This window comes from Anopheles merus, chromosome 3L (assembly GCF_017562075.2).
Source record: "Anopheles merus strain MAF chromosome 3L, AmerM5.1, whole genome shotgun sequence".
NCBI lineage: Eukaryota > Metazoa > Arthropoda > Insecta > Diptera > Culicidae > Anopheles > Anopheles merus.
The window spans coordinates 25,576,057-26,152,772 of record NC_054085.1 but is presented as its reverse complement, the minus strand read 5'-3'; the positions used below and the strand labels follow the sequence as shown (position 1 = coordinate 26,152,772).

The window sequence follows — 576,716 nt, the reverse complement described above, 5'->3', positions numbered from 1 at the left end:
TAACGAATGGCGACGATGGAACGAATATAAAATTTGAATAGTTTTAGAGTTATTGATCTTTTAATTTGATACATTTTCTCTTAAATCTTATTATATAATTTATTGCATCAATATCCACATACACCCCTGAGACAGGTGCACAGTAAAACTCGGACAAAATCCTCTTAGCCATCTTTTTCAGGAAAATGTTCAGAAGGACTAAAAATGATGCTTTCTTAACAATGAAAACAATGATGCTCATTTCTTTTAACATCGTTTAAAGGATTTTACTTATTTCGTAGTATAATTGTTAGGTCCTTTAAATAATTGAAACACCACAAATCCCAGTTATCATCAACTTATTGTACATAGCAAAGCCTTGAAATTTTGTACAATATTTTTGTCAGAATAAAACAAAATGATATTGATAAACAAAAACTCATCTCACCTGCTAAGAGCAACACTCCAACCAGTCCAAAGCGACCATAATCCGCTGCAGGTATCTACAGCTCGTCGCTATCCAACGTCAGTCGCGCGTGGAAGCTGCAGGAAATAAACGATCTCCTACTTCATAAAACACCAACCCTGCTGCAATTTTCATGCCCTCCCATGCATAGCAACGAGCATGTTTGCCGCTGCAAAATACATAACAGAGAGCGTTGCAGCGGATCAGAACAGGCGAGATAAAAATGTGACCAATTGCAGTCACACGCTGCATCTTCAAACTGTTTGTTCGTACTTGGTGCGAGCGCCGGACCATTCCAAACGTTCTGCGATCTCCGTACCGGGTGCAAAACGGCCAGCAAACATATTGGACCGTGCTGATCCGGGTTTGAAGGATTTGCACGAAGGAGTAGTACACATTTGAGCAAGGGATGAGAACTGAAGAAAATAAAAAATAAACACACATACATCCGGAAGTAGATAATTTTCAATCCCGTGCGAGGAGCGGGCTTGGTGGTGGTGGTGGTCCATCTTGAAGATGGCTAGTTTGGGAAGGCGCTCAGCCAAGGCTATAAATTTTTGCTAGTTTATGTTTATATCCCTCAACATAAATCCATAGATACGATAGCTAAAGCACATTTGCTACGCTACGCCACGCTCTCGAAAACCCCGGGATAACCCTTTGCCCGGGTGCGGTCCACTTGGACATCCGTTTTCGTGGCTGCTTTGCTGCTGTCCATGGAAACGAGTGTGTGTATGTGTGTGGGTGGGTGAAAATTGGTCTCTTCTTCATCTTCAACCCGCTCCAGCAGGACGGAATCGACGTCCGGAACGACAGCCACCGGAAAACCCCTTTGCGTGATGACATGCCGTTGCTGCTGGTGGTGTTGCGTCGCGGTGCAAAAGTCAAACCCCCGTTTCGGGAGCACAGGGGAGCAACAGCAGCCGAGATCAGGGACAATGGTTGCTGGAGCCCGGTGGTGGAGCCAGACAGGGAAATAAAACACAATTTAATATAATTTTACAATCCAGTTAAACTTCCATTAAATATGTTTTATGTGTGGCAAATTTCGTTTCGCCGCCCTTTTTTGCTATGCGATGCGCGAGAGAGGACTTCTTGGAGGAGTTCGGTTTTTTTTTTTTTTTGCGTGTGCCGCTTTTGGATCTTCCGTCGGGATCTTGTGGTGTGTGAGAGAAATATAAAACACGATGCTGCTGCTGTAAGCCGGATGCAGCCGGAGGAAGCCGGTTGGTACAGTGTGGCGGTCAAGACCTGGTTGCTGGACACTTTGGAGCATCTTCCACGTGGACGTGTTTTGTAAGGGAAGTAGCGTGACGACTGGCTGTTGAGATGGGTTCTCCAACTCGACCGCAACCGCACCGGCAGTTCGTTCGTGCCCGGGGAAGTTGGTCATGAAAAATACAATGCAACAGTAGGTTTGAGGTAAACACCAGCATCCACTAGTGGCCGGATCGGCAAGCGTTGTAAACCCGGGACAGGGGGAAAACCAAATTAAGATGTTCGAGGTAGGGCAAGCCGTCTATACCTTCGGAATCGAAAATAATTAAATATTTAGCGAATGGTGGACTGCAAAATTGGCGTTCGGAGGTGTTTTTCAAAGGTTTTCAGTAGTGTGGCGGTGAATTTTTTTGCTACCTACTCCCTTCTCTACAGTGTGGTTTGCTAAACAACCTCAAAGGTTCAAGATCCTTCCCGGTGTAGTAAGGATGATTGGTAAATAAAACAGTGCAGGAGAGCACAGCAAAGTTGATGTTGAATTAAGCTCCACCGTGTAAGTGTACGGGCGGTTGGGTTCTTGCTGCTGGCTTGCGGAACTTTAAACATCGAACATACCACCAGCGCACCATGGACGAGCTGGACGCTGGAACATTTCATCTCAATTTGTTATGGCACCAGCACACGGGCAACAAAAAAAGGTTGCAGCATTTTGGTTACTTTTATTCCGGGCTCCGGCTTCGGTCGATTTTATTGTGCCGCTGGTGGTGCCGCTAAAGATGGACGCTGGACACATTTCCTTGGAGACTCGTACCCCGTGCTGGTGTGCTGGCATGGAGATCTGGCCCGCTTTTTACGAGGATTTCCACCGCGTGCACGTAGCGAGGCGAGAGCGACAGACAGGTTTAATGTGGTTTAATGAAGGTTCACGAACCACGTGATGATCTTTCGTCCGTGCCGTGGCCCATTTCGCTCCCCCATTGGTAGTCATCGGAATCACTCCACATGTGATCTGGTGCATGTCCTTACGCGAAAAATTGACAGCTCAGGAGGTGGGCAGTAGCGTATGAGCATAAATTTTCCGGTACCCCTATCACACACATACACCACACACGCTTCAGTTATCGTGCAAGAGCAGAGAAAACCCATTAAAAGGAAGCGAAAGAAGAGGAGGCAAAAAAAAGACCCACTACCATCAGAACGATGCACTTTATGAGATGCAATAATTTATTTATATGCGCCCGGTGGTAGCTCTTCCTTCTTTCAGCGGAGCAATTTGCTGTCGGAAGCGGGCTGGAGCGGCCTTCTTCCAACGGTCGTTTCCTTGAGTGGAAGAATATGTTGGATACTTTACTTTGCATCACCACTGCCACTGGTGGTTGATTGGCTGGTAGGAGGAGAAGGAACAGGATTTGCACCTCATGTAAGAGTTACAAGGCGTTACAAATTGGTTCGTGTAATCACTTTTTTCGAGGGTCGTTTCGTCGCGCGAGCCCTACGTACGGCCGAGCGGCGTAACAATTGTCGAGGGATTAAAGGAACCGTTTTGCTTCATTATTGGAAGGAATTGTTATGCGCTTGGTTTGATGCGTTCTTTTTGAATTGTTACATTTTATTCCGTCAATACAAGACGTCAATGCGAAATGTCTAAAACGTGTTATGATTCAAATTTGGTTGCACAAACTTAAGGGGAAACAAACTTATAGAATATAGTATCATGTCGAATACGATGCTACATAAAAAAGAAATTTTATCAATATTCCACGTTCATCTTCACGGAATTGATCAACAGATCTTAATACCAACAGCCCTTCCGTTTTGCAGCCGTTTTCATGTTAAGGTCGCTTTAGACCTTGCGTGAAAGTGAACGTGAATTTTTGTTTTTTATGCTATATTACTTTTAATATTTATCAGAATATGGATTATTGTACTCTAAAAGAAGGCATACTCAATTCCCCAAATAGTTAGACTGTAAAACTTTTTGATATAAAGGGTTCTCCACGATTTATTGGTTGGTTGTCATCAATTTTTGGTGGGTTCCCATATTTTTTTTTGGTGCATTCACACGATTTTTTGGCCGTTTTTCAGGATTTTTTGGTCCAATTGTATTGATATCCAATAGGAAAATACCAATAAATTATGGGAACGAACCAAAAATCTATGGGAGACGATCAAAAAATTGTGGGAAACCCTGTAATGACTTAAATACAATTCCTTGTGATTCCCCGCTCAATAAATGAGTAAAAAACGAGGATTCTTCTTCACAAATGTCGCGGTTATGCCGGTCTAAAATATATCTTTTTTTATTACCACGGACGGACAGGTAAAACACAGGATCGTCGCAGTTGCATTCCGTTACTGCGACGACCATAGTGTGCGAGTCACTCGATTGTACAGGCAGGCATTTGACGATAGTAGCATGCGATTCGCAAGTGTTTGGAAGCAAATGGCACGAGAATCAACTGTAACGCTGTAAACAGGTGTGTTATACCAGTCCAACTCCATACAAACCCAATTCGTTTCAAACAAATTGAAGATGGAGTGGATGCAAACAGCCATTTTTTCGTCAGAGTTGATGATTGGTAGAAATGTTATAAATACATCGAAAATGCACATAAATACTCTTCCAAACACTACCAATTTTGTTCGTAATTTGTAGGACATGCGTAACATTTAAAACATCACATGTTATGTGATATAGAATAATCAAGTTCATGATGATACAACATCTAAAGCAAAAGAAACATTTATCGAAAGATAGACATATTTATGAAGGACCAGACAGATGGCTTGATGAAAAACGCTACTGATGATGGTGATGCGAGTACATTGCAAACCGTGCTGAGGATCCGATCATCCGAATCTTTTTGAATTTGATTGCTGCATGAGACAACTTTTCTTAATATGAAATGAAATGTATTTTTTTATCAATTAGAAAAATGTGCATAAACCAGCGTTAAGTAAAAAAAATCACAAATTGTTTGGTTTTGTTCAATAAACTAAGGTGTTGGGTGGGGGGGGGGGGGGGAGTTAGTTCATCTGTTACATAATTTGGGTGATGGGGGGCTTCTTCCAACGTTACAGGTTGTTACACGAGGGGGGTAGGGGGTCAAAAACTGCAATTTTTGCGTTACGTAATTGATGGATGACACCTAAAGTTTATTGAAATATAGTAGAAAAATCCGATTGTCTGTTGTTGCTTTAAGTCAACGAGTGTGAGATACATCGCCACAATTGACGTACAAAACATTCCCACTTTAATGTAAAAATGTACTTCTAAGTAACAATTCAACAAAACTTCTTTCTTCTGCAAACGCGCACGCGCCTCGACGACCGCACAACCTACTGCTGCGTATGAATCATTGCTTCAGATTCGCGGCAAAAGTTCGCTTGCGCTTCAAACGATCATTACGGTGCTCCGGTACACAGAAACCAATGTCATCCAATAACTGTTATTAAAAGGGTTTGGTCCTCAATTAGGTGCATGCAATGCAGATATTTTCAACCCCAATGGCAGCCCCGCATCCTCGCTAGTGGTGCCGCTCGCATGAAACACCTTCTTCCCTGCTTTATTTATACTGCAGTTGATTGGTAGCGATAGGGGGTGCAATTTATGTTATGCCCCACACTAGTTTTTTTTTTTGGCACTTAGCTTCAGTTCTGCTGTAGTCCAATTACGAAAATTTGAAAATCGCCCTCTCTCTCTCACACTCGTTCCTTAGCGTTGCATTTTCATTAGTGCAAATTCAAACGAGCAGCCGTTATGCTTAGCAGCCGTTATGCTAATTGTTATCGGTAGAACCCGGGGGAGGCAAAACTTTTGCAACCATAACGTGTAATGAAAAATGTATTTATGGAGCCCGTTTTCTTTCTTTGCAATTCACCAAATTATAACTAAATTCTGTTCGAGCGCTAGCAAAACAAATTATAACTTTGCCATTGCGCGTAGTGGTGCAACACAAACAGCAGCGACCCGATATATCCTTGAACGAATTCTGAAGGTGACGCTCGTTTTGGTTCGCTGTTCGGTTTAGGATTTTCACGATTGCTGAAGCTCGAGATATAACAGCTGATCTGAGGCCGGCTTGTGCTACAATGTTACGGGTAACTTGTTGGTTCCAAACGCGAGAATGGGTCGTCCAAAAAGTGCATTCATAGTCGTAACACTCTTACACCCATAGCTGGCAGAAGAAACTTTCAACTCATATTTGACAAACAAACAAAAAACACAGAAAATCTATCCCTTCGCACTACCCATAATCAATTGAAATGATAATTTCGCTTTCAAACTTTTCCCTTTTCCTCTTTCCCACAACTTTCTTCGGGCAATCGCAGCCGCGTAAGAAAGGACACACTATTTAAGAGGAAAAAAGTTGCAACACAGTCTGTGCGCCAAACAAAATAAAATGATAAAAAGGATGCGAAAGGATGGTTTAGCCGTTGGCGGAGCAAGATTTATGGTGGTTTCGGGAGCCAAACTTTTCAAGCTCATGCGACATTCAAGAACATTGAACGCGCCGCCGATGGGCGATGGGATGCAGACAGCGTGTTACGGTTGGGTTGGGGATCGGAGGGGTTGCACGGAGGGGTTTATTAGCTAGGCGAAGGGCCCTACGCTGTCTGCGAATGTCCAAAAAAGATAAACTATTAGGTTGATAGAAAAGTGAAGAATCTCTTTTTTCGTACACATTTTTTATTGTATTTTGTTTTCTTTAAATCATATGTATTTAGCTTGCTGTAGTAATTTTTAGCTATTAAAGATTCTATCATTTTGTATATTTCAGAGTTTTGACAGGATTTTAGAAAGTTGGTTTTCTTATAGTTTATTGTTTTTTCTCATATTTCATAAGCAAAAAAATATATTTGTACGTTCTTTAACATTTTCTTCAAAAACAGACAAAAAATAGGAAGTGTTGTTCGATTTAACATAAATGTCTTTACAAAGTTTATCTAGAAAACAAACAAAAAAGTTTGAAATGAGCCGTCTATGTTGAGCTTCGTTCAATGTATTTAGCGCCTAAATGTATGCAAATTAATTTTATCTGTCTATAATCGTTCATTAAGTGGTTTGTATAATCAAATTAGCCGGTCTCATGGTACAGTCGTCAACTCGTACGTCTTAACAACATGCCCGTCATGAGTTCAAGCCCCAAATAGACCGTGCCGCCATATGTAGGACTGACTATCCTGCTATGGGGGGAAATCAATAAGTCACTGAAAGCCAACCCCACAAGTGTGTTGGCAGGCCTTGACCGGCATCGGTTGTTGAGCCAAAGAAGAAGAAGAAGATAATCAAATTAATACGTAAATACTTTATTTTTATATAATTCTAAAAATTTTTGTAACGTATCACAACAATTATTTGTAGTTTTCTTTTAATAAACTTATTTCATCTGAGTAAGTGTATAAAATGTTTTAAAGGCAAGGGAATATTCTATAATGTTGAAAACAATTTTATAAACAAGTGGTTAAATCATAGAAATATAGTAGAATAATATGAAAAAAAAAATTTTTGTGACGCTAATAAATTACAATGTATACAACAATTTTAGCTATAAAATCCAGTAGAGCTATTCCTCCTATTTGTGTTGTGTTTAAATGTTCTCTTTTGGGCTCTTGCAATAATAAAGAATAAGCACAGGAGTAAAAAAAATATAAAAAAATTATGGATACTATCACTTATATTATCGTTTTTTTAGCTGTAAAATCAAAATTTTGGTACGAAAAGCTGAATAATGCAAGAAATATAATTGTTTTTGTTTAATAATTATTATTTTCCATGAAAAAAGCGACTGAACAGCAATCAAAACATTGTCATAGCCACACTTTCTTGCATCAATAAAAAAATGAACAATTTTAATATAACATAGAACAACTTTCCTGTCCACCTACTATCACATTATTTTCCATGCGTTACACAAAACGAAGACGAGCACAACGAGCGCCCATATATTGGTTCGCATCCAGCACGCACCAAAAATTGCTTGAAGTCGAAATGTAGCGCGGGTATACAAAAAAAAAACGGGCCAAAACCGTGCAAGGACGTTTCAGTTTTGCTTGCCAGCGGCAGCGAAGGCAGCGTTCGCTGTCTGCAAAGAAACCGAAAAAAAGAACATGCAACATCGGTGTCGAAAGGCCGTCTATTACAGGCCAGTGGTGTAAGTGGAAATCTCATCGCCTGCAGCCTCGCGCCGCACAATGTTAATCAACAGGGGGTTCAGGAGGGGTTTTGGGGGAAAGAAGAGAAAGAGAGACTAAACCCCCCGCAGGACGCCCCAAACGCGCAGCATGTTGAGCAAGGAAGCGCTTTCCGGGGGAGGAGGGTAGCATAACTGGTTCCGGATTTTCCGGCGCCACCGGGTCGACCGGTCCGGGGCGACGCGTCCGTCTGGCGCCAGCGGCCCGAGTCATTGGCTTCGAGTGAGTGTCAAGGCAAGGACGGGCGTTCTGTCGCTAATTTCCCCTCGCGAGCACTCAGCACAGCGCAATCAACAGAGCTGGCCGGTGAGATCCTGCGCGATGGTGTTGTGCTTGTGTGCGAGTGTGGCCATCGGTTGCGGATCTGTTGCAAATGGATGGGGGGAAGGAAGAGTAGAAACCGATTTGGCGCTGAGACAGTGGCAGAAATTCACAAAAGTAATCGAAAGAAAATCACCTCCCCCCGGAAATGGTCTCGATTTCTCGACCTCGAGAAAGGAAAATTGCGTTGCCTTGTCAGCTTGCTTGTTGCGATTTCTTTCTTTCTATCGCACCAACTGTGTCTGTGTCTTTGGGGAGTCACGGGACACACTAGGTTAGAAGTAAAATAAAAAAATAGCGAATTTCCAGACGATCATTCGTTAATATATTGGCCCCGATTGGGACAAGCTGGCCATGCATTTGTGGCGCGGGAGCGAATGAATCTCTCCAGACGAAGAACAACTGTTGCAAAAGCAACTGTGGGGTTGTGCCCATTTAGCGGTGGGTGGGAATTTCCCCCCAGTAGTCTGGGCTGTGGGTGATAGTGCTTCCACGGTTGAAAGAGGTTGGTGACACTTGTAACGTTGATGGCGATTGCAAAAAAATAAAAAAAGAAAAGCAGGACAAACTTGTAACGCATCAGGAGCCGACGATGGTTGAAGGATCCGACGCGAGCATCCAGGCGAAATCCATAATGGTTGGGGATATTGTGTGTGGGTTTTTTTTTAATAGTGAAGATAAAACAGGAACAGGATGTATCATCTCAGGGATAGTTTTATGGCATGCAGAGATACAGGCGATGGACAACCGACTGATGGGCACACATGTCGCTACCATTAGCGATTGGAAAGTTTAATTTATAGTGGCGAGATCATCGCCAGAAGCTTTTAATTTTATCATGGAAGAAACACATAGAAATGACTTGGGTGGATTATTTCTATATGTATTTTTTAAATACTTCTTCCGAAGCAATGAGATATTCACGAATTGTGTGAAATATTAACAGATAATCCTTAGCTTCATGCCAGTTTGTGTATTTATTTACAGTCTTTCCCCAAGTTTCGCGAATAATGCTTTGCAGGACCATTCATGTAATTCGAAATTTCGCGTTTTCAGCCAAAATATAGTTGATAAATAGCCAATTTTGATTAAAGTAAGTACTTTTATCCATATTATTACTTATTTTATTATGTTAAAAAAATCGATTATTTCTGTGTAGTTAGCGATTTCAAACTGAACTTATTTATTTTGCACTAGACAATTGTTGGAGCAAATGGTACTGAAACGACGTAAGAACTGTGAAAATTAAAAATTGGCGTAGCCTCAATTCACGTATCTCGAGTGTCGCGGAACTCATGGGGAAAGACTGTATTTATATTTGTCTTTTTTGTGCGATCATTTCAAATTTTCATAAGCCGTTATGGTTAGTATGGACTTCACAAGTATTTTTTGAATATTTACCATAAACACATTGCATCATTTTGGTGCACTTTCAAAATGTAGGTCATTATATTTCCAGAGTCAAATAAAATAATAATAATGTTTCAAAAAATCCTCTCTTTTAGCATTACATTCTAAAGGCATAAACATCAGGATAGTAATAGGATACCTTGATGTTTCTTGGGCTAATGTGTGTTAAAGTCTATTGGTCTAAGTACTGTATGATTTAACTTGATGTTTCGTTCATTGTATGATGTCTTTCAAACTGGATGAAGAGCATATAAAAAGATCAAACGCATAATGTTTAAGAACGCATACAGGGTTTCCCACGATTTTTTGGTCAGATCCCATGATTTTTACGCTCAATTGTAAAAGTCAAAAATATAATTGCAAGTCGAGCGGAGTGAGTTTGAGATAACCTCTTTATTATACCGATCAAAACCGAATGTCGATCCCCAAATCCGATGTCGTTGGTGATGGTGATGTAGAATGCGGTTACAGGGTTACGCGGAATGCAGGGTTACGCATACGTAATTACTCTGGGGGGTAGAGAAGAGACGTCCTCGGCTCGTTGCATGCATTCACAATTAGAAGTTTTTCTCTTTCTCTTTTTTTTTTCAAATACGTTATAATAGTTCGATCTTATTTCTACTTATTTCCTATCTTAGCAAAGACCTTAACAGTTGGTACTAATTTTACTTAGTAATGAAAGATTTTTACTGATTTATCTTTTTCATAAATTTTTGTTGACAAAAATATTAGAGGATCACCTAATACTATTCGTTATTTCATTCGTAGTTTGTTTTAATTCGTTTAATTTTTCCCTTATGTCTTTTGATGCCTCTTACATTTTCAAAAGTTCGTTCTTTTATTTGACATGCTTTTGTTTTGATTGCTCTTGCCTGGGTTTTTGTTCGTATGTTGGGTATTACAAAAACGTCTTGATTTTCAACGATATTTGGAGGGTTTATCTTAGTTTCGTTTCTAGATGTTTGTCTTTTCGTAGCTTTATCTAAATTATGTTTTGCTTCTTTAAACAATTTTTTTGCATTTTCTAGTATTTGAACTTCACTTCGCTCATTAGATTGGTTAAATGTCAGCTCGTTTGGAGTGAATTTTGTAGATGAGTGTATCGAGTCATTGTATAATGCTACTGATATCCTGACCATGGATTTTGTATCACATCCAGTGTATTTATGTTTGTTGGAATTGTAAATTTCTGTTATGGTGCTGTGAGTTTTTTCTACTTGTCCGTTCGACTCAGAGCACGACGCATAATTCAGTACGACGCCTAAGGAAGATAGATAATTTCTCAGTTGTACAGATCTAAAAGTAGTTTCATGATCCGTTATTATTTCTTTGGGAATTCCATAAAGCGCAAAATACTTGGTGAGTTTTTGTTGAACTTGAGCCATATTTTTGTTTCTTAAGTAGAACATCTGGAGGTGTTTTGAAAATGAATCTACAATAGACAAGAAACTGCAATTATTAGTTATATAGATGTCCATATGTACTCGATCTAATGGTTTGCATGTGACTGGCCGTGGTGATATTTGTATATGGTAAGGCTTTCGTTCGTATTTTTCTGTCATACAGATCTCACAACTGTTTACAAATTTTTTTATGAATTTCTGCATTCCCGGAAAAAAATAATTACGTCGTAGCTTATTCTCTACTTCTGCAATTCCTCGATGGGCTCTATTGTGTTCAGTTGATATTAGAAAATTTTGCCTATCTGTATCTGGAACGTCTTCTACTGTTTTTGTTGTAATTATGAAGTGTCCTTTAATCGAAAATTTTTCTTTTACAGTATTTTGGATCAGTTGCAATAGTTCGGTTGGTGCGTATATTGCTGTTTGTTTTCCGTTGTGAATTTTGTTGATAAGGCTAACAATATCATCAGATTTGAATTCTTTTTTTATTATTGTTGTTCTATGAAAATACGGAAAAGGGATTTCATTTATGGTTTCTTCCCTATCTGATATTTTGAATATGATTTGATTTTTGTAATAGTTTATTGGGCGATGTGTCACATGAACGAAGTAATCGCCAGAATCATCAGCGGAGTGTACAGTAGAGCAGCTATCTATTAAATTTCTAGATATGTTATTTTCGTTGTTTGAACAAGTATCTGTTTCATTCATATTTACTTCGGGAAAACGGCTTAAAGCATCAGCTACTACGTTTCCTTTGCCTTCCTTATATTTTACGTCATAATCGAAATCTTCTAGCTCGAGTCTCCAGTTTAATATTTTTGAATTTTTAAATGAGGTCTTTATGAACGTTAAGGGTTTGTGATCGGTAATGAGAGTAAATTTTTTACCATACAAATATGCTTTGTATTTTCTTACCGCCCAAATTATCGCTAAAGCCTCTTTTTCGGTGGTTGAATAATTGCTTTCAGTTTTGTTCAGTGTTCTACTTCCAAATGCGATTGGCCTTTCATGATTTTCTTGCACTTGCGATAGAACGGCACCTAACGCATGATTACTTGCGTCGGTTGTAAGAATAAAAGGCAATTCAAAATTTGGATAAGCTAAAACTTGATCTGATGAGATAATTGCTTTCAAATCATTGAATGATTTTAAGTATGAATCATTTGTATGATCGACTATTGCTTCTTTCTTTAGACATTTCGTTAATGGTTTGGATATTGCCGCGTAGTCTCGAATAAACTTTCGGTAATACCCAGTTAATCCAAGGAATTGTTTCAACTCTTTTTGTGTTGACGGAACTTTCCAATCAACGATTTTCTTTATCAAATCTGGGTTCGGTTTAACGCCTTCGGAGGTAATTATATGTCCCAAAAATTCAGTTTCTCTCTTTAGAAAATTACATTTTTTTAGTTGGATTTTCAGATTGAAATCTGATAAACGTTTAAGCACTGTATTAAGGTTATCAATATGAGATGTTAAGTTATTTCCAATAACAATTATATCATCCATGTATACAAAGCAAATTGTTCCAATTAAACCGATCAAGATATGATTCATAGCCCTTTGAAATGTTGCTGGAGCGTTTTTCAGGCCAAAAGGCATTCTGGTGAACTCGAAATGCCCTTGACTTGTAGAAAACGCAGTTTTTTCCTGATAATCTGGATCCATCTGAATTTGGTGGAATCCTGATTTAAGGTCGAGAGTTGAGAAATACGTTGAGTTTCCTAAGTTATCAAGGATCTCTTCTATTTGAGGGATAGGGTATCTATCGTTTATAGTCTTCTCATTTAGTTTGCGGTAGTCAATGACTACTCTAACCCTTCTTTTTCCAGATGAATCTATTTTTTTGGGGACAACCCAGATTGGTGAGGAAAAGGGACTGTTAGAATGTGTTATGATACCATCTTCAAGCATTTCTTTAATTTGATTTTCAACGTCTGTTTTGAAACTGTTTGGAAACCTATATGATTTTGTGTATGTAGGCTCATTATCTTTTGTGATTATTTTATGCTTTATAATAGAGGTTGAAGATAGTCTTTCATTTTCTTTCAACAGAACTTGTTGATTGTCTAGAATTGTTTTCAATAGATATTTTTTTTCTAGCAATGAAAGATGTTCTGTTGCAATAAGTTTTTCAATTACTAGTTCGTCTAGTTTTTCGTTATCTTGGAGCGGTATAGGGGAAATCGTTTCAAAATTGTTAACATTTATTCCAAATACCTTTTCATTAAGTGGCAATGAACTGCATGGGCTAATGATAAACACAGTTGTTTGCTTGTTTTTAGCGTGGTATAATCCGGGTTGAATTACAGCATTTTTGCAAAGGACTTGGTAGCTTGGTACAAACCAATCACCGTCTGATAACGTGTTTATTGTTACTATATGATTATATAGCTTTTGAGCGGGAATATATTTAAAAAAAGGTAAGGAAGTTTCTTCTATTGTAAGTGTTTCGTTTTTATAGTTCAAAACACCACCGGTCATTGCTAAATATTCTGACCCTAGAATACCATCGAAAAAGTTATGAAAGTTCATTTCGTAATAAGTTTGATCAGGTAATCGATGACCAAGTAGATTAATTGTACCTTTTGTTTTGATACAATAGTCACCCGTTATATTTTTAATCATTGTTTCTTCACAAAATTCAACGGAGGGGATGATTCCTTTCTTGATGAGATTTTTGTTCGATCCTGAGTCTATTAACAATTTTACTTCCTTTTTTGAAACACTATTCTCACACAGGATATAAGGAAGATAGTCTACTTTGGAGGATGTTTTGTACTTGCCTCCCAAAAATTTACCAAAATTTTATCGCTTTCGCCCTCGTCGTTTTGTTTGCAGTCAAATGTTTCATTGTTATTGAATTCATTTCTGTTTATCGTTAACCTGGTTTTAGTAGTCGATGTATCCATGCCGTTTGGTGAACGAACTTGAAAAAATGATTTAGATGTTTGAGGTTGTGAGGGGTCGGTGCTATTATAATCATATGATCTTGTACCATTTTTATTATAACTTTCCTGCACTCTGTTTGTATTCCCATTATTGCCTGAACTCTGTTGGCGATAAGTGCGCTTATGTTCCATGGGAAAAGATTCAAATTTGCAAAGAAAAGCATACGTGCTTTCCAGATCGAGTAGTTGAGCTGCTTGAACATAACCATAAAATGAATCGTTTAGTCCCGCGACAAATGCAGCCAGGCTTGTTTCGTCGATAAATTCGTTAATAGCGTCCCAACTGTATTTGTACTTCTCATTTTGTTTAGCAATAACTTTGACTTTTTGTATAAGTTCCTTAGTATGGGTGTAGTATTCCGAAATGCGTCTACTTCCCATTTTATTAAGCCATAGTTTACTCATATAGAAAGACAAATCTTTCCGATCACCTAGAGATTTTATCAGAATGTTCTTTACTTCTTCGAAGTTTTGTGGATTTCCCTCAGCGCTAATAATGTCTCTTGCCTTTCCTATTATTTTATTTTTTACTGCATCGACATAAACTTCGTATAGAAGAGGATCAATACGATCTTTAAACAAATTCAGTGCATTTTCAACCGTTTGTATCCAAGAAAACAATTGTTTTTTATTTCCATCAAAACTAGGAATAATTTTGATCGGATCCGGTATGCGATAAAACGCTTCAAGGGTTTGTGCTTGCTCTAACCGGTTTTGCATCACTCTAGCTGCATCACTTTGCTGCTGTGAAGCAACGACATTATTTAGTGCCGTCGACAGCTGCAAAATTTGCTTTTGCAAAGATTCTATAGCCGTATCACCCATACTATTTCCCTGCGGGTTATTCGGGTCACTAACACTAGGCTCCATTGTACTTATGCACAAATTCTCTAAAGGGATCGCGATTGGTATAGAAATGTGTGCGAGATCGCCAGATTCTACGGATTCAGATTCTTGTTCCGAATCGGAAGCGATATTATTCGGATTTCTCCACATAAAACTAATTAGAGCTACGTCTATTTAATAGTGCGTCTCTATTTTCAATAATAAGCGCCTCTAGAGCAACTCGTTTATGAAATCGGATAGACCTATTTGATAGTATCTACCACGAGGCACGCAGCAAAAGTTTTTTTTCTCTATTACGATACACGCATATGTGTGCGTAGCACGAAGAGATTAAAACCGAAATTTTGCTTACCTGCGATGCGTGCGGACACGCTTGAATCCTAACCTCAATTCTCAGCTATTCTAATAGAGAAAAGAAGCTGGTTCTATTTTGTAGAAATGTTGGAAACGGCGTTGTCACAAGTCATCCGTGTTGTAAACGTTACACGGAGATGAAAATGTACCTCTATCTAATAGGGGGCACAAATCCGGACACACTGTGTAAGCTTTATTAATCACCTACTAGCACTGTTTGTTTTCTAACAATTCATCCTACCGGCTGCGCCAATTGCAAGTCGAGCGGAGTGAGTTTGAGATAACCTCTTTATTATACCGATCAAAACCGAATGTCGATCCCCAAATCCGATGTCGTTGGTGATGGTGATGTAGAATGCGGTTACAGGGTTACGCGGAATGCAGGGTTACGCATACGTAATTATATGTTCCGACAAGATCGTAGTTTGTTAAATTATTTATTTATTTATTACAGGGTTTCTCACGATTTATTGGTTGGTTCCCATCAATTTTTGGTGGGTTCTCATATTTTTTTTTGATGCGTTCCCACGATTTTTTTATCGTATCCCATACATTTTTCGTTCGTTCCCATAATTTTTTGGTATTTTTCGATTGGATATCAATACAATTTGACCAAAAAATTCTGGGAAACGGCAAAAAATCGCCAAAACGGCCAAAAAACGCACCAAAAAAATATGAGAACAAGCCAAAAAATACGGGAACCCACCAATTAATCGTGAAAACCCTGTAATAAATAAAAAAATAAACTAACAAACTACGATCTTGGCGGAACATATTTTTGACTCTTACAATTGAGCGTAAGGCATCTAGTATTGCTAAAACGTTCGTCAGGAATGTAAAACAAGTCGTAGTAAAAACTTCTTCGTAAGGCTAAAAACGAACGTGCATGCTTATGGGCAATAAGAAATGCTGCAATATAATAACTTATGACAAAAATAACGTAAATTAGGTTGCTAAATTATGTATAGAAATGGAAAGATATACCGTAAATGAGGGTTACAAGATATTTTCAAGAGCAACTGTGATCGCCCAAGCTGTCTAATCGTATGGAAAATTGATCTCGATAGTGATTGAATTGATTGATTGATTGAATCTTGTCTTTCTATGCTCAGAAACGATAATTAAAGCTAATTGGATAAAGGTACAGCTTTAAAAACCAATTAAATATAAAAACAAACATATTTCTCAACTATTTCTGCAACGGAACTATAGTTGCGCTCGGCTCGCTCTTCATTGCATTGCTAATCGAGTTTCCTTGACTAACGTGTTTAGCAAAAATCTTTTCCTTCTTTTTGTCAAGTAACGGCTCGTAAACATCTGCGCCCGTCGGCCACTCATCCTGCAGCGCAATATTCGTACGATTTATCCCCTATTAGCCTTCATGAATATTTGCCACAGCAATTACGGCTAATTCATTCGCTTCCCCACACAAGTGCCGCATTCTGCCGGCGAGATGCTGTTTACTTTAGCTCACATCACTTTCGCCAGTACAGTTTCAAAGGGGCGATGGGCGGCCTAATACACCTCCGTCGGTTCAGTTACTTACGACGCCAACAAACGACGACGACGATATGTGTACCATTCTGTCCATGGGCTCGGAGAAAACTTTATCAATAACAAATTTAATTATCATAAAGCCGTCTTAATTATACCCTTTTCGCCTAGTGGGCTGGACGCGGCCGCGCTGGAGAGGGTAACATTCGTAAATTTGTCCTTCGCACCGAACGCCCGGTTCGGTGGGTCAATCGAGTGGCGCGACCCATTAGCTTGTGAATGTCGATGAGTTTGACGGAAGGGGGTAATTTTCCGCGTGCTGCAGGAGGAGATTGGGACAAAAACTTCTCCACCGCCTAGAGTGGAAGAGAGAGAGAGAAACATAGTTGGGAAAAACTTTCCCCATTCGATGAATGCTTCCGTCCAGTGGCCAGTAAGGACCAGTATTTTAGCACTATCAAACGGAAGGAACCCGACGGACTGCCGTTTTGCCAATGTCCGGAATGCATCGAACCGTGACGTAAACGATATGAGTCAGCTGTGGAGTATGGTGGAGAAGGCCAAACGAAAACCGGGAGAAAAAAAAAACAATAAGTAACTCTCACCGACAAAGAACCGTTCGGTTCCCTTTTGGCGATGCAGCAGTAGCAGCAGCGCTAGAAACGGTACGGAAGTTTCCCATTTAATTTCGTAGGATGAAAGTTTTTCCCGCTCTAGCCGTCCGAAGGCGAGGCGAAATGAAAAACTACAGTTGCAAAGTTGGAAACTACGGGCCCGCGCGCGCGCTGACGTTATTGTGGGACGTGATTAGAATGATCGATGATAAGTGTTATTGGCGAATCTTTTTCGAGCGCCTGCCCAACCTGCCCCCTTGCCGATCCTTGCCATATTTCGCATGCTGACGCATCCTGTTTTTACCGCTGGCGCTTTGTTTTTGGGCGATGTCGTGAAGGAAAATGTGAAAATTGGAAAGAAAAATTCGATTGCAGGTTTTCCAGCTGCACGAGCTGTGTTAGCCGATCTGTCTGTGGTTCTAGTGGGGGCGCCGGGAACAGACGGAGACACGCGTTCTGGACGTACTGTGTTTGATGAGTTTGCCACCGGCCTGATGCTGCTCGTAGTGTTTGTGCTAGAGGAGAGAAGAACTTTTCACAGCTTTCGGTATTTATTAATCCATTTACTGGGTGTTGCATCCGCAGGGATCGATCTGGTGACAATTTGGAAAAGTTGAAAATTGCTACTGCAGTTTAATGTTTTTAAGTGGAGCGGGTGAGCGAAACAAACATTGAACATTGTTTGAGAGATTCATCATACCAAGCTGACATTTCTGTTGAGCTCTGGAGGTTCAGAAGTAATGGTTTACTGTCTCTTCGGAGCAGAGTGCAATAATATGCGTCATTGTCATGTTACATTGTACTTTCTGATGTCCACTTATTTGCGCCATTCCTTATAGACTAGATGCTACAATACAAAGTGGTGGACATTGACCATAAGATAATTTTTAAGAGGAATCATTTACCGGTGAAGAGCTACATAGTTCATGCTGCAGCAACTGATAGACAGTTTGCCACTTCTTAGATCATAATAAGCTTCTTTGTTGTGTATCTCTGTCTATTCGACAACACTTGACTTTGGCAGACAGAATTCTTTCATCCTCCTGAGTTTCGACCTAAACCGCAGGATGCCGGGGAACGTAGGCTCACCAGGGTTGACACATTTTGTGCAAAATCAGCATAAAATATGTTCTACGATGGTTCGCTGGGTTGAACCATTGGGGAGAGTGCTAAGGCATTCTAGAGGGTGCTGCTTTGAACAACGGAAGCGATCGTCCGGTTAGCTTCCGTTGAACACGATCCGCATGCTCTGGGTGAAGCATAACTAAACTGTGACCAAATCTTAGCGAAATAGCTCATTTGTCCCCGATGTAGGGCTTGCAAATCAGTGCCAAGATACTCCTTTAATCAACGAGTAAATAAAAAAAGCGGGTCTGAAGCTCATATAAACGTAGAAATGGATGCAGAACCGGGTTTGGACCTTATTTTGTACCTTAATTGGAACTGGAAAAGATCTGGAACTCTTCCCGGTCCTTGAAGTTGTCCCTAAGCCATACCGTACCAGGATCTGGTCACAAACTCATACCACTCCAGTAGCTGAACCTGCACCCATACCGATTCTAGAAGTGATTTTCAATCCATGGTGGTTGTAGAACTGATCCCTAACGCATGCCGAACATCGAACTGATTCGGGACTCATAGAGAACCCAGAACCCATATTGATCATAATCCTGCACCTAAGCCCATGCTGGTACTGGAATGATCTGAAATCCATACGTCTCCTGGAGCTGATATAAAACCAACTTAGGCATTTGAATTAATCCCAAAGCAGAATTCCAGTCATCGGACTGATTATAATCCCATAAAAGTCGTATCACTGAAGCGAAACTTCCCATTTTTTTAAATAGTTCCTGTATAGTTGTAATAGTTAAATAACCCCAACTGGTCCGGGAACTGGAACTGATTATGCACTCATAGTGTCCTTGAACTTATACTCTCATACCAATCGTGCAAACTGACCCTGAGATACCGGTCCTTGAACTGTTCCTGAACTCATACGGGTTCTGGAACATATATCTGCTTTATTTTGATTAAAGAACTGTACCTGGACCAGGTACCTGGTATCAGTTGAGGAACGAAACCTGTCGCGGTCCACTAACCGATACTTCAATTTTCTATCTGAACGTCCCAAGCGCCACAGATTAAGCTTAAACGACTGGAAGATTGAATATCCATAGAAAAAAAATGAAAGCTCCACAGCTTCATTGGTTTGATGTATAGATGGCGTATTAAAACTGATTATTATATTGCTATCCTTTTCTTGCAATGTGTTTCGGCAAGTTTCATCTTATCATGACCTATATAGCCTTCTAACTTTCCGAGCAAAAATCTATATGAATGGTCGTGTGGTCAAATACGTGGGTATCAACACCAACGACCATTACTCAAATCTCACTTGTTTCAATGCAGGTGGTTACCATTGGAGTTTAGTATTTAAACAATTGTATCGCCGTTCTAGTTCTAGCGATGCATAACTACAATGTGAAACCATACAACAGTACAGAGGAAATGAGAAAGCTCTCCTCCAAGCGATGAAGCTCAACTGGTTGGGGTATCCCACCAACAGAGAGCGCCACCAGCTTTTTCGCTATTTTTAGAATGCATGAGTCGTTTGCCGTCTGCTAAACGAAGTCTTTTTATATTCCGTTTAGGTAGAGAACTTGAGTCGTTTAGAAGCCGTTTAGTGGTCGTTTAGTGGATTTGTGGCACTTGGGGTGCTACTGGTGATCTAATCATTGCTTGCAGCAGTTGTTTTAATGCACAAATTTGGCAATCAAAGTAATAAACAAATAACAAGGACCACTTACTAAAGTTTGTACGGATTTGTGCACTTGTGTGATATGATTTTATTTGAAGAATGCATTTCAGTTGTAGATTGAAAACATTCGTAAAATTCGCAGCATTCGTTTTTAAATAAAAAAAAAACACTCCACAAAGTATCTCATTCGAATAAGCGACCCCTGCAATTCCGCTGCTGTCATTGTGCAGTGTTGCCAACGGGTCACTCAGATAAGTGCGTCATCAAAGTTCACTTTGTCCGTGCGCGTCGGTGAAAAAGTTGCGTAATCATTACATTCGTCGCCAAGTTCTGGAAGTGTACGGTCGTGCTCATACTGTCGCGTGCTTGTAGTTGGTTAATATAATGGCCGAACACCAGATAGAATCGCAGTTACGGGAAGATTCCATCGATAAAGCGGTTGAAGAAACGTTCCTAGGTTGGAGTACCGAGGAGTTAATTCGACGCACGAACGGGTTAAACAACGAGATCAAAGCGTTGAAGGATCTGCTAGTGTCTCCCGTCATGGATCTGAAAACACTGACCGGGAAGGTAAAAACCAACGCCGAGCATATCAAGCTGCACAAACGTTTGCCCCACCTGGTGGCGACCGTCATGGAGGTGCTCGACATGGATCCGCTCGAGGAGGAGAAGGAGCAGGAGGACGCGATGCTGCTGCAGGATTCGCAGCGGAAGTGTAAAAGCGCGGTCATCAAAACCTCCACCCGGCAAACGTTTTTCCTGCCCATGATTGGGCTCGTCGAGCCGGAAGCGCTGCGGCCGGGAGATTTGGTCGGGCTGAACAAGGACGCGCACCTAATTATGGACAAGCTGCCGCCGGAGCTCGATTCGCGGGTGAAGGCGATGGAGGTGATCGAGCGACCCACGGAGCAGTACATCGATATCGGCGGTTTGGACACGCAGATAGCGGAGCTGATGGAAGCGATCGTGCTGCCGCTGACGCACAAAGCAAAGTTCGAGCGCATCGGCATTCAGCCACCGAAGGGCGTGCTGATGTACGGGCCGCCGGGCACGGGCAAAACGTTGCTGGCCCGGGCCTGTGCCGCCCAGACGAAGGCGACCTTCATCAAGCTGGCCGGCCCGCAGCTGGTGCAGATGTTCATCGGCGACGGGGCCAAGCTGGTGCGGGATGCGTTCGCGCTGGCGAAGGAAAAAGCGCCCACCATCCTGTTCATCGACGAGCTGGACGCGATCGGGACGAAGCGGTTCGATTCGACCAGGGCCGGCGACCGGGAGGTGCAGCGCACCATGCTGGAGCTGCTGAATCAGCTGGACGGGTTCAGCTCGTCGGCCGACGTCAAGGTGATTGGGGCGACCAACCGGGTGGACATACTCGATCCAGCGATGCTACGGTCCGGGCGGCTCGATCGGAAGATTGATTTTCCCCATCCGAACGATGTGGCACGGGCGCGCATCATGCAGATCCATTCGCGCCGGATGAACGTGAGCGGGGAGGTGAACTACGAGGAGTTGGCCCGCTCGACGGACGATTTCAACGGTGCCCAGTGTAAGGCGGTCTGCGTGGAGGCTGGCATGATTGCGTTGCGCCGTTCGGCGGTGGAGGTTGCGCACGAAGATTTCATGGAGGCCATCCTAGAGGTGCAGGCGAAGAAGAAGGTCGCCCTGAACTACTTTACGTAAAATGTGTGTGTGTGTGTGTGTGTCTGTTCCTACGTTGCTGCAATTTTCCTAACTTCTGCTGTTTTCCGTTTCTTTTGTTTCATTTGCAGTCAGAATAATAATTGGATTCCTGTGAACTTATTTCATTAGTTATGAACTAGAAGAAACATCTGAAAAACCATTCGAATGTTTCGTTGCGAAAACGAATTGCGAAAATATGGCACCGAGGGTAGGGTAAGTTTGTTTGTTTGTCGTCGTCCAGTTGCTCGTTTGTTGTGTCTTACATGTGCGGATTCAATTTTCCCAGTATTTTATAATATATTCGTGTGGCCATAAGATGGAACTATTTTTTGACAGGAAACCATTTTGTTTTAATTGGTGGGACTAAAGATCTTTAGTAAGGAAGCTTTCATAGGCTGCCAATTTACCTAACTCGATCCAAGAGGAGCGGCAGCTGTAGTTACGTTGAATGCCTCTCAAGAGATTCCGGTTCAGTAATGCGTACAACATGTAATGGTTGGCTACCGCTTCGATTGTTCCCGCTTTGACCGAATTTGTGGAACTGGCTTAGGGATATCCAAAGATGTGCAACTAGCTAGGGAAGAGCCGCAAATGTTAAGCGTTATTTAAACCCTTTGAAACGATTTAATACGTACGTCACTTTGCAAGCGTGCTCTTCATATGCTAAGATGGCTTTGCTATGGCAACTAGACCCTAGACCAAGTGTCTAATGTGTCTGTTGTTGCTTGCAGCTTACGATCTTAGCATGACCCTCTTGCTCACGTAAAATTCGTTGCTTGTCATACCATTATAAATACCCAATTGATAGTCCTTCGATTTCTGGGATATGGACCGTCTAATGTCTCGTCTTAAGATAAGAACATTTCTATATTTTGGACTTCAAAGAAGGACATATTGCCGGATTGTTGTGAGTATTGCGGCAATACATTGTGACATTGTTTTTTTGTCATTTTAGCCCTACTGAAGATTTTTTTACTGAAGAAGCTGTTCAATCAACTGGGTTTAAGTCGATTGGCACTACAGGTTGTTTTGTCATGTTAATACAAAAACATAGCATTTGGTGGCAACTGCAGGTGTTATTATTTAAAAGATGATTTCTATGCATACTTTGAGCCTACTGACTTCATTTGCCTCTTTTGTTTTCGAAGACTTAAGAACCTTAAGTATCCTGAAGGGTGTTTTACAGCCGTTTTACTGCGGATAAGTGGTATTCTAGATAACTGAATGTTTATCTGACTGATTTTGTGGTTTGTTCACAATTTAGCCCGATCATGCACTTATCTCAATTGATTGGATTGAAATGTCCTCGTATGATATTTGGTAACGATACTCTCTCATTATACGTTATGAAGGATGGATGAAAAATAACCTAAAAATAAAAATCTTGTTTTCTTTATTCTGTCCACAAAAGTCAATCTTAATAACTTGATTGGTTCCACCACGAATAAATGTAAGTGGAAATAGAACTATCTACCCTTTCTCTCGTGCCATCTTGATGTCTTTATTGCGTAATCCAACACCACTGGGCATTGCCACGTGCTGTTGTAGCATTTGCAAATCAAGCAAATAAAAAAGGGGGGAATACATTGAAAACAAAGTGGAAAAACTAAAATACCACCACTGCACAACCAGAAATTCGATCAGCTTTCTTATACATATTCAATCGCTTTCTTTCCCTCTCCCTCTCCCCCTCTTTGGATACTGGGAGGAAAGCATTGGAATAGCGGTAGCAGTCGTTTCGCCGCCGGGAACACGTGTTTCTTGGTCGTAACCCTTAACCGCAGCAGCAGCGGGACCGCACGGCATCGTATTTGGTGTGTTCACATAGGTTTTTATTGAATTTTTAATTCATGGATTTGAATTTATTGCCTTTCGCCTTACCGTTCGTGCGGCCACACTTTCTTCCAGGGGCCAACAGAGGGTGAGATGGTGTCCAGTAGGGTTGTTTCTGCTATATCCACCCCTGGACCGGAAGAAACTGTCTCGTATGTTAGGAACACTGGTTACTCCCGGGCAAAGATGCGAAAGCCGAATTTTCTCACTTGCGTTGCGTTTTATTTTCTTCCTTCTATGCCATTTCATCTTTGGCGTGTCATTTTACTACCTTTGCACGTTTCCGATGTCTCAATTGCTGCCACTAATTCCATCATTTTCCGCAACATATGTGCGCTTTTCCTCTTTGCTTTATTTTTCGTATGGGCAGGTTAAACACGACGCCCTCTTCATTGACTTTCCATCCGACAGCAACACTGTGCGGGAATGGGCAACAATGTTTTGGGGGAGGAATGAATGAAGCGTCGGGAAATTGGAATAGGATGCTTGATGCGGCAACATGCTCGTTCCTGCACCATTATACGACCCTCTACGACACACTTCGGATATTGGATGTGTGTGTTTTTTTTCTGTCGGGTTCGTCCCTCTTTTACATCCCCCCAGCAGCCACCACCGGGGAAGATGCTTCGGCTGTTATGATTTTTGTAAGTTTTTATTGCACCTTCATAAATTACTTTCCGTCTTTAATGCCCGGGCGTTACCTTTATTTCGACCCGTCCATTTCGATGCTTCGTACCGTCACGGCTCGTGGACTTTCGTGTGCCCGCGCGTACGCCATCATAAACCGCTGGGGTTGGTGTTCCTGGTGAGGTGAGAAAAAAAAGTACAGGAAAATTCGGCTAAGACTTCTCCGCTCATGATGATGTTCATCGAGGTCCAGAAAGGTAACCGGGTGGCAAAAGACGGTGGCGCTAGTAAATCTCTCGTTACTTATGTTTTACGTGTTTAGACGTCGTTTTTAGCGACCAGGAAGAAATAATCCCGAAACGTGTGTAATTTTGTCCTGCCACTTTTATGCATTCACCTTTCGAACTCTGATGTCCTTACCACTTCCCCCACGGTTGGTTGGTTGGTCCATTTTTATGACGACGAAACCTAACCAACGATATATAATCAGCAGGTATGCTGTGTTGGCTGCAGCGGCGAGAACACAGGTAATCGAAACGACGATGCCCTGTGTGTGATGCATGTTGAGTTGTTGGCACGTTTTACGACACGCTCGCCGTGTATGCAGCCGCTGCAGGTCGTCCGGCCGAGGAGTTATGGTGTTGCCAATTGCTGAGAAGCTGCTTTGCTAGCGAGTGAGCTCTCTACTAGTAGTAACACCATGTACTGCTGTTGGTAGCTTGGTTTTATTGGTGAGACAAGAGTGTCCCTCTCCAGAGTGTTGGCCCGGACTCTGCCGGACGAGCAACTTGTTCATATGGGTTAAGTTATTAAAAAGGAACAAAATACAACTGCATTCACAGCTTCAGAATCCTGTGCATAGCCCCGAGGCAGGCGCACGTACTGCCGCGGGGCGGAGGGTTGCATGTGTGGCGTAATGGAGGGGAAATCATTCCAGGTGCCGGGGAATGGATTAGGTTCGGGTCGTAATTCCTGCCGGTGTCCACTGGGAATGACCTGCCGGGGAGGCCCGGCTTGATGGCTAGGAAACGTATCGCTCAACGTCTGCAAATACATACCGTTAAAGAAGTGTGCAGAGTTTTACGACCGCCTTCCAACGACACACTGGATTAAGATCGGTTTGCAATAAAAAAAACGAAACACGATGAAGACCAGTGGAATTAACCGCTGGTTCATCTTCACTGCAGGTTCATCAAAACGGCAGCGGCGCCCATCAGACATTAGAGGGTCTGCGGTAGCGGGCCTTCGTAATGGATCCGGAAGGTTTTTTTTTTATTTGGAAAAAGGTGTAGTTTCACGCTAATCACGTTAGGACCATAAACAATCCATTTAGTGTCACAATTTGCGCGTATGTGTCGCGCCGAATGGCCGGGTTTTGTATATTCAGTGCGTGTTTGCCGACATTGCAGAGTGGCAAATCAAAAAAAAAAAGGAAGGAACCAAACGAACCATGCGTTCTCCTAATGGCGCATGTTTAAGGACATTGTGAGCCTGAAGCGATGTGGCGGTGGTGGTCAATTTATGTGCCTGCAGTATTTTGATTTTAGCGATCTATTAGGACAATGATATGATGCTTGATGATTTGTGTGCTTGGACGTTGTAATCCCGCTTTGGGGCGGAGTTGTACTGTGCAAGATGGCCGGAATTTGGGTCCTATTTTATTATACGGCAATCGGGAATTGGAGAGTTTCAGTAGTTGAAGATACATTAAACTAATGTTGTAATGAAATTCCTGTTTATGGGATTGGTAAAGTATATGGAAGTTCCTACGAAAAGATCTGAAATCTTTTTCAAGAATATTTCAATTTGTTTGTTTTAAGCTATTCCAATGTGTGCGTTTAGGATTTAACTAGCTGAAACATAAACATGTTCAATATTGTAGTTATAGTTTGAAGATCTTTAATTTATACTTTTATTAACTCAAATTTTCGCACACTTTCGCAAAACTCAAAAAACTCAGAATTTTCGCACATGTTGCTGTTCCAAAAATTAGGTACTGTATGATGTATTCTTGCTGATTTCTTCTAAATATGTGAGGACTTTCTTAAGTACAAATCTAACTTTAACGTGCCTTAAAACGAACTTAGAAATTAAATTTGATGTTCTAATTCCTCCGAGACACTATTTATATGCAGGATTTTGGATTGTTTACTTCGTCTAAGTAGCATCATTTGCTACTCTGCCCCAAAAGGATTTGCGCGATCCCTTAACACACACCCGACCAATTCTGATCAAAGCAATATTTGTCCACCATAAGGGAGCTTGCATGTGTATTTTTTTTGTATTGGTCTTTTGTACACGGCTTGTTTGAGCACTTCTTATCGTACCCGAAAGATATCCTCTAGCTGTGGCAGATGGAGAAATATCGACTGCATAATAAATCAGAGCAAGTGATGTGCATGCATGTGTACACGTTTATGATGCTCCCATTTCGGTGCACTCAATCCCAAAAGCAGGACATAGAGAAGTACGGCAAGAAGGAGGAGGAGGATGATGATGTTGATGATGATGGCAATGTACGTAACATTTGCTTTTCTGCCGACCGAATTCTCTGGTGACCGGTCCCTTTTTGCTGGGTTTTGGTCCGTAAGGGTAATGATATTGCCTTTGCGCTTGGACACGATTTGGATGTTACGTCTTTTGCGCTGTGTGACGTGACGCAAAAGCTGGGAGGTGTCCTAAGACAGAAGTCTTGATGCTTTGCGTCCTGATGTACATGTGTGTCTTAGTTTCTGGAGAAGAATTTTCATGAAAATCTTCTTAAAATTTGAAAAAAAAAGTATGTTTGCAGATTTTTTCCGTTGCGACGATGGTGCATCAACCAGTGACTCCATGTTTGAGTGCAATAATACTAATAATGTTTTCATTTTTTTACTATTGTCGTTCAGGGTTTGGTGTATGATTTACGGTCCATATGCTTGGCAGCAGCAGCACTACTTGTGTGTGTGAGCGTGCTAGTAAAGAGATCCCTTACGGGATCGTTCGACCACGCCGACGATGATGACGGCGATGAGGCATAATGATGGTGGTGAGGACGAATACGATTGCCGAAGATGGGTGGGTGTGTGTGTGTGTATTTGCTGTGGTAGTCGGGCCCGTCTCCCCCGTTGGCAGTAAGATATCCAACACCGAAGCAGTAAAGCTCTGCAGTGCGACAACGTCCTAACGGCGCATCCTAAACCCTCCCCGGGCCGCTGGGGGGGGAGAATAGGGAGAGGAAAATAAAAATTCAATCAATCATAACTGGGCACATAAATCAAGGGTAGTTTCAAGGTGGTACGTGCGAATATTGCTCGATTTGTGTGACCGGTACCGAGATGCTGAGATTGGTGGCACAATAACGGGGAAAAAAGAGCAGGGGAAAAAAAGCACAAACTCTTTTGCAGTCGAGAACAATTTAGACTCCAAACGAGATGTGTATTCTTCGCGATAAAGGCAGTTCAATTCACCCTGAAAATGGTGTGCCGTTAACATTAACACATCATTTGGCAAAATTCTCTGCTGAATTATTCATCATGTTTGCAAGTTTTTTTTCCTCTCCTCTTTTCTATAAAGCGAGATATGTGTGCACTCAACATCTCAAACTCTGTTACCAGTTTTACCCATTCCGTTTAAAATGGATTGTCCACTCCCCCCTTTTCCCCAATAGCGCTGGCGGGGATGGCCATTGGAAAATAATCACCACAGTGTCATCCAATTCCCGTGAGTGCTTTCGACAAAACAATTAAACAGTTGTGAACTACCTCCCGATTTCATCGGTGCGCTGGCCATGCCGTGTACGCCACCGGCAACGCAGCAACCGGTTGGAAGTTGGGATCTTTTAATGTTCCAGTTTCTAGTGGTTCTTGGGATGTGCTCCAATATGTTTTTTTTCTTCTTATTCTGCGATTCTTTCTGTCGCCTGGATAAAGTTAGAAGCGGGAGGTAAAACGGGAATCGAATGATCGTGTGCCCGAAGGTTCTAAAAACTGAGCTGCTGCAATGCTCTCCGGTAACGGCTCTACTGTTTCTGGCTAGTTAAGCACGGTGAATATGCACACACATACACATACAGATACAAAAAAAAACCCTCACTCACTCATCGCTGGCAACGGGCCAACGTACAGTGAAAGGCTACAAAGTGGTTCATTTACGAGGCCCTGCGGTGGTTTCAAGTGACTTCCGATTTTCTTTGCGCTTGCAGCATGCAGGACATGGTTTGTTCGTTCCTAGCCTTCCACTGCGTTGCTCTTTACAAGTGTGACGAAGGAACGGGAATAGAAAAAAAACAGTGAGTAAAAAGAGAAATCGCCACCGTCGTTTTGCATCGTCGGGATGGTTTATTGATGGCCTAGCAGTGGCTTTTTTTGGGGCTACTTCGGTAGTATATGGGACATTCGAGAGTACTTTTGCACCCAGTGACAAATGCTTGACTTTTGCGGTTGAAGTCAAAGTGCATCCAACAAAGCGTGAAACGCGTTGGCAAGGGGATGGGGATGGTAGTTGGTTGGTTTGCTGAAGAAAATTAGTTGGAATTTATTGATTCACGTTAGCACGGAGGAAGCTGGATAACGAGAATTTGGGGAGATCGTTCCGTTGGCTTGGTAAGATGTTTTCTGGTTAGAAAAATTAAGAGTCCAAGAATCCTACTGCTAATGCGAAAATTCAAATAGAAACTGGTAGTACTGTGCCTTGAGTGCCAAAAAATATCGAAAAGTGTCTCGTTTCCCTTTCGCCGCGTCATTCGATTAGCAGCAGCGGCAAACTGGACCGGGGGGTGGGGACTCCCGGACGCCTTAAAGCTGGCAAATTTATGGAACCCTGTTGCGAGAGTGTCTTTTTGTAAGCTAATTTTTCTCGCTCCAACCACTGGGTTCCGCTGCCGCGGCTGTGATGTATTGTAGTGTTGAATGCGGCTTTTTTTTGTATAAAGCGTGCTTCAAAAATCGTTCACAGTTTTTATGTACAATCAGAAGGACGTCGTTGCGTGCGGCTTAAACGGCTGGTAAGAAGCCGGGAAGCTTATGGCAATGATTTATTGAAATGCAGTGATATAATTTAAGCCAAAAACAGGCAAACGCGAGGACTAAGGTCACCAAGCAGTGAGATAAAAACGCAAACGTTATGATAAACCTTTGCCCAAATTTCAACAGACCCCAGCACTGGCATTGGTGTGCTGGCAGCGTTAAATTAAATCATTAGTTTGTGTAACCCATTCCCAAACGCTAAAAAATGCGATGAGTTTTGTACTTTTTTTTCGTTTGTTGAAATTGTGAAATGCCTTTAGTTTGGCCTTCAGTTGCGCCTTATCCCCAAGCGCACCTGTTTCCGAACGCAACAGGAACGCACTGTTCCGTCGTTTTTCGTTTGCTTGCTCTGCCGGAACAGAATTATTTATGGCCGGATTTTTGAACATCCAGCCGGTGAGAAAATATTTACAAACACACAGACACACACACACGCACATCCTGCAGCTCCTCTTGGCTGCGCTAAAAGCGATGCTACCTGGCACAGCCAACATTCCATTCGCTAATGTACCGTGGAAATGGTTTGATTTATAGTGGCAAATGAGTCGAATCATGGCCAAGAAGCGATTGAGTTAGCGCTTCGAGACGCAAACGAGAGGGAGTCGGAGGAGATTATCTTCCGCGTCTCACCTATCATTAGCAGCTGTATTTATAAAAGGGGTTTCTATTTATGATTTCAATTCTAGCTGGAGAAGGTGAAACAAGTGATTTTTCCTTCAGTTTTCCTGTAGGATTTTTTTTTCTATGAAAACAATGTGTTTTAAATGTATAGGCAATGGAATGATGTCATTGAAAGGAATATGTTTTGCGACACGATATTTTATTTTATTTTATTTTAAAACACAGACACATTTTTTAAATCCGATTTTCAAAGTTCATTTGCAGTACCTGGAGTGCAATGAAGATAATTAGAATAGACTAATAACAATATTTAGAATAAGATAAAAAGTTGCTTAAAATATTCTACGTTCCAAAATTTGGAACTAGGTTTTATTTAAAAGCCACTGGTCGAACGGAATGATTTACTTTTGAATAATTATTCTACGCGTTAGCACTTTTTCCTTCAACAGTTCATGAACAAGTCAACCTCTGTTCAATAGAAGGTTGATTAATGGGGTTTTTCCCGTTTACGAACATTTTATGCCAAGGAATAATTAAAATGAAAAAAAAAAAAAAAACGAATGCCTTAAAGTAATTACAAACGGAATGATCAATACCGCAATAGGTGAACTTTTTTCTGGTTTTATACCTAAATTAAATTTCCTAAATTAAATTACCTAAATGATATTTACAGCGAGATTGGAATGATTTGAATTTGACATCTGTCTTGTGTTAAAAAGCAAATATTGCCTTCGTGTTGCCAAACCGTAGGCGCTTAAAATGTTGGCTATATTTCAAACTCTTAGTTGACCTTATCAAGTAAGGAACTGTGTACTGGCCTCGAAATTATTAGCTAACCGACGATCGCAGCCACGAATCATAAGTTTTGTATAATTCGAAACAAGTAAATATGTTACCCGAAATCAGACGGTTTCAAAATTGGTTTAAGAATATTTTGAATTTGTTGTTTTTATTTTCATAAAAACGAATTTGACTTATCAGGTTTGTTTGTCTTCTCATTTCTAATCTTAACACCAGATGCTTATAAAGCTGAGAATAGTTAAAGCTGAGAAATTCTAAATGATTCGGACGAAGTCTTACAGGGGTTTAAGAGAGTCAAGATGTTTTTCAACAGCTGTCAAATGTTGTTTTTACATCACAATAATGTTTCAGTTCTTCCACATGATTTTTTACAAGGTGTGGTTGGTGGTGTATGTGTGTGGTGTGCTGAAAATCATGTTTAAGAATTGAAATTTTATTTTGAGGCAAATACACCATTTGACAGCCATTGATATACATCTTGACTCCCTTGAAACCCCTGCAAGACTCGTGAATAATGATGTTGCACATTCGCAAGTGAGTTGGAAAACCCTGTAAGCCGTTACCTTCTTTGATTTCCCAAACATAAAATGCGAATTCAATGTGTGTACGTGCGCTATCCCGAAAGCTCATCAGTCCTTGTAAGCGAAGAAACACGATGAGCACCACCACCCCCAGAGTATCCTTAATCGAGCAATGCTGCACATCAGTTCGATGTAATTGTTATTAATGTCACATTATGCCTGCAATGGCTACGGTTTCGGTACGCTATATGAATTTATTTGGCCCTTTTTGCGGGTCAGCGGCTGGTGAATGATATGTGTGAAAGATTATCCGGTAACGAAATGCAAATTGGGCATCACTTTTGTCAACGCCACCAGTGTGCTGCCTTTTTTTTGTTGTTGCTTCGCACCAATAACGCACTGCCACTTCCTTGGCCCAGCAAGGACACGGCTGTTGTTGGCAAGGAGAAGGAAAAAAACGGTCTATTTTTTCGACCTTCTCCAGCGCAGCGAATAGACTAAGCATAATTTGGTGTTCATCCCATCCATAGAATGGGCGGGTTTTTCTCTGCCGTTTTTTTTTCTCGATCGTATTACATCGTGCCCTTTCCTCGTTCTTGTTGGTGTTGTTGTAACACTAAGGGTAGTCCTAGCCTGTGTGTAGTAAGTGGCAGTCAAAAAGCATCTCCCCGGCAAGTAGTAATATGAAAAAAGTACCAAATTTTTACCACTTGCGCGCCATGAATAAAATATGAAGCGGATCGTGTGCTGTGTTTTTTCTCTTCTTCTTTCCACCGGTCTGCTTCTCGACTGCTCGATGTTGCGTGCAAAAAAGGCGCGTTCCGCTGCGCTTACAGCTAGGGCTTGGTTTCATTTTAAATGATTTTCAATTCCGTAGACATCCAATTTGTCAGCGGGACCGCAGCAGCAGTACAGGAATGCGAATGCCCGGGCTGGCTGATTGGGCGGGACGAGCAAAAAAAAAACAGTAAAAAAACAGAAGATTAATCGTGTTTCCGCAGCAAAGTTACGCGAGGATTTGCAAGCTTGGGCAATACACCACTCCCCACCACCACCTCCCCCGTGCTCTTGAGTGGAGGCAAAATGGATCATTTTGCAGTTTATCATAACATTAGCAAAACGCAACCGAAACATGGATTTAAATGGGAAGGATACTTTGGGATATTGGTGGGTGTTTTTTTCTGGCCCTAGGAAAAGCCTTTTGGGGTGATTTGAGATGATTAGGAGAGATTTGGACCAAACGCGATTTTCTATCTAAAAAATAGGGAAAAAAGAAAGCTTCCACAGCTGGCTTACCATTACAACTGCGCAACACATTTTTCTTCGTTATCTTGAGATGAAACATTTAGCGAAATCCTATCCAAATCATGTCCGATTCTACGGAAAACTGACTTTCTTGGTACGCGGTTTACACGATGTAACTCGCTTATCCACAGTGGACAGGGTTTGCCTTTTGCTGGCCTTTTCCTCTGTGGTCTGCTTGATATGGAAATGTCATTCACGGTAATGAAAATTCCCATAGCGCACACACACACACACAATCCCAACGCGTCAACGATTGCATACGTAAAAAGGTACGCTTTTCCCACCTGAGATTGTCTTGTCCATTCGCTTACAGCATGACACACTGCTAGGCGGGAGAATTTGCTAGTGTTGGTGGGAAGGAGTTTGGAGCTAAAGTTTTGTAATTAAAAGTTAAGACCAAATCCTATCCATAGAGGGTGTTGGGGGCAAGCCTGCTGCTGCTCCGGTTCACTGTCGCTCGCGGAGCGTTTGCATCCGCACGGAAGGAAATAATTATTCTTCCCCAGGTGACCCGGGAGCCGAGTGCGTTAAATGGGCGACAGGTTGGTTGGACAGTTGTGCCTTTTTCCGGGTTTGATGTTGGCGTGCGCAACAGCGTGGGAATGAGGTATTAATTAACTTATCGGAATTATAACAGGAAGTCGTGCGTACTTTTGGTATCGTCATCGTGAGATTGTGTGGCGGGTTAGGACGGGCGGATCGTAATAATCTTATTGTGTTTATGTGGGGGGCATTTAATTTATTAGGATGCTCTGTCATGCCGGTTGGCTAGGGCGTTAGGAATGTATTGAGTTTCCTATTTTTATTGAATTGTATAATTGTCGTGATTTGTAGTCATCATTAATAAGCAGTTTTATGCTAGTTCAGGCGATATTTATAGTGAATCTATCATTATTTCGTTTAACTTGTTGATCGTTCTATTCAAACTTAATTTTTCTCGTTTTTTTCAATTTGTTAATTATCATTTAGTGCGTTTTTTAAAAAAATCATTCGAGTTTTCGAATGTTATTTGCAAGTTCGCTTACTTGCATTTTTTAAGAGATTTTTTTAAACACAAATGAAAATATGTTGGCCGATTTTGATCAAAACGAAGTGAATTATTAGCAAAACTGCTAAGAACTGGGCCTCACAAAATAAGGTTTATTTCGCCCTGTGAACCATTTAAACTTCACATTTTGATTGAAATTAAGTTAATATAGTTAATTCTCATGATTCAATTGAACATTTTTTAATTTTTTGTAAAAAAACCCTTTTTTTAATCCACTGTTTAATAATTGGAACAAAGAGTTTTTTTTGCTGGCTATTAACGTGCACCAGCAGGTGCAAGTTCCTTACTTATTTGTCGGAATTTATCATTTTTGGGTATCATTTTGGGGGACAAAATCTGAGGGATGTTGTGGTTTGGGTATAATTCTGGATGTGAAGGGCATGCAGTGTTGTTCTTTGAAGTTTCTGATCGTTATCAATGATGGTAGTTCTGATTTAGGTGTCAGTAAATTCAATCCCCCTCAGGATTTGAGAAGCGCGAGCTGATTCTTGTATACTCTTAGGCCTCCTTTTGGACATGCAGTTCATCTATTAAAGAACCTGTTCATAAAGGACTGACAGAAAAGAAGGAGTAAGAAATGAATTAAGAAAACTAAACAAATTTGTATTGTGATCATTTTTGTGCAAATGTTAGATATTAAAATATAGATCAATTTTTTGTATGCGGCAGTAAATTCTATTCCAGATTCAATTTCGGAATTCAATTTCTTAACTTGATGATTTGTACGAAATAATCCGTTCAATTTCTTCTTTCTCTAAGTTTGAAACAACGACCTTCGGTAATCAGGACCTACCTAAGCCACTAATAAGCTTGGCTTTCATTTCTGTGATTTGTTGGTGTGCTGAGAGCAGGATCAATCCTGCGTATGGGGGCTCGGTTCATACAGGGCTGGTACCCATGACGGGCATGCTGTCAAGTCATGCGAGTTGGCCACTGTACCAATCTTAAAATATTCACTATTCACTATTCAATATTTGTATAATACTATATACAGCTTAACAATATGGTTGAACTGAAGTCTAAAAAAAGTAGGTTCAAGATTTACCAGAGTTTGTGGTTTGTTAGAGACATAAGAATGAATAACTTTAGGATTTTCATGGAGTATATATAGTACGTCTTATCAATATATGACCTCCGTAGGTTCCAATATCAATCCCTATGTCACGGTATCTTAAACTGTGATGTATATTTCTTCTGAAATGCTAGATTTGCCAAAATTCTTTGTTGCCTAATTTCAGCCATTGATTCTTTCTTTGCAATAAAAAAAGGCTTCTTCATTTTTGGGTCCCATATTATTCCCTTGTAAAATGAACGGATTTAACTATTAAAACCCTCACACCTTTGATGAAATCTTGATTTAAATCACACCAACGCCTAGTACTTAACCTTTCAATTGTTGTGCTTGAATGCATCTGAATCTTTCTCGCGCGCGCGCTTGAATGCCACTCATCCGTGAGGGTGTGAGATTGTAGGGACCGGCAAACCTTGCGAACGGACCATCGTCACCACTCCCTTGCAGCACAGAACAAGCCACAGACCGAGCATACGTTACCGATGGGGTAGTAGCGCTGGAGGGAAAAATGAGATAATCAGGACCCACCCATCCTTCCCGCTCCGTGCGCTTTCATCATCACAACGCCCCGCCGATGTCCTTTTCGGGCCGTGTATGTGTATGTTTTCCCCCTTGTCGGTTGTGTTTTGCCGCAACGCTCAATTATGTTCCGCTTTGACGAGGCGCCCTGGCGGTGAAGGAGGAGAAACACGAAAAAATACTTGTCACTGCACTCATCTCACAAACCTAACCCCCTGAACGTGTGTGCGCGGGGGTCCGAGGGGAAACTAAACGAGGAAACACGGGACCTGGTTGTTGTTTGTTGTGTACTCGTGTCCCTTTTGGAAGGTGCGGGCGGGCATGTTTGCCAGCATTGTAGGGTGGCCCCTTGGTTTAATGCTCCTGGTTGGTTTTTTGGTTGCTGCCATGGATGAGTTTCGGGAAGTTGTTGCACACGCAAAACACTTGGAATGCTAACCTGAAATCCGCTTCCAGCAGGAGAGTGTGTGTGTGTGTGTGTGTTTGCACAAGCTGATGAAAAATTTATGTTTGAGAAAATAAAACCGAATAAATACGAATGGTGGAACGACGGGCAAGGTGGGATTGTAGAGGTATGGGGGAAGGTGAAACAATAAAAAGGCACGACCGGCAAACGACATGTGTGTTGTGTGTGTGCGTTTAGTGCCTCAGTTCTATCCGTGTTTATCCTTTGCATTTGTTCTTGAGCGAACCGATGCTTCGATGCTTGGCAAGGGGAAGTCAAGGGCCAAATCAAGAATCCAATGAATGCTCTGGTGATGGGGGGAAATGGTTCCGGTAGAATGGGCCAAGAATGACTTTTCTACGGTGGGATACGGTTAGGCATACGCCTAGTAGAAACTGTGGTTCATGGTAAGAAGGTTTGGCTTTTCTTTTGGTTCCTCTTCCTGGAGTAGCCTTCGCACAAGATCGTAAACCTAGACGATCTTCTTGGTCGTGTGCCGACAACAGAACACTCATCCTGCACTAAAACTATACTAAGGAAACAAATTCGGTTGTCGACTCTGTGTGTATGTGTGTGTGTGTCACAGAAGCTGTGCTTGTGTGACGCCAACCTCTGATTTTACCCGACGTTCGCTTGATGAGTAAACAAACACACTCGAGAGAGAGAGAGAACGGGAACGCCCGGAAGGCGTAAAATGAAGTACCGACTTCAATCCGCCCGTTGGACGTCTTCGGCACGCACGGGGATTGTGTCCCCGGGATGAATGTGCTGAATCGAACACAGGATTCGCACCGGTAGATGCGGGTTCAATAGAACCATTCGCTGCTCCGGGTATGACGCACGCATACACTTGAGTACTTGCTCTGGACATTGGCAGTGCGCTTAAAATTTTGGGGTATTTTTTCCACATTCACACCGAACCATTTGGTGTGGAGTAGAAAAGAAAGTGTGACGTTTTTACTTCGTCTTCTGCTTCTCCTCACGCCATCAAATTACCATAGAAATGGGTCCGATGGTCTGGCACACTGTCCCGTCCCGTCGGTTTACCTCCCCAGTGGAGCGGTCGGAACTGGTTGCCGGATTGAGTTTGCCGCACGAACCAGGAGGAAATAAACATAACCCCGAACTGCTCGGGTTTTATGGTCAATGTGATTGCGCTAGTTGGATTTTATTTTATTTCTTTACCGCATCTCTTAACACGTTCACTCCGGAGGGGGGGAAGATAGTTCATTTTTCTCCGACAAATTCTGCAAGGCAGATGGTTGCGTTGGTGTGTCTGTGGCGGCCCCAGGAAGTTGGCTTGTGGAAACATGAAAATAAAACAAAAATCTCCTCCAATCATTACGGATAAGATCATGTCACAATAATTGTTTGACATTAGCCTACGAATGCGTCGAAACCTAGAATTGAGGATACATTGAAGATTGGCAATGTCGTCGTATCTAGATTCTCAGTATTCAATGTTTTTACATATGTTAGAAACTCATTACTTAACAAAAAACATGTCATAGGTATCACAGCAAGAACAAGAAGAAGTACAACTATACAAGAATTATTCATTTTCAACGAATAATTCTGCAACACAAATAAGCAACCAAGGCAGTATCTTCCGGTGCACCACGTGAGCATCCTTTTAGTACAGCTCAATGGTGCGTTTTCCCGGCTTCAGCTTCCTGGTTTAGTACATGTGTGACGTCATTGATTTCTCAGCTCTCAGTTTCCGGGCAGACCGAACTCCCAATGTCAGTCGATGGGAATAAAGCAATGTTCCCAACATTTCCGTCGGTGGTGGTACACTCATCGAATGATTCACGGCTGCGGGGCATGCGCAGTAGTAACAACTCGCTTGTTTCAACTCTGACGTTTCGTGCAAACTTTGCACCGAGAATTGTTCTATTCTATCCAGAATTATTACCAATAATGTTAAAATGAGGTTTTACCAATGTAGTCAAAGTAAAACAAGTGTTTGACTTCGTAACGACACTCTGGAAGCAAAATGAGTAGAGCTCAACGATTTATTATAGCACGCTATTAGTGACGTCATCGTATGGTGGTGACGTTTCAGTTTTGAACTAAAGTAACCGTTATAATTGATTTATCCTGAGATGAAACGAATGTATACCTTACCCCAAACATTCAATTGCGTCTAATCATTTGGTGTCTTCTTTCGATCGCCAGATATCGAAAATTTGATGCAAACCACATGCCCGTCTGTCCAAAATTCTGTCACAGCAACCTGCCACCTTCAGGAAAAGGTGTGTGTCTTCGCTAAACGCATTTGTCTCGGCTAAATGCTTCCGTGTCGTCCCCGGAATCAAGCAAGGCGAGGACACTCACGCAGCTCACCTGCTAGCTGCTCACTCACACACGGATGTGCCGCCCGTTTTTTGACAGCTCCTTGCGTGTGCGAGTGTGCGCGGGTGTGTGTGTGTGTGCGTGTATCTCGGAAAGGATCGACCAATCCATCGGCGGGTACCTTTTCGCTCTGCTCGTGCTACTGTTTGCCTGCTGTTAGTTGTGCTCTCCGCTTTCAGTGTTCTTGTGTTTTGCGTTTGCCCGCGTTAACCCTACTTCCCCACCATCCAAATCGCACGCCGAACGTGTCCACCACGGTTGTACACCGTCACAGCCGTCCAGCACGCGCGTCCCAGCCGATAAAACCTGTGGTGCAAAAGGTTCCTCCAGGTTCTCGTACCCAGTCCGTGCGTGAACGCAGTGGCTCGTGAAGAAAACAAAAAAAAAAAACAGTCCCACGAAAAGGGTGACGGGGGAGGGTGAAAGGTCGCCGTCGTGTGTCGCTCACGTGTCGTGGTGCGCCTGCTTGCCCCGTATATCGTATAACGCTGGGTGTGAGTGTTCAGTGTGTTTGTTTGTGTCCTTTACACCAGCCCAGTCCCGGCCCTACCACGCTTTGTTGCGTCTGTCCCGTTGGTGTGTGAAGCGGAAAACCTTTGTACGCAGCCAGAGTCTGCCACCCAAACTAGTACGCTACGCACACTGTCAAACGCGGTGAAAGTCCCGTCCCGCCGCTGCCTCTTATCACCCTGCCACGATTTAGTGTGACTGCACGTGAGAACCTTTCTCACGCACCACGAGCAACGGCAGCAACAACAACAAAGTTTGGCGTGAGTGCTGCTCCGGAACCATGCGCTCGCTGTCCGTGGTAGTGTGGTGAATGTTTTAGTGAATGTGTTGGATGTGTTGGATGCCAGGGAGTAAATTGTAGCCCTTTCGGCGTGTGTGTCTGTCTGTGTGCTTGTACTTGCTCTGCCTCCATTTGTACGGCACCGTACGGGCACGGTGGAAAACACTCTCACTTCTCGGCGCCATTGTCTGTGTGGGTAATGATCCATCGGCATCTCTCCCTTTGCTAGTGAAATCATCTGTGCTGCTTGTGTGCTGTGACCGCAACCACACTACCACCACCGAACCAGCGACCGTGTGTTGTAATACGCCGTGTTTACGATAAAACGTCGTGAAAACTCATAAACAGCTTTTCCAACAAGCGACAGGCGAGCCGCAGGGAAACAACAGAGCAAAGCGCGGGGGGTTGCAGAAGTTACGTGGAAACGCCGAGTGGATTTTCGTGGAATGTAAAGCCGTCCAAATGCAGTAAACTCTTCGAAAATCAGTGAAAGAATAGTTGCGGTGTAGTTCGGCGTAGTGTAATAGTGTGTTGACTTAAAAAAAAACCATTCAAACAACAATTGATCAAATATCCCCGCAAGCAGGACGACACTTAAGAATTGTGCTGGAATTGTGTGATTTTTGTCTTGTTGCGAGAAAAAAAAACATCAACCGTGCATTAATTCGTTTAGAGTGTGCGTGTGTATCTGTTACCAAAAACTCTCGTTGTCTGAGTGTAATAGTGTGTTGCAAGTGGTTTTTAGCGGGAAAATTAAATGGTTATAACTGCCCGTTACCAACCAGCAAGTTGAATGTGGTTTAGCCTATATTGAAATCCACCGGAATATCAGGACGAAGCGAAAAAAGGTAAGCTTATTTAGCAGTGCATATAATTTACTATCGATAACTAATTAACAGAATTCTTTGGTTAATCTGTAATTACCGTAATCGTCTGTTGCTCAGCAAACCCTATTGAAAGAGTTGTGAATTTGATATGAATTTTAGCGCATTGAAAGTATTTGAATATTACCTGCTGAAAAATTATGTTGCTTTTTGATAAAATATTAGTCAGACGCATTCTCTTCGTGCAATTGAGGTAGCTCTCTACGTCGAGTTGATGTTTTATTTGAGGATACATTGCTGATAGAGTTCAATTCATGGATTCGAATACTACCAAAGCCAGCATAGAATCCTATTGAATAGCTAGTTATGTACCTTAAATTATCAGACCCCTTCATTATCAGTACCCTTCTAAAATACCTGCAATCTAATTCCTATAATACCTAACCTCTACTAAAAAATAGAAAATTCAACTTACATGCAATTGAGACATGCTAATGTCTGAACTACACATTTACTGAGTAATTCGCGAACAGATTGTTCTTAAACATGGAATATTCCAATTATAAATGTATAACTTCTAGCAATATGTTTTTCTTTAGAAAGTTTTGTGCGGGAAGATGATGGTATCGTTGACTAAAATGACATCATTCAAGACCTAATAAATGCATTTCAGTCGTATCAGCTTATAGTAATGCGTAATGAACAACTTTGTGATTATCATAGCATGTTTTTACCAGCCTTATTGATCTAGACCTGTCTTAATCACTAAAAGGATATTGACTTCATGATTTTAACTGATGTAGTCATAGACAGATACAATGACAGGCAACCATTATGTACAATGTGCATGTTTTACGATGTTTTAAGTCTTGTATTGAACAGCTGGAGCATGTAAAGAAAAAGAACCTATCTACTCAAAACGAGTTAGTCTAAAGTTTGAGTATAACTCGAAGTTAGCGGACACTCTAGAATTCGCTGGCACCCGATAGATTCTACCAACCGGGACTAGACTAGTCAAAATTCTTGTTGAATCAAATTACTAGGGGTAACGGCCATCACATCCCATTGGTACTGCAAGAATACAGAGTAGTTCATGTTGCAGCATATGCGTAAGTTTGTGATGGAATAGGTTGAATATGACCGGTGATACGTATTATTGACTACTTCCAGCGTTTTCCAAGTCAGTTTCGAATGTGCACAGCATTATTCGCCACCTACAATATGTTTTCCGACAGCTGTCTAATGGTGCATCATAATAAAATTTCAGTTCTTACACATGATTTTCAACACAGCACAAAAAACCGTAAAAGTTAATATAGGTTGAGACGTGTTGAAAATCATGTGGAAGAACTGGAAAATGTTTGTGATGCAAATACAACATTTGGCCAGCTGTTGAAAAACATCTCGCACACAATCAAAAATGTTGTAAACATTAGAAATTGACTCGGAACCCTGTATAGTTATTGTATTCTTATCTCGACTCATGAACATGAACTTCAAAGTGATGACGTTGAAATGACTCGATTGCAAGAGAAGAATAGGCCTGATGGTCTAAGGATCTAGTTGATACGCTTACTCTTGCAAAGAGTTTTTACTGGTTTTGGTATTAAGAACTCAAGTTGGTTGCTATTCGGTTTTTGAAATCGTTGGTCGTGACACGTTTATTCGTGTTATTATCTGTTCCTTAAAATCACCTTATATCCAACAAACATAAAAAAAAAACAAAATAGTATTTTTAAATTTCTTTACCACGGACAAATTTTGATCACTTGCACAAATTTAGTAGCTCAAATACAAAGTAACAGCTCGATCTATTCCAAAACACATCAAAGGCTTTGTAACAGATTAGCGGTACCGAGCGGAACAAATTCTGCGAAAGATTTGTCTCTTGGAAAAGCCGCCTACACTGATTCAAATTAAGCTGCAATTCCGCTTAAATCACTCAATCACGACTACGCATTTGCCGAAGTCGACCAGCAAAAAGTCATCTTGTTTGAAGTGTTATCGCTGCATTATCCTATCGCTTCTAGCCTCAGCGTGCTCCGTTCCGCCGGCCGTTCCGTGGTTCGAGATTGAACGAACCATGGCCCGTCCCCAATTAGTGTTGTTTCGCTACAGGATGCGATCGTTCTCGCACAGCGCTGTGCCAATCTATTGAATAGCCTAATAAAATGAGCACAGTGGCACATTTTATGCACTATTCTCCTCCAGGTGTGGTGGTGACACACCGTGCATTCTCCTGACTGGCGGCCAAAACAAGCGAAATTAGTTTTAATAAAAGAGGGGATGCATGCAAGTGCGCCGTCTGTTTTCCCGCTCAATACAAAAGGGGTGGTTGGGCTCAATAATTACCGCTCAAAATTGGCAACATTCGATTGCAATTATAACATAATTAACCCCTAAATAATAGCCTTATTACAAGCACAACTGTGTAAGCGTATGTCGTGATGGTCCATTGGGCAAGCGTATTGACGGGGGCGCTTAGCTCCAGTCGCAACTGTTTTTTCACCTCTTCTTTGCTGTAGTGCCTATTTTACGCGGCATGGTTGTAACGTTCGAGGCCTATCCCTTCCCTTCCTTTGCTGAATATGCTGAGTTGTAATTTTATGTGCATGCGAAATGTTTCCATATTTTTTGTTACAAGCTACAAATAATCCAGCTCTCTTATACCTTTGAACTGAGGTCGGGCACCAACTATGCACCCGTTTTCTTTGGGCCGATTCCCTTTCCCCCATTTGGTTAGTGCATTAAGACGCAATGCACCTCGCTGTGGTAACCGTCGCTGATTACCATCGGCCACCACGGCAGTGCATTTGTGTGCCGGAAGTCGGAAACGCGAACACAGGGTCGCCGAGACTGCAGCGAATCTGCAAAACAGCACTGGCCCTGCGTTATGCACACACCCTGCCCGGTGCAGCGGCGACTGCTGCACCGAAAAGATACGATCGCAAGTGCATTAACAAAATGAGTGGGTTTGCACTGACGGCGGTAGAGAGGTGGGAGTGTTTTTTTAACCCTCGCACCTTATGGAAAGAACGCTATATGGGTCCTGTTTATGTTGGTTGTGTGCGAAGGTGTGTGTGTGTGTGTGTTTGGGGTGAAACCGGAAATGACCCACACGCCGCGTGCACGGGGGAAGACGGGTTAGTGTGACATTTGGTGGGGCAGTGGTGAAACCGAGACGGGGGGAAAAGACTGGCGATATTAATCTAGTTAGGTCTGGTTTAAATTATGTTGCTTTTTATTATATTGCACAGAGCGAGCGAAGAGGCCACAAAAAACATAGCTCATAAATTATACTGCTGTAAAATTTTGTGAAAAAGGATGCATTCTGTTTTGGGGGGGGCGCTCTCAAATGAAACAAATAATGAAGGGGATTTTGTTGCGCCCAGGACATTATAACGTAGTTAGGTCGTTATTCATCATGCGTTCTTTGTTTGGATTGTTGTAAGACGCTAACTTAATTTTACAAACAAATGCCGTGAATGGTAGTTGATTATTTTGAATTTGTGTACCTGATTAATTTGATTTTTTGTTTTAAATTGAATTATTATTGCCAAGAAACGTAGTCGTGTTTTGGAATTAACTTACATTTTCTTGTATTAATACAGTTGAGCTTTCAATAATTTAGTTTATTTGCGATGACACAAGCCTGATATTTTCAGTCTCTATGTGTTAAAGAAAATAGATAATAAATCGCTAGGCTAGCTTCGTCATATTTTTATTACATTAAACAGCCCTGTCGAAACAAGCAAGCAATTTATAGGTAGTTTTATGGTATAGGTTCTGTCTGAAATCTACTGCAAAATAAACTGTTTCTATGCCTCGAAGAAATCAAACAGTTCAAGCTATCCTTGGTTCACTTAAACTTAGACTATGCACTAATTGGTCGATGGCACGAAGCTTTGCTTGTTATTTTTTGACAGGTGGTAGGAAAAGCTGTATACAGTGAAATCTCCCTAAGATGTAGTCTCTTCATATTCTATACATTTTATGTCTCTTCAAGATGAATATCTCCTTAAAGCGGATATTCTGGAAGCTGCATATACGATTTGACAGCCGAAATTCTCTTAGGTGAATTTTTGAATGATAGTTTATAAAAAATATTGGTCAAAGGATGACGTGTTTTTCTTGCATAGCAACATTTTCATCAGCTTTCCTCAACATGAATATCTCTCCAATCTGACGGTCCCTTGAAGATTCACCTCAGAGAGATTTCACATCTTACTGCGTACTTTTTCTGCAATTAAGGGAGAGTGTACTTGAGGCTGAATACTGCCAAAAATTGTCATTTTTGTCATTCAAGATACGCCTTGAAAGTTCTATGTAGTGATCTTTTGTCTAAATATTATTTGACTTAAAAGACCCGGTAGAATATCAATGGTTTTAAAATACTACTAGTTAAAATACTAGTGTTTATTTTATTTTATTTTTATGGCTGTTGTTGGCCCATCTCCCCGCACCAAGGACTGTTTATCTCCGACCCCGTTGTACTAATAAGTCGTGTCGGAGTCTATTTAGTCTTTGCTTTAGTAACCTTAGTCCTTGAGAAAACGCCTAAAGATATGCAAAATTGCGTTTGTAAAAGCGTTTGACCGGTGAAGGTATGTGAAATATGTTAATAAAAAAAATTAAACAGGCACATAAACTTATAACGAAAGGCAATGATAAATGCTTATTTGTATTAGTATGTATTTTTACCAGCATTTGTAACCGGCATCCACGAATGTTAACGAATTTTAAAGAAAAATGTCAAAGACAAAGGTAATTGAAAATTTACGGAATATATTATCAGCGGCACGTAGCGGAGCCCAAGACAATATGTTCATTTATTTTGCTTTTTTGCGCACACAAACTCCTCGCCCCCCCCCCCCCCCCCCCTAATGCTCCTGGTTGTCCCCAACCACTTTCGGGCTATTTTTGTATTCGCAGAAAGTGATTAAGTGTAATTTTAAAGTAAATATCAACCCTTTTCACAGAATATCCCTTTTGTCGAGGCGCGGTTGGGGACGACGGGGGCTGGACGCGCGCAGCACCGTATGTTGTCTGTGTGTCCAAACGCCACGGCCACGAGTGAGGTTGATTGATTGAATTCGACATAATAACAAGAAATGGTGGCGTAGGGGCTTTTTTTTTCTCTTTAAAATGGTGCGAGGGGAGACCCTTTTAGCTGGAAAATGTGTAATGATCCAATTGCTAGTTTGTTTCCACCCGCTCCGTCGGCGTTGTTGTTGCATTTTTTTTGGATTTTTTTTTACTTGCAAGAAACCCCACTCAGCCTTGCTATTTTTTTGTTCTCAAACGGAACATAATGTAACCGCTGAAAAACGGTTGTGGAAGAGAGCGAAAGAGACCGACCGGTTGGCATGAGGCACATTATAAAAAAGCAACGGTTGAAACGCCTGAAATTATGCAATCAATAATTGCGCTGTCAATTAACCTGCGACCGTGTACGCGCGGTTAATGTTTGTCAGGACTCTCTGGGAGTGAAAAGCGTGAATCATCGCCATGTCAGGTGCAGCTGATGGGGCCCGGGAAAAGGGGTAGAGTGTCAGTACGCGCAACTGGAAATATAATATTGTAGCGAACTTCTCTCTATTATTAGCCTCTCCATCCCTCTCGGGGTGGGCTTTGGTAGCATTGTGGCGCCGATCTCGTCCATCGTTGTTGCTGTGTCGTTTGATTTCCCCAATTTAATCGAGCGCACGATCCCCGGGTGTTTTTGATTTCAGCGTGATCGAATTTCCTGCCTGGTTCGCGGACCTTACCGCAATGTGAGTGTGGTTATGTGTATAGGTCATCTGTCATCGGGAGATGTGTTTTGTAATGCACACGGAGCGCGTTGAGTAAACAAGCATCGGAAAAATGGGGGATTGAAAAAAATTGCAAACTGCGAAAATTTGTAATCCGATCCGGTTGCATGGATGCAATAATATTGCAGTCGTGGTAGAGCTTGAAGTGTGTGTGTGTGTAGTGACTGGGAGACTAGAACATTGTGGAGGTGTATCTATTTCCAAAAGCGAATCCAGCCAATGGTGCACGCGGCAGCGGTCAGCTCTGTCGGGTCGGTCTGACGGACGACCGGACGAACGGGTTTGACAGGAGCGTGCGATGCAACCTGATGAATTGTCAGCCGTCAGCCGGGATTTCCAGAAATCGTTCGGATCTAACTACTCGAAACGCGTCGGAGAATGGAAGCAGCTCGAAAGGGAGCAGCAGGGTGCGGAAATAAAACATGACACAATGGTTTGATGGATTTGCAAACGGTTCGACCGTAGCTATAGAATCCCCGGAAACATGTAGCATCACCGGTGAAGGAAATTAGAAATGCCTATCAATTAACCGAGCGAGAGAGTCCGAGGGGGGGGGGAACCTGGATGGTAGTGCCAGGTAAGAGAGACAAAGAGCTCACATGGGAGCTTATGTTGCTAAGCCACGTGATTAGATTACGCTTTGTTTCGCGTGGTGGCACCATTTAATAGCCTTGCTGCTGCTGCTGCTGCTGCCTGGTTGACCTTTCCCTGAAGATTCCGTAGATCCTTAAAATTAAGCTCGGCAATAGATTGCTGCTTGCTTTATTGCTGGCGAGTGCGAAGCATCGAATCTTCCAACCACCCCAACCCTTCAACGATGTACTGACAAATTGTATCGCATTACCGTGTGTTGTACCGCCAAGGGCAAGGACTTTTCGATGGTTTGTTTGGATTTCGTAGATCGGATTGTTGGTCGGGAGTACCTGCTTCTGGGAACATGTTTTCGATCCATGCAAGACAAGACAACATGCAGGCACACGTTTTCCACTCCGGGTCCACTTGGGTTGTGAATGGTTTTCTCGGAATCCAATCCCTCTTCCTCCACGAGGCCCTTTCCCTTGGAAGGTGATGCCGTCAAATCGGTTCGATTTGGTGAAGCTATCAAAATGTTTTGCAACGATTTACATAAATACCGCAAATCGATACTACTCCTCCGGCTCGGAACTGCTCGCAGCCGCCGCCGTCGCCCAGGGTCGGATGGAATGAGCACCGATATTCTTCGGAGTATAACGAGCAGGGAAGATAAGTGGCAGAGCCCGAAGAAGGAGGAAGGCGCGGTAAAAATAATACACCGAAACGTGCGGCGTGCAGCTCTGTGGTGCCTGCCTTAGAAAATTATGTCCTTTTTGGGTGAGTTTTTTTTGTTTTTATTTTAAGATTTGTTTTGAGAGTATTCAATGATTCAATCTGCAGTGGTCGTGCACAGACACTCACAGCACAGCCACACACTGATTTGTAAGCCGACTGACATGAGGGGTGATGCCAGTCTGTGCGCTCCCTTTTTTTTGTGCTAGAGAAGTTATTACTGCGGGACAACACTGTGGGGGTCGCGCTCCGGGTCTATTGGATTAGGATTCATTATTTATTGGCGTTCTTTCTCTCGTTTGGCTGGGGGAGGCGCGGGGATTGTTCACTTTTTATCTCGAACTTTATTGGTTCGACTGCTGTGAAGATTATTTTCGGCTAGTGATCTCGTGTTGGTGTTTCAGTTTTTTGTGTGATCTATTTCGTTGATTTATTGTAGGTCAATGGTGTATGTGTGTGTGCGCTCTTTTGTATCTTTGTTTTTATTCAATGTGTGATGGTTTTCTTATAAAAGCTCGACAGATTACAATTAATTTTAGAACGTGGTGTTGTGGATTTATTTTCCCATTTTGGCATTAACCATTTGAGGAGCTGCAAAATAATAAAGACCAAGTCTTACTGAAATGCTCATCGCTTGACAGTTTGAGTGGACAACATGCTGTATTTAAAAGCCAGTTATGTCTCCTAGGTGGTGAATGACAATCATGTGTAATCGCAAAGGACTTATTTACTTACTCATCCGACGCTACAACCGCTTTGCGGTCTTGGCCTGCCTTAGGAGTGTCAGAAACAGCTCACAGTCTCGCGCCTTCGTCTCCGTCCAATCCGTTATCTCGGCCTTTATGGCGGACGCCTCCACGACATCTTGGCACCTCAATTTAGGCATACCATACCTCCTCTGTTCTTGTGGCCGGCCTAAAAAGACTTGATGGGCTGGGTCGTCCGTTTCCATGAGTACAACATGGCCATCCTACCGGAGCCTAGCGAACTTCAGACGCTGCATGATCGTGAGGATATCGTACTATACATCTCGTATAGCTCGTCGTTATAATGGCTCCTCCATTGTCCTTCCACTCATCCACACGGGGCCAAGAATTCTTCAGAGTATCTTCCTCTCGAACGAGGCTAAGAGGGTTTGTTCAGATTTGAACAGTGTCCATGTCTCAGAGGCGTTTGTGAGTACTGGCACTATATAGGTGCTCTATAGTGCCAGGTTCGTCCGTCGCGACAGGTGAACTCTTTGAGGTGAACTGATATTTCAGTTACTCTTGCTCTTGTCGTTGCAATCTTGCTCTTTAGTAGCCAATCCGAGATAGGTGAATTCTGGGACGACTTCAAAAGTGTGTCATGCCTACGTAGGGTCGTAGGGTCGCTGAAGTTGCCACCATCAGTTTGGTCTTTGCCTCGTTGATCTCACGGATGGTCCTCTCTAGCTCCAAGTGACAAGCCTGCTCCCCTTGTGCAGACCCTTTAGTGGCCCTGAAAGTTTTACATCCACGTTCACCTGGCAAGTGACATTGGTCATAGTAATTTTAAATAGTCTTATTATTAGCCTGCTGAACAAGCAAGCAATGACGAAGTTCAGACATCACGATAAAGCAACATCGCGAGTTCGGAGTCACCAATGGAACTGTCATCCGATCATAAGCTGTTAATTGCTACCTGGCAGAGTTCTCTGTACGAACATCTTCCATCTAATATCAGCATTCACGATGGCGAAATCGAGAACTAAATACATCCACTTGTTACTGGCTATCATGGAAATTTTGTTATTTGTAAATATTTAAACTTCAGCGTTTTTTTAAATTACAAAGAACCGCATCAGATGTTTAGCTATCTTTATCAGAATGGATATATTACTTGTCTCGTTTTTTGTATCAATATTTGCTGTTTAATTTTTATAAGAAAGCTAAACCCAACAAGTCAAACGATAGTTTGATGTGCGTGTTTGAATAGTACCGATACGCCAAGTGTGGTGTCGTGTCTTTTTTTTTTCTAAAAGTCGAATGAGGTTTACGTGGTAGGTTTTTCGGGAGCATTCGCTAGTCGATCAGATAGTTTGTGGACATGTTTGTTTTTGCGTGTTTCGTTCCTCTTTTTTTTTGTTGTTGTTACTTTTATACTAAAACACTCATGTTTTCAGCCTCGCAGTCTCTCGTGTCGCCTTCCCCAACGCTAGCGCCCACCGGTAGCTTCCCGGGCTCGACTTGCAAAGTCGGTAGGACAACAACTTTTATGTTTTGGCGTTGAGTTTCAGCTTTTTTACGATGGTTGCTCGCGTTCATAAAACGGAATGGCACAAAGGTTCACCGTGGACAACGGGCTGCTTTTGGGTGGCTTGCATGAAGCGATGGAATCGATGGGGGGGAAGACACGGTGAATTTCCGGTATCTCACTCCGCCATCTCGCGCTCTCCCAGCCAGCGCTCACGTAATGGGTCTTGATCTATCTTGATTCGAAATGAAGGGACGAAACAAAAAAGGACCCGAGACCCAGTGATACTCTGCATATATTCTAGCTGCGGATGGCGACGACGAAGAGCTCTGGCAGGCTATGGAGGTTGGAGGTAGTGCGCGCGTCGTGGAGAGCGCAGTCGCTTATTGCCGTTTGTCACGTGAGCATTAGATAATGGACCGTAGTTTGGTTAGGTTGCTGCTCCTCGTCCCTCGTCGCAGGTACTGCTTGGTTTTGTTTTTTTTTCTTTCTTTCGGGTATGTCCTTCCCTTTGCCGAGCAGCTTTGTTTTGAGCATTAACGGTTGGGCGAATGTAAGGGGCCTGAGTGTAGGACACAGACCCCCTTCCCCTTAACCTCTCGATGCGGGGTATCCCCTTTTCGGCCTCATTGCAACACGTTCGTCACGTTGACTTTGGTGACATTTTTATGCTGAGCATTACGGAATACTTGTTTGCTAAATGTAGCCAGCCATGTAGTAGGGTTGCGTCGTGGCGAATGTGGGTTTGACTGTGCGCAACATGAAACTACCACTGCTCCGGATGAGTGGTTGTTCACAGACAATGGATTTAAAGTTTGTTGTAGCAATTATTCCATTAGTTGCTGTATTGATTTAAGAAGCGTTAGAGCGGTATTTTAGTTTAAACATTTTAGATTTGAATTTCATTTGTAATACACATACTTATTTTGATTTCGATTCTACTCAAGTCTTTAAATTGAAGTTCCTAAGTTAATTTTACAATACAAGTCTCCACACATATTTCTTCATTTCGGCGACGTGATGATTGTTATACAATGATAGAATACGCCTGATAAATGATAATAATAAATAAATGGCCACTACAGAACATGCAGTAACCAGGAATGAATTTAATATCTGAAATGAATGTTTAAAACAATAAATTTGAAGTTGATTGTAATATAACTATCCATTCGTTAGCCATTTATGCCCTTAAGAAAAACTAGAAATTAAGCAATACGGCAAAGCCGTCCATCCTGAATAATAATAATGAAAAAACTAAAAATAATAATTGTGATATCACATAACTATCTATCAAGTTTCAACCTTAAAGGATGATTAAAGGCTTTAGATGTTAAGCAAAAAAACCCTCTGTACATTTTTGTTTTTGTTTGTAACGATTAATTTACTTCTGTTCACGCTGATGATTGCTTTTTAGTTGTTTGTTTTATGTTTTATGTATCTGTAATTAACTTCTGCTTAGTTTTATAAAGAAAACAAATGTTTTTATTGTACTTTGTTCTTGTTAAACTATTCACACATTTTGTATCTTAATTTGTCATAGTTAGCTACTTTTTTATGTTTCTTTGTTTGTTTTTAAACATTTTAATGCGATACTATGCAGTCCATTAGAAAAAGGAAGATTGGAGAAACAGGATGATGTAAAATATTATTACTAATATTGTGCTATTTGGCGTCAGAAATTCGCAGTACGGTAAATGCTCTGTTGTATTCCATTATTATGACATCTATTAAGCTGTGTGCGGCCAAAAAAAAGCACACAACCTCCCCAATTCTGCATGACCAGGTACAATATTGGCTTGTCGTTTGAAGCCTACTATATATTTTTTATTACCCGTGCCAGCCGCTCCGGCCGCCGCTTCCGGGTTTAATGTCGCGCCGTTAAAAGCGACCAAACTTTTCGATTACATGGCAACCGTGGTTTCGGGATGTACTTTTCGCGTGCTCTGCCTCTCTCTCTCTCTGTGTGTGTAGCAGCATTACAAGATATATCCTTGTGCGCCACAGGCAAATGGGTGGTTGTCGTTTAATTTTGAATCGCAAGCATCATGCATATCCGTCGTTGTCTCTTCTTTGCGCAGCACGGGGAGTGACGGTGGTTCCTTATGCTCTACTCGATGGGTTGCCTTTTGCCTGGCGCACAACTATCTTATGAGAAAGGGGGGGAGGTGCTGGCACACAGGTCGCGATAAAGGAGCATCTTTTTTTTTTTCTTGCGAAGGCTGAATGAACACTCACAAGTGCTCATAAGCATTCATAATCTGGGTTAGTGGTTTTTGGTCGTGGTTCAATACCATTAACGATTTCGTGTTCGCCTGTTTTTTTTTGGAGGTGAACTTTTTTTTTCTCTCTCTACTCTTCTCTTCTCTTCTCCGCTGGTGTTGCTGGATTGGCACGGGAAAAAGTTTGTGTAGATTCTTTGACCTCGTTGCCACCCGGTGAGTGCGAAGGGGCTATAGGGCCGTGTTCTGGCTTTTCTGCCTTGGGAAGTTACCGCAACAGAACGGCAGCAGGAAAATCGGCATGCTTCGGCAATATGAAGTCGACGATCAACACACACACACACACACACACTGCGCAAGACGATGCGCCTTCGAATGGGCTTCTGTTGGCGCCTGGCCAAGCGTCCGGACGTGTAGAAACGCTTATTTCACAAATCGGTGGAGCAGGGGGGGGGGTGAAAAGTGCAATCTAGCAACGCGCCAGTTCACAAGGCGACGGGTCGGCACGTACCTTCTGTGGAGGCATTTTTTAAGTAGGTCTTTTTGGTTGATGTTCGCTTCTTTTTTTTGTTGTTGTTCAAAGCATTCGGCGAGCATTTTCCGAACAAGGATTTGTGGCGTTTGTCTCTTTTTGGGAGCAAAGAAAAGAAAAGAAAAAGGCTTGCCCGTGTTCCGTACGCAGCAAAAAACAAAAAGGGCAAGAAACATCGAGCCTCTTCTCTTCTGCATAACGACGCGCGCTGTGTTTTCCCCCGGCGGAGTATTAACAACAGCGGGAAGGGAATAAAATAAATGCTTAAACAAATTTGCCTGCATCACCAAACCCGTTCTCGGCGGCGAACACTTGTGCGCGACTCATACGAAGGGAAAAATAAAACATTATCGAATGATGCGATAGAAATGAGAAGAATAAAGAAAGTACGGTAAACGCGGTTGCTCCATGCTGCGCGGATGGCGACGAATTGAAAACAACGTCAATCGTACGTGCCCGGTTGATAATGATTCGAGTAATTCTGCGAACCGGGTTGGAAAACTCGGGCCACACGTACTACTGCAGGAAAGTCAGCAGCCGCAACCAGCATAGAGACACGGGGCGGTAGAGAGAACGCGTGATCGGGATTGGGGAAGGACGATGGCACACAGATAGCTGGCGCACAAGCTTTTGAAAGCCTTGCGATATACTGTCGATATATCTTAATATTTTGCTACGATGATGTGTGTTGTTCTACATGGTGTCATTCCTCGAATTGTCTTGCTTCATCATACACGAATTGATGTTTTTGGATTTTTGTTTGTCCGTTTTGGGCTTAATTTGGACCGTGCCATTGAATCGTGGTCGTGTTTTGAAAAGCATGTTATGGCCGATATGGATGTTTAATTTCCGATTTCATCTTTTTTTGTAGACTTTTTTTGATGTATACTTTGGATGCTAATGTGTCAAGCAAATTCATTACAAAGTTCATAACGACCTTGGGAGAGTCAGCTATAACATAAAAAGAACAATACTGTTATTTAGGATGTTCTATGTAATTTTAATGTTTTTGAATTGACAAAATTTAATTATTATTTTCAGTTCCACTAGCTGAATTTTTAGTTTTTCCATCATGCCTGCAGATCAGGCTTATTCATTCAATACTTGTTTGTTTTAGTTTTATGACCCATTTTTTGTGTCTCATGGACATTTTTGAAACCATCTTGGGTTGGATAAAGGGTTGACAGACAAATTCGGAACCGACTTGGGAGGGTAGGTCTTGCTTTATCCTGAACCGTGCTTTATCTCGAGCCGGGTGGAGACGTCCTGAGTCGTCTGGAGTCGGCCGGAGTCTGCCGGAGTCTGCCAGAGTCGACCGGAATTGTTCCAAGTCGTCTGGGTCGTTTTAAGTCGTTTGGAGTTTTCCGGATTTTGATGGAGTCGATCGGAGTCGTCCAGAGTCGGTTGGAGTCTGCTGGAGTCGTCCGGAGTCAATCAGAGTCACTCCACGCCAGCCCGAGTTGAAGTCATCCGGAGTCGTCCAGAGTCGTCCGGAGTCATCCGGATTCGTCCAGAGTCGTCCAAATTCATCCGTAGCCGACCGAAGTCACCCCGAGTCGGAGTCGTCGGTGCAATGTTTTTGAGGTCAGGCATCTCCGACTTCAACTCTTGTTGACTCCGATCGACTCAGACCGCTATTCCTAGCAATAATAGAATGTTTAAGATCGACACCGAAAAACTCCGCCCGAGTCCACATGACTCCGGACGACTCCGGGTGGAACTTGGGAAGTCGATTATGCTGGATTTAAAATCGAACTAGCAATGGCGGGAGTCGGATGGGAGATGTGGGTTTGCTCCAGAGAGGTTACCACTAGTTTTGATAATAATGTGTGTTGACATTTTTGATGTGAGGATTGTATACTTTCAGGCGTTTTTAACCAGCAATCGAGCTGACGAAAGTTATGTTATTGGCTGTTTAAATACATTTCTATGTTGTCGCTGGATCCTTTTCTGCAAGGACATAATACATTATGAATGGCATCTAAAATACTGTTTTACAATTGTATCAATTGTATCCAATTGTGTTATAGAACGGTAATAGGAAAGATAGGCTTTACTTTAGGCCTATAACTATTTGAGTGAATACTGTAATTTGTATCTGCACTCTTTTCTATTTTAGTAGCGATTATGAAATGTTTTGAAAGTGTGTTTTTTACGATATTTGCTATGAAATGGAGCAATATTTTTACATCCAACTCTTAAACGCAACGAGTGTGGTTTTGCTTGTAAAACTCCCCCGACTCCACCACCGGTACAGTGAATCTGATATCATTTGAAACTCATTTTTTTTGCGGCAGTACGTGACTTTGGCTTACATTTCTTTAAAATTGTGCCACCTGATACAGCGCAGCATTTATTTACATAACAACGTACGCGCAACCTCAACGGGAAGAGAGAGAGAGAGAGGTTGCTAAATGAGCATTTCCACGCGGCGTTCAGGTGTGTCATCAAAAGACGATCGAATGATTTTTCCATTTCACCGGGCAATGTATTATTTGGGTCCCGTTTTATGGGCTTAACGTTCCCATTGGTTGCAGCCGTTGTGATAGTTGTTTTTTCTCCTTTTCTTTAGCTCCTTCAAGTTTTGTAGTCACTTTTGTACATTTTTAAATTTTATTTACACAATTTGAATTCATTCGCATTTAAATCGTTTGAGAATCTCTTTGTTATCTCCCAAATATAAATTTTAATAATAATATTCAAGTTTGTGTGTTATTTTATCAAGAACACTTAAGCTTGTCTCAAACGTCTTTCACGTGTAACGGCCAAAACAAAGAGTATTACTTATAAATAAAAGAAAGCTAACCAAGCCCAAAGGTACAGCAGTGGCAAAAGAAACCTCCGACGTGCCAACGGAAAGCAACCTCTCATCCCCGAAGCGCCCCAGCGCGAACGATGCCACCGGGTGTGTTATTGGATATTTTTAGAATTTTCCAAATCACCTTCCTACAAACCAAACCGCGCGTCGGTTGCGGTCGAATTGAGTCGAATTTTAGCGCGGCAATGGTGGTACACACATCCCGGGCGCACCTTTTCCGTTCTACTCCTTTTCAACCTCTCCCCCCTCGAAAGGTTTAGCCGCGGCGGGACACATTTGCAATCCGCGCAGTTTAGAGTGTGGCGCACCCCCCATCCTTAAGGACAGAATTAGGAAGAAAGGTTGGAGGGGTACATTTTACCCCTTTCCAGATCGTAAGACACACACCGACCCACGCGGCAAGTGAGGAGAATGGAATGGAACCGGAACCAGGTGGAGCAGGGGGCATCCCTCTTCGCTAACCAGAGAGAACGGCTGGCGCTGCTGTTGTAGCGAGTGAATATAAAATTAATGCAGTCATATCAACCCTTGCGCGCGCTGTCCTGTTTGTGAACCCCGGGACACACAATATGTGTGCGCCCGAATTCATGGCCTTTCGTTCGTAGCAGTGTGTCCATGCTATGGAAGCAAAAAAAAAAAAAAAGGAACAAAAGGATACACCATCATTGGGGGGCATGGTGGGAGTTGATTTCGATGAAACACAAGGTTTAACCCGATCACAAAACCCGGGTGCCTTGCTGTGTGTGCGTTGCTGTGTGTGCTGGTGGTGAGTGAGGCAAGTGAAAGGTTTGGACGCTTTGCTAGAAAATGGCGCTCGTGGAATGCAAAAATACAAATTATATGCAAATGTACATATTGGAAAATCAACTACCCTCGTGTGTGTGGTATCAGCTGTCAGCGCCAGGGCTGTGGCAGGACGGCTCTCCTTTGCACTGCTGCTGCGTGATTTTATGACCCACTGAGCGCGGATGGACAGGGTGGAGAGAGGCGCAGAGAGGAATAACGGTCTGTGTCGTATGCATGTATGATGTGACCACGTGGTTCTGCGGGTCGTCTGGTTTTCTAATGCTCCGCCGCTGTTATGCTTCCTAAAAAAAAAAATCTTTCGTCCAATGTTTTTGTGTGATACTTTTTTGTTGTTAAGGGCCAAGCTGAAAGGAGCATAAATTAAAATTAACCTCCTGCATTGAGCCTTTCATCAGAATGTGATCGTTTTTTTTTAAGTGTTACAAATCTCAAAAGATAAGCAAATGACATTCAGACGATCACGAACGCAACGACGAGTTGGCAGGAATTGTTTTCCCACGAGATATGTGCTGTGTGTTGCGTCTGCCAACTTCCGAAAGATTCCTACCAAACAGCATCCGTTTGAAGGAACAGGAAAATCAGCTTTCCAGTTCGATTGAATCTCACAATTTAAATTTCATTCCACACAAACCTGGAACCTACTGTTCTAGTGCTTAAAAGGATCCGCAGCCAAGAAAACCATCCCAGCTGCTTCGCTGCTTGACCAACGATAGGAGGGTCTTTTAACCGGTCAAACTAGTTTTGCATGTGACGGTAACGATTTTTTGCTTATGCTGGAGACGTCTTAGAGACTTTTTTTTTAAAGAACGTTTCCAACTCTTTTTTTTGTGGTACGGGAAATCCTTTTAAAGGCAATGAATTTAATGAAAAAAGAAATATTGCATTCCTTAATGGGACACTGCGGATGGAAGACCCCTTTCCAGGACCATTTGTACGAATCCTGCACGCAGGTGCCCTAGCTCGGGCAAATTAAATGTGTTAATCGCGGAACCCGTTTCCCATTTACATTCCGGCCACCGGCGCACTTGTGGAGTAACCCCTGATGGGGCAATTTAAAAGGCAGATTACTGTATAATTGAAGCTAAACAGAATACAACTTGAATAGAGGAAGCAACACACACACACACAAACCTTCACCACATCAACAACAACGCCAGGATAACCAACTCACCTGTGAAACCGAACCCTCCGGAATAGTGTGACGCTTCGAGGTGGCCGGTCGCTTCTATTCCGCTGCCGGGACAAGTTCATTCATCCTTTGTTTTTCCTGTTTTTTTTCTTACACTCACCTCTTTCCACTTTCTGCGCTGACTGGGCTGGCCTGGAAGAGAATAAAAATGAGACACAAAGTGTGTGCACTGCACAAAGTATTAGCATTTGCTAGGTAAATATCTTCCGGGTAAGGAGGAGGACCCTCACACCTCTGATGTCTCTTATTCGCACAGTGGCTGTGTGTGTGTCTATCCGGCACGTAAAGAATTTTTTAAATCACTTTTGCGGTGGGTTATATTTTCGCTCATTTTATGGTTAATTTTTGTGGACAAGCAAATGGGTCCCCCCTGGCTGGCCGAGTGTTCGGTGTCGTGTCTGTGTTGTTTTAATGGATTTAACTAGTTATGCTGGTTATTTAAGGGATGTAGAAGGATTCTAAATAAACGGGCAAATGTATTCATTATTAATTGGGGAACCAAATGCTCGCCAGTGCGTTTTAATTACAATAACAAAAAAAAATGCTATTTAATTATCTAATTAAGGCAATTAAACCATGCAGTGGTAGAACATTTAGGCGCTTGCTTGATAAATCCGCCTAGAAGTATGCAATTCAGAAAAAGTTTGGCATAGACTTTCTTTTGTAAGTTAACCATATTTTTAGATATTTAAAAAATGCATCATATAAACTTTATTACTTCTACGTCCTCATCTCAAAATAACATTGTTCATAAGTATTTCCTCCAACTGATACGATACATACTTCCTGTAGCAAAACTTCGCCTTTAAGGTTGCAAATATCTCAGCATTCCTCTGAGCCGCACCACAAACTGGCCAGTAATTAATGAGAGAATTTGAGCCTGGAATAACTGGATCCCTTACTGCAATCCCCTGCTAGATCGAAGAGAGGTGTACATTGCAATACATGTACCGAACACACACCCTGCAACAATTTCTCGCCTGAATGAATCCCTCCGTGTGAAGCCGTGGTGCGTGCTGCTCATGCAACACTGTTTGCTGCAACTTCAGTTCCCAACCCAGGCTGCTCTGACGGTACGACACAACACCCTCCTGCCCTGAGATTAACTTAATCTCATTAATGCTCTCGGACGTAGTGGCAGCTTTCTTCGATCGAACGGTTCGTGCTTAATTAGTTGTCCATCACGCTTGGACTGGAGTTAGAGCGGCCAACCACCAGCCGCCAGCGGGGGTATGTAAGTGAATCTTGACGTGTCCAAAATCTACCGATTTCAAGACACCGTATTTTGCCGAGATATGTTAAGTGTTAAGAGAAAGGGGTAGAGTATGTTACTACACATCTTCGAAGAAGAAAAAAAGTAAATGTTTGGCATTCGGGGGGACGCTGGCTTCACAGATTGGCATGGTTTATCCTTTTAACCGTCCCGTGCCGTCCAGCTTCCCGCTCTTATTAGCACCATTTTCGGGCTGCTTAATCGTGGTGCACCTGATGAGTAATTTATGCGCTTGCTTTAACATGTTTTCCTCCCTAATTTTGCTCCAGAAGTCCACGAGATAGAAAAAGGGGAGGAAAGGAAGAAAAAATCCTACCACAAAACGAAGTCAATTACGTACCGTTTACCTTCTTGTCTGTCGGGTTACTGCCGAGTGCGCCAAAAAGGATATGCCCCCCCCATCCCGGGCACGTGTGTGTGCTCGTCAGAAAATGAATAAATGCAGGATAAGTGGCGGGCATGGTGTGTAATGGTTTCAGCACAGGTAGCCGGAGTTTTGGGTTACGTTACATTACACCTTGGCTGTACGGAACGGTATTTCCCCGGCCGTAAAAATGGAGCCGTTTTTCTCTGTCCTTTACGTTGGCAGAGAGAGAGAGACTCTCGTCGTTTGGGTTAGCGAGGGTCTGATGAGTTTTTTTTTGTTTCGTTGTCTCTTGTACTATCCTCTGTACTCTAGTGGCAGTAGCATTCTAATATCAGTGCATCGTTAATGTGTTAATAGGATAATGGTAGAAAATTAGGAAAGTTTCAGTTGATTACATTAGATCAAGATCCGAAATAACAGCAAACGAAACGAGTAGGAAAAAAAAGCAAATGTATGCAATACCGTTTTTTGCAGTGCTGTGCTTTGTGTGTGTGTGTGTGTGTGTGTGTGTGTGTGTGTGTGTGTGTGTGTGTGTGTGTGTGTGTGGTGTGTGTGTGTGTGTGTGTGTGTGTGTGTGTGTGTGTGTGTGTGTGTGTGTGTGTGTGTGTGTGTGTGTGTGTGTGTGTGTGTGTGTGTGTGTGTGTGTGGTGTGTGTGTGTGTGTGTGTGTGTGTGTGTGTGTGTGTGTGTGTGTGTGTGTGTGTGTGTGTGTGTGTGTGTGTGTGTGTGTGTGTGTGTGTGTGTGTGTGTGTGTGTGTGTGTGTGGTGTGTGTGTGTGTGTGTGTGTGTGTGTGTGTGTGTGTGTTGTGTGTGTGTGTGTGTGTGTGTGTGTGTGTGTGTGTGTGTGTGTGTGTGTGTGTGTGTGTGTGTGTGTGTGTGTGTGTGTGTGTGTGTGTGTGTGTGTGTGTGTGTGTGTGTGTGTGTGTGTGTGTGTGTGTGTGTGTGTGTGTGTGTGTGTGTGTGTGTGTGTGTGTGTGTGTGTGTGTGTGTGTGTGTGTGTGTGTGCCGTTTTATTTGTACACTTGAGCCATGTTTTATTTCACCAATAAATCCTCAAACAGCGGTGTCTTGGGTGCCGCCGGGCTGTTTGCAAAAGCCGCCCACCAGAAAGTAAAGGTTACAGCTCCATGTAAACAAACTTCGTTCGTTTTGCCCATCGCCGCAGCGCGTGTCACATGCTAGCGGTGTAATAATTCTTTCACTGTTTGATCGATTCCCCAACGAGGCCGTAGAATGTGGGGTCGGGAAAATGGCACACAGACGTTTCCTTGCGCGCGGTGGGCCAGAGGTTAAAGAGGGCGAAGGGGGAGATGTGCAGGTTAGTTGTGGCGGAAGCTTTTGGTTCGTCGTCGCCCCTCAAGGAGCCGTCGCTATACTGAGCGATTTGATTTGACCTGTTTCTGGGGCTCTAAATGAAAAGAATAAATATTTTAATTGTTTATTGGTGGGGTTATCATACAGCAATACTAAGCAAGAATGTGGGTCCTTAAAGTACATAATTTACATAACAGATGTACAGCAAAATGATAAACGAAATGTTCAACCTACATCCGCATACCAATTATGCGCAACTTTAGTTATTGCTAACATCGTCTCTACACGATCGAGCGATTATTGCACTTGAAACTACATCGAATAAATCAGAAATTCTAGTGACTCTGAATATTCTGAGCTCCTTTACATTCTGAGAAAATTGCGATCATTGGCCCAAAATAGTTTAGCTTAGCTCTACTTTCGGACTAAAATAATTCAAATTACAGTAAAAAAGGCACGTTAATCATAACAAATAACATTTTTAGAAGTGTTGAAAATCATGCTTAAAAAATTAAAATTGACTATACTGAAAATGAAATATCAGATCGATGTGGATCAGTTCGACATTTTGCGCGCGGTGAATAACAGTGTCAACATTTGAAACTGACTTGGGAATTCCTGTAATCCCATGTCATAATTATCAGTATTAAGCAAAGCAGAGCAGTGATTAGAGATTCGATGAAAGCTTATGATGAATTAAATATGACGATTAGGTTTGCTCTCGCATACTCGCATAGCACAAAACCAAACGGTCATCGCGAGAATCACATATTCTGCAAAACTGGGCTATTTTTAAAGCCCTTCGCGCGCGATTTTTCTTCGTACGTGCAGTGACGTTGTAACAGAATAATACGCCATTAGAATTTATTACGACGGTCTTGCTACGCGGACGATGATAATTATATTCCTAGAAATCCTAGAAGTTTATTAAAAACTAATTCCGAACCATAAGTATTACATTAATGAGATAGAATATCTTTAAACTGTCCAACACACACCAGTTTAATTGCAAAAAGCCTTGTATAGTATCGGTTACATAGTTATATTTATTTACCTCCAATAATCTCATCTTTTATTTGTTTGTTCATTGTAAGCATCTTTAAAGATCTGAATCTTCAAAAATACTAAATATTCAGAGCTAAATATCTGTCAAAATAACATCCCACGACATTTTTAATCATATTTAGTTGCATTCAGCTTATTTAGCTATGCGTTTTGCATATATGTAGGCGTCTGGATATGAAAATTGTCTAAGAATGATTAGATGAAGCATTAAACGCCCAAAAGTATGCAATATATCATACGAAAAATGTTAAAAATAATCTAAATGGAACTTTTTAGCCTCTGAATGTCTTTTCTTTTTCTATTTTGGCTTAAAACTCCCGTAAAAATGTTCACCTTACAAGCGATTGAAATATTGCTCCCCATCCGTTTGAATTATATCGTCATCGTAAAAAGGGCATTAACCGGCGGTGCAGTTGTCTGACACGACTGCAATTGAATCGATTCGGACAAGTGCGGTACACAGACAAGACCGACCCCATGTGCTGCAGTTCGCGGTGCACATTTGGCAAAATTTCACTAGTGACATTGACCATTGACGACCGAGCAGGATCTTTTGGGCCGCAATAACGCGCCAAACTACTTCTGGCAGGAGCATGGCAGTCCTGTGCATCCGGGTCGTGCAATTTTAAAATGCTTCGATTCGATTTCGGCTCTGGTTAATCCCACAAGTTTTCCTTCGCCGTGATTGTCATCTAAAGAGAGCGAAGAAGAGATCGCGGCGTCTAGCTGCATGCATTCCAGGATATGCAAGCAAGTTACTATGCAGAGAGTTTGAAGAAAGAAAGAAAGCAGGTTAAAAAATTGGTCACTCGGGGAAGTCTGGTTGATGTGAAACAAAAGAATTCAAACTACCCCGACCAGCCAAGAAACTCATGTGGAGAGAACGTCTCACATCGAAGGAAAATCGCGTCTTTTGCACTAGATTTGGCGCTGGAGAACAAATGTGTGGGGGACGGTCGTTTTTCCCGTTGTTTGGAGTGATTTCTTGGCGAAGATAAACCCCTCCAAAGGCTTTCTACCGCTTGCGAGGGAAACGTTCCTTTCACCTTCCAACAGTAGTCCTGGTGCGCCTCTTCTGTTGTGACTTTAATGTTGCTTCTTTTGGGTCGAGATTATTTTTTGTTTTTACTCTACACGGCACAGCCGCTGCTTGTTCATTCTGGTTGTGCTATTTTTTTTATTGTTTATGGCTCCGCTGGTGGTTGGTCCTCCCTCCTATAGTTGTGCTATATGGGTGTATATGCATTGTTCCAACTCGACCGAGAAGGGGTTGAAACAATGGGACCTGAACTGTTCGCCGAAACAAATAACATAAATACTGGCAGCGGCAGGAGCAAGGGACCTGGGCTCTGTGCTGTAAACTATATATGAATGAACCGGGTACGTGTAGCAACGGAAAGGGAATGGGAGGGGGCAGACAGTGCCCCCTGGAACGAACTCGCATTGTGAGAGATATGGTTGCAGGATGAAAGAAACATACAACTCCCCCATGGATTCATCTGCATATCTAAGTCAGATATCGAAAACCCCACCCTCGGACCCAGTTGCTGTCGGTGGCTGTCCCTTACCCTACCATCACCACCACCACCACCAGGACCGTTAGGTTAACCCCGTTAGGTTAACTTCCTTGTTCCTTTTCTCAACCCTATACACAGCGCACACTGATAACCGTTGAACGGTTGATTGAGGGAAAACCCACCCCGCAAAGAAATCATCTCAAAAGCTTCCTTTTTCGAAAGCTTTACTGGTGGTAGAGGGGCAATAGAGGCTTTTAAGGGAGAGGAATGGAACCCTCGCCGAAAGAGAGGGTAGATGCAATCTTCTTGTCTCAGTGTGTGTGTGGTTTTTTTTACGTCTTCCTCACCATCCAAGATACTACCGATCTAAATCGCAAAAGCTCGCTCTAGTGAAACATGCAAAGAAGTTGTTCAAATAAGAATGGAACAACAGCAACAAACACGCAAAAACTCCAAAGACACGGTAGAAGGTGGAAGCCACACACACACACACAAACACAGAAAACACAGAGCCGCCGGCCACCAGTCATCGGGTTTTAGGAGCGTCTTCTTGTTCGCCATTTCACCGAAATGGAATGAAGAATCCAATGAATTGTACATGAAGTGATATTACAATTTCTTACCCAAGCTTCTTTGCACGCTTGCTCTGCTGCCTTGGTCCTTCGAGCCGGAGGATTCGTAAAAATGGCGAACGAGACGAGCACGGGTCTGACGGAGCAGCGAGCACACACGGCTTGCCGCTGAGCAGCGCGCGCTGGCGGTGTTTGGCTTTGCCCTTTATCCATTTTTCGGTTTCGGTGTGTGAGGATAGTTTCGAGATATTCGGCTTCGGCTTCCTGTGAGTGCTTTTTTATTATTATTCCTTCCCCGCTCGGCTATCTTGTGCCTTCCCCATCCGGCACTTGATTTTTCTTATTTTATTTCATTTTATTTCCCTCCCGCTATCCCGTGCAACAGCAGAGAGCCTCTTTGCTTCTTAGCGCTAGAGAAAAGGAAGCAATTGCTGTGTATAGGTGCACAGTGAAGATACACGCCGAGCCGCGGCAACCGGGTGGACGCAAAGGGCTTTGAATTGGTGCCCCAGCCAGCCCCATCGTTCCTTCTTTCGCCTGGTAGCGTTTTCGATCTCTCGATCTCTCGATGCCCTAATCGCGCTGGGAGGAGTTGCCCTAAGCTCTCTGGTGGGTAGCAGCAGTTGGCCGTAAGGCTTGAAATTTCAAGGGAAAAGTATATTTGTTATTGCCGGCCCGGCGGAGGACGTCTTTAACCTCTCTTGCCGCGGGGCTAGAGTGTGGGCTAGAGGGACCAAATTTGGCCGTTAAGAAGCAGGCGGCTCCCGGTTGCGATTGAGCGAGGGGATGCGCGCATGCCGCGCCGGGCAACATATTGCAGTCAGTGCTTCCAGCCTTAAAATGGTTGCTCTGAACTCTGGCGCGTTCTGTCTGCAAACGGGTGCGGGATGATGTCCTAGAACTTGAGGAAGCTACACCCGTTATTTTTGGTGTAAAGATCCTCTTGCTGCTGATGACGGGGTGTGCGAGGAGTGAAATGAAGAACCTCAATCGTTCGCGCTATCCTAATGCTCGCTTACATTGCCTAGCCCCCCCGCGCGCTCGCTCAAATCAGGAAAGGGATCGTCCACATCCACCCCAATAACAGTGGAGGGGATACCGTAAAAAGGTCCTGCCTGGCCATCCAATCCATCAGGCCCCCGGTGCGCTCTGCAGCCCAGGCAGGGAAGGTTAAAGCTTTTATCTTTGCGCGGTTCTGTGCTTTTGGCCAGTAATGGAATTAAAGCAATAACACTGGGATATTTTTATTTGCCGAGCGGTCGTGCGGTGCCGTTTTAATTTGGTCCCTTCCTTCCCTATGGGGGAGCAGCACATAAGGTCAAGTGTAATTAACCCCGTATGCTTCATGTCGGTACGAGGAAATGTATCATAACAACCACCAGCGCGCCAAGTGCGAGAATTGTGGGATGATTTGAGATTCTGTTTCTTTTCCGTGGGATAAATTTTGTACATTTTCTAGACGAGCTGTTTACATTGATTTATGCATACATTTTTAGTTCTGATAGCTTGTTTTTGCGATGCACAAAATCATTCATAAATGGATCATTAATTAGTATCATTGACTGGGGCAGCACATGCCTTGAGTTTGGATAAACGTATATTTTTGGCAGTATATAGGCGTAAAAGCACTCGCTTTAGAGGAATAAAGTAGTAGGGACAAAGAGATTTTAAAACAAAATCAAATAATTAGCAACATTTGTTTTTACAGTATATATTTCATATAACTTGAAATTCATTTTTCATTATTTATTATATTGCATAAAATGCAATGATTGCGTTGTAAAATGAGATCAGCTACTCCTCGAGCACCGTGTGCTACACAAGTCTACTTAAGACCTTACTACTAAGACCCTATGAAGTACAGTGGAGCGCTCTTTATCCGGGTACTTTTTATTCGGCTTTCGGTTAATCCGTGCTGTTGAGAAATGACAGTTCAATACAAAGATGACATTGCATTATGAGGAGGATGAGGAGGATATTTGAAAAAGCGGTTATAAGAGCACATTGTCATAACAAAAAATGCTATAATTCATGGCAAATTACAAATATTCGCATTGGAAAAACATGAAGTTAATAAAAACTTGGTTGTTTTTTATCAGAAAATAAGAAAATTTTCCAAAATCTATTCAGAAATTGGTGATAAAATATATCATTTGACTCATTATCCGTGTTATTCGCTTATCCGGGCGATGTCAGGTCCCGAGAAGCCCGGATAAACGGCGCTCCACGGTAATAGTAAATTTAATGAAATCTGGATCGGATTGGAATTGTTTAGATGTGTCTAAATTTTATTTTCTTCTCGTAAGTAATATATTAGTTCACTAATTAATTAAATAGATGGAAATTGCTCTGTATTTGTTACTTTACTAGTTTATAAACCACGTCATTAGTATGGTCCTAATCCCACATCATCCCGTATGATTTATACATATTATAAAGGACGTCTATTGCAAATGTTGTGATAAGCAAAAAATATTACTCAACATTGTAATTGTAATATGTCTATAATGAAATATAGCCTATTATTATTGAATAATCTGAAAATATTTGAAAAGAAATATACTACTAAATGAGGTATGAAATCCCCTACAAGTAGGCAACCTGCCTGACACACCGTCGTTAATTGTGGGTTTTTGTCTCTTTCTGCCTGTCAATCGAGTGCATTGTCGAAAGCAAGCATTTATAACATTTCCTGCTCGTCATCATTTGAAACAATCTCAATTGTCTTGCAGCAGCATTATGATGTGGCGTGATCATGCGGGTGTGCAAAAATTACTTATAAATCGTTAGTTTTGATTTAATCATTATCAAGCAGTGAGTAAACCAGGCAAAATGCGGGTGCTAGCTACGCCTCGCGGGACAACAGCAAATCTCGATCACCTCTTCTCCTCGGTGTCGCTTGCAGTGTAGCCTGCTGGCAAGCGAACGGGGTTTGCACGCCAATTCATTCCACATTTCGGTCATGTTTTCCAATTATGAAATTTTATGAAACCGATTCCTGCCGACGGGGGAAGAAGCTACAACGACACGGTGTCTAGGAAGATCCTACCGGCAAAGAAGGAATGTGTGTATCCGTTGCACCGTGAGCTAATGCCGCACCATCAAGATGATGTGGCGAGAGGTGTTCTTCTCGAGCGTGTGTTTGTTGGTGAGGGGTTTCTTTCTCCAGCCCGTGTGTGTGTGTGTGTGTGTCTCGATGGAATAGTGGAGAGGGAGGGATTCTTTTCTTCCCGAGGAGGAAAGTCGCCGTCCATTTTTCGCAGCAGCAGCGACTTCCTGAAACGATTCCGAAGCCGTATGGGGGCGGGCGTCTGCAGTGTCGAACAAAGCGAAATGAACTTTTGCACTCCCAACACTCTTACACACACACAGCCACAGCCACACATTCTATCGGCTCTAATTCCAATTTATTCGCTCCGGCTGGGTTTAAGAGCCAGAAGGAATGTCTTGGGTGGTGTGTGGTACCGTCAGACAGGAGACGAACCTTTTGCGTTGGACGCGCGCGCGCGCCTGGACGCGTGTGCCCGGGCGTGTTGAAACATTCGTCGAAATGCATCATTCAAGGCAACACGTTTCAGCAGCCGATCCTTAAGAGCACTCGGGTGTCCGGTCTCGTTCGGTATGCAACTCATGCAAGTTACCCCCGGGTGTGCCCTACCCCCGGAGGGAGAGGGTGCAGGAAAGTGTGGAGATTCATTCGGACGCCTTTTTGCTGACGTGCCGTGTTCCGGGGAGAGGTCGTTGGTCGAGGGATCTTTCCGTGGAGAAGAAGAGCCTGGTGTACGGTGTGTCCGCCCTCGGTGTGCTTGTCCCGACTCCGAACCGGGTGATGATTATGAGGAAATATAAATCAAAGAAGATGAAAACCGTGTGCCATATCTAACCGCACAAAATTTCACGCCAGATCTCGCTGCTTGCACTACTCCCCCTTTCGGTGAGCTGCGAACGTATGCAACATGCTTCGTGAATACTAAGGTGTGTGAGATGGTAGAGGAGTATGCCGCTCAGTTTTTCGAGTGGCCACAAAGTTGCACCATACAGTGTGCACGTTTCGGTTTTGAAGCTGGTCGTCAAACTGTCAATTTTGGGTGCTCAGCGTGGAGCAGAAGCAGCAGCAGCAGGTTGAAGATGAATACATGATCTTTCCGTGCAGTCTATTTGAAGTCTTTCTGTCTTTCCGACACACTGTCCGCGTGGCGTGTTGCTAAGGTCAAGTGGTCTAGGGCTTTGTGTGCAAGACGCCGGTTTCGGTAGTGTTTGTTCGTCCGAAGTGTGTTCTTCCACGCCGGACCGGACAGGCTGACTAGCTTCAGTGTTATTAAGGATTAGATGAGCTTGTGTGTATTTTTTTGTTGTTGAAGTTCTTAGGTTCCTAATTTTCTTCCCAACTCTCAGACAGCTTAATGAGACAGTATATATCCGCGTGTGTGTGTGTGTGCACTGTGCGTGGGGCAACTACTTTTCCCTCACGCCGTTTGATTGATCAAAACACAAAACCCTGCCAATGGGGGAGGCAACGGCAACTGAATTGAGATGGTACATCCGGTTGCGTTTTGGGTACATGCTTTCGGTCTGCTGGCCAGTGTGTCTTGTTAGTGGCCCCGGAGACTGTGGGACGTGACTAGATTTCATCAATAAACTGACTTTCGATTAATCAACTCCCGTGCGGGCGAGGTGTGGTTGCCGCTTGCCAATCGGTTTCGGCTTAATTGAGCGCCATCTTGCGCCGGCCCAAGAGTACTCGGCATGCGTCCAGGTGTATGTGTGTATGTGTGTGTGTGTGTGTGTGACTGTGTGAGTAATTTCCTCTCTTGAGGGGCTGTGAATGATGTGAAAGATAAATTAAGCTTCTGGGCTACAATGAAATGCTAATTTCCCAATCTTGAACTTCCCGGCGGGGGAGCTGTAGCGACTGTGTTGAAGCTGTGGAGGTTAGATTTCATGCTGATTTGAATTTTTGGGAGAAAAATGCATTGCGCATCATCATTGGCAGTGCAATCAGCAGGGCGAGTGTTTTAACTTTATTTTATACGCCTAAAGTTATGCAACTTGTATGGTATAACTAGCCTCTTTAGGCATTATTGAATCATTTTATGTTATTTTGTTGCCTTTATATGTTCAGAGCTTTACTACCAGTTTGTAAATAATATGTTTGTCCTACTAATCTGTTATATCAATGAGACCAAGCTTATTTTATTCTGTGTTCATTTCTAAATACTCACATGTTTAGGCTTGCTACACGCGTCAAACGATTCAATAAGGCATTGAAACCTGCATGAATACATAAAATGACATCAAGTGAATATTAGCCTATTGCAAAATGCTGCTTTTTATATTAATTTTAGTTTTGTTCTGGTTTTTTTCCTCTCGCTGGACATGAAGTTGATCAGATTGCAAGTTTACTTTTCCTCGCTTTCCATCTGCTGTATCTGACTTCACGTAAAAAGAAGCATTGAACATAGAGAAGTTGACCGAAATGAGAAATGTGTCATTCGAGGATGCAGTTAAAATGACGTAGTTTCATGAGGTCAGATAGCATAAAAACCTCTCTCTCTCGCCAATCCACTATTCTTCCCTTTTTTGCACTATCAACGTTCATTGCATTGCAAGAGAAAGAATGGCTTGTTTTTCTTTTGCTTTCTCGCACACACACATTCCTTACCCTTTTCTTTTTATCCTCCGTACGATCCACTATCCCCGAATATAGTAGAGTGCATTTTCCCGTTAAAACACCATCAAATTGAATCGACAATTTCCAACTCACCCGGTTAACGCGATTCCGGGAGCGGAGGGTGCGCGTGGGGGAGCAGAAGAAAGAACGAATGAACCGAGAGCCTGCGGTATTATCATCATCATCATCCTCAGTAGTATCATCGTCATCAGCTTTCGGACATGTCGAAAGGTGAATTGGGACTGGCTGTGTGGAGGGTGCAAAATGGAAGGGAAAGCTGCGGTGTGCGGATGATGTGAATGGCGAGAGGAAGCTTTGCCGGATTGAAATGAAATGTTGACTCGTCAAATGAAGATAAATGGATAATAATTTCACATTGAGCAGCTTACCGATTATCTTCTGCAGATCCGGATCATGATGGTGATTGGGTAGCTGACGGGGCAGAGAGTTAGATGGGGGGAAGGGAAATGCAATGGGAATGCATCGTGATGAAAAACGGGCAAGAAAAAAAAAAAAAACAAAGCTAATGGAAGCTTGAACCAGACCCCTCAGAATTGAGTGTTGAAATTGAACCTGTGTCACATTCTCTCTCTCGACCACGGTTTCCGCGTAGTTCCAGCCGGGTGTGAAAGCTTTACATGTCCGGACCTGTGTCAGCTCGTTTCAATTAGTACGCCTACATACGCTGCTGCTAAAGCGTTCGGTGCGGATGCATCGTTCTGGGCACTGGAATTGGAGCAGGTTTTTTGTGTGGCTTTTGATTTCAGAACCGAGTTCGCAGTGGTAGTGCGCAAAATTTGCGTGGTCAATGTAGGTCCAATGTCACGAAGGCTAACATTGGCGATAGAGCAACGAACTGAATGCGATAGTGTGAAGGTCGATGTATTATTTGCTGCATTTTCTAGAATCCTTGGAGACATACTACCCACTCGATACGCATTTTAAAGGGTACCAGCCTACACAAGCGAGAGTTGTGTGTAGACGACATATTGGGCTATAAATTACCAACCTTTGTGATATTGGTTTCTTTTGAGATGTGGTGGTACTGCATCTTGGTGGTCAACTTCATTTACTACAGTCATTGCTGGAAGTATGATTTATACCAACATTGGTTGTCTGACGTCAAAACTTCCTAGAAGTATATATCGATTTAAAAAGAGTTAATCGTGTTATTAGTCCCTGTAGTTTGCATCTGCATATGAGATTAAAATACGAAAAAACTAGTAAGCTCTAAACAGCATGGATTTATATCTGCTAGATCAAACTCAACTATTCTTATGTGTGTTGTAATAGTATACAACACTTAACTAAACATTCTGCGTTCGATAGTTTATCTCATTCATGATTTGCTAAATTATCTAATCTAGGTTTTGGAGATTGGCAGATTCTTTATGTGGATAATATCAAATCCTTTTTATCTGTATCTGCTCCAGTGGATTATTTCTGACTTCAGCATTACACCTTGATGCTTTTGTTGAGTGGTACTCATAAAATGTACTTCGAAAGTATCCTAAAGAAGGTTGTATTGTTTCTTTTTAGTTTTTTCTTGCTCCTTTCTCGGTTAATTGTACTCTTTCTGAATCTTTCTTCTTTCGTGTTACGTCTATCTTCGGCCTTGGTGTGATACTTGATAGTCAAGTAAATTTTAAACATCATCTAGAAGTCAAGTATTACGACCAATTCTTTAATGAGCCTTGATGACTGATATTACATTACAGCAAAATTAAATGAATCCAAGGTGTAATTCAACAACTCAAATTTCAAATCCGAATGCTTACCAATCAATTCAAAGATTGATACCTTAAATGGCAACTTGCGAATTGTGAAATCCTCGATTAGAATAATGCTTGGGAGCTTGAATATTCAATTTCTTGGAAGAATTGAGATTATTTCAAGCTGCAAGACATATGTGGTACTCCATTTCTTAGTCGTCTTTCGCAAGACAACCACAACACGGTCATCCAAGATTAATTCCAATCACACTTTCACTCTCCATCTACCACGGAGAAGAAACGAGCTTAGCAGCGCGGCGAGGAAGTGCAAATAAGCGGCATGCTCGCAACGCAAACCACCGGCCAGTTATCCGGTGAATCCGGTCGTGCAGTAGTGCCCGTAAATCAGTGATCGATATCATGTAATCAAATTCAAACAGCTCCACCCCGGGAGCGAATGAGACCACCCCACACACACACACACACCGCCGACATATCAAAGCTAACCGGGCACCGGGTGCAATGGTGCATAATGTGGCATGGTGCAGCTCTGACGTGTCGCAGTGAGAAATGTTGCAATGTGGTAGGGAGAAGAAGAAAAAAAAAGATAGATGATGTTTGCCTGCTGCTCCCACTGACGCGCTGGGAGGGAAAGCGTAGCTCCTGGGAGAGAGGGAAAGGCGCACAACCGGATGCATAATGATGGCTGCATGCAGTATAGTAGTCATCTTTACATCGCCTTGCGAGATCTGACTTGCACACGAAACCTGTCCAGTTAGCTGGAGAGGAAGGGGATGGGTAGCCCTACTTGGAATGGAGCCAAAAACCGGTGGTGGACATTGAAGTTGTGCGATAACTCAATTCACCTCGATGACGCTGCTGGGCGTTTCGAGACCGGGTCGAACGGTGTGACGGATCAGCTCTGGTTTTGTGCGAAATGCTAAAAGCAAACAACAGCGCCAGCCTGCTAGTGTACGGAGGCACTGCCGTGTGCTGGAGGTACTCGCGCGCGCGATGACGATTGGCGTTTGACGTGCGATTTATCGTCCGGGTTGGGTTGCTTGCCTCGCTGGTTCGGCTGGCAACACTGTGTGTTCGGCTTTGTGTGGACGTGTTCTTCGAAGCTGAAATCAAATTACTACGGCCAGGCTTCCGGTAGGCCAGGCGGTTGCTGTGACGGCACGGCGAAGATGGCCAATGCACTGCATTCCGTTGAGCAGATGGTGGCTTGTGACAGGATATGTGTGTGTTGGTTCTGGAAACGATTCAGGACTGTATCTCTTTGTTTCGGAGAATGACTTTTTCGGATGGGCAAAGCACATTGATTCGCTCTATCAATCTCGTGTTTGTATCGCTAGCAATGGATGGACACATATATGTGTGTGAGTCCGCAAATTGGCGAGTGTTTTTTTTTACCAGGAGCGTGGATTGAGGGTGTGCATCTGTTTGATATGGAATTGGGGAATCAAAGTCATTCTTGCATAACGTGCAAATTTAGCGGTATAAAATCTCTAGTTACAAAAGATCATTGAAATAAGGCATATGATGTTTACGAATAATCTAACTTGGAAACAACATCGATGATAATTAATGCAGAACCTTACACTTAACAGGCTTAAAAGCACCGTTGAATGTTACTGTCATGTAAATGATTAAAAAACGAAATATTGGAGATATGACAAACGAAACGAATTCTGAATTTCAATACAAAAAATAATGTCCAATCCAATTCTGAATCAAAATCAAAAATGATCTGAATCTAGCATCAAAAACCTGCACTGAGATCTTTTAATTTATTGAAGAATGCTCTTACGGCCTAACCAGACGATACTAGCTTTAGGAACTCCAACTTTTGGGAAAACTCGCGAATTGTGAATGCAGTGGCACAACTTTTTGCTAGATTGAAGTTATAGTATTTAGGATGGCTTTTTAAGAGGTATTCAAATGTTTTCGAATACTTTTCCTTGGAATAATAAATTACTAGTATGTTGAAACGAGCAAGCAGCGATGATTTCAGGAAAACTACAACATCGCACCAAGCTTATCTTATTTTTAATCATTAATATAGAGAAATAGATTGATTAACACATAATGCTACAATTGCATGATCTAATTATTGCCTTAATTTTAATTATATACGTTTTGCTGAGTCAAAGCCAAATTGCTAGTGTGTCTGTTCGACTTGCATAAATTATTCTTTTTTTTTTTTGTAAAATATATGTTTATATCGCTCTCTTAAAAGCTTCGACTTATTTTGCTTCATTCGACAAATCGTCAAATACTGTACAAAACCCATTTACGAATGCAAACAATTACATTCACACCGATAACGGGGTCGCGTTTGCATGCGAGCAAATCTTTCAGCCAAAAGTGTGAAATGGTATCGATAGAGCGCGCACGCTGCTGTAAATGCTAACTATATGCTCCGTACCGTTTGCGCACGGCAGCAGGCAGGCACCGTCTTCGATGTTTATCCGAAGCTGCTGTCGACACGAGATTAGGCATCGTATATACCTCTCCGTGCTCTCTGCGTTCAACAATGAAAACGTGGAAAACGCTTGTTAATAGCCTTCGATCAGGTGAGTGGGGGCTGGAGAACACGAAGAACAAGAAGAAAAAAATGGCAACCCGAAAATGGATTGCTTTCCTTATCGTGTATCGATACGAAACCGATTCGAACCGGATTGAGTTATGCAGCTTGGTTCGCTTCACCGTGCGCCCAAGCTTATAATGTTTACTTTTCCCGTTTTGCTTTGCTACTTAAACCAGCATGGCCCTGGTGCACGATCCGTCTCGAGGGAGGTATAGATTTTGTGCAAACAGAAGTGGTACTACCAGCAGCAGCAGCAGCGAAGCAAATCGCAACATGCATAAATCCATCGTTTCTCGCGGGCACGTTCCCAGGCACTGGCACGAAATTTTGAAGGTGTTTGGCTGATGATTGAAAGGGAAGATAACCTAGGTGTGTGTTGGGTGTGTGTGCACGAGTCAGATCGAATGGATTTCTGGGAGATCTGCGTGGAGAAGAGAGTGTGTAGACGAGGATATGATTACCTAAAAAGGTGTCGCCATATCGGCCGCCGCCGCTCGGAAGGATCTGCCGCATGCGATCTCTTCGGACGTGAAGGATAAATAGGAACGTCACTTCTTAATTAACACCTGCAGTCGATTTCGCAACCAGGTACAGGGGGGAGGAGGACGGTAGAATCCCGCGTGGGGAATTCATCTGGAATTGAAATCACGATCATTGGCATTTTGCTCTTTGGAGCCTGGATGTTAGGACGCTCCAACCTTCGTCAAGCGGCAGCCCCTGCTACTAGTGCCAGGGAAATGGGATATTGGTTGTGTTTTCTGTCTCTTAAGGATTCATTTATGAAAAAAAGAAGAGGATTTATGTCGCAAAGATTGGAGGCTTAGATTGTGACGGGCAATGGGGTAGAACGACTCTAGCGCACCGGAGAACGAATTTAATTCTGCAAATGCCCTAAAGAGAGTCAGAATAGTTCGAGATTGTGTATCATCGGTTGCAGTATCGTTGCCGGGACCAACGCGTGTTTCTGCCGAGCCAAGCGATGGAAGGATAATTTTTACTCCAAATTGACTCCAATCGCAATCGATGCAGAGCGCAGTCGACAGCAAATAAACCGAAACCTTACCTCTGTGTGTGTGTGTGTGTGTGTTTCGATCTGAGGAAGGTTTGCTTTTTTCTGCAACTGCTTCGGAGAGCAACAGCAGAACGAAAACACGATAGCTTCTGGAGCGGGTTTGGAGCAAGCTCACTGTGTGTGTATGTGCGGTCGAACCAATCATCGTCGATAAATGTATTCCGATGGGATTAAATTTATTTTGCAATTTTAAATTATCGCAATCAAATTGAGCATCAAGCCACTATCGGCAAAGTGAGTGGGCGCGGGTGTTCGGCTTTTGGCTGACATTTTTATCCCCATTCGCATTTCGGTTGGCTTTTGTTTCGGGTTTTTTTCGTTTTGGTTGTAATTTTTTTGGGTTTCTTCTGCAGGGTGCGTAAAAAATGTACTTTTAATGTTTTTGTTTTTGGGATCTGCCCTAGTAACATGAAATATCCGTCGGAGCCGGAGTTGGAAACGGAGTAAGGGTCGTCAGAAGTCGGAGTCGTCTGAAGTCGTCTGGAATTGGAGTTGGCAGGAATCGGAGTTGAACGGAGTTGAACGGATTTGTCCAGAGTCAGAATCGACCGGTCAACTCCAACTCTGGATGACTTCGACTCCGGATGACTTCGACTTCGGTGGATGTCTCCAGGTGATCCCGGATGACTCCAGATGACTCCGGAAGACTCCGGATGACTTCAACTCCGAATCTGGTCGACACTTCGATGTCGGAATCAGAGTCGACTCGGAATTTTTATATCTTTATCCATCACTAATGTTCTGATGCTCTCCTTGTCAATGGTGTCCAAACGTACAGTGAGAGATGAGCGTTTAGTTTATGAACTGGAAGCAATCTGTAACATCTTATATTGTTTTTTTTTATCAGTTTTTTATAGCTCATTTTTTTATAAAACTGTAATGTTAGATCCAAATTTTTTTTGCATAATGCATTCCACCGGACCACAATACATAACATAGTATGCAAATTTGGTCTTTGCTTCTTGTGCTTCTAATGTGCTTCTTGAAATCTTATCATTCCTACAAGGCATCGGAGTGGTTTTAAGAAATTTTCATTAATCCCGTTCGACACCTTTGCAAGAATCCTTTTTAAGGTCGATTAAACGTTTCCAGCTGCAACGCTGAAGGGACACAATCCGAAAATAGCAAGACTACCACATTATTAGGCAGGAAGAGTTCCATCAGCAAAACGCGTTTGCAAAGAGATCAGGACCCGATTGGCGGCATACCAGCGGACTCTGCGTTCTGTGGCCGGATATGGGTTGTTGTTTTTCTCCGTTGCTTTCGTTGCTTTATGCTTTATCCTAGGAAGAAAAAAGGAAGCAACCTGCCACCGTTTACGTCTTGTTTGGTACGATCGAGTCGATTTAGCTTTAGCGCGCTGCAGCAGCTTTAGCAAGCAGCCGCCCACGGTATGGTTACGCTGAATCTTGCGGAGCGAGATTGAGAGGAAGAGGCGTCGTGGGTAAAGGGACGAAAGAAAAAGGTAAAATAAATGGAGTAAGTACCATCGTTGCCAGTAAAAGGCAAACGATTTTCGCTGAGTACAGAAATAATAGATTTCAATTTATTTATTTCCATCGCCCGCAACTGGCAATCGTGTGGCGCAGTGAACGGGCGGCTCCCGGGATGTTTTCTATCCAACCCGCTCCAACTGAACGGGAGAGGGAGGGTTCCTCCCTCCTGTGATGGTATGCTTTGGGAAGCGTTTTCACTTGTTTTGGATTTTTTTTTGTACAATGCGGAAGGTTTTTCTTATGGCTTTCTTCTTTCCTTCTGTATCTTCGATTTTAGGGTTGTGCTTTGTGGCCCGGTGCGCTTCCCTGAATGGCGCTTGTGTTATCCCGAAGCTGACTGCATTCGGCCTTCCGGAGCTTATTCGTAATCGATTTTTATCTGACTTTTCGCTGCTAAGTCTGTTTTTGAAGAGAGGCACCGGTCGCGGCAGGGGAAAAGTTGTTGTGTTAAGCAGTACGGATTGCGAGCTGCCTGTGTGGGTGCTACGTGCAATACAAAACGGAAATGGGGAGAAAAGGAGATGGAAAAGTGAATCTGGCCAGTGGAAAATTCTTGAGGAAAACCATCCTGTCCGTCAAATGAAAAGCTGCACAAGAAAGTGAACGGGGGGAGAGGAAGGGGACGGGAAACCCAGCAAATTGTGCGAAAATGGCATTCCATTCGTGGATAGCATGCTGTCACTTGCAGCAAACTCTGGTTGTCGTCGATTTTGTGTGCGTGTGAATGCAATCGAAAAACGATCTCGCTGTCGATAGCGAGCCGTGAGCGAAGGGATGGGTTGAAGTTTTTATACGGATGAAATCCAACCAGCGGGCGTCTGTGCATGGACATTGTAGTTAGAGTTATTTAAATCTTTAATTTTGTTTGATTTTTTGCAATCCATTTTGTTCTGGTGTAATTGAACAAATAGAAGAGGGTCAGCAGGTTAATAGATGAGCTCTTTTCAAGATTGTTTAATGAGGAAGAGCACCACTAACCTAATGAGGGGTCATTGATACGAGCACAAGATATTGATTGATACAAGATGTTGTTGTTTACATCATTATGGAAGGTTTGCACCACTTAAGGACCTCTAAGCACTACAATAATTATGTTCGGTAGGAGAAAATCCCAAATCAACAGATCAAATAGATCATATCATATAATATAACTTTGGGGGCCTTCCCGATTCTAGTCAGCTTTCTTTCTATATGGAGTTTGACAGTTAGAAGCTGAAATCATGTGAACACTCCATACAAAACAAGCTCAAAACTAGCCGGCGATTTTCAGTCTAGATTATTTCAGCATCAAAGCTTGAATTAGATTCGAGTACCTGCTCGAAAAATTGTCAAAACAAGGTCGTGTTTTCATTTATCCCAAGGTGCATTAAAGACATCAATTGGTGGAATCTAGAATCAAAGTGTATGTAGACCAGGTGATCTCATAGCTTGTTTTCATAACCAAACTTTTTGACAGGACGGGTGAAAACTTTTGCTCAAACACGCTTTCAGGTTACTTGACGAATACACAAAACACTCATAAAATCTTCATTCAGTAGCAGAAGCGATAAAAATAAGCATTCTTCAGAATTTATTCATACACCGTTGTTGGTCAAGGCCTGCCTGTACCACTAGTGATCATGACTTTCTGTGACTTAATGATTACACATAGGAGGATAGTCAGTCCTGCGTATCGGGGCACTATCCATTCGGGGCTTGAACCCATAAGGAGCATGTTGTTAAGTCGTACGACTTGACGACTGTACCACCAGACCGGCGAAAAGTAATGTTGCATACTTGCAACTTTAATCGTGTTTGAGCAACTGGATCGTGTTTAATTCTGTGAACAGGATCTTTCATAGATATATTACAGTTAATTACTCGCATCACTTCTTTTCTTTTAAGATTTTAGTACATGGAAGACATTGATTCAAATTATCCGAATTGGGGATAGTTTTCGAAATAAAGAATCGCAAACATCAAAGATGATTGAATTACCCTAACCTGTTAGGCATGCTTGGCTACGCCATTCCTGATGGAACATTTAGAAACACTCTTCTAACTTCTTTTTAATCGCTGATGTATCCTCTCTATCGCATCAGATTCTTCTTGGGTTCTAATATTTGTGTTACTCCTAGAACCTTGTATGAAAAAAAAACCAACACAAAATTCAACACCTTTACATCAACGTTTACTATTCAATTAAAATAACAGGCATCCTTCACCCAATAATAACACAAGTGGTGCACGTAACACATAAAGTCAGTGATTTTGAGGTTACCATTGCAATTTGAGCGCAACATTCTTCTCCCGCTAGCCTCGCAGACGTAGTTTTATGGCTCTATTTTGGCGTTCTTGATTCCACTCGATTGCAAATCATTTCCATCCATGCGAGATATGGGAGAGGGGAGAGCCACAAAATCGTCTTTTAAACTGTCTCTCCGAGCTACCTTTTGCTACTCCTTCATGTACCCTTTATTACGTTTCACATTCCCATTCATTCCCAAAAGCAGGACTGGGCCAGCGCTGAAACAAAACCAAAGCCAAGCGGGTTGAAATTAATCAGTGCCGGCAATAAAACTGTCAATATTAACAAATGCGGAAGGTGCGGAAATTAATCCTATAATTTGTACCTTCGCACCCGCCGTTGAACCCGAACCCGAAAACGGGGGTCGGGTGGGCACAGGTTGAATCGGGTCGAGCATTCTTCTGGCATCTTCTGGGCGGAGCGGGTGGGATGGTTACAGCAGGGTTTTCTACTGATTTTTCCAACTGGTGGTGGTAACCCTTTTCTGGTAACTGTGCCCATGGTAAGGTTGGGTGAAACAATCCTTTGGGGGCCCGTGCCGGATTCGTTTTACATAGGTGCCTTGTGTTCGGGGCTTTCCTTCTTGGGTGGGAAATCAGGGGCGTAAGGGTTGTTTTTGCGTTTCACTTCGCTTACCTGCTGGTGCTGCTATTTGTGCGCACCCACAAGCAGCTAGTTTGGGTTCAATTGGATTTTCACTTTCATCGCAAATCGTTCGGCCTCGGCGCAAAAGCGGCGCAAAACCCATTGTCTTACGTGCCTCTGGGACGGAAATCGTGACGCTTCGCTTTTTAATGTGTAGGATGTAGCCGGTTTCGGAGACCGCTGCTGCATGCTTGCTAGAAAAGATCCTCTCCGCTAGGTTTCGTCTAGCTTTTAGCCGGGGTCCAAGAAATGGTTCAAATCTGCACGGGAGCAGCACCGTCCACCAGTTCTTCTGGTCGGAGACGAGAAAATGGGAGGGTTTTCCCGGGGTGAAATTATTTATACTAAATCAATTTGTCATTTTAAAACCCTCTTTTTGTGTGTCTTGCCTTTCCTGTGCGCTTTATTGGGTGGGAGGGAGAGAGCGAGCGTCCCGGGAAAGGTCCGTTACGGAAAGTGATAGTATCGGAGACACATGGACAAACAAGCGAAGAAAAAAAAGCTACATACATTGACAGTGGCAGGCCGGCGATGGGTTAAATGTAAAAAAGAGAATCGCGCATTTGCCCTTGGAAAGATGAGACGTGTATCCCGTTTTAATATCCCTTCGCTGGGGAGTGAATGCGAGCGAGAGAACGGAACAGAATTGACGAAAAAAAATAAAAAAGAATGTCATAATACACGATCGGAATATTAATCGTATCATCAACCTCATCACTTGGGTCTTTCGGTATAATGTTTTACCGTGAACGGGCTTTTTTGTTGTTGTAGCTTCCATTGTGCATTTTTCCATATTGTTTTTTTTATTTTCTCTCTATTCAGGAGGTTCATTGTGTGTGTGTGTGTGTTCTTTTTTTTGGTCCGGGCTCTTCATTCTCGACCATGAACGGTGTGCGCTAAGAGGAGAAAATGAGGAGCTTAACGGGCTTCCGCAAGTACATTATGAGGCTGAGGCTTAAGTTTTCCACCGGCGGCTGCTGCTGTTTACTTGGCTTTTTGCACGCATCTGGGAGTTTGTGCGGGGGGGGGGGGGCTGGAAAATTGAGCACGTTTCATAGAGGCAACACCAACACACACACACAAACATACATAAAAAAGGACCAATCGTTCGCTGTCTATTGTTTTCCCTTGTCGCGTGTGTGATGATGATGGTCGCATATGGTGTGCCGTGGCCGAGAGGACTCGAAAGGCCCGCTGCTACACACACATTGTGCTCTGTTTGTAACGGGTTCGCAATGGGAAATTATCGTTTGAATATTTATGTCTCATTCCGGGGACATTATCGGAAGCGATGTTATAACGTGCAACGTGTAATATGATTACTTGTTTGACCGGTTCTTTCCTTTGTCTTTATCATGTTTGGCACTACAGCTTGGCAGTGATTTTGCTGTGCGAAATTTCGTCTAATGTTTTTTTTTTAAATCTTTTATATTTTCATGTTTTGATTGTTTGAAAATTTTGTTTAGCTCTTTCTTTTAATTTAAACTGCTTTTTACTGATACTTATTATTGGGAAGTTATTATAAAAAAATGCAATTGTTTTTATTTTAAATTGTTTTACAACATGCGATATTGTTACTCAAATTATTTGTTGAGTTATGATGAATTGTATTTACAGTAGTGTACCTAAGTTTTATGTTTTCCTTTCCTTTTTTTTATTGGAAATTAACCATGAACGTATTCAAATGTTTTGCGTTCATTTCGTGCGCATTTGGTAGAATTTAAACACTTGTATGTAAAATGCATACCTTAATTTGGTTTCGAGATGCGATGGTTTTTAGATATTTGTTTACGAACTAACTAAACTACTATCAAATCAATTTCAAATAGATAAAAGGAATAAATCCTTTAATTTTATTCGTTTCGCGCAGGGTAAATATATCTGGTCTTTTACGGAGGGTTTAAAAGTTAAATGATGCCATTCTGTTACGTAGTACCCGAAAAATACATTATTTTGTTAAATGCGCCAACATTATTTCAAAGTCCTTAGCATTTCGTAATAAAATTCGTGTGTTTGTTAACGTTATGATTATTTAACGTTATGATGAAATTACGAAATTGATGTTTTTACCATTACTGCTACGTATTCCTATTGATTTAATCGAATACGATTTAACAGAATACGATAACATTAGGAACCATAATGAGTGCAACAGTGCGGTCAGAAAAAATATGAATATTTTTTAAAAATGTTAAATAGTGTTGTGGTTTTGAAGAAGAAACGTATTTCAAATCCTATACGGCTAAATATTAATATATTTATCTTATCGTCTCTTAAAACGCGTTGAAACTCTTCGGTATGACATTTACCCTATTAGTATCACGTGCATTCGTTTAGTATAATTTTTGACAATTCTATATTTTTTATTTAATTCAATCACTCCTAACTGTTACCACTACCTGAAGGTGAAAGTGCAACCGGTGCACTTTTTTTTCCTGCCATACACACAATATTCTTCTTAAACGCTTTGAATGCCATCATCGTTTTACCTCGCTTTACCTTGCTGTGCTGGGGGAGAGGGATGGGGCGGGGGGGAAGACATATCGATAAATAGTGAGACATCGATTTCCTCGGGAAAAGTCATCGAACACGTCACGTCACGGCAGGCAAAAAGAAAGCCGAGCCAGAGAACGATTCTTCCAAAAAAGCGAAAATGCCTTTCACTCCCCCCCCCCATGTATCCATATCCCGTCCACCTTTCCTTCCACTCGAGACGGCGAACGTTCTGTTGGCATTTTCCGGAGCCTCAAATAGAAGTCATGGGAGCAAAAAAAACCCGAATGGCAACAGACACAGACACACTTGCTTGCCGCGTAATGATTACGCAGAGGAATCGTCTTCCTTTTCATTCCTTCACACTACCGCCGTCGTCGGCCATTCCTTCTTTGCCGCGCAACCCTCCCCTTCAGCTGGCCGGGGAAAAGATGCCGAAATTTTTCCACATTCTGTTTGCAATGGAAAAATCGCTTTTTTCCCGAACTTCCCGGGTTTGCCGTTTTTTCCCCCCCGGCTGGTTTCTTGTACGTGCGTACGAGTGAGAAGGCCTAGAATGGTGCAGACAGAAACGGCAAGCGTAAGGAAAATACTTCCGCACGCAAACTATCAAACGCATCGGTAAAGTGTGTGTGTGTATCTGTGTCCTTGTATTACGAAGAAGCAAGCAAAACTGCTGCGTCCTGCCGAAGGCAAGACGCGCGTTACTTCCCGAAGATGACGACGACGGTTCACGATTGCATACAGCAGAAGGTGAGATATGAGCGTGAGTGAGAGTGAGAAGAAAAACGGGTGAGAAACATTTTTCTCATCCATCGATTTGTCCCCTTCGTGTGTATGTGTGTATGTGAGAGATGGTGAATATTTGAGCTCGTTCTCGGGCAAAACGACCCTCGTTCGCGTATCCTTTCGTTCTGTGAAGGACAGCGGGCTGCGTTTACCAGCCCGGGTTGAAGGATTGGAAGTGGATTGACTCCATCGTTGATGGTTTTAATATTTTGTGGAAATAATGTTGGCCTTATTTATGTTAGGATATTTTTTTTAACGCAAGTTTAACGTCATGTTCTTTTAAGTTTGTTATTTCTCGTTTTATTTTTATGTTTCAATTGTTCTTTGTTCGTATTACTATAAAACTACTTTACAATTGGCTTATTCTTTGTTACTTTATTTTCCCGTTTCTCTACTTTACTTTTAACAAAATCATTAAAAAACACCATCATCTCTCTCTCACCCACCGCTCAAATGTCCTTCCGTTTTCCCGCAACAAATTGACATCGATAATATAAACATGACGACAATGATGAAAATAGATGATAACGGTTGTGCCGCATGAAGATACGCGGCCTGGACGGACACACAGCCAGTTGATACACCAGTTTCGGGAACGTTGCTTTTCAAACGCGCGTTCTCCTAAAAAAAAAGAATACGAAATTTTCTCCAGCTCTTCAATGCACGCCATCCATGACGGTGGAATAACGCCATCATCAGCTGGGTAGATGGGTTTTGATGGTCCTGGGTGTGTGCCGAACATTGTCACGGGTATGATTTGAATCTTTGATTACAAGCACACACACACACACACACAATGTCAATGGGCATTTTGGTCCCTTCGCTTCTTCGTACTAGACGCCGGCAGAGGACTACAAACATGTTTGGGAGCGGAAAGAATGGTGCGAAAAAGTGCGCATCGAACAGAATGTACGCGGGGCGTAGAAGTGGCGTCTAGAAGCAGCACGGATTTGTCAGTATGTTTATGGGTTGGGATTAAAAAATTGATAAAGGAATTAAGCGATAATGGCGGAGGTACGCAAGAGACGGCCGGCGTACGACCCCCTGGGATACAGGTGCTCGGATCTGATCTGGCTGCTCCGGAAGATTTGCGTTTGGATCACCTTTCGCGTTTTGCCCACGACTGCCCATTTTTGGTGATGTCCATTTACGGGGAAAATAAGACACCGTAGGGGATTTGCATCTTCTTAGCGAGTGGTTTTTTTTGGTTTGTTTGCTGCGTCCAAGGAACAGGGACACCAGTGTATTCGACTACGAAGACGCAGTCAATTCCCGGGACGGAGAATAGTTATGGCTAGGATTTTGGTTATGTGTTACCTACCTTGGCTTCAAAGACAAGACTGTTGGAGCAAATTATACTGGACTACTATGTGTGTGTGTGTCTATGAACACAGAGAAATGTCCTTCGTCTTGCGTCCACCATTTTCGATCTTGCGTTTTGTATCAAAATCCGTGGATGGTGCGTGAACCGAGCCTCCCTTCCGCACCCACTGTGTCCCCCAAACCATTGGTGGCGTGAAATTGATGCCATAAAGTGGAAAATTGCGCCAAACCGACGACAAACGCGAATCATCAGTCCGTCGGCGACTGTGGTATGGGGGCGACCGGCAGGGCGTTGATATACCTGTAAATGGGACCGGAAGGACACGCCACCTCGCACCATCCACAGTCATTTCCTAACCTTCAATGTTGCATTATCATTCTAGCTGGAGAACGAACCGATCGTAATCGGCGCTAATTGTTGCGTTTGTTGGACCGACCGGTCCGGCCAGGCCTGGGGAGACTGGTGGTTGGTCCGGGTTGATATGCCATTCTGAGTACCATCTGCCCATGATGCTAAATTTTCGTCCCCCCAAAAGTGCGAAAGTGTCGCCTTCTGCTTTCTGTTTCGGTGCCGCGCGCAATTTGGAGGGAACGGCGACCACCAACACCAACCTACCGGAGTGTTTGTTGCTATTGGGGGTGAACGAGCCGGAGCCTCGTTATGATAATTGTTGGCATTCGTTCGCTAGTTTTGGTCGGTTTGCCATGTGCCGGTGCACCGTTGTCACAATAAGTTAAACGTTTGAGCAATTTGAGCTTTGGGCTGTACTACTTTGTTTTGTATTATTTCGATTATATTGGGTAATATTTATTTTGTATTACGTGTGTTTCTTTTCATTTTCTTGTAGTTGTAAAAAACCAAAAACAGTTTTAACTCTTTAAGTGTTGATGTGTTTTAAAGATATGGTATGAATATTGGTCTCGTATAAACTTTTTTTGTTGTTTTTTACTTTTTTACTTATTTTCGTATTTTAAATCATTGTTTAGTTGTCCTTTTTCACCCGGTCACTAGTTATGTGTTATATTCTTTTATTTTTTTGTTAAGTTTATAAACTTGCAAATAAAATTAGCAACTCATTTTCACAGCTTTTAGCTACTCTTAACTTAGCTACTACGCTAGCTAAGGTGTATGTATGAAATGTAATGTTATGCCTGAAACTGTTTATTTTCAAAATTATTGAATTTTAGTTCAATAATGATTAATGATGATAACAATAATATTAAAAAGTTTATAGTTTGGTTGATAGTATTTAAAAAATACTAATTGTTCTGTCAATTTCGGAAATTTTGATGGTGTGAAAAAAGTTGGCATGTATTTTGTGGTGTAAACATTGGCTTTAGAATTTATTAAATTTCATGAACTTTTTTCACTAGAAACAATCACATTATATGGTTTTTGTATTATTATATGATATAAAATTATAATTGTCAAAAATCTGTAATTTTTTTTTTTGTAAAATTATCATGATTCTTACAAGAGTTAGACTCAAAACTTGATGCTTGCTGTTAAACATTGATACTTTAGGGCCAAAATTTGGCGACTATGACAGCACCTTCAACTGTCCTCTGAAATTTAAAAATTTGAATGAGACTGATGTTAGTGTTTTTTGTTTTGTTTTTTTTTTACAGCTTTTACCTCCGGACGTTGGAACAGCGAGAATTATATCTTCGGTAAGTCATAGCAAACCCCTATGTCTGTTCTGCCAGCTCGTCTTTGTAATTTTTCGCTTGATCAAATCATAGAATAGACATGTTTAAATTCTTCAATTTCTTCCTCAAACTTGACCCTTTACTGCGGCATACGTTCTAAACATCAAGCTCAGCATCCGGCGCCCCCTTTCCCAGACACCCGGCCCCGGTGCGTGATCCTTCCCGTTTGCAGTCTCGTCTCGAACCCAAACTACCCTGACCGGTTGGTCTGTTTTCCCTCCAAAATATCTGCTGGTCAGGCGAAAAACTTGTTCGAAGTTTGATAAAATGATGTGGCCTTAGAAAAAAATGATGTTGAGAGCCATCAAGTTTTTTTAGCGTCATAATACCGTTGATTTAAAAAAAAAAACATTACTATCAACCTTTTCACAGTGAGCATTCTGTTAGGGGCTGGCTACGTTCTTCCGTCTGTTTCTGGGTATGTGTTGCTATTTTTGCTCAACTATTTTCATCGGATCTCACTCAAAACTTGTCTCATTACCACCCAGCTGGTACTGGTAGCTGTTTGGAAAGCGAAACTAGTTCCAGCAGACCGGGAACTAGGAAAAAAGGGTTTATAATTTGCTTTAAATAATAACAAAAAAATAAAGTAAAACAAACACCAGAAGAAAGGTCGAACTTCGTGTGCTCCTCCAATGTCATCCTGCCCATCCTGCACAGTATTCGCCTTCGAGTGCGAAAAACGTCCATTTCCTTGCTCGCGTGGCAGCAAGCCCGGCTCCGAGAGCGGTGGTGCTGCTGTCCGGGCGATCCTGCTGTCAAAAAGAAGAACAAGCAAGAAACACGCCAATCTCCTTCCCTCCCGGTGCAGCAGCGGCAGGATAATGAAGTCAGGAATGGAATTGGAAATGCTTTTTCCACGTCGTCGGCGGGTCGCGGGCCGTCGGCGGGCTTCGCGGGAGAATGTTTCGCGATGTTTGCCGAAGCAGCAGACTTCACCGCCGATGGCGCAGCAATCGCGAGGACGACGACGCCGACAAGCAGCCGGAGCGAAACCTTCCCCGTTCGGGGGTGCGAACAAACGCGCACTTCGAACACCCGAAACGGTGGAAGCCGCCGCACGGAAGCAGCCGAGTCTCGTGCCCGGGGTATTGTTGCTGCTGTTGTTGCTATCCCGACCCGCTTTCCCGACTGCTGCGTGCACGTGGTTTCATTGTATGCCCGTTTCTCGGGAAAGGGAGAATTTTTCACCCCAGGCTCTCTCTCTCTCTTGATGATGTAACTCACGAGATTGAGTTTCCTGAGCTCTGGGGGTAGTGTGAGGATGCCGGAAAATAGAGCTCGGGGAAAACGCTCATTACGCTCAGCGAGACAAATGGAAAAATGATGATTAACTTTAAAACTTTTGTTTGTTACATTTTCTCCTTCCAGTAGATTTCTAATGCAGCAGTTTTTTCTTTCTTCGAAGCGTATTTGACAACTTAGACCGCTTTTGATTGAACTTTATAAGCCACTCACTTATACCTCTTTTACTCTCCGAAACTCCGAGAGAATCGGTTCGAGCGCAGTGAGTGCCCCTCTGGTTCCTAAGGCGCTGTCGAGCTTAGAAAAAGGGGAAGGTACGCAACCCGAACACACGCACACAACAGCATACATGCGCTCGGCTCCCTTGCGTGTGTGTGCCGACCGATGGCCGCGTACAAAAAAGGGCCAGTGCGCTCTGCCACCCAGCCACCCTTTCCGGCGGCCACAATGCTCTCGGCGCTCTCGGCCACGCGCAAGCCTTCGGCACTTCGGTTTCGGCTGAATTTTTATCGATCGACGCGGCCAGCAAGCACACGAATGAACTCGGCTCGGCGGTTCATCCGCGCCGAGAACCGATCCGGGGTTTGTGTGTCGTATGCATCGGGTCTGTCGGCCGCTGGCAACATTCACGCCATTCAGTTCTACGAGCGACAACGTTAACGGAAGGTCGCGCTGTTTCGCATCCCCGCAGAAATTTTTGCCGCTTATTGCTTATTAATGTAATAATAGTAACACATCAAACAAAAAAAAAAAAAGTTCTTTCCGGGTGAAATCAAACTTGTGCAGTGTAAATCGTGTACTTCTTCCGGTGTCCTTTGCTGCCATCTATATACGCACGAAAACATTACTGGCCCGAAAACGTGACATCCCAACATTGATGCCAAAATTCGGCGGGGAGGACCCATCTACTTCCCACTGGTTTTGGGGTTGCGTCGCGCGTGAGCTCACGGTTTATGGGAAGAAATCTTGCCCAAGAAGAGGTTTCTTTTACTTCCCACGTTTTCGGGGTTTTTTTTTAATCTGGTGCGACAAAGTTTAGCGGGTGACACACACGTTCGATCTCACAGTTTTGGATTTGGGAAAGCAAGAAGAGCGCCAAAAAGCGCGCTCGTCCGTCGGTGGAAATATCTCCAATTCAAATTTCCCGTTGAGTTTGGGAGTTTGTTGGTGATTTTACGGAACACCTCGGAAGAAAAGTGAAAATTGGTTACAAACGTGTCCCTGTGTGTGTGGTGTAGTGTGTGGTGCGGATATCGTAAAGCCCAAGAGAGGACCACTAAAACGGTGCGTAGACTTCTGGTGTGGTGTGTCAGCGTAAAGCAGCGTTTCGTGCGGAAGATAGCACCAGAAACCACCCGCTCAAAAGGGGCAATGTGGTTTCTCCAACCCTCCAATGACGGGCAGCGGGCATGTCTATGAGTGTGTGCGTGTGTGTGCGTTTTATTTTATCGCTAGAAAAGTCGCCAAGACACACAGTACCGGTACAAAAAAACTCTCACTCACACACTAAGGGACTGCTCCCCCTTTTACATCTCGATCTTATCAGTGGGGACCACTGTTGGACCGAGTGGGCTGTGGGGGGGGGGGGGGAAACAAACGTGTGTTTGCACTCTTCGTCACAAGGGGCCAAGGTGGCGGAATAGATAAAGAACGGTGTGTGTGACACAGCAAACTCCAAGTCTGAGCATGTTTCGCTGTTGTTGTTTTTTGACTTGCCAGAAAACGTCCCAGTTTTTTTTTCGATTGCGTTATGAAACGAAACGAGTCGCGTGGTATAGTGCGAAGAGAAGGGTTCGTTAGTGTGTGTGTGTGTGTGTGCGCGCGTGTTTTATGTGTCTAGTAACAAACGGCAAATTTTGTTGCGAGCGTTTCATAAAACAGAGCTTGAGCAAGAAAATAAATTTCTCATCACCTTTCCAAAATACGCCGCGCGAACGATTCATCTCCTTGATGCTTGTTTTTTTGTTTTGCTGTCTGAACAATCGTCAGCCGGTCATCATCTTCCTCATCGTTCGAGACACCGCCACCGTCTGCAGTGTATTGTATTGGTGAGGGCCGATGGGGCCGGACTGAATCAACGCGCGCCCCGAGACTTTGTCGTGCACGGAAATTAATTGAAGCAAAGTTTGCTGCTTCGCGAGTAGTGTTCGTCTCGTTACTTGGCATTTTGGTGAAGTAGATAGGAGGGTTTTCATCTTCCCTTTTTGGCAAAGTGCTATGGCGAAGCGTAAACCGGTCAATGGTGCTTCAAAATATGCCAGGGATAACACTAAAAAAAGCGTGTTTTTTGTTTTCTTATACATCGAACTACATTGGTGTATACTATTGGAAAGGTTTGGCAATATAGCTGCCACCTATTGGATGGTTTAAAATCCAATAAGATCCAGTAACAGTTTGAATGATTGGAATTATCATTTTTCGGCTACACCATCATGGACCAGAGCCTACGAGGAAATTCTTCTTGAATTCCCAATCTTTGCAAACATTCAATTTCATACACTGTCGCTGCTACTCGCTCCTCAGTATTCTCAATTTTCACTCCTCTTCCCTGACCTATTCTTTCTGCAGCTATCGTAATATCGTGTGAAAATTCCATCGTCTTTACGGAAGAAAATAGCAGCAAAAGTGAAGCAAAAAATATATATAAATATATCGCGCGAGTGCAAGCAAAAGTGAAGCAAATCATCTTGTGTGAGTACGAGAGAAGCAAAAAAAATCAAAGAGTTTAAAACAGAGAGAGAGAAAAAAAACCAACGAATACCTACAGTTGAGATAAAAAAAACAAATCACGTTTTCGGTGCAGCATCGATAAAAAAAAAGATTCATCAATTTTTTGAGTGCGAATTTTGCCGCCCAGCAATTGCGAAAGAAACCCCTGAAAACATCCCGCGGCCCATCAACGCTGTTTGTGTGTGTGTGTGTCTGTTCATCGGTGTTCTTTTAGTCCTTCGAACCGGACACGAGCAATTTGGCAGTCGCAAAAAAGCAACGCACCAGAGAGTGAGAGATTTGAAAGCAGAAAAAAACACAACCATCGATCCAGGTAAGTGTCGTAATTAAAAGTGCCCTTTTCACGTGCCATCCTGCTGATGTTGGTTGGGTGTGGGTGGTGGTAATCGCTGCCAAATGGATAGACATTCAACGGGAATGTGCAAGAATGTACCAAAGGGAAGAACATCTCAAGGGATGTGTGTGTGTCGATTGTTTATTTATCTATTCGATCGATCGATCGCGATGTGTAACACCAACGCCAAACAGTTTCCGCCACGATCTAGAGCGTGTCTTGCACGATGGTTGCTGTTTTAACGCAACGAACACGGTTTTTGGGTGCTATATTATTCCATTTGAGAAATAAAACCAGTGCGCCAGCCAGTGTGTGTGCGTGAGAAATAGCGCTGAAATTAGAAATGACCTAAAGCTTGTAAAGCTGTAAAGCAGAGTGGAGTCAAGGTTTGTTTCTTCCTGCTGCTTCTCCTCTATCTAGAGCTTCAGGGGTTTTTTTTGGTGTGTATGCATTGCACGAACTCGAAACCACCGCTCACATGCCGGATTGCTTTCCGGCAAAGGCAGCCCTACCGCTATTTGATTCCGTTTTTGTGCGTGTGTGTGTGTGTGTTGGTGTGACACTTAGGGGTTGTGCCGGTGTGTGATAAACTCTGCGTTTCTGTTTACTTCCACGCACAGCCCCGCACTGCACACCAAACACTTTTACGATGCCCTTTTTCCGTGGTTTAATTTCCTTCGATCGAAAAACCATCATCATCGTGTGTGTGTGTGTTAGTAAGTGTGCGGACGGTTGCGTCCGCCTTGTTTGACTGTGGTGGGTTTTTGTTTGTTTTTCTACGGCTTCTACGTCGCCCTTAGCTACTCAGTCCTTTTTTTCAATGCGCTTGTTGTTAAGCCATCAGCTGGGTCAAACCCCGGTGGAAAGGAAGCGGCTTGACCACCCAAAACGTGCTCGAATGTAGGCGCCCTCCGCTTCGGATACGGTCGGCGTGAAGGTGTAATGGTACAGCTCGCCCAACAACGCGCGGCATATGAATGTTTTAGTGCAGCGCGTCAATTTACGCGCTTTTATATAGGTGTGTGGTGAAGTGTCTTCGATCGCCGGTCGCGCCGCCCGGGGGAGCTCTAACCTTGCGACGTCGCGACGGCTGTATTCTAAGCGGTTGGATCACCATTTACACGCGGCAAACACCACACACACACACACACACGCAGAAAGCCGGATAAAACTCTCCTCTATTACACCCCTGTATGAGGAAGGAGAAAGATAGTGAACGAGAAAGAACGAGAGAAAAGCAGTAAGAGAGTGTTGAAAGCCGTTTTGGCGATGCTTCTAAACGCAGAAATTGCGGGCTGTGGAGCTAACGAAACGAAAGGGAAATCAAGCATGGTGCGTTTGTAGTTTTATAAGGCAGGAAGAAGCCAACATATTCTAACCTCCCTCTCACTTCCCTGTCACACTGGGCAGAGCACGGACTGGCGTGTTTAGCGAAAGACGAGCTGACGAGTTGTTGCCGTTGTTGAGATGCTTTAGCTCGCGAGTAAAGCAAAAAGGGAACGAAAATGAAAACGAGAGACACACACCACCACCAGCGCAACAAAGAACGGTTTTGTGACGTTTGGCCGCGTTTCCTTTTGTTTAGCGGTGTTTCTTGCGGGTTTTTTTTTTCGCGTTGGAGATGGTGGAATGTTAGAGGGCTACGGCGGTTAGAGACTTAGAGGACGCCCTCGTCGGACGGAACTCGGTTTCCGATTACCACCGAAACCCGTCCGCGACCCATTCCGCGAGTCGCTGTTGCGCGAGAATGCAATTCTGCGGTTTTGTTGTTTCGGCCGTCGTTTCTTGTGCACTGTCGAAGGTTGTCGCTGAAGCTGGGTTGGAAGCGGTGCAAAATGGAAATTAGAGACCGTCTAACACACAAGCCCAGACGTGCATGCTGACAGTTTAAAAGATATACAGTCGAGACGCATTAAATATTCATGCGAAGTCGTCAACTCAAGGTTGTGTAGATTTGGAGAAGCGTCTGGGTGAAGATGTTTGATAAATTGACAATCATGAAAAGCCAAATAATTCTCTGGTATGATCGCTACAATCGATACAAAGACATCTCAAACATCTTCAGCAATGATTGGTATCTAAATCTAATAGCAGTGAAGTTTGAACTCTGAAGCTCTATGTTAGCCTTAATCTATCATAAGAATTACCTGCTGTGGCGATATTTTATGAATCTTGATGCCAACTCCACCTAAGACATCCCTGAGTTCTCGAAGTACTAATTAACATAACATGATATTTCCATCCGTTTTGTATCTGTTGGAATGTTCTCTGCATGTAATACTTTAATTTCCAGCCTGTTGGAATTAATCGCTGTTGATTGGGATTAGAAATTCCCAAACAACGTCCAAACCGCGCTTCGAACGGAAAACCATTGGACACTCTCTGGGTGGAGTTCTATTTTTAGAGCGTGCGGGAAACACAATTTGCGCAACTAATGATACACAAACGGCCATCTGTGCCTGTATCGGTTCACGATTAATCACTGTTAAACACGCGACGACCTCATTTTGAATTTCCATTTCCGGAGCATTGGGGTTGATCGGAGGTTTCAAACGGACGACTTTTTCCCTCCGGCAGGGATTAGACTTCCGTCGTTTCTAGGATAGATATCTATAGTTAGGTGTTGACTTATCGTCTGACTCTCGTTGCGGCGTAACTATGGCAATTCATTCGCTCTTTGGCTGGAAGGTTGGTGGGAGTATCTGAGACACGTTCGATTTGCGATGGCTCTTTACCTGTGAACAGAAATCCATCACACTAATTGAGCAGCGGGATATGGCGCGGAACTCCGCTGAGAGTCTTAATCTTGGCAGCTCCGCTGCCTTCTCGGCTCAGAATTGTCACAATTTCATTCCGAGATGTGATTAGAGGCGTTTTGCGTTTAGTGTCAGCATTTTCTATACCTCCACATTGCGAACACCAAGTCGGGGCGGGGAGAGAGGCCACGTCAGGTTTGATTATTCATCTTGTCCCATTCTGCGTGCAGTGGGATGAAGAAGAAATAGCAAAAAATCCCCGCATCAGCGTGTCTCGGGAGTGAAGTTACATTTTCATCTGTCACAATAATTTAGACACCGGCCAGTCAAACCGTGTTGCGGTGCTCATCTCGAAGGTCATCGTTAGATATGGTGTTTGGGAGGGACGCTTCGTCATATAAAGGCTGTTACGCGGAAAAGTTTCGTCTCCACAGCGGTCTCTCGGTTCCGCTTTCTGATTTCATTTCCATTAGAATGCAGAAACATCCGAAAACTCGACATGACGTGGACGGGTGAGAGTGTGTCTGCACATGGGACACCAGGCTGGCCAGGTTGCTAATTGACTGTGCGTAGTAGTTTTTTTTATCGCTGTCAGAACTTGGGTGAAACTTTTGGGAGATTCGTGAAGTCATTTCATTTCCCTTGTGCGTGTGATGAGCTGTATTGGAGAGCTCTAGCACAATAATGTATAGAGAATAGATAGATTTAGAGATGTTTTTGAACAAACTTTGCTACAGGACAACCAATAAATCTCATTAAAATATTGTTCATCTACATTCTTCTACATCCCTCCAAGTACCCAACGTCCGCAGCTCAGTGCTCTGTTTCGTACTTTACTTTCACTTTCACATTCGGTCGCTCGCTCTGTGGCAGCGTAAAGTTCAATTTGAAAATCTGTCATCATTCGGGCGGATAAATGTAAAACAACGGATAAACGTAGACTTAACGGTCAGTTTTATGGCACTATGGGAGAGAGTGTGGGGGCCTCTGCAGGGCACAGGCCACCGCAAGTTATCCTCAAAAATCGGATGAATAATGACCAAAAGTCGGGCATCGTCCAGCTTTATTTTGTGTCTTTCCGTGTTGGGGCCAACGCAGGCTCGGTATGATTCATATTACGAGCCACGCTCTCGACATCGACATCTGGCTGGTCAACATCGGATAGACAAAAAAAAAAAAAAGGACAAAAAGGCTCCCCTTTCTATGAAGTAAAAATAATCATCATCCCCTTCTCTCCAGCGTTGGCTGAAAGTTGGTAAAATCCTGTCCGCGTTCTGCGCACAGAAAAGGAAGACAAAACAAGAAAAAAAAACAAACTGTTCGTATGGTTAATTTTGCAGTCGTTCATTTATGCGAAAATTGCGATGGCATCGTCGCTATCTTTCCGGCGGCCATTAATCAAGTCCCTCCGGGATCCGTGTGGGTTCTCGCTGGAGAGGTGCGCACAGCAGAAGAGTGTCCCTTTTGCCTTTGCCGAGTACCTCTGTTTGTGTGTGCCTTTTTTCAACGTCAACCACCGACCGTCGTCTCGCGCTTCGATTTTGGCGTGGGCTGGCGATGCGCCAGACGACTGAAAGCGAAACAAGAGCCTCTCTGTCGAATGAAACGGGTAGGTGGTAACAACAACAACAACAAAAACCCTCAGGAGGCAGGGGCGAAGCAGGGTTTTTGTAACAAAAAAAGAAGGTAGATTGCCAAATGGAAGCGACCACGAAAACTCCGCGCTTATGCTATATGTTTTATTGCCCGCGCGGCGAAGGATGTTGAACATGGTTTGCGTCCAGCCGGTTTTTTGTTTTTTGTTTTGTTTTCGGTGATCATCGATGGATGAAGCCCAGGACACACGCATACAAATAGAACGAGCGAAGCAGATGAGAGGACCAAAAAAAAATGCAACCCCAAAGACGGAAACCGTGTGGACAGGGGCCAGCAAAAATAGGAAACCCCAAATTAAGCAGGAAAATGGTTTTGCAACATAAAACATCGCGCACCAAGCACGGTAGCAAGAGCGAAAGAGTGCGATAGGGGCGAACCCGCTCTTCCGCCTGCGCCTGGCTCTTCTGGCCCCGTGTCACATAACCCCGTGTCCTGGCCGGGTCATCCGAGAGGCCTAAAATCAGGACTCTTAAACTCTGCCCGGCAAAGCGTTGAATCGAAAGCGATTTTATGGACCGCGTGAGGAAACAAGCGGCCCAAAGACCGGTTTAAACCGGTTTTCGGGGTGCATTCCCGCAGTTCTGTTTCGTTATTGTTGTGTGTGTTTTTTTTGCTTGCTCTCTCTGGTTGGCCTGAAATTGCTCTCATTTTTCCTGCTGCTGCCAATTTCGAACCGGTTAGGTCCCCGTATGCTCTTAAAGTGATCACCTCATGAGGGCGAAAGGATAGACGGAATAAGAGAAGAAAAACAAAAACGAATCTTTGCAACTGAAACGCATTGTGCATTTTTTTCACAGCCGTTTCAGACGGTTTCCAAAAATCGAAAGAAGGTGAGAGTTTGTGATGCATTTTTAAAAACGTGAAATAAAACAAGATATAAACTGCGTTTTTTTTCTCCTGTGTCTCCCGAATCACACGAATAAACCGGGCCGGCCGGTGAAGTGAAGCTCAGGTCACGCTCAGGTGACGCTTTAATTGAACCGAAAGCAAACGGGATGGAATTTTTGGCACTTTTATGGAGAAATCATTTTACTTCCATTTAATGATTTTGTGGGTCTGCGTTGTAATCTCGATAAGAGAGACCTTATCGAGGTTGATTAAAAAAAAATCAGCAATAATAAACAGTCTCTCTCCCTCCCCCCCCAGTTTTCAAACCAGACTTTCAGATAACGAGGTGCTATTTTATTGGCCGAGTGATGTGTTGGGAGATTGTTTCCGGTTACACATGTACGAAAGGAAGATAAGTGGAATGTGTATAGGCGATAAGAAAGTGCATTTTGTTAGGAAGGCTTTAATATATGCCTGGTAATGGCTAAAGTGTAAGTGTGTTTTAGAGTATGTGTTGTGTTTTCGATTGATTTGAGTCATCAATTGTGTGTGCAAACTAAAGTTAAACATCAATTTTGATACTTTTTTGATAGAAAGTAATCTGTTTGAAACGAGTCTACAGTTCAGGTAACAATCTGAAGCCGTTTTAACTGTCATCTTTGTTGTCGATGTGATAGCACCATCGACAAATGCATCGGCCGTGATCAGTACGGTACACATCGCTATGAGTTCGAATCTCGGAAATTAAGATCTCTCTGTTTGCAAATATTTAAAGGAGAGCTTAATGGGGACATAAGAAGTTCGCTGCTTAACCTATTTAAAATAAATAGATCATCTTATCTTATGCCTCAAAACTACTACATCATGCTGACTTCTGCTACTGCACAGAGGACAACACATGAGCTCCAAACTAAACTAAGTGCTCCCCCTAAACTGAGGGAAGATAATTCTCTCTCTCCCTGCCAAGCAGTATCTGGCTCTAAGAGATCTCCATCTCTTTCTGTTGCTGAACCCCATGTCTGTTCCCCAAAAATCAAAGAACAGCAGTTGGGCAATAATATGGGATTTGACCACAAAGAAAACAACGGGAAACGGGTCTCTCTACCACCCAAAGAAGCAGCATACAACTGCTTGCTGGCGCGCGCGCTCTGCCAGTGCTGATCGTGTCTTTTGGATGTCGGGGCACACTTGCCCCCAAACATGCTCATGATCCACATGGAAGCAGGAGGACAGAATGGGGGGGAGCGAGCGAGAGAGCCTGAAACCTTGCGAAAGGGAAACAAACCCCTGCAATAGGGAGAGCCAGAAAGAGATTGAAGTACCGGTATATATGCAGCAGCTCCACGTTCTGCCGTTTTACTTCAGTTTGTTGCGTTTCCTCGCAGTGTGTTTGTGTGTGTGTGTTGGTGGTGTTTCAACTGTCTTGTGTGAGTTAGAAAAAGGCAAAGAGAAAAAAAAGCAGAAAAGAGAAAGAGAGAATGTAAGGCCGGTTTTTTTTGTTTGTTATCTTCAATTTTATTTGGGGCAGTGAGGCGTGAGTAAAAAATGCACATAATAAACCATTTTTCGTCACCCCGACTCCTACATGCACGCACGCACGCACGCATGCACAGTTGTGGCTTATGTTGCGTGCTTTGCTGCTCTGTACGACGGCGAAGGTAAAGGGAAAGCAACGAACCTATAGGGCCACCTTATGGGGATACGCGCGCCTCGGCTTTTCACCTTTTACTCTGGTGCGCAGGAACCTCTCCGTTCCACTTATCCGTGTTTGCTTTGTAGTTCCCATTGGCACATTACCTTCCGAAAAACTTTTGTGATTTTTGTTTTAGACGTTCAGTTTTGCGACTTTCTGCTACACATTTATTCGCATCCCATTTTGGGCAAACCGTTCCGTTCAAAATGTCAGCAGTTCCGTTTTTGGACAGTGGACGAGAACGGCGCACTTTTACTTTGCTCTGTCTGGCGCGCCCCCGGTACAATTCTGCCCCTGCTTGGGCAAATGGAAACAAGTCGTCGCCATTTGTTTTGTGCCTAGAGTGGCGGGGCCCCGTCTGCAACCACCATCTTGATTCGCTGCAATCTCGGCCTTCTCGTTTCGGCTAGTGCGCCGATCTCAACGCGTGGTGGGTAGCTCACTCTCTCTTTCGCACCGCACCGGGAGTGGAATGCATTTGCCAAAACATCACAAAAAGAAACGCAAGAATTGAAGAAACCCAAGCAGAGGGAGAAGGCACCGGGGGCAGAAGGGGGTCTGGTTTTGGTTAGTTAAGATTGAAATCTAACCCCTGTTGCACGAATACTAGCATGCTTTTTGGTTGTTGTATAAACCGTAGCGGCTGCTTAGTGCGCATGTTTACCTGGCCTTCGCAAGATTGCCTTTGCGCCGGCGTGGTGGCAACGCGTAGTACCTTAAAAACGCCCTTATATGTGAAGTTTTTGGAGTTGTTTTAGACTATTTTTAATGCTCCGGTTTGTTTGCAACAAATAAATTTGTGTCAACTTGTTATTTTTTGCGAGTTTTGCGCGTTTTTCGAACCATTTTGACAGGTTCTGGCCACACATACACACACATACAGGCACAGCCGCATTTGGCATTTCACCCCGTGTTGTTGATTTTGAGATTCAGTTTTAAGAGCATCGGAAAGAGAGAATCGTCTCCAAAGACATACGGGTGATGATCGAGTTTTCTCGCTGCGGCAAAACCACCGTCGTGAGCGCAGATAAATAATTCATCTTGATTCTCGCTCTCTCTCTCTCTATCTCTCTCTGTGTCCAAGGCGAATGCACTGGTAGTGGTGAAATATGCCGCCATTCCCCCCCCCCCCCATCCTCATCCCCCGCCTTTCCGCTACTGCGTTAGAAGGGAAGAACAGGGGGTCTTCATCTCTCTCTTTACCGGTTTCCATTGAAAACGCAAGCAAACGCAGACAACACGGGCCGGAATCGTGCGGTTTCAGCGCATTTTGAGCGCAATTTACACGCTTCGCCGGGGGGAGGGAGAGTTTAGTGGCGTGCACGACGCTTTCATCCCTCTTGCCATGTCATGTGTGTGTGAGCGCGCTCACGGTGGTGTTCGTGCGGTAGGGTTAATATTTGTTTTCTTATTTTGAGTATGTGTGTTTTATTTTTTCACGGGTTCTCTCTCCAGTCAGTCTCTATTTTTTATCCGATAACAAAAGGCATCACCTTACCGTTTTGCTCACAGAAATCTTATATCTGACTTACAGTCGCACAGGAGAGAAGTCTCTCTTTCAAACTCTTCCACCACGTTCATGCGCGATCACTCGAATGAACTCGTATCGTTTTGGGGATGAGAATAGAGCGTAGAGACACAGGGCATGGGGTGGATGCCCAAGTGTAAGCGGCGCGTAATCAAACATGTGTTCGCGCTTCGTTCAACCGGGGCATGCTGCAATACACATGCTCGTACAAACGTCTGCGGGATGCATTGCTCGCCCGCACTCCACCCGGCATCGTTTTGCTTTGCACACAGCACAGCATGTTAATACAAATGCCTGCACATGCTTTTTTTTTTGAACAGCTTATTCCTCCCGATGTCACGAGAACACCTTCTAGCAGTGCGCAAGCGCCCAAATCACACCGCCACACGAGCGTGCTACGCATACCACAGCGCGAGATGCGCGCACACGCCCAAAGAATTTTCGCCCTGTTCAAATTTTCCACATTCATAAACTTTGCTTCCTGGCTTTGCTCGCCGGTGATGTTCCCATTTTTTCTTTTCTTGTTAGTGTATGTGTGTGTGCTGTATGGCAAAACGGCCTGTTTGGTTGCACTATTTTTAGCACCACGGGTTTTCTCGGTGATGTGTTTTTATTTTTAAATTAATATAACCTCCAAAAAACACCCAGCAGCGGCAGCAGCAGCAAGACGGTGTGTGAGCCAACGTGTGTTGGAAAATGCCAACCCTCCTACACGCGCGTGAAGATGAGTTTCAGTAATACATTTTCGGCTTTATTCTGTCGACCAGCACCGCACCAGCGGGGGCAACTGTACGTTAAAGCAAAGTCAATAATTAATCTAGCTGTTGAATGATTTTTGTAACGATTTTCGGCTCTTTTATTACGTTTTGGTGTGCGGGGTTGGGATGAGTTGGGGCCTTTGAGATTTATACCAGGACATTAGTATGGTGGTGTGAAAATGTGGGTCTTTTTTCGGTGACGATTTGAATGCCGAATAGTTCGTTAAGGGAAAATTTTTAAAAAGGAATAAAACTACTCCGTATAGTGGTAATACGCTTCACACGTGTTTGTGTGTGTGTATGAAGCATTATTTTTACAAAATCATTTATTACATAAATTCCCTGTACAATTTTCCAACCATTGCTATTGCAAATGAAAACTGGAACTCGTTTGAAAAATTATACTATTTATGAGTAAAAAAACATTATTGGTGCCATGACCAGGATACACTCTTTAAATCTTACACGGACGTGGTATAATAAATTTCTTTTTTGTTTTTTGAACCATGCACGTTTAGCCATATTGTTTATGTTAACGTATGCTTATTTCCTTCACGCTAACGCAATTTTTTTGTGCATGCTAACCCAATCGGTAATTATTCAACCATTTCTTCCGATTTCGATCCCTTTTCCGTCCCGGAACCTAGTTACCGCTGCAGTTTACTTACCTTTATTATTTCTCGCTACCTCTACCACTTTTAACCGTCAATCCATCCCCTCCCTTTCCGCCATCTCGTGCAGCAAAGCTTGACTAGCCGAAACTCCTTTCTCCTCCACGTGGCTGAAAACGGGTGACTTTCCACGCCAAAAGCGGTAGTTTCACTCCATAACCGGAGCACGCAAGACCGAGAGACCCACGGAAAACGGTGGGCAAACGGCGGTTTATAGCACGGTGGTGTGCGAATAGAAAAAAAAAATGCAAGCGAGACCCGGTGGGGCACGGTGTGTGTCCCTCGGACATCAACGGGTTTCTTCGGGCATTGATTTTGTTCATTATTATTCATTGGAAATGACTTCTTTTTCGTAGTTGATGGTTGTGTGTGGAAAGACACACAGCCATAAGATTTAGCTCTCTTTAGCTCTCTTTAGCTTTCTCCCTCGTTTTCTCTCTCTCTCTCTCCTTTCCCTTTGTTTACGGGAGCGCAATGAGCAGGTTTGGCTTGACACAAACGGTGCCTCCTCACGAACGAACATGTTGGCCTGCTGTGTTAGGGTGTTGTAGTTGGTTCCATTTCCCCACTGCGTACCCTCACGGTTACATGAACACATGACACCCCGATTGGGATTAAGTTTCTCGAACGCCGGGGTTTGGCTTTATTTTGTTTTTGGGTGTGTGTGTGTGTGTGTGTGTGTGTGTGTGTGTGTGTGTGTTTGTGTCCGCGAAACAGTTTCTTCGTTGTGGCGATTTATGATGGACAGTGGTGGAGACGCCAAGGAGAAAAGGGCAACGAACAGCAACAACCTCTTCCCCGGCCAAAAGAGTTTGTGGGAGCCCAAAACTTGAGCGTTGTTGTTTGGGACCTTTCAGACGAAACGATTATTTGTCGCTTAAAAGGGTTCGGAGCGTCGTCGGGGTTTTAGTATTTGTTGTGATGGATTTTTTTAAAAGCACAACGCAAAAGAAACAAAGAGTAATATTTTTGGTTAAAGGTTTTTTTTTTTGCTAAAGCGAAAAACATTGATCTTTGACGATGTTGCGCGAGCTAAAGTCTCTTACCCGCGAGGTTGTATTTTGTTGACGGATTAGAATGGCGCTGCTGCTTGATGTGCTGCTGCTGCCGTAGTGCGAGCGGTGAGAAAAGCTGCCCCCATGGCCCTATTGTCTCGCTCAGTCACCGGTGCATTGTCGAATTAAATGGCGAAGGCTTTTATGCCTCCCACACTCATTGCAGTTTGGGACCCGGCTGGCCACAGATACTTATCGTCCCCTAGGTTCCTACCGAAGGTAAGCCTTTATGGGAAGCAGTTAATCACTTTGTCATGCTCTTTCTTAGCCCCCTGTTTGTGTGTGTGTGTGTGTTTGGGTGGTGGTGGTGGGTTAACCTTGCTGCTGAAGGGGGTCCGTTTGTTTCTTCTCATTCTTCACCCGTTAACCTGGCTTTGTTCGCGGAGTTGGCGAAAACGAACAAACATATTCCGCTGGAGTGATCATTTGGGTGGTTTGCGGTTTCTGTGGCGTCACGCAGCCACGCCGTGTTGTGTTGCCAGTCCCGTTGTTGTTCCACTGAAATACTTTAGCGGCCTGGTGAGCAAGATTTTAGGCTAGTCGCTTTTCTTAACCCTAACAAGCTTGCTGTTGGGCTAGACAATGTAGCGCGTTTTTGGACCGGTTTTGTTTGGCGGATTTGCTAAAATTTGTCAAGTTAGGATTACAAAAAACATGTTTCTGGTCTCTTTGCCACTTTTTTGTATGATCAGTCATGGATTGTAACGCTATATTAAATTTTTGTTATTAGTTGTTTGTTTGACTCGTGTTGTGAAATTAACTAGAACGAAATTGTAAGAACTATCTGTCGTGTGAAAGTGTTTTAGAAATTGCAAATTGTTGGAAGTTAGCTATGTTTAGAGAATGGTATTTTATTCATGCATCAACACGCACAACAATAGCTCCAGATGACTGCTAACGAACCCCTAAAATGGTAGAAAAGCGAAAGTTCATTAATTTGGCTAGAATATTTCCCACACCGTGTCTCTAGGCTTCATACAACTGCGATGGAGCGGCGGACACAGGTGAAGAGGGCAACCAAGGGTTGGATAAACATAAAAGTGAGAATCATCAACACTATGGCAGCAGCGGGCAGGTTGAAAATAACAGCAAGAGCCACAGAAGCTAACCACCCGAAAAAAAGATTGCAGAATGAAAAGAAGAGAGAAATTTTTCACAGGTGACGGCTATTACCGCACGCACAACAGACTGTGATGGTGGTGGGTCTATTTTGTTTGTTAGTTCTGTTGGTGTGGGTGGGATTGATACCTATTCTTCACCTCCCAAAAAAAGCACACCAATAACAAAAGGCTTAACCACCGGGCGCTTAATGGTGGTTCCGTATCCGAAAATTGATGCAAGCGTGAGCACCCAATTTTTCTCTTTTTAGTGAGTTTTTTTCCTGAACTGGAGAGCGTTGGAGCATTAATTTCCGCAATTGTGTTTCGGAACTCAATTTCGGTGTGTTGTGCTCTTAACGCAGGTGGTGTTTTTTTTTAAATACGACAACATTTGTTTTAATTTTCATTTAGTAATACTTCAAAACTACTTGTAACAGAATGAAAATAACGTGCATTATGCTGCTGTTAGCAAGTAGCTATCGTTCAGATTAGTTGCGGATCGGTGTGTAATCAGCTTGTGCTAATTGGCACTGCTTTGTGTTTAATTAAACACGTGAACTAAATGGCATTCGCTTGCGTCTAAAGCACCCAGTCGACAACCGTCAACAAGCAGCAGCAACAGCACCACCACATCGTGTTTTGTAATCGATACACGGTGATCGATTTTCCAATCGATTCCACTGGACCGCAAAATATGTACCATTTCATTTGAGCTGTTTGCGAAAACCGTAACCGTCGCAGAGAACATTGCGTTATGAAGTGTTTGTTTGCTGAGCGTTACTTTGCCGCCTAACGTCACTGTAAGCCGGGAAAAGGAAAATGTTTAAAAAAATAAATAAAAGCAAAGTTTATTAAAAGCGCAAGACACCACCACACTTCACTCTCTGCTCCCGGTGAATGAGGCTTTAATTATAATGATCCAATAGCGAATCATTCACTCCGGTGGAAAACGATGAAGCTGGTGGGAGGAAGATCATTATTTTGATTAGGTTTCTCTCTCTTTCTCTCTCTCTCTTTCTCTCTCTCTCTCTCTCTCTCTCTCTCTCTCTGTATTTCTCTGTATTTCTCTCTCTTTCTTTTTCTATCTCTTTTTTCTAAACTCTTCTGCACCCTCACCATCTTCTCTTGTTAGCTAATGCCCTCAAAAGTGAGGTGTATATTGGTTAACAATTAATAATTAGTTGATTATAGCCAATTTACATCATTGTCGATGGTTGGTGCAGGTGTTGGTAGTAGTGGTGTGTGGTAGCGGTGTGCTGCTCATTTTCATTGTATGTAAGCTGCTGCAATTTGATGAGCAATTTGAATGTAAACGATCAAAATAATTGACCCACGTGCGGCCAATCGGTTGATGTTTGTTGTTTCTCGGTGCATTGGTAGTGGTGTTGAAAAGATTTGGGTTTTGTTTAGCATTCTCTTTGTAGCGTAGTAGCATTTATGTTATTTATTTCATGTATATTTCCATTATCCTGGTTTAAAATTCAATTTGTTTTTTTTTATATTTTTAATTGTACTTGCTTCTATTGTTTACTTATTTTTATTTTTGTGTCATTTTGATAAGTGACTTTCTTCTATTTTAATCCTTTTCTAATCTTTTTCTTTAATCACGGTTCATCAAACCCACCCATATGTTATACATTTTCAGCCCTATTAAATTCAATTTAGTTTTCTGTTTTAAGATTAATTCAGTTTTCCATTTATTACTCTCCCTTGCAACCAATGTTTCGTATCGTGTTTCTCACCTGTGTACGTGTTTGGAACGATTTTGAAAACACAATCAATTAGAGTTGACGGAACCGATGTGTGGAACGAACAGCAGTGGCCAAAGCCAATCTGTTTTACCTTTTAACATTTAGTAGCAAGTGCTGGAACGCATCATCAAAGCTCCTGTTAATATCGTTGTGTGGAGGGAAACAATGGGGGGCGAAAGTAGTGCTACTCACTTGGTCTCAATATTGTTGGACAAATTTTCGATTCAGTGACGCGCGTTAGCCAAGCACGCGTTACGGTCAAGCGGACCCCAGCTGCGTTTATGCACTCCGGGCGAACCTCTGTTCGCCTAACCGGGCCGCGAGTAGTGTGTGTTTGTGATGATGGCATACACGCAGAGCCCGCATGTGCTCGATCGAGGAAAAAGGCCGTCCCGGCGTGGTTTCGGTATCATAAAAATAGTCGCTTTATATCCCTAATGAAAACATTATACCACTAATTAAACTTCAACACTTTCTCTCCTACTGCGCTCGGTTTTTGTGGGGCGCCAGTCTCTCGCTTGTGCCTTGGGACAGGGAGATATCGTCCAAAAAGTTATACACACACACAAACACCCGGTGGAGGGCTTTTTAGTACGATGTGTCCGAGGTGTGCACTGCTCTGCTTTGAATGCGAACATGAGACATGAGCGCTTTGGTTTTCAGAACGTGCCCCAATACCGGCAGCAGCACCAGAATAAGCAAATGTCGGCAAACCCTTTTCTCGCCTTCTCGTTAGGGCAGAAGTAGAAGGAAGTGTATGTGTGTGGAAGTCAAAGCCGAAGATTCAAAGAGTTTGTGATGGTTCAGCAACTCAACCCTCCTGCCCAAAGCGGGATGTCCTGCAACCTCCACGCCCGCTCAAAAACAGGCCGGCAGTCGGTAGGCAAATTTTGGGCAAACTGTTCCGAGATCTCATCTTCGACCTATCTCCACCGTTTCGGATCTCACTTCCTCTTGAACACCTTCCAGAAAACGCCCGGGAAAGGGCGAACACTGGTGGCAGGTTTATCCGAGTCCGAGACTGTTTCAAAAGCCTCCCGCTGCGCCGCTCCGGTCCCCTCGAGCAACCGGAAGCGTAAGCCAGCTGTTGGCGATTCGGTGCGGTCGAATAGGCACGAGAGCCGGCCGCGGAATGGGCCGGAGTTGAGAGAATTTCGCCCTTTTGACACTCGGGGGGAGGGATCATGGGAATCTTTATTGTGGTTGGGGTGTGCTGTGGGGCATGGAGCGACCGGGGGGATGCTTATCCGACGTCATTGTAGCGCACCGTCATCTTCGTCTCTTCCTCACTGTCCGGGGGAAAAAAGCGGCTAATAAGCGAGCTGATCCGACTCAGAACTCTCTCCTCCCAGCTGTGACCGCTCCAAGGAATACCGCCGCACCGCTGTCCAGTGCTTCCCGAAAATCCTGACAGGGCAAGCGAAGTGCGCTATGAATACATTTATGTTGTCTAACAGTTGTTACCGAGCTCCGCTAGCATAAACCCAGAGAGAGAGAGGGTGCTTGTGGGTAGTGTGTGTAGTGGCCACACGCTGGATGTGGTGAAATTTAATTTTTTGTACAAAATGAAAAATATGCTCCCGGATGCCGTTCGCGCGATGCCTCTCCCTACAGCTGTGGTGTGTCCCCGGGTGTCGGGATTTTCGGTGTCGGGAGAGGGATTGTTTGTCTTTCGGTTTTCCGTACTTTCGGCAGGACGGCGACGACAGGGAGCACACAGCAGCAAGTGCAACGCGTTGTGGAGTGCATGTTTGTGCAAAATTTATTCCAATATCGCTCGCTACTACTGGATACATCCGCCAAGCGCCAAGGGATCGAGAGTCTTGCCAGGGAAGAAGCATAAACCTCCCAACAAGGGGATCTGCTGATGATGCTGATGGTGATGATGGTGTGCTTTCCACTTGGTAAAGCTCAATGAACCACGGCGAACCACGAGGGTTTTATGAAATCTTCGTCCCCACCAGCTGACCCAAGAATTGGCTGGTGCATCCGTGTGTGCCTTTCAAGTGCTCCAAAAATCCTCCACCGCATACACTGGCTCAGTGTCCGCGGTCAGCCTTCAGACACTGGCCGTTGGGTGGGGGAGAATGGAAAACCATCTGTGACCAGCAATTTGTGTCGTCTCCGCTTGCCTTGGTCGTCCTTCGAGGAAAAGCGGATCAACGGTTTTAAAGCCTTCCGCCTTTGCCTGTGTACACCCCGGGGTTGCTTTGACAGCGGTTTACTGCAGTTTTAAAGACGCTGTTGCGTTGCTTTTTGGCTAGCCGGGGTATCGGGTAGTTGAGCGAAGAAAATTTTACAGTGGAAAGCGTTTATGGTGGGGTGTGTGGAATACGTGGATTTGCATAATTTATCGCACTCCCATTTTGCGAAATGATTTATTGTTCGCAATAGCGAAATCAACGCCACGCAGCCAGCCCAGCAGCAAAACAAAACGTGGGGTTGGGGTGTTAAAAACTGCGCCGTTACTATGGAAATTGACTCCTTCGATCGAGGGGCATTATAAACTCTCCACACCCTTTTTTTGTCATATTTGAAATGCGTGCGTGCGTCATTTCTTCTGCAGCGCTTTGATTGACGTGAATGCGTGCCACGCCACCGTGTTTTTGAGTGTGTGTTGCCCGAAATGCCCGGAAGAACTTCTCTCGGTTGCTATCGCCTGGAGGTTTTGTTTTACTGCGTTTAAAATAAGACCGAAACTAAGGGTTCCAATCGTTTGCCAGAAGCGCGCACAGACTTTCGATTTGTTTGAGTAGGCAGTAGCAGTTGGAATCGATTCCTGGCCCCAGGGTATTGAGAGGGGGTTATGTGTATTTTTACAAATACAAATTCACTCTATTGTGAAACACGATTACTATTCCAGCGTAGAGAAAAGAGTGTGGTCCATTGTTTCTTGGACATTTCATTCGCACGTTACCTTTAACCCCCTCGGGCCCTGGTACGACCTCCCAGGCTAGAAGCGCGTGCACGCTCTGTGTACGCGTCCTTGAACTCCGCAAACCCCGGCACACCGCTCCGTGAACACGCCCTTTTGTGCACCCAGCCCAAGTAGGACACCCCTTTGCGCTCCGATTGCTCCGTAAAACGGGATTGCTTCAACCGACTTTAAACGGGACGATTGGTTCGTGCCCGGGGTCCTTTAAGGGTTTTGATTGCAGGCTTTTTTTCCTACTGCCGTTTGAAGGCATACACCATGAAGACGATTAATAGACGGGGAGGGCAAAGGACCTCCTTGGCGTAGCACAACTACCATCCCGTTTTCACCAAACAAACGGGGTGTAAGTTATCCCTCTTCATTTATTACGTCAACGACGTCTGATTGCTCGGTACGCGTTTTGCGTGCGACTCCAAAGTTTTTTGGGTGCCACACGACACACACATACAGCAACCCGGAAAGGTTAACCCTGCCCACTGAATGGCGGCACGGGCAGACGATAAATTTTCGTCGCTCTCGCACGCAATAAATTATGTGACATTTTTCGGATTGTTTCAGCGTCAAATTCCAAGGAGTTTGGCCGGGCCGGGGAACTGTCTTCTCCTGCGTAACGCTGGCGCGTGAGCGTCCCTGTTTGTTGTACTGTGTTTTCCCTGTATAATGTGCGCTTCGCTGGAGTTTATTTACTTGCAAAACGTCCACAATTTCTGTCATCATGTTTTCTCAATTATTTCGGCATTTTGTTGCTTGCAGGAAGGGAAGTGGAACAACAACAACAAAAAATCAATTTCTGTATTCTCGGATCGATATGTTGGGTAGTTGGGCCAATCCCTTTTTCCACTACTGACTCCTTGGAATTGGCACAGTTTGTTGTTGTTTGGTCGCCACATCCGGCCAGGGCAATATCAAAGGACACAAGTAAAGTTTCCTCTAGTGTACCCTGCAATGCAATGTAAAAATATTCCGAATCGAGCGCTTTGGTCAAGAATTAAAAAGTAAAATTATAGCTATACTTTCCCGTTGCGGTTGTGTGTGCGGAAGTGTTCCATCCTTATCGGGAGGAAAAGATGCCGAGCGGAAAGGATGCTCCATATTCACCGAGTCTGGTGAGCGCAAATAGTCGGTACAATTTTGGCACTTTTCGCCTTCTCAGCTCGTTCGTTTTGGACCGAACCCAACACGACGCGTTTTTGGCCAGTGGCCCAACAAGCATAAGCGCTGGCACTCTCTGAATTTCCAGAAATTGATGGACTGAGGTCGTTGGCGAGTAGTAGTAGCAGTGTTTGGAGTTACTGCACTGCTTCTCCCGGTTCTAGAATATCTGTCTACTCCCTCCCTGTCCCTGTACCAAATCACGGAATCTGTTGGTTAAAACTATGCAGCCGGACGGTGTCCGTGTATGTGTGGACATTCCGTTTTGCATGGCAGTCTAATTTGAATTACAGATCCGCTTGGTATGATGCTCCGGGTGGAGTGTGTCATGTAACGTCTCTCTGGTAGAATCAGTTTACGATCATCATCATCGTCACCGTCATCGGCCGGGTGTCGCCCGAAAAACCGGACACCGGAGTGCACCGAGCAGCGGGTTTGTTTGTTGTTTGTCGTGCTACGATGTCGAAAAATGAAAGTCAAAAACGGTGTCGGAAAAACGGTCACCTCCCTTCACTCCATAGCACCATCCGCACTGTGTGTGCGCGCTGATGGATGCAAGTTTGACCCGGTGTCGAATGTGTCGCCATATACGCGAGCGCTCGGTTGGTAGAATGGCAAAAAGTTGTGACCACAATGTCACAACAGCTGGAGCCGGGTAGTAAAGGGGCAAAGAGAGACCGCACGGCTGGAAACGAGAGTGAATTTGTTTAGAGCGCTTGGGTTTGCCTGTATATTTTTCCCACTACTCGTAGTGTACAGTTTTCATCTCCGGTCAGATGTACGTACCAATTTGCCTGAACTATAAAAAAGAAAACACTCACAAACGCACAAATACCACTAGAGCTACAAAATGCTCGCATCTCGAGTTTCGTGGCCATGCGGCCGGTGGTTTTGATTTAGTTTAGATTTTATTTTGCCTTGCTGCTGTGTGTGTTGAAGCCACACAAGCCGTAATAGGCTTTCTTTCAGGCCGTACCCACTGTTGGTGCTGCAATTTGAACAACCAATTAGATTCCTCCCACGGACAGGATAGCTGTGCTGTGGGTAGGCGTGAGGAGGAGTGTGTTTGTAATGGTGTATGTTGTCCCATTGGTGAGCCACGAGCAAATTTAATCTTCGAACGGTTTTGTTTTTGATTCGACAAACGAAAAGGAAAATTCTAGCATTTGATAAGGGGATTGTTTGAACGTCATTTTAGTTGTGAAACGGGGCAATAGAGAGGCAAGTGCGAAAGAAACAGGTTGATTTCCAACGAACCCTCATTGGCACGACTGCGTAGCGCAGTTGATAGAGCGCTTGGTTTGTGACTGGAAGGATATGTGTAGAGTCCTCGATAATGCTGGCGCAAATTGCGCGTGTTCTTGCTTGCTGAAGGACAGTTTGGCGAACTCGATCAATGTGACGATTATTACCGGCAATCTATAATAACGACTCGAACTCTCTCAAACTTCTTGCTTCGGGGGGACACCACGAGAGAGCTAACCAAAAACGTGCTCGAAATAAAGTTTCCATTATTATCGCCGCCATCATCATCTCACTCCGTTCATTAAACAACTCCAATATCGGTGCAAATTGGGCATTTTATATGCTTTTTGCTTTTCGATTTTCACTCTCTCTTTCTCTCCCTCTCTCTCTCTCTCTCCATCTCAATCGTACGTGTGGTGCGGCACACAGTGAAATGCCGTTTCTTAAAAAAGTAAACCCATTTGCCAAAGTCACATTGCAAGAATCAATTATAGTGAAACTTTTCGCCCGAACCGATTTAAATTTCAACAGCTCTGCGCTGCGGCGGAAATCAATGGATGGAAAATCGATGCAGCACGATTTGCTCGGCAGCGTTCGAGCGTCAACGAACTTGCCGGGTAGTAGAGCCCGGGACGATGAGAACTTCCATGCCACGGCCGGGGGTAATGCAGGTTGGGCTCAGGCGGCGAGATTTAACCCACAAAACAAGCACGGGGACGATGGGAAGGGGGATGGCTTTTATCCATTGTTTCTTCTGTCAAAGCGCGGGGTGGCAATAGTGTTTTGTTTTTTCGCCCTATCCTATGCTATGAAGTTTTGCTGCCGTTTTGTCGTCCCTCGCCGTGTGGCTGTATGTTGAAGGTCTTGCACGCGCGTCAAAACACATTTACATATATTTTCAATATGTTTTCATGCAAATTTAATTACCATTCATTTACAATGCTTATTACTGAACCAGCACACAAACACATACACATACACACGATTGCTGCCGACAGAGTCAGTGTGTGAAGCGTTCGAGCCTGGGTTTGACAAGCAGCTTGTCCGAACAGGCACCTCATTTGCGGGAAAATCTTTTTCACATCTTCACATCTGCATACCACTTTGCGACGCTTATTGACAATCGAGCAAATCGAAACGTAACCAGAATAACCTTCGCATCCAAACAAAATGGAGAAAGAACATGTACCGGCCCCACTCGAGCTGTGGTGACAATTTCCGCGGGTTTACACCCGTGGGCTTGTTGTCTGTGCGGTGTGCGGTGGAGCTTTCCACTTGGCTAACTTTAATTTATGTCCCGCTGCTAAATGCGTTTCGTTATCCCCCCCACCAATGCCGTCGCAACTACCGTACGTGGCAACACCCTTGGGCGACGATATTTGCACGTGCTTGTTGGCGGCAGCACCCAGTGGACGGTGGTGCTGTTGTGTTTCCGTTCCGTGATTGATTAGAGGACGGTGTATAATTGCTTGAACGAGCGCCGAAGACTTACACAGTGAGCGATTGTGGAACGCAGTCGAAGGTGTGACTTGCCTGCTGTTGTACATTTCCTTGAGGTGTGTGCTACATGTCGGCCACATTCTAATAGGCATAGTGCACACCGAGCCGGGAGATCCTTCGATCAATTACCGCCTTTCAAAAACTGTGATCTTTTTGTTTCTCCCAGAGTAGTGCGTTGGAGTTGGAACACCAACTCGCACGCTGCTGCTACGCCCATCCGAAAGGGGAGTAGGCGCCCATATCTTCCTGTCTGTCTTGAAATAGGGCGTCACAAATTTGCCCTCAAGCCACTCAAGCCACCAAATGGACGGGCGCAGGGTAGCATTGAGGTCTCCGTTTGGTGCGCTTTGAAACGTTCCATTGATCATAGTGTGCAGGCTATTAGCGCGCACTGTGTGCGGCCCACGCACACCTGTCTGTCCCGGGGGTTTGGAGCTGGCGGCGTCATCTTCCGGCCTTCGGCTGTCGGGTATGGTTCAATTTTCGGCATGATTAATGCTAGAAGTCAGCAGCATAAATAACCTCGGATCTCCTCCCGGCTACGGATCCTCCTCATCAGCCTACACTTCCACAGTATAAGAGGGTTTCACATGGAGGAAGGCGCAGAAAGAAGCGAAAGTCTTCAAACCGTTCATCGATATTAGATATTAGATGGACGGAGACGATGGTGGGGTTCCATTTTTTTCCGTTGGTTGATTTCGTCTGTAGCGTGATGCAGCTGGTTTCGGGCGCTGCAAACTTGTCCGTTGGGGAGTTTAGTGGAGCACAACTCCATGTTTGGTGCTGCTTGTACCTTTTGCTCCGTGTGGGCGAAAGTGATTGGGTTGCTTGCGATAGGGTGGGGTTGTTTGGTGGAGCCTGTTTTTGTCGGACTCTAATAGTGGTCGATCGCCGCTCGTAAAGGTTGCCGATTAACGACCAGCTGTTGAGGATCTCACTTGATGAGATGCTGGTCGTAAATATCATCTCTCCACTGCTTTGGAGCAGAGTGGTGTATCCCGTGGGCTGTGAGAAAGATTAGCCGTTTTTGGGACGTTGTTTTGTTTACCATATTTGTAGTTGAAGTTGCTGCAGTCAAAATAGTGTGCTCTCGGAGCGTGTAGTTGCATCACTTTCGGGGGCCGTCTGCTTTTCGAACCTCATTATTATCAACACGCCGATGTGTTTGGCTGTCGTTGCTTTCAGCTGCAATTTCCACAACCAAACCCCACGCTCTTGGCGAGCGGGGGACATAAAGTGAAAGCAATTAATGCGCCCCGTTGTGGTGAAACCTTGAAAACTAAAACACTCCAAATCGCATGCGATCGTACTTCTCGGACACGCAACCCGAGGGGCCTTCGGGTTTGGAGTTGGAGTTTTTGTTTTGTTTTGTGCGGGACCGATAACTAGCACGCACGGTCCACCGGCCCAACCCGCTGGACCTGTACCTACACAAACTTCACAAGTTCTTGACGCGTTTCCTGCTGAGGGGGATCGAGCATTAGCTCGGAGGGGGGTTTCGAGTAGGGCCAGTACATGCGAACCTCTGCGGACATTATTTTCCCTGCAGTATCCCACTAGTGGCGGGCGAGCTCAAACAACTCAAACCCCAACACCACCCCGGGGTACCGCAAATCCCAAGGTGATGATGGGTTTTCCATCGGCCGCGAAAGAGGTGTGGCGTGGTGTATGCATGGCAGAAAACCAAACAAATGACGTGTGTTGCCAGGCGCTGAAGGGAATGGTTTTCACGTCGCATGTTTATTCGATTTGCGACCAGCTCTCTGGCACGCCACGGACTGGTAACGGTTTTGGGCAAATAATTCCGCAAACGGGTTCGATCGATTGAGACTCATTCATCTAACTCCCGTCGCAGTCGGTTCGGCCGGGGGGTTGGTTTGTTTAACGCGCGCACCGAGATTGCTAAGAATGGGTAGAATAAGGGTTTTCACACACAAAAAAGTGTCTCTGATGTGTTTGCTGATTGCTAAAATCCGGGCAAGAATGAGAGAAGAAGAAGAAGAAGAAGAAGAAGAAGCAGCAGGAAAATAAGCATTAGCATAAGCTGGCACTGATGTAGAGAATTGAATAAACACTCACAATAGCGTCTGGTTAATGGAATGCTATGCAAATCGGGTGTTGTTTATACTGATGCCAACCTTAGAGAGTGAGAGAGGATGGTGTCAGACGATGTGAGTAAGAACGAGAGAGCTCCATTTTGCAATCTTTAAATTGTGGTAATGACTTTGGGGGGGTGGACGGCAGAAGGATTTTTTCACAGCCGAAAAGAATTATTACACAGCATCGTTCCCTGCGCGGTCGAGAATAGTACGGTGGTAATAGCTTTCTCCCAATTTCTGATCCGACGATTGATGGTGTAGGCTTGCGGAGCCTGGTTCTCCATTTTCCTTAGTTCTGTCAGCTTCCAGCATTCATTTAAATGTGTTTTTAAGGGGTTACTTTCAAATATGGTCACAATGCTTCAATGCTTGGTAGGAGGAAGTATCGTAATGGTGCTTTAAAATCATTTACAACATAGAGCAGTGGTTTTGGTCACCAACAGTCGGGAAGAATTCGTTTCTTGTTTATAAATTATACCCATTTGCGCAGCTGGCAGGACAGCACCGGGACCAATTCTCGGAACCAAGTTTTAAGACTTTGCGTTGAAAATCAAATTTATGTCCCACCACTACTTTCCCTTCCCTCTCAGTTCTTCCTCCATTTAGTTCCAGACTCTCCGACCTAGATTGCAACGAAAGAACATAAAAGATGATTTGCGACAAAACCAGGGGATGGCCATTTTCCGATTTGTGCTTACTTTGTGTGTACCTCTGCCGGTACCTCTGCGTACGAATGTCTTGCGACCAAAGGGCCATGGCTTTTCTTGGGACAGATGACTCGGCACAAAAGCTGGGGGCTCCACAGCGTCGACAAACGGCTTCTCTAACAATGCCGCCCGAGCTATTTGCTCTCTCCCCGCTTGTGGGGACGATGACGAATCATAACTCCGCGAAAGCTCGGAGTGAAGTGTAGGAACTTGCTACGAATGTCTTCACACACACACACACGCACACCCACGCCCGCACCCACACACGCATATATACACAGTAGCCAGTTAGTAGGGCTTAGTTCGTTTTTGTTAAACTTTCTCTTGATGGGCTTTGCCAGGCCCAAACAAGTCAAGAGTGCACTATTCAGCGAGTGCTCGTCGTATCTGGTGACACTCGTTAGGGAGAGGCAGGAGAAGCAAAGCCACCAATGCGGAACTGATACACATTCGCGCCCGGACCCCGGAGAGGACCTTTCCATAACCATTTCCAAGCTGGTGCTTTTGAAGCGTTGCGAATGTATGGTTTAACCCAGTTTTGCAATTCACGCTACCTGGCTGGAGCCTAGAGCAGACAGTACAGGACGCGCTTCCGTAGGGAAGGACTGTTCTGCGGGCAAAATGTCAGAACAATTATACGCCATTTCCTATTGACGTTGGTGCAGGCTCGGGCTCAGCAGGGGAGAGCTGTTTTCATTGCGCTGCTTCATACAATCTCTCCACCAGCAGTTGTAGGAGTAGTAGCAGTAGCAGTGCCTTTCTATTTCAAGTTTGCCGTAGTGATTATTGCTGTACCATATTGTTCTCGGTTGTAAGCTTAATGTTACTGTTTTCTCCGCCGTGACTCGCTTCGTGACTTTCCGGTCTGGAGAACCGTTGCAGAGCCGTTGGTTGGTTGGTTCATCGACGTTTGTTTGCTCGTTTGCAGACCGAGCTCTCTGTGGTGTTTCAAAAATCGTCGACATCATCCTTTGTTGACTGAAAACCTCCGCCACAAAACGACGCTAATCGATGGTGAGAATGAGCCAACGCTCGGGTCACACGGTTTCATCTGCTACGATTCAACTGTATCGTCAAAATGGGTTCGTCCATGATTTTGAAGGCAAAGGAAAGAAAGTGTAAAGATCAATCCTATGCCGTTGGAGAAGTTATGTATGAGGATGAGTTCTTCGGGGTGTATATTAGACTCTTTTCAACTCTCCAAGTAAACAGAATTTCTATTGATGGACATTTGGATATTCGGGCAAAGTGAACTCTGTCGGTAGAACGATTTAACCATAGAAGAAGCTTTTTTGTATCAGGCTGTAAACCCTGTCATCCACTTTCTGCACACTTGCCGAGCAAGACACCAGTTGTGCGCTCTTTTGTTTTCACACGCCATACTGTGCGGAGTTGCGCTGCCCGGGCAGCATTCATCCTATTTGCAGGAAACCGGTTACCGGCCTTGTTATCTGCAGCCAGTTTCAGGAGGGCAATTGTACTCTTTCTCCTGAGATCTACCGCTCGTATCGAACCGTTGATTCACTCATTGGTTCTTTTCGATTGAAAGATAGCTTGATTGGATGAGCTGGGCAGACCGTTTTTTTTAAGGCTGCACAAATCTGTCCCGATACAATTGCACTTTGCTCCCTTTTGTTTCCAATTAAGCGGAATCAGACGTACTGCTGTTTGCTTATTCCATACCTCCAAGTCGATCCAAACGAATCAGTGCCCGCCTCGATTCGGACAGGCAAACAAAAGTTCTGCCCTCCCGAAATTTGCCACTGGAAGAGAAACCGGCAGATGATGGTGGTTGTTGATCACTCAAATCGTTCACTTTTGAGCACAGAAGGGCTGAGAGAGAAAGGGAATCAGAGAGAGAGAGGAAAAAAAGAGAGATAAAAACCAACACCACGTGGGTTGAGTGAACGCGAACGTTCCTTTCAATCCTCCCATTTCCCCTTTTTAGACCCTCCGAGAATCAGAACACGGTCACTGAAGCCGGTTTCGGCCTAGCAGTTGTTCACATCGCGTCTGTTGGTAGTAGTAGTGGTGGTGGTGGTGGTGGTGCAATATGTAGGTGAATGCAATGAACTGCAGTCAACTGCAGCATGTATACAGGAAGAGATGGGAAGGGGAGTGTTTGTTGGGGCGACCATCAACGTCGTGCGGTTGCAATCGGATACCGTAGCGCCATGTTCGTACGCCCACACGGCGTTTGCTTTCGCTACTGCCTCTCCGGCTTCATAACTTCTCCCTACCCCTTCTGTCCCTGGCAGAGACGTTCGCCCCTCGGGGGAAATCATCGGTCTAGTTGTCTTCAAAGTATTGCTTGAGTGTGTTTTTTGTTTGCCCCCGTTGCTGCTGTTGAGGACTTGCATTCATTTCACTACCAAGCACAACTCCGAGAACGGTTTAGCCCGCAGCGGGACGGGTTTTTTGTGGGTACATTCATGTCAGAAGCGGGTTCTACCCTCTACGCGGGCAATCCGTGGTTGTGGTGTCGTTTAATCGATACACTTCTCTGTGCGCGCGCCTACTGCGTCCGAGTCTGCGGCCGGCGTGTTTGGTTGACATTTTGGGGGAGATCTTGGTGGATGGTGGAGTTACTTTGTAACGAGCGCGCTTGGGACGTGCGTCGGTTGGCGACGTGGTCGGATTATCAATTTCACTTTTGCTGGCAGGTTTTCTCTGGGAGGTGCAGTGTCCGGGATGCATTTATCGTGTTCTGGTTTTCTGGAGTTGCAGACTTCTTCACTGTGGCGAACGATTCCCAATGTCTGTACGAAATTCCTTTGAGCGTTATATCTCACTGCACTGCATAACGAATGTGGCTGTAGAACTGGAGACATCTTAATCTCTACAGGTCCAAGGTACTCCATTGCTAAGGCTCTCTGATTTTCATCCCAACCCCGATATTGATAGTTCCCAATTCACAACCCGTTAGCAAAACTTCTCGTGTGATGTGATCAAGGTGTGTATGTTTGCGTGTGTTGGTGTGCAGCAAACGATGCCGACAAACGAACTCTCCCAGTTGGGAACTCGACAGAACGCGCCATTTGGCGTTCTCAATGGGCGACCTAATTGATTGCGAAACTAGTTTAGACAGCGCCTTCATGGAATGCCTGAGAGCAGGAAGGGAGTAGCGAGAGTAGGAAGTTTTAGTGGAACGCACAGTAGCCCACTCCCTCTCTGTCCTCTCCGAGTTGCTCCAAGCGCATTGGGAAAAGTACTGTCGTCGATCGTCGTAGAATCGGTAAACAAATGAGATAGTAAAAGTTACTCCCTGGCTGCTGCAGTCTACTCTCAACGACAAAGCAACGTTTATCGATTCGCTTTTCCTCGGTTCCGGTACCAGCATTCCGGAGTGTGTGCCTTTGTGCACGTGCGTGCGTATGTGTATATTTGGATCTGATAAAGGGCAGAAACTGTTGGCTGTGGTGCACTTTCAATTGACTGTGGCCATATTATCGCATTTGTACCAAATGCGATAATATCCCAGATGATCTGGAATGAATTGAATGGGCGCTCTGCAGTACTAAAAACTGCTTTCCCGATAGTAAAACCCTCTTTATCTACCATCTAACCATGTTTTGTACGTACGTGTGTGTGTCTGTGTTGTTAGTGACAAATGCATCACCGGCGGGTTTTGCTTCCGGGGCCGCTCTTGGTGTGCTACGAAGCATCAGATACGCAATGTGTGCTGCCGGTAGCCGATGGTGTCTCAACGGCAGGGTGCCTCTTTAATGATTCCCGTGAGCCTACTGCCGTGGCGGTATACTTTTCTCCTCGGTCTCTTTCTCGGCCCCTGGGTCCCTCACCAAGGGGACACGTTCTGCCAGTATCACACGCAACTGCAGCTCACACAAAAGGCGTGTGCTGTGTGCTGCCAAATGTTTGCCGATGGGATTTTATGTGCGACAAAAGTGGTGGCAGTGGCAGGCAGCGGCACCTCACAGTTCCGAATGAATGTATCAACCGCGCTTCTGCTGTGCGTGCATGGTTTTGTCATTATAGGCTGCTCAGAAGCGAGCGGGCACACGCCTGCCGCACTGTGCACAACAGCCGTTTTTAATTGCGCAAAAGTGTATGGGAAAGTATTTGCTAATGACGACCGTACACACGCGCAAACGTTTTGGGTGGCTTACTCCCAACGTTAGAACTGTGAGCGTAGTAGAGTTTGGTCTATGTTGGACCGTTCCTGGTAGATGTGTGGGGATGGAAGAAGAGAGGACGTAAAAAATGTTAATTTCGTTCCCATGTATAATTTTTGCTTGCTGATTTGCATATGTTTTTACCAGGTTCTTTTTCTCCAATTAAACGAATAAGTATCGAGTCATTGCTGGTAAACCGAAGTCATCGCAAGCTTTATGAAGAATTGTTTATGCAATTGAAACGCAGTTGCTCCAAAACCTGAAATCCTGATGTTGTCACAAATCAAAGGCAAAACTCCAATAACGGCGCCGAGTTACCATATTTGGATGTTGCCGTTGTTGAAGTAACAAACACTGGCCAGCCAGCTCTCTGGAAAGGTCACTCACAGTCCAAATCGCTCCAAATGACTCATGACGCCGCTTGTTTGGGCACTTCGCACAGTGTCGTGAGATTTACTTGGCATAACCAATTCAAAAGCTAATGGGACTCCGTTGATCGCCGGGCGGTGATCGTGATCGTGGTACGCATTGACGAGAAGCCTGCGCTGCGCTGCTAGAAGCACTCCAGTAGTTTTGTGGAATTTGAATTCAATGGAAACTTCTTCGGGCGCCCATGCTCCCATGAGGCGTCCTACGCATTGCGCGGTATCGCGTGGATCATCTTGGCCGTAAAGTGACATTTTAGAAGAGCTCATGTGAGTCCGTAGGAGGCAGGGGTGGGGGTTGGGCGATTGCAGACGTAGACGTTGTTTGGACGCGCATGCCGTTTAATGCGTCATGTACTAAATGGTGTCTGGTTTGGAGGTTTTCAAGTGATCTCATCATTTTGCATGGGATCGCTCGGGATTGTGGCCCGGAGATCAGGAAGAACTGGGAAAGTAATGAAACAGAATAAAACATTACACTTGCTGAACGTTAAATGGCTATTCCGCTTTTCATTAGCATTACAGCCACGCTTTGCTTATGGTGGTGAACTGGTGCAGTTTAACCAGTTTGTTGTGATGACGTGGTAGATGATATTTTCGAAGCCTTGAGACATATCTGTTGGATCGAAAGAACTGAACGAATTGTGAAATTAAAACGCCCTCTAGAAGAACTCTGTTGAAGTGTATCCCGTCGACCCGGTTATGTGACCCGAGCTATCAAAATTTGATACTGAGACCCATGTAAAAAAGTATCGAGAGATATCTTATCACAGTATATTTAGATTCCCCTTATCGGTCTCTTATCGACCCAACCCTAGTGTTCAGTGTTCGCATCTTCATTGAACTCTCTCCTTTCCTTCTTTATATCTAAACCCACCATGGTTAGCAACATTCGCTTTCGGTTTATGGATAAAAATTGCATACCATCATATGGGGTTTCCGACCGATGCGTTGTGAAACTTGGGCCTCAACTTCACGGCGACTTTGGGAGGTGTAATCTTGCTTCGCCTTAAGCGGCAAAACTGGCGGCTTTTGCTGCGGTCTAATCCCTTCCCCCAGTTCGCTTCTTACACTGTGGTCTTCCTCTAGGTATCTGAAATACACGTACACACCAACAGTGTCCAAGATGACTTTAAGCTATCATTTCTTGTTTCGCTTTCCGGCTTCGGCGTACGCGATTATATGACGTACGCACCAGGTTGAGCAGTGCGCAGAAACATACATTACTGTGGTTGTGGAGCTTCTAGGCGTTGCGTCATCGTTTGGAATTGCGCATACACGGTCGTCTCGCGGTACCAGTCTGTGGTTTTGCTGCAACAGCATGGGTGCCCTCTCCCCATCCAACATGTAATACGAACGGTGATCGCCATCTGTCGTATAACGCAGACACGACGAACGAAGACTGCGCGCGCGCACGCGTTTGCATAGAGCTATTTGCGTTCGCCGCTAACTGGAGCAAGTTGGGGGTTTTGAGTTGCTTCGTCCGGTTCGGCTGCTCATGAAGTAGAAGCGATATCGGCTGTGGTTGGAGGGCTGCTTGGTAACTTTCTCTATCGTTCGAAACAACTCAGTACCAGCAAGGGAGCGTAGAGTGTGAGGGCTTCTGGGTAAAGGTCGAAACACCCGCGAGAAGTCACGATCACCGTGCACCACGAGGGAACCCCAGCGTGTCAATCTCACACTGTCCCTTGAGCGTGTGTGTGTTTGTGTAAGGCGTGACTGACAGCGAAACACTCCGCTGAATGGGTTGGCAGTGTGATCATTTTGCCTTCGTAATTAGTTTCGGCCTCTCCGCGCCTCGCGTTAGATATGTAGGCTTGTTCTCCCATCCCCGATGAGAAATATGAACGCAGTAATGCCAGATCATTGATCTCTCTGTTTTGATGTTGGCAAACTGTAGCGGAGAAGGCAGACAGAAATTACCCCAGCAGCAGCAGAGGTCCCTCCATTCGCAGATGGTCAGATAAATTAACATAAACATTAACTAGTGCCCGGTTGTCACCCGTTCCGGTGGGCACGTGGGACGATTTGCGGTGTAATAGACCAGTGGAACGGCCAACCGACCACACCGATCGTACCGGGCGTGCCTAGAATTGCTCTGAATCGAACAGCAGGCATCAGATTTGTTGACACGACGGGCTCTGGCGAGCGAAGAAGTTTATTTTCCGCTTCGAAATGTTAAATCGCGCCTCTGTCCTGCGATGTGAACAGCAAGTCCATCACCGCATGTTGTTTGCTCGCACAGAAAAAAAAGACTCCCTTTTGGGATACTCATTCTGGCAATCAGAGGGGATGGTGTTGGTGGTGGTTGCAAATAAAGATCTCCCGGCTAGTCTGTTTGCATCCACACACACATATATACACAAACATGCATGATCAAGCGAATTTGGATAATGAAGTAAGATGTGCACGTACGGCGCAAGCCGTTTTTAACCGAACCGTTTGGAGGTGATCTTGTGCTGTGGGTCGATTGGGTCACAGCGTCGCGCTGTAGCGTAGGACTTCAGTTGCCGCACGCCCCGGCCAATGAACTCATTTGAAGAGGCGATTTGTTGTTGTTGTTCTGTATTATGCTGGCTGGAGCGCGCTGGTCAAAGACCCCTGAGAATGAGGCGTTGTACCGGCCCGGCGATGGTGTAGGAGGACCCCTATCGAACCGGATTGCCTTACCAGGGAGATTGTGCACCGTTGGAGGGGGAGAGGTGTTAAATTTAGTAACTTGACTCGAAAACTCATGGAAACCTACCTTTCTTTGCGTTGGCTAATAAGATGTCCGATAGGCTGGAATCGTCACCAGCGGGCAAAGGAATTAATGATCGTTTGCTGTGCGAGCCGTGGCAATGAACTTCCTGGGAACTAAAGCACCACGCATCCGTTCGTCCCGGTAAGGTGATGATGATGAGTCCCATAGCGCCCGGAAAGGAGCCGCGAAACCATTCAAGTGCCGAACGTCCCGCGTTCTGGATCGATTGACGGGGGTTCTTAGTTTCGGTGGTGAAAGGATCTGATCTCATTCTAGAAGTTAGGTTTGAGTACGGAGCAAGAACAGCGTGTAAGTGGGTAGTTTCTGTGCGAGCATGTGTGTGTGTCATTCTTGTGCAATCCATAATCCCCCGAAATGGATGAGTAAGCGAAGAGGGTCTAATTTTAAAACCCGACTCGGGATGGTACCGACAGCCGACAGCTAATGGCGATCTCTCTACGAGAGCGTTCTACGGAGACATTTCGGGCCTGGGCAGGCCTGGGTGGTTACACATCCATCATCGTTGCCGAGCTCGCGCATGTTTCACGCACGCGTTGGACATGTACGGTCGTCGCACGCCCACATATGCCCCCCTCCAACCACGACACTTTCTGACGATGGAGATCTGCAGGCATTACGAAATTGTTCCTATGGTTTCCTCGTGTTTTTTTTTCGGATCGGAGCATCACGTCATGTTGGAAAAGTGGCAAAGATTTCTTGTGTGATGCCTGTGCAATATGCATTTTTACCTCTACATGACTTATTCCGGAACAAACCTGCCCAAGAGACTGTTGGAGAATTGGGGCACCACGTAGAAGAAATTTCATTAAATCTTCACGAGGTAAGACTGCCGTGGCATCTTTAAAATCAAACACTTTTTAGTGGGCTTGGTGTAACAAAAACGTTTTATTGAAATTGAGACAACCCATTGCCCCACGGGCAGGAGGAAGTTGGTGCTAATTTATGCAACGCTTGGTGCCCCGCAACCCCAGGAAGTGGAGCTCTCTTCTTAAAGGATGCAATTTTCTTTAAAGCACCGGGGCGTACAAAGTGTGCACGCTTGAGGCTCTGTCGGTCTTGTTTTACAGCACCATTTTCACGCCTTTAACTACCCTAGGCTGCAACGCTGGGCACTGCCGGTAGTAGCAGCATCCACCAGGCTCCAAAGTATTCCTCCGGTTCTGGGAAACCCCGACGCTGAGATTTTTGCATCTCCCCGAGCACGGCTCGGGTACGGTTTTGTGCAGTTGTGTGCAGTTTTGGTGGTGGTGTGTAGCGTAGAAAACGATCACAAAAACCAACCTCATCATCATCATCCTGGTCTGGCCTGCGGGACGTGCTGTGTGTGCTGGGCGTAAGGGCGTCTGGTAGTGGATGCTTTTCCCACTCTCGGGGTAAGGTTTCGGTGTGTGGAGAAAGCCCGGGGAACATCAGGACTCGTCGTTTCTGCTCGTTCGGGCTTCTCGTCCGCAGCTCTCGTCTGGAGTAATAGTAATAACATGCAAATGAAGCGCTTCGGAATCGCTTTTCGGCTTCATTTCTCCCCCTTTCACCGCCGGTCTGTTTCGTTCCCTTTTCCAGTGCATCGTTTGCAGCGAGAAGTTGGTCAAAAACTTATCTTGCAGGGTCGGTGTGTCTGCCGCTGTTGCTGCTGCTTCTCGTCTTACCCACCGTAACGAGAACTCCAGTGAGAGATGCATACCCCGCCGTTTCTTGTATTCTCATTTTTCACCCAATTCTCCTGTGCGGATAGTCATTTTTTTCACCGTTCACTTGTGAAGCAGACAAAGAAGAAGTAGAAGAAGAAGGCTACGTGGCTGTGTGCGCTCGAGACTCTCTGGTTGTGGGCCACACCGAAAAACCCACTGCGATCGGAAACGAAGCAGCCGTTTCGCTATCAATTTGTTTCGATGAAACTAAATCCCAGCATAAACCAATTTAAGCTTGCAAATGGATGCCAAATCTCGCCAGAGCGTTGTTGTGTTGTTGCCGTAGGGGTTTTTGTTGTTGTCGGTGTCTGTGTGTGTGCGTTAGTGTCTGTACATTCTCACCACGTTTTTCCGGTGCACGTCCCACTTCAGGCTCCTTCCGCTCCTTGCTTATCAGAGACTCCTTCTTCCTTGGTGCGGGAAAATTTTTACTTTGCTTTTACATTTTGCAAACAGCTTTGCTGTAAAAGAAAAAAATAGCAAAAAGTAGCACAAAAACAAAGCGCTAGAAAAATGGCGTCCAATGTGCGCGCGGCGCCATATGCTGAAACGACGCTTTCGGTCGCTCCTATCCCTCTTTTGCCGCTCCCTCACACTCCTCTCCGTGTGTAGAGGTGATAAGGATCTTATGGAGCTTATTCTTGTCTCCGACAGATAGCTCAGCGATTTTTGTTTTTGCGTCTCTTTTCAGAATTGTTTACCCAAGGTTCTTTGGTCCCCACATTTGTTGCCGGCTCCGTGCTATCTCCGATTGTGCGAGGAAACAAAAAAAAAAGACACCTTGAGTGATTTGTTTTCGTAGCCACGTACACTGGACCTCCGGAGGTCCGGAGGGATCGGTCAAGCGACTGTGCTCAGCAAAAGCGTAGAAAAGGTCGGAAAAATCACGACCTTACCTTTTACTCGTTAAATGGTTCATTTGAGACGCAGAATTCGACACTCCGGCGTCGCCGGCTGGTGCATTGAGACGTTAGTGGACGGCACCAGGCAAGATTTGTAATGTGATAGGAAGATATTTCCTTTACAGTGGAGCGCTAGAGCTCACTAACAAGCAGGACTTAGGCTTTCACCTCATTGTGGGTGGGTGTGCGTGACCTTTTTACTAGGCAAAAGTAACTTACCTCCCCCAAACACATGAAGCAAGCAAGGGTGTTGGTGGTGGTGGTAACCATCAACCCAGCACCAGCAGCAGTGCAATCTTCCGCCTTGCTTCTGGCCGGCACGGTGGAGCGCTTTTACTTTGCACAACTAACCGCCCTCTGCCAGCAAACCGGGAAAACCGGTTCGGTGTGCAATCTAACGATCCCTTTCGGGGTGACCAATTACCTACTAAAGGAGTGGCCTGTCTACCCTTTATAGAGTCTTTCACTTTTTTTTACATATATTTTTGTTCGCAAGCGTCACGATTCGCAGACCGCAACATTGGGGTGGTGGGTGGCGCTGGGCTTTGGTGTATAGTCGTGTGGCGAGGGCGCCCTCACTATTGACACGATTTTCCTATCTATTCGCATAGGAAGGTAGTAGGGTGGGAGTGGAAGGGCACATGCAAAAATTGGAGCATCGTGTATCGGTGAAGAAACCGTACCACAAAGAGCTAGATAGAGCGCGCGCGTGAGAGAGAGAGAGAGAGCGGTTGTGTTGCAAACTGGCGTGCTCGATTTGACACGCTTTGGAGTTGCACGCCGCCGCCTAGTGTACGATTTCCAGTTTTATGCATTTACCTTCGCCAATTCTTCACCAACTCCACCCGGCAGTTGTTCTAACTGTTTTTTATTGCCCTCCTGTTTGAACGGTTGTACTAATATTAATGCATTTTTTTCTCTTTCTTTTTCTACTTGTAGGTAAGGATATACTGGTGTGTGTCGTGTTTGCATTTGTTGCCGGCAGTGTGGTTATACACTCAGCGTTTAGAGAGAAAAAAGGTCACCGGTGTGTATCGGTGTGACTTCCGCGAAGGTAGGAAATTAAATTGAATGTTGAGGTTATGTTTGTTTGTTTTTCTTTTTTCGTTATTGAGTGCTTCTCATAATATACCGAATGCACTACAAAAAAGCTACCCGAATATTTGCAAATCGGAATGCAAAAAGCAGTACAGGAGGTGTGGAATCCTGTCCATCCCGTTCCCCATTTCCGGGTGTCGGTGCCAATGGGGCGATTTTTATGGACCCTCCCCGCTGATAGATTTATCATTTTGCTTGCCTCGCCCTACGCACGCGACGGGCTCGCACTAAATATGCCGAAGCCGCACCGCCTAATGATCCCTATTTGTGCGCGCAATGAGATGGAATAATTGATGGGTAATAGTGCCCGGGTACGCCGGGCAGCGGGCGTCTTGGGCAGAGCACACAGGAGCGCCGTGTAGTGTGGTGGCACAGAGCAGTGATTGGGTGTTTTATTGAGTTCCTTCTGATGCTAGGCTTTTTTCTTGGGCCTTTGGCCGCGCTTGTATCATCCCTCCCACCACCACCCACCCATCATTGGTGTGTGAAGAATGATTTATGTTGCGTTACATTTTCATCTCGCGAAGCGAAGAGACTTCCGATGCTGTTTTCAATGCTTCACGTTCGGTGTCATTTGAAGTAAATTGTAAGGAAGAAGAGATTTGATACACTAGAACAGACAAATGGGTGTGGGGCGTAGATGCATTGATTAGAGGGGGAAAAGAGAAGCGGGAGAGAGTTGCAGGGAAGGAGAGGTTTCGATAGACATGAAGCGAATCGGTGCCTGAATGTTTTATTACGAATGTAAATCAACAGATTGTTCGAGTGCGTGTGTTCTTATAGGCTCACTACAACGGACTGAAAAAGATTGCTTTGCAATAATTTTATGTTACCGCATAAAAAAACGCGACTAAGATGAACAAGCGCTACACAATCTTCAAAGAGGCTGTTTGGTCTTTCGAACCGGATCGATTGCATTGCTAATTCGTATTTGTCCGTTAAACATTTCTTTTTATTTTATTTTATTTGTCGTTTAATAATTAGACGTAGTAGACAACTTCATCTTAACAATTTGATCATGATGCACTTTTGGTCCTTCAAACCGGATCGATGTCGCCATTTTGAAATTTATTTTCGCCAAAATATATAAAACGCTCTCATTTTGAGAGCGTTTATACACTTTTTCTTCACAATTGAATTTTCCTTTTTGCAACACTATTAAAACGTTAAATGGTGTTAATACTATACTTTTTATTGATTTAAAAGTAAACATCGCTCAAACAACGATATTCCATGTTTGAAACCCTATGGCAGTAAATTCAGCATGTTTTGTCGAATCTATAATCTAAACCAAGTGTGTAAAGTCTTTCAGCCAAACCGACCAGGCAACTTTTCTTCGTTTTTCGCGCAGAACAGATTTTTTTTTCTCTCACTTAAGTGAAGGAAATTTTTTACTGCAAAAGAAAAAGCACCAACACCAAGAAAACGGGTACGAGGTGGAAAATTGAATTCCATCGTTCTTTCAACACACAGCAGCTCAACTTCTAGTCCGACTACTCGGGATGTTTTTTGTTAGTGCTTTTCTCCATCCCTCGCCGTGGGCTAGCATCCCATTTGATGTTGGGGGATAAAGCGAGCATGTTGTTTTTACTACTACGCGAGGGAAAACGATTCCGTGTTGTCCTCATCGCGTTTCCTCCGTTTCGCTCGCCGTGCCGGGTGAACGCCGTAGATAGAACGCATAAATCGTCGAATTAAGTAATTTCAAATTAAATGAACTGCGAATCGATCGCATCGCTGAACGGGTGTATATGTGTGTGGGAGAGAGGATGCCGAAAAAAAAGAATTCTTTCAATAGCGACTCTAAGCGAATCATTCGGACTTTGCTGCTCGCGCTGTTAGATACACACCGTGCGAGACGCTGGTCAGTGGGGGAAGATAAGACGGAGATTGAGTTTTAGAAGAAGCTGTGCTGTTTAGAGGAGCAGCACAGAATGTAAAGGGAATGATGCTGCGCGCGTACGACGCCACTGGAGTTTGTTTGCCGTTTCAATTTTCCCATCCATTACACGCTTGCCACGTCCGTGGGGACTGTCCGCGCGGGACTCGATCGGTGGAATCGTTAGCCCATACGAAAACCCCCAACACACTCGCATAAATACACATACACGCACACTCCCGTGTATACTCGCTGGTGATGTACCGCGTTTATATTTATCGTGCTCGCGTCCGATTGCAATCTAGTTCACACGCCTTTGCAATAAATTATTTCCGTTTCGTTGCCAAAGCGCGCCCTGATGCCCGTTTTTCTCCCTGCTTGTAGACGAAGGGAGAGTTGGTAACGATCCATCCCCCCCCACAAGTCCAAGATAGTCGCTGAAATGATAATGATCAATGTGCCAGCTGCCGTCGTCAGCGCTTGGTAGGTAACGCGCCGTCAGCGCCCTCTAGCGAAGATGTGCGATAGTAGTTAGATTGGGTGGCAGAGCTACCTAGACGTCGGCGGGGTTGACGTCGGAACACGAAAGTGACCTGTCGTACATGGACGTCTCATTAATAAGCGATAGGTGATGCAGTTTGGGGGTGGGTGTTGTTGTTTTTTTATTCGGCAGGAAGGTTTAATCTTTCAACAAACCTTGACTTGCTGATGGGTGACGATCCAGAATTGACGTCAGCTTGCAAAAGTAAGCGTTGTTCATCCTCACACCTCTAGAAAGCATCCTCTTTGCTCGGTGTGTCGGCAGTATTTGCTCAGCAGAGGGTTGATTAATTAATTTCATTCATCTAGATCTCCAAGCCCCTGCGAATCTGTGGCTCGTGGTAGACAGTCTACGTTACTTCTCGCCCACCCCTGCGTCAGCTGCGTCCGTTCGGAAAGATCACCACTCAAACGGGCTTGATTTAGCAGCCGAGGTGATGCGATTTCGCGTTTGATTTTAGCTGTGCCGACCATCACCAGCATCGGTAGCAGTAGCAAAATAATTTTGTGCATCCAATTTTTTGCACAAAATGTATCAGACATATTTTTAGGTCCCCCCGCGCGCACACCGTGTTCGGTCGGTCACAAGCTATTTGCTGTTCCTGGTGGACGAACTTCGGCAGAGGAAGCGTCGTTCAAACACCAGCGCAAGCCAAATGATGACACGGATAGGGACATTCTGTTGACATTTCACCATGCCACAGCGAAAGAGAAGATGGGAGGAAAATGGTGCTTGCGTTTCAAGAAAATGACCTCTCATAATTTTGATCGTGCGTGATATTTGTCTCTCTGGGTGTGTGCGTGTGTGGTTAGGGAGAGACCTTAAGGGTGTTTGTGCCTATAAATAAAATGCTTCTTTTTGCTCTTTTGGGTGCAACGGTTAACATCGGCCGTCATCTATCCATGGTACAAGCCTAGCTGTTTGGAGGTTTAAGAAGTATTTTTACCTTCCCTATTGCTTGGCAGAGCAGAGGAAGCTGGCAGAGCGTCATTATCTACGCCCACTTGTACACCAAGCGGCACAGCGCTCAGTCAGGTATGCCTTTTGGGTTGGTGTTTGCATTACGTTGGAAGAGGATAGGAGGGAACGCAGCTACTACTACTGCTGCCACCTGTCATCATATAATTTCTGTCCCGCGTTCCCGTTCCACCACCACTGCCTCTTGCGTGGTGGAGTATTCCTCAGGGCTGGGTGCGTGGTGGAGTTTTCCAATTCGGTCGTCCAAACGGGCTTACCGCGTTCACTTTCACCGTGTTCTAACACCCAAGACAAGCTGTGCTCCAACTTGTTTGTGAGAGCATTAGTGAGTACACAGAGGAAGAACGCCATCAGAGTGATTATGAAAGGCGCAAGAGGAAGAGGAAAACAGCAAGCTTTAATTATTTTAATTGAGTCTACCTTTTCTGTGCTAGATAAGGTAGGTTGTGGAGGGGTAGCGATACGAACAAGCAAAAACTGTTGAAAATGCGTAATTAAGAGCACACTTTGGAACCATACGGTACCACCCGGTACACGGTACGGTTTGTGGTTGGGCGGTGTGGTTGGGAAATTCGAACGAAAACAGCTGTTGATGACGCGAGCCACTTGGGCGTTCGAAACCTCTCCCCACCATTTGTAACCTTTTCGCCCGAAGAACAAAACCATGTAATCAAGCGCCCGCGTGTGGACACCCGCCATACGGCGCGATCTCTCTATTGCTCTCCAATGTTTGTCCAGGTCGTCGCAGTCTTAGAGCATTGGAGCATTGGAAGTGGAGGAGAGAGAGAGAGGAAAAAAAAACGGCCAAAAGAGGGTATCGAATTTGCTTCGCAACCGAATGGCAACCGATATCCTAAGGAGGTAAAAGTGAAAGCCCCATTGGAACTGCTGGAGCTCGGTGTTCGCGCGAGCGGGAGGGCACGCCTTCTTCCAATCCGGTAATGGCGATCTCTTGTTACACACAGCTGGCTCGTACCAACGGCAATTGGTGCTCCGGTTGCTCCTGATGAGATTGTGCGGGGCTACTAGCGGAGGGGGGGGGGGAGGGACCTCTCGAAGAAAGGAGGAGCGAGCAGTAGCATCAGCAACAGCAGTAGGGTATAGAAATTACATCCATCTGAATTCGATTTCGTTCGTTATGTACGGGGCTTGGTTGGTGGTGGTGTGCCCGGCCTGAAGTTGCCCAACCTTCTCCTAACCTCACTCTCGGACTGTTACTGTCCTACCCGAACCGAAACCGTTCCAAATTGGAAAGATCCAACCAGAGATCCGATGGCAGATTGCCACATCGGCCGTGAGTGTCATGTCGTGCTTTGCGCACCACGCCTGCCACGTGTGTGTGTGTGTGTGTGTGTGTGTGTGTGTGTGTGTGTGTGTGTGTGTGTGTGTGTGTGTGTGTGTGTGTGTGTGTGTGTGTGTGTGTGTGTCTGCACGGCCGCAGAGGAGGGGACTGTCAGCTGTCGCCATTACGGCGCGCCAACGCTATCGATCCAGAAAAGCCACAGCGACACGGGAAAAGAAGGTTGACATTGTTGGCGGTGGTTGGCGGTGTCGTCCACATCGGAAAGGAAAGCCAGTATGTCTTGTTCCTTTTTTGCTGTGTTTGTGTGTGCTATCCTTCTTTTTCGGCAAATCAAACCCCCTTGCCCTTTCCCCACCACCAAACCGAACTGTGAAGATTATTGCACAGGCGGACCTCGGTACGCGCGAGCGCTGATCCAACTTTTTCGCGTTTGTCGGAGGGTTTCACGGAAAACCGCAAGAAAGCTGCCTTTCGGTGGGTGGGGAAGAAAACGGTGCTGAGAAGCGCCGGGCCGACGGGTAATTTATGCAGTCACGTTTCGATATTTGGAGCTAGATAACGAAATTAATGGCGAAAACAGAAACATTTTCATTGCAGGCGATATCTCTCCTATGTCCTATGTTAGGCGGAGTTAGAGTTGTTGGTAGTGGTTGTTGGCGGCTGGTATGGTTTAGATCTCGACGTCTGGCTGTTTTCCAGCCCGCCGGGACAGTCCCTCCGCACAGAGTTTCACAGAATCGAGCAGATATTGGAACTGGGTCATTTGAAGTACGGAAAGCGGAAAACGCGGCCGAGAGATAGCAACAGCGAACGGCCAGTTTGTTTAGGAATTCTTCGGCCTGCTCTCGTACGTAAGCCGCAAGTGAGGGTGGGGGCGAAATGAAATGAGGAAATGTAAAAGTAAAAAGGGCAATTGTGGGCGAATGAATGGCATTCCGCGATCGCGTCGCATGCTGAGGTCAATCAATAATGCATTGTGTAGCTTGTTATGGCTTTCACTCGGTGAGCTGCGCAAGATAATGCAAAACTCGTGGCAAGAAAGTCCTGTCAAATTGGTGAACTTAAGCTCAGAGGTTTGCTAGCCGGTACTTTCGATGGGAGCCTTCTAATTGGGAACCTCCATCGTCGTACGGAAAGCCATCGAATGAGATGCTCCACAAAAAGAGGACCTTGGAAGTAGGAACGAAGCACGAACTAATGATGGTATAGTGTGCGTGTGTGTGTTGCGTCAAAAGTTGCGTCACTTGGGTGGTATTGATGTGTGTCTATACACCCCCCCCTCGAATCGTGATCAATCGTGAGGAAAATTGGAACTCATTTCACGTTGAGGCTGCTGTTTGTTCGGTGGAAAATTTGGCCCAACACACCAACACGGGATCCAAATTTTCCACCCTTCATTAATTTTGTAAGGCTTTAATTAGTGTGTGTGTGTGTGTTTCTGTCTGTGTGTGTGTATGCGCGTCTGTTGTGCAAAAGGCGTTCATATTTAGACTTCTTCGGCCAGCAGTTTCGCCTCCTCACGCGCAGTTCATATTTTGGTTTTGGTTGAGTTGAGATTTTCGCAACAGAAAAGAAAGGACGGCTTGTTAGCTCATCCGTCAGCCGGTCGAGTCAAGTCAGTCGCAAGTCAATTCCCGGGACAGCCGCCAGTTCATCCGAGCGTCAATCGAGCGGTTAGGCATCTGCAGGGGAAGGGATAGTGTGGGGCAGAGCACGCGTTCAAGCGAAAAGTGGAATAATTTCCCGTCTGGAACGCCGGAGTCGCTTCCTTCCGCTGTGTTAGTCACTGGAGCGTGGGGAACTCCGAGAACAAAAAAAGGGAAAATGAAACATATAGACCCAGCTCCATGCTGGATAACTCTCCCCCGGACCCGGTCCTTATGGTTCACATAAAAAATAATGAATTATTCAATCATCATCGCAGAATGCGTCGCACCCGCCGCGTGTGTGAGCCTTACCGGCTGTGTTTGTTTGTTTGGTCGCTCTTCGGTTTCGGAGCTCGGATGTGGATGATGAAGTCGTGCCCGCAGTTGGCGACTCACTGCTGCTGGCGAGAACAGCGTGTTGTTTTTCGGATTTTGCCATATTTATGGCGATTTTCTATTCCTGCGGCGCGCGTACTTCACGATCACGAAACAACGTGCCGGCGCGACCCATTGAGATGTAACACAGAAGCCTCTGTCGGAAAGCTCTCTCCATTGGGCATGGACAACGGGAGGCTTTTCGGGGGCAAGAAAAATGGAAACGTATAATCCAACAGCAGCGGGACATTGAAACCCCTTGTCTTCTACGCAACGCGGCGGCCGACGGACTATCCCGATCATTCTTGGGCAGCCAGCGGGCGGCGCTTGGAAACATTTCGGGTGACTTTCGCGGTGTAGAAGCAAACGGTGGACGACGAAATCATTCCAAGAAAACAAAAGCGAATACATACGAAAAATCCACTCAAGTTTTGGAATCGTATCGGAACCACCCAAACAAAAGACGCTAGAAAAGTGCGTGTAATCAAGTAATCCAATTAACGCGCCCCAATGGCGACGAGTTTTGGGTAGTCTCTGCACACAGAAAACGGAGGAACAAAAACGGGGAAAATCGATCGAGAGAAAAATCAACAAGCAAAACCAAAAAAAAAAAACAAAAAAAGGAAACTAGAAGGAAAGTGAGCGGATCTGAATTAGAGGAGAAGCCACCGTTTCCTGAGCCGCTGCGGACGCAAAATACGTGGCCCCGGTACTGCTTATACGCAACTCAAACAAAACCTCGGCCTTGCACAAAAAAGAAACAACATCCTGGAGGGGTTTTGGATGGAATTGGCGCAAAGTAATTGTAGATGTAAAGGTCTCTGTTAGGAAGTCCGGAGCCGAAGTCGTCGGTACCCAGCACGTCTGCGGGAGTGCCTGAGGCGTGGTGGCGATGTGGGGTTGTAGAATGATTTGGTCTAATTTGAATTTGAAACCCAGGGTTTGGGGTTATGCTTTTGCTTTGTTCATTCGCCGGCTCGTTCTAATGGATTGACAAACAAAGGATTGGTGGATTGTACGGATAAAACACGCAGGGGCTTCTAGTCCGATTAACCTTGAGGGGGAATGAATGCATAACCTGTCTGTGCATGCCTGTGGTAGATCTTTCGCATCTACCAGGAAATACTTCATGGGTCAAGAAGCTTCGGAGAGATTTGGAAGCAATTTCTGCAGAGTTTTTGGTTGCTGTTTTCTGCTGTAAAATTTTACTTGACCTGGCACGAGAGTGAAGAATACCAAACAAATAATGTCCCCGGAGAGAGTCCGAATGTCAGAATAGCTTCAGACAGGGGACAAGATACACTTTAAATGCTCCTCTGACAAATTCGATCTTGGGATATAAAACTAAATGGAGTGGAAAAGCAAACTCTCCGGACCGGAGAGCCTCATCCCGCACAGATGCAACAAGACGACGTTCGGCACTGTACAAAAGCTTTCGGTCGGAGTAGGCATCATCCGTGCGCTTGCTGGGGCGATAAAAGGCAAGGGTAGGATCAAATAAAACTATTCGATTGTTTCCAACCGAATGAACTCTCTCCCTGGGTCTGTAGTACAAAGAGGGAATCGAAAACGTAGCGTCCGAAAAACCGATTACAGAAACTGGCGAGCATCAGCAAGCAGCAGGGATTTCAAGTACTGCGGCACCTTTAATCCTACTGGCCCCCGTCGTAGGATTGCAAAGTTGATGCCGGTGCTCTCCGTTCTATATAACCAGGAGTGACCCGAAGAGGGGCAGCACTACACACTCACATGTGTTAAAGGTGTGTAGCGTCAGGTGAAAGGAATGTTTGAAAGTATGCACTTCGATGCACTTGGGGCAGGGTCGACCTATGCGCGCGAAGAGGTTGCGTTGTGTGCGAAGAAGTAAGAGCTCTTCCCTCCGCGAACTTCCTCGCTGGTTTTGCAGAACTTTACAACATCTGCAGGACCTCCGGGCTTTCGTGCAATGGCCACATGAAGCGAAAAACCTAAAAATCCCTGGCAAGAAATCACTATAAATGTCTTTTGGGTAGGTATTTTGCTCGCTGGCATGAAAGCGGAAGACGCTGATGCCGCTCTCCATGGGAGAAGGATCCAGCAGGGTTGTTTCTTTGTTGAGCGTTTTTTTTTCGTGCGGCCAAGTTAAGATTGGTCGATAAAAATTCTACAATCTCCAAAATTTTATCTGTTTCGTGAGCTTTTTTTTCCCCCCTGGAAGGGTCCTGCACTCTCGGTTACTCGTTCAGGGTTTAAGTTCTTTCTTTCAAGAGCTGGTTCTGGGCACAAACTTCTTATGCTTTTCGTAGGCACCGCACAGTCCCCAGTGCCCACCACTTCTTGGTTGGTTGGGGGAAAGGATGCTTATCCCTCTGTGCCTTTGGTTTGGGAAGTAGCCACGTGCCCGACAACATGTTGCCATACTTCGTTTTTGTTACGGATCGGTGTAGGTAGTACCCGGTCAGGGCTGCCATTCTTTGTCGGCAGCCAACGGGAAATGATTCGACTTGTGATGACCGCACACCGCTTCGCTTCACCCCAAGAAAGGAGCAAGAAAGTGTACGGAGTGTGCGAGTGTGTGGACTTATCTTTTGAAGGAGCAAAGCAAACGACAAAAAAAAGCAAGTTAAAGCTCGCAGTCAGCGTTAAAGCAGTGTTTCGTTGGCTGTCAGTGGCTCCAACAGATTCTGGACTTTTTTTTTGGTTCTCTTCAGTTCGAATATCCCGAGGTCCGAGAGCTTTTCAGTGGCAAAACGTGGCAATCACGGTTGAAGGTGGCAGATAAGGAAGGAATTTTGGTCTACAGCGGTTTCTTTTTTGTTTGACCGGCCCCGCCTGGATCGTCTTTTATTTTCAAGCTGGCATCTTCCGTAACTTGCGGGATTGCGGGGAACACTGTGTCCGCAAAAGTTTTCCCTTTTTCCCGTGCGAGAGGAGTGGTGCCATATTTTTGCTCTCCTTCCAGCACTCATTGCCGCAGGATAGCCATCGGGAGAAGGTAAAGGAAGTGAATGATTTGTATTCGAATTAAGCCACACGATGGAAGTCGAAGCGTGGTGGCACACACACACAAAAAAAAAAAAGCCAACGAGAAAGCACCCACATAAAGCCTCATCTAGTGTTTAGCCTGATACAAGAAGTGATGGTTAGCGGAGAGGCAGAAAGCTCTGTGTGTCTTCTCGTTTATTCCTTCTGGGGATGAATTCATTCCAATCCGGGCAAAAGTTGTACCGTCTTCGGGCCGGAAAAAAGGGTGTCCACGGTTGTGATGGTTGATGTTGCTTTTTTTCTCCTCCTGGGTCCTTATAAGGATCTAGTGAAAAGGGAATATTTTTGGAGTTCCGTAAGAAACCTACTCCTCATGAACTTTTGGTATATATTTAGGGTTTTTTGGGGGGCAAAACTTTTTGACTCACTTGGTTAACATAAAAAAAGAAAAAAAAAACACCCAGAGATTTGCTGTTTTTTCGTGAAAGAGTAAAATAAGAATAGATCCCAATTTACGCTTGGATAGAGGATGTTACATTGCAGAAGAAGATATCACCCGGTGCCGCCTCGCTCGGCGAGTTGGACTTTTCCGTCCCTCGGTGTTGAAGGTACGGAAACTTTTACAGTTCATTAGTGCTGTCCCCCTGGCAAGTAAGCCCGCAGGCGTCCCGCAGAATGCAGAGCTCGGAATGGGACGAAAACCCCTTTATTGATCTTGATTTAAGTGACATATGATTCGTCATCCCGTAGCCGCCTGCCTGCTGGTGTGCTTCGCCTGACGCCTATTAATTACCATTTCTGACGACTTGACCGTGAACGCGTCATGCCATCGTTTGTGTGCATACGCCCCCGACCCTGACACGGACCCGAAAGTGTTGTGTGCGAGAAAATCACAAACACCACGCACAGGCCGCGGGTCGCTGTGTCGTCATGTGTGTTCGATTGTTTTGCGATTTTTGCGTGGGTGGAGGCGGTTTTTTTCGTGCTTGTTTGTTGCGCTCGTCAATGTGAAGCACTTTTAGTACATCCACCTACTACCACTACTGCTACTACTACTACTACTACTACTACTACTACTACTACTACTGATTGGATGGTAGCCACGCCATATAGTCAAGAGGTCTTCGGCCTTGAACCAATCCGACCTTTTGTACGGAAAGTGGATGTAGGTGTTGGTTCATGTGTCTTATTGAAGGTAAGGAATCATTCAAAAAAGGTATAAAATCTACGTATGGGAGTAGAGGTGGGATGAAGTATTATTTTATGACTGTAAGATCAATTTATAAATAAAATGCCTCCTACATGCATTGTTTTCTCATGTAATTTTGCAAAATTACTAAACGATGCAACGATAAAGGATTTCCATTGATTCAGTTCCAGAGTAAAACTGCATATTCATTCGAAAGTGAACAATTTTATAATTGGTGAAGCTAGCATCAAATCATTTGAATATACCTTCTCTAAAACATGTTAATGTTTCGTATGTGATTGGTATATTTATATAACGACGTGAAAGTAGATCGAACGATTGAAAAAGATAGACTGATGCAATTAAATTTGCATTAAGTGAAGTTTTAATGTATTCCTATAACATGCGGAAAGTATCATGTTTATCAAATCAAACGATTAAAATTATCATTTGAAAAGTATGATTGTTTACACATTTGCACAAAATGCACCACCTCATCGAGCGGTGAAAAGCACGCCTCTGCTTGCACCCTTCCAGTTAAACAAACGCTTCCTACTACCTACTACTACTAATCACTTTGTAGTCACTCTGGCCGGCGTATCGCATCGCACACGCCATCCCTTGCCTTTGGAGTGAAAATCTTTAATGAAGTGCAAAATGAGTGCATCTTTTAATGGATGTATCTGGGTGTGTTTGTGTGCGTGTGTGTGTGTGTGTGAAGTTGCAAACAGCACACGAAAAAAGTGCATCCATTAGACACGGTCCGCTTGGCTCGGTAGCGCTCGCGCCTATCAAGCGGTACAAAGTGTCCAATCAGTGGTGATGCTCCGCGTGCTGCGTCCATCACCGCTCGACTGAAGGGTTTTTTTTATTGCAGTTATATGAATCTCGCTAGAGAGCATTGAATTGTGCGCTGATGAAGATGAATCAGCTTCCGAACCGATTCGCCAAAGGCCTTTTGAACAAATCAAAGAATGTTGTTTGGTTGGAGATGAGAATTTCGCGCCGACCGGGGGGCGAGCGTGCGAGCGAAAGCCTCCAACAAAACCATACAATTTATGAAACGAAGTCACTCTCGAAGGCGCGGGATGGTTCTTTCTCGCTTACCCGCTCTTCACACTCGAACAACATTGTACGGAGTCGCGCAGCAACAGCGCACACAGCGTGTTTAATGTTTATGAATGAAGTAAATATTTGCATTTTATTCGCTTTTACCCAGCTGGGTGATCGATCATGCAACTACTCGCAGCTACTACCTCGCTGCTACTGCCGCTACGTCTTCGTTGCTTTTTGAGGCACACGTCGTTAGATCAGCTTGGCGGGAAGGGTGATATCGTAGCCATCAGCCGCCCCGCCCAAAAGCAAACAGAACGCACACAGAACGCGCGTGCGTTACCTAGGTGGACGGATGGGGTTTCATGCGTGGGCCTAGCTGGAAACCAAGAAGACGCTCTTGGTTCATGGTCACTCAATTACAAATTATTAACACAATATTTACGTACGCGCCGCATATATCGCAGGCCTGCTGACTGGAGAAGCATATTACTGCCGCGTTCAGAGGGCGATGGTGGGCGCTTAAGTGTGAGGTCCGAGAATGGCAGCGTGTCTTGGGATATTTGGCTTCAGGCGTCCAGAAGTGTTGGTGTGTGTGTTCGTATTGTTTGTGAATTGGATTAGTGTGCGATTGTGGCGAGAGTTTGTCACCATGGGTTGGCAATTCGGGAAGCTTCCGGAAATTTAAGATCTGGTTTGAATTCTGAATTCTGGAGTATAGACAAATCCCTCCTTGCAAGTTATCCAATAAATTTCGTTTTAGATTTAAGAATGAATGATATCTACCAACATGTTGGCCATGTTGGCGGTAATTCTATTTCTTCTTTTTCTTTCTCCCATCTGTAAACCATAAAGAATTGCGTGTTCACGCCTTGAATGTTTCTGCTTTGTGGCTAACGACTTTGGATTCTATCGGTGTGGATATTGCGTGTATTGAATAAATAAACATAACCTACATTTCGCGTTGCAAAGCCTGGTTATGGCCGGGTTTGGACACTGGTGCTGGTAGCATAAACAGAGGCAAGATCTTGTATGATCTAATCCACAGATACATAACCTCCCGAAGCTAAACAAAACCATAAAGTTCTCACAACTAACGCGATCTATTTCCCAGTGTTGTTTCCCGATATGCATGTAAGAAAATTCTATCATATTGAAATTTTTATTTCTAAAGTTTATTGAATGAACAACAAGCATACCTAAACATCAAAGAGTACTCGAACTCACAAAGCCAAATGTGCTTCAAATGTAGTTCCAGCTTAAGCCAGAAAGGGTTTCTTACGTTGATTGCAGTTGAGATCTTCGCGGATGGCTAGAGCTCCGCGCTGATGCAATGGAATTAGTTGTGGTCTGAAATTACAGTCTACCTCGGCCTCTCTGTTTTACCCTGTTGGGGGACCTACTTGGGTGTGGGTGTGTGCAGTACCTGTCGTTGTTGTTTTTTTTACTGCTAGCTAGACTGGCGACGCCGTATATGCCATTTTGGGACGAATCGGTGAGGTCATTTTTAAGCGAGCTTAATCATAGTTTATTCTTGCCGATTTAGATCCGGTTGCGCTACCAATTGCGGAATCCATTAACTAAAGGAAGGGGGTAGCATATAAGTGATGTGATTTTCAGTGCTATACCTTACCTTACACATTGAAAGAACCCAGAGAACATTTTATTGGTGGTCCAGAAATGTTAAAATTTACCGAATTTCTCCAAAAGCGAAACTGAGTTATAGAAAAAAAATATCTCAACACTGATCACTGTCGTCCAATTAAATCACGATGACTTTCCCGTTTGGTGGGCAATAAAGAAATAAAGATCATCACAAATCTGAGCACCCGGTGCTTTGCCGGTCAAACCTGCGGTCGGAAGGCTGGCATCACACACGAAAAAAAAAAAAACAGGAACACTTCGTCCACCACATCGCAATTCTCACGTCTATGAGTTCGTTCAGCGTTTCGGTATTGAAGCAGATCTGGAGTTGAACTTTCTTAATTGAACTAAATTAAAAATACATCTCTTTCTGTGTTCCGCATACAAGCAACAACAGTCTCGTCGGTACAGTCACGGAGAACCGGGAATAGTGGGGGGGATTCTTTTTTCCGAGTTTATTCATTGTGCACCACTTCCCGGCGTCCGATCAACAAACATTGACCTGGGTGTGCATACTGTGTATGTGTGTGTTTTGTGTCGAGGTGCATACACGATAGCGTGTGATACGATAGCATCCTCAGGTTTGCTGTTTTTTTTTATCTTGTGCTGCTGCGCATCACTTGCAAACGAGTTGCATCATCATCCCGTGCAGCAAGCGTCCGTTCCTGTTGCGGGAGAAAGCGTGCAAGGAAATAGAATAAAAAAGTGGCTAGGTTAGTGGCTGGGTTGGTGCTGTGCTGGTGGTACGATAAACAAACATTGGCAGCAACTAAATCAGCAGTTTTCTGCTCGTTTGGCTACCACCGTTCGGTTTAGAACGTTAATGTCTCTCGAACGTGTCACAGTGCAAGGCAAAAAAAGCGGACATTGGGTGCGAGGGTTGTTCTGATGACACTTTGCTATCTGCATTTGAAGCCAATCCAACTCAAACATGTTATTGGTGGCATCGGTTAGATGGGAAGCAGCTGTGGGTAGAAGGTTGCTTTACGGTATCACTTATCTTTCTGCTAGATCTGGTGATGTCGATGGTGTTATGTACTGCTAGTGCATGGAAATTGGAGATGGTCATAGGATCTATGTTTCTTTTTTACTGGAATTGTATCATGAGCATAGCATTATGCTTCAAGTACTCAAATTCAAAATCCGTAAACCACCAATATCTTTTAAACGTTTAACGAGAAGAAGTTTCCAACGACACAACCAAAACCCCTCAGAATTGTTTTGAACCATTACGCACATGCCGTAGACCTGTGCTCCCGTCAAACCGTCAAGGCGGTGGAGACAAATTACAGCGACAAATAAAACCATATAAATCAACCACTACCCCGCAGGCATCTACCCTTCCATAGCACCGAGTTGCCCTAAACGATCGAAAACTTAGACATCGTTGTGCCGTAAGGGCGCGGGGAGGCGTATGTGTCTGCAGGCTCATAATTCCATATTCATTCCCCATTCCGGAGCATCTGTAAGCGCCACGACGAGGCTCTGGATTTTACGATCATGCTAAAATGACGCTTTTTTATTATTTATGACGATTGCTGCTTGTCGCAACTGCTGAAGCGATCTGAATCGCTTTATTATTTTCAGGACACGTTGTTGTCGTTGTTTTTTTGTTTGGTGTGTGGATGTTGTAGGTATTTATGTGTGTAGTACGTTCTAGGATGTGTTCTTCGTTCGTCTGTGGACGATATGGGCTTTGAATATCCAAAATTTGAAGGGCCTTTGCGTTGCTTTATTGCCCGCGTATTTGCGCCCTGGGCTCTGGCGTGTCGTTAACTGTGTTTGTTGTAAAATAATTTTATTGCACTTCGAGTTCGAGGAATTGACTTTACAATGGCATGTATGGGGCATGGGGCTGGATAGAGATACGTTTATGCGGCAGCTCCCCCTACATCGCCACGTTTCTTCTGGTATCGATAGACATTATTCCCCCTAATTGTGTTTTATACTAACTCTTCTTCTTTTTCTTCGTTTTTCTTGCAGGCAGTAACGATCGCAAACATCTAGTGTCCATCACGCCAGTGTTTGTGTCCTCTGTGTGTGCGTGTGTTTTAGAAAAAAAAGAGCATTCGCCGTCCCGATTTCCCTGCGCCCTTGAACAGCTTTGCCAAGGTTGCTGCTTTTCCGCATCCTTTCTACAATTCTATCTGTCTGTTTCTGTTGTCCACAACCGCACACACCCACACCTCCAATACATACAAAATCCCAGACATAAACACTCTCTTCCATCCTTACACAGACACACGCATTGAGCCATCCCTCTTACGCACTTGCCTGCTAGATGTCCTTCTGTGCGCGCTCGTCGTAAGCTGCTGTGCCGCTGTTGCAGTTCCACACCTCAAAAACAAGCTCTCCCCAACATTATCCTCGAAACAGTCCAGCTTGCTTTAACGCTTCAGCTGCGCCCAAGCCACACTAGTCAGCTTGCCAGAGAGAAAGAGTGAGAGTGTCAGTGAGAGTGTCATTCATCGAAACCCCCCCCCCTCCAATTTCATTGGAAAGATTGGGGACATACGCCGTGCCGTGTTGTTGAGGAAGTAAAGCCTAACATCCTGCAGAAAGTGTTCCATGTTCTTCTAGTGTTTGCTTCGAGGCAAAAAAAAAGTTCAATCCGTTCAAAAGGAGGAAGTTAGTAGTGGTACAATACGTCACAAGTGTTTGTGTGTGTGTCCTTCCTGTGTGTGTGCAGTCTTACCGGCAGTGTCTGTGAGGCAGAGTGATTTGCAGTGAAAAGTCTACTGCAGTATCTTGGCGTGTGTATGTAAGAAGAATACAAACAGGGTTTCCTTCCCTTCCATTCTACGACCTGTGGACGAGTGTATGTGTGTGTACGTGTGCATCTAGTAAAGAAGAAGAAGTAGAAGAAGCGGTGTGAATTCGTTTGTGATACATAGTCGGTGTACTCGAGACAACTGAGTCCCCGTACCCGCCATCCAGCTAATCAGCGCCGCATTAGTCAGCCTAGCTGTAGCTCTCCAATCCCAACTCCTTCTCTCCGGTAGACAAAACCGTCCCTCCACGTGCGCGTGTGTGTGAGAGAGGAAACGAGTGGTTGAGCGAGATCATCAAAGGCAACACACACATTTCACATCTTGCCCAAGCGCCGCCCGCTATGGCCGCTATGGTAAACATGACCAACCTACTGAACGGCAAGGATTCGCGCTGGCTGCAGCTGGAGGTATGCCGGGAGTACCAGCGCAACAAATGTTCCCGCCCGGACACCGAGTGCAAGTTCGCACATCCGCCGGCAAACGTCGAAGTTCAAAACGGACGCGTGACCGCGTGCTACGACAGTATTAAGGTAGGTGTGCTCGAAATTCGCACAGATTTTTGCTCCCGTAATCCTTTAATCCTTACAACCTGTGAGAGGGTGTAGAACTCTAGGGTCCTCTGCGTGCTGTGAAGTCACACATTCAAAGGATGTTCGCTTCATGGTGATCTGTCCCTATTCCCGAAAATCGGGACAGTTTTTAGACCAACTCCAAGCTGAAGTCTCCATGATACCAAGCTCCAGGCAGCAGGCGGGGCCGTGTAGGTAACAGTAGCCTGACTGGTATCTTCCTGGTAGTTCTGCAAAAAAAAACCCATTCCAGAAGGTTCGTTATGTTCCTGTGTGAATTAAACTATCCAATATGTTCCGGAGCTCATGTCGGGATAATAGGACGCGCCTTTCCTGGAGTCCATTTCAGAACATGCCAGCCTAGCAGCGTCCCAGTGTCGGTTGCCACAAAAAAGGGGTTGGCGATAAAGTTTTCGCATTATAATAATTCCAAAATTAGGAGCAAGCACATGTTACGGAATGTGTCCAAAGGTAGTGTGAGGGGTTGCAAAAAACTTATCTTAACCCCCGCCCTGACATGGGAACCTTTTCGTGAGTGCCGGAGATATTAGTGGAAGCAGCGTTAGTGTGAAAGCTTCTCGATGTCACGAGACTCCGAATGTTCCGGAATGTTTGGGCATAGTTTTTGGGCACATGTGTTTTTTTTTTGCTGTCCCAAATATTGATTAAACAATTACGAATGTTTTCATTCGTTGGGGCAACTTCATACAGAGGACGATGAGTTTGGAGACGATTGGTGGCTGGCTGCTCTGGAGACAGATCTTGCCAGAAAAGACCCAGGCTTCGTGTTTGGCGAGGTGGTACAACACGTGCACTAATTGAGTTGCCATTCGCTGTTGCCCGCACCGCGATGCTGCGGGAATTGCGCCAGTTAGGCAGGGGCAAATTTTGTTTGCTCTGTCTGCTTTCCCATTAAGTAAAACAGATTCCGCTTTATCATGTTGGGGCGCGAGTGCAGGAGTTAATTAGAGCGCGAAATGAGCAAAGGATGTGTTGTGCGAGCGTGATGCTCCTCTGCAGTCACTGCCGACAGCGTACTCTGTGGAAAATGCAATGGTCCAGGCGTGCTGGATGACGCCAAGAGTGGCTAAAAATAATATTCCAGGCGAAAAAAAAAACCATTCACCCTGTTTTATGTGTGTTTGCAGAACGCTTCCATTCATTTCCGACATTCTGCCTGACGGACTCTCTTCTCCTCACAATCCCCTACATTCGTTACTCCCGGTACAAGGCAGGTCAGGTTACCGTCGAGTAACTCGGTCAGCGCGGGAAAGCGACGGCAGTGAGCTCCACTTTGTGATTCCGCGTGCCGGAAGCATCATCGGCTCTCCAATTCAATAACCGTTTTTTGGGATAAATTTAATCATGCTCTCCTCTTTGCCCACCCACGGGAAAAGCTGCTTGTCAATCGATTGGCTGTACCCGCCGACTACCCTTCCCGGGCACGGTGAATTCCTAAAACAGCTCGAACTGCTAAAAAATCAATACCATCACGCTAACCAACCAGTGGCGGGCGCGAAACACGGCAGCTCACGGTTTGGAAATGGATCCGACTTCCGATTTGAATTTGAGGCATGTTTTGTGTGTGCATGTGTGTGTGTGCTTGGTGTCTGTTGGAGGTGCTGTTTTCGGCATGCACCAGCGATGGAAGCGGAATCCTGTCAGTCATGACCTCCTCACACACTGCTTGGCGTGCTGGGGGGAAGCCTTTCCTCCGCAGCCATATCCTTGCATGTGTTTGGCATTTCGGTCGTGTGTGTGTGTGTTTGTGCGTGTGTGTTTTATGTTCCGGTTGGTGTCCCACTTCCGGACATTCCTGTGATCGTATTGGTGTACGATGAAACACACGTCCCTACATATGCTGATGGAGGTGTGCGCTCCTGGTAGCTGGGGTGTGTGTGAATATTTCAGCACACACCACGCATTTTCCTGGGTTTGCGGGGACGGGGGACGGGGGGTGGGGTTTGGAGGCAATGTTTTCCACACCGATACGCTCGACGAAAAGCATGACATGGTCCCCGCGACGTATGTGTATGTGTGAGGAATTAAAACCGAAAAATCCAACCTTCTCGAACCGAACCCTCGTCACCAATCCTCTCGTGGGGGATGTATTAAAAGGATTGCGTTGTGCGTTGCTTTGCTCCTCGTGTGTTGTGTGGTTGTGTACGTGTGTGTGTATGACGCGAACAAGTTTGGCGCCAGGCTGCTGCCGCCCTGGGTGCGCTGCAATTGGAAAGTGAATGTCATTTGGAAAGGCATGCGGAGGATCGTTACGATGGCATCGTTCTCGGCATCGAGCCGTGCAGCAGTGTACAGCACGCCCGGTTGAGTTGATATTTCCCGCTCAGAAAACAGGGAACACACGCGGAACTGCAGGGGGATCAAACGCGTGCGCTTCCGGTGCGCGAGAAAAAACAAGTGAAATCGAGCAGAGCGAAAGTACAAACACACAACCGACGACGGTGGTGGAAAATCATTCCTGTGTGTGTGTGTGTGTGTGTGTGTGTGTGAGTCAAGTGTAGCAGGTTACGGTTATGCTGGATCGCCCTCGACCCCGGGTTATGAACACTTCGGGTCATGCACTTACACAATATGCTTAAAGGATTTTTTTTTTTGAGCTTGCGATCGTTGTTCCATAGTTTTAATCCATTGCTTTCATCTTGCAGTTGGCAGAAGCAGCCACCGGGTCGCATAATTGATAAGTGATTTCGACTACCGTCGATGGTTTTGGTTTTGCAGCACAATTCTGAGTGGCTCAGATTTTCCACTCCAAGTAATCCATGGTGCGTGGTTTTGTGATTGATTGAGTGGTGTTTTCGTGCTATTTCACGGATCCATGTCTTTGGAATTGACATTTTACGGATACTTTATGCGTACATGCTCTCTTAGTTGTTGACTATTTTGTTTTTAATTTTTTTTTATTTTTATTTTATTTTGTTTTATGTTTTTTGTTGTTTTTTGATGTATAAATTGTGTTTCTTATAATTATCTTTTCATCATTACTGTATGCTTTCTTGTCAATAATCGACAAAGGATGCAACAATTACATTTTATTGTTTGTGTTCTAGTCCTTTTGTGCTCCTCATCATTTTTATTGTTATTTTCCCTTATTTTACTTTTTCATAATATATTTGTTGAATTCACGCTTTTGTTATACATCTTTTGTGTTACGTATGACTTAACCTTTTACATTAAATATGTTTAGCTTTTTCATATTCCTTCTTTAAATCCTCTTAATTTTCCTCTTGCAAAAGTGTCTCTTGAAGTTGAGCGCCCTTCATTTGCTGCATCTCAACATAAACGTCTTCAAACGAGTGAATCTTGACGCTCGACTCGGAAAGGCTGCTAGCGAGCAGGCAATATCATTAAATCATACACCCACCTGAGTGAAGCACCTGAGTGTGGCAGCAGCATACTGTATTTTTTATCCTTCCCCAACAAGCCTCCAAGCCCCAGCCTCCGTCACGAATCGGGATGATAATGGTAAAAAGACACCAGCCCGCGGTCGAGCATTGGGGCTGGCTGGCGCCACACCACCACCCCGTCGAGGTCACTTCCGGGTGTGAAAAGTAACCATTTTCCGACACTCACCAGCACCCACACACACCAACACCCATTGTAGCCTCCAAGGCAGCCGCTTGTTTCGAGGCTTTGTTTCGCAATTACAACGTCAAGAATTTCCTGTCAGTTTCCTGAGTTGTTTGGCTTTTTTTTCTTTCCATTGTACCTCATCCCCACGGGGATTTGCAGCACGAAGCGCGAAAGCACAGGGCAAAACGGGGAAAAGCGCTTTTCCTTGTTCTCGGGGCTTCCCCGGAGCGTCGCTCCGTTTTGCAACCTTCTCCATCTCCTCCTCCAGCTTGTCTAGCAGCATAAATGAGTGAGCATGAATTCCAGTCGCCTTCCCTTGCGCGGGGCCAGAGCTGTGATGCCGTGGTGGCGTGTGAGGCTCATTCAGGTAAAGGTGGAAAGCCTAAGGTTATAAATAATAATAACAAGCCCCGGGACCGCTCCTGCTTGTGCGCCTCCCCCCCCCCCCCCCCGTTTCAATCGGAAGGGTGTTTTGGAGCACTTGGGTAGTTGGGAAGCCAGTGGGAAAAAGGGCAAAAATCACGGATAATAAAAAGCGGGCGAAGCAGCACTCCTCCCATGCCAGGGTCAAGGGGTCCTGCTTGCGCTGTGTGCCCGGGAAAGGATGCAAAAGAAAACCCTGTTAAGAGTTTTAATACCATTTTTCTCACTCCCGCCTCTGCTTTGCCGTCTCAACAGTACAGAGCCTTCCCGCTGGTGGATGGGGCCTCGTTTATGCCATTTTGACACGGCACATGGGTGTTTTGTCCCTCCTACTCCTTCCGCTCCTTTAGAATGGGGTGTGCGAGTGTGGGGAAGGGGGAGGCTCATGCTATCAAAACATAAACCACTGGCGCTTTTTCACATTTTTCCGCCCTTTTGACGCGACAAACGAGTGCGAAACGTACGCGAGTGTGTGACGGGGACAAGCTGCGGGAATGGAGGAACAAGACCTTCAGGATAATGTCACTCATGCTTTCGCACACACACACACACACACACATTCACCACATACGATCGTGAAGTGGAAGGATAGGTGCCGGATGCGCACAACACAGCGGAGAGATGCTTGTGTACGATTCTATCTGTCGCTGCGAAACACAAACTCCCATCATAGCACCACCAACACGGGAGGAGTAGGTATGCGTTGCCTGCGCTCATCGAGGCGCCCTGCAATACCTGTATCTTTCTCACTCTCTCTCTCTCTCTCTCTTTCTCTCTCTCGCTTCTTCCCGGTGTGTGTGTGTTGAGGTTGTCCGGAACCGGAAATTCTCTGCTATTCATTGGGACGGTTTTTGGGAGGACGAAGGCGCTTGAAACGAAATGTCGCCCGCCCGGGTTGTACGGTAAAGGGACATTTTGACGGTGGTTGGCAACGGGCTTCCGGAAGATGCTGGTTTTTTTTCGTCCTCCTCTTTTTCTCCAAAACCGACCACAGCCGGTGTACGATGTTCGAGCTCCAGTTGACTCGCCGGGAGTGAGGAAAAGCATGGCCCGGGAAAAGAGCAAGTACAGCGGGACACGGGCCTCGCACTCAAGATAGTTGGATAAGGGAGACAAAGAAGCATATCTACATGCTGCCCGCGGGGTTTGTTGGATGTTGTGTTGTGTGTCGTCGGGAAGGCTGTTGTGCTTCGTTTTTTTTTTGTCACTGTCCTACGCGCCCGCTAGAATGAGTTTTCCGTAAGGAGGCTGACACTTGTGCGTCTCGCGAAACATTTTGCTCCCGGGTATCTCTAACTTGCTCGTTCCCTTCCAACGCTCGGCTCGTGGCTGCTGGGGATGGAGCGGGTCATTTTCGACGGCGAGTTTTATCATCCGCTCGCACGCTCCGAGAGCCGAGAGCTGCGATTTCCGTGAACCGTTTTCCCAGGTGTAAGTGGTAACATCTCAGCCATTTTTGCAGCCGGCACGCCCGGGCTGGGGACAGGTAGACAAGGGGATTGTGTACCTTCTTACACCCGGTGTGCCATTATGAATTATGACATTTGTAGCTTGCAAGATCTCGTTGCTTGTTTTTTTTTCTGCTTCTTCTGCTTCTCTATACATTGTTGGCTTGTTGTTTATCGCAACGCGCGCTAGCGGGAGCGCGATAGGAAAAGTTTGCGCGCATCAAAATGCGCGTTTGTGGACGCTACCGAAGCGCGACAGATGCCTTTGGGGAGACCTCCTTGTGGGTGGTGTGAGTGGTGAACTTTAAGGTTTGCCGATTGGTTTTCAGGCTTGACGTTTACTGTTTTAAAGAGGAAGAGCAGCACTCTTGGTACGTTTTTTCGGCTAAAAAGTACCACAGGAACCATGCAAATAGCTAAAATGACTTAAAACGGTCGATTTGTGTTGCGATTGCATACTTTCAGGCGCTCTTAAAGAAGTCAAACGATTTAAGTTTCTTGATATTAATTTTTTTTACATAAATCAAAGACCCAAACATGGATGTATGCTCAAAAAAACCAGTGAAAGATTCTAGCAAAAAAAATCCTTTAATTCATCCCACGTGGAAATCACACACTTCAAACGTAGCCTCGGTACGTTTGTTACATCTCACTGCATCTGCTTTTCATGGCATGGTGCAGTCACACCACTTCACGAAGGCAAAAAGTCAACGGGGAAAAGACACCCATCGCCTCCCGGTCACGTTGTGTTCCGTCTATTGTGTTTCCGTTCGGGAATCAAGGTTGCAACCACATCAAAGCCTGTGTGGGCAGCTTCTGGCAGCTGTCAGGACGGGCGAGCATTTCCCGTCTGATCCTGTGACCGTTTTCCTCCATGACGCCGAATGCCGTTTTTTTGTGTGAGATATTTGGAAAATGGGATTTTTTTGGCACATCGTGTTTCGTTGTCTCAGTATCACGTAGAAAGGGGACGGAAAAACGTCCATCATAGGAGATGAAATACGACGAAGCTGAGGTTTTTTGTTGTACCGTTCTTGCAATTCCGCTCCCAGTCCCCATAACCCGTTATGGTCAATTGATTAGTTTCATTTTGCTGGCTGCAACGGTTCGAATCTCTTGTGGAACTTTTGCACCGTATCCCTCGCATTTCATTACACGTTTGCCTCTGTTCTGTGCCCTGCTTTGCCCTAAGAACTCCCGGGAACGCTGAACACGGAGGAGAAACGGTTTTTTGTGTGACGCGAACCCGTCATCGTCAGGCCGTTGACGGTGACGTTCATTTCCACCAAAGCGGCAGACAGTGGATGAAGTGTGACAGCATCGTCTCCCGGTGATGGGCGTTTGTTCTTGGGTTACAAGTGATTTCTCCACCGTCCGTGGGCCGGTAGTACATCGTTGCAGTGGGCGGTTGGATCGCATTACTGGACGTTCGGACTTGGGATTGCCACGGGGATATAGATGATGGACAATGATGGCATGTTGAGTGTATGATGAGCAGTTCCGGAAATTCATTACCCATTGGAACATTCAGGCATTGCTATTTTTTTTTTTTTGCTTGCTTCCAATGTCGATATCTTGACATGTACAAACATCAAATGCTATCGATGCAACTCTATTATCAGCAGGAATTTATGCGGAATGCGATAAACATGGTAAGATCATTAAAATTAATTAAGATGTTCAATCAAATGCTGTGATAGTTTTTTAATCGTTTGACCTCCGAGCACACAGCCAGCGTAAAAGTGGTGGAATGATAATCACACAGAGGTTCTTCACTCTCTTACACCTCCAGCTCTTATCCATCAAATCTTTATTTAATCGTTGCCGTTAACAGTCGCCGCTAACTTCATTAACCATCCCCCACATACAGCGCAGCAGCACAGCTGTGCTGGGGGCCGCCTGTGTTTGATAATTACATCACACATAACATCATTAATCACTGGTGTGGGACTTAATTGGGAGCAGTGGGTTTTCGGTAGGCGCAATACCGGACCGGGTGGAAGTTTAATTGCCGTCTGTACACACCCGGCAATGTTCTTTTTTTCCGGTGTGCCTTACCCGCGGCTGCTTGCAAGACAGCCCCGTTCCGGTGAAGTACCTGCCAGCGTCTTCCAACATCAAAAGAACGCACATGTGATTGCAGTCTCGTGCGTTTGGTAAACATAACGATTAGATGTGGCTCTCGTTCACTGCCGCTCGCTTGTGCCTGATGCTCCTCCCCGCGTACGACTGTTGCACACGACCTTTGTTGATGACAGTTCCACGTGATCCGCAGGCTTGCGTTAGACACCAGCCAAGCGTGACCGTGTGGTGGCTTCCTCTCCGACATTGCGTCATGTTTGCAAAAGCGAACAGTTCGGCGGCGCTCGTACACAATTATTGCGGTTTTGCCGTGCGGTGATCGCTCTCCTCCCCGCGAGCTGCTAATTTATTGGTCCAATGTTAGTCATCGGTCCGTCAGCGAGCGGATCGGGTCATCCCACGCGCCGTTAACCGCCGGCGGAAGATGGCGAGAATGCGCAGTTGGCCGGGATTCACTCGAGCGAATCTGGATCAATGTCGACGATGTGATCGCGCTCACCGTGCGTTTGGGCTTTAAAGGAGGTTCTTTTTTTATGATTCTTTTAGTGTATCGTTATCCCACAAATGGGGGTACACACGCAAGAACAACATTCAGCACGGCGGTTTGGCTTTGGCTCATCAACGCCTCTCACTTGAAGTTGTGATGTTTTTGTTCGAAGCAACCCGTGGTCTTTATGAATAAATTTCATTTTCACGAAGAGGTGTGCGCCCAAACGCACGGCTTTTGGGATGAGACGTTTTTGGGGATGTCCATTAATGACGCCATTAAACACTTTATCGGGTAGTGGCATCGCGTTACTCTACCTCCACAAAGTGTTCGCCCATCGCCCAGACTGGGGGATTAACATCTTGAAGAGTCGTTAACCGAGACGCGTAGGTGTTCGATTTAGCGAAACAGCTGAATGAACTATTGTTTATCGAACGCGGCAAAGGTACACAAATTTGTTTGATGGAGTGGATTTCTTTCGCGTTCTTTGCCGCGTATGCCAATACGAACATATTATACACTTGGCCATGGCCATGGATGTTGGAGAATTCTAAGCAAATGCTAAAATAGTATTCCTTGAACGTTTTTTGTGCTGCGTCGTGCGTATGGACTTTGAAGAGGCAACTTCGGAGGCAGCAAAGCTCATTATTTTCTTAAATTATAAACCACCCACACAGCCGATCGAGCCGATGCTTCCTAAGGCGCCAAAAAACATAATGGAGCTTTAGCAAGCAATGGAAAGATTGTATCACGGCGGCAAGCAATCGATTCTGGCACCGTTTGCTGCCAAGTTCTGTAGAATTTCGGGCGCCTGTGTCGCATACAATGTTTCACCTTCAGCGAGCCGAAAATGAAGATATGCGCCTCGTTACGGCAAGCACAACGCCGTATCAGCAAAATTTAAAATCGGCCCTTTTGCTCTGTCGTTCGGATGTCACACACACACTCACAAAAAACTTCCTTCGATTGTTGTTGACCCTAATGCTTTATCAGATCGGGCTACCCTCAACACTTGGGGAAATCCTCATTTGAACCGTGCGATAAGCACCGGAGAAGCTCCCTTAGGACACACGACGACGCGTAAAGATGGGTCATTCGTTTCGTACCTACGGTTTGCTCCAGCGTCCAACACAAACGGTGTCGAAAGGATGGTGTGATACGGTTTTTTTTTTGTGTGTACTTTCGGTTCGTAGGTAGCAGGCTGCTATTGCTTTTACGCTCCAGTTGGTCAGTGCACCGGTTGGCAGTATCTTAGGAAATTTATCTAACCGTCCGTGTGTGCCGCCCTCCAATGTCGCTCAACCGTCTTGCCTCGAAAGCATCGCTCTGTGCTGCTTTTGGGTTGGGATCTGTTTTTCCTGGAGCTTCTTCAATCCAAACACATACACATGAACCAGTGAATGCACACACACAGTATCCTTGCAGCCCCGGCGCTGCCAAAGGTGTGCCGAGCCCGGGATACGGTGGCGGTGGGTGTGTTTAAAAACGTGTGGAGGTTTTCCCACAGCACCTCATCAATTAATCTTGTGCTCGTATCTATAAATTTCCGAACAGAAAACAGATTGAACAGATTAGCCATGTTTCACAATTGCCAAATCCATAACTTCACCCGTCCCCGTTCTCCGGAAAGGTAGAGAGCAAAAGGTGTGAAATGTGTTGCCGAACTCCACCGAACCCGCCAGCCCTTGGCCCCCACCGGATGCCCTTAACGCACTTGTTCCAGCGCCAGCACCAGTTCCAGCGTGTGCAAAACTTCATCAAACCCCTACGGCTGACCAACCTCCTTGGTCGTTGGTTGGTCCGTTGGCCGTGGGTATTGATTCTCGGGCAGAGATATAGGCTCTGGGCCCGGACGAACGATTGGTTGTTGGTTTTAGGGAAGCGTTTTGTGCCCGTTGAGCAGAGCAAAGGAACCCGTAGCCAAGCATTTGTGCTGCCTTGCCAACGTGCGTGGAGGTGGGTCTTAAATCAGTGCACACAATTCGACTCCACTTCCGGGTTGCTGTTGGGAAGAGGAGGCGGCAAAAGACATATAAAGGGAAACGGGGGCAAAAAAAAACCTCCTCCAGCGGCGCCCCTCGTAGCAGGGAAGCAAATGCAAATGTCTGATCCCGACAGCCCGTAATCCATCTTTCGACATATCCGAGAAGGCATGCCAAGTGGCGCAGTTGTGTTTTTGGAACAGCACCACCGATGCCCCATCGCCGTCGGGAGCTCTCCGGACACTCGTACATCTTCGTTTGGTCGATAATGCAGAGCATGCAGCAGTGAAACAAGGGAGACATTCAGCTTTGGGGTAGGTTCTGGAAGCAGCAGTGAAGCATCGTTATCGGATCAGACGCTGAAGATCGCGTGTGTGTGTGTGCTCCTGCTGCTCACTGGGCTCCCCCCCCCCTCTTGCCCCATTAGTTCGACATATGTTCCGGAGAGTGTCATACAGTGTCCGTAGGGCATTCCGTTTTCGGAATGGTTGGATTTATGTTCGTATAAGCGTGTGTAGGATAACATTCGACTCGATCGAAGGAAGAGCTGGCCATCGAGTCGGTGTGGAAGGACTGATAGCTCTCGGGCACATCAAACACATGCGTCACGTCGTTTAGATTCATTTTTCATCGACCAGGGGTGATGCTCGAAACTGCTCGGGAGGTTGTTTTGGTATCATTTTGAATATAAAGATTCTGCAGCTCTGGTTCTTCTAGATCTAGTTCCTTTGTTTCATTCCTTTTTTTTATTAAAATAATACTTCAGTTTCTTGAAGTATCTTAAAACCCTTAACAAAATATTGTAAAAGAGCATTCTCCGGTTTCTCCAAAATAGAGAATACTTGCCTGCATTTGTGTGTGGCTGTGTCCGTCCAGAATTCAATTGTACTTCACGGGAAATTGCATTCAGGAAATGCGGTCAGCTACAGAAACCAGGTTTTTCTACATAAAAAAAACCCCTGAAAGGAAATAGTTTCAACGTGCCGGGCGTAGAGAAAGTTTTCATCTAAAAACCGAGTACTTCTCGCATCAAGATGGACCTGCCGGTATAAGTGGACGTACGAACAAAAAACTAAAACAAAAAAAGAGGAAATAGAAACAACGAAAGACTGCAACGGTGCTTAAGAATATTTCTTATTGTTTCACTTTGCCGAGCAGATCTCTCCTTCGGGATTGTTCTCCCATTGACCCGATTGAACAATCAATTGGGAAAGTGGAAAAGTTGATGGTTTCCAGGGCTTGTTTTTGTGCCCATTCGGTGCCTGTCTGAGGTAGCGTTTCGCCCTCGGTTCGGTTTTTGGTGGTGGCACAAGTGTTGCGAGCCAGAGTGCCAGGGGGCTCGGAAGAAATGGAAAGAAAGCAAGCAACTCCTTGACCGAAGCGAGCAGCACCTTCCGGAGGTGAGAGTTTTTAATTAAAAGTTTGCCCGTTTCGCCACATAACGTACACCACCACCCTCCGAGTGGTTTGGTGGGATTCTTCCCGTTACCCTGTACAAGCCTGCGAATGATAAAGAAATGTTCATGGGACATTCTGCAATTGGAAATGTGTACGCTTGGGAGGGCAAAATCCTGGAGCAAGAAACTGGAGAACTTCGTTAAAGCACTCGCTATAAATTGGTTCTGTATCAATGAGGAACTTCTTCCCCATGTTCTAAGGCGCGCCCTTACTTATGCTCTCGAGTGGCGCTTGTTCCAGTAGCAGACAGCAATTGAGCATGTTACACCTTAATCGGTTTAGCGCTGACGAGACGGAGCAGCAGCAGCAACAATTAATTTCCACTCCCTTTGCTAATTAGCGCAGCAGGTACGAGATGGGACTCCTTTTAATCGATGATCTGCCAGTTTCGTCGGCTAAAGAACTTGTCGGATCGTTAGCGGGCACACGCGGGCTTGATTCGCGCGTCGCCAGATGAGGATACGCACATCCAATTGTCATCTGATTGTAAAAGCTTGAATTACTGCAGGTTGTACTGGAAGCGCTTGTAGAACGTTCCCATTTCCCATTTCGCTCTACTTGGAGCTGCTAATGATTGTGCTTTCTAAATTTCATTAACATTTAAATGTCGTAGCACGCGCTCCTTTCGCCTTTTCAATGAGTGAAGCCTTAAAAAGACCTCTTATTGAAATTTTCGTAGCTGTAACTGTCTAATAGCGCTCATCAACCGTGTTGATTAAGCGCTGTGCTTACATGATGTCTGGGGCACACAGGGGAATGAAGATCTTGTTCCGTTTTTTATTGCTTTTGTGAAAAAAAGGAAAGGATACTACGGCTACAATATCCTGTGTCGCAGTGTTTGACGCGACGAAATTAGGTCGTGCAAGCAAATCATATCCTCTCCTCTTCCTCTTACTTTGGCTCACCTTCAGAGGTTTGCGCTCTGGGTTAACAAGGTGAGAACCTACCCGGGGGGTAGGTTCGGTGTTCGATTCGGTTTAATTAATTAAGCAAACAACTCCAAACGGGCTCTAAAGCGGAGGGTTTGGGTGGAGTTAATTTCCAAAGGTTTGCTATCCTCCCGAAACCGGAAGAGATGCGGATGGGCTGACGGGACTGCGGAGAGGGGACCATTTGCTCAGCAAACAGTGACGACAACAACTGACTGGTTGAGTGAGCTGTGCGAGCGCGAAAGGATAACTGACGCGTCGTCTCTATTCTTGGGTAACACAACATACCCAGGGCCCGCGCGTGGCTGAGTTTACATCGTTAGTCGGCAGTGGAGTGCAATAAATTCAGCGGGAGCCACCACGTGAGCTGGCGCTACAACCCAAAGCCCTGACTGATGAGCGCGACTGAGCCCGATGGGGGACGGGGTGCAGACCGTGATGGCGTTGGGATGGGATTTGATAAATAGTGGAAAGGCGGCATCGCATTCGACGGTGTGCTCTGTAGTGTGTAAATTGTAATGAAGCTCGCGAGTTTATCGCGAAAAGGTGCGTCAAGCATTGGAGCCGCAGCGATCGTCAAGGTATGAATGCGGGCTAGGTCCTTGCGGGATGTTGTTCGATATTGCTGCCTGTGTTCTAAAGGCAAACAAAAGCGCACCCTAAGCCGCTGGCCTGTGTGGAAGCGATGGGGGGAGCGCAGTGGTAGAAATAGAGCCCCGCAACCACTGAGCGAGAGTTGGTGCATGGGGTACGCCCAATGAGCTTACGATTATGCTTAATAATCAGCAGTTGTGCGATTGTTTAGCTGATTGTTTGCTTGCAATTTGGGGCAAACTGCTGTGTAGCCTGCCTAGTTCGTTTGGTGCTCTGTTTATAGGGTTTTTTTTTTACTTACCCCTTTCGCCCGATGATTGTTTGCGTGCAGAGTTCACTGTTGGCAAAAGTTTGCCTATTCGGTGTATTAGTTCGTATCAGTAGTAATCGCGCACTAAACTCGTTTACTCGTTAAACAATTTTGATGCATCCCTGCTCCCCCTAACCCTACCACCATCGATCAAAGGTGTATCGAGAGTGCGCCCCGGTCTGTTTGCCGATGCTCCACGGTTGCAAATTCCTTGGGTAAATAGTTCCCTGTTGCTTACCAACTCGGCGAGCAGTTGCATATTGGATTGGCACCATCTTCAAACTTCCCTGCCAGCAGCAGCTTTGCATTCAGTCCATCATGCTTTAATAGCAATCGGCAAGATTGAATCTGACGTGCATTGTCTTTCGATTACATCACCGTTACCGTTTGGCACCTTCGGTTTTCGTCCTCGGCCTCAAGCGCTGACGTGTCCTGATTGAGCTCTTTTGTGTGAGGTGAATTAAGTCGATTCTTAAATGTGGCACTTTTGCAAAAGCGGCGCCGGCTTGGGGGCGAACGTGAGGTTATGCAAGAATGGCGGCCTTTCTATCCAAACATTCAAGAACCACTGGGTTGGAGAAGAGTGTGTCTGTTTGAGTGAGGAATTCGTTTCCATCACGTACGTACGGGGTGGCCCTTGTTTTATCGGATCCCAATCGAGAGATCTCCTATCCAGCCTTTCATTCCCGGTGCGGACAGTGAATTCGAGGTTTCTGTAACGTTTTTTACGCCTTATTCAGTCCCAATGGGTTCACTTTAAGCTTGTGTATGTGTGTGCGTGTGTATCCTGAGCCGAACCAATTCCATCATTGAGTAAAGAGCAAAACTATGTACTTGAACGCAGAAAGGGCCCAGGCACTGGACCTTCATCATCTCTCACTCATGCAGTAGTTTCGTAATCCACTTGCTCTGACTTGCTGGTGCCGTGACCAGGATACCCCCTCGGTCCGTTGCTTGAGCTGAATGGTAGCGCAAAAAGGGTCACAAAACCGCACGAATTGAGTGGTTGCGCAAGAAAGGGTGTTGTGGAATGCGTGTGTGTGTGTGTGTGTGTGTGTACACATCCCTTCCTGGTTGTGATGACCCTACCCCTACCCCGTCCTAGCAGTGGCGGGTATCGTCTTCGGGGTTGTTTTATGTGTAGTGCATCATTTTTCAATCCCATTTCCTTCCTATCGTTCTAACCGTTGGCCGGTAAGGTAGTGTGTACTGGGTGGGATAGTAGCTTCTTCTTTTTTGTTTTTAGTCGTTCATGTGTTTGCTATTCGTGCACTTGTGTGTGTGTGTGCGCGCGTGTGTTTGTCATACATGTAACATGGAATATCGCTTCGAGTGAGTGCTCCAAGAGCTGATGGCAAACATTTAGCGTCCGAACAGTGCGATAAGTTGCTGCCTACGGTGATGATGATGATGGCGATGCTATGAAACTACTTCTTGCGGGCGCATTTGCTACCAGTGTTGGTGTCATTGTTTTGTATGGCGAATAATTCCATTCTCACTGTCTGTGCAAACAGTGCCTCCGCAATGTTGCCGCCCTTTGTCACAACTGCAAACGGGGCGAACGGGTTTGCATAATTTTTAATCAAACACTTTCTTCACCACCGCACCAATGCGCTACGAAAGTGGGCGTAAAGAAGGATGCGCTAGGATTTTCTGTTGGCCGCTTGCTTGTTTGTCTGAGTCGAGTGCATCTGTTGGAGCGCATTTTCTGAGGTGACCTTGCAAGGAAGGAGCGTACACTTGAAGTTGTGTATTTTTGCATTTAAAATGCACTTAGTTTATAATTCTCTGTACTGAGTCTTTCGTTACCTTTTTCCTGAAGATGTAAATGGTTTGTGGGGACGCATATTTAGCACTTTAGCAGCACTCCCATGTCTACCAATAGTTGTATTGGTAGCACCTATGAACTCGAACGGCTTCGCCTCATACAGTGTGCAAAATGTATTTTTCTCTCCCTCTCTCTCCATCTGCTAAAACTCTATAAAGCCCAGACAATCTTCACCTACATCGTCCATCAGCCGTGGCAAATTAATTAAGTGCTCTGTCTCTCCATACAAACCATGCTGCCAAGCTGAGAGAGAGATGCAGAAGTAGTGGTATGGGATGGACCACTTAAACCCATCGTGCGGCGCTACACAGTTGTGACAGTTGCACGTAAATGTAAATGTCTGGTTTGGGCAGTGGTGGTGGGTTTTTTCACAGCAAAATGTGACGATGACGACCGCACAGAAATACCTTACACACTATTTGCCACCGGGCCAGCCCGTTGGCAAATGGATAAACTCCGCTCTGGGTTTCGAGTTTTTTTTTTATTTTTTGCTCGAAACTCCCAACGGGCCCGAGTTTTGTGCCAACCCGTGCGGGAATTTAGCAGATCGCAGGTCACACAACTTTCGGGACGGAAAGGCATCCGTAATGCTCACCTGTCACTGTTGGTACATTTGGTCACAACTCTCAAACCGGGGTTTGGGAATGTTGCCAGCGCGTAAGCCTTTAATGAAATCTGAAGCATTACACGAAGCTGGCTAGTGTCGGAGGGCTTCCGATGTAACCGAACAACTTTGTACCGAAAGCCGGCGGAAGTCGCACGGGTGCAAAAAGCCAAGTATGCATGTGTGTGTGTGTTTTTTCGCATGTCCGTGCAACGATGATGGAAGGCGCGCACAGCTCAATCGATGCGAAAAGAATTCATTCCCGAGTGCTGCCCGCTCGGTCACGTCGCTTCTCATCGGATGAATGAAAATCAAATCCGGTTCGAAGGACCAAAACTGGGGTCGCCTTTAGTGTGGGTCGGCTTTCCAAATCCCTGTGTGGAAATCTGTGTGTGTGTGTTTTTGTGTGTGTGTTAAATTGAGTTTGAAACACTGGCAGAGCTGCTAAAGAACGATGCACGTTGGACATACGTGGCTGGGAGATTACGTTTATTCCGATTGAACTAAAGTTGCGGAATGCTTTATGTCGCTCCGCCGGGTCGGACGGACAGACGTCGGGATCAGTACGTCCATCATGTGTTGGTGGTGGTGGTATCCTTCCGACGTGCACAGCAACGTTTTGTAAAGCAGGCGACCGTAGCTGTGGACGCAATGTGTGTTAGCGATTGTAAGCGTTTGAAAATTGATATCGCCTCCGAATGGCCCCGCATATTTGGGGCGCCCGAAGGGTACATTTAAAAGTAGTGGCGGAGCGATGATGAAAGCTACGATAAGTCGAGAGAAAAGATTACACACATTCCCCGAGGAAACTCTCTCACCCGTTACGCCGTACAAGCAGGGTTTACCGTTTTAATCCTACTTGCGCAAAAATGGCGTACATCGTTCCGGCGTGTACTGCTTATTGTTGTTGAGGCAAGTTCATGGTGCCGTGACCAGGATGCGGAGGAGAAATAATCTAATGTGTGGGGAAGGGGAGCTCATCCTAATGTAATCATCCTCTCCTCCACACCTATGCCGGCCCGAAAGTAGAGAGCAAATTTAAAACAACAAATTAAATTGAACATAATCTCATTTGTTGCGGTTCAATGGCAATAATTCCGACCGTTACTGTGTGTGTGTGTTTGTGTGTGTAGGATGCGTCCGTGTAACACGGGCCCGACGGGGAGCGCGCAGATGCTACGGTTTTGCATGCCGGGGCTGTGCGATCTTTTCCATCGTTTCCTCGCACAGTTTCGGATCTTTTTGTGGCAACTGTCTGTGTGTGTGTGTCTGTTTGTGCATGGAGGCGTACGTTCTGGGTTGGCTTATTTTTGGACGCAAAGATGGCGAGCGGAGTGGTGGCGCCGTGGGGTCGTGCTCCCTGCCACCACAGCCGCCGGTCAAAGGAAACCCATCACCATGGGACCATGGCCTGGGGTTTGGATTGGATTTTCCAGAAGGCAAACCCAGCAACGAAAAAACCGGCAAGAGATTTGGAGTAACATTGATGTGTGTTACCTTTTCACATCTCTATCTTTTTTCCACTCCCACGCACACACACCCTCCTCCTCCTCCTCCTCCTCGCCAAAGGTTTATGTATGCGTCTGTTTAAATGTGTACATTGGAATGTTATGTTGTGGCTTTGCATGGGAAAACATCGATGGCGGTGGCTGTTTCCTTTTTTTTGAATGGTTGTTTTTTGCCCTTTTATTTCCCTGTGCTGGTGATGGTTCCCTTTTTCTCTACACAGTGGATGGTTTGCATTCATCCGATTCGCCCTGGCTCGCGTAATGGGATTAGAGCGGGAAAACCAGTGCGCGCGGGGGTGTGACCTGCACACAAAAAAGAGGGAAATAAAAATGTTTCACATGCTACCGGGGGCCATGGTTTTCGGCCTTGTTCGCTCTAACAGCGTGCTTTTTGATAATTTTCCTCCTGCGTCCACACACAGCAGATAGGATATTCTGTTACCCGGGAAAATGCAGTTAACGAACGGCGAAATGTTGTGTGTTTTCAGTGAAAATATCCGACATGAAAACACATATAAAGCTCTGTGGATGGAAATAAAGTTTGCATCTGCTCAAGCACTCAAATACCTTAATAGGCGAAGCTGCCGCGACTACCGTGCAATTTAAGCCATTACTCGGAAATGTAGGTTATGTAGAGTAGAGTTTTCAAAATGCTTGCTCAATAAAGGCTTGAATGATGGAGTAACAGGAGTCATTTTTTTTGTCTTGTAAATTGCATTTTCTATAGTGTGCGACTTTGAATGCGCCAGAATGTATGCAATTGAATGTATCAAACGCCATTTACTGTTGTTAAGCTACTTGTTAGTATGGTGGTACAGATGAAAGAAAAAGTTCATTTGATTTGGCTCATTCAATTATGTAAATTAAGTAACTTATGTAAGCTTCTTTTAACATCGTTTTTACGGCAATCATTCTGAATACTAATGTCGTTATTTCTTTTTTTTTCTCTCGTTACAGGTAATGCTTTTGCTACCGATTGTGTATGCTTTTATCTGACCACAACAAGTGAAACAATTTCACTTTCACCGAACACTTTCCCCTAATTCTGGTAATGTGCATTCTTTCCTCTAAATAATTTAAATTCTAAACCAAGGGTAACCACAAAAATCGTAGCACACAAAATCGCGGATGCTTTAATTGTGTATTTAGTTATGTCGTTTGCGAATAGCCTCCATTTGCATATCGTCTCCTTGCGGCAATGTCACATAAAACAATCGACAAAAACAGAACCCAAAAATCCGGTAGTATTTCCAAAAGAACACAATAAATAATTTGCCTGAAGCTTTTCACTTTTACCCTCACTTCTGGCAACCCACTGTGCCACACGCTAGCAGGTGGCTAGCTTTTATTTAGTTTGACCATGGATTGCTGCTTCGTTTGCATTCTAATAAGCATCCGGTGAACCATTGGAGGACGCACATAAATTAGCTTTTGGAGGGTGGTCCATTTAATGCATTTTATTTAAAGTAGCGAACGCGCTCTTTCATTCTCATTAACACACACACACTCGTTTGGGACTCGTGGCAATCGTTCGATAGCATCTTTGTTTTATTGTAGTGGGCTTTGTGTGGCTTTTCTATCCTTTACTACAGTCAGCCGTTTGGTACATTGTTGTTTCGTTGTCGCTTTGCTTCTGTCCTATAAATGCCACTTGCAGCCATTCGGTTTTGGAAGTAGACGACGGTGAATGAAAGTGAAACGTTTTGAGGCTACCGACGGGGCCCGGTGGTTACACCGTGGAATTCCAGGTGGAGCAGGTGTTGAGGTGACTAATTATGCACCGCTTTTCCACCTCCGGTATGCCGGTCCGGTTGCAAGTTGGAGCTCTAGAATGGTGGCTGAATTGAATTCATAGGAGAGTCGTATTACAACCTCAATCCAACTTGTTCGGCTGAGGAAGCCGTTTGTGTTTGCACAGCAGCTCAAGCGATGCTTCAAACCTCAAACCGCGTTTTGTTCATCGTTATTCAAAGCGTTTATTGGTGAAGCGCTTCTGTCCGCCACGATCATGCTGCCAGTTAGATCGATTTTTTTTTTGTGTGCGCTCTCTTCCGAGTGAATAGAATCGCAATTGTTTCCCACTTCTTTCCTGCCCGACCGGGGTCGTGGCTTGGTTAGCCACGGGGTTAAACTGGCTGCCGCGTGGAAGCTGGTGCAATATAAACCGTGCTGTCCGTTTCCTGTAGACGACAGCGGCATGATCCAGGCTCATGCCCCGGGTTTGCAGTAAAGGTACGGTTCGAAAAAGATTTCGTTTTCAATTGGATCCCAATATCTGGCGCTGGTGGTGGTGTCCTAGGTCTGGTTGTGTCATTCCCAGCGCGCTCGCTGCCCAAGCTTCAACTTCAATTGATTAGAATCGCATTGCCTTCTGGGGGCCCGTTCTACTCGTGCCATCCAATTCCGAGACCGAGCCATGCCGGTAATCGTGCGACGGTGGTCACGTCTCGGTCCACCCTCGTGGACAAATTAAGTTTTGAAGCAAAGTTTTCGTTTCATTCCTGTTCCGCAGTGGCAAGACTTTGGTTTGATGTTGTTTTTTTTGCATGCCACCGCTAGAAGATGCAAGAAGTTCGTGCTTTTTTTTCGGACATTCCGATTCTTCGGCATGCGGAAATGACGGCCACGACCAAGCGGGTTGAGGTTGTTGGGATCGGCGGGGAGAGCTGATTGGAAGGCCGAAGTCGATGTGCTCAATGTAGATTGAAATGGAAAAATCGGATGCAATCGACTCTTTTTTTGTGTGTGTGCGGAATTGGACGAAAACGAACCATGGGGAAATACTGCCAGAACTCCTCTCGCTCTCGTGCTACTCGAAGAACTTCTCGATCCCGTTCGTTAAAAGGCAAATTTTTGTTTCCGGCACCTTGTTGTCTTTTTCCCTTTTTCTATGTTCGGTACCAATTCAGCTACGCGAATCTTTCTTCTCCGCGAACGCAAGGGGGACCGGTTTCGCAAATCCGTTGCTGAAAAGTGGTCGTTTTGTTGTGGTTGTGTTTTTACTTTTAATTTGTCTTCAAATAGACACAGGAGTGCGTCTTTTATTCCAAAGAAGAAGCGTACTGTAGGAGATGGCACACTAACTGGCACTGACAAAAGTGAGTTTCAGCGGAAAATTACCAACCGACAGAGCCATTCCACTGTGTCCTTCACGTCCAAGGAGCAGGCATTGAAAACGATGGCACGGAGGGAGAAAAAGAGAGAGAGAGAGCGTAAGGCAACCCGGGATGAAACACTTGAGGAGGTATGTTTGCTCCTCATCGGACATTGTGGTCGTCGTCGTTCCAGGTTTTGGGTCAATTTAAATCGTCTCCAAGAGATGGGCGGTGAATTGAATGTGAAGTGAAGTGGTGTCCCTTGAACAATGGCAAATCGGTCCCCATGAATGGCAGTGTTTTCGGTGCACTTGGCCCAGGCGCTCGGGAGTTCATAAGACTTTGTGTAAACGGAAACAGGTCGCAAGCTGCTCGGACGGCAGCTGAAATGTGTGCACTCTTCCTGTCGGTTATAACACTCGTTCGCTGGGGTCGAGCCCCGAACTCTGTCTGTTTGCGGCTTCAAGTGTGGCGTGGGATGGACCTGCCCAAAACCCCCGAAGTAAGGGGTAAGTGAGAGCAGATGATATGCTTGCACAGGAACGAAGGTCTCGGATGTCTTCTGTTTTTAAAGTGATCACAAGCGCACATTGTGTCAGAGCGCTTGATGAGGATCATGGCGGGGTTGTGCTTAATATCGCACTTGGGAGAAGAGCCTGCAGTAGCTTAAACTGCCTAGGCAAGGTGTTCAGAGAGCAACTGTTTTTGTTTGAATTAAACTTTAGCTCTTTAAAGAGCAGCAGAGTTGCGAACATCTCAAAAGGATGACTACCAGCCTGCAGCAACTGGAAGCGTCTTCACGGGCGCCGACACTCCCACCAACCATCGCATTTCCCCGGCATCACCGGGAAGCGACGATGACGGAATGCATCCGGGATTTGGAAGAGTAATTACTTGATTTTCCGCACCGATGCATCGCATCCACAGCTTCAAAACACAGCCACACACCCACAAAGTTGCTCGACGGCGACAACGTCCTCGTCGATTATTTTTGTGCGGAATTGCAGCGTCTGGAAGAAGGCACTGTTTTTCTGGGCGGAAAGCACCGAACATAAGCATATTTTAATTTCATTTTTACAATTACCCTCCCGAGTGTCACGAGTTGGGTCGGTTTGCTAGGAGGGAGAGGATAAAAAGGTGTAGAAAAACACAACTTAACCCCCGGGGCATGCCTGTTCGAAGCAATCAAGTAACAGAATGAGCGTGCGCTTTGTTCGTTGAGGCGCACCAAACGATGTCATCCGTTCGACGCGCTCGGCGCGCGGGCACGAAGTTCGGCGGTGCTGCGATCGAAAGAAGCGAAAGTATCACAATGGCAGCTATCCGTAGAAAAGAAGCCGGAAAATTAAGCGTAGAAGTTTGTTGTACGGCAAAGGCGCCAAGAGCGCGCGGGGATCTGCGGGAATACTTGCAGCGGTGACTCACATTATCTGCGAGTTATTAGTTGATGGTGAAAAACATCATCCCGGTCTCACCCGGTCTCTCCCGGCTTCAATCCCGAAGTCGAGCGGAGGGTGAAAAGTTGAATGAATGGAAAACTTTTTATCTCAAATGTTGCTGCACGCGTCCGCTCGTGTTTTCCACTTCTTCTGGGCCGCAGACTGTATCACTCACTTCGCTATCTGCTGTAGCTGTTTGTTAATCTCGGCCTTGAAGACTTTGAGTTGGAAAAGTAGAGGCATGCCGGGCTCTTTCTTCACCTTCGTTGCTGCGCGTCCATTCTTTGTCCAACAATAAATCAAACATTTTCCCGCACAAAACGTCTATTCCCGCCCTCAAACACCACTCTCGGGGTTCAAGAGGCAGACTGGGGCGCGAGCGCGCTTTTAATTCATCGTCAATCAGGGAATGGAATGTCAAGTATGCGCAGTATCGCGCAGGGGCGGGCACGTGCACTGGAGTTCGCCCGCTCTCAGAGTCAGACGGGTAGAAATGCAATCATGACTTCTCACTTTCCTCAACTTCCATCGGTGGGAGTAGAGCTCCCTTTTCGATTCGCCATCATTTGGTTGCAGTTTTGCAGCGCCAACTCTCTCTACCGATCCTTAACTCAACAAACCGATTCCCACCTGCCGGCAGCTGACGGCTGTGTGACTATTCGTTTTACGCGCCAGCGGTGGAATTTTCGGTAGAAGATGGAGCAAATATTTTCCAAAGTAATTACAAAAGCGGTATTATCTTCTGCGCTTTTGAGATGATCGTGCGGTGTAGTATCTTTGACATCTTTTCACCTTCACAGAACTTACACACACACGCACACACACATCTACCACAAGTCATGAATCATTAAACTTTGACACCGCGGTCTTCATCCAACCTCCCAAAAGTGGCGACAAAGTCGATTACCCCTGAAGCTAACACTGCGCAGCGATTCCACCGGTGTAATGCGAGATATTTGTGGAGGTCTGCCGCGCAACCTGTGCCTGAACGCCTCAGCGCACACTGATGGATGCTATTTTGTGTCAACTTTTCACAGGTGATAAAATGAAACCGCTTCCGCCATTGCTTCAGCCAGTAGGGAAGGAAAAGTTTTTACTACCCATGGGGAAAAGTTATTTGTCTCGATTTCCGATTTCTTGCAAACAACAACGCGGGCGCGCGTATCTGTATCGGGTGTGTATTACTCGAGCGTAAGATTCCGGCGCACATATAAACGCGACATGATTCGTGCCTGGCACGAATGTGCTGGTATGTGTTGCTTCGTCGTTGCTCTCGTTGCTTCACCTTTCCCGTTTTGCGCACGGGAGGTTTCCGCGGATTCGAAGATAAATTTTATGAGGTTTTATTACGATATCGTTGCGCGAGATTGATTTTCTGCCAGTACCGATTTTCTGCCACAGTGTGAGCGGGTTTTGATTTCATATACGTCTCCGGCTACTCCCCTAAGGTCTGCAGCACCGTCTGCGCTCCCCTAGAATCAAGGGCTACTATGAAGGGGATGTGAAAGTTGGGGTCGTTTTGCCGCCGTTTTCCGTTCAAGGTTATGAAGCTTCAACCTCCGTGCCCGTTTGCCGGAGAGTTCCGGGACGCCGAGTTCATGGCAGACGCAACAAAAGAGCAGCGACTGTGCGCTCGAGATCGGAAAGAAAGTACATCGGTTTGAGGTTTGATATCTGGGTGGGATTTAAAGGAATTCAATTGATGTCGATTGGGATTTACGAGGTATGGTTTATTGTATTGGCAATGTTTGAATGGTATGTTGGGGCGGTTTTCTGATATGGTAAGCTCCACCTATGATTCTTCATTCGCATCTCCATGTATCGCAATTCTGTACGTGACCTGGTTGTGACCGGTTAAACTTATGTGGAATTGATAGGAGATAGAAGAACCAACTTCTGAATATTGTGAACAATAGTTTCATGTTCGAAGAAATATTTTTATTCGCGACAGACATAAATTGATTCTAAAACATCCAGATCGAAATATCGTTAGCTCGGAGCTCAAAATAGTTTGTGAAGCAGTTTGTGAACTGTACGATTCGCCAAATCCATGCGTCATCTTGAATTGTCTAAGTCTAAATCACTACAAACCCTCTCTGCGCGATTCTATGCAATTACTGGACAGGTTTCCCTACATGCGAAAGCATCGTGAGTGGCATTCAGTTTCGTTGGATGTCCAAGAATTTGCACCTTATCTGATGCATAATGTGGCAATTAATGGAAGCTGCCAAAGCGGTCAAAAAGGTTAGATCTCTCTAGCTTGTTCTACAAAATTTACAATCTCGTCTTTGTTCTAACTTCCCAAAGCTCTTACTGATAAGCGTGCTATGAAATCTATGGCTCTGCTAAACACTATCCAGCCGGAACTTGCAGCCTACGCGGCAAGAAATAACCAATGTCTCACAATTATGAGCTTTGAAAAATAAACAAACAAGCACAGGTTTACGACGCACCTCGCGGAAGTGTCAAAGATATCGATTGTGTGTGGAAGATCAGCGGGGAGAAATTGTTTACCCAGAACCGGTGATCCACAGCACATTTCACCTGTGCGGGGGATGTTGCCACCGCCCACGTGAGAATTCTGTGTGCGGTTGTTATCCCCAGAATCGACATTTACGGATATTGCAAATGAGTAGGCACAGGTTTTTGTTGCTGTTGCTTTCTGTTATTCCCCACTGTAGCTTCCAGAGGTCAATAAACGTCCAGCTTCTCGCACAAGTTGCCTGTCGCCTACCGTTGGTGCAAAGAAGGCTGAACACACGGCAACACACCTAACTCATCAAGGCGTCACCATGAATCGGGCGCTATCGGCCCAATTCTTGACGGGATGTTGCCGGTGTAGGAAGGAAACAATCCAACGTGCGAAGGTTGTCCACCACGGTTCGCTGCGGAAGCTTGTATCGGCTGCATTTCACGATCGTTCGCCCGGTGTCGCCCGGAAGTAGGCGAACCGGTGTGCGTACACCGTGTTCTGGTTGCGCGCCAACTGTCAAACCGCACTCTCGGTGTACATCGATACGTTTACCTTTTGCCTATTGCCGAAAAAGAAAGTGTCTGGATGGCGACCGGCTCTTGAACGCTGCGGTGGGTACGGTTGTCTTTTAGCGGAGGTTGCTATCGTATGCTATGCTGACATCATCCCTCTTGGGGGAATGGACCGAGAAATGCCACAAAACACCGTCCAACCTAACTCGGGTAGCGTGAAGCCGTTTTTGGAGTAGCCGGTACTATCCAATATAGCGTGCCCTGTGCCTTGTGAGGTTTTTCGGCAGGACGGACCCATCGAGGAGTTCGGTCATTGGACACGATTTACGTTATTGTCATCGGTACCATTGCCTAATAATTCGGCATTTCAACCGTGCTGCAACGACGCAACCGTGAGGTAGGCAAGTAACGCACCAGGAACACTCCAAGCGACGCGTTCCGATATCGCACCAAAGCGGGAATCGCTCGGGGCGCCATCCAATGGAAATGTGGCTACCAACTCTCGCCTATCTCTGCGTGCTGTCAAGCATGGACAAAACGTGTCGCATTGTGAGGCACTTTCGTTCTACTTCAAATCATCTCGCAACGTGCCTGTGGTTCAGAATTTTGTGCGATCGGCCGGGCCGGGGATTGGTATACGGCCTATGCCGAATGTGGTTCGTGCAAATTTTCTTTCGGCTTTGGAAACTCGGTACCAATCGCTTCGATACAGACCACGCAAACGTATGCCAGAGCGGAAAAAGACCATCCATTTTCTCGATTACCAAACCCCAAAAACCCGAACGGCCTACGGCGCAGCAGCAGTGGTAGCGCTCTATGCCTGCTCATCCCTACGGTAGTTTGGTGTTCGTGGTGGCATGTAACGGTTGATTAGATTTCGATTAAAATGTGCTCTCTGCATGAAATCGGCAGCAGACATAGAACCTTACCAAATATTGGTACGGGAGATGCTTCCCTGGATTGGTGACCTTCCTGCAATTGGTGAAAAGGGATTTCGGAGGTTCGAGAGCGGTAACATGTTTTGACACTTGAATAATTATATGTTAAATGTGAGTAATTAAACGTCATCCACATTTTCGGGGCGTCTGTTTTTGGGCAACGTTGTAACAGGACACACTTTAGATGTTCGGCCGGAACTGTGTACTACACCTTCGTTTTATTGGAGTTGATTGGCATAATCTCGATCAACACTCGGAAATTTCCAGAGCATCATTTGTCATAGTAGAAAATTTATGTTTTTAACAAAAGTCAATCCCTCGCTTCGGGCCGAGACGTACCTGTGCGTCCAAAAATGAAAGCTTAATTTGTTCGGAAGCTGTCACCGTCGGAACCTGCAGTCTCTGGAGTCACCATAAACGTCAGCTTGTGTGGACAGCTGCGTAGCGAAGAAAAAAAAAGAGAAGTTTTCCCCCCCGTCCAACAAAATCCCGCCGTCTGCAACATTTTGACATTTCACAGGAACGCGCACACTTGCACGTGTTTGCTGGCGTATTCCATTAATCATCACACCTTTTTGGCTAGTGCTGGGGCCAGCTTGACACAGCACCGGAAGTACTTGGGATAAGCAGCGTTTTTTTTTTGTTTCCTCTGGCGTCCAGGTAACACATCAGTGGCGCATAACTTTCCGTTATGCTCATTTCTGCTGGAAGACACAGCGGGATAAAAAATACTGTCACGGATAAAACACAATATTGCACCATTTCTTAACGGTGTGCCTCCCCGGGCGCGATACGTGTCCGAAGGATCTTTCCGACAAAAAAAGGAATGACTTCCTGACACTTTCGGTCACATCTGGAGGAGCTCTGCGGCGTAACGAGCACTACATACGCGAACGTTGTGAAAGATATCGAGTTGCTTCTTAAAATTCTTACCGTCAGTTCGCTTTTTGGGCACTTTTAGAAACACACCGCCTCTGCGGTAAAGATAAATGAGATACCAGGGCCGTCTTGATTTCCTGCGGACACACTACACTGCGCTGCGGAGTAGGAGTTAAGCATACGGCATGAATATCATCTTTTCTTTTTTCATCCTTCCTACACAGAGTTTGCCTAGTATGCAACGAAATACTGACAGACTGCAGCAGCGGGAACTAAGTTTATTCATAAAACTCGCAAAAATGATTGTTGGGAAGCGGGATTCAAAGAAAACCCCAGATCCCAAGGATATGACGGTACTGTGAGTTCAGACTTGAAGAGAGAAAAAAATCAAATAATTTGAATAGCGAAACAGTCATGACTCGTGTTGTGTTTTTTTTTGTATTCCGATGGGTGTGTGTGTGTGCTCCAGCATTTTCGTGACAGATGGAAATATGATTTTCTTTCACTAGACACACACATTTATCGTCGTCACCGGACGTGTGGAGTCATTTTGCAGGAATGCAGCACTTTTTTGCCCCGTCCTTGTCGCATCTATTTTGAGCTCTTTCGCCCGTAATCCTACTGGTGTGGTGTGGCGTTTGAATTCCGCCAAATCTGTCTCGCTCGCATCTGGTGGAAACTTGCCACAAGGCACACACACACACATACTGCTGACTGGGAATTTGATGAAACCTGCAAGCAATGCAAAACCGCGACCACAACCATTTCAGGGTAAAAGTGGGAGTTGAAGTGGAGGATTGGCGTGAACATACTGCATGATGACAAAATGATGACTTTTGGAGCGACAGAGTAGAAGAGAGAGACAGTAGGGAAAGAGTTTTAGAGTGACAGCAGAATTCTTTGTGTGGTGAAGGTATTGAATAATCCAGCAATGCTGGTTGCGGAAGTTTGATGATGTGATGATGCGTCTTTCCCAGCACTCCACACAGCTTGTGTTTCATCCATCAAGATTACGCGCAACAGTGATAAGCAGGGAAATGGTTGGCTTTATAAGGCCATACAAAACACACAAGCTCCTACTGTCGGCACTGCTGTTGCTGTAGGCGAGCAAATTAAATCAAACCAAACCGTCATTTGCTGTGCGCGCCCCCTGTCGATCAGGCTCCATTAGCTAGAGAGACCGTGTTTCAAGGTCTTCCAGGGTAGGATTTTGCTATCGTGATCTCATTTATCCTTTTATCGATTAGATCGTAACCGACCGGAAGCATTCAAACTGGGTGTGCCAAATGCGCATCGGTTCGGTTCGTGCCGATTAGCGGCGAAGAAATCGATTGGCCGGGAGCGAGATCTCCCGTGTGCGAACCATTGAACCCACGGACGATAAATCGAACGCCGCTTGAGCGGACAGCAGTAGTAATGGTGTCCGCTGGTCGATAGCATTGCCCGAAGCGTCACACCGATGCTCCGAGGGGAAAAAAAGAGCGAAGAATTTAATCAATTAACCCGCTTTTTCGCTCTACGAACATTGGAACCCGTGCCCGTGTTTATGTGTGAAAAAGATTGTCCTTTTTTTCGTTTGCTGTTGCCCTTTTCGCTGCTTGGTTGTTTCCCAACACCACCAACAAGCTGGTGTGGGCGGTATCTAATAAAATTCAACTCTGGAGGACACATGTGTATCTGTGTCTTTATGCATGGATAAGAGAGTGGTGTAGCCCATGTCAATTTAGCATCCAGTTAATTAAACTTCTCCAATCGATCCCCAACATCAGTGAGGCAGACCCGGAAGAAACGGGTAAAGGTACCTCATTTGGACGATGTCATCAAGCTTTTGGGAAATGAGATAGATTGGGACCGGTCTTGTAGGTGATAGGAGCAGCTCGGTTCACAGCAAAAAAAGGGTTTCAGTATATTAAAGCGATCCTTTCGCAAGGGTAGAGCAGATATCACTTGCTAGGCCTTGGCTTTGGCGAGTGATATCATAACCTTTCTCTCTATCTCTCTTTGAGCAGGATAAATCAACGCGCGACGGCTGAATCATCCTTGCGACATGTCGCAAAAAAACACGCTTTACCACTTCATTGCTGGTACTCATTAACGAGGGCACAATTTCACGGACGGGAAAGGTCCCGGTAGTCGTCGGAATGAAAACCCACAGCGCCGAGGTTCATTTACGTGCGCTCCCAGTGGCAAAGTGTACACCTCATCTGGACCCCATCCCAACAAACCTCGCACAGTGTCATAGAGCGGTCGTAAAAAACCGGTGTGCTCTGTGTTGGTTTGGTGTGAGAAATCACGTCGTCCAGATATCACACCCCTCCCGGGAAAGGGAATGATTTCACCCCGTCATGGAAAATTGGTAGGGTAACGGTAGTGTTTTCCCCATCGCCAAACATGAATCCCACATTCCCAGACACGGCGGCATCAGGGCCTGGCGTTTTTTGGCGGGCAAACTGTGCAAAGTCCCCTTTTCGTGGCAAATAATCCAGTACGCGGCACGTACACACACATTCCCGATTCGGGGCGCCCCATTGGCATCCGGGCAATAAAACCACCAACTCTCTGGCCTGTATTTAAAAGCCAGTTATTAAAGCGGCACAATAAGGGCAGAGAACCTGACTGGAGGCGGGATCTAGCTGCCCGGGAACGCAACGCGCTACACGTCACCCAGAAAATGGGAATCGGCCGGGAACATGTTGTGTGAGTGTGCAGTTTGTCGGAAGGAAAGGTTAAACTATATACACTACGCCCGACCACTGGTACACCACCACCACCGGCTTGTCGATCTCCCTGGGAAGAAGGATACTGTGTCCAACCACTGCGTGCAGGGGAGTTTTCCTCTATGTTTTTTTATGTCCTTTTCCTGGGCTCTCCGTGTGCTGGCTGTGCCGCGTTGGTTGTTTGTCGTTGCCGAAGCCCCGTGTGTGAGTCACGTGTGTTCCGTGTGCTGCCCCGTCGTGTTTGCTGGTATCGATAAAAATGTTTTACATGATTATGTATTTTTTACTTCTTTTTATACCTCTTACTCGTGCCCTTTGAACGTCCTTACCTGGTGGCTGGTGGACTTTTTGCTCTGTTGCTGCTCTTGAATTGCGATGCGGTTTTTAAAACAGATTGCTGCTTCAGGCGCAACAGCGGGGGCGTGTAAGGCGCTGTCAGAGAGTCCTGCCACCAGGCGGATGAGGTTGGTGGAGGTGATTAAAAATTTAACCTCAATAATACCGGATGCCCGCCGGCGGCGGAGACAGTGGTAGTATTGTGGTTTGTGAACGTTGGGCCGCCGACCGGTTGGCGCCACCGACCAGGGGTCACCATCACGATGGCATATCCTGAACGTCTGCCTAACGGGCGGATCGAGCTAGACCGGTCTAATGTAACGTCCGAGCGCTGGTCGGAAAGGTCATACGCGCAGCAAACTCGTCGTGTGCACACCTTTGGCCATGTTGTTGTGCGGTCATGAACAACGGTATTTTTGTGGGCAGTGAGAAAGAGCATTTGCTTCTATTTGGACATATTTATATCGCTTGGAATGGGATTTATGTCGGGGTTTTGTTCTTTATTGGGGTTATGCTAATTTGCGCTCCAACGGGGTGTTTGCGGATGAAACTAATGAAGATATTGTTTTTCTTTTACAGGTAAGCACCCAAACTGGAGCTCCAATAGATTTTTATTACAGTAAGTAAGAGGAGGGAAGAGCAAAAAATGAAGCAACTTTCCTAGGCACTCAGGGAGAGTGCTTTCCCCGAGAGCTTAACTCGGTTACAATAGTCTAGGTCAGGCTATAGTATTCAATTAAAAAGTTATACTTCAGTGCTGGCTTTCCTTTCTCGTCCTTCAGAAACAGCCCTACAGCCACTAATCAGCTCATATTTCAATCGATGGTAGTTTTTAACCCATCCTCCCCAAATTGGAACCCAAAACTTTGACCCCCTTTTGGTCGGGTTGAAAGGTTGAGCGGATTAAGCAAGCAGCAATGCATAGTTCAAACGAGAGGCGCACACCTGCCACCGCTGCTGTACTAGGTGGGAGGTTTTAAAGGTTATTTGAATTTTTTTTTCCCTCTCTCTCTCTCTCTCGCTCCAAAAACTTTGCTAAACCTCTGAAGCTTAAATTCGTTTCGAAAGGCGTTACAGAGAGTGTATGTTTTGCTCCATTGTGTAGTTACTAAAAACACTGCTTCCACTTTTTCCTTGGTACCGACTTACTTGCGCACAAGTAACAAAAGTTTGAAACGGATTTTATTCACACATACATGCACACCCACGCATACACACACACTGATGAAACACACAAAAAAGTGACCGAATGATATTGGATGCGCGTTGAGCATCGCTTTTTGCTGTCCGCGCGTTGGAGCGCGCACGCTCGCTGGCCGTGTGAAAAGCAGCTTTTCCGGCACCGTAAACATTTCGTTCTTCGGCACCCATCGCGCGTTGCTGTGGTGGTGGTGGTGAAGATAAACTTTGCTTTGGCGGAAAAAAAAGAAACAGATACGAGGTCCACACGCAGTGGGTGGCAGGAGGAGCCAATCGGTAAGCGACAAATGGTTGAAAGCTTTTAAGTGGATTATGGGAACAAATGTTGCTGCCGCTGCAATCGCTGTTTGTAAGCGGCCAGTTGGTCAAGGACAAATTGGCAGGAAGTGTGTGGGGAGTTTCAGGTGAGTGCCGAGTAAGCAGGGTTGCTGGGTCAGTAATCGTAGTGACCTTCTGTGTTGGTGGCTGTACAATCGATCTAATTTTGATCAACTAAGGTTTTAGTCGACTAAAACACACATGGTTGGTTTAATTTGGAAAAGGCTACAATGTAAGGTAAACAGCAGAGCCTCTTCAACATGTGTGCAATTTGTGTGCCAGCATAGCCCATAACGAACGGAGGGGGCGCACGACTCATAAACAGTAAATAAAGAACTCAATCGTCTAATTATCCACCGTGCGGAAGCGGGAAAAGAAGTGGAAATTAATTTCATTCCACACCCGTATGATTTGCCCGGCCGGTGTCCGGTGGCACCCTATCGGGTGGCGTGAAACATAATCCTGCAAGGGTTCGGCTATTTTTTAGCGCTTATTTTCACGCACGTGGCGCATCGGAAGCGCGCGCGACCACGTTGGCGAATATTTGTTTGAATTTCGGGACAATCCCCCGGAAGGTCTCTCGTGTGTCCGCGTTGCACGACGACGTGTTGAGTGTGTTAGGATGCCTTTTATCCCACTCCCGGTAAGTGGACCACTCGTTAGAGGGGTTTTATGCAAATGCTGTGTCCTCACAGCAGTCCCTCCCTTGCTGGTATGTGTGTGTGTCCTATTGCGATACAAAGGGGAAACAGGGATAAAAACGTCCCAAGGGAGATGGTCGGCAGACGCGCCGGAAAAAACGCCCATTGTCCATGGTGCGTCCTGTCTCTCTGTGTCGACGAGCGTCGAGTTCACACAGTGCCCAGCGAGCCCGAGTGCGTCATATTTTAGCTAGATTAATGGCGCTGATTACAACGCATGCCGGTCGGGGCCCGCCACCAAGCGGCGGGTCATCCGGCGTTTTTCCGCCTCGCGCGACCGCCCCCGGTACGACATGTGATTATGATGACAAATTGTGTAATTATGATCATCATGAATATATGCTCTGCAACACATCCGTAGTGTGTGGTGGTGGTGTTGTGACCATCACACCACTACCACAGCTCACAGGATTTGCATACTTCGGTGGGCATACGCGCGCGCCTTCTAGTACTGTCGCCCGGGTCCGGGCCTCTTTTCGAGCTGTGTGCGCCTAAATGTATGCCGCTGTATCGCTTTGTTAAACACACACTCGCACACGCACAAAGTTGGTGCGATTTTCCACACCCGGTTCATTTGCCGCGGCGCCGCATCCTTGCGAAACCCCGCACGAAGCTAAATCTGTTTGCTGCCGGATTTAGCAGTAACAATTGGAGCAATTATTGAATTAGCCTTTGGGAATCTTTTCCGGTTTCCGTTCACTGCCTGCCTGCCTGCCTGCCTGCGAGCACACACACACATCCGGAGCGTGGGTGGCCGGTGTTTGTGTAACTAGGAAGTCCGGACGGCTGCTGCAAACGACCCATCGGAGAACCATATTTGAGTAATGCATCTTTTATTGTGGGGGGGAGCAGCAACGTGTGTCTGGGAGTCTGTGTGAGGCCTCGGTGAATAAATAAAGCAATAAACTCTGAAGCTAACAGCGTGTTAGGCAGAGCAGGACAGAGAGTCTATGTTGTTTGTGGTGACCTCCGGTGGATCTGGTTGTGTGTGTGTGCGGTGGATCGGGTGTTCGCTACTGCTTTGAACCCGGAAGTACACAATTCATTCCAAGTTCTGGCCCGGCTCTCGAGCGCTCCAGTGATCCAGACCACACGGCGACGACGGTGCATTAGGGGTTCGGGTTGTTTACCTAGCCCAGTCCTGTAGTGGAGTTTACCCGAATGAAGCTTACGTTGTCCGCAATGCGAGCCGCAACCAGCTGGGATGTGCGAAAAACGGGGCTCATAAAATAAAGTTCCGCTTTAGCAATTGAAGGTGATTTTGCAGTTTGAAATATTGATTTATTGTTAATCGAAAAGAGTATTTTTGTTACTGATGTTGACTATTTATTCCAGTTTTGCGAGGTTTTGCGAAAAATTTGCTATTTTACTATTTTGAAGTCACCGTCAACGCGCTCCAAGATTTTCAAAATAATGGTCCCAGAAGTCCTGAGGACCTGAGCATATCTTCAGGCCTTCACTTGCTACAGCAACCCATTCACACAAGCTGGCACAATTCTCAGCCAAGCTTGCCGAATAAGTGTGCAAATAAATCGCCGAACAAGAATGCCCTAGCACGACCTTCCTTACCGTTGCCTCTCGACCACGGCACGGGCAAGATTTATTTCCGATTTTACATAAATCTGTTTATACGTCAATAGTTCGGTTGGCAGCATAAATAAAGACACCTCGGCATGCTCGCTTTCCCTCTCTCTCTCTCTCTCTTGTTTACCCAGGACTGCAAAGACCGCAGCCAAAACCTTGAATGGCTCGTAAATCTGCGCCTGATGTGTTCCTGTGCCCACCGGCCGGAGTTGGTCGTTGACCGGGCGCAGTCGTTCAACGCAAACACTGAGGCCGAAACTCAAGAGCCCGGTGGTTAGTCCGCTTGGTTTCTCCGTAGCTTCACAGCATTTTCTGCACACTAGACACCGTAGATAAACTCGGTGTAGTTTTAACAACTCTTTCCCCCCCCGTTCTCTCTCAACAGTACTCATCCTGCCTGGTCCAGGTTCTGCCCAGGTTGGTGAAAGTTTTAGCCCCCCGGGAGAGGAGTGATGAGCAGGGAGCATTTCCCTAAAACCGCATACCACCACTCCCGGTGCATGTAGCTGACGGGGTAGAGCAAGTTCATCTCGCACTGCCGAGAATGTGGATGTACGAAGAAACGAGTTCATCTTCGCCTTTGATTCAATCCTTCCCTTGGGGCAGGGAGGTGGTCGAAAGGGACGATTGAACATAACTCCGGCCGGCCCGGAGGTGTCTGGCCAGGTGCTAAACCACTAGAGAAGCTCGGACGTGCAAGTTTGCGAGCGAGCTAAAACAATAAACCTCGTGAGTTCGACAGGCTGAACTTCCGGAGTTTAGGAGGCGATTGGGCGAAGTTTCTGATGAGCGCAGTTTAGCTACCACCATCAACTTGGTGTCTTGTACACCGAGGCTAGGTGGCTTCAAAAATGGACAAGTATGCCGCTGTTGGGTTGGTTGGGTTTATAGCTCACCCGACAAAATAGCTGCACCGAAGGCAAACTTGCGCTGAGATCGATTTTTCGATTCCCTCACTTCGCCCGAGAAAATGGACGTTGATTGAAGATTGAATAAGTTCTGTGCTCAAAATATACAGCGCGTCCATTGATGCGGCATGAAGGCGCATCTATAACGGCTGCTGATCTGCCAGAGCACACGGGGTGCAATGCTTCGAGGGATCTTACCGAAAAGAACGACAAGACTTACCTGAAGTGACAAGTAATTATACCAAGACCTGTACCATACTGTTTACCCTGATAGCTTCATTACAGTGAGAATGATTTCTTTTTTGTTCGCCACACATCACATGACCACGAGCGTGTTCCATTTTTCATTAGCATATCATGTTTCCGGCTCACTGAACCAGGCGGAATTACATGGAGAGTTGTTATGGCATACCTTATGCAAGGATAATTTCATTTTTTTTTTCGCCCGTGGAAAAAGATTGAAAGCAAGATTTCAACATTGTTGTGGTTAAACGAAGCAATGGATCCACCGTTATACACAAATGCTCACCAGTGCGGAGTATACTTTCAAAGTCCTGGTATCAAGCCCAGTTTTTATGTTTATTGTTTAATGCCTTAATGTATGCAATTTGCATCACAAAACCCAACCAAATGTATGCAATTAACGCTACAAAATCGCTTTAATTCGAAAGTTGTTCTATAAAAAAACATCTTTTCATTCAGCCTTAAAATATGTAATTTGCATGAAAAATCTCCAATAGGAAAATGTTATTTCTGTTCAATTTGAACCACGCAAATCTAATTGCACTTACTGTCGGCGCTCACACGCATTGAAGCTAATGGAAGTTTGCTTGCCTGGAGTGAACATTACTTCGGTGCTGCTCATTGTAATCGGTTTCAAAATCGTAGCAATTGCATGTTTCTTACCACCACGTTTCTTACCTAAGCGTTACTATGATTGGAAAACGGACGAAGGATGGTTCGGCCGCCATATAGATTTAAAATCCGCTTTTCACGTACCACCCAAAAGCGGTACAAAAGGCTCCTTTTTCCTGCCATGGATCGGAGAATCGGTTTTTTTTTAAATTCTGTTTTCGTAGTGGCGCAAGAAAATGGTTCGATATGAGGTACGATATTGGACTTGCATACGTGATTCGGCTAAGCAGCGAGAAGCGTATGGCGTAAAAAGGTTACTTCACTAGTGCTGCACAGCAACATCGGCTACGTATAGCCGAATGGTTCAGTCCAGGGAATGGCCCGTTCCTCTTTTTTGTGTGTGCCTTTATACAATCTAGCATTGTCCTACCAGTACAGGTACTCTCAGTGTGTCTGTGTATGTATATACGCGCCCTACGAGGGATGGTCAGGGCTCGTTCGACGCCGTATGCAGATAGTGTTATTATTCATTACCATTTTCAAACTATTATTCTCGCCGGCTTTCTCTGCCCGTGTGCCCGTTTCTCATGTTGTCGGCGAGTGAAAATGGTTGTTTTCCGATGCAAATATCACACACACACACACACACACACACACACACACACACACACACACACACACACACACACACACACACACACACACACACACACACACACACACACACACACACACACACACACACACACACACACACACACACACACACACACACACACGTACGCCTTTCGCTTTCAGGTTTTGCAATGCTTTTTTTGCGTACCAGTGTCCAAATAGGGAAAAAAAAACCGTTCCTCCCCTTGATGCAGCGCAGCAGCAACTCTCATTGGCAGTTCGAGCACAGGAGAGTGTACTAGTTGGCCAATTTTCATATCCTTTTGCTTTGTGCCTCTCTGCCACTGGGGCGATGCTATAGGTAGCTGCATCGGCCATCGGTTCGGGTTTGCAAACTGATGCCACTTTTATCACGATCAGTCGGTCAAAGCTCGGCCGGCAGCACCGCCAGGGGAAAAAACAAGGTGCAGTTTGGTGTGGAAAGGACGCTTATGAGGTAGCAAGAATCGTAGCAAAATATGGAAATTGAGATCGAAACAGAGTGTGTGTGTGTGTGTATGTGTGGCACCGGTATGTTTGGCACAACCACGTACGGGAATAGGTTCGATTATTTGGCGAGTTTCGTCGGTCCCTCAAGGGGCTATCGACGCTTTTTGTGTGAACCGTGCGCTGTTTGAAACGGTTTCGGGGAGCCTTTGGATGGACCTCTATAACCTGTATGAGCCTGCGGTATTGAGGATACAAGTGAGGCGAGACTGGTGTGTTATTTAGTGCACAACTCGTGCCTTTAATGGTAGAGTCATGTCGCGTATGTCAGAGCCATCAGCGCTGGGGAACGCGCCGGTTGAATGATATTATGAAAGTGAGTGGCACAGTGCCACAGCGGAATCTGTGCAATTGTACACACAACGTCAATCATTTTAAAGTGCATGGTAGCACACACATGGTTGGGTTTATGCTTATTAAGTTTTTGCAATATTTATAAATTTTAATAAAACCATGGTTGTTGCTATTTTGGTGCCGTGACCAGGAAACGATTCTTTGCAAATCGATATTTGTGTTTAAAAAGTGAACCAAAAAATGTTTAAAAATAAACCTTTTTACTTGTTTAACCGTCAACTCTTCCCTGCAATCGACAATGCAATTCCTGGTATGTCACTACTGCAGGAAACCGCCTCCGCCGCTACATTTAACGTGCCTGTCTGTCATCGTTCCCGGCAGTTCGTTAACACTCGACCGCAGATTTTCATATTTTCTCCCAGTACCACCTTCACAGTGTACCACCTGCCCTCGTATACCCTTCCCATCTGCAGTAGCAAAAATATGTCCTTTCAGACGGACAATGATAGTACTGGCTGCTAGGCACTATCATGTTTACTATTATTATTATTGTTATTATTATTATTTACCGCCGCATCGATATTCGGTGTCCATTATATCGGGGAGTTTATAATCCATCGGAACGCGGGAACGTTTCAAACGTCGGTCCTTGGTTGCTAGGGTACAAAAGGGCTGCTGCTTTCACAGCAACATGACGGTTTCGGTCCGGTTGCTGCGACTAGCCGTTCGGCAAAACTGAGCGAAACAGCCTACCCGGACATCAACCTCTCGGGCTAAATCTGCAGCGCAATGTGCCTCTCCCACATCCTTCTGCGCTGTGTCTGTGTGCATGTGTATGTGTCATTTAGTGTACACATATTTTCCTCGACTGTTTTAAGCACCACACCAGGGAGGAAGGATAGGTGTGTGCCGGGCGTCACATTCATTCATCCAGTCGGAAAAACTGCCAATTGTTGAATGTGCGCGCTGCCGCGTATCGATTTCCTCTCGTCGGCTTTTGTTCTCGCTATCTGCCGCAGGGGTGGGGTGAAACAACTCCACTTTTTTTTGATCGGTTGCAAAACACAACAACATCGAGTAATGAAGTTATGAACGCGTGTTGTCAGCGCTCAGGTGTGTGTGTTTTTTTGGTTCAGATTTTGCGTGTTCGCAGCAGAAGAGGAGGGAAAAACGAAGACAGACGGATCGCTTTTATTTATAGCGCCAAAAAAAAAAACAGAAAAATCAATCTTTTGGAGCGCAAGGTTTTTGTTGTTGTTGTTGCAGGCGAGCAAGAAAAGTCCTGAGTGGCTGGGTTCAGGTATTTTTCGGGAAAAGTTTACAGATTAAAATAAATGATTTTTCACATTCCACGGCAGCAGCACGACCTTATTGTGGCCTTTCCTCTTCTTCCCCGTAATCGTTAGGCTTTCTTAAAAAAAACGCAATTCTTCGCAAATGTGCCCATTGGCTAGGGGTCAATAATGGGGCCCCCACTTATCGTCCCCCCCCTAGCGGTTCTTTGGTCAGGAATATGGTGCGTTAACGGTTGAATGCGCGTTTCAATGTTTACGATTATGAGTGGACAAAATTATCGACCATTTCTTTTTGCTCCATTTGCGGACCTCCCTCCCTCTCCCCCATGTCGACCATGTCTTTCGTCGACCATTAGATTGCTAACTTCCTCCCTTTGTTCGGCAGTGTGTCCTTGTTGGGCGCATTGGCCGCAGATTTTTCAGCTGACTTTTGTCACAGCAAACGGTAATGGTCAGATGTTGTTTTTTTGCCAGACTTTTCCTTTTTCTAATTTCACTTTCTTCTCGTGGGATTTGTGGTGAACGATTTTTGTAAAGGAAATTTTGTTCACTTTCCATGCTCTCTCTCACACAAACACACACAACACAGTAAGGCAAGTGGCAAAACGACGCGTTTGATAAACATCTTTCGCCCGAATGGTGTTGATAACTGTGGGGAGAGAGGGAGCTGTGGTGCGGTAGCAGCAGAAATGAAAATCGTTCTCTCGGTGTGTTTTCCACAGCACAGAGCACCAATGGGAGTACGAGTACAAAGTAGTCGCTTCGCTTTGCGCAGTTGAAGGTGCCAGAGTGCCGTCATTATGCAAATGACGACGATCCGTGTCGAAGGAGGGAAATGGTTTTAAAAAAGTTAAGACACAAAAAGAAGTTCACAAGCAATATACGCGTGGAGGCCGCGGAAGAAAGTGCGTGCGTATTACCTACTTTGAGGAAAAAGGTATTTTTTGTGTGTGTGTGGAAAAGAATCGATTCTCTTTAAAGTTGTGCTGGCTGGCATTTATTGCTGCAGGTGGCTCGCGCGCGCACTGGCTGTGACATTCCGTGGTTGTTGGAGAGTTTTTGGGCTTATTTTTTGTTAGACTCACTGCTAGGAAAAGCAATAGACTCCTGCTAAATATGCAAAAAATGCCCCTAAACTTAATCTGATTGATGTATCCTCCAATTGGATATGGACGGAATATTAGAAGCTGAAACGTTTTAAGTAGTTATGATCGTTCTTATTGGGAATTTTTATGTTTTTTTTTTTAAATTGGAACTCTGGACCTACTGGATAATGGATTTTTACACGTTTATAAAATATATTATTTTTTATTCAGTTTTCAAGTTTAAACCCTCTTCAAAAACTTATTGCAACGTCGAGCATTAAACCATAAACCATAAAACACTATAAACTGCTTGCACTTAGGCGAGCAAACGACTGGCAATTTAATTCGGACCGGGTCCAGTCTCTCTCTCTCTCGAAAGCTCATTAGTGCGCGATTTGGATTAATAGAAAAAGTTGTCTGTTTTGTAGCGTTAAACTCCAACAGCCTTCACATCGTACCCTGGCATAAGCTGTTGAGCGCGCGCCCACACATGTTCGAAACCCGTGCCGAGCAAACAAAACAGCAAGCACCAGTGCTTAAAACATAAAGCGAGTAAAATTGAAATTTTCCAACCCCATCGCGCACGGGTGGTTGGGTTAGCGAGGGCGCATTAGGGGCGCTGCTCGGCTCGGCCTCGCCATCAATATATTAAATTCGTCTTGCAGCAAAGCAACGTGTGCAGCGCGAGAAGAGGTTTTGGTTGGTCCGCCTTTTGTGGCTGATATATTGCACCAGGCACGGGCGGGCACATCTCCAGCCACAATTGAGGTGGGGAAGGCAAAAAAGGAAAAATGCTTTCTGCAGCAATAGGAGTGAAAAAAAAGGATGCTGTGCATCGTTATGAACGCTTTCGCCACACAGTTTGCGGAGGAAAAACTAGAAGCTTAACAAACGAAAAAAAGAAGCAAAAAAACAGAACAAAACGGTAGAAGGAAAGGATATCTCGGACGATTACCATAATATGTCGATATTGGATGAGGATGGTTCTTTTTTCTTTTCTTTTTTTTATGCGCTGCAGCATATCATTTTTCTACAAAAGTTTCTCCTTCTCATACGTGTGTCTGTGTGTACATGAATGGCATCCGATACAGATGTTTCCGCAGAGCATTTTATTGCGGCTCAAGGCATTTTACTCTCGGGCCAAAACCGGAAAAAGTTTTCCACTGCAGCATTTCGAGCGTCGCTCGTGGCACACAACGAGTTCCTCCTAATACCCGCTCCCCGAACGCAAGCCCACACTTTCAATCGGATCATAATATTTATGATCGTGCTTGGGCGATGACGACAATTTTCGTGGATCAACGTCGGATGAGGTTGCGAATAACGACGGCTCTCTCGGGCTTTGGGTATCCGGTTTGCCGAGAAAGTGAAGCGTTTTCCGGCGTTTTTTTCTTTCTTGTTGGTTCCTTACCACAAACGCAACGTTCGTACTGCAGATAAGCAGCTTTGACATGATGGAAAGCACATGTATCGCTCTAAATCGAATCGGATAATGTTTGCGGTTGCTCGGCTCTCAACCCAACACACCTCTCGTTCGACGGTTCGGACGGTGGTCGGACGATTTAAATACGAGGAAACAAATCGGTTAAATGCATTCCTGAATTCCCGTATCCCTGGGCCGGGTGGTATCGGTGTCAAGTTACTTGTGTTACGATTTTAGAATAAAGTGGCCTAAACACATCGGGCGCCTGCAGGCCTGTATTCTGCTCCCATACTCCCCTTTCATTTCTATCGCTGCGAAAAACCACAGTTTTGATTAGACCAATTTTCCGGTCATTACATCCGAAGACCATTACACATGCTGCTGCGTCTACCTGTGTGCTTAAGGCTATCTCTCGTTTGCTGATATCCTGCCCATCGAAACGAGGCTATGATGCTGCCCTCTTGCTGCTCTTCTACACCTTTACACAACCTCAATCCAGAACGAGATCCAGTGTGGAGGGGAAGATTGCCTAGAACCGCAAAATATTTTAATTGCCATTTGATGATGACGATAGACACGAGAGCAGCCCTCGGTTGTGTTGATGGGGGAGATGGCATGATGACACGATTATTTGCTGACGATGAAGGTGTAATTTAATTTTAAAACCTCAACCAAACGCTCAGCAAACTCTAATCCACTCAGCCCAAACTTCCAAACGCCCTGCTTCCTTCTCGCCCCTGCTCTCCATCAAAAACCCATAACGTATCGATGTCTGCGTACGTGTGTTTCAATGTGTGTAACTTTTCCTGCCCGCATACCGGGAGACTGTTTCTTCGCGCGCCGGTGCCGGGTGTGTATAATTTGCCGTTTTGCCCTGTTTGCCCTACGCTCTGCTACCTGTGTATGTGTGTGTGGTTTGCTGCGAATGGCTTATCATACCAAGAACCTTCCCCTGCGCAAAGCGTAAAAAACAAACCCCCGGCCAGAGAGGTGGCATTCTTCCGCTCGCCTCGTGGTGCGGTGTACGATGCGGTGCGGTGGAAAAGCATCTGCATTGTTGGTTTGCGACGCAAGTGCCTTAGCAAATCGAAAACTTTTCCCATTTTCCGGCAAGCTAATGTGGGTGTTCGGGCTGGGGCGAGAGTGGGCACATGATAAAGGCAGAGTGGAAATAAACATCGCACATTAGATGATGTGTGTGCCCCCGGTGAGAGCGTGTGTGTGTGGTGCGGGAAAAGTGTGGCTTTTCTGTTCTCTTTTTTGTGTTTGTGTGTGTGTGTGCATCGAATGTGATACCCTTCCTCCCTCCGGAGCGGTGCAAGAGCGAAAGGGTTTCGCTTGCCAACCGAGTGAAGGGAGCACACGCTTCCGCTGGTAAAGTGTGTTTTGCAGTCGTTTTGTCTCGGTATCTCCATGACGTTATGGTGATGTCATTTGAGGGTGAAATGCAAATGTCGAGCTTTTGATTTCTGTTTGCTGCTAAATGGTGTTTGCTGCTAAATGGTGTTTGCTGGAAGGTGGATGGTTTTAATGGCAACTTCATAATCGTTGAGCTGAATGTGTTCGGACATTTTCTTTATAAAATATTGAAGACATTTGTTTGAATTATATGTTGCATTTGCTACACTCGCTGCAGCAGCTTACAATCGTGTTGAACGGAGATGCAAGAATTTTATGATAGAGCTTGGGGTCAAGACATGAAAAAAACAAAGTCGGTTTCTCCAAGCTGCTAATATTAACAGCACAGAAAATGAAGAATGCGTAGGAAAGTTAAAAAAAAAATGTTGTTAAAAAAATGAGTAAACCGATAATTATTTGTAATTTAAATTTTATTATCATTAAACAATAAAAACCAGCATGAAAAATATAACAAACACTCGCTATACATTGGTAATTATTATAAAATAAAAATCCAAAAATGCAGTTACGATTCAAATTACAGACTACTTCAAATTCAGGACATACTCCATGTGTTTATTTAATTACTTCATATGTTGTCCCTGGTAATAATACTTATAAATTTCTAGATTATTTTCATGATGTAGTAGAATCAATCAAACATGTCTGACCTCTGGGTAGGCCCTTATGCCATGCTAAACTAGAGGCATTCGCAGCAGTTTGGCTTAAAGCCTACGCCAGTGTAATTTCGTCCCTAATTCCTATTAATCGCGTCCACGAGCATTGGAGATTATTGAAGAGAATCGAAATCCATTTTAGAGGTAGTTATCAACATGCAAAGAACAATGTTTTATCAAATTCTGTTGTATTTTTTGTTAAAACACTTTTTTGAATTCTGTCTAGAATTAGGATTTTCTGTTCGAGATTAGGAGATAAGGAGTTTGTTCGAAATTCTGGACAGCCGAAATAAACTGTGATTAATTGCATGAACACATTTTTGTACTCAGCGATGATAACAAGCACAAAAATTCAGTCCTGATAGTAACAACGATGTTTGAAGATAGATGTGCCAAATGCTATTATGGCCATACGGAGAAGATCATCGATTCAAACAGCAGTACTTCGGTTCAATTCTGCAAAGAGTACAAGAGAAAAATAGCACTCAAACCCCATTCTCAATAAGAATTCTCTCAGGACTGGGTGTCCGGACCTTGAAATAAGTTTAAAAAATGTGTAGTGCTTGTGTGTGAAAGGGTAAACTATTGATGAAATTTCGTGCCTGTCCGGAATATGACTCTAAATATCGTTGCAGTTTCATAAGTTTTTGCAATGTTTCGAATCAAATTACTGGAACTCTTTATATTTTGTTCACATTTGGAAGATTTTTTTTAGTGAACTGAGTTGCACAGAGTTGAGTTAGATTAAATTTGAATTATTCAGAAAATTTCCCATTCCAAAAATGTCTTAAGTGTCCGTAATTTGAAGCAATACGGTACATAGGATTTAAGAATAGTAACCTAATGCATGAAGAAACCAAGTAATCAGGGAATTGTATTGCTTTCGAAAATGAAACTGGCTTTAAGAAGTAGAACTATTTTTCACGTTCAAATGTTATAAATTTTATAAAGTCGTGCACGCGTACATAAAGTAAGGAAGACGCAAAGAATGCAAAATCCGATTAAATACCCAAATAGCCCTTACGTTCCACCCTTAGCTACATCATTGAGTCCAGCGTTGAGCATGGACCCTGTTCTGACCTAAATACCATGCAACAACCACTGGGCGGAATTCTGCCAACACCACAGCAGCTGTTTTCGGGCTATTCACTGGCCTGGTGACCGTACCGTCTAATGATATGTTGCCTTCGAATGGCCCGGAGGTCGTGCATTCGAGGAAATAATTTCTAACGGTCACCAAATAATCATTCCGTCGCAATCGCTACGGAGGTGTGACAGCCGTTAATTACATCCTTCCACCATGTTTTGTCCGCTGCGAATGGAGCTCCCCAGAACAAGCGAGATGACCGTTTTTCCCTTTAACATTCGCGCGAGCACACCATTCTTTCTGCCGACTTTAGCTGCCAACTTTTCCTCCGCTTGTGTGTGGCGCCGGTCCTTGCCGGTAAGCGTGAACATGAAACCCGAATTGCCTGGCCCTGCCGCTTACAGTCCTTAGCCACAGCTGTTACACGTCTCCTTCCCCCTTTTTGCCCCGTGGGTCGTCGTCCTGCTACGTTGTTACGGCTACAGATCTTTTCCATCTGTCGCCGGACTTGCCGCTTTCATTTGGCCCCGAAAAGAAGTTGCCTGTTTTGTTGCAGGAGAATAGTTTCCACGATTTTTTTTGTACTTCTTTTCGTTGTCGCTTTGTTTTCACCTCCATTGAGGTGCTGGAAGTGTGTGTGTGTGTGTGGTGGAAACAAGTTTTGCAACAAGGGTGCGAGCGCGCGCGGGCGGAAAACTCGCGCCTTATGCCGCGCTTGATGATGGTGACGGGGTGACATCGGAAAGTTTCACCCGGGCGCCTGCCTTCTTTGGGAGGCTCTCTGCACCGTTTCTTAACGGCTCGGGCCACCCGCGCCTGGCCGAAGGATTTGATCAACACTTTCCCGTGGTCGGTACGTGCTCTTTTCCGCAACAACCGTACGGCATCGCTTTTCCGACGAGTGTTGCGGTGCTGTGGTAAACAACAGGGTATGGGAAGAAAAGTTGTCATTTTTCCGCGCACATTTTCCGCAGCTGCCGTGGAAGTAGCGTCGAAAGCATGGGAAAAACTTTTCCTTCACACTGTCCTTTTTGGTGTCATTTTTGTGCTCATTTTCCAATCCTTCCGTCGGGGGTGTTGGGAATGCTGTACGGGAAAGTTTTCCCGCGCGACTGAAACAATGCCGTGGGGGGGGGGGGGGAGCGGTAAGGGGTAAAACGGGCAATGCGAAAGGAAAATGATACGAAACCGTGCAAAAGACACCCGGTGGGCGTATTTTATTCTGATTTTCTTTACTGCTGCCCTCTCGCTTTCTCTCTCTCTCTCTCTCTCTCTCTCTCTCTCTCTCTCTCTCTCTCCCTCTATCTCTCGTCCTTCTGGTTGAAGGGTTTCGACCTTCGGGAATGGAGGATAGACAACAAAAAGGGATGGCCCTGGCCGTACTCTTGAACGTTTTATAAACTAACCGTACTACTGCGGGGTGCGTTTAGGTATGTTCGTTGCTTTGTTTTTCGTTTCGCTTCTTTCTCCTGACCAGTAAAAAGAAGTTTCGGTCAAAGGGTTTTTTTGTCTTGGCCGTTGCTGCGAGCTTTATTTCACCCAGCATTTGGCGGAAGTTTTGCTCGCTCACCTTCAGCGGAACACTATTTGCGCGAAAGTTTCAATCATTACCACCAGGAGCTTTTTTCTACGCTGGTGGAGTAGGATGTTTTCGTAAGAAGGAAGAGGTTGATTTAATGGAGAAATAGTATCTTTTTCCTGTATCTTGCAATGATTTCAAACACAAAAAAAGCTTCAGATACAATTAAGGTATCAACGAGTAAGAAAGACATTTTCGTCAGAATTTAATTTCATAGTGGAAACTAAAACAACATTCTAATCTAATGGTTCCAATTGGGTTTCCAAACTGTACGATCTTCAAGGTGTCGTTTAGTCCGATAAATAAAATAAACTTAATTATAATTTTAAAATGCTGCTGCATTCAAACAATAATAATGCTATAATTTATAGGTATAATATGAATGGGAGCTTTTACGATACTAGCCAGCTGTTTTATATGAAGCTTGACAGTTGGTGGCTGAAACTATGTCAACACTCTCCATACAAAACCACACCCCAAAACGAGCCTCAGTATTTCAGCTCGAAAAATATGTCAACCAACATAGGGGCCCTTCACGATTCTAGTCAGTTTTTCGTATGGAGTTTGACAGTTGGAGGCTGAAATCATGTAAACACTCCATACAAAATCACACACAAAGCTAGCCTGCGATCTTAAGTCTAGATTATTCTAGCCACAAAGCTAGAATTACATTCGAGTACCTGCTCGAAAACACGGTGTTGTTTACATTTACCCCAAGGTGCATTAAAGAGATCAGGTGGTGGAATCTGGAATCAAATTGTATGCAGTCCAGGTGGTCTCATAGCATTTTTTTATAACCAATTTTGAACATCACGTTTTTGACAGAACGAGTGAAAACTCCCCTGTTTTGCTCGTTGTTTATCGTTCAAATAATTTGTATATTGATGCTTTGAGGTAAAATAAACACTTTTTATCCTTTCACAAAAGCCTTGATGAATAATCGCACAAAAATCCTTCAGTTTATTCCACTTCTCAGCGTTATATAGAGAACGATAAATAAACACCATGCACCAGATTTATAAAAGAAGCTCTCATATTAAAGAAGAGTTCCTCCTTGAGACTGGTTGGCGCTGGATATGCGAGAGCCTTTCCTGAAAGGATATCTCCCTAACGTCCCTAACACAAACCAGCTGACGCTACACACAGCCACCACACAGTGTGTGCCTTGCAGGCATTCCTCCGCGCGTCATCTCTCGTGCACTTACACTCTAGAAACTGCGGCCCCGATCTAAAGCGCCAGCAAATTTCCAAACGCATCCCCTGGCCGATTCCTGGCCCAACAATTCGGCAAAACCGGCCCGAGCGCCTGCCTCCGGTCGACCGGTGCTGCTGTTGGCACATCCTAGGGCGCTAGCTGATCTTGATTCCAAATTACTGATGCTAACGTGTGCGAACGCTCGCCGGCCGCTGTCTTATATGCATGCAAATGAATAACCAATTTGCATGTAAAACGCTTTCACCCAGTCGTTTGTAAGGATGTACATGTGTGTGTGCGTGTGTGTGGTTTTAAAACTGTGTGGCCTTAGTGCCGTTTCGTTCTGGATTGCGCGTGATTGTGACGATAGTATCGCCGCGAATCGTTCAACCGTTCAAGACGATTGCGTTCAACACGCCCGAAGGAGGAACGTCTTATCACATCCCCGCCGGTGGTGTCGCGAAAAGCCACCAGGAAGGTCAGGAAATGAGCTATCCGGCATTCGGTTTCCGCCCGAGCCGTTTACATAAATAAACAAATCTGCAATGCTCCTCCGGGCGGATGGCGGAGTGGGGGGAAATGTTCAGCGCGCAAGTGGCATTTACACCGCCCGTGGACTGGGCAGCAACTGGCAAGGGAGTGGAAAAGAACTAGGACACAGCTTAACTACTCTTGCCTCCTCCACCAAGGTTGACAGATATTGAGACCTTTGTCAAAGGAGGAGGCATTGGCTTTTCCAACCTACTTCCACTGATTGCTGGAATGGAATGGACATCATTGTACAGAGAGGAGGGGAAATGACATTACACACACACACGACATCATGTTGGAAGATCAAAACACATACCCCAAAGACAACAACAAAACAAAAAAGCCACTGCTCCATGTCCTGGAACATGTCCAACATACGACAAAAGCTCCCATTTATAGCCATTTTGGAAAGGATTTGTTCTGCCTCTTCCTCACTCGCTCTATCACTCCCTATCTCTCTCTCTCTCTATCTCTCTCTCAGCCTCATAGGAGTGTTGGTGGGATGTGTGGAACCTCATCGAAAAACGATTGGGATGGCCCGAGGCCACAATCAAGCATCACTTTCATCTTGTTCGTTTACTAACATCTTGTTGCCCTCGTCTGCTGTGTATGTGTGTGTGTCGTCTACATGCCATTACGACACGAAGGCTGCGGTTGTCTTTTACCGCGTTCGCATGGAAGCGCGCTTCACACTAATCGCTCACCGGAGCAGCGGCCTGGGAAAAAGGAAATCGGGCGGAAATGGTTCATTTTCGAGATTTAAAGATCCAGCCAGAGGAAGCAGCGTGTCGTCATTCTTTGGGAGTTTATGCTTGGGAGCAAGAGCCGGAGAGAGAGAGTGAGAGGGTGATACGGAGACGCTTTTTGTTTTATTTGGATGCGGTAGCAGTGAGAGGAAAGAGGATTCTGGCAGAAAGCGATTGAGTTTCTGTGTCAGCGAGTTTATTTATTTATTTTTCTAACATCGGGAGAAGTAGTCGATTCCGCTGCAGGTCTGGAGAAGGTTGTTGGAAGTTTCCAGCGAGGCTTTCAGGCCATCCTTTCATGCTGAAGTCGTCTCTTCCGTTGAGCAGCAGCATTGCCTATAGTGTATTTTAATTTCAATTTGTAACATAAAGTAAAGGTAAATAGAAATGTTTCCAAACACACAGAGTTAATGCTGGAAAAAAGTGCCTGAAATCCGTCAAGCAGGAACGACTAGAAACAAATACAGCACAACCGCTCCTTGCATGAGCACAGCAAAACCGGGAAAGGAAAGTTTTGCTAGGAAAGTAAACGACGCTTTTGCTGCATTCAAAACTCATCCCAGCCGGAAAAGCGGAATGTCTGGGAAAACAAATTGGTATCATGAGGGAGTTTCTTGCTTGCATTTTTTCTTTGAGTTTATATTTGGTTTGGAAGGTTTTATCCTTTTCCCTTTTTTCCCGTTTTTTTATTACTCACTTCATCCGCGTACCTTTTTCCCTACTTTCGCTCAAGCTCCCTCATTTTGATGAGTTACTTTCCGCCCCCCCCCCCCCCCCGCCACTAGCGCTGACAAACGCATCAAACGCAGCGAAGCGAACGAGGAAAGGTAGCAATTTGATTAAGCAAATAAAAAGGTTTGGGATGCCGAGCGGGCGCGCTCCCGACCGACCGACCGATTCGGCTGACGCGGGCCCGTGTCGTGTCCTTCGCCCGTGCCCGTGAAATGAGATGTAAATCAATACCCGGGCGTGTGCTGCTCCGTCCCTGCTATGTATTCCCCTGACCCAAGCGCAAAAGATAGCTGTAATTTGCGAGAGCGGTTTTATAATCAACCTTTATTGACATTCCGTGGCACTTATTAGCATATTTTGATACCGAAACCTCCTCTGCCGGGCATCGGAGCAGGCACAAGGGGCGTGCAGCAGTGGGGGGGCGAGAGTGATCAGTGCTGATGATGGGTAGCACAACATTTACTCCGATTTTACTCCGCGCTCCGGGCGAAATCGTACTCCGAATCGGGATTTGTTTGTCTGTACGCTCGTGTGTGTGGGTGTGTGTTTTTTGCTTTGTTTGTATTAATCTCGGATATAATTTTCAACGGATTTGCGTGCAACAGATAACGTTTGGCTTTGCAGTGCGCCGATCGATTGGTGAGCATTGCGATCGATTGATTGACATTTTTTTTGCGGCAATGTAACGCCGTTCGGGGCTAAAATCTGCTAAAAATGATCATTCAGATTCGAAATAATTTTAAAAGCGTTACTTTTGTTACGGTGTTTGCATACATTTAGGCGATTAATGAGTTAAAGGCAACCTTAATGACTCGTTAGTAGCTCACTGCATATAACTAAATATTTTAAAAGAATAAAAGATTATAATAAATCTAAAAGTGCAATTTTGTGTACAAGTTTGCATACATTTAGGCGGTATTTTAATTTTAAAGTTGCAACAGCTTAAAAGTAGTAACAAATGTTAATATATTCTCACCCTGCGAAGCAAAAGAATGCTCAATCAATAATTTGCAAGCTGAAATCAATTATTCTATTTAGTTCCGAAATTTATCTCCCTTCACCGGTCGTCTAGCCGTATTGCAGCCGTAACCGAAGCAAAATGTTCATGCAGTGAGCAGCAGCTAGCCAAAACCCATCTGTGCCCACTGGCCACCATTTTCGAACGACAAAGTTTCAACCCCAAAACCTCACAAAGGGCTTTTGCTTTCCCTAAAATCCCGCCCCGTGCATTTATCGGCAAAAGCGATGCAGCTACTATTTGCACGCCCCGGTGGCGATTAGAGCGCTCGCAAGGACACAGCCAACCGGCATCCCCCAATTTCAAGTTGATTGCGGGTGTAACGTGCGGCAGTAAATAACCAGGATAATCACATCATACGTATTGGATGTTTATGATGATGATAATTTTATTACCCGAGATTAACCTCTCTCCGCTGTCGCCCCCTAGTGGTGGCACACGGCTTTTGCAATCGTCCCCCGGTGCGAGCAATGCAAGGCCTCCCCCGCTGACGTTGGGCAGCTTTTTCAGCCAGCTGTATAGTTTCGCAATTCGCACCTTTTTTTTTACTTCTCGCCAACCGACCGAAAATTAGATTGTCGCCGTCCGGTGTGGTGTGTGGTGGCTTTTTGCTGGGTTTTAGCGCTCTCCCGGCGCTTCTGTGTTTTCGCTTATGATCAGAACTCCAAGCGTGTGTACGTACTCTGTGAAAGTAGCATCCCTGTCTTGTTTTTGTCCCGAATTCTGGGCAGGGAGTTTTTGCAAAGCAGTTTAGACCAATGGTATCGATGGATAAACCGCGCGAAAATCTCATCCCCACCGGGTCACAACAATAACCCCCTAAAGGAGCATCATCATCAAACAAGTTGAACAAGTAGGAAAGACCTTTGGGGAGGGTTGAAAAATGAAACTCACTATTTCATGAGCGTGGGACACTCGTCGATTGGATGGGAGTTGCACGGTGCTCGCTGCTTATTATCTTCTGCTGTCGAGGTGGTGCTGCTGGTGCTGGCATGGTGATGATCACTTTCCACGGCACTCGTTCAATAATCGAATTTTCCTAACACACACCCGTTTATCTCGAATGTCCTCTACAGTCAACATCATGTCCGCACCAGCAAGGCCCGAGAGTTGCGCAACCCTTCCTTTTGAGCTGCACCAAAAGTGGTAAATTGTTATTGTTTGGATGGGAGTGCTTATACCTCGGTATGAGCGCATCGCTGTGTGAGTGTCCTGCACTTTTTGGTGTGAATCATAAAAAAGCAAACCCACTCTACCGGGTCTAAACCAGATCTCCCGGATCAATGCAATCGTATCGGCATCGGTGTGGTGTAAACCTGTTTCAAAATCAGCCAAAAACCGCAACAGTCATAGCCGCAGCGAGTGTGGCACCATGATGATGGGTTTCCACACATATTACAAATGGGTACAGGCTATCGCACTGGGGGGCTTTTGGGTGAGGGGCGACGTTTGGATCGCTCCTAAATGGTGGATGCTAAAACTAATGAGATCACTTTTCACCCACGCATGCATTGTTCCGGTCCGGCTAGAGTTTTTGCCCGCCATCGAGGGAACATAATTAAAGAGGATTCAGTGCGATTAGTAGGAGGACAGGTTTGGGGACGTAAAACCGCAGAACCCCTCGGTAATGATTCTGTGTTACGTCCGCACCGATTCAGACCGTTCAGCTCAGAGGGCGGCGGTCCAAAGTCAACTATCAGTTTAATAGTTTTGTTTAGCGGTTTGGGAAGTGTTGCGAGTGGGTCTGGTTGCTCATGTTTTTGAATTTATTTTGCTTTTTTTTAAGTTTAATCCTTTGTTTCTTTGTTTAAACTGAATTTGTGAACTGAAATTTAAATTTATTGAATTTGTTTAAACAACTCACACGAAATTTAAACATCAAAGTGATAAAAACTGTCAGATTTTGTATTCCTTTTGCATACATTTAGGGGTAAAATAACCGGCTTTAAATGATGCAAATTTATTTCCAATCGTAAATAATTTAAAAATTCAAAAATAAAACCTTTTTGGATTGTTTAAGCAATCTAGTGTAAAAATATGTTAAAGAGGGCAATTTTGCGTTAACATAACAACAAAAAGATCTCCATTTTTGTTTGGTAGCGCTAAAATTAAACTAGCTAGCTCATAAATATGAGTATGGCATCAGATGACAATATTGAAATTTGGCTTTATTTTTTATTTCAAAAATATATTAATTCAATGTTTGGTTTATTGAAAATATGTTTTCATGCAATTAAATTAATTTTGTCATAAACGCTTGAAACGCTTCGTAGTACTAGGGTTAAAAGCTTTAATTTTCATGCGCTTTACATACATTCAGGCGTTTTTAAAAAAGTGTTTGTCTACTATCAGTATTGCTTCAAAACTATTCCCATATAGTTGTATTGTTCATAGTAAAGGGATCAATTGGTGTTGAAAAGCGTTCAATTATTGGTTATTAGTATACTTAAACTGGTGGGTCCTTATGTCAGCCTAGGTAACAAATGATAATTAAAATTCCTTTGGCTCTCATTGTGGTTACTTATTACTTACTTATTTTAGTGTTAGATGTGCTGCAATGTTTTCTGACTTATTAAAAAAAATGTATTTATTTAGTGATTCAAAAGGGCTACAGCAAAAAACCCTTACTTGAAAGGGTTTAACCCTCAAAGTATTACTTCGGCAGTCTTAATGACAACCATTTAAAAGGGAGTGCCTTATTTCAGAATGTGTGTGTTACTCTTTGAAATTATTTCACCTACAGATTTATTACAAGTTTTTTGATAAACGACGCATCGCACGCGCTACCAAAGGCCTTTGTTTATGTGGCGTATGCTACCTGTGCGTTGCATAATGGCACGCTCACACTCAAGCCTTCCCCAGGTGCCGAAAACCTCGAGTCTCCCCCAGCCGCGGCGTGTATAATCGTGCATTAATGCGGCGTGGGACTAGAGACACCCGTGCCCTTCCGTATGTGGGGGCCGTTTGTGGAGTGGCGTGCAAGCGGCACTCTCTCTCTCTCTAGCCCCGGTCGAGGGAATTCGATAGTCCCAGTCGTCCGCAGTCCGGCAACGAGAACAACGCATCAACAGCGCGAACAGGGAGAGCGAGAGAGAGGGAGCCTGGTAGCTCATAAATTTTCTGCTCCATCTTCTCCCCCCCCCCTTCCCCCTTCAGTGGACGTAACCTGCCCGGGGTTCAAAGGTCGTGCTCAATTTATGACCACTGCAAGGAAATAATAAAGTCATGACAAGCAAACGGGCAACAATATATATATCGCGGCCGTTACAGCGCGCCACTCGATGCCGCAGCTCCTGTCGGCTTTCTTCTGGGCCGTGCTGCTTTCTCACTGCGTGTGTGTGTGTTAGGAGTTGTTTTTTCCTCCTGCTCCTCCTCCTCCCTCTTCTGCTACTATCTGTCCACCCTTTTAGGGCGACTTTCACCGCTGCGCCTTCCAGAGAGGCTTTTTGGTGGTGGTGGTGCGCCTGCAAACGTGTACCGGGAGCAAAATTTGATGATTAAATATTTACCCCAAAAGCATATTCGCGTCACGTGCGACACACACACACAGGCGTGCACGGGGTGAATAGGCAATAAATATGTCCGTGGTTCATACTTTTCCTCCCGTAATGGGGGGGGGGGGGGGGATACGAAGGACACAGAGAAGACAAAGTATGAACCCGGACGGGAAGTGTGGAAACCGTTGAAAGGCAAGCCGTCACACCATCCGGTAATGGTGGTGGAGTTTCTATGCGTGTGTGTGTGTGTGTGCTAGTGTCATGCGTTGAGATATGGTGGTAATAATTTCTCGCAAAAAGTCGAATCCTTCATAAGTAATTAGAAATGGGCGAAAGACGTTCTTTAACAGGAAGAGCGCAGGAATGGAACAGGAACGGGAGAGTGCAAAACAGAGTTCACCAATTATGATCGTTATTAATACAACAATCAGGCTGATGTCGCTCGTTCCAGTTTTACTTGCCAGCGCTTCGCTGATGGCGTTGCAAGTAACAGGTCCTCGCACCGTTCCTTCCCAGATGCTCACGCTGCTTTTGATGGGCTCTCTCTCTCTCTCTCTGTTGTGAGCTAAAGGGCGGCAAAAAAGGGATAATATTCGCACAATCATTGTCCGTGACCTCCTCCTCCTCCTTTGCTTAGTAGCGAAGCGCAGGGCCTGTGCGCTTTTGCCGCTAGATGGCGCACGAGCAGTGGGAAGACAAATGCGCGCACTTTATCTTTCCCTGCTCCTTGGGGCGACGCTGCTTCCTCCCTGTTTTTTTTTCTCTCTCCCTCTTGGCCGGACAGCTTCTTCAAGTGGCATCTTACCGCAAAACCATTCGCTACGATAAGCGCAAACCTGTGGAAGCGATGAGAGCCTTCGGAAAGGATGCCGGAATATCCGGAACGAAGAAGAAGAGGAAAAAAAACGCCCGCAACAACTCCCGTCGGTGTTGGGACGTGAGATAAAATTAATATCGCCACTTGATATCCGCCCGCGCGTCCTGCGTGCGTCCTGCCAGCGGAAGTGCGCTCGTGCAGGTTGCGTGAATAACCGCACCCGGACATTCCTTCGAATGGTGCCTCCCGCACTTCTCCAAGCGCCTGGAGCGGTAGCGATAGTAGTCAACAAGTTGACGACGCGGCAACTCCGCACCCCGACGGTGTTTCGTGTCATGTTCAAGTTTTTCTTTGCCAACTTCTGGTTAGGACGCAGTCAATATCGGCAACAAAGAGTGAGGGCGGGTGGCAGAAAGGATGGTCACTTTTGCTGTTGTTGTTGTTGCTAACCCCTTCAGACGCTCACACCACCACCACCAATGGACATTTGGTGAAGTATTGAAGCATCATTAAAATGCACCTTCGAAGTTGTCGAAGAGCCCATTAAGCGTGTACCCCGGAAAGCGATAAGAGAGCACATTGTGTGTGTGTCTGTATGTGTGTGTGTGTGCTATAGCTTGAGGGAAGTAGGGAAGGAAAGGGAAAAGTCAGAAACCAAAATAGTGTGTGTCCGATAAAGGACAGTTTTGTTGGACGTTTCAAGATTCGCCACGTTCTCCATGCACTCTCGGAGTAGCTTGCAGGCATTTGTTACGTTACTTGGGAGTTACTTTGGCTCAGGTTGGAGTATAATGTGATGTGTTGTGTACACACACACACATACATAAACCTGTAAACTACCAGCAACTTCTCTGACAATGGTTTTCCGATGGTTTTTGTGCCACAGGATATGTGCAACGTCCTGCAACGGGGCGCGCGGCCGTGTAACTGTAACGGATGTAACCGTAATAGCAAAAACCCACCACCCAGGCCGCCCTTTCGCCCAAGCAAAAACACAACAGGAAATTAAACGTGTGGATAATGTAATAATAGTTTTTAATTAAAAAAGAAAAGCTTTTGCCGCCCGCGCTGCTCCGACAATGGCCATGCGAGGATGTGCAGTGCTGTGTGTTTTTATTTTCATTATGTTTTGCACTCTCGTTTTCCCGTCGTGTGATTGGTGCTGCATTGATGGTTGATGAGCGTAGAACGAACACCACGAACAGAGTGATAGAAACATACAACACTGCCAGGATATGAATCCAGTCGGTTGGAAAATCTCATCCAGCGTGAAGCCAGAGCGTGAGGCTCACCACCAAACCCACACACCGGTCCATTTGTGTGGAAAATTAAATCAAGCTTTGGCAGCGGTGGTCTTCTATGCATTTTTGAACGATGGTATAAAGTGCCCTTTTTTTGCAAGTTGCAATTGGTCGATATTTATGTATTTTTTCGCCTAAATGCGAAAGCGAATTTGAGGTCCCGTTTCAGCAATGGTTTCAGAAAGAGGAAGCTTCTCGGTGCATTTTTGTAGCCGTTTCCTTTCGCAGTGCACAAGAACATCAAAGCAGCATTCTAATCCTGTATTATGATAGAAGCTTGAATTCAGTACAAAATAAAACAGAATAACAGGCGTTGGCAGTTGCAGTTGAAAAAAAAAAATGCATTCTTCGTTCGCCCACTAATCGGCTCACTGGTTTCCGTGGAGTTTTTGGTGTGGGCTTCAAAGGCTTCCCCCAAACTTCAAAGAGATTTAATGAAATTACATCAAAATACGCGTCATCCTTTGCAACACACACAAAAAAAAGGAAGTCGAAATTCATCCTTCATTTCCAATGCTAAATTGCAGTTGAAAACAATCGAAAAATTTTGCTAAATTGCGCTCTCCCAATCGCTGAAAATAAGGTGCTCTTAGGGGAGTGTCCGGTGCATAATTCGATTCAATTAAAGGATTTCGTCCCATACCCCTGAAGGATTTTAATTGAAATTCCCACGAAAAAAACAAACCAAAAGCCCAATCCACACAATGCGCATTGTTGCTTGGGCCGCCGCCGGGGGGCGTTGGACTACCCCCGTGCATCAGACGAAGATTTTCCCTTTTGCATCGCGCCAGGAAGCGTCGGCATTACGCACATTCAGTGTATCCAATTACGATCTTCGCCTGGGGAGCGTTTAATGACGTTTTTATTTGCCAAACCCCAGGCCAGGCGTCCGAGCCGCGCGGAATGCCGATTGATATTTGTGCAATTGCAAATTTCCCCGGAGCTAGGGGGAGGGGGGGAGGAGGTTTGCCCTTTCCTCCACTTTCCTCGATCGTGTTGGTAATATCAGTGGTGCAGATGTGTGTGTGTGTGTGTTTTTTTTTACTTTTGTACTCTCCCACCAGAGGGAAATCATTGAAATGGACATTTGGTGAATGGTTTTGTATTGCGGTCAGTTGCGTTTTACCACCACGCGTTTTTTCCCCTTCCCCTACCGCCCCAGCCTTACCCATCAATGCGGGGCATTATTGGCGTGTGTGTGTGTGTTTTAATATTTTTATTTTTATTTTTACTCTTTTGGTTTTCAATACACCGGCATGTCCTTGCGGGAGGAACCAACGGCTGGTCAAGCAGCTGTCCGATTATTTTGCCTTTTTGTTTCCTCCCCCCCTGTTAAGCGCTTCCCTGCGGTCTCAATTCAAACCCATCCTCCACCGTTGTCCACTGTGTGTGTGTGTGTGTGTGTGTGTGATCGGGGGAAAAATCACAATAATTCCCATCATTTGCGTTCGTGCGGTGACGGAAAAGTCATGACTTTGGTTGGTTTGGTTGGATACTTGCCCGGTGCACTTCAGGCTGTTCAGGCTTTTCCCTCCCTGTCAGCAATAAACCACAACAATTTTCATTTGTTTGACACGATCCACAGGCATGATCCACTGCTCGTTCGCGGGCGGGGGGAAAGAGAGTGCCCTCTGTGTCGGTCCGGTTGATTGATATGATGAAAATTCGATACAAAGGTGGAGTAGCGAGCGTGTGGTGACAGTGGAAAGGTAGAACGCATTGCAGCTCGCGCCTGAAGAGCTTTTTTTGTGCAAATAGCGCTGCTACTGTAATGAACTACTTCTCAAATTCGGCCGTTCGGCAACTTGTGCTATCGTGAATTGAATTATTAACCGGGTTGTTAATGTTTGCAAAAGCTCTGCTACTCGCTGTTGTGAGTGGGTCAAAGCCATTTGGATTGTGTATTTTTAATTTCAGGTGGACGATATCATAACGAGAGAAACAGTGCTTGCTAGTATTTCCTTTTATGCATTGTAACGCTTTTTTTTGTAATGAAATTTTGTGCATTTTGAAAGTGGTTACACACACTCTCTATCTCTCGTAAAAAAAAATAGTTTACATTTTTTACATTAGTCTGGCTTCTGAAAGCCTTTTCGTTGATAAAATCATTTTGAGATCGGTTCAAACAACAGCCATTCGAACGAAAAGATAATGTTTTAAATGCTGAAACATGCCTGCAAATAAAAATGACAAAATAGGCATGATCAAACATTCAGTTATATGATAACACTTAATCGAAATAATGGTCAATATGCTGCTTTTCTCGTTTCATGAATCTATTTTCACCCCTTCTTTTACTGGTATGTGTTCTAAATTGTATCATTTTGATGATTTTTTCTCTATTGAGTCTTTCAAATTTTATCCTATAATTTAAAACGCCAACAAGCATGCCTTCCTTAAATTCACTAACGTTACAATGCGTTTAATCATGTCTGTTGTTCGTTCAGATACGACTACATTGTAAAACTGATGCTCCTTTATTGCCTGTTACTGTGCGACAATGTTCCCAAAGTCCCAAAGATTTCGCTTCGCAATCTTTAATTGAATCCGCTAATAAAACGTCAAACTTTTGCCAGCCGGCTTTAACGTCGAGCGTTCGATTTAATTGACATAGTTATTATTACACACTTGGCGCGTGTTTTGTCGAGCGTTAATCAACACCGGGTTTCAGTTGGAAAAATCCCCCTTCTGGAGAGGGGAAAAAAGAGGAAACACAACAACCACTACGCGCGCCAGCAGCGTTACGCCAGCGTTACGGGCAGGTCGTTGCGGTCGAAAGTAATTAAATGCCAAGCGCGTGCGCTGTAAGTGGATATAAATTTAAATTGTAAGGTGATAAAGTGGCAGGATATGGGGAGCAGCATGTGTGTGTGTGTGTGTGTGTTTGTGAGGATGTGATAAGCAGGCTTGGGCTTTACTGTGGGGCGTTACCGGCAGATGAAAAGTGCCACCGGAAGAAAAGCTCGCGGGCGCGGTGTGCTGGCGTGGCGAGACGAGCGAATCATATGCCACCGTTAGGCATCAAGCACCCCGGAAGTGGTGTGACGTTCGTTAAGATAAGGAGCCTGGTGGCCTCCTTAAGCGTCTGACTTCCCATTCCCGTACTGCCACGTACAACCCCCTTCAGCCACGACCACGTGTAAACATTATCGATTCTTTGCCACAAGAGATTAGTACACCATTATTGCTCGCGTGTTTCAATGTACCGGTTTGGGTGTGTGTGTATGTATGTGTGTTTATGGTTTTATATGTTCGTCTAGTGCTGGTACAACAACGCTTGCAATGCCACAAGGGTGTTTTGTTTATTTCCGGTTTCCAGCGACGAGGACGTGCAGAAAGTCTGGCTTTCGTAGAAATCCTTCGGAAGCAGCCAGCACTTTCAGCGCTCACGCACCGCTTCGCGTAACCACTTGTGACAGCAGCGGGGAGAGAGCGACGCGAGCGGCACAAAGACGGTGGAAAATCTACCGAACCGATCAACCGAAACTCTTCTTCTTCTAATGCTAATGGCGTTTCTCATTTGTCCCCCCGGGAAAGCGGAAATGTGAAAGGAAGGAAAAGTGGTATTTACGGATGCAAAAAAAAAGGGAAAAAAGATTAAAAAAAGCACATGAACGCAAGGTTCAATCCTTCATTTGCTTGTGTATGCGTGCATAGCCATCGTTCTTGTTTGCTAATGTTTTTGTGACTAAGTGCGAAATTCTAATTTAAGTATACTTTTGAAGTGTCTCTTTACAATAAATGTAAAATACAATTTTGTATAATTTAACCTCATTAAATCACACCATTTTTCTTGTTTACTTGCAGGTAAGGGAACTACAAGTCTTATATTTGGTACAATTTTTCTGAAAAGTAAGTAAAGCCACCCACAAATCAATACTGCCTCGTCTCATTTGTTTGCGCGTACCATACCGACGGGACCGTTTCATGCTGAGAAGCATCGGCCATCGCTTTGATGTTCATCGATGGCTTACACTGCGCGCTACCAATGCTCCAATGTGCTGCCAAGCTTTACCGATGCAGCAAACAATGGGTTACAAAATCCGCCCGGAATTGTTGGCAAAAAGAAATTAAAAATAGTATCATCTGTACATCATCCTTGTTTCTGTAGGTGCACCAGTGATGCACGGCGTTGCTATGGGTGCTTTCCGTTTTGCTGTCCCGGGTTTTAGTCCTGCACTGCACACTACCTATGCATGCGGGGCAGCACAGACGTCCGGAAAGCCTTTAAACTGGAATCGCAGCCATAGCTGGTAGTCGGAAATAGCTTTTCCTTTGAGCTTGTGAGTTTTTTGCTCCGCCTTTTTGTTGCGCCCTCCGCTGATGGATGATGAAAAATCTGTGCTCCCTCTCTCTCTCTCTCTCTCTCTCTCTCTCGCTTTGATGGGTTAGAATGGTGGCGCCTCGGGAGGGCTGGCGATATCGTGGGAACCGTTGGAAACACCGGGCTCATCATCAAAAGTTTCGCTTCGTTTGATATAAACGATGGCCACGGTGGCTGTGTCCGGTAAAAGCGCTGGTTGATTTTTTGTTTGTTGTGTATGATCGATGTGATTTTTTACACCACTTTTTCGGTATTGGGAAACATGAAACGGTTTAAAGGGAGAATAGTAAAGCAGAGCAGATGCCCACTATTTTCCCACACACACACACACACACACACACACACACACACACACAAATAAAGGCATCGACTGGAAATCTGTGTGTTACAGCGCTCCTGTGAGATATGTACATACTTTTCTATTTAGTTTATTCAGATTGTGATGCTTGGTTGGTAATGAATTTGAAATGAAAATCTCTCACGTGCAGACAAAACACACAATTTCCACAGTAACTTTAAAAGATGCCGGAATTTCTGGACATTTTTGGTATTAATGTTATAAACAAATGCATGTAGCATTTTCAATGCAGCTGTGATAATGCTTTAACAAGAACAGTCATTATCTAAGACATTTAGCTGAGCAAATTGCATGCTTTTGCGCTTTACCAGCGCTCATATTACATTTCAATATGTATCGAGTGAATAAATTGTTTATCGGAGAATGTTTAATGGAGGGGAAAAACTGAACGAACCACCCTTTAGCGTCCGCTTTTCCAATGCCATTGCCATCGCTCCCCTTCCAGTGCCAATTAGTTTACCATAAGCTCTGCCGGTTCCGAAACAATAAATTATCGTTACGCCCGAAATCCACTCCCATCCCCCCAAAAGATCAACTCGAGTGGAAAATAAACCTTGCAATAAATCGAACCCCCCCCCCCCCCCCATTGCCCCGTTCCGCGAAACCATCCAGGGGCGGCATCCGTCAAAAGGAATTTCCTGAGACAAACGCAACAACAATTGCCAGCTGTCATTTACTGTCAATTAAATTTCCAGCTCCGAGCTGCTCTGCCCAGGAAGAAGTGTAGTTGTCGTCGATACCAGAGGAGTGTATAATTTGTGCATAAATCCGTAGTCCACTCTGTCGATTTACAATCTGGTTCATTTTCGTCCCATTTACTGCCTCGTCATACATACCAACCACCCACCCCAGAGTTCTGTGGAATCCTTTTCAATGCAAATTCCACTCACCACGCGTCTCGTTTCCGGCAGCAGTAAAGTGCATCATTTAAACATGCTGGCTCCATTTCCGAATAGCAATAGCCGTACCATGTGAGCGATGGAAAGGAAAACATTTGCTTTTAACTCGCACCCCAACCCCGGTGCGGTAGAAATAACTTTACATGCGCCTGCCGTCGCGCTGCCAGCCTCTCCCGGGCGCCCAGTTTTTACTCCGAACCTTCGAGGGCAAGACGCTGATCAGATTACATCTATTTTCGAATTCAAGCACACACATTTCTTTTCACTGCAAACAGGGATTTGGCTTACATCACTTGGCACCGGTATACATCTCTACTTGCTTCGGTTTCGCTCTCCCCCCCAGCGCAAGTCTGGATTGGGATGGGCGTCCGTTGTCATCGCAGCCGATAACTTCCTGCAGGCACAGCTGCAGTCGAGCTGTATCGTGCAAAGCGAAGGAGGTTGTGATCGGAAAATTATTCAAACTGCTACGGCTGCTGCTGCCACTGCCTCGGCATTTCGAAGCGCGAAACCCCGTCCCCAAAAGCATCTCTGGCGGCGGGGATGGGAAACTCTTAAACTCCCAAACAAGAGCCGCCCAAAGCCTGACGCAAGGCAGCAGCTGCTGCTGGGCCGGGAAAAGGCTCTTATCGATTTACTTAACAAAATAAATGATACAATCGATCGGCTCTGAAATACATTCCACTATCAGGCAGGCAATCGATTGCGAGGACGGCTCACCGATTTCGGTCCTGCGTGCCACACCTTTGGGTGCTTACTTGTAGGATTTCCGATTCACGCGGATTAAAGCAGGCCGCTCTTCCTCCGCAGCTCGGTACAGCGTTTTTGTGTGGCACGCGAATCCAGAGGACACGATTTTGCCACTTTTGTAAAGCGAGCGTGGCTTGCCTCCTCCGTTCCGGGGGAAAGCGATGAACAAACTGGTTATTGTTTGGGAGTTTGGGAGGCCCCGGTGCTAGAGTGTGATACCTTAAAATGAGGGAAAGGGTTTGCAGATGAAGAGCAAAGCGCAGAGTCTTTGCTGTGCGTGAAAGAAAGCGAGAAGTGTTATCGTAACGCAACGTGAAAGAGAGTGCCTCAAACCTTACCACGTGCTTTTTGGAGTTTGAAGCGGAAAACCTTTTGTGTTGCCGAAGTTTCCCATCCATACACGCGGGGAGGCCTGTTTGCTGTTTGGGGTCGCTTTAAGTTAAGCGAATGAAAGCGAAGGGATGGTAACCTTTTGGGATAGGAAAAATGGGTTCTCAATCCACTTTTATTTGGCAATGCTCTACCCTTCGTGTAAGGTACCCGAAGAACTCTAGCAACTTGTGACTATAGTATCATGATAAGCGATTTCTGCTCTGCTTGTGTAACGCTTTGCATTTACCTGGCGGGACGATGATTGTTACAAGCTCGTTTTAGGTTCTGGCATGTACAACAATCGGAAGCGAAGGTCAATCATAGATTGACAGAAAGGGTTTACCTTTTCGAAATCCAAATTTTGCTGTATGCAATGGCCTCTGGCTATGAAGTTATGAGTAAGATAAGAAGTTTGAGAATAATTTCGCAAAAAAGCCCTTTTTTGAGCGTTTGCTTGTTATCCTGCACAGTCTTACAAATCATTTGATTTATACTGCAAAAAAACAGATTACTTATAGTTTAATTACTTCTTTTCGTCTAGTAACTATTGCAAACAAACATACCGAAGCATACAATATCTTTAAAACTCATGTAAAGTTCAAGTAAATCGAAAATTCCCAAAGAAATAGATAAAGGCGCCTAAAATTATAAGATTTGGGATGTAAAACATTTGCCTTTGGTTTGAACTTCTTCTTCTCCTTCTCCTTCTCCTTCTTCTTCTTCTTCTTCCTCTTCATCTTCATCATAATCATCTTCTTCTTCTTCATCTTCTTCTTCTTCATCTTCTTCTTCTTCTTCTTCTTCTTCTGACTCAAAAACCGTTGTCGGTCAAGCCCTGTCTTGTACCGCTACTACTTGTGGTGACTTATTAATTAAGTGCACGGTCCATTTGGGACTTGAACCCATGACGGGCATGTTATTAAGTCGTTCGAGTTGACGTTAGTTTCAGCTTACATATTTTAAAACCTTCCCATAAGTATTCTGATACAATCAGGTAAACTCGTCTAAAATGTAACTCCTTGCATATCCATTCTCAACAGAGCGCCAAAATGTATGCAATATGCGTAACAAAACGTTCAATTCAATGCTTTTATTGAACTTTAAGTTTGCTTGTTATTTGATCTATAAAATAATTTTAATTAATTTTTTTTTAATTTTTGGTATCAGAGGATCTTAAATCTTTTTTTTATTTTACAAAGTGTAGCATATACATGAAATAGGCTTTAGTGTGAGTTAAACACTACACGATACATCCAAAAGAATAGTGGTTAATTTTCCAACCGATTGGCAAACCAGCAAGCCTAACCGATCAGGAAATCCTTCTCACCACGCTTTGGTCGATCCTGAACGAACGGATCGGCTTAACGTGTGTGCCGCGTGAGTGAGTGAGAAGCGTGTGTCCCTCGCCGCATGGTCAATGAGCGTGTAAGTAGCGGTTTGCTACTTACAGTACCTTGCCGCCGCAGTTGTAGCGTGTCTGGTGGTAATTTCCTTCTGCTGTTGCCAAGCTTCGGCGCCAACGAAAGATGGCGCTTTTGTCGTACCGCTGGACTGCAGTCTGTGTGACCGCACCGGGGTTTTCCGGAACACTCGCTCCACGAGCCCTACCACGAGGTTGTGTTGTGGGATAGCGTGATGGATATGAAACGATGGACCTCTTTACCATAACCAGGTCGGTTCACCTTGGGCCCGGGCATCCATGTGCGTTTTGGGCTAGTACCACCACGGTTCCTGGAAAAATGTCTATAAATAATTGACAGACATTGGGTTGTAGTGTGCCCTTACCTACCGTGCCAGCTTCGTTTCCGTACCGATTGTAAATAATATCACCTTGCACTGGCTAACAGCATTAAGTGTGTAATTATTTTCGTCTAGCCGACAAAACATGCTTCCCAAGGCACTGTGTCACTTCCCCCAAAAGGCGCCAATCGCCATCGAACTCCTCCGTGCGTTCTCCGTTTGCTGATTCAGTCGGTTTCGCCGAAGCGAAATTCTTCGGAATCGGAACGGCGCAGGCCGACAAACTCATTTTACGCCGACTCTATTAAAGACTCATAAAAAAGAAAAGTTGATATTCTTTCCTGTGGCCTAGCGCCACATTCCACTTCCTCTCGGGCAGAGGGGGGAGTGTGTGGCATCCCCTGTGTGGTGTTCCGCTTGTGGAAAGGGTGGTAGAAAGGGTTGCAAAAACAGGGCGGAGGGAAAGCAGAGGGACAAACAACACAAACACGCCACACTGCCGCAGTGTGACGTGTGAGAGCTGTGGTAGAGAGACCAAAGGAAAATTCCGCTCTGCTATATTCCCCTCCTCCTTTCTCTTCCCGCCACTCCGTAAGTAGACATGACGTCGCCAGTTTTATGACCATCGCACACGCTTCCGTGGAGTCGGTCCGGCTCCAAAACCGGGCACTGATATCTGAAAGGACGAATGCGTGTGTGAGAGAGAGAGCACGAGCTAGAGATCGGCTCCGGGCTCTTCCTCCAGACATCAATTATTCATATGCACAAGCACACGGCGGCATCGGGGTGGAGGAAAATTAGCGCACGATAAAGTGCGACGCGCCCCAAGAGGAGGAGGCGCGCGGATAGGCAACGAAATCATTACGAAAGCCTCAACTCTTCGAGGTTACGATTTTGCCACATTTCAACGCCCAAACCAAAGCGGCCGGCCCCATACCTACAGCCTGGTGTGGTGAGGGGACAGGACAGGGCAGCACACTGCGGCAGGGCAAACGAATGAAAGTTTAATGTATAATGCAGGTTTCCTCGCTCTGCAGGGCGCCAGCAGCACGGCACCAGAAGCCAATCGGATCGGAATCGTGGGGCTACACCGGAAGTCGTTTTGCCGTCCGCCACGCGGGGGGGGGGGGGGAAGGACTTGGCTGGGAAAGCCATTTTAAATCGTTTTATTCGAGTCCGGTCAAGGAGAGAGCGTTCGCGAAGCGGAGTGAATGAGACCACCATGCGGCCCGCTGTGTGGTGTACTGGGCACGGTGGTAGTGCGCTGTTCGTGCCTGTATACGGATGCCATTAAACGGGCCAATCAAGAGTTTTCCCATGCTTTGGCATGGGGGCGAAAGGAAATCGAGCAGCAGCAGCAGCACAGCTGGTAGAGGGGCCATTTTGCCAATTTTACAAGATTTTTGTTGGCAGGATCGGTTTCGGGGAGGGTTTTTTGCCTAGTTTTGTGAAGTGGTAGTGCTGAAGTTTTTTTCTAGGTTCGCTGGGGCAATTTGAAAACATGACCAGGGTAAATCTGATAAGCGAAAATAGTTTTTGATTTTCCACGAAAACGGAAAGTGCTCAAGACAGGCACTCACTGTCGCTTGACGTTGATGGTGAGGTTTTGGGTATGGGTTAAATTTCCAACTGGGTTCCAGTAGGATTTTCAAAAATATGTTTAAAAAGCCTATACAAAATAAAAGAAATTTGAAAGCGTTCAGTATTTGAAAGGATTTTGGGAAGGAATACATTTAGGCGAAAAAAACCGAGGTATTTGTTCGAAGTTAGTAAGTTGCACAAATCGATTAAAATCAATTATAGAACTTCAAATTTAATCACTTCTATTTGCATACAAATTATGCAATATCTATAAGAAGTTGAAAGAACTAAACTATAATGTATAGATTAATCTGCTTGAAAAATATTGAGCAGCACAAAATGAACTGCTCGAGCTACTCGAATGAACTTTGCAATGAATAGAGTAATGAACTATGGGACAAATGACTAGTATTCAGTTGCAACCAGCGTTTATAGTGTACGCTTTTCAGCAGGGATAATAAAGCTACATCCGGTACTAATTTATTACTATCGCTTTGATTAAAATAAAACAAAATAAACTAATACAAACATATTCAATACCATATTCTTGAAAACAAAAATAAAGAATAAAATACATCCTCAATACAGCCCCCTGTAACATAACCATAACCAATTAGTTTCAAACGTTACAAAGGTAAAATTTAACCATCGATACTTTTTGTTTCTCTAAGAGTTTCTTTTCAACGCACTAAACGTTCTTGCAAACTTTGCTAATAAGTTAACATCAGCTTTGACCAACGATACCAAAGCGGATGGTGTAGTTTTGCTTCAATGCACTCTCAAAATGGAGGGAAAAAAGTCCCAACTTTGTCAATCAGTAGAGCTTGCGAGCTTCTTATACCTTTTTTGAGTTCCCGTATTCATCGGGAAATATTTAAATTGGACCAACAAAAAAAAAAAACACTTCTTATCAGATATCGCCTCTTGGCAAGGTTCGATGCAAGAAGAGTATTCTCCAGTGCTCTCTTTTTTACTTCAAGTTTCAAGTTTAAATCAGGAACTGATGGTTTTTTCTCTCCCTCCTCTGCTTTTCCTGCAAGAGAAGCAGCGAGCAGAAGAAGTTATGATAATTTGATCAGGATCCCCCCGGCGAGTGGCGCGGTTGTGTGGTTTATTGCGGTAATGTAATCATAAATATTAGTTCGTCTCCAATATCCTTTACGCCGGATCGGTTCCGTGGTGTCTACGGTGCGCACCACACGGTGGGTTCGGGTTTCGAAACCGATCCTGCTGTGGAGTGAGAATGGAAATGAAAAATAAGACACACTCGCGCGCCTCTTTATGGCGGGCTTGTTTCTTCTCGCTTTGTTTTACGTTGCTCACCGTTTTCTTTGCTTTCCTAAAGGAATCATAATGTCCCAAGCTTCGGTACACTTGTGTTCGAGGCCCTAAACGATACACCGTGTGCCTTCGCTTGATAGAAAATAGGCGGCCGTTACCAGAGTCTTGCCAGTTTACGATCTCCCGAATCGGGCCCGTTTCTCATCGTGCAGAACCGGGCGGCTGTGTGTGTGTGTGGGCACAACGCATTATAGTGTGCTGCTGCCGCTCGTAACGCGCGTGTATGTCATAAATACAAAATGTTTTTGTGCTAAATTATTTGTGTCCCAAGCCGTTTGCTGGGGCGCGGACGCGGTGGCGAGATAAGAGGAAAAGGATTCGAGATCTTTGTCACACACACACACACACACACACACACACACACACACACACACACACACACACACACACACACACACACACACACACACACACACACACACACACACACACACACACACACACACACACACACAAACACACACAAACACACATCATCTCGAACAAAACTACGGACACACGCACGCATTACTTACGCAACCGCGAAACCCAAACGGTTTTGTAGGAAGAAAACGGAAGGTCCTTCCGTGTGCAAGGTGTATCGTAAATATTGTGTTTTTTTTTCTCTCCTTGTCTCCACGGAAAGGCTTTTTTTTACGACCGAAAGGGGTTTTCTCTTCACGTCCAGCACGAAGCGGGCGCTTTTCTCACGGATATTTCGCGTGGTGTGGTTTGCAGTAGGTACGGTATCGTCACCCTGCTCTGAGAAGGGTCCTGGCAAAGGGGTACTCTAATGTGCGAATTTCGGAACCGTGTGTATTTTTGATGTCTTTCCTGCCCAATGCCGATGTCAACGGTGAATTCCACCGACTATACATTCGTGCGGATCGTAAAAATGGAATCGTACCCCGAGATCCGTTCGCTTTGGGCAAGAGGTTTCGCACAAGAAGACTCCTTTGTCTCACGGCGTAACAGAGGTGGATAAGGTGGCACTGTTGGCGGGCTGTGCGCCTTTAGTCCATGTTTGATTCCTAACGAGGTTTGGAATTCACCTTTCTTCTCCCGCGTCTTATTAGCCGTTCGAGAGCAGCAGCGAGCACAGTAAAGGCAATATGCAACTTTTATGCCACCTTCTCCTAGTAACCTTTGAATCTTCGTCGACGACCCCATCGTTTTTTTTTTCTGAGAGCCTGGGAAGGCTTCAACGCCTCTCTATTTGCAGCCGTGAGGGTGTTTTTTGGTGTTTTTCTTCGGTCGCAACTTTTATTTGCCGTTCGCTTGCGAGGAATGGGTTTTGGTTCCTACTGTTTTTTTAGGAGCGGGCATTGGTTGCTGGCGGAACACACGTCGTTGCGTGCTGTTAGCTGGATCAAAATTTCATTTCACCCCGGGTTAGGTCAAGCTTGTAAGCGGTCAAAAAAGAAAACACATCCTGTGATCAATAAAATATTCACTCGCAATCCATATTAGATGAAGCCGTAAATGTGAAGCTCCCGTGGGTACTCTTAACGGCTGCGTGTTTTCGCGTGTGTGTGTGTGTTTTGGCAGTATTTACATCCGGTAGGCGATATCATCCATTGGTGTAAGAGTGGTGTTTAGCGAGACCTGAAGATGATATAAAGCAGAAGATGCTGGCTGAAAAAAAGCGGGAATTTAGAAGATATAAAAACTGCAAACGAGATGTAAGGAAACCAAGCGATCGAAATGGTTTCAATTCGACCGGAAACATAACTACAACATGTTTTATTCCTTGTACTTCAGTGCATGTTGCTTTTCCCATGCTAAAAACGGCAGCGGCACCGCACACTTTCGTTTTGATTTTTGGCAAAGTTTTACGGTCAGTCGAACGGTTGCGCGAAAGGTTTTACGCAATATCATGCGAAACATTACCACCTTCTTCACCTCTTATCCCTTCTCTCTCTCACACACTCACACACACTCACACCGAGTGGAGATAATTGCAATGATGCATAATTAAACGCAGCAAATGGTTTTCCTTTTGCGGCGGTGTGTGATGAGGAGGAAAATTCCCACTTCCGAAACAGAGAAAGAAAGAGAGGGAATGGGAAATGCCATTTGCGATTGGGAAATAAAATTTACGACAGCCGTGCGTGTGTGTGTGTGGTTTGCTTTCGTTTGGACATTTTTATGACTTGTACTTCGTCTCGGGTACTTTGGCGCGCCGTTTTCCATTTCGGCTGCCGTAATCGTCGAGTTATTGTCGGGCCGATAAAGTGTGTATGTTTGTTTGGTGGTTTTGTTTTCCGCTCCTATCCTGGGGTTCAATCGATGATTGGGATGTTATTGAACGGGGAGGGGAGGACATTTTCTTATAGCCAGGGCGGCATTTTGGGGTCCATTAAACAAATGAGGAGCGTGCAAAGTTATTGCCGATGGAAGAAGTTTTAGCCTATTTTTTGTACAAAAAAGTGCAAAAAAGTATTTTGACTCAAAGACTTAAAAGTATATTCATACTTTGTATATAGAGTGGTTAGTTGTTGTTAAAAATGATTGTTTTGCATTTTTTCTTCCAACTACAATTATGTTGGATTCTTATACGATTTATTGATGTTTTAATTTATCTGATTTTTTTTTGTTTTTTTTTTTAATTTCAATTCGCGTATTGGAATGAGTTTTACTTCAGTTTTCAGAAATAGTTTCTTACTTTAAAGTGGTAACAAATAGTGATCTGCTAGTCGAAAAAAAATGATACAAAACTTAAGGTATCTTAGGCCACTGTAAATGATGCGAGAAACGTTCCATTTGCCGCTCTCGCCACACCACACCTGTGCGGAAATCGCTGAAGCCTTTCTTCATTAAAGCCAACGACTTCCTCGTGAGCGCGGGTATAATTTAGCCCTTCGGTGGTTTGTGGTACGGAGAAATCTGAAGGACGCATTTTTCGGCAATCGAGTCGAGAGCCACCGGCTAGCCGGGCCAGTATCACACGGCCTTAGAATAATATTTAAATAAGATTTGTTAAATTAAATCCTCTCATTCCGTTGGTTTACTTTTCGGGGGCTGTTTCGCTTTGCGAGATTCGCTCTCGATGCCGTTTCCCACCACCACCACGAGGGCGTTTGTTTAGGCGGAGCTGGGCGTACGGTAGGGGCAGGAGTCCTCAGTTTTTGGGCATAGCTTTGAGTAGAAGAACAAAAAAAAAGAAGAAGCATAAAATAAGATTAAGCGAGCAAAAGATCACAGCCCCTTTCCCCAGTCGGGCAGAACTGGCCCGGTGGACGATTTATATTTTGTTGTTTTGGTTTGTGCCACTTAACCCTTTCGGAGTAACCCGCTCGCAACCGTGCGTTAAAGTAACGGGCTCGGCTCAGCTAAGGGGGGAAGTATTAGACAGCGCACACGCCCTGTTTAGGTTTTGCGGGCAGGTTGCTTGTTGGACCAGGACCAAAGTCCTTACGGTAGCAGGTAGCGCGCAGGGTCTGTGGTCGGGCACACGCATATTTACATTTTTCTCATGAATAATATTAAACGCAAGCTAGTTGTAGACGCGCTGGCAGGAGATCTATGAACGCAAAGGACTGTCTATTTCGTTCAAGGACATCGCGGCAGGTACATAAAGTTTTCCAGCTAGTGCCGCCGGTACCTGCTTTAGATCAACCGGCAACTGGCAGAAGAACTATTCCCACAAGGCAGTCCCTGCCCCTGCTGGACAGACCTCTATTTTTCATGTCACTTTAAATGAAAAGGTTTCGCAGTGCTATAGTTCCGGGGTCGTTTTCCGTTAGAAGTTGCGGGGTAAATGTGTGGACCTTTTGTTGTTTAGTTTTTTTTTTCCTGTGTTATTATTTATACCACATTAGGAGCATCCTTTTTCGGGAGCTTATGCTTGCTCTAGATCTATGTTACGGTAGGAGAAGGAGGCAATCCTTTCTATCTACAGGTCGGTTTCGTTGATAAAACCTGGTTGAGTCACGATATAGGTCAATTTATGTGTACCATCCTTAGGCCTTACTATGATTTTATTTATTTTAGGGCCTCATATTTGTATCAACAAGTTGGTTGTTTGGCAAATTTTTCAAAACATTTCTTAAGAGCAGACACGTGCATACTTTAAAGAATTTTGGGCCAAAATCTTCAGTCGATTCAGATACTTTAAAGATGAAAAAAATTAAAAAAAACCTTGAAATATTTAAAAACAAAAACATCACATAAACTTTATGCATAATTTGCATGAGGGAATTAAACACAACTCACCGATTTAAATTTCTATTTTTTCCAAAGTTTTTGGTCTTCCTAACAATCGCTGTCGAGCATGGTTAATGATGAGCTTACATTGCCTCCATCTAATCGCCAGTCGACCGTATCCCTTTTCCCGGATCGGAAAACATATTGCACCCATCGGGAAGGACAAGCAAGCAAACAAAAAAAGCTACCCAAGAACAAAAACCCGCCCATCGACCAATCGATGGACACCGATCGGCGAAAGCATCCAGCGCGCGCAGTGCCAGCCCTCTCTCGTTCGTGGAAGCTCGCGCGCGTAATGAACATTCATTAAATGCTTTCTCCCATTTCGCTTGGCGGGCAGGGGGCTGCCCGGGCGAGAGCTCTAGCACCTGGTGTCCCGGGCGCTGCATACATAAAATTGCATCGAAATGCAGTGACATCAATATGGTCGAGCGTGAAGTGAAGCGAGACAGCGAACAAGCGTACTGCTCGGGATGGGCGGTAAGCTATCTCCAGTGCTCGCTGCTCGTTCGCCCCAGCACAGGGCTTTGCTCGCTGACCGTGCGCGCTGTGTAAGGTGCATAATTGTAATAATTATAATTTAATGTTAATGAATTTATTATTTTTACGATCATGAATAAATTATCGCCGTTGACGGGCCACTTCAGGATGGCTGGGGGGCTTGCCTTCGCTTCAAGCGCGGCTTCTCTCGGAATGGTATGGAGTGGGAGGGAGGGGTTACTTTCACCTCCCCCGCAGTGTGGCACATACACACACACACACACACACACATGTACACGTGTGCTATTGGCACCTGTTCGAAACGTACCGAAGTGTGTGGGTGCCTGCATGTGATAAAATTATCGCCCGAATCAGCACTGTACAGCGGGGTGTGACGAGCATGCACAGGGAGCGCATCAGGAGGGAATACTGCATATGCTCTGCTGCTGATAAATGGGTGGTGGGATAAGGATTTTTTCGCCGTTGTGTTGTGCTCGCAGGGTTGTTTTTCAATCCGAACGAGAATAGATGAAGTTGGTTAAACGGGAGCAGCATCAATGAACTGTGTCTGATGAATGGGTGCAGGTTTACCGCCCAAACCTCATCACCACCGTCATCATCCCGATCGCAGTTGTGTGATGCTTAGAGCTTGACAACAACAGTGCGTTGGTTGGCACACCATCAAACCCGATCGTGTTCGTATCGCGTAAATGCGCAGTTTGTTGTGAGCTGTCCAAATAAATGAAAGTTGGCTGCAGGCGTGTGGTGTGGTAGTTGTGATTTATGCTTTTTCATTATAGAGTGGGCATGTGCATCGTTTAATAGATTGGTACGATTTTTTTTTTGGAGTTTGCTTAGACGACTCTTAATTAAACGGATTAGTTTAAGCTTAAATTGTGATATTTTCCATAATTTTTACCTTTATAGCATGATATTTGTTCGAAACGCCTGAAAGTATGCTAAATTAACTAAACTTAACCATTAATCATCAAAAGTAATCCAAATTGCATACTTTTAGGCGTTTCTCTTACTAACTAAGTTAAAGCTGAAGCATAGAATACGGAAATTACAAAAAAAAAATAAATAATTTTCTTTTTAATTTACTATAATTTCAGGTATGTTCAACAAAACCCAGTACCACCAAAAATGGCAATCAAAAAATACGGTACGGTAACACATCTTAAAGTAAACTTATTTTTCCAACCGAAAGCGCCTAAAAGGTTCTCGAAAATCGTACTTCAAGAAAGCTGCTTCGGGGCACAACTTTTAAGTTGTCTTGCGGCTGTGGTTGCATGTAGTTAGTTTATGTGAAACGAAGAAGAAGAAAAAACGCTCCTGACAAAAGATGCCAGTCGTTCTTGTCATACACCAGCAATAACATCTTTGTCACGTGGCACCAATTATAAGCATGCGGTACGAGACCGTACACTTGTTGCCACGAACATCGTTCGTGTCAAACTCTTCTTGGGGAAGGCAAAAAGTGGATTTAAAAAACACACACACACACACACACACACAAGCGGAGACGAACAAGAAGGACGAACCTCACTGCACTTTGGCGACACAACGTGAGCGGGAGGTAAAAAATGCATAGCGCCAGTGTCATTGCACTTCAGCAGGCCTGCCCGGTGTACCAGCGGGAGTGGAATGCTCAAAGTTGTAAAAGCGCCAAGTGTGACGAAGCGTGTGCGCTGCTCTGCTGTGCGAGCGTTACATGACGAAGTGGAAAATGTTGCACAAAAGTTGCACAAAATCTCGGCCAACGGAGAACAGCGAGTGCTCGCTCCGTCGTGGCGGGGCATGCTGCGAGACGCCACGTTCGACGTGGTGTGTGGGGATTTTTTTTTGTTTTGTTTCCGTTCCCAGTTCACTGCAGTTTGTGGCTTCAGTGGTTTACTTTTGACATGCCACGAGCAAAAGATGCAACTTGTTCAGAACATTGAAGTGTGCCAGCGTGCTGCTGCTGCTGTTCCTTCATCTCGAGAAAGGACGCAACAGATCGCATTTTCTTGTTACGTCATGGTGTTAACCAAAAAAAAAGTGAAGAAGAAAGTTGGTTTCATTATTTCAAATACGCGTATGCTGCGCGTTAACGTAAAGCTCTTCGCAGGATAAATAATGAACCATACGCGAGAGCAGTCAGAAGGACACCGCTCATTCGGTCAGCTTTCGCCAGGCAAATTATACGATGCGGTGCGAACAAGCCTCGTCGAGCCAGTTATATAGGCCCGTTGAGTTTTCACTTACACATCCCCCGGTGGCGGCAGTTGATTGCGAGTAAAGTTTTTACGACCCGACCCCGGGGCTGGACTAGTGTGTTCTGAGGCGTGCGTGCATTTGTGTTTGTGTGAGGTTTGGTCGATAAGCCTGCTGCTTTTTATCCGCTCTCTACCTCCCTAAAGTGCTCACGGTGCCGCTCTATCACCGCAAGGATTTTATTGAGCTGATATTGTGTGGGTTGTGCTTTTTTATTTATTTATTTTCACTTTTCACGACCTCATAACCATGGTCGAAGGTGGATAACGGTGTTTGACGAAACTGAGCAGCTTTGCACTTTCCAGGGTGGGATTTCAGGGAGCATTTATTGTGTTTGCTTTTAGTCTCCTTTTTGCACTAATGGATGGCATTGCATACATTTTGGCGCTGGTCAGGATTTTTATAGTAATTTTTGCAAATAATATTTCATCAATTCCGATCTTGATCACGAGAAATATTAATTTTGCATACATCTAGGCGCCTTTCAACATTTTTTTCCTCAAAACTGTTCTACTGCAGTGCTACACCCGTGCTGTTCAGCACTGTGCGTTGCTGCATTATTAACCCTCTCCACTGTTGTGGTAGTGTGCGGTTGATTATGAAACTTTGCGCTCTCGCCGCTTTCCCACCGACCAGCAGCTCGTCTCTCACTAGCACCACCCCCTGTCCATCGGAAACCCAAATATGCTTTTACCATATTCAGCACGGATCAAAACTTTCGTGCGCACGTGGCATAGTCGCACACACTAGCACACTGGGGTTTTCTGCGAGAAACGAAACTAGGTCGAGAATATGAGTGGCGCGTGCAGAGGTAAGCACGACGACCTCCGCCGACCGCCATCGATCAAATAGAGCAACGCAAAGGCACTGATTTCTTCCTCTCCATTATGCAGTGGTTTTTGCCGCGTTCGTGTGTGTGTGCGCGTTTTATTACCTATGAACCAGAAATGTCCTCCACTCGTGCCGCTTGCTGCGAAGGGATCGGACAAACACAACCATGCTGGGCTGGACTCTGTATTGACTGAATGTAATATTGCTGTTTTTTTTTTTTGTTCTATTTTCACGTCCTTCGCATCAAACGGGCTGGTTGGAAAATTCATTGTCAACAAATGCGACCCACTTGCCACCGTTCCGCCGCTGGAGGGGTGAAAGACTGGGAACGAAATTAAAAGTTTATTTCCCCGAATAACAATCAAATTTATAGGACTATTATTTTGTGCCGTACCAAAACAGTGGTCGGCTTCCTTGGTTTGTGCTTTTGGATGGAGGTTTGTGTGTGTGCAGTTTCCTTGCTCCATCCAACAAACTCAAGCGAAAAAAGTGTATTCTTTGTTAAAACAAAACGATATTACAAAGCAGGAGAAAACTGGAGCCTCGTGACAGCGAGTCAATCAAACTGAATAAATCACGCTGGTGGTCGCGGCTGGACGTGGTAGTATGCCGGCTACGAAAGCTTTTGATGTGTCTCATAAATTGTTCGTCACAAATTTGTGGCCATGTTCGGTTACGGGTAGAGGTTTTTTTCTGATCAGCTTCATAAGTCGGACTGTTTTCAGCGGAACCAGATTCATTTGCAAGCTTCAGTATTTTTCCACGATTAATTTTTGCTGAAAAAAAAACACACACAATCAGTAATCGGTATTTATATTGATTTGTTCGTTTGCTTTTGTTATTGTGTTTTCAAAACAGAGGCGCATGTTCAATCAATCAAATTATTGTTATGGATGCCATTCTTGTTTACTGTAGCTTTTAGTGTACTTTATTCTATTTTTGAAAACAAGTGTATGTGCAAACAATCGCTGGCGTTCTTGTAATAACTTCAAAAGTGTCAAATTTGTGAGATTAATGTATGATATGCTGACAGATGACTTTTGTTGCTATGTGTCTACTAATTGTCTACATTTAGGCGCTGAAATAATTCTTTTCGAACATCGAATTCTGGCATCATTTAGTTTCCCATATTCGAATGAGACATGAATGTCCTATCGATAAATTTCTTATTTTTTTTCGTTGTTGGTAATTTAAATTACGAAAATCATGCCTAATTCCAAATAATACGAAGAAAGAAATATTTTACAAATAACTTACATAAAAAAAATCAATCCACCTCTTTTAAGCACATGCCTCTTAAACTCATAAATGCGAACAAAGTGTGCCTTTGAATTTCGTCCCATTTGTCGCAGCACTAGCGCACGTTACATTTTTTTCCGTGTGAACAAAACGCTACCATCATGCATTGGGCTTTTCGGGCACTTGGGCTGAGAACCAAAAAAATCCAAACCATAGAAAAAGAACAAAGAAAAGTCACTGCTCACTGGTTCGACCGACCGAAATTTATCTCCATTGCCGAACTGTGCAAAGCTTCGAGTAGTGCGCCACCCTGTAGCGATGGCAAAAACTGCCGCTTCACAATTTCCATTTCAAATGTTTTCCTCTTACACCCAACAAGAGGAAAAAGGGGCAAGGGGTGGTGAAAAATGAAACGAAAAGCTTTCGCTGACGCGCTTGCAAGTTTAGTTCTCTCTTTGTCACAGCGCGGCGGTCGGTCGGTGTGTTTTATTTTTCCTTTTTTTCTCTCTCTCTTTTTCGTAACCGCCGTTTTGGTGTGAGTAACAGTTTGACGAAAAAAAAAAAACAACACAAAATATACACAGCAACACTAAACCGGGAAAGCAATAGTGTCACGGACTCTGATGATGGTTGATGCTGGTTGGAGAAAATTGGTCGTGCAGAAAACTCTTTGCCCGCTGTAGCCGCATCGCCTCTGTTTTCCCTCCCAGCATCACCCGTGTTTGTAGGGCCAATGTGTCTAGGACGTGAAAATGAACCAGCCGAATAAATTTATGGCACACGAAGTGCGTTAGTGTTATATGCATGAAAGGCAAAGCTGCGTTTGCGTGTGACTATGTGTGTGTCTCTGCACGTTGCGGTAACGCTGTGGCTGGTCAGGAGTGTGTAATATGTTGCCCATTGTAGCGTTTTGGGTTTTGTAGCAGTGTCGTTTTTTTGTGTGTGTGTGTGTGTGTGTGGATAAGTTTTTTGAGCGCGTTTTTTTGTTCGCTGTCGACTCAACGCATTCACATCCCGATCGGTGCGCGTGGAAATGCGAGCACTTCATCGAAACGCTTCATTTCCGCGGGTCAAACCCGGCAGCAGCAGCAGCAGTAGCACGGCACTCTGCCGTCGTCTGCTGTGACTTTATGGTATTTAATAAATTATTTAATATGAAATCATTCATCACTTCCAGCTGTCTGGACGGTTTCGGCGGGTTTCCCTGTTCGGTTGTTCGAAGGCTTGTTGTTGTTTCCAAACCTCCACCGCCCACCGTGTCCCGCACGCGCTTGTGTGTTATTTTTTCTCTCTCCACCGCGCTCGCATGCACAAACCTTCATTCAACTGGAACCGCGTTGGAAGCGATGGTGGTGGTGGCTGGTGGTTGCCCGTAATTTAGGGAGAGGAGACGTTTTTCACGCTTTGGATACACTCCATCCCACCCCTGGAAGTATCCACCTGGATGATTCATTGTCACAAAGCGGGAGAAGGGGCGACAAAAACAGAGTTATTGCCTGGTGGAATGATCGAAATGTTTACCGCGAGCCATTTTTCGAGCCGATGAGCACCGCCCGGACGCTCCGTGTTTTGCCCACACACACACACTCACACAGGACACGGTTTTCTGGTCAATATGGTTGGGCGGCGGATGGGCACTCGCACCACCCTCTTGGGCCGGTTGACGATTTGCAATCGACACTCGAGCAGCGGCATCATCACCCCTTCCTGTGCAAAACAATGTACGTGTGTTCCACTATGTGCGCCTGTGTGTGTGTGTGTGCCACTTGAGTTTTTACCTTTTTGCCACGACAAACGGATAACGCGTGAAAAATTGGTCAATCAAATTCGGCGAGACCGATTTGTCAGGGATTGTTGGTGTTTTTTTTATAGGCGACGCAGGCTTTATGTTCCTATGTCTCGTTTTCGAGCAAGGATGACAGCACGGATTGGTCGATAATATTATAATGTCTTTTTTTGTTGCAGCTACATTTTAAATTGATCGTTAAGCTTAGGAAGAGCCGCTCCGGTTGTGTCCGATTTGTTGCGCGGTGCGCCGACTCTGTGATAAACGATTGATAAGGCCTGAGCGGGCCTCGTGCCATGTTGTGTGTTTGCTATGCATGATAATGCGTTTTCGATGGCAGATTTATGTTTTGGGCAATTTTGCTGTAGGATTTTTTTTTTATTTTAAACAACGAATAGAAAAATAGTGAAAATATTGTAAAATCTCTTAAAAATGCGAATTCACCATGCTTATTGCATACTTGTAGGCGTTTATTAGCTGTAGCCACCTGTAGTTGAATCTATTGTGTGAATCAGGATTCGTAGCTTGAATTTCGTCAATATGAAACGTAACAAAATATAAAAATCGATTGCTATCCTTTTCTACTAAAAAAATTCCATCGAATTGTGCATTTTCCCCTTTTTTTGTTTGGTTCTCCACACACATGATTCCAGCTTCAATCACAGATGGCTAGCGTTCGTCAAATGCATCAATAGGCATGGGTAACATTAGTGAAACATGTTGACAAAATGTACGAACGACAAGAAAAAAACGGCAACAAATCTCAACAATTCCGGTTGCACCGCTGCACCTGTGAACTGTTCTCGCATTTCATTGCTGTTTTCCAGTCCATCATGGTCGCGTGTGTGTGTGGGTTTGTGTGTATGTGAGAGAGACATTTTCCTCACATTTTTTTCATCATTTTCCTTTTACGTAGTGCAGGTAGAGTAACCAGTTTTCGTGAATGGTTCACCATCAACGGGCTTTGGAGCAGCTTTTGTGTTTCATTTTCACTCCATTCCACCTGTGCTCTGCCACTTTTGTTTCTCCTTCTCCAGGGCGGTTTGTTACAGCACAGTTTTGGTTCCATTGGCGCAGCCAAGCCAGCCATCCCGGCGGCCGCTCTTCTTGCTGCCCCTTCGCCAACGGTGGGAAAACAAATCGCTTTATCGGTACATGTGCTGGAATAAAAGCGCATAAATAAAATAAATTCGTGCAATAAATAATTCCAAACACCTCTGCCCCTGCCTGAGTCGGACCCCTTTTTACCTTTCGTTCGACAGTTCGTGCTGGAATGAAACGGTTAGAGCGGCACTGCCTGCTGCCAGTATAAAGCATTCGTTTTCCTGTGGGACGATTTTTGTTCCGATGAGGACGATGAAGTTTCTCCACTGCCAAGGGGTAGTAGTTGCGAGTTGTTTAGAGAGCGAGAGAACCATTGTGTGTGTGTATGTGTGTTGCGTTACTACAACCACTTCCCTGCAAAGCCCTGGAAAACGAGCTTGAGACTTTGAGTGGGCTTTATTGTTTCCGATGTAGGGTAGTGGTAGAAAAAAGCTTTTTCAGGGCGCCAGGCAACTACACAAGCATTCCCCTGCCTACATGCCAACTGCGTGTGGCGCAACAAGGTAATACTGCTAGCTAGTAAACCTAAGAGAGGTGCATCAAAACATTTTTTTTAATTTAAGCAATCATTGAAATTGCCAATGTTTTTTTTCATTGCCTACATTTAGGCGGTTATTTTCACCGTTTGCTCCACTTTGCGTTTAAACAGTGAATTATTATTCCAAAAACGTTTTTCACCACCCCCTCTGTGTCGCGTATGTAATGAAACAGTCAATTTTGAATTCCTCCTTGACAGGATAAACCTTTGTCCTTGAACAATGTGTACAAGGGACGGGGACGAGCCATGCACACACATACCGGGGCGAAGCACAAGGCAGTGGTTCAAATGTGTAAAGCATTTGAAAATCAAATCATGAACCGGACCAATTTACACCCTCCACGGGTGTAATGCCACCGCGCTTCGAACCAGAGCACATCGCATCCTCATTGTTCCAGGGACCGCCAACCGTTGCTCCTAGTGCGGGCCCAACGGGACTCCCCCTTGCTTTTTGGGGTACGATTTTAAATATGCAACACCCGTCCGAGTGTACCGCCCTTCTGTCTGTTCGTGCACCGATGGGCATTCACCGAACGATTAACGATTCCAATGCTCGATGCGTGTGTCCTGCTCCGTTCCCTTCGCTCGTGATCGTTACACTCCTGTCCGGACTTCGATCGAGCGGAAAACCGAATTGAGCACAGCGAGGACGAAGCCAGAAAAGAAACAAATGCAAAATCAAATTTGTGGCCAGCAACGGGTGCGCAGAGGGGGAGCAGTGCTGGTGTATGTTGACATTTTATGGACCTGTAACGAGTTTGTCGCACAGGGTAAATCAATGGTACACCGCGGAAACATTTTCATTAGGCAATTTCATGGTGAATTTGCAGCGCTAAGTGGAATTTGTGTGTGCGTGTGTGCTTTTTATTTCATTTTTCCGATCACTTTTTTAACAGGCTTTTCCCGCTACCTCCCCCGGCCACGGGATGACTGCATCGAACAAAGCGGAAAATCGCTTGTTACTTACACTGTTTCTACCCTCTCACTATACGCTATCCACTCCAGCACAGGCACTTGAAGCGGTGCAGCTGCAAGCTGGTAAAATGCAACTGTCAGCTTTGTTTTGGAAACAAGCCAACAAGCGTCGTGTAGTAATCGGCACGGCAAAAGAGCAACCAGCGCCTGCCAACCGCCATTTCGTTGCCTTCATGCGTGGCTGTGTAGTGTTTATTTCCCCGTTCTCATGCGCTGATAAAATGAACAGGTGAAGCGTCCTGTGAACCGCTCCAGTTATTTCAATACTTTAATTAAAGACACGCTGAGGAGGACCTAGCACTTTCCGGTACGAAAATTCATATCACAATCGCTACACCGGCACCGGCACTCCCTAATCTCACTTAGGCTCAATTTATGAGCTTGTTTGTAGTTTCGCATCTTCCCGCTAGGGGGCGTGTGTCTACTAATACACCCCTTTCGGAAACAATTTAATTACGCACCGACCTCAAACCTGTGTAGCGCAAGACGAGTGAGTTGCCGGCTGATAAAGAGGCTTTGGGTGTGGCTTTACCTGGCTTTGACTGCTCCGAAGAAGCTGCTGCCCCCGAGTGGTAGTGTGGAGAATTAAGCAGCACTCATAAATATGTCCAAGTGCGCTGGAAGCGTACGCGTCAATTGGAAGATGCTGTGGAGCACCCTAATGCCTTCTAAGCAGCAGCGATGAACCGATTTGAATATTTATGCCCACTAATTGATTCTGGCTTTAGCTGGCTGACAACTTTACACCTTGACTGAAGCCTCCCAAGCCAGCCACAGCCATTGGTGTTGGTACGGAATGTGTCAAATGTGGGGTTTTTGAGTGGTTGTGTTTAATACTTTCCTTTGCTTCCGCTGCCAATTTTAAGCAGCCTCTGCGTGCATGTATTCCGTTTGATTTATGCAAAGAATTAAGGTGTTGTTTTCGCCGCCCCGCTTTGTGGTGGTTTGTTGCAGCACCTTTGCTCGCACACACACACAGCGACAGCACCGAAGGAAGAGAATATTCCTGGGTAGACTAATTTATTCCTACCTTCGAAGATGGCATAGCCATTTACCATCATGACAAGAGTGGTGAGAGCTGCAGGATTTTTCGACTACTTGCAGCGCAAAACTTTAGCCACAAGCAAAAGTAAAAACAAAAACAACCACTCTCTGCTGCTCTGCTGCTGCTTCCATCGGGAAACCGTGTGGCCCTCACACTGTTGCACATTCTTGTCCCGGTCTGTGTTTGCTGTGGTGTAGAAATAAATATAAAATTCATCCTCCCGTCCGTCGCGTGCACTTCGTCCTGCTAAATGGGAAAGGGACCTTAGGCGGAATCGTAGCAGCAATAAAACACCCATAAAAAGCTTATGCAAATTATAATTGCATTCGCCACATCCAAATTTGTCACCCCGCGGTGGTCGCGCGCACCGCGAACGTTAGTGGCCATTTGTTCGCCGTCGTCGTTGTCGCACGTTGACGCCGTTTTCCTACGGGACGGGGAATGGAAAGCGATGCTTCTTCGACCATTTGCCATTGGCTGTGTCCACACTCGCGTTTGCCTCGACCGTCCAGAATTAGCTAACAGTGAAAGTTACTCTCCCTCTCTCGTACGCGATGGTTGCGCTGCCCATTTGCAGGACATTTTATTAATAGCAGAGTAGTGTTATTTTTTCCCCTGGTAGCGTTCACTAGCTCCTCTCCTACTTTGCCAAATTCCATTCCACACACACACACCCCGGAAGCAATATGCGGAAAGACACTTTTCATGCAGTTGAATGTGAAAATGTAAAAAAACGACACGACGCAAATGGGAACCACCACCGTCTTAAACGATGGCTAATTTTTAAGGCGATTTTTCATGCCACTCTCTGCCTCAGCCACGATGTGTCATCCATGATGCGGGAACGAAGAACGGTCACTCATTGGGGCAATAAGTTGTGCCATAATTACACGCAGTGTGTATAAAAACATTTGTTTGGGAAAACATTTGTTTTTGTCCCCGGGCCTCTCAGCCCATCGTGGGTTTGTGGAAGGGCTTGGGGAAACTTTTTTAGTGTGTTTTGTTTTGCAACTACAATCATTTTTCTGAGCATCTTCTAGAGATGGTGTTTTGGTTTCGAAACAAGTGTCTGGTAGATATCCTCTTTTTTATAAAGGAGGGAAGCAAAAATTATGAAAATTCATTTTATGCAGCACAAGATGGGAAGAATAAATGGCACGTCTTCTCTGCCGTGCGCCTGAATGGTAGGCAACTTGTTTTGCTCCTTTATTTCTATATTTATTTATCTATTCGACTGCGGCGCACCTTCTTCCCGCACCGCGATAACTTTACTGTTCTGCATCAGCATAAAATTTTGCTAAGCGGATTAAATTTAATGGCTTGCTGTTTGACGTTTAGTTTCTACCGGTGAGTAGGGTAAAGGTGCATACTTTTAGGCGCAAACTGATAGTGTAAATGGGGCAATGTGAGTCTTGCAGCTGCCGCAAAACTGTACTTGTTTTAAAATTTTGTTCAAATATACTTTTGTTTTAAATTTAATAGCAAATGTTAGTTGCTGGGACGTCAGTTTCAAAATAAATACGTTAAATTAAAAAAAATCATGTCAAGGATCTTATTAAATGAAATTAAAAACTTCCAGCACGGAAAGAGTTTTGTCACTCTTCGTCGAGCGCCTAAATATATGCAAAATGCCTTATAGCATTTTCGGATTTTATTGTTCACATATTATTATTATTATTATTTTTTTGCAAAGAAAAAACACTTGTTCTTGGTGAATTGATGCGAGATACTTTCAACACATTATATATTGACCCAATTATCTTTTATATTGTGTTTCTAAAAGTTTTCCGCTCAAGCCCGTATCGTGTCTGCAACCCGGAAAGCACATTTCGGCTTCAATTTTTCCTAAGCCTGTTCACCGTAATGGATCAATCTCGCTTTTAGCTCCCTCCCTCCTAATCGATGTGTGTGTGTGTGTATCGATAAACGTCACGTGCGCTTCCCTGGACCGGAGAGACGGAAGCGATTATTTTACAAGTGCCGCAAGGCCGTACTAAAGGCCGCTAGTCGTGCGGCTGTGCCTATATTTAGGCGTTTACGTCATATTTGTCAACAGAGCAATAAATCAAGTTCAAGTTGAGAAAGTTTGCCCGCTCTTTGCACCCTTGCATGGTATATGATGCAAGCAGTTTGGGACGACGGCATGTCATCTCGTGGTTTAATTCAACCCGACGAGCCCCGGCCGATGCGGTCGTTCAGGGCGGGTTGATGGAATCGCTTTTTGAAAGGCGCAGAATGCTGGTTTTCCACTGGCACTGGCACCGAGCCGAGCAGCGCAAAACGTCAAGTGCGATAAGTTTGGCGATCAATCCCGATACGCTGTGCGTCGTTCGGCCACCTTCGGATGGCGGTGTAGCATGTTTCGCTCAAGCGCGTTGGCCTGCCCCGGCAGCATGATTGTTGCCTTCACGTGCGCCTTACCGGACCGGGGGATTTACGGACGTCCGGAATAATGCTTCCTGCAACACATAGTGTGGTTCGGTTTTTAGCGCGCGGAGCGTGGAGTGCGACGCTCATAGCTCCATGCAATGACGATCAGACGATTGGCGGTTGACCGCGATAGTTAAACGTTTCTCGAAAATGTGTGTGTGTGTGTGTATGTGTGCAACGCTAAGTACGGCAAGCCCAGTTCTCTAAAACGACCGGACACTGCACAGGCTCGCTGTACACCAAGTGTTTGGTCCCTACGCTCGTTCGGTGGCTTTCACTTTGCCGTTTCGGGCTTTCGGGCGCCTTCGAGGCTCGTTTCGTGATACGAAATGAGATGCTGCTGCTTGACGGGCGTAAGGTCCCTCGTGCCTGTGTGTGTGTGTGACCTTATGGTGACACTAAACAAGTGACGTTCGGTTCCTGCTTGCAAGATGCGATGTTGTGCCCTAGCACAGGCACAGAGCATGATGGATTGGCGACCGTTTGCTTCAAGCTTTGTGTCGCCCCCACCCAAGGTTGGAAAGGTTAGAAATGAGTTTCACTCGCACCCAAAGGATAAGCGTTTGACGGTACTCGGCTTACTCGACCGACGCTCGACCGTATCGGTAGTCCCGCTCCATCATCAATCCGTTTGATCCGCCTCGCAAGGCCAGCGAAACGATAAGTGCGATAAGGACGTTCTACCGAGTAGCTGCCGTGCACTCGCGATTGCATACTGTTAGGCGTTGGTGGCATTCCGATCGATCGGAAGTGATTGGAAGGAAACAACGGCTTACTAGGAAGCTGCAGTTTGTGGTTTTGTGGAGTTCACGTTTTAATATCCGCGCCCTTACGCCCTTTTTGATTGGTGTAACCGGTTCAGCTTAAAGTGGCTCCATTTGTGAGTGGTGTGGTTTGCCTGCCTTGCCCTGCAACATACTCCCCAATCATCCCGATTAACCCGAACGACAAATGATCCGCAGTGCGCGATACAAATTACACAAATGAAGCTTCTTGCAGCAGCACGCCCGGTGCACTTGCAATCGATTTAATTGTCACCGTTTCCGCGGCGTTGTGGCGGTTACGGGCGCGTGGTAGAAGTGCCACCGCCACTGCTCGGATGGTGGACGCACCCGAGGTGGATCATGCACCTGCGCGCTTTACAATGGTGCCGTGTTGTCCGTGTCCGTGAGTGGGTTCTTTTTTTTCGCATCGCTCCATTTGTCCGCTCCATTGTGTGGAAGGGCTGAAGGGAGCAGCAGAAGAGCCCCGTGTCCATCCAGGCACGCAGGGAAGGCGGAGGTAGCTCCACAAACGATGTCCAATGCGATTGAAGGGTGCCCAGCGACATCGCATCGTTTTGCCATTATCGGGCGCCCATCATCATCATCATCAGCGTGTCTGGCGCGTCCGAAGCACGATCGGAACGGTCTGTCGCTCCAGTCTCATCGTCACAGTCGTCGGCGCCGTCGTCGTTATCGGACGCCGTAAAGCCCGTGCCTGAGCCAGCACACCGCACACACAGACAAAAGAATGAGTCGAAAGGATGTAGCCCCGAAAGCCAATGTGGAGTATAATGAGCTAAATCAAAAACCACTACGCGTTCAGGCGAGTGTGTGTGTGGTGCAGGACACGCCGGTGCAGGACACGATGCAGCGAACGACGAGGACGACGACGACGACCACAGGAGAGACGATGATTAATGATGCCACTATGACCGCAGCCCATTCCAGCGCACGTTCCAATGGTCAGGCATAACTGTGCGTTAGCGTGTGTGTCGGTGTGTGTGCTGGTCACGCAAACGATACGCTCATTATGCACCGAGCAGAAGAAAGGCAGCCGATGACGGTGAGGAGCGAGAACAACTCCCAGAACATCACACCGTGCATTACCGCTGGCGCACTTGCACACTGAATCCTGTTGCAAAATATTCACCCCCCCCCCCCCCACCGTCCACAGAGTGCGAGGAGCGTGTGAAAGGGAGAGGATGCATTCTAAAACCCTGCCAGGTCCCCTCGGCACCGCGGGAATCAATTGTCGTGCTCGTCGTGCCGCCCATACGGTTTGTTTTCGGTCAGCGTATGCACATTTTAATTGCATACCACCCCCTCCCCCGTACCAGCCAGGATGATCCACCCAAACGCTCTCCGCGTCTATTGCCGCACACAAAATGCGTTTTCGATTCGGTTCCACCAGAAACGTCGTGGAGTCCTCCTTCCGCCCGATTACAGGTAGGCGTGAAACTAAATTTTCGAATGCGCTCGTACGCGCTCGTACGCGGCAACGCACGGTTGGGGCCTGCCCGGGCCGGATACGCATGGTTAATTTACACTAAATGCAATCGATTTGCACCGACACATTTGGTCAGTTGGGGCGCGCGTGGGGGAGTTGGCAATGGAAGCGATTGAAATTAGAATCAGCGAAATCGATACGCGCTCGCGAAAGCGTTCATTTAAATGCGAATCGATTTTTTTTTTTTTTGAAATCGGTAACAACACACCAACAGATTGGATGATCAGTTTTTGTGGTTTTGGTAGAATCGGTATTAGTTTTGATTTTATTTTAACAGAAAAAAAACCAATAAGAATTTGTATTAATTACAATACTTATTTTTTGCTGCATCTGCATGCCACTTTAACTTGGTGATGTACATAATACGCTTAGCTAATACTTTTATGGAATCCTTCAAATTAGGAAACAAAGGAATGCAAAGGAATTATGGAATCCTTCAGCTATAGCGCCTAACAGTATGCAATTGGTTCAGCAAAATGTATTCCATTATTCTTACCTGCCCCATTTCCATGAAATACATCAAATACAACTTGATTTACTTCTTAAACTCGATAGTTACCGCCAGAAACATGCAATCGTACTATTCTACTACTCCATTAAGCCTTTGCATTTACGGCCCTTATGCTGCCGCTCGTCTGAAATTCCAGCTGAAGCAAATCCATAAATTGGTTTAGCTGATTGCGCGTTTAAACTTGCTCGGGCCCCGGATCCGATTTGCCATGCGGATGGAGAAAAACTGCAACACAAAACCTATTACAAAACATTGGTACCCCGGCTCCCTGCCGCCCTTTCCCTGCATGGATGGCGCACAGTTCGCGAAGGATATTAAATTTGATCTTTGAATTACTGCTCCGCCGGGAGAGTTCGAAGAAAGTGTACTGCCTCTTGCTCGCCGTACCACTATTCTATCGAGTGGCGGTTGCGCATCCTTTTCGTTTCGCTTTGGGTGCTCAAATTACGCAAAACCACGGAAAACTTCCACTTCCTCTGGTGTGTGTGTGTGTGTGTGTGTGTGTGTGTGTGTGTGTGTGTGTGTGCGGTCGAAATTGTAAACTTCGGTACGGATTAACTTTTATTACCTTTGGCTGGCGCGTCGTTTCCCGCCAGCATCACTCCCGCCGCTATGCCGCAATACATCTTCTCTGCAAGAGTGAAACCGAATACGGTGATGAGCATCGTATTAGAATTGGCTAGCTTTGCCTGCAGCCGAACGCAGCTAGCCTGCTCTAGGTACGTACGGCTATCATACAATTTCCATTTCCTGGTACGCAGGCGAAGCGAGAATTACCGGTACAGTTTCGCGAGAACACACACACGCACCTATCTGCGATCGGTGAGGAAAATACTTTTCCGTGCAATCCGTTTTTAATTTGAGCCTTTGACTTAAGTTTTTTTTTTCGTGTAGCATAGGTCCACCAAGCAAGAGCTATGGAGTTTGGTGTTTTCTCTTTTCTTGTCCGTTGGAAAATCGGAAGATGGGAACAATTTTCTTCCGTATGGTGCGCAAACCTTATCTGTGTCCCGAAATGGAACCGAAAGGGGCAGGGCAAACATCTAACCTTTATTCCCCTTCCCTGTCGACCAGCTCCGACCACCGGGAACCCAGCGGTACTAGCGGTCCGGCAAACGGGCAACACCATCTCAACCGCCCCGGCACGAGAAGAAAGAACTCCTGTCATTATAATCGGATTAAAATGCCAGTTTTCCATTTGCGCGCGCGATGGTGGCCTGCTTTAGAGTGGGGCCAAAAGGGGAGGGGGAAACCCCCCTGTGAGAAAAAGGCGACCGGGTTGCCTGACTTTTCTCTTACTTTTGTGGCTGGAAGGAAACGTTTTGTGGAAGCAACAGAAAAAAAGCACACACACACAGGAGTGGAGGGAAATTTTCCGCTTTCCAGAGCATTATTTATTGCTGATGATTGTACATTTTATTCCTTGCCCAGGCACAAAGTTTTTCGCTGAGTTGAGGGTTTTTTTTCTTCCTACCTCCTCAAAGTTGTTTTTGCTCCTCTTTTAGTTGCACGGAATTTGTGTCTAGTTTTGCTTGCGTTTTTTTTTAAATTTCATATATTCTTGCCCACTTTACTGGTGCCGCCGCGCGATAAGATAGTGGCAGGAACTAGTGAAAAACGGTTCGCGTAGAACGACGTTTAGGGCTGTGTGCTGTTTGGATTGTAGTTCCTAAAGAGTCGGAGGATTTTTTGTTTCTTGTTGTTGCTGAATTTTATTTGCAAATTTCTTTTTCCAATAAGAAGCCTGTGACATGTTGTATTCAAATGTCTAAATGTTTGCAGTGAGTGTTGTTAGAATTAAAACTATATATTAGCTTCAACCCTTCGGGCCAGTCTAGTGGTGCAGTCGTCATCTACAGTCGTACGATTTTAACAACTTGTCCGTCATGGGTTCAAGTCCCGAATAAACCGATTCCTAAATGTTCTAGGACTGACTATCTTGTTATGGTAATCAATAAGTCACTGAAAGCCATGCCCTTTAGTAGTGTACAGAAAGGCCTTGGCCAACAATGGTTGCTGTTGTGTTAAGCCAAAGAAGAATAAGAAGATAAGTCTCATGAAGAACTTTAAATCTACCGTTTATAAACAGCGCTGTAAACAATTTAATATTTTCTTTTCACCCCTTTACAACATTCGGTGAATCCAAGCAAAAGAAGCCGGGCTTCGATGGAAACTCATCCGACAAACGAAGCGGCTAAAAATAAACTACTCCACCCGAAGTATGGAAATTCCTTCGCAATAAATCATACTTTCGTAGCAGCTGAAACGGCGCACGCGGCTTCATAATGTGTGCGTGCGATGAAAGCAGATCACACTCCAACAACGCACCCAGAGGTTTCAAACAATCCTTCCGAAAACTCCATCTTTTGTAGGGAATTTAGCATAAGAAGTACACACCCGAATGGGAAACGTTTCAATACTACCGATTGTGCTGCTACCATTCTTCACCACAATAATAGTCGTTTTCCTTTCTTCTCCATTCATACAACACATTCATCATTAAAGTGTTTCCAGTGGTTCCATGGTTCCTTTACATTTCCCCCCTTTTATTTGTGAACGACACAGAAAGGTACGTGCGGTAACATAATCCTTTCAATGGCGTTAAAGTCTTCCTAACGTGGGATGGAACATGTTTATGGTGCTCGCTTAACGCCCTCGAGCCAGAATTATGACGATTACCCTCAAAACCCGTAGTTTGATCAGTTTGCTCAAAATCCCGCTCGATGGGATGGGAACGGATTTTAACGATCAGCATGGATGGTTTAGCATAACGTTAAAGTGCTTGTGTGTGTGTGTGTTTTTCAATCTATTAATATCGCTCTGGTGGTTGATGGGCGTTGAAAAACGCTATGGAAAACGACCCCCGTCACCTTCGGTCAAACCCAACAGGTGTTTCCCGTAATTAACACCCCCTGTGTGTGGGCGAGATGTTCGGCAAAATGAAGCGATAAAGGAATGCGAGATGTATTTTCGACTCGAACGCGAGAACACAGTTGATTGGAATTCTTCGCTTATTGCTTAATGCGCGAGTGAGGCGCGAATGCGATGCGTTTTTAGGAAATGAAAAATGTTCTCGAAAACACCTCACATTGCATAACTCCAAGGGGCAAATGGGTCTCTAACATGGGGAAAAGCTAAGCAGTAACCATATTTCGGAAAGAAACGAAAAATGCGTCTACCAAAAGGGGGAGTATAATGTAAAGGGGGTACACACCCGGTTGTCTTGCCGCATGATTTATGTGTTGCACAGGTTGCACGGTGGTAAATTAAACCATTTCACCGGCAAGGAGGCGATCGTAAAAAAAAATACCGTACCTGTGTAGCAGCCGTGTGTTTTTGCCGTTTGCACGCGAGACCGTTACTATGTACCAAAAAAGCAAATAATCTTCCCTTGTGCTGTAAGGAGCTCTGGGGCGGCAAAAGCAACAAAAAAACCCGAGACGAAACTCGTCTTTTCTTACTCACCCGTACGGGGATTGTCTTGTACGATGTGTGTGTGTGTGTGTGCAGGAGAAAGACTTGCATTGAAAGAAAGGATCATTTTCCTTCCCATTTGCTACGGTTGTCGGCTGTTTCTTCCTTCGAAGGTACGAATTGTATGCTGTGCAGGACGCGAGTAGCGCCCAATGACGATCGCGGTGAAAATTGTCCATCCTATAAAGCAGATTTTTCCGCTCCCCGTGTTACTGGGGAATGTTTTTTTTTTTTTTTCATTTTCGCTGTCCCATCGTCTTGCTGCTCGCTGTTACCTGAGTAACGTTGGGTAAGAATTTTAACCAGAATGGGTACAGTGAACTAAGTGGAAAGGGATGGAAATCGACGAATGCCTTCGGTATGATGTCTCTGTATGAAAGCTGTACACCCTAACGCATGATGGAAAATATTTCTCCACACTTTCTGGAACACCGCAAGACTGTTTGCTGGGGCCTCCGCAGCAACCAAAAAGCATGTGAGATAAATGTTTCATTTTATTTCATTGCACCCAAAAAAGCGAAAACGTTCATTGCGGATGTCATGCTGCTACCTCCCGGCAACAGTCGTGAATCGCACTCGGCACGCATCAATACCGGTGTGTGTAGCATACTGCGACAACATAACTTTTGGACGACACGTTCTACTTGTTCTTTCCTTTTTACTCCATTTCCCAAACTGCTTCCTTTTCGTGCCGGGATTGAAAGTATTTTTGGCATGTTGCAAATTCACTGCAAAAATAATGCAGAATACAACCACCCCCAAGAATCCATCCAGGAGAGTGTATTGGGGGAAAAAGAAAGAAAAAAATGAATACGTAGCGATGGTAGGTGTAACGTGCAACGAAACAAATTAAATAAATTTATGATTTTTATGGCTTCATACACACACACCCACTCACACATGTGATTTACACGCACATACAGAATCGGATCGGCACTTCTTAGCTGCGCTGCCATTTTTTCTTGAAAAATGGTTTACGAAAAAAAACTCAAGCCATGTCGACGAATGGGAAGAGAAGCGCACGAAACTGCCTTCAATAAATCCCTCTCGAAACCCATTTTCTCTAGGAAACCGTTGCCCCATTTCTTCCCTTTTTTTCATCCAACCCCCTACACACACCCATCGCGCCTTGCTGCTGCCGCGAGTTGAATGAGAACGAATTGTTATTATTACGAATATGAATATCCAATGATGATTAATTTATTGAAACATTTATCGCTTTTATTGTCCCGCGCGTTGCGTGAGGATGAAGATCCAAATCCTAACCAAAACGCTGGAGCGGGGGGGATGAACGTGGGTACAGAGAAAGTGCATAAGCTGTTTTCAAAGCACTTGCCCCCTTTCCGAATGCTTCATGGCACTTCCCGTCGTGGTGTGCGTTTTTTTTACATGCGTTCGCTTTTAGGTTAGCTCCTGAGGGGGTTAGCGGGGTGTGTGAGCGGGCGGGAAAATCATTCAACGATGAAATGAAATTCGATTTTGATAGCGTACGGTGGTGTGTATGTGGCGAGAGTGTTCGGTAGGAGACCATATGGAGATTTTCTTTTATTTTGTGAATTTGAAGGTTTTTTTTTTGAGTGTAGAGGGAAAAGCTAAGCCGGTTTAATTTGTTTATTTTATAAACAAGCTCTCAGTGGATCAGTGGATTGGGCTAACCGCCGCGAAGTGGGGGTTTGATTATTGGGAGGAAAAAAAAGGTCGCTTTGGGTTGCGAACTGATGGAAGGTGGAAATATTAATCTAAATTGAAAATCTCTTTAGCATCCAACACAACGGTAGCAACATTTAATTGCAAACTGAGCTGCTTTTGGTAATTGAATAGAATTTTTCCAGTAAAATATTTCATTCAAAATAATGTTAACAATCAAAAACATAATACAAAATGAAGCATCTGTGCATCTACAAATTTACATACAACACTCTTTTACTGTTAATTATCGTACAGAGGCTCTAATCATTCTTTTATTTTGCTCTTTCTTTTTCATCAACAGGTAAGCATCTTCATCCCCAACCTTATGCAGCGTATGACTCATTGGTATAAAATTAGAGCAAAAAGTGGCTCAACCCGCAGCCCAAAGTGTTGTAATGTGTGCCTCAACCTTATACTACACCGTCAGGTAATCCAATCGCGGGAGGCTTCACGTGCCTTTCGAATTAAAAAAAAAAACGTCCCGCAAATAAAATGCAAAGTAGCTGCCCTGCCCGGTCAAACGTATCCGTACACGGATGCCATTTCCGAATCTGACAAACACAAAACCCTCGCCTTCACACGTGTTTGTTCGAAGAAACGCTTCGTCTTACGGCATCCGAGACGGCAGGCCTATGCCGCTACGTGTTAATGTTTTCTCAGCAAATATTGCTCCAAGCACACTGTCGACCCTGCTTCCAATGGTCTGGTGACTGTATCAGTAAGTGTGTGCGTGTGTGTGTGTGTTTGATGCCTTTAAAAGCTTACACCAAATGCGTTTACCAAGAGAGAATCCCACACTTCTCCCACGCGCGCGTCTGTAACTGTTTGAGATGATGCTGAGTAATCTGTTTTCGAAGCGAGCGATTGCAGGAAGGCGAATTGGAGGCTTCGTGCCACATACCACCCCACACACACACACACACACACACACACACGCAGCCACATACGACCGAATGGTGGCAATTGTATCGGAATCAATGCGGCTGGAAAGGATCTGCCCCAGGAGTGGTGAAACGCGGCCGGGTACCGCAAAAACCTCAAACATTAACATACCGAAAAGGGGTTTTACCAGAAGGACTGCTCCTCCGCCGTAGCAGCAGCAGCATAACCGCCAAGAACACCTTCACGACAGAGGAGAACCGGTGGTGAGCGCGTGCTTCTGGGTTTTCCATCTCATCATCGTTATCATCATGGTCTTGCCTCATGTAGAACGCGTGTGTGTACGATTTGAAACTGTGCAAAAGCCATCCCTTTTCCAACGGTTTCTTTCCCTCCTTCCGGCAGCTCGGTGCAGACCTTTCGCACTGCCGTGGCAGTAGGAGTGATTAATTATTGAGATTGAATTTAAATGCTCAACTCACCGCACGTTCTACACATTTATGAGTCCGCACCATTCGCACACGCTTGGGACGTTTTGGGCTGCTGTTGCGGGGGGACAGGTGCGTGCAGGTACGCTTGAATTTGCGACGACCATGGCCACGGGTTGCATAGTCGTTGGACCATTGCTCGGCAACCTTCCCAAATCGGCCCAATTTTTCGGCCCGCAACAGCCACCGGGCTCGCTCGCTGATAACGATAATGAAATTTCGCTAATTAAATTACTTACCGGCTCGATGCGAAGCGCACGCTTCTGCCTTTCAGGAAAAGGTTTCCGGTGACGTTAAAGTAACTGCCGCAAATGCTGATACACACGGCACCGCACACGTGGGACGGTGTGGGATGTCTCGAACGGATGACGGTCTAAGAATTTCATTTCTTGCCCAGCTCTGCTCGGGGGGCTGGAGGTGGATGTTTTAAAACGATGAAAGCACAAACCGCAAAGAGGTTTGTGGCCATGTGAGACCACCTTTCGAGGGAGATAGCTGCACGCTCTGGAGATAAATTGGAATCGATACACCTTCACCAAGGGTAGAAGGTGTGTGTGTGTGTGTGTTGAGGCACGGGAAAAAAGGTCAAAAAGGGGCGTCTTTGGGGCTGGTGTTAAGGTTAAAGTTTTCACCTCAAAGGAAGAATTTCAAGAATCTCAAGCATGGTTGACTTGCCGTGGTGCCGGTGGGTTGGGGGAATGGAACCGCATCAGTAGGTTAAAGGTTGTCGAACGAAGGTGACTGTTCAGACTGTTAACACTTGTGAAAAGGTATGGCAAAAAGGCAAGGAGCGCTGCATACTTTTAGGCGTTCGTGTTGCTTGTGGACGTTTTTGCCAAGTTTGGCAACGAAATGACAGCACTTTAAAACCAAAGAAGCGCACTCTTTAAGTACTCTAAAATCCAGCGGTCACATCGTGTATTATGGGTGGGATTACGCTCCTCCTACACTCGGTGCTAATTCGATGACAAATGTGGTGTGCCCACACACCAATGGCACGGATTGAACTTTCCCAAAAGCTTTTTAAATTGGCTCAACTCTACAGCACAAATCAAAGGCTTACAGCTTTCCCTCCCCGACTCCGACCTGTGTCTGTTGTCACACGGGAGTGGCTGGGATGCATAATGGGATTACTGGTATCGATTCCGAGTTTTTTGTCGAAATTGAGCTACACACAAATTTTACTTACCCTCCGGAGACATTCACACTCGCTCTGGAATAACCAACGATATCGAGAAGAGTGGGGGAAAAACACGTACGAAAAACGAAAGGAAAATGATGGAAAATGGGACTGAAATCTGAATACGCTAACCCATATACTGTAGACCCGTCACAAGTATGTCTCAAGTGCGTTTCTTCTCAATTGCCTGCCATGGATTTGCAGTTTGAACGGTGACTGATCGATGCCGTCGGATGCATGTATATGGAAGATGATTAAATTTTGTTTTGGTACACGATACACAAAATCTAATGTTTGTTTGCGTGTGTATGCGTGTAGATTTGCTTTCAATTCCCTGTGGTTTGCTCTGGAAGATTCGCAATGATGGCGTAAAAATGTCAACATTGAGCATAATCGCAACGGGTGGGCAGTCCTGTGGTACAGTCGTCAACTCGTACGATTTTATAACATGCCCGCCATGAGTTTCAAGACTCATATGGACTGTCCCCTCGAAGCAAAGAACTGGCTATTCGGCTCCATGGTTCTGAATAAGTCTTGAAAGCCTTTATAGGCTGTCAAGTGCACGTAGTTATGCCAAATAGAATAATCGCTGCGGGTGGTGTATGGAATGAAATTAAATATGTTTGTATTATCAGCATTTTCTATTATTTTTATATGTAATTTTAATTAATGAACTAATGTTTTAACAATATACAACCATAATGTTTTGATAATCCATAATCCATAGTGAAAATGCTTCAAAACAAAACTGACAACTGCTTTCAAACACTCCAACTTCCTTTTTGCTATAAAGCTGCTATAATATTCGATTCCTTGTTATCCGCCTAACAGTATGCACTATCCATAACATAAAGTGACGTAATAAATGCCATATTTCAAATCGCTAAATCAGAACGGTGTTAGCACGTTATTAAGAAGTCAAGAATAGAAAACTATGCTAAAAACTGCCCGCAAATGCGTAATTTACAATTTAAACATTGCTTTGAAGCGAGATTCATGTCTTTCTTTGCTTGAAGAATGTTAATAAATGCGTCTTAAGCAGTCTTTTGCTCCCTGCAACGACAAAGGCAAACGACGAACCCTTGAGATTAAAATTTTTAACAATTAAAGCAGATTTAATTATTTCGTCTCCAAATCTTTTAAAGCCCCGTTCAATAATCACATTAGATCCTTGCTCCTTGCGCTTGCTCCTTACCGTTGCATAGCTGTCATGCGAGGAAAATAATTAATATCCAAACCAACTTCCAATCTCTTACGCACCGCAACACACCAGCAGGGCATGTGTGTGCTTGCGGTTACATGAAGAGTAGCTCAATGCGCAGTGTATGATCCGCCTTTCCGGCAAATGGAAAACCCTCACCACCCGCTGCGAAGCGATTGGAAAACAATAGGGAATCGGCTGACGTATTGCCAGTCCCGACCGTGCACCACCGGCTGGGCGTTTGATCGAACAAAAATGAAAAGGAGCGGCGGGGGCTTTTGAATCGACAAACGGCAATCAAAGAAATTCCCAGTGGAATGATCCGCGAAAACAGAAAAAGGGGTTGTATTGAAGTGGTCCGGGCGGCGCGGGCAGTAAAGAGTAAATTAAACGCTCTTCCTAAAAACCGTCAAGCCGCTGGATGGGTGGGTCCGTGGAGTGTGGTACCCGGGATGGGGAATAATGTCCCGTTGGGAATGGCAGATGACTACCGGGCGGGTTTGTTGTGTCCTGCCCCGATCGGGTGGAAGTGGAGGTGGGCGAGCTGACATTGCATAAGTGCATAAATTTCCTGCCCTCTCGTAACGCACGCACGCACTCACTCACACGCTTCAATGATGAGCGAGGTGGTCGGTGCAAAATCACCTCCCCCGCCCCTGGAGGTAGAAACATGACGTGGACACGCGTTTACGATGGAAAATCTTTCATCTTTCACGCCGAGACTCGGGCTTCGCGGCGCGTACAACAATTGGTTTCGGGCGGTAATAATTTATGGTCGGGTGCGACCCGGCGCTTTGCCCGACGGTCCTGAAAGCACGTAATCCAGCAAAATGCAAATATGATTAACTCTTCCATCCTGCCCATCCTGAAGGCGCCCATTTAATTGTAAGGTACGCGCGAATAATGATTTACGACATGACTCACGGGGTGTGAGACATGCGCAGCACCGCATAAGTGCATTATGTTCGTTGAATAGCATGCGTGTATGTGTGTGTGTGTGTATGTGCACAGGGAATTAGTTCGTGTCTTGTTTGCTTCTTGTGTGCTCGCGCGGCATCATAGTTGAGCGATTATCTTGTCCAACCCCAAAAAAGGACGAGCGAATTACACAGGGCGATGGCCCCTGCTCTTTAATCCTAATCGCGCCGCACGATGGCGTGCGCGCCTGTTAAAGTTTTAGTTTTGACGGCCTTAAGCTACACGCTTTGAATGTCCAGTTTCCAACGTCAAATTAACCCTCCCGAAAAATGGTAGAAAAACAAAAAAAATCACCCACAAAAGGACGCCTTTCGTTCGCTCGTGACTCGTGCGCGACCATTTGATTAAGCATAAATCACTTTGATTTATGGCTGACAGAACGAAGTGCGAACGGCAGTAGTGCACACAGACACACATACACAAGCGTCATAATTAAAGTGGTCGCTAATGAAACTATAAACACTCACACACACACGCCTCCCCTGCTTTTTCCTTTTTACAGTGCCAGTGCCAACAGTCACTTTTGGGGAATAATTTTCAATTGCACTTTTCGAAATGAATTTACAGGATGAAAAGTAAAACAGCAGCAAATGACAGGGGCAGGGGCAGGTGGGGCAGTATAAACAAAAGCATTGCAAACTGGCTGGGAGGTAATGCGTAGGGCTGTATGCGGGGCTGAACGGGAAACAACAACAGTGGCCGCACTCGAATCGGAACTGAACAAACTTAATTTTGGCGCGCGCGATTTTCGGACCTTTTGGTCGTTTTTTCCCCCCGGCTGTACAAACAGAAAAGCCGACCACGGCGGCAGCACCGCACAGCAGCAGGGCAAGGGAAGAGATTTATTTCGCTCCTCCCCGGAAAGGTGGAATTAAATTTAAATTCAATCATATGCGGATACGGCCAGTAGTGGGAATGATCGGTGATGTGGTGGCGGCGTTAGGGCTGGAATGGCCGTATCGAAATATGATTACAATGTTGATATATGACCATCCTCCCCTCCCCTTCCTGCTGCTGCCGGCATTGACGCCGGGGGTTAAGGGATGAGTGCGTGTGCGTGTGTGTACTCCGTGGAGGTAAATAAAATATTGGTTTTTAAATTTTCCCAACCTCACCTTCACCTCATCACTAAACGGGAGAGGAGTCCCGATTGGATCCAGATTTGGGTTTTGTACTGCTGTGTGTGTGTTTTTTTTCGTTTTTCGCTGAAGATGAAATTAAGCAAACAAGTAACGAGACGGAGTGCGTGCGTGCGGCTTAAAATGTTGCAACCGTACGCAACCACGGGGATATTGGTTGGATGTTCTTTTAATTAAACTATGTTGCGTGACGCTTCCGCGAACATGCACTCAGAAATGGCTGCAATTTTGTATAATCATTCGAAGAAAGAAAAAAAAACGAAAATGTTAACCAAAACATCCAAAACAAGCGTTTTTGTGAGAATGTGGACACAATGCTATTTTTTTAATTGAGTATAAATTGTTTAAATACTTAAAGGTGTTGTTTCTTCAGATCAAGCATACCAGTATTTATTGTATTTAAATGGTTGAAATGTTTCAAATTAGACTTCGATTCCTTTTTTGCTGCTTCTGCAACGAAAATGAAGTCTATTTTGTTGTGTTTTATTATACCAATTTTATTAAACGCCTGCAGCTATGCAAATTGCTCTTCAAAATAGCATAAAAAATGGGCTTTTTCGGCTGCCTGTAGTCAAAAATAGAACTACACAAAACAATGTATTTCCATGAACATCCTTTGAAAGGTAGTTATTACAGCTTACTTGCTAAAATAAATCTACGATCTGGAGAGCTGCAAGTCGGAGTTAATTATCGCAATGTCGGACGAAGACATGCGTGTAGTCATATTTTGAGGTCTACCTTCGATTTTTATGAATTTCTCCTTAGCTTTCGCGACAAAACTGTGAAGTAGAGCGTATGCATTACATTGGTCCAGAAAAAATCCAGAAAAGGACACAGTTTGCGGACTAGAATGTCATATCGAAATTCCTCAGAAATTCACCTAAAACTACCTCATGACGTTTTGGCATCATTGCTTGCCGCTGCGAAGCTAATGGACTCGATTTCTGCTTCCTGACAAGTTTGTTCATGTTTCCCCGGTACTATTTCACTGTTTGGCCGGTTGCATCGACCTCCCAGTCAAGCTAACGCATTCGCATTTTCAGCATCATTTGGAATCTCAAGTCGCTCAGGGATATCTGCCATTGAGTACTGGGCGTGCTTCCGATACTCGGATTGTTGTCTAATAATGCCAAGATGTTGTAGATGCCGGAAAAGGCTTATACGACGTCCACTAACTGCTGCACGGAGTCCGTTTTTGGCGCTTTCATTGCGCACGCTTCTAAACGAAGTTGCTTCACCTTTTTGGCACTGTTTTTACGAAGCGAATGTTGTGTTTGTGACATTGCTTCAATCGATAAGCCATTGCAGATAAAGTAATCTTCAGTTTTTAATTCTCTCGTATTTAGGGCAGATTGGTTTTTTCATGATTCGACTTGATTTATACTTTTTGCGTTGCCTAGTTACCTTGAAAGTGCTTATTCACATGTACAGATCCTATATGTTGTACTTTGTATTGGATAAAATTGTTTTAAAACTCCTTACATTGTTTCCCTTAAATCATGAATCTCTATAACAGTATTTTTGAACAAATATTTTCCTAATTTTCACACACACTGTACGCTTCGCATCAAATACACCATATAGCATATGGAGTAACGCGTAACGCTTTTAGCTTGACAAAGAACGAAAAAAGGAGAAAAAAAAACACACACACACACACACACACACACACACGACTACAGAACATCAGCTTCAATAAACCGATGAATTTTAAAAATTTCACCCTGAATATGCGCCGAGCAAGGCTGGAGCATAAAAATCCTAATCGAGCATATTTACAAACACGCCGCGCAGCCCCAAAGCCGCAACCGCCAAAGGTGGTTTTTTGGCTAAAAGTGGAGGGCACACACATACAAAAAAAGGAAAAGATAACAAGCACACTTGCTTTACCTTTTTTGTGTTGGCCCTGTGGACCGAAAGAAGGAAAAAACCCTCACTCTGTGACAAAACATCCTCGTCCACCGTCGTACCGTCGGCGGTGGAAAAGTCGTTGAATATTTAATCCACGTGATGCGCTCCCGTGATATGTGTGTGTGTGTGGTGCATAGAATGCCGTAAGTTATGCTTACCTGCACACACACACGCATGCCAGTGCGTGAAAGCGGAATGTACACACACATTCCTGTGGCAGATCATGAAGACTACTGCTGGTGGAGGCGGCCGGATCCCGCGCCGGCACACCGAAAGCCTTTGGAATAGCTCGTACGCACGTCGCAACAGAGATCCGTGCCAGCGAGTTTAGAGCTTCATTATACTCCACCGAGCCCCGCTACCAGCCTGAGCCGATTGCTGCGGGTGTGCGTTAGGGTGTGCCCGGTGTATTATGTGCTCCATGCCACGGAAAAGCCCTAACCTATTTGTGAAGCGGAATGAACATGCCCTGCAATATGTCGATTGTGGGCGAGTTGGGAACGGAGCGGGAGATGTCGTTGGTGCGCCTTGAGGGAGGAGATGATTGCGCCTCCGGTACGTTGCTACGCCCGAGTCCAATGGTGCGGCCCGGCGCCGTTCGCGCGTCATGTTTCGTGCCCAAACCAGCGAAAAGATCCCGCGCGCTAGCGAAACCATAATGAACGGGCGGGAAAGTGTAATTTTATCCTCCAAAATGAACATTCAATCCATCTGATGCCTGCTGCCGGTGCTCAGCTTGCGAAGATGTAGCATAGCGCGCGCGTGTGTGTTCATATGCGTGTGGCCACACGGTTTGAGGAAGTGGCACGATTGATGGTTAGCTTCATTATGGGTTCCTTTTTGGTTTGTGATTTTTTTTTTTTTTTGCTTTGCTTTTCTTCCTTACCCGAGAAGGCATCGTCTGCTGGTCGTGTTGGAGGTGTTGGAGCTAACAGACAACGCCACAGGATGTGGTCGTCTCTCACTCTTTCACTTCGCCAAGGCGGCAGGCAAAAAGGACTATTGACGAAATTTTGAAACGTGATCCATGTTCTGCCCGCACCAAGACGGCGACGGCGGACCCACGAGATGGATGTGACTCAACAGCACGCGTGAAGACTCAAACCTCAGCTTCGCTTGGTGTGGAACGTGGCGGGAATAACGTTATTCACAGCACGCGCTTCGCGTTTCGCTGCTCGCAATATAAAACAGCTTTCTGTGTCGGCTGCAATATGTCTGCCCGTTTTCCCTGGGAGCGCTACGGTTCGCTGCGTGGGCCTGCACATTCGTCCAAAGGGGGGAACTGCGCTGCTGTACTGCTCCTGCTGCTCCTACTTCATTAGACTGACTATCGGAAATCAGAAGCCAGCTGAAGTTGAGTCATATCCCAGGCTATTGCTGTTGTGTAGCTGCCACGCATCCTGGAGGTTTTTCCTGCAACACGTCTTCCCCAACGGTGCAACACACACACACACATGTGGGTGTGCTCTAATTCCTTCAAATTAATGGGAGAGTAATTGTAAACTGCATTTTAACCAACCATTCTCTGCTCGCCCACTTGCAACCCCTCGCGTGGGAGTGGCAGAAGGCAGTGGCGCCGTAATTTTATTGCATTTTCTCCGGTGCAAATATTTGCCACCCAACATGTGCACGATGCGAGCACTGGTTGCTTCTTCATTTCACCACCAAGATCAGCCCACCAGTGCAACAGCAGCAGCGATGGAACGGTGCGCGGATATGCAATGCAATAGTTTTCCCGATGCACACACCCACACATGCAGCCCGCGTGTGTGCAACTGGGAGGGTATGAAAGACTGCCTCCCACCACCCCAGTGCACCGCTCGGTGCCCTGCTCGGCGGAGAGCGAGTAAATATTGTTTGTAATTATGGAGAATTTGCATTTTATGAATCTCGGGATGCGGCGCCGGTATGCACACTCGGTACACTTCCGTTTTGGGGGGCGGGATGGGTCTGGCATTTTATCTGCGGGTTTACCGCCCCGGCTTACAATGGAGCAGGCGGAGAAGGAGAAACAAAAACACACACACACAAACACACATAGAGCGAAAATCTTCGCTTGGGAAAACAAGTGCGGAAATGGAAGTCTCTCTGTGTTGCGCCCACCCATGGGAAAGAGGGGCTGATGATGGTGGGAAAGGATCGGTGTGTGGCAGCTGGTTGCAATCGTTCCGAGGTGGCAATGTTTTGTTGGGAATTAAAAACAAATTAAAAACTGTACGAGGAAGTCGAGGGTTGCGTTTGCTTTTTCCAACCGTTGTGCATTGAGATGTAATCGTTTATTTACTTTGATGAGGAACCATTTTCCCATATGCTCACATGCGAGAAATAACGAAGTAGTTTGTTTTGTTTTCTGCTTTCAACAACCATTTTTATAAAAGATAAACTATTTTAAGCTGTTTTGTATGAATTGCAGCATAAAAATATTGTTGTATCGTTAATAAGAAAATTATGATGTACACGTTGCATAATGTTAGGCGCAATGTTTTAGTTTGATTGATTGTTGGTTATATTACAACTTTATGGCAATTTTCACAGATTACAAACATATGGAGATAAGGAGCAGCTAAAAAATCCACAAGTACCATTAGATTGTTAGGTTTACTATATCAATAGCTCTGCTATCAATTGCATACTTTTAGGTGCTTGTTTGTTCATGTGTGTGATGAAAGCAAATAGAGAAACCATTGTAGAGAAACCAAATCATTGAATGATATTTTATCAAAAAGTGTAATTAAGTTGTTTTTATATATTTTTTTTAATTTATGTTCCGTCTTACTTCCATTTATGCGCCTAAATGTATGCCTCAATCATGTTCATACGCAGTTACGCTCATAAAACTCACACAAAATGTCCATCACACCATCACCACAAAATGTGGCAGTGTTGACCCTTCAATTACTGTGTACCATGATTGCACTAGCATTGAAGCAGTGCAGCTGTTCTGTTCAACCTCTTTGCTCAACAAAAAGGGAAACAACAAAGAAAAACATCATCCCGGAACTCATCCTCCGTTGAGAGACATTAATAACCGTTCGCCGTAGGAAATTTGTCATGTTTTGTCAGATATAAATTTATTGACGGTGTCGTAAATTATGCTGCCCGATGCGATTTCTTCAACCTGACCTCAATCCGCTCCCACCCAAGCACTCAGTGTGTAGTTTCTGGTGGAGCCACGTCCAGCAACGCGCTGCGTCACGGTGGACGGATCAGGCATAGGCGTTGAAGCTTACTTCCGGTACCGAAGGATGGGGAAGGAACAAAGCACCACGTATGCCACGATCCAACCGCTGCCCTAGCCTTTGCGGGCACGGTGTCTTACCTTTCCACACCGTCAAATGGGACCTTGGGGAATTTTGCATGGACACAGTTGTGTTGGTTGCGTGGTGACCGTCGCACCACGCTGCCGATGACACAAATTCCATCTGTCACCGAGCAAGGACCCCCCCACCGTACCAAAAGGGGAGCGGAAATTGCTGATAAAAAATTCAACACCGCGTTGTAGAACTTTTGATGGGCAGCCAGTCTTTCGCAATTGACATTCCGCAGCTCGTCCAGATGACTTAGAGCTGCTGAAAACCCCCTTTTATTTGATTTTAATCATCAGCGGGCAAATATGGGACACACACACGCACATGGGTTGGTCGTAAAAAGGACGAAGTAAAGCATGCTACAAAAAAAGGTTACAAAAGCTTCTTTTGTCTATTGTTTGCACAGCTTTTTACTGTGAAATAGAATCGTTTATTGAATTGATGTAACAAAAAAATGTATAAAACTTTTCATATTTTATCGCTCAATTTTCATAGTCACACGGTGTTTTTTTGCGAAGACCGAAACAATGCTGCCAATACTCTTACCTTCTATTGGCACAACGTTCACATGTGTGCAGCTCCTGCAGGGCATTTTGTTGCGTAACGAGTTCACATCGATTGCCGAAATTGATTTGTTTTTCCCTACAACACATATGTTTTGTGTTTAAAGATTTGGTTGCCATATCTTCCCACTGTTCGAGTTTGTTTTGTGTCTTTTATTTTAATCGAAAAAGCACACTCAAACAAGCGTATGCCGTTGTTGTGCAAATAAATCTCTCATCCCACAAAAACAGCAACGGAAGCAGCATCCTTGATCAAATAAACTTCCTGTGCGATTTTGCTCTCTCTCTTAGTTACTGTGCTGTTGTGTCTCTTTTTTGTGGTAAAACTCGATTGTTTCTCGCATATGCACACTGTTAGCGCACACACAGACATCACCAACACTGTTATATGTTTGTTCTTTCCCCCCTGTTGGGGCGTTTCTCCTGGTTAACGAGTACTGAATCGGGATGGTCCCCTTATTTTTTGTCATTCTTTTCCTATAAGTGCAATATTTTCCTGCCGTAAAGATGGTCCTACCGCCTGTTTGCTGTGCTGTGTCTTCTGAGAGCTAAGACTTTGATGTGTTCCTGCAGCTGCACTTGCCGGGCACAGTCGTCGGTCTTACGGCAAAGACAAACTGAACAACTCCGTTCGCTGCTGGCGTGCAACCGAGAGCTCCTTGCCTTCTGAAGACGTGCGCTTCGCAGAAGAGCGGCCGAAGGATAACTATCCCAATCGAAGCCCGGGAATGCAGATCAACCTCACGTCTCGCAGCTCAGCACACAACGGAGCGGGTCGGTTTATACGTTTCTAAGCCGCAATGCTGCGATGCGCTTGTAATTTTCTCAAGTGTATTTACTGATGCCGATTTACTTCCCCGGTGTTTGTACTGTACTGCTTGAAGTCTGCCGGAAGATTTCGGATCTCGGACCGGGCGGCCAGGGGAAAGTGTGCGCTCTTGCTATCTTGAGCAATTCTGTCGCGCAGCAAACTTTGCTGTTTGTGTTTTATTGGAGTTGCGGTTGTTCGAGCGCTCGGCGGAGGAACTGGGCCAATCGGTACCACAAAACCGGCAGCGTGCTCAAGTACTCGAATACAAATAGTACGTCGGTCGGTCCTTCCTGACGTGGGACGGGGATTGAAAAGATAAAACAGAACACGGAGCGATTCTTTCGAGCATTATGAGAGCGAAACACAAATACCAAGCACCTCATCATGCAGCAAGCACAGCAAGCCCAGCAAGGAAAGTGCGCAAGTGGACAGCAGTATCCTCTGTTGATTGGTAGCACACGAAACAAAAAACGCATCGTATGCTGCAATTTCTGTACTGTCAAGAACAAAACCACCGAACGATGAGAGTTTGGAGAAAATCCTTTAAATGAAAAGCTGACGCTACAGAAACAAAAGGGAAAAAAAACAACGACACCGACAAATTGGTGTAACAAATTTACTTTCGTTGTCAGTCTTTGGCACCCAGCTCGAACGGAATTGGGGAAGGAGGTGCCCTGGTAAAGGTAAAACATAAATTGTAAAATTGTGTGCTGCACACCGACCGTTTTTCCAACTCCACACACACACACTTACCGGGTGTGTCAGCAGTTGTTGGTGACTCTTGGCCAATACGAATCACCACCAAACTCGGGCCCAACTTTTTCGTTTGACAGCTTAACAAGAGACCTGTTTCATAAAGTTGTGTTTCCTACTACATGGTTTGTTTTTTTTTTTTCTCTCGTTCTGCGTGAGTGTCGGGTGGGGGGAGGATTGGGTGCAACACTCACTTCAGAAACGTCCGGATGACAAATTTCATTACAACTCCCCTTACCCCCATACATACAGCACCAAGACACGTCCTCTCCGTGTTAGCGAAACACTTCACCTTCTCCTGCCCTTCCTGAAGTCTGAACGCTCGAATCCTGAACAACAAAAAATCACCACCGGGAGAGATGTGCTCGACTAATATGCTGGTGTAGGGTGCTCTGGCTGTCGTAAAAGTTTTGCGACCAACTCACACCCAGCACCGGGCGGAGACATTTGGTCACCCCCCCCCCCCCCCCCCGACAGCCGTTGCATTTGTGATTAACTTTTGCCTCACTAGAAACACTAGCGGCACGGTGCCAGCTCCTTTAGCTGCGGGACGGGTCACGCTGAGAGACGAAAACAACAGTGCTGTGCACAGCAACGGAGCTGCAGATGCAGCTGAGGTCAAATTGGTTGGGTGGGGGAATGTTTAATAGCCATAGCAGATACACGAAATATGTGCGCGCACACACACACACACTGGATGCAGCCATTTCTCACCCATTCGCGCGATCTGCTCTGTGTTGGTTGAGGTATGGTCAAAACGATTGCCACCATAAGCCGGACAATCTAATTGAGCGGTTCTGCATCGTGTGGTCGTGAGCAGAGTGGAGGATTTGCTTTGGAGGATCTGTTAAAGTGCCAGGATTAAAGCAATAATTGCCACGTTTGCCTTCTGGAGCGCAACTCTTCGCAATCCGGAGTGTAATGAGATTTGGAGAACATTCGAGCAGTTTTCGAGCAAGTGACAGGAGTTTGTTGGAGTTCACGAGCGATTTGGCTACATTGTACCAATTTAGTTTTACAATGCTTATCCATCAATCAATTTTATGAATTCGATTCTAATATTTGTCGCTTTTAATTCAATTCTGCTTAGGAAATGTTGCATGTTATACTTAAGAAAACTTTTTAGTAGTTTATATTAAAAAAAACCCTTTCTTTTCACCAAGCAATCATATATATTTTCGTCGTTGGTTTCAAATTTAAACTACAAATAGCTAAAACAGTCGAGATCGTAAAATTTCAGACCCTTAGAATTATCCGAAACAAGATTTGGAGCGCATTCTAGCAGTCAAACTACTAATTTCAGACATATAGTACACAAGACTCTTTCTAGCAATTTAGCAGCAAATCTTTCCAAACATTCACACCTTCATTTACAGGTAGAATGATCTATCTGTTTTGCTGTGTAAATCCCCTTGTCCGCTCTGAATACCGTGCATGTGATGTCATAAATGTTACCATAATTAAATGCACCATCCGTTGGCAGATGCAATGCTCGCCGCGTATCCTGCGCCCGCACAAGAAACGCATCTTCTTCGCGCTCAGTTCGGTCTGCTTACTCCTTCATGGAAAGCTAAAATTAGCAGCCCCAGCAGCATGCCGTACTCGTTCGTGCGGCGATGTAAACGGGGTCAGGAAGATGGCAAAAAATGCTCGTACAGGGAAAATACCACCCACTCCCCACAACGCTAGCAAAACGGCTCTGCTCCACCTCCGACAACTTGAGCTTGGGCGGCTTTGGATAGAACACACTAACCGAATGGACACTAAACGGGAAAAAACGTGTTTCATATTTGCTACGATGGTATTTCTGCTGCGCAGGCGACATTTAGCGTGGGCCAAATGGGTCGCTTATTCACTGTTCTCTTCAACATCAGTGGTCATCAGAATTCTTGCACTACTAAGTACCGCGGACAAACGATGGACAAAGTGCTCGAAAAAAAAATTGGGGAATCGTTACGGTAACTCTGCCGGTTAGCAGTCGCAGGAAATTAAATGCGATGATAATCCATTTCTTGCGCAGGCGAATGTCACCCGCGAGGACAAAAACCACCGTGAAGCTGTTCTTCGATGAAACTCGATTACAAAATCATGATCCTTAGTGAAATCCTTGTGCTTCACCGTCCTGCTACGGGTGAATAGGTTGTGCGGATGAAAAGAGCAAGCTGTAGCAATGACTATTGTTATCCTCGTTTCGCTGGATGGGTTGAATTATCTCGTTCGCCTATCCCCTTGCCACGGGCACTTGCTACCAGGTTGAACACACACACACACACACCGTGAACTCATAAATCTAGTTGACATGTTGCTTTTTGCTGTCGGCGTACTAAACCTCCAGTCGATGCTGCTCCGGGTCTCGGGTTACCAATGTTCCTGAGTGCGTACGGGAAGGAGAAAATTGATCATATTGTTTGCTCCAACCAACCCGGCACGAGTCCTTAGGCATGTGAAAGCGAAAGGCTTGCCCGCCGCTTTCCGTTCCTTGCGGCCGGATCTCACCAACACGGTGTAGTACCTCACAACCCTAGCCAACCAGGACAGGGGAATCCCTTTCAATGACCGGACCCTGGTGCTGGTACTGGACTGGCATTATCCTTCGACTCGGCCACTCCGGCTGGTGTACGAGTGGCTGCCCGTAACCCTCACGGCATACTAAGCGTTTGCTAGGACCGGCTCCATATTGGTGGGTGATTTATATGAGAACGATATCACTTCCTTCCGGGTGCGCGGTCCAGCACCAACCTGATGCTACCATGTGTTGTGCTGGGCCGAAGAAATAGCCGATGGATGACCGTTTACTTTACCCAGGGCCTAGGAGCATATGGCTAGCAACCGATGGGTTGTGTTTGAATGGGCCGGGCGTAGTGGCATCCATTACATCCTCACGACGCTATTGCAAAGGGCGAAGAAAAAAGTAAATCCTTCCAACGTCTTATATGCGCGTTAGAAACACAACGCCATCGTTGTCTCTCTATGCCCAGCGACTGTCACGGGACGCGGGCAAGACGAATTTATGGGAGTATTTTCTTATGCGAAGATGTTTGCCGATGATATGCACATTCCTTTCTCGTGGTTTTGTTTGGGCAAAGTAACTTCACACCGGCCAAGAATCGGTACGAACGCCACCTTTGCACCCACCGTTATCGTTGCCGAATGTGTGTGTGTGTGTGTGTGACATAAATAATAGAGCATCACCCTTCAACTTCGAAACCCGAAAACTGGGAAGGAATTATGTCACTCCGTTAGGTTTTTCTTTCTCTTGCGTTCTGTGTGTAACAGCTACTGCTCCTGCGATCGTCGGTTGCGAAATGTGCTCTCCGCTCCAGGTGCATCGAGAGTCGTCTGTACGATCCCTGTGACCCGGAACACTCGGCTCGGACCGAAAGGCTGATTAATATTCGAACACGGTACCGCTCGGATCCGCTCTCGTCGGTTTGATTTATATCCGATTCCTTTTGGCCTTTGTTGGGGAGTTGGGAGTGGGTGCAGTTCTTGTCGGTAGGAGTACTCGAGCAGAGCAGGTTTCATGAGATGTGTTTCCATAAGGAATTATTCCGTTGGATAGGATATTCGCAGAATAAATTAGACACTCCATTACCTGGCCCCGAATGAGAATGTGTCTGCAATGTGTGATGTCGTGGTTCATGGGAGCTTGATTCTTCTGGGGACGAATAGAGATTGCACGTTTCCGTAAGATTATGGATAATCGGATATGAAATGTTCACTAATTCCCTGGAGTTTGGGGGGCAAGAAGCATCAAATCGTGTGAAAAATATGATCAGTTGTATTAAACAACATAGTAATACTGCTAAACTGAACGAAATATTGCTTTAGAGCGAAAACCAGAACCTGTGAAAATGTTGGATCCTTAAAAGAAAAGTTTTATTGCACTCACAGTATCTCCAATTACTCGCAAAAAGTCATTTCTACTCTATAGTCAATCGCCAAAACTATTTCTAGTTCGTGCACACCATGTTCGTGCATGCCATACACACTGCTTCGAAGAATTCTCTGTAAAGTACATCCTCGAAAGAACACCGTGCCCGTTTTTCGCACCGTAAAGTCCCATAAGCTGGTGACAGTTTCGCGTAATACCAATTTCAACGAAATGGACAGCAGCGGCAGAGTGAAATGTGAGCTCTGGCTGGCGCAAATTCCAACGCTTTCCCGACCTGTGTTGTAGCCTCGCCTTCTCTCTCTCTCTCTCTCTCTCTCTCCCTTGCCCCACCGACAGGGCCCGACAGTGCTTCGAACTCGAGAAATAAATTTTCGGTAACGCTCCTACATATTTCATGGTTTTTCAGCTGTTACAATCCATTCCGGGTTCGGGGTGGTGTGTCGCCGCCCGCCTTGCATCCTTGAAGACGACGTTGGTGAGCGGGGATAACACACAACGCGCGTGTTGGCGAAATGGGCAAAGCAATCGGAGAGCTGTGGTGCACGCTCTCGCACACACCCACACTCACCCAAGTGATGCAAACGTTAGTGCAAACGAGTTCACGATTTCCACGCGACAGTTAATCTTGCGCTGATGGAAATTTAAGTACCGCACCCCGTAAAGTTCGGAAAATGTACTTCCGTCTGCGTTTGCAAGATCTTGATATCTACCCCACTGGTTTCCGTTTCGGTGGAAGTTGCTACAAAATATTTACCCACCACAGTGGGCGACGGCATGGTCCAATCCAATGGTGGTGAGAATGCTAGTGCGGCGCAACTTACAACCGCCACCGACGGTCCTAAAACTGTCTGTGACACCGGGACACGCCGAAGATTGTCTGTGTCTAACGGGGCTGATAAAAGTCGTCAGCCAAAGCGCGCGCTCTGCGTGGCCGGGCAGCCGAAAGTCGATTGCAAAGTCGTCGTGGCACTGCGATGACGCTACGATGATCCCAAACGCCGCGAACGAAGATGTTGACGATGATGCTTGCAAATTTATCATCATTATTCAAGGCTTAGAGCTTGGGTTGGTACACCCTCGCAGCGATGGGCGAGCAGGAATGCCGGACCAATGGGGGCGGAGGCCGATCTTTCTCTCGGGATAGCTCAGGGCTTTCTGTTGGGTGATTTGCATATTTTTCGCGCGTCTTCAGAGGACGACCTGCCTCATTTGTCGAACTGATGATGGTCTGTAACCTCGTCCTCGTCTCGGGACTAAATGGTTAGGGCGTTTGTGTCTTTTTTTTCTGGCGAGGAACTACGACGAACGATAGCGAAGCGGTGAAAGAGTTACCGGCTTCCTTCATAGTGTGGCCAAGGAAACAAATCGCTAATCTGACCTCCTGCGGTGATCTTGAGCGATTAGCCGGGGAGAACTGTGCGAAAAGAGCAGCAGCACTCGACACTGAATGAAGTGGCACAATTGGCCAACGAACTGATTAGTTACAACCTCAATGTGGGTTTTGCGTTTTCTTTGTGTTGCAAATAAACTTAAAATAATGTCTTTACTTTAATCAAAAGGATTATTACACGTTCTTAAAAAGCTAAAAAAAATGTCAAATTATAAATTGAACGAGTTTGCTGCCATGGATTAACTCACTTGCTTCCTACGGATCGATTTTCCTGTCATTCCTACTCGTTCGGCGCCCGTAAAAAACCGTGCCAAAGCAATACCATACCGTCGTATCCTGGTCACGGCACCACGGCGGTGGTACAAAAATGCAATAAAAACTGTACCCCGCATCATCGGATGTTTTAGTTCCATGGACGCTGGAAGTATCAATTTAAAAGTTGTAATAAAAACTCATAAAGTCATAACTCGCCTGCTAGCACTTCCCTATCCTTGCAGCCTTAGCTCTCCTTCCCTTTAGATTTGGCCATTGGGGCGTTGTAGCAGTGGCTGGGAGGAAATAAATTATGCAATTTTTTGTCGATCGTTCCATTGCTCTACCCATCCCAGGATGGGTTTTAAAGAGGGTAGGGAAGAAAACATAACGAGCAAAACGGAAAACGTGCTGCCAATCGAAACCTAGCTTCAGCTCGTTCAGGTGAAAACGATAAAAATTGCAGAAAATCGCGCTCAAGAAAAGGTGCCGCGATTGCAGGCGATTTTTTGCGTTTAAATCGACAAAGCGCAATGACAATTATGGTTGATGTTCTGATAGTTCTGAGTGTTGTGAAGTACTGAGTATGAGTCTAGTGGAGGTACTGTTCTAGGAAGGGCCATGTGATGTGATGCTGCATGTATTCTGAGTGCACCATTTTCACTTTCACAGTTTCTGCCACTACGAGAATGTAACGAATGTGCGATGAGCCGAAGGTCAGCGACATCTCGCACCCTCGAATGTGCAAAGATGTTTGGAATGCAAACGATTCCAATCGGCATGTTGGTTGGCCTAGTCGCTGCTGGGAAAGTTCAAACAATTGACACTGGGCTGAGCGAGGCATGGCAAATTACTTCACGAGATCAGAATCATTACTCCGCCGTCAGCTGCTGTTTCTTCTTCGCCTCGTAAAGGTTGCCATTCGCGGAGCAGCAAATGTCTTCAATGATTTCACGCTATAAGGAAATTATTTTTAGCCCAGTAAGCCACGCTGCCCAGCTATTCCGCGCGTATTCCTTCTTGCTTTGGGTAAGCGAACAGATACAATTTAAAAATAGCGCACCATCTGTGTACCGCTTCTCCGGGGTCGGCAAAGGGACACTTGCTCACATCGATGGCATCAATGTTGAACGCGGGCTGGGTTGGTTTATTCGTTTCTTCATTGTCAGTACACCTCCCAGAGCTAATAAAAACCACCCACTCTCCCGCTACCCGCAGCAACGCATTGAAAATAACCCATGCGCCCACACGCGCACACACTTTTACGAGCTGATTCGTGTGCGCATCGGGTTTTCCTTCACTAACGAAATTCTTTGGAACCATTCCTTTCGTTCCTTACTCGCCCCCGGGGGGGTGGGTATGCAAGATTCATGCCGGCAAACACCTGGGGGAGTAAATAGCTCTTAAATATTTGATTCTATTAATGAACCACCCGAAAAGGCCCGGGTGGCGCGGAAAGGCCGTCCTGCAAGCAGACGAGACTGACCTATCCAGAGGAAACCGAAATTCCCTTTTCCCGGGGTAGCATGGTGGGCAGCCAACCTCTTTCCCAGTCGGGTTTGCTTCCTCTGCGGAAAACGTGTCCTTGTCCTTGGGTTTGCGTTGGGTGTAACAGGAAAGCAGGAGGCAATATTTTGGGCTCATCCATTTTGTTTTCCCCGTGCCCCGTGCTCGGGGAAGAAAGGAAAGGAAAGAAAGTGAGCAAACAACCCCGACCGGTAGTTTATTTTCCCCCTGTGAGTGGACACTCACAAACACTGCCGCTCGCACCAGGGATGAATGTGGGCTTCAAAAAAAAGAAGCAGTTTTGCAACATTTCACCGGGGCAGAGGGGCTCATAAATAGTAATTTATTGAAATGAACGAACGAACGAACGGTTTTTTTCCCTTCTGTTGGGTTTTGGGGTAGGAGAAGATGGTTGTACTATGTTGTTCCCTTGCACTCTCTCTCCCATTTCCCACTACACACGCGCAGGAAAAAGGTTAGGAAAAGTTTATGGTTTACCACTTTCTATTTTGCCACCACTTTGTTTTTCACCCTCCTCGACCAGCGCTTTCCCGACCAACGTCTGAGCATTGGGGATAAAGATGAAAATCTGAATTCCTGCAAAAGAGGATGCGTAGGCATCAAAATTTAAGAACCAAACGCCACCCCAAACTCCCCGGCGCATAGCTTTAATGCTGTCTTGTCTCGGTGCGGGCTGAAACATCACCGACAAAAAAGGGCCAATTTTCTACCTCGACGCTTTTTGCCGGTAGTAGTAGAAAGAAACACAACAGTCCGTTGCACATTTTCAAGGCCCTTTTTTCGCCGCCTTATGCAGTAGAGAGAGAGAGAGGTAGCTAGGCCGGTAGATTGCGCTGTGCATGGTGAAGGATAATTTCATTTTTGCCCCCACAAAACGGAAAGTGAAAAGAACAACAAGCGCACCAAGTGTGCGGGAAACTGAACGCAGGAAGCAAAACGACCCATTTTCACACCAGGTTTGATTTTCCAGTGAAAGAAAAGAATGTTTTGGGGAAGCGAAAGCAGGCCCTCCAGCAGGGGCAACCAGGCAAAGGAAAAAGGGAAAGTTGAAATCCTTACAATTTGTGTTCGTTTCTTTCTTTTTTTTTGGTTGCTGCTAGTTTTATTAAAGATTGCAGCGCACCAGGCATGATAGTAAGGTGGAAAGCTTGCTTTCTGTTGAAGAAGCAAAAAAATCACCCACGAAAATTTGTAAGCAAATTTTGTGCTGCAATTTTCACGTTGTTTTGATTTTACCCGAGCCGGTGTCTGTGTGCCAAGTAGGTCTGGTAGGCTGCATTTTCATTTCGGCACGGCGATAAAGATGAAAGGATTTTGCCGCAGTTTGGGTCGTTGGTTCGTTTTGCTTGCCTTCTTTTTTGTGTGTTTTTATTTTGCATGCTTTTTTTCATATTTTTCATGGGCAAGAGAGGCGGAAAATCGTATGAAAAAACCGACAACACATTCACTTTTATTTGGTGATTGTTGTGTTTCTCGCATTTTGTTTCACTTAGTTTTTACTCGCTCAGTCAGCTAGTCGAAACGGGCCTAGCCCAGACGAAGGTGGACGGCCTTATCTTGCCGTCATTAATATTGTATGCAGTTTCCATTACGCTTTCCGGCTTCCGGCTTTTCTTATAGCATTCTTATTGCGCCTTCCCTTGCTCGCAGATAAACGGGTTTAGAGGTTGCAGAGGGTGTACTGACGATAGCAGCGTATGTTAACCTAGCCAAAACCTTCCACTTATCGCACGCTCGCGTACTGAAGCGTCTAAACTTCTGCATTTTCAAGTGAAGGTTTGAACCGTTGGCAATGGAACCGCAGCTAGCGTGTTGTGAAGAAATTAATCTAAGCCTTTTTGTTGCGCTACAAACGAGAACCCATTGCAGGAGCGTCAATGCAGCGATGGTTGGGAACGTTTCTCCCCGCTTTGCAACCAGGAAGCACAGAGGGAAAAACGGATGGACAGAAAAGTAAATTTAATTACAGTTTACATTCAGACGGTGCGGCTGCGGGGTTTGTGTGTGTGTGTGTGTGTGTGTGTGTGTGTGTATGATGCGGCCATCTCTGGTGTCCCAAAAATAGCACCACACACCTTATTTACTGCCCATATTACAGAACCTTAGCTGCAGGAGCATCAACGGCATTGAATTACCCCAGCTCCGGCGCCAGTGCCAGGGAGCGAGGGAGCGCCAGGGATGTGCAGTTAACATCAGCAAACTAGCCAAGACGGACGTGTGCAGTGTGCATGTTTGCCGGCTCGGTTTTACGGGGTTTTCTGTCTATTTGTACCGACCGGCGTGTGTGTGTGTGTGTCCGTGTCCAACAGTTTGCGGTTAGGAAGATGCAGCGCTTTTATAGCGGCACTACTACGGCAAACTCTGCGTGGCATCTGCCTTGTGTTTAATTTTTGCACCATTGCCAAACCTCATGGGTGGTGTGGTAGGGGAGCTAGAGATTTGCTTCAATAATATAGCTAACCCCTGCGCCGATTGTTACATACCTTCGAAGATGTACAGCGCCGTACGCGGGTGTGTGTTTATGCGGACGCGCCTGTACGTGGGAAGTTGTCTTTGGAGCTGCGGTTAACCCTGCCAGTGCCAGTGGCGAATGAATGCATGTTGCCAAAACAGACCCATCTTTATCTTTGGCACAGTAGGTCCGTGTGGTCAGAGTGGGATTATTTTGGGAGGGGGGGGGGGCAAACTTTGAAGAGAGCGTCCGGCCCCGGAAGTTGATTGGAGTTTTGGAGAGCTCAAGCGACTCAGGAAGTCAGTCAGAGCCGGCTGAAAGTTGAGTTGAGCGGGCATTAGATAAAATAGCTCCCGCACCAAACAAGCCACAACTCGGTCCTCACCATAGCTCCCGGCAGGTGTGTGCATGCTGCTGCCCATGTTTTAATTACATTTCAAGAACTTCTAGCATTACCACCGCCGTTTGTAACGAGACAAGCCGTAGCTCTTCGGAAGTAACACCGAGCGGGCGTACCATCCACCCACTTCATCAGCGGCAGCCAACCAGCCAAGAGGTGCCCAGCAGGTCGCTGGCGAAAGCCAACGCAAATGTGCCGTATCAAATCGGTGTCGTCTATCGGATTTTTGGGCAAAGCACTTAAGTAACTGCCACGGTATCGCAGCCGGTGTGAGCTGCCTGGGCCTCTTTTTCACGGGCTCACACGCACACACCCACACACACTGGTTACGCGCGCCAGCATTTGGAAACGTTGGGAAAAGCATAGCTCCAGTGCCAGGGCGTAGCTTTCGCACACTGGCTTACCATCTATTATTCACGCAAAAGCCTATTAGCGTCTTAGGAGCCGGTTTACTTGGTGCGGTAAGTGTGTGGCCCGTCCAAGGCGAGCATGCTGCTTGTGGCTGAGAAGTTTGCCGCTTTTCCATCACCACACGCAGTGCGTGCATGTGTGTGAGTGATCGGGTGAGGATTGAATTTGCATAAAAAGGGTAAAATGTCTGGGACGTACCTTTCGTTTTGAAAGAACTTTGGTTTTTGGGAAGTGTGTGGACATTATGCCACCGAATGTGAGATACTTAAATAAAACATTTTGCTGCCCAAAGTTTAATTAATTGTGGTGCTCTTCTTACCCAAAAGCCCAACTTTTTTTCCCACTTCCAATAACCGTTTCTCGTTGTTAACCGGTCACTAATTTGGTGTCATTGCTTTCTCTCTTCTATTTGCAGGTATGTACTACGGTCAGAACGCGGAAACTCCACCTGCTCGTGGCCCCACATTTAATGCCATTTTTTACGAGCGTCGCATAGTTCTTAATTAAGATTAACAGCAGTAACGATGTCGATAAAAATGGCACACAGAAAAACAACATCTATCTCTCGCTCCGCTCGCCGTGCAGGATACAAACAAGGAGCACGAAGAGTGGCACGAGGGCGGAAGTGAATCCTGAACATTATTTTTCGCTTGGCTTTATTTTCACACTTTTCCTCGGGACGTCCAGTTTGCCCGAAAACAAAACGGAAAGTGAAAAATCCAAACCGAGTGTTTTGGGCATTCGGAAATTAATTGAACTACCTGCTGGTGTATGCAGAACGGACACACGCTGATTTAAGCATGGAGAGACGCGCAAGAGTACCGTGTACCTGTGGCACATTTTTTTCTATTCGCCTGGCACCAGTTTCATCCAATCTACCAATGATGGCACCACCTTATTTGAAACGTCAAGGGTGTTAACTTTCTCGCAAATTAATGCATCCTTCCGAGGACTCTCAGCCCGGGCCCGGGCGAATGCCCCATTTTCCACCGGGATTGGATTATTTTCTCGCACATCTTCGAGATGATTTCCCATCATCAATGGGAGGGTGGCGGCTGAAAGTCCTCGTAGTCAGCGTAAATGGTTCGCGAATGAAATAAGAGATTACTGGGCGAGTGGCGAGTGCCAGGTGCTTGGCCCGAGATAACCAACGGTGTTGGGTTTCCCGTTCCAAACAGCTAGCGCGACGGGCATGGCTGGTTGTACCCGGGCAGCAAAGCACGGGAAGCTTTGTGCGCGTTGCTTATTAAAATCGTGACTCGATAAAAATCGCCCCGTGAAGACAGCCGATACACACACACACACACACACCTGCATCCGGAACAGCGCGTGTTACCGCGTGTCGTCGTTCAGTGTCCCGTTTGTGTCGGTCTCCGTGGCGGACTGGAAAAATAGTTAATATTTCAATTTTTTGCCACTGCCACCGCGCAAGATAGTGTCGTCTTGTGAACCCTACTGCCAGGGGGGGGGGGGGGGGGGGAAAGGAAAAATAGAAAATTTATGACGGCACAGCGCGAAAGAGTGGCGGTTGGTGGCGCCCGCGCGTTCGGCTGATTTATAAGCCGATTTGGCGCTTGCTACGGTGCGTTTGTTTTTTTGAAGCACACGGTAACGAGGACACCGCCGTGCCGAGAGTGCTGTTGTTTGCTGTTTCAGATCGGATAAAATACATTTCCGCCATTTGTGGGGGACGATGAAAGATGTCCAGAAAAAAAAATGGGAGAAATAACGCGGAAATTGATGATGGAATGTAATATCATCAACCAAGAGAAAATTATGAGAATAAGTTAATTTGATCACGAATGTGAGGAACTGGGAGTAATTCGAAGTTCCTAATGTATAGGAGGTATTCAGAAAATCCTCAGGTATTATGGAGTTATCTTCAGGAAAAAAGCTATCAAAACCTTCCTAGTTTCTTCCACTCAATTAGATATCTGCTTTCTTCAAAATAACATTATTCTGGAGTGTTATTCAGAAATGAAGCATCCACGAAACTAACATCACACAAAATGTTTTTGTAGACATCGCCGGCCCACTTCCAGCACCTGGCAACGGTGTGTCACATTGTCGTCCTCCAGTTGTGAACCAACTACTAGGAAGTCAAATCCCTCGACCAGCTCCAAACTAGGGACGTTCCACATATGCAACCAAGAGAGTGAGAGAGAAAAAACGCTGCTGCAGCACAATAATCACATAACATTTCTAGAGCTTCCGTTTGGTCGCTCGAGCAATGCATTCCATTGCTTTTGGCGTATGCGTCTCCTTTTTTTCCTAAAAAAAAGAACTTCCCATTGACATTCTGTCACGGAGGGCCGGGGAAAGGCTTTCTTTATGGTTTTTGGTTTCCTTTCGAGGTTTGAGGTTTGGTTTGGATTTGCCTGTTTTGTTGCTTCCTTTCCGCTGGAAAACTCTACTCTTTTGCAACTGCCCTGCTGCCCAAACCGGCGGTGGTTGCAACTTTTACATTCGCTTCGGTGCTGCGCTCGTTACGCAAGGCTTTGTCCGTGCTGGCCGGCGTACCGTCCTTGTCTTCCTTATCGCTCCCTCTAAATGGCTGCAAGTTGACGCGAAAATAATACTCCCACACACACACACACACGCTCACACACATCGGTGGACAAGGCTTCCCGGTCCGCCGCTCCAGCCGGCTGGCGCCAGTGTCAGCCCTGTCCAGTGGAGGAGACTACATTCGCCTGCAAGCTACATTCGCCAGCTGTCGAACGCTAGTTCTGGCGCTGTTGTGACACGGAACGGTTCTACTTTGAAGCACGGTGCGTGTTTTTTGCCGACGGTAGCTCTTGGTGTGCTCTGGCAGTAAAGCGTGTATATACACCGCTAGCGTTGTATAAGGAACCACTTTCGGAAAGGTTCGGTCGTGATATCTCATCCGTGTGGCTGGTAGAGCACAGAATCACCACCGCAGCCGTTGAGCGAAAATCTTCGACGTCAGATTGATTAGTGACCCGTGCGTGTGCGTGTGCCTGTTTGTGATATCGGGAGATTCTCCGTCGCTTGACCCCTACGCTCCAATACCTGCCCAACGCTGGATAACAACGCGTTTCCGAAGGTAAAGCTTTTGAAGGGGTAATCGGCCACGCGTCCCATCGACCGGTTGCATAATTAACGATCGTCTCATCGGAAACTCATTTCTCGTACGCGATATGCTGTGGTGTTCGATTCGATCGAAAGCAACGATTTATCAAGTCCTCCGCTGTCAGGTCTTAAGCGTTGTGCTTGTGTCTGTATCGCAAAACGCCAAAGTACGTGTAGTTTTAAAGGCAAACTCTGACAGAGAGCCTCATCATGCAAAGTCTAGAAGCGTGGAAACGCGCATTTCATTACCAGCTAGACTAATTGATGGATTCGCGTTAAAGCTCGCGCCACCTCCAAAACCTATCCGGAAGCTATCAATAAAGTGTGTGTCCTTTGACGCTACTAGTCTCACAGTTTCGTGAGGAGTTGGTCCGGTTTTCCAACCTCAGAACACGTAGTCACCGTAGTGCAAATCTCGGTTCAGAGTATTATTTGCCACTGCGTTAGCCTACGGTTGTGATGGGTGGGTCCAATGTTGTGTGCCTGTACTACCTCCAATATGTGTGTCCATTCATCTTCCGAACGGGTCAACATTCATTATCATTAGGCGATCCGAGAAGGGATGGGTAATAAAAACGACTCACAACACAAACCTGTGCCTCACTTGCGTAAAGTCCAACAAAGGGTCAAGGGTGGGCGCTTGTTGAAACCTCCAAAAAGTCCTACCCCGCCTATAGATGGACGGTTGAACATTCAGACCTGTGTAGATCTCGACGGATCGACACGGTATCCTTAAGCCAAACATATTTCGAGCCCTGCCCACGGAGACACATAAATTTCAATCAAAATTCACTCATTTGACCATTTTATCAAAGCTCTCCCCGTTCGGTCACTAAATTCAATCGGTGCTAATTATAAATAAATGATGAATAATCATTAAGACCCTCGGCATCACACAAAGCATCAGCTAGGGAGGGGAGGATGGTCGCATGTGTATCGTGATGTCCCGAGAAAAGGCTGAACGTCCAGTTTTCCGGAATTCAGCAATAGTACCGTCCCGTGCCGTAAATGTAACCGATGACCAGCTAGCAATCAATCTTACTCCTTTCTGTCGACTATATCCGTGTGGCAAACACACACACAGCATGGCCAGAGAGAGAACGTTTCGGTTCGAGGTACGGTCCTCGCTCGTTCCCTCTCTCGCTCTCTCGGGAAATGAAAAGTGCCATCATGTGTACTCGTTGCAGGAACCACTGCAACCGTACCACGATTCTTGTTGGAAAATGATTTTAAAGCAATATGCGATGCGTTGCAGTTTCCGCAGTGCTTCCGGGTAGTAGTCTAAATCATTTTTAAACCAAACTATCCTCACTGACGTATGCGTGTGTGTGTGTGTGTGTGTGTGTGTGTTTGTTTCGACTTTAAAGCTTCTAATTTAATTAGAATGCTTTTTCTGCTGCTTAACCACGCAGCGTGTGCAAACACACAAGGGTGGACCTGGGGTGTACGTTTTTATTTAATTACATCGAGTGTGGCAACTCTATCTCTGCCGTCTGAAGGTCTGCGTGTGTGTGTGTGTTTCCATGTGGATCGATAAAAAGTATTTGGTTACTGAATGCACTTTCGAACGGGAAATTTGCACTCTGCAAATAGAAATAGGAAAGGGGTGGGACGGTCATAGTCGCTGCGTCGAAAAGCAAATCCTTCCACCTGGACAGAGGGCGGGCGATGCTAGCAAACCCTGGTCGGGTCTATAGAAAAGTATTAATTTCTGCAATATACACTCTGCTACCTTGCTACCGGCTGCTTTCCTTTTTTTGTGCGGAGCTGGACGGTAATATCTGGCAGTAATGCTCAACTTTGCCGCCCGTTCGTCCACTTTCGGATGAGCTGGAAGACCAACAACGACTTACAGAACGGCGAATGGACTCGTTCTGAATTCTACCGGAAAGACCACTCCAAAGTGTATGTTTGTGTGCGTGTTTTGTTATCCTTCACACACCAGCCTGCCAGCCGGCTGAATAATAAATGCTACTGCAGGGATCCAGTATCCGTATCAACTAGCAGCAGCCTGTGCCCAACTGTCTGAGTACCGCTTGTCTTGTCGCAAAGCCCCACGAGAGTCGTACACAATTTGACATTGTTTTGTGGCTTTACATAATTTACCTTTTTGCCTAGATGGTTGAGTGCGTTGTGTGAGCTCTCGAGCAAATACAAGGAGCGGCTTTCGGAGCAGGTTACTTTTTTGTCTTCTGGTCTAGTAATGGGAGCTAAAGGAGAGGGAGATCCAACGTGTGCATTGGGATGATGACAAATATACGGAAATTTTCATCATCATTATCGTTCGGCCTGCCTCAAAACGGGGTAGTTCCTTTTATACAGCGTAACAGAAGCAATAAGAAGAGGAAAGGCGTGTATTTCGGTAGGAGGAGATGGTTCCATGTCCGTTGCTCGCAAAGATACATTCTCGTAAGTCATGAACCCCTTCTTTCCAGGGGATCAAATTACATCTGCTCACATGAGAACCGGCAGATCTCCATGTGCAGATCCTTATTTCTTATTGGCTTGATGCGTTCGGTAAGAGCATCCTTAAACCATTACAACTCTTTTTCGTTTTGTGCCTGAGACCACACTTTCACTCACACCGCTTGTAGTGAATGCTTCCAGTAAATATAAACCGAAAGGGTTCCTTCTTCCAATGCAATCGCATTAGCCGTACATAATTTCGGTTGCTGAAAAACAAGATCTTCTCCCCTCCGCCTTGGAGAGTAACAAACGCCACGCTCCTATCCAATCCAATCTCGTTGCGCTCGCGCTTGATGCCAAACATTATCCACGTGCCGATAATCGTATCCTTAAACTGGCCAATCCCCTTTATTTAGATTGAACCCAATATTGTGATGTACACGCGCGCGCTCCTTCAAGTTCCTCTATTTTGTTTGGGAAAGGTACTTCTGACGAAACGAAAAAAAACTCTTCATGGTAGCAAAACTGTTAAAAGGTACAGGTAAACAATCTCCTAAATAGGAAGATTTGGGTCTTGAAGAATGCCTGCAACCTTCGACCTTCTAATCCTGAAAGAGACGCGCGCGTGCCAGCATCTCGTTCTGGGACACCTTTCACCCTAGTTTCGCGGGTCTTTGTACATGGCGGAATATCATTGTACGGTGTGAACTTACAGCGTTTTTCGACGATACAATTGGACAATTAAACAAACCCAATCAAAAGGTGTTTTTTTTTTCTAAAATAAAAGGGGGAAACCTGCTCTATTCCCAATCTGTTTTTGGGCCGTCAGCAAGCACCTCACTCTGGCACGTGTCTTTCTAATTTTTGGGACCCCTCCCTTAAAATTTTGGGTCGTTAAAAACCAACCCGTACAGAATGAATGCTGCTCGCCACACACTAGACACTCTGTACCCGAAGGTATTCGAAGAAGCGCTCACTGGTGGTATCTCAGGGGAAAGAATTACGTCCTCGCCGATGCATTGTCCCGTTTCCCAACTTCGGGACACTGATTTGTGTCTCCCTTCGCGGAAATACGCGAGTAAATTGATGGTGTGTGTCCCTTGTTACAGACACATACTCATACACAAGGGGAACATCGAACGAATTGGACTGTCAAATGTGTGTGTCCGTTCCGTTGTGTGAGGCAGAGAGTCCTAGCGACTGGGCAACATTTCACACTCTCAACCCCTGCGAGGACGCATCTATCTCAAGGGTTCGTCGTCCTCGCGCGCGCTCACTGGTGGCCCGCCGGATGTCTTGCGGTTCATGAATGTCACCGTACCGGTCGGTGCAATTTGTCACACTCACAACCCTCACCTCCTGTTGCACTCTCCGAGACGGCACCGTTTCATAATCGCAAGACCCGAACTGCAGGAGGGTGCTGTAAATTTGTTTTTTTGGGTGCAACATGATTTACGGCTCAATTTCGTCGCATTGTGAGCGCGCGGTGGCGATCATCAACGCGACGATGTTGAAGGGCGCTCATACTCGAGATCGTTTTCCATCGCACGCGCTACTTTGTTACCTCAGTAGTGCTGACGAAAGGCTTGGTTCTTGGTGTTTCATTTTTGCACACTTCACGCTTTCCTGGGATAGTGAAGTGTGTGGTCGAGTGAAAAATAGTTCCAAACAGGACACGTGCCATAAACGGGGTATAATTGGATTGCTTGAAGGCGGTTTGGGGTTTCCGTTGCTGCCCAAAATGGATTGATGTGTATGCGATGACAAATACATTTTTATGCTCTGTTACATTTGTATTGATACACGGCTCTAACAAGCCTGTTTATTGAGCATTCAAGTGATATGGATTTTTAACCTGTGTGTAAAAAAATCTGAATTTTGACTCCAATAAATTGAATTATTGGTAGAAAAAGCCGCATAACTTAGGCGTCATCCATCAATAACGTAACTCAAAAATTTCAAATTGCAAAAATGCAAAAAAAAAACAACAAATTACTTTTTGCAAACGTAGCGAGATCTTTTTTAAACTGGCATAACCGCGAAAGTGTGAGTCACCAAGAAAAATCCTCGTTTTTTACTCATTTGTTTAAACAAAATCGAAAAAATTATTTTGCCTTACGTAACAAAAATTCAACTGCCCCTGTCCCCCATGTAACAAATCGTATCGTTTGACGACCACCCCCCCCCCCCTTCTCTCCCAATATCCACGTTACATAATTGATGGATGACGCCTTATTTTAACGATAACAAAACACAATTAAAATAACAAAATTAACAAAACGCTACAACAAGTGAACCTCCGGCACGTATCAACTCAAGTAAAAACCCATCGAACAGTAAATTAGCGCCGTTCCCCTGTACTCTTCGCTTCGCCCGACGATTTGTTGCATCCAGGGCATGACTGAAGGCAACAGGTTGCCTTTCCGAACCACCAGCCTCCAGCTCGATTAGCTCGCTTACAGGAAGGATGCGTGTTAGCACGACCGCACTCTGCAAATGATTTAACATGTCCCCTAGCAAAAGGGGACTCTTAATGCAGCAGCCTACTGCAGCTAAAAACCCGCTACTAAGTACGCATCACACAAGGCACGAGTGGGCACTTCACGCTGATGCACATTCTCATCTCATTGCACACACCCAGTCACACAATCCGAAATGAGGTTAGAGCGCGCTCCAGGACTGCATCCGTTGGTCCACAATGCATCTGTGGCCGGTGGCAAATGGGCAAAACAAAGAAGCACAGGATCAAGCTCACGCGCGGGGCACTCTCGGTACTCTTCACACGCTGCAGCAATTGTGGCAAATATCAAATATCTTCATATTTCTCCCTTCCCACTTCCGTTTGCTCTCCCATTGACCCCACCGCATTTGCCCGTGTAAGGAAGTGAAATTGTGTTTTTTCCTCTCTCAGCTTTTCGCGAGTTTCCTCGGATGCTAGGACGGTGGCGCTGGGACGGGGCTCGGGCTCGAACGTCACCGACATCGAAACACATCGTATCCCTCTCGACAGCACTTAAGTGCACTCTGCTGTTCATGAGCGCGCTGTTCGAGGTTTTATATTCCGTACGGGGGTGGCCCGATTTCACCCGCTCTTCCCTCCGCTGGCATTTAACGCGCACAATGTTGGAAAGTTTTTCTTGTTTTGTTTTTTTTTGTATCCCTTCCCTCTTGGTCGCTGTTGCAGGGGTTGCAATCAGGATGAGACTACTTGGATACAATTTTCCACTCTTCAATTCATGTCCCTGCCACACACACACACACGCACATTGAGAAAGGCGCAAGCGGGATTAGTAGCAGCAGCCAATCTCTCGCGGGAACACATCGGGCACAACAAAGCATTTCCGGTGGTAAATGGTGTGGCAGTGTTTGCAAATCGTAAGTGGAAGTAGAGAAGGAGGAATAAAGCAAAAAATGAATTCGAACGTCAGCGCCCGCACTGGAACAGTGTGCCTTGGCGAAGTGGGGCAGGAAAACTTCTTTCGAAAATCTTTTTTGCCCTTTGCAGAGGATATTTACGGCCCATGCCAGCCCACCACCACCAGTGCAGCAAAGTGAAAAGAAAATCTGGCTTGATGCTTTTGAGAAATCAAGTAGGAGTGCAATTGGAATGCTGGTTCCGGTTCTGCAGTGGTTGTTTGTTTGTTTGTTTTTTTTTTATGCAAGCTCCATCCATACATTGTTTTGTTAAGGTTTTGAAATCATTTGAATGTGTTACATGAGCGTCCGATCTTTTAACGACGCTTATTTTTTTTTTTTTTTGTTCTAACATAGAACTGTGGTAATGCTGTTAATACCCGTCTAAATGCTAAAATTGTATGCAATAATTCATTAATACACTTTAAAACTGTTTCAAGAGAAATTAAATGATGCTGCTGCGATCAAAAGCTTCCATTGTCTATGATCTGTGATTGACTGTTCTTAACATTTATATTTAATCTTTAAAAAGACAGAAGCAGATAACAACTTTTGCTTGCTCAATTTACCCAACAAACACCACATACGGTTGAATTGTTCACGTTTTACAGTCGCTCCGTTTCTCTCGCTCAATTTTCAAACTCATGCTGTTGACATTTGCTGATTGCCTGTGTGAGAACAATCACCATGCGGGAGTTGGGAGTTTCTTCGTCTTCGGTTTTTGCAAGAGCTCTCAATATTCTTGCACATTACTTTAATATCAAAAACTGAACATCTTCGACTCGAATCAAAGAAGACAGGTATGAACCCTTTGCCAGCTCGAAAATGCTGCCGGTTAGCCCGCGCTTAAGGGAAAGCGAGACGAATCTGTGCTCTAAGCAATAAAAAAAGAAGCAGGTAAAACCAAACGACGAGCTGCCAAATTTCGCATTCTCTACACACAACCGTTTGTTTGTTTACTTGCTTCTTGTGTAAGGACGAGCGGCAGTCGTCGCCGTCGTTCCTTATTTTTGTGTGTTTTTTTTTAACTTCAAGGTACTTTATGCGTGTCTGAGATATTTTTTTTTTTTTTTTGCTGTGCTACGTTCCCGGTTTTTCAACCCAACGAGTTGTACTTAGAACTGCTTCAACAACGCAACGGGAACATCGGAGACTGCAGAAAATCTTGTGCAAACGAACCCCGCGCAGAGGTTTCGGGGGATGGTGTTTCTTCCCCTATTTCTCACCCGGGCACCGGGTGCGACATCCTATTGAACTTTTCCGGTTCCACGCCACGGTGCTATGTGCGGCGGCTCTTGAGCAGCGCCAGCTCTTCAGCAGCAAAACAAGCTTGCCATGTTTGCCCGGGAACGGTGCCAGGTCCTGGTGAGCCAGGTGAACCGGTTTCCGTGTCGGTTCCGTGATTTGTGCTCTGCCGTAGAGTAACGAAAGATGCTTTTCATCAGCAGCATGTCTGTCTGTGTGTCTGTTGTTTGTCAGCCGGGGTAGAAGACACAGTGCAGATGCATCAGTGGCGCATCAAACCCTTAACGAGCGTGTGCGGCGTGTTTGTACGGTAAAATAAGGCGGAAAGAAAACTGAAGCATTCGTTAGGTCTACTGCTCTAATCCTGTCGCTATCGGAGATAGTGTTTGTCTGGGCAAAGACTTTACTTTTAAATTGAAGACGTTCTTGATGTTTCGGTGATATTTTTGCAACAGCTATCCACGGGTTTCGATAAAATGCTGCAGTAAATGCAGTGTCGTAGCAGCTACAGCGCCTGCATTTTTGGTGCTGCAGTAATAGTTCAGGTCAGGGCTATCAGAATCTTTAAAATATCTAACACTGTATACTTTTAGGCGTTACAAAACGTAAGAACAATCTTGATTTACGCAATCGCAGTATTTAAGCAGCAGTCAAGCTTATAAAAATGTCTGCCTTGAGTGTTAGACGCAATAACTTATTAATCTAAATGTGAGATTGGACTTTGCAGCTAATGGTTTAAAATAAAAAAGGTTTTCCAGGAGTTCTGATAGCTGTGGGGCGCTTTATTGACTCTTTCTTAATTGAAATGATCTTAACGTAATAGGAATTGGACTCTATAGCATCCTTGTTGGACAATTCCAATAGGAATTTGCAAGTAGCTTGTCCAAAAAGGGTGCCATAGAGTCCAATTTCCATCATATGAAGTTCACTTCTAATAGGAAGTTTCCCACAATAATGAGAACCCCTGGAAAACCCTGTAAAACCTTAACTACAGCGCCTAAATGTATGCAAAAACACTATTTCTGCTTATAAACGTTTTAATCGTACATTTGCGTACATTAACATTCAGATTAAATGACGCCTGAATTTAAATGTTACCTGTGAAGACATCTTTTCGATTTATCTCGTCCAATAACATTCAACTCCTGTACTGGTTTCTAATTTTTTCTCCTTTTCTTTTTTTCCAGGTAAGAGCAACTCAAGCTCAATCTGATTATTCACCCCTTATTGGTTGTTGCTGCTGTGCCCGTAACGGCGTGAGTAAAACCGTCCTAATATGTGCGGATAAAAATTGCCATCAAAATATGCAAGACACTCCCTCGCACCATCGCATCCCTTTTTTTACACCTCCTAGCGTGTGGTCCGATGCGATAATCGGCTATTTCGCTGGGATTTACCCACGTTGATCTCCTTTTTGATGATTTTTTTTTGTTGTTGCTTGCTTGTTGCTCCTCTCCCGCTTGTCGATGCTCATCTCGACCATGTATCAGGTGTATCGCTTCTTTCGAGGATAATCCCATCCGATTTGTGTTTTTTTTTTGTGAGCGTATGTTTTATGCTCTGGTCCGATGGTGTGCAGGGAGAGGGATATGCCACGCACGCTTGCATGCCTAAGTAAGCTAGCGGGCCACAGCAGGGGGGCGTTGCAGCGCAACGGCTGGCACGAGAGTGTTTGGAATTGTTTGCCGATTTCACTGCCACCGTTGACGTTTGAATTGTATCCAGTTGAGCCCTACTCCTTCTTATCATTCGCTTGTCGGTAAAGTGTGTGCGAGAAACAATGTTGTCATATTTCTCCCTGCCAGCTGGAACGATGACGCACAATAAAATATAATCGAAAACAGAGATCCGCATTTTGCAATAATAACACCGGACGACACGGACGCACGGGCACGGTTAAAGGGGTTCGAACCCCTGCCCACACGGTCACACGGGCAGATATGTACCGGGGCCCTTTTTTCTGCTGCAGCATAATGCATAGCATAACAGCATCCGATTCGTAATACGGTCAATCCATAACAATAAAAACATATTTTGACCCCTTCTTCTTCGTTTTGGTTTGGGTTGCCTTGCTTGTACTCTCCTTTATTCTCGACACACGCGGTGACCATGAAAGGACGTGCACACACACACACACAGCCGTTCTCGTTCAATCCATAATCAACCCATCCGTCTTATCGCGTTTCAGCATGACCATCGGGGCCACCGTTTTGTAGTTCTCGATTCGTTTCGGGCTCACACACACACACATACACACACACACACACACACACACACACACACACACACACACACACACACACACACACACACACACACACACACACACACACACACACACACGCACGCACGCACGGGTTTGGCCGGACGACCCACAACACCCCCCCCGGATGCTTATCGAAAATGGGAAACAATTTGGGCCGAGCTTCCCGCTTTTCTTGGTTCGATTTGGCAAAATGTGAATGTATGCCTATATGTGTGTGTGTGTGTTTCGAGCATGAGAAAAGGGACAAAGTATTGCGGTGCGCGCGGAAGGGGGAAGCAAGAAACACACAGGGGAAATCGACGGGATGGACAACACAATCCGATCACGTCGATTTCTGATATGAAACGGTCCGTTGCGCTCGGCTGGACATAATCATTGGCAAAACGAACGGGACGGAGCAAAATCTCTCCTACTCCCTCTCGCTCTCTCTCTCTCTCTCGTTCTTTATTCGATTTCGATTTTTTCACTGCATGGTGTTCGGGAGAACACGGGAAGCAGGGTTTTCCCTTTCGGCTGCCCTCGTCTTCCTTTGGGTGGATTAGATAGGGTCCGAAAATCGTATTAACTTGCAATGCAAACATTCGGACGCTCGGACACACAGCTCCATACACACACAGTGTGTGGAACGAGAGAAGAAAAGAAAGAAAAGGTCAAACAGTGGGAAAACCTTCAGCAGTATGTTGCTATCCGCAAAGCGTGATGATTCCGCTCGTCGAAGGATTCAACCTTCATGGTCATCGAGCGCCGAGGAAAATAAGCAGGATTTTGGCTTGTTTTCTGGTGTTTCTTTTCTTTGCTCTGAGCCACACACACACACACATATATAGGGATGCTGTATTTATCGATCACCCCCGTGTGTGCTTTTGTGGGGTTTGTGTTTGGCGAGGCACCAACCTAAGAGCACCGCTCCCGATCCCGGGAAGATCCTGTTTGTCTTACCCCCCGACCGTTCGCAGATGTTCGAACCGCTGCCGTTGTTTTCCTTCAAATCCCCAGCTAGAGGGGACCGGTTCATTCCGAGCAGCAACACGGTCATATCGTGAATTCTCTGGTCGAAGGGAAGTCGAAGCAAGAAAAAAAGGAACGCAACGGATTAAACACGAACGAGAGATTTCAATGATCGTGAGAGTGTTCATCCGATTGTTTCTTGAGCAGCGCCTTGCTCGCTTTCTCACTCTCTCATGCTCTGTTCCTGAGTAGAACTCACTCCTCACGAAGACGCACAGTCTAGCAACCTACCCAACAGGGAGTTTGTACAGGATATTTTTATTGTTGGGTTTACGTGCGTGTGAAGGGAGAAGCAAGTTATACAGCGCGACGCTGCTGCCGATCTGAGGGCTTGCTGTTTTCCGTTGAGCTCAGGGTGCAATCGATGCGTATCCCTGCCTCAATGTATCGGCTTCGGACGTTTGACGGTTATTCGACATTTTTGTCCCAAGGGTGGGAGCGTAAGGCAGGCACGCGATCTAGCTCCTCGTTACGCGGCAGGGGGTGTTTATCTTTCCAAAACATTTCGCATTCCTTGTGAAGCGGGACGTTCAGCGGGGAATTTTTATGTGTTTTCGTTGGTTTGTAATAAAACAAAAACATGCTGATAGCGAGGAGGTAAGCGGGTGGAGGGTCTTGAATATGGTTGAAAGATTTAAATTGTAAGATTAAGAGTCAAAATAACACATTTATTTTGAAGAAGCAATTTGTCTGAAAATATGTTTTGTGTTTTGTTTTTACACTAACAAGAATGCGAAAATATTCAGCTATATTGTGTGAAAGAATTCACATCAAGCTTCACTTTGTTTTATTAATTGGCTTAGTTCAGAAAATTGCATACATTTAGGCGTGTCAGTTATAGCAAAACGCTATTATTTCTATAAATTCGCCTACAAGTAGGCATTTGTAGTTTTCCAAACGCCTAGATTTATGTAATTTTCTTTACAAAATCACCCAAATTTTAATGCAGCGGCTTAACATGGAGCCACAGCTTTCAGTTTACAGGATTTTATTAATTCGAATTTGTTTCATCAAAACCAAACATGATAGTCAAATAAAACTGCTGTACCATCTCCTTCAATTTCATTGCAATCCGTGACGTAAGCCATCCCGTTCGCTTCGCCTACCAACTGGTTAGGCAAGCAGCGTTGAAAGCGAAATTAAAATTCACTTGACGACGACCGTCGAATTAATTCCGCGGCTGCATCACTCTGGCTGCTCGAAACAACCACTTGCAAAACCCATGCAAACAAAGACACATTAACCTAGCTGCTGTATCTGCGCAAGCAGCAGTAACTCATCTCAACCAACCCAACCAGCCGTTCCACTTGAGCATGCAAACGTGTTCATCAACCAGCGGCGTTACGTTATCCTTTCAATTATCTAACCCGAGCCCTCGCAGGCAAAACGATTGCGGCGGTGGCGCAAAATTGTGTCCCCGTTCTGCGGCCTTAAACCCTCCTCCCGTGGAAATATTAACCATTTCCATCCATCTTGCTCTGCTCAGCCCTTTCGAGAAGCGAGGCAGATGAACACAACAACCATTGCCGCGTCGTTGTCGTCACCCTCCCTGTTTATGTTTTATGTCACCGAATCGATGGCAAAATAGGGCGCGCGATACGCGTGCCACACTGCTGAGCAAAGCGTCGACAGCGAATCGAAGCGGCGAAGAAAGCGAACGTCTGATAGCGCATCAAAACAAATGCCGGTAGCGATAAGAGTGGAGTGAAGAACGTCTTGCCTCCCGGCTAGATGGCGCACCTGTGGTGAAGATGAATTTCTTTCGCTCTTTCGCTGGCAATACGATGCGTGTGAGAAAATAATCGTATTGTAGGGAAATTGTTTCCCCGCCCCCCTACCCGTTCCGTTTTTCGTGGGCAAAATGTCATTGTGCGCGCGAAAATTTGACGCTATTTGGTGGGCGGGTTTCCGCTTGCACGCTTGGGAATTTTCAAAAAGGGTTGTTTAGTATTGTTGTGTTTCAAAAACGGGGGTTTGGCGGCACAGTGGAAACGAACCATGTCTCTAACACATTGAGTAAACATCTCACGTGCGCGCATACACACACTAACATTTTTGCCAAGGTCTTCCCGATTATCCACGTGGAAAACCACACACACACACACATCCACTACGATTAAGACGTTAATTTCCCATCACATAATCAACGGTGGAAGCACAAAACAGGGAGATGTGTTACGAAAATTTGCGATGAGGGACGGGGAAAATGGGAAAAGTTTCCAGCCCTGCACAAAATCGTACCCCTTTTTCCCGCTGCTGATGTTGCCGTGCGCTATCCGCAAGAGGTGGAAAGTCAATCCAGCCACCTCTAGACAAGAGCGCCTCAGCCGCGTGCAAACACGTCTCAGCGGTTTGGAACGCGCATAGTTTCGCTCCCCCGTTCGAGGTTAAACTTTTCGGGGTGGAAAATTTTAATTTTATCAAAACATCACACTTTCACTCTCCCGGAAGCGCGGTGAAGTCGGTAGACAACGGCTGTGTCTACCATATTAACCCTACCACGTGGTGGCGTTCTCGGTTTTTATGGGCCAAAGTTACCTTGGCGCCTGCTGCCCTACAGCATGGTTCCGTGCACACGAGGCACAATGTCTCATGGGATGAATAAATGGACCTGCTGGAAAAAAACGGGAAAGCACTTTACTTACACCACCGGCTCCAATGTTGCTGCTACCTGTTTAATGCCTTAATGAACCTTCGCCTTATGTACTTTGCTATTTTAAAGACTGATGACTTTAATAATCCTCCCCAAAAAGGGGTGGTTTTGGGGAATTAACATGCAAAAATCGATGATGGGAGGTATCTGTTTTGAGTTGACGTTCTTCCTGCATAAAAAAGGACACTTTTGCCCAGTCTATACTTCTTCCTGCCAGTACTTCCTGCCGATCGTGGCACCGTGGTGCTCGTGTTCGTGTTTCGTTTCAAAACGGTTTCTGTGTCACCTTTTGCTGTGACGCGCGGTTTGCTCCTTTACGGCTCCGCAGCCATCACTGCGACAACTTGCCAGTGTTGCTGTGTGTTCTACCTCTAAAAGCACCCCTCCAGGTCTGGTACTTGTCATTCCGTGTTGCGGTAGAGCGCACCCGCAACATTGAGGACATTTCGGAAGCATTCGCGCGCCTCATTTCAGCGCGCTCTCCAGCCGATTATGCCCTTCAAGTCGTTTCCTTCCCGTTCAGCCTGCACAACACCCCCACCGCCAGAAGAACGCGTGTACTACCGTTGACATCTGACGCGCATCAAACAGTGGGCTTTAATGTTGGCAGCACGCGACGTCGCCTTCGAGGCAGAAAGTGGGCAAAAACCACTCATTTATTGCTCCTTGCGACACACACACACCACAACCGATGCCCGAGGGTTGTGAATTGTGGTGCCTTGGGGAATTTCCCTCCAGTGGCAAAGAGAGGGCAGAGAGAGAGAGAGAGCGAGGACAGAAGGGTGGGCATGAAAACCATTCTCCCGAAGAAAGGCCACTGCGGGCAAAAACACATTAAAGCCTTCTGTTGCTTGCTGCTGCTGCTGTTTCGGCTTCCCCTTCCCCCGGTTCGGGGCACGGTTGTTGGAGTGCTCTCGTGCAATGCGATATCCGGAAGGTAATTAAATTTTTATCTTCCTTCCAAACACAAAAACATACTCACACAGGCAAACGTGCGCGGGGCAGTACAGTCTGTCGTTGGCTGCGGTTGAGCCGTTTGGCCGCCGACCGAGCCCCACGAATGTTGCACACCCCGAGAGCTGGCTGGCAGTACCATTTTTTGGAGGATAATTTAATTTTCCACCATGCCGAGGATTTCAGGTCGTGGCGCTGCTTTTGTAGTAAGGTTTTTGGCGAGAGAAACATTTCAAGGCGCGCCGCGAACTGCCAACCAGGTCGACCGGTGCTGCGTGTGGTTTTATTTTCCTGGGGGATTCGGTTTTAATTCTTCCGCTTCCGTTCTCGAATGACTGACCACTCTGCGGTGGTGGTGGCGGGTGGTAGAAAAGCCGGTCCCGTGGCTGGGAGTGAGTGGACTATTCTGTCGAACGCGAAAAAGGTTAATGAAGGTGAAAGAGGTTTGAAAGTGCTTTCAATGAGGTCGAATTAGGAGATTTTCCTTGTTGGTGCTGGCACGAACATGGAGAGGAAAATGATGGTGAAATAATTTCCCAAAAAATTAAGAGGCCATGCGAATGTTAATAATCCTTTTTTATAACAAAAACAAAGACAAATGCATGAAAATAACATGTTTAGTTAATAATTGCTAATAAAAGCTACATCAACTTAAATAGAGCGCGTTTGTCTTAAAATTGCATACATTTAGGATGCAAGTGAAGCACTATGAGCAATTATAGCAATAGCTATTGTGTTTTTTCTATAATTTTAGAATACTTCAATTTGTATTAATTTGGAAATATTTATAATTTCATAATCAAAAAGGCATTATTTGTTATTACATTTCGTCACTTTAAACACTGTCAATCTGTACTTTATTCCTCACTTAATGCAAAAAAACAGATAGCATACATTCAGGCGACAGGCAGCAGTTAATTAATCTAAATAATATCGTGACTCGTAACATGCTAATAGTAATTAACTGTCCATCCTTGATAAAGCAACCAGCGCGTGCATCATCCAATAAAGCAGATAAACATGTTTAATTGAAGAGCGGCCGCCACCCCGTTGCCGGCGCTAGCCCACACCTGTCTGTCCATATGATGTCCATAGTCAGTGTAATGGGGAGCAACAACAAAAAAATCAATGAGACCACTTAATTCACCCCCACACTCCTCCGCATTCCCAGTTAGGAAACGCGCACGTAGTTTTTGTTCCGTTTACTGCTCTCCTCCTAATTAAACCAACCGTGCAGTATGCAAATATCATAAATATGTGATAATCTTGTTTATTATCGAAAGCTAATACATTTCCCGCACGCGCATTATCCTGCTCCCCGTTGCCGTGTGTAAAGAGTCCGTGGATTTTTGCCTACTTCCTTTCACCGCCGCCGAGTTGTTTGTTTAATTTTCCAGAAGGACTTAAAGAACGTCCCTTTGCGCCGTCCCTTTTTGCCGCGGGGGCTGAATTTCAATGAGCAAAGGCAGTGGGCGGAAGCAGCCGAGCCTTATGCTAAACGGGGATGGACAACCTTCCTTCCTCTGCCTTCCCGGCATTCGATCGATTGGAGTGTCGAGCCGCCGCTATCCCGTGACTGCACATAATTTTCTCTAGTCCCGCACAGGTCTCGCCGGCCATTATTGCGGGCATAATCACTACCTGCCAAGATTGTCCGGGCTTCTTTATCGTTGGGTAGAAACCGTTCCTGTTTTTGTGTTTTTTTGCCTCCATTTCTACATTTTGTTTTGCATTCAAGGACTTGACTAGACAATATCTCACAGTTTACTCCCTCCTTCCTTCACCGGTGGCTCGATTACGACCGGAGCGAAGGAGGGTGAAAAATAAACATTTTTCACCGTATTTTCACCTGCGCACAAAGTTTGTCGCTCGCCTGGCTCCGTTTGGAAGCCGTCCTGCCGTGCCACTGTCGGGTGAATAAATTAATGTATTTTGATTAAAAATGAATTTATATCTATTATTTTTGCATAACTCAAGGGGCGAAAAGTGTGCGCGCTTTGCCATGAACGCCCCAGCGCTTAAGCGTCGGGCAAAACAAGCCATAGCCGGGGGAGGGATTTGGCAAATGGAAAACGATGACATTAAACTGTCGTTGGTCCGGCGGGCCCAGAGCTCCGTTCCACGGGCAAACACCACGGACACACGGCACAGCACGACAGCAACAAAAGGGAAAGCCGAAAATCAACTTTTCGACCCGATTTACAAATTATTTGTCATTCGTGTGGCGCACCCCACCGTGGTGTTTTGGCCCTTTTACATCGCCCTGGTTGGATCTTCCGGTTTTGCTCGAGCTCGAGGAAAGCACACTGCAAGACGATCCTCTGCCCGTCTGCCCGTCACAGAACCAGACGCGCGCAGCCCCACACAGGGGACACCCACAGGCAGGATAAACCTTTCCGGGTTGAAGATGGATCAAACACGACACCCGACCAGGAGGACACTGCCGTAAAGAACCGCGCGCCCTCGGGGAAAAGGAGCTTTAAAATGAATGCACTCCTTGTTGGGGGTTGCTCGTTGGTTCTTTCCGGTCGTCTTGTCGGTGCCGTAAGTTAGAAGCCATGTGATAATGCTCCTTTATGCCTTGTCTCCGGTGGTGGTCTGGTCGTGCGATGCTCGGTGCTAGATAGACTATCCTTGAAGCACAACGGCACTACAGCACACCACAAGTCTGAATATGTGTTTGTGTGTGTGTGTGTGTGTGGTTTGGGTGTTTGGTTCAACCCAGAAAGATGGTGAAAATGACAAAGTGATTTCAAAGGATCTGAAGCTCGCAGTTCCGTTTACGAAACGCGCAAGGACATGGTTCTATTTTTCGGTGGCTTAACTTGTCACTGGCGTGAAAAAATGGCTTCCCTCGGCAGGACTGTGGTGTGGTGTGGGTCAATGTGTCTCAACAAAAAAAAAAAAAAGAAAAGCGGAAGGAGTGAAAAGTTAAACAGAGAGGATCAACGGTTTGAAGCAGCGTAATTACTCAAAAAGCTGACTGACTGAGTGTAGCCGACAAATCAGCCATTGGCCAGTCCAAGCGGGGGGAATCATTTTTAAATTAAGGATCTGACTGTCATGAATATCCAATTAGAGGTTAATTTTTGCAGTGAAATGTCTTTTTGTGTGGAATTTGCATGCATTTTGGCGTTTTTTTTATTAATTGCTTCAATCGGGCTGTTTAGGCTGAAAAGCGCCTAAAGGTATGCATAATGTTTGTTGTAAGCCATGTATTAAGATTGTTTACTGCATACCTTGTGGCGTTTTACTGATGCAAATTATCTTTTTGAATATTTTAGATTAAAATTCACGTAAGAAACATTTTGAATGATTTTTCTTATGTTTTCATATTAGAAATGTTGATCCATATCGTCCAATATGAATATGCATAAAACCGAATAATCATTTACTTTTTTCTGTTTTTCTGAACTCATGTGTTACATGAATCTCATTACAGGGTTTCCCACGATTTATTGGTCAGTTCCCATGATTTTTTGGTGCGTTCCCACGATTTTTTGGTCGTATCCCATAGATTTTTGGTTCGTTCCCATAATTTATTGGTATTTTCCGATTGGATATCAATACAATTGGACCAAAAAATTCTGGGAAACGACCAAAAAATCGTGGGAACGCATCAACAAAATATGGGAACCCACCAAAAATTGATGGGAACCGACCAATAAATCGTGGGAAACCCTGTATTGCGCCATTAAATTGATACGACCAGCTCATTATATCTATTTTCGACCATCTCGCGATAAATTATTACGCCTAGCGTCCTGCTCTTCGCACACCCTTACAATCAGTGGCACAGTTTAATCCCTTATTTGCTGACCTCGTTTGCAAGCGCCCCCGACGGCCATAATCAGCCAGCCTACCGAAAGCTGCCCGAAAAAACCCAATTAAAGACTTATTTTAAACCTGGCCCGGCGGGGGGAACCGGTGGTTCGGTTTCGGAGACTGCAAAATTTCCTTGTCTCCCCGTGGCCCGTTGCGTGTTCGGTTATCGTTTAACGATTTTCCCACCTAAGCTACGGTAAAGAGGATTTAAAAACTGCCTTTTCACACTCTCTGCGCTCATCGCTCCCTGCGCTAATGAACTCAGCTCGCCCAGCAACCGGCCCAGAGGCGGCAGAGAGTGGTTATGCGCATAAAAGCCTCCCAGGGGAGTACATGAGCCGAGGCGACACCGGGGCTATATCCTCTTATCCTCGTGCAATTCTTATCATGTACTCATCATCATCATCATCATCATCATCATCTGCATGAAATAGGACGCCATAAGAGCGGGTGCGCGCGTACGATGCTCTTCTGACGGTAATGAAGTGATTTAATCTTCAATATTTTAATGAGTTCACACTCTCACGCAGTATCACATAGAGGTTATGTGTGTGTGTGTTTTCCTTTTTTTTTGTACAATATGTAGCGAGTGAAAGCGAATAAACAGGGCGTTGTATACTGCACTTTGGGTCAAATTTCGCTTAACCCCTTTCGGTTTCATGGTTTCCGATAAGGAATCTTGATCACTTCTCACTTAAGCGTATGGATTAATGTGTTTTTTCCCTTATCGCCGATGAGATATGTTCTCATTCGCGGCAGTGTGTTGTAAAATGGACCTTTTCCCTGCTTTACTTTTTTGCCACTGTATCTGCTAGATAAACATGTTGCGATCATCAAGCAAATAAAATGGGTTACGATTGTTTCATTCACGTTCATCCATTCGCATTACCATCGAGCCTTGTTTTGAGCTGATTTGTTCTTCTACAATGAAGCCATAAAATGGCTACAAAACCTTCACCGCTTGAACTGTCGATTTTATCACACCTTCTCTACCGGGATAAACCTTTTCTTTTTCAAGCGGCGGCTTCCCTGTGGGGCCCGGGAAAACGGTGGGTAAAATTGCCATTTCGGTTCGCGACACGTTCGCTCGCGCTTGGCTGTGAAATGTCCTGACGTTCGTGCTAGTGTCACCTTCTCTACCCCCCATCTAGCACGGTGGCCTGAAACGACTGAAGTCGTTAGCCGCTCATCAGCCGCGAGCCAAGCTGGGAAATTTGCAACACGAGAGCGCAAGGCGAGCTGCTGCGGGGGTTGACACGGTAACATGGAAAAGAGGATACCGGTTCCTTCCGGTTTCTTCATTTGGAGGATGCTTGCGTGCACGTGCGAGAGGTGTGATCGCTCTGTCTCTCCCACTCTCCCCTTCTCTTTATCGCCCGCTAACGCGACCCTTCCTCCCTTGGCGAGCGATCTAATTAAACAACACGAGAGCGTATAATATTTTTGAAATAAAATTTATGAACACATTTAGTGCACATTATCTTTCTTCTTCCTTCACCTTTCACACATCGCGCCGCATCCTGTGCCGCGGTGATGCTTCCGGCCCCGTCTGCATGTTCCGCTGCCATAAACCTTTTTTTTCTCACAGGCACACACAAACGCCACACGCTCTTGAAACACACGTACGGCACGAGGATCGTTAGCCAGCAGCACGGGACGATTTCATCGTTCCTGTGCGTCGTCGCCTCGAAAGGGTCGTTAGCCGGGCTGCAACAACGGCAGACACACACACACACGGTGGCGCAAGTGTTCCTCCCGTGTTTCAGACATGTTTGTTTGCTGTTTCATTTTAGCGCCGTTGCTGCTTGCTGCTCTCTTATTCGCCGGCGAGCTTATGGTGCTGAGTTTTCCTCCGGCAGCGAATGCATACGCCTGCCTCTACGCGGTTTTACTGTGCACAAGTACATTTTATGGGGTAGCAAAATTAGCATTCATTTGCATTGTGGGGCCCTCGCATGCATGTTTGTGTGTGTGTGTGTTTGTTTCTTGAGAATAATGTTTCTTTTACCAAGTTCGGGACGTTCAGGCGGCCACACGTGTGTGTTTGAAACGCACGGGAACTTAAACTGATCCGAGAGAGGTGTTGGTGAAAAATGGCACACTCTTTCCCGGCACGAAGATGCCATTCCATAACAAGCTCGTTAGTTTTGCCATGTCTGCACATGCAACCGGCACATCAAACTTGTCCGTCTCGTGCGTTAGGAGAGGATGTAAAAACCGTACAATACATTGATGCCACGAGCTGTTTTGATTAGAAGATATTTATTAATGCAAAAAATGGTTTGAAAAAAAAAGATAAGATATTTCAATATTTATTCCTCTTATCTTTTGTACTGAGCTCTTAGAGGCGCCTAAATGCATGCAATTTAATGTTCATTTCACATTTATTTGTTGCTGTAGTGCATTGAAATTAAAAAAAATCCGGTTGTTTTCGACACTTCGCGTAAAACTCACGGAGTTCTCATATTTTTTATTGTGCACTAAATAAATGTATTAGTTTTGGATTACAATTTTCACAGTTTTTATATATTTTAGCTGTTTTTAAAATTATTATAATTAGTTTCCAAACCGTAATACACACAATTACTTAAAAAAATATATATTTTACTATGGAACGAACTACATATTTTAATTCCATTTGTTGAATTCTGGATTTTCAAATTAATATTTCGAATATGAATTCAAATCAGAAAACACATATGAATTAGAAGGAACTAAACCATAGGATATAGATAAAACTACTTGACTAATTTGAACTGCATGAAATGAACTGCTCGAACTATACGAATGATCTTTGTAGTGAATTATGTAATGAACTATAGGACAAACGAATACACAGTTGCAAACAGACCGGCGATTAAGGTGCACTCTTCTCATTCTCATTAAATTTATACTAAGCGAATATCAGCATTGTAGTGAATATATTTCACACCATTATAGAGCTGAAAACTGTAATAAAGCTTTTTTTTTATTGTGACGTTGACAAATATAGAAAAATAATTGTTATAATTTGATTTCATTATTTAGATATTTATCAATTCCAAAAGTCACTTACAAGTCTAGAAAAAAACATTATATATTAATACATAATATCCTTTAACATTTTTTTAAATAAATAACAAACGCTTTCACTTCCTTTAACCATTGACGCCTTGAATCTTCATTCCTTCCATATCAATAAGGACTTCATCGAGAGTAGCATGGTTTACTAGGCACTAGAATATAACGGAGCACACACTCGTTTCAACCCATTAAACTTTATGCATCTTTCAATAAAAAATAACAGGAGAAGTAAAAAATAATACACATTTCTGTTCATAATTGATGAGCATCCCCATACGGTGTCATATATTGTCATTCGCTATCGATAGAAAAGGTATACATTTTCCCTTTCTTCTTTCTACAATAAAAATGGCACCTTCCATTCTAGCGTTCCCGTCCCGCTCTACGTTAATGTCTTTCCTTCACGGGGTGTATAAGCTGCGCCGCCACCGCTATAAACTGCTGAGACGGCACAGATACATTCGATTTTGGTGCGCATTATATGCCTGCTTGGTTGTGTCACACCTTTGCAGCAGCGGGCAAAACTCCGCAACCCATTTTGGGGAAACATGTTGAGGGCAAAAAGGATTTCCACTGCCTGTTTTTTTTTTCTTGTTGGAAAGCAGAGCGATTTCGGGGCGACTCTTTCAACTGAGCAAAAGCACACGGGGGAGGGAGCTCATGTTTGCCATTTTAAACGGGCGGCGCCGCTGCCTTGCTCGATTGGCAGCATAAGTGTGCACTCACTTAGGACAATTTTCCACCAAGCCTCTGGTGTCCGATGTGTCCCTGTGTGTATGCACGTGCTATGTATATATTGCCACGGCTGTGAGGACACGGTTGAGAATACCTCAGCAGGATCGGGGAGGAAGAAAAGCCCGTTGAAAAATATTGTCAACACCATCTTCCTCGTCCTTCGACTAGTATTCGATACTTCATACTTCGGTGTAGGGTAAAAGGAAGAAAGAGAGAGAGAGCAAGAGAGAGTCATCATCATCATAATCGTTACCTCACCCCAGCGCAAAACCCCCACGCCCTGTCCCAAGTGCTTTCCGATGCCATTCGATTACTGCTTCAGCGCCGAACGAACGGTGGCAAAGTGCACAATATGTTTTTATGGAAAACATTTCGATTTTCCCAACCTCCCCCCCCCCCCCCCCCCTTCTCGGCTTGCTCGATGCTCGATTGCTGCTTCCGAGAAGCTCAAGCACAGGCGGTAGGCGGTAACTGCACGGTTCAAGGTGTACATGCGGGCGTAAAAACGTGAAAAACTTTGATTTTCATCTTTCCCGCTTGCTTCTTTCCGCCACTACAATGTACATCGGTGTAAAAAGATGCTGAGCTCCCCTTCTTCCCCCCTTTTTTTCACGGCTGATGAGAGCGACCGGCGTTGATCTGTTTTATATTCCACGCTTCGATGCCACAAACGAACGGGGCGAGCGCCTCCCTCGGAAGAAAACTCCATCAGTGGAAAAAGGCAGCATCTCTATCTGCGCACCATCACGGCGAAGGACTTTGCATCGAAGTGACAACTAGAAAATCACCCCCCCCCCCCGCCCTTTTTCCTTTCACCCCCAATCTACCGCACCGTCCCGTCGTGGTCGTGATCGGCGGATTTCGCTGTAATCGAAACGCGGAACGCGAATAGGACCGGTGATAGCGGCAAAAGGCAAAAAAAAAAATAAAGCAAACTACAGTGTCTTAAGCTGAGTGCCGGTGCGGAACCCCGGGTTGTTTGCGAAAGAATGGAAAAACAGTGTCATGAATAATGTAGGGAAATTTCCGACCGCAGAAACAAGCTGATGCACGTTAAGTTTAATGAAATTCCTTCGCTGCTGCCAGCTGCATGCGCGAGCAAATGTCGGCGATGTGTTGCCGCCTGCTTTCGACTGTTCGCTTTCGCCCCTCATCGATACGGCGCACGGTAATATGGTAAACGGTGACACAAACACACATACACACAGTGCCACTGCACGGGTAAAACTATGCTGAAATTGTTTTTTGCTGGCGAAAGGCTAGAGAGACACAGCGGTCCCCATCCATGCCCTCGCCCTCGACTGATGCTTATCGCGTTGGAGATAATCTATAAAAGCGTTCGGCTGAACTCTTGCCGCTTTGTTCGGTGGGGCGAGTAAAGAGTGCGAGAAGGCTTCCGCCGGCAACTTTTCTTTTGCGGTGAATTGTTTTACAAAAAAACAAACATAACTCTTTTCCATATTTTTATGCAATTCGCGGGGAATTTTGAAGCATTTTTGAAGAATTGGAAGACTAATTGAGGCTTTAAAAAGAGTGCGCCCAGTTCTTTTGACGAGTATGCAAAAGTTTGCATACTTTTAGGCGTAGATATTTCATTTCAATCCATATCCAGATTTTTTAAAGAGATTTTAGATTATACTTCGCTTATCATAGCACACAATGCGTTGTCTAATAACCCACATATTCCAAAGCAATACATATGCCAAGATATATGTGTTGCGCCTGCAAGTATGCAAGCTGTTCAGCAAAAGCCGTTCATGAGTTTATAGCACTGCATCAATAGTAAGAAATTGAACAATATGGTCTTTGATGTCTTAAAAATCCATGACATTGAAACGAAATGCATTTTCTTCTTCTCTCAGACTGAAAGATTCATCTAGACAAATAGAAAAAAAGTAGTTCAGAATCAATCTTCATTGCCTAATCTGTCAAAGACTTGATAAACGCTAACAGCTCACCCAGCCGGACTAAATACACTTTCAGTAAATTTTCCCACACACTCAATGGCAATGGTTCACGCTAGACTTTTCCTACTCTGTCCCTCTCCAAGCGCAAAGACGCTCTTCACTTACGGTCCAATAATTTTCAAGACAGTTCTTCATCAAGACAGGAGGCACAGTTATTGGTCCCCAAGTCAAGTTCCAATCTTTTATGAGACATGCATCAATGGACCGGTTTCCTCCTTCTCTACTTTACTTAGTGTGTGCATGTGTGTGCGCAGGAGTGCATAATGTTTTCTTTGTGATGAATTTACTTTCCTTCCTGCCGAAGAACCACCGCTGCTGGGCACGTCCATAATCTGTTCGATACGGTTTGTGCCGCTGGCAGGAGATGATATAATATACGGTTGGATATGCATCAGTTGGTACATTTTGTCGTTTGGGCAACTCTCAGCTCCCGTCCCTCAGGCCGCACGCTGCCGATGTTCTTTCTCGCAAAGCTATTGTGATAAGCTTCTCGTTCGTCCGAAAAGAGACGACGTGGTACGAAGATATCCTTGAAGAATACTAACACACACGCACACACACACACCCCCGGAAGACCGAAATGACGATGCAGATGAGCTCCTCTTTCCGGGTGGATCGAAGAAAACTTCCCTCCCATCTTAACGATGGCACACAAGCCACCAGCACAAACACACTCACACACGCAACAAAAAAAGAAAGAAAGAAAGAACAAATATTTTTCCATCTTCATTATTGGACACCGACCGTCCTGCCACACGCTAGCGTCTTAGCTCCAACGTCTTCCCTTTCTGCCCTCTCCCAAACGTCAAACTTCAAACCACCTTCAGCAGGAAAGCACATGTATGCGTGTTCTACCGGTAGTTTCTCCAAGCGGAACGTTGTCTTTATTTTTCCTCTTTTCTCTCTCTCTCTCTCTCTCTCTCTTCATTGGCTTCGAGTACGTTCGTTAGTGAGATGGCTGCGATTTGCATGTCGCCTTATGTGGCACAAACACGGGCATGTTTCTCGTTGATCGTTTCAACCGCATGCCGTCCTTTGTCGGTCGTACCATCCTGCCCTTCCACCGGCAAAAGTGGCTCAATCAAGAATGATGAAATTTTGTGGATAAATCTTCTAACCATACACCAGCATCACCAGCATACACGTACACACACACACACACAGCAGGGTGGAAGATCTTGTCAGTTTACAAAACGGTCCATTTTGTCGAACAAAAGACAAACGCGGGGAAGTTTGAAAAGAAAAAAGCAAAAGCAGCGCCGCCTTCTGGTTGACAGGAGGGTGTAGTGGTTTCGTTAATATTAAAAAAAGAAGCAAAAATCGTTCCCTTGTTTTATAAAAGCTGCAGTAGTGTGTCGAGAAAAAAACCATAATTGATCCCCGTTGGTCGTCATCTTTGCGCTGCCGAATCTGACACTCAATTAGTCGGCAAACGTTCCGAGCGTCTTGTTTTGCACAACCGTATTCGTTTCACGGTTTGCCACCCTCCGTTGAAGGTGTGTGTTTTTTGTGCCCAACTTCACATTCAAATCTCGACGCATCAGTGGATGCATGAACAATCAATAATAAACAAAAAAAAAAAACAACTAGCCAATCCATCATTCGACGCCAGGAACGGCACCAGAAATCTATGAAATTTCTATTGTTTGTCAAACACAGCGCGCTGCGTGATGAAGCGCGAATTTCCAACGGAACAGTGTTCGTCGCAGTTTTTTTTCTCTCTCTCTCCTACAGTTGAAGAATGACTCTGGACGTCAGTGATATTGGTGGCATGTTTTTTGTGCGTTATGTTTGCATAATCAATTGATGCCTGTGTGGAGTCTATTTTGGAGGCGCTTTTTGTTGTTGTTGAAAAGCTGAAGCGATCCAGTCTTTGTCAACACTGAGCATCATGTATAGTTCACGAATGCCAGAAGGATGCTGGACATGATATTTATCGTACATGTCATCACTACTGCTAGCGTGGCATTAGTACGGATCTCAAATGGAAACGACTGTTTGCATCAAACGCGTGCACACACACACACACACATACCCTGCGCTTCATCAAAGAGATGTCAGCAACTCTTCAGCAAGCAAACTCGAACTTCTCTTCTTTCTTGTTAGACGCTGGAGCGCGAAAGTTTCTGTTTGAAAAAGTAATTCGATTAGCCGGCAGTTAATTTGCCAGCTTTGTGAGCTTCTAGCATCGTCGGGAGGGTTCGCGTCCGGCGCCCAGGTGCTAATTACTTTATCCAATCAAACCACAGTTGTCCCGGGGAAGAAAAAAAATCTTCCGAATCGATCCGAAAATGGAAAACGATCCGAAGCTCCCAGTGGCGGCAGGTTTGTTTGAACCCGTCCCATTCTCGGCTTGCGTGGCCAATGTCACTCAACCGAAATATTATTTACTCACCAGCGCTGCTCTCCCTTCCGTCTGTTTGTGGCCACCCGTGCTCTGGGGTTTGTTTAGGTTTCTCACACACCCGTACCCAAACCGCGAGCGATGTGTGGCAGGTCCTTGCCCTCCTTGCACGTTCCTCATGCGTGCCAGATTTGCTGAGAAGTGAGACTCCGTGTTTACATGGCCGCTGCCCATGGCAAACACGGCGCGCGCGCTCGCTAGTGGAAATAAACATATCCATTTCGGGTACCGTTGGCGAAAAACCTTCAATGCTGTGCCGTGTAAATGCGGATGGGGGACGGGTAAATTTGCGCACCGGAGTGAGTGTACGGCAGGAAATGTATTTTCTTTTCCAACGCCCAAAACATTTGCACCTCCACAAACTTCTGGCTTCTGGATTTTTGGTAACGGTTGCGATGGAAGAAGTCCGTTGAAAAGTAATTTAAGTAATTGATGCAATCAGAAACGTTTTCTTTTTTTCTACTTCTTCTTCTTTTTCTTCTTCCTCGTCTTCCTTTTTGTAGAGTACAACACTCTTAAATGCAAGAAAACCCCGAACAAAAGTGCCAGAATTATGTGCTCAATGTTGTTACGCTCCATTTCGCCGCTCGCTTTGTACGGTGCCTTATCCTGGTCACGGCACCAAGCGATCGTTTCCCCGCAATCTAAATGTTAACTCATTTTGGGGTGGGTTATATCTTTTATTCGCTTTCGCGTGCCCCAAAACAATCTGCCTTTCTTTACCCCGACGCACCCTGCGGCTACGGGTAGTAGCCTCTGGTTCAGGAGATGGGATGAAAACAAGAAGCGCTATGCCGCCTTTTTTGTTGTTGCTACCATGCTCGCATTCGCAAACCATTCGTACAGTTTTATTTTCTTCGTAAATGTTTAATAAATTCAATTATATCTCTAACGCTTTTGCCTTTCTTTCTCTCTCGTTGCAGGTAAGCAAAAACAGTGCCGATCGGTCTCTCGTCCACACACAATCACCATTAGCTTTACCGGAAGAGGGGGGGCTATCGGGAGTGGTTTCTTGCTGTCCGGTAAAAAAGAAATGGGCGCTTTCTTTCCGTTCACGCCTCCTTCCACACTATCGCATTCTGCGACTCCATTTCTGTGCCATGTTGTTGCTCTCCTTGAAAGGAGCCCAACCCAGTACAAGGACACAGCAGTGGTGGGTACGTTCCTTTTTTTTTGTTTTACTATTTTAAGTTTGCCTCTTTCAAACCTTTTTTTTTTGCGAAACTGAAACAGCAACGGAGGTGTTTTCCAGGGGTATAAAATAAGCGAAGAATCGAATTAACCGAGAAACACTAAACGAAGCAGCAAACATGGATGGGAAAATGAAATTAAAGTAAAAAAAGGAAAACTACTACGGATTGACGTTTTGCCGTGCACATTTCCTGCCCGGGAAGCGAGAAGGAAACAGGTGATGGGAGCACCTTTTCTACCAGCAACTACGCGGTGAATTGAATTGAAGAACGAAAGTAAAACTGAAACCGTGCTCCGTGTTTGAATGCTTCGAATGAGGAAAAAAAATGGAAACTCCCGGATACAAGTGGCTGCATCGTGTGGCGGTGCCCATTTCGTAGATTGCGTTCCCAAGCAGTTCGCCCACTGAGAGGACCAGTGCTCTTTCCGGCAGCAAAAACAAACGATCGAAAACTAAAGGTGCCGTATTTATTCTTTATTCGTTACCACACCATAGAGAGCGGGCAGGGGGTGGTGAACGACCTAATTGAAGTGGTACTGGCACCCGCAACCGGAAACAGATGGATATAATTTCCCCTCCCATCCGAGCGAGCATCTTGCTCCAACCTTTCCATTTGAATTAGTTTACTTTGGCGCTCTTTTATGTGATGCGATTTTAGTTTTCGATCACTTCTTCGCTAGTGCCTGTCTTCCTTTGAAGCTCTGTCTCTCGCTCAACCAATGTGAAGTGGTTGCGTTCTGCGCGCAGGAAGAGTGCGAATTTCGCTGAGTGTGGTGCTTGTTTTGCGATGAGCAACGGAGAACATCTTACCGAGAAGAAATAAATATCCTTTCGTGTAAGAAACCTCTCCACGGCTGCATTAGCCGTCCTTCGGCCAAGGCGTCCTGTCGGAGCTGCAGCAAAAAAAGGGGCGAAACACTCTAAGCTCTGCTCTGGTTTCATCCACCCACCACTACCGAGCAGACCGAGCTCCTTCTTCCGGGCAGAGTGTGGCTGGTAAGCTAATTAGTCTCTCGCTGCTCGTCCGGTTTTCCCCCGTTCCCCTGTTAGGCTGGCCGGCGCCCCTCACCCGGGTCCCCGGGTACCGGATTATAATTTCACAGTTTGTATCTTATTAAAAGTGAAACCGAAGTAACCACCACCGAAGTGGGGGGGGGGCGGGTTCCGTTTGCGCCGGGGCCTGCTGATAATCCCGCCCCGCAGCCAATTGGAGCTAATTTTTATCATTTATTGCACGCGACAAATGGTTGCGGTTTTGCCGAGCGGGAAGTTTGCAACCGTAGCAGAGAGTGGAGGTTTTTAAGGAGTTTAAATTTTCAGACAAGAAAATTACTTTTTTCAGCACAATTTTTTTACTATTTGTGTGATATTATGATTATTTGATCTTTTCGCCTAAATGTATGCAATCGGTACTACATTTGGCCTTTAATAAGAGCAATATAAGGAAAACTGATTCATTTTGTTCATTTCCTTTCTTTCCTTACTTTAAGTTATCCTTCAAACATGTATTCAACCAAACTTTCAAACCAAAGCATCTTTTGTACACCCCCCCCCCTCCCCTCACTAACGGTGCACACACACCATGCGCCTCCATTAGCCAATCAAACTGTGTGCTTGTTCCCCGAACGATCCCACCAGAGCACAGCAATTGGCCTTAATTAAACAATTTATTCCGTAGCAGAGCCACCATTTCAGGGCCACATTACAATCCATTAACAGTTCAACAAAACAACAACGGCACACACAAAAAAACCAACACAAACAAACGTAGCAAAACGATTACAGCGAACATAGAGCACCAATTGTTCTTCCCGGTTGGGCTAATTTCCTGCCAGGTTTTATTAGTGTTTGCCGCAAAAGTCAAAACCAGCCGCACTGTTCCAGCAACACCACCACCTCAGCACCGGGTGTGATTAGAAATGAAATTAATTTTGACTTTTCAGCGAGATTCTTGGTGAATGCTTTCTTCGTGCGCTATTTTGCGTGCGCTACTCCCCACCACACCTTTGACTCCGTACTCCAAGGGCGGCAGTGAACACAATGTTGTTGTTTGGTGCGAAGCGAGTTGGATAACGGATGAAATTGGCCCACGCGCCCAAATTCCGTGCTCGATTACACGCCCCTCCCGCGGCAAGTATTGAAGGATATTCGCTCTCCCCTCACTACTTTGATACGGAGGTTTGGAGAAAAGAGGTTCTTTTTGGCAACTGAAAAGAAAATGGCAACAGTGGCAAGGACCAGAAGACGCGGGCGTCGCTGCCGCCGCTTGTAAAGGGGTTGATTGTCAGTGAAAGTGAGCGCAAACTTTCCGACAGCTATTGAGCAACATTCCACCATCTATTACCATTCCATTCTTTCCCATCTTTCGGGAGCAGAGCGAGGGGAGAGAGGAGAAAACTGCCCCCGGATTGGTACAGTGTAACTGTAACAAACGAATTGAAAAGATTCAAATTTTCCGTTCCGTTCCAAAAACGTGGAAAGGCCAGGAAAGGGGAGGGAGCGGCTGGAATAAGGTTCCACCAAGCCAATGCCCTTAATGCCGTGCGTACCACGGTGAAGAATGTTTGCGTTGAAAAATCATCAAACATTTACGGTCCCGCGTCGGTCCGGAAAACTCGGTTGGGTAACCCACAGCAAAAAAGCGTGAGAGGAGGGAGTGGGGAACGAGGCAACGAGGCGTCAGCACGCAAACACTCAAAAAAGCTGACAGGCAACACCGACAAAACACCTACCCACTCGTCACGCTTCTCCATTCTGGGGGCATTGGGAGAAAAAGATATTTTAAAGATATGAGTGGCCTTGTTTCGGTTAAGGTGAAAGCGTGCGCGCGTGTGTGTGTGTTTCAGCTGTAAAAAGGTGTAGAAAAGGGTTGATTGATATAATCATATTTTTTGTTTTCCTGGAGCTCCCTTTTTTAACCGCTTGCGCCACCCTTTAAGCCAGGCTAAAGGGAAGTTCTGTGTAAGTTGTGGGCTTTTCCGTTGCCTTCGCCAGTGTAGGGCAGTCGCTTTCATTCGTTCCATTTCTCCCGGGAGATGTGAAAACAAATGGATTGAGGTGTCGGGGGACAGGGGGCAAACAGCATCAGCCTTTTGAAAGTGGGCTGGATGAAATTCCTAGATGATTTGATGAAGTTTATTTGAAATGGAGTTTGCATCAAATTAAATTGCTGCTGGCTGGTCGGGAGATTGATAAGCTTTGGAAAGGTGTTGTGTGGATGATTTGATCGGTGGAGAGAAATCGTAGGCAATTCGTTGGCTCCAGGTTGTTTGTGTCTCCTTTTCATTGTTAGAAGAAAAACGCAAGCAATGCTGTTTGAATGAATTTGAAACATCTATTTTCAAATTTTGTATTTACATTTTTACCCATGGGAGAAAGGTGATTAACTTTTCGCCATATTTTAGGTAAATTTTATTATTTTAATAACAAGCAACCCTCCTTGCATCGTTAGCTTATTTGTGTCTATTTGTCGGATGACACTCTTCAAATAAATCAAATGAAGGAGTTTCTTTTGAGACACAATGTATCTTGACGTTTTGTAAATTCCGTCTCCCTGTTTGGACCATCCTCTTATGTCACCCTTGTAAACAATGTCGCCAACACATCTCGCACACAACCGACGATGTGTGTTCGGTTTGGAATTTATGGCACCGTTCTTAATGTTGCGAGCGCGCCTTTTACGCACACATGTGTCAACCGAAAGCGCACGCATTTGACGCATTGCTCTGTAGCCGCCTGTCGTAGTGCCAAAAAGGGATGCTCGTTCGTTTGGATGCCGTCATAAAACTGTTCCAGTTTTGCCTCGACGCCTGTAAACGATCCTTTCACACACACGCACACCCATGGACTTCCTTAAGGCGGCAAATTTCCTTCCACTACTGCAACATGGATGGAACAACGCCAGCACGAAGCTAATGAGTGTGTTGTTCGTGTGCTGCCTGCTTTCTTCGAACGCTGAATGAGTTGTGTGGCTGTCCTTTCATATCCTCCCGTCTGCTCGCCTTCACCCTCCTCTTCTCTTCAGTTTTATGGTTTATTTTCCATAAAAGCGGCCGCCGCTTTTTTACAACCCTCTCTCTGTTTCGACGATCCCGCCAATAAATTATCCTTTTATGGCGCTGGTTTCGTATTTTCTCAGCTGTGCGCGTGCCAATTTGCTCCCCTTTTAAAAATAATTTCATCTTTTCTCGCTGTGTGGCTGGCCTGTCGTGTTTTTTTTTTTTTTTTTTTGGATGGAGGAACTGTTTATGGGAAGAAGCAAAATTTCTTGCCACCTTGCTGGATGAAAACCCATTTGTACTACCGCTCGAAGTCCGCTGTACCATGTTGCAAGCGCCGGAAATCGGTTGTGAGGAGGGCCCTATGTGTGTGTGTGTGTGTTGCAGGTAACACGAGGCAGAAGCCCAGATGATGATGTAGTTTCGACATCGAGTGATTGGCACCATAACGGCTGGGAAATAGCGCCGGGCGGAAGGTTGAGCCCGCTTGTGACGTAGGTTCCTGTTTTGTGGCGCCGCCGTTTGATAAGCTCGATAAGACGCCACTTCCAACATCCATGCCGAGGATACCGATGTGTGTGTGTGGGTGTGTTTCTTTCCGCTTTCTGTTCTCTTCCGCACACCGCCGCCTCATTGCCGGTATCAGCTAACCTGATTTTGTTTCTGCTAACCTCTACATCAACCATCGCCGCACAGAGATGTGTACGGTTAGATTAAATGGGATAAATGAAGTGTCGTACGTGTCGGGCTCGCGGGGGGTTTCTCTGCCGGGAGGCGAGTGTAGTGTCACCCTTCCAAGCGCGTTCGTTCGCGTTGTGCCGGAGCGCAGAAAACCTTTTCGCGCATTAAGAGGCGACGTTATCTGCGGGCGCGATACGACGGCGCTGCCAGCCGGAGATGAATCCAGCACGAAACTATTCCAGCGCACGGGAAAGGCACACGGTGCATGGTGGGAAGCAGAAGGAGTTGGTAAATTTTCCCAAACTCCCGTTGCTTTCCATCTCCGGGTTTCGGGCGCCCCTCCCACCAAAAAGAAACGCCGAAAATACGCCAAACGTTCCGCTTTATTTCACTCGTTTATCGGTAGATTAAAATCTTTATTTATGCTTCGGTGTTGGCGATGGTTACATATACTTACCGCCGTCCCAATTCCCCGTTCCATCTGTCGGTGACATTTTCCGTCGTTTTTTTTCCTTCCACACGGTGGTGGTGGAATGTTTTTCGGGATACAGATCAGCGAACGCGTGGGGATATTCGCGTACTGGAAAACAGTTTTGCTTTCGCCCATTCACCTTGGTCGCGAGTTTGTTTTCTGTGTGTGTGTTTTTTCTCTCTTCTTCTTGGGGGGTGCAATGCCGACACACTTATCAAGATGGAAGCCGCCTCATTCTCATCTGCGCCCCAAAAATAGATGAAAATCGCTAAACGCACCAACCGAAAAGCTGCAAACCCCTACTCGTTTTTACAACGAGAAGGAACTGTGGACTGCTTCTACTGCTGCTTGCGGAGGATGTTTTATTAAGTTGCAAATCTGGCCAGCACAGCTCCGTCCCTCCTGCAAATTGGCTAGCGGCTAAGGCAGCTACATTTGGAGGAACGAAGTGTTCGTAAAGTTGGATGTGGGAAATTATGTAAAGCAGAGTTTTTGGCTGGTGAGCTGAATGAATGGGTGATCTCGGGTATAATGATGAGTTTTGTTTGCGGGTGCGATGACGGTCAAGTGGATGGCCTCAGACTTGAACTAAAGCATGGCTTTTGGAGACAGAACAACATGTCGATGAATAAAATATGACCCTTTATACCAATTAAAATGTTCGTATTATATCGTGAGCTATTGAGGGTAGAAGATAATTGGTTGGTGTGTCGTTTGAAGCGACATTCAATTATTCAAAAAGGCCGAATATTATTCTTTAATGTAAATCATACACTTTTTTGTGAAAAAGCTAAAAAAAAAATGACTAATAAGCTACACAGCAACTTCATTGCATTGCAAATTGCATACTTCTAGGCGTTTCGATCGATATTTTTGTTATTCAAATAAACTACAACATGATTTGATATAAATCATATTAGATCAAAATTTTTGAGGAAACATGATTTTTTTTTATTTCATCAACCAATATTCCCAAACGGATTTGTTCAAATTAGAATTGATGTACAACAAACTCTTGTACATTTTACACTGCATTCCGAAGAGTAATAATTCAATATATTGCAGTTATTGATAGCTTTTTTCAATGTTTTTCAATTGCATACTCTTCAGGCGTTTAGAGTGGCACAAGGGTTTTTTTTTCAGATGACCAAATATGCGTTTGCAATATGCATTTTGTACTTTAAAATAACAAAAATGTTATTAAAACCATTAAAAAATAACAAAAACCATTCTTTAATCTTCTACCACACTTGTGCCTCTTGGCGGCTATGCTCCAATACACGCGATTTATCAACTCGTTTATCTTACACTTCAGCGTGACGCCGAGTGTGCGCCTTCCGGCCATTAATTCTTTCGTCTCGGCAGTGTCACCACGTGGTGAAAATATCCTTTACCGTCAGCCTGGCGACACACACAAAAACACATACACAAACGGCGAACGAAGACACCTTGAGCACATTATTAAGACACTCCGGTACAGCTTACCCAGGTGAACCCGACGACCCCGGGGGAGCTAAAAATGCTTAAGGAACCACCCAGCTCCTGGCAGACTCCTTCTCTCTCCTTCCGACCCGCTTGCTGTCATGCGAAAGCGACGCTGCATTTGCATGTTCCTCCACTGCATCGTAATGTGGGAACGTGGCGACCTGTCGGCAAACCGATGGATGGAAAAGTTCGCTCAAAGTGACTTTCCTTCCGAGCGAAACATTGCCATGCACTCTTTGTTCGCCGCGGTGCTGCTATCGCTAGAAAACTGTCACATGAAGTCGCGTCCGTTTTCGCTAGACAACACGGTCCTAGTACATATGGTGGGCAGTGGGTAGGGGTATAAGGTCGCTTCTAGTTGAAGGGTTTACCCTTTTTTCCCACCCCCTCATTGCATCACCCAAAGCCCGTGCGCCGGAAGGGTGGAAAATGATAAATAACCAAATAAGCAGCAACTGGCGTTCGCCACCGAAAGGACCGATGGGTCGTACGAGCCTCCTTGCCATGCATGCAAGTGGCATTTTGTTGGACGAGTAAAAGGAAAAATAGCAACACACGGGGTTGCATTGCCGGGGCGGCGGCTAAGCTTGAATAATTTATTACCGCCAGTGCGCTGATAAGCCGCAGCGTGTGAAGGAAGAAAAATCCGCTAACGGGTGAAAATAAACTTGGAGCCTCCTTTTTTTTTCTTCGAGCGGGCTGATGATATGCGTGTAGTACACACTGTGGTGGATGGATCGTCTAGGAAAATTCCGTTTTGCACAGTGGAACAGTTGGAGAGTATGGTTTGTAAAAGGGAAGGGGCTGTTCAAGCGATACGGAAAGCAGCAAAATGTGTTCGGTATGTTGCCGGTAATTTTGACTTTTTTTTTCTACCTTTTTCTTGTTCTGTGAGAAGATCTTAATCATAATATATTGCTTCTAATTTTGAACAATAGCAACATACCTGCACTTTTCTTTAGATATTCATAAATGATCATTTTCAATATTTTGTTCATTAACTTCAGTACTACAATCGCAATTTAGCAGTAGCAAAATCTTAAATCTCGATGATTTTTTTAACTATTTCATATACCATTGATTTGACTAATGGTACTGAGGAGTTTCGCAAGTTTTCGTATCTTTCCTAAAAAAATTGACTAATAATATTAATTTTCCAATTTGCCCACTCCCAGTGAGCAATTCAAACCTCTTTCGATGTTTCTAATAGTGATTCAAATTCGATTTAACGTGCGAGTTGGAAATTCCAATTAATGCTGCACCAAGCGTCACTGTGAGGTGTCTCACCTTGTAAAAAAAAATCCATATAGCTCCGTGTACCACACATACTCATAAAGCTACCTTTCTGCCCAGACGGTCGAGAGTACTGCTCGAGAAAGCGAGCGAACCGGCAGCATAAGAGCGCTATAATTGGAAGCTTAAAATTCCGTGCTTGTAAAAGATTATCCTCCAGCCGTTCTAGCGGAAGAAGACGCAAAAGGAAAGTGTTTGTGGACAGGTGTGTGTGTATGTGAGAGAACTAGTTCAAGCTGGCATTTTTTAAAGCAAAAAAAAACACCCCCAACACGCCGTAAAGGTCTTTTACCGGGTGCCACTATCCCTGCCTAAAGTTGCGTAAATCCACGCTTCCTTCTACGCAAAATCAAACCGTTGCGAGAAAGCGAGAACGTACTTCGTTGACCTGTGTTCAGCAGCATAAGTTAAGCACACACTACGTTAGACAAGATAACAATCGTTTAAATCACCTCTTGCCGCTTGGCACCACCACCACCGTGCGGCCGGCCACCTTCCGGCTTGCAATTTACCGGAAAGAAGTCTCGTTAGGCCGAGACCCAGTTACCAACACCTCCATCCGTCTCGATCCCCTTGCGCACTGTTTGTTGTGTCTTACAAGAAAGGCGAAGAAAGAGAGAAAATCGCTGCCTACTTCTCCTACCCACCCACCGCTGCAGAATGCGAACCGGCAGCAGCGTCCAGAATGTTGAAAATCGATTTTTTCCCACTCGTGCAAGTTCACGCGCCACCACACCAACGTAGGAACGTAACGCGCTCTGGCGGGATGCGCGCGCGCTCGTAGTACACCCGAATGCTATAAAAATCTTGCTGAAAATGCAGCATTAAGTATGCAATTAACATTATTTATGATGTAATTAAATCTTAATACTCTCTTTCGCTCGGTGGGTATGTGTGTGTGTGTGTGTAGGTGGGTGTCTGTGTGATCGGGGTCGGTTTTCGGTCCCTTTCCTTTCGGTCCGGTAAAAGAAGGAAGGCCTTTGGCAAAGCAGGGTTGTCGGGTGTTGGGTTTGTAGTTTGTTTCTTTTTACGTTCCGTTTTCTCCAATGGCCGCGGCGTCATTGCAAACGGGCTACAAATTGAGTGCCGCTAGTTAGTAAGTACGGCGAGCTACTAAAGGGTGGAGGAAACGCAGGAAGGTTTCGCCGTGCTCTTGCTTTCCGACTCAGACAAACTTGGACGACCCAAGTGGTGGCGTGTTGTTAAGCCTATGCGGATTAAGGGCGGAAGATTGAAACTAAACCTGCCCGACGAAAGGGGTTTTATAGGCGCTATGTTTGATAATGCATGCATACTTTCGCTGAAGCGAGCAGGCCTGTAAAAGATTTAGCCGAGAATTAAATTCTTGACAATTATGTCGAATCCGTAGTACCTGTGCTTCCCAGCAGATGGCTCCAAACGATGACATGGTCTTATTAGAATTGACAGAAGGTTTTATTCGTTGAAGTGAGTTGATGCTAATCTTATTTAGTTTTTCTTTTTTCATATTCGTCATGATACATTTGAAATGATCTAATATTTGTCTTAATTCTTTCGTTACAATTGTTTGCGTTTTACCAATTTTTAAGTACCTTTCTTTACCATTTACCATTTTTTGTAACATTTTGATGTATCTGTCAATCCTGTTGTATCACTCGTCCATTCCTATCTCAGTTTCATGTTACCACTGTTTCATCCAACCGCATAAACAATATCAAACAGGCACGGCCAAACCCGTGTGGACGTGCCAAAGTTGTTCCTCCACCGCTGAAAAACCGGCGATGAAAATTATCCCGCTCGCGCAAAGTGCGTGTACCTTAGCCGAAGAAACCTGATCCACCAAAGAACGCTAATGTTTCTTTCCACGTTCACGATGGACGCATAAAACAGCACCATCATGACGATCCATGCTGCTGCTGTTGCTGCTGGTGACGACCGGTCAGCGTGTGCTGTGGGAAACGAAATATCTTCGACACCGGGCACCGCCCGCACTCCATTATCATTAAGCGAAATCGTGCGGCGAATATAGATGGCGCTAGTTTGTTTTTCGTCCCGGGCATTAGTGCCGTCCTGAACCAGCGAGCACGGACCAACCCCACTCGCAATCAGTGAGTACGGAGTGATGGCAAAAAATGCGCGTGCACGAAGCTGACCTTGCTTCGTGGGTGACTTGGAGTACCGCGATCACCAACCCGGACCCGGTGGATGGCAAACGTCCATTATGTGCGACCGTAATTGTCAACTTTTAGTAGTGGTGGTGGCTTGGCGGCTTTTTTTCGTTGGTCCCAGGGTTTAAGTATGGACGAGTGCGCCACTGTCACGTTGAATGGGAGTGATGAGTTGAAGTCTTGGGCCACTGGACAAGAGCGAGTTTGGGGACGATTTTTATGGCCCTTTGGTAAACTCGAAGAAGAAAAACAAATATGCCAGTGGAAAAACTTATGTACTAAAGCCATTGGATTTTGTACATTTTTTTGTAATTGAATCGACTGCAGAATTAAATAAACCAAACTTGGAGCTGGAAAGCAGAGAAACACCGTGCCACCGGAGTGTGGGTTGACAAGGGCTGACCAATTTTTATTAACTACCAGTTTTTGCTTTTGGCTTTTACTTTTTTTGCAAACCGTTTCCGCCTCATCATTTTGGCGAGAAACAAACGAAACGCTGGCATGACGCTTGGCTACCATTCACCGTCCTTGCACAGTAAGTGAAGGGATGAGATGCTGCAACGGGGGTGATGACCAACGGGTGAACGATGATGATTATTTTCTCGGAGACACGAAGTGCCAGCACAAGACCCCGAATGACAACCGAGCCGGGGGAAGGGAAAACCCGAGCAAAGAAAAACTCGCGGTGCCTCTGCCCACTCGGATGTGGCATAAATTAGTCATTCGTGGGGGTGGTGAATCGTTTTTGTGTGTGTGTGTGTGTGTGTGTGTGTGTGTGTGTGTGTGTGTGTGTGTGCTGTCTTTTCTCGATCCTGTGAACTGTTTTCCCTGCTGGCCAACCGCGTGCGCGCTACGATGTCTCATTAAGCTTTGACGGCACGTTCGCAGCTGCCGAATTACGTGCAAATTACGATGGTGAAGAATAATTGCAGTCGAACCGGCGGAACGTGCCCGCGTTTCTGCACCAGCTGGGAAAGGCTGGGCTTTTTTTTTCCTCTTTCTGGGCTTTCCTGCGCGACAAAAAAGGATGCCCTTTAATCAACATATTACATTATTACTAAAAGTCAGGCCAATTTATTGTTCCGTTTTGTGAATCTATGGCCTGTCCATGCAAAGGAACACGGTCCACGTTGAACTATAGTATTCTGGGATTATTCTAGCAACTGCACAACCTTTGCTCGTTTTCAAGTGCAGCGCCTAAAGTTAGGCAAAACATGCTATTTTTAGTTTTTTGGTACAAAGTTATTCGCAAATTAAAGATAAGCAAGCATAAGAACAATTTCTTATGAATGATGTTTCCACGTTCTACTTAATTGACATTTTAAGCGATACTTGTTGCACAAAACAATTCTAGAATTTATTGTAATACATGCATACCTTTAGGCGTCGGAAAATACTTAAAAACTCAAGAAAGACAATTGATAGAAACTAAAAAAAATCAAAATAATTTTGTTATTTTACATATTTAACATATTTTCTCTTATTTAAAAATGTATCACAATATTTAACATCAAATTCGAAGCTTTGGACAGGTCCTTACATGTTTCAAAAGGGCACAAAGCTAACCTTTTCGTTACGATTTTTCCGACACCCAAAGTAAATGGAAAGGATGCAACGTTGCAGAACGGTCGTACCATAACCTCCAAAAGGAAGGATACTAATATGGTTCGTTAGACCATTACAACTAATTCAATAATTCATACACAGACACACGCGTGCGACAGTGTCTATTTGAAGAAACGCTTCAGCATTTTTCGCTGTATGTTTGTAGGAAACGGCTGTATAAAATGCAAAAAAAACACACACACACACACACAAACACAGTTATTCTGCAAAGTTCCAGCGCGACACACTGAATTTGTCCCCGGCGTGCACAATTCTCACGTGGCTTTACGATTCAAGTAAAGCTAGACAAAAAAGAAGGCGTTGGAGAGTGCTCTTACTGGGCGAAAAACGATCTACCCACTGAGTGTGACCGTGTGTATGTAGTGAGGCTAGTCGTTGGAACGGCAGGAGGTCTTTCCTAAGAAGAGCGGTGTCTTGCTTTTTTTTGTCATCCTTCCATCGCTTAGTGATTGCCTTTCGGAAAAGTTTTTCGACTAGCCGAGCTGGTGCTGCTTCCAAGAAACAGACACATTGTGGGCACACACACACACACGCTGGGTGTTTCTTTTCTTTTACCATTTTCTTTTGGCATTTTCTTTTACCCACACGTTCGCTGGGACACCATTCTCGTAATCAACTCGTTCGGATGCTTGCTGCGATGAGCACATTCCATGTTGTATGCGCCTGTTGTTCCTTTTCTTCGTTTTGCTAACTCCTGTGACACCCGCAATAGATGTCGTCATCGCTGTCGTGGCTCACCGTGTGACTGAGTGGGCATTGGAAGAAAATTGAATTAACCGAATCCACACCGAAAGCAGGCCTGCCGTGCACACAGGCACCACACAACCCAAAGAGGGGGCTAAGTCGTTCAGAAAAAAAGAGCAGAGCGAAGTGGAAAACAACGAAAATCTTTTCCTGCGAAATAGCATCACCAACGGTGGCATCATAATCACCATCAAGGGCAATCGAAGCAGCGGCGGCAGCAGTAGCAATGGAGCGCGCCTTGCAAACATTGCCGAACGATGGCGCACCACGTGGTGATGGTGGTGGGCGTTCGTTTCTGCCGAGCGTTAAGGGAAGAAATGAGATTGGTAAAAACTTTTCTAATTATTAAAACCAGCTATTTTTCCGTGCGCGGTAAGGTTACAACAGACCAATCGAACAGACAAACAGGCAGCCCCATGCACAATGTTTAACCCACCGCCACACCCGTTCAAGACGGTTCGTACGGCGTTTGTCCCGAGCAGTGAGCGGAAAGCATTATCACCAAATGTGACTTGGTTTATTTGACGACGAAAGTTTAATAACTAGAGGCTTGATGCTTGATACAACAACAACAAACTTGTCGCGACTAGAGAATGATTGTTGTTGCGATGGGGATTTTTGTTTTGGTGTTTTGGTGCAAAACGTGTGGAAGTTTGTTCGCCGCCAAGTTTGGGTCACTTGTTTAGAAGCCTTATTCTGGTGACAAATTAATGAGACTGGCTTTGGCGAAAAACAACCAATTTGTGCATAAAGCAAATTGCTTTTCGTCAACAAGATTTCTTAATATTTGTAAAAACAAAAAGTCAAACAAGAGAAATGAATGCCATTTTCGAGCAAAACCTAAGTAGAGCTGCTTTGACCTGTTCAGCATTGCATGCATTTAGGCGTCTTAAGTGACAGGATTTTTTGATATAATAAAATACCCCTAAATGTATGCAATATTCACAAAAACGTCATGTTTCGGACAACTGTAGATGAATACATTGTGCACATTATTTGCATACGTATAAGCGTATAATGGAGCGTGGTAATTTCATTTTTAATTAGTTTTTGATACTTGGTAGCTCTCCTGCTCTTTAAGCGTATTTTACGGCCTATAAAATAATATTTAAATCGTCCCAAGCATCCGCGCCGCTACCAGGATATTCTTGTTCCATTAAAATTAAAGTAATCCATCCATTTATACCTGCAGTCTCATTAATCATCCAGTCACGTTCAGGGTTCATCGAGTTTTCATAGCCCTTGAGCCGTGACGGGTACGTTTTGCTTATTGCATGCTGTCCATTCACGCGGCCAACGATTGGTGGAAGAAAAACTGCATTTGTAATGTGCTTGAGTCTGCAACAATGTAATCTCCATGAGTAGGGAAATCTTGGAATGAATATTTCTTAACTTCATTCTCCCTCGCAAAACCTTATCAAATCAGATCAAACGGAAGCTCATGTCCGAACTCTACTCTCATTGGTTGATTTTCTGGTGGAAATCGGCACACCAACAATTCCAGTAGAACCATTGCGACATTCTCGTGCGGCAATTGTTGAGTCCAGGAGCCGCCATCTCGAACATTGGCAGCTATTCATCAAATATTCAGCACAGTGTCCTTTCGCATGCAAAAACGTCCGACTCTGATGGCTGTTTCCGTGTCTGTGCCTTCTTTTATTGTTCAAATCGATAAAAAACAGCAACCGCCCAATAGTAGAGAAGACACCGGGGGGACAGTGCGTGGTATATACTACCGAAAATACCTTTTGAATACTAATAAAGCACTTTATGCATCTCACCATGATGATGATGATGGTCGCAAAGGATCGCATCGCTCATTCCTAAGCTTCACCCCACAGTCCCTGTCTTCCTCGGTCGTCGCCCAAATACGGATCAGCATGCGGAACGCAGCCAACGGTTGCACCAAACCACAAACCGCAACGGTCCGTCGTCGTCGTCTTCTAGAAAGAAAATTGGAATCGTTCGTCCGCCAGCGTCGGTGCAGACACACCATTGAAGGAAATAAATATATTTTCCAATTTTTGGCGTACCGGGCAAAAGCGCCTGGATTTAGGCAACGTGCACTCTTTTTGCGCTCCTGCTTTCCTGCAACGCTTGCAACTTTTTTTTTCTACGATCACCCCGATGGTCGGCTTCAGGCGGAGATGAAGATGATGATGATGCAGGAAAAGGAAGATGCAATTCCTGTCCAACGGGGAAAACGCTACAGGCAAGTTCCGAAGGAAAACAGCTCAGCAGAGAGGGTTCCTTCATACAGCGCATCTTGTCCAAACCTGTGGTTTGAGATCTTTTTTTTTTTGGTGCTATTTTGTTTGCGGAAGATTGTTTGAGGCTCATTTTAAATTCGTTTAGCTTTTCCCGTTCTCCATCATCGAACCTGCTTGTCTGCATTTTGGATGAGGTTTTGCGCCGCCGCCTGAGCCTTCTACATACCTCTGTCTCATGGACTGAAAAGGGCCAGAAGAAACAAAAAAAGGCCTCGCTCCAGGAACTCGGCGCGTCACACAGTTTAGTTTGTTTGTGTGTGCTTTTCGTTTTTAGTTTTTCCTTTTTTTATCGAAAGTGTCGAGCCTAAGCACCGAACGCGCCGGATGGAAAAAGGACCCCAAAAAAACGAAAGGGACATTTTTTTTCCACCCAACATCAAGGCAGCAAAAATAATGCTCTCGCTCTCTTTCTCTCTCACTCGGCCTGGTATTATACCCTTCCCCCCGCCACTTTTCCACACCCGCGGGTCCGTTCCGCACAAATCGCTTTGTGATAAGTTTTTTGGCCGCAAATGACTGTGGGGCCCGCTTCCGTTCCGCTGGCGGGGTCCGCAAACCATTATTGCAAAGTATATTTTTTGTTCTTCTCTCCCGCTCCGCGCTCCCGGGTGACGATGATAAATGACCTTCCGGTACGAGTCACCGCAACGCGCGTGGCGTTAGCACCGGTTTTGTTCGGAAAGTTTTCGTTCGGGCCGCCGTTCGTCGCTTGCTTTTTTTTTTCTTCATTTTTACTTACCATGTTTCTAATGTTTTATGCTTTTCTTTCCATTAGTCGTTTCAACAACGCGTTTTGCGGTGGCGGACGTCGGGCGTTATTGGCGCGGGTGAAAGTTGTGGCTGGAAAAATTGGGCACTTCCGGGCGTATCGAAGTGTTTTATTTTTTTATATTTTTGCTCCCAGCTGCCATACTCACAACGCCAGAATACGTCGATGGTAATCGGTCGATAATTAGCATTTGACACTGGTGGTGGGGACATTTACATTTCAGAGGGTAAAGGGGAGTTGTTGGGGGAAATTAACAAAATTGCATTTGTGCTTTAAATAACTTTCTGTTACTGATTTCATGCTGTTTTCCTTCTTTGCTAAACAACTTATTTGTATTCAAATAAAACACTGTTAATAGTGTTTATATTAAACTGAGAAAATATTTCATAAAAACATACAAAGACATTTCAAGCAACATCAGAAACTGCATTAGATTCTATCGATATTTTAGACGACATGTTTACGCGACCTCAATGCTTCTAACGTCCTTCCCCGTGCGTCCACTATCGGTGGTTAATTGTGAAATACTGGAACTATTACCAGCACTGCTGCTGCTGCTGCTGCTGCTGTTGCTGCTACTGCTGCTCCTGCTTGACCTCGAATGCTTCCCCGCCTCGGGACGTAATCTACTTACGGTTACGCCTGCCGTACCCGATAAACCATCACCCGACGTCCAATAAAGCAAGCCGAGCGAAACCGAGCGCTCCGGGAAGAAGATTCCTTCATCTCCATTAAGCTTGCTTGGGCACAGCAGCGTCTCAGCCACTCCGCTCCTCGCAAAGCGAAAAGCCACGAAACCAAAGAGAAATCGGTCTAATTGCATTACCCCCGACTTCCGTGTGCCGGCTCCGAATCGGACGGACGAAAACGGACGAAAACGCGCAAATAATATATTACATTGAAATTCATTTGTAATTTAATAAAATAAATGAATTTATTTCACCTCGTTCGCAACCCTCTCGTGCGATCCGAGCGCCGTGTGCGTATGGTCCGTGGTGTCGTTTGCCGGCGCAACCCCCAATGTAAGACGTGTACGTGACCGTACCCGGAAGCCGACCGGTTGCGGTTTACGAGGAATGGCTTTGTGTGCCAGCTTCACTACTCTCCCTGGTTCGCCGGTGTCAGGCGCATTCCGTACGACTGGCGTACAACTTCAGCTCAAATCAGTTAATGAACAAAGAATGGAAACGGAGAGGGAATGGTCACGAAATGCTTCTTTTTTTTTTTAATTACTGCAGTAGTTTACCGCATTCGTTGGTGTGAAAGTATTGGAAAAGAAGGATTTTACTTGGCAAGAATTTTAACTTAATGTCAGTGTCACTTCTTTCTCCAGTGCATATGTCAGCTTTATTCGTTTGCTTCCAAATCACAAAAACTAACATCGTTGGGATGAACATTTAATAAAAAATCTTTTGAAGATAAATGACTTACCCAAAAGGGGTGCAGCGAGTTCCTGCTACCACCAGCTTCAGCAGCGCTTTTGATGTTACGATCCTGCAGTGTTTGTTTTCCATCCATCTGATGGGTGCAAAGCTGAAGAAATCCGTCCAGCGCCAGCGACCAAGCCCGCCCATCAGCAGGATCAACATTATTATGAAATAATTAATTTTCTGCAATGCTTCTCTTTTTTTTCTTGCTCTTCTGAGTACTACTGAAGACAATGATACCGGATACAATGGGCTGGGGGCATCCAGTGAAAATATGAAAAATCCTTGCATCGCTTTATCATCCCGCTGAAAGGACTGGAGCGTTTTTTTTTTTCTTCTTTTCGCTGTTACTTTACCGCTTCCGGGTTTTTCCCCGACCGACACTGATACCGATCAGCTTAATTACAACCGCATGCTTCGTTGAATCTCTCTCTCACACACACACACACTGTCGGTGCAACGCATCCTAGGGCGCTTTCTTTTCCCAGTTTTATCACAAACGATTTAAAACTGTCGGAGAAAAGCGCTCCTCCTTTTTTGTGTGTGTCTTCTCACTCACTTCGTCGGAAAATTATTAATTCCTGCTCACATGCATCCAGGGCTCATCGTGCAGAGTTGAAAAAAAAAACCGAGTAGCAACGAAGTACAGAGAAGAAGCAAAAAAAAACCCCACACAGCTCCGCGAGTTTCTTATTCGCTTTGTTCATAAATGATCAATGATGGTGAAGTCAGAGCAACGTGCGCGTGTGTCCTTCCTTTGACAAACCTACCCAAGGATACGGGGGGCTTGAGTGCTTGAGTTGGTGGGATTATGAATGCGTTTTAAATCCGCACCACTTAAGCTAGTGGTGCATTTAATTAGCCGTCCACCATCGGGGGCTGAATGAAGTTAATGAAGTGTAGTGCATGATTAGCGGGCGCGGTTTTGTGCTGTGTGCCGGCTTTGGACGGTGGATCATGCCTGCGAACCGTTGGCTTTTGCCGTCTGCATCTATTCAGGGTTTGTGGTTAGAAGAGATGCTTTTTACCTACCACTGAGTACGTACCCAGCATAACGTAGTTTATTTTCAAGATATGGTAACTGCATTTAACTATATTATAATGAGATACTTTATTAAGACCATGTATTAAAAGATAAATTTTCTCTTTTTCTCGTTACAGGTAAGAAGTCTTGTCTTTATCATAATGTTCTTCATGAGCTCCAGTAAGTAGAAGAATGCAATTTTTAAAGGTCTTGCTCTCAGTTCACTATCTGTTTTCAATAAGCCAATCCTGCAATTTTGTTGCATTCAACGAATCCAAAAAAATCCAATTTCAAAAACGAACCACCAACGTGTTTGGCGGGCGGCGTGAACGCGCGTTTGTCGGTGGCACGTGGAAAAATCCGGCTCGAAGGACCAAAAACCCGCTTGACTTATTGGTGGTGTGGTCAAAGATTTTTGTTCATCGATTATCTTGCGAATGCAGTCTTAGGGTGAACGGCAAGACCAATCTCCAAATTCCTCCGCAACAAGCAAGGTGGTGCAACGCGCAACTCACAAATATTGCACAAAAACAGAACGCTCTGTTGTGTTAGCCGCCATTCTACTGTCCATTGGTCATGCTGCGGGTTTGGCACGTCCATTGGTTTTGTACTCGGCAAAAGGCGCACAAACCATACATACCAAACGCATACAACGTCTCCCTCACACATACATACACTCACACACTCCAAGAGACCTGTTCGGCACGTAACCGAGAAATGAATGGCTTCCTTTGCAGGCGTGTGTTTCACTAGTTGAAAAATCGTGCTGCCGGGAAAAGCGTGTAAGATTGAAATAAAGTTCAATTTTCGCCCCTTACTTTCGCTATTCCGCTTTCGTCCTGGGGCTACCAAAAGTCCCGTGTAGTAATGTACGTTTGTGTGTGTGTGTGTGTCTGCGCGCAGTAATAATGGTGTGAGCATAGCAACACTTCTTTTGTTGAACAAAATTTTCTTCAAATCGAAGCTGAGAAGTTACCCATCTACTACCCGCTGCTGGCTGCTGGCGAGCGCGGAGGGGCACAAAATGGTGTTCAATCCTGGTAATTGACTGTGAAAATTGGAGTTCTACTTTCCTTTTCTCGTTTTTCTTATTTTTTATTTTGCTTCAAAGGCACCGACGCCTTACCGCACACGGAATGAGTGCGCCTTTTGGCACCAACCAGTTTGGCGAGGCGAACGTTTCAAGCTGCACGCTCTAAGCAAGGGCGCGGGTGCGCAAGTGGCGGGTAAACGGAAACCAAATATTTCACACTTTTACATGTGCCACTGCTACATGCCATTACACACCTAATTCTCACATGCAATTTACCCGCACCCGAGATCTGGGCAGTGGTTGGGGTGGGAGTTTGAAATAAATGAAAAATTCTTCCACCGCAGCGGTTCTGCACGGTCACACCGGTCCGTGATGGTGTCTTCCAGTTGAACATTTCTTTGACTGTACGATTCCTGAAGGACCTGACTCTCGGCACAAGATCTTTCTGTGGGGCTGCACGAATGTGGGGATGAATTGTGCGGCATTTTTAAACGGTAAAAGTCATTCATTGTGGCCTCGACAGCACGTGCAGCATCTCACACGGACAAAAAGGTGATTTTTTGCCGTTTTTTTGCGAGAGAGTCATCCCAAGCAAAACCACTTCCATTCCAATCTTCGGAACAATCCACCACTTGCTTAAAACATCAAATGCAATCAAAACAGACAGTCGAAACCATCGCACAGCAAGCAAGCGTTAACTTTCACCAAGAACAATATTTACCCCCTCAGCCAATCAAATTATTTACAAACTAACCCGGTAATTTGCAAAGATCTTCTCCAAGGCTGCTCCGTCCTCCTTCCAGCAGCGGAAAGTTGGTCAATTTCCCTGTTCACTCTGTGGGAACGCTGTTGTTTGGTTGGGCTTGTCCGGAATTGATTGCTGTGGATGGTTGCCGGCTCGTTCGGAAAAGGCAGATTTTATTCACTCATCACATTATACCCATTGCTCAATTTCCGTCGCCTGTCATCGGTCGGGCGATTGTGTTCGACGTTCATGTGCCGCACAATGAATCCCCGGTGCCGGTGTAATTCAATTTGGGGACGGATTTGATTGAGATTTCGTATTGATCGAGTTTCGGCCAGCGAGGCTGAAGTGAGGCATGCTGCATCCTACCGGCAAGGGAAACAAATTGGTGTGCCCAATGACCAATGTCTTCTTTTTTCTCTCGTTCATGTCTCTCTCTATATCTCTCTGCGTGTTTAGTACTTTGTCTAGGCAGTAAGCGACGCTGCTTCCTCTGACCACACAAGAGCGAGCTTGATAGCGTAGTTTTGGTAGAGCGTAACTTTGCTTTATTTGTTTAATATGTTTGTGTTATGTCTTGCCTTGCCCAGTTACGACCACCCAGTTCCGGGGAGAAGAAAGCGGCGATAAACAGAGCAGTGTAACTTTTCTGCTGCCTCTCGCATCAGTCTCAATAAACCCTTCCTACTGCTATTCACTTTTGGCTGCAAGAACTCATTGAAAATATATTGAAGCCAATATATTCCCTCCGTACCCTGTTGGTGACAGTTTGCGTCGTCTCGAGCAGCGAAACTGCGTCTAGAGACGAAGATTTCCAAGCATTCTACTACTCTGTGCAAGCGATACCTTACTCTCGGGAGAAATCATATCGACTCACATCTAGGAAGTGAAGATACTTTCAGCTCTCGCTCCCCTAGAGGGAACCGTGATCTAGCGAGAATATATCGTAACAAATCTTTACACACGCTCAAACACACACACACACACACACACACACACACACACACACACACACACACACACACACACACAAACTTACGGTGACAATCGGCGTAAAGGGCTCGTTTTGCTTGGGAATACAACAACAAAAAAAGAACAACGCAACGAACTGCTTCAATCCGTTTATTTCTTCCGGGAAAATTGGTCCTTTGATGGCGCAACCCCAGGGTATGCTGGGGTGGGTGATGCGTGAAGACAGCGTGATGCGTGAGTGACGAAAAGAAAGAATAACCCCATCTCTCCCCACGCTTCGCCTCACTCCCTCGGAGGGCTGATGTCGCGCCTGGCACGTGGAGGATGCGTGTAAGTGGCTGGTTTAAGGTTGGCAGGCGAATGTTCACCAAAAATGTTTCCCGAAAGTCCCCAGACGGTTTCGGCGATGCTCCATCACGGCAGCTCACGCGTCCCTCCGCCGTGTGGGCCGCTCTCCTGACAATGAGCGTACTCAAAACGGAAACACCTACGACCTTACTTCCCGGACCCTTCCCTTCCAAGAAACAGTCCAGACGGAGCGGAACTTTCGGTTGCGACAAAAGTTTGCGCCGGGGAAAAGACGTGATGTTGATTTGGTTCGTTTATCAAGCGAGAGGCTCGAAACGCACACATCCCCCTCTCGCCCGGTGTCTGTCTGTCTGCTTTTGAGCAGACCATTTCCACCATTACTGTCCTTGGAATGGAACGAGGTTTGCTGTCATCGATTGGTAGGATCTTTCCCGAATTGTGAAGGATGACGTTTCGCTTCAAGATCCGTCGGTTTTGGGTTTTGATTCTTTGGCTTGCTCTTAGCAGGGTTTCGCCTGATTTGGCGGATATGTGGTTGATATGAAAAGGATACACACAGCCACACACACACACGCACACACATTTAGGGGAGAACAACAACCACCGGCGGCAAACACTTGTTTTTTGTAGAGCCTTTCCCGAGCAGAAAGCGAGAGAAAGAGTAAAAATGAGACCAATTCACCGTATCCGTAGCAATAACGTCAAGCTATCCAATTGCTATTCTTTAATAAAATCGATCGACTCTGTGTGTGTGTGGTAAATATTTACCCCGGAGGCTGTTGTGATTCGGTCGTTTGTTGCCTGATTGATCAGTATCCGAATGTTGATTTGGATTGACAATAAAAACCGAAATAACAGTTTTGCCTTTCAGCACTTAGGAAGAATTGTAATTGCACATTCTTCAACGATGAGGATACCTTGCCTAGCCTTGGTCTGCAAAACTAAATTAAATCACTCTACGAAACAAGAACGCTCACTGATTAGGCCCAATCATTCGTTGCCTGTGTCCCAGCTCCAACTCCAACCCGTTTAAAGTTACATCCGGCTCATAAACCAAATGACTTAACTCATTTGGAACTCATGCCACAGCACCACTAGCATCGAGGGACAAGAATGCTTCTCTCCAATCGAGATTTGGTTTGTTGCACTACTTCTCGGGAAACTTCACTCACTCGAAAGAAAAATGACATCGACGCCATCTTGGCTGTGAAGTTGCCCAACAGTGGTCCTATCGCCCCCTCTCTATCCGTCTTCCGGAATGTGTGCTTGCGTGCGCACCAACACAGCCGTCTGGTGAACTAGCGATAAAAAGATTCCCCAAACTCCTCATCCCCCATCTCGTCGCTGCAAGTTACACTAATCTTTCGTTAATTTTCCTCCGCTCCGCGCCACGGCAAGTCTTCTTCCGGCCTGGGGTCTCTGCAGTCTTTCGGCTGGGGGTGGCGGCTTCCCCCCCTCTTTGCCTAATGCGCAAAAATATCTCCACAGGCACGGGGCGAAATACGCGAAATTACGGACAGAATTTATAGCATCCCGGGATAATTATGACTTCTGAAGTCGGTTATAAATTCATCCCACGCGGCAGTGCGCCTCGGTCGCGGACATTTCCGGTGCACAGAGAAACCCGTTGGGCGGGGTAGAGCACCTCACTTGTGGAAGTGTCGAGGACTATTAAGCACTGAATTCCCTCGGAGCTAAAATGGGTAAGAGTTTCATCAAAGTTTTGGCCTGTTTTGAAGCGATGTTTTTCGTTGTCATTTTCTCCCGACTACCGCCGGATTGCCCACTAGACCATTCTTGCCACTGGATGGAAATAATTCCTTGCGCCATAAGTTTTCCGCAAATGGTTTGTGCGGGAGTTTGTTGTAAAACTCGTTCGCTCTTTCTCTGTGCTCATCAACAAAACAGGGGAGCTCTTGCGGGCGGCTTTTGCAGAGGTACGGTAACGTTGCATTTTAAACGATCATGTTGTTGGATCCACTTTTGGCAGTGAAGTGAAGTTGACAAAGGATCGACGGTGAATCTTAATGGCCACACTGCCTCGCACTGTCTGAAGCCATGCACCAGCACTCAATCAAATCTCGGCGCTTTAAGTTGATGGCAAATCTTCCCGAAAGGGCAGTGAAATTTGAATAAAGCAGCTCCTGGGACGGGAGCAGTACCTTACGCCGCCAAACTCCCCTCACGGTGTCCGTATTTGTGTATCTGCTTAAAGGAGAATTACGCTTAAAAGCAAACATTCCAGCAAAAGCTTGGGCGCTGTGTTATGTGTTATTCCTCCATGCTCTTTTTGCAGTATTTAGAAAATAAACACGCTGGACATTCATCCCGGTAAAGACACACACACACCACCGTAGCTTCACTAAACCACAATTAGGCAAAGTGGCCTTCCATGTGACAGGCTGGGCTTTTCTTCGACTAAGTGCGGCAGAAGGAAAATAAACACCCATTTATCGGCATGCTCGTATGCAGCAACGGGGGCAGCTAACTGGGCGGTTTTCCGGCCTGTGGTTTGTGGTAATGAACAGGGAGGCAGCTTCAGAGCAAGCGAATGTGGTTATCTTGTTGCGTTTAGGCTGTTTTTTTTGCTTCATTCCTTTGCTTAGTGTCCACATGCAAGCGCAGTTTGGCTCTGTTGGAGTAAAAATGGTTTCCCTTAGCGTTGCTCTCACAGTCGCACAACTAATGGAGAAGCTCGTTTTGGAACATTCGAAGGTGGTAGTGTTTGTAGCGTGACATAGGCACTGTTAACGCAAGTCACATGTAGTGGAGGCATGCTGAGTGTGCTTGTCATGCATTATGCATAATAGGTAGGACATACTTTTTTTTGGGATAATACTGTAGGAACGCTGTTTTGGAAAAGTGTTTCCCGGTCATCTCGTGAGGTGGTAAAGCCCAAAAATTTTCTCAGAGGGTTTTGTACAGGAATTAGAATACATAGTGCATAAAAGCATTGTACACTGTCCCGTTTATGAAGCATATTTGTTAAGTTATTCGTAACATTGTCCATAACGCCTAAAAGTATGCAATTGGTAGCACAAAATGATATTTTGATTTTTTTATAGTACAACTGCAAGGTTTATAGCAAGATATAGCTAATAGGAATTTTGTAGGCTTATTTATAGTGCCAAATGCGAGTCTTGAGTGTTCAATAATACTTTTTTTATTAATATCAAACATAAACATAAGCCTTAAATCAACAATTCTGTACTAACATCATGCACTGCGGAAACAAATACTTAACAGCGTTTAAATATCACGACGTTACACCTACTTGCTGGACACGACGGTATACAACGACTTATTCGCTTCATTTGACAATCTATTCGAACAGAAACAATGATGCAAACGCGATGCCTCCCGACCCAGATCAACACACTGCCACCATAATTAATCCTATCAAATCGTTTACGCTTCCTATTTATCGTCCAAAGCAAGTCGTAATTTCCAACCAAATCTAATCCCCACGTTGCTTCGCTCGCTTCCCCCTTCAGGCAGGCAGCGAAAATGACCGTCCCATCCCCACCGACTTGCCCGTGTGACAATAAAAAGTTTCGAACAAAGCTCATTACAACTTAAATTGACATCGAGAAGAAACCTTTTACCCCCCTCAACAGGGGCACCACAGGACTCGCGTGGTGCCGAGAAAATCAGACTTTCTGCACCAGGAACAGCTACTAAAACAAAAAACCCCAGGCCATCTTCTAATCTCATCGGCATTGTTTTTCCTCCCGCACTTCTTTCGCACCTTCGAACTGTCATTCGATCAATAATTCATTGCCCGCAAAGCTTTCCCACCACCGCGAAGGCGAATCACAAAAAAGAAAACACTCCGGGTGCTGGTGGTGGTACTGGTGTTTTTGCTCCTTCGCACGCTGGCATTTTACTGGCAGATTTGCTGCACACATACACAACACCGTACAACTTCTTACACTCGGTCCATCCATCCGCTGCCGCGGGCTATTTGATGAGGTTTTGCCGAAAAACGCGTCAAGATGAGACTTGGCTGTGTAGCGCGCCGGTCGTTTCGTTCCCAATTCCCTCGGGGCTCGCGGGCTGTATAGGCGGGCACCGTGGCGGCGGCATGCGCCCTGGTAAATGATTCCCGGAACAATGTTCCACGAATCGCCACCGCGTGCCGGCACGCCCGGGTGATGTGCCTTCAGCTGGCAGCTGGAAATTGTGCTTGAATTATTAAATTCATCTTTTTAAATTTTCATTCAATCTTTCGGCGTAACGCCATAACCGTTCCCCTCCCTGTCGTTCTATTGGGGGTGTTTTATTCGCTTTTTTCTTGTTTTCACGTTTTTTTTGGGGATGCTGAGAGGTTGGTGCAGTGGGGTGTATTTATACGCCAGTCCTTCAAAAGGTGTTATTAACGCCCGGAAACTGATAATGTAGCGCTTCGTAAACACGCAAAGGTGCTAGCGTTGGTTTTTTTATTGGGGAAATTTAATTGTGGTTTTTTTTTTGGTGGAATCTAAGAAGATTGGTTTGGTATTCTAGGAAATCGGAAGAAATCTTGCGAATTAAAATCGTTAGAAAAAGGCAACATGAAAGAAAAAATATTTCAGGATGATGAATCAGACTAATAATCGACATTAAACCACGATTTAGAACCAACGGCAGATATTTGCAACGGATTGCATACATTCGGGCCACTTTGATTGGCCCTATAACAAGGTTTATGTACTATTACGAAAACAGTGTACCAATACTGTATCTTTTAGTGGATTGAGTTTTGATTGTTAATTCATTAAATTTGTTTCAAAAAGAAAATTTTAATCTTTTTATAAAGTGTGTTGAAATTTGGCTCAGTTTTTGTGAAATGTGCATACATTTAGGCGCTACATAATACTAACGATATGATGAACAATGTGTATTGAATCTATAAAACACTCTCAAAACTACTAGAACTTGTTTACCAACTAGTCTGAATTTCTACGCTCCACAACGTCGAAATAAGTCGTCATTTGCTGAAGCGCTCTGCCCTACCCAAGCTCAGCACCGGCCACACCAGGTCCATTGATGCTGTGACCTAAAGGCATCCTTTGAAAACCCACCACCACTAGAAGGTGCAAAAGCGTGACGTTGCCGTTTATCCCACATCCTAATGCCCCTTTACACCACATTCACCCGCAACGATTTGAACGATCGGAACCATTCAATGGCAGGACAAATCGGTACAAGGTAACAGAACGGTGGCAAGTGGCCGTTTGTGTCGGCGAGCGCCGCTTCAAGAGCAACCTCTTCAACAGTAATTATGTTCAATGACTGACCGATAAAAGCAAACATCTCTTGCTCGCGTGGATGGAATTGGACCGAGTCCGGTAATGCGAAATGAGTGAAAAGGAGGAGAGAAAAAAAAATCAACCACCTTCTCCTCCAGCAGAAGAACGATCCATCTCCCGGCAGGCTCAACACTAGCACACGAAGAGTGGTGTTTGTGGCCAAAGGTGACGATTGGCTTCTTCACTTGCAATCGGTCGATTTATTCAGCGTTAATCATTCTTGATGTATTGAACTATACTCAAGTAAACCGCATCATAAAGCAAACAGGTCATTCAGGAGAGACGGGCTTGGTGCAGGGAGCGATGATTTATTGCGCTGCTTATTAAGCGTGTCAATTAATGCAGTCACTGGTGTTTCATTTTCATATGAAAAATGGTCATCCCATTAAAGTTATCGCTGTTTATAGCTTGCTGATTAATTTTAGTAAGTTGATAGTGGCGCCATCACTTGTCATTTGTTTGTACTAATCAATTTAAGTTGTCAAAATTGGTTTTGCTTGGGTGTTTTAAAGTTGTTTATGATAATTTATGGAAAAAGGTAACATTCTTAGTGAAATCCTTCCATTTTCCTAAATCATCTCATACTTTAACTAAGTTCATTCCGATAGGATCCTCCAAATATACAAAAACATTTCCCTAATATTCAACTTCACACCACCCGTGGACCGCTAAATAGTTGCAAAATTTCACCTGCACCTTTATCTAATGCTGCATTTTATTCTACATTGCGCATAAACTCCAACTTTTTCATCTGCTGCACCATCCAGCTGCACTCGAGCAGCTTTAGGAGCATTTTTTACTCCACAAAATGACCCTTCCTTTACATTCCCCGCCAAAGGTTAGAGTAAAAATTGTGTGCAAATTCCGTTTCCTCGACAACCCAATCCCCCCTAAAGTTCGTGGAACGAAATGGACCGTAATGCTATCGGTGTACAATTCAGACTGCCCCGAGACCTGCCCTGAATATCATCATAATCATAAATAAAACCCGCCCAGTCGCTCCCGTTCTCCACCGGGCTCCACCAACCCGAAGCAAACCTAGTTTGGAAAATTTCGCAAATAGAATTCCATATGTGCGCGAACACACATGCACTGCCGCGTGTGCACACACACCTCTCCCGCGTGAGCATCTAATTTCGCAGCATCATATCATTATTATGCATAGGGTTTTGGAGGCGAACGCTGACGTGCTCCCCCTCCAGTACTAGAGTTTTGCACCTAGGTTATGCTCGGTGTACCTCGGTGAAGTGTGTGTGTGTGTGTGTGAAAGAAGGGGTCTGTATTACAAATTGCCCTCACCAAAGTAGCCCGAACCACATCATTTTACGGATGCTTTCTTTCACGGACTCCCGGAGCCGTGCAGCTGGGTGAAACCAATTGGAGATGCTGGCTGGAAGCATAATTTACTGTGAAACCTAGCAATACCTCATTCGGAAAAGAATTCCAACCACTCACCGAGGAGAGGAGGTATGCTGTGCACATTCCGCCATATTTTCGTGGCAAATTATTGTGCACTCCAAACGATTGGAGTTGGATTGCAATAAGAGGGGGCACCAAAAGGGTAGAATATGATGAACTTCTTAGGAATATCTCGATGTGAAATGGTTCTTTCGCGGAAATTTGCCCGAAAGTCAACCATACTGCTATCCTTTTTAAATGTTGGACCACAGTTATACACACAATAAATGCCCTTAACAGGATTGAGTAACTTCACTGTTGAATTTGACAAGATTCCTTATCGACAACAATCAGCAGCAGTACTCAACCGCACGCGAAACACCCGCCGTGTGTAGCGTAATGACCGGGAACTGCAAATTCGATTCGTTTCCAAGGTCCCCCTTGGGGAAAGAAAAGCAAGTTATAGGGCTTCGGTATTGACGATAGCATACATTCAGGCGCATTTCTCTTTATCGATCCGAAAGACTCCGCTAGCGGTGTGCTGCTGATTGTAAGCGAAGGGGGAGCTGATGCTCATTATTTCCAACTGAACAGGGAGATAAAATAATAAATTGATTTCCGGTTCCGGACGTCTCGCATCGATACACACTCCGCACTCACACACACACCACACGGCGCACGGTTTGTGTGGTGCACATTTTGATGAGTTTCCAAGAGTTTTGCTCCCTGATTACGGTGTACACTGGGGAGACCATGTTGTGACCTCTTCGCTCTCGGTCCATGAGGTTACGACAAGCCAAATCGTTCATTTTGTGTTGTTTTGTTCCCTCGATGGTGGGTGATCGACCATTCCCCCACTGCTTCAAATGCACAATTTGTCGTTTGTTGACCGTCCTGAGAGCGCGACCTTGGGCGACGGTGCTCCCTTTCCCCTTCCCCCGGCTAATAAAATCTCCAACAAGATTGGTATCATGTGCCAGCATTTGATGGGCGGTGTTACGGGTTTGCAACAAAAAGGGCGGTAGCGCACACCTTTGCGAAATGGTATTCCCGTTCCCGCACGAGCGTTTTGTGTGTTTTTTTTTTGTTCCTTTTCTTCAATAAAAAAGGGAGACATTATGGCAAAATCTGCTAGTTTCGCTTCCATTTCTTTTTGCAACTTTGGTTTTATGACTGATTTTAGCTTCCGGGACTCAAGCTTGACGGCCATGCAGAGAACAGGACGAAGGAGCAAGAGTTAGACTGACACTTTCATCGTCTGGGCCATCGGCATTATTTTTTATGTGAGTGTGTGTGTGTGTGTTTACTTTCGTACCAGCCATTGATTCGGTTAGTTTCTTTAACTTTCTAAACTCTCGAAGCAAGACGTCGAGTAATGCTCTGCTTCTGGAGGGATTTTTACCGTCGGACACGAGCTTAACTTTAAATCGAAGCAAGCACGAACGTCAAACGACGATAACTATCTATTATATGGCTCAAATTTGCTCAGCAGGAAAGACATTTGTAAGGTGGCTGATTTTTATGACTTCCAGTTTACTCTCTCTCCCCTTGCATTACTGGTAGTTGGAAAACGTAACTAGGTAGATAACGAATCATTTCAATTACTCTCTTTTACGCTTATTTGATTGAGTTTCTTGTCAAAATTCACTTTATTCTACAAAAAAAAAAACTTCTGATGATTTGGAGATAATTCTAGTCCATCATAAACTTTTTCATGCTTCAAATTCAATCATGCGCCAAGAGTTGGAATTTGTATTCGAGAGAGAAGATTTAGGCGACAGCGGAAATAATCATCTTTCGAAAATCAAAATAGTTCCTTGAATGTTGTCTGCTTCAGGGCTGCGTTTTTAAATCGCCTAAAACTATGCAATGCACCACACAGAGCAGCATTATTATGGTGAATGGTCTGTTGAACTATTCTGCTTTTTTCTATTTGTTTTCAATAATGCAAAAAATCTTCATGTTTGTGTGTCAAAGATTAAAGACTTTTTTTTTTTTGGTTCCACTCATTCCAATTGCAAGCGAGTAATGAATAAACCTTCGCAAATTACATCACAATCAAGCTGAATGACCCAATACAGTGAATGTTGTAGCGGAAGTTTCTTTTGATGATCTCATCTTGATTGGTTTGCCTCTTATACGCTTATCGATTTGCAATCAATTGAAAGCGAATATAATTCAATCGACCGCTACAATTCTTCCTTGCAATTGTGAAAGTTCTCCTTGGGTGCGATTTTTCTTCACCAACACGTGGCAACGTATTACCATTTGGCAATGATTGTAAGCGAGAGAAAATTTAGACAAATGTCAACATAGTCTTAAACTATAAAAACTAATATTTATCACACTGTCAGCTGGAATATAAGTGAATCGATCAATGTTAATTAATCTATTCAAAGGATGCAAATGGTCAAGCGTACCTTACTGACAATTGGTAATACGGCCAGATTTCTAACATCTGCTAACACATGAACATCGCACACTTTTTATAACGTTCCGAACATCGTTCCATGGCAACCAAGCACCACAAAAATGGATCCCAAACATGTCCGCTTATGTATCGCAACATAATCAAATGCGGCGGCATTGTTTCACTGCCGTCCCATTCGTCCACGGGTTGCGGGATCGAAACGATTTAGGATGGAATGTGTGGGACAGACGTGAATTTGTGAAAGTGGGCGAACTACCTGATCACCCACTACGTACGACGCCGCCAGCATCATTCTCCGGGTCCAAATTTAACCCAATCCGAGGCAACAACAACAGCAACAAAACAACGACGACGAGACCGCCACCAGGAAGAGCAATCGAATCCGGGCGCAATCAGTCGGAAAATCTATTAAAACTTGCCGATTGTGTGGGATCGATCGAGAGAAAAAATGCGGACACTACAAAAGAGAAGCGAACATGAGACGTTGGGGAGGGGGGAGTAGAAACACACACACACACACACACACACACACACACACACACACACACACACACACACACACACACACACACACAACACACACACACACACACACACACACACACACACACACACACACCACACACACACACACACACACACCACACACACACACACACACACACACACACACACACACACACACACGTGGATGGGAGTGTGCGAAGCAAAACATATAAAATCGACCTTTTGCATTGATATCACCATTGTCAAATCGCCAGGTCTCGTGTGTGTGTGTATATGCATTCCCGGAATGTCACCGATTATCGTACCGTCGTCCCCAGGGCGAACCTTTCTTTCGCCCAAACAATGGCGGCAGCTCCGCACAGCAACGGGTCGAGCGATCGGCTTTCATTTATTGAATCTCCAACCCGATAATGATGACGAGCGGCACAAATACGCCGGTGAAACGGTTTGCAACACACGCCGCACACACACACAGGTTTGCTTCTGGATGTAGTTATGTACGTGGGTTTGTGTGTGTGTGTGGAAAATGGCAAAAGGACAAAGAAAATTCGGGCAGAGCCTGACGCAGAGGGCGGAATAGGGCCTGGTGTTGACAATGATGATGATTGCTAGTTCTGATGATGATAATGACGATGGCAATCGATGACGAGGCCTTTTAACAACAACAACAAAAAAAGCAGGAGGAAGGAAAACCTCCCCCAAAATGAGGCGAACAAAATGGTGAAAATTTTCCATTCCAGTCATGTCGCGTCGTTTATGGCGTTTTGGCTTCCTCTCTCCGCCCTTCGAAAAACCACGCATGGGTTAGATTTTTCCGGGCCGATGAAGTTTTTTATTTCCTTCTTTCCTTCCATTGCCAACATGTTTGTTTTGTTGGCTGCTGTTCCCCGTTGGGTTGCTTAAATTTCGACAAAGTTGGTTCGATTTTTTTTTTCGAGTATTGATTACATTTTTCTTTTCGACTTGCAAAATGGGGTTCTGCGGGCCTGCACAATGGTGGGAAGGAGGGGGAAACTATAAGAATGTATTCTTTATTAGTTCGCAGATGAAAGAAAGAAATTTATTCTTGGGTCCCATCAAATCGGTTTCGGTTTCGGAGGGATGCGTGTGTTAGTTTCCACGCAAACTGGCGCTCTAATATGGCCCTTTTTCGTTCGAGGGTTTCGTATTTTGTGGGCTCAGAAACAAAGCACCGAAAGACACAAAGGCAAATAAAGAACTGTTTTTTTTTTGCTTGTTTTTGCTTTGAAGCTTGCACAGTGGGATTTGTAAACTTTTACCGACATGTCAAATGAGGTGTAATTTAAATTCGACCACAATAATGTGACTTTTTCTTAAAATTTCTCATACTGACTTTGAGAAGGGTATAGGAAACGTATAATTAACAATGAATATCTTTTTAGGCAGGAATATCGTATGTCTATTAACGTTCTGTTAAAATTTGAAATTTCACGCGCCTAGCGGTATGCATTCTGCACAGCAAAACCGCTAGAATGTAACCTTTAAACAAGCTTTACGCTTGTTCTTTATTTAAAAATTGTCGCTGTATTTTGTCCCCTTCCCGGCACACCATGCGCCCTTTGTTCGACACACAGCGAGACAGCTTGCGTGTTCGGGCCGCTTACAAAACGCCTTGACAACCCGACGGTGTGGTGGTAACAGCCCAAAAGTTACGTCCTGCTCAACAGGAAAAACTACGTGACACGGATGTTTATTGATCATCATCAACCATTTCACGTCGTGTCTTGGTGAGCAAATATCGTGCGACAACCGTCTTATGTCGGATGGTCGTGGTACGGGAAAGTGAGAGAGAGAGAGAGAGTGACGATTCTGTATCGCTTTGAGGAGATGGGATTTCATGCCAGAACTCCCAAAACTTTGAAGCTGATGTAAGTTACAGAACTGAACCGAACACACGCACGCACATTGACGAATATTGTACCGCACTTTCTTAGTAGGAAAAACGTGCCAGCGTACCATGTGGGGTGACAAAAAGCCCAACACAAAGGAAAATAAAAATGTATTCCTATCAATTTTTAGCTTACTGCTCAGGATGTGAGCGCGCTAGGTGTAGGAAGAGAGCCCCCGAGTGGACGTGTCGTCGGACGGGTCTGGGCAAAAGTTTTTCAATATAGAACCGTCACCGAGGCAAGTAGAAATCGGGTTGGAAAGAGGTGGGAAATTAATGATTTTCAAGACCGCTTTCACTAGCGGGAATGGTCTTCAGTAAGTTGTTACCTAAGTAAACTGGCGCTACCTGCGCATAACGTTACTTTGGAGGCAACATTAGACGGCGCAGCTAAGTTGGCCAATGTTCGGGCAGTCTTTGGGCGCAAAAAAAGTTAGATAATTGATGCCATTAATCGTTTCTAATTACGTAGCCCTTCATTAAATTTCGTATACCTCTTTTAAGCGCACACAGTACACTGGTAGGCGTTAGACGAAAAATAAAAATAATAAAACAATAATGTTCTAAACATCTTTGTTCTGCAATTTCATTTTCTAATAAACTAAAATTATTATCACTTCAAATATAACTCGTTTTGTTTCTTAATACATTTGCTCTAAGGCGCATCTAATAAATTTCTCTATCTTTGCGTTTCATTGCAGGTAATTTCCCTAAGCCATTCAAATGTTCGCACAAAAACTGCTTTTTCCCCTGACCGATCATTTGTAAGCATGTAAGTGTGTTGAAAAGAATTTGCTTCCCTGCCTATGAAATGAAAATGACTCTCTACCTCTTCTACCTTCTTCTGGATTGACCATGATGGAATGAGAGCAAATCGTGGAGCTTTAATTAAAAATCAGCCCCCGCTAGCATCTCATCCGAAATTAGCGCTCATTGCTGCCAGCGCAACAACAAAAAGCCGATCGAAAACCAAATGCACCATTACAATTCGTTGCGCTTCTCTGGCCAATAAACAAAGAAGCTTCCCCGGGACCACCTTTTGCTGCTGTTGCCGCCCGCAAAAGAAATACTTCAGCACTCCGGGTTGAATGTGAATTTATATACGGCTGTTTGTTTACAAGTTTGTGTTGTGTTCTAGGAGCGCTGGAGATAGAACGGGGGAGGGTGAGCTTGATGAAGGGCTAGCGAAAAGGATATAATCAAACAACAATAAAATATCCTTGATAAAGCGCATCGCAAAATGAAGCCCCCGGCCCTCTTGCTTGGGCGTACAGCACCGCCGTTTGCGCCGATGAGTGCCGAAGACAAGGGCTCTCCATTTTTATCGCTCCAAGGGACAAATATTGAATTCAGCACCTACTTTATTACGTTTTATTACTTCTCCGCCCGTGCTTCCATTGTCTTTATTTGGCAAAGCGACCGGTTCCGACCGGCCAACCAACCCCTTCTGGCTGGGAAGGAAAGGGTTACCGGGCCTTTGCCAGAGCAAGTTTGTCATTTGTTTTATCCCACCACTCCCGGACGGACGACCGACTCTTGAGCGCGCCAGCACTCACTCCACAAGTGTCGTCGTCCAAGACTTAATGATAAGAAGCGCAAATATCTGCGCCTTCTGCGGTTCTGCCGCCGAACGCCCGCCCATACGCTTCGCACCGAGGTAATAAGTATTTTTAATGAAAACTTTTGCTGCAGAGCCACCAAGAGCTCCCGTACCATCTTGGTTTCCGGCTGGTCACTTTCAAGTTGAACCACTCCGCCCCGTCAGTAACAGTACAAAGAGCGCTCCCAGAACGGTGTGTGTGTGTGGTTGTCCCGGGTTCATGGGAAAAGGATAAGTTTTTGCACGCCTTTTCATGCTCGGTTCAATAGCTCAATACGCCCTGGGAGTTGCTCGTTTCAGCCGGATGCGTTCTTCGCAAACCAGTATTGCACTCTGGAAGCTGCTGAATCGATCCTGAAGGCAGGAAAGACAGTTTCTTCGGAACTTCCTACGCTTTGAAGGAGTGAGCCGTATTTTAGCAGATTAAAACGACACCAAGATGTTTGATGTTACCTATTCTCTTCGGGGCTTACATTCAGCTTTGTCAAAGGACAAACTAGGTTCGCTTTAATTAGTAAAACATTGCACTGCTCAAAAGAGTTTGGGTAAATGAACATATTTGTTTGACTAAAGGAAAATAAAACATGTGAAACCCCTGGTTCGCTCACCTTTAGAAACGCTCACACAATTGATCGAGAATGAGGCTGAGTGAACCGGCTAGAATTTCATTATAACTCAGTCTCCGACAATTTGTCTGTAAAACTACCTTCACATGTCACAACTGTGCTCGTGCAGGATGTGTTAGTCTCCTTTTGTTTTTTTGTTTTACTCCCGAGAGCACAAAACGTACAACCCACCGCCGGAAGCAATTTATTCACGCGAGCGTTTATTTAAAATTCTTCACGCCCCGGGGTGGAAAAAAAACACAAACACACACTTCATTTGCACCGTCATTTGTCTATCTTGTCGTTTACGTCGTTTTCGACCTGCCTTTCGACTTGTTCGGCTGTCTGTGTGCTGCCCGACCGAAAATCGGGCTCCTTTGCCCCACGGGTGAGAGTTGCTATTTACATACTGCGTGCACCGGAGAGTGACATCATGAAATGACCACTGTGTGAAGGTTTTTCAACAAACAAACAAACAAAAAACACACACCGACTATTGCACACAAGCAAGGAACTAGTGCTGGGGAAAACTGATTATATCACACAGCCGAGCGGTTGTAGCGGTGGCATACGAGAAAGGAAATGTGTGTGGAAAAAAATAACTCCCAACGAAGGACCCGCTCGGAACCGGTTCACATACACTGCTGCATTGCTGAAAGAGAAAAGGTAGCGGCAGGAAGAAGAAGACAAAATGCACATCCTACGACTCGTCTGTCTGTGTCCGTATGCTGGAGTATTTCGACCACTGTTTTCTAGCAAGGAGACGCACACCGCGATGGAGACAAATAGATAATGTCACGGAGTCTAGCCGGGTTAATGGGCGGCGTTGTTGATGTTTGTCATTGCAGCACCTTAACGAGCTGCTGCTGGGCGATGAATTGTCGACCGTACGAAGGATTCTAACGGGTTCGACGAGGTTAACATGGTTGGCGTTTGGTGATTTGCAGCCTAAAATGACTCTGGAAATTGATGGTCGACTGGGAGAGCTTGGATGTATTCTAGAGCCTTGTGTTGCCAGAATTTTCGTTCTTATTGGCTACATTCACTTGCTTGGCTTTATCTATAGTTTACCAACGGATTGATTTACTAGCTGCTTATAAAGATGTGCACATGAAATCCCATTCAACTCATTCAAAGTTCTGAAATGTCAATTCAGAAACAAAGTAATGCTAAAGATCAAACATATATGCCTTACCGACCTTGTTTTTGCAATTTCTGGAATGCATCTTGGGATGGAATGGAAATCCAAACAGTTTTGTGGTGTATTCTAAACAGCGATAATCCAAAGCAACGGCTATAACAAGATCCAAGAAATAAGTTCCAATTTAACCTCATCTCATTAGGCCTCTATTGCTCTCTTTTTAGAATTAACCCATGAAAATGGCCAATTTGACATCTCTTTTTTTTTGCAAAATACTCAAGTACCCAATAATGATCAATTAGACCAGATTCTTAAGAGCTCTCGAGCATATATTCTGAAGCTACTTCCCACTATCGCAACGACCTTTTTTCTTTAGCGCACATGCTTTCATAGACGAAAGAAAGTTGTCATCCATCACCGATTATTCATGCCGTTACGCCTTTAACGCGCACGTCCCGTATCCCGCACCCGAACCGGACGCTGATTAAGCTGCCAAAGGAAAAGGCAACGGCGTAGCCCGTTACTGCTTGTACGGGCGGAAAATAACCCGAAGCCCCGAATGAGTGCTCAGTTGAGTGGAAAATGCAGTTCTCCATGCCATAGCAGCAGCAGCAGCAGCAGCAACCGAAAGCTATCGAAAATCCCCATGCACGTCAGCCGTAAGAGAAGCTACGAAGTCTATTCCAATGGTTCTTGGGTAGCGCTTGTTTTTTTTTTTTGTCCATCCCTGTTGCTGCATTCCTGCATTCCACCCTACCACCCCACGTATGCGGGCGCGAATCCTGTCACCTAAATGAAATTTGGTGAGCAAGCGAATTTGCCCACCCGGGGAGAAAGCGTATCCGGGCGGAGCGTTTTCTTCCTGACAGTACGGGATAAGAATCCTGGGCATTGCCGGTGCTGTCGCCGCAGTAGTGGTGCAGTTTTTCTTCGCCCTCCTTCGCATGCGCAGTGACAGACTGGGATTCCGTGTGCCGTGGTCGTGGCTTCACGACGGTTCAGCTCGACCAAAACCCTCTCTGTCACATTAAGCCCGACTTGACAAGCCATTATTATTATGCTCTCGACTTTCATTTGCACGTTTTACCACTTCCTCCAACGCTTCCGTGTGTGTGTGTGGATCGGAAAATAGGAGCCTCTCATGTTCTATTCTTTGCTAGAATTGTGAGCCGTTTTTTTGGTTAGGTATTCGCGCCACCCTTTCCAATAACATGACCCACCGTTGCTCCAAAGCGACCTGCCAATAGACGAAGCCGCACACACCCACACGGCATGACTTCCGGCGTGCGGCGTGGTCTAGTTCATTCCCCGAAAAAGGTGGCCACCAGTTGTGAAGTCGTCCTTTTTCACGTGTCACTTCACTCGAACCAGCTGGAGGCTGCTGCGCTGGGTTGTATACGCTACTGCTCCGTTCATTACAAACGATGTGATAATAAACGACTGCTGCACCGACGAAAACGACGAACTCTTGGCCGTGTCCGTCTCTTGTGGGAACGATCGCACCGAACTTCTGTTTGAAAAGCGGTCGAAACTGAGTACAGCGCACATAAATAACGTGTTCTCTCTTCTTTTTTGTTGCGCTGCTCCCCGGATGATGCCGACATGCAGCAGGTTCGGTTTTGCATGTTGTGCCTTTTTTGTTGGTGCCAGTTTCGGTTGCCACTAGTAGACACCCTTTTTTTTGGCCTAGCATGTGTTTGTACGTTTGTCGAGGTGACAATGACAAAAGAAAACTGGCACGTCTCCCCTGCCCCGGAGGTGTTTCTTTCTTTTCTCGTTCGTTTGTGCTCTCCATTAAGATGCAATTTGCTTCGGCAAACAGTTGTCGAACAGCCTTGTAGACATTCATTTAGTGTGGCGCACGACACGCTATGACACCAGGATATCTCGATCTTTTAAAACCGGATTGCACCGGAAGACGATATGTCTACTGTTTGGAGACTGCTCGAGAAGAACATTGAGACACTGGAGTATGTGCCTACCATGCCAGGAATAGGTTCCAGATCCGATTATGGCACCTATCGTGTGTGCGTGTGTGTCCCCATGTGTGAAGTCCTAATTCATTTCTCCGATGCCTCCATCCCAAGAAGTTGATGCAGTCGCATTATCTGATTTCACCCGGAACGTCCTCAAGACTTGGGTACCATTGTCCCAAAGATTTGCACGAAAGACTGCAATCGAGATCCCTGCGTGCGTACGTATAATTAGCATAACAAATTGATTAAGTTTCTTGGCACATCGCTCGGCATACACCGGCGGAAGATGTCATTATTCCCTCCCGTCTTCGCCTTTACCACCGGAAGTGTGGACGTCTTTGCGTCGCCAGGTTGCTGCGGCTCGGATGAGTAATTAGTGCCTTACGGACGAGCACAAAACAAAGCCCTTTGCCAGGTTGCCGATGAAACGCTCTGGCGCTCTTGCTGTGGTTGATATTTTGATCACAATCCAACGGGGTGTTCCACGAAGTTCTTGTTTATCATCCGGCTTTTGCAATTGGCTGGAAATGTGGTGTCTATAAATTTCATTTGCAGCTGGTACGTCATAATTACTGTTGGGATGTTTTGTGCACTTAATGGCAGAGAAAGCGAGAGGTGAAATTTATCAGTAAAACGATTGGTTGATCAGCCCCGGAATAGCTCCCCGAGCTTTGATGATGGTTAAATAAACGGGCGGATGAATAATGTATCAAAGTAAACCTTGGCAAAGCTTTGCGAACAGAAGACAAACAAGATCAACGCCCCACTCCAGGTTTTGAAGTGTCTTCAACCGGCTTCAGGCGTCTTAAAGGTAACAGCAACATCCACACCTTGACGGCTTTCTTTTGACCGAGCATCCGAATCGGTGTTTTCTTTAACTCCAAAAGCCGCCATCTTAACCAAACTTACATTGCGCTCCAAAAACCCTTCGCCCAATCCCGTTTTCATGTAAATTTTTCATGCTCATTCAAAACCCCGGGTACGAGCTGCTTACACACGTGTGTATGTGCTCTGCCTATCAAACGAGCCCATCGTCGTCGTCGTCGTCGTCTTGGTTGGTAACACCAAACGCGCACAGTAACGTATCGCCTCCTGGAGGATAAGCAAAATTTAACTCCAATCCTACCTTCAACATGCCCCCCAACGGACACCGTAAACGAACCACTTTCATTTGTATTCTAATCAACAATTTACGGACGCTGAACGGCAGGAGCATTGCAAACGGAACCGGCAGCAGCAACCCCCGTTGAATACGGTGGAAAAGCAGCCCTTCCTTGGGAGCGCACTGCTGTGTGTTCCTTATAGAACAGAGGGGAACGATTCTTTCCACCTTCGAATGGTTTGCGAATTTGCGGGACTTTATGGTGCACTTTTCGCCTTTTCTGTCTGTGTAAGCGTGTGTCTTCGTGTGGGTAGCTCCGGTCGCAATCAGCCACAAGAAGACGTTAAGGCTCGGTCCAGAGCCATTGCCATTGAAACGTGGACAGGAGAGAGAGAAGGAGAGAGAGAAAAAAAGAACCTCTAAGCTTCAATATTTGATGAGGGCAAAGAAAATGCTTACCCGAGCTCGTTGGAAATCGCCACCCATCCAAGTCACAATTCGCAACCAACGCTACCCATGCAAGACAGCGCGTACAGAGGCAAGGTAGCGTAGATGCTGGAATCGTGTTATGCTTCCTTTCTTATTTATTTGTTTACCGAGTTTATGTTTCTGCCGCGGAGAGCCTCTGCTCTCCATTGCCGACCCGGGTCCCGAGGGCGGGCTTAATGGGGGGAATAGCGGACCGGGGCTCTCAATTCTATTTCCGGATCATCTCGTTTGTTGGCCGTTCGCTCTATCTCTCCAATGTTGGAAGATGCCGAAAAGTCGTCGTTTGGCTTTGGCCCGAGCAGCTCGCTCCGGTCAGCTGAATGCGCTTTAGTTTGATGAATATTTGATACGAAATCGATATAGCGTACTCCGCTGCTTGCACAATGATCCCGGCAGGTCAGAGAGCCATGATTTTGACTCAATTTCTCCCCGGGCGGTAGTTTCTTGTGTGAGGCCCTCTTTTGCGGGAGACCAGTATCTTGTTGAATTACTAGTCCGCTTTGTTACGAAAAAGGAAAGCATCGCATACAATAGTTGGAGCAAAAACGGCAAAAACGACCAAGTGTATCAAATAGACTTCTCTGGTGCTTCTTCCGCAATCGTAAGGTGCTTGTCTGGTGTGGAATTTGCGCTGACTGTGGAATCTCTCTCGCCTGGGATGTTGAGCTATTTCGGTTGATGTTGATTTGCTTTTGTTTTTTCCAACGAACTTGGATTGTGCAACGCATTTGACTAAATTACATTTTGTTTTCGTTTCAGGTTCGTATGCATGATGATTTGAATAGGGATGCTCCTAATGTCGAAATCAATTGCTAATGGGTATGGTAAGCAGGGCACGTTTACAGGAATAACAAGCATCCCTGTTGTGATGTAACAATCTACCGTCAGTATTGCACATTTTATTTTGATTGCAACTGCACAAACTGTCTGATTTTGGTATGATTTTCATACCTTCGGATATGTAAAGAATATTGGCAAAAATACATTGAATCAATGAATTTAAATCATTTCACTTCAAAACTATTTTGGTTTTAAATTGTACTCAAATTATGTACGAAATTGTATTGAGCATGCTTCTTATGCAGACTTTCTGCATTTAGCTACTGTTGGCTCTATATTTCTCTATTTTGTTTGGGAAATCAGGAAATATTTTCAAAATCAAAGACATTTCGTGAAACCCCATTTTCCTTTAATTATGCAACGCTATTTAGAATTCTTAAAAAGATTCTAACATCTTACAAATCTGTACTACTTCCAAAAGGATGGAAACAAGCAACCACAAACAACGAGACAATATTTTTAACAATCGATTCAATCAACAGCTAAGGCTTAGTGGGCAAGTGTTTCTGAATACACCCATCCGCACTATGCCCGAGCACTTAAAGAGATACAGTCCAGTGGAAACTTCCTTGGCAGAAAGCAAAACCCCATAACTTCTGGATAATTTAACTCTATAAACCCCGTAAACCCACCAAAACCTTCCAAATCAATTCCGTGTGCCCTGGCGCTGTTCCCGCGGGACCCTTAAAGCAAACAATCTTGCTTTTACTCTTGGAAAGTACAAAAAACACACTCAAACCCAGGCACGCTCAAATGGGGAAGAAATTTTCCCTTTTTATGACATATTTGCCTCAATAAAAATGGGAAAAATGTCACCAGTACACCCCCTCGTGAACGCGAGCGCAACGAGGAAGCAAGCGAGGGAAGAGCGTATTTTATGACCAGTGCCTTCGGTCGAACGAGGACTTATAGCCCGTCTATTAACAATCAATAAATATATATTTTCCTTTTTCCCAAAACACTTTCTTCGCATGTGAATGTCGGTGGCATGGTCGGTGGTAGCTTGTGGGGAGGAGTGGTTTGTTAAGGGATTTCTGTCCTGCCAAACCTTCCCGCCGAACGAGGTCTTTCCGTTTGTGGTTTCGGGGTTGATCTGACCCGGATGAGTGTGGTGGTAACCATAGCCCCTCTTTCTTTCATTTTTTTCCGATCTTCCGTCCTCCAACCCATTGGCTACGGTGCATGAGCCATAACTCATAAAATTTACTTATTTATTACTGGTCCTTTTGCGCGCGCGACGCATCAGTCGCTCGCTTTTAGTGTCGTGCCTTTATGACTCGCAACTTCATGCGATTGGACGGCAACAGACACTAACGGGGAGAAGGGGGTGGAGTTGGAAACCAAATAGACTAGCCCGCGCACTAGAGAGATAAACCATACACTGTGTTTAGTTCTCTACATAAACTTGCTTCCTTAACGCGCACTGAGCGCTCCAAGCACGCCCTGTCTATCGTTGTCTATCCTGCAAGGACACGCGTTCGTTTCCGTCCGTTTTTGCTAGTTTGCTACAGCGTTTTTTTGTGTGTCTATTTATTTTCCGTCATTAGATTGGGTTGCTCTGGGTGAACCATTTTCAGCGCACCGAATTCAACCGAGCAATGTAATACTAAGGAGCAAACTAACCGCACAACGCAACATTAGTTATGGTTTTGCATGGTGACAAGTGGTTGGAATTTTATGAAGAGAGAAAAAGCCTTTTTATTATGCCACACAAACGGCGGTGCATAAATCAACAACGGGTAAACAAACGAAACGATAGTAAAGGTTCTTCAAATCGAGGGTTCGTTTGGATGGAAATAGTTTCGGCAAGAATGGCCCCGCTGGTTTGCTTGCTTAAAGGGAACTAGGATTGTTTGAATCGCTTTCAGTGAAGAATTATCTGTAACAAGTTCAGTTTCGAGCTTTACAATTTGAAAGCATTTAAATTGCTCTTAAATTTACTTAAACGCCCTAATGTATGCAATAATTTCACAAACTATGATTCTTAAGCATACATAATTCCCAATGCGTCTTAATAACTGCTTTGACGCAATTTTTAAAGTTCAAATTTGAAGGCAAATTTATTCAAATTTGAACTAATCCAATGCTCTAATGAAGCCACAATGAACATAAAGTCTATTAAAAGTTGGGAGTTAATCGTTTGTCATAACTTGCATGCATAGTACAAAGTAATCAACCACTCTTTAAACTTGACGATCACTTTGATGGAAATTTGACTCCTCTTGTTCCTCAAATTGAAGTCCTCAATTCACCTGCCATGCTGCAAACTTTCGGCGCAGCGCTTTTGTAGTGTACACAATTTTTAAATTTTCCCATATCGCTCTCCGACCAGACATGTCTGGTGGAATGTTTTTGTGCGGCAAAACCTATCGTTGGTGCTTAAAAATTTTGTGCAAGAAAAACGCTCATTGCAAGACTCAATAGCCACAGCGCAGAGCTGCCGGTCCGAGGAAGTTTGGCATCCAAACGATATTGAATAATATCTATTCATATGCGGTTTTTTTTATAGTTCCTTTTTGTAGTTGCTCCTTTTGCCTCATTCCAGTCGACCGTTTTTACGACCTCTTGGGTTGGGAGGGTTTTTTTTTGTCAGTCTTTTGCGTTTCTGCATACCAGCCGATCTCTCGGTATCTTTCGTCTGCCAGAGAGTTCGGCTATCCTTTGCCAAGCAACTTCCGGCTTCTTGCCATCGTTCCGATTGGTTGACTCCGTTCTTTGGCCCAAGAATGTGTTGTGCGGACTGCTGCATCTTTTTCTTTCTCGTGCTCCTGGCAAACGAGCGAAGGGTGCACTAAGTTTTTTTTCCGATGCTGAAAAATGTGGCCGCACTTCACTGCAGCGTTGGTTGCTTGACTTCAAAAGTTGCCTCCGTCCCTCGGCGATTCTCAGAGCAGCAACAAGAGCGCAACGTCGCCATTGCAATGATGCTTGCAGAGTGGAAATCGATTTTCTTTCATGTACACACACACATTGTTTTCCGCACAGTAAAGAAGAAGACGGAAAAGACCAAGACCACACAGATCGTGCACAGCAACAGAGCAGTTTTCCGGAAGAAAAACATTATGTCAGCTTTTACTCTAAACACTACCATCTTCACCACCTTTCTCTGCGCCGACTACATCGAACCGCCCCAGGAAGACCATCGATGCATCAGCAGTACAATGGGGTATTCCTCTGAAACCGTCTTGGATGTTCGAGGCCCGAACGCCCCGGTTGCCCCGGAGTAGTGTGGTGCGCGGTCCTTCCTGGATGCTGAATGGGTGAGATATCACACGCAAAAATGCAGTTTAATTTTATTGTCATAAACCATACCATCTGCATAAAAAAAAAAACGGGCGTTGCACTTCGTGTGAAGGCGTGTTTCTGATCGACACTTTCGAGTTCGTGAAGATGAAGGGAAGCAAACAAAAAACCCCACACCAAACGACGCGCGCCGCAAGACATTCGTGCGAAACATTTTGCTTTATCGCAACGTGACCACGAGTTTCGGGAACTTCCGGTGCAGTTCTTTTACAGCACCGTTTTTTTGTCCTTCCTTGAGAGAGGTGGGCGCTGTATTTTTGCTGCAATTTGTACCCCGAACCTATCTTGTAAAAAGCAAAATGCGACAAAAAAGAAAACTGGTGTCTACCGTCTTGAGAAGCAATAACCATGTGTCAGACGTGAAATGTCGGTTTGTTCTATATGCCGAAGGCGTCCTCTTCAAACACGAACCAGCAAAAAGGGAGGTTGGGTTGGCCCGTGTACATGATCCCGTTGTGCTCGGAGGGACTTTTCATACACACTTTCACATGTTTGCCTCACACATGATCGTGTGCATTGGGACATGAAATATGACGGTACCAAACTTCCGTTTGGTGCATTGGGAAGATAGGCGAACCTTTTGGAGGTGTTTCGGGCTTCTTTGGCGAACGACGAAATTATGCACTACAAGCAGCGCCAATCTTTATTAGCTCTATAACCATGAAATTATTCGCTTCCATCGCTTTAATGATGCTCCTGTTGAATCGTTAGCAGTGCGTTGATTTCGCGCAGACCTCTTTTGCATTTTGTATTTTGTGTGTGCGGGTGGTATGTTGTTAAGAGTAAATGATTGCATTTTACAAGTAAAGCATCAGTAAACTGTCATTTTTTTGTGTGTTCAAGATGCTATTTTGAATCTTTCACCTATTCTGAATCTGCAGCAACTATCAATATCAATATTTCGCATAATAATGAAAATTGCATAGCTTTAGTCGTCTTAAACTTGAGCTTCACAGCAGTTATGTCCTAGGGCTCTAAAAATATACAGGTGTATTAGATGTTAACAAATAGAGCAAGGTCCTTAGATGCTAACCATTGATTGATTACAACACATTCTGTAATTCCTTACATTTGGTCCTTCGAACCGGATTTTTATACTTTCTTTCTTTCTATCCTAAATGGCACAACATAAGGACATTCTTCCTTTCATTGCATCAATGATAGCGAAGAAAACACCCACGCCCCATATCTATCATTGACCGTACACACCCGTACGCCTTAACCAAACTTCTATTAACGGCTCACTGGAATTAAAAACCCATTTAGCACACGCTTTATCTTGCCGGTTCCAATAAACCACCGCCACCAGCTAGTGAACCCCGTGACAATGACTAGCGAATCTCAAAGCATTCCACTCAGCGAAAAAAAGCAACGTACCACGATTGGATTTGGAATTCAAATGAAAATCATCATTGAAACGAAGCCCTTTCGCTGTGACTCACCACTGGATGCACACTGGTGCACTGGACAAACGCTCATACGTACAAACTAACTGGGCGCCCAGCAGAAGGAAGCTCTTTCGAAGAAACCACGTACCTGACTACACCTGCACCTGTGCACGGTACAGCGCAAAAAAACTCTCTATTTGTTTGTGCGCGTGTCGTTGCAGGCAGCATATCTGCGTCCTTTGTAAAGCCTTTGCGATAGGGAAGTTAATTTAAATTCATGGCAAAGCACCCAGGTTGCCTCACAGTTGCAGACGCCGTCCTTGCGGGTGACGGTCGCCAAACAAAAGGTATCAGCAAACGGGAATAAAAAAAACCTATTGGAAAAAAACCTATTGGAAAAAACCTATTGGAAAAAAACTCCAAACTATCAGACGCGCACTGTTGGATCCCATGTCTCGTGTTTGGCAGATGGAAAACTGAACAAAAAAACACAAATTTCGGGCTGAAACACAAGCAGAGCACACAAATTAAAATCGCTTACATCTCTTCCGTCCGACGGTCGACGGTGGAACGCTTCCTGCGCCAAGGTGTCAAGCATCGTTCGGCACGAATGCTACCGGTGATAAGCCGTTTGTCAAATTATCAATATGCTCTGGAGCTCTCCCGTACACCACCGCGCACCAATGGATCGATTTGCATTTTCGATTACTCTTACGTTTGCGCTCCTCTGCAGGAGCGCTCCTCGTGCTGCTCGTGTAACAAGCCACGGCCAATCATTAATCAAAATTAGCCCTCGCTGTGTACGCACGCAAAACACAGCGAACGCTCGTAGTGGAGAGTTTTCATTATTTCGGTGCACAACGGGCAATGGCAACATAATTTGTTCCGTGCTGTGAATTTGACAGCTCACCAATGTTTTTTTCTCTCGACTTAGATCTAAGAAGAAGGTTTTTTTTTTGGTGTGAACCCTCGGTGTGTATAGTACAATCCAAAGTGAATAGCCATCGACGAGCTAATGAATTGTCTGGAACGATTTTCCATTTCCTGCCAAACAGGTCTAATCGAATGTTTTTGAAGTGAAACTTGTGTGTGTTGTTTTCAGTGTTCCGACACTGTGTCCATTCATCTAAGCTTGTACTTGATTTGATGATTATTTGACTCGGTTGGTGAAGTTTTTCTTGTTGCGAGGCACGACGCGATAGAGACAGAGAGGCGCTGTGGCGCTTTGTTGTAAGGGGAAAGTAAATGCGATGTAATTTCCCCCCCCCCCCCCCCCCCAATCTCCTCGTTCAGACCATTGGTAGCAAGAAGTCACCTTCTTGGCTAATTTCATGCTTCCCTAGCCTCCGTGGCGTCGACGATCGGGGGCCCGGGCCGGGCAAAACAAATGAAGAAAAATGGCCCAAAAACAGAAGAATCTAATTACTGCAGCTTCTGTGCGGGGAGGTGTGGCAGCATTAGCGAGGCTGCTGATTTTGTGAAGGTACGCACACGCAGCTGGGCCTCTTTGCTGCTACAGGAAGCGTGGAAATACATTACTTATGCAAATTAATTGTTATCAAACTCTGTTCCACCATGCGGCTGTGCTACATGCCGAATAATGAGTCCGTTCGATCAGACAGGGGGCCGCGAAAGGGAATGGGAAGCTTTTAGAAACTTTACGTTTTACGATTTTTACCGCCTCTCGCTACCATCGCTTTCTTTTGAGGCGAGATGAGGCCTTTAGATGCTAACCGGTAGAAAGAATTACACTAGCACACACAGGGACGGGTTTGATGTGAATGGCTCTCTACGCCTCACAACGATTGCGCAACGGAAGCACTCATCTCGTGGAGCACTCATATGCGCACATTGCTTTTAACTCTAACGACACGTCAGCGACGCGCGTATCGGCGCTGCCACTCCCAGCAGTCGTTTACGAACTGTAGGTAACGAAGCACCCCCATCGGTCTCATCGATCTTCGGATCTATCGGTTTTTTATCATTGGGCCTTCGCGGGCCACACATTTCACCTCCCTGTCGCGTTCGTGTTCGCGGCAAATGCAATGCCACTACGCCTCTGTTTGATATCCGGTTTGATTTCGCGCGCTTCGCCTTCGATAACAATAATTCACTTTGGATGTGTTTCCTGCTGCCGTGCTACCCTCGGCTAGATATGCTACCGGAAAATGTACCGGGCTTTGCCAAGAGACGAAGACGCCATGCCGGATAAGAAAGCACGCACAGCTCACTCTGGTGGGTGCCTTTTGACGAGGGTTTGTGAAACGTTTTTTGGACCGATTATAGCAGAAACCGATCCCGGGTGGGTTTGGGAAAGGAAGGGATATGATACACCCACACCCAAGAGCTTGCGGTGCTGCGATTGGAAGAAGTGGAAACTAAAATAGAGAAAGCGAGCCACTGCAGATATCTGTTTGCCGCTGTTTGCCGCTGCTCCTGCCTCCCAGGAGAGACAACAAGACACGACGCCGCCGTCGCCCTTTGCTGCTGCTACTGCCTGGGAAGAGCACGCAGGAAGATAAAATGTGTAACATAATCCTATTACTTATTGCCGTTGCGATAGCATATCGAGCTATTCTTTGCTTTGCCCGCCGAGGGTTGTCACGCTGCTCGGTAGCGGAATGCTCCCGCGCGTACCTTAACGATCCTCCTACACGCTCCTTGCGGCTGCTGCTGCTTGCACTGCGTAGGTTTAGCGAGCGTATTTTACTTTTGCTGCTGCTCCGTGTCCCCAAACATCGCCCCCATCCATGCGCCAGGCAGCCGGCTAAATCCGTGGCATTCAATAAATTGTATTTAATATGTTTTTGCCTACCGTCTTTGGTTTGGCTGTGGCTGCTTTTCATTTTCGGTTCGTCGTTCCACAACCACCTGATGGGCTTCGGCGGGGTACGAGCACTTGCTGCTGCTGCTGCTGCTTCCTATTTTCGGTAGGCACGTGCCCTACACTCACGCCGAATAGTGCGCCGGCAAGTGCGTCGCTTACCGTTTTTGCTTTTCTTCTGGCTGTCTTATTGCTCAAGGACGAATTGTGTGAAGCGTGTGTGCCTTATGGACGGTTACCTTTATTTTTTCTCCGTTTGCTATGGCTTCCAGAAGGCTTTTATTTTTTTATTTTCGCTTGCCACCAAGAATTTATGTTTGCAGCGATTCGGGCGCTTCATTTTCTGCCTCTTCAATTTCGATTGCGCGGAGGAAGCCTGGGAAGTGGTGAAGTATCGTTTTCCATGCCATTTCTAGGTATCGGGTTTTGGGGTTCCCTTGAGCTAGACAGCGGCAAACGAAGCCTTACAGGAAAGAAAACCTTTGACCGTGAGTGGATACAAACACACACATACAAAATTGGTTCTGTATTTCGTTTCGTCGTAATTTACGATTTTTGCCCTTCCGAAACAGTTTCTCAAAAAGAAGTGGTAAAAAAATGTGGCAATTCCGTGCCGTTCTACTGTTCACAGCGCAAAACCTCGAACGAGATTATCTGCTCTTTTGTAACATTATTTTCTTTTTTTTTCTCTCTACTCATACGATTCGCGTTCTACCTCGTTGTGTTTCATGGTTGCTGTTCTGTTATTGTCGCCATTCAAGCCTGCTTTACTTCTGCTGCTTTTTCTCTTCACTTCAACCACCTGAAAACTTGTCGTTCTGCAGTCAAATACCGACACCGACAGCCGGGCATTTCGCGACAAGCTAATCGAGTGACGGGCCCAGAAAATGGGCACCCATTTACCTGACCATCCGGCAGCGGGACCCTTGGCTAACGATGCCATCGAATGGCATAATTAAATGTTTATAGTTTCTAATTACATCTGCATACGCGCGCTAGGGGTACGGCTGCGCTGGTACGGGCCACCATCACCATCAAATGTCATACGATCGCTGCTGCTGCTGGTTTTGGCTGCGGACCTCCGAACTTACGATAACAGTGCGTTTTATGGTTCGGTATAATGAAGCCCGGAATGATGGACATTAGTGAAACGTGTCACAAACACACACCGCGTACGTAGTATAGGTGGCTTTGGATACAGCAAAGAAAGGGGGAGAGAGAAAACACACCACATCCAGCGAAACAGGATAAGCTCGTGAAGGAGACTGTTTTTACGCAAAAGGTACGCATCGTGTTACGATTAATGTACGTGATTTTATGCGCACAGCATTAGCCAAACAGTGCTGAGGGGGAAGAAAAAACGACTGAGCGCCGTATTTAACCTTCATTGGCGGCTTGGTTTCGTTGCGAATGAAGTCATTTTCGAACGTTTTCGAGCTAATTTTGATTTACTTTCCTTTACATGTTTCGCACGCTGTATAACTTTCAGGCGCAAAATGCGTGCTCGTACTCATGCATTCACATTTGAAGCACATATTGCATACTTTAAGGCGTTTTTAATTACATTACACTTCTTACCCTTGTTTTGTGGCTCAATCAAATGGGATCAGCTACTGAATGGAAAACATTTGAAAAAAAAAAGCAAAGCCACCATCACCTCAACACACACACTCGAAAAGTGTGTAATGCGAAAGAAATGTGCGAAAACTTTGCACTCCACCATGTGGATTACCAAACTTTCTCGGTCGCTTTTTGCGTCCTGCGACCCGGACGGTACTCGAGCAAATAAAAAATACGTCATGATAAGGCATCCTTTTCTTTCTTTTGCATTCGCTCAATTTGAAACTCATCATGAGCGTCCGATTTTTGCATACTACCCCACTTTACCACAATCAACTCAAATCGAGGGAATTAAATATGTTTTTCGTGTTTTGGTCATTTAGACAGCCAGGAGCCAAATAATATCCCACAAACCGACACACACACACACGATGAATGAGTGTTGTCGGTGCAAAAAGTTTTACCCTTCTCTCTTCATATAACTTCAATCTTTGCCCGTATTTTTGGCCCCTTTTGTCGCACCCAAAAGGATTCTTGCAAAGGTGCTTCCAGGTGTGTGCGTGTTTCGATAAAGTTGTTTCACCTCTCGCTCCCTTGGGACAGCATAAACAAGTATTTGTGTGGCTGTTGAGATGTGAGAGTTAATGAATTTCGAGCACCTGATAAATGATGTCAGAGGCAGCAGAGGGAGAGCCATAAAGGTAGGCAAAAAATGCTCACGCATCAAAGTTTACTCGTCCTGCATGAACATTGCGTTGATGTAATCATACACACACACAGCCGAGTTTTTTTTTGTTCATCCAGACGCTGCACGGCCGCATTGTGCGCCACTCTCTTAAACGACGCCCTGTTCAAAACCACATACTTCAAATGTGAAGCAGCGCAAACTTAACCTCCAAAACACCATTGCGCACTCCCAAACTCCCGAAAAGAGGTGTGTGATAAAATATTCCCCATTTTCCGGCTGCCAGCCTCGGCCGGCGTCTCCTCCGTGGAAGGATGAGTGTGTGAAGCCTCCGGAGAGTTTATCAAGTACATCGCGGTGCGTCCTCCATAAGAGCCGCTCACTGGTTTGTGAGCACATTAAGCACAGCAGCTGCACAAAGAGATAGAGAGTGAGCTGGAGAGACATTTCACAGCCCCCGGTTGATGATGTGAATTTAAGGAATTTAATTAAAATTTTATCACTCGTAATTCGCTTTCACCGACACTCGCTCGCACCGACCGAGCACCGAGGGAAAGGTGCGTCGGATCGTGGCCCCTGGGACCGGAATTTTTGCCGGCGACGCCGCAGCAAAATAAAAACCCCCATCCCCTGTTTCTCCCTCCCCCGCTCGAACGCCGGTGCTCCCTGATGGACGGTTTTGGCATAGTTTGGTACTTTCCATCCGGCCTCGGCCGGGGGTGCTGTCATTCTTATTGATTAATTTTCCTAATTAGAGCACCGAGCCGCTCTCCTCGGCAAACTGCTTCGGCTGACAGTGGCTAACGCAGGGCGTGAGCCTTTCGGGGTCAAATTTAATCCGCCGAGAAATGGTGAGCGCGGCGGCATGAAATTAATTACACCACAGCCCTGCTCGACCCGGTGCGGTTGTGCCGTTTTTAATGGTGCCTGGCAGCACCCAGCAGGGAGTTGCCATCTCAAGCCCATGTGAGCATGTCGCTCCCCCACTGCCGCAAGTCGTTAAGTCATCAAGGTGCATTGGCAGGTAGTGGTAGCAAATATGTTTATCATAAAGCCTTGCTGCGCGCATTCTCTTTGTTTGAAGGGCATAGAGGGCACTAGCAGTGCGGTAGCTTCTGCACAAATGGATCGAACTAATTTTCAATTGATTGCATTGGAAGGTGGGACTTCTACTCGTGCCGGCTTAACCCTCCCCGGGCACGATTGACAGCACGCTCTCGACCGAGAACCCTGCAGCGATAACTTGTCAATCAGATGATACCGCTTTACGGTTCGTTTATTGCAGCCTTGCCACACGCTGGCACATGCCGAACCGATCGTTTTCCCTGCGACTCGGGAGCATCCATACCGGCCCGCACTGGAGCAGAAGTAGCAAAATTATGCACCATTCCCCTACCTGTAACTAATTCCATTAACCTACTTTTCAATAAAGCCGTACAAATTGAGCTCCCACACCGAGCGGGTCGCTCGTACCGGGGAAAGTTTTGACGTATTTGAGAAAGCTTCTGAGAAGTGGCCGTCGCTCAACGCAGTGGTCCACTCTTCCCGCATGCAGCGATCCATTTCCCGGACTTGGGATGGATTAAAAACTATCCCACTTCTTGCAGCTGCTGACGAGAAGTTTTGTCCCCTACTGTCTCAGCAAACCCTTCGATGCGTACCTCTCGTGTGCCGTATCCATCTCACTGGCGAACTGGCGACCTGTCCGACCTGTCCACATGCGCGCTCCATGTGTTTTCGGAATGATAATCTAATCCTTTAATGATTATACTCTGTTGCCAATCACCGCACCGGCCTCTGGAGCACTCACTCACCCGGGTGGTTCGGGAAACTGTCACCTGAAGACCGTCCTGACCGGGCGACCGACACACCGGCTTACCGGGCTGCTGCCCGACTCACATTAGCCACGGCCACTTAGCTCATCTCTCTCTCGTGTGTGTGTGTGTGTGCCTGTATGTGTGTATGTGGACGATTGTTTGTGTGCGATCTTGTGTACAGAAAGACGAACTGACAATTGGAAGCGACTGTGGTTTGTGTGTCGTACCCCCGGCGTACACGCCTCCGTGTGTCAACCCCAAGAACATGCACTGGCCAGCACAGCGAGCTCGAGCATAAAATTTGATTGCACATATTGCTTGCTCGGACGGGAGAGGCGTAAGAAGAAGAAGAAGTGGTGAACCAGACGGCGAAATGAGTGAGTGGAGTGGAGTATATTTTCGAGCTGAATATTAAATCTGCTGAAATGTTCGCTTCAACACGAGCAATTTGGCGAGCGGGGAGGAAAGAGGCCACGGCCGGAGCACGATTATCTATGTGTTGCGCTAGCATAGAAACCTGTCCGAGCTCGGGCCTGTCCGTCCCGGCCGTTCAAGCGCTCTCGGAAATGTGTGCATTGAAGGAAAACCTCGGTTCGAAGCGCCTAAATGTATGCAATGAGGGGGATGTTTGCTGCAGTTGGACTCGTTGGACTCGGTCGTCCACAAAAGCAGTCGCTTACCGTGCGTGTGTGTTTGTGTGTCATACATACACACACACACACACACACACACACACATACACACACATACTCGGAGCCATCCACCGGTTGCTGCAAATTGCAAGTGGAGAGAGCGAGGAGTGGAAAGAGTTGCAATGATAACTAGGAAAATAATAAAGACAAATATGATTTTTGCACACAAATACACACAGGCACACACACCAGCTAACGCAGGCTGGATGCAGGACGGTACAATCATGAGGTTTTAGCGCAAGATTGTGGTTTTCATATTTTCACCTCTCGACGGATGTGTGTTGTCGTTGATATTGTTATGGTTTTTGTTTTGTTTTTGCTCGGGCTTTCCCGCAAAATGTACGTGTACGTGCCCCGGTACTGATGGCAGCCCAACGACTTCCCTTTTTCGTCCAATGGCTTAGTGCAGGCAACACCCGTTTTTAGCTGACATGAGCTCTGAGCGTTGCTTCCTGTGTGATCCTGATGGCTTCTCGTTGGAGTCCCTTTTCGCTCAAGCACTCAGGCCCGGTGAGTCTCTTGGGTGTTGATCCAACAATAACATGACCGTTAGGGGGTAAATGAATGGCCTGCTATCCGTGATGACGACAGGCCGCTGCGTACCGACCTCTCTGCAGCCCCTTAATTGCTGCACAAACAAGCCGTGCGTGGACACGACCCTGAAAACAGCAGCAGGAAGGAACATGAAACGCCCTTTACCGACACACACACACACACACACACAGCCATGAGCCAGGCACATAAATTGTAACAGCCTATGGCTTTGGTGGAAAATTAGAATGAGAATCACCGTCGCCGGAGCAGCCCGTTGGCACTAAACCGGACAATGACTTTGGATCGGATCGGATCCTCTGATACTCGCAAGAGGGCGGCGATGTGATGCTGATGCGCTGGTGGGGTGAAATTACGCATCGACACCACCAAACAGCTCTAGCTCTTTGTGTAGCCTATCGTTTTCCCCATGGGTGACCTCGGGTAAGGATGTAAGGAGCAAGCATCTTCGCCATAAATGAAGACGGCTTGAGATGAGCTGGTACTTCTGCAGAGGGAGCGAGCGAGCGAGCCGGCTAAAGGGATAAAGGGATTGGATTGCGTGAAATTTCCATCATTCCATTCCCGATGGCCACATTTTTTCATCATCATTTTCATTTCCTTACCACCGGACCTTGTTCCTGTTGCCCCCTTTCCATTTTATTCATCGTCGGAAAACAAAACCGAACACGAATGGGACTAAATCAATGTTTATGTCCTCCTTCCCTTTTAGCTGATTCCGACAGCAAGGGGAATCCAACTGACCACACGCGCACAGCGCAACTGCCTTTGATGAGTGCCTTGGGAGGAACAGTGCAAAGTAGGATGGGAAGGAGGAGAGAGCGGCAGAAACAAAGACCCTTCGGGCGGTGGGCTTCATTCCCGCTTTGCTAACCTTTCGCTGAGGTTGCAACATAATGGGCGTCGCATAATTGGATGCAATTCAATCACTCCCTCCCAAAGCGCCCACTGGTGCTTGTGGTGTGTGTGTGTGTGTACACCCCGTTGATAAACGAGAAAAGATGGAAAGATGTCTTTGTGTCGGTGTGTTGGATGATTTTTTGTTTTATGGCGAAGGTTTTGTGTGTTGCTTCTCACCGTACGCTGGACATTGCATTTGTGGGTTTCGAAGCAAAACAAGCTGAGTCAGTCGAATGTACAGCCACGCGAAGCATAATTGAGTAAGCGAAGGAACGCATCTGCAGTGCGTGCTGATGGTAGAATTGCAAACGTTTTCGATGAAAAGGTCCTGATGAAAATTTAGTGAATTGTTGCTTCTATAAACAAAAAAAGTTGTATGACATCAGGGGTTAAAAAGACTGAAAAAGTATCAACGCGTTGAAATCCTTTTTCGATTTTTAGATTTCATGACAATCTAACGAACGTATAAAACATCTCGTACGATCTAACAATACCCTAAGTTGCTTTTTCTCAAAAAAAAACCTCAAAACCAGAAGCTTTCATTTCCGTTGCCAAGCTTACCGATAAACATCTTTGCAAACAACAATCTTTCCCTCATCCTCAAAGGTGTAAGGCAACCTTATCACCGCCAGCGTGATGATGATTGAAATTTTCCAACAAGCTTAACCTATCCATTCTTCCTCATTTCCTTACGGAAACAGCAGCACAGCCCCGGTAGTGTGCTTGCAAAACTTTGCCCCGGGATTTACCGCACATCACCATCAACCGATCATCACAGCGGTAAAGGTGACGCAATTGGCAGGATTTGGTTTTACGCTCAACTGTGAGCCTCTTTTATGCATAACCCTTGCATTACGTATGAGTATGTTGTTTTGTGTCGGTACAAAACGGTTCATCTTGCCCCGCATTACCCCCGTAACGTAATGCGGCTTGCATAAATTGTGGCGTATCATTTTTGAAGATTTGCAATTTTCGAACTGATCAATATTCTGAAAGCAAAGGGGAGATTTGCGGAATGTTTTTGTTTTTTTGTTTATCCTGCCTACCATCAGTGTGGCTCATTTATATTCATCTGCAAACAAAACGGCAAATTAAGCTTGGGCTGAAGTGGACGAGTCGTAGCAAATGCCTTGGGAAGGTCGATTGTCCTTGACAAGTATTTGGAGCATCGGGAAACAAAACAGGGCGGTCAATGAAGCCCACCAACTGATGCTTGCGATGGGGGAGAGTGACAGTGAAGAGGAAAGCTACTCGTGGTGGACTAACGTAAGCCGCCTGCCTTCCCCTTCACGCAACGTACCTGACAAAGGAGTCATCTAAGCGGCAGGCAAAGGCAGATCGCGTCACAGCGAGCAGGGGCAGGAAAAACATTGGTTGATTCATCTTTAGAAGCAGTGAAAGAAAGAATCTTATCCCGAAGAGGAGCACACACACACAAAAAAAAAACATCCCAATCATGGGACGCCTGATAATCGTGGCCAAAGGGAGCAAGAACGCTGGCAGGGGATGGGGTGCTCATCTTCCGACAACATAATCCGGGGGATTTTCCTCCGTTTTTCGTTTTTATTAGTGTATCATCTCGTTGTTTTTTTTTTGTTGGTCCTTCTCTCGGTTGCTTATGTGAGTGCCAACGCTGTATTTTTTCTCCCTGTACCTTCTATTTACTGTAAGCTTCTTTAGTATACCAAAATGTGACAGCCGAATGTCCGGACCTGTCGGTGGTAGTACGCGCGTTTCTGGTCCGGCGTTCCACCACCGTGTGCTGCTGCAAAGTTGCGAGACAGGATCAAAATTAGTCTCAAAGTTCTTGCGGCCACTCGGCTGTGGATACTATCAGTAAAAAAAAGAAATAAGAAAAAATCTTGGTACATCACAGCCACCAGACTCGCCACCCCGTGCCAAGTCCACGACGACGACGGGCTCGACCAATTCGGACGGATTTGGGTTGATTGTGAGAAAAATATTTTAATGAAGAGATAAAAACAGACGTAGCAGAGGAAGAGATGAGCATTTGAGCAGATCTTGCGTGGTGGGACGATAGTTCAAAAGCCTCTGCGCCTTGCTGTGTGAAAGGATGGTTGAGAAAAAAAGGGTCAGCAATTTGTGTCCAAATTGCGGGTGAGCAGAAACAAAACCATAAAGAACTCCGATGGTACACGCAGAAGCCAGAAGAATGGCTGATGAAATGAGACAACAATCTTGCCCACCACTTCAGAACACGCAGGAAAAGAATGGAGAGAGAGAGAGAGAGAGAGAAAAAAAACAGAACGAGAAAAGGAAACGTGCAAGACGGGTACCGCAAAATTAGTGTATCCGCTTTTGTGTTTGCTGGCTCGGCCTGAGAATTTGGGGAGCGCGCATCATTGTCGTGAATATAAATTTCTCACCCAGGATTATGAGCACACAAAAGCAAGATGGGCTTGACCCGTCAGCCAAGCCAGCCAGCCAGCCAAGCCAGCCAGGACGAGATGTCGTCGTTTGTTCCGATAAGAACGGAGTGTTGATTTTACGGAGCGAGCAGACAAATGTCAAACGGCGGCGGAGGCGATAAGATTCGACCCCTTCGCATGCTCCTCATTCAACAAAACTGCTTATGTTGAATCAAGAATAGTAGAAGGGTTTAGGGGTTAAGTGGTCTAATCGGCTCCCCGACCTCAAGGGGTCTTCATTACCAGTGCAATGAAATACGTTTGAGGGGAGCCGCCTACTTAATTCTTTGTTTTTCCTTCCAATGTCTTGCCCAATCTACCGGCGAGGCTTTAATTTCACGCTCATTGAAGATATCCGGAAAATGGATAAATTTCTGTATTTTTTTATTTTTTCTAAACACTGTAGACTCACGCTCACACCTGTCCGAAAAGTGCGTCAAAGCGTGAAAGCTAATTATACCGGCTTCGTCGGCAGTCGGGTCAGCAGTCATTTAATTAGTCGCAGGACGAATGTCTCTTTCGGGGCCGTAAAAATATACCGCATATAAAAACACGACTTATCAAACGCTAATACAGTGAAGCGCTTTCCTCTTTTCCCTTCCATGTGACATACCTTGGAGGAAAACAGCACAAACGCCAGTGTAGATCCTCCGCCAAGTGTACCGTAGCGCCTGATTGGGGTAGATTTAATTAGTCAAATTTATTGCTCGTTTATTTTTATTATTTCCCCAAAACAACACAACACTGCCGGCACTTATTTTTTTCACGGTGGTAGGAGGGGGGCCAGGTGTCATTATTAGGAAACACGTTGGAGGTTGTTCCGGTTTTTAATTATTCTAAGACAGCGCAGAAAAACTTTGTTTGCTACCGCTGCTGTGTTGTCGTGGGAGTTAAATCGTGAGCACGCAGCGTGATTGATCCGTTTTGCTTAGGGACGGTCCTAGTCCCTAGTTTTTTTTCTGTCTACTGACGTTCTATTTTCACAAAAATACAGTCACTTCATTTTTCCTAAGCTCTTTTATTGACGGGTTTCTTTCTGCTCTTTTCTTTCTTTTCTCTCCTTCAGGTAAGCTTTCAATATCGCATCATTTTTTAACCGGGTTGATTGACGGACGGGCTTGGATAGGTCTTTGGGTAAGTGATTAGCACCGGATCTCGCTCATCGTTTTTGTACAGCGGCGGTGGTGACCCTTTTCATCTCTCAGCCTAATTTATGCTAACCTATGGTTATTGAAGATGAGGGTAGGAAAATGTAGGTTCGAAAAGAGTGTTGCTAAATACCGAATCGGTAATCTTTCACTGGAAAAAGGGATGACAGGTATTAGCGATATTTACTCTCTTTTTTTATTCGATTTGGGAAACGAATTTTGTGTGACAGTCAATTTTTTCTAGACTATTGTCATCGATACTGCAGAATTCACTTGCGCATATTTTGGCCATAATTTTTTTTTTTGTCACGGTATATTTTGTTGAACGCGCCTAAAAGTATGCATTCTCACGTCAATTGTACGTTTTCTGCATGCAGCTTCATTTAAGCGCCCGAAAGTATGCTATTTTCAAAAATTATTTGCATCAATTTTTGGTTTTGATAAATCAATAATGATTATCATGTAAAATTGGATCTTTCTCTTGCACTAACTAAAATTTATTCGGTATATCCTATCAAATACTGAAAAAGAAAACTACCCGCTGAACATGTTTTCAAAGTATAAATCCATAATACCGCCTCTCAAAAACATGGCCTCAGCGCTTTGTACACGTTTTTAATCGCCTCCATATCTACATATTCTTCCACAACGCTCGGACGACTGTTCATGCCCAAAACGAGCCAAATGTATTCTAATGTATGCATCCCAATACAACTGCCCATCCGGAAGTGGCCATCTTTGTCGTTCCCCCCCTTCTGCCTTCCTTTCGGTTCGCAAAACACTGCCAGAACCACACGGCAGTTCGCTCCGTGCCGATTGAGTCATCACGCCGTAGAAATCGACGCCTTGATTCTAGCACAGCTGCGACCATTATGCTGCCCGACGGGGAAGGGACAAACGCGCCATCCTATCTCATGCCTACTGGTGAACTGTGTGGTGCGCTGTGCCGAGTTCCAATGCAAAAACCCTCCACACACCCTAATAGCCTCTCGAGGTACGGGCCGAACTCACCGTGCTGGTCGTGCTGACCACGCCAAGCCTCCTCCCCCAGGGCCGGCCTAGGTTATGGCGTACTTTCGTTAAGTTCATTGTCGCATAAAATTCATGAATATATAATTAAATTGTAGCCATACTTCGAGCCATGTGTGCTCGACCCGCTCGGACTGGCAGGAAGGGGAAGGTCACTTTTGCCGGACATTTGACAGGGCGCACATCCACACACACACACATACATTCCTCGCATGGTCGAGATGTCGAAAGATCCCTGGCCAGGGCAGAGGTAGACGCCGGACTGTCCGGTACGTGAGGATGTTTTCAAAATTTCCTCTTCCATATGCGGAACATTCATCTTAGCAGTGTGGGCGAACAGAATCAGGCTGTTGCATCAGGGCAGTGGCAGGGGGAGAAAGCAGCAAGGGTCTACACGATAGACACTATCGATAAGAATGGCTGCTCTGCGGTTCTAGAACGCGCTCTCTCTCTCTCTTCCGTTCCACAGATGGAAGATTATTTTATGGGATATCTGTAAAGTCATTTAAAAGCCATCAAAATACTTTCACCCGGCAACACTTTCACCTGGGCACTTCGGCACGATGGTGTTGCTGGTGGTAGTTGTGCGATGACAGCTCAGGATCTGGTTAAGTGTCTGAAAAACGGATAGTCTCAACAGAGGTTTCCTTCCTCACACCCTACGGGTGGTTTTAGCCTCAAAATTTATCGTCACCGCCCGGGACGTGATGAGTTTATCTAAACACTCCAACATCAGCAATTAATCACTTTACGTGTGTGTATGAGCATGTGTGCTTTTTGTCATTCAGAAGTGTGCAAAGAATCCGATCGAGTGCATTATTTGCTTGCGTGGAATGCAGAGCAACCCTAACCTCCGCGTTGACACTTCTTCATTAAAACTCGCTAAAGTGAAGGAATGCGCTCGTGCCTCACACACATATCGTTCTCACACGACAACCACCAGCAACACGACACCGGGCAAACGAGCTAACAAAACACGGCATTTTTAATGGTTTGTGAAGCCATTGCGCCCCTACGTGTCCGTGTCTGCGCAATGTGCACAAGTTGAAATGTGTTGAAAGTTGCACTTGATTTTATGGCTGTTGTGTGAACTTTGCTGCAACAGCTTCCCATCACGAAGCGTAACAAGCACGGACGCGGGAGTACATTTGAAGGGTCGGTGTTCCGTACTTAAACGCAGTTGAAAGCAAAACACATTACTCGCCTGAGGGAACGTGTGAGCGGCGTTCGGCAACAAAACAAGACCAGTAGAGGTAGCAGTCATGATGCACCTCCTCATAAAGATAGCCAAAGTTGTTCCATTCATCTAGCCCTCCCACAAACGGCACCGGATGAGAAAACTGCACTTGAGCGAGCGGGTGGTGGGCACAAATTTTCAGAAAGCTTCTCAAAACTTCCCTTCCATGTTGTTTTCCAATTAATCCGGTTCGGAAGGAGCCGTACCCACAAAGCGGCTCCAAAATCGCTCCGCTGCACTTGTCTTGTCTGCTGCTGCTGCTGCTGCTACTCCTCCGTCACGTTGTGGAGCGAGTCTGATGATTTTCTAGCATCTGGCACTGCATTATCAAGCGCTAGTTCTGCGATTGTTTGCTCTGTTGTTTGTAAAGCGAACAGCTACGATGCTAAATCCACCCCGCCCCCATCTGCACCGTATGTGTGTGTGTGTGTTGCTTGAGTGTAAACCAGCAGAAGGATTTCGGCAATAAATTACTCGCCACGTCAGGCAGCGCGCAGCGGCAGGCGGAGGTAACGATTCATCCCGGTTTCCGGGCGGGTTCGTACCCATGTTCGTGCTCATAAATTAAATCGGGATACGTATAATTAGAAGTAATTTCTTTTAATATGTGTGTCTGTCTTCCACCCGCCGGTGCGGCACGGTTAAACGGATGGCTCGCAACCTTTGCTGACCTTTTTCACCCGTGCCCAGTGCAGCGCCAGTGCGCAGCAGAAAGGAAATGGAAAATGCACACGAACTCACTCGGCACTGGTGAACCTGCACTGGCAAAAAGGGGATTGTCTTCACTGTCGGTAGTGTTTCCGAGTCGAGGAGTTATTTTCTAGAAAAGGTGTTTTTTGTGTGATAATGCCTTACACAAACATTTGCTTTAGTTGGATATTGAAGTGATTAAAAATGGGAATTCAAAATTGGAAAAGGAAGGTTTTTTAAGCACAAGTGTAATCTTGATGCAATGCCGAGTGCCTACCTTTCAGGGGCACACATGTTATTGAATTTTAGGGCAAAAATGACCATTTGTGATAGAATTATTTGGTTGTGAATGGAAAACAAAGACGAATTTAAAATTAATTTTGTCTTTTTTCTATTTTTATGTGTTAGATTTTTTTCTTAAATATCCTTGGGGATACTAAGTTTTTTTTAAAAGCATGCATGATTATCTTAAACATGCAATATTTAAGCTTGGTACTGTAAGCTCATTAGTGAAAAAATTTTGTATTTGTTGTACTTATCACAAATATTTAATTTGGATCTGTTACAAGAATATTCAACTACCCGATTTGAATAACAAATTGTGAAAATCAATCATTGATTTGAATGCAATACAATTAGCCTACCATTCAGGGACACATCAAAGATCTGTTGGATGTTTTACATTAATAAAGGTTTTCCCACAGCCTTACATTACTCTTTTCCTGTTAAATATATAGAAAAAAAGTAAAAAAAGCCCACACAAACTTCTCCCTACCAAACGACGGGCGATATAAATTTTACAATTACTTCCATAAATTGTACTTTCGCAAACTTCTGCTGCTTGGGCTGCCGATTGGGTTTGGTAATAAAGACTTCCATCACCACGTCGACCACATCGCCGGCAACGACGACCGGTTGCCAAAGTTCTTCCGTTCGCACGCGGTAAGGCCGCGTCATCTCAAGCACGAGCCGGTGTACCAGTGGCAGAGCAGCTCGGAAAATAGGGAAGTTTTCCGATTTGGAAATCGCAACAGTTTTTAGATTAAAAACTTGCCCCTAAGGTTTCAACTACACTCACACACACACACACAAACCGAGACGGGCAGGACAGCAGCAGGTTTTGGACGAAAATCTAACCTCTTTTTGGCAAAGAAAAGGATGAAAGTGTTAGATTGCTGTTCTTAAAGATCGCCTGAAGCTACCTTTTCGTAGCAGGGTTGTGATTTTATTTTTTTTATGTTTTGCTCTAAAAGAACCGAGCACAAGAGTACATGATCGTTTTCAGATCTTTTTTTTTTGCTATTCTTCTATACAGACTACTCTCAACAACTCTTTAGAGGAAGTGAAGGCATTGCGCCGCTGTGTCTCTAAAGGGTGCACTGCAAACTGCTTCTGCCGAAGACGCACTAGCCCAACCGCGCGGCAATAAGCATAAGTTTGCATTTTTCCTGCATCGATTTCTTTCGCTTTTTATCTTCCCCAGCCATCATTCACCGCCAAATATACAAGTGTGCGTGTGTGTGTGTCTGCCCTGGTGGAGGTTCTATTATTCCTTCTTGAGAGTGTGCTGCTCTGTGTGAACCACATTCTTCCTAACCGTATGGTTTCGAACAACGCAATAGGAAAGCTTTCGGTTAAATAGTGTACCGTGTCGGCGAACTTTTACTTCCGTTTAAACTATCGGCACTCAGACAAAAGCATTCTTCACGCCATTTTGTTTTAGCGTTTGTTTTTTTTTTTTTTTTTGCTCCGTCCTTTACCGTACTCCAGTGCTCGTAAAAAGGGTTGAATCGTCTTTTTGCAGTGAAAGTTTGGTTTGGTAAAATGCGGAAAGGAAGAAAAAACACGCTGTGCAGCGTTCCACGGAAACGAAAAAAAAAACACCTGGAAGGCGTGGAGAAAATCGACAGGCGTGAAGGAAAGTTTTAAATTTATTTTCTATGCAAGCCCTGCAGCAGCGTGCCAATGCTACGATGAGTATGTGTGTGTGTGTTTGCGTGGGTTTGAAAAGAATGAGAGCCCCGAAAAAAAATAAAAGGAAAAACATCTAGAATGAATGATGCGCTTTCGAAAAACAATACTTCCTACCTTCCGCAAACGGAAACCGAGAGGAGTGGTATCAGTTCAGCGGTAGAACTTGTGCTCCAAAGACTTTCCTGCACCTTCCAACTTCCACCGAAAAGGTATGCAATTTTTCTTACAATCGATACGGGGTAGGGCAGGAAACGGGGAGGGCTACGCTTTCGCTGTGTATGCATGCAACCCGAACGAACACGCAAAAGATTTATGATCATGTGTGCAAAAGTTATAATGCGCTTAGAGATTCAGAACGGGTTTTGATCGCTTTTGAGCCGGCGGTGAATAATGTTTCCCCACACGAAAGCCCTCGTTTGGGCGCCGCTTGCTCCTCCCCTATCGGACAGGGAGCATACTTTGTAACGCCTGCAATTTATGCAATAAAAGTCACTCACCGGCACGATGCACGCTGCCTGCAAATAAAAACCAAAAAAAAACACAAAGAAACAAACCCGTAATAAAACATTCATACCCATCACAATCGTGCAAAGCACGGCTTACGAGGGGGGCAGGATGTGTGCATTAGAGAACCGTCTGACGCGCCGCACCATTATGCTGCGGTAAAAGCAACTAAATTTCTCACCTCCGATTACAATCCGTAATCCGTTGTGGCTCCCGCAAAATGTTGGTTTTGCTAAAAACGATGCAATTATGCATGCACACCACTACCGAACACGGGAGTGCAACAAAAAAAAGCGGAAGTAAAACTTTCGCCAAAAACACTCTCAAAACTGGCGAGGAGCTAGCAACCGAAATGTAATTTCTTGGGTTTTGCTCAACTTGCTGCACGGTTGGTTCCGTTTATAGCGCTCGGAAAACTGTCGACATCAAACAGTCGCAGCTGAGTTTTGCTGGCTGCTGTAGCACACTACAGGGGCCACAGACACGTCTTGAAGTGGACCGAATCAAAGCTTAAGCAAGGAACTTATCCTATTAATGCTAGCCCGGTGGTTTCTGCTCATCCTGCTGAGCTGGCAGCCCTGTGACTGTGACGCTTCAATCGCTACCATCCTCCAGAGTTTGGCCACATGTTACCTAAACTTCAAATCTTTTAGGGAGAGGAGATGAGGGAGTTTCTAGAAACGCCACGGACATAAATTATGGTCATTTTATTACCCAACTTGTGTTATGTTGGTTGCTGGTTGGCTGGTTTGCCGGTCGAGATGAATCTATGAAAAATAAGGCAAACCCAGCAGGATCTGAGCATGATAATATTAGACGTATTGTGAAGGAAAGAAATTGAGTATTTGGTGTTATGTCCATGGGCTGTATTATTTTTTGTACCAAATTATACTGAAAAAGCTGTACCATTTTTTGTATCTTTTCGCCCGCAAGTATGCAATCCTAATTGCACACTGATTTAGTTGAAAGTGAATACGCCTTAAAGTATGCAAAAAGGAAAACAAATTTAGCTTATTTTTGCATTGCACCTTTTTCTATCATATATTAGTCATAAAAAAAGGCTCTACAGATTTTATTTTTTTACTCATCTCATCCACTCATGCAATCTCTGCTCAATTTACAAACCTACATTACACTAGTGTATACAGCAAGCTCACACCACTGGCATACCATTCAAGAATACCTCCCATAGCAAACTATCAGCGTGGATAAGCCCTTCCGGTAGCTGGCCAGAACCAAAACAAAACAAAAAAAAACTTACTCAATAGTTTACTCGCTCGCAAAAAGTGAAAGCATCGAACGGCAGGTTTACTGCTTCAGCTACACGCTTAATCGGTGGCCTGAAAAAAGGGTTCATTTTGATGTGGAGATGGGCACGGTGTACCTGCATACATGTGCAGTGCCGACCATTACCAGCAGCACCGGAAAAAGGCTCTCTCATCGAGCTCTCGCTCGCGCTCGCATCGAGCAATAAATCATAATGAAAATTTTAATTGGAAAATTTTGATTTATATCTTTGGAAAATTTCATCAATTAGACAAATTTAGTGGAAAACGGTTTTTTATCGCTTCGTACTTTTTTTTCCCCCGCATTTGGGCATCCTCCGGCTGAGAGTGGCAAAAGTAGGGGTTTCACTACTTTACGGAATCGGCGAAGGGAGGGTTTGGTAACACAGCATGATAAGCCTTGTATCGACGCAGAAGCTGTGCATTTTGCTAGTGCCCGCTGCCCAAAACGGAACACACAGAAAGGGAGAAAGAGAGAGAGTTGAAAGAACGTATAACCAGATTAATTGAGAACTATGAACAGGGCGAGTGTCGGATAATAATTGGATAGGGTTCGATGAGGACGAACATTCATCGGCTGGATGATCCTGCCCGTTCGGAACGCGTTACTTCCCTGCTTTGCGCTCATTCTTCCAGCATGCAGATGGCGGGAAAACGTTCGTTTTTACTTCACCCGTAATGCAATCGATCGGTATCGGTACTTTGAACGGTTGTAATCCTTCAATATCGGAGAACCGATTGGTGGCTATCGACTTCCGGTGTTCAGAATCTCGGCGAGGTGTACGCGAGCGGATTTATTTATTACGTCCGCTCTCTGCAACCGACGCCGCCACAAATTGATGGTGCTCAGCGATGATGATGAAATGTTGTAGCTCTCGTAAAATAATTCACACACTAAACACTTTCGTAAAATAAAGCCATTTGTTATTCTTCTTCACCGGAATGCTCTGTTTCGTCCCTGCAACCGTGTTTAGGCTTAGCCCATATAACCGGAACACACACCCAGGGCGCATCATATGATTGCGGTTGTATTGAATGTTTCTTGTGCAACCCAACCACACGATGCCAAGCAATAGGAATGGCTTTCGGTTGTCAAAAGTGGAACGCACCAACCCAAACCGCAACTGGACTATTCGAACAAGGAAACTTTTGCCCTTTGATACTTCCACCTTTGGTGGCCGAAGGAAACGGTGGAGCTCCACTTTCGATACAGTTAAAAGTTGCAGTTGATGGTCATTTGTAGACGGTGGTCGGTGTGGGGGTTTTAGCATTTTTGCATACTGGCTAGAAGAAAGGGGCAATTTATTTTACCCCCATTCTAACGTTACCGTACGAATAGTTTTAACAAGTCCAAGCGTTTACCGAAAAAGAAGCCTTTGAGACCGAATGTGCTGTGGATGTGAAGATGTTTAGCTGGTAATTTTTATGTTGTGGTCTTGGCTAGCACTGCACTCACTGCCTATTTGCTACGAGAGTTGTGCATCGAACCGTGCCGGTGGAAATAAATAAACCTTCAATATAGCTGACCGCAAGATTCTCATGTTGTGAATGGATTATTCAGAACACTAGACATTAAATGAGATTTAAAAAAACACTTCAATCTCATCGATACAGTTTTTAAGGAGCTTTTGTTACTAAAATTGCATACATTTAGGCGGTTTTTTTTCTGTTGACTATAAAAATAGTTACAAAATATGAAACAGTGATTTTATTTCATGGAGTTTTTATTTAGTTTAATTATTGTAAGCAAAACTGTAAATTTCAATAGTTATTTCAATCAAATTTCAATTTCTAATTTTTTTGTTTTTCAAACTGCCTTCACTAACTCGTTTCTGTTTGTCTTTATATTCTAATTTCAGGTGAGAAGCAAAAGCCAAAATGCTATCCAGAAAACCGACCGAGAAATCCGTACCCGGGAGTTTACGGAAAACCCTGAGAGCGCTGATAGAAATTCGTCCCGCACAACCGTACACAAAATCTTGAACCAACCCAATTTATGTCATCCTGATGGACAAATTTCCTGCCGAACGAATTTCCGGCCAGTGATTGAAAAATCAAACCGAAATGGCTAATTTGCGATACATACTGTCATCATACCGTGCCACAAAAACAAGCAGGGCTAGCCTTTTGCTTCGGCGGCCTAGCTTTCGTTCGTACTGAACCCGGCCGCCCCGTGACGGGAACGGTAGCGTCGACAGATAGTGCCTACCGATGGGCACACCGACCCTACTGTGTGGGTGTATGCGTGTCCAAGCACTCAGAGCAGGCAGTTAACATGATGTGTGGCTTGTCCTTCTTATCCCTTTATGGGCGACCTCCATTTCTCGAACCGTCAACACGGCCGGGGGCCAGAGTGACCATTTTCACGTAACCACCATAAGATCTAACGACGACAGGGCCCACTTTTCGACCGGGCAAACAGTCACCGTAGCGGGATTGCGCTCGCTTCGCGAGTAAATCATCGAAGGAGGGAAAAATAACGCGACCCGTGTGTTGGTGGCCCAACTGTCGTTTATTTTTCTTCGTAGGGCAGAAACGTAAACCTGCTAAGCAAGAAATTAGTATTCTGGTGGTGTAAAGTTTAAGGATTATTTCTTCAACTGCTTGCTTTTACGAGCCCATCCCGCGTCACGTCTTATCTGTTCGATCCGGCGATCAAATGGAAGGAACGGAAGTGTCTTGGAGCCGCAGTGCGTGCGGATTATGTTATTATGTTGCATCGGGGTTACGATTTTTTGCCCTTATTTGTCCTTATTAAATTGTGTGTTTGCTTCCTGCCGCTGATGCTGATGGAGGCAGATTTTGCCTGCCTCAAATAAGGTGGTGGTAGACCCAGTGCTGCGAGAGCGATAAAAAACGAAGCGGCTTGGCCTGCGAAATCCGACGCCCGAAAAATGTGCCACCATTTGTCGTGGGGAGGATTAAAGAGTAATAGGTTCGTTTGGCAGCATTGGGCGTCCCCTGCAAGCCCCCAGCAGCACACTCCGATTGGCTTACATAACCTTTTCGAATTTATACGTTCGCCTGTTTAATTTCTTCCCCGGAATGGGGGCTTGTTTTTGGGAAATTTGTCCGGGGCACTGCCAGGAATTTCGGGAATTTAATTTAAATGGAGCCATTTTGATTCGAACCGGCGCTGTCTTGCCGAAGGCGCCACAAAAAAGGGCTACCGTGTGGTAGCATGAAAAATCGCTAAATAAGTAGATCGCTTTCGGGAGCTAAAACGCTCGTTAGCACTGTCGAGCAAGCGCAAATCGGCGCAATCGGAACGGTAAAGCGGGGCGAGACTGCTCGATTTTTATTTAATCCACCACGTTAATTGAATCGAACCGAAGATAGCATGTAAAAGCCTCTAGAGAGTCACTACCAACCACTCTTTGTAAGTGTGTGTGTTTGGTTGTGTAGAAAGACAAAACCTCTCCATAAGAAAATGCATAATTTAGTGCAAAATTTCATTTCCGCCCCTATGCTAGGGCTTCTTATTTGTGCCAGCTTGCGGGAAAAGCATTGCATTTTAGCTCTCAATTTCCATTATCGAGCAACGCATTCGGTAGTGGAGGGTTACACATCGTCACATTTCACGCCCCGTTGCAAACACGGGCAAGCGAATCTCTTTCCCTCCTACATACCTACACACGCACTCACACTACACTCCCCGAAATCAATCGACCCGTTCGGCGAACGGAGGGACGGAAGAGCAAAATGGGAGCGGAAAAACTTTTCGCTTCACTTCAAAAGTAACTCTTGCCTACCTCTAGGGGGCACCTGAAATTGTGAACGGCCCGTTCGGTATTGCCATCGACATCTTTATGGTGGCTCTCCCGGGGGACTCATTCCGGTGCCGAGCGCGCCCTGTCTCTTTCAGTCAGCACTTTTCCTTTACCGGTGGCGAATGGCGCGTTGTGAGTGTGGGTTGTTTTTGCCTCCTGCCCCATTTGGATACGGTTTTGTAATCTTACTTTACTAAACACATTACTTTATATGGCAAACAGAGGAAAGGAGCAAAACTGTTGACTAAACAGTAGTCCCCGTTCGCGCGGACTGAACACTGAAAACTTCTTTTCAATTTGTTCACGCTGCTTCCAAACCCGTTACGACCCATCCATTCCAAGTGACGATGCGTGTGTGGCTATTGAGAAGAAGAGCAAAGGGGGGGGAAAATGAAACCCCCTAAATGTATACCTCGCCGCATCGCCCTCGCTAACAGACACTATCGGCGCTGTCAAAGCCCGGGCGACGGTAACGCACACTTATCGCTCGATTGTGTCCAATTGCTTTCGCCTTTTCCGAGCGGCTTATCGTGCTGTAGTTGCTTCATCGGCTACATAAACAGCCCCGTACAAACTGCATCTCGTACGGCGGTAGTGTGTATGGCTCCCCGTGCGCTGTGTACATCCCAAAAACGGGCTGGCGATAAAATCTCGGACTCTTTTCGAGCCTCTTCCCGGAGCTTTCTTAGCTGCGCCATAATCCACGATAAATGTGTGTCCACTTGAAGTGTTAAGGCGCAAGGCGACACTTTACTCGGGTTAAGCCTACGGTGATGTCACTGGGTGTCACTGAGCTAAAGGATGGTGGTCCGGTTCCTTGCCTGCCAAATAATACACCGATTAGACCGATGGGCATGCGAAGGCTTTAAATGGCAAAGGCCTGGAGGACCAGGAGCGTGGCAACCTTCTGCCATGATAGATACATCCTCAAGATATCACCCCCGTCTTCGGGGCTTTTTTCTTTTTCTTTATAACATTGTAAGTGCTCGGGGTTGGGAAAAGGAACGCTTAACCGAAAACTTCCGCTCCGGATTATGAGCGACAAGTGCCCCATTGTTGGGGGGGTTTTTTGGGCACACAGTTCCTTGCTATGGCGGTGGCGCCACCATCCTCGCTCTATTATCTGGGGAGCTGTTGTTCGATAGTGTCTAGCGAGATGGCGCTAGCTGCCGTGATGGGGAAGCCGCGCGGAAGCCTTTTGATGGCCGGAAGGATCTCTCGGAAGTGTCAGTGCGCAAATGTCGGGGCAAATGTCTGAACGTCGAACGGCGTTGTAGTTTAATGGATATTGCTTCGGGTTGACTGGGGGAGCGCTACTACGGGATACGGGACGGCAATTAACGACGCGTCACACTGTATCGCAAGGATACGCACGCAGTTCGTTGATGGCAGCTGTTAACTGCATATGACTGTCATTCTGTGCGGAAAATGGGCTGCTGTACACGCCAGTTGCCCCGCGATGCCTGTGCTAGTTTGCCTCCAGGGGGACATCTCAGTACACTGCGCCAGTAACATCGGATGGTGATGCTTGCGATTAGTGGTATGGTTTGTCGTACCCCGCCACTAGCGAGCTGCGTGAGTAGTGATGATAAAATAGTGAATTTATATTGCAGTACATTACTTCCCTGTTCGTTCAGGGATTAGGGGTTACAATGTACAAAAAGACGCAAGAAGCTCCACAAGCAAAACTGCCAGAATTAATCAGCAAAAGTTGCACACCGTTCAGTGGTTTTAAAACAAAGGAATGCTTTTAATACAGCCAAACATAATGGCTCTACAGTAGCGTACATTTTCATCAGTTTAGCAGCAACAACTCAACCAGAACGCTTCAACCGATCAGAGATGTACGGTTCACTCGGGAGACGGCTACGGCTATCTCTACAAGTTGGAAAATGGAAAATATTGACTAGAGCGCATCCCGTCTTTTCAACGATGATCTCTCTAGCTCTAGTGGTGTGGCGTCCAGTTGAATAGATCCAGACAAGCACACACACACACACCACTCCTTGCCTGTAGTACCGCCCGTTTCAAACATTCTTCAACTGTAGGAAACATGGATCACCCTTTACAGAGAGCTCGCTGTGGCTAGGAAACAAATATTTATAAACCTTAATAAACCGCTCCGTGGTGCTCTCCACGTTACCTACCCACGCACGGGACGGTGGAGAGTGTTTTGCAAAGCGAGAAAATACCACGACGCGGCTGTGTGTGTTTGTGCTGGCATGTAACCATGACACACGATGTCATCCGGGGCCGGTCTGGGTCGGGTTTTTGTGAAAATATTTACCAACTTGTGTACTTGGGGACTGTGTGCGGTATGTCAGCCGGTCAGCGTACCTCAGCCCCAGTAGTCTGCCCTATCACCGGGAGAAAGAGAGGGTGAGAGAGCAGCGGGATCTTCTTTTTCCGCGTAATGAAGACCCGTATGTGTGTGTGTGTATATGTTCACAGTTGTTCATTCAATAGCAACAAGCCATGCGGGAAGCGGGATGGTCGGTTGTGTGCTCTATTACAACAAATTACCTTAGGTAAGTGCTTACCAAAACGAAGAACGATGGGCGGTTTAGGATGCTACTGGAACGAAGCAAGCTCCAGTACAGTGGTGCCTGCTATCCCAAGCGAAGTGGCTCGTTTGTTACACTACATGGGAGAGCAGCCATTTTAGCAGCAATAGGGCCCACTTGTGGTTGCTGCACCGAGCTACAATGCGGTGCGGTTTATCCGGCTCGAAGGACCAAGTTTTGCATAAAGCAAATTATAAGCGTGAACTTCTTTGCTTCTTTATTTGCAAACTTGATAGTTTGCTGGCACCAAGACCAAGTGGGGTCTGCTTGATTATTAGACGCAAACATTAAAACTCGGCTAAGGAAGTTTGCACAAATAATTATTATCAGCTGCTTGTTCTACAGATAACCGCAACTGTAAAACGCTCGCCTAATATGCTGCCCATTTCACACACAAACATCACCGGCGGTCTGGTGGCTAATTGCAAGCAGCACGCCGCAACAACCCGCCACCCAAATGGGAAGAGCAAATCGTTTGCTTCCGGTTTTAATATTTAAAACCGATTCCCTTTTGCTGATCTTCGCCGACAAACAGCTAGACTCAATGGTGGGATCAGTTTCCGGCGCTGGAATGAAGATTGCAGTGGCAAACAAACAAAACGTGAAACTCTTACTCTCTTTATCTCTATTTTTTGTTGGCTCCTCCCCTCTCGCATCGACTGTTGTGCCAACGGCCACAGGAATCATAAACTTCAATAGCAGACGGGTAGCAAAACAAACTCGTTGATTAAATTATCTTCCCACCCGGATCCCGTTCCCAGCGCTGTTGTTGTTGTGTGTCTGCGTGTGCTTGTTTGGCTAGAGTGCAGTTTTGCCGGGGAGCTGTTGCTGGAGAATCTTTTTCCACTGCAACGAAGGTGTTTTGTCGGACTGCCGGAGTTTAGTCTTTTTTATTCTCACACGCTCGCCTTTCCTCTTTGTTTGTATTTTCTAACGCGCTGTACAGGAAGCTGCTTCGCTCTGGCACTGGGAGGGTACTGGTGCTGGAATAAAATGAGTAGAAAATTAAGCTCTTGTTCATCACACAAGCAGCAGCGACACCGTCCGTGCTTGACTCCACATTAGCAAAAACGGCAAAAACCAAGATAACAATAATTCATCCTTTTACCGCACACCCTATAGAGGGAAGGACCTGCTCGCACCCAAGAAACTTCTCAGCACGCTCCGCTCTATACAGCGATGCCAAAAAACAATAGCGCCCCTCGGAAGCGTTGCTGCCCGATCCCTCGCCAGGACCCGCCAGAGAAAGTGCGACAGAGTCGGCCCCCCAGAATTAATGACACTTGAAAGGACTGGCACTTAATTTCTGTCGTATGAAAACACCGCTTTTGTTCCGCTTCCTTTTCTTTGCTGATGGCGGGTGGTTTTTATTCTCCGCTTTTCTGGTTGCCACAGTCTGCTGCCACTCCGTGCTTATCCTTCTTTCAAACAGGGTTTTGGTGCAACAGGAGAGACGACACCCGTTTGACACTTGGTACCCTTGATGCAATGCCGTCAGATGGCGCTGTCTCGCTTTCGCTCTCTCTCTCTCTCGGGGGTGAAATCTAGTGTTCATTTCTCGGCGTCGTTTGGTGTCCTCATTTCTGCTGCCTACTGCCTGCTCGTGTCTTCACAATAAATCTTCCCCCTTTGCTGCCGTTGGTATTGCATCTGCCATCTGGTGGGAAAAAAACACACACACTCCCACACACAAACAGTATCTTTGACTCGGTTCACAGTTGCCTCTTCAGAGGGAGCGGTGTAGGGTGTAAATGCAGCACTAGCAACCCTTTTTCTACCGCGTGTATGCAGTGCAGACCGATGTTGGAAAAACACCGGAGATCCGGTTTTTGTTTTTCCGTCCCACGTTCTGCATCGTTGCCATCGTCGCCGGCAACCAGTGGCCGAGTACCGGTAGTTAGTGGACGGGACGCTTGGCCGGGACGTACGGCGGGAACGCATTAAGACGAACACACCGCAAACCAAGCATTAAACGACACACGACGATAGCAATTTTGCCACCATCGTCATCGTCACTCGGTAGCCGTCGGTCCAAGGTTCCAAGTGTTTCATGCGGCCGGCGTGTGTGTGTGTGTGTGTTTGGTACAAATGAGCAACCAGGACCATTCTTCTAGCACACAAACACAGCACCGACGAAAGGGGTAAAATAAATGGGCACAGCACTGTTGCTGCAGGAAACAACAGCACACAAAAAGAAAGGCACTCGGAAGAGCGCAGTGGTGGTGGTGTTGTCTTCGTTTCTTGGTGTATAAAAACGGAGCACGGCAAACAACCACCCCCGAATGAAGGGACCGGCTCGACCACTTGGAAACATCATAACCTTCCTCAAATAACATATGTTTATTGCCAATGAATGCAAAGGCGTGAATGCCATCGCCGGAAGTCCAAATAGCGAAAGAAAAAAAAAACAGGTCATTTCGTTCCGGGGTGCAGTGGTTTGTTTCGGTCCAAACACGCCGACATTTTGCCAACGCTTTGTAGCGAAAACAAAAAGCTTTTTCCCCCCTCTATTCAAAACTTGTGTGAAAGGCGCACTTGTGTGAAGGAACAAAATGGTTTCCTCCGGTTGGCTCTTGCTGTTATCCTTTGCTCTCGAGTCTTGGATTTGGCCCGGGAACGGGAGTACTTGTTGAATTAGCAATTGAAGCACAAGCAAATAAACAAGGACACACACACACAAACGCAATCGAAATAGTGTTGCTGGGGGAAGAGGCAAAGAGAGGCGAGGAGACACAACACGGGACGCCCACTGTTGTTTCATCGACGACGCCCGGAAGTGAATCATAGAGCCGCAAACCAGCAGGCGACGACGACGACGTTTTGAACTCGGTTGGTTTTTGTTATGTCGCGAACTGTGACGCGCGGGGGCGAGCGGGCGAGCTCGTGACCAAATGGCCATTTTCGGTTCGTTTTTGTAGGCGTTAGCAGGTCGTACCCAAACCCTACCGTGGATGCAGCGGATGCAATGAAAGGGCAGTAACTTATCGCACTCGTTTTTTGCCGTAGGCCATCGTGTCGCAGCGGGTTACGTGTTTAATAATGTTGAAAATGTTTTATTTACTCAGGAGTTGGAAATTGGGTAAAGCGATGATACGGAAATGGTGTAGGAGGAAGATATTACCATAGTTTAGCGAATCGCAGACTGAGTTGATTGCCATAATTACAGACAAAAAGCACAAACCCTGGAACAACCCCGTTTTGAAGCATACTTTTAAACTATTACGACTTGGGGTTTGCATACATTTAGGCGCATTGGCAATGGGGTTAGTTTTCAAATGAATAGTACAACTTCTGCAATTATCTTTGCCGGTTTATATGCGGCGTCGGACAAAGTGTTTGTTTGTCTTCTGTTTTTGTTGCCATGTGCTGAAACTTGTTCGGTCACTTTTTTGTTTTATTTTTCGTTAAAGTATGGAAACATAAAATCGAATAACACCGAACCAGCGCTATAAACATGTTGCCTGATCATCCCGTTCGGACAGTTCGCACATTGCACTGAACATGAACATGCCAGCCCATTCATTGCTTGAACCCCCGGGGGAGAGATATTCCTTAACCTTCTTTCGCTTGTCCCTGGCGATCCCGACGCTGCTCCATTCTAACGAAACGACCTGTGCTAATCGTTAATGGATTCCGAAAAAAAAAAACTTGGACATCCTTACTGACTTCGGACGTGCGCTCTGTCGCCGTTGGTGTGTACAGAACGGCGGATACGTTATAAATTGCACCCATTGACACACGGCCGCATACCAGGAATGGCAACAGCAGATCCACAAAGACACGCGACGACCGTTAAACTGACCGATTCCGATTCCGTGCGCGGCGAAGGAAACCCATCCGCTTTTACTTTTACTGCCCATTCTGGTGCGCCGAGGCGCCCAGCGTCTAGTCAGCTTTATTGCCCTTACGCGTCGGGCAGTCGTTTTTTTTTTTTCGTTCTGTGTAGCTTTGTTTGCCACACAAGCTCCACTTCCTACCGCACTTCCGGCTCGGGACGCTTTTCGCTCACCGGAACAACCTCTGGCTCTCTTTCTCTCTCTGGCATAATTTCGTTCTGGCGCGCCAAAGCAACGATTAGAATTTAATGATTGTCGTCTCGCTGGGTGCTTATGGGCTGGGTTGCTTTCACGGCTGTTTGCCATTCTTCATGGCCATGGTTTAAGCAGGGTACTAGCGTGGAATTGGTGGACTAGTTTTTATTAGCATCGTTTAAAAAGCGACCCACAGCCATTGGTGTCATAAAAAAAAATAGTGAAGAAGACGGTGGGCAGATAGAAATGTTTAATGTGACCCATTCTCGTCAGATGGCGCTTTATTAGTGCTATTGCTATACGACGGACGGAGTAAATTTGCATTCGAAGCAGTTTTGCAGTAATAGCGCCTAAATGTATGCAATTGGACGTTTTTATGTGAAATGGATTTTCTAGTTATCTATTTTTATTGCCTTTTGGAAAGAAAATCATTGCTCTACAAATTAATTCCAGCGCGCTTTTATCTGATCAAATAACCAATCCATCATCTATCTTACGTGCGCGAGCATTATGGCTCCGTGGTTTCTTAAAAAAAAACAGCTTTAAAACAATATGAACCTATAAAATGGTGAAGCAAAACTACCTGCACGAAACCACCATGCCATCATCATTACGCAGCCCAAAAGGCATTACACTTCGGCCAACGATGTTTGGTTAGGCGAACGTTTCGACAGTGACAGTTTGTTCATTTTCACTTGCTGACTCGGTTCTTCTACGGCCAGCTCCGTGGGCCCGAATTCCACTTTCACTTTCCATAATGCTGCATCGTTTCGGGGCTCCGTAGCTTCCATCGCTCCGTCTCGCTATCGTACCACACCACAATCCATCAGCAGCAGCAGCAGTGTGGCCGAGCAGACTCCCAAACCCAGGCCGCTTTTATCACGATGCTTCCTTTTGTGTATGTGTGTCTGCACACAGCTCACATCCAAGGCACCATTTCCGATGATGAACGGGAGAGACTGATGTTGATCGTAATCATAATGATAATGAATATTGTTTTCATTTTCCACTTCAACCATCGTTCACGTCGTCCGAGCGGCTCCACACGAATGGTAGCCCGGGGCAGGGCGGGAGGGGACCTTTGGGCCCGAGACTTTCCATCACCATTACCGCTCGCGCTCACGTGAGAAGGCAAATCATCGTCGGGTGTCACCGGCGTGGAGTGGGTGCGGGGTGTGGCGAGCTGTGTTTCGCTTTATTCCACTTTTCCATTAGCCAGCTCTCTGCCCTGTGTTGTTGTGGGCCATTTCGGGCCGCCCGCCCGCGTCCCCACTGAGGCTGAGTGTGATTTAGTTGCACACGTGCGACCATCTCCACCCTCTCCATCCTACTGCTGACAGACAAAGTTATGATGGCCTGGGCCACCGAATGCTGGGAGCGCAATTTTTCGCCACATCACCGCCGCCACCGATGGTATGCTGGGTGGGTGCTGTAGTTGCTGCTCATTTCCACGGCCCGGTGAAGTAAGCTGTTAAAACGGAAGCGCACACATGGGTTTGTGGGTGTGTGTGTGTGCAGTGTGCTGGAAAGTAATCATTTAATAAGAGAGATGAAGGATGTGTTTACCGTTTACCAGGGTGTTGTGGTTTACCATTCCGCGGCACGGCAGAGAAGATAAAAACGCGCGTATGGTGTGTGGGAGGGATGCGCAGCAAATGATCTCTCCGGTATGTGCTTTCCACCTGAGCCACATACCGGTGCACTCACCGCACACACACACACACTGGGCTATTCATTCGACAGCAGTTCGATGGCACTCAAACTGTGTCTGTGGTCGGCTGTAGCGCGCTGTTTTTTTACGATTTTTGGCATTTCGGAGTGTTTACCGTCAAACTCCAAGGATCGTAAATTTAATTTAATTAAGAGCTATCTCTGCGGCTGTCTTCTCTTTTTTTTCTCTCTTTCCTCCACGACAGCCGTAACTTCTCGCGGAAAAACACATATACACACACACACACACACGCACCAGACCCACTTCATTCGGTGTTAAAATGAGTAATTGTGTTCTTTTCTTTTACGATTATGCGATTCTCTGCTAACCTTTTTAATACATTATGGGTTTTGGCTCTCCACCAATTGCTTCTTTCTCCCAATGAAGTTTTTTTCTTTTTTCGCTGGTCCTATCTGTGCCGAGCAATCCAACGATGGGCTTTTCATTTGGTGACACTTTCACCATCGCTTCCAATTTGCCAACAACCTGCCCGCCCTTGGAGTTGTCATGTATTTTATTTCATTATTTAAAACATCATTTTCCACCCAACAAAATACTTTGAGGATGGGGGGGGGGTAACCACGAAAGAAGTCTGAAATTCAGTGACAAAAGCGGAGGCGGAGGCCAAAGTGGAAAGGCCGTACCATGAGATGAGAAAGGATAATCATAAAAGTAAGCTTATTTGTGTGTGTTATTAAACTTTTCCCTCTCGCCCCACCGGTTCGCAGGAAACATGTCATTGCGCGGCCCCCTGTCTGACACGCATAACCTCTTAGCGGGTCGTTTTTTGTTTTGTTTTACTTTACTTTTTATTAACATTTTACAAGCCTTGCCAGCGCTGCGGATCAAGCAAGCTTTCGCTATAAAACGATCCAACGTGTGGTCACGGGGTGTCGTCCAACGACCATCGACATGGTGGGCTGTGTTTGAGATGAGGATAAAGCAGTTCGAAATGGCCAGTAACGGTAGTTGATGGACAACCAACGGGTGAGGTCAGGGTAGGTAGGAGGGTACCCCGTTAAAACGGAGCAATGAATGAGCGCGTAAAACTGGGAATAAATAAATTAACGCAAATAAAACGCAACCGAGCGCGGTCGGCACCGTTCATAACGTATAAAATCATCACTCACTGACAGGGCTTTGATGGCGTGCGAGCGGTTTGCACGGAGAAGGTGACAAAATGTTATGCTTTATTTTTTTCTAACGATGCAAAAGCATCGTTAAAGTCAACTCTTGGGTCCCTTTAAACCGACCATTCGACCATGGCTACCTTTTTAACTGCCGCCCGTGGTCAAACCCATGCAACACACTCTCTTCGTCGTTTGGGTTTGACTTCGGGGCGCTGTTAGAAGCACTGTGGTTGAATATTAATTTGTGTTCACCATTTCACCCTGTCCACGAACCATTTTTCACTGCCCTGCCCATTGCCTACATTCGGGAGGTTAGTGGACCGTAATTGATACGCACTCGCCAAAAGCACCTTAACAGGGCAACCCATTTCGAGCTGAAGCACTTTACAGCAGTGTTGTGCAGTAAATCGGCTTACCCAAAGCTTCTCTCTGCCATTTCGAAGAGTTCGGTGTGAGTGTGTGTGTATTGTGTGCCGACAGTCCGAAATGGTTTTGATTTTTGGGCTGTCGCTCAATCAAAATCAAGCAAGAAAAGGCGAAAAGAGAGTTAGGCGCAGAGCGCACACCACACACACCGGCTCCGGATGTTGCTGTGTCGGGTTGTCAAGTTTCTGTTCCGTGCTGTAGTTGTTACGGGCCATGAAATGACCTACGGGTACGGTTCGCTACAAGCTGATGCTGCGCATACGGTTCCAGCGAATGCAGTTTGCTACCCCAGGCAGCTGCAATAGGTTTTGGATGTGGAAGGTTGAAGGTAGCGAAACGGGGTATTTTAATTTTGTCCCGTAACATGTACGAACGCTGAGGCTTCGCTTGTAGGCTTGTCTAGCTGTCCGTCCACACACGCACGCACACTCAGTGGCAGTGCCACCTGGGTTTCCTTTTCCCCCGCTGGGCTTCAATTAATTTCGTTACATTCAATTAAAGTTGAAAATTTAATTGCACAAATCGCCTACCGATATAATACCGTTTATTAGATGCAGACCCCAGGGCAAGAGTGGCCCGGGTGTGTTGAAGTCTACTACCGATGCTATGCGTCCCCGAGTGTCCACACACAAGCTGCAAAATGGCTACCGTGCTTTGGAGCCGACGGTGAGGTCTGACGGTGTTCCACCGGACTTGTTCGGGGCTGGCAGAAACCGTACACATTGAAGCTTTGACTTAACGACCGGTTTCTGTTCGTGTAGCACCACCCGGCCGGTGCTGCTACTCTCGGGGGCTTTTCCATTTTGCCGAGATTTGCCCCCCCCCCCCACGCACACACATACACACTTGCCACCGGTTCGGTGGCAATTCAACCCACCGGACAGAACGCAATACGTGATACAACAATGTTACGGAGCAATGTTATGCTGCTGCGATTTATTTTGACAACACTCGTACTGCGGGATGGACGGCGGATCGTGCTGGGGTGTTTGCGGAAGCGGCACAACATGGCCGTATCGTCCTACCTATTGCATGTCGTTGGGCACTGGGACATCTTGCGATGGTTTGGGGATGGTTTGGAGCCCGAGATAAGATAGTTGTGTCGCAGCAGCAGCAGCCAACCGCTACGCCGCGTGTGTGTTACCTGCTGTGCGGTTGGTTTTGGGGTTTAGCTTCAGCTCCTTGCGTGATCTCGTGTCAATCGAGCTGCCGGAGCGGGGCAGAGAACGTACGCTTGCTTGTAGTGCTTTTCTAACAAGCTTTCTAACAAGAACTGTACAAATATTAATATTGTCGCAACAGCAGCCGGGGTCGAGGGATCAGGTCTTTGCCAGCAAACTGGTGACATCTGCTCGAGCAGATGCTACAGCTTAGTTAAGCTAGATACAAAATGCTTCATTCTTAGATAATGTTGCGAATAAAAGGTTACAAAACTAAATGCTTGCAAATAATAACTGTTTGATAAAGTGTCAAATAATCATATTTTTACATTATGCATCACAAGTTGACGCCTAAAAGTATGCAATCCGCATTTCAAATATATCGTTTTCTCGATAACTTTGTCTCTTTTAATACATTATGTTATATGAGAAGTCATTGTTTAGTGATATCATTGCAAAAAGCTTCTCCATTCATTCGTCAAAGTACCTTCCCCCCTTATGAAACAAAAAAAAAATTAATTCGCCGAAATGTATGCAATCATCATTGCAAATATGGATTTTTAAAGAATTTAAGTACACTACACTAGCGTAACATGATGAAACTTTTTTGTTTTAATATATTTTTCCCACTTCTTTCTTTCTTCCATTCCAGGGTCGTTGCAATCGTGAGAAACCACCGTGTAAATACTTTCATCCCCCACAGCACCTGAAGGACCAGCTGCTGATTAACGGAAGAAACCATCTCGCCTTGAAGAACGCCCTGATGCAACAGATGGGAATTTCACCCGGCCAGCCGGTTCTGCCCGGCCAAGTGCCAGCAGTGGTAAGTTCCCTGCCCCGTCTCCTACGCTTCGGCCACCGTCGTCCAACGAGTCGCGTCCAACAGGACATTTTCATGTCCCTCCCCCTCCCCCCAGAGCAAGTGCTAGTGAACGCGATTGTCGGAAACCGAAACGACGCTCTGGCGTTCGAGTCTCAGGACATTGTTTGTTCATATCTTCTCCTAAGATTCACCGAATAGACTTCCAAACAGTGCACAACGGGAGCGGTACCGTTTGCATACCGTTTAATGTGTTAAATTGTCATTGATTTTGTTTCGCCATACCCGTGACTGTATCGTATCTGTTACCTGAATTTAATGTTCCTTCCATCATCGAATTCTCGTCACAACCGTCTATCATTCATCTGTGCCAAATTGGAATACTCATCCTTTCATCGGAATCCGAATCGTCACATCAATCGCGTCTATCACCTCACCTACCCACTTCATCTTCTCCCCACCAAGCTCTTCTCATTACACCTTATGTTGCGCGCTTTTCCATGCTCTCCCTCTGTCACACGTCACGTTCGCTCGCTCGCTCCTTATGATTTCGTTTACCGGGTAAACCTTTGCGGGTTACCCAAGCAACACAACAACACCACAAGAAGAAGAAGAAGAAGCAGAAGAGCTGCAGCAGTGAGCAAGAGCAGCAAGAGAGCTGTAAGCGTCGTCCAACGTCGTCCCCATACAACCGTTCTGGGAAGAGCAGAGAAATGTCTTATGCGATATCTTGGGACTGCCTGCATGCGATAGGCGTGAACGTTTCTTTGTGAATTGTTGCGCGTGCCGTCGTGGAGGAGCTACTTGTAAACGCATAACCTCAACCCAATTATCTCTACACTCAATTCCTTAACAAAAAAAGACGACTGTTTGTGTTCGCGTGTGTGAGAATTTTTCTGAGAGAAATACTAATGTTTTTTTTTTGTGCTAATTATTTGCCTGAAATTCTAACACGGCTGCTCGCTATTACAGTACAGACAGGAGGAAAGAAAACATAACGCTAAACCAAGCTGCATCTGTTTATTCGTTTTTTTTTTGTTTCCCCACTTATATCTTTTCGTTTTCCTTAGCATTTTGCAATCTAATACAATTCGAATCAACCAAAAAACAAACGCTCTCAAATTTCTTCCGCTGCTTCATAAAATCATAAACTCGTTTCATATCGTCGCAATGTCGGCTGCTTCACTTCACTCGCCGGAATTCCACGACTCAGAAGTGTGTGTCGTCAAGAGGCTTCAGACTTTTAATTGCTATCAACTCATTCTTCAGTGGTGGTTGAATTGATGTATACCTTTTCATCCAGCTGAGTGTGCCTTCGGTGGGCGCAACACACTCGCGTCCCAAGCGCAGTAATTAGTGATAGAACGAGCGAGCACGCTCGGTCCGCTACCTCAAGGTACTTCAGATTTTCCCGAAACTAAGGTCGTGAATCGTTCGTTTTCGAGACTGTGCAATGGAAGTGCACAAATTAAGCACGAAACAACGGCGTCAAGTGATGCTTTTTTGACAGGAACCACCACCTAGCGGCCCTTCTTCTACGCCCACACCCTCCCCCGACCCTTACTCTCCAACGTTTACCAACCATCCTTAACTTACTTTGTTCTGTTGTAATTTTTAAGGTATTGAGAGGTACGGTACGACCAACCGCTCTCACCAGTGTAAGGCAGGACGCATTGTTAGTGCAGGTGGTCCGAGTGAAGCAAACGATCGCAACGAGCTAGCACCAAAGTACCGTCGACCGTCTGTGCTAGCCTTTTCCTCGAGCGTACGATCGGTAAGCGTGTCCCAGTACTTCTCCACACTGTGGTGCGGTGGATATGCGGTGGTGCCATCTTCCATCCCTCCAACTTGCCTCTTTTGCCGCTTCACAAGCGAGGGACAGTACCGACACAGTATCGCTTGTATTTAGGGTGCCGCCTCGGGTACTTTCGCAGTAGACCTCAAACCGTGGACCAGCAGGATGGCCCCGTAGAACACCGCCAATCGCAGCTCGTTTTAGGACCAAACGTCAGGGCGAGGGATTGCTTTCGCTTGGGCCAGGGCTAGAGCTAGATACGAAGCAAAGAAGCATTGGTATATTCGGCTGCATGGGCTGTGCAACTTTGGCAGAGGTCCTTGGTTGTTTTCTTTTGTTAGAGATACTCCAGAATGGTTACACGATTCTTCCCCCCCATGGCTTGCCTTCCCACTCAAACTTCTTGCGCACGGTGTACCCCGCCTGCTGGGAGTGCTTGCCTCAGTTTCTCCTCTGCATCATCTGCTTAGTTTTTGTATCGGTTTTGTATTCTGCTGAAACTTCCCCCAAGTAAGACTGAATGCCATATAACTTCTAGCAAACTATTCGACCTTCATTCTAATTAATCTAATTTCCAATGTTTTCTACTCTTCATTTCCCTTCGATAAATGCTACTGTTAAGAGCTACCAACATGTCCGGGCGATTTTATCGAGTCGATTTCAATGATGAAGAGCTTTTGTGTTGCAGATTGCATACTTGTTGGCTATCTAGTAAAGTTTGCCCTGCAAAGTATGCAATACGCATGGCAAAACGCCAAACGCTATGCAAATCATTGGATAAAGTTCACCTGTGACGATTTTGCTGTGACGTGTAGCACGATGTGATACTGAAACATAAACTTTTGTTGGATGCTGTCCACAGTGAAACGAGATATTTCAATAATAAACTAAACAACTAACCAAACTAACAGCTCTGGAATTTCCTTAGACGCCTCCCGTACACAAAACCGCGTGGCAGATCATTTGTATCTCTGCCTTTCACTCTCTATCTCTCTCTCTCTCTCTGACAATCTCTCCCTTTATATAAATCTCTCTCTCTCTCTCTCTTTTTATCTCTATCTATCTCTCCCAAACTACTTTGTTTTGTGTACCTTCGTGTGTATGCGTGTGTGTGTGTGTGTCTGCGCGCAAATTCTTCCGCCACGGCAGAACGGCGCAACAGTTGCGACGACCGTGGCCACGGCCGTACCGCCCGCGGCCGCCGCTGCCCTCGGGTTCACACTGGCCTGGGGCACGGCACCGCCACCACCGTACACGACGTACGTCGTTAGCCACAGTCCGACTGCCGTCGTTACGCACCACAACGGCAATGCACCGCCGCCGCCGCCGCCGCCGACGAACGGGGTGACGCACTGTAACGGCACGAACGGCATCGGCAGCACCAACACCACCACCAACAGCAACGGTAGCAGCACCGTCGTCAACGGCCTCAGTCACAGTGCCCCCGGCAACAATAACACCAGTAACCACTGCAACGGCAACAGTAACAACAATAACAACAATACTACCACCACCTGCAAAGTAATTACTCACACACAGGCGACACCGCACCGATTCGGTGCGGGATTGTCTTGTTTTTTTCTCTCTCTCTCTCTCTCTCTCTCTCTCTCTCTCCCTCTCGTTTTTTGCTCCACCACCAATTCCACCGCCCCGCCCCGCAATGTCATGAATTAAATACCTTTCTTTACTGAACTCCCCCCCCCCCCCCCACTTGAACTACCACACAATTGCCTTTACATGCCTGTGCCCCTTAATTATATTTCTCTTTATTTTTTTGTTTCGAGTTTGATATGTGGATGGTAAAACGCAGAGACACTTTGGTGGACGACACCAGAAATCGTGCTCTATGGCATTTTTTCTTAAGTTATTGTTTTTTTCTCAAATTTTACCACTTAAATTACTTAATACTATCAACAATTTCTACTTACACTTTTCTTCGAATAGAGTTATACACACGTAACACGTTGAGGATTAAATATTTCAAATTATATTGTTTTTACGTACCGCTTTACATCAATTTCGGAAGTGTGTAGACTGAATTGTTCAATTAATTTGTATTAAATGCTCCCATTTTCTTCACTTTATTGAGACATAGTTGTGTAACATGTTCCTCCCTTTGGTACATGTTTTCTGTTCTTTCGATTCCTGTTGTTTCGTACAAAGAGTTTTACTAGCTTCAATCTACTATATAGTTTTAATAGATAGTTTAAATATCAGTTTTATGTTCAGCGATCATTATTGCTTTCCTTTTTGTTTATTTTGAAGTTAGTTTCCAACTTTACATGTGTTCTTATGAAAAGAGAATCAAAATGTTTCTAATTGATGATTAATGGCTATGATTTTATTACAAGTATAAGACTTTTTGTTCCACTACTGAATGATTTGCATGGACAGTATCTGCTTCAGGTAACCTACCTTCAAGTGACGTGGTTGGATACAACAACAACAAAAAAAGATTTTAGATAGTTCAGCATTTGTGAGATCCATCGCACGGTGACCACCTACCAGTTGTGTTATTTTTTCTACCGCGTGTGTATCCTTGTGCTCTGTATGCGTGCTTTAGAGAGTGACTCACTAGGTTAAGAGTGTCTTCCTGTGTGCTTTCTTTGTTTAGTCATTACATACCTTTACCAGCCAAACAAACATGTATACGAAACTGCCTTACTCTGCATGCTTCCAATTTAGATTCAACAGTTTTGGGAACGCGCGCCCCTATCATTCCGATAATAGCCGAGCGATACTGGCTGGCCTCAAACCACCGCTCTGACTCACTATCTGTCTCCTTCGCTTCGCCTGAACCACGAGTTTGCGAGCATTGATCAATGCGTTGTTTGACTCTTAGTGCTTAGTTCGTACAGCCCCACGTGCTCACAGACCACAGATTAAGAAGCAACAACACCTCATACAGCCTGATCAATTGCTGCTTGTGGGTGCTGCTTATGATACTGCCGCTACTCTCTACTGCTGTGCTACTCTACTGCCGCCGCTGCTGCTGCTGCTGCTGCTCTTCGTACACACGGGGGTTGAGAACCCCCGTCATAATGTTTGTGTGTGTGTGTGTGTGTGTGTTTTTGTGTGCGTATTTTGTCGCTATTCATGTTTTTTTTCTAGACGCAGGGTAGTAGTGTCCGAGCTACAGAGCGAGCGGGCGACCATTGGAATTCCGACATTCCAATCATCATTTATCCCCCATTTACCCTCCATCCTCACTGAAATCGTTTGCCTCACATGTATCTCACGCGGCCCTATCAACCCGTTTCACTTGGAGCCATCTCCATCCCCCTGACGGTGGTTCAGTTTTTCAGTTTGCAGAACTTTGTCCTTTAGATCGGTGCCCGGGCACCGTACCCCGGCACCAAGTGCAATGGTTGAGCTTCTCGATGTGTGCGGTGATGTAGCCCACCAGGCCTTTGCGTGTGTATGAGGTGCATGAGCCTAGTTACCTTCATTTGCTACCATGGTGTTGTTAGAGTTTTTATTTGTATAGAAGATGTTACACATTTAGCAGGGGTTTATTTACATAGAGATTTTGCGCTGTTTGCTTACCGGTGTGTGTCTGTGTGTGTGTGTGTGCCTAATTTTAAGAGTCTATAGCGCGTTAAGGTGTAGTAATGTTAGTTCACGGAAAATGTTTAAAGTTTTTATTTTGTTTGGTGTTCATGGACGTATGCATCGCTTCCTACTTCCTCAAAAACAAATAGAATCCAGCTGAACCTAAAGATAGCTACGATATATTTGTTTGTTTAGTATTTCTAATAGATCTGATGCATACTTTGTAATCCCAAAAACTAGACACTTTGAATATAAATCTAGAAGTCTAAAAAACCTGTTCTTTTTCATTTAAAACGCGTACATGTAGGCGCAGTACGCCTCTGATATCTCATTCTAAAGGATATTCTTGTTTTACCAATTTCGTAAAGTTTTTTTTCCTATTTTAGTAAAATTTTGATAGTTCTTAAACCCAATTCTTTTAATTTTAGTTTTTTGACTATATATTTCATAGAACACCACAACAGAACAAAAACAAATAGTAGCGCCACCTGGTAGCAAACAGCGAAATCTCGTACCACTTAGGAAAATTACTACCCTTTTTTTCTCAATGTCGCTGTACACACACACGCAGGCGCTTGTACATCCACATACACTCGTGTTTGCCTCTCTAACCCTCCTGCCTCTTTACCCGTTTTACGCCACCGAACCCCTACTCCCGTATTCTTCCGCAAAACAATGCGTAAATAAGCGCTTAAGAAGGGCGTTGGCTTTGCAAATTGATGTTCCTTTCTCCTTTGCCTGCAAACGTCCTCACAGCGAGCACGGAGCAGCTCACTGATTTGCCATTCCCTTCCCCCTTCTCCCCAACCCATCACCACAACCACCCGGAAACCATCCCAAAACCATACATTGGGCGGGTTCACACACTAACTAAAAATGCTTTAATTCGTTTTTGTTTTTTTCTTTTTCTCTCTCTCTCTTTCTCTTTCTCTTCACAACCCTTTCCCACACTCGTTTCGGCTATATTCCCACTATTCCTTCTCCCGTAAAACAATGTTAAATAACCTTCCTCCTCAAAAAATAAATAAAATAATAACTTCACCCCCCAACTGACACAGGCAACCAATCCCTACCTGGCTAGTATGCCAGCGAGCACCTACAGTCCATACTTTCAGCCCGGCCACCTGGTACCGACCCTGCTCGGTCCCGTCTCCGACCCGTCCAGCGTGTCCCAGCTGGGCCCGGTAGTGCAGCAGGCCGTCGTCTCGACGCAACAGAAAATTCCGCGCTCCGACAGGCTCGAGGTAAGTGTGCCCAGTGTTCCACTGGTCCCTGGATTCTTGTTAACAAAAATACCCCACCCCCCTTCCCCCCACTAGAACCTACTTCCCTATAATAGCTGCGTTCGCCCGGGTTCGGCTTCCCTACGAAGCCGGGCCAATAGAATAAACCACCTAGTCTAGAAAATTACAACAAATGAACCAAAAAAAAACACCCCAAATTCTCCCGTTCCCTTCTCATTCCCGATCAAATCCAATCCCCTCTCCAAACTGTCCTTCGCTTCCGGCCATATCTCACACACCCTGTCTAGATAGTGTTTTTTTGAGTTGTATGTGAACAAAACCTTTACTGATACGTCCCCGCTCAACAACAAACCAAATCCCTCCTGTTGTTAGTTTGCCTAACTGTTCACTGTCGTTCCCGACAACTAGCGGGGGCAACTCATTTAGCTGTAAGATCTAGTGCATCCCATGTTTGCGCTCCAAGAAAATAAACCCCCCGTTTTTATTGTCGCATAGATAGATACATTATTTACCGCCCTTTTTCTTGGTAACCGTTACTCTTACTGCACCCACTCTAAATTTAATTTACTGTACTGTTTTTTTTTTTTGTTTATACGTTCTTTTCTCGTTCACTCACGTACCGTTCGCTACGTTTCGTCGTGTACAGTTTGCAAGCGCTAAAGAAATGTTAGTAAAAATCAGATCAAATTTGGCTCCACAAATTCGCCTTGATTGTGCTACTCGTATCTGTTAACGCAAGTGATTTGTCCCAGTAAAACACTGCCAACAAAGCTCGTTGCCTGTTTAACGGGAAGAGATAAATATGAAACGTACAAAAGAAAAGGAGAAATTAATCGATAGCTAATAATCTGTATGTTTGTACAGTTACTACTGTTTATGTTTCTTTGTGTTTAACGTAGCAAAATAAACTTTAAAGCAAACTCACATCAGAGCTAACTGTTACATTTTTATATGGGGCAAAAATAAAAAATAAAACAAAACTCGTTGTGTGATTTGAATAGACAATTGTTCATTTTTACCAACGTGCGTGTTGTAAATCCATGATTTGTTCAACCAACTTGCTGTAAATAATGTGTTTAACACAACTAATTTAACGAACCAGATTGATGTTTTCTTTTTTTCTTTTTCTTTGTCAGTATATAATTTTGTTTTGTGCATCTTTTTCTTTCCGTTGTCCACTTTCGTGCTCAAACAACTTCGGAATGTGTTTTCGTTCTCTAATTGGATGTTCCATTCGTTTCACCTTTGTTCGATTATGAAAGGTTTATTCGATACTCGATATTCACACTTATAAATATTAATACAATTTATACGCATATATTTATCCATATCTCAAACTCAAATCAATGTCTTGTCTTGCTGCATCTTTCTTCTTCTCTACGCTTCTGCGCACGGTTGTCAAACGTTTAATTCATTTACTGCTCAACAATAACAAAGAAATGCAATATTGCAACACATAAAACCATTGCGTGCCGAAAAGCAATCAGGAAATTCAAATCGTAGTGTAGAAGAAAACAAAAAGGATCAATTCTATTATTTATAGTTGGGCTCAAAAGTTAAAAAAAAAATGGCTATACAAACGCGTACCTAAGCTGCAATGCTAGTATTAGAACGAAAGCGACACTCTGGCAGCTGTAAAATGAACAAAACTTCAAGCGTTTAAATCTGAGACCTATTAGGCTGGACAACGGGTACAGCCGAAATACGGTCACTCACTAGAACAGACACCCCAAACGCCCCTGCGAAAGCGCAAACAGTGAAAGCGAGATTCAATGAAGTTGCAAAATTTGCCCAAAAGTCACACCCGGAATGGGCGAGTACACCCCGCCGTGATGTGTACATCACCTTTGGCAGCAAAACGTGAAGCGAACAAAAACAACAACAAAAAAAAACACCGTGACATAACATCAGCCGAACAAAAGAGCATCGAGGCGGGCGCGTGCGGGCAACGGGGTTGCGAGCCCATTAGTGAAATGGACCGAACGGGCGTGTACGGTTCGAAACATAATCTGATTTTCATTTCGCATACAAATAAACATGTGACAAATCGACGCCGGCAAGCGTGAAAAAGCTCCCCAGCAGCATGTGGGTGAACGTGTGGCTGTGTGCATGTCGGATGCAGGCGGCAAACTGCACCGTCCCGGAACGTGCCGGAACGGACGAGGGACATTTGTTTGCCCGGTCAGCCGTGAAATGTGCAGCGACGGCTCGATCTGACCTACAATCGATTTGGCGCCGCACAGCACATGCCAATTCAGCATGCGGGTCTCGGTCGCCCGGCTGCAGTTTGTGCACTTTCGGGTGCACTTGGGGGCTGTGTGTGTGTGTGTGGTGGGAGGGTTCACTGCAACCCAAGCGGCATGTTTCAATGGTCAGTTTAAATTACGGCGTGCGTACCGAGGCTGGATCATGGCGAGGCTTAGCGCTAAACTGGGATCACTTTTCATGAAGCACCAGGCTTCTCCATTAACCTATTGGAATAATTTTAGTCGCGTTGCCGGACTGCAGGAAATTTTACTGATTGACGATTCTTTTACAATATAATTACAGTTTTTTTTTCAAAACGTTGTACAAATAATTGTTTTAAACAGAAACACTAAAAAGTTGTATTTATTTCTTTCAATTTAGTGTTATTTTACTTCAACCACCGGGCGTCTCCATCGGTGTCAGATAGTTGCGTTCGATATTTTATTCATGCCGTCAATCATTGATCCCTGATTTCTTGGCCGTTGATTTTATTGGTAATTGAACACGATACTAGAAACAGCTTACACTTCCTAGCCAGTAATTAATTATTAAGTACCGCAGCGATACATCAATATTACGGGCCGGCTAAGTTGCATGATACCTCAGCCGCTGCAACGCCTGAATGACTGTAGCCTGCAGGCGAAGCACAGGAAAAAAGCTGCTCCACCACCCACCTACCCGTTAGCGGTGGTATTTTGAAAAAAAGCTGCCTGGCTGCAGTTCAGCGAACCGCTTTTAATGGACTATAAATAGCTTCGACCACATTCGCTCTGATTAAATGCCAATAAATCACACGCCACGCGTTTGAAGTTTGTTCATCAGCTGCTAGGTGCTAGGCAATATAGAAAAGCGACCCCCTGAATACGATACACAAGCGCTTTCGTTCTGTGTTTGCTTGCTATAGATAGAACATTAAAGATAGAGTAGCATAAAAGGCCGATATTGCTGCTGGAGCTAAACAATTAAGAGTTTAAACGTTAAACCAAACCCCGTGCCGGGCGGGGTAAATACAGCAGAGCATTGCCAAGCCAAGCAGCGTTTAGTTGTAGCTAGCCGATTAACCAGAGAAGATAGTTTCGCTTGCGACATGTTAACCGCCGTTTCTCTCTTTGCTGTTGCTCGTTTTTGTTCTCTATGTATTTGTGTGATACAAACTGCTCACATCTCGATAATGACGCGATTTTAGAATAGAATTCGTTTTTTTACTCAAAGGTATTCGGTGTTTTACGTTTACATACTAGCCGCTGTGTACAGAATAAGATAATAGTTTCTAAGATAATTATAGATAATGTAGCAAACATAACGCAACGCTCTAACACACAACGATCGAATGACATTATCTGAAACTGTGATGTAAAGCCGTCCAAATTCGTATCAATGTTTGAGCTGTCGGTTTTTTTCCTCTACTCCTTTTAAACACTAGTGAATGCACACGTTCGTTTTCTTTCCATTAGCGTATGTATTTAGATAGATTTCTCTTTAGCTTTAGAACCACTTTCTGTATCTCTTATTTTATTGCATTTTATACCTGTTATTCAAATTAGTTTCATCACCGCCACCAGTTGGTCTGTTTTTTTGTTGTCAGTTTTAGACATTGACGGTTTAAGTTCGTTTTGGTTTGTTTACCCTTATCCCGTATCGAATAACATTGAAACAAAACCATCGATTTAGTCAATCCACCAACATCAGATTATACTGTGTGTACTAAAAAAAAAGGACGTAACATCCTTCTAGTGAAAACGCTGTAAACCCCTTCTTTCCTCACTTAGTATATTGCTGGTAAAACATTCAGTACAAAACACGCGTGTCATTCGGAAGCCATCGAAATGGCTCCTCCTTTCCCCCCCAACACACAAACACAAACCCTTTCACGTATTCCTCCCAATACACCGATTTCTGTTTCTCCCACTTTCTCTTTCTATGCCTCTTTTCCCTCTATTTCTCTCTCTCTCTCTCTCTCTCTCTCTCTTTCTCTCACTGTCTACTTCATTTCTTATCTTTCTATATCACAATTCTTCTTTGTCACACTTTTACATGTTTCGATTGTACCTTTCTCCCGTCGACTCATCCGTGCAGTGCCATTCATGTCCCCTTATTGGTATCATTGCGTTTTCCTTCTGTGTTTGTGTTCGAGTGAGTGTGTGTGTTCTTTCTAAATCCACAACCAAACTTCTACACACTGGAACACTATCACCCACTCACACAGACGCACCGAATCGAATATGCTCCCCAGTGCTGCGTTTCAATTATCTTTTCATCTAAAGAAAATTATGCTGCCCTGCCACTACTCCGGGCCCACGGTGTAAGCAGAGGAAAGCAACCCACCCGTCTACGAACCTTCCCTCTACTTCCCTCCGTAAATGTGTTCACGACTTCAGTACTACCCCTTTCGTCGTCCTACTCACTGGTGTCAGCCTGTGATCCGTTCGGCTTGTTTTGCCTGCTTTGTGATGAATAATCATGAATGCGAGCGTGTTGTATAACTCTCTGCTCTCTGTGCTGGCAAACGGAAACGTTGCAAATCGTCCCGCCACACAAGGCCAAAGAAGCCCAAGCGATAACTTTAGTGCCTTTCGGCTTGCAAATAACACAACATCATCCGATAGCTCCCCTTTTTTGAAAAATGCAAAACAAGAATGATATAATTTCAATTATTTTTTTATTTTGTTCTATCCCTTTGCTATCCTGACCAAAAACGAATACCTTTTTCCGATCAACAATGTTTCCAATGCTATATTTTTCAAATTACTCAAATACTCAAAATCTGATACTTAAAAACGATTAAATTTGCCAAATAGTAATACAAACTGTACTTATGCAATGCAGATTGCATGCTTTCAGGCGTTTCCCAACGACCAAGTCTAAATTTTCCTGCAATTTTTGCAATAAATTAGCAAACATGTAACTAATTATTTCTTTTCGTACTTAATGAACGAAAAAAAAATTTGTTCAAACTGTGACATACACTAAGACGGTTTTGCTGGTAAACTGTAAATGATTTTTAATGGTGAATGCCAATTACTCTTAAATTCAGTCCATAATAATGTTGATCAGTTTTAAAATATCCTACTCTAAGTTTAATCATCATCCTCAAACAAATCATCCTCTTTATTGTTTGCTCAGTATAATTTCGCGAAAACCAAATAAACTGTTTAGTTTGTATTTTCTTTACGTGCCCTGGCACACATCAGCATTAAAATATTCAAGTCAAATTATTTCCTCTATTTTTCTATCGCTCTTGTTTTGAGTCTCCTTGCTGTATGAGTTTCTATTTACAATGTTCGATGCCACCTTATGATTCGCTTTGAAGCAACACCACCATACAGTTAATGCTAACGCTCGCCATATGAGATCAATGTGCATTGTTTTGTTTGTTTTTGTTTCTCAATTTTTCCAACACTCGACTGCCTATTTTGAATTCTTTTTTCAAATTCTACCCCAATTGGACTCTTGTACGTTTCTCGCATCCTTTGCTGGGGATGCTGCAAACGTGCGCGTGAGTACACGCAACATAATGAGTGCAGTTTTCCAATCAATTTTTGCTATTTTCTTTTTTTTTAATTTGGCTTTTTGTTTGCTAACACAATTGCTGCTACTGCTGCTACTCTGCTCGCCCTGTTTTTCTGCATTTGTGCCTGATGCTGTTCGTTTTGTTTATATGTTTTCTTTAATTCGCTGTTTTAATGGCATTACAGTGAACAGCAAGCGATTATATACAGCATTATGATTGCCAAATATTTACTTTATGCTCACCTAATACCACCTACTACTACTACTACTACTACAACGTACTCTTGGTTTGTGCTGTTGTTTTGTTTTACGATTTTGCGTTGTTCTGTTGTTTTGCATTGCTCGCAGTTTTCTTAACACGTTATTGTGAAGCAATGAAAATAACTTTAGGACTAAGTTTTTACCCCACCTCCCCCTTTTTTGTGTATTCCTGTGCAAACAAAACGATACTAAAAGTGCATCTTATGCAAACTGCTCCAGCTACTAGAAAAAAAATAACAATACCCGTTTCCTCCTCAACTTACTATCCCATCAAATCCAATGTTGAAAACAACAACCAAAAACAAAACATGCAATCAAACCTCCCTCAAACTAACCTACCAATTAAAAAACAAAAACCAACAACCAACAAATATGAAGACAAACATCAATTAGCCGATAATGTCTTTAGGTATGTCGCGAATTCATGCGCGGTGCCTGCAAGCGAGCTGAGTCCGAATGCCGTTTTGCTCATCCGCTGGAGAGCGTTACAACACACGAAGACGGTTCCGTCACGGTGTGCATGGATGCCGTGAAGGGTAGATGCGCTCGTGAACCTTGTCGCTACTTCCATCCTCCCTTGCACCTGCAGGCTCAAATAAAAGCAGCGCAGTCACGCGCAACCGCGGTATGGCTATTTAATCCAACAAAACAACAAAACCAAAAAGAAAAAAGAAAATACTTCTGATTTGTGTTTTGTTTTCTTTTTCTTTTATCGAGTCTTTTGTTTCGTTCATGTGTTTTTTTATTTCTGTGTACGTTTCTGATCGTTTTTGTTTCGGTGTGTTTCTTTTCCTTCTTTGTTTGTTTTGTTTTATTTCGTCATTTTTCACCATCTTTTATCTCACTGCCACGTTTGATTGGTTTTATTTTATTGTTTTACTGAGCTATGTTTTCCGTCCTACTTATGTTACATCTATAAAGAGTGTTTATATTTATTTTCACTTTTATTTGCTCTCCTTTCCATTCTTGCTTTAAACCTTCTTTAGTACTTAACAATCGTTGCATTTATTTTTCCTCTTTTTTGTCAATTCTTTTATTCTATCAGCAATATCATGTTGCTCATTATTAGTTTCCATGTGTTTCACTTTGATATTCATTCTATCGTTTGTTATTTTTTGTTTCTACTTTAATTATAAAACTCATCTTGCTATCCACTTTTATTTTCTCTCCATCTCTCTCTCACTCACACCTTATGTCTCTATCTTTCTATCATTCTCTCTCTCTCTATCTTTCTCTCTCTCAATCTCTCTTTCTCTCTATGTAACCATGTATACTCTACCTATCTCTACATGTGTTGTGTGTTTCTTTTTCTGCTCTTTCTCCTCTCACAAACCTCCCCCCGTTATTCCAGAGTGACACCAACTGCAACTACTATCACTACTAAAATAGAGAAAATAAAATCCGTCCACTTACTCAAACTCACACACAAACAAACACACCATCAAGACACATTCTAGTTTAATCCCTAAACCAATGTTTACCATTCCATCGCCAGTTTGCCAGTTCGATATCCTTCGTGAAATAGTTTCACAGGCACCTTCCTAAATGTAGACTTAGAAAGTTCCAGACATACAGCTACATGAACAATTGTCTAGAGGGCCCTCGGTATTTACTTTGTGTAGTAGTGTAGTTGTCGATCGTTCCCATAAACACACCACACAGCAACTCGAACAAGCGTACACCTTTAGGGTAGCTCCATGAAGAAGTCCTTCGGCAGCCAGAAGCAATGGCCCTCACTCAGGAACTATATACACAGTAGTCCCGTAGCGTCCACAGCGTGACTCTCGCCATACAACAGTGCCGTGTCAGTAGTCGACACCTTGTCTAACAATGTTTCACAACTTTATATTAATAGTAGAATAGAAAACCTCCTCTGTTCCTGTAGTGTACAAATAGTGTAGCTTTAAGGCAATGAGAAAGAAAGCAGAGGTGTACCAATACAATGTGGTTAAAATATCCACTCAAGAAATGTTGAACATAAATTCGTAATATTCTTCTCTTTAATTACAAACTACAAGTGTTTTTTTCGTTCTTATCTATTGATTTTATTTAGCGCTTTAAAGCAAGCAGTGAAAGCGAAAAAAAGAATAAACATTTGCGCTCATTCTTACGTTCCTTCTTTATGCAGTGATAGCTGGCTATTCGCTATGCTGGTTGCAATGATAAGCCCTTTCGTTAAGCGCAAACGCTCGGAATGTTTGTTGTGAACAGCTGTACTGCAAAAAAAAAAAACAAATATTGTAAATATTTACAATTTTCTTACATTCGATTTTGGCTGTTTACATCAGTTGAAAGTATTGAACAAATAAGTATTTTATCTGCCTTCCTTCCTTTACCGTCCATTGCGAATCTATCTCTGTGCTGCGTCTGCTCTCTTTCTCGCTCGTTTGATTTCTTTCATAGTATACACGAAGATGTTTCATTTTGCATGCACTATTTTGTTCTTCTGTTTCACATGATTTCGGCATTGCAATACTCATCTATTCATCGGCGTACTGTGAGCATCGGCGTAAGCCGTACTCTAGATATCTCCGGACTGTTAAGGCTTACAAAACCACATCCACACGTTGCGAAATTGTATACAATACAAAAAAACTACCAGCAAAGCGTTCAATAGTTTATACTAAGATGAGTGTATTCAAAATGATTTAATACAAGTCTTACTACGAGATACATCATTTTATTGAAAACGATAAAATAAGTACACAATCAAAATATGGAACATCAGTATCGTAGCTATAAACTAGAGCACGTTAAACAGAGCCAGTGAAATGTTTACACAATCTTAGACATTTCTAACGAGTAACAGCATCTGTTGGTTCGCAAACATGGAAAATAGTTGAAACAAATTTGCTTTCTTCTTCACAAGAAAACATCATCGAAATGAAAATAGTTAATTTAGTGGTTAATTTTGTTTCGTCATTTCACTGCGTCTGCGTGTTATTGTTTTGTCTTTTGTTTCTTTCTCCTCTTTGTACTAGTTTCTTCTAGTCTAGTTTGTTTGCGCTTTTTATCCATTTCATCGTTGTTATTTTTTCTTCTTCTGTTCTTCTTACGTTTATCGTTTTCCTTTTCATTGTATCCTCTTCTTTGATGTGTGTTTTATATTTTGTTGATATTTTCTTTCCTGTATGTTGTGTTTTGTATTTGTTATTATTATCGAAATTATATAGAAACATATTTAATTAAACCATTGCTTGTTATGCTTCTTCTTCTTTTTATTCTTTGTTTCAAAAATACACCCCCTTCACCACCTCTCGGACACACCGCGGAAACGGTACACGAATCCAAACGAATCGGAACGTTGCAAACAAACATTAACTTAATTTGTACAAAAACTACCCGCACTACTTACTTCTCTACTGCCCGACAAAAAACGTACAAACCACACACACGAACAACCGAAACACACGCACACTTGGACGGCTTAACGATACGCATCTGATTGAAACATTTATACCCGCTTGCCACCCAAATACGCTCCTGCGCGGTTGCATTATGCGGAATGCACATACACACCACCTCAATACATATGCTCACAACACACACACACACACACACACACCTACAAAATACTGTACACACCACCACCTGCTCTGTCGAACGCTGTCTCTCTCTCTCTAACCTAACGAATCATTAGACTGCACCCGTATCTGCTGCGGCCGCTGTAGCCGCTGCCGCCGCCGCTGCCGCTGCTACCATGGGTCCCCTCCAACCACCACCGCCACCGCCCGGGGCTGTCACTTCGACGAGCCAGCTGTCCATGTCTGGCGGCCAGTCTCCCCTGGAGGTTGGCAAAAAGCGTGCAGCTGATAGTGACATGATACAAATGGTATTGCCATCTTTATTTTTTTCTCTTTCCCTCCCCCCCCCCTTAGTTTCGTGTAATTCCTTTCCTTTAGTGTATTTTTGTTGTTTCCTTTTAAAATTTAACATTATCTTTTAGGGGTTTGCTCTTATTACGAGATTGTTCCTTTCTAATCCCTTAAACATAATTAATTCCCGGTAACTAAAAACATTAGTTTTGTTGTGTTGTTTTAATTATTTTTAACTTGGACTTGGTCCCTCTCAAAACTGATTAATTAATAATTTCACCTTTTTGACTTACTTTAATGTTAAATGTTTAAGTTTACAGTTGGTTTTTCCTTTAAAATATTATGTATTAATTAAAAACAAACTCTTCAACTTCCCTGTTATTCCATGGCAATTATCTCTGCTCTTCCCCCCGTTATCATCCTGACACTAACAAACGTACTACAACAATCAAACCACCCACAATACGAACTAACAATATTTGGAGCGGGCTGTCGGTGCTCTACTAACAATTTAAACCATGCTTTCCCGTTTTGTTGCTGACATTAACAACGATTATCGATTTTTGAAGTCCATTTCCATCAGTAAACAAAGGCCACATCTTTACATTCGTTCGGCCTTTAGCGAAACACTGATTTTGTGCTGTAAGCGTTTATATGTGTTCTCTTTTGTTAGCAATTGATTCTGTTTTTTTTTTTGTTTTGTGAATGACACGGCATTCACTTGTCCTGCTTTCGCAAGGCAAGTTTGCACGACAATTATAAATATTGTGGCGGTTTTGGACGAATTATTTCCCCCCTATTACTTTCAATACTACGGATACCATCGTATCGTTTTTTCGTTCATTGTTCACCTTCTGTTGCGTTTGATCATCCGCTATTTTGTAGTGCTGGTTTTGTATATAGTATATAATTTTACTAGAAAAAGAAAGCAAATAGAAGTTATTCAGCTTGAAAATATTTTGAGCTAAAACATATTGCATCTGCCAATGAACCGGAAACTAATTGTTCGTATCCAAAAATCCTGACATTTGTCACGGTTCCAAACGATCGATGCTTGTCACAGATAAATCGTTGCTTGATGTTGCTTGTCCTTAATCAAAAGCAAAACTATACAGCTGTAATTCCGTAAGACGCGATACAAAATAAAGTGCTTTTCCATATTTTGAAATATATTGAAATATGGAAGCGTTCCTGGCACTGCTTGAGCAAAGCAGCACACCATGATTGCGGCTGGAACGATCTTTGATCGCTACTATGATTCCTTTTATCAATTGCTAACCATACTTACCACTATTGCAGTATAAACGTGTGTTGTATTTTTTTCGGTTCAGCGGCTTCGAAAGAGAGAAACCTAGCGCAAGGATCGTATATTTTCTTAGGTGTTTTTTTGTGCCCAACCTGTGTCTGCAAGTGTAGGATGGAAAACGTTAATGCCAGCCCTTACTACCCGCCATAATATGTACTAAAAAATGGTTTACCACCACGAAGGAAATCCTCCCATCCCAGTCGAGCGCTCTCTGTTTCTCCCTCTCTCTCTCTCTGTCTCTCTTACTCTTTCTCTATTGCGCTCTCTCTCTCTCTCTCGCATAGCTGAATACTCACCAACTTTAGTAACAGTAAGGCAGGAAGCAAGAAGTATTTTGCGCCAAGCAGCACCCAACCAAACCAACCCCCGCCCTGTGTTGTTACTAACACAATTGTTTACCACATCACATCGTTGTATCACCATTTTGTTTTAATTTACATTAAATAATGTTTATGGTTTTGTAGCGGTTACAAGTTTCGTTGATCATTTCAACTATTTTTCTTACCTTAAGTATTGTTTTAGTAATTTGATTTTTATCTTAGTTGATTTCTATATATTACACACCCATTGCGTATGCGTGTACGTGTGTGCGTGTTACCTTTCATCCCAGGACTAATGAATGTTTTCATTTTTCTCTTTGCTTTTTTCTCTTTCTCTCTCTCTCACTCTCTTTCTATCTCTCTCTCATATCTTCCTATTGTCACATCTTCGTGTTTGTTCGCGTACGAAATGAATGAATTGTATACCTGTTGTTCGATCCTCCCCCCCCCCCCCCCCCCCCCTCACTACATAATCTCTCTCTCTCTCTCACAAACACACTCACAAATATTCGTTCCCGTCCTACAATATGAAAATGTTCCATTTTGATTTTTTTTTTTGTGTTTGTTTGATTAACTGTTACACGTGAACATTTCTAAACCCAACCCACGCTCACCCACTCGCCCCTTCCCCTTTCACTCTAACTTCATCACTTCCGTCTGCACCTTCACATTGCACTATCAACACAACAACAACAACAACTACTACTACAACAACTGCAACTACTACAACAACAAATAATAATAAAAAAAACCACAAACAAACAAAATCAACCAACCAACCCCCGTCTACAGATGGATATGAAATCGATGGGATCTATTTACTATGAAAACTTTGTAAGTAATTGTGCCATTTATTTCATTTTTAAATTTATTTCCCTTTCGGTATTTTGTTTTCGTCTAGCCTACGTTTGTATTTATATTCTTGCTGTAATTCATTTAGTCTTTTGTTCGTCAGTTTTTATCAATCAATTCTTCGGTATTCTCGCTGAGGATCAGTGTGATCAGCGGGACTATTTAGTAGCTAGTTCGCTTTTGGTTACGGTTAGTTTTAACTGTTTGCGTATTTTATTTATCCTTTTGATGGTTTCTTTATTGTTTGGTGATCTCCGATCGGGGTTTTGTGTGGGGACACTGTAGAAGTTTAGCTATCGGAACTTGGGTTGGTGTATTTGAGAGCCCCGTTCGGTTGGCTGTGGAACGTTTCGATTTGGGAGGTCTTTCAATTGGACTATGTTTCGGGTGTTGGAGTATATTTCATTCTAATTTTTGGTTCAAACGAAACATGGAGTAATTTTTCGTCAACAGTACACACGTCATACTATTCGGTCATCCTTCTTCAAAGTCAGAAAACTCCAATGCACATCTAACCACACGTCTGAATGTGTTAGCCAGTACACGAACCCCCCTTCACTATACACTCCTTCCTGTGCTGCCCTCTCGCGTTAGAAATAGTAACCTGTGTAGTCAAAGACTGACAACCTACTCACACGTAGCTCAACCCCTTGTAAAATGCTTTACCTCATTATGACCGTCTAAATTAACCCGAATGCACTTATCTTTCTCTCCTTCTCTATCTCTGTCAAACTTTAGTCTATCCTTCTCTTTGTACTTATCTGTCTCCATGTTACTATCCACTTACAATACCGATTTGAGAGAGCTCGTGCAAACGAACCCGTTTCCATATCATACCTTCTCCCACTTTTTGTACAAAACAAAAACCACGCTAATCTATTCCATTTTGCTAATGTTCGTTATTTAGTCGTTTAGAATGTTGTGCCAACTCGTTTTTTGTTTTAGTAGTTGCTCTTTTGCTCCGTATCGTTCAACCTTATGCACGCAACTCCTTCTAATACCCATTTTTTGCCCTCTCTTTCTCTTCCTCTTTGTTCGCACGCTGTGCCGCTGTGCCCTCCCGCCATGCAGGCGTTCCCGGGTATGGTCCCGTTCAAGCGATCCGCCGGTGAAAAGTCCGGCATTCCCGTCTACCAGCCGGGCGCCACCTACCAGCAGCTGATGCAACTACAGCAGCCGTTCGTGCCAGTGTCATGTGAGTACCCTAGTACCACTTCTAGCGCCGCTACCTATATTCCATCAGCCTCCACAGCCAACCCTATCGCTAATAATCTCGCGAGTCTGGTCAACAGCAGCAGTAGCGGCAGCAGCAGCAGCAGCAGCACCAGCGGCAACAGTAGTAGTGGTGGGGGCGGTGGTGGCGTTGGCGGCGGCGGCAACAGTGCCGCCCTCGCGGCCGCCATTGCCGCCAGCAGCAGCAGTGCCGGTTACGCACCGTCCTCGATGTTACTCGGCGGGCTGTACTACACGACGAGCGGGGCCGGCGGCACTAACAATGCCATCGTCACGTCCGTGGGTGGGGCGGGCAGTGGGGGATGGGCCGGAAGCAGCACCAGCGTGGCAGGGCTACTCAACAACAACAGCCCGAAGATGGGCAACAAAAACGCACCGCTCGTGAAGTCGATGTCGCTGCAGTCGATGGCTTCGCTCGGCGGCTCGATGAGCCATCTGGCGGCAAACGGGCAGGCGGCCCACTCCGAGAGCGATCTGAAGGAGGCGGCCGCCGAGAAGGACGACACACCGCACGCGGGCGATCTGCTCACGCCGAGCAGTGGCGTTGCAACCAGCTCGGCCGCCTCGACTGCCGGCAGCGTTTCGCTGGCCCAGTCGCTGGCCACCTCGTCCACGCAGGCCGTCACCGTGCCGGTGACGAGTCCGCTGATGCAGTACTCGGCGGTCGCTAGCTCGAACCATCAGGCCGCCGCCTCGATGCAGGCCCAGTTTCAGGCCGCCCAGGTAGCGGCCGCGGCCCAGCATGCGCACGCCGTCCAGGCGGCCCAGAGCCAGAATGCCGCGCTGGTGGCGGCTGCTGCTGCCGCCGCCGCGGCACAGTATCCGGCGGCCGGCGGCACACACTACACCGATGCGGCCAGCATGGCCAAAGAGGTGGCGCACAAAAATTACGCCCTGAAGCTGCACGGCGGCTCGTCCGCCCTTACCGGCAAACCGCTGACCGCGCTCGGCTATACCGGCGTCGCGCTGAACAAGGGTGGGCTGTTACCGCAACCGAGCAGCCAGCAGTACGCCGCGGCGGCTGCAGCCGCTGCGGCCGCTTCCGCGACAAACGCGCAGGCGGCCTATCCGCAGGCGGCCGCGCGGCTTAGTGCGCCGGCCGCACCGCAGCAAACCATGCTGACGACCCGTCCGCCGCCACCGATCATGCCTCAGGCCGGCGCCTACCAGCAGTTCCTCCGTCCACAGATGCCGGCCGCGGCAGCCGCCTTCGGGTCGAACCCGTACGCGGCGGCCGTCGCCCAGCAGCAGCTCATGAACCAGGGCTTCATGTACCCGGGCGCACCCTACTCGGTGGCGGCAGCCGCTGCCGGCGGCTACCACCAGTTCCCGATGGCACAGGCAGGCATTCCCTCCAACCTGACCGCCATCCCGACGCCGGTACCGCAGGTGTCCGCTACACCGACCGCCGGCAGTGCCGTCGTGCTGAACCCGTACAAGAAGATGAAAACCTCCTAAGCTGTTGGGTTGACTGTGTTTTTTTTTACCACACAAACCACGGCCGGCCTCTCAGCAAACGGAGGTGGAAGAGCGCTACAGCATGTATAGAGCCTTTGCATGAAGATGCGGCTGCGATGAGTATGCGGGGAAGGGGAGATTAAGGGGAGGGAGATTCAGAATAATACAAATCTCCACAACCAAGGAGTAAACGGGGTTTGCTCGATAAAGATAAACAGATTGCCATAGGGAGGGTGAATCCGGTGACGTACCATTTTGCCGGTAGCAGATTCATCATTAAAGAGAAATACACCCCCACACACACACCATGTTTAATCTTTAAGAAAGTTTCTTGCCCTCTTAGAGGGCAGTGTCTTTTGTGTGTGCATGTGTATATGTGTATGTGTGTGTTGTGCGAGAGTGTGTGGGTACTAGTTTGATCGGTAAAGCAATGGGGACACGGGAAAGATGCATAAATGAATAAGGAAACAATACTAATTTTGTCCACAAATGGTGACACACAATACACTATGCACACTCACACACACACACACATACCAGTTAATCAGTGCCTCTGTGAGCGAGAGTTGTGCATCTTACTTTTTCACTATCAGCAAAAGTGGCCCCGAACGGAGTGCCACGTCAGCCAGACAGACAAAGCACACGAAATCAAAGCGCAAATCAGTGCACACCAATACCGACGCAAAGCGCGCGATAGTGAAGGGGTAGAGATAAGGTGATCTCGAACGAAACAAAAACGAAAACAAAAAAACGAAAACTGGACGATCGTGTCGGGTCGCGTGATCTGTGCAAGATCCTAAGATCATAATGAAACAACTGTGATAGCTTCACATAAATACCCACGCCGCTACCAATTGCGTTGTGTGCCGCTTTGTGTGTGCGTGTGTATATTTTGGAGGAAAAACCTCCTTACACAAACACCAGTGCACACAACGCACGCTTGTCCTAGTTTTGCTTGCCATCCCAAAACAAAAGCACAACCCCGCTCCCACTCGCGCTAAAGCTTGCCCCATTGCCGGTTTGTTTTGCGAATGCGCTGGCATGATGATAATGAAAGCGAAAGTTTGTCCTTAAAGTACTACCAAAAATGATTACCACACACACACAGCAAATTGGAATTTTATGGCAACAGTTAACCGATCACGAATACGCGCACTCAAACAGTAGGGCTACACCAATGATTTGGCGCTTGAATAGTGCACCGAGTTTTAACCGTTCTTTAGGAACCTTTCATTAATGCGCCTAAAGGTATGCAATGGGGTGGCGTAAAATACATTTCTAGTAGTAATTATTATTATTATAGCAAAATATTATGCCATAATGTGCTAGATCATATTCTACCGATACGGATACAACCTAACAATCACACTAAGCAAGGAAGCAGTATAAATTTAAACTGTAGAGACAACCGATATGCATTACTTCATCGGCGGTTGTTCGAGCGGTCAGAAGATGAAAATGATAATCAAACTAGTTTCGTTTACCTTTTGGTTTGTTAGCACCACAGGGAGTGAACGAACTGCAGTGCTGTTAATCATGTTTACCAATTTTGAAAACGTAGTAGTCCCCTTGCCCAGTTTTGTCTAGTGTGTAGCGCGTAAGTCTAAGCAAAATACCAATTGAACCCATCGTCCGTTTGACGTTTCAGAAACGTCTGTCGGTTCTGTTCCTTTTTTCTCGGTTCGGACGGATTTGGTTATTACAAAATATAGCATAGGTTTCTAAGCGCACTAATGTACTAAATAATTATCGCTAGTGTATTTCGTTGTGTTTGTGTTGCGTTTCGTGTGCGAGTTCCTCCGGCAAAGGGGGGTTAATTTAATGTGGATGATTTCATGTTTTTGCTTTGTTTCCCTGCAATTAGTCGCAAAATGTGCAAACAAATGAACAATCCAAAATGGCTTTTGTTCGTTGATTTGTGATAAGGGATTTATAAAACATGTTGATTGTTTTGTGTTACGTCGTTACGTGCACTAGCGCGTTCGATTCATTTTTCTTGTCTCTATGTTAGTTGTTTCCTGTATTTTGTGTTACAGTTAGTGTACCATATTTAAACGTACTATAACAATCAAATCGACAGTTATCACGCTACTACTGCACGATTACTTTTCAATGATGGAGAACAATTGACAATTTTAACATAGTCGCCTTCGGAAAAGAATTCACCAGTATGAAAATACCCAACGGTTGTGCCAGAAGCGAATGACGATAAAATGGGGGCACACCAGAGTGCTGCTAATTTATCCAGCGTCACTCCTACACAGCACGCCCGGCTCCCATGGCCTATCGAGTAACATCGTGTGTCAAACATAATTTAATAAAAAAAAATATTGCATCGAAGTATTCTCTCCAAAAGGTGTGAAAATTCCTACTTCATATTCACTCACTTTATTTCCTCTCTCTCTCTCTCTCTCCGTGTGTGTGTGTTTATAAGTGTGGAATCGTTACTGTAGAGAATGATGCAATAAAAAAAACCATTCAAAGTGCGAAATATTGATACAGTTACAATCACTTCTATCATAATTACCATCACTAGCACAGCAACTACTACTACTACTACTACTACTACTTCTACTGCTGCCGCTGCTGCTGCTGCTGCAGTTGCTGGAGCAACTGCTACGTCAACTATTACCAGACAAAGTACTACTTTTACCGCTAGCTTTAGAGTACAAGTTTGTGTAATTTGAGTATAATTCGTACTTTATAAAAACAAACAAACTACAGCATATTAAGAGAAAATTACAGCGAGTGTGTTGATTTTGTGTTTTATTTCCTCTCTATAATTATTCGTGTAAGAATTTGCAACTGCGTGAATTATCTGTAATGGTTGCTGCGTACGTACTGTCTCTCTCTCTCTCTCTCTCTCTCTCTCTCTTTCTCTTACACACACACAAATACATTCACTGTCGTCGGCTGTCAAACATTAAAAAAAAATACACACACAGCAAATAAGCATTATATTATCTTGTGCACTTGGTGGAGTAATTTAGTAGGAAGTCTTATCCCTAAATTAAACAAACCTTATACCGACATTTCCCTCTCACACACCCTTCAAACCTACCTCGGTTGCATCCATATTGCGATCAGGGCTCTCGTGAGCCTTAATACACAATACACACTTCAAAATGATTTTTGAAAAACAAAAGACAACATACACTCGCACTTCAGATAATAATAAGCAAACCTTCACCATCACTAGTGCTACTGCTAGCGAATGGAAACCTGTAACCGCTTCTTATGTTTCATGGGGTGTAACTAAACCTGGACATAGAACTAAAATTTTAAAAAAATGGCCACCATTATACATAAAGTAGAAAAAAACCAAACTCGAAATAGAAGTAAACAGAAAAAACAATGTGGCTAATAGATGCAACAACAACTCAAGGAAAACACGCTACGACAAATGTGGGGACAAACGCTTCTTCTTCCGTTTTTCGATGCTTTTCCGGCTTCAGACACACAGTCAAAATGGGCGTTCTTTACTAAATGGTATCCTTTTCCCGCATTTAACGAAAATTTAACGTTTAACAATGAAACATTGTACTTCTAGATTTTTTTTGTAGTAACGGCTGCATCAGTTAGACTTTTTATGTATTTTTTCGCAATATCCTTGTCCTTAATTGTACTTCTATGTGTAGAGCTCTCGATAAACGATAGAAATTTCACTTCTGAAAAATGCTTTTATGGTTATTTGTGCAATTCAATTTTATACATCAAAGACTGCTTCTCCCAATACAGTTATTAATATTGCTATTTCCTCCGGTACTTCCTTTGCCACAATCAACCTCACAATATTTACAAACAACCTTTTCCTAGTCTCTTGCCTAATACTTACCTAATTAACTATTCTAATGATACTATTTTTATCACTGATACATCTACTACTTTCCTGTATACTCTGCACTACACACTCACAAAATTTTGCCCTCACCTATATATTTGTGTGACTTTCGACTAGCCATCATTATATGTTGGTGACTAGACGATGCCACAGCGCAAACCACCATCCGAAATGTTTCAAATTAATCTGTTCAACACTTCTACCACGCTACTACTTCTTCTACTATTTACTCCAATAGTTACTAATTATACAGCAACTTACGCGCATACCTATGTACCCTTTTTTGCATGATAACTGTGTAATTTTAGCCAGCAAGCAAACAGAATCAATTTAAAAAAAAAAACAATTCTATAGAAGCTAAATGTCATTTGAAGCCCATGTTGCCGCCCACCTCTTTTTTGTTCTCTAGACAAAAACACAAAACATCTCAAACGTAAGCCAAACTCGATGTACGATTTGAACGCCTTGCGCCTGTATTCCGTTTTATTTTTCCTTCTCTTCTGTTCGCGATGAAAATCCTTTCCCCGTTTTAAATACTTTGGTTTTACGCGTACGCCTACAACTACACAAACACTAACCCCACTACATGCTCCCACCCAAATAGTGTACGATTCTTTAGTTTAGCCTACCCCGAATGCTATTGCTGTGTATGCCATTTAAACAAACAAAACCAATGCCAAAACCGTACCATTAGTCGCGCGTGAATGAAACTGGGAGAGGGATTGGCCCGGGGGGCAAGGGAAAATGGTGTGCAACTAAGTGTAATTGCAAGTAATTCAATGTACTGAAAGGTTGAAACTTCTTCGTTTTTTTTTTTTTAATCGCCGTATCATACTGCTCAACTGTGTTCAATGCATCGTCTGGCTACGTAATTAGACGTACGATTTTAGTTCGCCTACATCTCCACAGCACACATTTTTTTTTTTTAGCACAAACATCTTTGTTTCGACTGCTTTGTAGTTATCACTTTCATTTTGTTTGTTTCATGTATTTACCTTTTTTACTTGCTGCCATTTCGCTATTGTTTTGGAAACGTATTTTAATTTAAAAACTTTGAGTTTGTCCAATCAAGCTCGCTTCTTTTGCTGTCCCATGCACATAGATTTCGTTTCGAAAATATCAAATTTAAGTTACGTTTTTCTTTTCTTACTTAATATTAAATTTCAATTAATTTCTTGCATATTTACGATGTTTTTGTATTGCTATTTAGTATAAACCATTACGCTTTCAAGATCTGTACCGCTTACCATGTGCCATTTTTTTTAGATCGTAAGGCTGGCTAGGGTTTTGGGAGCCTCTCTGGTAGCAATGGTTGAATTTTGTCACATTTTTAATTCTGCAGCATGTTTACCACACTTCGCCGCCATTCATCTATCATCTGCAAACGTGTATTTTTAAACAAAAAAAAAACAAACATGATAAATTGGATACCTTGCAAGCAAAACCCGTAAAATAAAAACGTTCCTATAATGATGCTTTTGAATCTGCAATACGTATAATAAATGTAATAAAAATTCACTTCAGCAAAAAAAAAAAAATAAGCCACATGCCTGACACTCATCATCCTCACAGAACACGGATACAAACCACATAGAATGTACACAAGAAAACTGCTTTGTTTGTCAAGGAAAAACAACGGGAGTTTGTTAATAAACCATAGATATCTATATATTTTCTTTCCATACGCCTGCGCTACTACCGAACCAATGAATGCGTATTTGTTATATGTAAGCTAGATTTTGGAAGAGGAATAAAAAAAAGCAAACAACAGACCCCAACATACGTACCACTGTTCTTTTAGTCGCTACATTGTATTCCCTGCCCGTTTCAACATAACTTCACGCTCTGTCTGTAATCCGATGTTGTGCCTATTCTTGCTATAATTTTTCTCAACGTATAGATTCAATAGCATTCATTGCAAAATATTATAGCAAACACAATGACGAAATCGCAGTGGTTCGTTTTGAGATGCTTTCCTAAATTTGCCAGTTTTGGTTTTGCTCCGTATAATTTTTATAGTTTGCAATTTCTTATTTAAAACAAAAACACAACAAGTATGTGTTCTTTAAATTGCTGCATCCGGCTCAACTAAACGCTTGCTGTTGTACTTATACTTGGTACTGTTTACTTAAATGTGTATTACCGTTGATAGTTTCGATTGTACGGGTCGGGAATACAATATCAAACCATTATCGATGTTCTCTAGCTGCGCTTTGTATAGATGAACTAACTACCCTTACTGCTTCCTATATATTTCTCGTATTACTGTGTTCGAAATTGATAAATTCGTGCAATCTTACCATGATAGTTTCTAATTATATATACTTTTTTGTTTAGTTTTCCAATTTTGCGCACGAAGGGAACGTAATATTTCCGTTCCGCTATTCAACTCTGGTAAAACTCTGGTGTTTTATCGTAACTTTCCTTGGCAAGCTTTTTTTTCTGTTTGCTTGGAAATTAAATTGATGACGTCATTCAATGCTAAGCTATTTTATTGCGCTTCAACTATTATGCGAGCGTTAAAAAAATTAATGATATCTCCAAGTAAATAAAACTCTAACCCTCTGGATGCCTTAACAAGTGCACAAGGCGCGACTTGCAACTGCTTCAAACTGATTGCAAACGCTTGCGTAAGTAAGCGTAAAATTGCACAATTGCGTTCCGCGCAAGGCAAATGCTTTATTTAATGCAGCTTTAGGGATCCTTTCTGTGTTAGGCAAATCGAAGTGGAACAGGAAGCTAAAGCGAACGCTCAACCACTGTCCCCATTTGTATATTCTTCATCGGCTAACTTAACACTATCCGCATTGAAACTAACACACTTCCATGGGTTTGCAAAATGCTTTAAATTGTAGCTTTCGCAGCATTTGTACAAAGTACTGCAGTGTCGCGCAGCATAAGCTCTTAGTAACAAATGCGAACATGTTTTTCGCACAAAACTCCCGTTTCGGTAGACAGTATTTTTTTTCTTGACCGTATCTAACATAGAGATATGCTAAGGCATCTTTAGATTCATTACGGCGTGTTCTGCCCATGATTCAAACCACATGCAAACCATCCGTCCAATATATCCGAACCTTTTTACAGTAACTGCCAAGGAGCAGGAGTAGACAACCAGCGCGAAATAGTGCTAAATATTTTCATCATGCAAGTGAACTGTAAAACAAACAAAAAAAACCATAAGGCGAGCGAAAGGAATAACCGACTGAAAAACAACAAACTCAACGTCCCGTTTTGTTTTTGTAAAACAAACAAAGTAATTTCACTTGTGCGCGTACAGATGCAAGGTATGCAAGTTTATCATTCTAAAACATACGCGAGCAGCTCCGTCATCTCTCATTGAGCCATTTCGTTTACTAAAACCAACCAAGCAGCAGATTTAGTGGGAATATGTAGAATCCAAGGCCCTGTTGTTGTTTGAACCTGTGCCCCCCGTTGACCTGCACAACCGCCACCCGCATCTCTCCTTTTCATGTCACCCGTGTCGCTACGGTACGGTTATAATCGACCCGACAGACGATTATTACACCGACAAGGTTGTGAGTGTGTGTAACGCAATCACAACATTTTTTTTTTGAAGCAAAACCAACATACAAAAGAAAAGGATGCAAATCCATCTTCCGGTGCTGGCCGACATTAATTACCAACCCCAAAGAGAGAGAAACCGCACACGGCAGAGGGTTTAAGGTGATCGTATCGTAACATTCTTTTCATGCAAGTGCCTATTGTTGAACGTGAGAAGGTGAGAGAGGTAGTGCGAAGTTTTAAAAAGATGCACAAATGAAAATTGTAAAAAACAAAACAAAACAACCGAAACATAAAAGAATCAAGAAAGCATAAGGTGGAAAATACTAGTAATACTAGAACTGAAAGAAGGTTACCAGGCGTTAGCAGGAGAACATACACACATACACACAGTTTCGCCTAGGAAAATAAGGCACACTACAAATTTGATGAAAAGTATATTGGAGGATAAACGAAGAAGTGAAGTAAGATCCTCCTTAGGCAGTGTTTTTTCCACCAATCATCATAGTAATTGTTCCTAGTGTGGTTAGGTTTCGTAGTCGATTTTTTGAGCGTTCTTTCTCTACTCTACTCGTTCCAGTGTTCGTAATATGATCGTTTCTATCAGTATATACCGTAGCCACTAGTGTGTTATACTGTAACCTAGCATACCTTGAAACCGTTCGCGAAACTATTAGATCATTAGACCCGTACGTACGAGAGCGATAGAATTGAACCACTAACGGAGTGGCTACCACACACGGTACTACCAACAACCACTCTCAATCAATACAAAACATATACTGCTAGTTTTCAATGCTCCGAATGCCATTGAGTAGTGAAGAGAAAGATTAAAATAAAACCATTTACCTAGCGCATTACACAGAACAAAATACACCAACATGCTATAGAGTGTGCGGGTGTTTGGGTGTGTATTACATTTATCGTAGCGGATCGTTCACTTTGAAAGCATTTCGAATGTCAAACAGTTTAAAAAGTCACTGTAGTTCACATAACCACTTACATAGCGATCGTTCCTTTTTTACTCCAGTGTGTGTATGTGTGTGTGTCAGAAAATGAAGCAGCAGTAAGGTAGGATCGCGTTGGAAACATTTTTACTCCATACTTACGCGAGAGAAGTCTACCACCACTCTCCGTCTCTCGAATTCATAAGCTACAACCCTCCCTCACAATCAACGATGTTCGAAGAGAATGGAACAATTTAGCTTCATTATAATTCAACTAGGGACAAAATTAACTCGACACAAATCTTTAGCAGCTATACATAAGAAGGCATTATAAAGGCATATAAAACCACAACTATAGTTCATATTATCTATACTATTCAACGCAAACTATTAATATTACTTTGTAATACTACGAACATTTACTATGAAGGAAAGATAGGAATTGCTAACGGAACCTAAACAAAGCGAAATCAATGCTAAAATAGCAAACAAACCTAAAAAGCGAGAGAGAAAAGGAGAGAGAGAGAGAGAGAGAAAAAAAGAAACACAAAATAAATAACCGAAGGAAAATGATAAACAGAAGAAGAAAAAAAAACAAGCTATTCAAGAGATGATGGATGGAATTGATAAATGAAGATAAAATCAGTAAGGCACGAAGAACATTAACAACTACAAAACCAAGGAAGGTCATTTGAATGAAATGAAAATACTTTAAAGAAAACAATTGAAAATAAGCATAAAAACTAAAAACAGACAACTTAAGATGGAAACAAAACAACAAAGTTAGTAATTTCATGTAATAATAAAAAAACGAACTTTACCACTGTTTACGGTAACTATTCAATCCGACGAATGAACGAGAAAGCTTCCTGCGTGTTGCAGAGGAGTCCGGTAAAGGAGGCGAAGGAACTGTCTTCCAGTGGATCGCGGACATAATTTCACCGTTCCCCGTTGTTTCGATTGTGTGCTTTTTTTTTAGGTTTTCCTCCAATACTTACGCTTTTAGTGCCTCTTGCCCTGTTGTGCGGCTCTTCCGTTTCACATTTTCATTATCTCATGTTTAGTCCCGTGTGAGTGTGCGTGTGTGGTTGTTTGTTTTACTTTTTTCTGTCCTACTTTCGATTGAGCATTTTGTATCTACACGTATTACTACGGGGGTTTACATGTCAATGTGTGTGTGTGTGAAAGCTCTCCAACTATACAAGTATGAATGATAACTACACATAGTTAGTACTGTTTTCCAGTGTATTTTGTTGGCTATAGTACAACTTTGGTTTTGGGTTTTGTTGAGGCTTGATACCTTTGGTTTCACCAGCTCGTGATGAGAAGGAATACATAATTTACACACGAAACAAGAACTACATGTTAACAGGGCTGGGCTATCCTTCACGGCTGTGTCTTTGCACTCTTTATTAGTTCACGCGCTTAATATTACTCTATGTTGTACCTTGTTTTGTAAGTACCACACTTTGGTTCTTGTTTTACCTTCCGTACTGTATGGGTTATATGCACTTTCTACAAAAATAAACGCTAAACTAATGCTGTCACAAATTGTTAAAGCCCAGAAGCATGTGTTGAAGAAAAAGCGGATCCTTTACGCTCATACTCGTATATTTAATAAGATTTATATATAACAATTTGCGTTAAACTTACTAAGCAGACAAACACAGTCAGTAAACATAGTTTTTTAGAATCATTTTGAATATTATCAAAGTTTTAATATTAATTTGTTCTTGTATTAATTTAAAGTTTTATCGCGTTTTCGTATGTTCTTATATACATCTAGCGTTCATTTAGTCCTTTTATTCTTTTTTTCTTCAATTTATGATGCTTATACCTGTATTTTCCCACTTCATAATTGGAAAATTAAATCAATTACATTTTCTTTTCGATTTGTACCTCAGTTTTTTCCTCTATCTAGATAGCGTTTGTATTTTTTCGTAATAACCGGTACATTTCTTGTTGTCCACTTTTCCAGGTTCTCTAGTGCTATTTATCTGTTCAGGCTTCCAAACTGTAATCTGGTTCATAATTGATTTTTGATTTTAATCGACACAAAGAACAAATTTCTCATTTTAAACTTTCCTTTGGAAACTGTATGATTGTGGTTAAATATTGAACAAGGTGTATTTTCTTTTATGTCCTAAGAATATTTTTTATGTTTATGAGTTTTGTAAGGAGGACTTTTTGTTTATGTTTCATGTATGCTACCCTTTCGTTAGATTGCACTGCTCACTTCTGATGATCCTCTTTTGGTGGGGCTTCTTGCCTGTTCCCCTCAGTTTTCAGCAAAACAAATAGAAGAAAAACCCACTTATACAAACACACACACGCGCACCCACTCACACACACACACACACATAGAATTCATACCTATTTGAATATAATAGAATTATGTTGCTTTATTAATAGGAATGGGAGAGTACTACTGCTGATCGAGGATGATGGTTATTTGTTCGTTGCTTGTGTAGCGCCCTGCGTGTACGGTTCGGTGTATTTGCGCGAGTTCTCTTTTCATCCGGATGCTGTTTTGCAAATAGTCACGTTTCTAGTTATACTCTACACTCGTTTATACTACCCGCTAGATTGTTTTCTTCGCCAAGCCAAAACCAAAACTCACGAAAAAACAAAAAACCAACCCGAAACCAAAAGCCTACCCAGCGCTCATTTTCTTCTGCATTTGCTCCTCTTTACCTACCATCAATTTCGTTTATGTGTGTGTGTGTGTTTTTATCAATTGTGTAAAGCAAAGCCCTCCCTCGATTGAATTATTTAATTGGTAACTATCTGGTGTTTGTTAATGAACAGTGGAATGAAAGCATTTTGATTTTCGTAAAACAGTGCAAGTATCATCACCTTTATCACCGTTCCATCAAAGTAAGCAAGAAAAGCAAAAAAAAAAAACAAAAAAATTTCAAGGGAAAAATCGCTCATCCCTCATAACTGTGCATAACCATGTAATGGGTGATGCATTCATCATTTTCGCTATCTCTATACAAACAACTTTCAGCGTAAAATCATGTATTCTGAATATCTCATTATGTGTTTGAACAATATATTTTTTCAGTTTCTTATTTCCTTACTGGCGCCAAATATACATACATGTTTGTCTATTTTCTCTACTTCTTTTTCTATATATTGATATACATATATATATAAATATACCTTTAAATCCCATATTTAAGCAATGATATCATATAATCGTACCTATTATATATATAATATAAGCGCTTCGGCTGATGTTGCGAGCATAGGAGGTAAGAATTGCACTGCTATATGCTTTTGTAGTTTTAGAGAACTAGTTATGTAAGCGATATTTATTTATCTATTTATATTTTTCATCCCTTAACTGTTACCGTTATCGAACATCTAACTCGCCCGCAATCACTCATGGCTAGAAACAATATCAGAACAGAAAACAAAACCCAACCAGCTCATCTCATCGCACACTAACCGCAAATCAAACCGTTTAAACTCCATCCATTACAATGAACAACACAATCTCACTCGCATTTTTTCCTATCATTTCTTTTTTATTTTTCTCTCATTTTATTTTAATTTTTATCTCCTCATCTGTTTCGATTCACTTTCGTTTATTATTTACTTTGTTTTACTATTTCCTTTCTATTTTCTTTCTTTTTTTTCATTTTACAGACCCTACTAACCAGCACTGAATTATGATATCTTTTTTCCACACATTTCCACACATTGGTTTGCTTACCCTTCACACCGACCCAACTAACAAACAATGAGCCTTCTGTGAAGCGATGAGCCCCACACCACAACACAAACACACACACACACACAGAGCAAAAATAACAGCAAACCCACAAACATATGGTCAGAGTGACATATGGCCATCCACAACATCCAAGAAATACAGATACGTTTCGAACCGATCGCTTAGTAGTTTTCGTTAGTGTAGTTTAGTATAGCGTAATCATAAGTAATTTGGATATATTTCTTTTTTATCTTCTACTACCTTTACATCCTTAGGTATCTTCCTTGAAATATTTCCTTTTTTTATAATTTCCATTTCCTTCTTCTTTATTTCTTTGTTTCCTTTTATCTTTTTACAATCATTTTACCTTGTTTTTTGAACATTCAAATGTTATTTCTTCTTCCTTTTCTCTCATACCTCCCTGTTTCCCTGTTGTAGCATCCTTTGTATTACTTTTTTTTTCCTTTTTGTCTCCAACCACTCTGGTATGAACGATCGTTGCAATGTATTGGTGTGTTTTTATCCAAAAAAAAAAGAAACATCTTTGAAAATGTGATATTTTAGCTACCATTTAAAACCCCGTTTTCTGCTTTCTTACTGTGATTATACCATCCACGTACCCCCAAATTTAATACAATATGTGTGTGTGTGCTGCAATACATTCAATCTCTACACAATCGAACGTTTGTTTATTTTTCCTTTCCCGTATCTGCTGTAATTTTGAACCCCACCCTCCTTACACTAATAAAAATGGTTAGAAATGAAACGACCAAACCAAAACCATGCTGCTTTTTTTCCCCTGTTTTTCCCTACCCTAAGAAGAAAAGAAAAATGAAACCAATAGACCCATGCGTAGGATAGTGACGAAATTTTCTGTTTTTTCCCCTTTTCTTTCCTTCTGTGGCTTCCTCGTCACTGTTTGACGAACGAACTACTCAGCTCCCAATTAACGCTTTTCGTTTAGCGCTCGACCTGTTCATATATACACATACACGACCATAGAATGCATCGTACACTGATCTCCACTCCACTGCCCATACTGGTGGTTGCATCTCACAGGCCTACCCGTTTAAACTGCATCCTCAAATTGGTGTGCGTTCTATAGAAACCTTTACTCTCGTAACCTTTCCCTCCTTCATCGGCCTGCGCCTGGATCTGTCTGGCCAGTGCTGCTCTTGTTACCTTGTTATCTAATGCCTCTGTACTTACTAGCTTAGTGTTTCAAAACTCTACCGCTGCTACCGCTTCTCTCTTTCGATCACTTTGCTCGTTTATATACGATAAACAGCGGTAGAAGTTGCAAGACGACATAAGACGCTTTTAATGTACCTGATTTTGCCTTTAGCACCCTATCACCCTGATGTATTGTTTACGTGTGTGTGTATGTGTATTTAATTAATAGACCAACCCGATACGGTTGGACAGATCTATATATCCTGTATAGAAACCTTATCCCATTCTTTGTTTTAAATTTATTTATGCTTTTTGCGCGTGAACTTACTCCTCCCTCCCCTCCCCTCCCCCTTGTTATACCACCCCTCAGTGCAGTGCTTTTCGCTTGTATTCGCTTTCGCTAGATGATTGAGAACTTGTATTGAGCTGCTGTTGTTTTGGCGCTGCCAACAAACCCCGTTTTTTAATAGAACCAAGCGCTTCAGTGTGTGTTGCATGTGTCGTGGCCCTGCTAACGTGTGCTCTTACCCCGGACCTTAGTAACAGAAATCTCACCTGCCACCTACCAGCCCGTGCTTTTTGCCCTTTTTGCAAAGCCATGTTTTTGCCCCCTGTGTATGCCAGATGTGTGCGTGTGCGTGCCGCTTTTTGACCCACAGAGTGACCTTTTAAGCTGTCCGCTCATGAACCAAAATCTAACTACTACATATATAATTTAAAGCTTATTTTTATCGATTTCGTTCTTTTTTCTTTCTTCTTTTGCCACATTTTACATGCTTTCCGTTACGTGGGAAATATCTCTCTATCTCTGTATGTGTGTGTGTGTGCACTACTGGGTTTGATTTATCTTCATTCTTTGGACCACCTCGGAACCGTGGAAAACAACAACGACGCACGCATGGAAAACAATAAAATTATTATTATTTTTCTCCCACACACACAAACGCACAATCAATCCGTCCTTTTCCATTCGAATCCACAAAAAAATGAATAATTAAAATGCTATTTTGACTCATTTCCTCGAATTTACTTGCCTGTGGTATTGTAAAATTAAAATCAAATTAACTCATCTTAAAACATCCGGCTGCGATTTTTTATTTTTTGGTTTGTTCCATCATGGTAATGAATTAAATCGAAAATTAAAACTAAATATTGAATCGTACGTCAAACATTCGTCGATTAAATAATGCCGTGCGGAAACAGCTCCATCGGCAAACATGCCCCTGAACGCACCGTACGTCGTGTACACCGATTCGAATGGACAGGTCCGGGTGCATCTGGCAGTTCTTTTTATTACATTTCTTGTTCCCTTCCCATTTTGCTTTCATTGTGAATGGCTGTTTGGTGCGTCTTTTTGTGTCTTGAACTTTGTTTTGCACTACTGCTTCTGCTAACTCTGGGACTGCAGCGCTTATTTCATAGAAAGGAGGAAATAAAAACATTTCCCTGACCAGTTGTGATAGTGAAAAGCTTTCTTTTTTGTAATTTAATTTGGCATACTTACTGGCAACAATTTTATTCGGAAGCTTAGTTCGAAGCGTTCCATTTGATGTGTTCATTATATTGTTTGCGTCGTTTAAGCTGTATTCTTATGAAATAGATCGCTCCCTTACTCGTTTGCTTTCAACAATCGAAGCTGTACCTTGCCTCTCTTGCCTACCAAAAACAAGGAAATGCACTCTACACTGCAAACACCAAACTGTGGGTTCACACTACTTGCGCTTTCGCTGCTTTGGCAGTTTTTACGTTCTTTGCCCTTTTTCATTTGCTTAACCTTTTTGTGTGGGTTTTTTTTGCGCTTCTCTTCTAATGTGCTGCTTTACAGTGGAACTTACAGTTTTGCTTGTTTCTTCTATTTCTCGCTTTCTTTTACCCCACAATCGTCACGATGTGTAACATGATTTTGAGACCTAACCAAACCGAACTAAGTGCAGCGCGAAATGTCCTCCGCGTTTATATGATTAACACACCCTGAAGGCCTCAAATCGACTGCCCGACACAGACGCAGTGAGACGCACCTTTCTCTACCACCCTTTTCCATGTTTTTTTTTTCTTCTGTTTTGTTTTTTGAAGACAATAAAGAACGCAACAAAGCAACCATACAATATGTACCGAAAACAAACACACACACACACTTGCGCGAACTCTGTTGTCGCGAAACAAGTCAAAAGAGAAGCCTAGAAGCCTCCGTTGCAAAAAAACAGAGACCACAGCACACTACTTTGCAGGGGAGTTCAGCTAGTCCCATTCCGTACAAAAATCGAATTCCAAACCAAACAAGCAAAAGCTATGTGAAAGCTATTGGAAAACAAGCAGAAAACTACGCAGCATTTACGAAACAGCTCAAGCGCATAGTGTTGATTTTTCTTCTCAACCCTCCCTTAAACAAATAGCAACATGTACAACAAGAAAGAAGCGAAAAGCTAACTTTAGTTTGAGTTTGATCAAACAGAATGAAGAGAATCCCATTTATTCCTTACTGTCCCACTAAAACCTCCCACACTCAAAGCTCTTCAAGCAGTATTGTCATTGTTTTTTTTATTCCCATGATTTACTCCTTTTTTGTATCTTTTATCTTCTACGATATTTAGTTTGCTCTCTCTCTTTTTTACACCTTCGTCTTTCTCTCTCCCTCGCCCTCTCTTTCTCTCTCTCTCTCTTTTTCTCTACCTCTATCTCGCGAACTCTGTCTCTCTTTTTCTTACTCTATTGTTCTCTCTGCCCTTCTTTTATCTTGTTGTATTGTGTTCTCAAACAATAACCAATGTTTTTTTTTGTTTTCATTCTATCACGGCAACAACACAGTTGAAAAGGAAACACCATCTGAACATGGTTTTCTATTTACATCTTGTTTGCAATTGTTCCCTTTTTTCTGTTTTGTTTATTGTTTTTTTTTACTACTAAACTCCTTCCATTTTCGATTCTCTGTTTGTTGTTGTTTTTTTTTCTTTCTTTTTTTCCTAGTTCATCCAACTTCCCACTATCCTTTCTTTATTCCATTGTTTTGTTTGTTTTTGTTCTGTTCTTTCCTTCTTCATCCTACCCTCTTTCTTCTCTACACCCGTTTGAAGTTTCCTTCTTATTATACATAGTGTTGAAAGTTTCTCTTTTTAAGTTTCCTACTTTTAAGTTTTATGTTATAGCATTAAAAAAAAACAAATAAACAATAATCGAATCCTACATTCACACTCTGCTCCATAACCGTCATTCCTTCTTGTTGCAGTGCAAACCTAAAATCACCCTAATCGAAAGTTTGTCTCTCTTGTCCGCCCGTTACAGTTACTGGACACCCTCCCGGTGTGCCAAGATTTTAATAGATCGATGTGCACGCGTCCGACCTGTAGATTCGTTCATCTAATGGAGTGTAAGTATCGGCACGGTCAGCGACCGCTGCGCACTGGCGCCGTAGCGCTCGCTAATTTACCACCATTTTCCGTCATTTTGTTTTCTTTTTCTCTCTCTCCCTTTCCTTTGCTTTGCCATGCGATCCGCACCCTTCCAATACGGCAGGTGATAAAGTAGAAGTATGTGATCAGCGTGTGGCGGTCTGTCGTGATCATGCGAAGGGAATGTGTAAGCGGAAACAGTGTAAATATTATCACATACCGATAGTACTGCCACCGGCGAACGTGATGGCCGCCACAGCGAAGCTAGCCGAGAATCTATGAGTGTACCCAGCCGAGACCGAAACCACGGGAGAAGGAGCAGCAGCAGCAGCAGTTGGCGCGGGAGAAAAGAACCCGAACGAACATTGCGAATTGCGGACGTAAACGACGGACGGATGACACTCTCGAGAGGGTGTAGGGGGCGCGTGTGTAGTGTTGGCGTCATCAACTCTTGCCTACGGAGCCTAACACAGCCGTCTACAGAACGAAGCAGCCGCGGCAAGCGCACCCATCAATCATCGAATGCAACACAGCAGCAAACCCTCATCAATGATTAAAATGCCATCCAAACCGGAGGAGAAATGTGTGGAGAGTAGCGAAAGAGATGCCCGCGCGTTCAGAGTAGTAACGCGCGCGTAGTGTAGTCGAGCAGTTTTGCGTACCATTTTCGAGCAGTTTGTATGTGTCTGTGTGTTACAATAGTAGCGTTAGCAGCGGGAAGCGATGCGCGGTTCACTTCCCAGCTTCCACCCATGGGAACCGTTTTTAAAGAAGATCCCGTTTCGAGGGCTCCGAATAGTGTAGAGAGGACCCGGTAGATTGCAGCAGAAATATCAGTTCGTTCACCCCCCCCCCCCCCCCCCCCACTCGGGTGTCCCGTTCCGTTGGCGATAGTGCCGCGCGCACTGCTCGCCCCCACCCTGCTCCCGCCGTGTATCATTCGACCGTTCCGCGTGACCACCCAGGCCAGGCGTACTTTCATCCTCATACGTTCGTTCGTTTTACACCGGCCTCCCCCATTCCATCACACACCTGCGCGCCCCCATGTCGTTGAGAGGGTGCCGTGCTTGTGATATGGAGATATGCAAGAGCAAACGAACGAGCATAGAAAACAAAACAACAAAAAAAAACAAAAAAAGGAACGAATCGAAATCAATCTCTAGGAGTATTATTTTGTTTGAAAATTTGCACGTATCCTGTGCACAGGGGAAAAGTCAGATAGAGAGGAGGAGGAGAAGAAGAAAAAAAAGCAAACGAAAGGGAAAAATCACAGTCTAGCAGTATAACGCACGATGTAGTGTCGTGTGTGTGTGTGTGGGGGTTATTTTGTTTGTTTATTTCACCTACATATAGTTTGTATTTGTTTATTTCTTTTTGTTACTAATTAATTGTACTAGTTCCTTCCTGGGTGGGCGATTTTGTTTTTTCGGGGCGGTAAGCGTGCGTTTTAATCAGCACTGTTCTGCTCGTGTGCCGTGCTGATGATGCCCCCAGCGCATTGTGAAAGGGAACCATTTATGTATCCTGTTCCTTATTCATTCGTGTGTTTGTGTGTGCGTGCGTGCGTGTATGTGCGTACATTACAATTGCGCGACGATTGCTTTGCAGTCGGAAGTAGTATTAGTTTTATAAATTTGTTTGATTTGTTTTTTATGTTTTTTTTTTGTTTTTTGACCCGCCGGCCCCAAGCCGTGCAACATGATCCTCCCTTTCGCATAGCTATAATTTAACACACCCATATCACGAACGTCAAACGTTCCGTGTGCTAATTACCCCAGGGGGGAGGTGAATTGTACGTGAACTGTGAGAGTGGGTGTGTGGCGAGTGTGTGTGTGTGTGAGTTGGTGTTTGATATTTCTAGTTCAGTTTTCATTTTACAGCCGCCTCCACTCCTCGCCGCCACCATCCCGATTTCAAAGTAAGAACTCTCCACCCTTCCCCCCCCCCATCTCCCTTCTTTATTAAATGCATAATATAAATATAAATATATATTTAAAACAAACCTATATGAAAATATCAAAATCGTAAAAGAAGAAACGACGAAACCACTAAGCAAACAACACACAGACAGACCCTTTCATCCTATAGATACATTACATCAATTCCTTCGAAAAAGAATGAAAGAAAAAAAAACAAACACAAGAAGTAGCACGGTGAAAGTAGCGTTTAAACAAATGGGTACAGAAAGGGAAATATCTTAAATCTCTTAGTACTGGAATTGAATGTGTTCTGTTTTCTAGTGGTGCGGATTTTTTTTGTGGGGTTCAAAACGCACCGACACGCAAAACCGCGCTCTCAGGGGAAAGTGAGAGTAAGGGCGTTTCCGTGCGCGCGCGTGTGTGTGTGTTTGTAGAGTGGGAAATAAATAAACAAAACAAAAAAGTCAAGAAAAATCATTCTTCGAAATCAGAGTTAGTCATTACCTAGCAACGGGAAGCAAAGTTATCCGCACTGGTCGGAGCCATAGTAGTTGAAGCACGTGAAAAGTGAGAAGAGTAAGACGAAACAAACAAACAAACAAAAACAAGGGAATGGTGAATAAGCGGGGAAGTGGGGTATATGAAGTGAGCATGAGGACGAGGAAGAGAGGAAAGAAAAAAAATACTTATAACAAATAATCTTATGGTTGATAAAAATATTTACATATTATTTCTAAGAAACACAACAACAACAACAACAACAACAAAACCAACTAAAAAAAAATTAAGAAATATTGAACAAAACAAAACAACAAACAAACACATAAGATCTAAACAGTTGGTGTACGTGATTAATGAGAAAGTAGCGGATAGGTAGTCCCGAGCAAAACGGCAAAGCATAACACACTCATAATCAGTGAAGAAGCTCCCTGGCAAGGCGAACGTAGAAAACGCGAAACAAGAATAGCAAACACACTCTAAAAACAAACAAACAAATGAGAAGAAAAAAAACAAAACAAAACAAGAAGATAGGAAGAGAAACAGTCCCCCCCTCCCCCTTTTTGTACTAATTCAACTATTCCAGTGAATAAACGAAGAAAACATACCTTAGTGCGTATGTTTCTGTTTATGTGTGTGTGTGTGTGTGTGTGTGTGTGTGTGTGTGTGTGTGTGTGTGTGTGTGTATGTGTGTGTGAATGAAGATTACTAAAGTGGTAAAACGCGGGGAAGGTATGTACTTGACATTATACATCATATTGATATATGCCTAAACATATACAAAACCAACAACTCTCCTCCAACACAGCACACACATACACACTCGTACTTACTACCATCGGAACATCAATAACCTTCTTCAACACGCGTTACACGTTACTTCTACACACCCTTAACACTAGGCAATTTAAATGAAACTTACACACACACACTCACACACACGCATACACACATACAAACAATGTAAAAGTGTTGGCTAACTAGAAGATAAAGGTAGAACTAGCCACAGCGGTTGAGAGTCTAGTGCAGAAACCCGCGAAGAGGCAGTAGATACAAAGCAGTGAATAGAGATGAAAACTTTTACAACTTAGAGAACAAAATAAAGGAATTTCAACGAGTGAAAGGTATTGCTGAAAGCATTATTAAAAGAGAGAGAGAAGAAACGAAGAAGAAACCAGAACATACAATAAAACGATAGAAAACTTAATATACACCATAATTCGATTCGAAGTATAGGAAGAAATAAGAAGAAGAAGAAGAAGAAGAAGAAGAAACTAGAAAAGAGGTAGAAGTTGAAAAACTAAATCATTTAAAAAAAAACTGCAGTTTTCATCGAATAAGATAAAACAGTGGGGTTAGTAAGATAGTGAAGAAGAAGAAGAAGAAGATAGTTTGTAACAATCTGGTTGAACACGTTTTTAAAACATTTCCGTTTTACACGCCTCAACAATTCAAATTAGCAATGCGCTCTACGTTCCCCTTACACGAACACGCACACAACGAAACGATATTTGAACCACTGATCACGCGTTTTTTTTTTGCTAGTGAAATACTTGTGACGATGGTGACAGAAGCGATAGGAAAACACACAGAGAGACACTTAAAAGGTAAAACAACAGTATCTAGCAGAGATGCAAACGCAAACTAATAATACACTAATAACAAACTACCCAGTACTGCAAGGCAAACGAGAATCTCTTGTCAAGAACAACAACTACAAAACACACACACACACACACACACAGAAAGGTGAGAAAATTAGGGAGGGATAAACTACTACCACTTTAACAATGATATAAAAGTTCACGTCCTATTGGAGCAACGATAGCTAAGAGAGAGAGCGAGTAGAAACCGAGTGGAGGAGAGGAAAACAACAACAGAAGTATAGTTTATATGTTCTATATACCTTGTACATTTAGATTACGATTAGTGCGACCTATTATTGATCTAACTTGTAAGGAATGTTTAACAACAACATCAACATACAACAAAAAAACAAAAAAAGTACACCACAAACAAATTTGCATAAATGGAAAAAATTCAATAGTGCAACGATCGTTTCGTTGGCCCGAACGATTCGATCGTGCAAAGTCGCATTCGATCGCGTAAAGCGTGGCAAAACGTATCGAATAAGAAGCGTATGAAAGCGTTACGATTGTAACGCCTGCTGGTATGGTGATCTCTTACACATCCCCGCAACAACAAAAGCCTCCCGAATAGTATTCATCCTTCTGGAAATTGTGCTCTCATCGTTTTTGTTTTTTTTCTCTTTTCCATTTGGAGTTCTTTGTCGTGTTGTGTTTTTTTTTTGTTTAAGTAATCTCAATAAATTCTACTTTCCAGTAAGATTTTCGTACATAGCGTAACACACAAAGTGCGTACTACAAGTTGTGTGGTTAAAAATCAAAAGTATTCCTATGACAAAAAGTTGGTAGTCGTTAAGTATTTTGTATTTTTATTTCCGTTTTTTTTTTTCTCCCTCTCTCTCTCGCAAGTCTCTTTATCACTTTTCTCGATAGGATTTGTTATTGTTTCTATAGATCTTTCGATTTTACATATTCCGGAGGTTAAGTTAAACTACTCTATCCTTCGTACCAGGTAGCGAACTTTATTACCTTTGTTTTTGTTTGATCCCTCCGTTATTATGTGAATTATTCGCGTTACGAATAAAGCTGTGACAACTACAGAAAACATTCAAACTACTACTTCTCAACGAACATGTAGGAAGGAATAATAATAATAAAACCCGTGCATGACGATGCACCCACCACTGAACCACTACTCAAAGTTTGTGAACCAAATTGTTGTTTTTTTGGCTCTCTCTCTCTATTACGCAAAATTGTAAAACAGTGCACTAAACACAGAAAAGTGTGAATGGCACTGTGGCACAGGTTAGGGACAAGTTGAGTTGAGACAAACGTATGCTGATCCTATGCAAATAATGGCAAGAGTGGCAAGAAAAATGAAGGAAAGAAATAAAGAAGTAAGTTCAATAATAAAATTTAAACAAACAAAACGAAATCCACACGTTTAGGCATCGCAGAGAGCAATGCTTCTGTTTGTTTTTTTTTTTTTTGTTGCTGTTTCCTCCTTGCAGGTGGTGTGGGACACTTTCTTTTTTATCAATTTATCTGCTCTTTACGCTCTTTTTATTTTAATCTTTTTGCTCCATAAAAGCTTTTTTCCTCTTTTTGTTTCAATTTGTTTAAACTGCCTTTATTTCCTTTTTCTTATTTTCTGCTAGCATGTTTTCGTTACATTTCTGTTCGACTTTTTCCCCCTTTGCTGTCCTTTTTTCGTTCTGTTTAAATCATTTTCTGCTTTTGAAAGAAACCAAATCGCTTTGCGCCTTGCTTTGCAGAAGCAACATCAATGAAGAAGAAGAAGAAGAAGAAAAACATCAAAAAGTGCGCGCTTGTTCGCCGAGTTCCGAAACGATTGTGCAAAATTCTCCCAACATCATTGCTACAGCCCCAAACACGCCCTTGCACAGCTTGCAGGGTTTGTCCGCTTCTTTCTCGCTTTAGTTTGCACATGGCATGGCAGCGTTTTATTATTTCCCAGCCAAAGCTACCAACGCAATATGATGTGTGTGTGTGCGTGCGGGTGTGCGGGAATGGGCAGCGTGTGCGTCAATGTGTGCATCGGTGCAAAAAAAAAAAGTGCGAGCGATGAAAGTGATTGAGTGGTGAGTGAGAAACCAAAACAAAGAAATGGGCCAGTAATAAGCGCACTTCGAATTGGAATCAAATATGATTTGTCTGAAGACTGATTGAAGGAGAATTTTATGAAAATTGCTCCGGAACTAAAAAAACGCAAGAAATCGAAAACAATACCAGGAAGCAAGGGAAACAGAGCGACCGAGGGAAAAGCAAGCGACGGTGTGGAGAAGCTGGACTAATGGTGATAATTTAGTATTTGTTCTTTGTCTAAGCAAAATTTAACCGACGTGTGCACAAGGCGCTCCACCATTGGATAGTAAAGCACTTACGCGTTCGAGTGTGACATATCTTTCGGCAAAGCAGATTAAGTAGAACAACATCAACCAGAAGAAAAAAAAACATATATCGAAACACAAGCGAAACAAGGCGAGAGGCGCACAAAACGAATGAGATGAACCTTTTGGCACGTTTTAAACGTGAAATGAGTATTTATTTTGTTTCTAGGTTTTTTCTTCCTACTCAGTTTTTTTTACGTTTTAGTTTGTTCAAAACGTTTACGTATTGTTTTATTTTCCTCCATTTTATCCTTAAAACCCTCATACTTCCTACACAGATAAAAATCCCTCTTCCGGATCGGAAACGAAAAATCAATCACAAGTGTCCCCCAGAAAATCAATGCGCTGTTGGAAGCACAGTGGCGTTGGCAAATACCATCATTAAAATGAAATCACTGCAAACGGAAGCGCACCCAGGCGGGAAAGAGTAAAGTGTGAAAACAAAAAAGGGGCAAGCATATTTTTAGATAGCTAGGAGATACATTTTTATTATTACTACCAATTCACTAATGCGCATGCAACAAACACACACAACTAACAATATCGTGAACCGCCGCCGTGCGAACACGAAGGTGGAAGTGGAAAGCCAGGGGCGGGGTGGGGGGAGGGGAAACATAACCTGAATTACTAAAAACAAATAAAGCCCCCCTCACAAACCCTGTCTGGGGAGGAATGGGGAAGAACGGTTAAGGTAAAACTCTGTAGCAGAATGAGACACTTATATTTTAAGAAAATAATAACATTGATAAAAAGATAAAAGCCCCGATGGAGTGCGGGGTAATATTCCCTCCCCTGCGAGTGAAGGACTTACACACACACACACACCCAAACACACCCTTATTGTTACCCCGCGTAAGGAATATTATTCTAACTTATACACACAAACAAACTCACGCGTGAGAAATTCGAGGAAAATTAATCGAAAAAAAAACGAACACACATTTAAACACTGGCACACACACACACAAATACACAAACAACAATACAAGCACACACACTCACAAACATGTTAAGATATATTAAAGTAATGAATCATAAGACACAGAGCAAGGAATTACACACCACTTACGCGATCACACTCAACGAGAACCAAAACAAAACAAAATACAAACAAACAAACTAAAAATGAAATAAAAACAGTTGCAAAATAAAGATATTTAAAAAATAAACATAAAAGTAGTTTCAGTTTTTCTTCCTTTTCGATTGAGTTTTGTGTTTGTGTATGATCTTGTCCCTTTTTTTTTAACTAGCTGTCAATCAGACTACTCTCAAAAACTACTCTCCAGTAAAGATGTTGTTTTAATTAAATAAAAAAAAATCATCGCTCAACCTTTTCTTTCCACTTTGCTATCATCCCAAATCCACCACGAACACGAATAAGCAGCAAATACTGTGATATATTTAAAGTGAATTAAAATAAATAATACAAGAACAAACGCAAAAAAAACAGTGCAAAACCACACCGACACACTTTAAACAGCTAACAAATCCGTACCATTCGCTACGATAGTTTAGTGTATTGCGTATGCATTTTTTTCTATTGCAGTGATTGTATTTATATATTTTTACAGTTTTACTTAAAAAGAACTCTGCAATCGTTCACTTCTCAATATTTTTGAAGACTTTGATGGTAGTTTAAAGGTTTTTTTTTAATTCTTACACTTGCACATGAAAATAAATAATCCAACCAAACGCAGAGTGAAATCAATTTCATCTTGTAGACACATGACAAGATTACTCAACAAATACGCACACATACCCTCAAAACAACAACAACATCAGACACAAACACACACACCTTTCCTGACAATTTCCAACGTGTGCAACGATAGTAAGATCCCTCCGCACTGCTGGAACATTTACTAACAAGGTACAGCCGTATTATGAAAGGAGAGTAGTGAAACTTACCGAATCAACCAATATTCTAATCGATAAACTAACATGAAGGAAGGAGATGCAAACGGGAGGGCCATGTTGCCGTCCCTCCCCTTCAGTAGCGTTTAAACTATGTGGTAAGATTTTTAGTAATTGCCGTTTACTATCAAACTCTTTACATACACACACACACACACACACACACACACACACACACACAAACACACACTCACTTAATCCATTGGATTAACGTAAATTGCCCGTGGGTTGAAAGTGGGTTTGAATGTAGGTTTAAAAAGTGTGTATGTGACAAGCATAAAATAATACTCACACAAACAGACCGACACAGAGAGTTGCAGAGCGCACGTGAAGAAAAACTTTATAAAACAGCAGTGGCGTAACCGAAATAACCTAAGTAATAAATATATTACGATACAACTACAGAAACAGAAAAAAAACTCATAACAATTGAAATGGCGTGTGAAGTGATGAATTGAACACGAGTGGGAATATGGAAGTATCTTCTCACACAACAGAAGAATAAAAGTATAAAAGGAGGAAACTAAAATCGAAGGCAAAAATCAACGCATTAGAAGAACGAGTGTTTGAAATACTACAACGAAAGTGTGAACTATAATGAAGAAAATAGAGCAAAAGAGGCAAAAACCGTTCGTTAAAAGCAGTAATCGAATGTTGACAGTGTACCGACACAAAAAAAAACGAACAAAAGAGACAAATCGAGAACCGAAAAGCACACGGGAAGAAAGTCAGTTAATTCCCGCTCCAGCAGAGAAACACACCACCTCCCTCTGCGAATCGAACGCAAAAAAATTGCAGTGGGGAAGCAGGCAGATGGCTGGAAAAGATAAAAAAAGGGCGGAGGGAAATTCCAGTACACGTGTGCATTCATCACTTTGTCTGTGATAGTTATAAAAGAATTTTTTTTAAAAACCGTACTAGTGCAAGTATGTGGTATTGTAGAGGGCATGTGTGTCGATTCGCGCATTCCGCACTACTTCACAACTATTTCGAGAAGCTAGCTGAGAGGAAGGGCAAAGTTCACTACCACACACTGACGCAAAGACATTGAAAGAGATGTCACAAAAGAAAAAAAACATCTAACACACAAGTTAATGAAAGAAGAAGAAAAAACAAAACAAAAGAAATGAACTTTTCAAATAGAATGCAAAATCGAAATCGACAGTAAAAAAAAGAAGTGAAATGAAAAACACCTACCAATACAAAATGTCCAAAAATAGGAAAGTGACCCCAAAAAAGGCACAAAACCACCGCTAATGAGTGATGATGAAAATGGAAAAACCCGCGAAACTGCAAAACCGAAACAAAAAGGGAATAAGTTTGCAGGAGTACACACACTAAGGTAGGTGAACAATTCCACAAAAAAAGTATAGTAGCAAACGTGACCTAACTAAATACAAAACTCACTGAATAATAACTAGGTGGGTTTGCAAGGAGGGCAGGAGCAGCATGACACAAAACAAAAGGTTAAGTAGTGGTCGCCATTCAAAAGGCGATAAGAATACACTGCAAAAGCAAAAAAAAGAAGTAAAAAAGAAAAAAACGATACATCTAGAGTCGTTATCAATCACAAATGGAAGATAAACAATATGGAAATGCAAGAGTGCAGAAAAGGGAAAGGAAAGAAAAAAATGGAAAACACTACGCAAAAGTAATAAAATAATGTTAAAAATAAATTGTTGTTGATAAAAAGTAAACTAATTGATACAGTGTAGTAGAAGGAGGAGTGGCTAGGCAGCAAACACAAAACATCACTTTTATTAACGAAACAGTTGTGACGGTTCATGCGCGGAGCGGAACGTCATGTAAAACACAACTTACATAAATAAGAACACATACATACACACACACACATTACATACCCACTCACACACTCACACTTAAATTAGTTGTGTAGTAATTCCTTAAGGTAATTATGGAAATATATTATCAAATATTGTCGTACCGGAAGTGAGCAGTGATGTGAAATGAGGTGTGGTGGGCGAATCGCAGTGCACGCAAACACCACACAAAACTCTAAAATAGTCTAGCGGTACGCACACACACACACGCACACACACTCCCACCAACTGTTTTTTTCCTCGATGTTCTATCGGAACAATGTCCTTTTTTCTACATAAAACGTCGTTTGATATGGCATTTGAATTGGAAGTCTTTATTTCAACCGAAGAATGTAATCTTTTCCATTTTTATAAAACCAATAAGGTTACAACCATTACAAGCAAACTGTTACGCTTCTAAGAAATAAAAATAAAATAAAAACAATTCATGGCAAAAGGCAAACACTACAATAAAGAAAGGGTTCGAGGCAATAAAATAACAAACACAATACAACAGATAAGAAAACTCAATATGAAAATGGTAACTATGAACACACAAACTTTACAACACAATATGTGCACCAAACTGATCATAAACTAACGAACAAAACCAAACATGCAAAGCAAGACGATAAAAGGAAATAGAAAGTGAGTTCATAAACCAAACGACAAAAACAAAAACTACACAAACAAACATTCATATGAAAGTTATAACCGGTCTATGTAGGATATGTAAAGCTGTGCCCGTGCGTGTATGTGTATGTGTGTGTACGTGTGTTCATTGACGGCTACCAGAAAAAAAAACAGAGATGGCAAACACACAGAGTGAACAAAATTGGTGGGTTAGTAGTGGACGAACGGATGCGACGCCATGGTGGATGGTGGAAGTGTAAAACTGATTTATGTACTAAAATTATTTTCAAAATAAAAACATTTCAATTCAAATTTAAAAATTAACTGTCACGTGGTAATACATTCTTTCTAAGTGTGTAAGAACTTGAGTAGTGATGACAGTGTTGCCTTTCACTCAATAAAACCTATTTACAGGGTTTGCCACGAGTTCTCATAGCCATGTCCCACTCTTTCTAACATGAACTCTTTCTAACATTCGCCGTTAATGAACTCTTTCTAACATGAAATGAACTTAATGGGAATGGGAATTGGACTCTATGGCACGCTAGTTGGACAAATCCTATAGGAATTTCCAAGAAGTCTGTCCAAAAAGAGTGCTTGAGAGTCCAATTTACACCATATGCAGTTCACTTCCCATAAGAAAGAGTCAAGGAAGTGTCCCACAACTATGAGAGCCCCTGAAAATCCCTGGTAATGTTGTTAAGGTAAGTTCAATTTTCATGTCAAGTTAAAATATTCTACTTTTATTTGACTTTTTTTTTATTTCGGTTTGAAATATTGAAATATACTTTTTTGTTGTATACAATTTGCTAACAATCTTACATTGAAAGAAATTTTTTGAACAGTATAATTATATTTTATTTAAAGTTAATTTGCTTAAAAAATTAACTGCTTGCTTAAAAATTAATTTAAAAAATTAGCTATAATAATTGTTACAAATGCTCAATTTAATACTTTTAGTCTGTTTTAGTATTGTTAATTTTTTTTTTTTTAGAATGATGTACGATTTATAAGGATAATCGGAACAGCTGTAATGAAAAGATAAAACATCCTCTTTTAATAAATTGTCGCAACCCCTTTATCTCATCTCTTTGGCCGTAACTGTATCACAATGCGCTTGAAACAATGTGCGACAGTTTGCATACTTTTGGGCGGTTTGAGTTTTCTGTGATTTTTTTGAATGGCAACTATCCCTTTTAATTAATTGACTTACCAATTGTTGCACGATACTTTTAAATTAGTTACTTTATAATACCCAAATAAGCAAGACTAATTTAATGTTATGCCAGAAAACACTCACACAAATCAAGTTGATTCCATTTGCTGCAACTCAAATGTGTGTCTGTGTCTTCTTTTTGTGGCAATCACTGTAGTCGGTGGGTCGGTGTGGGTGTGTGGACGAAGAGCATCACTTCACAGCTGTCGTCACCCACATGGGTGACTTGTGCCGGGTCGCTTAAGCATGTGCTTGGGCAAACAACATATCGCTTCTCCCTTTAAACACATGTAAACCCCTTGCGCTCTCAACCCGTTCTTCAGCCGTTTCTCTAACCCACATTGCGTTCGCACTATGGGTGATAATCATACAGCACGATGGTTTAATGGTGAATTAATTACATTCGAACTTCGTTAGCCAGCAGTTCAAAAGAAAAGAAATATAACACCCATCGTAATAGTTTCATTATTTTATTTTATTTTTTTAGTTAAATTTTAATAAACATTTAGCCTAGATGTTATGAGGCTAAGGTGCAATAGCATTCTTATTAGCCATTGGTTTGAACTAGACATTATTTGAATGATATGATTTTTTTACTGTTCTCTGACAGATTTCCTTCCAAAACTCCAAACTCCAAACTCTTGACCATGGCGAGCCTGTTTTTAATGCGATGTCAATAGCATGTGTTGAAAATAAAATACACTCTTGAAACTATAAAATAGTAAACACTTTACCACGCATTTTGATTCGTTCAGAATGTTTGTATTCCTAGTTTGAATTTTTTGTTTTTTGAATCAAATCGTCCGAATTTGTTCATAAAGTGAAGGTAATGTTGATGGAGGTGATAGTAGTTTGCTAGAGAAAACATAACTTAATTTCAATTTTTATTTAAGACAAAATAATTCGAGATATGATTGAAAAAAATAAACAAAATAATTACCAAATACAGCCTGAGCTCACTGGTTGAACTTCGATTCCCTGCCAACTATTAAATATGAGCTTTTCAATTGGCACGTTTTTCTATACCAAATTTGAAATTTTCTTCAATTTCTCGGTAGGCCATGAGATTTTTGTGAAATTTTCAAAAACCGGTTTTCCATACAAACGCATGCTTTCGCAATTATTGATTAATTTTCATAAAATATTAAAAAAAAAAATAAAATAAAATATTGATTAAACTAATTTTTACAAAATCAGCATAAAAAAATATCACACAATATGAAAATATGTTGTACCTTATTTACATTTTACATTAATTACGTTTTCCAATTTCCCCTTCAATCAACCCGCCATCGTTGTCAAATTGCCCATAGTGCACAGACCGCCTATCCGCACCGGGGCACCCGATCCGATCCGGGGAGCGATTTTTTCTTTTGCGCTTTGTTTCGGTTCAACACGCGTGCCGATAAGACGCGGGCCGCCGCTGTCGCTCCCACAGCGTTCGCGTAGCGCAGATCTTTACCTTTTTGCTTTGCTTTCTCGCGCTTCCCCACGACCACGGCGCGGTGGGTCGGCGGGCTGGTTGTAACCGAGCCAAATAGACGGGCCCCGGCCTTTGTGTGGATATCCGCTTCGTATTCGGCCGGCCGGTCGGTTCGATATCATCCCCCGGTGTTTAGTGGTGCCTTGCCCAGGTCTGCAGCAGTTCGCGCGGCTTTGCATTCGCTCCCTAGCAACGGGTTGGGGCGCATGGGCGCCATCGGTTCCTACGCTCAACCCGCACCGATGCAACAGGTGTTTGGTGTGCGGCAGTGTGGCTGTTCGGGATATCGGGCCGCGGCACGTAAGTGATAACGGCCGATCGGTGACATAGTGCATAGTGTCTAAATTTATACCACCACCCGCATCACTGCGTTCTGTGGGTTAAAGCGTGCTGTTAGGAGTGCGCAACAAAATAATGGCAAACAACAGGCAACCGTGTGTGTGTGTGCAGAGTGTGTCGTGTAGTGAATGATTCGTAACCCGATACCATCAAATTAGTTGCGTTGCCGATGGTGATGCTGGTATGTCGAAAATAAGTGTAAAGTGCTTTACCTACCCAGCCACATCACTCACACGGATCGATTAAAAGTGTGCGTAGAGAAAAGGGCACTCTGTGCTGCCGTTGTGTGCTAACACAGTAACGCCTTTCAGTGGTAGTTACAAGAGCGTTACAAGAGCGTTACGACAGTGGCTGCGTACGTGAAATCGTCAGCAAACGGGCAGCGAAATTGATTAAAGCAAAACAGAAAGTGCAAGCCATTTAAAGAGCATTCATCTTGCATCGCCAACAAACCAGCACCACGACCACAGACCAGTAGGTAAGTGATGGCAAAGTTAATCAAACATCATTACTGTCAGTTGTTGAAATATGTACACCTCTGTTTGCAATGCGAGGTGTTTGATGCGACTCCGGGAGTAACGTCAATTCGCTTCAAACTTTGCATTCTGTCCATCCATTCTTTATTCGCAAAGCTCATAATCCTCTCTCTCTCAAGTCGCTCGTGACGTTCAGCTTCTTGCCCGCATCGCTTCCATCGGCGAGCAAAAACGATCGCCCTATGATTAATCACCATCTGATAAAGCGCAGGCACTCCCCACAGGTGGAAAAGCTGACAAATACACGGCCACCATTCTAAACCTTCCACCGCACAGCGTCTCCGCACGAGTGTGTGTGCACTCGAAACGATTGACAGAGTGAGCGCCAAGATTTGAGTGACAGCTTCATCGCGATAGCGTTTTGTGGTGATCTTCGCTTGCAGGGGAAAAAACCCGATGACTTTGGGAAACGATAAAAGACAGTGAAATGTCGCAAGAAAATTGGCAACACGAAATGCACCGTCTGATAACGATAAAGGTGCATAACTTTTGCGGATCGGATGAGGATTACATCCTGTCCCCTTTTTCCATCGCCGGCACTGTCCCGGTAAAAAGTTCCCGGACGCTGACACTGACGGAACTGACTGGTCCTTTCCGTCCTTTCTCCACGAATTGGCGGTGATTGGCGACATAATGAGGCAAGCGGCCAAAAGTGCTTCCCCCAGGGTTGACAGTGGACCTTTCTTCCTTGGGCAGAACGCAAGCACTAATGACGCGCTTAAACGGTTACTGATTGTACACAAAAATCTCCTCCGGTTTCGCTTAGCCCGCTCGGACAGTAAAGAAGGATGAAATATGACACGTTGGGGTCTTCTTTCCTTTTTTTAAATTATATTTACTTACCACACGGCCGCGCAATTGGAAGGCGTTACTTTCTTTTGAATTTTAATTTGCTCCTCACACTTCTCCTTCACTCTGCGACTAGCGAGTGAACTGCTTTCGCCGGCTTAATATGACGCAGAGCCGTGGTGTGGAGTGAGGTTTTCTGAGTGCAATTCGTACTTGCTTAACACCCACAGCTGTGGCAAGGTAAATTGATCGCAAATGCGTTTGCGGGGGCAAATATTATGTTTCGAAGACGTAAACATCCGACGCATGAACCGACGCGGTACCCTCTGACCCTCTGGTACGGTGAAGCGACTAGCAGAAGCACCACCAGCATCAGACCAGCTTCATTAACAACGCCTCAACTCAAGTTTGTTGTCTCAATAGCGCTAGCTTTGGCGGTAATTTGAGCGGCTGCATTGGGAAGCATTTATCTAGCGTTCACTCCTCATCTTTATCAAGCCTCGTGCTGATTAACAGGCAAGTGATTGGCGTTGTCCAACTGGCAATTCCCCGCTGCAAGTGCTTTGCTACACACTCATGCTTGAAGCACACTCACCGTTTTAAGCATCTCATTAAGGTGCTGCCCCCGCCTTACTGGCTTCCTTCACTGGGCCGGGCCCAAAATCCAACTGGACACAAACTTCACTTGGCAGACGACGGCACCCGAAGCGATGGCACGAGATTGGTACGGCCGATGGTTATTATTGACAATTAATGTATCCCCCCGTCCAGTGGATCGTGTAGAGAGTGGGAAGATCTTTTCGCGCATGCAATGCCTAAATGACACTCACTTTTTTGTCAGTGGCCGAAGGGAAGGCAGCTTAAGGTTGTGCGCAAATTATTCAACACCTTCAACCGCGAAGAACGCGCGTGCGTGAGACGTGGTGTAAGGCAATGAAGGTTTGCGTGGCGATTTTTTTCCCTTTTTGAAGAGGCAGCCTTTTTTTGCTGGCGCACACCACCCTAACAACGTGACAGCGAAAGCAGCAGCACTCATAATGATACGATTTTTGTCCTCCTTCCTCACCCGGTAATAAGAGGTTTAGGGGCGCGTTTTGATAATCACTGGTGGCGATGGAATATTAATCATATAATTTGCACCGTGGTGTAATGAGGAACTAATTTAAGAATTTGGAAGAAATGTTTTTTTTATGAAAGCTGATTTGAAGAGATAGTTCTTATGTAAAATAATATTGCAAGTTGGCATAAAAAGTGATTCTTTAAAGCTGATTACAAAAAATAAGTTAAAGGGAAAACAAATAACTTTCAGCAGAACCCCCTCTATAGAATTTGACGTTTTTAATCGCTTTCTTTATTTATTATTTTAAAACAAACACATACACATATACGTACGTAAGGTAAGTAGTAAGATAAGTATCATAATCCCGAAGAAAGTAAATCAAGCTTGAACAGGCCCGCAATAAGAATCGATCCATATCCGACCTCACGCGAGACTCAATGCTTATCGATTAGACCAACGGACTGCAACAAACATGATGAGGTATTACCATAATAAAACTATCAGTATTCCTTATTTGTTGGACTTATATAGCAGGATTGAGATACATTCATGGATGTTAGGTTTCATCGATAAGCGGTTTGATAGTTTGCAACAATTGCCAATATGACTATCCAACGATAACTCTTTCATAATTGAGAATAAACCAGAAGAATGCGAGAAGATTATCTAATGTCAAACGAAAGTGCGTGATCTATGTTAAGCAATCTGTGTAACGCGAAATATGTGTAGATCTCCTATGTCATTCAGTCACTTTTCTATTCTCGATTTGGGGGATATTATGATTTAACACAGTCTAGGAGGTCACATCAGTATTCACTCAATGATGATTGTAAGTGGCCAATAACAGATACATTAGATTGTTCTGCTTCGGAATGTTTTGTCCTGGAGGTACCAGTGGAGCTGACCATATGCATGTCACAGTCGTGTTCTGATAAGTAGTGCACCGGATCCATTAGCTGGTTCTTGGCGAGCTACGTAAAGGATGGTAAGGAATTCCCGTTGAGCCCGTTTTTCCTCTCATGGAGCTATGTTATGTTCATTATCTTAAATTATCTAATAGATTTTTACTGTTGCCCTTCTCAAACCTGCGTTGGGGTAAGAGGTGAGACTTATCATGACAAATAGAAGAAAAAAAAACCAAAACAATAATCCTTTCCAACTTAATGGCAACGCATACGAACTGCCAACTAGAGCCACCAAAATGAACAGAACGTTGGTAAAGAGAGAACATTATGTACATGCCACTGTAAGAATGATTTGCATGAACGATGCTAAAAAAGTCAATGATCGATTTTTGGCAAACACCTTCGCATTCGGTTGTGGTAAAAAGATTTTATTTCTAGGATCCTTTTTATGCAGGACTTACTTCTTATTCGTACTGATCTTACTGGGTTCTCATCAGTTAGTCACTCATAGTAGCCCTTGTCGAGCGAAGATCTTGCAAGGCCCGGAAGGTTGATTTATATTTAATATGAAAAGTAAGAAGAAGAAGAAGAAGAAAAAGAACAGAAAAAAGAATAACAGTAAGAAGAAGAATAGGAAGAAGTAGTAGTAGTAGTAGTAGTAGTAGTAGTAGTAGTAGTAGTAGTAGTAGTAGTAGTAGTAGTAGTAGTAGTAGTAGTAGAAGAAGAAGAATAAGAAGAAGAAGAAGAAGAAGAAGAAGGAGAAGAAGGAGAAGAAGGAGAAAAAAAAAGTAAGTAAATAAGTAAGTAAGTAAGCAAGTAAGCAAGTAAGTAAGTAAGTAAGCAAGTAAGTAAGTAAGTAAGTAAGTAAGTAAGAAATAAGAAGAAGAAGAAGAAGAAGATTAAGATGAAGATGAAGAAGAAAAAGAAAAGGAAAAAGAGTAAAAGTAAGAAGAAGCATAGGAAGAAATAGAAGAAGAAGGAGAAGAAGAAGAAGAAGAAGAAGAAAAAAAGAAGAAGAAAAAGAGAAAGAATAAGGAGAAGAAGAACAAGAAGACTTAAAATAAAAAAAATCATTCGAAATCAAGGTCGAAAGAGTTTCATCAATTAAGAGTGACTCTAATCAACTAAATCATCTAATAATCTAGTCCTTTTATTTATTAAAAACAAATTGCTTTAATCGTGTTGCCCACTAAATGGAGTAATCATGACAAAGCACTAAGCACTAGGCCATTTTCGTTTATAGAACTGCTACCTAAGCTAAAGCACCATTTTGCGTAAATCTCTAAACCCTCACAAATATGACACTCTATATCTATCATCAGTCAACCGTTTGGTTGAAAAAATAGAATCCTACCGCACGGTGCAGCCCACTACCACTACGCAAAAGCGATTACGTTCGATTATGCACCGCCAGCCCAGCCCTTGCCCACCCTTGTGCCCCGCGCATTTTTACATCTCGCCTGCGGTTTGTATGACCGTTCTGCCATCCGGACCGCAACGACTTGAAGGCTATCTGTCTGTTCGCGGTTTTGTATGACAACTGCGCGTACCCGGTGACGTCTCGCGCTGCCCCGTAGCACGCACATCCTTCCCATCAGACGAGACGATCAAATTCGCGCAAAACGTGCAAGGGGGGGGGGGACAGCAGAAGCAAACGCGGCACCAAAACGCAGCAGCAAGACGAGTCGAGCCACACCGCTCACACTCATAAAAATGTCAATCCAATCAGGCCCGCCTGTCAGCCTCGCCGGACAATCGGAAGCGGCAATCGGAGTGCGCCCCACACTTCACGCATTAGTTCCACATTATTATGACGTGAAGGCGAGCGTTCAATCCGTTTGGGGTTGTTTTTTCTTCCAAGAACATTCACCAAAACTGCATCATTCAATCTCTGGTGGTTGTGATTTTCTTTCATTTCTACTGCCGTCCGACTGCAGCACTGATATAGCCAGCACGTGCAATCATAATTTAATAACCGATGCGCACCTCCAATAAAGGTCGCCCACCGGTCTCCATCTCCACCGGCAGTGCGCTCACGTGCGCTCAGAGCGGAAAGGTGCTTCGGAAAGTGCATTCTGCCACTTGCAGCTACACAAACACTCGCGGTTTGCTTGCCCTTTTGCACGTCCCGAGGTTTTAGCCTGGCGTCGATCCCGCTCGCTGTGTGTCGTTTGCCTCTGTGGCCACTTCTCGGCAACGCTCGGATCGATACAGCGCTCGAGACCTTGAACCAGCTGCAAGTAAACACAGCTCCCCAGCGAAGAGGAAACGGGACTAATAGAGCAGTGTGAGCATGAGAGAGAGATAGTGATGCCTGGCTGGACAGTGTTGTAATTTAAATAAATATTGCACACAGGTTGGTGGTACTAAGCCGGGAGCGATGGAGAAAAGGTGTCATCATGGAAGATGCGCACTCGACACAGCGAGTGATGACATTCTTGACAGATGTTAGAGCGCAACCCGACAACCCGATGTCAGCTTTCAACCGCAATTAAAACGGTAAAGTGCATTGCGTATTCACACACACACACACATACACAGAGACCCGTACACGGTTGCCCTTTTCGGTGCCACTAGGTGCCACGAACACCGAACTCCATTCATTTGTAACAATTATCCGTCGATCGGCGCCGGTTTGGTGTCCTCCACCGGCGGCGGTTGCTGACGATGCACGATCTCACGTTTCTCACATTATCGTTTCGCGGCAATATGGTGGTTGCAGCGGCCGCCACACACACACACACACACACACACACACACACATCCGGCCGATCATTACCGATTTTTGCTGCACCACAGCATTCTGCAGCCGCGTTCCTATGACAAATGACCCCACAGCCGATTGCTAATGATGATCAACGGCGCACGACCACAGTGCGGATTGTTTCCCCGCGCGCAAAGGGTGTAAAGGTCGCGATGTCGGCACATTAGCAATTACAGGGTGTGTTCGCCTGTGTGTGTGCGTGTGTTGGAGCGGAATCAAAACGTCCTGATTTTATGACGGTGAAGTACAATGCATTTGTGGATCAGTAGGCTTCAAGCGAAACCTGCATACAAGTACAACTGCAAATGATGGAATGTTGTTGCAATCGGGCTACAATCTTATTTGTGGGAACATGGATGATTGGGCTGTGGCGAGAGTTTCATTCGAGTTGATTTTATAATTCGATATAATTTTTGGTGTAATTTCTACAAGACGTTATATTACTTTCGACCGGGTTTTACAGATAATCAGTTCTTTAAGCTATAAGAACCATATCGTCATACAAAGCAGAAACCATTAATAATATGCATACAATTTCATAACCTTGTTGGCACATTGAAGTACACAATAAGTATGTTGCTTGATAATTACTGACACAGTAGCTAACACATCAGCACAATAAACTTCTGGACACTTGCTTATAAGCAAGTATCTTAACCCCTCAAAGTCATTTCTACATCAACTTGAACATACATTGTAAGTACCTCCGTTGCAAATCGCATGGAGTGACCAAGACAACTATGAAAACATTCTGAACACAATACACAACCTTGTCAAAATACATTACACAGTTGCTGTTCCAGTTACCTATTGGTTAAATGCGCTTAACTTCAAAAAGACCATGAACAGGATCAATTCTTGACAAATTTTGCGACCAAGAACTTTGCGACTAAGAGCTTTGCGACCAAGATTATTGTTCTTTGCGAACAAGAATTGTACGATCATGATCTTTGCGACCAAGAATTTTGCGACCAAGAATTTTGCGACCAAGGATTTTGCGACCAAGAACTTTGCGACCAAGATTTTTGCGACCAAGGATTTTGCGACCAAGATATCTACGACGAAGATTTCTGCGACCAAGAATTTTGCGATCAAGAACATTGCGACCAAGGATTTTGGGACCAAGAGCTTTGCGACGAGGATTTCTGCGACCAAGATTTCTGCGACCAAGAGTTTTGCGACCAAGAATTTTGAGATCTGGAACTTTACGACTAAGAGCTTTGCGGCCAAGAATTTTGTGACAAAGAATTTTGTGACCAAGAGCTTTGCGACCAAGATTTCTGCGACCAAGATTTTTGCGACCAAATATCATTTTAGGATATCTTTACTATGCCCAATTCATTCGTCACAAGGCTCGAATGCCAGTACTACATTCTTTTACGATGCCGCAGTTTGGCTAGGTAAGCCCTGTATTTTTGAACTTACATGCAGGTACTGCAGTGTTCCACCGAAAGGTGTTACCGCATCTCTCTGTCTTACTAAAACATTACCATTTAAATTAATATAGCCTCTCCGCTACGTGACATGATGCAACACGCCGTGCCCGAGCAAGGTACACCACCAAGAGCAAGCTAAAACCCCCCCCATATCTGTACGATCGCCCTGCACACAAAAAGCCACGTTCGGTATTGGTGCAAATGCTCCGGTTTCGGGCGGTACCCGTCCCCGGGCGCAAGCATTTTGATTGGTTCTAGCCGTGTCGCGATCATTATAATCGAAGTCAAACACACCTTGCCAGCTTACGGAGAAGGGGTGGATTTTCCCTTTCCTCCGAAAAAGGAAAATCTCCACCCAGTGTGTGCGTGCGTGCGTGCGAGAGAGGAGTTGGCCATCATCAGTTCAGGGGTGCACTGATCCAGTTTCACGCTCACCCTCCCCGTTTTAGTGCAGGCAATTGTGCAATTTAAATTATTTCACATCACCAACAGCAAACAGCAGCAGCAGCAGCAGCAGCAGCAGCCTTACACACTAGCTCCACTTTCGGTTCTAGCCAGCTGGGCCAGCATTCTTTCCATTCGGTAACGGAGCGCTCTGGCGCACCGGCGGCTTTCCCTGACCCGAACCTCGCGATACGAGAGCCGAGATTTGTGCGTGGAAAAATGTTAATTGAATTTAAACTGTAGCCAGCAGCTAGGTAGGGAGGGCACCGTCGATCGGGTACATCGATCGGGCTGGATTTTTCCGAGTTTCACCCATTAGGCCAACGCGGTGTCACCTCGTTTCACGGCTTCGCTTTCGAACGGCATTCCATCTAACCATTCGGTACGGTATCGTATCAAGCACGAAAACCTCTTCTCACATACACACTCGGCAGGATGGTCGTGCAGACGCGGTGGTATTCTATATTTATGTATAATTGCAACATAATTGTTTCACATCTTTTTACTAATAATCGATCATTACAAGTATTACTTAGTTTACTTTGTAAGTGTCGTTTTTTTTAATTTTAATGTTTGGTTTAATGCTGTTGTAAATTCAATTTTTTCTACTTTTATAAATTTCTCCCTTGTTCTTATTTATATTATCCTGTAAAAGCTGATCTCAACATCGAGTGATTGTTTGAGATTGTCCCTATGGATGGAATTTTGTTTTACTTCTTTGATTAAACGACATTTTCAAGAATGGCGTTTTTACATATTAATTTTAGATCAGCAAAATGTTGTATTTAGATGTTGGATCATTTAAAAAATCATCAAAATCATGATCTAGGAACTACCATTCTAGCGTGATCTTTATAACCATCTGAGATCTAATCGTGATCGCTAGCGTTCGCATTTGAAAAACGCATTTTTCGGCAGGCTATAGAAAAACAAACTAAGAGAGATAATGCCCATAAACATCCTTTGAAAGGTAATTATTTAAGCTAAATTGCAAAAATAAATCAACGACTTTCCGAGCTGCCTGTCGTCAGTTATCCGGAATTTTAGTCAGCGCAAACGAAGACGTGTGCGTGTGGGAATGTTTTCAAGATCTACCTTCAATTTTTATCAATTCTATCCTCGCGGGGATGTTGTCCGCGGACTTGGTTGACATAGGGAAATGCCGGCGAAATTCGCCTGAAATGATCGCACTGAGTTTTGGAGTCATTGCTTGCGGATCATCATGATCTTGTATAGAAGTTATTATATCTATCATATATATTGCGCAAGCTACCCGTTGGAGTACTTACAACTTATAAAGGAGCCTTCTCAAGCCCGTTAGTCCATATAGTTAGATTTGAAATGCACCGACTCATTCCAATGGGAAAATTACTTTACGTACGAAATTTTCCTTGATTCTCTTTACTATAAAATCAATGTCCCATCAACGAAATCATAGTCATATGAGTCACAGCAGTCGATGCTTACTGTTAGGTCTGGAACCACTCTCACCTAGACGTGCGAACGCTCAACGTCTCTTTGTGACAGGTTTGATTAGTGGCGAAATTGATGGGCCCAACTTACTCAGTGCTGTAAACTTCTCAGCTCTGTCAGTCAATAAATACTAAATCAAATATGTCTTTAAACTATGGATCCTTTAGTTGTTAAACCGACAGTCCTTGAATATAGAGCTTTACTGTATCGGAATATTCTATTTAATAAACCAATTAACAATCTGATTATAAATTAACGAGTCAACATGCTCCAATTGCAATAAGTTTATTGGAGTGTAACCAAGAAAATAATAAAACATACCAAAAATCTAATAAAACGACAAGGATAATATAAAAAAACAATCCTAAATCAACAGCTCATCCAACATCTTAAGTTACTCCAGCAGTGCATCTACTTGCCACGGAAACCCTTTTCCCAGGACCTGGGACGCTATCGATCATCATTGCTCATAATGGAGCTGTATTAACATGCAGCAAGCAAACATTCATATTGACCGAGTTATTGATGCATCCATTCGCTGTCCACTTTATCTCCGTTATCGGAATTACTCAGCACACAAGCAGCAGCAGCAACAGCAACCTTACGTTCCATTTTCTTCCAGTACAACAATGCTCTACTCCCCTCCCTTCCAAACACACCCGTCCGATCTTGCGATGCCATGGTTGCGTTTAATAAAATCATACATTTTCTTAGCCCCCGCAAGCCGATAAGGATAAGGTAAATATTATGCTCGGTAAAATAGCTTCATTGTATTGTGCCGGGCCCCGTTTACCCGCAGGAAACTTGGTGTGTCTGTGTCTGTCTGTCTGTGTGTGCCAGCATGTTACTTTGTGCTTGAGATTCCTCCCAAACCCATTGCGAGCTGCAATCGTGTATGCAGCTGCAGCAACCGCACCAGCACCAGCAGCAGCATCGAAATTAATGCCATGTGTCCATAAATTTGCGGCCTCAAATGGAAGGAGCACTGGTGCACAGCGTGTGTGTGTGTGTGCCGTTGTGTTTCGCAACAGGGGAGCAAAGCGCAATCGATTCCCGTGCGATATTCGATGATTTTGCGTTCGGAGGCAATGAGAGGGAGAGGCCGGCAAGAAATTCAACCACGCCGTATCGCCGATTAATACAGCCCATCCACAGCCCAAGAAAGCGGACCAAAAGCAATTAAGCGTAAATCACCCGAAGATGCGGACGCACACAAGCTTGTGCCCTCGTTAGTCCTGTGTCCCATCTCCCCGTGGGTCCCTCGGCGGACCCCACATCTTTGTTAAACCAGTTTGCGTGCGTTTTTAAGGTCTTCTGCAGGAAAAAGAACCCCGCCCCAAAACTGCAGGCTTAAACGCTCTGGGACACATCCTTTTGGGCGATCCTCGATGACCGTGTTTATCGGTACTTTAATTTATCGCACTTACCTTCCGGGCGTTTTCATCGCATCGTGTCGGGGAGCTCGGGAAGGGTGTGGCAGTGGGGTTAAAATCGGTGTATAGTGCACAGGAATTGCGCGCAGCGGTGTCGTTTTTCTTGGGCACTTGGGCACCCTCTCCGTGCTGGGAGAAAATGAGGAATTGCTCTATTTTGTCGACCCCATGGAGCTGCCTGCTCTGTGGGAGTGAGCAAGTTTGTCATACACACAGGGACATTCATTTTGAACCGTTTAAATAGAGGGCAATGATGCGAAAGGAGCAATCAATGAATGTCTGTCTGCTAGGTGGAGGTCATTTATTATAGTAATTTTATGGTGATAATTGCTTTATTGGGAAAACATTGGACCAGCATGACCATAACTAATTTGAACCAATTGGAATTTAAAGTAAATCCAGCTTGAACTCGTACAGCTACAGCTTTAGTGTATTCTTCGGCTTGTCAATATCCGATTGGAAATGTCATCCAATACGCTTTCTATTTAAGTAGGCCATGTTTGGTCCACTTCTACAAGATTTCACCTCACCCCAAATCAGCTCGCAATCTTTGGCAATACCATTTGTAACGTCGCTTTGTTGACTTCGGTAGAGTAAAAATTCCCATCCAGAGTTCATCACCAATCATCCAATACCCCCAAAACGATGGAAAACATTGTAGCAATCTTTCATCACTATCACGCAAGATTTGCAACGATTACCGTGAAAACTGAGCTGCCTGCTCGAAGTACCACCAACAACGAACCTGCCCGCGACGAACTGCTCACCGCCCAGATGTCCACCCCGCCGGTTGAAGTGCGTCGGTTTCGCCAGCAATTCAAAGACTTTGCACTCTTCAAAGGGACATGTTTCTGAAGATGGCTGAAGCTAGCGAAACACCCCGACGGGGCTGATGATCGATATTTCCGGCACGGAGAGCTACATTGTAAATCACACAACCCTTATCCACACCCCATTTGCAGTATGGACGGAGGTGGTGATTTGTTCGTAGCGTGAATCTCGAAAATGCCGCGACAGGGGAGAGTGAGCGAGCGACAAGTCCATGATTTCCATGCGTAATAATAGGTATTTGCATGTAATTAAATTATAGTAAATGGTTATGAAAAATGTTATAATTAAATATAATTCTTATACACCCGTACCACACACGCACACACACACCGCCGGGTACCTGTCATCGAGTGCAGGTGCATTGTGGCAAGCGGGTTGCAACCTTCACCGCACACTCCCGTATGTTCGGTGTGTCATCGTCGGAAGACAAATCGCCCAATTGACACACCGTCTCGGCCAGGGATTCGATGCCAGGGTTACACACACAAGAGCGTGATCGTTGGTCGCTCGTTAAAGCATCATCATCGTTCGTTAGCACATCCGACGCCGTGGCTGCCCATGGGGTCGCAGGCAGTAAATTGGCCAGAAACCCCAACGGTGGCTGTGTGGCGCGGTGTGGCGTTATTGCTGCAGGTGTCATTATGGTGATGATTTATACGCACATAAATCCAGACGCGCACGCCTTGGCCGGCTTTTCTTAACAGGCGGACATTTCAAGATTTCTTCACCGGTTCCGGTTCTGGTGGGGGGCAATTAGCATTATAATCTAAAATAATTTGCCACCATTATTTGGCTGCGTGTGTGGACCACCTCCCGAGGTTGTGTGACAGCCACGTTGATCGATCGTGGTGTGTGATCGACGCCGTGAAACATGAAGCGCCGGCCAAGATGACGTGATGTTTGCCGGACGTTTGAGCCTACCGCAATCGCGTGTGTCACACACAGCGTTCGGCCGCGACGCACTTCATCCATTGCGCTTGCGTACGCTTGTATTTACATTCCACCCAGTCATTCGGCTACTATCGATAAGCAATCCTGGATGCCAATTGGCGTGTGGCAGAACGGTCTTTTGGTTAAAAATCTTGAAGCACTCTCCCCCCCCGAAGACTGGTGCCCACTATCAAGGCCGCAGCTGAGAAATGTATGACAATGTAAGGTTTCCGATGCGGCACGGCACGGCACGCGGAACCGGTTTCCGCTCGAAACATTCGTACAAACCATCCCACCTCTTCACAGCCGGGTCTAATAGCGCCAATGTGTGACGTAAGAAATTCCATCCAATTCTTTGATCCGGCTTCTGCAACGTGTGCTTCGGTTGGCTGTTTTTTTTGTTGTATAATTCTTAAACCTTTTCAACTCCAACAAAAGGAAAAAAAAACCCTGTACCTTCTTTGCATAGAATCAGTTTCGAGCTTGGTACGTTTGTGAATGAGCAGGTTTTTCGGGCCGGCCGGTGTACAACAATTAAGCTAGTTTCCAGTTCATCTCGTAAAGATAACATCCGCGGAAGAGACACCAACCAAGATGTTTGAGACTTGTTCACTCGCGAGATTGACGTCATTGGGGGACAATTTTTGAGGTTCTTTAGGGGCTTGTCTTAGGCGTCACCTTCCAATGAACGGTACAGATTGTATTCATTTAATTATGCATACTTCACGTGTGAAGCAAAATATAATCAAAATTTGAAAATGTTTGAAATATCTTTGATTGTTTGATATGAGCCGGATATATTAGTAATTGGGTAGAAGTTCTGCTGAACTGAAGAAAAAGAACTGCTTATTGAATTGATAGCTTTTCAGCAGAGTATTCCAACCTTTTCAGACAAAAATGATCATCGTGTAGTATTAAGCGTTACGTATTTTATGGATGGAGCTTAGACCATATAAGTAGCAATTGAAGGAGCTTTTTCCGATAATAATTAAATGATGCTTATCGCAGAGAGAGGGTAAAGCGATCGCTAGAGTGAAGATGGCATTGAACAAGACGCATGTATCGTTTCTCTATTTTTGATCCTTGTTTGAGCCACGGTTTTCAGGACGTTTGTCAGTTTGGCTAACAGGAGAGCATGCACACCCATAGCTAGCTCTTATCATCTCTTCTCTTATCAGGGGCGGTCTCGTGGTACAGTTGTCAACTCGAACAATTCAATAACATGCCCGTTATAGGTTCAAGCCTAGAATGGGCCGTCTCCCCGTAGCAAAGATTGACTATCCGGCTGCGTGGTAATGAATAAAGTCTCGAAAGCCTGAATAGGTCGGCATGTCCGCATAGGACGTTACGCTAAAAAAGAAGAAAAAAAGCTCTTATCAGTAAACAAACATCTCCGATCTCTTTCTGGCTCGTGATCAAAGGTAGCAAGGATATAGTATCTAATAATTGGTTCTACAACCAGGCAGAGGAGGTCAACTGATCATTTGAATAATAGTGATCGAGACGAACGTAGAAGCTTTCGTCTTTGATATTTTTCTCGCTCATGTACTAAAGACTTGAACGGGATGTTTCCCATACTAATTGAATGATGCTGTACGCTTTCATTTTGTTTACGCTTTTAGTGGAGATGGCGTTGCAAAAGGCAAATATCGCTTGAATAAGTGTTGATTTATTTAACGTAGGTTTTATCCATTAAATCCCAGCTTAAAAAACTAGCTTACTATGTGTTGAACGTTTGAGTTAATGTTTAAGTTTTTCGACGTAACGTTCACGTATGGACCTCTTCATGCACCCGATTAATAACTACAGTTGCGGATTCTCAAAATCGGACACTATTTTAGAATGAGCTTCGAAAGCCGGTAGCTTTTTCTGCTAAGCGTTGCATAAATCGATACCCTAGCATTATAAAACGTCGTTAAAATTGTTAAGTAGACTTCCTCTGTCTCCTTTCAAATCGTTTAAATCTTTACAGTAGGAAGAGCGTCTGAATCTGAAGCTTCCGGTTTTGATACCCATCACTGTATGTTCTGTGCAATGGATGAATCGATTATCTATAAACATATCCAAATTCATTAGAGTACAAGACATAGAATTAGATTCGAAAATAGTGCTTAAATTTGTACAAAAAATTCTTCGGCTGTTTGAGTTCCTCTTAGTTCCCAGGCTTTTTCTTCTTATAAAATTGGAGAAATACATCAACTATTCCTGTTGTATTCTTACTTTCTTATAATGATTCGAAAGATTCAGCTCGCCATAAGCCTAACACTAAACAATTGACAACAGACGGCAAAGAACTCAAAGCGAATGTAATTTATGTACGCTCCTGCACAAGGTTAGGAACGAAAGCCATCTATATCCTCACACAGTTGCCTCAAAATATGTACAGTTGCCCCCAAACCCTTCGCTTTGACATTTTCATTAGCCTTTAAGCGAGTGACCCACAGCCACGCTAGGCAGCACACGCTTCACAAATTATGACCCATCAGGAGAAGTAATGAGCAGTCCGTGGCGATTAGTAAACAAATTTGTCATCCACTTGTCGACGTGCCGTATAATGCCATCTTCATAATTCTTAAACCCATTCCGCTCGCTTCCGTTTTCCGCGCGCACTCGCACTCGAGGTAACGGCAATTACAAACTTGGCCTCCAACACAATCTCAACCAGCTCAAGGTTGGGAAGTGTACTGTGTTTGCTTATGTACGCACACCCGGCCCAGAATATGGTGCATTCCGTAATTTCAGCACCGTAACACCGGTCCGCCAGCGCGCTCTCTCTCTCTCTCTCTCATTCTTCGCTTTTAATTATTTGTATCTCGTAAACATCCGATACACGGTTTTAAAAGGGAATTTCGATAGTTGCGGCTGCAGCAATGAACATTTCTCAAGATATTTTCGACCACGCGAGTGAGTAAACAATCCGAAGCGTTTTGGTGGAGATATGAATTTCTGGTACACTTTTTCAATACAGTACCAGCGCACGCAGGGAGAGTGAAAGCGAGAAGCCGTGCCGCCCAACTGGGAGGAAACTTAAAGTTGGCGAAGTTTTTGTAGCTTCCCGCACAGCTGGCGTGGTACCCTGGTGGGCTGGCGGGATTTTATTTCTCCCGCCCCAAATGGCCACTGCGCTGAAGAAATTTATCTTCCAATGTTGGTTTGGGAGAAGGCAAAAAAATGCAAAGAAAAAAGTAAATATCAAGAAAGCGGGTGTGCCTGTGTTGTTGGGTGGTAACGCCAACGTGGGACGGGAACACCAAACCCCCCCCCCCCCAGAAGCGCATAAGCCACACAAACACACGCACAACATCTTCCGCATCGCAACCAGAAGTTAAACCGTGAATTTATGAGCCGTACACAAATTATCGTTCGAATTATCGCGTTATAAACGAATTAACCCGGGGACAGTTCAATAAACCTTCGTTCCGCCCACAGCATGTGTGCAGAGTGCCAACGCAGCCAACCGAGCACTTATCTATCCATCATTAACATATGGGGTTTTTAATGCTTTCTTGTTATCTTGCCTGGGTGTTTTTTTCCCTCCCACTGTCCTGTATAACCAATTGCAACCTACATTGGAAACGAATTCATTGCCAGCTCGGTCCAGAGGGTAATTTGATGGTTCATTATCCGTTGCCCGTTATTTCATGGGTTGATTCTGCCCTCCAAAGCCACAGGCCTGTATCGTTGACCCAGACTGGCACCGGGTTATGACATCCGCTCTGTGGGTGTGTGTGTGTGTGATGACTTCAAAAGGCACACGCTGTTCCGAGTTCCAAGAATTGACACCCGGCCTGCCGGGGTTGGGGTTTTATGACTCGACAAGTAGAGCGAGATGATACAAAACATATCCTATGGGCTACATGGCAAGCAATCATATATTATTCGTTGCTAAATATGGCTCGTATCATGTATTCCTGTGGTGTGATTGTATCCACGCATACTTGTACTTTGAATGGAACTCGTTCTACCGTTGCTCTTAGAGGACATCAACGACTATTTTTAGACATTTCACATTTTAGGCCATACTCGTTTGATCCTCGAGAGATACATTAATATCCATACCTTTTTTAATCATTGGTATAGATTCTAAACGAAGAAAAATCAATAATTGTCTATTGGATATTGCTATTTTTGAGCACAGTGAGAAGAAAAGGGAATGTTGGCAATACTATGAGGCTCTCCCAAAATTATTTTTAAATTAGAACATGACATATGATATATAGTGGAACGTTGTCTATGCGGATACCTTTTATCTGACTTTCCGTATTCCCGTGCCGTTGAGAAATTACAGTTCAATACTGTGCTGAGGAGGAGTTAAAAACCCCGTTAACACTAAGATGCATGCCAAGTTTAAAATATTTTCCTGAAACAAACATGAAATTCTTCAAAATTTTCTAGCTAGCCACTGTTTTAGGAAACTGCAAAATTGTGAAGACATTTGATTTGATTGTCCATGTTTTTCGAATATCCGGTCGAGGTCGATTCCCAATGGATTCAGATTAACGGCGATCTACTGCAAGTATATTTCACCATACACTGAAGTTTATGTAAAAAAGGGAACTTTAACCAAAGGATATTACTATGAAAGATCCGCATCAACTCCAACAAGACACAGGCCACGATCATTCCATATCGCCTGAAGCGACAGCTGGTTCAGCCAACAAGCCATCACCTGATTACAGGTGAAGTAACGATTCCGTGGGTTCAATTGGATGAATACATTGGACAATCAACAATCAAACCCTCCTCCAACAGCATACCAAAGAGCTTGCTGCGAAAGCATCTCATTTTGCTGGAAATGCTGTGTCCGTTTGTTCATCGCCGATCTTGCTTGAACACCCGCAGCAAATTGGCAGTGTTTAAACAGATTGTTCTTCCTGCAACAATGTATGGACTTGTTTATATAAACGAACATAAACAAGGTACAGGTAGGGCTAAACAGATTCCTCAGGATTATAGCAAATGCACCTTAACGAACCAGATTCGAGGAATTAAACGATGTGACCGGTACGAAATACTTGTGTGAAATTTCATGCAATACCACAGAACGGCTGATAGCCTGATCCGAAGCCTCAGAACACCTCTGAGGAACCTTTTTTATTTTGTAGACAAGTAAATAGTAGCTTTTAAATTATTCTTAAGTACAATAGGTTAGGTTAAACTTTTCATAGCTTTTGCAAAAACCTCAATGCGAGCACGCAAATAGCGCTGAAAAGCTAGAGAGAGTTTATTAAATCTCGCATTCAAAGTTATGCACACAAAGCAAAGAACAATCCCCAATTCTATGAATTTCATCATCAAAGACTTTATTTTGCTTCGTTTGGTACTTCAAATTTGGATGAAACAGAACAAATCCAACGCTACAAATGGCTCATCAGAATAGATATTGCCCAAACGGTTTGGAGAAGGTGGAAATTTCAACATGAACCATGACTGTTTCCCACTACCAAGAGCAGCATTCCCTTGAAATTATCGCACAAATTCCTACAGTTGACATTATTTGCCTAATCCATGCAATGCCTCCAGTTCGGTTCATTGCGTCAAAGGCCCGTTGATGGTTACTTGAAATTGAATTACATCTAGCTGGATGGACAAAATTATAATGTACCCATGTGTCCCCTTCGCCCGCCACCAGTCCGACGCCCAACGCGCTCGGTCTTACTGGACGCGCCGTTCCCCATTCGGACGATGACAGGGATGGATTGGAATAATTAAAACGCACCTCACACAGCCAGCCTGCACGCTTCTCAAGGGAAGCGACGCTGTACAACACACGTTGTACTCGGCAGACAGGCAGAGCAGTGGCAGACCTCACCTCAATGCAGCTGCCGCTTATTTGCATTGCAAACGTTCATCCATCATAAGCATGAAACGGAGCACCCGTGGGGGCCTTGGAGATGAGCCGTTGCAAAATATGTCCGGCCCGCCCGTGCTCCGTGCTGGTGTCGATTCTAAGTTCAGCATTGTAGCCTGCAATACGTTTAGCTTCTAGCGCACACAGACAGCAACAGTCAAACGGTCGAAAATGGTTAAAAATATTGATTCCAAAAATATAACCCAACCTCCACAATTAAACATCCGAACAGTTCGAATGACCAAAGCCCCGGCTTTGTCGTTGCAGTGGCAACGGCGAGCATCAGCTTGTCGCTCGTGGGCTTAAATTGCGATTTCACCAGCCGGTTTGGCTCGATTATAGACGTTCAATTAAAAGATAGTACAACCGAGAGGTTTGAAACGTTCCAAATGTTGGCAAATTGGCGTCCAGTGTGGAATTGCTCAGAGTAGAAAATCGGCCATTTCCGACCCTTTTATGGTGCACTGTCAATTTTTAATTGAAATGAAAAATTGCCTGCATGTGTGTGTGTATGTGGCAAAATATCGGCATCAGATGTGGGCTGCATAATGAAGTTTATTTTATTTTGAAACAAAGCTTCCGGCTTGTTTATCTCTATTTTAAGACCGACGCACGCCTAGCTCATTGCGCTCGGCAAAAGAACAATTTAAATACATTATCCCAATCGCAATGCAACTGTGCTAGTATGGCCACTGTGCGGGCATGAGTTTATAATTGGTGCAATGCTCAACCAAATCTACGCGGAACTAAACACATCCACCAAACACCGAGCCAGTCGGAAATTGACACTCGAACGCAAACCGCCGCATCGGGCAGGTGTTAAACAGTTTAATTTCGGTTGAAAATCGAGTTTAAATATTAAAAGCCACTGGCACGTAATTGACGTTTGGCGCTTTGTGCTGCAGCACGGCGAGAGCATTTGCGGTCTTTGCTTGTTTGGCGCCGGGAAGAGGCACGCTTCGGTATGCTATTGAACCGGTAGCAAGTGAGAGAAAAACAAATTTTATCAGGAAAAATAATCAAATTACTAACCACAGCACACCACACACAGTCTTAAATAGGCTTGAAATGATGGGAAGTGCAAGCCAGTGCACTCTCATCCCTGCTGAGTACGTACCGAGTGACATTCTGGAGTTCCGGATCCGGCCTTTGAATACCAATTTTTGTACATTAAACCGATCCAACGTCCGGGTCCTCCATGTCCCCAACCATGCTCGCTTCCCTCGCGCACCCAGCAGCAAATTAAATAATCACAGCCTTAAAACGTTTGTAATTGGTACCAATTAAATATTTAACCGAATGATCATTGTGTCAATTATCGCGATCAACAGGCGACATCCGCCAATCCATTCAGCTGCTGTGGTTCGTTTTTTTTCAACTTCTTTTTTTATTTGTTGTTTTTAATTCGATTATAGAAGAAACAAATCGAGGGAAACGCTATCCGGTGCAGTGTGGCTATGGGGACCAAACTCGCCATAAAGTCAGTTCCTCGTAGCACGCACGACCGTTTGGTTTGGTATCGACGGTTTGGTTCGGTGCGGCAGCGGTGGTGATGGGGCATGAAATTATATCATTAAATTTCGATGATTTGTGCATGAATCATTGATAAGGGGTGGCACAAACATTAATGATGAGGCGAGGGGACAGTTTGCATATATCTCCGACTGCACACGGGCAGTGCATTCAATGTTGGTGCTGTCATGGATTCATTTTGCACTCGGGTTTTTTTGATGTTCTAAATGTGGTAGTACGTCCAATTGACTATGTTAAATTATGGTAAAATGTTGACTTAAGTAACTTATTGCTACATTGAGCACATGTACGATTATCGTTGAGCTAAAACCATAACCAAATTTTGATTACCTAAACTGGTTGATAAACTGAATGATTGGAAGTAAATAAACGTAAATGACACTTCTGTTTGATATCTTTACGAAGCTTAAAGGATTTAATTTGAAATTGACACCATGTAGGCGATATCGACCTCAACCAGCTGTAATATTTGTTAATGAACGTAACTGTACTATCAAGCGTAGGATATTAATTTACAGCTTTTGCGGAGAATCTGAGAAATTGATGCCTTTTTTCATATATACCGTACAGTCATGTATCAATAAACAAAATGCCTTTGATTGTAGCAGCATGAAAATTTCAATTTTTCTAAACAGTATAATAGGCTACTCTTGACAAAATATTGCTATTAATTATCGATTAATTTATGCATCACTCAGAAAAAAATCTAAAGCGAGCAGAAAGAATGAAATATAATGACAAATCAAATCACAAAATTCATTATTTATTCAATTCTTAGAACCTTTTCCAATTAGAATGATTTACACACAAACTGTGCACGAATGCTGATACTTTCTACTACCTGTGTAAAAGCTGCGATTACCTATATTAATCGGCCTTAATACGGAACAGCGTGGTAAAATACTTAAGCTAATCGTCGATTGCATTGCTTGTGACAACAATACTTTGATGTGAACAAACGATTGATGTGGAAGTACTAAGAGATTCGCAGCAATGTTAATCTTGTATAATGTACAGTAAGTAAGGTTGTAATTTATTGTCTGTAGCTTCTTAGTCACATCGAATAACAAAATAGCAATTTACCATACAGACTACTTAAAGATACATAATCCTTATCATCTACAGTAAACATTCATGTTATAAGTTTATAGAAAAGCTTACCATTAATTACCAGATGGACCTAATGCATCTCATATGTTTTTGGAGATATCAAAAACATTTCACATACTTCCAATGTATATAAATCAATAACTACACTAACTATACTTCTATGCTTCAATAAACTCTGATAGTTCCTACACAAACAGAACGAATTCGAGTTAAATTGGTATTGAAGGCCAAGTACCTAGCACGACACTGTTTAACTTCCTGGCCATTTCGACCAGATAAGCGCCTCGTGAAAAACTTACATTGTAAGAAATTGCTTTAAATTAAAAACCCTTAACGATAAGACGAATTCAACCTGTCTTTCTGTGTGCTCGCATGTGCCATTCCACAGCAAATCAACATGCAACGCACCGCTCCATAAATTCAGCAAGTGTCATCCAACGGGTCCGTCGGTACCTATCAGTACCCCGTTCGGTGCGGGCTTTACCTTTCCCCCAATCAAGCACATACATTTTAAACGCATAAAGCAACAAACCCCCCAAGGACGGCTCGGCCTCGTTCCGCTCCGCGCAGTGGCGCACGCCAGGGCCATCGCGTTTTGCAGAAATCGGTCGGCTCATTTCGTATTCGCCACCGCCACCGGCACACGCCCAAGGATGGCCCCAAGGAGGCACCGGCAGGGTAGGTGGTTTCGGTTGGCATGTCGTTTTTAATTTCCACTCCAAACGCCCGTACATTTCCAAACCGAGTGATAAGCATGCTTAAATGGCTTGTAATGGCCGTGCGTACGATTGCGAATTGCAGCAAAACAGCCTTAAACTCCGCGTCCGTGGAGCCTTTGCTGCCCCAGCTGCCCGCGATGTGCTTTAATCCAAGACGTGTCGAAGTCGAAGTGCCGCAGTTATCGCTTAAACAGTGCCGACTGCACTGCTGCGATACGTTTGCAAAATCAATTAACTCGAGCGCGCTGAAATCAAGCCGTCTTCGCGCTCGGGCAGGGAATCAAATTCCAATTGCTCTCCGCTCTCCGCTCCGCTCACGCTCGGGAGTCGACGTCCAGGCCGACTAATGAAATTATAATCATCCTCCGGTGGCGGGAGGTGCTGGGGAACGCTGCACCTCGCGAAAACATAACTTATCAATTGGCACTTTTGCTCGGGCCAACGCCGAACGACACGGCCAACCGCATCCGCCAACATATCATTTGCGACTCGGAATCCGTCGAACGATTAAACGAGATGATTGCTTGGGCTGTTGGGCGGGTTGTGTCAGTGTATGTATGTTTGTGTGTAGGGATGAAGAAAGAGGAGTCGACGACACTCGGCGAGGAAGCTTGTGGTTTGCTTCGTGTTGTTGTGATCGAAAGGTTGATCGAAAAGTGTCCATCGCTTAAATGCTACATTAAAGCCCGTAATTGAATGATAGCTCTCAAGAACAATTCTTAAGAGAAAATAAGTCTTTGTGAGCTAATTTAAGTGAAGTTGACATCGCTTGAGACAGTTCTCTCGTTTAGGGATTAGTGCATGAGTTGCCATGTTGTTGAATTACATCAAAGAAGCTCGAGAATGCATTGAAAATGTCTAAAATATTAAAGAAAGATTGTATATTTGATATAAATGGCCTTTGAATATAATGTAGTATTTTTATGTATTATAATGTATAATTAAGTGTATAATGTAGTATTTTATCTCTTTGTCACTTATTTTAACTGTTTTTATTGTTCGCCTAGGTATAACAATGAATGTCATCTCTTAATTTCTTAAATTCCCATAGAAAGAAAGTCTTCCATCTTCTTCGAAATTTCGATAATTTCTTATAAATTAATTATTTCTTTACCTCAAGGACATTTGGAACAAGTCCCAAGCATGTGCATCCCCCTTGCAATAATACATTTCATGCTACCCAGCATACACATCCTCCCCGATGCTGGCAAACGACGATCCCACTCCATCGGTTAGCGTAAGCATTTCTGCGCTAATTAACCGTTTGCGCTGAACGCTGTTAAAGGAAATGTTCTTTTTTCCACTTTGCCTCTCTCTCTCCCTCTCTCTCTCTCTCTCCCCCCCTCTCGCTCTCCCCCTCTCTCTCTTTCTCTCGTCTTCCTTAACTCAATCGATTCCTTCCCGACCTGTCGTGCCAAGGGTAGCAATCAGAAACCAATTTTCCTTCAGACGCCTTAATTATATGCTATTGCAAACGCATGCTCTTCTCAACCTGGCCGCCTTCATGTCCTTCCAAATCAAGCTAAACCCACCACAGATACAGCTCTTCTTCGCTACATTGATCCTCTTTGTGTCCAGCAAAATTTGTCCACCCGAGATATGGCCTGTCTTTTTTTTTGTCTGGCCCTCTCTCTTTCTCTCGATTGAATAATTTCGATGACGTTCGATCGAACCTATATTATAATCAACACGCATCGCTGCGGCCGCCTCACAGCCGTAATATGATGTTTAAAGTGCCGTAAAATATTATTGATCTATAATTACTTTATTTGATTATCGGGTGTCGATCGCAGGACCGATCGCAAGCGGCTCCATCCGCGCTCGACTGCATCCGAATGTGCTGCGTAAAGCATTATTAGCACATTTAAGAAAATTGCACCCTAATCGGCCGCGGTTGCTGCCGATGCACACACACACACACACACACACACACACACACACACACCGTAAACAACAGGCCGGGCAGCAGCGGGTTCATGCACTGCGGGTCGGACCGGCGGCGACGGAGTAGCGGTTACGTGCCGCCACCTAGGTGCGAAACGGAGCCGGGTGTGTAAAAGGTGTCAATTGGATGCTTCTTTCTGGACGGGACGAAATCACTGTTACGCATTTGACACGGTTAGTTGGCGCGGGTTCGATAATCGATCGTCAACGATGTAACGAGTTGCTTTGAAGGATGTGGGTAGGCGAAGGTAAAATTAGACGCCTAGCGGAGTATTGCTATCACTGATAGAAGAAAAATAAAAAGTCCTTCGTTGAGTTTTAATAATAACATCCAAAAGATCTACGAAAGGCAATGATTGTTACAGTCAACTCATTGTTAATGTGTTGGTAAAGGTAATAGCAGTGGAACTGCTACTTTTGTTTTTAAAAATAAGAATATAGAATTAAAATGTGTATTTAAGACTACAATCTCACGGTACTAAAGTTGCTCATAAAAGGTTTTCAATTGACTTTTACTTCATGAGAACATGTCATGAGAATCACGGGATAGTCACCATCGAAAACAACAAAGATATTCGTGGTAGCTTGAAGTTGATTGCTGATACTCAATGAATACGCAACAAGCCGAACGCGAAGTACGAGTGTTAGAGTCTCACCTCTGATCATCACAGTAGAGCTCGTGACGCTGACATTATTTTGTTTCAGTTGGACTGTGTCATGACTATGTCCGTGACATTTTGCAGAACTGATCACAGTAGAAAAAAATCATAACAAAGTGACTGACTAAGCACGTTGGATGCTAAAATGTCACAAAGCATGTATTGGTCACATCAACTGTTTGAGTATCACCTATGATCATCGCAATTGAGTACGTGACGCTGACATGGATTTTGTTTCAGTCAGATTTTATTTTATGACATCGACAGTGACATTTTGCAGCACTGTGTAGAAGCCTTGAAGCTGCTAGGAGATCTATTATTTCTTGCAAAAAATCGGTCATTATGACGAAAATGTATCATGTGGAGATCAAATTATTTCCCTTTTCATGAAAGTAGCATATCACGCGATGCACATGAAATGGATTAAACTCGTGATACAAGAGCTCATTGCATTTTAGAATTAGGAGTTCCGCATTTTGAACAAATTAGTACACAGTGTTACAGTAATTTGATAGCTACAAGACGTGAGAACTGTGGCTATAATACGCCTCATAACTCATTATAGATCCCGTGCTCACGTAAATGTCAACTTTTAAAGACACATACGTTTGACAGTTGTCCATCTATAAAAGACATGTGTCGTACAAATAACAAACTCGCATTGGAAGTGAATAACTTCATCCAGCTACAGTACAACCGCTCTATCGACTCATGGCTTTAATAGACTATAAAGCATAGACAAGCTCAACATGCAATTCTTTCCCCCAACGCTGTCCGCGTTCATGGGAGTCTATTAAATCACTGGCCCACACCGCTAATTACACAGCTAAACCACGTTTTTATACGCTCCTTACGCGTGACAGATGTTTCATACTTCCCCGCTAATCAACTCCGCATATGTCCGCGTGGAGTCCTCCACTTACCGCGCTCACCTGTGCCGGCAGGATCATCCAGCTTCGTGAGAAAACTAAAACCACCACCCAAACCGAACCGCACACCAGAACGTCAGTCGGCCGGCGGACGTACAGGTCGTAATTTATATCGATTTTCTCATGTTTAATTTATATCGCGTCAATTGCCAGGCCCGACCGTCGAAAAAAGAAAAAAAAAACATAACCAACCACGCTCCATCCAAAAACGAATAAACCGAGCAGGAAGAATCGCCTCATTTGGTGACATCGTGCTGGGCTGCACGCTCAAAGGGGGGGGGGGAGTGGGAGGGGTCGGTCGGCGTGGGATCTATCTCCCACCGAACCACACGCGCTCGATGGGGGCATCTCTTCGGCAAATCTCCTGGGGACATAACTTCATCAGCTCGACCGCGCCAGCTTCCCTGCGGTTCATAACTTTGATCAACTCCGGGGAGAGTTGCAGTTCCTTTCGTGGTTGCAGCAACACAGGCTGACTCCACCTGGCCAGTGCTTTGGGGCGTCTTTAGACTGTGTTTTTTGCTTGCTTCCTCATCGACCAAACAAAGCCAAAGGTGGCAATGAGGTCTCGGGGGACAACGGCACGCTCGACTTCAAGAAGCCGTTGTGTCTCACGCGATCTGTCCGCAATGGTAAAGGCGCCCCCAAAAAGGGACCGCAGGCTGAATGCGTTCATGTGTGTATGAGTGCGTATGTGTGTGTGTGTAATAAATTAATTTTAATTACATCAACTATCCGCTAAGTCAATTAAGAGTTGTAAATAATTTATTTACCCGCCGGTCATGCGACACGCAAACCGGGTACGAACGGTCGAGGATTTGTGTATCTGCAACTGTACCCCAGCTGCGGTAGACAGCGGACGCTTTGCAGGAACAAGCTCGAGAGACGGGACTAGCGAGGAGCTTGGCTCGCTGATCGGCATGCTTTTGGGAATGTAAAGTCGGCTTAATTACGAGCCTTTCGAATCCTCTCGGTCAATATTGGTTTTTGGCTTCGGAAGTTATGCTCTCCTGGCGTGAAGGGATTACATTCTAATAAATTACGAGCCTATTACATGCGCGTAATTATGACTCATGAATGTAAATAACCTCTGTAAGTGCTCATTATTAGCTGGACGGTGAGGTGTGCGCTGGACGGAGGGACGCGCCTTGGACGTGGATTGTTGCAGTGATGGATTTTGGTGAATTTGGATTGGATGATATCATGTAAAACTCTAAGCTTTGGTGTTTTGATCGCAAGTGCAGCGGAAAGTGCGTGTGATTGCAGCAATCAACAACACTTTTTTGTACACGACATTAAAGCGTACAGCTGCTGGAACTATATACATTTCTGTTGTAATAATTCAACACTCGCTTGCTAAACAATACAATAGCAAATACATCGATGGACATCGATGCGACTGTTTTTAAAACATTTACCACATCCTACTAAGATTCTAATGAGATTTTGCTCATAAAACGTAAGTGAAAGTAATAACTTAGCGAGTGCACCGTTGAATTGGTTCAATATTAAGGTTTCTCGTTAACGCAGTATCTTACTAGAAGAGAATATTTCTCATTTTGTTATATCATTGGATTAATTGCACTTACAAATTTGTTTTAAAATTTGAAACTTGAAGAAACTGTAAAAAAAACAATATTTGAACTTGTTTTTAATATTTTTGGAGATGAATTACTTAATTATGTTCTCACACAAGTAGTTTATCTTTCTAGATAGTACTGTGACCGTCTGCTTTTTGAGGCTTTGTTGCATACTGTGATATGCCCAGCATGCTGAAATATTATCTCTTTAAGCAGATTCCTTTCTATATATCTTAGTATTCCTTCCAGATCTAGTGGCAGCAGACGTAACGAAGGAACTGAATTTCGTTAATGGCATTTGATTTACTATGGATTTTTTCATTCAAAATATGAGCCAAAGCAATGACAACTTATTGTATTCCAATAAAGATCATCCTTTCCTAGTAAGAAGAGCTTGACTTTTATAATGATTGATTCCAATGAGTATAGAATGTTGGTGAATATAATTTCTCTAGATTCAGCTTGAAAGTAAGTTTAATGCCTTAACTTTCCTCGGTTATGATGAACTATTCTCGTTTTTGTTGGACAGATATATCTTCAATTTTAAATATAACAACTCCCTGTTTTTGAGCTTGATGACACTCCATGCGTGCTGCTGTACTATGTACTATCTCAACAAATAGGAACAATTAATTGTAGTAATAACTCTTATGCTGTGCATTATGGGCAGAAAATTAAATAAATAGTGGCTTATACTGTCATAACTTCCGAACACTTACAAAGGCACACAGGTTTTGCACTTGCAAACGACGAACGATTATGCATGGATATGCTATCTGCCAGCGCATAAATCCCGTCCAATTAGAAACGCCACACCGTTTGTGGTGAATGGAAATCGATGTCGCTACTAAACGGAACGGTCATCAACAACTCATGAGCGCTTAAGATAAGCCCATTTAACGGCGCGTCAAGAACAATCCCCCCGAAGACACTGCCAGACTCCTCTGGTTCCCTTCCAATGCCGTCCATCTGTCAACTGTCACTATCTCCGGGAGCCGATTCCATCGTACCCATCGTGCCCACCCAGTGCCCACCCAGGGTTGCTGTAAAAGGACACGCACAGACAAAATGCCGCCAGCAGTACCGAAGCGACAGCCGACACAAGCACCAGCCCGCCGTGCACAATTAAAACCGGAACGGAATTATGCATTATGCCGTGCTCCTGCTGGAACTCCGGCGGGCCTCCGCCAAAGCGCGACAACTTCCCCTCCGGACAGATCAATCAAAATTGTCAAGCCTACATAAATTTGATTGCCTTTCCGATAATTTCGTCCAACCGAAGGCTCCCTCTGTTTATTGCGACAATCGCGAAAAATCTGCCAACCGCAACCACGGAGCACCCGTAGCCACGAACACGACACCTGCAAGCGTGTGAAAGAAGCAATAAATTATTCCTGCACACTCTTCCCCCCTGTATGCAACGGCACACTGCAACCGACCAATGCACCGGACCATAAAGAGAGAGAACGCGGCGTGACGAAGCGTAACGAACTACAGCAGCAGCAGCAGCAGCAGCAGGAGCTCCGGCAGCAGCAGCAGTGGCAACGCGCGCACTTAACAACGTGCCAGTTCCCTTTCTGCTGCGCCCTGAAGCCCTTCACGGCTCTTGCAGGCGCACCATGTTGGGCAAGGGCAAGATGTACATTTCGGATGTAAATAGAATCGATATATCCGGGGGAGGCGAACCCCTTCACTGCCCTAGCCATCCTCTAGTCCGGCTGTGGTTTCTTATCACGACGACACGATCTCCCCGGCACGAAAGGGAAGAACACTTTGTTAGATGTCGCCCAAAGCACCGCTGTCTGTGCCACGGACTCATTCTCATACCCTTAGAACCGTCGCTTTACCACCAAACCAACCATATAAGGATTTGGTGCACGATCCGACAAGATATGAGTTTGTTGCCGTTAATTTCATAATTTGCCGCTTTTGCGTGTTTTTTTTTACTTTACAGCCGCTTGTTGTTGATCACGATGGAGTGCACCACTATCTATACAGTACTCCAAATAGGGATGCTTCATTCAGCATTAAGTGATGGTTTTGTATGTTTTGTTTTTATTTGGTCGCAGCGAATTGAGCGATTCGCAGTCTACGCTACATTACATACAAGTTCCGACAGATGATTGATGGGTTGGTTAGGCTACCGTTCCGCTCGGATCCTTTATAAGGGGAACAGATGCATGCTTTTCCATCTACATACCTCATGCCGGAGATAGTATAGCATGAGTGCGTGCGATTTGATCATATTTTTATTATCATCTTTATTGGCGATCATTATTGACTTGTTTGGGGGGAGTTAGATCTCTTACTTTAAATTGTTATTATTATGTATAAATTTGTTAATATGGCGATAGTATAATCACAAAGTAAGATCTTAAGTTGCTTAGACCACATTGGTAGCTATAGAGTTACGGCAAATAAGTAAGCTGATATGTTCCTAGCTTCTGATTAGCTCAACCGTGTTTCTAGCAGTCATTGCTATAATGTTTTGTTATGAAGTAGTATTTTTATAGCAAATCGAGTTTTCCACTTATTTTTTTTATAATAATCTAAATACTAGAGTGAGTCAAAATATCCTTGATACTTCAAATTATATCAATGATGTGAAAAATAATGCTTTTTTATTAAATTTTGGCTAAAATATACTGATCTTGATTTGACTCTTTAATACTTATACATGATGTTTAGTACAATTTGAAACCTAAAGTTTTATATGGAGCGTTTAAACCATTTTTTGAACAAAATGCTTGAAATGAAGAAAAAATAAATTTATTTATTATTGGCAAACCTTTTGCTGCTATTTCATCACGCAATTCTTCTGATCATTGCACGGCAAAAAAGAAAAGCACGGCCCACATGTAAAAATGATTTAAAATGGCAATAAACGACGAATGGTATAGCCTTTTTGTTTTGCCGAGAGATGGCGCTAGTATTTTTTTTATAGTAGATCTAGAGTCCGAATAAATTTTAAGCAAAAAATACCTTTTGTATAGTTTCAGAAGTTGAAATAGTAAACCCAAGTGACATTCGTTTTAAATTTTTAACCATGACCTGCTCAAATGGTGCTCGAGATACCAAAAAATGTGGATTTGTGTGTGATAGTTCGTGTAGAAAGTGTCAAAACTTCGTTTGTGCGTGCGAATTACCTTCTTCTATTGGATGAAGATGGCGTCCAATTCGTTTTAGATTAATTTGGTTTAATATTTGTCGAAAAAAGAAGGTACTCTTCTTACGGCGTTATTTGGTGAAATTTTGGTGTTTTTTTTGTATAAAATAAGTATACGACCAGTAATAAGATTTGGAAACGTTATTTCCCATAGGATGGAAAAGAAAGCTCCGAAAAATACACTTCACAGTCGATTTTAAAGGGCTTGGTCTAAAAGTCCCTTTAACTGGTGCAGTTTAAGGGAAGTTTAAGGTGCCAGTTTAAGGAAAATAGCTCGAAAACCCGATTTAAGAACTCGAAAATGTCAATTGGGATTCTATTGGTACAAAACAAGTACTCAAGGCAAAAAATGTACTTGAATTGCAGTGCATTTAACCTGGAAAGTGTAAACCCACAAACTGTCCTCGGATGGCTTTTAAAGCTCTGGTCCTCCAATCACTTTATGATTTTTTCCTGTTGTTTTGTTTGAAAACAGTACACTAAATTAAAAATAAATCTCCTCCTCAACCACCATAGAAGGATACGACGGTGCACACGGTGCTGCACATTAATTTACTGCCCTTTACTGGCCGAGCGTAATCCCCCCCATTTCCAACCCATAATGATGACTAAATGCAGCTACTGGAAAATGGAACCACCGGGGTGCGACACGCGAGACGAGAAACATAATTTATAAACTTCCATTCACCCGCCACACCACTGCAAGCACGGCACTAGCATATGTTTTTCTACGTATGGGTGTGCGTGTGCGTGTGTGCCAAATGAGGTTTGTTAACGCGTGTGCGCTTGTCATCATAGAATCGAGCCCATTACTCAACGACAGCCAACCGTCATAAGTTATGCCGAACTGTTGCCGGCGTGCACCGCGTACCGCGAAGCCGGCAATTCATTGCATTCCGTTTGTCAACTGCACAATCGAATCGTTCGCGATGCCACCTGTCCAGCCGCTCGTCTTTCGCGCTCTCTGCTCTCTGCGCTACTGATCGATCGGAAGGAAATCCATTGGCGGTCGTTGAATTGAAGCTCGAACCCAACGTCACTTTATTGTCCCGACTCATTTTTTTTCGACTCTGTCTATCGGAAGTCAGTGGAAACCAACAACCGGAATCGCATCAATCGCTAACACACACATACATGGTAGGGATTTTTCTTTTTGCTTCGGAAACAAAGCTCCATCCGGATTTTGGGTTTTGTTTTTTGCGCGGTGTGGCAAGTTGGGAAGCAATTTAAGTTACGCAAGCGAGAATAAAAACCAGCATAAAGGTTACGGGAATGACGTATTCAACACCTTCCGTTTGGTTAAAGCTTCTGGCATGCAAGGGAGAGTGTGTGCAACCGGAATGCGGGGGGCTTTTTATGGATTGATATTTTTGTGTACATTTCAATCCTTCCCATGCTTCCCTCTTCTCTCTCTACCATTGATCGATGTCGCTTCACCGAAACGTGTCCACATAAACAACATCGATACCGTTACACTACCTCATGAGCGAAGAGGGCGTAAAAGGTGGAAAAAGGAACGAGCGGTGGCCGAATTGTGCCCGCCTCGTATCCCTCGTATCGCGCGGTATAATTTATTCATAAGCGGCAGCACGATTTATGGGACGGCTGTTTGATTTTGTAATTAATAAAGTTGTGAAAAATTATCACCGCCATACGCCCGCTACGTCCCCGCTTCATGATTGCCGCCTTTTTTTGTGTTGAATTGCACATGAGCATGTGTGTGTGTGTTTTATGATGTTTTTAACATAAATTTATGCACCTCAAGAGTTGCGGTGCGGTCATTAAGAGGATTTTTTTAAAGGGAAGAACGCGACACTCGCCACATGCTGCCTTAAGCGTGACTTAAGAAGACAGACAGAAAAGATTATAAACAAATTGCCTCCATATCGGGAATGGACAATTGTCATTCGGTTTTGGTACGGAAGATGAATGGACAATGATTTTCGGGAGACGTTAAGATTGCTTCGAAGGAATTATTAGCGCCAAAGAACATTAACTTATAACGGTAAACGTGCTTCAATTGAGATCTTTTTCTTCAGGGTACTATTCTTGGATTTTCAATACATTTACAATGCTCCGAAGAATATGTTCTTCGGTACATCCTGTGTTAGATTCAAGTTCTACATGGACGTTCTGGACAAATTTAAACACACATATTTACAATAAATTGATTCCATCAGTGTTACGAGCCGAGCTTCTCCAGCTAACCACGCTAAGGATTAGCCTTCAGCAAAAGTTACAGGGTCGTAGCGGACGAGAAACAAAAAAACGGTCCTTCTTACAAAGTATTTGATACTTTGCCTACTAGCCAGTGCTTTCCGTTGATCCAACGGTTGGGAAGCCAGGACGCAGTCGGCAGTGGGTGTTTTAGCTGTATTTATAAATCCAGGGACTCTGTCCTATTTCGGATGTTAAAGAAAGGTGTTAACTCCAAGAACTTCTGCGATTGAATCTCCTCCGCTACGACCCTACGACTCTTGCTGAGAGTCAATCCTTCGTGTGATCTGAGAAGTGCCGCATGTAACAATTAGCTTTTAGCTACAATTTCTTCTTCTTCTTCTATTTGACATAACCATTGACATAACATTTGACATAATATTAATGGTAATATTCGAAACAAAATTATATAAACATTTATTCAAATCGTGAACAGATTTTTGGAAGCATCAATTTCTTGACTTAAACAAGTATTGAGCATGATACAACAGGAGCTATAATACATCAATCATTTCTGGAGTAAAGCAGACATTCTAATAGGGGACTAAAGAGTAATTAAGAAAAAGAATAACGTTCTTTTATTTTAAATATGTTTAAGAAAGAAAATAGCCAAAAAGATATGTTTTTATTTAGATTCGTATTATTACACTACTTATAAATATAATATTTCATTGTACAATTGATAATATTTTTAAATAAAAAAAATGAGTGCTCACAAGGATAAGCCAAACTAAAACAAACAGTATTTACCCTCTTTTCCATCAAAAACCAAACAAAAAAAAGATTAAACTCCATCACTTCCAAGCATCCAAGCATACTGTATACACATGTACTAAGTTTTATTGCACCACAAAACAACACAGCAAATACCGTAAGCTTCTTAAGCGTTGCAAAATCGCAACCCGCAGCGCTGCGCATTCTTTTCACACACACACACATCGCACAATGCGCGCAAGAACGTTTGTCGCCTTCGTTTCATAATTTACAAATAAATAATTAATCATACACAAAGCCAACCGCCGAGGCCGACGCAACACCTCGTGCAGGTCGGCCACCAGCAACAACCTAATTAAATAAACTCTTCTTTTTTTTTCTTGCTCTACGTGTATTACACTCGAGCGGCTCAATGCTTCATGCACGATCGGATCCCGGGCCGCTTGGTAAGCCTTCGGTCACAGTCACCGTTGCAGTTCGGTTGCATGCATGCGATGCAATGCGATGTGATGAAGCACGGCAAAACACACAAGCACACACGGCACGATCAGAGCGAAAGGAATGGCCGGGGATACACGGTCAGGAGGTAGGAATTCTCAGCGGATTTCATTAAGCCTTCGACTTGGTGGTCATCGTGCGAAGGGCCCTTCTGCCCTTTTGCAAAGCGACGAACCCTTCTCGATGTTGCCGTTCCCCTTTACTCGCTATACAACCAAAGCCTGCGTCATTGGTTTTGCTATTATGCGGTTTTGAGCTGATGTGTTTCTTTACTGCTTTCCGCTTTATCGCGCTGTCTACTTATGAGGCGGCTACTGTTGAACTCGTCATGGCTATCGGGAGGATGCTGTGTTTTTGCAAAGTTTTTTTTTAGCAAGAAATCATTCAACGGACTGTTGAAAAAGCGGCGGCAATCATTTAATGCGCGTCCGTTTTTTTTAACTACCACCGGTCGCTTCACTCAATCGATCGGAGCCCCGACGATGCTCATATATGATGCTCACATTCTGCAGCCCTCCGCTTCGAGAGAGACTTTAATAACTCACTTAACAGCTACAGCGCTTTCACGGTGGCAAATGGCAACTTTTTTCGCGTTCCCTCGCACGATATCCCCAAGAGACTGTCGCGAGTGCGCGCGAGCGCGAGTGGGGTTCGTCGCTTGCTGTCTTTTTTTTGCCCTCCTCGCTCAAATCGCTCCAAGCGACGAACCTTACCCTTTAAAAAAAGAAGAAGAAAAAAAATAGCATAGAAGCAAACTCAAGAATGCGCATCCGCTAATAGCGGCGGCACGTCCCATTCACATCACGTTCGCTTTCATTCATCGAACGCTCGACGGTATTCGGCCGGTTCACGTAGCGGTTTGCACACGTGGTGTCGCTTTTAAAAGCCAGCTTAAGCGCTAATCCGACCGATACTCATCGTAACTGGGGCGCCGATGGTGGCGCAATGCGACCAGCACCAGCGCTAGCACGCCGATGGCCAGCACGACCGCTGACGTCGTGCCGACGGTGATCCAGAGCAGCGACATGGGGGACGTTGTGTGGCCAGCTGGTGTGTTCTGCGGATCGGTAGAGGAAGCGGCCAGCTCCGGTGGTAGCATAATTCGGAAGGCGATCGATGCCGTCTCGGCAAGTGGCGGTGTTGCGGCGGTGGTTGTGGTCGTTGTTGTTGCGGGTGTCGTTGCATTTGTGCCTTGGGGTGCTTCGGGCACGGGACTTTCGGTTTCACGTTTGGTGCGGGCAGTTGTTTGACAGTTTTCCTGGGGCAGAGAATGAGAAGCAGTTGATTTGATGTTCGCTTCTACATTAAAGCTTCTCATATATATTTATAATTTAATGAATAATTTAAAAAACAAAGAAATTAATCAAAACTGAAACCTCAACCTACCACCAAACACTCTCGCCGATCAACGCAACCGACGATCCGGACGCGCAGGATCATCTCGTCGCCGCTGCGCATTCCCTGGAACATGGCCGCCCGAAAGCCCAACCGGTAGCCGAGCGGTGCCTCAAACACGGGCGCAACCGGGCTGATGGCACGCATCAACGGGTTCAAGCATCCGTTCGCGTTCACGAGCGACGCGGAGTTGAGTACGGTTCCGGTTGGCGACAGCCGTTGCATTACCACCTCGGAAAGGCGCGTAAAGTTCCATCCTGGACAGAGGGGCGGGGGGGAGGGGGGGAGAAATATAAAAATGGAGCTTATGGACACGGAGCATGGTTGTGTTGGGTTGGCCATTTTAATCTAAATTTAACCCACTTGATGAATATTTCTACTGACACTAGCTGGATTAAACAAATAATACCAATTATAAGATTTTCTTCAACATATTGAAATAAAAAATCAAATTATTCTAATAAAAAATGCCAGCATGTCATACCGTTCATGTGCATTGTATGCGAAGAATTAACAGATGTTTAAACGTTTATAATAACTCTGTAATTATTGATTTTAATCCATGATATTGAACAACCATACAATCGAATAATTTAAGTAAAAACTGATGAAAAGATGTAATTGCATTGGACGTTACGTAATCAATGGATGATCCCTTTACTGGTGAGCCGATTTACACCGCGTGCAAGAAATTAACCCACATCAATCAGATATTTCATTTCTATCATCATTTTTTGTTATTTCTTCAGCATGATTTTCAACACATATCGAGCTGTATTAAGTTTGACAGTTCTTTGTTATGTGTTGAAAATCAAGTGTAAAAACTGAAATTTCTTACTGAAACAAATAGATCATTTGACAGCTGTTGAAAAACATCTTGGAGGTGGTGAATAATGATGTGCACATTTGAAAGTGTCTTGGAAACCCCTGTATGTCTCTTTAAGAGATAATTCTTATTCGCCTTCCTGCAGCTGATAACTCCTAACTAATGAAAAGGTTGTTTCTTCAAAAAAATGAATTATTTCTTTAAGATGACGGTCCCTTCATATTCCAAACAAGATGAATGTTTCCCTAAATCTAAATAAATCTTCACTGATCGAATGACATTTCACAAACATATTCGTCAAAGGATGCTAGGGGTTTTCCATGGTTTCTTGGATACCTTATAGCAACTCTCTAAGTTACCGATGCCTTAAAGATTCGCCTTAGAGAGACTTGTAAATGCGTTTCAAGTGAGCCTTGAGTTAACTACACTAAGCTAAGTCACAAAATTTCTCCATGAATATTCATCCGCATGCCTTCACACTCTCCACCAACCCGACTACTGCACAAAAATCGTTCTCCGCATACTCACCATCTCCTGCCGAAACCTGCGTCCGCAGCATCAACTCCTCCCCGAGCAGTACCGCTCCGCCCGGCTGCAGCGCCCTGGTGAACGATCCGCCACCTCCTCCACCCTGTCGCCGAAAGATGCCCAGCTGCGAGCGAAACGGGCGCTGCGACCCCCCGATTGCAAAGGCCGTCCCCGTGCCGGACCGTGCCTGCGCATCGTCCGCCACACCGAGCCGCACCGAGTGCGTCCGGGCGACGATCCGCTGCTGTATGCGGCACTGCAGCGTCAGCACCGGATCGATGGCCGTGCGCATACCGGCAATGGCGGGGAAGCGCACCCGCAGGCAAAGCTCTCTCGCCGGCGTCTGCCCGCACGGTGTCACGCCGCACCGGCCAAAGTCGGGCCACGCTATGTCGACGAGCAGGCGCGACTGATCGAGCCGTACCTCGCACCCGCTCAGATCACCGCCATCGTTCTCCACGTCCACCAGGGGGACACTCTCAATCGGGCTTTGCACCGTGAGGGACGCACGAAAGTAACCGCCCCCGTTTCGCAAGCAGGCGAGCTCATTCAACTGCAGCCTTATGGGAGCTCGCGCCCCGGCAGGATCATCGCGAAGCGATCGGCCAACACCGCCCGCTGACGGTGGGATGTAAATGTTGGCCGGTGGGTCGTACCGATAGCCTCCCTCCTGGTCTGGGCTCTCCTCGAACCCTTCGTCCGCTAGCGGAGCGAAGGTAGTGGACGTTGTCGGTGCGTTGTAGTTATAGCCCTGCTCTGCCGGAGACACCGTGGACACTACAAACACTTCATCTCGCTGCGGTGTATCATTCGACGGCGGTAGATAGTCCGCCTGTGGAGGCGGCGCAGGAAACGCGGGCTCATCGGCGAGCGGATCGTTTGCGATCACGGGCGGTAGGTAGTTGTTCACCGGTGGAGCTGGTTCATCGGCGAATGGAACCGATTCCGGGGGAAGATATCCGGCAGCCGGTGCATCATAGCTGTACCCCGACGAGCCAACTCCCTGGTCACGCTGTGGTGGAGCTGCCGAACCTGGAGCCCGATTCACTATTATTTCTGGCTGTCCTGCGCCGTACCGAGTACCCAGCAGCAGGGCATCACGTTTCGGAGGCACCAGAGCACGTGTTATTGTAGCGGCAAAGACACTTCCACTGCCGATCGCTGGATCTGCGGTGGAAAGAGCCACCACCAGTACACTTCCGATCGCGTACACAATAAACCACTCACTGGCACGCATGTTGAAGAGTTAAAGAGTGCCTGATCACACCGCACAACTCACTCACTGCAGCGTCCGAAAGGATAACTTCTTCAAACAAAACTAACCTCCGGACGCCGAACGGCGCAGGGTTTTTATTACAATTCCCACCCAGAATTCGGCACTTTTTGGGGGAACTGGTGACACACACACACACGCACACCTTTTCCCTATTTCGTTGACCCATTCAACGGGTAAGAATTTTTAATCATCCTCGCACGGCACGACTCCGCTCCCGTTGGGGGATTGCTCACTGCGGCAGAAACGAAACGACAGCAAGCGACGAACCCCCCCACGACGGTCGTGATTGAAGCATTCCCGGACACTTTTGCTGGAGTTGGCAGTTGTGAGTTGATCGCGGTGGACAGTCGAGGTCACCATTGCGTGCGTACGAACAATGCAAAAGAGAAGCTTTCTTCTCCTTTAAAAAAAATTAAAAAAATTAAAAAAGGCCCATTACTACTACGCACAGGAAGTGCGAATGTGCGCGCACCCGTACGTCAAAATATTGACCACACCGTGGTGAATCGAAATCGTGACCGAAGAAGAAATGGAACTGGCAAACGGACGTCAAATGTGGCCAACTGTTTGTGGCCCCAAAATTTCACTTTCTACGGCCTTTAACGGGTGTGTAGAGAAGCCTCGATTAAATTGAATTTTATGAAGGAAAAGTGCACGCTTTTTGCTTCCGACTTTCCTAGTGCAACGTGTGCCCTGCTTTACTTATTGCTTGTTGTGCTAAATGAGAAATGTCGTGATGAGGTGTGAGTATCGCGCCTGTCCGCCTTTTGGCGTGACTTGCCAACCCCGTGTTTTGCACCTCGTTTTGCAAATCTCATTAATTGATCCGAAAACATAAATGGGGTTTTCGGGTTTTAAATTGATCGCTGGTAGTGCGATCAAACGTTCATTAAAATATTGCATTTTTCATCCACCTTTTTGAAAGCCTCGGCTTGGCTGGGTTGCATTTGTTCTTGGCGCTGGCAAATGGCGAATGGTACCCGTTTGTTTTGATACAATCGATCACTATCGCTAACGGGCACACGACGCTTGGACACCAATTACCGTGGTTGCAAACGGCTGCATAGGCTATCGCGTACCGCGTCTGGCAAATAATTGCCTTTCGCCTGAAAGCTCTCCTCTCAATGTTTATTTGTTTGTTTTTTTTTCGGCCACAGCTGCTGTTACTTCACACCGCTTCATTTTTCACCAGTCCGAGGCACTAATGGATGTTCGATTAAGATACGGCACTCTGGTGGTGGTGTTGTCGCTTTTTTTTCCCGCAGCAAGTTGGATGTAATTGGTGCAAAATAAAAGGCTTCAGACCATCCCGCCAACCGGCTCTGGTGGTGGTGTTGTTGGTGGCTGCGGCTCTTGTTACAATTCAATCTACAACTCTGCTGGGTATTTTTGTTTTTTTTTCTGTCACACTTCTCAAGGTCCCTCGAAGGTGTAAAAGCGAGCGAAAGGAAGGATAAGAAATGGTCATGTTTTATTTGTTCCCTTCCCTCCACACACACGCACTCAAATCGTTTCTTATAAACGATTGCTTTAATCTATACATGCGTTCAGTTGACACCGGACCAATGGATTGCGCTAGCGCTGCCTAGGGACATACAAGCGAGATAAAAATGCTTCCCCAGTCTGCACAGCCAGCCACCCGACATGCGAGTGCGTGTTCATCCTCTGGCATAATTTCTCCTGACACTATGCCCCGCACCCATTGCGCCGATTGGCGGCACGACGGCTTCTTGGTGCAAGATTAATAAGGCAAGATACTGGCACTGTGCGCAGCGTTTAAAATGTGATAAAATCTTAATCATGTTATAATTATACAACCGGTGCCCTAGCCGGAATAAACAGCCGTAAATAAACATATCGCGCACGTACGTTTTGCGAGCGGTGGCGCGAGCGCGTGGAAAGGATAATGGATATTTGCATGCTCATGTATGTTATGCCGAGATAGTTAAGTGATTTGGTACTTTGTATCGTTCTTTTTTCATGTTTACTTTATTTTGCATTATTTATGTTGTTGTTGATTGTAAACTTTACGTTTTTTTTGTCTAGTTTTCATCCTGATTTGTGTCATTTACTTGTTGTCATATCTGTGTTGTATAATTATAATTATCTCATTCTCTTTTTTTCACCGTTTGGTTTATCCTTTTTATGTTCATTTTGGTGTTATAATTCAAATTAATTTGCTGCTATGTCTATTGTTTTTTGTGAGTTCTACAAATGCAATGTCCTTTTTGCCATTAAACAGTTGCCATTGATATAACAGAAAGGGAAGGGTGTTTATACGGCGATATCTACTACCTCCTAGGGATAGGTAGCGAACGTCTGCCGAAAGTCATCGTTGTTACTAGTAAAATTGGAAGTTTATGATAGCCATGCTTTGAAGTTACTGGCAACCAGCTGAAATGATTCAGTGGAATCGTGGTTTGCCGCTATAAAATTTGCCAATTTTGATTTTCAATATAAATAAAGGTATAAGGCAGCGATTGGCAAAGTACGGCTCGCGCATGCGGCATCGTATAGTACATAGTATTTTTTATGTAATTTCACTCCTAAATATCCTAATAAATATCTTGCCAAACCAAATTAAGAAGACACTTGCATTATCTCAGCAAGCATTTTTTCATCAATTTAAAGTAATGGGAATGATACGAAATGTGAGCAATTGATTCTCATTCCAACTAAAGACACAAGACGACGAACGCCGTTTGTTCATATTCGAGCTACTGCTTCTACGGCACTTTTAAAAATGTACCAAGCAACACTGGCATTTTTTTTAATGATACCACACCTACTGTATGGCTTAGGCATTTTTAAGATAATGAGGCTAAACAACATTTCTCCAACAGCGATTAAGTAAAAAAGAAGATCATTCATGGATAATATTGATACTATAAGGATTTAAGGATAAGGATTTACTAAGCTAGAAAAAGTATGCCCACAAACTAATGAGTCATTCAATTTTGATACTATTGAGCTTTCAAAAAGATATGGAAAACTGTTAAAATGATTTCCAAAAAAAAAAAAACTTTACTCATTCTTAACGTATCATTAATTCAAAAACAAAAAAATAGAAAGGATTCCTCCCTCTGCCATCTTCTTCATTCCATGTTTACTGGCATCCTCTTTTGCATTTGTTTTGCTCTTGTTTTGCATCTATTATTGATGTAAAATATTATTTTCTTTGACATGCGACCGCCTGATCGTAATATATGTAAAACCACCCATGTTTTTCCACCCATTAACATTTTTCTTCTAACCCAACCGAACCGATCGGAACAGCACAAGCCGCCCCAAGAGGCCGGTTTAAAAAAAAAAAAAGGATCCTTCAGCCAATCATACCGGCTAAATCTTTCGCTCAAATGCAACGTTGTTAACATCGCGCGCACCGTTTCGCTGACAACACGACACGAGATGGGCGCTATCGGCACGATCTTTATTAAATGCAAAAATGCGCTTGGCAAACACAGGAGATCACGGACGCGATCGCATGTTCCTTGGGGCGTATCGCATGTTGTTGTATGCTCGATTGTTTTTTTTTCTCTCCGTGGGCATCATCACCATTAGGTGGAATTGAAACCACACGGTGAGGTACAAATCATTCCGCCCCGTTTTCTTGTGGCACATTAATTGCACGGGATGGGGCGGTACCAGGAGGTGGGGGTTTTTCTTTTGCAAAACAAAACATTTCAATTTTCACGCAAACGCGCTCCACCGGTGTGGGGGGGCGGACCAGTCAGTCAGGATGCCTATTTTTATATGGCCAGAACCCGTCTCCCCTCCTCTCAATCTTCCCCCATCGCAGGAACAATTTGCCATCCTTCGTAGGTTGAAGGTGCGTAGGCAACAGATACGCACACGCACATCGGCACCACGCCCTAGCGAATGGGGATTGTTTTAATTACATCTTTATCGGTGCCTTGTTTTAATTGCACACGATCTTCAAACCGACCGGGGTAGTATGCCATCGAACAGTGAGGTGCCCTTTCGCCCTCTCCAAGCTGTACGCCGGGGCAATGAATTTTAGTTGATTTTTATGGCGAGAAACGGGCGACCAGATCGAACGGTTGCGAAGGCGAAGGCGGGAGGAACGAGGGCGGCGAAACGGTTACGGAAACGGCTTTAATGTTTTATGTTTATGTCGATGCATTGTGACGGTGTGTGAAGGGAAACAAATTGATTTTATACGTAGGATTGTAAACGGGATGAACCATTAAGCAAAAAGCTGAAATGAGATACCTTTGCACCGTACAACGGGTTTATGCTATTAATCTGATTTATTGAAAATACGTTACAGGGTTTTCCATAGCTATGAGACACTTTATTGACTCTATCTTACATGAAATGAACTTACAGGGTTTCCCACGATTTATTGGTCAGTTCCCATGATTTTTTGGTGCGTTCCCACGATTTTTTGGTCGTATCCCATAGATTTTTGGTTCGTTCCCATAATTTATTGGTATTTTCCGATTGGATATCAATACAATTGGACCAAAAAATTCTGGGAAACGACCAAAAAATCGTGGGAACGCATCAACAAAATATGGGAACCCACCAAAAATTGATGGGAACCGACCAATAAATCGTGGGAAACCCTGTATTGTAATGGGAACTCAATTGGACTCTCAAGCATTGGACTGTAATTGGACTCTCAAGCACCCTTGTTGGACAAATACAATAGGAATTTCCAACGAGCCTGTCCAACAAGGGTACCATAGTGTCCAATTTCCAACATATGCAGTTCACTTCTAATCCTTTCCTTATCGTGGAATTTGATGTTCCAGTTAGAAATAATAGAACATTACCTCATAATTAGTTATTTAAAGATATGATATTCTCTTAGAAAATTGAATATTTTCAATACCTTTTTTCACTTTATACTATGTTTTATAAATATTTACATGTTCGATTCGGTATTCTGTAACCTATTTTATATCTACTTATATTTATGTTCTAGAATGTCTTTCATTCTGAATATGTATGCGATCATGATCATGATGGTGCAATGTATGCATTATCTATTTTTTTCAATTTAAATATACTGTTTTCTATTTTATTTACAACTTTCAACAACTTTGCTGATAGATTAAGGTATCTTTTCATAAGAATATATTGTATTACCCTTTTTTCGTGTTGATTCACTTTTTTTTGTTACATTTGAAACTACATAATGTTTTTAATTTTAAATAATTTTTTTATCTTATCTTTATCTTTTATGTTATATCTTCTTTTGTCTTGATTTTCGTATGTGGTTTCACTATACATGTTTGATCTACTCTACTTTTCTTATACTTTCTATTACCTTTTTGTGTTTGTCCGTTTAGAATTCAATTCATGTCTTTGAGCTATCACAATATCAAGACAATGTTTAACTTTCTATCTTTCACGTTTGGTAGTACTAGTTTCAGCAAAATGTTTGCCATCTTGAAATCAAATTTCCTTTGATTACAATTTCCTGTTCCAAAACTACACATTCCCTTTAACATCCTTCAGACATTTTGAATGGTTTACAAATCACGTACCAATTGGCTCAGCATCCAGAACCCAATCGCCTTCATTCACCTTGAGAACACAATTCAGACACATAAAGCTCTCACCAAGCATTGGCAAGCCCCCCCCTTTCAGCTTCACCTTTTGATTGACTTTTATTGCAAACACACCGGCAAAATGGCTATCAAATTTACTACCAGCATACTTGCACCACCTTTTGGATGCAGTGCAGCTGCGACACTCAATAAGTATCGCTTTCGATCGCCTTGCCCTTCCCCAGCACTTCCCCAGCGAAATAAAACCTTCTCGGGGGTGCGAAGAAAACTCACCTTTGCTTTTTTTCTACCATCCTTGAGGTAATGAAATTTGAAGCCTTCGCACGCCGGGCAAGGCCTGTTTTTACCTTTCACTCGATCGCCGCTCCGTTCGGGCGGAACAGAACAATTGGGTGGCCAGCTCGATCATGGCAATTTGCATAAATTTTGCGCCAAAGAACCAATCAAACATTCCGCTGTTCCGCGCTGTTTTATTTTCCACGGTTCTGGGAATTGCGCCCAGTTCTTGGGAATGTGTTCAATGTGGGTTTTTTTTGGTTTTTTGGGCAGCCTCATTCCTTACCCGTAGCCTTTTGAGGACACACGGTACAAATTACCCTTTTGTAATCGATCGCAACCTCATCGATCACACGGAAAGGCTTAAAAACGCTCACCCAGACACACTGAGGCATCACACAATTTTGGCCACCAGCTATTAACCGCTACCGCATACAGGCCTCGCAACTTGTGGGGATATCTTTATCGCATTCCATTCCATCATCTTGCCCGCCGGCCCAGCAGCCTTCGTGCGAATCAGACGCTCGGAATTCATGTCCCAATCATGTCCGAGTGAGTCTTACCCTCTCGCCAGTGCCCGGTTACACGGCAATACGGTAAACTGTCATCTTTGTAAGGCTTCGGCGTTGTACGTGCCAAAAACAAGCAAACAATTTACGGTATCGCGCACCAGTGCCGTAACACGCCCGTGCGCCCGTACGGGTCCCCTTTTTGGCGGCCCGTTGTCACAATTATGGTATTGTGCAAATCGAATATCGTTTTCCTCCGCCCCTCGTCGATCGATTCATGTGTGTGTGTGTGACTCCCTTTTTTATTTGACATTCGAGCGACAGTGCCGGTACGGGGCTGGAGTGGTTGGGGATGTGTGTGAAAGAGAAGCGATCAACCCTTGGATGGGCAAACTACCTTGAGTCTATGTTCAATATTTCGAGCCAAGTTCCAATTGAAATATTATTTAGATGTTTCCAGGCTTCTGATCTTCTGACCAGAGATCAGAGCTTAGGGACTCGTAATTTAAATATAAGCGTTAAATCCACTGCGTAAACATGTATCTCAACCTCCAAACACAATTATCCGTGAGGATAGGCCCTACCCCAACATTAATCATCCACTTGCAGTACGCAGTAGTGACTATTCTGTAAATCTTTGAACACTAAGTAGGACTCGTGATCGACTTCTTAGAACCATTCTAAACCAACCATATTTTGATGCCAACTTTATCCAATTGACCCATACTCGTAGCGTCAATCGTAAAGTCAATCAAGTGAGACCTTTTTTTTATAAAAAAATGTTTATTTTAAACTACTTAAAATCTAGATACTAATTGAAAGTGGAGTACACGTAAGAACGACCTACAGGTTTTACAAATTACAGTCAGGAATTGTTTCACCAATCACAGCATTGTTGTTTTCAACCATGAGGATGATGTAATTTGCAAACAAACGTAGGATGGAGGATCCTCTTGCTTATGCTAATGTAACTTTAAATAGGCAAGTGGAGTGTTGGTAAGTTTAGGTTGGGATTTGGTACGATGGCTTCTATAGCCTGCATTAGTATGCTCCAAGCACTAGACCCTTGAGCACAGGGAGCCGAATGAGCAGGCGGAGGAAGCACGATTTATCCTATCGAGCAGCAGTCCGTGCGGCACCTTGTTGTGCACCAACAAGTACATCATCGACCGTTGATGTGACGATAGTTTGAAGCTGGTGACGCTTTTTTTCAGATCCATTGCCAATCAGTGGAACGTGACTCCATAGCCACTTTGGTGTCCGGAATATGTCTGTCGATCATCATTTGCCGCAAACTTGTGGTCGTGATGGTAGGTGCCGGATGGTATGCGATCTACTGGATTACCGTCCGAAATGTGCCGAGCCCTTCCGTTAATGGCTAATGCATGCTGAGACTGAGACCTTTCGCCGAATAAGAGAAAAAGAAGGATAATCAATCCTATGTAACCTCATCATTCATGATATCCTTAGAATCAGGACTCCATTGACTCCAGAGGGTTTCGTTCCAGCACATATTTGCATTTGGTTATTCCTATTCAAAACCAAATCTTATTCTGGATGCTCTAAATACTTACCGCGATCATTATTTATCACACACCAACATTTTCCCGACGGTTTGTAATTAGTCCCTCTATCTTACCAAAGATATTGCATTCACCGTTTCGATTGTGTACAAATGAGTGCTTTGAAAACGAAACTTTAAAATGATTCGTTCAATTTTGACAATTAAATGCTGTTACTCTGCATAACGATAACTTATCTCCGAATGCAAGTTCTACAGGAACGTATAGACACGATCATTCCAAGATCTAGACACTCCAAAATTATAAAAAATCTTGACAAAGTCTAGAAAATGTCAGGAGTTAATAAGCTTAAATTGAATGAATAATAAGCAAAAATGGATTAGGAAATAATCGTTAAAATACTTGAGAAACTGAGGTGATTTATGGGATATTGAATTTATTATTTTAATAGCATATTTGAGACATGTTTTGAGAATGCCACTAGTCACTCATCATTTTTCATAAACACTTTGCTACCTTACTACCATCCAAGGGTCTATGTCGAGTTTCTGAACCAATCGATCGCGATCGAGGAGTGCAGGGGGGGGGGGTGCGTAATATGCACTTGCCAGCAGCAACTGGCGTGCCAACAACTTGAACGATCAATGCGATCAAAAAGCACGATGAGAACTCGCCCAAGTAAAGCCTCACCATCCGATGTAATGCGTCCGTGTCATGTTACGTCGGCGACTGTTGACTCCACCGACACCAAGCGAAAGGGTCTCCGCGGATCCCGCGGAAAGAGTATGTGTGTTTTTTGCCTCTCTCTCTCTCTTTTCATACATCACTCCCCATCACTCGTGTTGTGTTTGTTGTGTTCAGGTGTCAAATAAGGCAAAGCCTGGGCGCGTGTTCGTCATATTCTTTTTTTTTTTGCCGAGCTGCTTGTTGCGAGAATCTCTCCCCTGATCAATCAATCGACAAGCTGTCGGTGAGATTTGTAGCATTTTTTCTTGTTGTTGTTTTTGTTCCTCCTTCAATACCATCTTGATGTTATCCTGCGCGATATGCCGGCCCTTTTAGCGAAGATCCGGGTGCGGTGTCACTCGCATGGCACGGTCGGCCAGCCAGCCCTGCCAATCATTTAATCAACTATGCCATCTTTCTCTCCCTTCCTTTTCTTCTATCCTCACCAGCACTAGCGTGTGACGTCATGGCCAGTGGGCTGCTGAAGGTGGAACCTCCGGCCAACAATGGGACGGGGCTGGTCCCGGGACGGTTGTCCCTTAGCAGCGACAACCTGGCGACGGGCAGCCGGCTCGGCAATGGCGAACGGGGCGGCTCCCTCACACCAAACCTTCCCTCGATGGATCGGCTCAGTGCGCCGATACTGACGCGCCGCAAGTTCAGCTTCCCTGCCAACCTGCACTCGACGGCACTGCTCGGGTTCCCCGAGATCGGTCACCGGGATGGCTTCGGGATGGGCGGCTCGTCACTGTCCGCCTCCAGTACCGCACTGTCCGCCCGGAGGCGGCTGAGCAACGTGAGCGACGTCGTGACACGCAAGCTCTCCAGCACGATCGGCTGGAAGCAACCGGTCCTGCCGTCCCAGGACATCATCACCCAGGGCAAGTGTCTGTGCGGACAGTACATTCGGTGCCGGTTGAAGCGATCCGGTGTGTTTAACCGGAAGCTGGGGCTGCAGCGCATCCGGAGCATCGTCGGCACACCGTCGATCCACGTCGTACGGGAAGTTTTCCCCGCCTTGCTCAGTGTAAGTGACGATCAAATTCACAGGCGGCCTCATTCTGACTTTAACTTCAATTTCATCTTCCTGCTATAGGTGGGTGAGGAGCTGGAGCGTATGTATCCACGCATCTACAACGGCATTGCCCGCCAGCTAACCCGCTTCGGACGGGGCGAGCTCAAAACGCCCGAAACCGCCCCGGTACTGCTGAGTGCGATCGCGCGCGATCTCTTCAAGGCGGACATTACGTGGGGCAAGGTGGTGTCACTGTTTGCCATTGCCGGCGGGCTTTCGGTGGACTGTGTCCGGCAGGGCCATCCCGACTATCTGCCCAAGCTGGTCGAGGGTGTGGCGGACGTGATCGAGGACGAGCTGGTCACGTGGATATCGGAAAACGGTGGATGGGTGCGTATGGTTGGGCATGGATGGAAGTACCACAAGTGACAATTTTTTAATGATATTTTTTCTTTTTTTCATACATTTGTAGATCGGACTGGCAAACAAGGTGCGGCCACCGCAGGAAGAGATCACGTTCACTGGACGATGTTTAGTAGGAGCGAGCTGTGTGATAGCGCTATTTATACTCGTCTTTCTGCTAAAGACGCTAGGCTTATATTTATTTCCAAATATATTCTCCTAATTTTACGGTGTTTTTTTTCATTTTCGGTAACTATAAACAATTTTCTGTTTGAGAAAGAGTTGGGTGATTGGATTATTCTTCGTTAAAGAAATATATTAAAATATTGTCTTCCCTCTTCAAGACTTCAAGATCCAAGGATTTCGATGAATAGTTAAGGGTATTCATTTGCAGAACGTTGTTTTAGCTAACGAAACAATTGTTGTATTATCCCAGAGTGATCTCGTCTCAATAGCTGTAAAAGTAGCTTGTGATTTATACTTAGACTCACAGTCAACCTAATTCTAAGTGATCATAATACGTATTTTAATTTAATTTAGCTATGAATTATTGATTTTTGATATGGTGGATAGACAGAACAACCATGATCTAAGGGAATTATGGGCAAAGGATCCTTTAACAGTGGACCAATACCATGACGCTTTTTAAATTAATTTGAAGCAAATCAACTAATCAAAGGTAGTGTTTTATCTAATCAGAGTACTTACTCAAATAATAATAGCTTATTTTATTCTGTATAAGTAAATGTACCCTTGCAGTTGTATGTAAACAAGAAACTGCATTGATATAATTTAAACAGATTTGCACAAATTACGCTGTCGGTTCCATTAAATAAAAATAGCATAACTGATATGTGGCATCGTTTGGCTTCGCATTGCTCTGAAGACTTGGCTAGGCTACGCAAAGATACCATCGTGTCGCTGTCTATATTTTAACACTTTAAGCGCCGCGTTATATGAATTCGTATGACGGCTTTGCTCACCGCTTAGCTTTGTATCTGATGCGCAGTGGTTCTCTTGAGAACGAGTTGGGTACGAAAGAGGGAACGAGAAGGGCATATGCTACGCCGCTTATCGCAATGAAACAAAAGAGTGATAACAATCGAACGAGAAATTGTCGCTCTCATCGCTCTCTTGCCACGCGCTGCGTACTCACTCGATAAATTGTGATGTCATGATGCCAGCGGTCAAAGTGTTAAGTTTGTCATTATTTGTTTTAGTTTTAGCTTACTGTTGCGTAGAATTCGGACCATTTAGATTGCGATTTAGATTTAGATGAACCAATGCCCCTGTAAGACCTCGCTGTAAAAAAGGCTCAACCTTAACATACAAGTAAATGTTTATTTCGATCTTTCTCCGTGTGAGAATTTCTTAATCAATCTACACAATCAACACTACAACAGTTGTACCTACATTTGCATGACATTGGTAAGAGATCAGATCGATCCGTTTTATCTAAAAAAAAGGGGGATGAAAAAACGCTGCCGTTCAGCACGATTTTTAAAGAACGGTTCTAAAAACTTGCGTTTTTTACCCCGGCAGTTTCAAGAATAAACTCATAAATCCCTCTACTACCATAATTGCATATAGCGATCACCGATCACCGATCAACTGTTTATCAAGAGCTTGTACAGGTCGCGTCGTTTCCTGGGCGCGCGTTTGCAAGCAACAGCCACTTGCACACAAGATCAAGCATCGAACCGTCAAATGGGCATACTGTCCGACAACTGTCGCATTGTGTGTCGGAAAAGAAACTTGTATTTTTTTAAACTAATTTACTTTATAAAAATACTACACATCATAGGACAAGTTTTATATCGAAATGCCGAAAAAATCATAATTTTGGAAAGCAATATTTCGATGCAATAGACCCAAATGCAAGAGAAGGGAAGGCACACAAAACATTCGGTGACACAACACAACAGAGCAGAGGGTTCCCGTTGGCCCCCACCTTCCATGCAGCAGGGCGATCACGATGATCAAGTGAACGATTATCGGCGAACGTACGGACGGAGCGGACGGGCGACGGCTGCCTTATGCCAAACAAATCTCATCGTTTTGCTGCCCTAGAAGGTAACCTTTTGGCGGAGGAGTTCTGTTGAGTTTTCCCAACCCCGTCCCGCTTACGAGTTGGCCTCTCTCTCCCTCTCTTTCAGTGTTCGAATCAGCAGCAGCAGCAGCAGAAGGTGGAGGATTCTACGAAATCCACCCCTAAGCATCCGAGGCCGAGCAACCCGCGGAAGTTGTGACCATCGATTGCGGGATGACCGTCGTTGACACCGTTGTTGTTGTTGTTGGTTGTCGTCCAGCTTCTTCTTGAGCGATAGAGAGAGAGCGAGAGAGTGCGGTGTGCCGTAACAATGTCATCGACGGCTGGAGCATTCCACCAGCAGCATCAGCCGCAGCAACAGTCCCCTCGGTCGCCGATAGTGGCCGCGGCCGTTGCCGCAGCCGCCGCGATCGGGGCCGTATCGGGGGGCAGCGCCGGTGGGGTGGTCGGCTGGACGAACAAACGGAGCCCCATCCACCATCTCACCACCAGCCAGGACGTTATCAATCAGGTGAGAGCGGCTGCTGCTGCTGCGCCAAGGTTATTGCGGAAGCTGTTAATCAAACGAACACGAACTCACCTTTTGCTTTCCGTTTTCGCACGCAGGGAAAATGCCTTTGCGGTGAGTACATACGCGCGCGGCTCAAACGCAGCGGGCTGCTCAACCGGAAGATCCTGCAGCGTTTGCGCAACTCGATGGAACACTGCATGGCGGGCAGCGGCGGCATCGGTGGCGGGGCCGTGGTCCGCGAAGCACTGCCCATACTGAACGGGATGGGCGAGGAGCTGGAGCGGATGCACCCCCGGCTGTACAGCAACGTCAGCCGGCAGATCTCGAACGAGCCGTGGGGCGAGCTGACGGAACCGGACACGGTCGGCTACCTGCTGCACGTGGTGGCGAAGGATCTGTTCAAGAGTGGCATCACCTGGGGCAAGGTGATATCGCTGTTCGCCATCGCGGGCGGGCTGGCGGTCGACTGCGTGCGGCAGGACCACGCGGACTACCTGCAGCAGCTGATCGAGGGGACGGCCGACGTGATCGAGGAGGATCTGAGCGGGTGGCTGGTGGAGCGGGGCGGCTGGCTCGGGCTGCAGGATCACGTGCATCCGCCGCAGCCGGAAATCTCCGTCACCGGGTGGGTGAGCATTACCGCGCTGACGCTGGCGGTGATCTACATCGTCTCGTTGTTCCTACGCGTGATCGGATCGGGCTACGCCGAGCCGGAACGATCGACCAACTAATGATAGTGCCGCTTTGTCTTAGGCCCTTCTTCTTCTTGCATTATCATCATTCCACACTGTACTAACAGAAAATCTCTTGTCCGAATCTTGTCCCATGCTTACGCTACGCATTCCGCTTTCGCTGTGCAATCTCGCATCCTCCCTCTATCAATAATAGCTAAACGGTATTTGCCAAACACACGCCAATAAAAGGCCAATTAAGAGGGTTACATATAAAGGAGAGCTTATGAAGGTGGAAAAGGAGGGAGAGGAAAAAACTGCGTGCAAATATGTTAAAGTTTTGTTTTAGTTGTAATTACGTGTAGTCCTTTTTTAACTTGTATTTAGACTATTGTTTGTTCTTCTCTTATTTAATTCGCGCATTCCTGTTTTTTTTTAATTCCATGCTTTTCTATCAACTGTTTTCTAATTGTCATTTCTAGGGTATGTTTTTTGCTTTTGTTGTTTTCCAAAAAAACTGTCTATAATTAGAGCTATTTTATACATACATAGGTAAAAGAAACAAATAAGGGCGTAGTATGCAATAAATATTCAAATTATATTCGCTTACTGGCGGGCACGTGTGACGTGCCTTGCAGTAATTGTTACAGTAATTTTAAATAATTTGAGCTTGATTTTTAACCAAACCCGATGGTGGCAAATGATGACAAATTAATCAATAAGTATATAAAACAGGTGCCTGACAATAAAATTATCTTTAGTTGAAGACTTGAGGACTTTTCTTGAAACGTTGCGACTTGATTCTACTCAAAATTTACATCAAACCGTGGAAAAGCTGAAATTATGCAGATCACACGACACACGACACACGGCATCGCGATCCAGATCGGGCTTGTTAGCACCTTCTCTTTTTGTTTCAGCAAAACGGCACCGTGCACCGCGTACTAATTGCCCTCCGTGTTCGATATTATCATCGAAAACGATTACAACGATTAGCGACGATAATTAGCACACCGGTCGCTTATTGCCGGACGACACGCTAAAGAGCCACCTTAATTTGCCACCCACCGTTCTGGCACACCCTATTTTAAAGTGATTAATTTAACACTATCAGTTTCGGTTGCGGGCTTTGTGAAACTTCAATGAATTAAGAGAAAAACAAAACGAATGGTTGTTTCGTAACACTCTTTTCGCTATACTTTGTAAGGTTATTATAATCATAGCATAATGTAAATAGATGGTTTTATTCATTTCGGGTTATCAAAAACTAAACATTAGAGCACGGGATTATACACGTATGTTGCTGTTTTTTTTTCTCTCTGTTTGCTTGTAATAATGAACTAATGCCCTCTCCATTCGCAAAACAAAAATAAGCATTACTATAGATCAATCTAATTCATCACGATCATGATCGCGATAATCGGTAATGGATAATGGCGCACGCTTTTTTTCATCGAACAATTAAATACACCAACAATTATAGGGTTTTCCAGGGATTCCTATAGTTGTGGGACTTCCTACCTTGACGCTTATTGGAAGTGAACTTACGTTTAAAAATTGGACTCTATTACACCCTTTTAGGACAGGTTCCTATAAATTTCCTATTGGATTTTTTCAACAAGCGTGCTATAGAGTCCAATTTCCAACATATAAAGATCATTTCCAATAGGAAAGAGTCAAAAAAGTGTTCCACGCTTTGAGAACTCCCGGAAAACCACATATTGCAATGCGGCGGGCGCGCGCATTGAGAGAAAATGCATTTCTAAACCGACCGGCCTTATCGGAGGTAGACCTGCAGCTGCATCGCCGACTGGAGCAGCACCTTAATGCCGGGCATGAAGCTGGCGATCTGGGCAAAGTCCGGCCCGGACACCATCTGCGTGTGGAGCCCGATACCGTTGGCGTAGTCGCCGGCCTGTACCAGGGCCACCAGCTGGTTCAGCGAGTTGAGAGTGTTTTGCGAGAGCTGAACAAAAACAGGAGGGGAGAAAGTGTCAATGGTGTACATGACTGACCCTAGCGCATATCGCTTACCCGATTCTCTCGCAGCAAATCGTACAACATTTCAAGCCGTTTCGAGACATCTTCCAGCTTCCGTTTCGTTTGCTAGAAAATAGACAACAGAAATTTCATTAAAATACTGTATTTGCTATCGATAACAGACACCTCGCTCCACCGTACCGGATTGCCTGCAGATGCGACGCACTGCTTCTTCAGCTCCTCGAATACTGTCTGCATGAACACGTACTGCTCCGGTAGCGGTGGCTTTTGCTTCGGTGGTTCCGGTGCAGCCGGTGCCGGTGCAACGGGTTGCTGTTGCTGCTGCTGCATCGCACCACCATCCATCGGCTGTGCGCCCGGATAATACACGCCACCCGTCTGGCCCGTGCCGGCCACCGTCGGCTGCTGGTACGTGGATGGTGCTAGCGTTGGCTGGAAGTTTTGATAGTTGATCGTCGACTGGGGCGATGCTGCCGGCGGCTGTTGGCCACCCATTCCCATCGCCGGGCTGTACATGGTGGCGGTGGGCTGCTGTGGTGCTGCCATGTACTGCTGACCGGTGTTGCCCTGCATGTAGTTACTGTTCGGATCGGGGTAGCCGTTCGATGGGGCCAAACCGCCCGGCAGTGGTGACGTGATCGGTGCCATAATGCTCGGTTCCGCCTTGGGCTATTGGAACGGTGTTTTGAAAAAAAAAAAACAAAAACAAACGGAGACGATATGGGGGAAAAGACGTGGGAGAAAAAGCATTAGCATAAGCTGTCCAAACCAACCTCGGCGGGGCAGAGGCAAAAAGTCGTAACGAACTGTTCCTATTGAACGGCAAGCCAAACTAAAGCTCAAACTGCTGCCTAAGAGCTATTGGAGGGAGATTGAGCGGGTTGATAAAGACATCTTTGAAAGCGATATTAAAAGGAGGGAAAGCAGTCCAACAGTGTAGTAGTGCACGAGAGGTAAGCCAACACGCAGGCCAAAAGGGCGTTAGCGAAAGATATTGGAAACATGTACAATAAGGTCCAGATTTGTTGCAGAGTTTCCTAAGAGATTCTGTTTAGAAGTTGGTTTGAATGTTAAAAGAAATTATTAACCAAACATTTATAGAAACACAAGTTCAAAATAGTAAAAACAATTATTAAGAAAAGATCAATAAAAAAATATCATACATGTTTTCTAAAAGCAAATACAATTACAATAGAAAAGTGATGAAGGAGATGAGGATAAAGAGATATCGATAAGCCTTACTGAGTGAAATATAAAAAAGCAAATATTTGAAATAAGATTGTTTTTGAGATTGGAACAAACATTTTAGTTAAACTAAGGAGTTAATAACTAAACAATTGTAAAGTATAAAAAATGTAAATTGATAATAGTTAACGAAATTTGAGAAAACGAATGAAAACTTCAAACTAAACATGAAAAAATTCAAAACTGACGTTAAAGTTGAAGTACTTCATGCCATGAAAGAAGTACAATGTGTAAGCAAACAAGAAAATTGACAATCAAAAGAGAAGAAGAAGAAGATAAACTGGAATAAAGAAACGTAACACAGAAACAAAACAAAACCTCGGAAACGAAACACGCACACACAGACACAACAAAGTTCAGAAACAGTTCGCTAACCTGCGGCGAGGAACGGTTCGAATGATCGTTCGTGTGCGATTCGATAATGCGGCGCCATCGTCTGGTGCCGGCATGGACGGCGGACATTTCGTACTGCTCGCAATACTGCGAAAAAGCAGCAACCGAAACGCACGAGAAAGACAGACGAGCGTATACATACAAACACACAGATAGAAAAGGAGAGAAGTAAATAAAATAAGAAAAGAGACAGAAATGTAGCAGAAAACGAGGAGTGAGGACGTAATTGACAAAAAAGAAGCAAATAGAAACAGTTAAAGCAACGGTGTGGAAAAGAATAAGGGATGGTAAGGGATAGTTAATAGAAAAGAGGAAAGAAACGAAACATTATAATACAATAGATGTAAATAATAGAAAATTGAATCAAAACAGATCCTAGACCATTTGCAAATAGGGAAAAGAGGTTAGGAAGGGATGAACATAAATAATTCCTAGCCTAAATATTACCACAAAACGATACATAAGTGGGGCTCCTACACATCCTGATGGATTCCTATGTTTAAATAAACGACCAACAACGAATCCTTCTTCCACACCACGACTCACCTGAGGTCTGCTAGAGCTCTTCAGCGCCGGCGGATCGTTCCAGCCCGGTGGTGGCGTCGGATTCCTCTGCACGTTGCCCATTGGAGGGCCGGCAGCTTGCGACGGCGGTGGTGGATATCCCATGCCGGGCTGCTGTTGTTGCTGCGACTGCGTAACATCCAGCGGAGACACACCGGGAAGATATGGTGGCGCCTGCACTAGCGGTGCCGGTGTGAACGGTTTAAAGTTGTTGTTCTGCGCCGGCTGGGCCGGATTGTAGAAGCTCGGTGGCTGCGCCGATGCATTGCTGGCCGGCTGCTGGGACTGGTAAGCCATCGGGTTGTAGAAGTTTGCGTTCGTTTGGCCATAGTTCGGCCCGGACGTGACCGACGGATCGAGCACGTACTTAGCGCGGCTTAGGGTGCCACCGCCCGGCTGCGAGCTAACGCTGGAGGGTCGCGGAGGTTGCGAAAGATCGTTCCCGGTGGCCGGTGGCGGTGGCCCAACGGGCGGTTTCGTGGCTAGCGGGGGCGGAGCAACAGGGGCCGCTGCCGGGGGCATACCCATCGGCGGCTGCTGGAACGGTGAGGTGGACCAGCTCGGCTGCTGGGGCATCGTGGACACCGGATTGAGCGTTGGCATCGGTGCCGGTGGCATCGATTGACCGTACGCCTTCATCTTGGCCGCTTGGCCGATCGTGGGGAACATTGGATTGAAGGGTGGCTGCTGCTGCTGCTGCTGGGAGGCGTATTGTGGTCTTGTCGGTGCAGCCGGCGTGTAAGTTTTGTGTCCAAGGGCGTAATAGAGACGCTCGCGAAGCTCTTCCATCTCCGGGTCGGTCGAATTGCCCAAATACGTTAGCGCGGATGGTAGCGAACCCTGCGCCGCCAGCAACCTTGCGTACTGCGACAACAGATCGGCCAGCTTGCCGACAGCCGGTGCCGAGCGTCCCTGCTTCTCCAGCGCCTTTTGCAGCAGCATCGACACCTCCACCAGCTCCTGCAGGTCCCGGTTGCTGTTGTTGTTCTTATCCAGCTCATCCTCACCCGTAGCCGGATCGTTGCTCGGCTGACCGCCCTTCGACAGCTGCCACGCTTCGACCAGCCGCTCAGTGCTGCCGGCACAAATGTAGCACAGAATGGCATTCCGGGCCAGATCGGCATTGCTGACCGCTTCCCCCTGCAGCCGCTCGCCCAACCGTTCGCAGAGCAGCGGCAGCTGGTGCTTGCAGTGCGTGATGGCGGCCACCAGCGCCTCCTTCCACGAGTCGATCGTGCACTGCGTCACGACACCGGTCCAATCGCACAGCACCAGCGCGGAGATCAGGTTGGACAGATAGTTTTCGTTGTCCCGCAGGTAGCGGTACTGTACCTTGGCCAGCAAATCCGAACCACCTACAACGGATGAGACACCGAACGGATTAATATGCTGCTTCATGGAAAACACCCCAACGACCCCGCGTCACTCACTGTTCATGGCGAGGATTAACGCTTCGCTCGTCTTGCCCGTCTGCATGCACAGCTCGATCGCAGCCTCCAGGTTGCCGGTGAGCAGTGCCTCACAAATCAAACCCTCCTTATCCTGACCGGTACGGATTTTGTACGGAATTTCACTACCACCGGTGCCGTTCTGTTTGCTGGTGGCGGAGGCGTTCTGCCCATCCGTTGCCTGTTTGCCGGCGGCAATCGCGTCGAACACAGCGTTATTATCTGTCATCTGTTTTTTGTAAGGGAAATATGGAGAATTATTAATTGTTGAAGATACATTGTAAAAATTAGAATAAGAAGAACCAAACAGTAGGATAATCTTTGAACCATGCATTTGCAAAAATTGTTCACAAACGGGAATTAAAATATTGTAAGTTGAATTATACTCTAAAAGAGTCTAAATTATGTATCAGGACATTTATGAACTATTTGGCGACAGGTTCTAACAGGTTCCACGTGAAGCAATAATACACTTCACAGGCACATGTGCTAACATCTTCAGATATAGTGAAAATCCCTGTGCAGCACAATTGAATATTTGGAAAAAGTGATATTTTAAATTATTCTTTAAAAATGTTGTTCAAATCAAATGTCTATAAATTACACATTTTACAGCATTTTTCTATGTATGATTTAGTAGCTGCAAGCTAGGGAATACTAATGAGCAGTATGTTACTTTAAATATATTTCGTTAAAATATTTTAAAATTGTAGCTTAAAACGTAATAAACGCTTCAATCAATTATTAAATAAAGGTGCAAACACAATACAGCAATGTAATATTTAAGATAGTAATACATTTAAAATAAAAATAAAAAAAAAAAACATTTGCGCCAGCACAACCGATAAATAAAAAGCTGACTTGCCTTGACTTATTACAAATAAAATGAAAAAATAGGCAAATAGATAAAAATACTTTTAATTTGTAAAATTTACATACAAAACATCATGAAAGTAATGGTTTCTATCATTCAAAAACATAGCCTTCCACGAGCCAAAGAATAATTTACCGAAAGTAAACAAACTACCAGTGATCAAAAACAACAGCACAAAATGGAGCAAACTGTAGCTTACCGATAGATCAGTACTATCGTCTGTACTGGTTTCCGTTTCGGTTGAATAATTCTACACACACACATACATACAACACGCACGCAGACACATACACACGCACAAACGGACATTTTTGTTTTGTTTTATAGCAGCAAAAACGATCGCACGTCGCAGTTTAAGAAAAAAAACGACAAACAGTGACGGTAGATGTTAATTTCCATGTGAGCATTAGAAAGCCATAATTACGAAAAAATAAACGCAAAAAGCGCTGCATATATTACAAGCGCAATCGAGGAAAAAAAACGTGGAAAACGTAACGAGTTTATCGAACAAAAGTATGAAAAGAGCTATTAGACTGTGTAAAACGAAGAACAAAACCAACAAAGTGTGCAAGAATATTGCAAAACTAATCGAAAAACAAGGAAACCATTAAACGAATCGTACGAAATAAAAGTGGCCAAACACGGCGATCCTTACCCGACTAAGACCGGCCATCTGATCGGTCAGCCCATCGACCGGGTTCGATTCGTCTCCCTTCGGTCCATCGACAACGTACTTTTTAAACTTATTAGCCGTATCGTCTGCCTGGTAGCCTAAAATGGAATGGAAAAACGCATATTTTAATTAAATAGCAAGGCAAAACGATGACTGGTTTCCCCCTGTGCACCTACCAAGCAGATTAAGCATTTCCGCGTGCGGATCATCCTCAAAGTTTGCCTTCAGGAAGTACCACATGAACCGCGAATGCTGATCGTTCGTTTGGTCCGCCTTCTGCCGGCAGTAGTCGGCAAAGTTGCCCTCGCTTAGCACCCGCTCGAGCTGGTTGGACCGTTCCACCAGCTCCGGATCGGTAATGACCTGATTGATCGTCACCGTGCGGCTCGCCCCGTTAAAGGTGACTAGTTTTCCACCGAACTGAAACGATTCGAAATTGTCATTTTACACACAAAAGCGTTTAACATTTAAAGTAACGAAGGAGCCCGACTCACCCCAAAGCAGGCGCCAGCCGGCCTCCTCATCCAGCGCGGCGGGCGCTTCAGATCGTTCGCCACCGGACCGTGCGACTGTACCGGCACCGACTGGCTCGGCTCGTGGCCAATGTGCTCCATGCCCGGGAACGAGTCGGCAATCTTGTTGCTCGTCTGCACCTGCTGGTGCACGCCGCCGTGTATCGAGTAGATCGTCACGTTCCCGTCGAAGCTCGAGCCGGCCAGCAGGGCCGGATTGCGGGGACACCAGGCCACATCGAAGTTCCACTGGTTCGTCGTCGCCAGCTCGGACAGTATCTCGCCGTTCGGGTCCTCCGTGTTCTGGTTCCAGCAGATGATGCGGTTGTCCTTCCCGCACGACGCCACCAGATCGTGATCCTTCGGGCACCAGGTCAGCCCGAGCACGCCCCGATGGTGTATCTGGAACGTTTTGGCCGGTGCGGTCGCGTACCGCAGGTCCCACAGCTGCACCGTCGGCGACTGGTCCTCCTCGCTGGCGAGCCACAGCTGCGTCGCCACCTCCGGGTGCCACTGGGCGACCCGCCAGCGGATGCGCGACTGCGTGTCGCTCAGCTTGATGATCGGCTCGTTCTTGCGCAGATCCCAGATCACGCAGCGCGAGGGAAACACGGACGCGAGTATGTGCTGCACCTGCCGGTTCCACGCCAACCCCTGCACGTCCTCGTGCGGCGTCACCTTGGCGCCCGGGCTCATCGGTACGGCCGTGTTGTTGAGATCCCAGATGAAAATTTCCGACTCCGAGGCACCGCTCGCGACCAAATTGTGCTGGAAGGGGTTGTAGTCGAGGCTGCGGACCGCGCCCTGGTGCTTTTCCTGCTGCGCGACCAGCGCGTTCTGTCCCGCCAGCAGCTGGGCCACGTTGTACACCTGCAGCACGCCACTCTCGCAGCCGCCGGTGATCAGGCCGCTGGGGCTGGCGCCGGCTGCCGCCGCCGCCGGCTCGCCGCCACCAGCGGGCGCCAGCGGGGACCAGAGCAGCTTGTGGAAGCGATGTGTGCTCGGCTGGCTGCCCTTCAGCTCCAGATCGTAGCTCGGATCGGCCAGATTGATCGAGTACAGCTCCAGGGCGGCCGTCGTGCTGAACGATGCGTCCAGCTGCTGTGCGGCCGTACCGGCGGCCAGCATGATCGGGGCCTGCTGGGCCGGCGACCACGCCACATTCACCATCTTCTGCAGCTCCTTCACCTTCATGGTGATCTCCGCTTAATTAATTGACTGCAACGGGAAGGCGAACGAGCGAGAATGGTTGGGAATGATTTAATGGGATAACACACACACACACACTTGAGGAAGCGACATTACAAATCTGGAGCACCGGAAGTTCAACGAACTCTATCGTGCCAGAGGATTAGAATCGGATCGTAAGGGCAGACCGTGTGTCTTAAAACGCAAAGGCCTTTAAAATGAATATTTAAATCACATTACAGCATTACAACGGGCTGTAATAAGACACCCCCTTAACGCTCCCATCCTCCCAGCCAGTGTTGTGATGGTGTGACGGAATTGATGAGTTGGCCGAATGCAAAACGAAAACACAACTGCCGTACGCGGGGCTGGGGGGCCATAAACAAACCATCCAAACGGACTGCAAGTGCACCTTTCTCGGTGAAACTTTAGGATTTTCCGAACGCTCGCACCTACCTGCACACAGTTAAACACTAGAACGACAATTCACACACGAATTTCGACCCGTTTTCGGCCGATTTACGATCCCACCCACGGAACGTACGTAGCTGTGTGTCCGAAAAGCTCTTTGCGGCAAAATAATACACGTCACCCGCGGACAGTGGTAGACGTATTGACCAATATTTGATGACATTTTGTCTAATAAACATGCAAAAATGGAGTGTTGTATTGAAGAAAAGAATGTTTTCTGAGCAGGATATGCATGAGCAAGTTTGTTTACTTTTGATAATGCAGTTTTGGGGTTTTTTTTTTAAATCGGTCAATAAATGAACAAACGGCAAATTGTTCAAAAATACCAGTATTCTTGCAATTTATAGCAGGATATTTCCATTTGAAGTATTCTCATTAGATTTCAGTAATTTAAAAATGCAAAAACAGTTCCTTTCAGCTCCATTTCATCTTTATATTTAACAAAAACTTGAAACTAAATTAAAAATATAACTTTAATCCAATGATCCGGTCCCACTGTGCGATGACAGAACAGCGTTTCGGCTGTCAACGAGAAACGCTTCAACACGGCACGAAACGCTTGGCCACGGTACGCCACTTAACGAAACGACTTTTTTGTAAACATTTCATTCAATAGAAACACAACGAAGGATGCATCTAGTTTGTTTACAAATATTGTGGAAGTTTTAGAAGAAAAAAACTGTTCTTACTGCATTTCAACGATTCTGTGGTGCCTCTCGATCGCATTGAAATAGTTACACAGGACAGCAACACAGCGGCAGGTAATGTATTCGCCGGTGGAAGCAGCCGTGCAGCAGAGGAAGGTGTGCGTGTGCGTGTGTTACAATGGCCATTTTTGTTTTCCTCTTTTTCAGACATGATGTGGCAAAGGTAGGGAACTTCTTCTGATTTGCGCAACTTCCTAGGGTCAATTTTTGGGTGCAATATTTCTGCTTTTGAGTTTGTGCAATGGTTTTCCAGCATAAAATTCACTTCAAACCATTCATGCAAGTAGATATATGACCAACATTAAAGGTTGGCTGACTTAGCTTAAGTCAGTGATTAAGCGATTTGGCTTATCACAGCAAAACAACATCAAAAACATCCGTATTTTTGCCTCAAACCCCTTTAGAGGGGTTACATCCCAAGCATAACGTCATTTCCATGATCCGTCTACCAGATGCGGCTTTAAGCGCATCTAAAATGTTCAGCAAAAACTGAACTTAATTGATTTCTCAGCAGGAGCAAAGAGACAGTGTTAACAGGGGAGGAAAGAGTAGAAGCGAGGTAATGATTTCACAGTGCAAGAACTTCCGTAAGCGGCTCGGTCGGGGATCGCCCACGGATCGTTGCCGATTGATGGTCGATTTCGTCGCGGCGGAGACTGTTGTAGTGTTCCGCGTTAGCAATCGCTAGAACATGATTTGAACGCGAGTTGTATAAATACAGTGGAATTTGTTCGATGCTTCGTGTCATTTGAAAGGAGAGCAGGTTAGCACTCCCCTTGACAAGGATGGAACACATACCCTGAGATCAGTGGGCACCCAGAGAAAACCTGATCTCGGCCATTTTTTCGAAGACTACGTTTTTGCTGTTCAAATAAGCTACAGTTTTAAAAGTTAACATGTGCAAATATGTTTCATACTTTTAACAAAATCTTCTGTCGACCCATGTCGGTCACTGACTGATGGTAAGCGGTATTGCAAGTGAAACAAGAGCCTCTATTAAAAAAAAAAAAAACACAAAAAACGAGAATGCATTTCGCACTGAGACAGTCATTACGCCCGTCGCTTAGTGGTTGTTGCAGAGTAGACAACAAAAGGCGTTCAGATCTCTCCTCTGACACAACGGTCCTGTGGCGCAATGGATAACGCGTCTGACTACGGATCAGAAGATTCCAGGTTCGACTCCTGGCAGGATCGCGATCGATTCTTTTTTGCTGAAGTTTCTTTTTTTTTACATTGAATGTCCCAGGCTGCTTTTCAAGCCTTAACCGTTATCACCCAGTAACGAACGACTGTTTAATTGGCAAATCTCTACTTTATTAAATTTAGAATTAAACTAGCATACACACAGCTGAATAGCTAAAACAATCACTCATACTCCCGCCAAAAGGACCCCCTTTCTATCCGTGCTGGGCCGCCGATTCTCGCCAATTTCGTTTGATCATCTCGACGATCTGCGCGTACAGGCTGGACTTGGAGAAGTAGTAGCTCAGGCAGACGAGAATGAATGCCCACGCCACGTACAGCCAGTAGTCCGTCCGGTACTCCACCTTGTTCGACAGCGGGCCCTTAAAATCGTCCGATATGTAGTGCAGCACCGTCGCCGTGCCGCTCTTCTGATTCACCAGCCGCGGCTCGATGCCCGTGTGACGCGTCACGAACTTGGCCAGCGACAGTAGCGTCATTTCCGTCCCGTTGTACCGCACCAGCGGTCGGCCCTGGTGGAACAGCATGATCGTCGGCAGCCCGACGATGCCGAACTCCGCGTTGAGAAAGTGGAAATTGTGCGCATCGATCGCGGTCACCATCAGGTCGGGAAAGTGGCGGGCGAGTGCGTTAAAGTGGGGCGCCACCATCGCACTGTGGATGCAGGTTTTGGTGTAGAACAGCATCAGAAAGCAGTTGTTCACCTCGTTCCGGTTGGTCGCGTTGGTGGCGGCAGCGTGCGGTGACAACCCTTTCACTATGTCCTGCAGCGAGGTGATGATGTATAGCGTTCCGTTGCCCTCCAGCGGCGTACAGTTCACGCGCAGCGGCGATTTGCGACCTCCGTCCGAATCGTCCTGATCCTTCCCTTGATCCAGCGAGCACATCACCTTGTCCCAGTAGGTGAGGTAATCGTACAGGCCGCTTTTTAAGACAAAGACCGCAGGCGCTTTTTTTTCGACGACGGCCTCTGCTTTCTCGGCCACTTTCGCAACGTTGTCCCCACCGAAGGAGTTCGACTCGAGAAATTCACCGTTCCACAGCTGCATGTAAAACTCCAAGCCCTTGAATCGGAACGCTACCGCACTGTTGACGACTAGCAGGAAAGCTACAAAAATCGATTGGTTTTTATGTGTTTCCCTAGTGTTTTCAGTCACTTTTCAAGAGTGGCTGCTTTAACTTACCTAAAGATAGAAGCACAGGCTTCATTTTGCAATAATTTTACGCAAAAGTGTTGATTTCTTTCAGCTCTGCGAATGCTTTGTTTACATTTGAGCTCTTGTTTTCGGACACACTTTGACAGCCACTGTCACATGGTATTGTTAACCCTTGAAGGCGCAACTACTTTAAAAAAACATAAATTTGTTTTTTTAGTTTATAATTAGTTTATAAATTTGTTTTGTCTTCCATTGATATTATACGTATTTTTTTTAAATAATCTGAAACCCCCTATTTTCGCAATCAAAACAGAGTACAGTCGGATTAAACTCATTGATTAAACTTTGAATGTTGTGCTATCTAGAGCGCATCCGTTTATTGTTAGTTCGATACCGACTTTAGAAAAATCGAAACCACTAGTCCCGTTCGGAGTCGTCCGGAGTCGTAGTCATCCGGAGTCGTAGTCGAATGAAATCGGAATCAAACTGTAGTTTCGATTTGTGCGTGCACTTGATAAACAGACGTTTGTTCTAAGAACAGAATAGTCGACTCCAACACGTCCCAACTCCGACTTCAGACGTCTCCGTCTCCAGGTAATTCCGGACTACACTAGACGATTTCGAACGAGTCTGAATAATGCTGGTCGAATCTGCCTTCCGGAGTTGGCTCCGAAATTTTCTTAGTCGGATCCGAGTGGACTCCGGATGATTGCCAACTTTAGCCATCACTAAAATAGCGTTCAACTGTTTAATCCAGTCGGAACGATTGCACGTTTTTTGGAATATGATAACAGTAATAAAATCATGTTGTTGCCATTGAAACAATACAGCCAGAGCATTTTCATTAAACCTTATTACCCAGACAGACCCCGACAAGTTTGTTGGTCCATGTTCCTCTAGTGTTGGTATTCTTGTATAATAATATCCGCGATATTCGAGGTCTGGCGGTAACTGACTCCAAATTAAACTTTACTGCAATCGTCAAAATGTTCTTTAAAAAATAAGATATCTTATAGAGAAAAAAAAAGTTATAAATAATAGTTGATTGTGTTCATTTATTTTTTTCATTTATTTTGTATGTTGCTCTGCTAATACTAAAAATGTTGCTAATAATCCTTTGCAACACCTATTTTTCAATTTCTACCAATAGATAGCATTCTCTCTCCGGCTTGAGCTCTAGTGTGGCTTCAATGCAATCCATTCTAATACTGCAATTAATGGTCCGCACGTGTGTGTGAAACAACGGCGGATTTTCCTGTTCTTCTTTCTCTATCTCTCACCTTCACTCCGCACGCATCCTAAACCCCCTATCTTAAAACACTGCACCAGCAATCGAAAAGTCGGTATAGGGTAGGGAGTAAAGTTGGCATTTACTACGATAAGAATATGCATCGTCAACATCATCCACACACACACACACACACACCGAAGTTATCGAAAAGTGTTAGCCGTTTTTCCCCCTTGGGCGTATGGCGAACGTGGCGCTGTGCATTTGATAGGCCCGGCAAGGCTGCTTATCGCCATCCCGCGTATGTGTTCCTCACCCTTATACACCACACACACACACGCACACAAAGGTACGAATAGCCCTACAATTTCGGTGGTTTCATTACGCGCACGCGGTCGGTTTGCCAGGTCGTTGACGTCAGGGCGCCGTCCTCCCCCATTCGTTACAAGAGTGGTACGCGCGCGAGTGGTGTATCGGAGATGAAAAATATCTCCCGGCACCAAACACAACGCCCGTGGAGAGAAGAAAGCGAGCGAGGGGCAAATTTCCTAGGGAGCGGAGAACACGCGAGGGAGAAGACTTCTGAATGAAATTGTGATCAACGCACACACACAAACGCAGAGAAACACATTAATGTACGCACACCCTGGGTGTATCGGGTTTTATTTTTGGGCACAAGGATTCGACACAATCAACAACGACGGCGACGCGGAGCAAGAGCCGTGACGGGAAGAGCGGTCTGGCGGGGTGCGCACACGCGCGGGAGATGAAAAACTCCCGTAGCAAAGCAGGCAGGCAGCAGCAGTGTGTCGTCATCACGCGATCCTTCTTTGCGTAAAGAAGAGGTGTCTCACCCCGTAGAAGCCCTACGCGGGCGCGCGCGTGTGTGTGTGTGGGTGGAAAGTTAGTTGTGCGTGTGCGTTAGTGTATTTACGTTTTGTTTTCCGAATCAATTTAATAAAGCACAGAAGAGAGTGAGAGAGAGCGAGAGTTTGAGCTTGAGCTTGAGGGAGATAAAAACAAGCCTACTACGACCACGCGCACTAGAGGGTTTACTGCGCCCCGTTACACGCTCGTCCAGTTTGTGTGCCGTCGTCCTCGGGAAGCAAGAAGGGGAGAGAGATAGAGAGCGAGTAAGAGAGCTGCAGCAGAGTTAGGCTTGTGTAGGGCGGTAAGGTGACGGCAGCAGCAGCAGCAGTAGCAGCAGCAGCAGTGTTTACAAAACATGCTGTACGCAGGATCCGCTCCAGAACGAACGGGTAGGTTTGGTGGCAGAAGCGGCCTGTGCGTGCGTGTGTGTGTGTATTATTTTCGGCCAGCCCGAAAGCAGCCGATCAGTGACGGCGAAAAAGCGCAGAACAGCGCGCTGGGTGCGTGTGTTAACACAGCAGCAGTAGTAGTAGTAGGCCGTGTAGTAAGGTTGGTGGTGTGGTGGCGGGTTGTTGATAACAACGCAGTTCTGTTTTACAGTGCGGGCAGAGAGTGTAAACCAACCACTGTTTCCTTGCCAACGGATGAAGGAGTAGCTGCAACAAATTGGTGACTGCTGGCAGGATGTAAGTTTATGCGGCCAATGTTTTGATCTGCCAAAGTGCATTTCGTGTTGACTCACGACGCTGCGTGACACGGAAAACGTGTATCTCTCGGGCGCGATTGCAATCGCCACCTCTCAAGATAATACCCTCGATACCTAGCGCAAAGTTGCAGTTTCATTGGCTCGTAAATCGATAAGAAATTGGGCTTGCACATTCGCCTTTTTCACCGGATTGGATTGGAATTGATGCTTTTGCTTGCTCCCCCCGCAAGGATGTAATAAAATCGAACACTTTGCCAAGTGACTGTGTGTGTGTGTGTGGGTGTGTGGTAGGTGGGTGGGTAAAAGAGGTGTCGCACGGAAAAGAAACCGAAGAAGCATCCGAAGAGGCGCAAAAAGGATACCAGTGTGTGACGCGTAGTGTGTAGTGCGCGCGCGGCACAGGCGCAACAGAAGCGCGAGGCGACGAGGCGCGGACGAGAGAGAGAACGCGCGTATGTGTGTGTGTGCATGTCCCGGTCCCGGTCGTGCACTGGGTTCGGCCCTTCTGCTGCTCCCTGTGTGTGGTGCGCCTCTACCGTGGCGACCAGCAGAGCACCAGTGATGTCCCATACCAACAGCCAGCAAGTCCACGAACCACACCGCCGCTGCTGCCCTAGCCACTCTCTGTGTGTGTGTGTGTGAGTGTGTGCTTAATTTGGCAGTGTTACTAGTGTGAAAATGCACAGAAAAAATTAGTATAATAGCAGGAAGGACCGAGAAAATACAGATCAGGATATCAAGTGTGTTAAGCTTAACTAAGCAGTGAACTGAATTAGAAAAAAGAGTGAAAAGATCTTATCAAAAATCTGCCTCTGCAAAAATCAATTGTGAAAAAAGCTCCTCCTTTTTGTCCCGTACACCTCAAAGCAGCGTAGTAAGTGTCCTGGTGAGTCCTCACGGCCTTTGGCAAAAACAAAATACTACGTCACAGTCGACATTTAGAAAAGAAAATCCCAACAAAAAACACAACACCCACTATAGACAGTCTACTGCGTCACAAGCGCAGGGTAGGAAAATTCACCCCCCAAAAAAAAAACATTCATCTTCTCCAAAAACGACAAAAAAAGCACGCAGCACAACCTTCCAAGAAAGCTGCGAAGAAGAAAGCTTCTCAATGGCCACCGTGTACTACGACGCACCCGTAACGCGCGTGGCGAAGGGCCCGCAAATTCGTGGAAAGGGATTTTGTTTTGAATTTTCCGCTTCCTTCCCAGAAAAGGCAGCCCCTCCCAGTGCCCGAAAGCAGTGGACCCTCCGTGAAGCGCCGCTCGCGGCAAAGGGTACAAGGACGGCCTACTCTAACCACCCGGGTGTGTGTGTGGAAAAAGTGAAAGTGAATTGATTCCACAGCCCCAAAAGCGGAGGGGTGGGGGGGGGATGGCGCGTGTAGGCGACAGGGCGACTCCATCATCATCGTTCGTTTCCCACCACCATTTTGTGCTGTGTCGCGTGGGTCGAATTTTTCGGCAAAGCCCCACACACACGCGCGCGCACGTCCCATCTCGCTCGCACCCGCTGTTTGACCCGCTGTGTTTGATTGTTTTCGCCCGTTGCCAATGGAGAAAAGGGCGAAAAACGGGGCCCGTGCGGCTCACCCGCAGAAGAAGCTTTCGTCGCAGCACACGTCGCGCGTTCGTCGTCCACCATCTTCTTCCGAGTGCGGCCCGGGGCGGGCAAGTGTGCGTGTAGGCGCCCAAACACGTCCATTTTCCCGTGCCCCGCGTGCACTTTTCCACTCGCGCTCGGAAAATGCCTTCACGCTGGCGCTGCCGTCACGCACACCACACCACACACCAAAAGGCTCTTTTGGGCAAAGCAAGTGCAAGAGCGAGAGGCCCCGACGGTGGTGCGCACCACGGTGGTGTCGGGTCGTAAGGGCACCACACACGCCGCGCACACCACCCATACAACCACAGCACAACACACAGTCCTCGCCCTTTTTCCGTAAATACGCAATAATACTACGAGCCGGAAAAGCAGGCACGCACACGCACAACAGCCGGTGGGCAAACAGGATACTCACGAACCAAATACGGCCTTTTCCCTCTCTCTCTCTCTCTCATTCTTGTTTTTCGTGTGCGGTACCGTTTTCCCTGAGCCTACTACGACCACCACTGCTTCGCCTTTACTTCTTCGTGTACGCACTGTGATAGAGGGCGTTTGGCCTAAATTTCCTAAATCCCCTCCACACACACTTTCTCATCTCCCCCGTTCCCTGCTATGTCGAAGGATCCAATTGGGGCGGTAAAGGACCCATTTTCTTTCGCTCGGGACGGGAAAAGATGAATATCGTGGCACAAGTCAACGCACAAAACACACACTGATGGAAATGTTTCGAAGTGATAAAAGATTAATATGTAACGGAGTACAAGTTTCGCTTTCGCTCAAAAACAAATCAAAAATTATTAAAATCGGTTCTTTTTGTTGAGTTTATGTGTGGCATAATATGGTAGAAAAAATTACCATTTACAATATTTTTAGCTAATTAAACGCAATGTAATAGCATTACATGAATAATTCCGGAATGTGTCTGTCGCTGACCTCATTTGACAGAAAAATTCGCTCTGCAAGTGTAATAATACCCTCGGAATAATGGAACATTAAGACATTATTGAGTCTTTATATAACTGTTATAAGTTAAAAACTAACACTTAAACCGAGTCAATCCTGGGATAAAAGTTAAAAGTAAAGTTAAGAAAAACCGGCTTCAAGCTCAAGCTCAGAAGGGAACGTTTAAGAAAATCCGCCTTCATCAAGCTCAGAAGGGAAACCCTTTATTTTATCATCAGAACATTGCATTCTGCTGTGAGTTTGGAATAAAAGTGTCTCTAAATTGTCCATCAAACACTGTCCCTGTAGTCGTAGCCAGATTGAATACAGGAATACAGCAGATAGTATCGATACTAATGTGATACTTTTTCCCTCTAATAAAACACGTTAGACTGACATGGCTAATGCTTGCTTTTGAGATTGTCATTCGAATGATTAGGTCGTGATTGAATTGAAATCCTCAAGTTCAAGTTATATTATGTAAAATTATATTTCCTTTGTTTTCAACATATATAATGATAATATGAGCAATTTTAGTGTCACAGACTTTGAAATTCTATGTCACACTAAAATGCACCTTTAGACAATATTCTCGTCTTATTCTTATTGCCTCGAATATTGCCTTCTATATGTAATTTAAATAGTGAAGATGAACTACTCCTGATTGTCTTTAAAAATATAACCTGCCCCGAGTGACATATTAATATGACCATCACTGTACATAATTAAAATCAAAATTGTGAATGAAATGACACCCGCCCCAAACTCGTTGCCCTGTGCTTTTTCGTCCCCCCCATTCTGATGGAAGCCGTTCTTCATCCGTCCCTACTCTGCCTCGTGCGTTTTTTTTCTTGCAATTTAGAGTAAAGTAGCGTGAACGTAGAAATTAGGGCAATTTTTTGACGTCTTGATTCATTTTTTTTTTGTGTAAATCATATTAAGGCCATTTTCATGTTGGAAAACCTAGATAGATTTTTTTTCTAATTGTACTTTTTCCTATTTTTCTCCCCCTAAAAACAGCTACTTTAGCTTGATGCGATGAACTTTTCACCGTTCGGGACACACTTTCCCGGTACGATACCGGGAATTCATCAGTTTGCCAGCTCGGGACTGGTCACGAGCGTACCGACGACTTCGCACGACTCCAGCAACCGCTACCATTCCATCAACTCGAACGTCAACATGGCCCACTTCAACCAGAGCCATGCCCCCATTCTGGGCAAGTTCCACCGGGACAGCCAGGAGTCGGGCGGGAACGGGGGGGCGGGCGGTGGAAGCGCCAGCTCGAACAAGTACAACGGGCACGGGGCCGGATCGGGCAACGCGTCCATCCCGACCACTACCGCCACGAGCGGCCAGTACTCGAACCCCTACAGCCAGCATGCGCACGTGCCGGAGCACAAGCAGCGCGGCAGCAACATGTACCACCAGTCGGCGGTCGGCAACAGTTCGGCCGGGGGCGGTGGCAGCAGCAGCAGCAACGGTGCCGCCCAGAGCGCGCAGGAGCTGAGCCAGGACATCAGTGCGCTGCTGCAGCAGGCAGACAGCAAGCGTGTGCTGCAGAACCCGAGCTGGCAGTCGCTGACACCGGGCGCCTCCGTAGCGGACTATCTTTCCCATCTGCCCGGCAGTGCGCTGCCCCTGTCGCTGCACCACTTCCTCAAGTACTCGGCGGAGAACATCAAGAAGGAGGCCCAGAACCCACTCACCAGCCTGGACATGTCGCAGGCCCAGTCGCAGGCCCACGGCGGCGGTGGCCACGGTAGCAACAACGGTGCGGGCATGGTGCTGCCCGCCTCGCAAACCATTGCCAGCATTCTGGGCCACCCGGGGCAGCAGGGCCCGGGCCAGCACGGTCAGCCGCAGCAGCAGCAGCAGGGCGCCGGGCTCGGTGGCGGCCATCCGTCCGGGGTGCAGGCGGCGGCCGCTACCTCCTCGACCGGTGCGGCAGGCGCCGCGGCCGCTGACGCGTCGGGCGACAAGAAGAAGCGCAAGAAGAAGAAGAAACCGCCGAAGGAGCGCAAACCGCGCCCGAAGCCGGGCGAAATCCAGGTGCGGACGGCGCTGGACGGCAGCTTGCTGTTTCTCTGCCCGGAGTGCCAGATGGCGTACCCGGAGCGGGAGCTGCTCGAGCAGCACCTGATCGGGCACAATCTGGAGCGCCGCTTCATCTGCGACATCTGCAACGCGGCGCTGAAGCGGAAGGACCATCTGACCCGCCACAAGCAGAGCCACAACCCGGAGCGCCCGTTCGCCTGCACGATCTGTCTGAAGGCGTTCAAGCGCAAGGAGCAGCTGACGCTCCACTTTGTCATACACTCCGGCGAGAAGCGGCACGTGTGCCAGGAGTGTGGCAAGGGTAAGCGGTGCACTCGTCCCCTCCTTCGAGGATGTTGCTTCTAAATTCGTATTTCATTGTTTTGTTGCAGGCTTCTACCGGAAGGATCACCTCCGAAAGCACACCCGATCGCACATTGCCCGCCGGCTGAAGGCGGAACTGAGCCAGCAGGGTGGTAACGGTACCGACGCTGGCGCCTCCCCTAGTACCTCCCGTGCTGGCCAGGCACAAATCGCGACTGCCGCCCAGCAGCAGCAGCAGCAGCAGCAGCAATCGGCACAACAGCAATCCCCCATGCAGCAGCAGCTACAACCGCCCCAGTATCACTCGCTCACCCAAGCGCCGGGCCAGTCGCAGATGATGTCGTAAGAGAGCGGGGGGAATGCAGCAGCAGCAACAACAGCCACAACAAATCGCAATTCATTGTAGACTAGGGAGAATTATTATCTAAAAAAAAACACTACCACGTGCGCGGCTCTTCTGATAAAGCAACGTTGCATCAAAAAAGTGGGAACGCTCGGGGCCGGGCCACACACTACACCACGGGGGCGGGGCCGGCCCCACCACATATTAAGACTAAACCAACAAACAAAAAATCATTAAGCTAATACATACATTATCTTCCGGTAGTAGAAGAAGGCACATTTGTCGTTTTTTTTTGTCGTCACAAAAAGGGAAAACAATTTAGAAGCGACACGCAGCATAGCGAAGGGATGGTTTTGTGCAATCGCGTGAATGGTGAAAATGAACTTTCTTTGTTTGAAATGAATTCTACCGCTTTCGGCGGTCCAGGCAGGTCCAGTGGTAGGACGGAAAGGCCGCTCGTGAGATTCGTTCCCGCGGACTTTGAGTGTCACCCTGTCGTGCGGGTAGTAGTTGACGAATTTGACTATTACCCGCAAGGGGAGGGGCCATCATACCGCATGTCTAAGAAAGCCTGTAAAAGGCTGGCATTATTTAGGTCGGTTTATTCTACGCCAAGAACAAGAAGAACAAGCAACTGTTTAGCAATAAGAGAGTGAAAAAAAAATATAAAAAAACGCGATACAAAAAAAAAAATAACGAAATTCCAGCCCATTCAACCATTTCATCCACACAACCTCTCCCAGACTGTCGACTAATCGCGGTGTAAAATAAGTCTCCGAACAGTTCTACGCCCCACACCCCACCCGTGTACAAAGCCTTAGCTGTTAACAGGGGAAAAAAGGGATTTTCTCCATTTTCTCAATCACTCAATCACAAACACACAGCACATACTAATGGGGAAGAAAAATACCCTCGCTCAGGTTGAACGCAGATATGATGTAGGGAAACTATTTTAAACGGGAAAGAAAAGAATCATAAATAGACAATTGACTGCAAATACGCGGGCACTTTCAGGCTGATAATGATCCTTTTTTCAGTACGGCTGCGGTGAGTGTGGTAACAATGGTAGTGAAATAGTGAATTAACAACACCCTTAAGGTCTGAGGGAATAATACACACAACCGCGAGATCGTTTAGCGATGCGCACAGGACACTCACGCGCCGCCCATGCAGCTACAGCTAGTTTTACTTTTCTCTAGTCCCATTTTGTTTGGTGTTTTTTTTTTTGGCGAACAAAAAACTAACTTAAATTTCGTAACTAATCCCGGAGCGGAAACGGAAAATCGAACAATTCTTCTAGACTTAACGCGTGTGCGCGTGGGAGAGAGCAAGTGCGCGCACGCACGCACGCCAACAGCAGCCACGCAACGAAGAGGCCTTTCGCGGTGGTAGGAGGGCGAAGAAGGGAAAAGGCCTGTGTCTAGCTGGTAAGGATTGACGTTGAAAGTTGCAGTTGAGCAGTAGCAATGTGTGCGGGGACAGACGAATCTAGTTGTGACACATCGTCGAGCCCGCGCAGTCCTATAGATTTAACTAAATCAATACACTATTTAACGCGTAAATGAGAATAATAATAATAAAACACAGTACTAACACGAAACAAATCGAACGGTGGTAATTGGCACTTGTTAAGCTTTTGTTCATTAATTTATCCCATTTAACCCATTTTGGAAATTAAATTGTTAATTTGGCCAAGTTACAGGGCTACGCAACTAATTTTCATAGATACACTTTTACTGTAAAGAGTGTGCCGAAAATAATCGACTCGGAACCCAATTAAAATGACGTACTTATGGCTACTCTTTAAGATACCTAAAACCAAAAACAAACCCGTATAGGTTTTGGCACCAATACCTCACCTTTTCTGATTCAAAAACTTGACATGACCTAATGCCGGTCCAGGAACCGATCAAAAACTCGTATCTGTTCTGGAATCGATCATAAACCCATGCCGGTCCTGGAACCTATCATGAACCCGTACCGGTCCTAGAACCAATCATAAACCCACACCGGTTCTGGAACCTATGATGAACCTATACCGGTACTGGAACTGATACTGAACTCATACTTGTGCTGAAACCTATCATGAATCCGTATCCGAAACTGATACAGAACCGATACTGGTTCAGGAACCTATCATGAATCCATACTGATCCAGGAACTGATACTGAACCCATAACGGTTTTGGAACCCTTACCGTTACTGGAACTGATACTAAACCCATACTTGTCCTTGAACCTATCATGAATCCGTACCGGTCCTGGAACTGATACTGAACCGATACCTGTCCTCGAACCTATTATGAACCAGTACCGGTCGTGGAACTGATACTGAACCCATACCGGTCTTGAAACCTATCAAAAACCCATACCGGTCCTGGAACCTATCATTAACCCATACTGGTACTGGAACTGATACTGAACCCATACCTGTCCTTATACCTATTATGAACCAGTACCGGTCGTGGAACTGATACTGAACCCATTCCGGTCCTCGAATCTATTATGAACCAGTACCAGTCGTGGAATTAATACTGAACCCATACCGGTCCTGGAACCTATCATGAACCAATACCGTTCCAGAAATAGCTTGTTATTCAATTTATTTCCTAGAACAGTACCTGGAACTTTTCCGGATTCGGATTCGGAACGATACTTTAATACTTGGTCCAGTGCTGGAACTAATACAGTTTCAGTTCCAGTCGACAAACCATACCCGGTATTACATGTGCAGCGTAGGATTAGTATAGGAATAAGCGTAAGAAATAGCGTAGGAATTTAGCGTAGTAAATTTAGCAGAATTTGTATAATGATAGTATTTTCTCAAAAAAAAAAATAATCAAACAATACTTCCACTTTCTTTTCACTATCCATAAACCGGGAAAGGGATAGGATACCTTTTTCTTTTTCCATTAATATTACTACTTACATTGCTAAACATAAATGTTTACAGCTCTGGTTCCTTTGCTTCAATGCGACTTACCTCTCACCTTGTGGCTGTTGAAGCGCTCGGTGCGCCGTTCGTACCGCTTCGTAATGTCGGTAAACAGCAGGCGACTGCTTTCGTCCAGCGTGCGCAACAGATAGGACGGTGCGTGCGAATCGTAGATCGCGATCAGGCTGAAGCACACGCTGTGCACGTTGCTGGCGATCCGGTTGTGCTCGGTGGTGGCCCGCTTGCACTGCACGATCGTGTGCAGTATCTGGCCGAGCACGTACGGCGCCAGTAGGTACAGCTGCTTCTGGAGCTTCTTGCACGCAATGTTAACGATCCTGTTACGCGACGAGAGAGACATTCATTTACATTAGACAACGTAAAAAGGAAAACAAAATTAATTAATGCCAGTACCTCTGCAACGGTAAGAGTAGATCCGATATGGTCAGTATCTCGAAGCTGGTCAAACTCTTGCCGAGCGCCGCGTCCCCTTTGTAGCAGATCAGCGCACCGAGCAGCGCTTCGTACACGTGCATGTAGCTGGGCAGCCGGCTCGCCACGTACATGGAGCGGGCCTGCAGCAGCCCGTACATCACCTGGCCCATCGCACGGTGCAGCTTGAAGAAGGCGGCCTGCTCGCCGTCCGTCTGTATCGACGTCCGCTTGCCAATGCTGATCGCGCTCAGAAACTGCAGCACATAGTCTAGCAGGGCGGGAAAGAGGGCCAGCTTCCTGTTGCCGATGATCGTCCCGAAGCACTCCAGCACCGTGTCCAGCAGCTCGGCATCGCGCAGATGGTGGCTCAGCACGCACAGCCCCATCAGGTCGCGGGCAACGACCGCCGCAAACGAGCGCACGAACACTTTGCACGTTTCCTTCGATACCGTGCTCGGCAGGCCCTTCTTCGAAAGGATGCTAAACACGGCCAGGGTGGTTTTCAGTGGTTGGGCCGTCGAGCCCGGCTGCTCGTGGCTGGCGGTGAACTCGATCCGGTTCAGCAGGTTCAGCTTCTCCGCGTACTGCTCCTCCGTAAAGTGAGCGACCAGTGCGGTAATGATCGTTTCGATGCGTTTCAGCTGTTCGTCCGATTTGCTGACGGAAGGGTTTTCCTCGTTCTGCGCCATTTCTTGAGGCTGCTCCTTCGCTGCCGTCCTGCCCTGCATCAGCGCGAGGAACGTTTGCCAGCACTTTTCCTCGATGGCGCCGACCGTCGCGGGTTCGAGCTGCAGGTAGTCCTTGTGGATGAGGGCACGCGTCAGCAGCATGTCGGCGTTGTGCGTAAACACTTTCATCTGGAAGAGTTCATTTGTTTTGTCAGCATTAAACGTGAACGATTGATTTTGTAGCCTTTTTCTAGGAAGTATTCTTACCGCCTGGTTGATGTAACCGAGCACGTGCTCACGCAGCTCATCGTCCATCTCAACCTGACGCTCCGCTTTGTGGCGAATGGTCGTAAGGCAGGCCTTAACGGCGAGATTGAACCCTTCCGCATCTTTCTTGCGCTGCTTGCGCCCATCCTGCTGCAGCAAATACTTGTCAATCGCGCGTACCATATCGTCCAGGAAGGCGATACGTTCCTCTACAGCCACGGGGGATTTGCGGCTGCGGGGTAAATTCTGTCAAAAGAAAAAAAAGGAACAATGCTGCAACATACTTTTAAAGCTTTTTTTGCGCTTTTGAAAAGACATACCCTTTGCTCGAAATTGTGGATCAACAGCAGCAGCTCAAAGTGTTTGTTGCTAGCGGGCGAAAAGTTGGCCAAAATCGATTTCAGCTCCCCGAACGTTTGCTCCGTCAGATGTTCGACCAGCTGTTGCAGCAGAATGATCACAACGGGCGACACACCGAACAGCTGGAACAGCGTTTCTACCGACACCAACGCTGACATGCTTGTCGCCGTTCCGAGCAGCATAAATCCTGTAATTATTTACCAATTATTATTCTCATTAATTGAAGCAATGGCTTCACAACTCACTTATAAGCTGGCCTTTAAACCGTTCCGCCATCTGCTGCGCGTTGGAAGCATTCATCAGATGGGCCAGCAGCAGCAGATGAGCTGCAACGAGCAACGATTTCTTGCCCTGCTCGTACGAATCGATGCGTATCTCGTCCAGCACGTCCAGGAGATGCCCCAAACCGTACGCGATCGGTTCGGGCAAGGTGATTGTTTCGGCGTCGCGTTTACTTGCGCACTGTTCCAGCCGCTTCCTCAGCTGCGGTACAATAGCTCCTTCCTCCTGTTCGAGCAGCGTTTCAAACGAAAGATCATTCAACGTCGCCACACTACCTCCAACGGACGCGAGCAAATCGGCCATCTTTCCGTACGCTCCCAGCAGGAACACCTCGAGCAGATCGTGATCGGACGCAACCTCCGCCAGGATGTGGTGAACGTCCTCCAGCGGACAGTAGGAGCGATCGAGCAGCAGGGAAGCGACGTGCCGTCGCTGCTCCCTATCCATCAGCCCCAGAAACCAAACGTTCGTCGAACGATCGAGCAAAAGCGGGCGAAAACGTTCGCCTGTCTTATCGTTTAAAATTCGTCCAACCATACGGTGCCTTTCCACGTGGCTCTCCTGCTCGCGCTCCTCTTGTTTCTGCTTGAAGTACGACAATCTCAGCTTCTGCAGCAACACTCGATTGAGCAAGGGAATTTCTTTCACCGGGACGTGCTGCTCGATCAAGCGCCACTCCGGCTCGCCCAAATACCCGTACAGCTGCTCGTAGTTGCTTTCCTCGATCGAGTCGGGCCGATAGTAAAACACCATCATCCGGTAGTTGCCGTAGTAGTACACCACGTTCAAAAACGCACCGTACAGCTGTTTGTCGAGATGTTTCCCTTCCGGCAGCAGTTTGCGCCCGATCGTGCCCAGCAGCTGGTCGAACTCTTGCATGCTGCTGACGAGCCGCGGCCAGAACAGGTTCGAATGTTCGATCAGCGTGTTGCCGGAGAAGAAGTAGCACATCCAGCACAGCGCTAGCTCGATCTGGAACAGCGTACCCTCCGATGGCTCCTCCGCCAGCTCGAGCAGTTCGGTCAGCAGGATCATAAACTTTTTCCAGTACGAAAGGCTGCGCTTCGTTAGCAGCTGCTTGGTGTACTCCTTCATCGTTTCCCCTAGCCGGCCGTCAGCGTCCGGCCAAGCGAAGGTAAGCTCGGGCCAACAGTTGTGCTGCACCTGGGCACGCTGCTGTACCGCACGACGCTTGGCTTCGCTGCTGTTTCCCTGTTCGGTGAACAATACCTGCCAGTACACGGTATCGGTTGTGTCCGACACTGCCCCATTGGGCTGGACAGCAGATCCATTCGATAGTCTCGCCTTCTTCGCGGGCGTTTTATTCGGTGAAACGTGCTCATTTTTCCGCTTTCCCGTACCGCTTCCCTTGCGCAGTTCGCGCAACACTTCGTCCAGCTCGTTCTCCTCCAGATAGTCGCTCAGCTTCATGAACAGCTCGTCGCACAGGTTTTCGCTTTTGTTCAGCTTCATGAACATGCTCACGGTCGACATCAGCATCGTCTGGTACGAACGCAGCGTTTCCGGCCCTTTGCGCGCAAACATTACCCGCAGTATAATGTCCACGATGCTGTGCTCCAGCACGAGCGGATTGTACTCGTTGATCGTGCAGATCAGCTCGAGAAAGTCCCGCATTGCCGTCTCGGAGGTGACACACTGCAGCTCCAGCTGACGCTTCAGCTGCTCCGTCAGTATGTCGGTAAAGTTAAAGTCCACCATCAGCTGCTGGTCGACCATGATGAAGTACTTGCGCAGCAGCCGAAACACGTACTTGGTCAGCGCGTAAACCTGCCGGCTGTCGGCCAGTATCGAGCGCTTCGACTCTACGAACACATTCTGCAGGAAGTACTTCAAAAACAGCAGCACCTCCAGCTTCAGGTCCCGGTACGCACGGACAAAGCCCTCCATCAGCAGCGCAATTACGTGCAGTGGGATTTTCTGCACATCGAAGCTGCCCATAAACAGGCTCGACTGCTGCTGCGCCGAGCCCGGCTCGGTGCGATTGTACTTGCTGACGCGGTCGGGCGTAAAGTAGTGCTGCTCAAACAGCGCCAGCAACTCCTCGCGGCGCATTACGCCACGCTCTTCCAGCAGCAGCACCACCTCGGCCAGCGGCGTCAGAAACGACTCGAATGCGCTCTTCCAGCTGCTGCTGCCGGCGGCCGATTTGGCGTAGATTTTAATGTCGGCAAAGATGCGATCCACTATCCTCTCCTCCACCTCCTTGCCGATCGATCCCGGCTGCAGCAGGCAGGTTTTGTAGTACTCAAGGGCAAGGCACAGCACCGAGCCGTACGCTTGGTAGTCGAACTTGTAGAAGTTTTTGTACTTCGCATCGAACGCTACGATGAGGAAGGTTTCGAGCAGCTGCTCCCTTCGCTCGTTTGTCTGCTCGTGCAGGGATTTTAGGCACTGCTTCAGGCGTCTCGCGATCGTCGCGGGAAGTGCATTGGCCGAGCACGGGAGCAACAGGAAGCTGTTGATGGTTTGCCAGCACGCGTCAAACTCGGCCCGATCCAGCCGTTTGATCGTGCTGAAGTAACTGACCACATTGTCCAGGAAGAAGTTAAACACAATGTCGTACTTGGACATGTAGTAGAAGCTGGGCGATTTCCACAGCTTCATGCCGTACGTGAGGTTGCCGAGGAAGTCCCGCTTGGGGTCGGCCAAGTGTTCGAGTATTTCTGTAAGCGAGCGATACGTGTTGAGTCGAATATGAGGGAAAAAATACTAACCGAGCACAACTTACTTGCTTTTAAATCCATTTCACAACGTTTCAATAACTAAATGCAAACAAAAATAGGGAAATTGTAGCTCGCGGCCCGGTAACCACGTGCGAGCAGATTGTTTTTCTGTGCGGCGAGCGGATTTGTTTTGCTGTCAAACGGCACGGCATGAGCGTTTGACAGCTGCTTCGTTAAAAGTAGGGGCGGTTTGAACGAAGCGTTCAAAAGCGTGTTGAATACAGTGCTGAACACAAAAAAGGTGTTGTCTTGTCTTTTGTTGGTATTTGCGATTTTTTTTGTTATATTTTTTTAAGTGGAAAATAATAGTAACTTAAAATTGTAATGCTTTTACTTAAACCGTCACAAAAGATAATAGTAAAATGCAATATAAAAATAAAAAATCAATTGCATACATTCAGGCGCTAAGCAGAATCTAGCGCGGAGGCTATTGATGTATGGGGCTTAGTCTTTGTTTGAGATTTATTATGTGAAATTACAAGAAGTATGTTGTGCATTGGCTGTTTTAGGTGCTATTGTTCAACACTATACTAAATAGAGCACAAAAAATATGAACATGCACAGATACACTAAAACAACCTAGGCGTGTGGCCAGCCGTACCGTGGGAGCCCTGCTCGACAGGTTGCTCGTTACACACTCTCGTACGCCCCGGGCACGACACACGCTAAGCGGCCCACGTTAGCCATCCAATCCTGATGTCTAAGCTTCTGTTAGACTAAGCAGTATTTTAGCTGTATTATTCCCAAGATAAGCATAATGTTAAGTCATAAGACTCTTCAAGATTGTATGATTATTAAATAATACGTATGTATTGTACTTCCACATCATTTCCACTTGTCCAATGCAATGAAAGTGCAATCAAGTTGTCCAATGAGAAACGTTCAAGGATGAAAAAACAATTTTACTCTGACATAGGCCTTCTTGTTCTTCTATTTGACGTAACGTCCTACGCAGCCATACATGCCGGTTTACACAGGCTTTCGAGACTTAAATCATTAGCAGCCTGATAGTCAAAAATGCATACTACGGAGGGACGGTCCATTCTAGGCTTGAGCCCATGACGGGCATGTTATTAAGTCATTCGACTTAACGACTGTACCACGAGTCCGGTGTAGGCCACCTGAGTAATTAATGGATCAAATCTAAACTCCAAATTGAACAAAAAGTGAGAATAGCTTTAAAAATGATCAGATGTCGGGGAGATCGTCTTCTATGCATGGAGCATACGAATTCCATCTATCATTATTAAATGCAATGACTTTTGTTTTAAGGAATAGTACTTAGCTTTCAAAAATTATACTCCCAAATTTCGAAAGGTACCAAAATGCTTTCTACAGTCCAAATGCTATCTCCCTTTGAAAGCGCAAAATTAAACCAGTGTCATCAACTGCTCAAAGACCTCCCAGCACATGTGCTTATCAGCTCCTTGGCTACGGCACCCATCATTACGCGGGCAAGATTCGGAACACCCTTCTTAAGCTCGTTTTGTAAATGATTGGCATTTACAAAGCGGCGCCCAGCATACCGCACACATCGTACACAGTCAGCAGGCATTTACATTAATTCAATTTCAAACATTCCGGCTCTATCCCCGCCACATACTACCAATGGCTGCTGGCTGGAAGCTTTCGCACGTGCTTTACGCACTTTCTTACGCACCACGCACCTCCGCACATACCAACCACATTAACATCAAACAAACGCGCGAAACAAGCCGTTTACTCGCCTGGGCCTTCTTTCGGGTTCTAATTGCGAGCGAGTAAACGAAGTTCCACACATACGCCGAGGTATACGCGTGGGCCAAACATACCGGAGCCAAACATACCGGCACCGGAGCGGTTTAATGCCGCTTTGTGCCGCCATTATACGGCATGCAATCGATTTGTGCTTCCAGCGGGGTTTATATTTTTTCGCCCGACCTTTTTGTTCATACTTCACAACAGTCGGCCTTAAATCCTTCGGAAGCGAGGGACGTAGGTTTTTGAAAAGAAACACTTAATCAATGCAAACCATGCCTCGCCTCGGACGGCTGGGAAATGTTGGAAGATGTTTTCGATGGGATTATCTTTTTTCCCCCCGGTTTTTCAGACCGTTCGCTACGTGTGTGTGTGCACGCGCGCGATTTTGGTGCCTAGAATCCCTCCGTTTTGATGGGAATTCTAGGGGGCTTCGCGAGAGAGCCCAGGTTTCGGGTGCCGGGCATAGATAGCAAACATGCGAAACCCATCAGCAGCGTAGGCTTCGGAGGTCTCGGGGACCTGAAAAAACAGTAACAGAAAATTTGATTATGCTAAAAAATGGTAAAGAACGTTAGAGACCGCTCTAGTTGTCTGGAAAAGACCGGTGGCGAAAAAAAAACACACACACACACACACACAGAAACATTGAAGAAGCGTAACTGGGAGTCCCGCATGCGAATAGAGCACGAGGTTCTTGAGGGATTCTAATCTTTTCCCAACTGCACATCGAACCACTCGAAGCGGTAAAATAAACAACACTTCACTCGGTCCCGTCATCGTCATCCGAGCCGCACACCGGTGTGGTACCATTCATTTGTGCGTGTACGCTCTTTTTTTCTTCTCCGATCGCTTCTTCCACCTCACTTGAGCCTCACCGCATCCAATTCTGGGCCATTTGCTCGGGAAGAACTTTCCACACATTGGACGTTGCGCGACGTGTCCCTGCTGTCATCGCGCTCGGCCCGGTCCACGTTCCCTCGCTAAGAAGTACACACACGTACGATAAGGTTAGTTTTTTTTCTTCTTTCCTTTGCTTCACTTCCTCAATTTAGCCCCTGGGTTGGTTAAAAAGGACCTCGGCGACGGTTTCAGGTTTTCCATCCACTGCAAACAAACAACATCTGGTTACGTACGGGGATGGCCTGACGAAGGCATGGCGCGAGTCCCCGACCTAACTTACCCGAGGTCCGGGAAAAACTGTGTCACACTGTGGGGGGAAACTCGGCTTGAGAATGGGAAAGGACAGACCTTCCACCAAGAGCCATCATTCAACGCTTGTGCGCTTGTGCTTTGCTGCCAACCCTCTATGTGTTACCATAGCAACCGGCATCAAAACCCCGAGTCTTTTCACACAGGTTGCTCCGTTCCACAGCACGTCTTACACATCTTAATTAATCCCACAGGGCGCATTACGCACCGAAAAAGTAAGCATGCTCCTACGGCACCAGTGCGCAAATGGGGAGGGGGTATGAAACTAAACAAATAAGGATGCTGAAAGCGACCGTAGGCAAGGAGCGACTTTTTTTCTCTCTCCACTTGCCCGGTTCTTGGTTCCTTTTCCGGGGTTTCTTTAAATTCTCATACACCACTTCTCTTGCCCCGCGAGCGATAGCGATTCTTCCGGCACTCGTCAAGCATGTCATCAGTTAGTGACATTAAGAGGGAGTGCGGTCTAGGCTCTAGAGTAACGGGCTTTAGATCCAAACATTTCCGTACCACTGCGGTCCTGGTGAGATGAGATGGCTTTGGGGTGTACGCTGTAAGTAAGCGAAATAAGATCTGCTCACAACATTCCGGCTCCTTCGCAACTGGTGTGTTTGTGTGTGGGAAAAGTTGGACATTTTTTTTTGCTTCGTCCAAGTCCCTGAAGAGGGGGTCTACCCATGCAGGGGCCCCTTCTGCGTGAGAAACGAGGTCACCTAAGGCCCTTTTTCGGGGTGCACCGAGATTCCTACTAATGAACATGATTACAGCAGTTAATGAGGCATTGCGGCTGTACGGGATGGTCTCACAGATGGCCTAGCAAAGGCACGTCCCTTCCTCTCGCTCTCTCTCTCTCTCTCTCAGTCTGTCTTTCACAGCGTGTACTAGAAGCAGCTCCCATATACACTCTTGAGAGTACGCTTTATTAAGCTTTAGTTGTCGCTTCAAGAGCGATGACGAAGTTGCATTCGAGTGGAAAAACATCTGCAGCTGCGCTGGTTCCCCAGGCCCAGCGATGGCTGTGCTTCCTTGGCTCTCGTATGGAACTAATTAAGCGCAAACTTTCGTTTCGTACCGACCGACGGCGGAACTGTTTGATAAAACCACTGAGTGATGTACACAGATTGCCGATGCGTTTCACTCTCCCGCCCCATTTGCCTACATGCCCCGGAATGGTGGGTAGGGAAGCACTTGACAGTAGTTGACCTCGGGAGCATGCCGGCTCCACCACTTGAGCCAGCGCTGCTGACTGCTTTACACAACACAATTTTCTCATTACGACCATCATAGAGAAAGCTACGGGGAATGGAGCCCATCGTCCTTCAACTTCCCCACTAAGAACCGGGAAAATGCGTCCTGGTGCTCGTGCTATTTATCATAGGTTTACTGCACAATGTTGTCACAATGTCCGGACGACTCCGAGATAGGGATCGTTACCGTCGGAGCAGTTCGAAGCAGTGCTGAAGATGATGAATGGTTTGGCGATTGGAATTGTATATTAATGAGGGGTGTGCACGGGGGCTGCCACTTCACAAAAGCACGGCTAGAATTAATAGAATTACAGTCAATGAAGTGAAACTGGCCTATCGGTGCCAAACGGCCGTACCGTAGCTCTTTACCGCAGCAAGATGAAAGCTAAGGTCATCAATATCCATTTGGTAGTGAACGCACAACGATCGGACGGTGCGCACCACATACACCACACGATGCACTCGAGTAAAAACTTTGAAACCAGAAAACTGGAGGGCAAACCACTGAAGCCACCGAACGTTCCCGCTCACGTCAGAAGCGTTTCCCCCATCCGTAACTATGATTCATTAACCATTGACAGCGGCAGCATTAAATTGGACATCAATTTACTAGGACGTGGTGCGGTGCCGTGACCGGGATACACACGTGCTGTTGGACAGTTACTAAGAATCTCGTCACATTTTCATTACGGAGCCGGTGTGGGGGGGATGCTGCATGCAGTAAGCTGGAACGGAAGCTGTGCTTTGATCGTGTTATGATGTGTTCTTCCTGGTAAATACAACTGTCTTACCTACTTCACAGGTGTGTAAGTGTGTGTGTGTGTGTTGCCCCAACCTTGCGCATCCTTTTGCGGTGTAAAAACCTTTGCCAAACGACCAGGACGTAACAAGGGCGTAAAAGGTATAAAATGTGAATTATTTTATGAGAGACACTCGGGCGACTTCAGCTTCTTGGAACTACTCTTGTCAGTGTGGCCTTTCCATGAAGTGAGCCTACGTTACAAGATGTTTTCCAAAGAATATGGGAGGAAGGCATCCTTGGATTGGGAGAGCTTTTGTGGTCGGCAAGAAAGCTCTGCGTGTAGCCGTTGTTTGTGACACACCCTGGCTTTGGTGCCAGATGGAACGGTAAGGAGCGCGTGTTAATGATTTCGAGTGCTCGGTTATGCCTTAATCACACTGTTTAAACATTCCGGGCAGTCACTCTTCGTGGCAAAGATTTTAATGGCCTTTGGAAAAGGGTACACTTTAAAGTTTTGCTAAGCAGGGCACAGCTAAGTGAAAGCGCTTCAAGTGTCAAGTTCAAGTGTGGCTGGGAAGCAGCTTGAAAACCCCATTAACTTTATGAACCATGACATCGGGGGAAGCGTTTTGCTCCATCGCTCGTGGCCGGGGTCCAACAAAGAAAAAAACATGGTCCAAAATTACCTTTTACCTTCCACCTGGCTTCTTCATCCTGCAGCGATCTTCGAAGATGGAGCATCAATATAAACCAATGTTGCCAAGGCGTTTGCCAGCGTGTTAGACCCTTCATTAGACACTGTTTGCGTTACAGAGCACTCTAACCTTCTCCAATTTCCGAAACATCTTCCCCTCCTTATCGTGGTGAACGACGTTTTAGACGTTACCGTACGTTCCGGGGTGCCATCGTGTTCCTGTCGATTGTTTTCCGTTGCTTTTTTCCTTCTATGTTTTCCAGCAAATGTTGGCGTCGTTCAATGTAATAATGGTGGTAGCTCTGTCTAACAAACAACCGGGTAGGAACTTCTCCCTAAACCAACTCGTTGTCACCAGGATCTGAAACATGTGTAACGTTTGAGAAAACCCACCTGAAGGATGGGGTTTTTTTTTGTTTTTCCTTTTTTTCTGCCCCAGGGTGGAAACCGTAAAACTCGCACCAAATTCCAATCATTCAATTCTTCCCCCCAACAGATTCCGTAGCGGCATGTTTAACAGTTCAACTTTTGTTTTGATAATTACAATTTCCTTTACGACCTCCGTTTTTATTTCGCATCGAACTTTTTCCACTGATTGATAGGCCGGCCGGGGAAAGGAAAGTCGAAATGTCAGCAAGCCCCCGTCAGTAAGCAGAGCAGAGCGTAACCAATGTCGGATTTCGGATTTTAATTTGTTCCGGGTGCGGGGCACATTCAAATATTGGGCCACAGGAAAATTGGAAACATATTTTGGGTTGAAGGGAAACGTTGTAATACAACCACCCCCGGCGGGATGGTACCGGGACCCAGGGAAGGGCCACAAAACGAAACGGAAAAAACAGGGAAGGGAAATGTAATGAAAAGTGCGTTTTCGACGCGCGAGATGCGAGGAGCAATGCCACCGGAGGAAAAAACCCCGACCACAAAACGGGAAAGCGTGAGTGAGAGGAAAAACAACAACTTGTCGAGTGATTTATGCCTTTCGCTTCTGCTCGTCTGCTTTCTTCCGATGGCATTCGAGGTGGAAGAATTACATAAATTTAACCATCATTACCAGGGAGTTTGTCTGTCCTCCTTCTTGGAACCTCGCACCACCAGACGAAAAGGGGGGAAAGAAAGGAAGATCATTCATTCCGTATTACTTTTCTCCGGCAGTTGACAGCTAGTGGACACAATATTTATGCCAAAAAACAGTGCAGGAGATACATTGGTTTGGTGGTGGTGGAAATTTGACATTAACGGTTGTCGGTTTGTCTTTTTTGTTGTGTTACGCGCGGCTATCCGATACCGATACCGAATGCACATATATGAAAACGGCATCAAACACCACGGCTGTCACGTTTGGTGGCTGCAACCAAGTCCGGGGCCCAATATCTAGGGGTGTAATAAATTTCCAGTAATGACTTTTCACAATGGCACAGTTTCACAGCGGAATGACAGTGGAAACGATACAAAGAAAGGCACAACAAAAACACCAAACAACAGCACGCCACGAATGATAACAATTTCTTCGCAATGGTTAGCGAGCGAGCGAGCGTTTGAGGCAAGCTCACAGCTTGTCATTAGCTTCCTTTTCAGCTGGATAAGCTGGATAACGAGTAGGGCCGAAGGGCCGATAATTAGGTACGGGAAATATGCTGCCACACTTGCCAGTTGTTTTCCTACGCCGCTGACTAAGCGCATGGTTTATGGTTTGTTGTTTTTTTGAGCGACTTTCTCTCAGCAAGTTGGAAAGCAGCAACCTTCAATGCACCAGACTTGTACCGAAACCGATCCTACCTGCTCTTGCTGGCTAGGATTTGGCGAGTGATTTAGTGTGATGGTGGTGGGAGAGAAATTTTAATAGCCACGTGTTTGGGAGAAAAGCTACTATAAATTAAGCAGGAAGCGCTTGCACAGCTTTTCAGGTGGATTTTCCATACGGGAGCGATTTTCCGTTGGGTATGGATAATAATCCACGATAATGGTAATTGGCGGGAGCGGAATGTGTGAGCGGAATTACGCGTTGACTGTTTGACGAAAAGTTAATTTCATTTGCAAAGTGTCACTCAAGATGCTTCTATTAAGAGGATGTTCAGCGAGCGAGCGATATGTTGGGATATTATGTGAGTGGGTAGCTGTGGGACGTTTGCTTACGTTGATTGGGTTATTTTAAATTGAATTAAAAGTCGAAAGGTTATTTTTTCTTTTCCGTTGAGCCTGTATCGTCACAAATCATGTTTCAAAACCGCATTTGTGTTTTTTTCTTCGAAAAATATTGCGGAGGTTAATATTGCTCGTACACAAGATACTTTAAGTCGTAAACACGTACATACACATTTGTCTAATATTTGACCTAACAGAACAGCGTCTGGGATTGTAATTTAAATGTCACACTTCTACTGTATCCTTCTTTTGCCAACTTGAAGAATTGAAGGATACAGAATTTGTAAGGATACAGATTGAAATGAGTTTTTCAACATTTGAACATGATCCTATTCGAAGATTTCTAATCATTGTGACTCAGAGTGAGAGGAAGAATTCGAGATGCTCATAGTTCCAATACTTGCTTACATACTTACCCGCCACTCTATACTCATGGATAGCCCAAAAAGGACTTTAGGAGCTCTGCCTTCTGGTTCCATGTTTATAGCAAAGCCAGCTCACCCGATTGCCGTAAAGCTCTCATAACTCGTTGTAGTCGCGGCTTCTCAATTTTCCTTCTACTTACAACTCCTTTTAAGTATCTTCCGATCAACCACCCCTTATTGAGGTTCAGCATATTTGAACCTCAGGCTCTAAGGCTTATGTGACTACTGGTACTATACAGGTACGACATATTCCCAGCTTCCACCGTCGTGAGCCGAACTTCCAGCAACATAATGACGCGATAGCAGCCAGCATCCTTGCGCGTTACTCAGCTGCTGATGGAGTTAACCTTTGACCCTAGATAGGCGAAATCTTGAACGACTTCAGAAATGCGTTCACCTATCCGTACGTCAACCCTACTTAAGAGGATTTTTTTTTGTTATGAAAGGTCCCCTGGCAGTGTCACAAACTCAGATACCACTCCAGATGTGGTACTGCAATCAACCGAAGAGCACAATTTATTTAGGGACACGTTATGCAATGAACATAAATGCAAAGGATTTCTAATGATTTTTTTCTCTCTTTCTCCCTTCATATGATTTCAACCCCTTTCAAATTAGGAAGATCACAAAACCGTACAATAAGATGTCTTTTTTATTCAGATGAACTGGGTAGAATGTCTTAATAAGTTCACCGTTAATAAATATCTCCTTTAATTGCCATGTCTCATTATTGGTTACCCTTAGGTTCGCCAAACAAGGTATAATTATTCAGTCTTCTTCCTCAACAAGACCCTCATTATTCAATTTATAACAAACGTCTGCACTGAGAAGAAGGTTATTTTTTGGTTAGAACGATATTGAACGGGCCACAATCACAAAGAATCCTGCAGTACCATCGCTAAAGTAAATAAAAATACAGTGCCCCGATCAAGAGCGGTTTAAAACTTTCCCATAACTTCCATCCCCTTTCCACCTCAGTTTAATGCGCTCATCTTTCAAAGCCCTTAATCAATAGAATCCGTCGAAAATGAAATAATTTGAATCAATTAAAAGTAAACATCTCTCCCACCAGTTTCGATCAGTTCACGGGGAAGATCCGTGCCACAGTTTTGGAAACAGTTTTAATTGCCTTAATAGACGATTAATTCCAGCCAGGCAAGATTTAACGATCGATGGATTAGAACCGTTTTCTTCTCCTCCATCCCGTTTTATCCCGTCGGTATGGATGTCTGAACCGTTTTTTTTTAATTTAACAGTCTTCATCCCAGTCACGGGAATTGTCTGTCGCGGCGAGAATTGACGAGTAACGAGCGAAGGGCGAATGCTGCTGGTATTATCACGTTTCTGTAGAGACTCTGCGATTTGATTGGTTTTTCCGAGTTCCGAGCTGATTCACATCGTACAAACATGCTATTACTTCCAGGCAAGCCACCTTCCGGAAGATGCGGGCTTTGAGCGACCTAAAGCTCCCCTTCCTGCCGATTTGTGCCATCGCTTCGTTTTTCAATAACGCTCAAATGGAACGTTGTTCGAGGAAGGAAGAGGATTTTTTTTCTTCTATTTGTTAAACTCCAACTCGATTCATAGGCAAACACTCTCGAGGCAATTCAACGACCGTGCGAAATGGTGGTGCATCTTTGCCGGGGAAATTGATTCGGAAAAATTAAATAAATCCCTCCCATCGAGCAATCCTTCCCGGTTCCTTTTTTTGGTGAAGGAAATGACACCCCGATCGCAAGCCTGTCACTCGCTCATCGTGCGAGATCATGCGAGAATCATTAGCAATCTGATACCTCCGCTCGGATAAGGATTTGGTAGTTGAAGAGCATGCAGCATTATTGAAATGGTATGACTCATCGACAACGACGTCTCGTTGCAAACAATGTACCCTTTTCGTGGAAATCGCGTTACCTTTAAACGGTGCGCCACATAGATCACGAATAGTGTGGCAGGTGAAGGCACACGGTTCACTCTCCTAGCGGCGGACGAAAAGATCGCTTGTCGATAGGAGGGGAAAAAGACGAAGCAAAAGAACGCGAAGAAAGTCACTCAGTGATATTAATGTAATAAAATTTTGCATAACAAAACAGAAACGACTTCCCCTCTGCGGTGGCGACGGCGTTCTCGACAGTTTTCCCTCATATTACCGCACACACACACATAAACTCAACGCGACTCAGACACTAAATTGCATCACAGGAGGGTGCTACGGGAGGCGGACACAGGAGTGTACCAGAGGTGACGCGTTGTCTTCGTTGCCCTCTGTACACACATGCACACGTGTAGCCGTTACGCCGCATAAAATAAGAGTAAACAGTTGTGAGCAGCAGCATTTATTGCACTTGCCGCATGCCAGTGAAGGTGTCATGGAATGGGGACTAAATAAAGGGCATTTTCACTACGGTGATGGGTGTAGCTGTAAGTGCAATCATGTCGTGTGTAAACCTGCAAGCCACTAGAAGCTTAACGGTCATAAGGGGTTATCCCATAAATAGCGTAACATTTGCAGAGAGCATGAACAATAGTTAGCAGGATTATGATTTGTTTTCAACCGAATAAAATGGCAGTATTGCTAATAGGGAGAGGCGTAATATTGAAATTAAATAGAGTCAGATTCAGACAGTCAGAGTCAGATAGACTGAAAGACTATGTCTCCAAATTCAGCGTTTCTAAAGTGTGGGAAAAAGACTTTGATATCAGCGTTATTGAATATTAGAAAAACTGAAAATATATTTCAAATCTATGTGTTAAATAATCAAATACATAATAATAAACATTGTATCATTTGGCGTTACTGGGTTTTCCAAGTCACTTTCGAATGTGCTCATCATAATTCACGGTCTCCAAGATGTTTTTCAACAGCTGTCAAATGGTGTATTCGCATCATAATAAAGTTTCTGTTCTTACACATGATTTTCAACACAACACAAAGAACTATTGAAAATTATAAGGAAGAACTGAACAAATATTGTGATGAAATTACAACATTTGACAGCTGTTTAAAAACATCTCCCTATAAATGAAAAATCTTGTACTTATCCGGCACTACAACCGCTTTGCGGTCTTGGCCTGCCTCAGGAGTGTTTGAAACCGCTCACGGTCTCGCGCCTTCGTCTGCCAGTCCGTTATCCCGGCCTTAATGGCGGACGCCTCCACGCCATCTTGCCACCTCAATTTGGGCCTACCACGCCTCCTCTGTCCTTGTGGAAATCTTGTAAAAATCTTGTAGACATTGCAAATTGACTCGGAAAACCCCTGTAAGTAATTTATAGACGACCCCTACATACTATTTAAACAGGTGTAAATTACCAGCTGTATGAATAAATTACGAAAAAGTGTTTAGCTTTTCTGCTAATCTAGACAATTTAGTAGTTCAAAGAGTGTGTTGGAAAAAGGCAGTGCTATGGATACTAACAGTCCAACCCGGACATGTAAACGCAAACTGACAGCGAAGGAAAATGACTTTAAGGTAAGAATCAGGTGACAGTTGTCAAAGGGAGGAAACGGTTGCATGCGCTACAGGGCAGTAGCAAGTTAGGCGAGCAGTGTCACCGTTTTAAAGTTTTGCATACATTGTGTTTATAGCTCGGTATTACGGAGCAAAATTCCGTCTACGTTTATTTGTTTATTTGAACTAAAACTTTCACCTTATTGCTGTCTTTGCGCTACTGGAAACTGTGTCAACAGAATGTATAAGCTTTTCGATAGCAAACGTGTGATTCTTACTATTTTCACTGATATATCAACTTGTGAAATCAAGCACTAGTATTGGAGTATTGGATGGTAGTATCTACCATCCAGGATATTAGCAGCCACAGGAGCTTCTTATATTTGGCGTAACGTCCTACGCGACCATTGCCGGCACATACAGGCTTTCTAGACTTAATGCATTACCACGCAGCAGGATATAGTCAATCCTTGCTAGCGGGGATGGTTCATTCTAGGCTTGAGCCCATGACCGATGCCTGAGGTACATAACGTAGCACATCACAACATCACAGTGGCAAAATGCCCTATTCATAAACGTATTATAACATTGCTATTGCTGGTGTGCAAAAAAACACACACTTAAAAGATAAAATTTATAACAATAATCACAAAAAATAAATAAATTTATCAACTGCCCTTAACACAATACCAAGCACTGTCCAACGCACCATGGCTCTTCTCTACCCTACAATGTGCGAGATAGAATATATGGACAGAAGCTAACGAATGAGATGCACCGTCCGGTCCACCGTCCCCGTTCCTCGTACCTCGGTTTGATAGTTTTTTTCCCTCCAAACACACACACATCCTCGGAGTGATGCAATTTTCATCATTTCATTTTACCGAACCTGCCTTGTAACACCATTCGTTAACCATACACAGTGCTCCTTCCTCCCCCGTTCGGGTACAATTCCTTCATGTGCAGGCGCGGATGGGAAGAAGGTGGAGGTGAAAAATCGCTACGAGCATTCTCACGCCCAACACGCACCGGGCACACGGGCCGGGAGCCGGGGCCGGCCGATGAGTTTTCCGCTTGCGTTATTTAAAAAGGGATCAAGCCACATTATTCTCACTTGCGTTTGAGAAGCATGAAATAAAAAAATAAAAAAAAGGAACGCACACACACACCATCCTCAGGGTCCTTTCTGTTCTGTCGGACTGATGGTCACACGCGCATACAAACACACACACACACAGAAGGACCCCTTTTTTAGTGCTTTAGTCGCGGCACTGGTTCTGTGGCCGCCCGAACAAAATAAAACCCTGGGCAAAGTTCGTCATCGAAGCGAAACCCGACGAGCCATCGAACCAGCCAGCAGTAGCAACAAAAGAAGGCAAAAAAACCCCCCACCAGTGCGGGAAAATCCCAACCCACCTTCGGAAGGTGAAATGATGCGGAAGGGCTTTATATTTTCCGTAGATGCAATTTTCCAGCCCAGAGGGAAAATGTGTTTGGTGCGCAAACGGTGAACGGGCATCAACGGCACCCTTTGCTCAGCAGAACTTCTTCTACGTTGCCGAGCCCGCCACGCGAAGGGAGAAAAGACCTTTGCTTACTTCGATGAGCAAGAGAAAAAAAAAACGCACGCGCAAACCTTCACACTACCTTACCCTCCCGTTTGGTGTGCGGCGTAGTGTACCCCGTTGCGTACCACCATGATTGTGTGACGAAAGTGATCTACCGTTTTTTTTTGGGGGGGGATTAAATTGCGCGACGGCATTTTCCCTGGCGGTGGCGGGATGCGGCATTCGGTGGCATTTCGGTTCGGGCTGTTTGTTTGTTTAATTTTTTAACCAACGGGGTTGTTCGATGCTGCCTCGAATGGCGAAGGGTAATTTTCGCTGCTCTGGTCCCCTTGCTCCGTTATGCGGGGGACGCAATTGGGAGGGTGAGTGATGCAATTTCTTCCCGGCGAGTTCCTTAGCAGCGTAGCGTAGGGTTGGACGGAATTGTTATGGATGGAAAGCCCTTGTGCCGCTTGGGTTTTGGAAAATATCATTCACCCTCTATGGTATGAATGGCTGATTTTCCCGCGCGACGGTACTTTAGGGAATTTCCGTGCGCGCTGTGTCAGCATTTCCCCCCTAGCTCGGTGCTGCCACGTCATGCCATGCCATGTGGAGGGGTGAGATTCCGCCGGTACAGGTTGGGCGTCGATTTTTCATTCCGTTGTCTGTGTGCAAATCTTTCCCAATGGTGTTAAAAATTCACCTGAATCATGAGGGGGTTTTTTACGCTTGGTGGTGGTGGTGTGCCTGCTTGCCTGGAGTCAGTCCCCCATCGAAAGTCAATGATATAAGTAATTTGGGGTAGGCTTTAGGTGGAATCACTCTCCTGTACTGTACCTTCTGCACGCTTCCCCGGTGGCACAAGTGGCGCTATCGATGTCTTTGGACAGAACACACTCCTCCCTCTATTGACTCTACTCAAACGGAATAAGTAGATTCGGCACCCATTCTGCTGCTGCTTGTTGTGCATTGTGTAAGGAATTCTATTGTCAATAATCATGATAATCGGCCTCTGGCTAGGTAGAGCGGCAGATGGAAATCTGATTTTCGCTGGAAACGATTCTGATACTCGGTAGCTACTTGTTAAGCAGGAGTAGGAGTACAACCGCTTACATGGAGATACTGCTGCGAAAAATGTATATTTGTGCCAATAAAAAAAGTTTTTTTTTTGTGCACGACTAAACAGTTTTAGAGAAATCTTCTTTGCTGGTTATTCGTAGAAGGATGTTACCATTGGAGCTAACCATTCATTGGGCCCGTTTCGTGCGAAATGTTGTTCGTTTCAGGCAGCAAGTTCCCCGAATTTGTCATTGGTCGTTATTAGTTACATACTTGCTAATCGCTTTTTTATAACTATTTTTTTCCATTTATACAGAAACTGGATCTTCTCTTCGTTTCTTCGAACTCTTCGTTTGATTTGACTTAAGGCACATTGAAGCTTATCTGCTATATAATTGCATTCCTTTTTATTGCGCACAACAAGTATCAAGTACCGAAGAAGTAGTCAAAGCCGGTCAAATCAACGTTTTGTACAATGGAAATTCAAGTTAAATTCAAGATGAATGGTTAAAAGCAATCACGAAACATGAGAATTCTAATTTCTGTGTGTTGGAACATTATTTCTGAGCATTGGAGAGAGCCCAAAAGATTGTTTCATATGAATTGTTAAAAGCCAATTTGAATGGAAAAAGGAATATAATGTTAGGATTCTTGCAACCGATTTCTCAAAAAATGAAGTTTGAGGGACGCTTGAGATTTTCGGATTTAAAACGAGTAAAGATTCTTCAAATTTTTTTTTTGGAGTTATATAAGAGCTCTAAGTGAGAAGTGTTTTAGAATTATAAACTAGAAAACTAGCACATAACCAAAAATTGCATAATAAATGGTAATAAGGTCTGATATAAGACGGCTTCTGAACATCTGAACATTTGGGATCTGTATATCTCGGGATTTATAGAGACAATGTTATGAACGTGAAAGGTATATTTATTAATTCTGAAGTTCACAATACCAAAAAAGTATGTTTACATCGGTAATGCCATTCCTTTTCATGTTTTAAGCCCAAAAAGAAATCCAGTAGCATAAAGTGCATGATTTGAAGTTGTAGCGTAGGACTCATAGGGTAATTCCTAAAAAGATGTAAGCCATAGATCGACCCAATAGGAAGTTTAAAGTATTTTAGTGAGTTAGGTTCGATTTAACCGAGCACAATCAATGTTGAACGAATTATTCTGCAAGCAGGAAAGGGGAAACTAACAGCCTTAAGTAATCACAGGCCAGTTACTTGGGCACTCTGAGATCTGGCGCATGTGTGAATCGTCGTCTTCAAAGTTTGTAATCCTGTATAAAATGCTAAAAACACTTTATCTTAACACATAACTACACAGATGTTTTATTAAAATGCACTAGGAACTAGCTTAATTCTACTATTTTTTTACATTTCACTCTTATCCATCTTACTTCAAGTTTGAGAACACACACATCATAACGCTCCAAATCTATGAATTCTGGGATATTTCTGTAGATTTGTATATAGTATGCAAAGTCTGCTTAGCCTAGTAAGTCATTTACAAAACCCCGAAGACTTAGAATTCATAGAATTCGTTACAATTCGTGAATTTGCTAGGAATTATTGTATAAAAGAAGTTTTTGGATATATTCTGACCTGATGCTGAGAACTTACTTTTTGCTGGTTGAACTATGTACCTCTGTACGGATTAAAAATTATATTTTAATCATATTATAATTATATCCAGCCTGCAGTCGAGAATAAAAACAATTGCTGGCAAACTGCTCGTAAGTTCCGGTAAACAATGAACTCACTACCATCAGACAAAGTTAATTAAAACTAACTTTCCACTTACTAAACACACACCCAGCCACTGCTTGTGTCCTTGTGGGTAAAATGTCAACATTATGCTTATTTTCTAGCGTCTTGCTGCGCTTGCTGTCGCCTTGCCGTGTTCCTGCCCCGTGTACAAACGCCAAAAAACTCCCAACCCAGTGATGCGCATCGTTCCAGAATTTACAAAACTCTCCGTCCGTCGGTAACTTTCCAATCGTAATTTCCTTTTGTATCACCGACCGACGGGCATGCTAGCAGGAGCAAGTTGCGTGCTTCTTGTTATAACCTTCTTTTTTGTTGTTGTTACAATTGTAGGAACCCCCGGACAACGTTCACAACCCCCAGCAGCGAATGAAAAACTCATCTACTAAAACGGCCGGGCAAAAACCCATCGAGCGAATTGGCCATTCGCTCGCACACCCGCCGCCTACCATCTATAACAATTTAAATGAACGGTGCAGTTGCCTAGACAAAAGAGGGAGAAAAACGGGAGTCACAGTCCCCTTTTTGCCAGATTTTATTCCCCCCTCTCAGGCTGCTTTTTTGTGTTGGGAAGATGACGAAGATAAACCTACACTATTTCATCTCATAATCAAAGAAATAAAATTTAATCGTAAAGTAAACACACCGGGGAATCCAGCAAGGCAAGGGGGAGAGAAACCTTCTCCAGCAAAACGATTCACTAGGGGCCCTCTGAGGTGGCTCAGAACACCGATGGGGGAGAGAGACCGATTCCCCGGAATGTGAGATGGGGGGGGGGGTGCGGATGTTTTCCCTTGGGGGAAAAGCAGGAGGAAAGACACGATGTGCGATAAACATGGAACATGGATGCTCATCACGCAATGAATGCGTACGTACTTCCAGCGCGCTGGGGGTGGGTTGTGTTGAGCCGGAAAAGTACATTTTATTGGTGTGAATATTGGGACGCCCTTTTTACTGGCCTGCGAGTTGTCGTATTCTAACCGAGGTGTAGTAGGGGCTGGGGAGGCCTGCATTGCCACATTGGGTTGGGCTGGGACAAACACCCTCATCACGACTTTAATAGATACAACCCTATCAATCTAGTAGCCGAGTAGTCGCCCCGGTTGCCAAAGCAGTGGGGAGGAGCAGGTTTTCTTCACACCTTATTAATCAGCAACCCCTGCAGTGGAAGAGCCCGAGATGACAGACTGCTTCGATTGCTGGATGAGCTGGCAGCAGCCACCCTGGAGTGGGGCCCGCGTTTGCTGGCATCGGTTTTAATCGGTCCCTTCTTTTTTAACCCACAGCACAGCACAGCAACGGAAGTTAATCCATCCGCCAGCGGCGGATGTTTCGAGTGACGGAAGCGTAGACTTACATAAATTACCCAAATTTAGTACAACGCACGGCCCACGGTGCAGGATATCCTTTCTAAAAACGGACACCTAATGAAACGCTGCTGCTCTCCCCCCCCCCCCCCCCCCACCAACCGTCGGTCGGAGGGACTCCCTGTGGTGACGAGCAACTGCAAACCGATAAACATCCGGAGCTGCTAAGCCATGGCGTAACAACAGCACACGTTGAACATAGAAAAACGGCCAGAAAAATGGGGAAAACTCTCTCCAGCACCATCCAAAAACATCCAGCAAGTTCGCAGCGCGCTGCCAATGTCCTTTCGGCTCACACGCTGCCGCCAGCGTTCTGCTGTGGAGCGCCCGTGCCAGCGCATCGTTCGGGACGGGGAGCGACCAGACCCAGACGTTTGCAAGGCAAAAGTTTTCCGTTTTCCGCACCGCTGGTGTGTAATAATCGTTCAACGAGCCATCGGAAAATTCGATGCCTGAACGCTTTACGGGATGGCGCCTCGCAAACCCATTTCGCACAGCCCAAGTCCACGTGGCTGGTGGGCTGGATAGGAGATATGGGGTGGAAAGCTTCGTGGAGTTTTTGTTTTCTGTTCGCTGGCTGGTGGGATTCTGTGTAACTGGCGCATGGCGCGTTCCACAATTAAAGTCTTCCCCGGGAGTAGACTCAGCATTATTTTTGTGCCGATACGCAGGACGTTCAATGTATGAGAGAAAGGCAGGGTGAGAGAGAAGACAGGAGGTGGTGTGGGAAATTAATCAACTTGAGCTGTTGGGGGGAAAAGTTTTCCCTTCCTCGCCCGGGCTGAGTGGGAAATGGCATGGTCCAGCCTGATGATTTAAGCGACGCATCCAATAACCGGCCATGGTTGCCTCAGGGGTTTTTTTTCCATGACTGAGTTAGAAGAAAGAGAGAGAGAGAGTGGGCATTATATTTTGAGGTACAATTTGAATTCATAAGCTGATGTAAACCACGGTGGGCGTGATTCCTTTTTGTCCATAAACAATAAGATTCGCACATAGCTGGGGGGAATAGTTTTGCTTGATTTCACACTTTAATTGGACGGATTTTAACGGGCTAGACAGTAAATAAATGCCTCAGGTTTTGTTCGGTACAATCGGCAGTTGGGTGGAATCATGCTATGCGCAGATCAATCGTATGAATAATTCTACTTTGGGTTTCAGATTTTGATGATAAAGGGATTCTGCCTGTTGAAACATTGAAGAACAGCTACACGATGGTATGCTCAATGAATGGTACATTTAACTTGTACAGTTGTGTTTGTATGCATATATGTATGGATGGGTAAAGATGGCATACATCCGGAGTCAACTCCGAATCGGCTTGGAACTTGGAATCGTCCAGAATTGTCCACAATCGTCCGGAGTCGTCCGGAGTCGTTCAGAGTTTGCCAGAGATGACCGGTGCATTGTGTTTGTGGTCAAGCATTTCATCTCCTATTTCGACTCCCGCTGACTACGACTACGACTATGACTCCAGATAACTCCGGCCGATTCCAAATGACTCCGGACGACTCCGACTCTGGACGGAACTAGTGGTTCCAATTTTTGCCAGAGTCGGAATCGGACTAACAATAGCCGAAGTTGGAGCGAAGTCGTGGTTGTGCTCCAGAGAGCGCACCACTAAGACATATCTCAACCGATTCCTGAGGTAGACTTATAATTTAGATACCATTCGGAAGGTTATCTATCTGAGAATTTTTTTTTAAATTGAAGAACATCATACTTTGTCTTGACGTATTAATTGAGTATGAGCACGAACAACGAGCGTCATTGACCTTCTCAGAATATATACAAAAGAAGAAGATAAATCTGTTTGGATTGAAAAGAGCTCCGTCAAACGCGTAAGAACAAGAGACAATATCAAATAATGCTAAATTGTAAACAGACGTCGAATTTGGCCACAGTTTTCGTTTCAGGAACAATGTTAGGGTATCATCAATATTAATGATCAAAATGAATAATTTCAAATTTTATTGTGATAACATATTGTAGCTATATAGTACCTGTTATACACCACATTATCAGCTATAGACACATTGTAGCACACTTCAGAAAACCAAACCACACTATTGCAACACATTCATTATAACACACTCAGCAAATCAGATCAAACTGAAGCAAACCTCACAACAAGTGAATCTATCAATTGTTACCACTAACAATTTGTTTGGGACAACATTTGTTTAGGACAAAATCACATTCTAAAACCAAAAGTACGAGACACTTAACTTATTTCGAGTATAAATAAAACCAATTCCGATCATGGCACGTCAGATTCGTTCGGACTGTCAGGATAAGCCCTTCCTACATCAATCGACTTCTCATTTAAAGAGTTTAGTTATGTCCCCCTACCCAAGGTAAGGCCTCCAAACTCCGACATCTCGAGTAAGGAAAGCCTCTTAAAGGTTTCTATGATCACCTGGACGATCAAGTGTCGAAAGTCCGTTTCGAGCAGAGTTTACTTCCACCTTGGCTCATTATTTATATATTTTTGTAAAGAGATTTTGATCCGATTGGCCTCATTTGCCTCTTTATATCCGTTGATTAATTTTAAAACATAAAATCTAACCTCATGTCATGGCTCTCATGTCGGCAAAACACTGACCTACCGCGACGTACGTACGATCATCACATTACATGGCGCCCGTATCCAAATTCAAACTTACTACAATATTTTAACAATTTCAATCTACATTTTTCTTTATTTTTTTTGTAATTTTTTCTTACATTAGGCCAAAATTCACTCTTATACATATATTTTGAATTGAGTTTTATTACTTATTTACTTATTTCATAAATATATGGCGAAATTGTGTTCAAAGAGGCAAGCTGCTGGACTGGATTGATGACCACATTTACTCTTACATTTACAGCATAAATAAATAAAAAAACTGTTTGAAATCTCATCCCATCCGAACTCATCGCGCAAAACATAGTTCCATTTACGCCTTTTACACCAAAACTTGCCTACTCCAAGGCAACAAGAGGAAATGAGATTCCAGCCAGAGGTTTTAGCCCGAAAGGATACATCGGCTACGCATCCGTTTACATGGAATTTGTTGAATGTTTACGTTCGTTTGTAAATGTGCATGAAACAGTAATTAAACCAGATACTTCTTGTATTAATTTCCAACTAAAACTTCCCTCGTTTAATTACTGAAAAATGCCAGAGTTACAAAAAGAGATCCGTTAAGTTGATTAATTCCGAAAACAACCTCTCCACCCTATAGCTCCAGAGATTCAGTAGTTCCAGTGATTCAGTAGCGATCGTTGCACTGGAACCAACAAACCAAATAAAAACCCTATAAATCGGATGGAAAATAATAAACAAAAACAATGCGCAAACTTACCTCCCGGCCATGCTGCCGGAGCTGCCGTGCTCAATTGTTACCAATCATTGCGCCATCAATAGCCTTGCACAAAAACAAACCAACCGGTGGTACTAATAATTTACCCAACACGGTTGGCGAAACTTCCCGGAACTTCCTGTAGCAATCTGTCCTCAGCGAAACTTTTTGCCACTCATTTTCCGTCCTTCCTCGTGCGCCACATTTTCTTCCGCAGTATAGAGTGGGAATGGATGGGTGGTGTGGAGGCTTCAGCTGAGAGATTGGCAAATTGTTTGTGTTTTTGTTTTTGGTTGTTTGGTGCAAAAGTTTTGCTCTAATTGCTACGCTTTAGCAGGGTAGTCTCCAGTGTTTTCCAGGCCCCGTGGCAGCGCTGGTCCGATAAACACACTGGCACCGCTCTCCCATGCCGCCTCCAACTGCTGCCATGCAACTCCTGCAAGTGACCTTTGGCACGGTGCAAAAGTTTCAACATTGTGGCCATTTTATGACAAACTCAACTAGGAAATTGGAGTCGGAGTCCGTCTCCGCGTGAGAACCGTGGGAGTGTGTAGCTTTGGAGTGGGGGGACGAAAAAAAAAAGAACGTTGGGATCACTTTCATTCAAGTTCGGATCCCACACACGCTGATGAATAGAGGCGTACGGTCATACACACGATCGGAATCGGTGTGTGCCCTTGGCCACGGCCACGGGTCCTCACATTTGGGATATGCTAATAGAATATTTTTCTTCTTGAGCACGTACTCGTCCCATTGTCCTAAGTAAATAACTCCGTTTTCCCGGACCGCAATCAAAGCAGCACATGTTTTCGGTTTCGGTGGTTTCGCTCCTAAGGTGATAGAGGGGGCATAGGTTTTATTGACGGGGTTGCGGAGAAGTTGGGTTGTATGGGTGAAGTTTCTAAACCGCAGCCCTAAGCTTGATGGGTGGGTTTCGGTTTGAGTTTGAGGTCTCAATTCTATGGGGTGTGCCCAAAAGTTCGGTTGTAGTTAGGGTTAGAATCGCCAAAAGCGATGTGCCTTTTTAGTAGTATGCTGATAGATTGGACCAATTGTTTTACCGAGGTTATTTTACTTTGCTAATGTTTTTGGTCTATTATTTTATATTATAGTGAACCAACGAATTACACAATGTTAAACATTAATTAAACATTAATACCGAAAACTGTTGTATTACAAGGTTTTTTACTTGATTTCGCAAGCGAGGCAACGTTGCACGCAACTGCAGCATTTGACAAGACAAGCGCATCAGTTGTTTTCAGAGCGTCATCATGCTTCAGATAACCTTCGCACTTGATATCACAAGCGCGGTACACAATATTCCACTACAGTATTCAACTACATATGTTGAAACGAATTCAGATAAATTGAGAGCATGCAAAATTGGTTGTTTACAAGTTTTAGAGGAAAAATCTACAATACTTTTTCACGTATATTCACAATTATAAGGGACGAACACTTTACCATTGCTTTCCCTTTACAAAGTAATGCTACTTTGAAAACGTTTATAGGCGGTGGTAAAATGATTGCTTTAAGCCGCAAAACCCTTTGTGATATTGTGTGCCGCACCTTCAATATCGAGTGCGAAGGTTGTCTTAAGCATGATGACGTTCCGAAAACAACATGCAACATGTTGTCTTGTCAAATGATGTAGTTGCGTTTAATGTAGTAAAGCGTGCGAAATCAAGTAAAACTCCCTGTTTTTACAATACAAAAGTCTATAATATTCAGTCGAAATAAAGTTAAAAATATGATAAAAGAAAAACATAGAATATATGGAAACATAAATCGTAATAATGTAAACATAGAAAATAAATAAAAATTAATTCAAATTAAATAATAGAAAAAAATATAGATAGTATAGAAAAAAATGCATATTTGCTGTGCGCCTTGAAGTATGCAATTTAAGTATGATTTTATTTTAAATATTATATAACATGTTTAAAGTATAAGTAAAAGCAACGAATCTAATCAGTTTATTTTTTATGTACGAAATAATTTAAACCTTTTACCTCCCAAACACAATCAACCACAGGCCACAGACAGAAGACTACAGTTAGAAAGGTAGAGAAAAGCAAGAATATAAAAAATATTAAAAAAAAAACAATAGTGATGTAGCTAGAAAAGAGTGTAAAAAAGAAATAAATGAAAAAGTAAATAAATGGAAAACAATTAGTTTCCATTAAGTAGATTACAGAGACGTAGAATAAAAGTAATTGAATCAAAATAATATTGAATACCATGCAACTAGAAAAGATGAAAGAAGATAGCATGCAAATAACGCCGATGAAAAATTCATTGTCATTAGCAATTGAAAATAGTTTCCAGTTCGGTCTGAACGGTTACATTAAAGAATCAATATAATTACGTCAACTAACAAACAGCATCTTTAAATAAAAAAAATTAAATAATCCATTTCTATAAACAAGCAAAAAAACAGCTCAACTTTTTGCGCTCACCTAACACACACACATGCCCGAAAAAGTCGCCCTTTCGGTTTCCTCTTCGGGCGAAAAAGTCGCCCGCGTTTTCTAGGTGTGAGTTGGGGAGGGAGGGGTGAGAAGGGAGGGTGAGCTCATGTGTTGGTGTGCTATAAAAACACTCCACAATTTTGACCCTTTTCCCCCCTCTTTTTTTGGCCAGCAGCCGCAGCGAACGGTGGCCAACGAGTGGCTAACAACCGTGAGGATAAATATGACCAATAAACTACGGCAACCGGTCAATTGTGGGAAAACAGAGAGCAAACAAAAAAAAAACAGTACGAAATGGGTTGCCCGCCCGTTGCTTGAACGAAATGCTCGGCTGTAAAAAAAAAAGCAACCCGTACCGTTGATTTTTCCTATTCAACCGTATCCTAGGTCCTGGCTGGGCAATGGCTGAACCCGTGGCTGAATGAGAGAGAGAGAGAGAGAGAGGAAGAGGTAATGGTGTGGTCCTGTGTGGTCAACAGTGAGAACAGTTTTTCATTTTCAACAACCCGCTAAATGCTTTGCCTTTGAAATGGATACAACATCCTACTTCAGCTCAGTCGCTTGGGAGACGGCGATGCAGCCAGACACAGACAGGTCGGGCTAGGATTAGAACAATGTGTGTGTGTGTCTGTATAAGCTTCGGTTGGTTTTAGTACAGCCATGTACACACACACTCATACACAATCATTGCTCATAAAATTTATTACCATCACCGCTCTCCGGGTACGATAAAAACCGCGCTCGGCAACCAAAGCGAGAGACACTAACGGTGGTGTTTTGGGTTTTCCGCCCGGGGACGGGGCGGGGAGTGAAAAGTGGAAAGCTCTTAAAAGCTTACAGCTTTTTGTTGCCCTCTACCCAAGGAAGTTGCTGCGGTGTTTTTTGGTTTTCACAGCCGACTGTTAAACGAATCTGCCGACGTGCCCCACAGCAAGGGGCGCAGATTTGTTGCACCACCGCAACCCATTTGCTTAAAAGTTACCTCAATTTCCACATTGCCGCCATGGGCCAGGGCCAGGGGTTTTAATGGGCTACGGTTATTGCATGATCATAATAAAGCAAACGTTGTACACGCTCTTAACACCCCACACCTCATTTACACACGATCGCCGAATAGAGGAAAGCCCGCTGTAAGCCCCCTTTTACACTCCGGCCCCTACGGAGGGAGGAAAACTAAACCTAGAACCAAAAACTAGAGTAACGAGCTAATTTCTTTCCACGATAGAAACACATCAGCATACCAAAGAGGAAGCCAAAAACAACAACATACACTCGCACATTTTACATAAAATTTGCATCCAATTTTCACTCGCGCAAAACACAATTTATTATATTGAGCTTCCATTTTCCTATTACACGCTTCCGAAACAGGGTGGGGAGGTTTTTTGTTCTCCCCCACACGAAGGTAACACATACAAAAAAAATCGTCCAATTTGGGCTGTTCCCTTCCTTTTTTGTTACAATTATTTCTCCAGTAATGGTCTAATAAATTGAAAAACCGTTTACGTCCTTTCCCCCCGAACTATCGTTACCAATTACTAACACATCGTTCTACAGTCTAGTAAAAATGTATCTGCTCGGGGGAACGAGTCTTCGAGTGTCTGGTACATCTCCTCCTAGAACGTGCAGTCTCTTCTTCCGCAACATAGGGTCTTTTATCTTGCAATAATATATTTAAAAACAGAATGCGCCTGTGTGAGTGTGTGGGAATTGTTCGAAATGTTCTACACAAAACAAAACTGCAACACAATCTTCTTTGATTTTAGTTTTTGTTTTTGTAAATATATGTATATCTATACATCTAATCTGGCGGTGACTGTAATAACCGTGCCTCAATCTCTATACTATATTGATATACATCCCTATCGCACTGGGAAATGCACACACACACACATACACCTACACGCTGATCTGAATGGGAATGTGTACAAGTGTAAGAAGTCTGGGTCTATCTCCCTTGTCAAGACCTCGCGTCCATTTCTTAAACCATTCTCAATCGTCTGACTCGTGTTGGGTCCTTTTGCTAAATGCGATTTCGATACTAATAGTACCGTGTACATGCGGAAACTGACTGGAAGTCTATTTCGTACAAGGAAAAAGGAGCCATCAGTGTGTGCGTGTGTGTGTACGGTTGGTACGGTGCTCCTACTTCACGTGTGGTACCTGACAGGACCTACCGGGACACTGACTATCATCTTCAACGTCGTTTTAACTACATCTAATTGGTCTCCTACGTGCTAGGGGAAAAGATGCAAACAGAGATTGATGGCATTGGAGAATTGGTTGCGTTTGTTGGACAACTTCTTCTCCACGATCAAGCAGAAGAGTCGTTTCGCTGTCTTCACACTGTCACTAACCTCATCTGCCAAAGGCCTTTTTGAAGCCGTATGAACACGATACTGAAAGACTCTGAAAACAGGAGTGCACTCTTCCGGAAAGACTAAACCGAACAACTGCTCACAGCTCTCCCGTAGTGCATCAACTCTGCCTGCATCTCTCTCCGCTCAACATCCGATGGAGCACCCACCAAAGTGTACGTTTACTATCTATATAAATTAATCGTTAATAACACAGTCAGTGATTTGTAATCATCTCGAGCGTTTGCGTTTTTTGCTGCACCGTTTTGTATCTATCCCTTTAGTATCCTAGTCCACTCGCGCAGTGTACCGCATGGTGGCTAGCCGGAGCCGTTCGGTTCTTCAACTGCGCGCTCCCCCGGCCGCCGGTCGCTCGTGCTCGATCGTGTACTGGCAAATGCTCGCACTGGCCGGCTTCTTCTGCGGCAACCGGACCGTGGTGGTGACCATCGGGACCACCGGGGCGTGTTGGGCCGGCAGCTCTACCACCATACTGCCAACGACCACACCACCGACGCCGGCCGCAGCTGCAGACGAGGCGGTCGAGATGGTGGAGATTTGACTCTTGTACGGTGGTGGCGGTGGCAGTGGCTGCGACGCTGCTGGATGCTGCGATGAACCGGCGGGAAGAACGGTTGGGCCCGTAGTGGTGATGATGCTGCTGCTAGTGGTTGCTTCCGGCAGTGGACCCACGCCGTCCTGTACCGAGAGCGGGCGCACGAAGTTGTACCGGATCTCCTCCAGCTTGGCGGGGGTTGGCTGGGCTGGTGCCGATGGTGCCGGTGGCGTTGCTGGCTGGCTGAGGAGATCCTGCGACTCGAACAGCTTCATGACGGAGGGCCGATGCACCTTGACCGGTTCGTAGTACTTCATCTGCTTCTGCTTCAGCTGCTCGATCGCGTCCTGGTAGCTGGGCAGCCCGGACACGATCGTGTAGCTCGGCAGCGATTCCGCATCGTACGGGGGCGGCGTTTCGATGTCCATCGAGGAAAGTGTTTGCGAGCGTGCCGTCAGTACTGCAGAGGGAAGATAGGAAAGAAAAAAAGAGAGGTTAGGTTAGTGGTGGAATTGACCATAAAGAAGCAAAGTGCTGATTGTACGGGTTATATCGATGGTGCAGAGAAGAAAGCAAGCAGCTGCGATGACTTAGTTACGACTTTCCAAGATCTTCAGGTTAATCGATAAAGTGCTTCTCTTTACAATTCGCCCCACAAAAGCGCTCTCCCTGGATACTAAAGACAAGTTGTCCCCTTTGATTCGAGCTCCGCTCAAGCAAGCACACACTCGCGAAGGAAGGGAACAAAATCGATCTATTCTTTCGGTTAGAGTGCCAATATTAAGTTCCTTCTCACGCCACGCAAAAGTCCAGACGGAGCCGTTTCAGTCGCTGCCGGGTTGGTCAGCATTTTTCATTCCGTGTTCGACGCAAGGACGCAATGCTCATCCATTTAATCCAATGTAATGTGCACCACATATGGCGCAGGAAGACGCTTGCGTATCCTTTCCACACCGTTCGTTCGTCTTGCAAGTGTTGCATTCTATTCTGCCCTTTTCGGGGACGCCTTGTGCAATTCCCTTTTGGTATATCGTGTGCTCTTGCGACAACGAAACTTCTGCGAAAGGCAGGACACACGCTAGGGTGGGCGATGATTTGAAGATTCCGTCTCTCGGGAGGCCCTCGGGGTGTCGTATTTCTTCTGCTCCTTAGCGCACTGTACAATGGGCACACCGCTGCCGCCCATGCCCTCCCGGGATCGATTCTTGGTGGTGCTTCCAAGAAAGCATCAATCATTCCGAAGGGCTCGACCATTTCCCGGGATAAAGAGCGGGGATAAAAAGATGGGTGGCCGTGGTTGTCCCGAACCGAAAAATTCCCTCACGGCACTCTGTGCCTTTGTATGCCAACTACTTTTTTGTTGTTGTTTGACACCCCTCCCTCTGTAAGCTACGGCGAAATAAAGATGCGCTACTTGGGCGAAACAGGCGTTCGATATGCGCCAAAAACAGGATATTTAGGCAATTCCTTTGCCACCCGTAAAGCGACGCAAAGTAAGGGGAGCAGTGCGATGAAGGTAGCGATCGGGAGCGAAAACGAATCGTTGGTCATTTTTCATTCGCCGGGCAAGTGGCACCGGGGAACAGAAAACTCAGGGAGCCGGTGTGTGATAAAAGCGAACAAAGGAACGATTCTCGTTTGGGGAAGACAGGATAAGACAAGAGCGGCTGGTAGTGCAATGCAATTTTTCGTCCAGCAAGTTTTAGCACAAAAGATTGGAATGGATGGCACTGGGCGCCTCTGTTTCTTACTTCACAGCAACCCAGAGGCCCACAATACGGGCATCTCTTCTTGCAGGCATGCCATGAAATTCCAAACCCGATAAACGGTGAAAAGCACCCGAGCCGACCACCCAATTTCCTGCCATCCTTGCCACAATGTCCGAGCGATTCAATGAAGTGATGCCTTAATGCGTCACCAGACGCGCGTAGCATTTTCGTGTGGTTTATTGGGGGGAGAAAAAATCCCATGGAAGCTAGTAGTAGCCGTCGACTCTCAGTGGGAGCCTTTATTGTGTTTTTCGTTAGGATCTTTTCGCACACACACGTACCACACGCAGAGCCACGGCAGCAGTTTAATGGGACGAAAGGATAAATAAAAGGATATTAATACTAGGCAGCTCACGCCTTACCACACTTCCAGCGCCAACACGCCTCCATCATCTGAGCGGAATTCTTCGGAACTTCGTGACTGACGACAATTTTCGCACAAATAAAAGCACCTATTCGATGGGACCGGTTCGGCTCTGTCCAATTCCACAGTTTCCTTCCAGAAGTCTGTCTGACAGCATCTGGACACAGCACAGGAACGGACTAGAAATCGATTTCTTTTCTTTTCCAAAATCGTCCCCGGTCACTAGCTCTTTACCAACCGCACATATGAAGTTGCTATAGTTACCGCGTGGGAAAGAGACGTGCGTGTGCTGTTCTCTTTCTACAAAGCAACGGAACTGACCCGGACGAGCATCAAAAGCTATCAATTGTCAAGAAGGGATAAGTTTGATGAGCGATTCAATAAAATTTAAATTTAAACACCAATTAAAACCCTTTTTATTTGCTGTTTTTTTCCCCCATCAAGTGCAGTGCAGATTGGTTGTGTAAAAAGTGTACCATTTTTTACTCCCTTCTCCAATGTTTTAGGTCCTCAAATCGATCAAGATGTCCTTTCCGATCTGTCTTCATTAGATTTTTGCGTGGACTGGACATTTTTTGTTGCCCTGTTTGCGTGTGTGCGTGTGTGCGTGTGTAACGGGGTATGCATATAAAGTGATCCATTAATATTCGATCGAACTCTCGTGTGATGGCGGACCGGGATGGGGTTGGAAATTAAGGGACCGCCGGCAGTCAAACCCATATCGCCGCTACAATCGAACGCTCTTCAGCTAGAGCAGCAGCAGCAGCACCCACGAAATCCACGAAGAGCCTTCTCGGAACGCATTGGAAATTGGAACTGGTCGGTCGCGGGATGCGCAGCAGCCTCCGTCTGGATCGACAGAAAAAAACCCCTCTCAATTCGTTATCGATGAAAATGACCGGCCCATAATTTGAAAGTTTGATGACGTGACAGTTTTAGCCGACCGGCGGGCCCAAGTTCCCGGTTGAAGCCATGGGGTTTACATGATTTTTATGAGCCTCTCTTTATGTGTTGGTTTTTTCCTTTTTCCGTATTTCATGTTGTGATTTGATCCTTGCTTTTTTTTCTCTGCTTTCTTTCCTTTGTCTCATTTCTGGATGCGCTCCGAAACTCGGGAAGGATTCCAGCGTCCGTAGCCGTGCTCGGCAAGGGGTCCATCGACCAAACATGCGGTACAGATCATTACGCACGTTCTTTCTCCCTTTTTGTTTATCTCCGTCCGGAGTTTTGTATCTCCTAACAACCATACGGACGTGATTATGTGATCAAAAACACGACCGTGAAGGGATAACGATTAACATTAGTCAGATCTTAGTTTTGTAGCCCGGGGCCCGGGAAACACTTGGCAAACAGGTACACAACAAAACACGTACACCTGCAGAGAGGCCCGTACGAGGTGACAACAATATGGATTCACATAAAACCACACATGTTTGGAAAAAAGGGCACGCATTGGGTAATAGGGAGAGTTTATAAAACAACCATTATACATCCCGAGCACCATCTCAAGAGAAATACCTGTTCTTTTTTGTGAACGAACCTCTGCTCTTTTCTTCCCACCTACAAAAGCAGCGTCACCCATTTCCAGACCCATGGCACTTAAGGATGTATTTTCGATCCATTTCTTTGCTTCAGGTTGTCGACCTAACACCAACGGACAGGATAAAATAAACCCTACATAAAAAAACCCATTTTGACAAAGAAAAGGATGCCTCTTTGGAACGATATACAGCAAGATTGATACAAATCAAAACCGAATAGAAACTCCATTAAAGATAAGTCTCCCGAGAGGGCCCCGGCAGAAGGCGTAAAGGAAGCCGAATATGACAACTTCTTTGGCATTTCATTTCACCATTCTAGCGTCAAAAATGGAAAAGGGTCACTTTGAACAAGAAGAAGGAAAAAAACGTACAAACACACCCGCAGATAACACTGAAGTGAACGGTCCACTGTGATGTACTAAATCAAGTAAGCGCTGGAATCTCCTTGGTGACAAGTACACCGTTTGTTTGGTGTGCTTTGATATCAACCCCGGCACAAAAAGGAGGTTTTGAGTTAAATCCTTCTTTTTGTACGAGTTTTGTGAGCAATCGGTGAATTATGGGTAAGTTTGCGCACAAAAGTATAAACATTTCTTAGGAAAATAAGTGTTTCCTGCTTTGTGTTGTGGTTTTTGCATCTTGGAGAGAAACTTGGACAACACAGAGTGTCCTTGGATGACTGATTCTTGTGAGCCTCACTTGATGCAACACACTGCGTACGAGAGTGCGATGATGCACTTGCCGTCTCCAGCAAGCAGAGAAGCACAAGTTCAACGACTTCCGATTCCGGGCGACCTGTCAAGTGGACGAGAGTTCCTCCATTGGGCGTTCTGCTGGGTTGGGGGCACATTCTTGATCACTGAGACGTGAAATTATGCAATCGATAGACTCCGGTAGTTACGCTCTAGGGACACAACCCCTCCAACAGGCCGGCTGCCAGCGTTCTTCACAAGCCAGGCCCAAATACTCAGAGCCTGGCTGGTTGTTACCGTGCAACCATGAAACGGTGTGACGGTATCACGGCATCGTGTCTCAAGTGGAACTCCAAAACGTATACACCCACACACACACACACACCCGCACACATCGTCCTCATACGACGAGCAGCACAATGGCAACTTATAATTACAGGATGTTGTCTGCAAAAAGGAAGCCCGCACACCGAAAGCGTCTTTGGTGAATGTCAAAGACGGAGAGGCGTATCGAAAACTTCAAACCACGTATAGCACACGTATAACCAGCCGCCAGAGAAGTTTGCTTCCGGCTGGTTTGCTGTCTGGCATGCGAAATTCCCTTCCTCTTTCCAGAATGACTCCCGCTGTGTGTGTGTGTGTTTCTTCGCTGCCGGTGGTGTACGTTTCGGTTGACTGGAGCCCTTTCTCGTCTGCTGCCGGAGCAACGGAACCATCATTGCAGGTGGATTTCTCAAATTTCCAATTTTAAAGCCTACCGAAGCGAACAGGCGAAGAGATGACGGCGTGACTCATTCCAGCGCACCCCCCGAACTGCGCCGGCATCAACCGAACCGTACGCAATTCATCTTCCTTACACAGTCGGCGGGATGTCCTTCCACTCCACTATCGCATGCCTTCCATGCTCTCCTTATCGTCGTCCTGTTTTTCTTATCGGCATCATTTACTTTCGGCTCATAATCCCGCATCTATCCGATGCCATCAGAATCACCCTTGGTAATCTCGGTACGAAGTACAATTCAAACAGAGGACCACACACACACACACACACACAACATCGGAACATCATTCCGGAGCCGGTGAATGTAACATTTCAACATTCCTATTCTTGTGCTTCGTTTTTCTGGCATGGGGAGGCTGGCTGTTGTTGCTCAACACCCTTCACGGTGCGTTTTCCATTTAGGAATGGAAAATAGTTTCACATGTCTTGGGTTGGGTGCGACAAGGTGGGAAAGGGGACCGCATCGAACCAAAAACAGCCCAGGCAATATTTATCGTTCGCCCCGACAACTCTAATCCACGTCGAATCGCGAATGCTTGGCGAATGATTGGGAGTAAGAAAGAGGGACAGCGCCATACTAGGTGGGGGAGAACAGTCACCGTGCTGCTGCTACTGCTCTGCTGGATATCATTTTCGAAAAAGGACAAATAAATCGAAAAAAAACCCCGATGAATGTATCATTCGGAGCCGTCCGTTACCGTGGCAAATTCGGTTCAAACGAGCGCAAACAAAAAAAAAACGGCACGATCTCGGGAAGAAATCCTACATCCGTACATCTGTCGGAGGAGGGCTGCCGAAGATGACAATGAATTGTTTGACAGACTCGCAACGCAACGGAACGCACGGCATGGTATGGAACCCAACGAAAACAACCATCATTCCATAAGAGCATGTGCGTGCGTGTGTGCGTTCGGTGATGGCGGCAGATACCTACCGTGAATGGATTTTGATTCCGATACCGATGGATGAATCGTCGCCCCCATGGGCAATATTTATTTCCTTGCTTTCCGTTTCCTTCAGCTGTTTTTTTTGCCTTTCTCCCGTACAGGGTAAAACACATTCCATCCGTGCTTTCTTCGGACTGAATTTTGCACCGCCAAGGCACCACCATGGTGATGCTTCCCTCACGCTCTTCGAAAGCACGTGGTCGTGCGCACCAACCGTCGTGCGCGCCCAATCATTCTCGCCTGCTTTGATCGGAAATGTAAGTTTCTTGCTGCTTCTGTTTTGTACTGGACCGGTGGTAGTGGTAGAGTACAGCTAGCTAGCAGGAAAAAGGAAACATCGCCCGAATCCTTGAAATTCGCAAACTCGAACACGAACTTCGATCGAGAGTAAAAGAGAGAGAGAGAGAGAGAGAGAGAGAGAGAGCGTGAGAGAAATGGATGCAACAAAAAAACTTGAGCAAACAAATTTTTCGATGAAGGTTTTTTTTGCCTCCCCTGGTGGAAGCAAATAATGCTGCTGCTGCTACTGCTAGCTGAAATGGCTGACGGCATCAATCGGCTTCCTTTTTTCCCTCTTCTTCTTCTTCTTCTTCTTCTGTTGGTAGTTCCGTTCCGAATGTGTGTTCCCTGCCCCGTGCCGCGCTGTCTGCCGAAAACTATTTGCACCGATTGAAATGAATTTCAATTGAAAATGCATTTTTAGCCCCGGGCTCTGGGGGCAATGGCGAAATTGCAGTATACGGTTGTGCAATGTGTAAATAAGTTTTTCCTTTCCGAACAAAAAAAAAAAAGAAATATATCCGAAAATACGGAACCCTTCGTTCGTTTGATTGCACGGGAAGAGCGATGTGGATCGTTAGGGGAGGATGCGGAGAGAGGCGTTGCCTGATTTTCAGCCAGTGAAATGTTGAAGATTAATGGATGTCTATTGATGGCCAACAACATCGATTTTCGACCATTCGTCCTTACGTGTGTGTGTGTGCGATATCTTGAATTTGCTGCAACTTTTCTGATGAAAATGTCTGAAGAATTGATTTCCCTCATTTACGAAACACTTTAGCACCACTCGAAGCGATCCAAACGAAAGCGAAGGGGTTGCATAATTTGTGCACGGAAAGTTTCCCCATGATTCATCAGCGTAATAAGGGCATCAGTCTTGAAGAAAGGACTGCCGAGAACTGCTGGAAGCCTTACCTTTGCATAGCCAGTGAAACACAGTCAGTCAGTCAGCAAGCCATTTCCCAGGACCGTGCCGGTCATGGTGGACATACTATTGTGAGGGTTAGACTTGGCTAGTTTCGTGCGTGTGTGCACTCACGTACACGCTCTAATGGATTGTTTGACTTCATCGATTTGCATATCACATCCGCTGGACTGGCACGCAACCAACTTCCTGGGACCTGGGAACTTTGCCAGTGCGCCCAAGTGTCATAGACTAATGTTTCACTATTAAACGCACACCCGAGTCACTCCTCTCTGTTTAGGTCCCCGAACGCACGTAGAAGGGCGTTTTGGGTGCGCTGTTAGTTAATGTGTCTAATCTAAATCGTATCCACGGTCGGGTGCGTTTAATTTCCTTTTACATTTGCATGCCATCCTGCTGCTGCTGCTGCTGCCTCCGGTGACTTCCGTTCCGGAGCTGACCTCGATTATCATCCCCTCTTGACCCCACACAACAGCAGGGTTAACGGTATAGTGTAAGGGATTCAGCCAGCTCCTGAGACTGGGTTGACTCAGTGTTTTAGTCAGGCACAAATCCAAAATCCTAGGAAGTGGAACAAACTCTTTCGTAGGAGCGCACGTATAAGTTTCCGGGCCAGGAATTTGAGCTCGCAGGACCGAAACTACCTTTGCGCAATCTTGCGTACCTGCGTTTTGCGGGTGCAAAGTGGTGCGGACCTTTCCGACCGCTCATTACATTCAACCGGAACTGGCATTTGGTGTGTCTGGGGTTAATTGAATTTTTATAAAACCCTGAATAAAACGGTTCCGTCGATCACACGTCATTCGCAAGTGACGACAACCGAAAAACGACGCAACTAAACCAATTCTCAAAGGGATAATCAAGAAGGTAAAGGCAGGTAAGGAAAGCGAAACAATTCCGGAAGCCGTCAAATTGCCTGCGCTTATAAACCTGGGTAAGGATACGGAATTTTTAAAAGGCTTCCACATGAGTTCTGGGATGTGTGTGTGTGTGTATTTTTGGTCTCCTTTTTTTCCCTACCGTCACCTTGACATCTTATGTGACGTGGACGTGTTAGTGTGTGTGTGTGTGTGTAGCTCTTATATGATTGCGTCATTGTTGCAATAACTTTTCAATTTCATACCCCTGCCGTACGGTACGGGGTAAGCCATACAAGCGGAAAAGCAGCTGCTTTATGCTGTGCCCGCCACTCAAGTTACCCGCCGTTAGTGCCGTTTAACCATATCAATGTCCCCCTTAGGTAGCGCAAGGGAAGGAGATGAAGGGAACAAAACAACAACAAAAAAAACACTGCTACACACTTCCCGTTTCACGGTTTCACCCGGTACCGGTCGGTTTTGGAGGGGTTTATAATTTTTTAAACAAATATTCCCGTTTCCACCGTCCGACCACCAACGAACCGAGGCGAACAGGGGCAAACAGGGATGGTTTACGATTGAGCCATCGGCTGTGTGCACAATGCTGGTGTGCGGCTAATGATTTATAATTGTTATTATTGTCCCCCCCCCTCCCTCCCCTTTTTGGTGTCGATTGAAAGGGAAGTAAAGTTCATGGAAGTGATTTATTGGCACAATAAATGTGTTAGGTAATATTTTTGTCTTTAGAAAATTGTTAGCTTTATCGGGGAATATAAGTTGTGGCTCAATTTGTTCATTCATTCGTTGCCTTGGTTTTTTGTTTGTTTATTATACAGTATTCTTTGTGTTTCATAACTATTATTCAATGCTTTTTTACATATATTTTAGTATTTTTTTAATAAATTTTCTATTCAAGAGTTGTTTAAAAATGTTAATCAAGGCTTGTTTAAAGTAATTATTTATTTTAAAATGTCTAGTTTTTAGCTTTTCCACGATTTAATTATTTCAACATTTAATTTTAGACATTTAATCAGCATTCTTATATATTTGTTTAATGGCTCACAAGAAAAAAAAAATAACCAAAAACCGTTCGAAGCATATTTATTTACCCCAAAATAACCCCATACCCCGCCGAGACGCATTTAATTAACTTTTCCGGCATGGGGTTTCCATTTCATCCCTGTATTGCAGTTACCGAAAATCAATTTCGGCTTCTCAATTGCAGCACCAACCATCAGTTGTGGGATGGATGGAGATTTTGGTGGAATTTCAACACCTCCTGCAGAAAAAAAGAAGGTGTTCCCTAACAGGATGTAAAGGTTGTTTGTTTTTTTTTCTTCTGTTTTTAGTTCGCCATGAATGATGGGTGACATTTGACGGAAAATTGTGCTTTTCATTCCGCCTTTGTGTTCGGCCTTAAATTTGATCGGCTGTTTTGTTCCCCCCCCCCCCCTTTTTTCCTACGAAACACAAGCGCCAACATGGTGCGACTGGAATATGACACCCAAGGCCGAGGCCACCCGAGGCAGGTTGAGGCACACATAAACGCTCCAAACTCCGGAAGTGCCTTACTCACACACACACACACACACACGCCCGCATACGGGAACCGGAGTCTCTGTGTGTGTAAATACATTTTCCCCAACCTTCGAACGACGGCAAAAATGGAAGAAAAGCAGCCACAAAACGGCTTTACGTGGCGTCGTGGAGAGCGAGCCGAAAGGGGGCGAGTAATTAACCGGAAGAGTTGTAGTTCCGGTACGGTGGCAATTGGAGATCGGTGACGCCCCTGGGCCACGCAGGAGGAGGCGGAAAAGCTCGAGTGGCATTGTCGAGCTGGGATGACGATGATGGTGATGTACGTGATGATGGAAAATAAAACAATTTCCTCATTTCTAGCACTCGTAAGGTTTCCTCCTGACGAAGGGGCGAGCTGCCAGCGCAAGTGGAACACACAGTGGAAAAAGGGGGAATTTCCCAGTCCGAACGAGATCCTTTTTCTTTTTATTCCTCTTGCACCTCTCGTGTGCACTCTGTGTGTAAATCTGCACCGACACCGTTCGGTCACGTAGAATGTTTTCTTATTATTCGTACAAGTCTCCCTGCCCGGGGATCGGATCGTTATTTATCCTTGAAATTGTACCACGTAACGGGGAGGGGGAGAGAAAAAACCTGTGTACGGTTGATTGCAATGGCAAGAAGCATAAGCATGATGCCAGCTAGATTGGTGTCGCTCTATTGTTCAATATTCTGCTGCGGCCTGCATGGGAAGGGAGGCCCTTTTTCGAACTTGTGCGCCTGCAGGCAACCTAGTTGTCGTTGAATCTCTGTGTGTGTGGCCCTCTTTTCAACACTTCTAATCACAATGCACCACTCTTATCCTCCCCTTCCCGCACACTCCTCCCCGAAATCCTTCGCATTAGAAATAGATAATGAGTAATTTGGAATCACTACGCGAATCTTGCCGCAAAAAGGGGCTTTTCGCTTCGGTGGGAGAAACGAACACGCCGAAGCAATAATTTCATTTCTTCGTATACATTTTCTTCCCTCCTGTGTGCTTCTGTGCGTGTGTGTGTGTGTGCGTGTGTGCGGGAAATACAATTTCGTCCAATTTGAGTATTGGATTCTGGTGATGGTTTTCCCCTCAATTTTTCCTTTACCTTACTTCGGTTTAGATTAGCTGCGGATTAATTTTTGCACCATTCATCGAAATTAAAAACGGAGCCAACGGATGGACATCCGTTGGGGGCAGGTGGGGAGGGGGGCCGATGGGATGTTGAGCCCGCAACCGCGTAGGAGGTAAATAAATTACAGCCCATTGGTTTATGACACGCTTTCCGATTATTTCCCCTGGCGTATGCTTTGCGCACGCGAAGCGGAGGAAAATTGGAAGCAAAAACATGAAGCCGCCAAAGGACGCATTCGGTTTTCAAAATACACTTCCGGGGAGGGCTGTAGAGTACGAAACGGTTACAGTGTGGTGCAAAATTATTGCCGAGAATTAATTATAAAAAAGAAATATTATTAATGAAAAGATATAAATTAAAAAAAGCCTTTATTATAATAGAAGCTAGTTTAAATAAAAATTTTCCAGCGTACGAAACACTTGTTGCGTTCGTTTTGCGCCACACTGTACTATGCACGCAGGGACCGTGAAATAACCTAACTCAACAACTAATTCCATCATGGAAAACCGCCAAACCGCAACCAAAACAAAAAAAAAAAACAAAAAATTGATGGCTCAACCATTTTTTTCCCCCACTTCTTCGCACAGTTTTTAAACTTCTCTCTGTTTTCAATTTCTCCAAACAAAACAGAAAGCGCTGCTAGAGAACTAGAGATGAAATGAAGAAAAAGCAGTGGGTGCAACAACAACAAAAAATGGAAATCTACCACCAGCACCACCGCAAAACACAACTCTCGTCTTGTATTTAATTTTGTGCGGAAAGTCGGGCTCCATTGCTTCATTGCCAACAACAACAACAGCAACAAAAAGGACTCCCCCCGCGGGACGTCGCAAGTGGAACAAGCATCCCAAAAAAACAGAAGGCACCAACAACGCTTGGTGCTTTTCAGCTACTCCCTCTTTCCTTTTCCTCTTTTTCACCCTACCTCCTTAAAGTTTCTTTGTTGCTGGTTGCTGTCGCCAGTTGCCGACTGCTTGTTTCCTTGCCGTTTTTTTATGAACTTGCCATAAAATTTCACTGCTGATGATCGTCGTCCATTATGTAGCGATATTTATAGTACCGAGCAAAACTCCACCAAAAGCGGTGGGGGGGAAAAGGAATAGCAAAAAAAAAAAGCTCGCGCGTTTGTCCACGTGGCTATTGTTTCCTCCCTCTTATTCTTCCCAGCATCATCATAAGCATCATCTACAGCATAACTTTCCAGCATCCTCAGTAGCCGGGGTATGTAAACTGGACCGAACCGAAGCAGGAACCGAAGTTTCCGACAAAGCAGGCCAAGTCTGCTGTAGGGTTTCGCCGCGCTGTTGTTGTTGTTGCTTTTAGCCTTAACCTACCGAAAAAGTTTTCCCGACGGCTGACATCTTTGTTGCGCTGTGCGAGCACCGAAGCTGCGGACTACAGATGACGCAAACCAAGAAAACAGGTGAGATTACTCAACGCGAGTGCAAAAGATTTGTGCCGCTAGCTTAACCGGCGGCGGCTGGCTTAAGGTATTGCGAGTTGTGCCGCGCCGAAAAGATATGGCACTCTCTCTCCCTACAACTCGGTGAAAATTGGGCACCCATTCCTCCAAGACAGACTGGCGCACAGAGACAACGGCAGAGGGCATCAACTTTTGGGCGTTGGAATTAAATAAATTTCATTCGACTTTAGACTTTGCTGCTGATTTGTACGGCCGGCGACGGCCAGGCCTACTGTGCATCGTGTAGGGGACATAAGGATACCGACGGCAACCTTATTTATCCCCCTCCGTTTGCCATAAGTTACCGCCAGCACTGGTAGCGCACACAGAGGGTAACAGGTTTTGGATCCGGATGCCAAGCCAAGATGTCGGCTTCTGCACAACAGGTTCCTTGTGAGGGTTGTGCTTCAATGTCCTCCTCCACCTGCTCGGGCAGCCGTAGGGATTACCGGGGAACTGGCGGGAAACGCTCGCACGGGGAGGTTTTTGTTTTTCACGCCATCTTGCACACGCAGCGCGACACCCCAAAACAGCGTCACACAGCGTTTTTCGGCGCGAAAGTTGATGGCGCACAAGGGCACAAAGACAAGGGGATATAGGAAAGAATGAGGGAGGGAGGTAAAACATTTGTCTACTAGCTGGGGTATACTTGTGTTTTTTTGTTCGTTGGAAACTCGGGGATTTTTCGGTGAATATTTTGCGAAGGGGACCACTTCCTACTAGGGATAAGCAGCAACACCGTCCGGAATGGAAGGGAGCACACAAAAAAGGGGGAAATGGAAAATGATTTTCAGAAGATGTCGAAGCAACTGAAGCTGGAGAATCCTTGACCGTGGAAAGCTCCGGGAAGACAATAAGCGAAGCCACAGTGGGGGAACACGGAAAGAGTGTGGTCATGAATATTTATGCCGAAAACTCCCGGCGTGCGAGGGTGGCGCGTGCCCAGAACCCGCGTAATGAGTCCGACTGTCAGTCAGTATTTTCGTTTTTAATTTCACGGCGACCTGGAATTCATTTATCATGCCATCAAACGAGAAATGGAATACATTGCCAGAAGTTGGAGTTCCAGGTCACTGTTTGAAAAATCCTTCCGCTACCAAAGCCGGAAGCAAACGCCTCCCGAGGAAGGGCCCTCCCTCGGCAGAGCAAGCGTTCCATTAATGGATATTATCGAGCTATATCCGGATGGTATATAGGCCCGCACCAGCAGGTCGTCGTCGTTTCTGTAGCCGTGCTCCAGCAGAAGGTATGATAAATATTTCCCGTTTTGCGTACTAATTCAACCCCTTTTTGCCTTGTTGTCCCCTGTTGACGGGGTTGGCGGGTAGCTGGAGGTTGTCCGAGCTTGTCGAGAAACAAGTGGGCGATAACATCAAAAGTGTGAGGAAGCTTTCGTTATAATAATAAGTAGCTGCTTCTTAACCGCGTTTCATGCTGGCCTGTCCTAACCTTCGGTCTCGTCGGGTCACTCCCGGCTTCGGTGTGTGCCTAAACTCTGGGGAGATTTTTTGGGTTTTATTACCTCCTTCTCTTGTTGCTCTGTTCTTGTTCCGGGGGACTACTTTGTTATTCCATCCGTCCTGACATTGCCGGAGTTTTACATCGCTTTTCGTGTTGTGCTGTTGGATCCTTCCGATGAATAATAATAAAAGTGTCCTTTCTTCTCTCTCTCTCTCTCTCTCTCTCTCTCTCTCTCTCTCTCTCTCTCTCTCACTCGCTTTTCTCCTGTTGGCAGACTTCGGAAACCTGCTGCTGCCTCTTCCGCTGCTTGACATTCATGTCACATCAAGTGTAATAAATAATTTTTCCTTACAATTCCTGACTGCCCGTACCCGGTGGTTTACTCCTCTCTCTCTATCTCCTCCCTCTTTCTCTCTCGTGTTTAATTTCTCCTGCGTCAGCCAATATTGTTATTACTGGGGCTAATCTGGCAGAGGCAAAACGCAGAGCGTTTTCCGGTGGCGCGTGTTTCGTCGCTGCCCACGGTCACGTTTGCTGCGTTTTATGATGGATTTAATTTTTATTTTAATTTAATCTGTCTGCGCGCGTTCATCCTTTCTGGGCCTTCCAGTTTGCTGCGAGCACGTGAGCACGTAGCACCGAAATGGTATGATTTATTTCGACGTATCCCTTCGCTTTGGTTTGTGCGTCCAGAAGTGTTGGACCGTCCCCAGTCTGGACCGAGTCGCCCAGTGAGTACAACCCGGACACAGCCTGCCTGACAGAGGTTGGTCGCACGGTCACGCGGTTCACGTTTCGCTGAAACCGAAAACGTGAACTATCGCACTAATGATCAAGGCCATGCTTTCGCCCGTAGCCTTGCCTGAAAAGATGGATGGTAAGAGGGTTCCATTTCCTTGCTCGACCGAAGCAAAGCGAGCAACACAATAGCCTTGGGAAATACGCAACGCCAATGCATCGTCCGCTCCAAACGTCGCCGACCGAAACGACAACTGAAACGACTTTAGTTTCAGATTTGTTTTTCCACGGCGGGCCCGCGCAAGCAACTGGACTCGCCTTCCCATCGTGTGACTTCGACTTCGACGCTGTTTGGTGAATGTGTCACCGCACCCGTAACAGTGTCCCGAGATGGGCAGAAAACTTTCGCAGACACGCAAGCCTCTCCTCGGCGTTTCTTCGCTGCGCAAGAAAAAGGATTTGTGTCTGGGGTGAGAAAACATCAAACCTCAAACCTCCAGGGGCAAGTTAAATGGAACTCCTAGTGTGTGTGTGAGAGTCTAAGCAGCAACTCACTGTCGCGACGGGATGAAATTCGAGAAGGTGAGAAAACGGTGGCTTCAGACGCGACACCAGACAGGCTGTAAACAAACACAGCTTCTTCGTAGCGAGCGATAGATCTGGAGGAAAATCGATCCATGAGATACACACCACGTCTTCCACAGACGAAAATTGCACTCAACGTCACAGAGCGGTTGAGGAAGCACGCACGCAGGGAACCCTTGGTTTGGTTTGGTTTAAGTCTTCTGAAGTGGGTGCTAAGTAAGTAAAATATTGATATTTTTCCGGTTCGAAGGACCAAACTTTCCAGACGATGATGCTGTTACACTTGTTTGTTTACAGCGCTTTGGGCGTGCTGCTCTCGTGTTTTGTTTACTGAAAGAAGATCATATTCCCAAAACTCCACCACTAGATTTTAATATTAAACTTGTAACTAAACGCTTCCGGGGATGTACATCCGATACAAAGCGATGAGGAGGGGAATACAATTTATATCCAATCTGTAAATCTAATCTCCACACCGGCCGGCGGCCTGCATTGTGTTCCATTGTGTGCCGCCGCCGCTCTGCCGTGATGGCACAAAATTTACAGCATCATAATTTACCGACCGAGCCTCATAATTGTACCAAACATCCTTTCAACTGTACATCTCTTGCTTCTTCTCCGCCCACCCTCCACCGGCCTAAAAACGGCGATCGGGGGTCATCGAGTTCCGCAAAATCCCACAACAAAGTTAATTACATCTCGCTATATGATGCAGCTAACTGCAGCTGACGCGCATAGTGGTGTAGCATCGGTAGCATACAGCAACGGACCGAACGCCACCACACCACACGGTTATAACTGTTGGCAATAATTTAAAGTCATCATTATCTCAATCCCCACACGGAGGGTGGCCCTGTTGGTTGGTTGGTTGGTTGGCCGGTAGCCAAAACGGTAACCCAGCAAACTTGGAACGCCAACCAATAAATCAAACATCAAAAAGCATCGGAACCGGAACCAGCACGTACACGGTCAGAATGCTTAGGATGCTCACTATGTGTGTGTGTGACTTTGGGGAGCAAACCACACAATTCAAACCGCAACAACGGACGTGTTTTTGGGGCTGGTCACACACACACCCATGGACGCAGCAGCAATTGGACAGACAGAATATTCTGTGATTCTGTGTAAGCTTGCGTGTAACCATCCATCCCACTTTGGTGGCCGTCCAATCGACAAAACGACAGCTTGTTGACTTCGGGGATTGGGGCACGTCCACACGCTCTCTCACACTGGACGTGGTTTTTGGGTTTTAGGGTCGGACTACACATCCGGAACTACCTGCAGGCAGTGGAAGTAATGATAACGATCGCTACCGCTTTACTGGGGGCCTGTACCACAGCACACTCACTCCAGTGCCGATAGCAATCAAACTCTCATAAAATCCCAATCTACATAATTTGATTGTGTTGACATACTTCTAATTATAAATCATTGCTCCGGTGTCTCCCACCGGCTCTGTGCGTGGAGTTGGTGTTTCCATGTGGTTAATTTAGTGTGTTTGCGGCGAATTTGGACGAGTGCCCGAGGGTGAATTCCACGGATTCCAGTTGATCAATCCCGGTAGATCTCGGCATTGGGGAAACATCACTGCAGTGTTCTCCAAAAAATCGGTGGACATAAAACCCCGCGGCTGTATAATGTCCTAGGTGCCTCAGAAGTAGCCCGCAGCCCAAATCAATAAAGAAAAAAACCTAAACTGAAAACGGCATATGGGTGCTACCGGAGCCGCGATCGTAAACTAGTGATGTTCCAGCATCTTTACGGTGGTCGCTCTCGGAAGTTTTTTGTGTTGTTCTACACTTCTACAGGAGATTTTGGAAAGCGTGAGATAGCACGCATGTGGCATTACCCTGGCACCATCGTTTCACTTCGGAAGTTGTAGCCTCCGGTAGCCGGTACCCGGTTGAAAATTAAAATATGATACCCCGATGGGGTATCGTTCCGGGAGCTTCGCCCATCAAACCATCCGCCAGCAGTATGCTGGCAGTGGATCGAATTTCCCTCGCGTCTAGAGCCTTCGTTTTGTCGACTGTGCCCATCTTGCGCTCTCGCGCGGGGAGTGGTGTTGTTGTTGGTTTTAGTTCTTGGTCTTAAGAGTAACGGCGCCTTAAAACTTTATCGTTGTTTGTCGAAAGCAAAACCCTCATGATGTGCGCCTTACGGCCGGAAGCATCAACCATCATCCCATACGTGGATATCAAAATTGGAACCGGAGGCCAAGGCTTTTCCGCCCAGATGATGCCCAGAGCATATCCCAGTGGACAGGCACAGCCAACAGCAGCAGCAGCAGCAGCAGCATGATGAAGTGTGTGATGATGAAGAAACAAAGGGGAGATTAATTACGAGTTTCGTTGGAGATTTTAATTGCATCAACCAACGAACCGAAGCGTCCTGATCGATCGGAGCGTCGTGTGGTTCTGCGTTCATGTGTCCACGTGTGAGTGAATTTTGTGCCCCTCGTTCCTCCTCTATTGCTCTTCCCCCTAATCAATCGATCGAACCCAATGCATTATTCAAGCAACGCCTCATCGATTGCCTCCTCGAAATCTCATCATCGCACCTTTCTTTTCGGCAAAGTGTCGCCCCTTGAAGGCATTGTGCTAATGCAAAGCAATCCTCCCTCCAAAAAATGGGAATGAATCAACAGCATTTATCCCTCTCCAAAAAGGGAAAATCAAGCAAGGAGGCTCTCCTTCCTCCGACCTCCGCGGGGAACAAACACCACTTCCAGGAGATTGTCCTTGGTCAGGCTGGCTTTTTGTTTTCCGATTTGTCGCAGCCGGGCCTGGGCCCCGGGAAGAAAATTCCCCTAGGTACTCGTGCACTCTCCTTGGGAGAATCTCAATCTCACAAAGGAGATGGCAAAAACTTCCTCTCCCCCCTGCTTTTTCGCAAGCCTTCAGATGTACTGTGCTACAGGGGAAGTAACATTTGCTATTTCATGGGTCATAGAAATTACTTGCTGACACGCACGCACATACAAGCACACACTCGCGCACAGAAGCAGCATCCAACCCCCATTTGGGACAAACATGACTCTTGGCACGCTGGGCAAGGAAAGGCAACAAAGTTTTTGATTGCTTCTGTAAAGGCGACCGAAAGAGGCGGCCGTAAAGGCGGTAAACAAAACACGCATTCGTCTAAGGAGACTCGGAAAAAAGGGGGAAACCATTTCTTGCTTCCCATTGCTTCTTCTTGCGGTCTGTGTACTGTGCTACTGTTCCTGTGTGTATCGGTAAAGATGGATGGTCATAATTTTATTTTTATTACATTTCTTCCAGTTCCCGAGCCTGGGAGGAGAGTTTTGAAGGTTCCTTGTACACCCTGAAACTGATGACGACACTCACCATTACCTATCCACAGCGAAAGCCGCCTCCGAACAAGCGGCAGGGAATTGGAGATGGACCGCAAAGGAGAGTGCGAAGAACACCGCAAAAGCCATAGCAACGAAATGGCATGACTCACATTTGCGCGTGGCTGTGGCGCGAACGGTCACAGATGGTACACCACGGAGCGATTCCGCAAATCGTTGTGGTTTTCCGTTTAATGCAATCATCCCCATCGCCATTGCTTCGGCCAGATGGTGCAGCGTGTTACCCACAAGACGCATTCGTTCCCTCTCAACAGCTCGCCGTGGTGTGGAGATTTTTAATTACGTCCAACACCCTCGTCCCAAGGATTAAGATCGCAATTCAATGCGTACCGGAATTGCTGCATAAAGGATAAGCGTTATTTCTTTTCTTATGGGTGATTTGTAATTCTTGCCCACACTGGTGAGTGTGTGTGTAATCCTGTGTGCATATTAAAGCGTATTCAGAAATGCCCGCATAACCAGCGCGGTTTTGTTTTCGGAGAACGCCGACAGGTGATTGAGCGGAACGCAGGGATGCAACGCATTAAGCCCGGCCCTGAAATCCGGTTGAATAAATCATGCGTTCGAACTGTGGTTCCCGGAATCTAGTGGTACGAAAATGCCGTAACGTGGAATCAATCGAACCAATGGACCGTAACATATTGCACGGCCTGGAAGCGGAATGGAGATGTTCCATAAATCCACAAACTCCGAGTTCACTGCCAAACCCGTGGTGGGAGAGCTCAGTGTTTGCACCGAGCAAGCACAATTGTCTGGAAGCAACAATTATCTAAACTGTTTGCTGAGCTGTGGTTTCCATTGCGTATAAGACCGTTCCAGGAAAGCCCCGAAACCGAACCACTTTTTTGGTCCTTCGAACCGGATAAGCCTCAGTTGTGATAAATTATGATCGATAAGGTATGGCCGTAGGAAGGGTAGGAGCGCAACAAGATGGAAGGGAAAGAGAGCATTGTTTAGCATGGCCATATTTTAGAGCCTCCCGTACCACAGCCCACCACCGTATGTAAATACACCGCTGCAGAAGAGGCGTTTTGTGGGTCCCGCTCTTATCGATAAATCATCAATAGGCACCGAGTATTGACGCATCTCTGGGCGGAGTGTTTCTGCTTTAATATCCCACAAAAAAAACTCTTCAACAACTTCTACAGTAAACCGCATTCGCAAGAAGGCGTCATTTTCTCTCCCCCCACTTTTACCTACAACAGCCCAGGTGATGGATGTGCCTACCTGTCGAACGTTATTAAAAAGCAACTGTGACAAATCAGCGGTACCTCCCGAGCCGTTAGAGCGTAATGTCGCGCTGGGCGGCCCTCAAATGCACCGATTAGCGAGCTGCGGCGTTCGAAGGACGTCCAGTGTCCAGTGAGCCGGACGCGGAAACCACGGGGGCAATGAGCGACCCGTGTACTAGCTGTAATTAAATGTGATGTGCTGTACTGTACAAGACGCCAGAACGTAACACACGAATATCGGTTGGAGCTGTGCAAAATCTTTTTACTTTACTTCCCCGTCCAACACCGTTCGGGGTAAACAACCGTGGAACTTTACCAGCGCGCGCTCGGTCGATGGTTGTTGCTGTTCATTTGCATTTCACACATCGATTACCTGGAGGTGGGTGGTTAAATCTATTTACTGGGGGAAGCTACTGGCAAGAGAGAGGCCAGGGTTTTTGATGAGATGTAAAGCTGTCAACACAAATCTGTCCACCGACGCTGCCAGAAGGGTCTCTGTGCACCTTGCTGCTGCTGTTGCTGCTGCTACTTAGACCTTAATTCTACACGTGTACAACATCAGCCGCCGACAAGTCAGGGGGAAACAGCGGCGGAAGGGCTGTACATCTAAGCGATAAGTCAACACTAGAACATCCCGAAAAGCGAAAAGTTTTTGGTTCAAAGTTCTCCAACCCCGGCCGGTCTGCACCGTGCTGCTGGTGGTAGACTCGGGAGCGTGGAACCCCACCAGTTTGCGTGTCTCATTTATATTCTATATATTCCTTCCCGATACGCGACCGGTTCATGGGGAAAACGACGACGCGGGTGTGTATGGCTCAGGTGATAAGCTGCACGATTATGCAAGAGCACGCCGCCCGGTCCTCCGGGCAGGGCATCTGGCACTATCCAGCTGGTGGGTTGCTGGTGGAATAGAAATCCTTTCTTTATTTACCTTATCCAACCACACACACACATATACGCGCGCGCGCAAACACCGCCAGAACTGTGTTAAATCGCTGTTGGAGTAGTTCAATGCTAGTTAAAGCAGCACCATCATGGTAAGGGAAGAGGAAGGGCTGGCGTAAAAACACTTATGATGACGAAGACGCCCTCTCCCGAAACCCTCGCGTACACGCGTGGCTGCGACAGATTCTAGCAGAAGAGGCAGCCAGGGATTTTATTTTCCCGAAAAACACGCATAAAAGGGTACTCAGCGCGTACGAGGAGATTAGGGCTGGCCGTGCGCGTCAGATGTAGTTTGGTGCAGTATGGAGTTTTTTCTTTCTCTCTTCTTCTCCATCCTCTCTATAATCTAAATATTTATCCACCCTACTGAGGACAGCGAGTGCAGCGAGACAGTGAACCTGAAGCCAAACCACACACCTTACACACGTACTAAATGTAAGGGACGAAGGCACAGAAGGAAAAAAAACCCCGACAAAAAACCTCCAACTCCCCGACGAGTTGTAAAATATGGAAGCCAAATTACTTAGTCACAAATTGCTTCTGGTTTTTTTTCGGCTTTTCGGCTTATTACTCTTTCCACTCATCGGGAGAGGTTTGCAAGGTGGCAGCGTGTTACGGGAGGAGTAGTTCCTTCAGTGTCGGGCACTGTAGTCCCCGCAGGCGGCGGCGGCGGCGGCCGGAAGGATCAACACCAAGCGGCCGCGTCTTGAGCTCAATTTCCGTGAAGGATATGTTTAATTTCGTTAAAATGTTTCGCTTTTCTCCAGTTTTGGAAAGTAACGATGGTGCCACGTGTGCTGTTGGTTACCACCAAAAAAAGAGTCTCAACAAGAAGCCGGTCTGTCTGTTCTCGGGTATGTATGTAAATTGCGGTTACCGTTCCTCATTTCAGACAGATGACGTTAAGCAGATGGCAAACGGGATGAGCAGGAGCCCGGAGCACTTACGGTTGGTGGAAGTGCCTAAACAGTTTTTAAGGTACTTGCGGCAAAACGGGCCTCAGCTTGACCGGTTCTGTGTTGTAAAACATGCAGAAACTATGTCCCCTTAATTGCGTCTTACTCTGAAGAATGAAGAATGAGGAATGCCCGTTCCGGCATGTGGTTTCCAAACAAACAGCATGTGATGCCCGTTTGTTATCACCTGCATGTGCTTGTGGGGTGCTGTTTTTTTTTCGGCAATTGCGAAGCTCCCGAACGTCTCATTATCAATCGAAGTGTTTTTTTGTTGTGGGCATTCGAGAAGCAAATGCCAACTAAATATAACGCTTTGGTAGCTTCCAGAAGTTCTTGAACTGGCCCTTGAACGAACCGACCCATTCCGGTTTCGCTTATCGGGAAAGACCTTCCAGGGAGTGTTTTCTCTCTCTCTCTCTCTCTCTCTCTCTCTCTCTCTCTCTCTCTCTCTCTCTCTCTCTCTCTCTCTCTCTCGTTCAAGTTCAAGGAGATCTCTTTCTAATCACTATTTAACCATGATTCCCAGGCCGTGGTGATGGATGTGGTTTGGGTTTTTTGGCAGCTCCTCTAATCTCATTTTCCAATTTCGCTCTTTCCTTATCGTACATATAGGCCGCCCAATGTCAAAGTGATCCGGTCGCAGGGAGGTCGCCAGAAGATGACAAACTGGAGACACACGGGTCCGCAAAACCAACGGCCGCACTGCCACTGCGTGCGATGTAATCCAATTTCCCTGTTGCGCCACTGTTGCCGTACTCCGAGAATGTCGCCCGCAAGGGGATAGGGTGGCGTTCCGCAAAATATGACGGTTTTGATAATGGCAGAAGATGCCTCTCTTCTGCTAGAACAAAAAGGGCCGTTCGCAAGTACAACAAGTAGGGAAGGGCATAGGCGCCTTAACCATAACAGTATCAGCCAGCATCATCGCTTACACTTTTTACTTCCAGCCTTCCGGTTTAAGGTAATCAAATTAGACCGAACTACCACGACCGCACGTGGTAGAACGCTGGGGGGAGGAAAGGATGTAATAACGTAAGAGAGGAAAAAAGGCAGACAGACACAACAAAGAATACAAGAACAAAATGACTCTCTCACTCTTGGCGGACGGGCGCAACTTCAAAGCGCGTTAGTACCGAAATTCCAAACCAGACCAACTTACGGGCGGTGATCTTCATTTCTCCGCTCCGTCCTCTTGGAAACTGTACTCCTTTTCCCTTTCTTTTTTCTAAGTAGCAGTTCTGTTTTTCTTTTCCACTTTCTGCTGCTGATCTCTGTTACTTTCCAAATTTTCTACACGTGCTCACGTGCTTTCTTCCGAGGAAGGAAAAGGGGCATCCGAAGAGGTGAAAGAAGACATTACATTCTACGAACAAGGGAAATTCTAGCCAAACTGGAAAAAGAAAAACAAAAAGAGCATGCCGCCTGGTACAAATTGTACTTTCCAAGCGGCTTTAAAACTGTCACCAAAAACCGAACAACAGAAAAGGTGGAGAGAAAGAGTGTGTGTGTCTGCATTTCCACAGCTCACGGCCCACAGCCGCCACCCATTAACCTTTACACACCGGAGGCTGTGTGGAGTACGCGTGATCCTCTATTCCGATTAAGGTAAGCATTTGCTTGCGACCGGATTTTTCACGAGCTTGCACACACACACACGCGCAACACAAACTCATGGGCTCAGCACCGATAGGATTAGGTGTTGGTGGAGTATTCGTTACCTTACAGCCGCCACTCCCACCGGGGGCCCACCGAAAAATGGGAAAATTTGGTTAGGGGAAAGAAAATTCTTTTCCAACTTCATAGAACCCCTGCCTGCTCGCCAAACGGCGATGCTAGGCAGAGGGCACAAAAAGGGCAGCACAGCAACGTGTACATATACCGTCGAGTGTGTGCCTGGCCCCAAGTGTTGCTTCCCGCGCTCCCGTGTCACGTGTGAAGATGGAATTTTCCCGCTCCCCAAAGGCTGTGTAGGAAGAAGTGTCGGGCAGGCTGCAAGCCCCATTTTGCATTACGGAATACGCTCTCAGCGGTTTTTATTTTGTTTACTTTACCCCTTTGGGGACGCTCTAAACCTACCCAATTTCGGGGGTTGGGAAATTTATAGCCCATCCATCCCATCCCATGGCTGTACATCGCGCCCGGTTGACCGCAACGGGTTGGAATTTCGGTCGGATTTAAGTGCACACCGGTTCGAAAGGGAAGTGAGAGCACCCGCACCCCGAAACCAATTGGATGGCAATTGGAGCAGCAGGAATTTTCCGATTCCATAAATCGGTGAATTGGGAGACGCTTTTGCGGGGCGGAGGGGATGAGTAAATTAACGTAGCAGATGGAATGTCCTTTCTTTTTATTATTCGTTTTGCAACGAGGATATTTCCATCGCTCGAAATCACATGTGCGGCGGCACACAGTGTGTCACATAAATACGGATGATCTCATTTGAATATCATTCGCTTAAATGGTTCCGGTTGTTCCCGGTGCTGGTGGTAACGAGAGGGTTGAGGGCTTTGCTGGCGATGGATGCTTGAATTAATGAAGACAAACGTGTGTCCGCGGTTCACGATCGCGTTTGATGGTTTTCCAATTACCACGACCCCTCCCTCTGTCCACTGGGGCATCAAATTTCTGCGCGCGTTATGTCACCCTGGTCGTCACAATGGAGCACCATCGACTTTCCCGTCGGTTCGATGAGCCCTTTTTTTAATTACACTTCAATCCTTTCTCCCCACACTGAACCCCCTGTTGACCCAGTTAATGAAGTCGCTGTTTGGTGGGTTCCAGGATATTGAATTACACTAAAGTGGAGGAATGCTAGGTGGAGCTGGTTATTTTTTACATTCACCCCTTTCCGTTCTGATGTTATTCAGCACAAATAATGGCAATCGTAATTGAATCACACCTCACCAAACACTAAAGGTAGGCTCTGGTTGTTTTCTGTGCCACAATCTGCTCCTTTTTTTTTTGGTATCAAAACAGAAAAAAACTACCATAAAAGGCAATGGCAGCGGTAGCTATGCTACAGGTGCTGTACAATCAAAAAACGATTAGCAGCAAAGCGTTATGGGTTTGGTGCTGCGGATTTATGGGAAAATAAGAATAAATGCTCCACCAATACTGACGCGAACCATGTGCGCTGGGTATCGCCATTCGTCGCGATCCAAGGGACGTCCTAAATCCTGAAGTGAGCCTAACATAACTCACAGCTTACAGCTACACTCGGCAATAAAACTCTCCCAAAGCTCGTACTCGATTGCCCGGTCGTACAGAAAAAGGGGTAACAGCTTTGATGGATTTTAAATATAAATGAAGAGTTGACGAACCAAGCGACGACAGCTTGCAACAAGAGGGACACACACATACACACACATTCGGCCCTCGGTGCCAAATGTGGGACAGATGTGATCAGGTTTCGCGTCAGCAAATAACTGTCGAAACCCGATCAAATAAAATCGTTAAAACAATCCCGGGTGGAGGGACACAACATAAACACCGGCCCAGAACACGGTGGGCGTACGCAGCCTGTACCGAGGTGTTTGGACACCATGTCCAGGACGTCCGTGCCATGTCAATAGCACAGCAACCCTTCGGAGCGAACACAATACACGATCACACCACCGCGCGGACAATGCACGCGTGCAGCAGCAGTTAATCTCACTTATCAAAACACTTACTGTCAGTCAGGGAACCCTTTCCGGCACGACCTCCGACCCACCTACCTGGGCGATTCCTGGGGGAACACCTGGTTGGTGCTGTGTGTACCATGGTCCCACTGTGTGAGCAACACAGTATTTTGTCATCGCTCCATTTTCATCGACCAACCCGCGGGACCGCCTTTGTCCTCTGGTTTGATCCAATCAAATCGACCGACCGCCCTTCTTCCTCCCCCCCCCCCCGCCCCCTTTTTTTTAATTCACACTCTTCATAAATGGACACTCTCGGGCACTCTTACCATGACCCCAGCCGAGCCAACCCATTGACAGCAAATGCAATGAATGATGTTCGATGTTTGCGGGAAATGGCGAAATGCGACACCCGTACGCACGCTTGTTGACAGAATTCCATGTCCAAAATTGGCATGTTTATTTTGTTCTCACACGCTGTCCCTGCCATGAAGCGGTGTGTGTTTGTGTGTCTTTTTGGGACAATGCCGCAAGGGAATACCACACACAAAGTGAGCCCAATTTTAATTTGATTATTAAAAGCCGATATCGATATGTGTGCTTGCGTTGGGTTGGTAAGAAAGTTTCGCAAGCGTTTAAACTGATTTTGATTTTTTTAAATATAGGATTTTGTTTTGTTTATTTTTCAAAATAGTTCAGCTGTTTGCTGAGAAGCACATCATATTTTGTTCACAGAGAAATTAGTTTTTGACAAAAAAGTAGAGTAAGGTAGTTTGGTAGGTAGTAAAACTGAATTAAATTGTATTTATTGCGCTCAATATAGCTTTCAATGGCTGTCAACGATACCAACTATAGTAGAACGTCGATCAACCGGCGGCCGGTTTAACCGTGCGCATAAATTTGACAGCTGTTCAAGTGTGGCGAACATTTGCAGCGATAGTCAAGTTGGTAAAAAGTTGTTTTGCTCAGCTATCTATCTAAGATAAATCGATTAATTCCAAGTGAATTGATAGCAGAACCATTGAATTTTATAAGAATGTGACATTTATTGGATCATTATCTGCCCAGATAATCGACGTTCTACTGTATTTTTTTATATGGAGTTTGACGTTTGGTGACTGATATTATGATTATATTTTATAAACAAAAACTCAAACTGAAACATTGTAAACATATGCTCGTTTGAAGTGTACTGAAACGGTAAGCCCGTGGATGGTTTAAAGAGGCTTTGTTTGAACCAGCATTTAATAAAAAAAAGGATGAAATCAGTTTCTTTGCAGTGTTTTGATGTTGATGTAATGACATTTCACAATAAAATATTTAAGCGCTTTTAAGCAAAAACAATTAACCCCTAACCGATTTCAATATAGATGATGGTTTGTATAAAATTGTCAAAGTCCACCGACACGCAATTGTCAGCAAGGTATTGATAAAATTAACCATTTGTTGATTGCTTGATAAATGAAGGATGAACATTTCAGTTTTGTATTTCAATCATCTGTCACAAACTGTGAAACTATGCAATTTATTATTCAAGTTGTATGTTGTTGTACAACAACTTATTTGTTAATAAATATATTTGTATTTCTTAATAGTTATAAAACAGATTTTTGTCGTCCCTTACTACTGTTCTAAAACAAACCCGCAAAACATTCTGAAACACCCAACACAAAAAATAAAAAGGGCATGCAATCCCGTACATGTACGGACTGTTGATATTCTCTCGTCCACAAATTAATGGACGAAATTAAATCACCATTTCAACTCTGCACGGTGCATCAAACGCACCCATCAAATGGCAAAAGCTCACGTCCAGCCCGGTATTGATGGCCTTTGGGTACGTGTGTGCGTGCGTGCGTTTGTGACAAAACTCACATACAAAAAATTGCCAATCCGCCCGCCTTCCGAACACACCCTCACTGCTTGCATGCTCACTTTTATGGCTTTTATTATTTGGCCGGAACACATGTTGTGCGCTATTTTTGCACCAATCCCAAAAACGCACACAATCCTTAATCGGGCACGATCAAACGGGTATGGCAGAGCAGAATAAAAGGGACGCAACCCAATGCCTGGACGTATGGCAGCAAAATTGGCAGCAACCAAACCAAACAAAAAGCGCACATTAAATGGTACATATTTGCATCAGACGCGAGAAAGAGAGAAAAGGCAACATGAACGCTAGAGCACGATGCATCCACGCCCGCGGCGGTAGCAAATTTAGACAAATAATGTCACTAATGTTTACCGTCGGATTTGCATTCCCCCTCCCCGCCTGGCACGAAAAAAGAAGGGCGGGAGAGGAATGAAACACAGGGAAAGGAGGTTACAAACATTGCGTTAGGATAGGATACAACCTTTCCAGATTCTAACATCATCATCATCATCATCATAGTGATCAACATGCAAGCAACTTTTGTGCATGTGCACCGGTGCATCATCACGGTGAAGAAAAAACTTTCGCTCCAGCTGCAGGAGGATCCGCGAGGTGAGCGTCACCTCGTACGTTCGGTGGCGTATAAAGCCATCAACTGCGCACTTCAACATGTCCATCCAGTGTGCCGCGCCTGGTCGGGAGCAATTTCACTCCGAAATGGATCATTCACCGTTTGCTGCTGTTTTCTCCTGTCCTTTTTTTTTGCCTGCTGCTTTCTTGAGATGCATCACACGTGCGCCTGATCCTGGAAATGCCAACCATTACACTAACGATTTGTGACGTTGAGCGCAACGCAAAACCCGTGGCCTCCCCCTCCGGTGGGGTTGAATGATTTATGGTACTTTTTTCTGTTTTTTTTTTTTGCACATTTCTGTTTCTGTGTGTTTTCGTTCGCTCGTCCGCTCGCTTGCCGGAGCATGGAGCCGTTTTTTTTTTTTTTAGTTTCTACTCTCCTCACTACCAATGTTACATGTTTACCCTTTACATACTTTCTTGTCGTTGTTTTTTTAGTTTTTTTTTGTTCTTCTATTGCTCCTGCAAACTTGCATTTATGCACACTTGTTATGCATTTATGCACTCATCTTTTTTTTCTGTACAGCTTTGCATATGTCATTTGCTACACTTCATTCTTTGGGTTTCGTTTCAGTTTGTTTTTTTTCTTTCTTTCTCTCCATCGCCATTTCCGCTGCCCTGAAGCATTCTTGGCTTGCAGGGTCCGCTTTCTTGAGTGCGCACCAAACTTTGATGGTTTTTGCTGCAAATCTTCACCACCATCGTCCAGGGGCCGCCGGCTTGCCGGTTGAATGCATTTCTTTCAACTTTCGCCCCCACATTCAGGAGCAAAAGCGACAAACCGGCAGCGGAAACCGCACACTCGCGCACACAGCGAGCACAAAAGAACCGAGAACGTAATATCATGGACAAGAAAATACATCCATCTCCATAGGTTTGTATGTGTGCTTGTGTGTGTGTGTTTGTGTGTGTGTGTTTTGACACTTGACTAGTTTTTATTCAACGACGAAACCAATGTGCTCTAATGAGTGCCTACGGATTTCGGACCAGAGCAACCAAGTAAAAAGAAACTCACCCGTGCCTTGGGTTCATTTTTCCTGCTCACCCGGCTCATTACCGATGCAGCGGTGGTAGAGAAAGCAGGAGGGGAGGCGGATGAAAACACCATTCATGCACATGCCAAACATTTGTGCAACTGACAGCGTTTGAAGCGTGTAGAACCGAGCGGAAAGCAAATGGGCGAGCGATTGTGTAAAAGGTTAGGTGACCTATGAGGGTTGGCTTAAACGCGCTTGATCTTACAACGGAACCAGATGTAGCGGATTAGTAAGACTTAAATCAAACAATGATTTACGGGGGTTGGGATCTAGCATATTGGGATTGTATGAATCATAATATGACTGATTTGCTTTTCCTATAGGAGTTCCAGAAATTCAAAACATATCTAAGCTTTTTCGGAGCAGTTAGAGCTACTAGAGCTGTAGAGCTCTTAGAAATCAGATGTCTGTAGACGTCCGTGTACTATCATACAATGATCCTTACAATCATCCAAATAATCCTTATCGTCTAAAAAGAGCGATCGTCTAATCCGTATGACCTAATGATCTAAGAACAAGTCAAAGACATCAAGATCTTTCAAAGTCTAGCTAAACGAGACCGAGATTCCAATTCGTAGAAGAATTTCGATCTCCAACTCCAATACGCTCCAACATCCTCATGATGCTCGATGACGTAAATGCGTCCACCAAGCTGACCAATATTAAATCATTCCATTATTACATCTCGTCACCCAAAAGGTCACTCAAAAGACCAACCGAGAACAGGGAAATGCTTATTAATAAATCAAAACATACCATCGAACCTTCCAAGAAACTCACCAACAAGTGCTCTTGCTCCTAACAACCTTTCTCTATAGTTCCTCTAAATCAACTCCACGTTCCTTTTCGACCATCCCATCGTCCGCACATCTGCCACCGGGACACAACAGACACAACAGAGCAGAGCGCAGAAGAATAAAACAAAAAAAAACCCAACCTCTCTTGCAGCAACCAAAACATCATAAAACTCATTCATACAACACATTCTCGCATCCCAAGTACAGAATTTCTCGCTCGCTTGGCACACACTCGCGAGCATGACGATTCCTGGGTACGTGTTCCGCACGCACCGCCCATTCACCCGTATCACAGTGTCCTTGCCTTAGCCAGTGGCCGTCGGGCTTCCTGCTAATGCTGTCTGTCTTGTGTCGCTCGGAAATTATTATGTAAACCAAACCCAGAGCGACATTTACGATCCGGGTAATGATGATCGGAGCCGTGGGCAGCGCAGAAACGGTTGTAATGCGAACCGGGGTAGGCAAAATAAACAAGCTGCCCCATCGTCTTGTTGCCCCAACAATCGCCCCAACAAACAAGGAAATGCAACGCAAAACACTCAAGGTCTCTCTCTCTGCCTCGGTCCGATCGGCGGCGGTTGACCGCTGTTTAATGATCCCGATCACATTTCCGGAAGCTCATCCGCCGAAAAGCGTTTCGAGCAAATTTAAGGCAAATAAAACGTTCTCGTGGCCGCGTACGTGGGGTGTCGGGCCAGATTTCTTGCGGCAAGGATTGGCGCACTAGGAACCCGTGCGCAAAACTGACCCGGTCCTTGTCGGGAGTTGTAAATGCATTAAAATAAATACGTGACGTGTCTGTGCTCGCTCACCACTGCTGGTGCTACCGCTGCTGCTGCACCGCGCGCCCTCACAAAAAAAGGTTTGTTTACGTTGGTTTGCCTTTACGTCAATAAAATGTAATGCATTATGTATGAACAGTGTGGTGCATTTAATAAAACTAGCGGTGACGATTGAATTCGAGTTAAAAGATCTGCTTCACCCGCCCCACCTGGCCTCTCCCATACACGGCGATCATGGAGGAGCGTGGGGCACGGGGTAAGTCATTGACGTTTAGCAGGTACTAGTAGCCAGCCCCCTTTCCAATCGGCTGTGTTAAAAAGGTCGCTCGTTAACCGCGCAAAAACAGTTTTAAATTGCAAAAACAATAAATAAACTGTTACTGTTGCCTCGATCTCTCTCTCTCTCCCTCTCTCGTACCGTGTCAGTTTTGCGCCATTTAACCGGTGAGCGGCGATCAAGGAACTCTAGCGTACGTCATCGCGGGATTCGCGCCCCGTTCCAACCGGGAGGCCCATGCCAATCACCCGTCCGTGCGTCCGGGAGCAGTTGCTTCGAGAAGAAAAAGCACTGACGCAAGCTAATGCATTTGCCAAACCAAAACGGGCCATCACCGATGGGAAGTGTTCAGTACAAACTGTAAACACACACACACACACATGGCACGATCCGGCGCATGGTCTTATCGGTGCGAAAGGAACACACAGCGGTTGGCTTGTGCGCATAATCCTATTCCGATTGGCAAGCGCCTAGTTAGATTAGATCCGCTGCCGATGTCGATGTGCGCCGCTGGCTGCTCGACCACCGGTCCAGTCGGCGAAGCGGGTCATCTGTCCGCGCCGTTGCGCAATAGTTGGAAGGTAGTTGGAGTTGAAGTAAGAATTGATTAAAAGAGTAAATAATCCCACCCAGCATGATGCACTGAGTCTTCTGAATCTAGATCAACCGCATCAAGACGTCGCCCAGTTCGTCCGACGTGTCAATTGTCTAGGGTCGGAGAATTAGCACCTCTCGAACTCGAACATCACACCTCGTGCATGCACCATGTTAGCAGATGCAATTAACATCCGCTTCCAACTAATCAGTATCTTCTTTAGGGTGCTAAGAAATTGCGCCTCGCTGTGAGGCTGCTTTCTGCCCTTGCCACGACCGGCAGAACACAGCGGGCGCAAAATTTGCTCAGCTTTTGGAGCTACATCCACAGTAGGGGTAGGGAAATGGAAAGGGCAGGGCACTTTTGTATACAAATTAATTTTTATAATCTTTAAAGTACGATCATTCCCGGCGAAGGAGAAAGAGCGCCTTCGCGTTGGGTCATCTGTTTGCCCAAGCGTTTTCCGGACCCTCGCCTTGAAGGCCCACAACGACGCAATGTTTTTCTTGCCTCCTTTCCAACAAAAAAATGGAATTAATTTCAGGTCGAGCCGTTTGTTTGCCGGACACATGAAGGTGCACGGGGCTTCAACACCACAGGGGCTTAACGTCTCTCGCGCGCCGCTCCATTTTGCTGAAGTTTGATTGCCTAGGCCTTTATTGTTTCGGAGCAGAGGGGCGCCACGCCATATCAGGCGAGAAGGATCGCGGGCGCATTCCCGTACTTCATCGGCCTAATAATAATCATTGAGGATGGATTGTTTTTCTCCGTTCCTCATTACACACTCCATAGCACAGAGCCAGAGAACGCTGCTGCGTTCTTGTGCTAACCTGCAAGAGTGCCTGGAACAGCGTTTGCCCAGTGAATGTGAAGTGAAATGGTTTCCAACCTCCAGTAGGGCAACGAAGATGAGAAGGAATTTGGGTGTGTTCTTGAGTTAATAGTAATCTTGTTTTTGGAGCAGAATGTTGCGATGTTCGCCTGTCGCTTCAGAATGGCATTAAAATTGTAATCTACTACTTTATCTATACCAAAAGGAAGCATCGCAAACTCTGTCAATGTTTCAAAATTAACAAGAATAACTCTACATGTATCCTCTCCGTGATGTCCAAGAGTGAAAAAAAAGATTGGAATTCATTATCAATCTTTTGCAAATTAGTTAAACATATAAAATAATTAAAGATGATACACAAATACCACTAAAAAGTCTCACCTAAGGTGTCAAGCTCAAACCTCTCAGTTGGATTCTAATTTTAATTCTAAAGCTTCAATTCTCATTGATATGCCAAACGTTGCTTTGTATTCTTAATTTCCACTGAGGTCTTAATCATCATACATATTTCTTATTCTACAAGAACTAGTGAAGTATGTGGCTCTTCCAAAGGCTTTTCAGGTTATTTGAGGACCTGTTTGTAAAAAGACCTTGATGATAGGCCATTGAGTACTACAACTTCAAGATTCGCCCCCACACTTACCAAGATACATTGAAACATTTCAAAACAATTTAATGTATCTTTGTGACTCAACTGATAACAATAACAATATAAGGCGCGTCTTCTCAAAATTACCCAACCATACCACACCAAATCTTCCCAAAAGAGTAACAGATTATAGGTCCCTCTTGCAGGTTTGAAGAGAAGTAACGAAACAGCTTTAAACAATCCACTGCAAAGCCATTTTCAGCGTGCACTATCAGACACCCGATCGACCTGTTGCTGCGGGCGGCGCTTAACCTCGACCTCAAACGATTGAGGCTTCTCATCCAAAAAACCAATGCTGACAATGCCTACAACAGCACAGCAAACGCTTCCTTTTCTTCGCAACGACAGCAAAAAAAGAAGAACGAAATACCATCAATGCCATTGAGCGAGTGTTGCACGAGTATCTTATTATTATGAATCAAATTATTATCCTCGACGAACACCACCAGCTGGCGCGCTGTGTTGTTGTTTCTTTTTTAGCTTTGCTTTTCCACTTTGCACCGAACTCTCGGCACACAAATCTGTACCGAGCACATAATTTCATCACGATGACGTTTCTCCCATTCCTGGGGGCATGCTTGTCGCACCCGCGCTTCGACGCTTTTTGTGTGTCTGCATCGAGGAGAGGGATGCTCATCGCTCTGCTCCGTTCGCAAACTCAAGCTTCGGTCTTGCGCTTCTCGGGCGCATCTTTCCCTGCGTCTTGTGGACCTGGCTGGATGGATTTTAAAAACTTTGATTTTGATTTCCATTTTTTCTCCGGCACTCGCTCGGTCGCGTCGGTCGGGCTGTGTTTTATCAGGACAACTTTGCTGTGCAAATAAAAGCGAAACTTTTGCTCGGTAAAGCCTGCCGCAGGCTCGGCTCTCGATGGTTCTGGTGCACTGATTTCCACCAACACCCAAGTAGGCCACGCTGGCAAAAGGGCGAGTGAGTAGGGTAGGCTCGCTTTCCTTGAGGCAGCAGGCGCGCGCGTTCTTGTTTGGCTATGTTCCGTTCTTTGGTGTTTGATTTTCCACAGCGTTCGGGAAGGACTTCAGGGCTGCTGGTACTGCTGCTGCTACTGGTGCTCCTGGCACTATGTCCCTTTTTGTTGGAGTTTTGGGGACCGGGGGCTTTACATCGGTTGAAGAACGAAAGCCAGAACATAGAGAGCCGCTGGCTTGTGGTGTGTATGTAGACTTACCGAGAACCATCAAACCCGGGCTGCCCGTACCGTGGTGCATATGTATGCTGTCGTCCTCCCGTTGGCCTGAAACTGTAGCCAACTTCAATGTCCCATAGTTTTTTTTTTTGTTGTTTTTTTGTGCCTCACCACCTAGCCCTCTTGAGGGGTGTAGTTCGGGGCAGGCAGGCATGGACAGGACGCAAAGCGCATGGTACACGTTCGAAAACAATGTTGATTAAAATTCATAAAGCATAAATTTCGTCCCCGCGCCTTCTCGCGCCAATTCATCATCTAGTAGTGAGAGGAGAAAAGGGAGATGGGGGGGAGGTCTGACCCACCCCGCGCGTTTGATTCAGGATATATTGGATACGTCATCATAGGCTCACCCGCACGGGACCCAGGCACAAGCGTCTATTTGGCTATGCATTGTGTTTGATTTAGCGTCCAGCCGGGCGGTGGTGCTCTCCCTTCCATCCCCGTCCACAGGTCTCATCATCTTTCTTTCGACAAATTTTCATTTCATAAACCCACGCCTATTGTGCAGCCGCTGCGGCCCCGTATTTGCCCTTCAAAATGCCGCCCTTTTTGCTTCCCAGCCTCCCTCCGCCGGCGGTGTTGTAGTGTGTTCGATGGGACCAATTTGGAATTTCAAATAGTTTTTCCTCACATCCTCGGCAGCTGCAATGTTCCTTTGCTCGCCGCTCGCCGGCCTGCATGCGCTCCCGTACCAAAGCCAGTGGACGTTACACAACGCACAGAAGCGCACGATGGATGTGTGTGTCCGCTACTCTCACGCTCTCACGCCGGCGTGTGTGTGTGTCCTACTCGAGGGGACATCAACATATTTCAGCCGCCTTTTGGACGACGTGTTCGTGGACGTGCGAAATAAATTTGCGATTCGTGCCGGGCATGATCAATGAATGTTTGCCGAGTGTGGTGGGGGCTGGGACAGGAGCAGGGGGGGGGGAGAAGAAACATTTTGGTCCCATATATATTTTTGTACCGCTTGATGAATTAAACGTTTTGTAGCGCCGGTGCACGCGGATTGTTTCGCAACGATTCACGGATTCTGGTTGGTGGTATTTTTTGGGGGATCATTTTTTAAGCAAATTACTTAAAATCCATCTCCCACGGTGCGTGTCGGGAGGAAGAAAAACCAAACAAATGTATCTCTGGATGGTACTTTTGGGTTTGGAGCACTATCCTTAGGACAATGTGGAAAAATGTTTAGAGGTTTTTGTCGATTTGCTAGAATGTAGATGTCTTTTTATACCCGTATTGTCATGAATTTAGTTAAACATTTTTGCATAAATTCAAGATTTGAAATGAATTTTGAAGACAATATTTTTTCCAAAGGTGCAGACATTTCAAGGAATGTTTTAATTTGTAAAGGTTTAGGTCTTCTAAAGCCTATGAATGTTTTCAACGTTAAAAATCCTGGAAAGGCTATCAATTAGTGATGGAGAAAATGAAGATTTCGTCGGAATCGATTCTGGCTAGCTCCGAAATTTTCTGGAATCAATTCCGGATAGCAGGTCCAGAATCAGTTTCGCGAATCGATTCCGGAACCAATTTTGGAATCGGCTCCGGAACCAACTCCGAAAACGGCTCCGGAATTGGTTCCGGAATCGGCTCCGAAATTGGTTCCAGAATCGGCTCCGGGATTAGTTTCGGAATCGGCTCCGGAATCGGAATTGGCTCCGGAATCAGAATCAGATCCGGAATCGGAATCGGTTCCGACATCGGAATTGACTCCGAAATCAGAATTAGCTTCGGAACAGAGTCGGTTTGGGCATCTTCATAGGAATAGGCGTTTGGGTCCAATGCTATATGTTGACAGCGACAAAGAATCAAAATTTACTTGCAAATGATCTATTCACATGGATATTCGCGGACTTATTTCGCTTCCAACACTTTTTATTTCAATTCAAACCATTCCATTTCTGGAGTCAAGTTCTGATTCCGGAGCCGATTCCGATCCTGGAATCGATCCCGGAGTTAACTCTGGAGCCGATTCCGATCCAGGAATCGATTCCGGAGTCAACTACGGATTTGATTCCGGTGTCGGCTCCGGAATCGGCTCCGGATTCGACTCCGGAACCGGCTCCGAAACCAACTCCGGAATCGGCTCCGGAATTGATTCCGAACACGGAATCGGAATCGGGTAGGTCCGATTCCGAGCTCCCACCACTACTATCAATGCTGTACTAATGCAAGGCATCATCCACAGTATTGAAGGTTTATGAATCTCGCTAAGGCGTTTTATTCCAAAAAGCATGCATTATTGCCCGAGGAGTCATTCAATCCTGCAAAACCCAAGAAGTTCCATGAGGAGTCATTTGAAACAGGTATGCCTCCATGTTCACCAATTGTATGCATAGTTCTATATATGAAAATTTGAGAAATTGAGATAAGTAAGGTTCCAAACGTTTCGATTCGTTATTAAAATGATTCTTCTTTTAAGATTTAAAGATTCAGGATAAATCATTAATGTCTAAAAATTTTTCCGAAAGCTATCCAAAAGCTGCCAAATAAGACATCACATGCGAGGAGAAACTTTCTAAAAGTAACAACTCTCTATCCAGTCCTAGGCCGCTTAGAAGCTCAGGCTCGAGAACAAACATAATTTTAATCCGTTTCACTCAAAGCTTTCAGTCTTCCAATGTACCTCATGCATGTGTTCCAAGCAATGTTCCCAAGCAGTAACAACAAAAAGGAACAAAACCCCGATTTACAGAAAACACTAATATGCAGCACGAGAAGCAAGAACAAAGCGAAAGCAACAGCACTCCATGCATCTTTGCTATTAAATTACAAAACCCTTAAAAAACCCCCCCAACCTCACATACACAACTCGATTAGGAGAGCTTCAAAATCCAATCAAACAAGGACCTTTTTCTCCGTACGGTGGATTACATCGGGCCTGGCCTGCCTGCTACACACGAAAATGCTTTCAATTTTGCGGGTTCAAGAACACGCGCAAGCACACACAGTTTTTGGCCATTTCTACCAATTCCTAATCCGTAATTCGATACACTACGATCCGATATTCCCGACCCAATCGATCGTCAATCCGCCCTGCCACGGCAGCGTAAGAGCAATGATCAAAAACGGTTCTTTTGCTGGCAAAGTGAGCGTAGATGTGCATCTGTGTTCTAATTTGTTTCTCGCCTTTATCTCTGTCAGCTGTGCTGTCAGCCCGCCCGCCCGTCCGATGGCTTACGGTACTGATGGACCAAGATCGGACTGAGCTGATACGACGGCACGGCAGAGCATGTGTACGTGAAGATTATCAAACAATCGAATTTCGTAGATGTCGGGTTTGGTGTGAGCTTAAGCTGTTTTTTTTTTGTGTATGTGTCTCCCTTACGAGAAGGCGCATTCGGGGAGACATAAAACATGAAAAATGCATTCGTATAACTGGCGCGCACAACCTGCTGACACAGCGCTGGAACGAAGGAACACGCCTGAGAATTGAGCAAAACTCCAAAAACCGACCATTCGGAGGAAACGTCCTTGCAGCTTATCGGCGTGCAGCGATGCGGCAAAGCAGAAGTGCCCTTCTGCCTCCCTGATTCAGCCCTTGGGGGTATAAGACAGCATCAGCGATAGAGAAACCTAATCTGCTGCGCCTGAAAGAGCCGCGCTTCGTCTTTCAATCCGGCGGCACAGTGCAATCCGCACAATGAAGGATCGATCGGCCTGATCGGCGAGAATGGATGAAGATCTCCCGCACCACAAACGGACGGAGAAGAATCATCCTCATCGTCGTCACCGTTCTCGCCACCAGGGTCTGAATGGGAAGCAACTCCACCACCGGCACTGACAAGTATCGTATTTCTCCCATCGAAATATAGCGTTCTGATAGAGCGTGTGCGAAGCAGGACCCTTATCCCTTGCCGGGGGGCTTGGGTGTAGGGTCGTAGAGAAAGAAAAAATTGGAGAAATACGATTTCTGCCAGCTCGTTTTATTCATCCGCTCGATTTCAACAAAAGGGACACCACCGTCCTCTGCCTCTGCCTCAGAATCCTCCGCATGGTGGATTCGGTGGTTTCGGTGGGAATGAAAACTTCTGCTGGAGGTGAAAATTACATTCTCAGCATTTCGCATTTGCACTGCAAACGCGAGATCACCCGGGCAGAGGAGATGGCACGAGCAGGACCACGGCGAACCACTTCATCCAGCCAGCGAATGAAAGAAGTTAATCAAAGTGTAGAACACACCCTGCCGTTGATTTGTTGAACGGCGCTGAAAGTGATGCAAAAGAAATTGTGCTGCTGCCCAGCGAACGCAGCAATGGATCTGCCGGGATCTACACCCGTTGATGGACAGATATCGTCATCACTACCATCATCTGCACTCAATCCCATTCGCTGTACGATGATGATGGCTTCTCGCTCGTGATTGTTTCCTGGCAAGCACCGTTTCCGCCGCAGACGTAAATCTGTCCAGTAAACATTGTCCGAGCCCGGGAGGCAACAATGCACAGATTGCATTGAATTTCTTCCCCATGCAATGCTCGTGAGTGGCAGCACTGGGAAAAACCGGATGTAAAACTTACTCCAGGCTTCAAGGCTTCAGCAACACATTTCTTATCGGACGGATCTCGGGCGTGCTTGGGCGAATCAACAACCAGAGAACACACTCACACAACGTCTCTATTTTGCATCTCTGGACCTCAAACTTCCCAAGCAAAACGAAGGCTCCGGATGTTGATAGTCGATGGAAGCATACCTCAAGACATTCGTTGCCCAGGCATCATTGGTGGTGATGATGCACAACCCTGCAAACGGGACGTCATTTTGGATTTGGGTTTTTGCAACTGGCCCAGCCCGTTAACCGCATCCGGTGCAGACGAGGCTCCCGCACCATTTCCGTGGTCATAGTGTGTGTGTGTGTTAGTGCTGGATGGAGACTTTTGCTTTTGCCGCACACGAACGAGGCGATGGAAAAGAACTGAACAGAGCACACAGGCACACAGAGCTGAACCCAACTACTGTGGTTCCGGTAGTTGGTGGTTTTGTGTGCCGGGCGGAAAATCCCGAGAAGTTGATCAAGGGAAGAATCTCGGATATTCGGAGCGCGAGCTTCTCACCATCATTCAGAAACCGCACGCCGGCCGGGGTCAGAGGCAGAGGCAGCGGCAGGACCCGGGATTTGTGGGTTACGGGTGAACAGAGCAGTCCAATAATTAATGCAAATATACGAACAGATAGCCTGCTGGATGGAACAGCCAACCGGATGGGATATCTAATGGATTGCTGAACGACCACAACACGAGCTGATCGATTCTTGGCTGGGCCGGATGGATGATGGTTTGATGTGGCGCAGCTCGAGCCCGAAGGTGTGCTAAAAAGATGCTCTTTTAGATTCAAATCCATCACCATCGCCGGATGATGCTTACACTTGACCGTTGAGGACAAGTGAGCAGGCAAGAAGCGGCACTCGGTGGCACATTCTTCTTGGCACTGGCGCGGCCCTTTCATGTGTACCTCAACGGTACGTGGTGCACATTGAGGCGGGGAGGCTAAAGTATTTCTTAATCCCTATGCCCTATCTTGCGCGATGCTTCCCGGTGTAATCAGTCAACCGTCGCTTCCTGCGCTCCTGCGTCGTTAAAGGTAAGCGGATAAGCGAAGCTGAGAAAACGATGCAATCAGGGCAGGCTCTGAGAGAGAGTGCACAGCAAGAAAAATGACTGCTGCTCCAGAGGCTTTCTGCTGCAGAACCTCACTGATGCCTTCGCCCATCTAGAGACCCCGTAACTAATGGACGGGGCTCTCCAAGGGCTCCGGCGTACGAACACGGGCTAAACGAATTCCATTCTTTCATCGTCACCCTTAAGCTACCGCGACCGCTGTGACACCGCTGTGGTGCTTGATGTGCCACGGTTTAGGACACCTTCAGTGAGCAAAGACACCTTCCGGTGTTCATAGACCAGCAGCAGCACCGCACAGCACGGGTAGCAGGATTAATAGAAATTCATTTCGTAATAATCCACCGTCCAAAACGGAGCCGAGTTCCATCATTACACGCTTTGCGTCACAGGGTTCCGCGCTTATTATCCCATCCCAAGAATTTCTGCCCCACCGCACCGACATTACATCATCTTGGTCACTTTTTCAATGTCTACTTGAGTGGTAGCAGCAAAAAAACCGTCCTCCGTCCAGTTGAAATGCCACAGCGGTCGGGTGGGTTGGAGAGAAAAAGCACCCCGAGAGCACGATGTCCTTCAAAGAATGTTTTCCCCGCGCACGGAATGTCACCTCAAAAATTGCTCGCTGCCCGCCGAGCGGACCGACATTCTTTGTCCTTCAAAATGTGCACACCGGTGCTTGGGAATGCCGGCTGTGTCCCCAAAAATATTGGCCCGTTCTTTCGAATTTCGTTTCGACCGGCCACAACGGACACAACAGGCGCGGTGAAGAGGGCAAGAAATTACACGAAACCCTGCCCCCGCTTCCGGTCAAGTTCACTCGACGTGCTTCGTGTGCTGCGCTAAAGGTTCAATCAAGCGGCAGCCTCTGAGGCGAGCTGACGGCTTCGTATACATGCCTAATTAGGATTGCCATTTTTCATTCCGGCGAAGATTCTTTGCACCGAAAATGACTGGAACGAAAACCAAACTACGTCAATCATAATCACCCTCCTGTAACGCTTCTTGTTGCACGCTTCGGAAGTAAAACCCAACGCCGTCTGGCCGTCTCAAACTGAGGCAGAGGTGGCTAGTGCTGCAAAACTGTTTCCATCCATCCTTTTACGAAAACTTGCGCGTTTGCACCAAAGTATGATGCTCGTTTTTCACCGGTCGGGTTGTTTTCTTCGCTCCCTGCCCTGCGTTTCAAAAGTCAGCCATCCGACCAACCTGCGCTAGTCGGCAATTTCCGGCAGCAGCCCTCAAACAACAACTACAACAACAGCAACACAAAAAAGCGACCATAAAATTCACGACCTCCCAGGTCCCGTCCCGCTGCTCCGACGTATCATCAACGCCGGGTGGGTCCTTGGGCAACAGGGCCGGCGGATATGATCCCTTCTGTGTTTTTTTAAAGGAACACTGTCCCTCACACCCGGACAGAAGAAAAAGTACCGCCCCTACCTAAAGGCAAGCAAAGCACAGCGAAAGCTCCAACAAAGTTTGTTGGCGAAATTCTTTAGGGTTATATCCTTACGTCAAAGATCCAAGCAAGCAGGGCAGGCCCCAAACGTCTGCAACGTTTCCAGCGCCAAACGAGGAGGAATGCCAGTGCAGTGGCCAATCAATTTCCAGCAGAATGGAGTCGTCTCCCGCAAGAAGGCAAGTGGCAGGCGTTGGGTGGCTTTTTCTTATTTTTTGGCGACAAAAATTTTAAATTGCCATCCTCAAAGGAATTGCTGCACAGTATAGTGCGGGACATTCAGGGTGTGCGTTCGTGCTTCTAACAGGGAAGGGAGAAGAGCAGCACAGAGACGACGACGACGACGACGACAGTTCCATTAAATGAAAGTCTGTAACGAGTGTTAGGAGGGCCGTTCAATAGTCATTACTTAAGTTTGGCGCATTCGCCCTGGTTTGGCCCTGGTTTGGAGGCTCCCATTACCCCAAGGTGAACGGAGCGCTATCGGGCATTCAACTGTTGTCGCAGTGTCGTCGGTCGTTGGTGTGCGGCCAAGAAAAATATGTTCCGGTCACTTCCTTTTCCGCTGTGTGTGTGTGTGTGTGTACCGATAATGAACCTCGTGCGGGACGTGCGGCTTCTTGGCACAGGCAAAGGCAGCTTTCGCTACGTGGTCCTCCGAGAGACACGTTGCACTAAAAGAGGTTCTAAAGGGGCTTCATTTCCTTACAGCTTCTCTTCCCTCTTTTTTGGTTTGGTCTCTTCGGCGGCAGGAGCATGAAAGCAACGCTATCGTAATCGCTGATCGACTGAGCGGGCGCGGAAAGGTTAAGCGAAAGGTTTTGGGCACAATCTTCAAAGACATTGCAGAAGCTTTCCCAGGAGCCGGCACAAGAGTGCCACTGCCAAAAAAAAAACCACCATTCAAACATCAGGAGGGTTGTTGCTGTCGGAGGTCGGAGTGTGGTCGGGACACCGAGACACTCTTCGCTTTTCGCTCGATTTGCGCTCGCAACCAAGTTAGCGCGTTCGATTGTGAACATTTTCTTATCGGGTTCCTGATTGTGCCCTCGCCCTTGCACAGTGTCCCATTGCAGCCTTGCACGCAACACCTACATCCGGTTGAATGACAGCGAATAGAGAAGCCTGACGTTTCCTCAGTTCCCAGGGAACGAAGAATTCCAGCCCCAGCAATTCATTGCAAAACAAAGCAAAGCCCGTAAGGAAACACAGAAAACAACAAACTCGCTGGGAAGGTATTTGGCTACACGCTGGCTGCTCTGCTGATAAAAATTACTGCCCCGGAAAAAAAAAACCGGGGATTTCAAGTTCCAAGGTCGCGCAGATTTGGAGTCGCCGTGTGATTACTTTCCAAACAGTCGACAAAACGTGCCCCAACGAACGAACGAACAACAAAAAAACCGAAAGAATGCCATTGAAAACAACGAAATTAAACGAACTGGCATTGATTGATTTCCGAGCTTTCGCTAGAGCTTGCCGGCCCCTTGGTCGTGGGTCCTGGGCACCACACAGCGCAAATCATTTACGTGTTCATTCTTCTCCGCGCGCACGCTTCAAGAGACTCAATTTGAGGCTGCTCGAAATTCAATTATGGAAAAAGTAGTGTACATTCCGCCCTGATTTTTTTCATCCCCGCCGCAGTTCTCGTTCGTTTCCTCAAATATGTTCCGAGTTAGCTTCCAAAACGGTGGAATGGTTTATTCTCGACAGTTGGACACAATTGACACAAATTTTCACCACCAAGCCCTTGCTCCAATGGTGGCCCTTTCATCCGGTGGGGGGGGGGGGGGGGTTAAAAGCCAATGTGGTCCAGGGTTCAGGTAGGAAAAAGCCGGTTGAATGAAATTCCTTTCCAACCTTTTTTTACTGATTCTGCCAATTCTGCGCGGATTTGAATTCCCGGGGAAAGTCGGAAAGTCAACTGGAAAATGATGAAACATTCTCTGGCCTATGTGTGTGTGTGTGTGTGTGTGTGTTTGATTGCTAACAAAGGACCATCATATCCAGGAGAGATACAATTCTGGTACTCGCCCAAGTGCTCGCCCAATCGAATAACGAGCAAAAGGACATTCGCCGTCACAGTTAGGATCGAACGAAGCTCATTCAAACAAAGAAGAGAGAAGGAAAGGAAAGGAAGGGCGCTTCGGCACAGCTAATGAAGAGAACAAGGGACAAGGGGACATAAAATATGTTGTCCCAAGCTGGTCTGCCGCGACGGATGGGAAAAGACGAATCCGAAAAACATATTCGCTCATCATAACAAACAAATTATGAGTAATTGATGAGCCCCGGGCGACCCCGCGCACGTTTCGATCGTGCATCGTTTTTCGATCGACCATTCTGACACAAGACACAAGGGTGGGCCATTTCGGTCCTGGTGGCATGATGCCGGTAGACGCGGGCAAGAACAAAAAAAAGAACAAATAAAAAAACAAACAAGTAATACCATTTAAGGCTTCCTCCCCCGAACCGGAGCGGCTAAATCGTTTCGAGCTTTGTTTCGAGCAGCTAATAAAGTGGAGAGTTCATCGGGGTTCTGTCGGCCCGTTCTCTGGGGTTCTTCATTTCCACCTTCACTGTCCACACACACCGGGGTAACAGTGGAAAACTATGCAACAAAAGCAGTAGAAGAGAAACTTGGTGTTTTTGTTCCAGGAATTATCCAATTTTTTCCGATAATGGCTTTTACTCTTTCTATTGCCTTCCCATGCTTTAGCGAGTTTTGTCATGGCTAGAGACAGCAGGCAGCGGCGAAGCAAGGCTAGACGCCCAAAAAAAAATACCCCAAAACCCGAAAGGTCAATAGTTTTCCAGCTGTAGTTTGATTTGAAGTTTAGTGCTTAATCACCGAAAATGGTTCCGGTCTACCCACAATGGCGCCCTTACTATTTTTAAGCTAAACAGGAGAAAGAAATGAAAACCCAAAACACAACAACAGACCCTCCGACACCCCTACTTTAGACCTCGGGTTCGGCATACTGAAACGCTGGACGGTTTTTGCTTCGCGCACGCGTTCCGCCACACTGTTGCCCGCGCGGTTGAGGTAGGTCCCGGTAGGTTGGCAATGGCAGCATGATTAATGACCCACTTCCTGCTCTCGCACGGCGAGGAGCGGCGTCAACGTCCAGGCGCACTGCTACACTAATGGCTACACCCCTGAGCGCTCTGAGGTCACAACCCTCGGGTTGGTGTATTAGTTGCAGTTCCTCCAGCGGGGCACATTCGGTTCTAATTGCTATTATTTACTATCGCTCGTTATTGTGTTGCAGAGCATGCAGAGACACCAACAGCGGGATAAAAAGCGCCGAGACACGGTGGAAGTGGAGAAGCGATCGAACTGCCCCGCCAACGAGAGAGGGCGACTGCAGTCACGTGCAGATGCATTCAATACAATAGTTATTCGAGTTCGGCGTTCGGGTTTTGCGGCGGACAGCTCTAATCGATTCCGGAGCCAATTCGAACATATGTCCATGCCCGGGAAGGTCAAGGGTGCAAAACAGGGACCCTTGATGCCGGTGACCAGTGACCAGTCAATTCAGCCGAGCTGTGATGCAACTTTATTTGGACATTTGTTCCGCGCGGAGACCGGTCTCTGTACCGAAAGGCGTAATGGTCACGTAATGGGCATCTACCCGAGTCATGGCCGCCATCGTCCAGTGCAGTCCAGATCGAACTGATTGCCGATTCTAATCACTGCGGCCCCTTGCGTATCAATATGGCGATAGCAATTCTGTTTCCAGGGAGCAACAGAGTGGCCTACACGATTACATTACACTACTAGGTCCAAATTGAGCTACACATTGGCACAATAAATAGGTGAGCTAATGCCGTGCCAGTTTTTTCGCCCGAACGATCCCATCCGACGACTTGCCCCCATTTACGCGCACCATTTGCACACACCTGTACCAGCGTGCCGTTGGGTCACCGCAACCATCCGGGCCATCAATTCCATTAGCTGGGGGGGACGTGCAAGCGGAAAAGGACCTAAGGAGCGAACAAGAACCAGTGTGGTAGTAACATTTTATTGCGCTTTATTACACGCTACCCTGGCCAGAGACATAATACAGAGTGGCACGTATAAAACAGACAAACAGATAGATTTAGAAACAATGTGGCGTACAACGACACAGGGAGAAGGAGCAGAAAAACACGGAAAACAGGATCGGTTTTACCGGCAGTTGAAGGAAGGTGGGTTCACTTTTTTCTACCAAAAAAAGCAGGCTCTTTATGCCAGCACAACCGGAAGAAGAGAAGGAAAGTGGTCGAGATTGGGACTGGTGGTGACGGGCCGGTATACATAATCCTGGGACAAAATAGTTAAGAGATAGGGACACACAATGGGAATTGTGAAGAGAATGATAGACAAAGAGAGCAAGAGAGGAGGATGAGGAAAAAACTAATCCAAATAGAACGAAATCCATTAGTTCCAATTACCATTCCCGGGCGGTTCAGAGGCGCTGTGTCGAAGGCGTAGAAGCTTGAGCAATCGTCACTTGGGCTGATGATGATGATGATAGGAGCACACCATAGCGATGGGCAAGGAATGAATAGCAGCAGCAAAAGCACACACACAAAAAAAGGACATCAAGCTCACCAAAGCCCGGTGCGACCCCGGTCGGAGGCGATATGGACCCGGGCAGATAAAAGGATTAAAAGAAGGTAAGACAGCGTAAGAGCCCGGCGAACAAAACGATCGAAACCGCTTAGCTGGGCGAGATCCCACTGTTTTTGAGTAAAGTGGTGGAAGGTCGTCGTCGTCGTCATTGGATGTCGGGCGCACCAACATGCAGCAAGGCAACGGAATGGAGCGGAACTCCAGCGCTCGGAATGATGGAAATTATTGGATTGTGTCTGCCTGGCGTGATGTGGTGAAATGCTGTGCTACCGCCTATCTGTGTTCCAAGACTGACCTCGGCCGAAGCGCACTTCCAAGGGACTGCCAGGCACTGTGGTAATAATGAGTGATGAGGCGACGGTGCCCTCTTCTGCAGCTCTGTGCCCAAATTGCTGGAGCGTGAGTCACCTAGGTCGTCTTGTGATTCTGTAGCATTCAGAGGTTCAACTTTCACTCCTTTTTTTATTTCTTATTCTTCCTCTTCCTCCTGGAGCTGGGGCACTAATGGAGTAGAATTTGTTGCCCGAAAAAAACAAGCGACCCCACAATTTTTGGGGGAGATTAGCTTGGGACATCTAAACACCGCAGGCAGAAAAAAAAGCTTCCGGAAGCAGTCGCAGATGGTTGCCACAATTGCCGATTCTGCCTGTCTGCCTGCCAGTCAGAACCCTAGATCAATCTTCATTTGCAGTTCCAGTTTCAGCAGCACAAGGTCACACCCACACACACACACATACCTCGCGCTATGTCCGCCCATCACCCTCCGCCGCCGGAAGGATAATTGACACATTCGATTAGTATTTATGGCGCGCAAAAGCCGCTGCGAAAGCACCGTTAGAAGAAGCTGATGCGAGGCGTGTGAGTGACCTGTGCGGAGACCGTTCGGAATCGATCGCTCTCACACGCTCTCCGGCGTACGTGTCACGTACGAACCCAATCCAAGGCAAGCGGGAACCGATTAGTGGTTCGCGCGCACGCCTTATCGAATTGCCGCGAGATGGCGCGGTTAAATGGTAGATAAAAACACAAATCACTCTCGGCGGCAGCTCGGGTTGGAAGGTTGCTGCTGCGTGCTGATGTCCAAGGTTATCATCTCGCATCGGTGCGGCGCTGGTGTGGAAACAGGTTGGTTAACCTGTTTTTTTTTTTACTTTTGCCGACAAACCGCCGACAGCGAGCTCACACGGAAGTTTTTCGGGCGCTGCATACGAATGAGCGATATGAGGGATGGGTGTTTTTTGGTATTTTTTACTGCAAAGCCGCAAAACCAACCTTCACCCAAAAGTAGTGCCGGAGCGATAAATTTCATCAATAAAATGTTTGGCCTACGAGGAAATCCGTCCGTGTCCCGCTCGCATGCCCCAACTATCCTGGAAGTCCGCCCGCCCGCCCGCGTTACGAATGCATAATTGAGCAACAAGCCGCGGGCGGCGATTGTGGTTGGAAGTGATCAAACAACTTCTGACCAGCTCGTCCCTCCAATGCGCGAAACAGAACAAAAACACTACCCAGAAAAAAAAATGCCACAGTTGGCATATTTATGGACGTCGCGGTATCAGGACGCCCGGAAGGGTACACACCTACACCAAATGCTATGCCCCGTTGCTCCGTGTTCCGGGTGGAAAAGCAAAACTTTTAACATTTGCAAGAAGAGGAAGTTCGATTTTGCAAACAGGAACCGCAACAAGCAAAGCAAAAAAGCAAAAAAAAGGAACCAGTAATCGAGTAAAAACACACACACACAAAACAATCGATTCAGCCAGGTTTTTGGGGGAACCTATATCTCTACGGCGGAAGGGTCTACGAGAAGGCAACCAGAGTGCGGTAGTGCTGGCAGTGTTCTCCGGAGGCGCCCAGAGTTTATCTTAAATTAATGTCAATCAGCTCCGGTGTGGTATGCACTTGGTGTGTCGCTGTTTTTTTGTGTTCGGAGAGGTCCTCAGTGCTTTATTCCAACCACCATTCCGTTCTGTTCCGACTGGAATCGGTACACAAACCGTACGCAGAGGTATCATTGCCCAACCCGGGGGGGGGGGGGATGGTTTTGCCAGCATGTAGCTCTCACCAACCCCACCAACCCAATGCTCTATCCATCCTGCCGAAGGGATAAATTTGATAAGCCACTGAGCTCCACAGTTCCGTTTGACGATCCGATCCTGCTGCTACCGCGTACGAGCAAGTTTTGCGCCACTCTCCACTGCCGGAAAGGAGCTTGCTACATTGGGGTGTGTGTGTGAGTGTTGTTGTTGCATCCAACGGCAAATTGTTGTTAGTTTTTCGGGGAATTGTGTGTATTGGGAGGACCTTATCTAGAGCAATGGGGTCCTTTTACCTTTTCCAGCAGCCGCACATGTGCGTGTTTGTGTTCTAGGTTCCCACAGACGTACCTCAGACGTGGTCTAGGCAAAACGTGCTTTGAAGAAAAACCCAACGGAGATAGCAGAAATTGTCCCGCTGCTAGAACATGCCGAGCTTACTGTTCTTATCTTCCTGAAGACTACCGAAAACTCATAACACAATTCCAATCAACATTCCTGCTCCGGAGCGTAGCATTAAACACCGGGAAGTTGAAAGAATATGGTTCAATTTGTTCCTCAAAAACAGAAGTTTGTTCACTCGACACAAAACACTGAAGGTACATATGACCCAGCAGAGAGCTCTGCCGAAATGCTGTGCGTCCAGAAATATCAAAGCCTGAATTTCTAGATAAAAAGCTCTCCAAACTTTGTAGTCTCCCCCGAACAAAGGAACTCAAGCGCTGGTCTGTTGTCCAACAGTTGTAACGATTGCAACTGGCACACCATGGCAAGCATAAATAAAACAACATTGGAATGCTCGAACTAGGCTGCGCCTAGGCTACCAGCAATATATTCGTAAAAGTTCTTGCCACAGAGCAGTACTCCGCCGCAGTTCCCAGAGTTATTGCATTCCGGGTGATGTGCAAAAAAAAAAAAGCGATCCTGTTGCGGCGCTACAGGTGAGGGTGATTTATCGCGCACTTACCGTTTCGTTGCCACTGGCGAAATTTGTGATACAGAAAGCAGGAGCACATGCAGAAGATCGACGACAGGATCATGAGCGTGAGCACGATGCCGACCCAGACGTCACCGATGAACCGCTCGTACGTCGGGTCGAGCATCTGCTCGGTGCCGGGGCCCACCCCGAGCCCATCCCGGCCCCGGTTCGCGAACGTTTGCAGGCTGTTCAGCAGGCCGTAGTCGCTGCTGCCGTTGCTGTAGTCGATGCCCCCGAACAGGCTCGAGCCGGACGAACCGAACCCACCGCCGAACGGGCTGCCGCCGTCCGAGCCCATGCCGCCGAACGTGGCCGCTGCGGCTGCGGTGGCGGCCGACGCGCCGGCCGTACCGACGGCGGCCAGCCGGGCTGCCGCACCGCTGGCAACGGTGCCCTGGTAGTGATGCTGCTGCTGCTGCTGGTGCAGGTTCTGCCAGAACAGTGTGTAGTTGTTGCCCCGGATCAGCTTGTCAAAGTCGAGATTGGTCGGTATTTCGAAGGTAATCTTGGACTCGAAGTTTTCGATCATTTTTGCACTCAATAAGGATCGCGCACAACTTTATTCGCAAAAAAAACACACACACGCTGTGTGTCAACAACAACACATTGACAGAGCCAAACACTCATGCACTCACGGGCACACTTTGTCGTCGACTACTTGGATCAGGTTAATTGCACGCAGCAATTTGCTCCTTTTTTATTTTATTTTCCTTTGAGCGGATTCAGACGCACAGACGCACAATTGTTTCACTCCCAAAAATCGCTTAATCTCTGCTGTGCGAACTTCGGATTCGAATATTCGTCCTCGTCAACAGCCAACGAGCGGGGCACGGATCAACTTGCTCGACTTTGATAACACAACCAACTGGCACACCGGTTTGTTGTTAGGCTCGGTTTCACAGGGGATAAGCCGGGAAGCACACACATCCACACACTTTGCGCAAGAGATTATTTCAGCTCCAACACACAAACCCGATTTGCGTTTAAAAGGCGTAAAGGGCGACTTAAACCGAATCCGCCACAAGAAGAAGAGTAAAAAACAAACCAAGTGCGTGGGTGTGCGTGTATGTAAAGTGAGTGTTATCGAATTTCACACGCATGCAAAGGATTTCATCTAGCTAAATGACTCCTTTTCACTGCACCACTGCCCTTCTGCGTCTGTGTCTGTTGGTTTTAAATGTGACACTTTCTTTTCGCTTTGTTGATTTGATATATTCACAATTATTTCGTTTTTTTTTAATTTGTTTCACGTTTAAAATGGCACGGCAATTTTCGATCGTTTTGCTTTTTTTTTCGTACGTTCGTTTTCTCTTCCTAGCGAGGGCGAGCAACGGTACGGAAATTCGGTCGAGGGAAGCGTCGTATCTACACGTATGCGCACCCGGTCGGTCGCAAGCCTGCGTTCGTACTGAGGGCAATGCGTGAAGGGTCGCGTCTGATGAGCGCTGCCGGCTGCGCTCGTGCTTTGGCATTTCGTCTCACGGCTGCACTGTGGGCTAGGTTTGTGTGAATGCGGGACAGAAAAAAAATTGTTGGTGTTTTTTTTCTGCAGAATATAACTAGAAGCTTCCTTTCGGTGTCATTTTTTTGTTAATTTTATTAAGAAAATTAAGAAAAACAGTTTGTGTTTACGTTTTAAAGCTTATATTTCATTGATTTTACATGGAACAACATTTTACATTCGGCGTATCAAATTATTTTAAATTTAATGAAATTTATTTTTCCAAACATTTGTATCACCAGTTTTAATTATGGATAAATGTACTTTGGGTAGGGTCGATCCATTTTAATTTTGTTGTATTGATTATTTTCATTTGTTGTGTTTAAGAATAAATTATAAAAGGGACATTAAAACAAAGAACAAATCCATATATACAAACATTACCTTGGGGAGGTCCCTCTCTAGCAAGGATGACTATCGTGGTAATGAATTAAGTCTCGAAATCCTGTATATAGGCCGGCATGTACGCGTAAGACGTTAAGCCAAATAGAAGAATACAAACAGTACGTTTTATTTTGCTCTTTTAAGTTTATATTTTATTGAATTCAAAGGAACAAATACACGTTGTTTTAACCAATTACACATTTTTGCTGAATATTTCGCATTTTGTACAGTGTACGTATTTTAAATCATTCGAATTTGGTATACATACACTTAACTATCAGGAAGTGTTTCCTATTGTTTTGCTTTTAATAATCAATGCTTTTGATGTTACAATACCTTAACAATAATAGATAAATTGCACCAACCCGATGGTTCTCTGAAGGCACCTAATGAGTTTTTAGATTATGTTTTTAAATTTATTTCGTTAGGGCTATCTTAAATAAAGGCATTTAAAGGATAATTTCCTTCATATGTACATTTAATTTAAAGAAAAGAATATTTGTACTAGAAAGTGACTCTCGGATGCACCAGTATTCATGAAAATGAACGACTACGAATTCATAAAAAATAATATGATTTTTTATTTCAAATAATAATTTTGTACCAAATTTCCTCTTTCCAGCTTACATTTTCCATCACTAATGCAATGAAAGTTTACAGATATGAAGAGAATTGTTTCAATCATTTCAAACACTCACTTTTCCCATTGTACATTCCCACGAATGCACAACCCGAGCTGCACACGCACACAACGAAGCGAAAGCATCCCGTGTACGACACGCAATCAGCCGGTCCGCTCTTGAATGTGTGCGTGTTTGCGTGCGTGCGCGCGCGCGCCCTGGGCTGGCTGGCTGGCACATTGCGTTCGGTTTGGCACACACTCAGCCGGCAAATCCACCAAGCCCTCTCTAACCCACCAGACTGCCCTCCCTCCCCCCTGGGTTGCCTACACAACCATCCGCGTAAACAAAGCGCACCCGTCTCGCTCTCGCACGGAACGCTTTCATTCATAAATTGTATCCCTCCCGCTCGCTCCCGTCAGTATCCTCCACCGCATACTCCACCTGCTTGCGGCGACTGTTGTTGGGTTTCGGCATCGCCTTCACACCCCTTCAAGAGGCGCGCCACCTTACGGAAGAAAACGTTGCTTCCGGCGGGGATACTGCTCCCGTTTTCCGGCAGATTAACGGCTGTAGAAAGAAAAAATCAATCCATTTACCGGGTGGCACATATATCGTTTGGATCCTTTGGCGAAGGAGTTAGAGAGCTTTCCATCTTTCGCGTACGTTCTTCACAACCCGACACAAGGCATTAGTCGTACAAGAAGCTGTCACTGCCATCGTTATCCGCAAACACTGGCCATTTCTCACTCCTCCCCTCAGGTTTCCCAGGGTTGCTCATCGGCGACGATGATACACGCGCCGTGCGATGTTTGTTTTGGAGTGAGTAATTCTCATGACATACTGCGATGGAACTGGAGCAAACGGAAGTCCGCCAGAAAAGGGTAAGGAGAGCAGATGCGGAGAGAGAGCGAGAGAGATGTTCCATTGTGCAAATACATCTTCCGTGTGCATAGCAATCCCTCCCCATCCCCATCACCCGTTACCAGGTAACGCTGTGTGATGCTGTGGGAAGTGGTCGTTCCGGTGGAAATGATGGAAATCCCGCGGGGGCTTTCTACCGAGCAGATACAATTACACAAACTCTCTCACACACACATACAGATACCGGTGATGGCTGATAAATCGTGCAATTTTCATCCGAATAAACGTCACGCGCGTGTTCTATTGCAGCACTACACAGCCCTCTGCCGGTGCCGTCACTCTACACGGTCATCACAGTAAGTAGAGCCGGTGTTACGTGGGGCACTGCCGGCCAACCTCGGGGGAGTGATTTACTGCGCATTTGCATTAATATAATTGAATACTTTGCTACCCGTCGGAGCTCGAAAAAGTGTCCTCACAATTTCGCGTAAGCACTGAGCGCGCCTTCTCTGGAAGGTTCCGAGATTGTGGTGTTATGGTCCCGCCACCGGTAGACTTCCAGAACCCGGTGTGACGCAGCTTGCTTGCGCAACACATTGGAATATTTCGCCATTCTACAAAAAAAAAAAATACAGCTCTGACACTTTCTAATCATTCACCGAGTCCAAAGATTATGCAATCACAAGCCCACGTCTGACTAGGTCGTCGACCATAGATGATTCACAGACCGTGCGGTTTTGAGGTGGGTGAAGTGGAGCAGATTCTGGAAATAGTTTTTGTGCGAACGGCCACTAAAAAAACGGCAACTGTATTAGCTTACCGTGTATGTCACACCGTCTGGTTATTCCTCCCTTGCCTCGTGTGGTGTGTCACACAGCAAGCATAAGCGATAAAGATAACAGCGCACATGTGTACATAGCCGTAGTAACTGACCTTCGGTATGTTGATCTCGTTAAGATGATTCAGAAGTTGGCGGAGGGTTTAGGCACAACCCCAGCAGCAAAAAATAACGCTCCCCATGGTGCACTTCCAACGGGAGAGATTAAGGAGTACATGAAGATGATGATGATGATGATGATGGTGATGTCTAGGCACATCGCCAGCTTATCTGCCCCCTTGTCACCACACCGAGAGCCTTGGGTACGTCTCCCTTATCCATCGCCTGCTTCAATATGTCACGTCGAGTGATGCAAAAAGCCACCGCAAGCCCGGCAAAATGGTTTCACTCACCTTTGACACGAGCAAAAGTTCGTCCCAACAATGGGTCCCCGGCCGGTGAGTGGTGTACGAGAGCGTGTACACAGATAACGAACGAAGGCAACTGCAGCAAGAGCAACGCGCACAAACAAAACAAAAAAGCTGGAGAAAAGAATGAAGCAAAGTATCACAAGCAGACCACAGGCTGCTGTGTGACCAGGCTGCAGAATTGGCGTGTTTCATCATCATCGTCGTCGTCGTCGTCGTCGTCGCCATCATGAACTGTCATGTCTATCCATCGTTAGGTGTTTATCCTCTTAGGTAGGCCATGATAAAATTGTGCTCCGTAGCCTCGGTGCCCATAACCTCACTTAGGCAAACATTTATTCTCGCACACTTGATCGTCAATTTGGGCGCTGTATTCTCCCGGCAGGAGCCATAATGGAGCAGAATTTCCTGCGCCTTTCTGTGTCGATAAAACAAGTGTTTATCGTTTCGGTGGCGCCCCCTGGCTGGCTTGCAGTGCTGTGAGCTATCATTTATTGCGCTCCATCTCATCATTTCATACCCCTCCCCTCCTGTGAAAGCTCTCAAGCTACGGGGGGTGGAGATCATAAAGTGAGCTCGTCGGATGGTGTCAATTTTTTTTTGTTCGTTTTAGTAGGCATAAAACCATTCCCTTAAATGGCCACATAGCAACACACACACCCATCCCGAGCCTGGGAGGTTCAACCAAATGTCTCTCCATGGTGATAATTGGTAGCGAATTACACACATGTACCGGTACGGGTGCCATCGGGCGACATAAAATACACGCGAAACACGCAGAACAAATTAACAGCAAACAGGAGCAGCAGTATGTGACGCACATTCCAACACCGTACAATTCCGTAAATGCCCAACACCTCCGATCGCTTCCACTGTCACCTGTCAGGCCGCTCTCCCGGGTGTCAGTTCGAAGGAAGTGCAAAAAAAAACGGATGTAAAAGTGGTCAAAACGTTAATGTTTCCGGTATTTTGGTGGTACACGGCAGAGTGGTTTTTGGAATGGAGCACTGGTGGAATTACATCCCCTACGCTCTACCATGGACCAATAAAACAACCAACGCGACTGCATGTGGCAATCACGGGAAGTTAATGCTTGCAGGTTCAGAATTTACGCGGGAATGTCTAACATGGGACACCATATGAAATCATTTATCCATCGTGTAACACGGTCACGGTCACGGCCTAAAAGGGGAGGGAAGTCATCGCAAAGCTGTCGAAGTGCAAAACTGATGACCACTTTTCCCCCGCGGTGGCTAATAATGATTGGATGGAAATAAAATTAACCTTAAATTTGATAATCCATTTGCGTGCCTTATCGCGCGTGCAGTATGCAAGTGGTTTGCACCCTTCAATAATGTCCAGCGATCAAACACGCAAACCGCAAACAAACGCACCCACCGCACACGCGGCGCACGTGGCGCTAGTCTCCTAAAGGCCTACCGACGCCAAACCGATAAGGCGTAACTGGTCGTGACCGTGGCAACACGGCAGCCCCGGCAGCGTTGTTTGGTGTGGTTTGTTGCGCTTTGTTTTTCAATTTAAGCTGTCTCCCTTTATCGAGCCCGCTTATCAGATATTCAGAGCGAGTCGTCAACTTTAA

The 576,716-nt window shown here is 45.1% G+C and overlaps 10 protein-coding genes, 1 long non-coding RNA gene and 2 other non-coding genes across 23 annotated transcripts; 7 read left to right on the top strand and 6 right to left on the bottom strand.

Annotated features, from left to right (window-relative positions):
- The first annotated feature begins 20,278 nt into the window (after positions 1–20,278).
- LOC121598612 (26S proteasome regulatory subunit 6A-B-like) lies at positions 20,279–88,520 on the top strand. Of its 2 annotated transcripts, none has more exons than XM_041925692.1 (4): positions 20,279–21,695; positions 21,782–21,905; positions 84,177–84,218; positions 88,071–88,520. In XM_041925692.1, exon 1 carries the CDS (start codon positions 20,397–20,399, stop codon positions 21,690–21,692), a length of 1,296 nt encoding a protein of 431 aa, XP_041781626.1. In that variant the 5' UTR covers positions 20,279–20,396; the 3' UTR covers positions 21,693–21,695; positions 21,782–21,905; positions 84,177–84,218; positions 88,071–88,520. The 2 variants fall into 2 exon arrangements, with proteins under 2 accessions (XP_041781626.1, XP_041781627.1); XM_041925693.1 differs by lacking the exon at positions 88,071–88,520 and adding an exon at positions 84,366–84,446.
- Positions 88,521–139,324: 50,804 nt separating this feature from the next.
- LOC121598613 (serine-rich adhesin for platelets) lies at positions 139,325–391,780 on the top strand. The gene is made up of 7 exons (XM_041925694.1): positions 139,325–139,883; positions 364,646–364,816; positions 371,219–371,404; positions 377,832–378,047; positions 381,063–381,254; positions 383,656–383,697; positions 384,787–391,780. The coding sequence occupies exons 1-7, from the start codon at positions 139,695–139,697 to the stop codon at positions 386,404–386,406; spliced, it is 2,616 nt and encodes an 871-aa protein (XP_041781628.1). The 5' UTR covers positions 139,325–139,694; the 3' UTR covers positions 386,407–391,780.
- Positions 391,781–416,390: 24,610 nt separating this feature from the next.
- LOC121599953 (bcl-2-related ovarian killer protein) lies at positions 416,391–464,583 on the top strand. 2 transcript variants are annotated; one of them, XM_041928119.1, is made up of 4 exons: positions 416,391–417,296; positions 463,388–463,965; positions 464,035–464,343; positions 464,426–464,583. In XM_041928119.1, exons 2-4 carry the CDS (start codon positions 463,405–463,407, stop codon positions 464,576–464,578), a joined length of 1,023 nt encoding a protein of 340 aa, XP_041784053.1. In that variant the 5' UTR covers positions 416,391–417,296; positions 463,388–463,404; the 3' UTR covers positions 464,579–464,583. The 2 variants fall into 2 exon arrangements, with proteins under 2 accessions (XP_041784053.1, XP_041784054.1); XM_041928120.1 differs by lacking the exon at positions 416,391–417,296 and adding an exon at positions 463,089–463,182.
- On the bottom strand, positions 451,101–454,380 carry LOC121599952. The gene is made up of 3 exons (XM_041928118.1): positions 453,089–454,380; positions 451,726–451,991; positions 451,101–451,597 (listed from the first exon to the last, which is right to left on the bottom strand). Exons 1-3 carry the CDS (start codon positions 454,323–454,325, stop codon positions 451,238–451,240), a joined length of 1,863 nt encoding a protein of 620 aa, XP_041784052.1. The 5' UTR covers positions 454,326–454,380; the 3' UTR covers positions 451,101–451,237.
- Positions 464,584–466,302: 1,719 nt separating the features above from the next.
- On the top strand, positions 466,303–468,247 carry LOC121598964 (bcl-2-related ovarian killer protein-like). The gene is made up of 3 exons (XM_041926353.1): positions 466,303–466,428; positions 466,512–466,916; positions 467,012–468,247. Exons 2-3 carry the CDS (start codon positions 466,716–466,718, stop codon positions 467,645–467,647), a joined length of 837 nt encoding a protein of 278 aa, XP_041782287.1. The 5' UTR covers positions 466,303–466,428; positions 466,512–466,715; the 3' UTR covers positions 467,648–468,247.
- Positions 468,248–468,812: 565 nt separating this feature from the next.
- On the bottom strand, positions 468,813–477,082 carry LOC121598962 (protein transport protein Sec31A). 4 transcript variants are annotated; one of them, XM_041926349.1, is made up of 11 exons: positions 476,942–477,082; positions 475,280–476,515; positions 474,962–475,205; positions 474,768–474,883; positions 474,312–474,362; positions 473,221–473,467; positions 471,773–473,145; positions 471,209–471,313; positions 469,769–470,257; positions 469,622–469,693; positions 468,813–469,553 (listed from the first exon to the last, which is right to left on the bottom strand). In XM_041926349.1, the coding sequence occupies exons 2-11, from the start codon at positions 476,489–476,491 to the stop codon at positions 469,365–469,367; spliced, it is 4,098 nt and encodes a 1,365-aa protein (XP_041782283.1). In that variant the 5' UTR covers positions 476,492–476,515; positions 476,942–477,082; the 3' UTR covers positions 468,813–469,364. The 4 variants fall into 4 exon arrangements, with proteins under 4 accessions (XP_041782283.1, XP_041782285.1, XP_041782284.1 ...); XM_041926351.1 differs by lacking the exon at positions 471,209–471,313; XM_041926350.1 differs by lacking the exon at positions 474,312–474,362.
- Positions 477,083–477,536: 454 nt separating this feature from the next.
- Positions 477,537–489,685, top strand: LOC121598471 (zinc finger protein Gfi-1). Of its 5 annotated transcripts, XM_041925360.1 has the most exons (4): positions 477,537–477,717; positions 477,811–477,826; positions 486,398–487,736; positions 487,807–489,685. In XM_041925360.1, the coding sequence occupies exons 3-4, from the start codon at positions 486,416–486,418 to the stop codon at positions 488,082–488,084; spliced, it is 1,599 nt and encodes a 532-aa protein (XP_041781294.1). In that variant the 5' UTR covers positions 477,537–477,717; positions 477,811–477,826; positions 486,398–486,415; the 3' UTR covers positions 488,085–489,685. The 5 variants fall into 5 exon arrangements, with proteins under 5 accessions (XP_041781294.1, XP_041781298.1, XP_041781296.1 ...); XM_041925364.1 differs by lacking the exons at positions 477,537–477,717; positions 477,811–477,826 and adding an exon at positions 481,731–482,510; XM_041925362.1 differs by lacking the exons at positions 477,537–477,717; positions 477,811–477,826 and adding an exon at positions 482,565–482,807.
- Positions 478,405–478,509, top strand: LOC121600700. The gene has a single exon (XR_006005869.1). It is a non-coding gene; the product is annotated as a U6atac minor spliceosomal RNA (small nuclear RNA).
- On the top strand, positions 478,785–478,857 carry Trnar-acg. The gene has a single exon. It is a non-coding gene; the product is annotated as a tRNA-Arg (tRNA).
- On the bottom strand, positions 478,956–480,184 carry LOC121598472 (thioredoxin domain-containing protein 15). Its single transcript, XM_041925366.1, has 2 exons — positions 480,051–480,184; positions 478,956–479,974 (listed from the first exon to the last, which is right to left on the bottom strand). The coding sequence occupies exons 1-2, from the start codon at positions 480,073–480,075 to the stop codon at positions 479,061–479,063; spliced, it is 939 nt and encodes a 312-aa protein (XP_041781300.1). The 5' UTR covers positions 480,076–480,184; the 3' UTR covers positions 478,956–479,060.
- A 1,251-nt stretch (positions 489,686–490,936) lies between the features above and the next one.
- Positions 490,937–495,892, bottom strand: LOC121598470. Its single transcript, XM_041925359.1, has 6 exons — positions 495,777–495,892; positions 492,991–495,711; positions 492,706–492,932; positions 492,386–492,631; positions 491,430–492,307; positions 490,937–491,353 (listed from the first exon to the last, which is right to left on the bottom strand). The coding sequence occupies exons 1-6, from the start codon at positions 495,790–495,792 to the stop codon at positions 491,050–491,052; spliced, it is 4,392 nt and encodes a 1,463-aa protein (XP_041781293.1). The 5' UTR covers positions 495,793–495,892; the 3' UTR covers positions 490,937–491,049.
- Positions 495,893–496,598: 706 nt separating this feature from the next.
- On the bottom strand, positions 496,599–498,832 carry LOC121599604. Of its 2 annotated transcripts, none has more exons than XR_006005701.1 (3): positions 498,692–498,832; positions 498,134–498,615; positions 496,599–498,030 (listed from the first exon to the last, which is right to left on the bottom strand). It is a non-coding gene; the product is annotated as an uncharacterized LOC121599604 (long non-coding RNA). The 2 variants fall into 2 exon arrangements; XR_006005700.1 differs by having other exon boundaries at positions 498,138–498,615.
- Positions 498,833–521,514: 22,682 nt separating this feature from the next.
- Positions 521,515–571,920, bottom strand: LOC121599797 (protein commissureless 2 homolog). Its single transcript, XM_041927867.1, has 2 exons — positions 570,491–571,920; positions 521,515–522,353 (listed from the first exon to the last, which is right to left on the bottom strand). Exons 1-2 carry the CDS (start codon positions 571,029–571,031, stop codon positions 521,680–521,682), a joined length of 1,215 nt encoding a protein of 404 aa, XP_041783801.1. The 5' UTR covers positions 571,032–571,920; the 3' UTR covers positions 521,515–521,679.
- Positions 571,921–576,716: the final 4,796 nt, after the last annotated feature.

Coding starts and splice junctions, on each gene's coding strand:
- LOC121599952 (XM_041928118.1), bottom strand. CDS start 454,325: ATGCGTGCCAGTGAGTGGTTTATTGTGTACGCGATCGGAAGTGTACTG. Junction 451,992..453,088: donor GCAGGTTTCGGCAGGAGATG/GTGAGTATGCGG, acceptor CCCTCTGTCCAG/GATGGAACTTTACGCGCCTT. Junction 451,598..451,725: donor ATCGGCGAGAGTGTTTGGTG/GTAGGTTGAGGT, acceptor TCTCTGCCCCAG/GAAAACTGTCAAACAACTGC.
- LOC121599797 (XM_041927867.1), bottom strand. CDS start 571,031: ATGATCGAAAACTTCGAGTCCAAGATTACCTTCGAAATACCGACCAAT. Junction 522,354..570,490: donor TCGCCAGTGGCAACGAAACG/GTAAGTGCGCGA, acceptor TTCCCTCTGCAG/TACTGACGGCACGCTCGCAA.
- LOC121598962 (XM_041926349.1), bottom strand. CDS start 476,491: ATGAAGGTGAAGGAGCTGCAGAAGATGGTGAATGTGGCGTGGTCGCCG. Junction 474,884..474,961: donor GGAAATGCTTAATCTGCTTG/GTAGGTGCACAG, acceptor ATTCCATTTTAG/GCTACCAGGCAGACGATACG. Junction 473,146..473,220: donor GTTAATCCTCGCCATGAACA/GTGAGTGACGCG, acceptor CATCCGTTGTAG/GTGGTTCGGATTTGCTGGCC.
- LOC121599953 (XM_041928119.1), top strand. CDS start 463,405: ATGGCCAGTGGGCTGCTGAAGGTGGAACCTCCGGCCAACAATGGGACG. Junction 463,966..464,034: donor TTTTCCCCGCCTTGCTCAGT/GTAAGTGACGAT, acceptor TTCCTGCTATAG/GTGGGTGAGGAGCTGGAGCG. Junction 464,344..464,425: donor TATCGGAAAACGGTGGATGG/GTGCGTATGGTT, acceptor ATACATTTGTAG/ATCGGACTGGCAAACAAGGT.
- LOC121598612 (XM_041925692.1), top strand. CDS start 20,397: ATGGCCGAACACCAGATAGAATCGCAGTTACGGGAAGATTCCATCGAT.
- LOC121598470 (XM_041925359.1), bottom strand. Junction 492,632..492,705: donor TCCACAATTTCGAGCAAAGG/GTATGTCTTTTC, acceptor TTCTTTTGACAG/AATTTACCCCGCAGCCGCAA. Junction 491,354..491,429: donor CTACTCTTACCGTTGCAGAG/GTACTGGCATTA, acceptor GTCGCGTAACAG/GATCGTTAACATTGCGTGCA.
- LOC121598613 (XM_041925694.1), top strand. CDS start 139,695: ATGGCCGCTATGGTAAACATGACCAACCTACTGAACGGCAAGGATTCG. Junction 364,817..371,218: donor CCGGCCAAGTGCCAGCAGTG/GTAAGTTCCCTG, acceptor CAACTGACACAG/GCAACCAATCCCTACCTGGC. Junction 381,255..383,655: donor ATAGTGACATGATACAAATG/GTATTGCCATCT, acceptor CCCCGTCTACAG/ATGGATATGAAATCGATGGG.
- LOC121598964 (XM_041926353.1), top strand. CDS start 466,716: ATGTCATCGACGGCTGGAGCATTCCACCAGCAGCATCAGCCGCAGCAA. Junction 466,917..467,011: donor GCCAGGACGTTATCAATCAG/GTGAGAGCGGCT, acceptor TTTCGCACGCAG/GGAAAATGCCTTTGCGGTGA.
- LOC121598472 (XM_041925366.1), bottom strand. CDS start 480,075: ATGAAGCCTGTGCTTCTATCTTTAG. Junction 479,975..480,050: donor GCCTGTGCTTCTATCTTTAG/GTAAGTTAAAGC, acceptor CGATTTTTGTAG/CTTTCCTGCTAGTCGTCAAC.
- LOC121598471 (XM_041925360.1), top strand. CDS start 486,416: ATGAACTTTTCACCGTTCGGGACACACTTTCCCGGTACGATACCGGGA. Junction 487,737..487,806: donor GTGCCAGGAGTGTGGCAAGG/GTAAGCGGTGCA, acceptor GTTTTGTTGCAG/GCTTCTACCGGAAGGATCAC.